General features: G+C 39.9%; 13 protein-coding genes, 3 long non-coding RNA genes and 2 pseudogenes across 16 annotated transcripts; 12 read left to right on the top strand and 6 right to left on the bottom strand.

Moving 5' to 3' along the window:
• The first annotated feature begins 37,179 nt into the window (after positions 1–37,179).
• On the top strand, positions 37,180–37,846 carry LOC134224480 (uncharacterized). The gene is made up of 3 exons (XR_009982951.1): positions 37,180–37,484; positions 37,542–37,657; positions 37,718–37,846. It is a non-coding gene; the product is annotated as an uncharacterized LOC134224480 (long non-coding RNA).
• Positions 37,847–44,179: 6,333 nt separating this feature from the next.
• Positions 44,180–71,652, top strand: LOC134226092 (uncharacterized). The gene is made up of 3 exons (XM_062706638.1): positions 44,180–45,068; positions 70,167–70,571; positions 70,980–71,652. Exons 1-3 carry the CDS (start codon positions 44,841–44,843, stop codon positions 71,496–71,498), a joined length of 1,152 nt encoding a protein of 383 aa, XP_062562622.1. The 5' UTR covers positions 44,180–44,840; the 3' UTR covers positions 71,499–71,652.
• A 42,741-nt stretch (positions 71,653–114,393) lies between these two features.
• LOC134225618 (uncharacterized) lies at positions 114,394–131,191 on the top strand. The gene is made up of 3 exons (XM_062705825.1): positions 114,394–114,785; positions 114,894–114,986; positions 129,571–131,191. Exons 1-3 carry the CDS (start codon positions 114,549–114,551, stop codon positions 130,924–130,926), a joined length of 1,686 nt encoding a protein of 561 aa, XP_062561809.1. The 5' UTR covers positions 114,394–114,548; the 3' UTR covers positions 130,927–131,191.
• A 15,697-nt stretch (positions 131,192–146,888) lies between these two features.
• On the bottom strand, positions 146,889–185,996 carry LOC134226893 (E3 SUMO-protein ligase ZBED1). The gene is made up of 7 exons (XM_062707974.1): positions 185,841–185,996; positions 185,501–185,782; positions 149,201–149,288; positions 148,712–149,133; positions 147,774–148,283; positions 147,417–147,707; positions 146,889–147,352 (listed from the first exon to the last, which is right to left on the bottom strand). Exons 2-7 carry the CDS (start codon positions 185,774–185,776, stop codon positions 147,035–147,037), a joined length of 1,905 nt encoding a protein of 634 aa, XP_062563958.1. The 5' UTR covers positions 185,777–185,782; positions 185,841–185,996; the 3' UTR covers positions 146,889–147,034.
• A 2,989-nt stretch (positions 185,997–188,985) lies between these two features.
• On the top strand, positions 188,986–218,430 carry LOC134225989 (uncharacterized). The gene is made up of 4 exons (XM_062706472.1): positions 188,986–189,907; positions 215,702–215,962; positions 216,668–217,610; positions 217,681–218,430. Exons 1-4 carry the CDS (start codon positions 189,066–189,068, stop codon positions 217,999–218,001), a joined length of 2,367 nt encoding a protein of 788 aa, XP_062562456.1. The 5' UTR covers positions 188,986–189,065; the 3' UTR covers positions 218,002–218,430.
• A 2,541-nt stretch (positions 218,431–220,971) lies between these two features.
• Positions 220,972–232,415, top strand: LOC134221583 (zinc finger protein 39-like; annotated as a pseudogene).
• A 15,450-nt stretch (positions 232,416–247,865) lies between these two features.
• On the top strand, positions 247,866–249,507 carry LOC134224435 (uncharacterized). Its single transcript, XM_062703779.1, has 3 exons — positions 247,866–248,098; positions 248,158–248,319; positions 248,381–249,507. Exons 1-3 carry the CDS (start codon positions 248,087–248,089, stop codon positions 248,771–248,773), a joined length of 567 nt encoding a protein of 188 aa, XP_062559763.1. The 5' UTR covers positions 247,866–248,086; the 3' UTR covers positions 248,774–249,507.
• A 6,744-nt stretch (positions 249,508–256,251) lies between these two features.
• LOC134228080 (uncharacterized) lies at positions 256,252–260,138 on the top strand. Its single transcript, XR_009983828.1, has 4 exons — positions 256,252–257,233; positions 257,302–257,451; positions 257,571–257,888; positions 257,975–260,138. It is a non-coding gene; the product is annotated as an uncharacterized LOC134228080 (long non-coding RNA).
• A 2,267-nt stretch (positions 260,139–262,405) lies between these two features.
• LOC134228079 (RNA-binding protein spenito-like) lies at positions 262,406–263,732 on the bottom strand (annotated as a pseudogene).
• An 8,399-nt stretch (positions 263,733–272,131) lies between these two features.
• LOC134226164 (ATP-binding cassette sub-family A member 2) lies at positions 272,132–394,986 on the top strand. The gene is made up of 7 exons (XM_062706759.1): positions 272,132–272,523; positions 338,262–338,382; positions 338,450–340,496; positions 344,769–345,466; positions 358,044–358,982; positions 392,719–393,398; positions 393,470–394,986. Exons 1-7 carry the CDS (start codon positions 272,335–272,337, stop codon positions 393,650–393,652), a joined length of 4,857 nt encoding a protein of 1,618 aa, XP_062562743.1. The 5' UTR covers positions 272,132–272,334; the 3' UTR covers positions 393,653–394,986.
• On the bottom strand, positions 326,815–328,768 carry LOC134226165 (uncharacterized protein K02A2.6-like). The gene is made up of 2 exons (XM_062706761.1): positions 328,651–328,768; positions 326,815–328,562 (listed from the first exon to the last, which is right to left on the bottom strand). The coding sequence occupies exon 2, from the start codon at positions 328,266–328,268 to the stop codon at positions 326,922–326,924; it is 1,347 nt and encodes a 448-aa protein (XP_062562745.1). The 5' UTR covers positions 328,269–328,562; positions 328,651–328,768; the 3' UTR covers positions 326,815–326,921.
• Positions 345,477–353,199, top strand: LOC134226166 (uncharacterized). Its single transcript, XM_062706762.1, has 2 exons — positions 345,477–347,116; positions 352,480–353,199. Exons 1-2 carry the CDS (start codon positions 346,182–346,184, stop codon positions 352,589–352,591), a joined length of 1,047 nt encoding a protein of 348 aa, XP_062562746.1. The 5' UTR covers positions 345,477–346,181; the 3' UTR covers positions 352,592–353,199.
• Positions 394,987–397,454: 2,468 nt separating the features above from the next.
• Positions 397,455–399,376, top strand: LOC134226170 (uncharacterized). Its single transcript, XR_009983410.1, has 2 exons — positions 397,455–398,648; positions 398,707–399,376. It is a non-coding gene; the product is annotated as an uncharacterized LOC134226170 (long non-coding RNA).
• Positions 399,344–400,231, bottom strand: LOC134226169 (uncharacterized). The gene is made up of 2 exons (XM_062706765.1): positions 399,843–400,231; positions 399,344–399,771 (listed from the first exon to the last, which is right to left on the bottom strand). Exons 1-2 carry the CDS (start codon positions 400,008–400,010, stop codon positions 399,361–399,363), a joined length of 579 nt encoding a protein of 192 aa, XP_062562749.1. The 5' UTR covers positions 400,011–400,231; the 3' UTR covers positions 399,344–399,360.
• Positions 400,232–400,369: 138 nt separating this feature from the next.
• On the bottom strand, positions 400,370–413,243 carry LOC134226167 (uncharacterized). The gene is made up of 4 exons (XM_062706763.1): positions 412,917–413,243; positions 412,775–412,861; positions 412,042–412,710; positions 400,370–401,091 (listed from the first exon to the last, which is right to left on the bottom strand). Exons 1-4 carry the CDS (start codon positions 412,945–412,947, stop codon positions 400,889–400,891), a joined length of 990 nt encoding a protein of 329 aa, XP_062562747.1. The 5' UTR covers positions 412,948–413,243; the 3' UTR covers positions 400,370–400,888.
• On the top strand, positions 406,578–541,318 carry LOC134226168 (uncharacterized). The gene is made up of 2 exons (XM_062706764.1): positions 406,578–407,712; positions 541,020–541,318. The coding sequence occupies exon 1, from the start codon at positions 406,604–406,606 to the stop codon at positions 407,384–407,386; it is 783 nt and encodes a 260-aa protein (XP_062562748.1). The 5' UTR covers positions 406,578–406,603; the 3' UTR covers positions 407,387–407,712; positions 541,020–541,318.
• Positions 417,650–421,587, bottom strand: LOC134226835 (uncharacterized). The gene is made up of 4 exons (XM_062707858.1): positions 421,359–421,587; positions 418,086–418,528; positions 417,873–418,026; positions 417,650–417,814 (listed from the first exon to the last, which is right to left on the bottom strand). The coding sequence occupies exons 1-4, from the start codon at positions 421,495–421,497 to the stop codon at positions 417,705–417,707; spliced, it is 846 nt and encodes a 281-aa protein (XP_062563842.1). The 5' UTR covers positions 421,498–421,587; the 3' UTR covers positions 417,650–417,704.
• Positions 421,714–458,160, top strand: LOC134223387 (U5 small nuclear ribonucleoprotein 200 kDa helicase). Its single transcript, XM_062702528.1, has 6 exons — positions 421,714–421,872; positions 421,993–422,156; positions 422,273–422,801; positions 422,917–427,835; positions 456,422–456,947; positions 457,680–458,160. The coding sequence occupies exons 1-6, from the start codon at positions 421,828–421,830 to the stop codon at positions 457,920–457,922; spliced, it is 6,426 nt and encodes a 2,141-aa protein (XP_062558512.1). The 5' UTR covers positions 421,714–421,827; the 3' UTR covers positions 457,923–458,160.
• Positions 541,319–543,602: the final 2,284 nt, after the last annotated feature.

Genomic DNA, 543,602 nt, shown 5'->3' with positions numbered 1-543,602 from the left:
GATCCGTTCAAGAGGTTCAAGAGTGATTCCAATCCAGTGATTCATTTCAGTATATGTATGTAGTAATTTTCATAACGAAGAAATGGTGAAAAATGGACTCCGAGCTTTCCACGTAAAAATGCAATAATACCCTGCTAAACAGTTGCTGGTCAGTTGATCCCATCTCGCGTATTCGATTTCGACTCTCATCTCACTCAAATGACGAATAATGTTTAATCATCAAGACTTTCCTTTTGAAAGCCTGGAAGAAAAAAAGCGGCATCCGTTTCGAAATGTGCTAAATCCTGTTTCCGGTGGTTGTTATTGGATTGTACGTGTAAGTCGCCTCGGTTACCAGCGGAGCGCTGCATCTGCCAAAGAAAGTTTTGATTACAGTCAGGGTAGGTATTTATATTTATTACGGACGATACTGCCATGATCATATTTGTAACATTTGCATTTTGGTTGATTTTGTAAATCGTTTTCAATAGCTCCCAAACTCAATTTCCGCCTTACCACAGATAACTAAGATAGTAAATCTATTTTACTTTTGTGGGATTGATGCAATCAATTGACCCTTCTGAACGAATCACAGGCTTTTTACAAAATGAACAAAAATGCGAGTGTTACAAATATGCGATCATGGGCAGTACAGATTAAGCATATAGTGTATATATAAAATAAATATAATATAAGCTATTTTACGAAACGGCTGAAATGAAGTGGAATAATAGAGCTTTGACGTTTAATCATCTTTCTCTTTCAAGTGCATAGAGCAGAATGATTTGTTTTCATCGGAAACGTTTCCGATGAAAACAAATCTACCTTCCATGCGCTTGAAAGCGAAAATGATTAAACGTCAACAACTTATACTCATTGGGTGAAATGACATGAGATCAAACACTAGTGCTGTCCAATGAGCAGCTTGAAGTTGTTCCTCCTGCTCGTTCTTTAGGTCAACAAATGGGCATAAGCAGGACGGGAGAAACTTCGTGCTACTTCAAGCTCTCATTCGCGAATCGAAGCAAAATTCTTCACACAAACAATGCAGTTCTTTGGTTTTACGTAGAGCAACAGAGAGGAGGAGATGGCGGCCATGTTTCACTCAAACTCTGACAGATAGCAATGGGATTTCCCATAGGAGGGAAGAGCAGAATTTGCTTCGACTTCGCGAATTGGACAGCACTACTAATATTTACTAAATTATAAGGAACACTTGCGAAAATGAAACGAAATGATGATGATGACGGAATGATAATAAGGGTTGCTGACGTTCAAACATATTTCTCTTTCAAGCGCGTAGGCAGGATCGGGAAACGTTTCCCGATGAAAACGAAAGAAAGATGATTAAGGTGACTCGGGGAAGCACTATATACACGCCGTGTTATTTTTCCTATCTTAGACGATCCCCACCGATGTGTATCCAAATGAGTGTCTAGTATAGGAACGAAAAGCGTTCATATTTTATTTATGCACTTGTTCTCGCACCGGTTGTTTCTATCAAGGTTGTTGAAGTGCAATCATACTTCGCACCGGTGGTGAATATCCGGTTGCTAGTGAGGCAAACACGGAAATAAATAAAATCAGGAAAAAATATATTTATTTTCAAATCTTTCAGAACGCGCTCCAACTTTTGTAATATGTCGTAATGCATTTTTGATTATCAGATTAGCTAGACACACATCTGCTAGGTGGCGCTAGATTATATGCAATAATTTAGTGAGGTGGATATCTCGAGATCTATAAGACTTAGAAAGATTTTGTCCTCTACAAAGTTGTTCGGGTAGCCATAACATTTGGATGGAGACTAGTTTAGTTTGAAATTCATCGCATAGCGGCGCTAGTGTATGAGAAATAACCTGTTAGGTTAAATATTTCTAAATCCATTAGAGTTGGAAAGTGGCCATCTTTACAAAGTTATCTGAATTATCTGTTAGGTTGGTTAGTATGTAATTTAAAAAAGTTTAACCAGAAGTTTTGTTTGAAACCGCAATACTCGTTGGCGCTAGAGTTGAGTCTAATCAGTCAAGTACGAGACACTGAAGATGGCCTTACTATAGAAGTAGAAATAAGTATCTGTCAAAGGTACAATCAAGGGGTGGAATTAAATGAATTGTCGAACTCGTCTTATGGCAAGTAACTTTGTAGGCAATATTCTGAAAATTCCAGATTTTGAGATATTTAACCTATCAGTTTATTTCTTATGCACTAGCGCCGCTAAGCGATTGTGTTTAAAACTAAACTTGCTTGCATCATGACGTTTTCACCACCCGAACAACTTTGTGAAGTACGCAATGTTCTAAAAATTTCAGTTTTCGAAATATTAAACCTAGCTTACTTATACACTAGCGCCCAAGCGGTTATATCTCAATCCAAACCTGCGTTCGTCAATGGTTTTGACCACCGAACAACTTTGTAGAAGGCGCAATATTCTAAAATTACATATTTTGAGATGACCTATCAGTTTATTTCAATACACTAGCGCCGCCAAGCGTTGTATTATTAACTAAACTTGCTTTCGTCATGATGGTTTTAATCATCCGAACAATTTTGTAGAAGACGGTAATATTCTTGATTTCAACTATCGAAATATCTGACCTTTTGGTTATTTTCAATTCATTAGCGCCAAGCGTTGTATTTCAAATTAAACTTGTTTTCGTCATGGTGGTTTGACCACCCGAACAACTTTAGAAGACGCCAATATTCTAAAAATTCCAGATTTCGAGATTCTAACCTATCAGGTTATTTCATGCACTAGCGCCGCCATCGTTGAAATCCATAAACGACCTCCATCACAATGGTTTTTGATGAGTACCGAACAATTTTCAGCAGACGGCAGATTTTTTATTTATGGGTTACTTTATATTTCCGTGTGATGATTTGGCAGGTTGGATCGGTCAAATTTGCCAACTCGCTATTCCGAAGGTTGCGTTTACATTTCCACCCGTTTACCAACGACCGGTGCGAGTTCGCGTCATGATGAGGTTGCTATTTTGGCTTTATTTACGCACTGGTGGATCGTCTTGAAATGGAAAACTGTCAAAACGCACGCAAACGCCAATTGTGTTTACGCATTGGGCCGATGCCCACGTAGCGTTTTTCAACGCTGAGTGCACGTGGCGTTGAAAACCGCAGGTGTGCATCGGTGCAGCGACGCTGCTTTATCGCTTTCCCGATGCACATGCGTCCTTTTAACGCCGTGTGCACGCAGCGTTGATAAGACGCAACGTGGGCATCGGGCCTTATGTCTCGCTTATCACCTCGTAACTTTGGAGCGCGTATTTCGGTTTTAGTTGTTTGATGTAACTGTAAATGTTCAGCATGTAGATGGAAGTAAGCACGCGCCACATTACTTTCTCATATTTGTTGTAGAAAAACAACTAAGCATTCAATGATGAAAATGATGACGATTTGATGATTGTTTGTGCTTCCCGTATCCCCTTAAACGTCAGCAAGCTCTATTCGCGAAGTCGAAGCAAAATTCTTCACACAAACAATGACAGTTCTTTATGGGTTTTTACAGTAGAGCAACAGAGAGGAGGGGATGGCCATGTTTCATTCAAACTCTGACGATGCAATGGGATTTCCATAGGAGGGAAGAGCAGAATTTGCTTCGACTCGAATAAGGCTTGCTGACGTTATCGTCTCTCTTGCGCACGGAAGGATGGGTTGTTTTCTTCGGAAACGCTTCCGAAGCGTTTCCGTATACAAATCTCTATCCGTCCGTGCGCGAGAAAGATGATAAACGTCGAATAGCCTTAAGGGCTCACACGGACTGCTTTGTCCTTTCTCGCTGCAAAGAAATTAGAAAAAAGGCCGTAAACGTCGAAACTTAGAGGAACGAAAGAAAAAGAATGTCCCGAGGTGCGTAGCCACGGGGGTGATTTTAGTATCCCCAAAGACAATATTTGGAAGAAATTTTTTTTCGAAAAAAAATGTTCAGAAAACCTCCTCGACTAATTTCTGCCTACTGTCCGACCAACCATTTCTTCAATTTTCTTTAAAATTCTTCATATAAGGCTATCTGACGTTTATCATCTTTCTCTTGCACGCGCACAGACGGGATAGCGTTTGTTTTTCGGAAACGCTTCGAAGAGTTTCCGTATGCATCCTGTCCTTTCGCGCGCGTGCAAGAGAAAGATGATTAAACTCGATGTTATAAAATTATGACTTTATCATCTTTCTCTTTAAGCGCATGGCAAGATGAATTTGTTTTCATCGGAAACGTTTCCGCTGAAAACAAATCTATCTTCCTTTGCGCTGAAGAAAAGATGATAAACAAACCTCTATAGATCTTTAAAGGTTTTCATATCAACTAGGGATCCTATATTAAGAGATGTGCGAATACTTTTCCCGACGATTTAGCAACGCTGTTACTTTCGTAAACAAACGCTGCCAGCACTTGCCAGATGAAAATGTTTAGGCTTGCACATGACTTTACATTCGAAGACACTTTTGATTATTTTGTCTTTCCTCTAGCGATGCATTTTCGCTAGAATTAAAGAGCAATACGAATGAACACGATATAAGGCTCAACTAGACTCTTTTACAAGCAAAACAAATTGTTTATTCGATAAAACTTTCCAAAATCTATTTCACAAATCGCAATACCTTTCGATCTCAACAATAACAATGTTCATTTGCTCAGATTTTGACAGTTCTCAGTCTATTGGCTCAAGATGGCTGCTTTCGATCTCTGAATGTGGATCCCTAATATCAACTTCGATAGCGATCGATGCCATTTAATGAAGAATTTCAAATGTGTGTGTGTGTGTGTGCAGGGATGCCAGAAGATATTTTCATATGTCTTCAATATTCAACAATCGTTTAAAAATGTCTTCAATATTAAAATAACGATTATTAGCAAGAAATTTCAAAATCCAATAGGTTTGTAAATTCAATAATCTCTATTTTACTGATGTGGAATAATATTTTTTTAACATACAAATTTTTACAATTCAAGAATATTCTTTAAAATTTTAATTTTGTTATGACGAGTTTCCCTGGATTTTGTACTGAGGCGGATTTTTAACTGAATTTTCGTGGAATTCTTTCAAATTTATTTTAAAGAATACCCTGTTGGATTCAAAATTTACTGTGAAATTTGAAGAAACATCCAGAGAATTTTCTGAAGGAAGGTAAAATTTCTTTCCGGATAAATTCCATGGAGCTTCTTATAACTTTTGGATGGAGCTTCTAATTACTTCTGAAGTCTCCTGAAGAAATTTCGAGGAATTCTGTTGAACATCCAAAGGATTTACTGAAGAAACTTCCGGAAAAAGTTCAGAAGGAAGCTCGGAGGAATTCTTGGAGGAACTTAAGAAGGAATTCCTGGAAACTTCAGGATGAATTCCGGATGTTTTTTTCTGAAGGAATACCTGAAGGATTTTCCTGATGGATTTTGAAGGATGTTCCTGAGGAATTACTGAATCAATTTCGGTGGAATTCCGAAGAAACTTCTGGAGAAATTCTTGGGAAGTTCTGGATGAATTCTTGGAGGAGCTTGATGTATTGCAGAAATTTCCGAAAGCAATCCTGGAGGAAATACCAGATAAATTCTATAGTTCCGAGGCATTATTGTAGAGTCATTCGACAACTTTCTTAAAAGATCTTCCAGAGCAAGAACTCGGAGGATCCCTTGTGGAGCTTCCGCCGCAATCCGTGGAAACTTTCGAAAAAAACCTGAAAGAACTACTGGAGAATTCGTGGAACTACTGAAGAGTTCTGCAGAAACTTCTGGAACTTCTTCCAAATGAAGTCCTGGAGGACTTTTCGGAAAAATCCCTGAAACTTCCGGACAATTTCCTGGAGGGATTACAGAAAGAATAGGGTAACGATGGTATTTTGGACATCTGAATATAATTTGGACTTTTGGATATATTTTGTTTATTTTGTTACATAAATATGGTTAAAAGTGTGATTATGAAAGAAGCCAAAGAGACACATGATTCCTATTTATTTTAAGAAAGCTAAGTCCAAAAACACGCAAAATATAACCAAAAGACCAAAATATATTCAGATGTCCAAAATACATCATTTACCCTAGCAGGACGATTTTTTTGAAGAAATTCATAGAGGAATTCGCAGAGTAAATACTGGAAGAATGTCCAAAAATATTTCTGAAGTAATCAAAGGAATTCAAGGAAAATTTAACAAAAGTGTAGAAGTTTCCTCTGAATTTCTTTTAGGTAGATTTTCCTGTAGAAATTTACCTTGAAAATTATGAAAATTGACTTCTCCAAATGAATAGAAGTGTGTGTGATTCGTGTTCCTCTCAAAGTGTTAGTGATAGTTTTCTGCAACTAGATTACCACCTTTTTGTTTTATATCCTACTTAGTAGCATTAAAGTTGGTGATTCTTGCTTTGGAGAAGTCAATACGCATTTAACACCAGCATAATTTCCATTTCTTATTGACATTCGTAAGAATTTTTAATGAAAATTAATTGAGACAATTTTCTTGTGGTAAAAAGGAATTTATTGTGGGAAGTGGAAATCAAGATGAATTTTCCGTTTAAATTTTGGAAGTTTTTTTTAATGTTTTTACGAATTATTAAATATAAATTTTGTACTGAATTTATAATTTCAATTCTCTTGAATATAGACAAGAAATTCCTCATAATTTTCATCGGAAATTCTTTCAAAATTCGAAAATTCAAAGAGTTTCCCGTCGAATATTTAGACGAGTCACATGGGCATACCGAAAAGATCAAATAGATTCGTGAATTTTGAAAAGATCAGGTTCTAGCTCAACGATTGAATAGATTAAATCAAGTCATAGAAGAGTTCAATATATTTTTGCCGAAATAAAACGGCAATTGCGTTCAATTTAATAATCGAAATACCTTTTTACATACACGCCATCGAGTTTTTTTAACCACGCCCAACTCCAAGTTAAGTGCGTATGTATGAAGTCTAAATGCGTTGCATTTATCACCAGCTATGTGAATGTATTTTTATGTTTGAGATTCTAAGCCCCAGACAAAGACTATTATAAGTTTTGTATTTTTTTATAATTTACTATAGTTTGGGATTCAGCCAAACCGCACCAAGCACTGACTAACTTGTATTTGTTCGCAAAGACAAACGAAGTATTTCATGTTAAGTCATGCGTACATTTTTGTAAGGATCCTCAGCTATGGCGTTGAACGATTTCAATGCGATTTTGACCAAGTGAATCTATTACATGAAAACTTTGGTAAAAATAGGAAATATTTCATTGGCGCTTGGTGTGATTTGGCTGAACCCCGACCATATATCACTATTAATCCCGCACCAATAGACATTCCATCTAGCTAGTTGCTTCATTTTCACCACTCCTGCATGATTGGCATGCAATAAGTTCAAAATTTTATTCTGCATTACGCACGGGATCGGGGATAACCACCCTGCCCTGATACAACAAACAGTCATCAATAATTTCAAATCTTGGTGTTGGCAAAAATGTTTATAAATTGTTTTCCCAACTTTTCAAACCATTTTGTAGATATGACACAACTTGCTGAAGAAATTCGTCTTCTTTGGATACTTTAGCAATTATTTTAAAATCAATAGGTAATTCTTCACCAAAATTCAAACTTTTCACGTTTTCCGCATCTAATTCATTAGGATGATGATCTAAAGGAAATCTAGCAGAAGTCCGCATTTCCCATTTCGTGAAGGTCTGTAGCAATACGTAACCCCGCTTCTCCTCAAGGCTAAAAAACATAGCTACTGGCGACGTTTTGTCGAAGACTATCACGAAAGAAACCTCAATGACAACGCTTTGGAAAACGGCGTGCAACATAAGACCCGCATTTCTGGCGGAGAGTGAAGAATACTCTAATCGATGGATATTCAACTTCGCAAAAAAGGTCTGTCGAGATTCCGTACTTAGCAGAACCGCTACTTCTTTGAGAATCGAGTTACTGATCCCGGTTCTTTGGGTGGACCATTCTCAATGCTGGAACTATCTATGTCTCTTCTGTGTCGAATAACTCTGCTCCAGGATGCGATAACATCAAATTCAAAATCTTCTTAAAATCTCCCGAATGCTCGCAAAAGACGGTTACTTGACCTGTACAACTGCTTTATGGAGTACAATATCGTACCTTCAGAATGGCGACGGAGTCAAAGCGTATATTCGAAAGCCTGGGAAACCAGCGTCTGATCACAATGGTCATACCGACCGATTGCCATGCACTATCCTGCATGAGAAAATTAATGGAAAAAAATGATCCTTTCAAGAATCGTATTTGGGTCGAGGCGAGTACATTACTGTGAAATGTCTCAGTTTGGATTTCGTAAAGGTAAAGGAACAAACGATTGCCCTAGCGTTGCTCTCTTCAGATATACAGCTGGCCTATGCTGACAAGGAACAACTGGCTTCAGTTTTCTTAGATATTCAGGGCGCTTTTGATTCTGTTTCCCATAGAAGTACTGTCAGGCAATCTACACAATAGTGGATTACCCGTTATTTGTTAACAGACAGGCTGTACAATTTGTTGTCAGTAAAACATATGAACTTTACCTCGGCACTCTGACAACTTCCAGAAATAGCTACATAGGCCCCTTCCCCAAGGTTCATGTTTAAGTCCTTGCTTTACAATTTCTATCTTAAAGTTATTGACAATTGTTTGGAAGGATAATGCACGCGAGACAACTTTACGATGATGCAGCGATCTCCCTAAGAGGTCCATATGCAGCTGTCTTGCGAGGACCATTCTGAAGTATGCTAGATGATCTGATTTCATTTGGTAGACATTTGGGGATCGAGTTTTCACCGCAAAAAAAATCAGTTGGTTGCATTTTCTAGGAAGCATTACCCTTCTCAACTTTAAACTATAGCTGTTGAATGATGACATCAATCAATCTTTATCTTCTAAATACCTTGGAGTCTGGTTTGATTCCGATATGTGCCTGGAAACCCCATATTGATTATTTGATGAGAAAAATGCCGGAAAAGGATCACATTTTCTACGCTCTATCTCCGGAACATGGTGGGGTGCTCACCGGAAGATCTCATCAAACTTTACATAGAACGACTATTCTCTCTGTTTTGGAGTACAGCTCTTTCAGCCTCCTCTCAGCAGCTGAGTGCCATCTAATCAAATTGGAACGAATTCAGTATCGTTGTTTGCGCATTGTACATGGCTGTATGCCATTCAACGCATAACTTATGAGCCTGGAAGGTACTTCTGCTAAGTCACTCCTTTAAAGCAACCGATACTAGGAACTCTCACTTAGAATACTGATCAAATGTGGAACAAGTAACACAACTTGTCTTAGAAAATTTCGATAATATGCTTGAACTGATTCGTCAGTGAGATTACAGAGAGTCTACCTCTCCTACATATCGTCAGATCTTTGTCTTCCATGTTATAATCCACCTCGAGTACTTTATTCAGCGATAGTTTCCCTCAATTGAATACGATCTGTCCATGAAACATGCTATTCAAGCTGAATGCTAGATCACCTTCGACACATATCTATTCCCCCTATTTTTCCGAAAAATATGAACATGTCAATTGCAACAACAGATATTTCACTGATGGTTTTCTCATTAACAACGGATCCACTACAGCTTCGGTCATTTCAATGAAAGAAGATTCAACCACCTTCCGGAAGAACTTCCAGGAACCGTGTTCGGTTTTTATGTTGCTGAGCTGGCAGCTAAGTGCTTCGCTTTGAGGATAATTTCCGATCAGCCCGTAGACCATTATTTCATCTTCTCCGGATAAGTCTTGGATTCTATCGAGGCACTCCAGTCGATCGGAAAACCTGTTAAGCGCATCTTACTTTCTTACAAGCATAGAGAGCAGATGCGTGAATTTGAGATCGAAAAGATCATTCAAGATTACCTTTGTATGGGTCCGTCCATTGCCTAATCTATAGCATAGAGAAGGCGGACTCGCTAGCACCGAGTGGGCGCACAGGAAGGTGAAGTTTATGATAGAACCGAATCTCGAACAACGAGTTTTTCCCATTAGTCCGTCAGGTATCTTCAAGGTGGCGATAATTGGTCACTGACAATGAACTTGGACGGTGGCTATTTTCCGCAGTTCCACACTGAAGTTTCTTTGCGCGAGCGTGTGGTTCAGAGGTGAGGAGCCGGGGCTTCATTCGCACTTTTGATGTCGAGGCTTATGTCCAATCACTATTCACTTAAAACGCACATCTCTATAGAATTAACATGGTCGATTAGCAATACTTTGTAGGTGTGGAGCCGGTTACGATGACCATCGATCACATTGGTTTGGTATTGCACGGAAAACAGCGCCTCAAGATAGGAACTATTGGATACTGCTGGCCCGAGGTAAACAACCCTTCCCGGGAACTAAGAGGTGTTTTGCAGGAGATCACATGATGTGGTTTATATACCGGTATCTATGCTGCCACTTTCTTTGTTGCGTCTGACATCAAAATTCTAATACTTCAATTTTTCTTTCTCAGTTTTTTCTTGTCTCTGTCTCTTATTGTTCTACGTGTACCATGGGCTCTGTGCCATCCGGAAGATGCTCCCTGAAGAACCAAAATGAGCGACACCTTTACATAAACCAGACATGACGTCAAATACCCGGATGAGAGCAGCTGAAATACCTCCAACTAAATCTGGCCAACCCGTCCACATCACCAAATTACGCAATCCCTAACCTTCCAGCAGGTCGCCACGAGTATCTTGGTCTTAGTCCTTTCCTTACTAACTGTTGATAATAAGATGATATCGATTGTAAATATCATTAAGAGTCTCGGCTCCCAGTTAAGTGTTATACACGCCTGAGCCTGTCAGAAATAAATACAATAGATAAAAAAAAAAGACCTAGCAAAGGTATCCTGGCGGTACATGTATGCCCCAAGGTTGAGAACTCGCTGATTTACATTATAAATAAAGTAAATGCATTGGGAGTAAGGTGCCGATATGTATTTTCGCTTGAAGCTGATGAATTGGAACTAAGCCGTCGAATTAAGAAACTTTAAACTTTGTGGCTAAGCCAAGCACATGTCGCCGTTCCGCATCGTTGCCTGTTGCTACTGTCGACGACGGCCAGGATCAGAAAGATAACCGCTGCCGGTCGTCATGTCTGTCGGTATCTAATCCGCACCTATGCAGCGTTGTTCGATGATTATCTTTTTTGGCAAATACAGGCTTTCCCATCGTGTTCCGTTCTTTGTGGCTCTTGCTCCTGTTCAGTCGCTGTATTTTTTTTTCCAATCGCTTAAGTAGTTCACCGAAGCATGGTGTAGGGAAGGGATCCAGCTACAACCATTCGAATGTTTTCAAACAAGGATTATAACGTGTGCGGTAGCTTACCATTAGTTAGAAGATTACTTCGGCATGGCACACTTGGTTCTCTCATCCGAGGAATCACCACCGCATGGCTACCTTTGTTTGGGTACAAAATTTGAAAAGTTCTGACCCTCTTCGCATCGCATGCTAGAAGAGGGGGAAGCCTCCATGTAAGTGCCACTACAGGAGATAGAATGGAATTTTGCGTCCCAATAGCCGTAAAAGCTCCTACTGTGACTTTATTAGGATTAAATACCGAGAATGAGGACTTTTTCCGAGAGAACAGATACCACCCGACCTTTATTTGTGGAATAGGGATCTCCCACTTCAAAACCGAAAAGGAATGTCTAATGAATTGACAAACAAAACCACCGGCGTTGTATTCGTTTTTTATGGACTATAGGGGTGGAGAGAACGATGTCGGTATTGTGCAGAAAAGGCTCAAGCCAGCGTCATGCAGCAAGGATTTGAACGGCGACATTATTCTGGTAAGGCACGGCTAAACAGACCATGAGCAGCTCTGCTCCATAGCGTAGCTTATTACTCCCCAACGCAGACTTGTATGTGAACCTATATATGAATGATAGGTACCGACGAGCGTCCGATTGCATGCATTGAAAGTAATATTGGATTCATATCTGCAGAGTAAAGCTGGTTATTGGTTGACATTGGTACATGAATGTTGCTGGTGATGGATTAGGTTATTAAGTTCTCTTTGTGATGATTCACTACATACGTTAGGAACTAACATCATAGCTTGGGAAAAGAATAACACAAGGTAATGGAAATTCAATGCATCTAATATAGGGGTTCGATATGTCATAATTAAATGCGAAATTAAAATTCTGTCTCTAGAATTTATTCAATTACATAATTGAGCCGGATGATTACAAATCAATAAAACAAGAAACATGCACGTTAGGCGCTTTCTTGCACACTATTGTACGTATATTAATTAATTAATATTTATAAGCTGATAATTTAATTTCGATGGCATAGTTCTAAAATAAATATAAATAATAAAAATGAGTTGAGGTTTCCTTTGTCACGATTTAACTCACGGTCGTAAAAATCGATTTGAGTTACTAAATATTTTTATGTTTAAGTCATTTTGATTTTCGCAATGTAAAATTGGAACATCGTGAGAATGCTATATTTTGACAAGTTCTAAAGGTTTTCAACATTGCTTTGATATCTATCTACTAGAGTGTGGGGCTACGAACAACTCAACAGTTTACAGTTGGATTGAGAAAAAAATCATCTAAGTTGACAATAATGTTAATTTCTACGAGACCAATTATGCATCTACGTTGGGAAAGTTGAACTACAAAATATGTTTTGGGTACGCGATTTTCGAGCCTGTATAGTGCTATCTGATTGTTTTCGATTATTATTCAAACCAAATTGGCGTTAAAACTATCGACTTACCCTTATGTTTGAACGCCTATGTTGGACATACCTAACATAATTTAGCGATGTGAAACTATTTTTTCAGCAAATTTGATCCATCCTGACGAGCTCTATGATTGATCAATATCAATTATATAAATGTAGCAGAAAAATATTCTGCTTTGTGTCATACGATGGCATTAAATCTATATGTAAAATAACAAAACGTATTTAATGAACCCTAATGCCATTACATGCCGTGTGCTTTCCTTTTAATCCGAACAAGCACGTGGTCGCTGGAGCAGCGCTGAGGGGTGCCTAAGGCTTGCATGCTTATTACGGTTGATTCGTTTTCGTTGTTTTTGTTTTTTTTTTCGGGGGTGTTTTATGTTTCAAAGATAAATTTTATTGCACCTTATGCTCGGCTGACTCGGTTGCGCGTAATCGGCCTTCGTGACGCCTCATGTTTGTTGATGCTTGCGGGGTACATCCCAAGAGGCTACAAGAGATGCTTTTACCTTCCAACAAAAAAAAAAAATGCAGCAAGCAAGCAGCAAAGCGGAGGGTGTACTTTTATTCGATTTCCATTGTAATAACCCATCAACAAATGAGTTACACGAAAAGAGTCTTGTCGTGTTTTCTGATATCTAGGATAGATGGGTAGGTGGGTTTAGGTATTTTGTTGCACCATTTGAATCAGACAGGCTTAGCTGGTGGTGGTGACGCTTCAGTGAGATTGATCGCGTGCGATGCCTGAAACATGGACACTCGATAGAGCTTGAGGTTATCGTTCTAATGGACCTTCCAATGGTTTATGAGGGTTTAATGCTTAGGCTTATAATTACACATGTTTGCTTTCATTCGCTCGATCCATTTCGGCCAATGAGCATGGAGCTATGGATGTAAATCTCATCTTGAGTGTAAGGTTTTTAGATTACATGTAAGACCAACATGTTTTGTAATGATATTTTTTATCTATGTGATGTTAGATAAGAGAAATTATGTCTATAATTGGTATTAGGTTTAGAACACGATCAATAACCTTACTTGTGTTGTGTGTATTATTGTGTTTGCCTTTTTCTCCGGCCTACAACAAAGTTGTACGCAGAAGGCCTATACTGTTTCACTCAAAGCCAAATTTTGATAGGAGGCTCCAGGAGACCCATAGTAGAAAGGTTACTTGGAGTTTACCACTTATAACTTCTAATGCCCTGTGAGATTCCCCCAGAACTACCTTCCAAGTATAACTTCTGAAGGATAACTTACTTGGGTGTATGTCCAATGTAAGCGCTTACACCATTGAGTTATGACCCTTAAGCCCTTTTATCTTTTCCTTGTGTCAATCAGCACCACATCCTTTTTCTTTCTTTTTAGCCCATTTAGTTCTCTACATGCTCGCATAGCTATCTCAGATAGTTCTCGGCGGCGGATCTATCCTACTCCGACGGAAAGTTCCCCGACGTCAGAAACTCCCCCGTAACTAGGGTGACCATATGATTTTTTCACAAAGGAGGACATTTTACCAAAATCATGACAAAAAGGAGGACATTTTGTTGTAAAAGGAGGAAAAGTAAAAAACCAAATCAAAAAATGTTTTACATACCTTATTTGAACAATTTAAATTAAATTGGAAAAATAAGACCAAATTCCTTTTTCAAAAATGGAACAATATTTTTTAGTTCAAGACAAGTTGAACTTAATTGGACAAAAAAAAATTTTTTTTGGTAGCATAATATTAAAAATAGGAGTAGGTACTGTCCTTTTTTAAGATAATGGATAAATTTTCTAAAGTAGAGGTTTCAATCAAACACTGTTTCCAAAATATCGAAAAAGGAGGACATTTTAGAAAAAAAAGGAGGACAATCGATTTTTGTTGAAAAAGGAGGACATGTCCTCCTTTAGGATACCATATGGTCACCCTACTCGTAACCGGCGACCCGTCTCAACGGGTGACCGGGTGAGTGCTGAGGTCGATCCAAAGATTCCGGAACCGGGTGGAGCGAACTTCCAGTTCAATGTTGCCCCGACAACCCGAAGCCGGTGCATTTGCACGCCACGGTCTTCTCAGCTGGTCCCCGGCGGTGGGCCTAGCCTACTCCGATAATCGACTTTCTCCAATGTCGCCTTGAGCCATTCAGCTCCACCTTATTCGTTGAGCCATTTAGCACCACGCCTCCGGTCGCGATCGCCGAACGAGAAACTCGGATTATCCCCGAGGGCGGATCTATCCTATTCCGTCGAGAAGTTCCCCGACAGCGGGAGCTTTTCCTGAAAACCGTCCACGTTTAGCGCCCGTTCTGCAGCCCGGCTACGTGGTGCGCCGGTAAGAGCTGACGTCGTTAGCGATCGCCTTGGACTCCACGTAGGTGAGGAGCGCACCACACAATGGCCTTTTCACTACCGGAACACAATCCGCGATGAGACACAGCACACGGAATGTACGTCAGGTATTGCAGAGAATGCCGCAGAATACAACGTGCTTGCACACCACCATCGTAAAACTCCCCCAGACCTGGCGATTTCAATCGCCGCGGCAACGACAACTGGTCATGCACGCGATTCTCTATCGTTGGGTCGCTGCAGGCAATGTTCACCTGTTACGCTTCGCATATTAAAGGCGACAGAATCGCTGTCATGCCAGCTTTGATAGAATCGCGTCGCGACTGTGCGCATCATCGCGTGTGTTTAGAGACCTTACTAATTGACTTGATGGTCTTTCGTGTCTGCTTATTCAACATCGCTTTGGAGGGAGTAATACGAGGGTAGGGATTGGCTGACAGGTGTTACAGATTTTTCACAGAGTCCGTCCAGTTTATTTGGTTTCGCCGACGACTTGCATTGATATCATGGCACGTAACTTTTACAGAGAGGGATGGAGGAAGCCTGCAGCATCAGACTGAAAAGCGAAGCTACACGGATTGGACTAGTCATCAACACGTCCGAAGACGAAGTACGCCATGATAGAAAAAGAGAGGCTCAAGAGAGGTCAATGTAAGCCACCACCACCGAGTTTCTATCGGTGAGTGACGAAATCGAAGGTGGTAAGAAAAATTCGTGTACTTGGGCTCACTGGTGACCGCCGATAACGATACCAACAGAGAATTCGGAGACGCATCATGGCGGGAAATCGTACGTACTTTGGACTCCGCAGAAACGCTCTGATCAGACTACGAGTTCGCCGCTTCCTTACCAAACTGGCTATCTATAAAACGCGCAGTTCTTCACGGACCACGAGACCTGGACGATGCTCGTGGAGGACCAACGCGCACTGAGAGTTTTCCAAAGGAAAGTGCACAGGCCACTCCGGCCTTAGTCTGGTAATAAATAAATAAACCCGATAGGCGTCTCCCCATGGGTTCGAGTTGGCGCTTTGGCACAGTCTGTCAAAACAGTCTTTTCTTGCTTTCTTTGATGCGCCGTGCTTGTCTAGGGCGAATACCTCGCCGCTTTGAAAATCCTCGACGCGTTCTTCCCTCACTTCCGCCGAACGCATGACCTTCGTAGTCTTCTTCTAGCTCTAAGGCCAGGATTGCTCGAATGGCTTGCAATTTGGTTATCCCACCATCATGCACCTGACGCCCGCAGTTCCGTGGTCGTGCCTTCCTCAGCATAATGCGCGTCACACGCTCGAGACAAGACCACAACCAGTTCGTCGCCGCTCAAACTTTCCAGCGTTTCTTCCCAGACCCACAGCCTCTCCTGGAAGGTACCACCGTCGAAGTAGGCGACCTTCCACGCCCAAGCTGTAGGAGTAGCTGCCCGACTTATCTCGTTGCTAACGCTGCTTGTCCTGTACCGGCCAAATGATCACTGTGCTGCCGTAATCTGGAGAAGTGACGTATACGCCAATTTACAACATGCATGTTTTCCATTTTTCTCGTTAAAGGCTCGACGAGTACTTCTCGCTAACACCATTTTCGGAAAATGGCGTATACGTCACTTTTTCAGATTACGGCAGTGTCAATGGGTGTAACCATCGTCGACCCTTCACTGCAAATCACCGACTAAACTTGGACTGCAGAATGTTACGTCTATTATCGATTCCACTCCGTTTCGCTGGAAGGTACTTCCTGAGCCTTCGTTGCACAGCATGACATCCAGCTTGGCTTAAGCTTCTAGCAGCGTTTGCCCTTTCCGATTAGTACAGCGACTTCCCCACTCTATCGTCCATGCATTGAAGTCTCCTGAAATGACTACTGGCTTGCAACCCACTAGGTCTGATGTCAGCCGATCGACCATCTGGGTGAATTGTTCTATCGGCCACCTTGGTGGGACATAGCAGTACACTACATTTATTTTCGCTATAACTGTACGCCACTACCCAGTTCCCGTTATCCGCGGGGATGAGGTACGGGTCTGCCAGAATAGCCAGGATAGCTACGATAACAACCACGCAGGTCTACCCATGGCGTGGTTGTGTTCCTGATTCCTGCTCGCACATAGCATACACGATGTGATTTATCTACATAGGTTACTCCACTAAGCCCTTTGCTAGCCCATGACTTGTGTCCCGCTTCGTGGCAGCGACTTATCGACTACCAGTGGTTGGTAGACCCGATCAGGAATACATAACAAAATTATAACTCAATTCTATCATTGTTATTTAAAACAACGTGTTATAATTAGATAATTCGATAAAAATGTGTCTTCGGCCAGTTTTATTTCATATCAAAATTATAACAACATTAATTATGTATATTTACACAAAATAATTGCCTACATTTTGATATTGGAAAAAAAGCGGGGGTAATCACCAGTATAACTTGGATCAATGTTGATGTTAATAGCTAGTACAAAGTAAATTGCCTACATTATGGATGGAAATCACTGCGTTGTGGCGTACCCACATTTTATGCGTAATGTAGGCAATTACCATGAAACTAGATTTTTGTACCTCATAATCATATCAACGGCTGTTATAATGTTGAAATGAAGGTAACAACCTCTGATATAATTATGTTACGGCTAGAGGAATTTTGATATAATTTTGTTATTTTAATAACTAACCAGCCAATTTTATAACACATTTTGTTACATTATTTTTCTGAAATAAATAACTCCCCTTGTTATAATTTTGTTATGCGTTCTTGATCGGGGAGGCTGACTTGACAAACTAACCAGCCAGCTTTCAGCTTACCAACTTTGACCACCTTGTTGGCGTCGATGGCCGGTAACCTCACCGTGGCAATCTGCGTCCCTTGCGCTCCTCTTCGCAGGCGGATGGACGCCTTTGCCACCACCACTCAGCCTTGGCCCTTGATGGCCGAGGCGATCTCCTCCGATGTCGTGACCTCATCCAGCTGCAATGTAAGCAGCTCACTTCATCACTTCGTCATGTAGAGCCCTCACTTCTACACTCTCGCCTAGGACCTCCTGGGATACTGTTCCATTTGAGGTACCGCTCGCCCGTGAGCCCTTCCTTAGACAAGGATCATCTCGCCCGCTCTCGTCCTTCTCTTTACCGCGGTCCACCAGCTTATCGTCACTGCGCATCGCCTTGAGCACATCGGCATAGCGCTCTTTCTCTGTTTTAATAATCAGTGCTTCACCCTTCTCCCTGGCACTCGCCGGACGCGTGTTTACGCCTTTTTCTTCGATTTCCTGGCTACCGTTTGCCAGGAACCGTCCGACCGCTGGTTTTCTTGGTCGGGTTGGCTTCCCTCCTCCGGTGGCCGACTGGCTTGTTTCGCCCTTGCTTCCTTCTTACGCCGTTCTCCCTTGCTTGCAACTTTCGTGAGCCCGCTCTCCTGGTTTAAGCTCTCCCGACGTCTTTTTGTGTTCTGTGCATGGCGCTTAATGCCCGGCGAGCCGCTGGCTCGCTTGGTTGACCTCTTTTCTGCCGTTCTGTCGCTGAAAATCTAACGCCTCATGTGCCATGGTTGTGATACTATGGAAGGAGGTGGAAGCAGTCTGTGTGCTCTTCTCCACTTTGCCACAGGCTTCCAGTTTAACCACAAAGTATTTCCTATTACTTCTTGACAAGAACCAAATTGCAAAGCTTAAGCAGGTTCAACTTCGACCTCTTGACTTATTACCCCGTTCATTGGTGAAGTCGATAATGTTATCGAGTTGCACCATAACGACGGTCACGCTCTGCAGGACGCCACTCGACCCTATCTCCACCATTGGCGCACCGTTATCGCTCTCCACGATGCCTCTTTCACTACTCGTCTCCTTCAGCTCCATATCTCTCGCACCCGACGCATTGGGTGGAGATCTCTCCAAACCTCTTATTGCGAAGGAATTCACTTCCGTTTTTTTGTTTGTTGGTTTAGCTGTATTCATGACTGTTGCGTCCCCATTAGGGCTGCCCTCGAGCCCAGCTGGAATAGAGTGGGGTTGACGGAAGGCCGGACCCACTAAACCCACCCAAGTAACAGAAGGTTACTTGAGTTACCCTCACTCACCACTCACTAGATGTCAATACTTCGGAGAGGGGCTGTGCTCATGCACTTCACTTGTCCAGCCTCTAGCAAGCACTGCTAGTTCGCTGTACTCGCTGTGTTCTCCTAATCATTGCTGATGACAGTAGATATGTATGGCTGCGTATCTGCACTACGACACGTTTTGCATTTGGCGGTCGTACAATTGCTCATACTTCTTAGTTACGGCACGGCTCTTTTGATACGGTTACCTCGATCATTAGGCGTATCGATTGAGTGTCGTGGTCGGTCCAGTGATTTCGGTTGAAGGATGGCTTCCGGTTCACTGGCGCCCTGACGGCTCCGAACCGGTTGTTTTCCCACGATCGGCTACTAAACTCATCTTCTTCGCTCACTGTCCAGTGCCCTCTGGTCTTCACGCCATTTTTGCTGCAACGACAGCATGATCTGCGTTACTGCTCTGATCACCACAATTCATCTTCACAATTTTTCTGACCAATGTTGTCGGGGTTTATGCTACGAGACCTGACCGTTAAGATCCAACTCCGTTCTGCCCTGAATCGTAGGCAGTCGAATATCATGTGCTCCGGTGTTTCTTCTCAGTTTGGATAAAGTGGAGACACTGCATACGCAAAGTATCTCGAGGCAGCGTTGCCGGAAGAGGGTGAGCTCGATGGGGCCCCTCTCGAGGACTTCTGGAATACAGTCAAAGCAGCCATTAACGACGCAGCGGAGAACAACGTCAGGTATATAAGACGAAGTCGACGGAATGATTGGTTCGACGAAATTGCAGACGGATTCTAGAGGAGAAGGACGCAGCGCGAGGCGGTCGCGCTGCAGCAAGGTACCCAGCAAACGTGGAACGTTATAGACGGAAGCGGAGACAGCAGACCCGCCTTTTCCAGGAGAAGAAACGCCCCTAGAAGAAGCGGAGTGCGAGGAGACGGAACAGCTGTGCCTTGCGTTCTCGCAACACGCAAAGTTCTATCAGAAGCTCAACGCATCCCGCAAAGGCTTCGTGCTGCGAGCCGAAATTTGCCGGGATAAGGATGGGAGCAGCTTGACGGACGAACGTGTGGTGATCGAAGGTGGAAGCAGCACTACGAGGAACATTTGAATGGCGTTGAGTACAGGCGGTGAAAGTCAAAAGCAGCGGAGGAGATGACTTCGTCAATTCAGCGGACGATGGAAGCCAACCAGTCCCCACCTTAAGGGAAGTTAAGGATGCCATCCAACAGCTAAAGACCAATAAAGCAGCTGGTAAGGATGGTATCGGAACTGAGCTTATCAAGATGGGCCCGGAAAAGCTAGACACTTGCCTGCACAAACTGATAGTAAAAATCTGGGAAACTGAACAGCTACCGGAGGAGTGGAAGGGGTTATTTGCCCCATCTACAAGAAAGGCGACAAGCTGGAGTGTGAGAACTTCCGAGCGATCACAATCCTTAATGCCGTCTACAAAGTGATATCCCAGATCATCTTCCGTCGTCTGTCATCATTAGTGAATGAGTTCGTGGGAAGTTATCAACCCGGCTTCGTTGACGGCCGCTCGACAACGGACTAGATCTTTACTGTACGGCAAATCCTTCAAAAATGCCGCGAATACCAGGTCCCAACGCCCCATCTATTCGTTGATTTCAAGGCGGCATACGACAGTATAGATCGCGTAGAGCTATGGAAATTTATGGACGAGAACAGCTTCCCTGGGAACCTTACCAGACTGATCAAAGCAACGGTGGATGGTGTGCAAAACTGTGTAAAGATTTCGGGCGAACACTCCAGTTCGTTCGAATCATGCCGCGGACTAAGACAAGGTGATGGACTTTCGTGCCTGTTGTTCAACATTGCGCTAGAAGGTGTCATGCGGAGAGCCGGGTGTAACATCCGGGGTACGATTTTCAACAAATCCAGTCAATTTATTTGTTTCGCGGATGACATGGACATTATCGGCTGAACTTTTGCAAAGGTGGCAGAACTGTACACCCGCCTGAAACGTGAAGCATCAAAAGTTGGACTGATGGTGAATGCGTCAAAGACAAAGTACATGCTTGTGGGCGGAACCGAGCACGACAAGGCCCGCCTGGGAAGCAGTGTTACGATAAACGGGGATACCTTCGAGGTGGTCAAGGAATTTGTCTACCTCGGATCCTTGCTAACGACTCATAACAATGTTAGTCGTGAAATACGAAGACGCATAATCGGTGGAAGTCGGGTCTACAAGACGCTAATACGACCGGTTGTCCTCTACGGACATGAATCATGGACAATGCTCGAGGAGGACTTGCAAGCACTCGGAATATTCGAGAGACGGGTGCTTGGGACCATCTTTGGCGGTGTGCAAGAAGACGGTGTGTTGCAAGAATGCCGGATAGCAACCCTGCAAAGATGATGTTCGCATACGATCCGGCAGGTACGAGACGGCGTGGAGCGCAGCGAGCGAGATGGGCAGACCAGATACAAAACGACTTGGCGAGCGTAAGGCGTATTCGAGGATGGAAAGATGCGGCCTCGAACCGTGTATTGTGGCGTCAAATTGTTGATTGTGTTATCTGTTTAGATGTAGACTAAATAAATGAAAATGAATGAATCAACCTTTCTGCTACCTTAGATAAAAGGGCATTTGCTCATTTCCACTTAATTTATAATTATTGTTGACTAAGTAGTTGAAAGTATCCGATCTTTCTCGGGATTGTTTCATTTTGCATTCTAACTTTTAACAATTATTGTTGAGTTCTCGCTTAACTTTTCAAAGGACCTAAGTAACATTTTTTTCATGAATTAATTTTGAGTACTGCAATCAAAAGCTTTCATGTTTTCTATTGATTGCGCTATTCAAATTATTTCATGAAAAAATATTATAAATCACTGAAGATAACAAAGTTCATTGCAGCACCGCACTCTATAGATCACAGACAGAAAACTGATTACATTGAATTAAAAAATCGGATTGTTGTTTTTAGATGTTGACATTTTATTGAAAATACGGCAAATTTTATTGTTTTTACAAGATTTGGTAACATAATATCAATAACGAAGTATTATTGTTTTCAACAATACTGTTAGAAATGAGCTTTTAGGAAAGCTCAAGTAATGTCAATGCACACATTTGAAAATATCCTCAGTGAGTATTTGTGGAATTTTTTAATAGGTTTTTTTTTATTTAAAAATGCACTAATGTTAAATGCATTTAAGACGTTAAGGACAAGCTTCCCGGAATCCAAAACAAAAATAACTCGCGTTTATAAGGGAACCCCACTCAAATTAGAAGTAATGCACAAATGTCATTTTCATTATTCCAGTTTTACTGCGTCGCAGCATGCGTGGAATAATAAACATGACAGATGGACGTTGCTTCCGTTTTGAATTGGGTGCCCTTGAAAACGCGAGTACTTTTTGTTTTAGATTTCGAGAGGCCTGTCCTTAATCACATACCTTAATGCTAAGTTAAGGCAAGGCAAGTGAATTAAACAAGTCGCTTGAATTGAACGTCCAAGCGCCTTCTTGTAGCTCAGATGAACAAAAAGAAAGATGAAAATGTGTGTGTGTGTGTTTTTTTTCTTCCTAAGCAATTGAGGGGGAATCTGCTCGACAGACATCCTGGGTTGTCCATGAAGTGCGGGGTTAGGGGTCACCTACAACAGCAAACGAGGGAGGCAGGACTGCATCCCCGACCCGCTAAACCGTTTCCATTGCCGCCAAACCCATACCCGAGCAGCACAAGTCAGACAAAAATGGTTGCAACAACTTCATTGTGACTAAATCTGGTCACATATGAGTTGCAGTAACCCATGTGGAATATGTGTGCTGCTAGGGTAGTCCCTTAGGTACAACCAGAAAGTAATGCTTCAAAGGGGGGCCAGTGCACAACGCACCCTCGAGGTTAGCTGCGTGTCCTTGCAGCATCGAACATCGTGACTCGCTTTTTTAGAAGAACACCATGGTATCGTGCCAGCGCATTGGATTTCCAGGTGGCCTTACCACGCCCTATGTCCTCGGAAGGTGGGAAGGGTCAACTTCGCGCTTGCTTCCCTCTGCACGGCTGGTATCAAGAATGATGATGCCCCGTGCACCCCAAATTGACCTCTCTGCGATAGGGCCTATTCGGCAACACATAGAGGGACTTGCCGACGCGGTGCCTACGCCTGCCCCAGCTTTGACGAGGACCCCTTTCATGAGGTGAACTGGTCAAGGGCCGAAAACCTCATTAATAAAGTCAATAAAAAAAAAAGGACCCCTTTCCGTCCTCGGGCTCGAAACCCGCCCGGTTGACCGACGCCGCGAAAGCAACGGTACCATGTTGTTCTTCGCGCGACCACTAAAAACCTCGTCATTTTTTTTTGCTCTTATCCTTTACCGATTTGTTCGCAACAAGTTGCATTCGACGGGGAATCCGGTCCCATTGTTTCATATTGCAAATTTTTCAGATAACACTATGAGGTCAAAAGTTATGTCCGAAATACTATTGTTTAGAATGTATGAGAAAGGCACTATCACCGCAAGGTGGATTAATTAGGGTTTTTGTGTATGTGTGTACTATTGATTTTGATCATCATAGGACTCGGATATGTTCGAAAGTTATGAAGAGAATGGGGTATTTAACAAAAAAGTTTGGTCTCAGTTTGTTTTGGCGTTAGGTATCACTAAACGGTCCGTTTTGAATGCATATTATTCCATAACCCAACAACCATGAAGGTTTTCTTGCAATAACGACAATGAATTTACAAAGATGCCAAGATTGAACAAATATTACAAACCATATAGAAATATTGACCAAATTTCGCTCTGCAGCCGTTATCTAATCAATTACAGAAGACCCTTATTAAACATAAGATGATAAAATATATATGAATCGAAAATCATATAGGGTAACGGTACCAATAGTGGAGGTATTAGTAGATCGACAAAAGAAAATATTAAAATTGATAATTATGGGAAATTTACAGCTTTAATATCTTAATCAATAGATAAACTAATAAATTTGCTAACAAAAATGAGATAGATGTCATTTAATATCAACATTTACCAAATATTGCTTGCACCACTATGGGTACACTGTTCCTTTAGTGGCGGTAAAAAATAATTTTGGTTCCCATAGTGGTGCTATCCATTGGTTTCTTATGAGACTCGCCACTATTGGTACAGTTGCACCACTATAGGTGCAAGGGAGTCAATTTTGTTAAGGAAAACCATTGTTTTCAATAGTTTTTTCAAGCAAAATCATACGAGAAGTTGCATTTAACAGGATATTTAAAGCAAGACGCATCAACTGAAGGCATCGTAAAGTGTATAAATATGATAAATCTCATTAAAACCCTACTACCTCCACTATTGGTGCTACCTCCACTAAGGGTACGGTTACCCTAGACGTTCTGAAATGTTCGACTTGATTTTGGTGTAATTGTAAACAATCATAGGATGTCATTTGTAACAAAATCGAGTGTGTAATTGAGTTCTCCAAGCGCAGTTTTTCGCACACCAACGTCACTGTATAGGATATATAAAATAAAAGTGGGTGGTAATCTTGTTGCGGCAAAAATATCACAAATACTTTTGGAGGAAGACAGCACACATTGACAGGAATACAGCGAAGTCACGCACACTTTCATTTATTTGGAGAAGTCAATAGTGATTTCGAGTGATATTTGTTATTTATATATCAAGGCACGTTTTGCATATTTTTATAAGTGCAGGAAAATCTGTTTTAATATGCTTATTGCTTATTATTATTTCAGCAATCCGAAGAACTCTCTGATACTTATTCAAAAGGACGTATGTGATTTTGAAAACAAAAATTCAAACGCCGATTTGTCGAATCTGATAGCACTCCCACGCAAACCATCACCACAGACAGGTAGGGGAAGCCTTCGGCTACCTGTTGGTGGTGTTGGTTTGCGGGGGAGTGCCATCAGATTGGACAAACCGACGTTTGAATCTTTGTTTACAAAATCACATACCTCCTTTTGAATAACTACCCTACAACTTAAAAAGCTATTTTCAAACAAATACACTGGGGATTAAGAAAACAAATTTCATTCAATGTGCAAGTGTGCAAGGTAAGCGAAATATCTACACAATCAGACAAATGCATTATTTGTATTATTATTATATTTTATGGATATATTTTTTTTCAGCCCGGAAAATAATGGATTCTCTCCTACCTCCATGGCACTGCGGCGGTAATTAAAAGTTATAATTACATGTGAAATAATTTTGTAAGAATTATAGAAACGAAAATATTTCAATTATAAAAATGTCAAATATTATTGTTTTTAAAATAGTTTTTTCTGCGTTATAGTTATTATAGTTATAGCTACTATAGTTATTTTTTTAGTGCGATCGCATTGAGTTTTCTCCCAACTCGCCCCAATATTGCATTTTGACAAGTATTCAAATTTACAAACTTTTTATATTTATAAACACAGCTGATCCCAAGACGAATCGATTAGGAAGGTAATTTTGCAAATCGGTCCATCCGTTCGTGAGTTATATTGCCTCAAAGGTAATGTAAACTCAATTTTATATTTAGAGGAAATTTTTAGTGTTTAAGCATATAGGACGAGTTATAAGATAAAGAAATATTTATAACAAAACAAACGTAATAAGCGAGGTAACGTGATGTCGAACCTTAATTAAGCGCTTGGAACATTCAACACCCTCATGAAGCCAGAGATAAAAGCTGCAAAGCACGTGTTCTCACTATTCCCACTAGCACAGTTCCATAATTATGTCTGATCTGATAGACACGTAAACACTCAATAAATCTACATCTCCCCTCTGGCAGTTCGAACAGTCAGTGCTATATGTAACCTTCAAACGCAAACTGCACAAGTCGTGAACTAATCTACTGAATAGGATGCTCCCAATCCCATAAAGCACTATTCGGATCAACGAAAAGTGTAGACAGTCACGAACAACGGGAAGGGCCCATTCACTCCCTCGCCCTCCGATATACCAACAGTACCAACCAAACTAATTCCAAATTAGGAAACCAATGAATACCTTATGGAATACCGACACGAATTGAATTCATTTTTCTTGTATTTGCTCCCCTCCTGAAAGCAACCAGCTGGGCCATACTGCAGTCTATGACAGAGAAAGTCAGATTCGAATTTTCCTCCCGGGGAATTTTCACTTTCATTGTCCTTGTTCGAGTATGTCATATAGTCTAAAGGATATCAAACCTCACTGTATGTGTTTCAGAAGGCAGAATGATAAAGTTTTTCTATTCCAATTCGCGATTACCAATTCGCTCCCTAGGTATAATCATTGCATTTGAAAAATAACTTGGAGATAGGAAACTCAGCTTTGAGTTCATACTCGTAATAAGGAATTGTATTTCCATGGATGTTGAAGTCGAATAGCGAAAAATTAAAACTATTTAGGAACTTTTGTTGAGAGGTTGCGTATCCGCTTTTTATATCCGCTTGTATACTCTTCAAAGCAATATTGCGGTTATAGTAGGATCATTGTCGAGCCATTTCCATCATGATGCATTTCGACACTCCGGCTAGAATTTTAAACTAGTTGATAGACTTTTGGTTACGACTCTAAGGCATTACATACATCCTTCAAGGATTTATTGAATAACGGGCCTTTCACAAATTACGTAACGCTGAAGGGGGAGGGAGGGGGTCAAGCCGAGCGTAACCTTGTATACAAAAAATGATACGAGGGGGAGAGTGGGGTGGTGTGGTCCAAAATCACCAAATTTAGGGTTACGTAATTTTAGTAAGGCTGTAAATCTTGGCAGCAGACAAAAAGTATATAAGTTCCCTTTTCCAAAATGGCCAAAATTATTCAAATAGGCTGAAAGTTCTAAAAATATAAAAATGTCAATATCTGGGTACACGGGTCACATCTGTTTTTTGTTGTCCGCATAAGGGTTAAATTTGTTTTGTAATGTGTTTAAATGCTTTTGCCTATCTGTCTACACGACATAAAATTGATGTCATGGATAAAAATTCATGGTTTATTTTAAAGTTTTGATAATTATTAAAATGTGTTAAAAAATTTAAATGAAGTGAGATGAGCGTGCGGCCGGTTAATATGAATGAATTTTTCTACTGGATCAGGGCTTGCATAAATCGCTCTCAATAGATAACGAACAACGATAAAAGAGAGGCAACAACTGTTCCGAATCATAACAAGCCATGATAACAAATTTATCAAACATGTAGGGGGAAAGACGGCTTTGGCAGATTTTGTTCTATTATTGGCAGGGGGGTTTTTGTCGACCAAATTTTATGAAATTTGGCCACAATATTCTTTGATATGCAAAGAATATTTAGGCCAAATTTGAGCCTAGTCAGTCATAAAAACCCTGCCAATAATAGAACAAAACCTGCCAAAGCCGTCATTCCCCTATATAAGTGCAAAAAAACAGAATCTAGCTATGTGTTTTCTCCTTTCGTGTTGGTTATTGCACAACTGTGTAGAACAAGTTGAAATGCATCATCAGAGCTAGTGCTCCCCACATTTGGAGCTTTCTAAAAGAAATTTATCATGGGGTATAGCCTCCCGAATCAGTTCTCTATCATGACAGCTTGCGAAAAAAGTCTCTCGCAGTATGCTACATATCATATATGTATACAGAGATGATAAATGAGAGACTTGTTCTTTCTCTTTAGGATTCAATCCCTGTACTGGAGGATATAAACAATTAGGATATAAACAATTAGCACCAATACATTACCAGTTTTCTACTTCCATGTCTAGTTGCTGAATGGAGCAATCTCATTGCTGATAATAGAAATTGCTATGCCGGTAGAAGAAACCCCAAGTAACCATTAGCACTATATTACGCCAAACCGCCATATAGAGCCACTATACAGCTATTTAAAAACTTATTACCATTAAAGTAGCACTATATGCCTGATTTGGCGGAATATAGTGCTTAGTGGTTACTTGGGACGTTTACCTGTTACTTTAATATTAAATTCACTGAGTTTGTGGTAAAAGCTGTTATATTTAGTGAACATCAATTATCAAAGAAAGAGCACGCAAATCTAAACCAGTTGAGCTGTACCTGTGTATTAGAGTAATTATTCATTATTTAATAACTTTATAACATTTCAGCCGAATCTGTCAACGTTTGGGCGGTGTTAAACTCGTTGGAAGTTTATATGAAAAAATGTATGCAGAAACATCCAAATACAATGATTTGCAGTTGGACGGCACAACTTACGATGAAGAACTATGATACTCATTCAGATCTTGAAGAATTTAATACAGAATGTTATGCAGAAAATCGCGAGATTAGTGCTAAATGAACCGATTTTTCCCATACCTGGGTACATTATCACTGCCCATTAGGGTGGCTCAAAAAACACTTTTTCAAATTTTTTGATGGGCCGCCCTCGGCCGTCGAAACGAAAAGTCGGAGGAAGGAAGTAGAACAAATAGGGTAAATCACTACTTGGGCCTATGGACCCGATTCCCGGCTCACTGCACAGAAAACTAAGGAAGGATTATGGAAGCCGTAGGTTTATGATTGCTAATTTTTAAAAAGTCTCCCATTTATTTCGCACAATACTCAATATTTTCCAACTATTTATTTCACTCCTAATTGGTCCAATATAGAAAATAAAAATGTAAATTCCGAACATTCGCTCTCCGTTGCTACACCACTTAGGGTCTGTCTCATTTGGAGAATTAAACTTAAAAGTGACAGTTTGAAAATTAAAAAATCACCCCGTTATAAGAATGGCTGGTGCTACCTACTGGTGGATTTTACAAAACGATATTTTCATATAAACACCTACCTGAAAATCGTCACTGTTCTCGATACAATCATCGCTTCAATCTGTTAATCCCCACACAATAATTCTAAACTCACGCACTTTAATCTTTTCTATTTGTTCGTTTCACTAGAACTAATATAAACATATTAGAATACATTTAAAAATGTATCCTCAAACCGAACAAAAATTCACCTCGGCCTAAGAAGTTCTAGCCGCACCGTGCTGCCAGAACGCCAGGAGTATTTTTTAGTATGAAAAAATCCTTCATCGTTGATAGGAAAACTATCTAATTAGTTGACGCTATCATTAGAGTGGCCCAAGCTTATATGGAAAAAGTGAAAAGTCTGGAATTTCAAACCTTGCACCCTTAAATGACAGTTTGGGGGTCCCAGAAGCTCCCCTGAAAATTTCAGCTCATTCGGTCCAGTGGCTGGCGTGCGCAAATGGCTCAAAGTTTGTATGGGAAAAGTGATCCAAATGTATGGGGAAACGCAACCGTTTCAGTTTTTTGCTTCTAGGTGGCGCTGTAGTCGACGGATTCCTGTTGTGGACAAAATGTAGAACCTTTTTTATATAAAGAAACGGTCGTCCGATAACAAAAGACCGCAAGCTAAGGGTTGTGTACTTAGCTGGTAGTGCAGCCTAGGCACTGTTGTCCTTCTGACATCAGCTAGAATGAGAAGGTACGCCTCGAGCGTCTGTTCACCAGGAGGTGCGGCTCAAATAGCGTCTGCCTGGTACCCAGCGGCTGAGTAATGAAATGCTGTATCGCCTCAGCTATACCTAAGGTGGCAGCCCCACCAGCGCGATGTAGGTAGCGCGACCCCGGTAAGGTAGCTTACTGAAGCCAAATACCACGAAAAATGGAGATAGAAGAAAAAGAAAACGTTTTTTTTTGGCAAACGACCCGGCAACGAAATAAGGACTGATTGGAAACTCGGTACCTGGCATGTCAGGACCCTAAATAAACCTGGACGAGTGAATCTTTTGGCTCGCGAACTTCAGAAGGGTGGCCCAGATCCGGAGAACGTGAATTCCGGATTTGCGAACGATATCGATGTTATCGGGATTGATCGCCGTGCCGTGGAAGAGGCTTTTTTGTCGCTGTCGTCACTGGCGAAACATCTTTTGCTGGCGAGGATAGGGCACTAAATGTCAACGAAGGAAAAATCAGAACGTTTTGACAGATAGGTACCCAACATGTTTGGGAACGATAACAAAGGGAACCGCAGCGACAATCGTCCTCTATAGTTTATTACCTCTATTCTCACGATCAATACCAGCAAAACGAAGTACATGGTCACTGGCAATCAACGTGGGTTCATTAGTGGCGGTGGTAGCGAAATGGTGCTGGATGGTGAAAAGTTTGAAGTGGTAGAAGAATTTGTGTATCTTGAAACATCAGTGACGTGCGATAATGATTTTACCGCGAGGTGAAAAGGCGTATTGCAGCTGCAAATAGGGCTTATTACGGACTTCGTAACCAGCTTAAGTCCCGTAGTCGTTGCGTTGCGTTGCATTGTAACGGAGTATTTCGTAGATTGCATACTGATAGCTGTCATGTATATTTTTTACCTTTCTTACCCCAAGTGCTTATAGATTACTATTTGGGATTTAATAGCAACCCAATTGGGGGTCCAAAATGATAAATAAATGAATGCTACCATTGCTGGCCACGCCCATCTTCTCCGATACTAGGGAAAGGAAGGAAATGATTATATGACATCTACTTAACGAGAGGCCAGCGACTCACCGACGCCTTCATAGATGTCAAGGAGTTGTATGGTTGGAAGGGTGTAAAGTTTAGAGATATCATTATAAGCAAATGATATTGTGATTATTAACAAGACGTTGGGAGTGAGCATTCTTACTTTACTTATGGATCCTGTACACCTCCGGTGGTGCAAAGGGCCGACTTGAAAGATCTCCATCCTGAGCGTTGCCCGGCTATCGCTTTAACCTGTTGCCAGGTTAGATTTCGGTCGACTTCTTTTATTTCTTTATTGAGGCTTCGCCGCCATGAGCCTCTGGGTCTGCCTCTGCTGCGATGTCCCGCTGGGTTCCAGTCTAATGCTTGTTTACAGATTTCGTTTCCACCCAACGTAGAGTGTGGCCGGTACAGCCCCAATTCCGATCCCGAATTTCTGTTTCTATTGGCCTCTGGTGATAACGACGATGGAGCTCGTTGTTTGAGATCTAGTTGTGATGACCCCTGGCCCGAATTATATACCGCAGGCATCTGTTAATGAACACCTGCAGCCGTTGAGTGTTCTCCACTGATACACACCATGTTTCACTAGCGTATAACAGCACAGATTTCACGTTAGAGTTGAAAATTCGTATTTTGGTGCGTTCACTTATCTGCCTGTTTTTCCAGATATTTCTTAAACTCGCAAAGGCACCCCTTGCTTTCTTGATCCGTGCGCCTATGTCGATCTTGGTACCGCCGTCTGACGCCATTTGGCTACCAAGATATTGGAAGTTTTCAACATTCTCCACTGGTTGCCCGGCTACTGTGAAACTGGAAGGAGTCACCGTGTTTACATCCAACGATTTGGTTTTGTTGACGTTGATGACTAAACCTGCCGAAGAGGAGCGCTCGGCAAGGTCGTTGAGCTTACTCTGCATATCAGAGCGCCGTTGCGCAACATCATCCGCCAATTCGAAGTCATTTAGGTGCTCCATGGTTATAGGCTGCCATAACAGCCCGCGGTTTGGTTCACGGTCAATCGCATCTACCAGAATCTCGTCGATTACGATGAGGAACAGTAACGGCGATAGAATACATCCTTGCCTCACACCAGCTACGACCCGGATAGGTCGGACAAGACCCCATTGTGCAGCACTCTACACGAGAAGGCCTCGTACTGTGCCTCGATGAAGCCGATGATTTTCTCAGGAACTCCCTTGCGTCTCAGGGCGCCCCACATATTCTCGTGATTGAGACGGTCGAAAGCTTTTTCGTAGTCAATGAATACCAAGTAAAGGGACTCTTGGAATTTGTTGACCTGCTCCAGAATGATACGGAGCGTGACAATATGGTCCACACAGGATCTTCCGGCACGGAATCCGGCCTGCTGCCGCCGGAGAGTCGCATCGATCTTCTCCTGAATCCGGGCTAGGATAATTTTGCACAGAACTTTGAGAACGAAACACAGCAACATAATGCCTCGCCAGTTATTGCATACAGTCAGGTCACCCTTTTTGGGCACCTTCACTAAGATACCTTGCATCCAGTCGACCGGGAAAGTTGCGGTGTCCCAGATATTACGAAATAAACGATGCAGTAGTTGAGCGGATGTCATGGGGTCAGCTTTGAGCATCTCGGCTGATATGTGATCGACCCTGGGGCTTTATTCGATTTCATGCTTTGGATGGCTGTTTGAACGGGAGTGAGCATGCTAAGAAATTTATGCCACTCCGTTTTCCTGGATGTTGAATCTTCTGGGTAGGGACAAGTTATTAGACTTGCCCTGTCTAGGTTTAGGCGCCGTTGCTCGCTCTCTGGAACGAGATAAGAAGAATAATAGTTAAATGGGAAACCCCACCCCACATGTGTTAATATTCAAATTCAAACTATAAAAAGTGTGTCAAGGATTAATTATAATTATTTCCACTCATTAAGTAAATTATTCGTTTTGTCTAGATATATACACTTGGAAAATCTTCACGTCCGATTTACGTGATATAGATGAGTTCTAATGAATAATCCTCAAAATCTACCTGACCTTGGTAGCCTTGAGCTGCCTCGTATTCACGGAGCGATTAACAGCAGGGAATCAATATTCGAGCAATGCCTAACAATATACCCTTTGTCGTCAACAGAGTTTGTTACTGACAAACGCACCTCACAACAAGCCTTTGTCAGAACCCAAACACAATATGACAAGAATCATATTTTCCGAGAATACGATGCTAATTTTGTAATCATAGTTAGATTCTCGAATATTTCCATAAAAGCAGAAACTATGATAGCATAGAACCGAGATTTGCTGTAGAGATAATGCAAAATAACGGGATAAAAAGTTAGCAACAAAATTGTCTTCTTTTTTATTGCTGACAAAAAAATCCGGATCTTTGTCATTATTATCTCCGACAAAAACAAAGCTTTGTCGTTAGTTCTCTTTTGTCGCTTGTTTCGCAAGCGCATCCAAGAACAATTGATTCCCTGATTAACAGCGTAAACTTAAATAAATTCTGTTGGACTCCATGACAGCCATTTTGACCGTTTTCTTCAACTCACTTGCTAAGAACATCTGTCATAATATTCAAGCGTTTTCAATTTTGAAAATGTTCTAAATTGCAAATACAGCAGCATTAAGGATTCGTTGTCTGTATCTTACCAATTTAAGATGCCAAGAAGTGAAAAAAAAGCTTGACTGGAATAACAGAACAAAAAAAACTACTCTTTATTACTTATTCCTTATTCTATGGTTCTATGAGTTTGGAGGATTGATTTCGAGAATTCCGCTTGTAAGAATATAGTTTTGAGTAAGACAAGTTAGATGGAGCCACAGGAATGGTAAAACTTGAATTTTATCCGGCAAGCATCCATGGAATCCCGTTTACGATACAAGGCAATTTTATGAAAACGTTTTTTTAACTCATCCCGGAAAAACACATTTTTTCACTTGTCATAAGACGAGTCTGCACCATCCCATTCAATTCCACCACTTGATTGTACCTTGACAGATACGTATTTCGACCTCAACAGTAAGATGGAATTAAATAGAATGGTGCAGACTCGTCTTATGACAAGTGAAGACATTCCACTAAAAAGCTCAAAATAATTTTATTAAGATTTTTTCAGTTGATGTTGAGTGACGAATTGTCGATTGGACTATGTTAAGTAAGTATTTTCGATGAACACAAATAGGTTCAAACATTCCAATCCATTGACCTATAGTGTAAATAACAATTGTAATAATAAATGAAAATATAAGTTTGTTAAGAAAAATTATAGCTGGTATATATTAACATATCTACGACATGAAATGTTTTTCGGGTGAATAGAATTAGTAACGCAAATTACCGGAAAAAGAACTAAGCCTTTTTAGATGATTGGATTTAGGAGCATATAATTGCCCTGGTTTGTATTCACTAATGGAACGTAAGTTTATGAATGCATTCCAACATATTTTATTCTCAATTGTACATAAAAAAAATGGCACCATATAGTGGAATTGCAGCTTCAAAATACTAAACGATAATTTTTTTTTAGGTTTTAGGCATTGAAAAACATAAAAAAAATCAAGAATAAAGTATAAAAAGAAAAGTGGGTAATGTCTGTGACATAACCGCTAAGTGGACGTAGGACTTGACTTGACCATGCCTTTAAGATACATAATATGTCCAAATTTCGCACATCAACTATTTTGGATAAATAATCGGCGTTGCATACCATTCCTTGGCAAATTCTTCTCATCAAACCGACACAGAAATCAAATCTACCTCGAACAAGAATCATCAAAAAAAAAATTCAGGAAGTATCTGTCCGGTCACGAAATATCAGCCTCGACAGTGGCAACCTTCCCACTGAAGGACTGCCTGAAATAAACCACAAGTTGGCTCAGCAGGGGATGAAGACTTAGAGTGGCCCAAGCTTATATGGAAAAAGTGAAAAGTCTGGAATTTCATACCTTGCACTCTTAAATGACAATTTGGGGGTCCCAGAAGCTCCCCTGAAAATTTCAGCTCATTCGGTCCAGTGGTTGGCGTGCGCAAATGGCTCAAAGTTTGTATGGGAAAAGTGACCCAAATGTATGGGGAAACGCAACCGTTTCAGTTTTTTGCTTCTAGGTGGCGCTGTAGTCGACGGATTCCTGTTGTGGACAAAATGTAGAACCTTTTTAATATAAGGAAGCGACTGGTGAAGACCGGATGTAAATCCCTTTGAAATTGGCCAAGTTATAAGCACCCAAAGTCGAGGGTGTCGAGCGTGTCCCCCAGGGGTGTTATATAAGTTATATATTTTTCAAACAACATTTATAATGTTTATAGCATAATTTATTAACTGTATAAAACTACAAAGTTATCAACAAACAACACTTATACCTATATTAATTATTTATTTCAACTGCTATGCCTTCCTTTATAACAGAGCGAGTGCAACCTGGAAAATTTTGCCTATGCTGTTGAACAACTTTGAGAAGATATTGAAGCTGTTCTTCATTTTTTGACAGTTTTCCACAAAAATCTTGAACTAGTTTAACTCCTCTTTCAGCACAGGCATTCACTACCAAAGATGAATTAATTGTATTTCTACTTTCAACAAATTCTTCCAATTCATCCCATATACTAGGATTTTCTTTGAGAAAATTTGCAGATATTCCAGAAATTAAAAAAAAAAAATTCATCGTATTTTGAGAAAGAAAATCCGAAAGCGTACAAGAAGTCAACTTATCTATCGTAGATACTTTCAATTAAATTTTTCTTACTTTATCACCCTTACAAGATTTTAAATTGTGTGCCATTTCTTTTCTCTCATCAGTAGATATTTCTGGGTCGAAAAAAGCCAGAGCGAGTAGTTCTTCACTAAAGTACACATTTTTCGATTGATCAGGGAAAGCATCTCGTAAAGTTATCAATTTTTTTGCCAGGTTTAGATCATTTCGTGCTGCTGATGAGGGTAAAGGAGCTTTAAACCAAGACCAAATGTAAACTCGTAAAATAAAAGCACACATTACTGGAATTTTTCGCCTTTTATCATCGGTCATGTCAAATTGGCCTCTAAACAGCCATATTTTAAAACAATATATTGCTTTCGCCATCCATCTGGCATTGCTATGTGCTCATGGTGGCGAAAATTTAATTCTTTTCACACCAAGAAATGCTAAAGATAAATTTAGCAACTCTTTATAGTCTTGTCGTTGCTGTTGAATATTGAGTTGGTTTTTCAAAAATTCAATCAAATGTTGTGTTTCATCACCAAGGATCTCAGTAATGTTTTCGTCTACCATATTTTCATCAAAGGATTGATCCATAGTAGGCCATGCCGATTTAAATTTTATAAAAATACTTGAAGAAGGGCCTTTAGAAGGAAATAGCTTTTCCAAAGCTGCTGTCATCAAAACTTCGGCAATATGATGCCTACAGCCAGCCATAAAAGATCTCTGCCAATCCGCTTCTCGATTAGGGTACAAGCGCCTTTTTTGATTCCTGTATTTGCTGCTGTTGTATCAAATCCCACTGCACAGATGCGATCGCTTAGTTCCCATGCATTCATCAATTTGCAAACTTCGTTTGCCTGTCTTTCACCAGTTCCAGAAGACAATTTTGGGACTCCGCCTGCATCGCCGCCGCAATGGTCGGTGGTACGTTGCTCTCATTTTAAACACCCCTGGGGGACACGCTCGAAACCCTCGACTTTGGATGCTTATAACTTGGCCAATTTCAAAGGGATTTACATCCGGTCTTCACCAGTCGCTTCCTTATATAAAAAAGGTTCTACATTTTGTCCACAACAGGAATCCGTCGACTACAGCGCCAAGAAGAAAAACTGAAACGGTGTTTCCCCATACATTTGGATCACTTTTCTCATACAAACTTTGAGCCATTTGCGCACGCCAACCACTGGACCGAATGAGCTGAAATTTTCAGGGGAGCTTCTGGGACCCCCAAACTGTCATTTAAGGGTGCAAGGTTTGAAATTCAGGATTTCATGCATTTTGGGCCAGTCTAATGTAGACTGTATCTCAGCCCTTCCACTGAAAAGTTTTCTAACCCAAAAGGATAGCGACTGAAGGAGAACATTATTTTTAACTCTTAGGGCCTTGAAAAAGGCTGTTTGCTTTGGCTAAGTGCAAAAAGTAAGAAAACGATCTTTTCAAATAACCGCGAATTTCTAGTGATGATATAAAAAAGACTGAATGCTCTGCGAGTAGTACACGGACAGAAAACTGTTAATATTGAACCAAAAAATATGATTGTTGTTTTCATGTCGTCACATTTTATTGAATATACTATGTAATTTATTGTTTCAACAAGATTTACTAACATAACATCAATAGCAAAGTATTATTGTTTCAACAATACTTATTAGAAATGAGCTTTTAAAAAAAGCTCACATGACTTCAATGTATACATTTTAAAATAACCTCAGTGGGTTTTCGTGAACAATATCCGACATTTATTATGCTTCCTTGAAAACTACAAAAACCTTTAACAAACATTCAACATGCTTAAATTTCTTTTACTGAATGTTACAGTAATGCTTCTTATTTTTCAATTGCTCTATATTCCTACTGGAACTTGGCTTGTTTTCAACTTTTGTTCTATTAGCATTTCCATTGTTATTATTATATATATCAATTGTAAGCTTTCCAATGCCTAGCAATTGCATGAAAATGTATCTTGTGTGGCAAGTATATAATTTTGACGTTTAGCGCCAGTAAACGGACCATTTAGCTTTAGTTAGTGAGATAATAAACACGCTCAATAATAACATGCTTGTTAGATTTGTTATTATTAACCAGTCCAGTTTTATTGATTCTACGTTAAATTTATCATTTTTACAGTACTTATACAATACAATAAAATATTTGTATTTATTTGAATGTGTCTATTAAAATTAATTACCAAAATCATATAGGGTATTAATGGTTGTTTGGCTTAATTTTAGTAAACAAACCGAGTTTGCATCAAATCAACAAAAAAAAAGTTTATTTTTCAAGGGGACAAAAATGAACCGGACATAATATACAGAGGACTGTTGTTGCTAATTATCAAGGTTTGTTAATCTATATTTTAATTTATGACCACTAATCGTTCAAAATATTATTTTCAGAACTCATTTGGTTTAAAAATGTGGCACGGCAACCATTCACTGAGACATCATATCAAGCATACGATAAGTAGGGAAAATGGAATTTCCCTCAAATAAATCCACGGAGATGTAACCAGGTAAATGCAATAAATTTCCATTAGAAATAAGTAGTATAATCATTTATGATACTGTTTCAGAAAAATATCGACATAAATCCAGCCAGTTAAAAAAAAACGTTGTACAGTAGGAAGAATAAAAAAAAATAATGAAATGTAGCAAATATAATAAAGAAAAAAATAAAAAAAAACATTTTGATTTGAAAACAATAATGCATTTCACTATTTATATACATACAACCAATTTGTTGATTGGAACAAACATACTTCTCTTTTTGAATCAACAATAAATCTCTTTTAAATTCAATAATATTATTTTTGTTATCATATAGAATGTTGAAAACTTATGAAAGCTTTCTGAAACCATAGCTTTCAAAGCTTATGTTAAAACAATAATACTGGATTGTTGAAACAACAATAATTCTTATTACCATAAAACAATGTGAGATTCTTTTTGAATTTATGTTAGATATTATTGTTTTTAAAATAGTTTTTTCTGCGTGTAGTAGTAAAATTCTTCTTTATTTACACATTTTTTGTTCTACAATTATTTTTAACATGTACAGTGATCGGCCGGCTTGGCCCTTCAACTTCAATTTTAATTATTATTATTATTATTTTTATGTTTCTACTTAATTTTTAAAATATAATGTATCATGACGGCCTTCAGGAGGCGCTAGTGTGTTTTTAAAAATTTGATAACCTAACTACTATGTACACTAATATTTACAATAAAAATTTGATAACCTAGATTGGAACTAGCGCCCTAAGCGCTTGTTGGTCCGAGTGCAAGCAACGGACCCTAAACTTTTCTTTACACTCACCAAAGCGTTCATGTAAGGTTTTTATTCCGGCCAGATGGTGAACCTCGGATGTTCTTGTCCTGGGAGGGGTGTTGAGGATCATCCTCATTTGGACTCGTTGAAGTTTGAGGTGGTGGGTTTTAGCGCAGCTCTCCCAGACCGGCATGCCATATTCGATCACAGGGAGGATGATTTGCTTGTAGACAGCAAGCTTATTTTTCAGGGACAATGACGACCGGCGGTTGATCAAAGGGTACAGTGAATGCTCTGCGAGCGAATGCACTTTTCTTTTATACCTTATTTTGAATCTTCTCTGCTTCCCAATTGGTGGGCCAATCAGCTAGTGTCTTGTATCCCGCTTCTTTGTCAGCCAAAGCGTCATCATCATCAACGTATTCGAGAAGGGCGTCTTCTTTTTTACGCTTGTTGTTCGCTGCTGACGTCTATTTCCTAACGGGACTTTTCGCTAGATACAGGCCAATAAGCCGGGCAAGCGAGCTTAGAATTGCAGTTCAGGTGGGAAGTACGTGTTCTTTTCTGAGACAACATTGTTAGTAGTAGAAGGAAGGAAACACCCGGACATGGAATTTCGGGTGATAAGATTTAGAATTGGTAACATGGGACGATCATTCAGTCACGTTCGCTTTGTGTGCGGTCAGTATCAAACAATGTTTATCTACATATTTTTTTATCAATGCTAAAAATCCAACATTTGGTGAAAAATCGATTGATAGTTTATTAATGTTTGAGCTGTTATCGGTGATTTTTATCCAAATAAGATTATGTGAGAGATTTGGACATCTTATGAATCTTTAAAGGCATGGTCAAGCGAAGTCCTTCGTCCACTTCGCGGTTAAATCAGAAAAATTATCCACTGTTAGTTTTGACGCTATTTATGAAAATCACGCATAAAATCTCTAGAATATTGGATTTGGCACCCAAGTACAATTTCTATCCCGAAGGGTATTGAAAGCATTGATATTGATCTCTATGATTGGCTCTCTGAAGAACCGTTTGTTTTTTGGACATACATGTTGCATCATGTGGCTTTTCTTCAGCCTGTCTCGGCCGGGGTACAGTGACTATAATAACAGTGTCGTCAAGTGTCAGAATTGGAACAGAATCGTCTGTCAGTTCCATACAAATGCGCGTTCCAAACGAGCAGGAGACCTGTCAAACGTGGCACATGACGTTACTCTTCTTGTAGGACTCTAGGCCGGGGGTCTGATGTTTTGGTTGTGTTTTCGTAGTACAGATGCAGTCTCTTTTCATCTGCTTTTCGTTTATGGAACTGTCAGTGTGGATCGCACCTATCTCTTTTCTTCCCGTGATTATCCTTATGGCTGTCAGTGCGGAATTTTCAATGTTGACTACGAAACAAACTGTGGTGGAGGTATACAAGTGTCAGTCCCGTGGTCTCGGCCCAGCACCGATGCCGGCCGGTCTCGGCTCGACTGTGCTGCTACTGCCGGTGTCTGCTCAGCATTGTGGCCTTGTCGGGTCTGTAGGGAGGGACTGCTGATGTACTGGCTAGGTTTCGGCTGATGATGGTCGCTTCGATGGTGTCGAGCCGAAAAAGCGGTCGGTGCAGACTTCATTCCCTGCTAAAAGGTGTGAGTGCTGTTCAATCGATGATGCGGTTGCTTCGCTTGTCCCGGTCAGAATGAAAGGAAAAATCGCGTTGCGCTATTTTATGGCTTCTCGGCAGACCCAGCGGCTGCTCATTCGCTGGTGTCTGCACCAATCAGAACGTGGTAATGGAATGATGCAAGAATTATGCGGTACCCATATTTATAGGTTCCCTTGATCTCAATGTTTTCATTGAAAACAGTTTCATGCCTATTGAAACAAGTTTTTCGGGTCTTATCAAGCATGGACATGGAAGGCATACTTGAAATCTGGCTTACCGCAGAAATTCGTCCACTGAGACGAACGCTATTAACGTTTAAAATCTTTCAACACAGCGTAACGCGGTCGATTTGAATACAGGGTTGTTACGGAGATCCTGAAATATTTTCCGCGCCAAATCCGCGCCGACTAAAATCAAATCCGCGCCATTTCCGCGCGACATGAAATCCTTTTTATAATATTCTTATTCTTTAATGGCAATACATTCCAACTGGAACTTAGCCTATTTTTCAACTTAATATTATATTAGCATTTTCTCTACATACTAAGTAACCCGCAGTTAGTATTTCAACCATTCTAGATGGCCTTATCATTACTAGAAGTACTGAAGCTAAGTGAACAAGAACTAAACAGCCAAAACTATTTAAATAGGCACCGCTTTTTAAATGATGATGGTTTTTGCATGTTTTGCTCCGTTATTGTCAGTTGTTTTTTTGTTGATCAAACTTTATTGGCAATTAAAAGTGAGGTTAGGTTTCGAAAAATTTTAAAACTGAAATCAAATTTTACGCTCTCTCATCACTTCAATCGTAAAAATAAAAATCATTATCAAAAATTTTCTTCCATTTTGAACACAAGAGACAGTGCACAGAACGTGTCAATCATCAATTTATCGAATGATGATCCTTTGTTTTTAACCTCACTTTTATCTGCCAATAAAGTTTGGCACAAGATACATTGATATACAAATAATGTTCAGATCAGATTTGATCAAAATTGATCATAGATAAACTTGTTATTATGCAACTTTGTTGTAATTAATGATCACAAGACAAACTTGCGTAGATATTAAGGAATTAGACATTACAGCTCCGGTTTTAAACAAAACTTCTGTAAAAACAATTATTTGAATTCATGGTTGCTTATGCTCCGTTGATTTGCCAGTCAGAATCCTGATTTGTAGCGTAAGTTCCTTCGGAAATTGCAGAGGAATATTTTCAGAAATTTCAGCATAAATTTGTTAGGAATTTGGCAGAATAATTTGCGTAAACTTTAGCAAAAATTAGTCCGTTATTAGTATGTTACTTCTCCTTCAATTCTTGTAGCAAGTTTCTCTAAGAGTTCATGCATAAATTCCGACAACATTTTTAGTGGTAATTGATTTACCGTTTTTTCGACCGTTCTTTTTTTTATTTTGACCGTACTGGAATTTTAGCCATAATCTCTGAGAATATCTGCGGAAACTTCTCTGAGAATTGGTGCACAACCTGCGGAAAATCTTCAGAGCCTTGCGGAAGTCTCCTAATAAATTACTGCGGGAATCGTTTGAGAAATGTTTACAGAAATTGAAGAAATTCCGCGAATATTTATTTTTATAACTTTTCGGATTTTAAATGCTACAAAAATCTTTTTATGCTGTGGAAATATGATGATATAAGTATCATGCTAAATGGTTCATCGTAAAGGAAATAATCAATCAGAAACTGACAGATATCTCGGAATTACAAAGGAAATTGACAAGGTGAAAATGGATGTTCATGTCCTTCAATAGACATGATTGATTTCCTGTATGTTTCAGAATGGATTAAAAATAGCAACAAGTGGTACAATCAGGGAATCAATATCCGCGCAACGCCTAACAATATACCCTTTGTCGTCAGCAGAGTTTGTGACTGACAAACGCACCTCGCAACAAACCTTTATCAGAACCCAATATGACAATATGACAAGAATCATTTGCCTGACATGCTCTGATATTTCCGAGAATACGATGCTAATTTTGTAATCATAGTTAGATTCTCGAATATTTCCATAGAAGCAGAAACTATGATAGCAAAAAAAACAAATTTGCTGTAGAGATAATGCAAAATAACGGGATAAAAAGTTAGTAGCAAAATTGTCTTCTTTTTTGTTCCTGACAAAAATTTTCGAATCTTTGTCATTATTATCTCCGACAAAACCAAAGGTTTGTCGTTGGTTCTTTTGTCGCTTGTTTTGCGTGCGCATCCAATAAAAATTGATTCCCTGAGTATAATACATGTCATTCAATAAGGGCTTGGACATATCCGAAAAATAATGTTAATAGCCTTCAAACGTAAGTTTTTTTTCTCAACAACATGTGCTAATGAAAGATCCAGAAAGACATAAAACTAATAAACGTCCTTAGATCTAGCATTTTATTTATCAAATTTTCACCTAAAACTAAATCCGCGCCAAATCCGCGCGAAACCCTAAAATCGTTATGTTAATCCGCGCCAAATCCGCGAAAACCGCGAAATCCGCGAAAATCGCGAAATCCGCGTAGTCGTAACAACCCTGTATTTTGAAATGACACCCGGTATAGTAAAGAGAGACGTAAGTCCTACGTCAAAAAATGTACAATTTGTTTTAGACAACGCATTGCCTTAAGCGAACAGAACAAGAACACAATACGGTGTGTGATCCCGCAAACGGAGAAGACTAAAAAATACGAACACTTGGCCACTCTAAAGTTAACCTATCGGTCTGTGGTGCTGGTGGGTTCCGGAAAATTATCATTGAATTGTGTCACAAAATAAGTTGAAAAAGAATTGTAAATAACAAAAACTTACCATTATAATCCTCCTTTAGTAATATATCTAGAAAGCAAAATTTTGTTACTTTAATGTTATTGTGGTACCTAACTGCGGCCAATTCTTCCTTTCTTCCTGAGCACTTTGAATAATTGATATTCCTGGGTTCCAGATGATGCAGCCTGGACATTTGCCGCAGCACATTCCTGAAAGATCATCAATAACGTCGTCATCTACCGTTGAGGAATGCAATTTCCGCATCAAATTCCTGTTCCACTAACTTGCCAAAACTTCGAAAAAATATATCATGTATGCACGAAAAAGCCTCACGTCGCTCACTGGGTCAGTCTCCTCAGCTTTCACCAGCTTAAGTCCCGTAGTCTGCAAATGAAAACAAAACTCGCGCTGTATACTACTCTGATTGTTCCGGTGGCTTTATACGGCCATGAAACATGGACGTTAAAGGAGGCTGATCGGAGAGCTTTCGGAGTGTTTGAGCTTAAGGTGCTGCGGATAATAAGCTTATACAACACGGCAGACTACGGTGGGCTGGACACGTAGTTGGTATGCCGGAAAAACGTCAAGCGAAGACAATGTTTAGAAGAGAACCCGGAAGAGGCCGCAGGCTTCGTGGAACACGATGGCTTTGTGCAGTTGAAGAGGACCGGAGGGCGCTCAATGTTCAGGGCGACTGACTGGAAGCGATTGGCCCAGGATCGAGTCCAGTGGAGAAGGATACTCCATTCGGCGTAGGTTCATCGAAGAGCTGTAGCCCATCAAGTATCAAGTAAGACGTGAAAATAAGAAACATTTATTTTTACGTCACGGCGTGGAATTGTTTTTGGGTCCTTGCCGTCGTGTAATTTCAAGAACAGACTTAAATGTACGTCAGTCGGGTCGCTCCCTTTATGTGCATCCAATTGTATGTAAACTTACATGAGTTTTTCGTAGTGTGCGGCTACGAACATCACACGACTTCCTAGGCTTTTCGTGGACTTCACGTCAACTCTTATATGGCCAAACAGCCTTCCAAGAAAAACACTTTCAAAAAGGTAACGCAACTAAAAACATATTCACCATACTGCTTCAACCCTGGCATGCAATGCTTAGCATTAATACCAATACCATCGTAAGTTATGAGAGCGTGAGAGATGTTGAGAGCATAAGTAGCATTATTTTCCTTTCCATTGCACATAGTTCGCATCATCCTGTTGCACAGCATGTGCCGTCTTCTCCTCATTTTCCCGTCCGATGGTAGGAGAGTAGAGGTAGAGGGATAAAGCATCAATAACAAACAACGTACACTCGCCTGGCTTGGAGCATTGTGAAAATCGTGGAAATTAGTCTTCTTCAGTCCTTCATCGAGAACGGTCGCAGCAGGCTAGGAAGCGCCTGTATCGCCTCATCAGACTAGTTCGTCAGTCACGTGCGTGCCCGGCTACGTAGAAACTTGTCCGTGTCGCAAAGAAAATCGCGCGCAGAAAACAAGTGAAAGTGAATCTGCTGTGAATTATAATTGCGAAACTTATTCCCCAACCGTCGTTGTTTGCGTGTAATTCAGTGTTAATTTATGATGTTAATTAAGATCGCGCCAGTTTCGTAGGGTGGTCAAAGTCGGTGATAACGTTCGTCGGTGTCGTTTATTGGAGAGCAAGTCAAGTGCGAATAAAGGAAGGTGGAATATCTCGTTAAACTTATCCCAATACGAACATAAAGTGCTCGGAAAATCGACCCACCGGAAGAGAAGGGTATCTGAATCAGTCGGGGTACCGGGTATCAAACTGAGATTTTTACCGCACGGCCCGTGGTGTTTTTTTGTGCCTCCGATTTTTAACAGCTCGGGGAATTCGCGCGCAAATTTATAGAAGCCGTGCTTTCCACCCGTGGAGCAAGTAAAAGGAAACCATCAATTATTAACCTCAATCCATCCCGGTTAAAAAGGTTGAGCAAAGCGTGTGTCGTGTTTCTGCACCACCGCAGTCACCAGTCAGTAGTGTCAAGATGCTTCGCTTCGGATTATTGAAGTACAAGAAATTGAGCAGTGGCGGTAGCCACTGCGGGGGCGACGGTAGTGTAGTGTCCTGCGAGGGGACCACTTTGGGTCCTTGGGACGATAATGGCAATCAGCAGCAGCACCAACAACAGCAGCAGACGTCGACACCTGTGCACCGGTACCATCAGCATCCCCAACAGATTCACAATCAGCTGAATGGCAACGCGATGAAAAATGTAAGAATGTTTCTACCTTTTATGCTTTCGGTACGATGAATATTAGCGTTTATGGCTGAGGGAAAGTTATTGTTCGCGGGGAAAATTCGTGAGTTTCTTTAACTTTTGTTGAACTGTTGCGGGCGAGGGCAAGTCTGCTCTGGTATGAATGCAAAATGGGGAAAGCAGTGACGAGGAACTTTGAGATAGAAGGCCAATGTCGTTTGAAAGCATGGCAAACCGGAAGGAAGAAAATGTTCGCAAAGCAGCCTGCTGGGATAATTAAGAAAATTTATGTCTCGCCTGTACATTCGAGGATGCTTCCGAAAACTTTGAATGTGTCCTTTAGGAACATGAAAAGACCGATAACGGGGTTGTGCTGAAATATGTTAGGTTTTGGTGCATGTTTTAGTGTCTAGTTTTTCGAGATTGGAGGTATGATAAAGAAGGATATTTATTTAGAACTATGTTACGTAGCTGTCCCGGTAAACTTTGTCTCTTCCAATTGCGATGGAGAATGTGCGTTATGAGAACTGATCATGCAAATGCCCAAAACGATTAAAAATAATGGAAAATAATAGCAACAATGTTTAAATTGATTTTAAATTTCTGATTGATCGCTGGATTGTAAAAAGCCAGTTGGTATATTGAAGAGCAATTTTCCAGAACATGCACTCACAATAATAGGGTTTGAACGAATTCGAACGATTTTCTTATATATGTAGCATCCAGAAATATTTGCGTCTCTAACTAATTCAAATCGTTACAGGACCATAAAGTCTGAAATTTTTGCTGATGATTCCTTTTCCGCCAACGGAGTATACATTAATCATGTCACGCAAAAAAATATTATCTAATCCATCTCATTCGTTTTGTATGGATTCTATAAATATTTTTCGTCATGTCATGTCGTTCTCAAACCTATCCAATGTTTGATGCGGATCTAGACTGGGAGTAGCATGGAGAACCGTTGATACTAAATAATCAATTTATTCTCGGTACCATGTGGCACCATAAGCATATGACAATTCGTTCCAATATTTCATGAGTTATGATTGGACCCGCCGTGAAACAAATGCACTTCGTACGGGACCCCGCTGGAAATAACGACGATAGCGGCAAGAGGCTAAGGGAACCGGCCTCGTAGTCGTGTCGTGTCCATCGAAAAGCAGCATAGCAGCTTGGATTGTGATTACATGTAGAGCTTTTATGGCTTTGAAAGAAGATGAAACGGAATGGTTTCTCGTATCATCAAAAATTCATAATTCTCAAGGTGAAGTTGGATTTTTATCTGACCGAAGAAATTGGCTCATATTATACTTTGGAGACATTGTGGAGGGCACTTTTGGTATAGCGGTTAGAAAAAAGCGCTGTAAAAATCTAGTGGAGCGGTTTGACTGGGAGATATGTAGGCGAAGTAAGGTAAAGCGCTAAAATGCAACATACCTGTTTTACTTTTATGTTTCCGCTTCAATCTAGACACTCGATGTTGAGTCTAGTACGAAACATGACATTACTTTCGAGGTAGAAATACGTGAGATTTAAGTGGTGGAATTGAAGAGTTTAAAAACTAGCTGCTATATTCTAAATGTCAATTTAACCCGTTTTGAATTAACTTTTTGTGATAACTAAATCTCCAGTAGACTTGCGAGCAAAGGCGTAGGATTGCCAATCCAGAGATGGCAATTTCGATTCTCGGTCCGGTCTAGGATGTTTTCGGGTTGGAAACATTCTCGACTCCCTGGGCATAGTGTATCCATTGTGCTTGCCATACCAGATTCATACTCATGAAATAGCGGGCACAAGAAAGCTTTTAATTAATAACTGAGGAGAAGTGGAAATGGAATACTAAGTTGAAAAGCAGCCCAAGTTTCCAGTTGGAATGTAGAGTCATTGAAGAAGAAGAAAAAATCACTTTTTTTGCAGGATTTGAGTTTTCAAATTTACTGAGTTACAGTGGGGTCCGATTTTGCTGAGCTCGAAAAAGAAAAACTTAGTGTGTGGATTGGGCTATAATTGTTTCTGGCTTGTCAGGGGGAGACGATTGAACCAATTGTGCACAAGTTAGGCCCAACGATTCTCTGTATATAAAAAAGTGGAACAAAACCGTTCTATTCCCCTAAGTATAATTCAAAATTTTAATTATGGATCACTCTGCAGATGTCTGACTGATGCCTCACAAATGGTGTTCTCATCATTAATTTTAAACGTGACTGCTGCGGACCACAACCAATCTGTTCGACACTAATAAATGCTCCATTTAACGTCCCCATCCGGAATCATCGTCATAATGACGAGGCGTGTGAATTATTTCCAGCTCATTTAACCGATTGCAATTTCCAGTTCATTGACCAGCAGAGGGCAAGTGGTCCGACGGTCACCGTCCGTCAAGAACCCATCGCTACTGGCTAGTCAGAGCACTACATCGCAAAAGCATCAATCATTATTATCGACAACCGTTTTGTTTGGGGAGCATTTGCCAACAAAACGTCCGTCCGAGTTCAATTACACCTTGTTTCCGGCTTCCCAAGCGACCCGAAAAATAGGTGTCGGCGGCATGTTTCATGTGTCCCATCAGCGCATAATTAGTAGCGGCCCGCCGAGACGAGACACCCAATGGAGCGCGTTGCGGTCCCATATGTACTTAGTTGATGGTTGTTGTCACTAGGTTCAATTACGAAACGATACGCCCCGCAGTCACGGGCCACGACACAACGACGGAAAAGATTGACAAAAGCCGCTTGCCGGTGTCGTACACCGTCGTCATGGAATACTTATGGCTATATGAACACACGGCTTTAACGAGCTTCCGTACAGGTATCCCATTACTCGACCGCACTGTGAATCGGTCGGCCTGACGGCACAAACGCGCTTCCACGTGGGATCGCATTTCAATTAGGGCTCGATTCTTGCCGCATCGACCGGGTGTGCAGTGGCGAGTTGGAAAATATAAGAAAATATCTAAATAATTGGATGCTTAAATACCGGAATACTTGACTTCATGACAACTCAACTTTTCACACTCATGTTGTGTTGAATACTTGAATAATTGAATATTTAAAAATCAAATTTATAATTTTTAAATACTTGAATAGGTACTTGAATGCTAAAATACTTGAAAACTAATATACTTGAATTCGAGAAATGAAAAAAGCTTGAATAAATGACTTTGCTATATGACTTTGTGAATAAAAACAACATCCACAAAGATCCAAAATACTAAGTCAAAAAGTCAAAAATAGTCTACGGACATGAGTAAATTCAAAAAAGCTCTCTTTCGATTCAAAATATATAAAAATATATCCTTAAATACAAGAACAATCAAAAATACTTGAATACCTAATCACTGCAAAAACTGAAAAAAAATAGATTTTACCTAATTTCCGACTACTGTGCTATGTGCAACAGCAACATACCTAAGCGTGTTTGTTTTGCACTCATTTCGAGCAGTATCAAATCAATCCACCACACTCGAGATTTATTTCCTTTCAGATACAAGATAGCGAGGATTCCAATTTCCATTCTAACGAACGGGTTTTTGTTTCTCCATTATTTGTTTTTCTATGCAAATTACGTCAAGGATAACAATCGTATAATTCAAGTTATTTCTACGCTATCACCGCCGACGGTTTCTACACATCCAATACAGAATCGTAAATCATATTGTTCAAACCGAGAACCACCCATATCTAACGACAACATCCCCATTTCGTTGCTTCCAGCCATCGTTACGGTTCATTTGAAGATTTACGTTCCGATTCCAAGCGATTTTTTTTTATCTATTGTATTTATTTGACAGGCTCAGGCGTGTATAACACTTAACGGAGCCGAGACTATTAATGATATTTACAATCGATATCATCTTATTATCAACAGTTAGTAAGGGAAAGGGACAAAGACCAAGATACTCGTGGCGACTCAAGGTTAGATTGCGTAATTTGGTGATGGACGGGGTTGGGATTTAGGTTTGAGGTATTTCAGCTGCTCATCCGGCTATTTGACGTCATGTCTGGTTTGGCGTAGCGACGTGCTCGGGTTTTGATCCTCCAGGGCGCATCTCCCGGATGGCCAGAGCTTCATGGTACACGGGACAATAAGCCCGGGACAAGAAAAAAACTGAGAAAGAAAAATTGAAGTATTAGACTTTGATGTCAGACGAGCAAAGAAAGGCATAGATGGCCTGCAAATAAACCACATCGCGATCTCCCAAAACACCTCGAATTTCCCTGAAGGGTTGTTTACCTCAGGCCACAAGGGTATCCAATAATTGCTCTCTTGAGGCACCATTTTCCGTGCAATACCAAACTACGTGATCGATGTCATCGTAACCGGCTCCACACCTACATAGATTGCTATCGACCAGGTTAATTCTATAGAGATGTGCGTTTAGTGAATAGTGATTGGACATAAGCCTCGACATCGTGCGAATGAAGCCTCGGCTTAAGTCCTCACCTCTGAACCACGCTCGCGCAGATACTTTAGGAACTATGGAAAATAGCCACCGTCCAAGTTCATTGTGTGACCAATTCATTTGCCAATTTTGAAGAGTACTCTGACGGACTAATGGGAAAAACTCGTTGTTCGAGATTTGTCTATCATAAACTTCACCTTCCTGTGCGCCCACCTTTGCTAGCGAGTCCGCCTTCTCATTGCCATAGATTAGGCAATGGGATGGGACCCATACAAAGGTAATCTTGAATGATCTTTCGACCAAATCACGCATCTGCTCTCTTACAGTTGTAAGAAAGTAAGATGCGTGCTTAACAGGTGATTCCAAGCGATATCTGTCTATGCTGGCTGCGCCTCGTCACGCCATCCTGCAATCGGGGAAAATCCTATCACTCTCAAGGAATCTCCACTTGAAAATGATGTGCCTAGGTAACGAACAACATTTCAATGACGATGCTGGTTGGACTGGTTGTTTGCCGCTATAGGAGGAAATGGGGAAAGAATGTAAAATCATCGCGAGGATCTAACAATAGAAACGGTCGGTCACGGCTCCGATGGTGGTTAATTTGAAAATCATTATACACGAATCCTACAAGGAAGAGGATATAACGATGCTGTGCGACTTATTACGTATAAACTTTATGGTCGAGGACCTCCTCCTGAGAACGCGCACAGAACAGCTGCACTTCGTAATCATGAAGGACAAAGACTCGGCTATTCCATCCAACCAGCGGTGGTCGGTCCAGTAGAAAGGTGGTTTTCTAGTTCATTATAATGGTCGGAATAGATGATTGGAATTTTGATTAAGTTTTTTAGTCTTTTATTAGTGCAATAAAAGCCAAACTCGATACTTTTGCAATGCATGCGAGCGTCCCACCGCGTAGAATTGTGATCATTCTGATCTACGAGACAATTATTTTTCTCGCGAGCGTCCCAGAATTTGGATTATTCTGATTCAGTACATTCAAAGTTAATTGTCTATGTTCAGGGTATTAAGCCACTCGGAGTGGAAATTAATTACTATGTCTGAAACTCGATTATGCATTTGCACAACATGTGATAGATTTATTTCGGAAAAGGTATTGGATGGTATCCGCTCTCTTTAGTGGTGTTTGATCCCACGAAACCAGTACGCTAGACAGGTGCTTTCCCTACTAAACTACGAAGGACCTCCATCGTCCTCCGCAGTTTAGCAGGTACTGATGAAACCATATTCCCAGCACAGGACACGTAGCCGAACTTTCGCAATACATTTTTAGAACTAAAGAAAGAAACTCTTACATTCGATTCCTTAGCTCTGCATGCGGGTGTCCTTCCACGCAGAATTGTGATAGTTCTAATTCACAATGACACTATTCTTCTTGAGAGGTTCCCACTTATTTGCTGTATTTATTGTATGTATTGTATTATAATAATTTCCACTGACATTTAGTCGGGGGTCTGCCAAAACACACAAAGCGCCAACAGAATATAACCTATTTTTCTGCCCAAGCTTTCGTTTAGTGGATTTTATTGATCGCAAATCGTATCGTATATCCCCCAACCGCATAACTGAGGAAAACATACCTCAAATATACGTATGAACGAACATGGAATGATTCGCGTATTCCTTGTGAGAACAAAATATTAAAAGTGGTGTGTTTTGGCTGAACCCCGACCATTTGAAAGTCTTATTGAAAAAAAAATATAAATAAATAACACTTGACAAAAACACTAATAATCAACTCAAAAACAACTTAAACTAAAACTCGATTCATCAGCAATGCACGCGGACATTCTACCGTGCAGAATTTCTTCGTGTAGGCGTCCCACCCACGTAGAATAAAAAAACTCTCACATTCGTCTCCTTAGTAATGCATTCGGGCGTCCCACGTCCCAGAATTGTCATTATTCTGATCTACAATAACACTATTCTTCTTGCGGGCATCCCACATACGCAGATGAAGAAACGCTTACATTCGATTCATCAGCAATGAATGTGGGCGTTCCACCACGCAAAGTTGTGATTATTCTGATTCACAACCGTATGATCTTCTTGCGGGCGTGTCACATACGCCAAGGAAGAAACACTTGCATGCGATTCATTAACAATGCAACGGGCATGCCGTAACGTAGAATTGTGATCATTCTTATCTACAATAAAACAATTTTTCTTGCGAGCGTCTCACCTATGCCGAATAAAAAACTCTTGTACTCGCAGAATTGTGATAACTCCGATGCACAATAACGCTTTTCTTCGGGCGGGTTGCCCACCTACGCAGAGGAAAAAACACAAACACATTTCAAAATCGTTATCGTTCTGATCTACAATGGCAACTATTCGTCTTACATGCGTCCCACCATGAACAGGAAAAAAATCGGTTCAAATGTCGCTTTGGTTGAAAAATGAATTCCAACGACAGATATAAAGCATTTCCACGCGAACATACAATGTCGACATTTGAAACGAGCCGCTCCGATTTAGACGAAACTTTGCATAAAAATTCAGTATAATAGTATAAAGTGTTTTGACATGAGGAAAGATTGTTTAACTCGATAGTTACTTTTGAATAGGGTGTATGTGCTTTTGATATCAATGTTTTCGAAATACTGAAACTCAGAATACGCCTTTGTGAAAAAAGAAATCAAGCCGAAAAAAAATATTATTTAAACCGAGATTTAAACTAATATACAAAAAAAACTCATTTTATGATTGTTCATTTTTTTTAAATAATGGAATTTCTAAAGAGAAAAGATGCTTTGGAGGTAGTGAGAACTTGAAAAATTATTGAAAATGGAGAACAACTTTTGATGGATTCTTGGAAAAATTAATTTATGTTATTCAAAAACTCTTTTCTGTGCTATGTGCAACAGCAACATACCTAAGCGTGTTTGTTTCGCACTCATTTCGAGCAGTATCAAATCAATCCACCACACTCGAGATTTATTTCCTTTCAGATACAAGATAGCGAGGATTCCAATTTCCATTCTAACGAACGGGTTTTTGTTTCTCCATTATTTGTTTTTCAGATACTTTTGATGTATTCTTGGAAAAATTAATTTATGTTATTCAAAAACTCTTTTCAATGTCAGAATATGAATCAGCATGAAACTTTGAATCGAAATGCTCGTCCTAAAAATCTCCCTAAGAGTAGCCGTGTTCGAGATATTTCGAATATAGGGGAAGAGGTTCGGTTATGGGCCCCTCTACGTATCTTTTGACAGATAACAGATGCTGTCTTTCTGACACCCGTTATTTCAATACCAAATTTTCAAAACAACTTATCTGCTTTTGTAAACAAAGAGTCAATCGTCGGTTCGACGAATCTGATGGGCTTTCCACACAAACCAACACCACCAACTGGCAGCCGAAGCATTCACTTACATGTTGATAGTACAGCAACCGTTCGCTAACTGGGCTAAAACACCAGCCCAGTTACCGAACGCCGCTTTTTAACTGGGCTGACGAGGGAATTCGCGATGCATTGTTGTGATCGTGTTTTACATGAAGCTTAAAGAATATACCATTCAGAATCCCCTCGTCACCGAGTCTTTGTTGTTGTTTTTTGACGGATAACTGCTTTTTAACTGGGCTTTGGCCCAGTTAGCGAACGCCCAGTTTAAAAACAGTCCAGTTAAAAGGCACCCAGTTAGCGAACTGTTGCTGTATTGGTTTTCATGGGAGTGCTATCAGATTCATAAAATCGGCGTTTAAATCATTGTTTACAAAACCAGATAAGTCGTTTTGAAAATTTGGTATTGATTTGTTTGCTATAGTAACGTGATGTTTTGTACTCAATATCAAACCAAATACAGTCGTGATTCGCTGGTTGGGATCTTAATACTTGGGTAACTCTTGGTAACTTGTTAGTTGGGCCTCCGCTGGTTGGGTCATGGCCCAACTGAAAAGCAACCTTACGTCAAAATTCAATGTAAACACAAAAAACGAGTTTGGGCGTCACTGGACATCATTTGTGATGTTCAAGTCGAAATACGCGTATTCAAATGGCTGTCAGTTAACCCAAGTAAAAAACCGAATTCGTTAGTTGGGTCGAGGTCGTGGCCCAACCAGCGAATCGTGACTGTAGACATCTCTATTTTGAACTAAGAATAAATCATTTTTTTACAACAAAAGCACCACGAATGTTTTTCGTTTTACCTTTTTCAACGTGTCATAAATTTAAGTGAATTCCAATGCGTATTTTACGGTTGTGAGCACCCTCATTTAATTGACGAATCAATCAATGTCGCTGTAGTTGTCTCCTAACTTATTATTAATAGTGTTTCTGTGCAGTTTTTATAATTATTAGAAATAATGAGTTTAATTCATATTTTTATTTTTTGGGCATGTCTAGTAATTGTACAGATACTTTTTGGAACTAAGCGTTGACCGAAGTTGCATTCGACGGGGAATCCTGTGCTGTTGTTTTTTTTTATTGAAAACTGGTCATATCTTACTATGTGTGTGTGAGTACAAACTATCCCCCACTGTCTGGCAGTGATGTGATGGAAGAAATCAGTCTGTTTTACATATTTTTACAGTCAGATTTAATCCGGGAGTTGGAAAGTGCTAGCTCTATTGCAGCTCCAGTGACCCATTTCAGACTGCATGGTATTTCATGATCAGTACTTGGATAACACATCCACACTGCTCGCAAGCTGCACACTTTAGCAACACTTTCGAACCGGAACCGGTGTTCAGAACCGTACAAAACTCGCTCCCTAGCTTAGCTGAGCTTAGCTTGATTGACTGTACACATCGTAGTTGCTAGTCGTGATTGGCCGAGAAACAACAAATAATGCACAGCTCACCAATTGAATAGTTTTCTCGGGACTAGAAAGCTATTCTCGCTGTACATGCTTCGGAGTTTCTTTAATTCAAGACCAATAACGATGCCGGCCACGTCCTCACAGTCAATTAGGATAAGGGGAGGAAAATTAGTTCGACACTCATTGCTACAAGAGACCGAGGAATCCTCTGCATCTCCATGAGCGCACTGGAAAGGAATAGTATGTTAGTTGGGAAGGAAATATATTGGAAATCGCCTTGGTAAGCGACTAATTATTTCTTTTGAACGACGCCGTATTCATGATGATGCAAAAACGGAAAAGCAACGCGTGTCTTACGTATTTTCCCGAAGACTGATTTGATATCTTAACTACATCGCGACGACTAAAACACGCACTGCACAACGCTTGCTCGATGGCTAATCCGAAAAAAACACGCACTGAACTGATTAACTTTATTACCGGCCCGGCAATGCAGAACACAATATTTCGGCAAATCGCGCGATCGTTCTGCTGTCCGAAACAAGAGAAAACACGCACTCCAAAACTCGAACGTATCACTCCCGGCCAATAAGGCTTGTGAGGGGCCACCAATCAAAATTAGTTAAAAACCGTTGATTGGTTCGAACAGCGGAAAAAAATCACTGGCTTACAAATAGATTCTCCAAAAGTGCATTTCGCATAGATTTTGGCCCAAAAAAAAAATGAAAAAATATTTGTAAGGCTGTATGAATTGTAATAAATTTGTAAAACGAAGTTGAAGTCTGGTCACATTAATTTAGGTGGTTTTCATTTTTTTTATAAATTTTTTGCCGAGTTTTCTATGGTGCCCACAACAGAACCACAAAATTGAAATGTCGAAAAATGTCAAATTTGCGAAATTGTCAATAAAATTTCCTAAATTGACAAAATCAATATAATTTACTCGCTAGTAGTAGGGTTACTAGTTTATAGCTTTCCATTTGTACACAAATGTTAGACTAAGATCAATTAGGGCTAAAATTATAGACCAAAGACAAAAGGGTGCCCACAACCGAACCTCTTCCCCTAAATTGTCAAATAACTAAGAAAACACGCCATTTTTATGAGTTATTCGAGATGCTCCATCAACAAAATTATCAGTCATAGAACGAGTTCAGTACAATTCCATTTAATTCCACCAAATCGTATTACTTTTACATATACGTATTTCGGCCTCAACTGTAAGGTCGTCTTCAGTGTCTCATACTTGACTCAACTTCGACAGTAATACGATTTGGTGGAATTAAACTCGTCTTATGACAGTGAAAACATTCCACTAAAAAAGAGCTAATTAATTTTCTTGAACAAAACTATGTTTGGCATGTTTGTCTCATCATAGGGTAAATGTCCTATTTCGGACCCCTAGAGGAAGTGTTTCCCAATATCTGCTTATATCTATTGAAATACAGGTCACGAGACGAGCCAGCATTGGGCTGAAAGTCTCGCTAATAAAGATATAAAAAACAAATACAGGTTCGATACTGATTTCCGCCATTTCAAAGATGAAGTCTTATTTATGAAGTAGAGATTCAAAATGGGCTTCATTTACTGATAAACCGGTGAAAATTGCAATTTTGTGAAATGAAAATATTCTTCGTTTTGGACAGTGCAACCTCAAATGTAAACATTTTGGACACCCCCAATTAAGTCTCTTAAAAGTCGAATTGTCAATTCGCTCTGGTCAATTGAGCCGAAGCAAAGCCTTATCTTTCGATTGGCATACATAAATAAGATGATTCCTGCATTCTAAATTCTGTATATCGATATGAACTTATTGGGTCGTATGAATAAAAAGTAGCAAAACTCAGCGCTTGTAGTATCTACTCAAAAATAAAGTCCACAGAGAAAACTACATGTTTGATATGAATAAAAACATTTTCGAACTTATGGCAAATGCTACATTCGAACTTAGCCTTTACTACAGTTTACTACACGAATAAAAATAAAAAAGCTAAATAGATTATCTTTTAATCTAAAACCATATTCGGTCTATCCACTCATTGAAAAGCTTAGATAGACAATAATGTTAACTTGCTTAACCAAAGTTTAATCATTGGAATGATTTTTTCAAAAATATCCAACAGAGATTAATAATCATTTATTCATTAGAAAGTATTGGTTTGACGTTTCAGAAATAAGATAAACAACATGTTTTCAAAATTTTATTTATTTATTGAATATATGAGCAATAAATATACAAACAGTATTAAATTCGACATTGTGGGGTAACAGCGAGAGGTAACAATGAAAGAAAAACAGTTCGAATCTAAAAAAAAAATATCCGTCGTGACCCGACTATTCCGGATTTTACATCTCAAACGACGGAACGGCGACGGTGAAATCCTGCCGTTTCCGTTCTGTGCAACAAATGATGAGCGCAGTGGTGTGTTCTGACATCTATTAGATGTATTTTCTGTCGAAGCACTCCGCTGCGCTCACTTTCACTTAGGGGGCTTTACAGTCTGAAACGTAATACCAAATTTATTCCGTATCACTATCGGACGACCTGATTTGACCCATTCAAAGGTGCTGTTTCCGTCATTTATCAACATCTTCCGCCATGCGATTCCTGGTGCGATCAAATAATTCCCGTGAACCAAATCCATCTGTTCCGGCTCCACTCCCATCATCACCATGTACAACACACGTTGGAGCATATTTGGACTTATTGCTGTGGAAATCAAAATATGTTTTCATATAATACTCCTCGTCGTATTTGGTTTAGGATAACACTCACCGTATAGGTCATCATTGCTCATTTTATTTTTAATCCTGCAGTCTCCTAGGGAATATTCCTGAACAGTTTGAACTAAATGAAGGGAAAAAATGACAAGTCCCAGCAGTAACGAAAAATCAGAGATAATATTAAACTCGATATTAAATACTCGAAAAGCATTACAATGATTAAAATAAATAAATAAACGTTTATTTTGTATGCTCTCAGAAGAATAAAATTTAGAAAAGCTCGAAAAATATTAAAAATTAAGCTAAAAACATTTTTAATTTTTATCCGTGTACCATTTACTACACGGAGAAACGTCAAAACAAAATAGACCCCATGATGACGATGATGATTTCATCATTTTTTTGCGGCTAATCAACAAAAGACATGTCTGTTTTGTTTGTTTTTCCTAAATTGGACTTCTATTTTCAAGAACAAAGCCGATTCGCTTCGATTCTGATGAGTAATCTGCATTTGAAACATGAGTAGCAACGTCTTGAGCAGACTACAAGAAATCAGTAGTAAACTCTTGTTTTATTCATACCGAATCAGTTGTTTGTAGTATGTTCGAAATGTGTAGTGTAGTAAAGTCTCTTTTATTCATACGAACATGTTCCACAAGTGACGTTTACTACTGAAAATGTAGTAAAGTTGAACTTACTACTTTTTATTCATACGACCCATTGTGTGCATTTTGATATTATCAGCGATATATGCTTTAAAGCGTAATGCTTGCCTTCTAGTCCACACTGATTTAGGGTAGAATACGGCTTTGGCAGGGTGCGACAGTTGTTGGCACCCTCAACAATATTTGCGTTTTCCAGCAAACATACACTATTTATGAACATAATTTTGATTCAATCACACAATTTCAAGTCTAAGCTTTCATTTAAATAAGTTGTTTGTGTAGAAGTAACAAGATTTGATGTGTTAATCACCGAAACAAATTTGCACCTACGAAATCTTTGCCATTATTGCATTGCCAAAGAAAGCAGCGCATGAAAAGCAAACTGTTACTTACTTTTTTGGATTGCCTGTTTCTTCTCTTTATTGCGTATGACACGACAAATTAGGTACGTAAACTACTTTTTACACTTTATCGCCACTTGATTAGCACCACAAAGAGCAAATTTATGCAATATATGTTTCACTAAATAAAATCGAGACTGTTCGTTTTCTTTGGCAGCAGCACACTTCGGAATAAAACGGGAGAATGTGTTTGTGAGCATATCGAACACACGCTCAAAAGATACCACGCACAATTCTTTGTGATTTGATTTTAGGAAAATACGAACAAAAAATGCGGCAATGGCATTTATTTAAAAAAAAAGTGTTAACATACAAATGCTTCTATTCAGATTTTTACGCAGACCATGAATTATATCAAAAGTGATAGCAACACCGTAGTATTTTGACCCTTATGTGGCTGACAGGACCGTTTTCCTTTTGCAAATTCAATACTTTCCAAGCTCATCAAAAAAATCATAACCATCCCCGTTCCTAAATAGCGCATTCCAACCATAAATAATTGCCTACTTTTAGGGTATTATCTATTATTCAACTGTGAAACGTAGTGTAAGAATGGGGTGACTCCAGCGGCTGGATAGGACAGTGCTGCCCATTATTCAACATACGAAGACTCACGAGGTGGAATATATTGTTAATATACTATACTATTAGAACCGACGAGCTTCGTTACACCTAAAACTGATTAATTATATATTTGTTACATTATTTAAAAGACGGTTAAGTATTCGAAATTCGGATTCCATTTTGGATTCCATTTTTTAGAATAATTTTCGATTAAAGCAGAAATTTGTACTTCATTTGTATGGTTGTCCCCCTTCCAGAAGAGTAGGGGTCTAATACCATCATAAGAATCTTCATCGTTTCCAAAAACCTTTACATACAAATGTTCATGCCGTTTCCTAGTCTATAAGGGCAGACAGACAAAAATTCAAGGATGTTAACGATCATTCAGTAATTTGCGTTCGATCATTTAGTAGTTTGTCAATAACATATTCCAGAAGCTGAACTCCAAAATTCGTTGTATGGTGGACTTCTAGTTCGAAGGTTTTTCTACAACTCTGCCTAATGGTTCGTTGTTTGAATCCCACTAGTAACGGAGTTATAGCTATAGTTTCAGTAACTTAGACTAAATGATAACAAAATTCCAATCATTTAGTTTAAGTTACTGCAACTAGCGCTCTAACTCCGTTCTTAGATGAATTCTAATAACGAACCATTAGGCAAAGTTGTAGAAAAACCTTCGCACTAGAAGTCCACCATACAACATATTTTGAAATTCAACTTCTGGAATGTGTTATTGATAAACTACTAAATGATCGAACGCAAATTACTGAATGATCGTTAACATCCTTGCAAAAATTTATTCTTATGTGTATAGATTTGGTTTTACGTAGTTATGTCGAGCGGTCGTGTCTTGTACACAACCACCATGATTTGTTTTGATGAAACAGACATATCATGTAAGGACCGCAAAGAGCAAGTTGTTTATTTGAAATTGGTTGATAGACTTTTGGCATTTCAAAACTCTAAGGGCCGATTTCTTCACCTCCGCTTAACTCTTAAGCGGTGCTTACCCATACGCTTAAACCTGGTTTAAGCCCTAAGCGGAGGTGAAGAAATCGACCCTAAGACTCTAAGGGCCAATTTCTTCACCTTCGCTTAACTCTTAAGCGGTGCTTACCCATACGTTTAAACCTGGTTTAAGGCCTAAGCGGAGGTGAAGAAATCGGCCCTAAGTCTCTAAGGCATTACAAAAGGCAGCGAACAAAAAGCATATAAGTTCCCTTCTCTAAAATGGCCAACAATATTCAAATAGTTTGAAAATGGTAAAAGTTATGAAACGGTTAATATCTGGGTACACGGGTGCCCTATCTGCCATTCACGTCTGTTTTTTGTTGGCCGCATAAGGGTTGAATTTGTTTTACAATGTGTTTAAATGCTTTTGCCTATCTGTCTAAATACATGACATAAAATTGATGCCAAGGCTAAAAATTCATGTTTTGCTTTAAACCAGTTTTGATAAACAATAAAGTTTGTTCCAAAATTGAGTGAAGCGAGATGAGCGTGCGGCCGATTAATATATGAATGAATTTTACTACTGGAGAATATAAACAACCAGCATTTGGCACCAATACATTACCAGTTTTCTACTTCCATGTCTAGTTGCTAAAGGGAGCAAACTCATTGCTGATAATAGAAATTGCTATGCCAACAGAAGAAACGTTAACCTGTTACTTTATATTAAATTTACTGAGTTTGTGGTAAAAGCTGTTATATTTAGTGAACACCAACCATCAAAGAAAGAGCATACAAATGTATACCAGTTAAACTGGACCTGTGTTTTAGTGTAATTATTCATTAATTTTATCATTCGATTTGGTGAATGTCTTAGACTGCCAAGAATAGGTATTTTCCCCTAATTACAATTTCATCTGAATATTTACAGGAAACTAGTTAAACAAATGCAGAACAACATTATCCTTTTGAAACCAGTGATGGAATTAGCAGCGGCATTGTTTTTGGGTCAGAATTCAAGAAAATGTTACCAGGAGGGTCCAAAATTTTTAGGGGTCCAAATTAAGTTGGATACCCTACGTGGATATAACATTGTTTTTATGACATTCACATGATCGGACGCACGGTTGCAAGTTATAGAAAGCATACTGTAAAAACAGCTCATATTAAAGGTTTCCATTAAAACTTTGTTTTAATCGGGAGAAGGCGACTGCGGCGGTTTGAAGGACGGTGACAGCGACAGCAACAATGAAGTACACCCGATTCTATTTTTACACGGCCGTGTAAAAAAAAATCCATACAAAATTTTCGCAAAGTTGTTCTATTTTTCAGGATTCGTCGAGAAATCATAAAACTTTTTTTACACGGATTTTCGAATTTTTAACTGAAAACTTTTTTTACACGGAACGCATCCTCCGTGTAAAAAAAGAATCGGGTGTAAATATATTAAAGGCTGTGCCTCAAAACTTTTATATAAATAAACATTGCGAATGCCTTTACATAGACCTTAACACAACTGCAAATTACACGTGACCGAAAACGATTCTCTCTTCATCGATCATGCGATCAAAACCCAGATTTTTTTTTTTAATTGGAACTTGAGTTCATTAAATTGCCTATAGATCTTGTCTTGCATTATGTTGCACATGCAAAACCAGAACAATTATCACACATTTTTGATTAAATTGCCTACCTTTCACAGTTTACTTTGGAATTTATATTTTTCCAATGGGATAGGTACTCAAATGTTTCATAGAAAAGATGGCTTGAAATAAATTCACAAAGTGCTTTCCACGGAAATTCAAAACCGAACAGGATTTGAACGACCGCTTTCGTAATTTAAAAAGTTCCATCGATTTTGACAGATCAGTTACTCACTGATGACTGATGAGCTAAAATGTTGATTCGTATATTCGAAAAACTTTGCGTCTTAGTGAAGATCCCTAGAAAGGGGGATTGTTTTCAAAGTTCAACTAAACTAAACTAAACCGGATACATGAGAAAATACACACGGTTCTCCGGCGGCAGATAGGAAGATTTCACGCCGAAAGATCATTTGTGGACCACGCTCCGCATCATCCGAAACGTAAACCAAAGACTTCCACCGAACGATAGTCGAAATTGGAAAATATGATCAATCGATTTTTTAGCTGTTTTTTGAAAACAGAAACCTTAGATACCCTCATTGGTAAAGGCACGGCATGGCCAAGCCTGAGATGGCGGATACAATTCCCGTTCTGGAGAAGGAACTTGCCATACAAATGCATGCAGTGTTGGCATCAAAAGCTCTACGACACTAAGTTTAATAGTCAACTATAATGTAATTGCCCTAAGGAATAAGCTTGCGAAAAGTCTAGATGAAAAAGAAGAAGAATACCGACATTTCAACATGAACCGGTATCATGAAGAATGTAAGGTTTGGCTGAAAACGACTTCATGAGCCGCTGCCAATGCCGCTGAGTCAGCGCTCTTATAATTTATGAGATATAAAGTACAATCGGTAGGACCATGCCCATAATCTGATGGGCTTATTACGCACGTTCGACTCACACGTGCGGGAATCATGGAAATGCCAAGCATCGAAAACAATTCTTTTAATCAAAATAAAATATGCGATACATTTTGAACATATTCAGACACATCACTCCTTTCAGCGTAAGAAATCTTCAAAGCTGCAATAATGAACAACTAATCTTCCAATCGTATTGCCTTATCTTCACGTCTGCGAGCGCAAATAAATACCACCCGAGCAGGCATCGAACCGTAAGCAAAAGGCAAACACGATTATCATCAACCGGAGCTACTTCAAGATTCCTGCCTATTCCCAGGCAACATACATCAAACTCGGCTTGTATTTTCTCTAATCATTACCCCAACACGACAAGAACAAGAAACAAGACGAATCATCTTCCTCCGCGCTCGGGGTTTGCGTGTCGGCCTATGCGTCTCTTCTTTCGGCGCAAACTGTCAAAATAAACTCAACCCAATCAAATCAAGCTGAGAAGTTTTCCCCTTCATTTTTCCTGATTGAACTTTTCACGAACGCGTCTCGGTTCTCGTCTTGTGTATAGTGTTGTCGCTCCTTGTAAAAATACCAGCCAAACCAGCCAGCGCCGCGGTTCTTCTGGTGCACGAATTTACCCCGGTGAAGTTCTATAACTGACTGACTGACACACAGTGGTAGACCAACAACAAGAGGGGAGACGTGAACCTTTTTTTTTGCTTGATCAACGTCTTGCTTGGAACTGTACCGAAGACATTTTAGCAGCCCGCGATAGGGAGCCAATAGGTAAGGAAAAGTTGATTGACTTTCCCAGAACAATACGAACGGCGGCGACGAAAGAACAGAAGGGAAAGGGAATGAAGGAATTTCCTCCGAAGGGAATCAACATCGACACACCACGTGCATGCATATTCCTTTCGAGATCTCTGTTAATCCCAAGTTAGGAGCAACAAAAAAAATACATTGGAAATGCACACTATGGTCTATAGCTGTCCCATCAGGCCAGCGGGCGCACAAAGGTATAAAGAATACATTACGACAGCGGATGGATGGCGACGTAGTTGAATTCAAATGAATGCTTACGATGTTAGTAGGAGAGAAGCGGGACGTGCCGTGGGGTGTACTGTAGGCAAACATCGTATAGGGCCATATTTACATCGGCCTACTAGACCAATAAAGATGATGACGTCGGCCGCAGTGTTCAACGCGTAGTAATAGTTCAATTCCTGAAAATATTTATCGATATTGGGCTTGTAGCCTGTACAGATCTCACATCTCGGAAGGAAATTGATAGAAACGAACTCAGAAACGCCGCCGACGAAAAGCGATGGAAACGTGCGCTGCATGCATTTTTCTGACAAGCAGGCGCTTCCTTGAATAAAGGTACATTTGGGCGGAAGGGGATGCCAACACATAGACCAGCTAGTTTCGACAAGCGGGGATGTTTGCGGTGAGCAAACAGAATCGTCCCAAATCGGCCTACCACCATCAGGTTATTTTGATGATGCCCGCTAGTGTTGTGACACGATCGAGGTGGCTTTTGCGGCTTTATTCGGATGTCATGTGGAAGCGAAGTGCAGCAGCTGAGTTTGTTCCCATTCCCATCCCGGGCAAGTGTTTCCACAGGAGACGGTGGAGGCGGGCAAAATAAAATGTGGAAATTTGAATCGAATCGAATCGAATCTATTTATCTACAACAATTGGGCGATACAATAGAGAACCGCCGAGAGCGTCTCGGAGCAGCTGCGGTGGTCTGCTTTGGCACTACCGCTCGTCGTGGCCATATCCCACGTTGAACCGAAGGGAAAAACCACAGACAAACAGACATAACGCATTGAACATTTACTCATCAAATTCATCGTCGTTCAAACACTAACGACATCTGTTGCTTTCAGTTAGTTGGGCAAATCACAAACCAGATGGCGGTAGTGAGCAAACGTCAAACTCAAGAAAAAACGATGCGCGCGCCACGAGTGTTCGATTGGCCAACTAATGATTATTTGAATTGACCAGTAAATCAGTGAACGAAGGACATTTGACGAGTGTTATGTCTGTTTGTCTGTGGAAAAACGATGCTCGAAATTGCAGCAAAAGAAAACAAAACATGCCATCATAGGGTAAAAATGTTCTCAAGTGGGTCAGGGTAGGCCCGGTCCCGAAAGTGAAGAGGGTTCGCTGATGGAACGAAAGGGAATCGATTGTTATTGGACAATTTTTCTGCACTAAAATTTGCTTTTATAGTAAATGAATGCTGAGCACTGCTTCGTCGAGAGGGCGAGAGGGTCCTTGCGAAAAAAGCGGTCCATTTAGGTTCAAGTGGCTGCTGGAGAAGCAAATAAATAAATAATGATAGGATCAGATGTTATTTTTAAATTAAATGGTTTTTACGTCTCGGGCCCTGGGTCGAAGCGACGCACAGCCACCATGCTGAAAGGGAGAGCAAAAAGTGCGAGAACGCGACTTATGGTTGCGGTTGCCACGAAATAAAGGGTCCCGTTGTTGTTTGCTGAAGAAAATATTTGCATTCAACAGGCCAAAAGTGTACGCAGCAACTCTGCGGAATATGATTAATTAATTGATAACTTGATTATGCTTGAGTGGGTTCATCGGCATGAGGACTGGCTGTTTGCAATCAACGCGAACATCCGCCTGATGGGCAGAGGCGCATATTTGACACGTGTTCGCTGTTGGCTCTCTTCCAGGGCGAGCAGGCGGCCGACGACGGTAGAGCTGTTTCTGACAGTGAAGTTTTCATCGTCAGTCAGTGCGCCTACTGTGATTCTCGTACGTCACGCCCAGGAAGCTGACTTGAATGTAAATCTAAATTACTTCATCTCCCTGAACAGGCGGGAATGCTACAGTTCAGTTAACTTTTCTTGTTTAATGAAACTCGATGGTTTCACTGATGCCATATCACAGGGATTAGAAAGGCACGATGTAGCAGTGACGCTGTCTATTGGTTCTGTCATTTTCAGGTAGGCGTTCCCTGGGGAGAATATAGACTAAATTAGTTTCCACTGTACACATACGACAACATCAATATGTTTCATGAGAGTGTTATCAATAAAAAAAGGACATTATTCAAGCAGAGTGCAACGACAACATTTTATTATTATTCTAATTTGTTTGTTTCTTACGAAGTGACAACCAAGATGATTTTTAAAAAGATCCGTGAAATGAATTTTCGGAAAAAAAAATCAGGACCTTTCGTAGCTCAGTTATAAGCAGACCGTGCTGAAGGTAACTCAGTTTGAATTCCGATCCAGTTTAAAAAATTGACTTCTCTTAGCATAGTGATATTTGTGCGAGCCATATGATATATATACGTATAGAGGAAGAGAAAACCTTAGCAAACTCTTGACAAAAGAAAAGAATTACATATTGCGTTTAAGAATGGTTCTTATAGATTCCGAAGAGTATTTTGAAAGACCGAAATTCAGGATTCCAGAGATGTAAGGAAGAAGTTATAAAGGTTCCCAGGACTTCATAAAGTCAATGAGAATTCCTGTGCCAAGGATTTTTTTTAAATTAGAACAGGCCTTCTAAGTAAATGTTAAAGCTTCATCTAAATGTCGGGGGCTAGTAAATTTTCGATGATGCGAAACTAAATATTGCTGAGCTTATGTTGTTTTATATTCCACATCATCATAACAGATTTTCTAACAAACCTTCTCATACGATTCACCGCCGCCTTTGCGGTGATAGCTCGGATACGATTAGGAAATTTCATCTAATCGAAGCAACCCAAAAGCACCTATTTACATCTTTCGGGGTTTAACCCTCATTCAAGTACCTAAATTTTCTAACCGAACCCACCCTGAAGCTCGTTCCCATTCCAGGTGAAGCGTGGAAAAGCGTTGAAATTAAATCTAGATAAAATCTCACTTCATTGAACAAATTTCGGGAACGGAAATGGAAAGATATAAGTGCGCGTAAGCTGTACTGAATCGATAACATCAAATCTGATCAGTAGGAAACCTTGTGGCAAATGAGGTTTGTAACGAATCGAATTGTCGCAGTTTCGAACATTTTGATGGTAATAACATATATGATTTTTTTATCAATATTACACAAGACTTATTTAGTGGGATGTATTTGCAAAACTTAAAGATTTCACACTGTAAAAAAGAAAAGTTCAGTGCTTTGGGTATGAGAGTACTACAAACGCGTTTTCCAGCATCGTAATTATAATTTATATCAACATCAGCGAACTCTACATTATTGAATACAAAATATTATTTCCATCGAAGTTAACAATGCAATAAAAGTTAACTTTGTTTATTGCCTAGAAATCATGCGAAGACCGTTTGTTAAATTAGTCAAATAACAAGGCCTACCCAATTCCTAGACTCGATCCTAACTTACAAATCGAGAAGCACTTGTCATTCGTGGAAGCACACTTTCAATCGAAAAAGGCCACACGAAGCATCAAATGACGATTAGCGTAACGAATTGAAGCATAATTTATTGGATACCATTAAAGTTGGTACCATAATTGCCTGGATACGTTCTCCCACCGATAAAAAGGAAAGGAACCTTCAAGGAAAAAGGATGGGTGCTGGTGCGGCGAGTACCATTTTTCCTACGGACAAGCCACTTTAAGATACGGATGACCGTAGTCTCGTATAGCAATCATAAAAAATAACGTTTTTTCCTTCGGTCGTTTTGTTGTCGTTCTCGAGACTTTTCTTACCACTATACTTCTACTGAAAGGGAATTATTTTACTAAAAGTCGGGTATCTTGAAAAAAGGTCCGTAGCTTGAAAACTTATTTAATATTCAAGGCAGCTCGATAAATTACACATGAAAATATTTCCCAGACACTTCACTCTCTCGTTAGAGCTTCGCCAATTGCGATACTTTTTAATTGACGGAAGTCTATTGAAATATGGAATTGCACTTCAAATACGTTGAGGTCAAGCGATGCTTCCAAATTTCACTTATTCCAATTAGCAAGTGATCACTGATTTTAACAGATCTTACCGCAACAAGCTTCAAAGAATATTTTTCTTTGTTCAATAATTTTGATACTAATTGGATGTTCTGGAGAAAGCATGTTCAACATTTAGGTGTATTGATCAGATATTTTGATTCGAATCGCCTTTTATCCCGGCAGGATAAGTGCGTGTGTATGTAAGGAGATTTCAATCTTTTTATTTCAACACGCCCTGTTGGGTGCGTTGATGGTCCCGTACCCACAACCATACATGCTCCGTAAAACCTCAAGCAGACCTTTGTTATCACCAAACCCAATCATGAAATTTATTTTCGTGTCGAGTTTGAAGACAGTTCCCCGCGGTCCTCAACGCTCACTGCGCTGGTGTGACGTTCGTTGGGATGAATCATTCGAAAAATGTGGAACCCATGCCTGTTAGTTGCTGGTAATAAAGATGCGTCTCGGTCTAGTAGGCGTTGCCTCGGGCAGAAGACACCAATGTTCGGCCTTGGGTCGCAAGATGCCAGATAACAAATTCCTCGGTATCTTTGATTTTTATGGCTTTTGACACTTTACCAACGGCCTCGTAGATTGTCATGGCACACTGCACTTGGTCGTCAAGGCAGGTTTTTTTTGGGTATTGTTTTCCTTTACGAGGTGATAATATGTGTATCAATTCTTCCACGCGCAGCAATTAATTTATTATCCCGTACGGCGATGGTGGTTAAATTAGTCAGGAATTTTATTTCCATTTCTAGAGAAAAACGCATCTTATCTTAACAAATTCAGTCATAAATTTTCCAACTTGAATCGGGCAGCATGTAGGCAAAACAAAACGTGCAGACTGCTCAAACTGAAGTGGAGTCCATTTCCGAGAGAGCTCAACATCGTCGAGCGGGCATAATGGGGCCACATTTATCACACGCCACATGAGAGAAATTGGTGTAAGCCACATGTTTCCGGAAAAAATCAACAACTCTTGCTGGCACGAAGTCGAACTACTGGATTTATTGGAGACTACTGAACTAATCTGAACTAATAGTCAGCAAACTTTTTTTTTCAACTGAAATTTTGAAATTCTTTAACCTTTCATAAGAACAAAAGAGTGTCAAAATCGAAGAATTTTGCTTCAACCCTTGTGCCATTGCCACATCTTCCCCTATTGACTCACGTGCTTCGACGGATTGACCCTAATTGGTGGATCCCCATCAGGGCAATCACGATACGGCGAGCGATGTTTTAACACCACACAAGTGCGGTTTCCGTTCGATTAGATTGAAATGGAGACGAGCGACGACGACTAGAATCGCGGTCCATTTCCCGCCGCGTTGGGTTGCGGTATTCGAGAAGATGCAGCGCCACCAGACCAGAGCTGGAAAAGTAAATATCATAAATTTCAGTCCGGCATGGTTGTTAGATCTTTTTGTTTTGTTTTTTCGACTTGATGCTCTCAAGAGTGCACTTTTCATTTCTCTTGGGTGTGAAGAAATTCCATTAGCGAGCAAAAAGCATTAGAGTCTGGCTAATTCCACATACCTAAATGGAGGCAGGGTTGGATCCAGTGATAAACATATAGAATGTGATTTATTTTTTAACCCATTTCGTTTTTAAATCGATTGGATTGAATTTGAATTGCATTCGAATTAGATTAGAGAATTAATGAGTTATCAGAATACTGATAAATGTTTGTTGGAATCTTTCAAATTGTAATTATTTATATGTTTTGAATTTCAGTCATGTCAAGTAATGATTTTTTAATGCCAAAATAGGGGGAATGACGGCTTTGGCAGGTTTTGTTCTATTATTGACAGGGGGGTTTTTGTTGTCCAAATTTTATGAAATTTGGCCACAATATTCTCTGATATGCAAAGAATGTTTAGACCAAATTTGAGCATAATTGGTTATTAAAAAAAAACTGCCAATAATAGAACAAAACCTGCCAAAGCTGTCATTTCCCCTTCTAAAAATAAAATGGATTATTATCGAAAGCTTTAGATATTCCGCAAGGTGTCGTAAAAGTAAAAGTCGCATAATGTTTGGAAATCCAAATTTTATGTATTAACTCATACTCAACTTTTAATCTTAGTGAGAAAACAATAACAGGTTTACTGTAGGTGCAAACATTGAACTTCAGTTTTGAAACTTAAATCAACAAACAGAAGATTAGATCGTAAAGAATGGTTTAATCGAGAAAAGCCATAAAATGCACTCCGTTCCTCTAATAGACGGGGTTCTGTGATTCATGGATGCTCAGTTTTATTTTTGTCCGATGCATCACGCTTTGCCATGAGGGTTCGACTCGTGCTCGTCTGTAATCTCGACTGTAAATAAAATTCCTATTAAATTCATACAAGAGCGTTCTATAGAACGCCACATAACGATTGTGGACCAGGCAGTTTTGACAGTTGGCAAAGCGTTTTGTTTACACCCCGAAGGGATTATTGGCCACCGTCTTGCAACAGCAATAGGCTTTTTAGGGCGGGCCGTGCAGCATTCTCGTCAGATCCCATCGATAATGTTTGCTTATTACGATGTCGGCGAGCATTGAAGAGAGGCACTTTTTTCGTCATGTGAGTCGATGATGGAAAATAAACATCTTTTAAGCAGTTCTGTTCATGATTGTGGTATGGGATGATGAGACTATATGATTCCGCATTCTGACTTTGTAAATATTGGGTAACAAGCGCAAGCCAATTAGTCACATACGGTTGGGGATATTAGAGAATGATTTTATTCTAAACAATCAATAATGTTAGAGGGGGAAATTAAAGTCTCTATTCGTTCGAGTCATGATTATAAAAAATGATTCAGGGTTACTCATAACTGCTAGAGTAATCTGAGTAAATCAGTGAACGATGGAAATTTTACGAGTTTTATGTATGTTTGTCTGTGATCGAAAGATCGTTGTTTTCACATGCTAATACCTAGAGAAATTATTAATTGAGTTTTCATTAACCTAACTCTCTTTATATAACAAATAATAATCTGAAGTATTGAAAACATAATTTAAGCTTTAAGAAAGTATATGTTCCAATTTAAATTAAATTAGATAAAAGCGTGATCATAATAATAAATTATAATACTTTTAAGATTGGAAGCAAAATTTAATATACTTCTACTTTAACTGATTTTATCCATAACTAATCCCACACACCTTTTTGTTAATCTGTCTTACAGAACAACAGGTTCAGCACGGACTCGCCAACCAACAAATCATCCTCCCAACAGCATCAAACCAGCAACCCTCGTTCTATTTTGGTGCTGGCCACATCATCGCCCAGCCATAATTACAAACCGCTGAACCCGAGCAAAAGCTCCACCCCTGCCAAGAAGCGCACATCGACGGCCACCACTGCCCTCAACTGCAAGGCTCGCATCTACAAGTGTATAAAACGGATCCTCAAAAGGAACAACTTTCCCAAGGAGCAGCAGAAAGTTCACCCACTGCACCAGCAGCAACAGCAGGTGCCAGATAAATCAAAAGTAGTCGACTATCGGGAGATTAAAAGTTTGCTGGAGAAGGAAAAGCCTTCGCTGGACTACGATGTGAACTTGGCCAAATGTGTGGACAAACCCGCGCTGGTGAGTTTAATTTAGATTATGATGGCGACCACAGTTGTGGTCGAAATATGTATCTGCAAAGATATCGAAAATAATTGGTGGAATTAAATGGAGAGTACTTAACTCGTCTTAGACGGTTGAATACATTCCACTAAAAGAGCTTGCTATATTTTTTCTGCTGCGTACTATGCTTGCGGCTCATAAAATTGCATTCAATTAACTTTAAAGGACTTTGCGTCGATGCGTTTGTTTGTCTGTGGTTGAACTAATCATAAATTAGTAATGGCAAGCATTTTCTGATTCCTTTCAAATTGTACTACAGCCAACTGTCAATTTTAGCATAAACCCTAAAACAGAATCTTCTGCCTTTGAAAATGAATAATAAACCCATCAACTCCAAAGCTAATACCATGCCTTCTTTCTTCCCAGATCAAGAAAATCGCCCTGAATTTATTGAAATCAGCGGAAGACGATGATCGTTGCCTGGTGATTGCCCCCGAACGCCAATCGGAGACCACTTCCATCCAGAGCGATCTCACCCAGGAAGCCGAATACCAGCGACTGTGCGCCGAATCCTGGTTCCACGAAAACCTGCCCCGCGCATTGTCCCTTGAACTGCTCGTCAACCAAGCTCCCGGAAGTTTCATCGTTCGCCGGAGCACAACCAAACAAGACTGCTACGCCCTGTCGCTGCGGGTGCCGCCACCGGGACCAAAGATCGCCCACTACCTCATCGTACGGACGGCTAGCGACGCCTACCAAATCAAGGGATTCCACAAGGAATTCAGCTCACTGCAGGCGCTCATCGTGCACCACTCGGTAATGCCGGAAGCGCTCCCCGTCCCGCTGGCCGTCCCACGTCCCACCAATCTGGCTGTGAAAACCAAATGCGAGGACGATTACGACACGGTTTATGATCTCTCCTGTCCGGAAACGACGCTAGCATGAATACACGCCCGCGTGTGCTCAAAACAGCGTCATCCATTCTCACAAGCCTAGTAATTGACGTTGAAGAACTTTTACCAAAAAACCTTACTGTTACCTTTATTGTGTAAGCTATTATTAACTATACATAGAGCAATATAAATTATTTTATCAGAAATTTTCCCGGATGCCCCTGCGTTGCGTTCTTTATTCCTGATCACCTCCCGACAAATTACTTCCATCGGGAACAAATTATACGCCCACTGAGCACCGGGGTGCGTGTGTTTTGAGTTCAAATTACACCGATAATGACGACCACTAGAATAGCAAAGAATCAACTTTGGCCCTTCATTAGCAGAAGAGACAACCAAATAATAATAGGGTAGGTATACCGATGGCGCCACTGTCACTATTTCTCTCGATGACCACAAAGCGGTGCGTATACCTTCAGTCAGTGTATAATTACGGATGTTCGGTGTAGAATAGAACAAAGATAACCAGAGTGAATGAGCCCGAAGAATTTGAAATCTAGGTATGCAGGTCTTATTGCAGTTTGCTTCTACTATACTTTCGCGCTGTCCGCTGCATTTTATTAGCATTTTCATATCAATTTAGATGATGAACAAGTGCAAGCAAAACGCTGTTTTTTTTTGGATCCGGACGCTGATTTCATAAGCTTGAATTCAAATGGTTATTGTGCGAAGAATAAAATATTTGGTGGTTTGAAAATGGTTTGTGATTTGGAAAATCGAAAGACGCGTCTGGAAGATTGCCGGAAAATGATTTATGATTTGGAAAACCACAAGATGCGTCAGGAAGACCGCTGTAAAATGGGTTAGGAAATCACAATGTGCGTCTGAAAGACCACCGGATTATGGCTTGTGGTTAGGAAAATCGCGGCTTGACGATCGTTGGAAAATGTTTTGTGATTTGAACATCAAAAACGCGCCTGGAAGATTGCCGAGAAAAAGGTTGTCGATCTGGAAAATCCCAAGGTGACTCCTGGGAGCATTGATTTTGGTTACAATAAATTTAGTTTGAAATTTAAACACTTGATGGCGTTAGTGTGTAGAAGAACACCAATTGAACTAGGTATGAGGATATATAAGAGATATGGAGTTGTTCGGAAGGCCATGTATATTATCTTGAAGTTTTTTTTTGGAATTCACTGACTTATTAGTCATAGCCGATAATAATTGGATATGATATCTCGGAATTTACCAGTATAAGGTCACTCCTGATAGAATCCAAGTTTCAAAGTGCTCGCGTTTCAGGGGCACATCACTCGATACGGAAGCGGCGGACAACTGTCATTTTTGTTGATTCAGCTCTGCTGCGTCGCAACATGCGTTAAAAAAAATGACAGTTGTGCGTTGAAACTTGGATTCTGTCAGGAGTGACCTTAATGTGGAGTTATTGGCTAGCAGTTATTATTTAATTATTTTATTATTATTATTATTTATTATTTTAAAAATGCGCCATGCTTTCGAAGATTTAAGTACACTACGAAACTATAGAGGATAGAACACCTAAATTGTGGAAAGATTGAACGGGTACTGAAATGAATTCCCTCAAACATGTGCACTTTACGATCCAATCATATACAGAAATAGGTGGATGAAATTCAAAAGATTCCCAAAACTTATTAGCGCATCCAGAATCCATAATATATGAAAGTTCAAAACAACTCGAAACATTTCGGGCTCAAAAATTCTCCTTGAAATCCTTCTAGAAGCTCCCCTGGGAACTTCTGAATTCCTTCGGAAAGTTATCCACAAATTCCTCTGAAAAACGTTCGAAAATCCTTCTCGTGTAATTGTAATTCCTCCTTATCTAGAAACCCCCCACTATTTTTTTTTTAGGAAATTCACAAGGAAATTCCTTGAAGATTTCTTTTCTTCTCTCCAAGATTTACTTCTAGATATTTCTTCGGCTATTCTCTCTTCAGGAAGAATCCGGCATTTCCTTCAGGAATGCATTCGAGAGTTCCGTCAAGAATACATACGGAATTTCTTCTCAAAATTCTACCAGAAGTTTCTTCAAAAATTTATGACTTCAAAAATTTATTCCTTCAGAAATTCTTCTAGGAATTTCTCCGGTCATTCCTCTCGGAACTCTTCCTTTAATTCCTCCAGGATTACTTCCAGGAAATTTTCCGGGAATACCTCCTAACATTCAATAGCGAAATCATCTAGCATTCCAATTTGGATTTTTTTTTTTCGCAATTATTTCAGAATATCCTTCAAGAAATCCTCTAGAAATAGCTTCATGAATTTCTCCTGGAATTCGTCCAAGTATTTCCCCAGAAATTCTTTCAGGTATTTTTTCGGGAGTTTCTTCAGGTACTTCTCCAGAAATTCCTTCAGGAATTTCTCCGGGAGATTTTCCGCGAAAGTGTACTAGAATTCCTTCCGGACTTCACTCGGAATTTACTCGGATATCTGCCAAGAGTTCTTTCAGAAATTTATTCCGAACAATCCGCAGGGATTTTCTTCAGCAATTCATCTGGGAATACTTTCAGGATTTCATCTGGGAATTTCTGCATTAATTCCTCCTGGTATTTTTCTGGGAATTCCTTCAGATATTTTTTCGGAAATTCCTTTAGGAACTTCTCTAAGAATTATTTTAGGACTTCCATGTGGGAATTCCTCCGGAAGTGCTTGTGGGAGTTCCTCCGGGAGTTCTTCCAGGAGTTTTTCCAAGAAATTCTCCGGTAATACCTCCAGGAACTTCACAGGGAATTCCTGGACAATATTTGGCAGGAATTTCACGGGAAATGGGATTTCGGAAGTTCCTTCAGAAATATTTTTTTTACTTCCTCTAGGGTATTCCACCGGATGTTCCCCTGAAGTTCCACCAGTAGTTCCTTCGGGAATTCAATCAGGCTTTCTTCCAGGAATTCATTTAGCATATTTAGCATATTAGGCATTTATCTACAAATTCCTCCATAAGTTCCTCGGAGAATTTCTCTGGGAGTTTTTACGGGAATTCCTCCGGGAGGTTTTTAAGAATTCTTCCAGGAGTTCCTCCTGGAATTCTTATGGAAATTCCTTTAGGAGTTCATCCTAGAATTCTTACGAGAGTTCCTCCAGGATTTCATCCGGAAATTCTTCCTGTAGTTCTTCAATAAATTCCTCCAGAAGTTCCACCGGCAGTTCCTCCGAGAATTCCTCTGATAATTTCTCCGGAAATTCCTATAGAAAATCCCCCAGTAGTTCCTCCGGAAATTACTCTGGGTGTTCCTCCGGGAATTCCTTTTCAGAGAAACACCCAGAGAAACTGCCGGTGATTGCCCGGAGGGATTCTCGTAGAAACTGCTGGTGGATCTCCCTTAGGAATTCCCGAAGGAACTGCCGGAGGAGCTACCGTAAGAACTCCCGGAGGAATTTCAGGAGGAACTCCTAGAAGAATTCCTAGAGGACCTCCCGGATGAGCTCCCAAAGAAACTATCGGAAGAGCTACGGGAGGAATTTCCAGCTTAATTTCTGAAGAAAGCCTAAATGATTTCCTGAAAAAAAGCCTGAATAATTTCCTGGAATAGAAACATTCTCGGAAACAAGAGAATTCATCTTATAGACAAATCTCGTCTAGTTGAAACCTTTGTTGGGGTTTGTAGCTGGACCATCATCATCATCAGAAAACCTCCAGGAGAATCGCAGCTGAGGAGCTCGCAGAGAAATTCTCGGAGGAGCTTCTGGTGGAAAATCTATATAAATTCCTGAAGAAGCATAAATAAATTCCAATTCTGCCGAAATTCCCGGAAGAATTTTCAGAGGAACTACCGATAGAACTACCGGAATAATTCTCGATGGAAATCCTAGAGAAATTCTTGGTGGAAATGCCAGTGGAAGAATTCCAGGCGAAATTTTCGGAGAAACTCCTGGAGGATCTCCCAGTGGAAATCTTGAAGTTTCCACCGGAATTCTTTCAGGATTTCATTACGAATTAAACTAGGAATTCCTGCGAAAATTCCATTGTTGATTTCATTTTCGGTATAATTTCTGTATAAATTTCCGGTGGAATTCCTAGAGAAATTCTTTGAAATTTTCACAAGAAATTATTCGATACAATTTACGGAAAATTTTATGGAATTTACACAAGAAATTCTAATATTTTTCGTGAAATTCTCAGGAATGTTTACTGGAAATTCTGCGGAATTTCCACGGAATATTCTTATTCTTAAAAAATATGGGAAACAGCGCGAAAGTATTTGAATTATTGCAGGGAATTCTGCAGAACTTATAAAGAAGTTCGTGAAGATTTTCTTGGAGTCAATAATGGTAGAATTTTTGGATCAATTCCCGGCAAAATTTATGGTGGAATTCCTGAAGACACTGCCGAAGAAGTTGCTGGAGGCGTTCCTAAAGAATCCCTGATAGAATTTCGGATAGAATGCCAGGAGCAATTGTCGAAGGAATTCCTGGAAAAAGCTTGCATATTGATTTTTCTGCCTATTTTATAATAAACATTATTTCAGAGAGGATTTGTTTAGAAATTCAGATGTATGGTTCTAGTTTTCTTAAACTTATGGAAGAATGCAGGATTTTTATAATAATTGTTATAGCCCATTTTATATTCTTTCTGAATACTAAGTTCGTTAATACTTTTCTCACTTTATTTAAAAATATCTTATGAGCAATAAATCACGCATTTTTAAATCCATTATTGTTTTGAGGCTCCCCCAGACCTAAGTGATTTCATCGCCGCGACGGCGACAACTAGTCGCCGCGATTCTATCGTTGGGTCGCTGCCGGCAATGTTCCATTTACGCTTCCATACCAACGGCGGCAGAATCGCAGTCGCCAAGCGATAGAATCGCGTCGCAATTGTCGCATCGCGTGTGTTTGGGGGAACCTTTAATCATTATTGTTTAGATTTGGTTTGGATTTGGTTTCATGTGTTAATATTCATGTGTTTTAATAAAACTACTATAAAACTACGATTTAGAAGACCAAAAAAGTTGCCCCCCCCCCCCTCTTCTCGAAATCCTGGCTACGCCCATGAAGTGTACTATCGTTCAGGTAATTAAACCCATTCCGTCTTGGATTGATTGATGGATTGAGACTGATCCTTGGCTGTCCTCTCGATAGGAACTTTTTTGCGTTTTTATTAACGATAGCCTTCTGATTGGCGTGTCAGGAGACCGCCATTGCACGCACCGACTTGGGTAAATCCCGAGTCTAATCGTCAAGGACCGCCATTGCTCCTCTGGCTCTAGACCATAAATATCAAGGAGGACAATGATTTCGGGTCGTGGCCCTAATTACCAAGGAGAGGATCCCTTCTCGGTTCGACAAAGTGCGGCCGTGCCGTCGTCGGCCGACTACGTCTGAACGAAGTGCCTGTAGTCGAGAACCACCTCCACAACCCGTTAATCCAGCCCGTTATCCACCGTCAGGACGCCGGCCAGCCGTGCCACCATCTTCCAGCAAGTTCCATTGAATACCGCCGGCCAGCTGTACCGCCATCTTCCAGCAAGCTTCATTGTTTTCGTCAGCCATTGCTGGACCAGCAACCCAGCGAAAGCTCGCAGAGGTACTGCAGTACTGCAGTAAACAGTGAACTTGAACACCAACCACCGAAATACACCGTGAAATCGATCTCATAGTGTTAGTTTATTTAAATCTTTGAGCGTCTTTAGTGTCCGCGAAGCCACTCCGGCTGCCCCGTAGAGGGCCGACCCTGTGATTAGCTCCGAGTCTCGCGCTACTGAGTTGTTGTCGGATAATTAATCAGTTTCATTTTCTAGGTGTTTTTTCAGAAGTTTAACATCGATATGTCTGACGTTAGCTTGATGATGCTATACTATACACAAGGCTAATAGTTGGATATATAATATACATAGAAAAAAATCCATGGTAACAATTACTATTTTGTAGACAAGACCATATTTTGGAAACAACCACAAATTTTCAGTTAAATTAACCATGCATTCCACAATAGGACAGCCCCATATAAAGGAGTGGCCAAAACTACCAAAAGGCCAATTTTCGATTTGAGCGAGTAAAATGTGATGAATACACAGCTTATAACCTATATTTTTATAATCAGGACGGTTTTTATTTTTTAGATTTTTTTGGGAGGGGTTCCCCTCCTAGAAATGATATTTTTACGTTTTTTGGGAAAACGGCCAGCTTTGCCATATTTTCGTCTCAAAAGTAACATATTTATATATCGTTACAAAGCTCTTAAACAGATCTATGCAATAGGTTTGATAATGTAATAATAGCTCCGTCCAGAATTTAGTTTTAAGTAGTTTTGTAAAAGCATATTTTACGCAGTTTTTAACGAACAAAACAGTTTGGTACCCCGCAATACCCCGCAGTAAAACATCATGCACTATACTATTGAACGCTTAAGCTTTGAGGACCATGAATAAAATTCTGCCTATTGAAAATATATATTCCTATTGCGCAATAGTCCAAATATCTACACGCAAAAAAATGTTGCGGTCAAAACTACCATTCCGAGGGTTAATTTAAGAATACGCACCGACGATTTTCAGCAGACAACAAATCCGTTTGATTTTACCATGCGCGCAGTAAAAATCAACTGTGGTCGTGGTGGAATGTTGTTACATGAACTGAATCATTGGTGAATTTGTCCGAATGCACAATAGGAAAAAAGGAGGTATTTTTGGCCAAAATTATAAATCCTGCAATAAATGGTGGTATTAATCATGAAAACATAGATAGAAACGAAAAATATTTTTTTCGAGCCTTTAATGGGATATGGGACCAATTTTTGGCATAGTATCGATTTTAGTCATATTCTACAAAACCAACGGAATTTTGTCACTTTTTTTGGCTTGCAATAAGCCCGCTTGATGCTGGATAAAATACTATTGGTCATATAAAGGGTTTTACTTTATATTCGTGTCACAGACAAATGGACGCAACACAGTTTTCCTAAAATGATCAAAAAAGCACTATTAGCTTCTGGTGTTGAAAATTCACTGAATAAAACTTATTGAACCAGCAAAGGAGAGTAGAACAGATTCAATTAGCGTCATAATGTGACATCAACGAAATGGAATTTCATTTATTTGATATTTCCATAAGATTTCTTTCATAAATATAAAAACGTATTGTGACAAGGAGTTATTTAACACACTACTCATCCACCACTTTATGACACGTTATGGTTAAATCTATAATTCGCTTCTATTATGTAGTAATACCAAAATTGTAAATTTTGAACCCCTTCCCTTCTACTGCGTGACGCTTTTTATGTGTTAGTTGATTTTTTCTTGAATTAGGCGCAACGTTAAGACATAACCCTCCCCCTTCAAATGTTATGTAAATTGTGTTCGTCACTATTTTCAATTGAAGTGGCATTATTGAGTAACTCAGATGAAAATTGAAAAAGAAGAAGTTTACCAAAACACCTGATTAATCCCCCTAGCGGTAATGTTATCTTTCTCGTACATTATAAGAAAATGTATTTTGGCCATAACTTTTGAGCCCATAGTCCGATCCAGCCTATTTCTAATAGGGAGCAATGGAACAACGTTCTCTGACGAATGAAACTCGTTGCGAGTAAATCGGTTGAGTGTAAGTGCCTAAAAAATAGTACACACATACAGACATTAACATACACGTACACACAGACATCACCTCAATTCGTCGAACTGAGTCGATCGATATACAACACTATGAGTGTTTGGGCGTTCTGTTTAATGCTTTTGGAGCAATCATATAGCTTCTACGTATACTTAGTACACGAGAAAGGCAAAAATAGGCATTTTTAAAAAATCATGTGTCTTACAAAGTTGTGAATTTGGGCAGAATTTTATTCATGGTCCTCAAAGCTTAAGCGTTCAATGGTATAGTGCATGATGTTTTACTGCGGGGTATTGCGGGGTACCAAACTGTTTTGTTCGTTAAAAACTGCGTAAAATATGCTTTTACAAAACTACTTAAAACTAAATTCTGGACGGGACTATTATTACATTATCAAACCTATTGCATAGATCTGTTTAAGAGCTTTGTAACGATATATAAATATGTTACTTTTGAGACGAAAATATGGCAAAGCTGGCCGTTTTCCCAAAAAACGTAAAAATATCATTTCTAGGAGGGGCTAGTTTGAACGCCCCCCACCCCTCCCAAAAAAATCTAAAAAATAAAAACCGTCCTGATTATAAAAATACTAGTCGACCCGGCAGGCGTTGTCCTGCATAGTAGGCGAAAATGCTGGTTGTGAACTGCCCATTCGATTTTTCCATACGAATCTTTATTTTAGTTTTTCACGATTTTCTCAACCCTACTCGTAATTCTTACATGAGGAAATATCATATAAACCCGTCGGAAACTATAACGAATGTTTCTGCTGAAGAAATGAAAAAAATCCATCCAGCCGTTTTCGAGTTATGCGGATACGAACACAGACCATTTCATTTTTATATATAAGAAGAAGAAGATAGGTTATAAGCTGTGTATTCATCACATTTTACTCGCTCAAATCGAAAATTGGCCTTTTGGTAGTTTTGGCCACTCCTTTATATGGGGCTGTCCTATTGTGTATTGCTACAATCTGTAATATTACTCGAGATTTGCTTGTTTACATGAAGCAATCAGTTGCGTCCGATATATCTATGTGAGAGCTGCGAATTTTACTTGACTTCCATATAGTTGTTCTGGGATTACAAACTGTGAGGTGCATACGAGACTTATACTCTTGTAGCGTCCTACTCCTCGCGCATGATGGATAATGACGATGATGGCAGATTGATTGTATCAGCGTCATGGAACTACTTCGTCAAAACGTCAGTACGGCCAAGCTTCAAAGGAGTATCAGTATCCTCCAGTCAGTTCACATCCTGTCAGCAGTGAAGACACTTGGTAGTCCAAAGCTGTTCCGTATTGAGTGATTCCTCACACTAGTTAAGCATTTACACAAACCGCGATGCTTAGAACAATTTAATTGGGGAAAAGTTTTCAAATGAATTAATCGCTTTCTCAAATGTTATCTATGCTTGAGGTTATTTTTTGCTTTTTTAATTAGATGAGAAGGGGAATGTAGAGTTTGAGTAAGTTACCTTCAACGTGTGATTATAGTTTCACACCTCAGTGTGGCATTCGGCGAGAAGCTAGCCAAGACTTAACCCCCTTGTCAGATCTCCGTGGCACGCACACGCTTTCCCATTTCGCTTCGGCCATTTTTGGTTACATAGACTTCATCCCCTTCTATCATTTCAAATATATCGCAGTTGAACATTAAGAATTTTATATAAATATGTTGAGCTAGTATTGTCGGCGAACCGAAACTTTCTTTCGAAGCTTATCTGTCAAACTAAAGGATGCGTTGTTTAGCGCATCTTTATGTGAATTCAGCGCACTACTTCTGAAGTGGAAATTTTGCCTGTATCTCGAAAAAGATTCATCTTCGGTTAAAAATGTCGTCTAACATTGTGCCGGATAGACAACACTATCCCATTCAATCACCTCGTAACACGGTAGATCACTTTGACGTAGTGTGTCACGGTGTAAGATCTACCAAACAGAGCCCTAGCTTAATCCAATTTTCTAGCTAGCAATAAGATGTGGTAATAAAGGATTCATCGTATTTAGTTCTCGCTATCAAAAGCAGTCTTAGTAATGAAACATAATTAATGTAACCCTGCAGATAGTTGAAAGACTCAAACTTCGAACTCCGTTTGAGGCTGAACTGTATGCAGGGGAAATAACTTTTCAAGCAATTCGCTAAAAATAACCTCAGAGCCCATTATTCTCAGAGCTCGACTTTGAATGAAGTTGATGCGGTTTTCACATACGTGAAAGTATGTAAATTATTGTAATATTGTTACGCAATTGTTTGTTTTTTAAGTGAATCAGAAATCAAATTTAAAAACCCAGATTAATCCACCTAGCAGTGATGGAGCCTTTCTCGTGAGTTATAAAAATAGTATTTTGGCCATAACTTTTGAGCCCATAGTCCGATATAACCAATTTTCAATAGGAAACAATGAAACAGGATTCCGCGTCGAATGCAACTTGTTGCGAGCAAATTAAGGATAAGTGCCTAAAAAATGAGTGAGAAATTTTCACGCGCTTGTTTTTGGTATAAAAAATTGTATTTTGGCCATAACTTCTGAGCACATAATCCGATCTGGCCAATTTTCAATAGGAAACAATGGGACAGCACTATGCGTCGAATACAACTTGTTGCGAGCAAATCGGTAAAGGATAAGTGCCTGAAAAATGAGTGACATTTTTGCATAGTTTTGCGCACACACACATACACACACACACACACACACACACACACACACACACACACACACACACACACACACACACACACACACACACACACACACACACACACACACACACACACACACACACACACACACACACACACACACACACACACACACACACACACACACACACACACACACACACACACACACACACACACACACACACAGAGACATCACCTCAATTCGTCGAGCTGAGTCGATCGATATATAACACTATGGGTCTCCGGGCCTCCTATAAAAAGTTCATTTTCGGAGCGAACATATAGCCTTTACGTATACTTAGTATACGAGAAAGGCAAAAACATTGACATTTGGTGGAACTTGTTATAACATGAGTTAGCACAATCCAATTCAATTTCACCACTTGATAAAATATTTTCCTAAGGAATTCCTGGCGAATGTGCTGAAGTACCGAAGTGCAAATTTCGAACGAATCCAAAGAATCTCTTCATAGAGTTCGAAGGAATTCCTTGAGGAATTACTGAACGCATTTATGAATTAATTATTTGGAGGAATGAAGGAGGATGAATCTCTTATTTCCATTTCTAAAGATATTCCTAAAAATTTCCAAAGCAGTTTCTAAAAAAAAGAAAAAAATAGGAGAATATTTCCTTGGTTATTACCGAATGAATGAATGAACAAGTCTTGAAATAAATCGTAAATGAATTTTCAAAATATATTTTTAAGAAATATCGGAAGGAATTTCCGAAATAAATTCCCATAGACGGAAAAAATTCTCAAGGAATTTTCTAAAGTTTTCAAAACAAATAACCTAATGAAATCCTAGCGGAAGTTCTAAAGGAATTTCTGAAGATAAAACGGAAAGATTTTTATTTTGATAGATTTTGAAAACTCTTTGATAGATTTCAGATATATTCCTGGTGAAATTTCCGGAGGAAAACCTGGTGAAATTTCTGCTGAAACTCCTGCAAGAATTTTCGGAAGAACTCCTAGGTATTTCTGGACCAATTTCTGGAGGAACTCTTTGAGAACCTTCCCAACGAACTTCTGGAGGAATTTGTGGACAAGTTTCTGACAAGAACATTTGAGGTATTCCAGAGGAAACTTCTTCAAACTATTGAGGGAATTTCCGTAGAAGCTACTGAAGGAATTTTCGGAGTAATTTTTAAAGGTATTTTTGAAGGAATTTCTGAAGGAACTCCTGGAGGAATTGTGAAAGAACTCCTTAAGGAAATTCCGAAAGAGTTTTCAAGAAAATTCCCGTAGGAACTTTTTGCCGTAGGAACTTTTTGGAAGATCGCCGAGAAGAATTTCTGGAAGAACTCCTGGAGGAATTACTGGAATTAAATTTCTGGAGTAAATTCCGGAGGAACACCTTAAGAAATTTCCGAAGAAACTTCGGGAAGATTTTCAGTAGGAGCTCCTGGAATAATTCTTGATAGACCTTCTGGAAGAACTCCTGGAGAAATTTCTGAACCAATCTCTTGAAGAGTTTCCGAATGAACTTCTTCAGGTATTTCTGTAGTAATATCTGAAAGAGCTCATAAAAGATTTTCTAAAGGAATTTTCGGGGAAGTCTCTGCCAAATTTTCCGGAGAAATTCATATACAATTCTCGGGAGAATTTCCTCTAAAAGGATTTTTCGTAGAAGCTACTGAATGAATTTATTTATTTATTGATTTATTTATATTTCATCTGACTGTATGGTCTACATGAAAACTTAATTACTATTTGGAACATTGTCCGTCATTCAAATATCTTGTCAAACTATACCGAAATCTAGATGCGTTGATGTTGAAGTCGAAATAAATGGCTCCTTCGTTGAAGCGACGAATCATAGCGACGAGGCAGCTGTTGGCGGCATAGTTCGTGCTTTGAACTGCTTCATACAATAAATCTCTAGGCCGAAGTGTACAATGTCCGCAGTAACCCTAAGAGGTCCTTTCGGAGGAATTTCTGAAGGAGCTCCTGGACGAATTGTGGAAGAGCTTATTAACGAAACCCTGAAGGAGTTTTGAGAGAAATTTTCGTAGGAACTCTTGAAGAATTTTTCGGAGGATATCCTGAATGAATTTCAGGGGAAAGCACAGGAGGAATTGTGAAATGAACTTTTGGAGAAATTTTCGAAGGAACTCCTGGATGAATTTCGGAAGAACTCTTGGTGGTTTTACTGAAAAAAAATCATAAAAAAACTTCTGGTTGAATTTCTGAAGAAACTTCTGGAGGAATTCGTGGAGGTACTTGCCAAGGTATATCGGAAGAAGTTTCTGAAGTAACTTCCAGAATAACTCTTTGAGGAATTTCTGAAATCCTGGTGGACTATTATTTTGAGCTTTTTGACAAATTTTCGAATCTCACCCCTGAACAAGAAGTTAGCAAGAATATCGGAAAAAAGAAACTTCTGGAGAAATCTCCGTAAAACTCTTGGAGAAATGTCTGGATGAACTCCTGGAGGAGTTTCTGGAGAAATTTCTGAAGAAACTCGTTTAGGAATACTGTTGAGGTATCAGGGATTTTTTCCCAACCTGAAAAAATCCTGGAAACCTGGCCCGATTTTAATCGGATGAATTTTTCAGACCGTTCACTCGTGCAGCACTTTTTCGGTTTTTGTTTTCGATTTTAAAAATAGTTGTGGGCTTAAAAATGGGTTCTTTGGGAAAGTTGACCTTATATAAGCCAAAGAATCGACTAAAACTGTAAAACGAGATACAATTTTCAACGGGAAATGTCAATACCCATCAGGGAATTCCTGGCACAATTAGGGGAAAAAATTAAAACATATTCTCGAAAAAACGTAGCTGCATTTGAGACACAGCAACGTCTAGAGCAGATAAAAAATCTGTAGTTAGTAAACACTATACATTTATCTCAGTTATTTAAAGAATGATCGAAATGTGTCGTGTAATAAAGTCTATTTTATGCTTTCGAACATTTTCCACAAGTGACGTTTACTACTAAAAATGTATAAAACTAGAACTTGCTACTTTTTATTCATACGACCCATTGTCGCCCATCATGTTGAAGTGAATGTTTGGTTTCATCACCAACATCGGCTTGACACTTATAGTACCGGTACATTAACTGCTAGGTCCATGCAAACTGAATGTTGGTCAGGCCAAAAAGGAGCGATATTTGCAATTTTATACTTTTGCATCAATTGCCTTGACAACCGAACGACTTCTGACTGAAGGAATTTTCGTAAGAAGTTCCCGAAGAAACTCCAAAAATGAATTTCCGAAACAATTCCTTCAGAAGTTTTGTCAAATTTCTCTAAAGAAATTACCGAATTTAAGTCTAAAGGAAATCCCTAACGAAATTTACGAAAAAAAAATTCCAACAGAATTTCCGAAGAAATTTCTAAATTATTTTATGAAGGTATTTCCGAGGGATTTACTCAAGCAATTTTCGAAGGAGCCAGCAAAAGAATTTTTAAAGAAATCTAAACAACTTTTTCTAAAGCATCCTTTAAAGTCCATGTTTCATGGCCGTACAAAGCCACCGGAAGAATCAGAGTACACAGGATTTTGTTTTTACACAATTTATTTTCGCTCGTTTTTTTTTTTTGCTCGTGTGACTTCAATTTGCTTCCAAAATCTTCCAAACTAATACACCCACGTTGATCGCCAGCGATCAGGGTTTGCAGAAATCGCTCTCAATAGATAACGAACAACGATAACAGAAAATGACCGCATCGTGCTTTCGTGCTGTGCGGTTCTTTCTCTCTTTGCGGAAGGAAGTTTTTAATACTACCCGAAGCTATTTTAATTTCAACGGTGCTTCTTAGCGCTATTTGTACCCACTGATCCCGTTACGATCTTTGCAAGGACCCGTGCCTTCGTTTTACGTTGGACCCGTTTGCGGAAGTAAAATTCCGACAAGCGGTGGTAATCCTGCAGGGACACCGTTCTGGGAAAAAACCTCTTAGAAGGTCACGTCTCCACGCTCAGCAATGAGTATTAACAAAAACAAGAGGAAGGGGGAGTCTCTGAATTCTCCACTTCCTTTAAAGAAACAAGGTTTCAAGACCGTCCTGCCCAAGCGCGGAAAAAATAGAAGGAAGCTGGAGAATTCAGATACTCCTTCTAACTCTAATATCGGAAATAATTCTTCTCCAATCGAACTGAGCAATCAGTTCGATTTGATTAATGAAAATTATGAAATTGAGCAAATCGAATCTACCTCTAGCCCAGGTGATTCGATTCATGCGAAAAAGCAAAGGATTCCGCCAATTGTGGTATCTGTTGCCGAGTTTTCTGGCTTCCGGAATGAGATTTTGAGTAACCTTCAGGGGATCAAGGTTTCATTTCAGATTGCTAGGAAGGGTGACTGCCGCGTTTTGCCGGGATCCTTTGACGATCGCAAACGTCTTCTTCACTATTTAACTGAGAAGCGCCATAAATTCTTCACATACGACGACAAAACTGAGCGATTGTTCAAAGTCGTCTTGAAAGGTCTCCCCAGTGATGACAAATCACTGGATGAGATTAAAATTGAAATTTCTCAATTACTTGGATTTCCACCAGTCCAAGTAATTAAGATGAAAAAGAAATCCCATTCTGGTACTTCCCAGAGGGGCATTTCTCAAGAATTTTATTTAGTTCATTTTAACAAAAAAAAAAAAAGGCCTGTATTATGTCTCATGTCCGTGTTACATGGGAACATTTCCGCAGGCCTGGGGGAAATTTCCAAAACCCTACCCAGTGCCGTAAGTGCCAAAAGTGGGGTCATGGAACCAAACATTGTCACATGGATGCTAAATGCATGATTTGTGGTGGAACCTCTCACGCCAAGGACGCATGTCCTGTGAGAGAAGATTCCAATAAATTTAAGTGCGCAAACTGTGGGGGCAATCATAAATCCAATTTCTGGGAATGCCCTTCACGCAAAAAGTTTTGAATTCCGTGCAAAATTGATGACGGAAATTCCAATCGGATCCCAGATTCGACGGGTAGAAATTTTCAAACGCTCAAATTTCTAAACCGGTTACCGGTCGAGCAATTCATACCCACCACAATTCACCAACAAATTTTGCCGCTCGTCAACGGGTAGCAAGCACTTCAGTAAATTCAAATTTTTCCAATGTACCTACGTATGCAAACATCGCTGCTGGTAGACCAAATTTCTCTTCTCAAAATGAGGTTTATACCCATGTCCCAACGGAAAATAACGGTCATGTTGCCGATTCAGGTAGCATGACTGCTTCCGATTTTGATTTTTAACTGAACAATTGCATCACATGATTGATGCAATGTTCAAAGCAAATACCATTCCTGAAGCTGTTCAGGTTGGTATAAAGTACACACAAAAATTGTTATCGGACTCCGTTTCAATGGATCCAAATAATTGTGTGAAAGTTCTAAATTGGAATGCCCGCTCTCTAAAGGGTAAGGAAGATGAATTATTCAACTTCCTTTCAGTTCATAATGTGCATATTGCCATTATAACTGAAACGTATTTAAAACCAGGACTCTCCATTAAAAGAGATCCAAACTATTCTATCTACAGAAATGATCGTCTTGACAGCGCCTGTGGTGGGGTCGCCATTGTCATTAATAGACGTATCAAACATAAATTATTTTCTTCGTTTGAAACCAAAGTTTTTGAAACCTTGGGAGTTTCTGTTGAAACAAATTTTGGACAATTTTCCTTCATTGCAGCCTACTTGCCTTTTCAATGCAATGGGCAGCAAAAGAATTTGTTGAAAGCTGATCTTCAAATTCTGACTCGCAACAAATCAAAATTCTTCGTAATTGGTGACTTCAATGCCAAACACCGTTCATGGAATAATGCTCAAAGCAATTCCAATGGTAAAATTTTATTTGAAGATTGTTCTGCGGGATATTATACTATTCAATATCCCAATGGACCAACTTGTTTTTCTTCCAGTCGAAATCCTTCTACAATTGATTTAGTTTTAACGGATTCAAGTCAGCTGTGTGGCCAATTGGTAACTCATGCTGACTTTGACTCTGATCACCTTCCTGTGACATTTGAAATCTCACAAGAAGCCATTTATAATCCAATCAGCTCTACTTTTAATTATCATAGAGCTGATTGGGATTTATATAAAACGTATATCGATAGGAATTTTGATGTTGATATTCCTCTCGATACCAAAAGTGATATTGATAATGCTCTCGTATCTTTGACAAATTTAATTGTCGAAGCCAGAGGCATTGCAATTCCGAAATGTGAAGTTAAATTCAACTCCATTATTATTGACGACGATCTTCAGCTACTGATCCGTCTTAAAAATGTGAGAAGAAGGCAATACCAAAGAACTCGCGATCCCGCGTTGAAAGTTATTTGGCGAGATTTGCAAAATGAAATTAAAAAACGTTTCGCTATTCTGAGAAATACCAACTTTGAGAATAATGTCTCGAAGTTGGATCCCAGTTCGAAACCCTTTTGAAAATTAACAAAAATTCTTAAAAAACCTCAAAAGCCAATTCCAGCGCTTAAAGAGGGAAATAAAATTTTATTAACAAATGGCGAAAAGGCTCAAAAACTTGCTCAGCAGTTCGAGAGTGCCCATAATTTTAGTCTAGGTCTCACTAGTCCAATTGAGGATCAGGTTACACGGAGCTTCGAAGACATTCTCAATCAAGATAATGTTTTTGATCCTTCGTTGGGAACTAATTTGGATGAAGTGAGATCTATTACTAGAAAATTTAAAAATATGAAAGCCCCGGGTGATGATGGTATTTTCTACATACTTATCAAAAAACTTCCTGAGAGCTCTTTATACTTTTTGGTTAATTTATTTAACAAATGTTTTCAATTGGTATGCTTTCCAGATAAATGGAAAAACGCCAAAGTTGTTCCACTTTTGAAGCCGGACAAAAATCCAGCTGAGGCTTCTAGTTATCGCACAATCAGTTTGCTTTCTTCAATAAGCAAACTGTTTGAAAAGATTATTTTAAATAGAATGATGGTTCATATTAATGACAATTCTATTTTTGCTGATGAGCAATTTGGTTTTCGCCATGGGCATTCAACTACTCATCAGTTATTAAGAGTTACGAACTTAATTCGGCTCAACAAATCTGAAGGATATTCGACTGGAGTTGCTCTTCTTGATATAGAGAAAGCATTTGACAGTGTTTGGCATGAAGGTTTGATTGTAAAATTGATGAATTTTAATTTTCCTCTGTACATTATTAAACTGATCCAAAATTATTTATCAGATCGCTCACTGCAGGTAAACTATCAGAATTCTAAATCTGATAGATTACCTGTAAGAGCTGGTGTTCCCCAAGGCAGCATACTGGGGCCCATTTTGTATAACATTTTTACTTCTGACTTACCTGATTTACCACCAGGGTGTCAAAAATCTTTGTTTGCAGATGACACGGGCCTTTCAGCCAAAGGGCGAAGCCTTCGTGTCATTTGTAGTAGATTGCAAAAAAGTTTGGATGTTTTCTCCACTTACTTGCAAAAATGGAAAATTTCCCTGAATGCTTCCAAAACTCAGCTTATAATTTTCCCACATAAGCCGAGAGCTTCTTATTTGAAACCTTCTAGCAGACATATTGTCACTATGAATGGTGTTCCAATTAATTGGTCTAGCGAAGCTAAATATTTAGGACTTCTGCTAGATCAAAAATTAACTTTTAAAAATCACATTGAAGGCCTTCAAGCCAAATGTAACAAATATATTAAGTGCCTATATCCACTTATAAACAGAAAATCAAAACTTTGTCTTAAGAACAAACTTTTGATTTACAAACAAATTTTAGACCTGCCATGTTGTATGCTGTGCCAATATGGACTAGTTGCTGCAATACCAGAAAGAAGGCACTCCAGAGGATTCAAAATAAAATTTTGAAAATGATTCTGAAGTTGCCTCCGTGGTATAGTACCAATGAACTTCATAGAATTTCTAATATTGAGACATTGCAACAAATGTCCAACAAAATAATTTCCAATTTTAGACAAAAATCGTTGCAATCTTCTATTGCAACGATTAACTCCTTGTACCCTTAGTATAAAATAGGTTAAGTTTAGTTTAAGTAGAAAACATTGTAATTCCTACATGGTTCAATTCAACCAGAGGAAAAAATTCTAACTGCTAGAGGCAATTGAAATGTATTAATAATAACTAAAAGCGTAACATAGCAAATAAGGATGATAGTGTTAAGAAAACACGGAACACCTAGTCTAAGAGATGAATGCATGTATTAGATAATTAGCAAATAAAATTAGTTAAAAAAAAAAAAAAAAAAAAAAAAAACGATAACAGAAAGGTAAAAACTGCTCCGAATCAACAAGCCATGATAACAAATTTATCAAACTTGTTATACAAGTGTGAAAAACGCATAATACGAATTCATATAGGGTAGTGAGCTAATTCCCGTCGTAGTAGCTAGTGCTTGGTTTTCAAATCTAATTTATACGCCAGCCCAACTACTTACTCTAACTAAGTTGTATGTAACACGTATTTTAGAGTTTCTAGTTTTCATTGTGTACTATTAGCGCATTGAACAAATCATAGTTTATTGAGAATCGGCAATCAAAAATACCCATCAAATTTTTCAAATTTGTCTTATGAAAATCTGTTTACGTCCATGAGAATTTTCATTCGTCCAGCCTGAAACTCGATGGATTGCTGTCAAATAAATCTGTTGGTATTGGTGTGCGATTTCTGCAAGTACACCAAATTAGTTTTTTATGCGGTATCATACCGTGTTAAATAAAAATAATATAAATTCCATTAATATTGGCCTGTTCTGAATATGATATGTGTACATTGTGAAACATTGAATAGAATATGTGTACGGAGGATGTTCGTGGCTATCCAAGAAATACCTGAAGTAGAGTTCTTCAGATCTACACGCGTAACCAACGATTTACAGGCCTATTTTGTAAATGTTATGTACCCATTGTAGTACATATAACAGAATCTGCGTATGGAAGACGTTCGCGGTTATCCAAGAAATACCGGAAGTGGAGGCCTTCAGATTTACACGCATAACCAATGATCTACAGGCCTGTTTTGTAAATCAACTATACCCATTGTGGTACACATGATAGAATCTGCATATGGAAGACGTTCGCGGTTATCCAAGAAATCCCTGAAGTGAAGGCCTTCAGGTCTACACGCGTAACCAATGATCTACAGGCCTGTTTTGTTGATGTAATGTACCCATTGTAGTACATATAACAGAATCTGCGTATCGAAGACGTTCGCGGTTATCCAAGAAATACCTGAAGTGCATGCCTTCAGATCTACACGCGTAACCAATGATCTACAGGCCTGTTTTGTAAATGTAATATACCCATTGTGGTACATATGATAGAATCCGCGTATGGAAGATCTTCACGGTTATCCAAGAAATCTCGCTTAACTTTTCAAAAGGACCTAAGTAACATTTTTTTCATGAATTAATTTGAGTACTGCAATCAAAAGCTTTCATGTTTTTCTGTTGATTGCGCTATTCAAATTAAATCATGAAAAAAATGTTACTTAGGTCCTTTTGAAAAGTTAAGCGAGAAATCCCAGAAGTGAAGGCCTTCAGGTCTACACGCGTATCCAATGATCTACAGGCCTGTTTTGTTAATGTAATGTACCCATTGTAGTACATATAACAGAATTTGCGTATGGAAGACGTTCGCGGTTATCCAAAAAATACCTGAAGTGGAGGCCTTCAGATCTACACGCGTAACTGAAGATCAATTTTCCGGTTTCAAATATGGTACATGCTTTCTGTAGTGCAAAGAACAGAATGCGTTCACTGCATATGTTCTTGGTCATCCAAAAAATCCCTGGAGTAAGGCCTTCCGATCTACACGCGTAACTGAAGATCAATTTTCCGGTTTCAAATATGGTACATGCTCTCTGTAGTACGAATAACAGAATGCCCTCACATCATATGTTCTTGGTCATTCAAAAAATCCCTGGAGTAAGGCAATTTGGTCTACACACGTAGCTGAAGATCAATGTTCCGATTTCAAATATGGTTCATGCTCTCTTCATATTGAATACATGTGTGTTGAACTTGATGTTAAACTTAAAAAACACACAAATAAAGGGATGATTCAAATATGACGTCCACTACTTTTTGAAATTAATCATCAGTTACGCGTGTAGATCAAAAGGCCTTACTCCAGGGATTTCTTGGATGACCATGAACATATACAGTGAATGCATTCTGTTCTTTGTACTACAGAGAGCATGTACCGTATTTGAAACCGGAAAAGTGATCTTCAGTTACGCGTGTACATCGGAAGGCCTTACTCCAGGGATTTCTTGGATGACCAAGAACAAATGCAGTGAACGCATTCTGTTCTTTGTACTACAGAGAGCATGTACCATATTTGAAACCGGAAAATTGATCTTCATTTACACGTGTAGATCGAAAGGCCTCACTCCAGGGATTTCTTGGATGACCAAGAACATATGCAGTGAACGCATTCTGTTTTTTGTACTACAGAGAGCATGTACCATATTTGAAACCGGAAAATTGATCATCTACGTTTTCTTTCTCTGTACCACGAGGAGCATGTACCATACTTAAAACAGGACTGCAAGTCTTTGTTCCTGAGCTCAAGCCATTTCTTGGATAACTGGACGACTTATCTGTGACTTTATGCAGAATAACTATCATTTTGGTCAATATTGAAAGTCAAACTTAAAAGTTTATTTTCGGTTCCAGTTAACAAAAATTTCCTATTGCAATCCCATTTCGACCGCATAAAAATGGTTTCGATTGCGCTGCCATTTAGTTAAATGCCTCAGTCTGTCAAACAACTAACACACATGCTTAACATGTACGTGGGTAGTGCTGCCAACAGATTTCAGTTATGAAATTATTTCTCCTGTTTCAAACTTTTGGAATAGTAGAAAATTTTAGTGTGAATGACGAGTGTGTATGAAAATTTTTATTTGGAAGACTTTTCTTTTATTACACTAGCGGAAAATAATTGAAAAACCCACTTTTATTGACTGCATGATGTATTATCAGATGTGTAACATAATATTATTTCAGTTCAAACCGCCAGTTTGGCAACGCGTTTTTCGACTATAAACAGGGTGACGAAGAAAATAAATTTCAAACGCTCTAAAGTTTGAAAAAAACAGATCATTTGAACGCCTTCCGGCAGTTATTTTGCAATTATTATTCACTTGAGCAATAAACATTGCTTTTATTTAGTGCGCAGTGAGAAATTTATGTGAAAAAGTGCGGTGAAAATCAGTGAATTTCGTTGATTTTGGTGACGGTGTTGCGCGTCTTCTACAGCAGTGAACGAACTGGATTTTCCTTCGTCGCACGGATAACGTAGGAAATAATGCAAAAGTCACAGCCGCAAGGTTAAATTTAACTGTATTTCAAGTAAGTAACACCGTAATGTAATCTAAATGAATGCAGATCGTAGTGTATACTTTTTTCTATCTTGCCAGATGATTAGTTCATTATTTTAGTTTACGATTCGCGAGTATTTAGTGATTTAGAATTTGATATGACGAATGCTAGCGCCATGGACGAATTAGCGCATAACCCTATAGGTGACAAACGCAGAGTACATTGTAAAAAAACGCATAATGCGAATCCATCTTCTTCTTCTTATTGGCATTACATCTCCACACTGGGACAGAGCCGCCTCGCAGCTTAGTGTTCATTAAGGCTCAAGACTCCATCACAATGTTTTGAAAATTAATGACTGTATCGCTTGCTTAATAGTGATGCAGTTGGTAAGAAAAAGTGCAGCAGTGATAAATAAATTTTGTTTACAACTGGGGTGGGTGGAAATGGGGTGTTAAAAATATGCCAGTTGATACATAATGTTGCCAGACTTGACAAAATGTTTATTTTATATCATAACACATGTTCACGGTGTATCAAATATATGGGTATTTATCGGTTTACAAATTTTTATACACCTCTTAGAATGTAACAGAAGCTTACATAACATGTTTAAATATTTATTTCTGGTTGATTTATGCAATCCGACAAACAGCAATGATTTTTTCCAATAAATAAATCTGGCAACGGTGAAGAGATGATTATTTTCTTGTGTATGCAGTCCTGATGCACACCTTTGTTTGCGTGTTAGGGCCTGTTCAAATATTACGTAACGCGGAAAATGTTGTTTTGAAGAACCCCCCACCCCTCGTAACAATCCGTAACAATTTTCAGAATCACCCCCACCCCTATGTGTAACACTTAACAGAAGCGATTTTTTTTTAAATATATCTTAATTTTAGTAGAATTTGAAGGACGGTGCAATAAATTATTATCTTTTGTATATTTCATGCTTTTTCAAAGATAGTGAATATTTTTTGATTTTTTAAAAATATTTTCCCTTTGGAATTAACTTGTTACGCGTAACAATATTTCGAAGGACCCCCACCCCCTATATTTTGCATAACAAAGCGTAACAAAAATCAAACAAACCCCCACCCCCTATTGCATTACGTAATATTTGAACAGACCCTTATCTGGCATATACGTTGTATTGTTCGAATTGAATGAAGTTGCTTCGCGTAGATTTTGTGCTCACCATTTCAATTATTGCGCTGGTGAATTTGAGTCCTCCGCATTTTATTACATTCACAATACGGTCGTCAAATTTGTCTCTCACCTAGATTTTTGGAAAGCAGTTTTCGACAGTTTTTGGACGTGGAGTGAATTAATTAGTGTCCAGGATTAAAGAAAAATGTGAAGCTAAGTTGGTGAATAGTTTTTAGCAGTGATAAAATCACGAAAACAGTGGGAAAAAATCAAGTGAAAAATCAAGTGGGTGTGTATGTGTTTGATCCGAACGTTCGAGCGTTAGTATGCGTTCGATGAACATACGAAAGTCGGCCGAAGAAAAAAGCAGTTTTCATCGTTTTTCCAGCAATTTCTCAGTAATTGCTAGTTTTGATAAGTGAAAAATTAATATGGAAATGCCATGAATATATTATGATGGAGGGTAAGTCGGTAAATAGCCCCGAAATATTAAATTTATTTCAAAAGTGCATTAGTATTGGTGCGGATTCGAATAAATCATTGTCATTATCGGATTGATTACGGTTTATAGAGCCTTAAGCACTTCACGCTTATTAACTGCGAGGTTTCTAAGCCAAGTTACCATTTTTGCATTCGTATATCATGAGGCTAACACGATGATACTTTTATGCCCAGGGAAGTCGAAATAATTTCCAATCCAAAAATTGCCTAGACCGGCACCGGGAATCGAACCCAGCCACCCTCAGCATGGTCTTGCTTTGTAGCCGCGCGTCTTACCGCACGACTAAGGAGGGCCCCGAATGCGAATCCATATAGATGACAATTTGTTGAAAAACACTAAGTCAAAAACGTATTCATTATTTATTTATTTATTATCAGACTAAGGCCGGAGTGGCCTGTGCTGCACATAAAAGTCTTCTCCATTCAGCTCGGTCCATGGCTGCACTTCGCCAACCACGCAGTCTGCGTAGGGTCCGCAAATCGTCCTCCACCTGATCGATCCACCTTGCCCGCTGTGCACCTCGCCTTCTTGTTCCCGTCGTATCGTTGTCGAGATCCATTTTCACCGGATTACTGTCCGACATTCTGGCTACGTGCCCGGCCCACCACAGTCTTCCGATTTTCGCGGTGTGAACGATGGATGGTTCTCCCAACAGCTGATGCAACTCATGGTTCATTCGCCTCCTGCACGTACCGTCCGCCATCTGCACCCCACCATAGATGGTACGCAACACTTTCCTTTCGAAAACTCCCAGTGCGCGTTGGTCCTCCAAGAGCATCGTCCAGGTCTCGTGTCCGTAGAGAACTATCGGTCTTATAAGCGTTTTGTAGATAGTCAGTTTGGTACGGCGGCGAACTCTATTCGATCGGAGCGTATTACGGAGTCCAAAGTACGTACGATTTCCAGCCACTATGCGTCTCCGAATTTCTCTGCTGGTATCGTTATCGGCGGTCACCAGTGAGCCCAAGTACACGAATTCTTCAACCACCTCGATTTCGTCACCACCGATAGAAACTCGTGGTGGGTGGCTTACATTGACCTCTCTTGAGCCTCTTCCTATCATGTACTTCGTCTTCGACGTGTTGATGACTAGTCCAATCCGTTTAGCTTCGCTTTTCAGTCTGATGTAGGCTTCATCCATCCTCTCAAAGTTACGTGCCATGATATCAATGTCGTCGGCGAAACCAAATAACTGGACGGACTTCGTGAAAATCGTACCACTCGTGTCAATCCATGCCCTTCGTATTACTCCCTCCAAAGCGATGTTGAATAGCAGACACGAGAGACCATCACCTTGCCGTAACCCTCTACGCGTTTCGAAGGGACTCGAGAATGCCCCTGAAACTTGAACTGCGCACATCACCCGATCCATCGTCGCCTTGATCAACTGTATCAGTTTATCCGAAAATCCGTTTTCGTGCATTAGCTGCCATAGCTGGTCCCGATCGATTGTAGCATATGCGGCTTTGAAGTCGATAAATAGATGATGTGTGGGCACGTTGTATTCGCGGCATTTCTGCAATACCTGACGTATGGCGAACACCTGGTCTGTTTCACCCATAAATCCCGCCTGGCACTGCTCCACGAACTCTCTTGCAATTGGTGTTAGTCGGCGGCATAAAATTTGGGAGAGTACCTACGTATTCATAACCTCACCCTTATTTAACCTCATGTTGAGATTGAACAAGGGTAGCCGAAGCCGAACGTCAAAGACGAAACACATAGTACACTGGGAAAAACGCATAATGCGAATCCATATAGGTGACAAACGAAGAGTACATTGTAAAAAAAACGCATAATGCGAATCCATATAGGTGACAATTTGTTGAAACACTAAGTCAAAAACATATTCATAACCCCACCCTTATTTAACCTCAAGTTGAGATTGAATAAGAGTAGCCGATTATTTCGGAGAAGCAAAAGGTCAACTACGCCATAGCTCCGGCAGAGATGCATCCTGAACAGAACATGAGCCAAGAGCGTGCCTTGGTGTTCTAAGTTTTGAACTCTGAACACAGTTCAGTGTGCACTGGGTTGGTACGCAAGCAAAACAGTCATGGTAACTAAGATTCCTTAGATTTGGAACTATGCAAAAACATACGAGCATGCTTGATTTCTATCCGTTAGACGCCCACGTGTTCCATTACTAGCCGAAAAATGAGTAGCATGCCGTCGCTTGAGTTTGTTTTCCTAGGAAACAAGTTGCTAAGTTAGGTCAATGCTCTTGAACAGTGTGCAGTGTTCAGAACTTTTTGAACATGAACACGAGTTCTCGTGTTCAGATGCATCTCTGAGCTCCGGTTAGCGCAGCGAGGGCTCAATACTGTGAAGGGGGCCTTGGTACTTCACAGGCTCCGTTTGCGGTTAGGTTCTTATTAGACCCCCCTAACCATTCATTCGTAGGCACGGTAAGCATAAATCCGCATCACACCGAGAATTAGGGGTCACCTGTATGATGGCCTTTTACCACTGGAACAGGCAATCCGTAATGTTATTCTTAGCCAGATAACCAGCTGCCGACACCACACGGCTATCTAGGCTGTTCGTGGAGAGAAGTTGATATTGACTTTACATCAACTCTCAATGTGGCAGAACAGCCGTGGTGATACATCCGATTCGTTCGTGTCATTAGATGGATTGAAGCAGGGCGATGCGCTCTCTCATCTGCTATTCAACATAGCTCTGGAAGGTGCAATTCAAAGATCCGGTGTGCAAGGAAATGGAATCATCGTCAGCATGTTTTACATGCTCCTTGGTTTTGCGGATGATATCGACATCATTGGTGTATCACGAGTTGTACCAAGTGGGCAGGTTGATAAAATATGACAGTTTACAGACATGTAGACATGTAGTGCGTATGCCTGAAGAGAGACTTGCAAAAGTCATGTTCAGCAGAGAACCTGGAAGACAACGTCGGCCTCGGAGTAGACCCCGCACTCGCTGGCTCTGTGCAATCGAGGAAGGGAGCATGGAGACTGGCGACTGGCGGCCCAAGAACGAGCGACCTGCAATATGATATTACATTCGGTTTTGCTCCGGACAACATGGTGAGAAAGACGTCTTTGGAATTTGCCTACAGGAAAAACCCAACGAAATCTTTGAAGAATTTCTAAAGGAATTCCTAATGAACTTCCTAAGGTTTTCCTAGAGAAATTCCCGAAGGAAATCGTGGAGGAAATTACGAAGAAATATCTTGGAGACATTTCTGAAATATCACCTGAATGAAAGTTCTGAAGGAATTTCCGAAGAAACTCCAAAAGTAAATTCCAGAGGTATTCCTGATTGAGTATGATGATGGATCGATTGTACTCTCGATACTTACGAGTTTTTATCTTAGCATTATTCAAAATACTCCAAACACTTCTAATTCCTGTTAATCCTACTGTTCAAGACAGTAGTTAAACAAAACTATTTATTGTTTTACTACTGTCTTAGACAAAGTCTGAGCAATTTCAAGACGTAATATGTAAGTAATTGAAATGTCGTTATATTGAAAACTGCCTGACAACATTTAAACTGATTCACCCCTCCAATAATAATTCTTACTGCTGAGTGCTGATGCTACATATTATCAATGATTCGATTACGCTAAAATAACGGATGCCCCACTATTACCGAAACTCTGGCGCCAACAGTGGGATACTGATTCTGAAATACATATTTTTCCTTAGAGTTACCGTGGAAATAAATCGAATAGTAATAGGGGAACTGTTCCGATCTCCATCTCACTGTACATATATTCATCTCATCGCGAAACAAATAAATACAGCACCGTTTTCGTCGTTTCTTTTTGTCAACATGCGTGCTCACTGCTGAAGAAAATCACAAAAATAAGAAACAAATCAAATTGCTTTCCATTGCTTTGATTTTGATGGGATGAATATCGGAGCCATGAGATGAATTCCAGGAGCAGTTCCCCTACCCTGAGTCCCAGGTACTAACTCGTCTTATAAAAAATGAAGACATTAAATGTTTTAAAAAATCTTTTCACTGGGGAAAATTGATTCGTTCACTAACAACTTGCCTGTAGCATGAATTTGAAATACTTTTGCCTAATGCATGCGAAATTTAGATACATACACTACACAAATTTCAAAACTATTCTTTGTGTACCAAAAAATACGAGGTCGCGAGGTCTGTCTTAAAACTTGCAATATTTGATATTAAAATTATGTACACATCTTTTCAACGACCATTGTTGAATATTGTTGAGTTCCTCGGTCATGAATACAATCCGCAATCTCATTCGAAAATAGTTTATAAAGCCTGAAGAAATTCAAAGCTTCGATATTGTTTAAAAAGATCCCTTTGCCAACAACATAAAAGAATTTAATTTCACTCGCTTCAGCAAGCAAAATCTAATCTGTGTTTTCAAAGAATCAACAAAGAATGACGAACACTCAAAAACATACTCTCTTGGGTGCAGCACATAAAAGATTTGAAGAATAAAAGCCGCTCTGTCGTCGGTGATGGGTGAAATTTTGTTCCATCCAAAAGTAATTTATTATGTGCCTAAGCAAGACCATACCGTGCGTGCAGATGGTTGGCCATAGAACAACAAAGGTTCTTTTGCATCGCTAGGGCTACTTGGATTTTCGATCACATGCGATCAACAAGGGATCGATCTTATGTCGAGTTAATTCAATTTGGTGCTTTATGATGAACTCCGTAATGAGTTAATTTAAATGTCGATTCGTTACTTTGAGATTGTTATGTGAAGAATCATCGTATCGTTAATTAACTCTACATGTAAATCGTGTCGAACCCACAGACGGTTAGAGAATCAATGTCGCTCCAATAGGTTCACACATTTTTCGACGTTCTACGGACGACAACGACGGCGATCATATTTCACGTCCCTGCCTTCGCACACATTTCATGGACCTGCTGCCACAGCACGTTGGCGTTGGTTTCCTAGTAAATGGTGGGAAATTGAGATCCAAATGTATATCCAGAAGGAAAACATCTGCAGGTTGTTCGAAGAAGTCTGAAGAAATGTGTAATTCCCAAAAAACCGCACCACGCGGAACAGTATGTAAATTGCTCCGACACCCTGTCACCATAAGCTTCGCTTCATTATTGGTTGTATCTAAGCCCCTAGGGACCGGGTGAAGAAAACGAAAAAATAAAACAATCTATGGAAAGAAACCGACAAGGAAAAGAGGGGTCTTTTTAAAGGACCGTGTTCTGCTTGTTTCGGAGTTAATCCCCGCACTTGAAAACACATTTGTAACTACTTATGATTTTTGTGCCGACTGTTTCGATCTCGAAAAAGTTCCCAAATCGTTGCAGCGATTTGCTTCTTGAAAAACTCTGTTGGCACATGTGACAAATTCAATTTGTGTGCCACTTGAGATTATTGGATATCCTGAATAGCATGCATAGACCACATAGAGACAATTCATAACGAATAAGTACTAAAGTAAAGATGTAATTGTATGGCCACTGGCGCGCCGTTTCTGTCATTTTCCTCAGGTGTCCTGGATATGTAGTTCAACTAAATGATGATAGGCTAGTCTTTGCTCTCTTCCTCACCTTTGAATTTCTTTGTAGGACGATAGACTAAGCATTCGATCAAAACTTTTAAGTGTCCAATCCAACAATTCTTTGGCTTATTGTGTGTAATGTTCATTTTCGGGACACATGTTAATCAAAAAAATATTTCCGATTTTATAACACCCGTATATTTGTGGATGGTAGGTGAGGATTAAAAAATCCCTTTGGAGTATAAATAAAAAGATATATATACATATGAGCTTTGATCGCATATTAGCGGTTGATGGGACAAACTTGGGTCGTTTTAGTAGATTTAGGATCTTGTTCTAAATTAATTGATAAGCTGTTACTTACGTTTAATATTTTTCTACCTATTCTTGTCTGTCCTATTAGCAATTCCGTCTTGGTTGTACTGTATTTTAGATTAACTTTAGGATAAGTTGTACATAGAACAAAGCTTATATTTAATTTTTTTGTTTTTGTTAATAAATTTAAGGATTATAATAAAAAAAAATAAAAAATGCCTCAATATTCTAACTGTATAGATTTACGGAAAAATCGAGTCGATAACACTGAAGAATTTTTCACTGAACTGTTGAAGTTTTCAAGTAGAAAACGGAATACGTATCTTTTTAATAAGTGATTATAGTGGAAGTAAATAGTCCCAACCTCGCTCGCTGCGCTCCACGTCGTCTCGTACCTGCCGGATCGGAAACGAACACCATCTTTGCAGGGTTGCTGTTCGGCATTCTTGCAACATGCCTTGCCCATCGTACCCTTCCGGCTTTAGCTACCTTCTGAATACTGGGTACGCCGTTTAGCTGAGCAAGCTCGTGGTTCATTCTTCGCCGCCACACACCGTCTTCTTGCACACCGCCAAAGATGGTCCTAAGCATCCGTCTCTTGAACACTCCGAGTGCTTGCAAGTCCTCCTCGAGCAGGCCCGACTTCCACAGATGATGCGCCTTCGTATTTCACGACTAACATTGTTATCAGCTGTTAGCAAGGATCCAAGGTAGACGAATTCCTCGACCACCTCCAAGGTATCCCCGTCTATCGTAACACTTCTTCGACGCATTCGCCACCAGTCCAACTTTTGTTACTTCATGTTTCAAGCGGGTGTACAGTTCTGCCACCTTTGCGAATGTTCGGCCGACAATGTCCATGTCATCCGCGTAACAAAAAAAAATGACTTTATCTGTTGAAAATCGTACCCCGATTGTTACACCCTGGCTCTCCTCATGACACCTTCTAGCACAATACTAAACAACAGGCGCGAAAATCCATCACCTTGCCTTAGTCCGAGGCGCGATTCGAACGAACTGAAGTGTTCGCCCGAAATCTTTACACAGTTTTGCACACCATCCACCGTTGCTTTGATCAGTCTGGTAAACTTCCAAGGGAAACTGTTCTCGTCCATAATTTTACATAGCTCTACGTGGTCTGTCGTATGCCGCCTTAAAATCAATGAACAGATGGTGCGTTGGGTCCTGTTATTCACGGTATTTTTGTAGGATTTGCCGCACAGTAAAGATCTGGTCCGTTGTCGAGCTTCCTACGAACTCATTCACTAATGGTGATAGATGTCGGAATGATCTGGGATATCACTTGTAGGCGGCATTAAGGATGGTGATCGCTCGAAAGTTGTCACACTCCAGCTTGTCGCATTTCTTGTAGATGGGGCATATAACCCCTTCCTTCCACTCCTCCGGTAGGTGTTCAGATTCCCAGATTCTAAATACCAGTTTGTGCAGGCAAGTGGCCAGCTTTTCCGATCCCAGCTTGATGAGCTCAGCTCCGATACCATCCTTACCAGCTGCTTTATTGGTCTTTACCTGTTGTATGGCATCCTTGACTCCCTCAAGGTGGGGGCTGGTTGGCTTCCATCGTCCGCTGATATGAGGTAGTCATCTCCTCCGCTACCTTGACTCAGCGCCATTCAAATGTTCATCGTAGTGCTGCTTCCACCTTTCGATCACCACACGTTCGTCCGTCAAGATGCTCCCATCCTTATCCCTGCACATTTCGGCTCGCGGCACGAAGCCTTTGAGGGATTCGTTGAGCTTCTGATAGAAATTGCGTGTTTCTTGAGAACGGCACAGCTGTTCCATCTCCTCGCACTCCCAATCTTCCAGGCGGGGTTTCTTCTTCTGAAAATAGCGGGTCTGCTGTCTCCACTTCCGTCTATAACGTTCCACGTTCTGCCGGGTACCTTGCTGCAGCGCGACCGCCCGCGCTGCGTCCTTCTCCTTCAGAATCTGTCTGCACTCTTCGTCGAACCAATCGTTCCGTCGACTTCGTCCCACATACCCGACGTTGTTCTCCGCTGCATCGTTAATGGCTGCTTTAACTGTATTCCAGCAGTCCTCAAGAGGGGCCCCATCGAGATGCTGCGCGTATGCAGTGGCGACATCAGGTTGCATCAGTCGCTCTAGGTCGTACCGCGGCGGTCGTCGATACCGAACATTGTTGATGACGGATAGTTTTGGGCGAAGTTTAACCATCACCAGATAGTGGTCAGAGTCGATGTTAGCGCCACGATACGTACTGACGTCGATAATGTCAGAGAAGTGCCATCCATCAATCAGAACGTGGTCGATTTGCGACGGCCCCCCCCTGCCCCCCCTTGGCTACGCCCATGGCTGTGCGTATGCAGTGGCGACATCAGGTTGCATCAGTCGCTCTAGGTCGTACCGCGGCGGTCGTCGATACCGAACATTGTTGATGACGGATAGTTTTGGGCGAAGTTTAACCATCACCAGATAGTGGTCAGAGTCGATGTTAGCGCCACGATACGTACTGACGTCGATAATGTCAGAGAAGTGCCATCCATCAATCAGAACGTGGTCGATTTGTGATTCTGTCTGCAGTGGTGATCTTCAGGTGTACCGATACAGAAGGCTGTGTTGGAAGTAGGTGCTGCGAATGGCCATATTCTTGCAGGCGGCGAAATCAATTAGTCGTAGGCCGTTCTCGTTCGTCAGCCGGTGGGCGCTGAACTTCCCAATAGTCTGTTTAAACTCCTCCTCTTGGCCAACCTGAGCGTTCAAATCTCCTATGATGATTTTGACGTCGTGGCTTGGGCAGCTGTCGTACTCACGTTCCAGCTGCGCGTAGAATGCGTCATTATCATCATCAGTGCTTCCGGAGTGTGGGCTATGGACGGTGATTATGCTGAAGTTGAAGAACCGGCCTTTGATCCTCAAACTACACACTCTCTCATTGATACCCGATCACACGCCTTTGCATATCGCCCATCACTATGAAAGCTGTTCCCAGCTCGTGTGTGTTGCCGCAGCTCTGGTAGATGGTATGATTAACTCTAAACGTTCGCACCATTAATACCTTCCAACAAATCTCATGCAGCACTACGATGCCGAATCCACGGCCCTTGAGCACATCGGTGAGTATGCGTGTGCTCCCGATGAAGTTCCATGAACCGAGTTTCCAATCGCTAGTCCCTTTCCGTCGCAGTAGTCTTCGCCGAATGATTCGTTCCGTAATACCTTGTTGATTATTCGTTGCGTGAGTTTCATTACAGGGCCTGACACTAAACCCCCTAAATTTCCGGAAAACCATTCCTACCTATTTCCGGTGGACCATGGTGTTTCACAGTTTCACTTAGAGTTCCTCGCTGGCTCTCGGACGATGATGAGCCGCCCCTAACATGGATAACAGACGCTCAGTAAGATTTGCACCTCCGGGGAGGAGCAAACACCCCCCTTCCCAGTCGGCATACGACCATATTTCCCACCGGGGTCGGTTATCCGATCTTTCCTAAGGTTGCTCGTATCCCGGCCAGCGGCACGAGGAGATAGGGATAGGAGTTGCTGGGTACGATGCTAAGGACCACGAGATGCGGTCTATTTTATTCCTTCAGGTACGCGAAGTACCAATGGAACGCTTCCCAGCATTTGTTACTTAGAGTACGATAATAAAGTTTTCTGTCCTTTTCAGCTAAGTGTAGTATATAAGATCAGGTCTATGAAATATCGGAAAAAAATAATGACTGCACAGCAGTGTGTTATGAGCAATAATTAAATTTCCAATTTGAATATACTCTTTTGTTGTGATTTCTTCCAAACGTGTAGCGAGATACCTTAGGTTCAAGGATACTTCATTCCATCTCCAATGTAAACAGTTTGGGATGATCGTGTAAACGCGGGAGTGAGTTCAGTTTGCTGAGTATTGTTGAGACGGTCGAGACTGGAAATCTCGATCGGGTCACGACAATGGCGCAGTCGGTAGGATTTGGATTGCATTTGGATTGAATGTTCATTAGATTTAAATTGGGTTTTTTATTGAATTGAGATTAAATTTCGGCTGATCTTCGATTGGATATTAGTTGGATTGGATTGGATTTTGATTGAATTTAAATCGGTTTCACAATGGATTTAAATTGAACCAGATTTGGATCGGAATTTAGATTGGATTTTAATTAAATTTGGAATGGATTTGTAATGGATTTTAATTGGCTTTGGATTATATTTAAATTGGTTTTGGATTTTATTTGAAATTGTTTTGGATTGGATTTAGTTTGGATTTGGATTAAATCGCATTTGTATCGGAATTTTGATTGAATTTCAATTGAATTTGGATTGGATTTGCAGTAGATTCTAATTGGCTTTGGATTGGATTTGGATTGGATTTGGATTGGATTTGGATTGGATTTGGATTGGATTTGGATTGGATTTGGATTGGATTTGGATTGGATTTGGATTGGATTTGGATTGGATTTGGATTGGATTTGGATTGGGTTTGGATTGGATTTGGGTTGGGTTTGGGTTGGGTTTGGGTTGGATTTGGATTGGATTTGGATTGGATTTGGATTGGATTTGGATTGGATTTGGATTGGATTTGGATTTGGATTTGAATTGGATTTGGACTGAATTGGATTTGGATTGAGTTGGATTTGGATTGAATTTGGATTGGATTTGGATTGGATTTGGATAGGATTTGGATTGGATTTGGATTGGATTTGGATTGGATTTGGATTAGATTTGGATTGGATTTGGATTTGGATTTGAATTGGATTTGGACTGAATTGGATTTGGATTGAGTTGGATTTGGATTGAATTTGGATTGGATTTGGATAAGATTTGGATTGGATTTGGATTGGATTTGGATTGGATTGGGATTGGATTGGGATTGGATTTGGATTGGATTTGGATTGGATTTGGATTGGATTTGAATTGGATTTGGATTGGATTTGGATTGGATTTGGATTGGATTTGGATTGGATTTGGATTGGATTTGGATTGGATTTGGATTGGTTGGATTGGATTGGGATTGGTTGGGATTGGTTTGGTTTGGATTGGATTGGTTTGGATTGGATTTGGATTGGATATGGATTGGATTTGGATTGGATTTGGATTGGATTTGGATTGGATTTGGATTGGATTTGAATTGGATTTGGATTGGATTTGGATTGGATTTGGATTGGATTTGGATTGGATTTGGATTGGATTTGGATTGGATTTGGATTTGGATTTGAATTGGATTTGGACTGAATTGGATTTGGATTGAGTTGGATTTGGATTGAATTTGGTTTGAATTTGGATTGGATATTGATTGAATTTGGATTGTATTTGGATTGTATGAGAGTGAGAGTGAGAGTGCTTAATGAACACTAAGCTGCGTTCCTGCGTTTAATTTAGTTTCAAAAGATTAAAAATTTATTCAAAAATGAACTATTAGGAGCGAAAAAAGTTGAGATATTTTTGACTCGCTAATGCACAATGTGTCATTTTTTTTAATGCATTAGGAAGGTTAAACTAATCGCTAGAAATCGAGGTATTGATCCTCAAACAGTGTCATTTTGTATGTAAAACAAGCGGTGGTGTTGTTATTATTTCCGGGGATGTATTTTCTTCCTACCTGCGCGTTCGTGTTAACGATGACGATTTTGCTCCACCTGTGCCTAGAACGGTTCTTGCACGTTAATGATGCTGTTGTTGAAGAAACGGCCTTTGATCTTTAGCTTGCACATCTTTGCTTTGATTGACTGCTACCAAATCTCGTGTTGGCGCATTTTGCCCAAGAGTATGAAATGATTCCCAGCTCGTTGGTGATGCTTTGGCAGAAAATGGTCGTACTATGCCCGGTTTTCCACGCTTCCTGTCCTTTTCAGCAAAATTCCTTCGAAGTTGCGGGGATGCAATTCATCTAAGATTATCCTGTCGTCACGTGCTCCATGGCAATAGCAGACTGCTAGAATAGCCCACAGTTTGGTGGACGGAACAGTAGCGAATTTATAATGCATCCTTGTCTCACTCCGACAACTACTTGCATGGTGTCAGACAAAGCTCCGTTGTGCAGGCAGGATTCTGCACGTAAAAGCTTCGTACTGCGCTTTGGTAAAGCCAACGATTTTATCCGGAACTCCTTGCGTCTCTAGGTATCCATAGATTTTCAGACCGAAAGCTTTTTCGTAGTCAATAGACACCAAATAGAAGGACTAGGAATAGGAATTCGTTGACCTGATCCAGGATGATCCACACATGATCTTCCGGCCGGAATTCCGCCTGGTGCCATCAGAGAAACGTGTCTATCTGATCTGAGGCTCATCTAACCGATTTAGGATAGCTTCGCACAGACATTTGATAAAAATGCACAGTGGCACGATGCTCCGCTAGTTGTCGCACCCAGTCAGTTCCCCCCAGTTGTGTCGGCTTGAAAAGTCTCTCAGATATTGCGGAACAGTTGATTTAACATTTGCGCGGATAGCATGGAGATGGGGTCAGCTTTGAGCATCTCTGCTGATATGCGATCGACCCGGGAGCCTTGCTGGGTTCATGATTCGGATGGCAACTTTAATCTCCAGCAGTGATGAGGCTTCGGGGTTGACGCGGGTAATGCGTCGCACCCTTGGTGGCTGTATATTGTTTACGGACAATACAACGATGCTTTCGCAGTTTCGATTTTTACTTTACATACAACGTTTCTTTGAAATGATAGAGAGGTTTTGTTAATTGAAAATTTCACGTTAAGTATATAACACTGAAAGGCAATCCTAGTGATTTGTTTTCCTTAATCCACGAGAAAAAAAATATCTATGTCACCTACTGTGTGAGAGCAGAGTTAGTAATATCCACATTTTCAAGTCAGATGTTAACAGCATCCCTTATAATTTCAAGATCTCAATTGAAGATACATCTGGAATCGACTGCAGTAGCAGCGACGCCGGTTAGAAATCGTTATCGTATAGGTTGAAATCTACCAAAAATATCATTCGATCGAGTAGGTAGTTCGCCACTGCTTTTGCAAAACAATTTGTTACCACACCAAAGCAGTACAATTTCTTCTACCTCCTACTCAGAAGGACCACTCGAAAGATCGGTCGCATACTGAGACAGTCAATAGATAAAATATGACCCACTTCAAACCTCATCTACTTTTCCTCCCTTCAAATGCCTTTCAAGCAAAATAGCTAAAATAGAAATGAATAATGCGTTTCGCACAACAAAAGAAACGAATATTGAGTGACACCGTGTGACTGTGTGTAAAAGCAAGGAATTGGGAAAAATCTTTGCAATGGCAAATGAATTGGAATTGAAGTACAGCATCTATCAGCAGGATATCATTGGGTCCAAGTGTGGCATACTTCATAGTACGCAGGTAAACAAGCAAAAAAGGACTAAAACCGAGTACATGATGTGTCGATCTAAATTACTAGAACATGAATGGTACCAAGAAAACATATTATTTTTTAATATGTTTATATTTTTTATAGACATTACTGCTGGAATTCGATATGGTGATAATAAGCATTCGAAGTTGTGATACACTGGGGTCACTTTTAAAACGCTCTGCTTTTGGTTGATTATGGCTTTCAAATTTAATAAAACACTTTTCTAACGCCCCATACTGTTCAGGGCAAAACTGATCGAGGTCAGTTTTACGACGTTTGTTCATAATCCTTCGATGTTCGGTACGGACTTTGACATTGTTATGGTCGCCTTTGTATTCACATCATGAGGTCTACAGCCAACAGGCTCACATTCTACCGAAAGTGAGGGAAAACGCAGATGTAACACTTTAACCGACAGATAAATGGAATCACCAGAACAAGCAGTTTCTCGCAGTGCCCTTGTCAACCGAACCAAACCAAAGCGTAAAATGGAAGAAAGGGGCCTTAAAGTCTGGGATGACGATCGTCTAAGACCATTATTTATGATGACTGTTTCAAAGGAAAGAATGATCGACCCTTCAAGAAAAAAAAAATCCATACGCTTTTTTATTCGAATTTAAAGTTAAGGAATCACATTGATGTGACGACCCTCCGGTTGCACGGTCAGTTTTAATCGGACAGAATCGAATCAGGTTGATCATTTCCCGCCAAATACCGTGAAGTACCCTAATTTCGTGCACTTAAGATCTGACAAAGTTAAAACGTTCATTGAAAACCATGTAGTGGCCATTTGGGAACATTTGCTACTGCATCACGTAGTAGAAGGATTCTAGGTTCTCAAAAAAATGTTACTTGCAAACTTTGCTGCTATTTAAAAAAAAATGCGGTATGAATCTGAAACCGTTGTATGCTCCTTATTTCGCGCATGAAAATAGGATAGTTCCTAATTTCGCGCAAAAATGTTCCTAACTTCGCTCATGTTTGGAATTGAATAACGTTAGTGGTTTGATGAAATATAATCAGTTGACCAATAGAGGCATGTATCCATTGTTCAAAATATGCAGATAACGGTATCAAACAGCCGTCAGTGGCCCATTCTTTAGTCGAAATGGTATGCCCCTATATTTCGACCCTCTGGAGCTTTGCTTAGATTTTACTTAATGAATTTTAGTTGACACAAGTCATAATTCCTAATATATCGTTTTCTTCTGAAATATAAAGTACGGCTTTTAGGAAAAAAAAAAGGCATTGTATGAGCAATGTTTAGCTGGTGTATTAAAAAAAGTTTTAATTTTAGAGACATCATGTATGAAAGTCTTGAATTCCGCTATCTCTAACATAGGACATAACATAGGACATCTTCAAATATGTGTTTCATATAAGACATCTTCAATATTATATACATTATCGAAAAAGCTGCTGTAGTTTTATCCTCGACTCGAGTTTAGCATCATTTGATGTGTAAAATGATTCGATAGCTATTGCAGGTATTGCAGGTACTAATCTATAAGATTTTTCAAGTCAACATTAGTCGATGTCGGTGGTTATCCGTCTGAAAATTAGATAAAAAGCGTATGGGAATCTAGAACTCTTCGGGTTCTATTCAGTGTAAAACTGTCTTGTGCATTATATTGCTTTTGTTCCATTAGAATATTCCAAATGAAACTACGCAACAACAATAAACGAAATTAGGCACCCTAATTACTCTCATATGCCTAATTTCGCTCACAAAGCGAAAGTCTAAATAAACACAAAATACATAAAATTTCACACTTCTCAATAGTAATGACGAATAAACATATCCAACAGTATAATGGATACAAATATTTCCAAAAAGTAGCCACTTTTGTACAGTAAAATCATTTGTTTACTTGGGTCATGTTCTTCGTCTCTGTGCTAAGCACAAGCAAATATGGCGGTCAATAGCAGGACCAAATTGAAATAATTTTATTTGGTGTACTAAACCAAGTTTGTTTTTCAAATTCTTTCGTGAAAAACATTTAACAACAATGATATTATGTAATTCTTTAGATTTTTCAATTTTGACTGGTACCTAAAAATTGAAAAAAATAAATGATTTTGTGATGCGCGAAGTTAGGGCACGCGCGAAATTAGGGCACATCACGGTAGGACCCAATATTTTCTTAATCGGTGTGTGAACCTAGCCAGACTACTGATGAGTATCGTAATTATATCTTCCACAGCGATGAGTTTCCGTCTGATTTATGACATAGTTACATCCTCACGTACACTACCACGTAATTAAGGGGGCAACATAAATTATAATTATATATATTTACAAGATGGGTAAGCTATATGGACCGCTTGTGCTTCAATTTCAAACGATTTGAAGGGCTAAGAACGAATGTAGTATTACCGGTTATCTCAAGGAAAGGATATAGGGAAAGAAATAAAAGAAACGCAAGCTGTTCGTAGCGGTACAATCAGTAGTGGCAAGCAATAAAGTTATAAAAAGAAGCTAAGCGCGCGTTTGTTAAATACCTTTTGAAATCGTGCTTTATTTACATCTTGTATGCCATAAAAATATAACAAAATCCTTGTCAAAGAGTTTCCTATTGGCAGGTGCTTTGCTTATTCTTTAAATTCTGATTCTTTAAAATAATGCAACATATGTATGTAGTGGAATTTGAAGCAAGTGTGCCACTTCAAGCGATTTGTTCTGTAACTTTTCAACAACTCATTGTTAAAACTCGGATATGCTTGCAATACCAATTTACACTTTAATTTTCACTAATGATTGAATTCCAGAAACAAAATTAATGCAAAAAAGCAATTTCTGAGACGTTTTAAAAGTGGTTATTGTGTGGTACTAGCTCAGATACCAGCAAGCATTGTGAACATGGAATGAATAACTTGATTGTTTACACTCCCACGAGAATCTCCATTATCATCCAAGCAATCTATGTGTTACCTTAATCAGTTCATAAACGTCAAGCAGGAAAGAAGTACATAGATAGTGTCGGCCTAGAGTGCTACTTTTCGTCAGTATTTAAGAACACACAATGGCGATCCTGCTAACAACTGCAACTCAAACTTAGAACCTTAGTTTCGCCTTAGTGTGAAACACATATGGTCGGGGTTCAGCCAAAGCACACCAAGCGCCAACGAAAAATTACCGATTTTTCTGCTCATACTTCCGTTTATCAGATTTAATTGATCGCAAATCGTATTGGATCTCAACCTCTCAATGATATGAAACAATTTCTGTTTTTCTTGAACGAACAAAATATCACAAGTCAGTCGAAAAACTGCTTGGTTCGGTTTGGCTGAACCCTTCGCGTTGACATTCGCAATAACGCCTGTCTTACTCTCCCATCCCGACCAGGGATCACTTCCTCAATTCTCCCACGAAGCCACTGGTCTCTAGCCTTTCCTAGCCTCTCCAACTGTCAAATCGGCGACATCCTGAAACCATTTGCATCTGCGCGTAATTATCGGAAGATACTCCTTCAGCCACCGTTTCCAAATTTCATGGGTGATGAAACTGGCCATCTTCCAGCTACTCCGAAGTGTTGATCGGATGTCCATGACCTCGTTGGGCATAAATTTTGTACCGGATGAGTGTCCCAACAAAAAATGGTTCAGCGTCAGAGCTTCTGCCGATTCTATTGGGACATAGGTGAGAGGTCTTGAATTAATCATTCGCTCTGCCTCGAGCAGAATTGTTTCCAACGTTTCGTCATTCGGGCGGCGTGGTCCTCACGATTCGCGTGGCGGAAGTGACGATGATACCAGTCTACGATAAGAGAAGTTATTGCGTGATGTTCGGGAAGAATAACAGGAAATTTTGCCTCCATTGCTGTGTATGGAGCTGCTTCGATGTGGCCACGGGACCGTAAGATTCCTCTGTTGTCGAGGAAAGGTCACTTGATGTAGATATTGCTGGACTTCTCCAATGTGTTGTGTCGGCGTTCAGGTGGTCCTTGCGACTTGGCTAGAACGGCAATTTCGTCGGGGTAGACATCCATTTGGGCTGACTTCCACAGGACTTCTTCAGCTCTGCATAGTTAATCACTGTTGAGTGCCCTGAGCTCTATTTCCTGACCTTGCTTCTTCCGGTGGATGTTATCGATAAAACGCAATACGTATGCTGTAGACCGATGCAGTCGATTCCAACGGCTGAATCTAGCATAATCCATTAGCGGTTCAAAAGTAGCCCAGTGAAAATTGACTGGACGTATTTCTACCTCCGTTGAGATGTTTGGCTGTTGTTGTGGCCAACTTTCTTCTGGACAACGGATGAAGTTTGGCCCCTGGAACCAGGTGCTGTTGTTGGTAAACTGTAGATTCGCGTCCCATTTAGTGGCTAAATCTGCTACATTGAGTTTAGTCGGCACCCACTTCCACTCGTTCACCTCCGTGGAAGTCAAAATTTCACCGACGCGCACTGCTACAAACTTGTGGAACCGCCTGTGATCATGCTACCGTATCCATGCAAGTTTTTAGCTCCAACCAAAGCTCGGTCTGCAATCGGAAATACACCGCACAGGCGGGTATATGGGTCGAAGTCGACGGAACGATTGGTTCGACGAAGAGTGCACACAGATTCTGGAGGAGAAGGACGCAGCGCGGGCGGTCGCGCTGCAGCAAGGTACCCGGCAGAACGTGGAACGTTATAGACGGAAGCGGAGACAGCAGACCCGCCTTTTTCAGGAGAAGAAACGCCGCCTGGATGATGGAAGATGGAACAGCTGTGCCGTTCTCAAGATACACGCAAGTTCTATCAGAAGCCTAACGCATCCCGCAAAGGCTTCGTGCCGCGAGCCGAAATGTGCCGGGATAAGGATGGGAGCATCTTGACGGACGAACGTGTGGTGATCGAAAGGTGGAAGCAGCACTACGAGGAACATCTGAATGGCGCTGAGAGTACAGGCAGTGAAAGTCAAGGCAGCGGAGGAAATGACTACGTCAGTTCAGCGGACGATGGAAGCCAACCAGCCTCCACCTTGAGGGAAGTTAAGGATGCCATTCAACAGCTAAAGACCAATAAAGCAGCTGGTAAGGATGGTATCGGAGCTGAGCTCATCAAGATGGGCCCGGAAAAGCTGGCCACTTGCCTGCACAAACTGATAGTCAGAATCTGGGAAACCGAACAGCTACCGGAGGAGTGGAAGGATGGGGTTATATGCCCCATCTACAAGAAAGGCGACAAAATGGAGTGTGAGAACTTTCGAGCGACCACCATCCTTAATGCCGCCTACAAAGTGATATCCCAGATCATCTTCCGTCGTCTGTCACCATTAGTGAACGAGTTCGTGGGAAGTTATCAAGCCGGCTTCGTTGACGGCCGCTCGACAACGGACCAGATCTTTACTGTACGGCAAATCCTTCAAAAATGCCGTGAATACCAGGTCCCAACGCACCATCTGTTCGTTGATTTCAAGGCGGCATACAACAGTATAGACCGCGTAGAGCTATGGAAAATTATGGACGAGGTAAGCTTCCCTGGGAAGCTTACCAGACTGATCAAAGCAACGGTGGATGGTGTGCAAAACTGTGTGAAGATTTCGGGCGAACACTCCAGTTTGTTCGAATCGCGCCGGGGACTAAGACAAGGTGATGGACTTTCGTGCTTGTTGTTCAACATGTTCAACAACAAGACGCTAATAAGACCGGTTGTCCTCTACGGACATAAAACATGGACAATGCTCGAGGAGGACTTGAAAGCACTCGGAGTATTTGAGAGACGGGTACTTAGGACCATCTTTGGCGGTGTGCAAGAAGACGATGTGTGGCGGCGAAGAATGAACCATGAGCTCGCCCAGCTCTACGGCGAACCCAGTATCCAGAAGGTAGCTAAAGCTGGAAGGGTACGATGGGCAGGGCATTTTGCAAGAATGCCGGACAGCAACCCTGCAAAGATGGTGTTCGCTTCCGATCCGGCAGGTACGAGAAGACGTGGAGCGCAGCGAGCAAGATGGTCAGACCATGTGCAAAACGACTTGGCGAGCGTGGGGCGTATTCGACGATGGAGAGATGCGACCTCGAACCGTGTATTGTGACGTCAAATTGTTGATTCAGTGTTATCTGTTTAGATGTAGACTAAATAAATGAATGAATTTTCCAAAAATGTATTTTTTTTTAATTTACATGGTAGCAAATTTCAGAATTTGCGCACATACATGCATATAAGTGGTTTATTAGTATCTCAAAACATGCTCACATTTGTTATCTAGCTTCCACTGAAGAAATTTTTGAAATCCCTTTCAATTTTTACGTTTTTGGTTTTCTGAGAAATTTTTTTTTGTACATACTTCTATATGTCCCTCAATTAAAATCATTTGTTTCTTTGAAAATAAAATCAGAAAAATAGGCATATTTCCATATCATATCGATTGTTATAGTTATGTTTTCAATATTAAAGTGAATTTGTTGCAAATACCATACATTTTATTTCATAATTCACGAGATTTTTTGATAGATTAATACGTAACACATCTGCGTAAGACGTACGAACGCGAAACATTCTGAAAAACGATATTATTCATATTTTGTTTTATAAACAACACCAAGCGAAAACAAAAGAGGCTCAAGACTCTAGCTCCTGCTGTGAGCTTTCCGTTAAACTCGTTAAATTGGTCGACGCCTTTTGGTTTAGCGACAATCATCAACCAGACGCTGGCGTCACTTGAGTTCAGTTCGCTTTCTGGAGAAGTCCATTGATTCCTGTTCGTTATTTTGACTTTGTTGGTGTTGTAGATTTGTATCTGTTATCAGCTTGTTATCAAGGATTTCGATCGAAATAATGACACATTTCCACCTACAACTGTTTGCAAATCGAATCAAAGAAGTGTCTAGAATTTATCTTCAACAAGTGAAATGGATTAACGCCGGAGTTCTGCCGGAGATCGGGAAGTTGTTGCAGGTGATCGATTCAACCTGTTCGAAGCAACGCATTATGAGTCAACGAACGTACGTGTTCGACAACGTAGAAAGCGGAAGAGATATTTTTCAATTCTACCGCTCTGTGCAGTGCTGTGGGGTAAGAAATTATAATCTTCTTACTGATTAAAATGTGAAACCAAATTATCCATGCCTATGTTTACGTTATTCTTTGAATGTTTTTGTTCTTCCCATGCTGTGTAAGCAGAAAACTCTCTGGAACAGCGACACTTTGATTATGCACATTCAGCAGCACGACGGCCTGCGGGATGAGCTCGACAACAACGATACGAAACGCTTGGTGAGTAATAATGTGAAGAACAACACGATTCGATTGAAATTTCAAGACTAGAAGGTTCGATGCTCACAAAGCGTTTTTGAACTTGTGTTGGCGCGCGCAAGTTCAAAAACGCTGCAAAATTGAAGGAGTGGTGAAACGCTGCTTGCGTTCACCGATTTAACAATTTACGCGGATTCAAGAGTAAAATCAGCAGTGATTCAAATCGTTCGAGGCTGTCAGTTTGAATATGGATCTGGAACATTAATTTTCCAGCAGCAGTTCTAGATTAATTTTTTATACCATAATAAAAATAAAATTGGTATGACGCTCAGTTCTATTTTATGCAGATTTCAAACACGAATGAATCACGAGATTCAAATATTTCTCAATTGTTTTGCTGTATGAATGCGTCATTTTGTCTACGGACCAATCCACTTTGCAATTACGGCGCATTTCTTGGCAGCAGCATAATGATTTCATTTAATTGAAAATTTAAAAAAACAATACCAAATTTTCAAAACGACTTATTTGCTTTTGTAAACAACAATTCAAACGTCGATTTGGCGAATCTGATAGCAATCCCGCGCAAATCAACACAACCAACGGATAGTGTCTACTAACCACGTAGTACAAATTTTCAACCACCCTGTAGTATTCAGAGTAAGCGGCTAATGATTTTAGTTTGTATAAGTGATTCTAGACTATGATTTGATTCTGCTATTGTGGATAGTACATTAAACATAAGCAATCAAATATACCAATCGTGAAATTCCATATTTCGCGTGCCCCAATTTACCGTACAATGTGGCAAGTTTTACATTAGACTTGATTCGAACTCTCACTCGAATACTGATCACTATCGTGAAAGAATCTGTGCATGATTGAGTATTTGAGAGTATGGAGAGCAACATATTGAATTGTCTGACGTACTTTGTTTCATTTAAGCGTGTGCCAATGAATCGGTAGCTTGTGAGGGGCTGAGAGAGGTTGCGCGGTGGGGTATGGCAATGTTAGCGCATTGCTGCCACCGCAGTGTGAGATGGTGTTGGTAGCGCCATCGGGTTGAGTAGGAACGACGAAGATCGCACCGGCAGTTTGTTGTCGAATTTAAAAACGAACAGTCGCACCGGCAGTTTGTTGTCGAATTTAAAAACGAACAGTCGCACCGCTCTTCAACGGCGGATTCCATACAGCCGTTTTCGGCTGGCGCCACAGCTCGCAGATGGCCTGGGGAGGGATCGTCATGCCCTTGGACATAGTCCTTGCTGCCCCTGTCACCCGTCCTAATAAAGTATAAAATATTGGAGTTTAGTGTCGTATTCCAGCCGAAAACGGCTGTATGAATCCGCCGTTGAAGAGCGGTGCGACTGTTCGTTTTTAAATTCGACAACAAACTGCCGGTGCGACTGTTCGTTTTTAAATTCGACAACAAACAATTGTGAATGCAAGCAGACCTTCGAGGCATTTTTGTGTTTATTCTGAAGCGAGTAGAATGCCGAAGCATATTGACGTAGGACTACGTCTGTGTATTCTATACAAGAGTACACTTTGTGAAAGTGAAGTACTCCGAGGCATTTTTGTTTATTCCGGAGCGAGCAGAACTCAGAGGCATGTTGACGTAGGACTACGTCTGGGTATTCTATAGAAGACTACACTGTGCGAATACAGCGCACGACTCCGAGAATTTTTTTGTTTATTCCATTTTGTGTTCATTCCGGAGCGAGTCAAATCCGAGGCATTTTGACGTAGAAATACGTCTGTGTATTCTATGGAAGATTACACTTTGCGAATGTGAAGGACTCCAAAGCATTTTTGGTTATTCCGGAGCGAGTAGAACTCCAAGGCATTTTGAGGTAGGACATCGTTTGTGTATTTTATAGAAGAGTATACTCTGCGAATGCAGAGCAGGACTCCGATGCAAGTCCAAGACATGTTCGTCTGGGTATTCTATAGAAGACCACATGAATGAAGAGCAGGACTCCGAGACAATTTTGTTCGTTCCGGAGCGATTAGAACTCTGATACAAGTTGACGTAGTATTACGTCTGTGGCTTCTATTAAGGAATACATTTTGCAAATGGACTCCTAGGAGTTTATTTATTTATTCCAGAGTGAGAAAGAATCATATTCTTATAAAGTTGAAAGAGTAGGGAAGGAGAAAGATGTAGTATTCAGAGTAAGCGGCTAATGATTTTAGTTTGTATAAGTGATTCTAGACTATGATTTGATTCTGCTATTGTGGATAGTACATTAAACATAAGCAATCAAATATACCAATCGTGAAATTACATATTTCGCGTGCCCCAATTTACCGTACAATGTGGCAAGTTTTACATTAGACTTGATTCGAACTCTCACTCGAATACTGATCACTATCGTGAAAGAATCTGTGCATGATTGAGTATTTGAGAGTATGGAGAGCAACATATTGAATTGTCTGACGTACTTTGTTTCATTTAAGCGTGTGCCAATGAATCGGTAGCTTGTGAGGGGCTGAGAGAGGTTGCGCGGTGGGGTATGGCAATGTTAGCGCATTGCTGCCACCGCAGTGTGAGATGGTGTTGGTAGCGCCATCGGGTTGAGTAGGAACGACGAAGATCGCACCGGCAGTTTGTTGTCGAATTTAAAAACGAACAGTCGCACCGCTCTTCAACGGCGGATTCCATACAGCCGTTTTCGGCTGGAATACGACACACCCCTCTCCCCTAGTGAACTTTAGGACGTAGGTACTTATCCTTCATCGATTTGCTCGCAACAAGTCGCAAGACGCAGACGGCATTCGACGCGGAATCTTGTCCCATTGTTTCGTATTGAAAATTTGTTCTTCGGAGTTATGGCCAAAATATATTTTTTACGAGAAAAAATCTCACTCACTTTTTAGGCACTCACTCTTAGCTGATTTGCTCTCAATATGTTTCAATGTTTCATTCGACGACGAATCTTATCCCATTGTTTCGTATTGAAAATTGGAAAGATCGGACTATGGGTTTCGAAGTTATGGCCAAAATTCATTTTTTACATGAGAAAAACGTACAAAATTCTAACTCATTTTTCACTTATCCTTAACCGATTTGCTTACAACATTCGACCCAGAATCGTGTCCCATTGTCCCAAAGATCGGACTATGGCCTCAAAAGTTATGGCCAAAATACTTTTTTTTCATACCAAAAGTGCGTAGAAATTACTCACTCGAAACAAAAAAACAAGAAAGGCGCATCACCGCTAGGTGGATTAATCTGGGTTTTTTTTTAATATTTTTCCTTCAAAATACACGGAATTTTCGAATTGCTGTGCGTATACATGCACGATTTTTGTTATTGAATTCGACATTACATGTAATTTTAAAATTTGGGGAGACTTGCTCGCCTATGGGCAACAGGGACTATGTCCAAGGGCTAGACTATCCCTCCCCATGCCATCTGCGAGTTGTGGGGCTTGCCTAGGATGTGGTATGGTTTGACAGTGGGCTCTGTTAAATTCCTGTAAAAAGCTGTATATATCCGCAAGTAGGCCCCACCAAAGCGACAGTGTGCCGCTCAAAGCGCACAAGCCCAAGTCCTGGTGTTAGGTGGGACGCTAAACAGCCCTGACACGACGCCCCTCCGACGAGACAGGAGGTTTGCGCAGGCCCAATAAGCCGCCTGGAAAACCAATAATTACGAACAATATAAGAGATAATGCGACTCGATATAATCGGCAAAGAACTAGGCGACGAATAAAGGATCACGATTGGAAGCTTGGAACATGGAACTGCAAGTCGCTAGGTTTCGCAGGTTGCGACAGGATAATCTACGATGAATTACATCCTCGCAACTTCGACGTCGTGGCGCTGCAGGAGATTTGCTGGACAGGACAGAAAGTGTGGAAAAGCGGGCATCGGGCGGCTACCTTCTACCAAAGCTGTAGCTGGGTAGTATGCGCCAACGCGTGATTGGGTGGCCGTGGCAGCCAATCAACGCAAGGATGTGCAAGCTGAGGATAAAAGGCCGTTTCTTCAACTATAGCATCATCAACGTGCACTGCCCACACGAAGGGAGACCCGACGACGAGAAAGAAGCGTTCTACGCACAGCTGGAGCAGACATACGATGGATGCCCACTGCGGGACGTCAAAATCGTCATCGGGGACATGAACGCACCGAACGCACAGGTAGGAAGGGAGGAAAATTTCATCACATTTAATGTATAGACCGGTCATCGGACCGGATAGTCTGCACACCGTATCGAATGACAACGGCCAACGATGCATAAACTTCGCATCCTCCCGCGGAATGGTAGTCCGAAGCACCTTCTTTCCCCGCAAAAATATCCACAAGGCCACATGGAGATCACCTAACCAAGAAACGGAAAACCAAATCGACCACGTTCTAATCGACGGTAAATTCTTCTCCGACATCACGAACGTCCGCATATACGCCGGAGAATTTTTAGAATTTCGAGTTGAAATTCCGATAAAGTCAAGTCTACATTCCAGTTTTTCACGAAGATTTCGTAGAATTTCCCAATCGATAACGTAAAATTTCCCGTTACGCCAAAGAACTATCCGTGAATATTCCGATGCTTTCCTTGAAAATTCCATGCAATATCCAATTCAATAATGAAATCCTAAGAATTCTCGCGTAACATATGATTACGGCTTATAAACCAAAACCATGATTTTTGATTTTCTGGCATGAACGATTGCTTTGTAAATTATTCTTCATGCTAGTTAAAACTCCGTACTTGATATCTCTTAAGAAACACATTAATTGCTATTTTGAGTGAACGTCTCATGAACCATTTGCACCGTTGTGGTTTTTAAGTCCTTTGTTGGCGCCCTTAACTACCATGCGGAATGTTTGCTTTGGTTTTTAGGCCGTTCACTTTATATTGTTTATTTAGAAAAACTAGCTTCAAGTTATTTTAAAATGTATATTCTTAATAGGTTTTCGATATATCGCATAGCAGAACTGCTCTGGCTAACAAATCTAAACAAATCCGATGGTGTTAGTAGCTTTGAGCAAACGGCTTAAAAACCAGACGTGTTGCCGGTGATGCGAGTAAACGGCGCGATTTTTGTTTTAGCTGATATTTTGTAGATTTCGAAGGGTTTTTCAATTAATCTTGATCTGCTGTTATAATATAACCATTTACGTATAGTATTGACATGGTTTTGGAAATGAAATGAGTTTCTACTTCAATAAATGAATTAAATTGGTCATAGAAAATTTGAACCTCATTTTTTTCGGTTCAGCTTTGTTGGTTTTTCGGCCCTAATCATATGTTGCTCGAGAATTGTCTCCTAAATTCCGAATAAAAATTCCGTTTAAATCCCGAGTATTTTTCCATGAAAATTTAGAATTTTTTCCCGTGGTACGTAATCCGGGGGAACATTCATCACCGGAGTAACATTGATCAGCCGATAGTCCGGCCATACATTTGTCGGATCAGCGGGGATATACTGTAGTTTTTAATCCGGAAAATTCCGAATTAGCGAGATCCGGACTAACGAGTCGTCGGACTAGCGAGGTCCGGATAAGCGGGGGGATACTGTACTTATAGTGAGTTAGGTATCTTATTCGTGACTAAATTTGCTGCCGAATGATTTAACCTTTGGATAAAACTGCATTTATTTTTCGCCAAAATTTGAACAATAAAATCAACATTAATTATTGAACTTTCGGCAAGCTGCCAAAAAAAGCACTCAAAACAAGTATAATAACAAACAAATTAAGCTCGTACCTATAGTTGTGTGATAAGCAATCTTATTTTCTTGGTTAATCCATAGTTTTTGTTCCGAAATTTTGATATATATTGTTGAAAAACCAGATAATTCCACTGGCGGTGATGATGTCTTTCTCGAAACAATCGATGCACATCGCCTCAGCGTAAGAGATTCCAACTATAATTGCCTACCTTAAAGCGTTTGCATACGTTTTCTCTATAAATAGATGATTGATCAAAGTTAACCCAAATTAAAAAAAAATAAAAAAAACTCGGCAAAAACATTTTTAAAACAAGTTTAAAATTACCAAATAATCAAGAACAACCACCTTATATGTTCTACATGTAGCACTACTCGTTTTAAAAATATGAAGAAAGCTATGATTACTTACACTTACGGGGGAAAAAATGATCAATGTTCCCCCGGATTACGATACTGTATTTCATGAAAAAGAAGTCAGAGGTAGCTGAAAAGATTTAGCAGCATGTTAAAATGGTTCAAACGCAATTCAACCGAACACCAAAGGGGCTGTCCATAAACCACATAGACTCTTAGTCTACGACTACTACTAGTACGTAGACTTTTAATTTTTTTTAACGATTTAGAGCACCTCCACGGCAGGCCTCATCGCTATTCTTATAATAGCGCTCCTTCTCGAGTGCTATTTTAGGATAGCGCCCCATCTTCCCACCGGTGGTTTCTGTTTTAGGTATAGCGACTTCGTAAACATATCAAGTTCTCACCGGGCGTTGCTAAAAGTAGTCATCATCTTCTTCAATGGCTCTATATTCCAACTGGAACTTGGCTAGCTGCTCAACTTAGTATTCTATTAGCATTTCCTCAGTTATTAATTGAAAGCTTTCCTGTGCCCGCCATTGTTTGAGTATGTGTTTTGTGTAACAACTATGCCCAAGGAGCCCACTCGAAAACATCCTTGGCCAAATCAAGAATAGCGCTCGCCATCTCCGGAGGGCAATTCTACGCTTTTGCTCGCAAGGCTAACTGGAGACCCGTCATAGTAAATTTTATCACCATTATTCCTTCTGGATTTCTGGATCCTGGAAATTTCCTTCGGAAATTTATACTTCCAGTCGAAGAAAGTTCTTCTGAAATTTCCACCAGTTTTCCTACAGGAATCTCTTGACAAAATCCTGCAGAAATTCTTCCAGAGTTTTTGAAGGAAAACATATGTAGCAGCATCCGGAATAATCCGGAGAATTCTCTTGAAAAAAAAACTATGTTTTCAAACGAACCACAAAAAAAATATAGGGCAATTCCAATACAAAAAAAAACGAAAGAATCTAGAAGAAAGCCTAAAACTATTCTGGGAGAACTGCTAAAGATTCTTGAAAGAACACAAAGATTGCTGGAGAACTCCCGGAAAAATCTTCTAGGGATCCTAGCTGAATTTCCAATACAATAATTTTTAAACGAACTACAGCAAAAAAAAACTTTCTGGAGATTTCTGGAGGAGCTACTTTTACTTGCAGGACATACAGAACAATTACAAAAGGAATTTTCGGAGGGAATCCTGGAAGACCTCCTCGAATTAACTTGCAAAATAAAAACAGGAGAATTTTCATTCGCGAAAAATCTATGAATATTTCGGGCTCTAGCTGGGGCGAAACGCTTCTCATTATAGTTGATTAATTACTGTAATTACGTCGTGAAGTTGTATTGGGGCACTAGATCCAAAAAAGATAATATTTCCCTTGCTATTTAATTTACGGCGAAATTATTCTGAAAAAGAAAAACAAATTTTCTGCAATTTTTATCAATACCAAAGTGACGTTTCACAAAATAGCAACCCTGTATGGAAATTTAGCAACCCAGTATGGGGCGCTAAATTTGGAAACTCACGGCTAATTTTGAGTTGCGTTCTTATTTTACATTCCTGTTTAGATACCTCCGGTGTACAAGTGAGTCCCTATAAAGGGCTCGGAAATAGCGATAGGGACCCAGATGGGGACTCCCGTGGAGGTGCTCTTATACAGCAGCTTTGCGTGAAGTTCACTCGTTTGATTTTTTTTAGGATTTTCCGGTTTTCTTTTCTCCATAAAAATGTAATGAATTTCACTGAAGTAAAAGTCATGGATTTCACCAGGAAATTCTTCTGTGTTGAGCAGGAAAATTCTCCAAAGTATTCTATAAAAATTTTCAAAAAAAATTCAAAATCTTCACTTGGATTTTATTGCAGATTCTACTAGATTTTTTTTATTGTCGGCAGCTGGGAGCTGCGGATAGAGTCAAAACGAGTGTCAAAGGATCTCCAAAGTAAGCTGTCAAAAAGTATCCATCGCATCGAGAGAGGTTTTGTGCATTTTGAGCGCAGCCGAGAGAGTACACGTAAAAATCAACTCATACTAAATATACTAAATAATGTAGCTCATTTTTTAACAAATTTCAATTTTCTGGCGTCATTTTAAATATTTCGATGGATTCAACATAAGGTACCCCGGGAAAATACGGGGTAAGTGGGTACTATGACTGCAGATGAATCGATGAACGTTTTTGATGGTAACAATGTTCAAGGAAGATGAAGCAGAACTATCAACGAATTCACCCGACACAAAAATATTTGGAATCAAAACCGTTTGAGGCACCATACTAATGCTATTTCTTGATCATGACTTTAAACTACCGGTAAAATCTATTATTTTTATTTTTATTCAATGGATTTCCAACTAAATAGTCGTTTCTAAATTTATCATTGATGTGGAAAGTGAATATTGTGAGCAATTAAATAATTGTGTGTCATCGAAAACGATTTAAATTTTTTAATTAAAGCCAAAATCTGCTACTTTCATTTGTCCTTGAGTTTTAACATATATGGGGCAAGTGGGACATATTTGAACAACATTTTCGATAAAGCTATTTTGATTGTCTTTAGGTGGTTGACTAGTGAAAAATAACTTCGTCATTCATATATCATATGGGTCTGAATCAGATGCAGTTTGATTTCCTTGTTAAAAAGTATTGTACAGTTTTTAACCAAATGTGTATTTTACATTCTGAAAATCATGAACGCATGAAGAAGAGCAATGGCTATAACTACGCGATATTCTTCCGTTTACAGCGCAAATAATCTATTTATTCTACAATAGGTCAACAGGATTTGTCTTGTGTTTTGTTATTTTCAACTTCAAACTTCAGATTTTCAGATAAACAAAGTGCTTAACACATAAATTGGCTATTTTGTTCTGTTACAAATAAAAAAAAACTGAGCATCACCTGAATAAAAACGTTTCTGCTGAAATACTGATTTATGTAATAATTTGTGTTCTAAAAAGAGAAATATTTATTCATACGATAAGTGAATAAATATTTGCTTATCCTTGCCACCTTAAACATTTAGGGGAACAGACGGCTTTGGCAGGTTTTGTTCTATTATTGGCAGGGGGGTTTTTGTCGACCGAATTTTATCAAATTTGGCCATAATATTCTTTGATATACAAAGAATGTTTGGGCCAAATTTGAGCATAATCAGTCATAAAAAACCCCCCTGCCAATAATAGAACAAAACCTGCCAAAGCCGTCATTACCCCTAGTACAAAAATAAGCTAATGGAAAACAAGACAACAGCAAAATAAACAGTAAATCGGCTGTTGTCTTGTTTTCATATCTACTAACATTATAATCCCTTTCTTGTTGCAAAAATAAAGTCCTACATGCACCCAATCTCCATCCATGATCTGAAAATACCAATACTCAGAAATAATATGAACAGTTTATCTACATTCCTCAAATTAGTTTCGTTCGACAGTTGAAAACAGAATAGGTCCCACTTGCCCCGTTTGAAGGGGTAAGTGGGTCCTGAAGGAAAATTGATTTCTTGCACTTTCAATATTTTTGTAATTGAATAAATGGCTTCCAACACCTCTACACTTCAACAATGGAAGCATATAATGATGTATCAGTGGTTAATGTTCTGAAATAACCTGTTTTTTAAGTATGCTTTAACGATTTTGCTGAACTAGCGTTTTTTTAGGTCCCACTTGCCCCGGGGTACCTTAAGTGGAGGATATGAGATAATTTAACATTCGACACGTTAATTTATACGATGCAGTAAATTGACGAAATCTTTGTAAATTATTTTATAAAGATAAACACAATGATAATTCGATGAGAGAAAATCATAACGTGTACATTGAACACCGAGAGGAAATTTGCGAGTTTCAAGCAAAATATCTTGAAAAGAAGTACAGCTCCCAGGTCGGCAGGCACTTCTTTGGAAACTGTGGAAATTGAATTATGTCGTACTTCAACGGATTTTTTTAATTTACAAAGGAAGCATTTTGGAATATCCAAGAAAAAGTCTTTGGAATGCCCAAAAGATATTCTTTGGAAATTGTAAAGGCGATTCTCCGAAATTTCCATGAGAAAATCTTCAGAATATCCACTGGAGATTTTCTGGGAAGTCCCCGGAAATTTTTTCATTATTTCGGAAATTCTTCGGTATTTTTGCGAGGAATTCTTTGGACATATAAGCAAAATTCTTCGAAATTCCCGTGGATAATACTTCGTAAATATCTTCGGCAGTTCTAATGCAAATTCTTTGGAATTATCGATGGAAACTCTCGGGAATTTCTAAATAAATTGTTGAAAACTTCCACGAAAAATTATTTGAATTCCCCACCAAAAACTGTTTGAGTTTCCACAACAAAAAAAAATGTTTGCAGTTTTTGTAAAAACGCCTTTGTAATGAAAATTTATTCGAATTTTTTACGAGTAATTCGTAATGAATCCGGTCCGATTCCACCGCGTGTAGCCAGCGTGTTCGTGGCCTTCCACGAAGTCGCCGGCCCCTATCTGGTTCTCTGTTAAATATTGTTTTCGCTAGTCTTTCTTCCGACATTCGCACTAAGCGATCAGCCCACTGAAGTCTGCCGTATTTTATACGATTCACAATATTTTCTTAATTGTATACTTGATACAGCTCATGATTCATGCGTCTGCGCCACACACCATTTTCTAGTTTCCCTCCGAGTATTGCACGCAGCACTTTTCGCTCGAAAACCCCGAAAGCTTTCCCGGCCTCTTTTAACGTCCATGCTTCATGTCCATAAAGGGCCACTGGTAGAATCAGAGTTTTGTATAGAGCAAATTTCTGCCAGATCTCATAATAGCGCCTTCGAGTGCAATATTGAACAATTCTCGCGTGATTTTTGAAAACGTCGTAAGTCCAAAAGAGAGACTCTCTTTGTTTACTTTCTCTTTCGATTATTACAAAGCCATACTAACATTTATATTGGATTTTCCAGTACCGATCTAAAGAAAATAGCTTTGTCTAGTGTGCTGAGGTGAAAATATTGCAACAAATTTTAAACTAGCCTAGATATTAGCAAAAGAGAGCGTAATAAAAGAGAGTCTCTCATTTGGACTTACGACGTTTTCAAAAATCACGCGAGAATTAATTTCGAAAATCCGTCTAAGGTCACAAACGAGGTTGACACTTCGTCTACAATCCGAATACTTAATTTAGAGCCATCTACCGTTGCACGTATCAGTCTAATCAGTTTCGCCGGAAAACCATATTCGGACATTATCTGCCACATATCATTTTTCTTCACTGAATCGTACGTTGCTTTAAAATCAATGAACAGATGGTGCGTCCGCAAGTTGTACTCCCGGAATTTATCAAGGATCATCCGCAGGATAAACATCTAATCCGTCGTTGATGGGCCCTCACGAAAACCTACCTGGCATTCGCCGACGAAGGATTCCTCACGCGGTCTCAGTCTGTTAAACAGGATACGCCACACGATTTTGTACGCCGAATTCCCTCTGTAATAGGAACACTCTAGTCTGTGCCCTTTCTCATAGATTGGGCTTATGAGGCCATCCAACCAGCCGGCAGGTAGTTCTTCATCCTCCCATATTTTCTGGATAATGTGGTGGATTGATCGAAGCAGCTGCTCACTTTCGTGTTTGAAAAGCTCGACCGGGATCTCGTCCTCCCCAGCAGCTTTACTGTTTTCCAGCTCGTTTAGAGCCGTCTTAACCTCGTACAGCGTTTGTGGTTCCACAGCTTGACCGTCGCCGACTATGTCCAACCTGCTCCTTAATACACCTTCGTTTTCACCGTTCAACAAATCTTCGAAGTGGTCCTTCCACCTGGCTGCCACCATAGTCTTGTCTGTCAGCAAATTCCCCTGTCGGTCATTGCACATGGCGGGCACTGGCGCAGTCTTATGCCGCACGCCATTGATAGTTGTGTAAAACCTCCGCATATCGTTTCTATCCATGTTCTCCTGCACTTATGCTACAACACTCTCTTCGTGTTGCCTTTTTTTCTGCGGTGGATTCGTTGCTCGTCTACCCTTGCTACACAGTACCACTCTCTGCTGGAACGGGTACGAGCCACTAGCATTCGACTCCTAGCAACATTTTTCTCGTCCGTCACTCGCTGGCACTCCTCATCAAACCAACCATTTCGGTGGCGTCGCTGTGCAGTGCCTAACACTTCCTGCGCTGCTGTAGTCACAGCTTCGTGGATATTTTCCCACAATCTGTTGACGTCGCCAGATCCGGTGGCATCTCCTATCCGCTCGTCCAACTTCTGGTGGTACAAAAGATATTTTAGTTACCAGATAAAGATTGTCGCTGTCGTCGCTGTCCGGAACATCTTTTGCTGGCCAGGATAGCGGATCTAAATGTCAATGAACGAAAAATATATGCGATTTGACAGTTAGGTACCACACATGTTTCGGACAGAAGAACAAAGGGAGTTTCGGTTTATGTTTATTCAATGTTTATCTGGTAACTAAAATATCTTTTGGTGGTACTGTTCAGCAACTCCTTCAACTGACAAGCGTTGGATATTGAAACGCATCGTTCTGTTGTTTCGTGCATTCGTGACGCTGGAGAGTCGCGCGTGAATTTTTGCAACTACAAGGTAGTGATCCGAATCGATGTTCGAACCTCTGAAGGACCTTACATCTATAACATCCGAGGAATGTGGTCCGTCGACCAGCACGTGATCTATCTATGAGCAAGTGTCTCCACTCAGATGTTGCCAGGTGTGTTTGCGGATATTCTTACGTGCGCAGTAGGTACTACTTATTGCCATCCCTCTAGCAGCAACAAAGGTTACAAGTCGCAGACCATTATCGTTGGTAGCGGAATGAAGGCTTTCCGTACCAATGACAGGACGAAAGAAACTTTCTCTTCTGATCTGCGCATTTGCATCCCCGATGACAATCTTTACATCGTGTGTTGGCGCAAGGATGTTATCGATCATTTAGTAATCTGCGTTCGATCATTTAGTAGTTTGTCAATAACTCATTCCAGAGGCCTAATTTCAAAATGTATTGTATGGTGGACTTTTAGTGCGAAGGTTTTTCTACAACTCTTCTTAACAGGTCGATGTTCAAATTCCACTATTAAAGGAGTTACGGTGCTCGTTGCTATACTCAAACTAAATGATAATAAAATATGCAATCATTTAGTCTGAGTTACTGCTACTAGCGATATAGCTCCATTCTTAGTGATATTCAAACAACGAACTGTTAGGCAGAGTTGAAGATAAACCTTTGCACTAGAAGTCCACCATACAACACATTTTGAAATTTAGCCTCTGGAAAGAGTTATTGACAAACTACTAAATAATCGAAGGCAGATTACTAAATGATCGATAACATCCTTGGTGTTGGGCACTCTCCGTAGGCCTTATCAAGGCTCTCATAGAACTCATTCTTCACACCATCAGGCTTATTGTTCGTTGGAGCATAGATGCTTATCAGGCTATAGTTGAAGAATTTGCCCTTCATTCTCAACACGTAAATGCAGTCGTTTATCGGCTTCCACCGGATAACACGCTTCAGCTGCTTCCCGATCACCATGAAGCCAACTCCTCGTTCACCGCCGCTATAGTAGATGTGGTACTTGAATGAAGTGTTCGCTATGGGATCCACCGCCCGGAATTCAAGTTCTCCAGTTCTGGTCCATCGTATTTCCTGGATGGCTGCCACACTCACGCCGACCTTCTGCAGCTCACGAGCCAGGAGCCCAACACGTGCGGGTTCATTCAAAGTTCTCACGTTTCAAGATCCGACTTTCATATCGGGTTAAAATTATCGATACGATAACCGATATTTTAAAATGCGATATCGTCGATAATTTACTCGAAAATATCGCCGATATGACTTTATTTGGTGATGAATGTAAACATGTCTGTCACAAGAAATGTTAAAACATGTTAATCGACTAATTTGATCTAAACTTTTCTCACAGACTTCTGAACTAAACTAAACCAAACTGCTTCATAGTCCAAATACAAGGGTTTTAAAGTTTGTCATTTGATAAAAAGTATCTTCTCAAAGTTCAAAAATTTAATTTTTACTGGGAATGAAATATATGACGTTTTCATTTTATCTACTCTTGATCATAATACATTTTATCAAGTGGTAAAGCTCGCAGATTAAAAAAGCTAATAGGAGCCAATTTCCTTTAAACAACTTTGCCAAACAACGCTTTACAATCCAACAGTACACTGCTTTGACCGATTCAATCCGTATTTTTTCTACATATTATTTCAATTTAATTTTTGGTTATGCCGGTACTAAAAGTGAAACAAACTATGAAAAAGTAGAGCATAAATATTATTTTTGTTGCACAATGTTGATAGTGTGGCTTTAAAAACCGTTGAGTAGCTAAAATGACATCATGGACTCGTTGATTATTTATTGCATAGCACATTTTTGCTATATAAGATAAAAATGTTAGAATAAATATTATTGTTTCGCTTTGTATTCATTATCGGGTATCGGACCCGACATCGATATCCAAAACTCGATATCAAAACGTTATCGATATTTTATTAATCCAATCTATATTATCGATAAATGCTACATCGTCACAGCCCTAATTTTAACTCTTTCATTTTTTTCTGTTCAAATCCACAGGCCATCCTATTCAACCTTTATGTACAAGTTGGAATGAAGATTTTGGAGATATACAACAATAATTATGAAAATATTGAACAGTTCACAGCGAATCTTTTGCTGAAAGCAGCAGAGTATTTGGACAGCATTCAATCAAAAAGCGTGAGGAGCGATCATTTCGCAGCGGACACTTTCACAGAAGACGTTACCTTCGCCAAATGGAAGTACGTTTTTGATTACACATGTGCCACCTGTACTGACAGTGGAATCCATAATTGCCGATATGAGGGTGCAATTGCGTGGTTTCTTATTCATCTCAACACTATGTCAATAAACGCAATAAGACATCTGGGAAGTAAAATGCATGCATCACGCATCGGCTTTTGTCTACCAGACAGAGATATTCCTCCAAGTCAAACTTTGGTGCCGCGACAAAAAGAACCTGCCATTTATCAGCTGTCGAAAGCGGCCAAGTATCTTCAAGAAGTCCGCGAAACGGAACTTGAAATACTTTGCACCCTCGGTATGGAAGTCCTAAACAACACCCCATATGAAGCCGTAACTACCTATCTCAAGGCAAATCTAGGACCTCTTATACCTAAGATGACGATCGAACATTTTGGCTCACGTGTCATTGGGATCGGTAACCACGAATCTGATCTAGATCTGTTCATAAAATCGGAAATCAACATGAAACCAAAAAACGCGTACAACAAAGTTCTTGCATGGGCGAAGGCAAATCAGAACAGCGTCGACGTTGAAAAACAGATCCCAGAAGGTCCTAAAGTTCTCCGCTTATTTGTTCACACCCTGAAACTTAGGCTGGATGTTACATTCGACAGTCCTTATGTTGTTGGCAACGGCAAAATCATCAACTACTTTTTTAGACTGCAACCGATGGGCCGTAAACTGTTTTACTTACTCAAGCAATGGAAAATGTATGTGGGCATCAGCGACAAATTCCACAATAATGTCCTCACCAGCCTCATTATATTCTACATGCAATCGGAGCAATACCTTCCTCCCATCGCCCCTCTGGTCATCGGGCCTAAAAAGATCAACAATCTGTACAACACCAACTTTGAAGAACGTATCACTCTGTACAGCCTCCCCATCAATTTTCTGACGCTGGTGCAAGAATTCTTCAACTACTGGGCCCTATTCGATTGGACCCGGAACGGTGCATCTTTGAGTGAAGCTAGGGTTCGACCGAAACATGTCATCAATGCTCGAAAAACGAATCCACCGATGCTGATCACCGATTGTTTCGACGTTACCCGCAACGTTGCCGGCAATGTTAACTCCGAAGACTACCAGAAGTTTGTCCAGGCATGCAAGGAAGCATCGGACGTTCTGAAAACGAAGCTGACTATTTAATTATGTATTAGTGATAAAGTTCATGATTATCAAAACGCTATTTAATTCATGACTTCGATTTAAAATGATTCATATTTGACCTTACATTTATTTGTAAAAGTTGCTTGCTTTGAATTAGCTTCAACAAGACTATAACACGCCTTGCTTGCTTTTATATAAAACATATACTTAACAAAGCTATTCTATATGGACTTCTAAATGTTTTTAAGCTAAATAACTTTGTAATAAATTGCACAGGTTGTGCAAAATTTTAATGCCTTCGAAATTCAATTTTAATTACGGATGGATGAATCATATCTGCCCAGCCTGCGTTTTAGATTGGCTGTGTAACTTCACAGAAAAGAGCTACACTTTAAAAAATCATCACGTCATATGCACATGAAAAATCACGTAACTGATCTGTCTTGAACAAACGACGATTGTTACATGACGTACTAACTGCTCACTAAAAAGCTTGGTTGACATGACTGTATATCACCGTAAACAATTTAAGTTAGGGTTCTTTCACGAATTACGTAACGCTAAATTTGTTGATTTTGGACCCCACCCTTCCCCACGTAACACTTTTTGTATGGAAGGTTTATTTTTTTTGTATGGATCGTAACGCTCGGTTCGACCCCCTCCCTCCCCTTACAGTGTTACGTAATTTGTGAAAGGCCCATTAGATTGTATTAGTGTGATTTAAGCTCCTCAAGTACTGGAAGATCCACTCCACATTTGTTTTCAGGTAAATATGACGTGAAGATTTTTCAGAGGTTCCCTTTTTCTTCAGCAAAATTGTGCATCAGTATGTTGGCTTTACAGGAAAAATATCGGATGTCCAGTTTGACTAATAGCCTGAAGACCCACATATCCGGAACCTTGGGAAGATTTCGCTTCTGAGAGCATGCAAATGAATCTAAAATGTTTAATCATATACCACATAGTTTGATAGTTCTGAACACTTGATCAAGTTCAGCCATCCTGAAGGCCAAGCTAGTGATTAATTTTCAGAAATACGAGACCTACTCGAGATTCGCGAGCTCAGCCCACGGTATCTCCAAGAACAGGCAAGACTTCGTCCCACATACCCGACGTTGTTCTCCACTGCGTCGTTAATGGCTGCTTTAACTGTATTCCAGCAATCCTCAAGAGGGGGCCCATCGAGCTCAACAACGAGCTCGGCAACGCTGCCTCGAGATACTGTGCGTATGCAGTGGCGACATCAGGTTGCTTCCGTCGCTTTACCTAGGTCGTACCGCGGCGGTCGTCGATGCCGAACATTGTCGATGACGGTTAGTTTTGGCCGCAGTTTAACCACAGACAAACAGACGTAACACTGAGGAAATTCCCATCGGCCATGAGCTCAACGGTCGTTTTAAATTCAACTGCTTGCGAGTTTCACGTCCAGGGGCGCGCGCGTCGTATACCTGTGTATTTGACATCTCACACTAGCGCCTTCTTTTGACAGTGTTGTACTAAACTTTGTTTCGCACAACATGCACGTTAGGTGGTGCTAAAATAACTGGGCGATGGATTTTGAAACATATTGTTCTAGCTGTTACGTCTGTTTGTCTGTGGTTTAACCATCATCAGATAGTGGTCAGAGTCGATGTTAGCTCCACGATATGTCCTGACGTCGATAATGTCGGAGAACTACCGTAATCTGAAGAAGTGACGTATGCGCCTGATTATAACATACTAGTTTCCCATTTTTCTGTTAAAGAGCACGATGAGTACTACTCGTTAACACCATTTTCGGAAAATGGTTAAAACGTCACTTTTTCAGATTACGGCAGAGAAGTGCCGTCCATCAATCATAACGTGATTCTGTCTTCAGTGGTGATCTCCAGGTGTACCGATACGGAAGGCCTTGTTGGCAGTAGGTGCTGCGAATGGCCATATTCTTTCCAATAGTCGGTCTGAACTCCTCCTCTTGGCTAACCTGAGCGTTCAAATCTCCTATGATGATTTTGACGTCGTGGCTAGGGCAGCTGTCGTACTCACGTTTAAGCTGCCTGTAGAGTGCGTCCTTATCTTCATCAGCATTACCGGAGTGTGGGCTTCTTCTTCTTAATCTTATTGGCATTACATCCCCACACTGGGACAGAGCCGCCTCGCAGCTTAGTGTTCATTAAGCACTTCCACAGTTATCAACTGCGAGGTTTCTAAGCCAAGTTACCATTTTTGCATTCGTATATCATTAGGCTAACACGATGATACTTTTATGCCCAGGGAAGTCGAGACAATTTCCAATCCGAAAATTGTCTAGACCGGCGCCGGGAATCGAACCCAGCCACCATCAGCATGGTCTTGCTTTGTAGCCACGCGTCTTACCGCACGGCTAAGGAGGGCCCCATGGAGTGTGGACTATGGACGTTAATTATGATGAAGTTGAAGAATCGGCCTTTGATCCTTAACCTGCACATTCTCTCATTGATCGGCCGCCACCCAATCACGCGCCTTTGCATATCGCCCATCCTTATCAAAGCTGTTCCCAGCTCGTGTGTGTTGCCGCATCTCTGGTAGATGGTATGATGACCTCTAAACGTTCGCATTATAGATCGCTTCCAACAGACCTCCTGCAGTGCTACGATGCCGAATCCATGGTCCTTGAGCACATCGGCGAGTATGCGTATGCTCTCGATGAAGTAGAGAGATTTGCAGCGCCACGAACCTAGTTTCCAATCGCTAGTCCCTTTTCGTCGCAGTGGTCTTCGCCGATGGTGCCGGTCCATACTCTTTTGTTAATTATTCATTGTGTAAGTTTTTTTAAGGCAGGCTTGCAGGGCCTGACACCAAACCCCTTTCCGGAGGACCTTGTGGTGACCTTATTAAGTTTTGAAAGAGAGTTTGTAGAGGACTAACGTAAGACAAAAAAGTGTTCTTCAATCACTAAGAAAGTCCAACAAGTCCGTATGGCCTGTCCATCAAAGTCGTTAGTCCGTCAAGGTCGTCTAGTCCGTCAAGGTCGTCTAGTCCGTCAAGATCTAATGTTCTGGTGTTCGAAGTCCGGATCCGTCACACCAAGTTCTTCCAGTCCATCCGGTCTGACCATGTGGTGATAGCTGTCTTCCATGCCGTGGCAATTGTGCGGACTTGGAGGGACAAACTGGACGACTCAGACTGACGATCCGGATTTTCACGCAGAATGAATTCTTGAATAACGAGTTTGACGAACAAACGGACTGGGCGGAACGGACTGGAAGAACTTGGTGTGACGGATCCGGACTTCGAACATCAGAGCTTGACGGAATAGACGACCATGACGGACTAACGACTTCGACGAGCTAACGACTTTGATGAACAGGCCAGACGGACTTGTTGGACTTTCTTAGTGATTGAAGATCGCTTTTTTGTCTTATGTTCGTCCTCTTCAAACTCTCTTTAAAAACTCTTATTCCCGGTGAACCACGGTGCACAGTTTCACCACAGAGAACAAACATGGAGGCTCGAACAAAATTTCTTGCAAAACAAACAAACAAACCGAACCTCAACGCCATCGACGTCGACATTGCAACTCACAATCTAATTTTGACAACACGATGGCGCTGGTATGCTCCAGAGACTAAGTTATTATATAGAGACACGCGGAGAGAATAAAAGCAATTCTGGCTTCACGGCCAGCAGACAAAAATATCCTGTGCGATTGGCAACATAAAAATTTGGTAGAACTTGAAGTGACTCTCAGTATGAGCAGTTATTTCGTTTGCTCCAACCATATATCCTGCCACGTTCAGCACCATTGCCATATACTGCAACGACAAATATGATGAAAATGCAGTAATAATCTTGGTATAAAAACTCCAAAAACAGCTTAATTTAATTAACTTTTCAAACTTTTTCATATTTTCTATCATGTTGATTACAATACTTATCTCGCATTTAGCACCGATCGATAATGTTTGTTTACTTTGCTCGTTTGGTACCACGTTTGACGGTTCGTTTGGTACTTTCGGCTTCACTCTGCGTGGGTCTCTATCTATAAACAATGTCTCTGGTATGCTGGTATGCAATCAGTTTTTGTTCAAATCGGCTTTTGGAAGACCTCGGAGCATCGGACGGAATCGAGTGAGCGTGGTGGAGCTGGGTCGTTTTTTGAACCACCCTGCTACTGGGGTGGTTATTTTAGTTACCAGATAAAGATTGTCACTGTCGTCGCTACATACGATTTGACAGTTAGGTACCACACATGTTTCGGACAGCAGAACAAAGGGAACCGAAGCGACAATCTTTATCTGGTAACTAAAATAGCTTTTGTACTGTCACAAGACACCTCCCTCCCCCCCATAAAATGTCACATTTTGTTGTAGACATTCCAGCTACGTACCTTCTTCGGCAAAGTCTTTCGGTATCTTCCAAGCTATATGCTAATGTATTTAGTCACGTAATTGATGATAAATTGAAGCCGCTAATAGCAAAAATGTTAAAAAGTACGTTTTCCCATACTAATCTCCATGCAAATTTAAAACACGATGCGGCATGCGAGGTCGCAACCAATCGAGCCCATATTTTGCACAGTTGATTGGGGTTCCAAAACGATTCTTAAAAACCTTGATCTCACTTGATCGGACGAAGTTTGCGTTTTTTCCATACAACTGCGCCCCATATATATACAGCAACAGTTCGCTAACTGGGCGCGTTTTAACTGGACTGTTTTTTAACTGGGCGTTCACTAACTGGGCCAAAGCCCAGTTAAAAAGCAGTTATCCGTAAAAAAACAACAACAAAGACTCGGTGACGAGGGGACTCTGAATGGCATATTCTTTAAGCTTCATGTAAAACGCGATCACAACAATGCATCGCGAGTTCCCTCGTCAGCCCAGTTTAAAAGCTAGTGTTTCAGCCCAGTTAGCGAACGGATGCTGTATATCAGGAAAACAATTAATTGGAATTTTATCAATTAGAATTCAGGTGCTGCGAGATAGGGGGAAAGACGGCTTTGGCAGGTTTTGTTCTATTACTGTCAGGGGGGTTTTTGTCGACCAAATTTCATGAAATTTGGCCACAATATCCTTTGATATGCAAAGAATGTTTAGGCCAAATTTGAGCATAGTCAGTCATAAAAAAGCCCCCTGCCAATAATAGAACAAAACCGGCCAAAGCCGTCATTCCCCCTACTAAGTTTAAAATTCAAAAAATACAAATTGTGGAATTTGACATTTGAATTGGCCAATATATCAAAAATAAAAACTGCTTTTTTTTTAACAATTTGACCTAGTGCGTAATTTTTCAACGCGTCATTCGAAAAAAAAAATGATAGTTTGTATGTATAAATTTCAACATATTTGTAGTTCACTGTCAAAATTTCAGCTCAATCGGTCATCGGGGTACAAAGTTACAGCTTGTCAAAGTTGACCATTTTGTATGAAAAACGGCTTCCGCTGCTATTATTCTGAACACAGGTGTATATAGAATTTCAAATCCACAGGTAGGTAGATTGAGGTTAGGAAAACACAGGTAGATTGAGGTTAAGGAAACGCCACTGTACAAAATTTTAATTATACTAACAAAACAAATTCGTTATTTATTTTCCAATTCAACGATTTTTAAGAACAAAACCAAGGTAAAACAACAACTTACCTTTTTTCAATACGTCCATGTACTTAAATGTTGCACATATTGTTCATTTGAGGTAAATATTCGGTTATGTTAGAAATTCCTCTTCTTACCAGAAGTTTCAATTGATTGAACCATCTTTTTAAAACGCTCTTTAGCCGTCCTGCTCTTGCTGAAGCAACGTGGATTGCGTCCCTCTTGCAAAGCCTTAACGATTTGCTTCTTGTTCTTCTTTATTTTCTGCTGCAAATGCTTATGCATTACGTGTCTCGGGGGTCCTACTCGAAGCGGGACTACTTCTTCATTCGGATTCGGATCAACAACTGGACGTTTATTTTGCAGCAGCAGCTTTACATACCGGTCTTCGAGATTAGCTTTTAGCGCATCAGGGTTGTATTTCAAATATGCATCGATCTCGTATAACAGATCCTGCTCCAGGAAACGTTGCTTTTGCAGTCCCGTTGGAACATGCTCAAACTTGAACAGCCTTTCCTTAGTTTTAGCGACCGACATATCGATGGGAGTGGCAAATTCCATTGCACCTCTTTTAGTGTGAAATTTGACAGCGCATGTCACAATTACATTATGCATGAACTTGACACGTTTCTCGAAAAACAATTCGCTGTAAATCCTTCCGCTTTTCATTTTGGATACCCACAGACTTCGTCTTGGATCGAAATAAACTGGTTCACGACCGGGGAACACGTTTATTGGATATCCTTTGTAGATATCTCGATGACAGTGACGAATTGCGTAGTTGGCATCTTGTTCGGAAGCGAAATATACCAACATGTCGTAAATCCCCGCCTTTGACTGGAATTCGTCGTAGTATGAATCGATCTTGCGAAACCACCAGCACACGTAAAGCCCCTTCCAGGCAAAATATTCCTTGACGCTATCAAACTCGTCGTTTCGATTCACACATCTAAAGTTACCCACATAAACTGGCCAGAAACAGGGCAGCTGCGTCGCGGACTGACAGCGTGGATCTCGGATAGTAGGAGTCAGGTCATTAACAGTGTAAATCGGAACGTAACTTGGTGTAGCATCCTGTTAAAGTAGAGAAAAATTCTGATTAATCTTTAGGATCGACCGGAAATAAACAGACTGAATAATTACAACCTAGCTTAAGACAACGGACAGGGAATTTATTCAACATCCAGTGAACAAGTGGAGAATATTCTCCGCTTCACGAAAAAGTTTTCTCCTTTCTAGGGATGAGATAAAACCTACAATCCACAGCTTGCTAGCATAGACGACTATCGCCGCTATCCGCATGGCCAGGAAGCCCACATTAGCAATAATGTTGTGGTGTAATTCGAACACTATTGAATTGATACTCATGTTTTTCTTCCGCATCATAATCTAGAATGCTAGGGATCCTTAATTGCAGTCTTAGACAAAAATTACAAAAGCAAGAGAATTACTACCTCTGGCCAGGCCTCCGACCATGGTAGATTTTGCTCCGTAAGTCCGTAACACACCAACCGCATTGTGTACTCGTAGTCGTGCTGTGCGGTTGCACTTTCACTTTTCTGTAAAAATTTCTCAGTACTATCCATTCATAAATGAATCATTTCAGATCGATATCTTCTGGAGTATGGGATGGGAATAGTTTTTCTGTTAATACATGTTAAAAAAAAACTGCAGTTGAACTTTTTTTAGATATTTTCCACAAAATTATTGTTTATTCGCTAACCATGGGGACTTCCCATGGATTACCGTCATTGGGGGTGACAATGGGTCATCGCTCTCACCGACCGACAGTCTGGAATTCGGATAACAAAATCGTTCAAAAAGATCTCTAATAACTCAATTTTCTTGCCCTCAGATATACGCATTCTATTCCATAAGTTTAAACAGAAACCAATCTTTATCACCATTTGACCTATTGTCCTATGGCACTCACGGAGATGCACAGGATTCCTCAAAGTAGCAATAAATGTCGATCTAATTTTTCAACATTAAAATTGACTGTGAGGTCGTCGTCGTCGATGGTCTAGTGGCTACCGCTTCTGCCTAATAAGCAGGAGGTCGTGGGTTCAATTCCAGGCTCGTTCCTTTCCTACTTTGTATTTCTATCTTAGTTCTTTCTGTGTTTCTCGTTCTACCAAAACGATTCCTACTGTTATAACCTTCCACACAATCCCTAAACCTCCCGTGGCACCTATGAGAGGTCGTAGAGTTCTCTGCATCTTTCTTAAGTAGGTGCCCAACTAACCATCCTCAGCATTCGCAAGAACGTGGCCAGGACAGATCTCTACTGTTGGAGGGTGCATTGCTTCCATCTAAGAGTTAGTGATTAGTCCCAAATCAATATCTGTGGTAACGGATGAAAGTGATGCAACTCTCATAAAGTCTTGGCTTGTACCACCTACGAATTTGTGCGAATTGCTCAATGCTAATGCTAATGCTAATTAAAATTGACTGTGAGGACTTTGCCGGGATTCTATTGGTCTTGAAATAATGAAACTCTATCGCATGTACAATGAGAACAGTTTCTAATGCCAAGAAAACTATTCAATTGGTGAGCTGTGCATGTTTATTGTGTTTCAGCCAATCCTAGTCGTGATTAAAGTGAACTCTATTACGATTTGTTCAATCTATAATGTGTGTACAATCAACCATGGGCACTTATGGGCACATATTTTGAATTGGTAGTGACTTGTTGTATCATTCAATAATCCGTTTAGAGACCGATCAACTATACCGCGATAACACGGCAGTTCTATGAGAAGTTGAATCGTTCACGTAAGGGCCACGTGCTGCACAACAATCTTCTTACGGTTGAGCTTGAGCTTGATTGACTGATCGTAGTTGCTACTCCATTATGACCAGATCAGCTGTTCTTGCACAGGAAACCAACAGATGTTTTGCTTGGGACTAGCAGACATCTTCAATGTACAAGTACTGGTGATCTCATTTGTTAGGTCATACTGGCGCCTGCCACGTCAGAATGCAAGTCAATGTAGGGAAGAGAGAGGAAATGATGATGCAATCACTCGCCCACTGCAAGCCGAATATACCTCTGCACTTGCCACGAGTTCATGCGGAATTTGTTGGAATTTTTGGATTAGGTTCGAGAGGCAGAGGTCCGTCTTGGTTAACGAGCTGCCAATGTGATAGATAGGAGAAGGCAACTGATGGAATTTCTTAATTGGATGTAGGAAACGAGCTCTATAGTTCATTTCCAATTCTAGCAGATTACTGTTAGAATACTCAAGTTGAAGGTATCCAGTTTTCCGCGAGCGGTAATGGCCGCCAGCTTGTTTGCGGTTCAGTCTCTGATTTGACGTGTCTGGAGGTCAACTGCACCCACCGCTCCGAGCATTCTGACCAATGTTGCATATAAGAAGGTGCTGATTCAGTGAATTCAAGCCTTCTTATATGCCACATTGATCAAAATGCTCGAATGGTGGGTGCAGTTGACCTCCAGAAACGTCAAATCAGAGACTAACCCGCAGGCAAGCTGGCGGCCATTACCGCTCGCGGAAAACTGGATAGGAATAGTAATGGAAACGGTATGGAAGTCCATTTCCAGTTCTAGCGATTGCTAGAACATGAGAAATATAGAAAAAGATACAAAGTAGAAGAATGGAACAGACCTGGGATTAAACCCACAACCTCCTGCGTATGTACCCACGACCTCCTGCGGCGGTGATGCACTGGCTAGAGCGCTGCACTGGATAATTACAAAGATTTGGGAGGTTGAGGTTCTGCCACAGGAGTGGATGGAATGTATCGTGTGTCCCATCTACAAAAATGGCCATAAGCTGGATTGTAGCAACTAACGCACAATCACATTACTGAACATTGCCTACAAGGTTCCCTCCCAAATTGTATCCCATCGACTAACATCAATTGCAAAAGAGTTCGTGGGGCAGTACAAGGCAGGATTCACGGGCGAACGCACTACCACGGACCAGATCTTCACCGTACGCCAGATACTGCAGAAATGCCGCGAATAAAACTCTGTGAGACAAGACCTTGTAAGCCACCCACCACGAGTTGTGACGGTGGTGACGAAATCGAGGTGGTTGAAGAAATCGTGTACTTGGACTCATCTCCGATAACGATACCTACAGAGAAATTTGGAGACGCATCATGGTAGGAAATCGTACGTACTTTGATCGAATAGAGTTCGCCGCCGTACCAAACTGACTATGAATCTACAAAACGCTCATTATATATACCAGTAATCCTCTACTGACCAGGACGATGCTCGTGGAGGACCAACGAGCACTTTTTGAGAGAAAAGTGTTGTTGGTGATGCAGATCTAGTTGGCGACAACGAATTAAAGTAACCATAGATTAGTATTTTAAATTTGAATAAAATTCATTCCTAGTTTGTCTTCCTTCAGACCACTTCAGACGTTTTCCTTTTCACGGAAGAAGTAGTGTTCCGGTCTACGGCCATTTTTCAAGAGGTTTTGGGCCCAGGAGAAGTCAAGATGGAAAGATCTGGAATCGCGAAGCTGACCAACGAAAACTACGAAACCTGGAAGCTAGAGGTGGAGTTCCTATTGGTGCGAGAAGGCCTTTGGAAGTACATCGTGCCCGGCGTGAAGCCAGCAGCTATGGACTACGGTGCGAACGCGGCGGCGCTGGAAGCCTGGGACGAAGGTGGTCAAAAAGTATGGGATAACCTACGGAAGCAACACGAGAAAAAGTCGCTGACGTCGAAGGTTCATATTCTAAAGCGGATTTGCGATCTCAAGTTCCAGGGCGGAGACGACATCGAGGACCACCTGGCCGAGTTCGAAAGCTTGTTCGAGAAATTGGCCAACGCAGGCACGAAGCTCGACGATGATTTGCAGGTTATTCTTGTCTTTCGCAGTTTGCCAAGCACATTCGACGCACTAACCACCACGCTCGAAAACCGGTCGGAAGACGAGCTGACGCTGGCACTCGTGAAAGATAAAATCATCAACGAGGTGCAGAAGCGCAGCGAGGCGGTTCCGGCGGATTCAGCGGTGCTGAAGGTGGACGGAAAAGTGAAGTCGATCGTGTGCCACCACTGTCAAAAGGTTGGCCACAAGAAGCGAGATTGTGCATTGTGGCAGAAGCAAAACCGTGGAGAAAATTTTCGAGGGCGACAAACGGTTGCCACGGAAACCAAACACGTTGCTAGGCAACAAGCGAAGGCAAGAAAGCAGCGTCGACTGAAGAAAATTTCGTGTTTAGCGCACGAGAAGGACGAAGTGGATTGTGGATTCCGGTGCGAGCTCGCACATGTGCGCCAATCGGGAGTTTTTCGTGTCCGTGGAAAGCCCCCATGGAGGTACCCCAAAGTTTGTCACGGTTGCTGATGGGAAAAGAGCTGCAGTGAAAGGTGTAGGTAACTGCCAGATCCACTGTTACGGGCGTGACGGTGAAGAGAAGCAGATTGTGCTGACCGGCGTGCTCTACGTTCCGGAGCTGGACATGAACCTTGTCTCTGTTGGAAAGCTCGTCCAAAAAGGTGCAGCCGTGAATTTCAACGAGGTTGGATGTACGATTTCCAGTGGGAATGGATTGCCGCTGTGGCGACACGTAGCAACGGTCTCTATCATCTACGAATGGTGAAGCGCGTGGGTGCTGTGAAGGAGCATTGGGGTGCGAAAAGCTGTTTGCACGACTGGCACCGCAACTTCGTCATCGAGACGTGACAGTCATACAGGAGTTGGAACAGCGACAACAGGCCACGGGTATCAACTATAGACACTATAGGTTCCATAGACGAGCGCAGGCACGGTTGGGTTATTTCGATTAAGTGTGTTTTTCCACTTTTTCACAGTGTACCACGCGAATTTGACGTCACACGCTGCGTTGCTAGGGTTGCAATAGTGACGTCATGCTCGTTTGGCTATACTAACTGACAGCTCGTTTGGCTACACTCGCCTTCGCCTCAGCTCGTCTATGGAACCTATAGTGTCTATAGTATCAACATCAAGCGATACGATTTGGTTTTGCCATGCGAAACTTGCCTGCAGGGTAAGATGGCAAGACTGCCATTTCCAAAAAAGACAAAGAAGAGCAGTAAGGATGTGATGGATCTGATTCACAGTGACCTGTGTGGACCAATGCGGACAATGACACCGGGTGGTCGACGTTATTTCATGACGCTTATCGACGACCTCAGACGGTATACCACGGTGTAGGGTTAAGGCAGGTATTTTCGTCTTTTCGTCATAGTCTCGAAAACCAATAAAAGAGAAACTTTTTTTAACAAACTCATCCGTATCAAATCGTAAGATCAGGAGATACGTTCTGCTATATTGGAGTTCTAGCTAAAGGACGTTCCTTTCGATGTTTTTAGCCCCTGTGACGATGGACGGAAATACCTGCCGTGTCCCTATATGCTGCAGTAGAAATCCGACACGTTTGATGCCATTCAGGGCTACGCGCAGAGGATTTAGACGCAGTTCGGCAAGCCGCCGAAAGTCTTGAGTTCCGACCAAGGAGGTGAATACCGAGGTTCGAAATTGGTGGTGTATCCGAGGCGTGAACGCATCCAACAGCAGTTCTCGGCGGCCTATACGCCACAACAAAACGGTGTCGCAGAGCGAAAGAACCATTTGCTAGTGGAGATGGCTAGGTGCATGCTTCTGGAACCAGGTATGCCCAACCGGGCGAAGCAATCAGCACGGCGAACTATCTCCAAAATATGCTGCCAACGAAAGCGGATGTTTCGAAATTGCAAGTTTTCGGAACGGCAGCGTACGTTTTTGTTCCTGATGTCAAACGAACGAAGCTCGAAGCCAAAGCCGAAAAGTTAACCTTTGTCGGCTATTCGCTGCAACACAAAGCGTGGCGTTTCATCAACACGAAGACAAACAAGGTGACGATTAGTCGGGATGCTCGTTTCCTACCAGCCAATATCGATGCGGAGACTACCATGGAGGATGAATGTACGTTATTTTTTCCCTTATCGCTAATTGACATGAACCGTAGCGAGATGGAGAAACAGTAGGAGCCTGCGCAACCCGGCCTGGCAGCCGAGCCCGGCGATAGCGAGAGCGAAGAAGATTTCCACGGATATGAAGACCATTCGGATGAAAGCCTGTACGAGGATGCCGATTCCGACGAAGAGCCACACGTAGAGCCGATGCCGGTGGACGAAGAGCGAGCGGTTGGTACACCGCGACGGTCGACTAGGGTGACCAAAGGTATCCCAGCTAATCATTACGGTGCTGATGGAAAACTTGCATGCTGTCATAATGATGAGCCACGCAGCTATCAAGAAGCTGCGGCTAGTCCAGAAGCTGATTTGTGGAGGTAGGCCATGCAGGAAGAGTTGAAGTCGCTATATGAGAACAACTTGTGGGAGCCAGCCAAGCTGCCAACCGGCATGAAAACCATCGGGTGCCGCTGGATCTTCAAAAAGAAGGTGGACGAACGATCCTGCCATTCTTGTTCGTAGACGCGGACTGCTGGCTGCGGCTGGCGACACCAAAGATCGCATTCGGCATGCAGGTGGAATGATTGGATGGTGATCCAGGAAACAGGAGTGCGTCACGCTGAGCAGTTCGAAAGCCGAGTACGTTGCATTAACGGATAGGTGCAAGGAATTATCCTGGTTGTTACGGTTGTTCGACCATCTGGGGATCAACACGCAGCTTCCAGTGACTCTTCACGAGTACAACCAGAGCGCCATCAAACAACTGGAATGCAACTCCAGCGAGCGGCGTTCGAAGCACGTAGATACCAGATTCCATTATGCTCGTCAGTTGAAGCAGCAGGGAATCATCAATCCACAATTTCTACCATCAAACGAAATTCTACGGTCATTTATCATCCAGGAAGTGGTGCGTACTATCTATGGCAGGGTGCAGATGGAAGACGGTACATGGAGAAGGCGAATGAACCACGAGTTGCAACAGCTGTTGGGAGAACCATCCATCATTCATACCGCAAACTATAACCCGTTGAAAATGGTTCTGTACAACGATCCGACGAACACAAGATGGCGAGGTTCGCAGCGAGCATAGTGGATCGATCAGGTGGAAGACGATTTGCGGACCCTCCGCAGACTGCGTGGCTTGTTGCGAGACCGCTTGGCCATAGACCGAGTTGAATGGAGAAGCAGCGCTGATAAATTTTGTCTCAATCATTTGAAAACGGAATAGTGAATCTAGACAGCCTTTTTTTTGCTCCTTTCGTTTCCCATGCCGTCTCAATGATCAGTGGCTCTTTTTAATTGAAAGATTCTATTCTGTCAATTGAGATACTCATCATTCGAATGACTGTCAATCGGTAAAATGGGAAAATCCTAGAAAAACAGATTTCTTATTTTTAATTTCAAATGTTTTATTATATAGAGTTTTGGCACTTCCACAGTAAACGTGCTGGGAATTTTCCCCTGACCCGGGCAATCTAAATGCCAAAGGGGATTAGGCACTGTTGATCACATTCATCTGTTGATTTAAATGTACACCCGAACACACGCGACAAGACAATCGCGACGCGATTTTATCGCTTGGCGATTGTGATTCTGTCGTAGTTGGTATGGAAGCGTAAATGGAACATTGCCTGCAGCGACCCAACAATAGAATCGCAGTGACTAGTTGTAGCCGTCACGGCGCTGAAATCGCTTAAAATCTGTAGAAACTGATCGACATAAATCATTCTATCTACATGAAGTAAGCACGGTGCAAAGGTAAAGTGGATGCCTCTTACTCCCCAAAATAAATAATATTGTTGATTTGAAGCTATTTGTTGATTTTGATTCAATCGTATTTTTTTCTCCGTGTAGGACGAGGGGAGTCTTTAATCCTGTGATAAGCGTTTGCATGGTTGTGGTGGTTCAGGAATCTTCTAATGTTGCTGCAAGTTCCAAGAACCACTGTCTTTTGGAAACTATGGAAGTTATAAGATAGTTCCAGGTCCAGCTCTTCCAAGGATTTCAGAAGAAATTGCGGGACGATTCCCGGTGCTGAGATGACTGCCGGAATTATACGTACGTCCTCCAGGGGCCACATCTGCTTGTTGGAGAATGTTGTTTGGACATTATGATCTACCGGTACAGCAATGTCAATGAGAGTTACCCGCTTCATCCTTTTGTCGTAGACCACAATATCGGGCCTATTTGCACGAATGAAAAAATGAAAGTATTTTCCAGAACCGGGACAGGCCACTAGCTCTATAAGCTAACAACCTACATCCCCCAACCCCCCCCCCCCCCCACCGGTTTTCTTGCTTAACTGGACCACCACGAAACTGTATGTCAATGTGTTCACTCTGTTGCCGGCCGACAAGAAGCTCGTCAAAATACCGTTGATACGATGTAAGAAATGTTCTTACAACTCCTTCTCCACGTGGCGATTTCCCTTCAGTTGCAGAAAACCTAGGAACTTGTACGTTTCGCCACCACTGGCGGAGACACACAATCACACTATTGTTTTCATAGGCTATTGTTCTTGCGCCAAGTGGTGCCCCACCAAATAACAATAGCTGGCTCCGCCAGTGTTCGCCATCAACCATATATAGAGTCACCTCCTGTTCGTTGACGCGCAAACTGTCGGCATCCACCAGGTGACCCCGGTGTAAAAGTTTGAATTGATATTTATCGCTTTCAAACTCCATCTGGATGTCGTTGCTGAATACCGTCACAAGCTGCAGAAATTAGTGCAGCTTCTCCACAGATTCTTCCAATCTTTGACCGCAGTGGGGCGATGCGGGTCTCAAGATGTCGTATCCACACGGGTTTTTGGTTTTGCTGATCAGATATTGGCAGACAACACGGAGTGTATGACCATTATAGGCATAGGTAACGCCCATGTGAATGGATGAACGAGAGAACGGCCACCACATGTCAAAGACGAAAAGATCGATGAGCTTTATAAAATGATAACTTGGTTTCAAACTCTTAAATTAGGAACATCGTAGTTAATAACAGTGGAGGACGAGATATGAACCAGTCTCAGACTGAATATAATGCGAACGAAGAAGAATAAAGTGTTATTACTGTTATATCCATATCATAACAGTCTACGGATGTTGGGAAAACTTATATGTGAATATGTACATTATGTGGAAGATATTGATTTGGAAAATGTATTGAACCCTACTGTAGGGTCATGAGTTCGAGTCCTATCGAAGGGAAAGTGGTTACCTTCAATACATTTTCCAAATCAATATCTTCCACATAATGTACATATTCACATATGAGTTTTCACAACATTGTAAATTAATTAAAGTCGGGTGGTTTAATCCCCGGAAATAGGCAATTAACTTTGATTGAACTGAGTCTACGGATATTCAGACTACGAACCGCTTTATCGCAGTTGAATTTTCGTAACAATCGGTACGTTAAAAATAACTTCTAATTAGCGAAGTGCTAACTGCACCACTAGCGAAGTTAAGTTTGCTGATTTCGAGAACCAGTGCATAAAGGTAAAACAAAATTTTACATTCCTTCTAATCTATATAATGGATATTGGAAGTACAGTTTAAAACTTATTTATTTAACGGTTATTAGAAATACTTCAAATTAGACAACAAACAAGTTCAAAAACATAACATATCGTTTGAAAGATAACAAAATACGCTGATGGTATCAAACAGTGATTGAAAGCACAATCTTCGCAAATCATTTGTCCCAATAGTCTTCCGAAAGGGATCCTAGGAATGCCAATTTTGCCATAAGATGGGGATCAAATGTGTGCCTGTTCGCAGTAGTTTCACTCGTTTCGGATGAGAACAATCTTTCGGACGGCACACTTGTGACCATTCTGGATAAATAGTTCACAGCGACTGGATACAGTTGGGGATATTCGTTTCGAATACTTTCCCATGCCTGAATAGGATCGGCAGTTCGCTGAACTATAGGCTGCTGCAGAAAATCCCGTAGCTCAGCGGATATGCCAACAGAACGTTGAGAATCCGACCTAGTGGATGATTGTTGTACCTGAAAAATGTACTAGATTTGTAAAAATTCTTAAACGTAGAGGCAGAAATTTATCAGATTTTACCAGTTGGTCATGAAAATCCCAAATATCGTCAGATTCGATTATCGGGGTAACTTTCGGTTTAACATCAACCGGATCGCATTCTTTACCCAGGATCAAATCGGATACCATTTTAGTCGTTCGTTCCTGGACCATTTTCTCCAAGTACATCGTCTTGAAGCGGGGGTCAAGCATCGTTGCTATTGTCAATGTGTCTAACTTATCAACATCACTGAACTTGTTAGCAAATTGTAACAGAATTTTCTGCCTTAGATCACTTACAGCAGGACAATCCGGACGATATGATTCTAGTTTCTGTGAACGATAAAATTTGGGTTAATTAAGAGTTGTTCATATGTTATTAGCATATAAGCATTATACCCGTTTCATGATGTTTAGCATCGGTATCACTTTCCCTGAAATAGAGCACTTCTCGCCTTTTATTTCGGAGATAACCAAAGAAATGCAGCCGAAAATATCGCGAGCTTCTTTTGCTTCCGCCATTTCCTGTCCAGTCAACATTGGTACTTTGGTGTAGCGCAAAAGAACAACACTGATATGATCAGCGAGCAAGATGAATCGATGAAGCATTGTTAAGGTAGTTCCCCACCGTGTTGGCTCATCGATTTCCACTGTCATGATTTCTCCTTCAGTTTTTCCAGCACGAATTTGAATCGAACGCAACTCATCTGTTGCATTGTTGGACAACTTGAAAAATGATACAATCGAACGAATCTTGGATAGAATTTCTCCAAAGGAGTGGCATTGATCAATAGCAGCAGTAGTCATCCGATTTAATGATTGTTCTAGACAAATTAAATGCTTTTTCACTCCAAACAACGATTCGGCCGCTGCAACTATGTTCGATCCACCCGTCACGATGACGTTTACCTTCAAAAGTGTGATCGTTAAGGGATCGTTCAAAAATTACGTCCATCGTTTTTCGGCATTTTCAACCCCCCTCCCCCCCTCCTGTCACAAACTGTCACAAATCATTGACTCCCCCCCCCCCTGTACGTACATGTGTCATTTTTATTTTGGAGATTATTTTGGTTTCTCTTTTTCGTACAATATTTTTACAATAACATAATGAGTTATGTCCCTTACTAACAGTTTGAATATGTTTTTAAAATGCAAGTTGTTCTTAAAATGCTTTCAGTATTTTTTTCTTGTGGATGGACGTCACATAAGACGAACCCCCCTCCCTCCCCCTGTCACAAACTGTCACAAAACTCTGACCCCCTCCCCCCCTGAAACCTTGGACGTAATTTTTGAACGGTCCCTAAGATCGACGAATGAAAATAAAATATTTGACTAACCTTTGTAAGATCAACACCCCAGCTGCTACAAATATTCGTCATTTCCGAGATCAGGTAATCTTTAGTGTAACAGTCATCCAGTGGTTGAGCGGCCAAGGCAACGCCAATCATATTGATTCCGTCCAAAAGATGAATCGTCATTCCCAGATAACTTTTTGCGTTTCCTGTATCAGTCCACACATCCGCTGTCAGCGAGTAGAAGCTCGCATTGCCAATTTTGACACGGATAATTGCACTTAGACGTCCGAATTTGTCGTCCAACATCTTTGTGAGCTTACGTAGGCAAGGAACTGTGTAAGATGGCGCCACAATCTTCATAAAACGAAGAAATGCCCTCGATTCTACCACTTGTAGTGACATTGAATCAACGACAATCATGTACATTAGTGCTTCATCAATTCGATGGGTGGATGCTGCACTCTCTGTAACACGATGAAAAAGGTATTAATTATTAGAACACTAAAATAGTACACTAGTTCCTGAACTCACCACTGAACAAACCACCTACACGGGGTGTTTGTTTAATAAACTTGACTCTTCTTTTCGGTTCGTCTTTAACGTGCTGCTGGATTGATGGCTAAAAAAAGGAAGTTTGAACAATAAAATAGTAACTAAAACAAGAAATATACGCAAATTTGCATACAAAAAAATATATTTACGTGGAAGAGCGGAATTCTCAGAACTGTAAAAGCACTCAAATTCACTGCAGTGTTGGATTTCGCCAACTTATTAAACTGAGTAGCTTCGTTAAACAGTTTTCAATTGAAGAATCTTCACTAACTAAGGAACACATTTTTCATGTCCTGTCAAATCTTTATTATTTTTACAAAACGGAGAAAAAACAAACAATAGAAGTTGGAATTCAGCTTGAGCTTGATTGACTGCTCGTAGTTGCTACTCCATTATGATCAGATCAGCTGTTCTTGCACAGGGAACCAACAGATGTTTGCTTGGGACTAGCACCCATCTTCAATGTATAAGTACTGGTGATCTCATTTGTTAAGTCATACTGGCGCCTGCCACGACAGAATGCAACTCAATGTAGGGAAGGGGGAGGAAATGATGATGCAATCACTCGTCCACTGCAAGCCGAATATACCTCTGCACTTGCCACGAGTTCATGCGGAATTTGTTGGAATTTTTGGGGTAGGTTCGAGAGGCAGAGGTCCGTCTTGGTTAACGAGCTGCCAATGAGATAGCAACTGATGGAATTTCTAATTGGATGTAGGAAACGAGCTCTATAGTTCGTTTCCAATTCTAGCAGATTACTGTTAGAATACTCAAGTTGAAGGTATAGGAATAGTAATGGAAACGGTATTGAGGTCTATTTCCAGTTCTAGCGATTGCTGTAACATGAGAAATATAGAGAATGATACAAAGTAGGAGAATGGAACGGACCTGGGATTGAACTCACGACCTCCTGCGTATGAGGCAGAAGCAGTAGCCATATGACAACCAAGCCCGTTAAACAATAGAAGTTGGAATTCAAGTACATTAACATATCGAAGTGCGGATTAGTCCTACCACTTGGTATCAAAAACCAGCTGGACAGAGAATCGTGCATACCAAGTTTTCAAGTGAGAAACGAGTATGCGGACTGGTGTTTCAGTTGGTGGCTCTATCAATCGAACAACGTCACAAACATCAACATTTTATGGAACAGGAGCACATTGGAATAGGCCAAGATTAAATCCCTCATGACGCGTTTTTTCGTCGCCTTGTTGCCGTTCCCTGTAGAAATCTACATTTGAATCGGTGCATCGGTAAGGTTACTCTAGACTTATTAGTAAGTTGTAGGACTTTCAACTTCTCAATATACGATATGGATCGCAAGATAGGGGAGGGCTGAGCAAGGCGGTCACCCTAACCGATTAATGACGTTACAGTATTTTATAAACTGGTGTTAAAAAATGTGTTTTAATGATGCATATATTTATCATATATGACGATATGTCCACACCCTCGGGATTAGTGTGATTTATTTATTTAGCACGGTAACACCAGTACTGGAAAAGGTCGTCATGGTCATAAAACAGCAAAACCAAATAAACCAAATGAAAAAATCGTTGGTTCTTTGATCAATTTCGCATGAAAGACAATCATGGAAGGATGTTGTGCTTTATTTTAAAAATAGTATTTCTAAGTTATTTTAATAGATATATGCGAAGAATAGTGACTAGTCGATAAATCATCATACTCCTTTAATTCACCGAGTTGAAAGGAGTAATAAACACAAAAATAAAGCAGATACAGTGAACTCTTCCTTACTCGATATTGAAGGGACCATCGGATTAGGGAGGTATCGAGATAGGCAACACATTCATATTTGGCCGAGTAGTTAAAATTTGTTTCCTTATTATGTGAATTGAGAAATGAAATGTACGAGGTGTATAGTCAACAGCGAGAACTAAGGAGTGAAAAATGAGATGTTCGAAATAAGTACAGAGAGTAAGAAGCGAGTGAAACGTTTTAACTTTGGTTGTCAAAAGCCTAAAGAGGCTCGTCTTTTATCTCCTAATAGAGATTTACAATATAGTTTCTTCAATGTTGGTAATAGACACATTGGTTCGAAAGGGCTAACTTTGCAGACCCGAATGATATAACAGAATATAACATCTTTTCCCTCTAGATAATAATTCCATATTAATTGACTATAATATTGATTATTCCTTCTTAATACAGTGTTGACCCGATTTTGTCACTCCCCGATTTTGTCTACCCCTGATTTTATCACGTTTTCGACCCGATTTTATCACGTCCCGATTTTGTCACGTTTTCGACCCGATTTTGTCACCCCAAAAATTTTTGTCATTCTTTTTATTTTCGTAAATAATACCAAAAACAGCATTGATTTTCATGAAATAACTTTCACCGCCTGTAGTTTTTAACGAAAGACTGAGTACCTGGGAAATATTCTGTAAGCAATTTCGACAAGAAATAACGGGTACCGTTCACGCATTTGGCCTTTCCAAGGCATAAAATGATTCATATTTGTGGAATAAATTAAAAAAATGAAAAATTTTTTTTTCCAATTTTGTCACATACAGGGTGAACAGGGTTATCACCCCAAAATTCACCAGGGGGTGATAAAATCGGGATATTACTGTATATCATACATATCTTTAATTCGACTTAACATCAGATTTGCCTATTAATTTAAAACATATTCATGCATTTCGACAGCACTTCAGTAATAAAATAAATTATTAGAAACAAATTTTTTTTTTTCTTAAATTCATTGAGGGTAAATATAATCATTATTGGATATTTTCTTTTTCACTTTCTTTAGATTTTCTCAATTCACAATTCGAATGCGGTTTGTCTTCAGACCGCAACTTTTTTGGATGCAATTCACTTATCGTGGGTGGTGGAACATCGCTGGTTGAAGGAAATCCTATAAACTCTTCTTCGCCTTCGATACTCCCCATCCTCCTTTTCAAGCCTCTAGGTCGATCTTCTTTTGTTGAACCGGGTGTATGCCCAAGCACCGGGATTCGTTCATGTTCGGAGTTGCTTGTAGGATTAGTCTCTTGTGGTCGGATATCGTGCACATCAGACCGGAGCGTCATATTACGCCTGAGTCCGGTTTTCACTGGTAGATTCACATGCCCCTTGTGAGCCGAGATGATATGTGACCCGATGGCAATCTTCATCTTCCTCGCTGTCGCTATCGTATTCAAACTTCAGTTTTTTTAAGTAATCGTGTAGGTTTTCAGGGCTAGTTTCTTCTTCTACAAAGTTTACACTACTTTTTTGGTTCTGTTGTTTGAAACGGAAACAATGCTTCTGGATATGTCATTTCATTCTACAAAAATTGCAGACAAAATTTGCATACCGACCACGACCTGAATAGCTCTGGTTAGATTTAGATACTTCTCTCTCATTATTGTTGTCTCTATTATCGTAATATGCACGCGTATTTCTTTTATTATAATAATTCCGACCTCTTGGCCAACTTCTGCTGCGTTCCCGTTGGTCATCGTAGAGTTTCCTACCAAGCCGATATTTAACAGAATTCACGGACGATTTCTCATTCATGTTTATTGATTTAACATTCGCCATATCAAAACTTTTTATAATCTATACCACTAAATCATCTTCGTTAAGTAAGCGGCGCTGTAGTTCTTTGTTATATATTCTAAAAACTAATTGATCAGTAATAGCAGTGTCACGAAAACTGTCCAAAATCACACGCATCTGCTAATAATTTTACAGCAAGTATGAAGTTTTCACCATTTTCTCCATGGCCCTTCTACAACGAAATTTATATCTCAACAGTATCTTTGATTCAACCTTGTCGAATCTTTCTTTTAATTTTTTTCTTATCTCCGCATATGAGAGAGTCTTCAAGTCGGTCGCGGGAAAAGGCAATTTGAGTTCATCGAAAACCATCATACCGCACAAACTCATGAAAATGTCTTCTTTACGGTTATCTTGGATTTCATTGGACGAGAAGAAATATTCTAAACGTTCAACATAGTTCGCAAAACTAGTACCAGGTACGTAAGGGTCCATACAACGCCATCTTGGCTTATTCTACCTGCGTCCAGACTGGTCTTTAAAAAAGCCTTCTGCGAATTCTACCTTCCAATCCAAGTTTTCACAATGCAACCCGTGATGTCCTGAGCGCAACTTCCTTTGTGATAAGACGAATGCACGTTGTCCGATGTCCAGGTTACTGATATCGCTTGCGTAGCTCCGCCGTACACTTCGGTTACTTCTGCTCCGCTCGTAGCTTGATGAATTGCCAAACCACTCAACAATTTGAAACGATAAACTTCCGCGCGTCACCAATACTATATTAGTGCACCGTACTTCCTAATGACGCAGCTTAGCTACCAAGGTCATTGAACGCGGCCGAAGGGACTCAATTCCAACTTCCACTGTATCTATCTTCCACAAACGTTAACTTCCACAGTCTCTATGTTAACAATCAGTTATACAATCAATTACAGAATCAACTATCTAAATCGTTCTCTACACTTTCCACTTGTATTTAATTTTTCGCAATATCCTCGTTCTCGTTCTCGTTCTCGTTCTTTTATCTTCTAACAGAGATTTACAATATAGTTTCTTCAATGTTGGTAACAGACACATTGGTTCGAAAGGGCTAACTTTGCAGACCCGAATGATATAACAGAATATAACAGCGAGAAGAGTGAGAGGGAGAGTGAGAAGCGAGTACTGAAAAACGGAAGTAAGTATTGAGGTCTGTCTCATTTGGAAAATAAAACTTAAGTTAAAGTTAAAAGTGGCATTTCAATAATTATCGAAAAACCCTGCTCGCAGAGCAAGATTACTTTTGACAGATATCGAATCATTTTACATCGATGTCTTATTGGAATTGCTGGGTAGCACCAGCCATTCTTATGACCGGCTGATTTTCTAATTTTCTAACTGTCACTTTTAAGATCAATTCTCCAAATGAGACAGACCCTGAATAGTGAGATGTGTGCAGTAACATGTGAGTAGTGGAAAGTGAGAAATGAGAACTGAGAAGAGTGGTGAAAAATGAAAAATGATAGTTGCGAAGTGTGACGAAGGATGTGAGTAGTGACATTAACAGAAGCAAGGAGTGATAAATGAGAGATGATAATTGGTAGGTGATAAGCGAGATGTTGAGTTTGAGTAGTGAAAAGTGAATGGAGAGATAAAGGAAGAAGAAAAAAGGAAGAATCTCGCTTCTTATTTCTCGTTCCCCGGACCTTACTTTTCGCTTCTTTTTACTCATTTTTCACAATCCACTTCTAACTCCTTATTTCTCACTTCTAACTTCTCTCCAGGGTTACTGGAAATCGCATCAAGTCTCTCACATTCACTCATATTTAGCGAAAGGAATCGGAGAATAACGATAAACGGTGCATCCCGAATGAACCGCACAAAATGCCTATATCTTCCCAAAGCTGACGAGTGAATCCTGTATGAATATGTTTCGTATTTATTCGTACTGCATTAGCACAGAGAAACAGACGTCTCACTCAACACTTGTTCAATCGTTCACCTTTTAAACGGTGAATTCAAATTTTTGTAGGTGGTCAATCGGGCACCGATGGCGCTTCCATCGGATTTGCTTGTGTTAGACGTTTGCACACTACCGCCATCTGGTTGCCGTTTGGCCACACACACTGCATTTAGCACTGGGCGATAATGCCTCCGTGACGATGATTTTGATTGCATATTGTTCTAAGTGAGACGTCTGTTTCTCTGTGGCAGTAGCTTCGGGTTTGATTCATCACCATGCATGTGGTGAGTGACTCCGGTGTGTGCAAAAGTGTTGTACTGCTCGTACTGCTTTTGCATCGGACTCGATTTATCTCCAGTAGAATTTGGAGATTTGCGATCGGATTTTCAAAAAAAAATTTCAAAACGATTTATCTGCTTTTGTAAACAAAGATTCAAACGACGATTTAACGAATCTGATTGCTCTCCCACGCAAACGAACACCACCAATAGGTAGGTGAAGGTTTCCGCTACCTGCTCATGGTGTTGGTTTGCGTGGGAGAGCTATCAGATTCGTCAAATCGTCGTTTGAATCTTTGTTTACAAAGGCAGATATGTCGTTTTGAAAATTTTGTCTTGAAGTGTCCAAATGAATTAAACGATCAGTGCCGTTTCCACTGAAATCACCCCAAACCATAGAATAGAGTGATTAATGTCCGCAGAAATAATTGTCCTGCGGAATATTTGCAAGAACTCGCATATTTCTGCCGAAATTCCTATACAAAGAATTGGAAAAATATGACGTTTTCATATCGATGAATGAACTGCTGACGCGAATTCACAATTTATTTAAAAAATACGGTAAATATTGTGTAATACAGTAGACGTTCGATAACTGCAAGTCATTTAACTGCAATGCTTTTTAACTGCAATTCGATAGTTGCAACAGTTTTGCAGTTATCAGACCGCTAAACTTCAAACTGATTTCAAACTCAATGGCAGCTGCATTGCGCTGCACCTGCACATTTAGATGCACTTATATTGCATCTGACGTCGATTGACAACCGTTTTCTTGGACATTAGAGTTGTCGTAGATCGCATTAAAAGACATGTTATCTGTTTAACGTCTGAACAAAGAATGAAAGAATTTATTTGCTCCTCCTGTATTGACAGCTACTGTGATAATTCATCGCTTGCTTGATTATTTTCTAATAGGTCGCCTACTTGATCTTCAACACTCCTCCTCGATGGATGTATTCCAGCAGCTTGTCTAAAACGTGATAGCTTGATATACTGCAAAGGTTTCGTCAGCATATCTGCAATCATTTCATCGGTTGAAAGATACACTGGATCGATTATTCCTTCTTGCTTTAATTGTCGTACTAAGTGGTGTTTAGTTTCGACATGTTTAGATTTACGATTAATACTTGCTGCGCCAATTTGTTTGATGCAACTTTGATTGTCTTCATATATTCTTATTGGTAGTTTGGTAGTGATTCCAAGATCATCAAAAAGACGTAATATCCAATTTAACTCCTTACAACTTTCTGCCAAAGTCACATATTCTGCTTCCGTGCTGCTTAGTGTAACGTTGTCCTGCTTTCTGGAGCACCAGGCGATCATTCCTCCAGCGTATCTGAATAAGTATCCGGACGTTGATTTCCTGTCTCTGGCATCTCCAGCCCAGTCGGCATCCACAAAAACTTCCAATGGAGATGTATTGCCGCCAAGATGCAATTCGTAATCAATTGTACCTTTCAAATATCTTAGAATCTATTTTACCTCCACCCAATCGGATTGCGTTGGTCGACTGGTTTTTCTTCCTAAGATTGAAACTGCTACTGCTATATCAGGACGAGTATTGATAGCCACATACAACAATCCTCTCCAATTAGGCTTGCATATTGATTATTATTCGGCAGTTCCTCTTCCTCCTCCTTTGGTTGTAGGTGGCTTGGATCCAAAGGAATCTTTGATTGTTTAGCATCGTCCATGCCGAAACGTGACAGCAACTCCATATATATATGATTTTTGATGCAAGGTAATATGTTCGTTTTCACGTGTAACTTGTAGTCCCAGAAAATATTTCATGTCTCCAAGTGATGTCACTTCAAAACTTTGATTCAGGGTTTCTATTATTTCTTTGTATTCGTCTTCAGTTTCACATACTACAATGAAATCATCTACGTATACGGATAAATATGCAGTTTTTCCTTTTCGATGTCTAACGTACAAACAAGAATCATTCACAGAAGGCTTAAAATTCATTTTTGAGAGTACTTTGTCTAGCGTTTTGTTCCAAATTCTTGCAGACTGTTTCAATCCGTAAAGACCCTTCTGTAGACGGCATACATAGTTCTTATCACCAATTACACAGCCGGGTGGCTGACGCATGTAGACTGACTCCTCAAGTTGACCATTGAGATAAGCAGTTTTTACATCTGCATGTTTGATTAGCAAATTTCGTTGCACAGCTATTGATAGGAGCGTTCGAAATGTTATCATCTTCACGACAGGAGCAAAAACTTCGTCATAATCGGTTCCGAACTTCTGCGTAAACCCTTGTGCCACTAATCGTGCTTTGTAGCGGGCTACATTTCCGTTTTCATCTAACTTGCGTTTGAAAATCCACTTACAACCTATAGTTTTGCGATCAGGTGGAATTAATACTAGTTCCCATGTTTTATTCTTTTGCAGTGACTGTAACTCTTCATTTATAGCGCATTTCCATAATTCAGCTTCTGGACCTTCAACAGCTTCCTTGTAGGAACGAGGCTCTGGGAATTGACATTTCGCCATACCAATCATTTAACGGTTAGGAATTTTTCTTTGTGTACTTCGTTCAGATCTTCTTAAAATAATTAAATAATTAAAATATTGATTGCAGGAGCATCCTCTTCGCTTTCACTGCTAGAGCTTGACTCTCCCTCACTAGCATCTAGGAAACAATCATCCTCATCGATATTTTGTTCAGAATTCAACGATACGTTTTCAGGATTTTGCTCTTCATGCACTTCAGAGCAGCTCAAATTCTATCTTTTCTGAATTTTCTGAAATCTTCTCTGTTTGTTTTTGTAGTAATTTTCCATCATCAATAAAACGTACATCTCTGCTGAATGTGAGTTTGTTTGTTGATAAATCCACAAAACGATATGCTTTCTGTGAATCCGCATAACCCATGAAAGTAAGTTTCAAAGCTTTGGAGTCCAGCTTTGTCCTTTTCTGGTCAGGTATATGCACATAAGCTTGACTTCCGAAAACACGAACATGCTTCAGATCCGGTTTTCTCCCAAACCATGCTTCGTATGGAGTTAACTTGATTGCTCTTGTTGGTAGTAGATTTTGTAGATAAGCAGCCGTATTGACAGCTTCAGCCCAGAAACGTACATTCACTCTAGCTTGAATTAACATGCAACGTGCCATTTCGACGAGAGTTCTATTTTTCCTTTCTGCAGTTCCATTCTGCTGAGGACTGTATGCTGTTGTATACTGTGGGGTTATCCCTTTGCTACGATAGTACCGACCAAGATGTTTCGATTTGTACTCTCCTCCTGAATCTGAACGAATAATGGTCGGAATTCTCCCAAAACGTGTTTCCGTCATCTGCACGTACTCCTGGATCTTCTCTGGTACTTCATCTTTTCGTTTCAGAAAATATACTTTCGTAAATCTCGTGTGGTCATCTATCATCGTCATAAAATATCGAACTCCGCCAGGCGAAATAGTCTTCATGGGACCACAAACATCCGTGTGTACTACATCAAGCATTTTCTTTGATTGTTCACCAACGGTTTTTGGAAATGGTAACCTAGACAGCTTCCCCTCTAAGCAACATTCACATTTCTCGTCAATACTACATTTTCTTATTTGAATTCCAGTTGCAAGGTTGTCTCGTACTAACTTCTTTATAGCTTCCGAGTCCAGATGTCCTAATTTCTTGTGCCATTCATGAATGCAGTTATCAGGGTGTCCCATATTAGCCCTTAGTGCCTTTCTCTCCAGGATATGTAAACGATATAATACATCTTTCTTACTTGCAACAGCAGCGATTCTTCCATTTTTCATAATTTTGCAAGTATTTTCAGTGAACAGAACATCTGCACCTTTTTCGGTAAGTCTTCCAACAGAAACCAGATGTGCATCCAGCTTTGGTACATGTAATACTTCTGTAAGCTTTACCTCATTTCGATTTTGTGCATCATCCATACAAACCAGAGTACCACTGCCTCTTCCAGCTACTGCAGCTTCATTACCATCTGCCAATGTAACGGTCATTCCAGTAATTTTTTGATAGTCTTTGAAAAAATCCAATTCACTACACATATGGCAACTAGCTCCGGAATCAACGACCCAAAAATTCTTAGCAGTTTCTTGATTAACAATTGCAAAACAGAACGGTTGACCATCGTATTCTTCATGGACTACACGAGCTTTTGGCTTTGGTTTCTTGATATGATTGGTTTGACGAATATCAGGATTTCGATTATGAACTTGACGCTGTAGCAATGGACATTCTTTCTTGATATGACCAGGTTTGTTGCAAAAATGGCACAGAATTCTTTTCTTGCCGGTTTCAATCTTCAAAATGGACTCCCCAATGCTAATACATCTGGAGCGCTTTAAAGATTCGTCGATAAGTTTTACTTTCACAAGTTCCATCGTGAGCTCATTGTCCGAGCGACTTTCTAACGCCGTCGTCAAAGTATCATACGTGTCAGGCAAACTCCTCAAAACCATGGCTACCATAAGTGGCGCATCTAGTTTTTGACCAGCGTTTGATGAACGAGAGAACAGTAATTCCATAGCTTGAATATGTTGTTCCATACTGTCTCCATTTCGGTATTCTATTTGACAAATTCGTTTGAGTATAGTGACCTTCGATGTTAACGACGCGTTTTGATGGTGCTTTCTCAAAGCTTCCCATGTTTCTTTTGCGCTCTTGCAATTGAAAATGATTGAATGTTGACTATCTTCAACAAATAACGCGATAGTGGCCCTTGCCCGATCGTCCCCAGACTTCCAGTCGGTGGTTATTGGTTCAGGCGCTTGTTCCGAAATAAACTTCCATAACGATTCTCTAATCAGCAACATTTCAGTTCTGAATCTCCAGCTCTCATAGTTGGCGTTGTTCAGGCGCTCCAAAATGACCTTGTTGGCGTCTATCTTGAGCTCACCCAAAGTTTCGACCGGTTAGCTTTAGTGATTCTTGAAAAAAAAAATGTTCAACTGTTCATAGGCCCATAACCTCTTGGACATTAGAGTTGTCGTAGATCGCATTAAAAGACATGTTATCTGTTTAACGTCTGAACAAAGAATGAAAGAATTTATTTGCTCCTCCTGTATTGACAGCTACTGTGATAATTCATCGCTTGCTTGATTATTTTCTAATAGGTCGCCTACTTGATCTTCAACACGTTTGACGTCTAGAATGCGTTGCAGTTATCGAACGGCATTCGTTAACTGAAAAGTAAACATTTTGCAGTTATCGAACGGCTACTCATAAAAACTATAGTAACAGTTTATGATTTCTATACATTTTGATGAAAATATAGTTTTGGAAAGCGGTAGAATCAGTTTCAAAACAAGCTGTCAAATAGATACAACGGTGGAAAGAAAAGATGTGTGTCATCTTGTTGTTACGTTCGTATTTTGAAGTTTATTGATTGATTTTTTTTATGTGTGCAAACTAAAACTAAAACAAAAACAAACCCTAAAGTAAAAGTGAACACTTACCACATAATATTGTGCTGCAAGGGTCACTGGGTTTGAAAACAAAACAGGAGAACAGAATTATCTTGGCGGTCACAACCAACACAGCGAAAAAACGTCGTTTCCGTTTGCCACCCACTTGGACCGCCAGCTGCAACAAAATAGCAAAGAAGACAGAGTGAGTTCGTCTGCCACGCTCGCCGCACCGAAGGAGCACCCCGTGAAGGCCTGGATTATCTTGCCGTTGCTAGTGGCCAGTGCGAAAACATAGTGAAGGCCAACGTGTTCGCAAAGACGAAGCGGTGCGTTATATAAACGTTAAAATCGATTGTCCTCGAAATAAGACCCCCTACGATCGGTAGAAAAGGCGTTAGCTCTTTGCTGCCGCAAGAAAGCGCATGAAGGAACAACATAAATTGAGGCAAAGGGTTAACCGTCCGGATCGGTGCAATCGGATAAGCTAAGCAGGCAAAAGTAGCGCCAAAAAAGGCAAAAGCAGCGAACTCGGGTGGGGCAACAGCACCGAACGTAAGAAGCAAGGCTTCGCATAGCCAAGTGAGCGAATCAAGGCAGAAAACGCAGGCAGCGAAGCGGATAATCCGGAAAGAAAAGGCTTGAGTCTGAGGGCGCTGTTCACGCTCCAAGGTGTCCAAATTTCACCGGAAGAATCGAACGGAGTCGAAATTCCGACCAAGAGAGCCTCCACTAGGAGGCTCTTGTTTCTGGTTTTGGCTTCGTTTGAGTCAACGTGCGGTCGAAAGTGCTCCAAGGCACGGTCGTAGGAGCGATCTAAGGTGTGGACTAGTCGGCAGGCCGCCTCCCCCTCCCCAACCAGTACTTCCGGAAGCAAGAACCGGTGGTAGTGATCCGCGGGTTCGCGAAGCAGCGCTTGGCCGTGTAAAAGGGAAGATTTGGTTTGAAGAGAGCAGTGCTCGTGAGTAGCCCCGTGATGGGAAAAAAGGGGGGAATGGTGTGAAAGAAAAAAAGAAGGAAGGAAGCGTAGACGGTTAGCAGGCATGAAGGGTAGAAGTTAAGAGATGGGGAAAAAGTAAACAACCCTGTTAAAGGAGTAGATCAAACGAGGAAAATAAAATGTTTGCACACAGCTTTTCATGAATTGAGGCGTTTTTATGTTTGTTAGCCGGTCCGATCCTTGCTCTTTGCCCTCTGACAAGGACGAATCTAACATTGGCGCCCAACCAAAACGAACTCGTAGCATTAATTAGTATTTAAAATTTGTGGGAATTCAGTTCTTTTGTCCATTTTGGCTAAATTTTCGTGTTGAAGACACTTAGACAGTATGGATCCATTATACCTCAGTGATGAGGAACTCAATTATGAGTTGGCTCTGCGAAGAAGCGACCAACCAACATCTGCGACGCGCAGAATTAAAGCAACGAAGCTGAGAGAACTCATGCAGCAAGAGTTTGCTATCAACATAAAACACACATCGTCTGAGCATGCTTTAGCGCCAGACTTAAACATTAAACGTTGTGAACAGCAAGTTAAACTGCTGATTCCAATGGTTGAGACAGCACTTAAGAAACGCAACACAGATTTTCTCATTCAGTCAAGATCTCGAATGATTCACTATCGAGATCGTCTGTCAATCGTGAAACCTCCGGAGAACATGATCGATATTCACGCGTCGGTGTCAATGCAAGTGAAGTTCGTGATAGAAGACATCAGTGAACGACTTGGAAATTCAGTTGTAGATAGCAGCAGTGAGCAACAGTTTCAACGTGTGGATGGCGCAGGATCACTAGAGTACCAACAACATCAGAACACTCTCATTTCCCCAGAGACGGAACAGAACCAACAGAAAGCAGCTCGGCAGACTATTACAAATACAGGCGCAAGGAGCAAACACAACAACGACGAACTGATGAATATCAACTTCATACCGGCAACAAGTTCGCCAATTCGAGCTGGAAGAGGAAGAGGAAGAGCAGTAGCAGTTAATCTCTCAAACCTAGGAAGGAATACGTCGCTTCCAATGGGAACACCTCCGCCAGCATACCACCCCGGTCGTGCTATGACGAGTAGTAACCAGACAACAGAACAATTGAGAGATGAACTGCTAATACAACTATTGCAGCGAGAACGGAACACATTTGGCCAGGAGCGACACGAAGCGGGTAGGAGTCTCAAGGCGGTACATAATTGGCCATTCAAATTCAAGGGCGAAAAAGACACCACATCGTTGAACACTTTCCTCGATAGAGTAGAGACCTTTGCACGATCGGAAGGGCTTTCGGATGACACACTGCTAAAATCAATAAAACATCTTTTACTCGACGATGCCTTGGACTGGTATGGCCGTGCAGTCTCGCAGAACGTGCTGATTACTTGGGAGGCATTCAAAAGCGAAATACGGAAGGAATACCTACCCACCAGCTACGAGCAGATCCTAAAATTAGAAGCAATCTTCCGATTCCAGGCACCGGAAGAGTCATTTGCCAAATACTATCGGGACATATCCGCGCTGTTTCGATTCGTGCAACCCCCGATGAGTGAGGAAGAAAAGTTCTTCATTGTTAAAAGAAACATGAATGGCGATTACGCAACCATTGTCACCGCAGCAAGACCACACTCGTTGCAGGACATGGTACAAGTATGTAGCAGCTATGACGAGACACGGGCTCTTCTAAGCCGACAAAGACGAGTGCCCTTTCCGCAAAGCAGCTTGCTAGAACCAAACCTGGCAACGCCACTCGTCAATCGATCAACGCAACTGAATCGAGGCAATCCACGTTTCGGGAGAGTACATGCACTGAACTCGGATGATGACTTCAGCCAATTGGAAGGCGGCTGCAGCTGTCAGCATCCACTCACATCCAACAAGCACTCGACGCCCATCGACAATCAACGTAAACCATCTGAAGAACAGTCCGTAGCAGACAGAGAAAACTGGCATCAACGCATAATCGAGTTAACAGAAGAGGTGAACGCATTAAAGCTGCAGCAGGACAGCAGAGTAGAAAGGTCGCAGCGAGTACATCAGCAGCAACGGCGAGAAGGTTCGGACCCTAGTCAGCAGCAAACAAGTGATCAAAGAAGAGCAGGACTAGTCTGCTGGAACTGTGATGAGGACGGACACCGGTTTATGGACTGTCCTAAACCGCAAGCAGTGATGTTCTGCTATCGCTGCGGGCACAAAGGGTATTCACTGCGTAATTGCCCCAACTGTCGCTCATGTTTGGGAAACGCAGTCGCGAGGAACCACTAACTGAGGGAAGGACATCCTCGCAAAGCTTTACGACCCCTCGGAAATCCCAAATCCTGCAATGATCAACACAATCATCATCAACCCCGAAGACGACGAACGCCCACATGCAGAAATATCTGTGCTGGGTAAAACATTAAGAGGACTACTAGACAGTGGTGCTAGCTGCTCTTTGCTTGGCGGAAACGCGGTGAAAATTATAGAAGATCTCCACTTGCGAAAAGGAGAAGCGAAGGGTCAAATCAAAACCGTCGATGGCACAGCGCATAGCATTCGAAACTTTGTGTATCTACCCATTTCCTTCAATAATAGGATTCAGACAATCGCAGTGTTGTTGGCTCCATCTCTTCCGGAATGCGTAGTGCTTGGCATGAATTTCTGGAATACCTTCGGAGTCAAACCTGTATGCTACGCGCTGGAAGAAGTAGGCATTGAAATCCCTGCCGATCCCGACCCAAAAGAAACCGTGACAGAGGAACCAATGAAAGAATTAACACCGGAGCAGAAGAAACAATTAGATCAAGTCGTATCCATGTTCCCAACAGCAGTAAACGGCAAGTTAGGACGTACTAGTCTATATGAACACCGAATAGAGGTAGGAGAGGCGAAACCGAAGAAACAACGGCATTATCCAGTGTCCAAATACGTTTTGGATGAAGTTAACAAAGAAATCGACCGCATGTTAGCTCTAGACGTGATTGAGGAAGCGATGTTTTCACCCTGGAACAACCCCCTCGTGGCGGTAAAAAAGAAAACTGGGAAATACAGAGTGTGCCTAGACGCAAGACATCTGAATTCCATCATGACAAATGAAGGCTATCCGATCCCACAAATCAGCGCAATTATTAACAACCTGGGGAGCTGCGCGTACATCTCGTCAATCGATTTAAAGGATGCCTTCTGGCAACTGCCACTGGAGAAGGCATCAAGACCATTGACAGCATTCACTATACCTTCAAGAGGCCACTTCCAATTTAAGGTAGTACCGTTTGGGCTATGCACGGCCAGTCAGGCACTTTCCCGATTGATGACGCACCTGTTTGCTGATCTAGAGCCCCGAGTCTTCCATTATCTTGACGACATAATAATCTGTTCACGTACCTTTGAGGAACATCTGGAAATGCTAACAGAGGTCGCCGCTCGTCTGCGACGAGCGAATCTAACGATTTCACCAGAAAAATCTAAATTTTGCAGAGCGGAAATAAGATACCTGGGCTACGTACTGAACCAAGATGGATGGAAAGTGGACGATGAAAAGATAGCTTGCATAGTGAAGTTTCCGACACCCACAAGCAGGAAGGAAATGCAACGATTCCTCGGCTTAAGCAACTGGTACAGGAGATTCATCGATGGGTTCTCAAAGATTGCTGCACCACTTACGGAGCTCACAAAAACTAAAACGAAGTTTCGCTGGTCAGCGAAGGCAGAAGAAGCATTTATGTACCTGAAAGCAGCACTCGTTTCGGCTCCAGTCCTAGTCATGCCAGACTATAATAAACCTTTCTCGGTTGCATGCGATGCCAGCGATGTCGCCATTGGTGCAGTTCTTACGCAGGACGTGAATGGAGAAGAACACCCAGTGAGCTATTTCTCACAAAAACTGTCATCGTCGGAACGAAAATATTCCGTGACCGAGCGGGAATGTCTAGCAGTGATCCGTGCAGTTGAGAAGTTCAGGGGATATATAGAAGGAGTAAAATTCACCGTTTTCTGCGACCATGCAGCGCTCTCATACCTGTTATCCATGAAAAATCCGACAGCACTGATGAGTAGGTGGATTCTGAGGCTAAATGCGTTTGATTTCAACATCAAATATCGCAAGGGAAGCATCAATGTAGTTCCTGATGCGCTCTCACGGATAGTGGCAACCACCACTGTAATTGGAGACGCTATGACGATGGAGGATTCTTGGTATGAAGGGCTGCTGCACAAGATAAGAACCCATGGGGAGGATTTCCCGGACTTTAGACTGGTTGACGACGAAATATTTAAAAACTGTCAACACAGAGAGGGAGGATCAATAGCGCACAAATGGAAGCGGGTTGTTCCGGTAAAAAATCGAGCGGAAATCATCAAACGGTGCCATGACGCACCCACAGCGGGTCACTTAGGTTTCCATAAAACATTAGACAAAGTTCAATTACACTTCTACTGGCCTAAAATGAGAGAGAACATAGGTCAGTACGTCAGAAGTTGCGCCATATGCAAAGCAAGCAAAGCGCCGAATACCACTATGATGCCAGACATGGGAGGCCTGAAGCCTGCCAGGATTCCGTGGGAACTTGTGTCGGTGGACTTTGTGGGTCCGCTAACTCGATCGAAACGTGGCAACACTGTACTGTTTGTAGTAGTGGATTGGATAACCAAGTACATCATCGTTCATCCGATGCGCAGCGCAGATTCGTCAAAGATGGTGGAGTATTTTAGAGCAGCAGGTCTTCTTGAAGTTTTCTCGTCCTAGGATCATCCTATCAGACAACGGGAGACAGTTCGACTCGATCGCCTTCAAATCGCTGCTATCCCGTCACAGAATAACACATATGAAAACAGCTTTCTATTCACCGATGGTGAACAACGCCGAACGCGTAAACCGCGTGCTGATTACCTGCGTTCGAGCACTTCTGGACGAAAAGCATGCCGAATGGGATGAAAACCTGGCATCAATTACGGCGGCGATCAACAGCGCTAAGCATGAAGTGACGGGAGTAAGCCCGCATTTCGCAAATTTCGGGCGAGATCTATTACTTCACACAGATCTTTACGTGCAGGAAGATTTGAACAGTCCAGAAGATCCGAAGATAGCTCAAGACATGCGGCTCTCAACGGTAAAAAGAATCCAAGACTTCGTATTGCAGCGTATAAGGAGGAACCACGAAAAGACGAAACATAGGTATAATCTGCGCACGAGACAAGTGGATTTCAAGATCGGTGACATCGTGTGGAGACGCACCTTCACGCAATCCTCCAAGATAGACCACATCAACAAAAAACTTGACCCCAAATTTGTTCCAGCCATGGTGAAACAGATCCTGGGGACGAACACATACTTGCTAGAAGATGTTTCAGACGGGAAGCAAGGCCGTTATCACGCAAAGGACATGAAAGGAGATTAGGCGTCGATTATAAAGCTATGTCCACAGGCAAAGCCTGTCAACAATGAGCACCATGCTCCCAAAAACTGTGCCAACAGGAATCAGGGCAAGAACGTCAGGTGTGATGAGCAATAACTTCGACACGACTACCTCTCCACCTTGACAGTTGATAGCTAAGTGAGCAAGATAACTGCAGACCATAAACCTCGCGAAAAGGAGATAACACACGCTTTGCGGTTGTCATATTTACAGTCAACCAACAGTCCAAACGACAAGTCCAATAAGCAACAGGACATAAACAACTAACTATGCGGTAGCGAAACACTTCCATCGCGCCAGGAGGTGTACCGCGTGCCGTTCGCGATACGGGAGAAATCGCACCCGGCGTTTCTGGAAACGGGGCGCAGGGAACTCGCTAGGACACCAGTAAGTTTCTTGGATAGGAGGAGCGGAGACCCGGAGATCGACGACCAAACATCGGTTCGACGCGGAGTCAAAGCTTACGGCCACTATCAGGCGCAGCGGGATAGCTTCTGCGTGGTTCTAGGAGTGAGTAAGGCAAACAGGCCGCCAACGCTGCCTACCACAGGCAAGGGAGATCGGACCCCGAAGTCAGTAGGGACACACCGAATGCCACTGAAAGTGAAACGAAGCTACCAATTGACGGAGCCTACCACAGGCAAGGGAGATCGGACCCCGAAGTCAGTAGGGACACACCGAATGCCACTGAAAGTGAAACGAAGCTACCAATTGACGGAGCCTACCACAGGCAAGGGAGATCGGACCCCGAAGTCAGTAGGGACACACCGAATGCCACTGAAAGTGAAACAAAGCTACCAATTGACGGAGCCTACCACAGGCAAGGGAGATCGGACCCCGAAGTCAGTAGGGACACACCGAATGCCACTGAAAGTGAAACAAAGCTACCAGTCGACGGAGCCTACCGCAGGCGTGGGAGATTGGATCCCGAAGACAATAAGGACACACCAAACACCATTACAGATAAAAAGAAGCAATGAACGACACCATTCACAAGGAGTTAAACTCAAGAAACACACATCATGCGTGGGAAGCATAATCTCAAGATCCCTGGACGGTGTACTGATGATGGATGCAGCAGAGAGTATCAGTCAGATCCAGCGTGTTACATAATCCAGTAAATCTGTCAAACTAAGGTCTTCAAGGCACCACGTAGTGTTCGGGCGTTTGCATGACTTATCATCCCGGGTATTACCCAAAAGTAACGCGACCATGGGCGCGGATATTCCAAGGCACTTGGAATTGTGAACCCTATTTCTGGACTCATGCAAATTGTGAGCGAGGAAATGCGCTCTTTCTCGAACTAACTACAAAGCTATGCACTCGACAGCAGTCAGCGACTAAGCCACAAGGCACGAAAATAGGCAGTTTGCGGAATCATTACTCTTGATGATGTCCTAGCCCTAAATCATTTAGCCAATTACTTATATGAATCCCTCTATGTTATTCGTTATTTGTAAGATTGTTCTGGTTTGGTCAATAACTAGAAACAATTGAGTTGAATGTCTCACTGTGGGACTGCTAGCATAGAGATGATGGACAAGAACTGCTCTAGAGACCATTTGCCAAGACTTCGTTGGCGTCTGATCAATTTGTCTGACAGGACTCGCTGTCGTTGGTGATATCATTATGAGTTTTGGATTTTGATTACTCGCTCTGGCAAGTGGTAAGACTTGCGGAATTTAGTTTGGAATTTTGTATCGATTAGATTGTCTTGAAGTCTGTTCAAGCTAAACTACCACGATCAGTCCAGTCTCTAGAGAACTTCTTAAAGGAAGTGAAAGTTTAGAATTTTTCATGAATCGCCATACCGATTCATGAAAAATTCAATCCCCACAGTGAAGTTGTGTTACGTTCGTATTTTGAAGTTTATTGATTGATTTTTTTTATGTGTGCAAACTAAAACTAAAACAAAAACAAACCCTAAAGTAAAAGTGAACACTTACCACATAATATTGTGCTGCAAGGGTCACTGGGTTTGAAAACAAAACAGGAGAACAGAATTATCTTGGCGGTCACAACCAACACAGCGAAAAAACGTCGTTTCCGTTTGCCACCCACTTGGACCGCCAGCTGCAACAAAATAGCAAAGAAGACAGAGTGAGTTCGTCTGCCACGCTCGCCGCACCGAAGGAGCACCCCGTGAAGGCCTGGATTATCTTGCCGTTGCTAGTGGCCAGTGCGAAAACATAGTGAAGGCCAACGTGTTCGCAAAGACGAAGCGGTGCGTTATATAAACGTTAAAATCGATTGTCCTCGAAATAAGACCCCCTACGATCGGTAGAAAAGGCGTTAGCTCTTTGCTGCTGCAAGAAAGCGCATGAAGGAACAACATAAATTGAGGCAAAGGGTTAACCGTCCGGATCGGTGCAATCGGATAAGCTAAGCAGGCAAAAGTAGCGCCAAAAAAGGCAAAAGCAGCGAACTCGGGTGGGGCAACAGCACCGAACGTAAGAAGCAAGGCTTCGCATAGCCAAGTGAGCGAATCAAGGCAGGAAACGCAGGCAGCGAAGCGGATAATCCGGAAAGAAAAGGCTTGAGTCTGAGGGCGCTGTTCACGCTCCAAGGTGTCCAAATTTCACCGGAAGAATCGAACGGAGTCGAAATTCCGACCAAGAGAGCCTCCACTAGGAGGCTCTTGTTTCTGGTTTTGGCTTCGTTTGAGTCAACGTGCGGTCGAAAGTGCTCCAAGGCACGGTCGTAGGAGCGATCTAAGGTGTGGACTAGTCGGCAGGCCGCCTCCCCCTCCCCAACCAGTACTTCCGGAAGCAAGAACCGGTGGTAGTGATCCGCGGGTTCGCGAAGCAGCGCTTGGCCGTGTAAAAGGGAAGATTTGGTTTGAAGAGAGCAGTGCTCGTGAGTAGCCCCGTGATGGGAAAAAAGGGGGGAATGGTGTGAAAGAAAAAAAGAAGGAAGGAAGCGTAGACGGTTAGCAGGCATGAAGGGTAGAAGTTAAGAGATGGGGAAAAAGTAAACAACCCTGTTAAAGGAGTAGATCAAACGAGGAAAATAAAATGTTTGCACACAGCTTTTCATGAATTGAGGCGTTTTTATGTTTGTTAGCCGGTCCGATCCTTGCTCTTTGCCCTCTGACAAGGACGAATCTAACATTGTCACTGTACGCGTACAGCGTGATACAAAAATCATTGTGCGGAAATCACATGTCTGTCGATAGTATTAGTAATTTCAAAATCAACATAACAAATTATTCAGCATTTCAACGAATTTACCGATAATGCATTTGATTGTTTGATTGGGTTGTTTAATAATGCACGAGAAAGGCACAATTACTGCTAGGTGGTTTTTACGATTAAAATCATATCCTTTGTTTCAATCATATCTGATTCAGGCATCTCTATTTTGCTGTTTTTTAAATGCATTCAAGAGTTAGGCAACTCCTAATCCTGAAGGCGACCTTATTCCTAATACAGTTGGCAAAACTGCCCCAAGTCGACATATATCCAAAGATTTATATCCTATCGATATCGATCATAATTACAGTCAAACCTTCATGAGTCGATGTTCTATGACGCGATATCAACTCATGGAAGCAAATTATACAGTCAAACCTCCATGAGTCGATATTGAAGGGACCATCGACTCATGGAAAAATCGAGATGTGGAGTAGCAAAACCTTGGAAAGATCTTTGGAGGGACCATCACAATAACCCAGAAAATAGTTTTTAGTATGGAATAATTTGCTTCCATGAGTCGATATCGAGTCATAGAACATCGACTCATGGAGGTTTGACTGTATTACAAAATATTTTCAAGGATTTTGTATTCCATATCTCGATATTTTTATGAGTCGATGGTCACGTCAATATCGACTCATGGAGGTTTGACTGTACTGTAAATTTCCTCAAATTATCAATGTAAATAGGCTGTAGTTATATAAAAGCCTTGTATAAAGTATTACAAAATTAGTGTAACCAGCCCCACGTTACAATTTTCTTATACGAATATAATGAAACAAAATCAACATGTATTTAACAAATAACAAATTAAAATAATGCACGTTCTCTCGTGGTGCCCTGAGAGAGACGGCTAGGTGGTGCCTACTACGGGAAATGACGAGGTTTCATATGAGATTTTGATCCATAAGCCAAATCCCGCAAATATATTTTTATTGCGTATTGCGCTTTTTGTCTACAGCAATTAGTTTGCTGTATTTATACAGTCGGGATTCGCTGGTTGGGATTTTAAGGACATAGTTGGAAGAGTACCAAGATGGCAGTCAATATGGCACCGGACCTTCCACGGGTCACCCCACACCTCCCGCACTCCTCTCCCACCAACATTCGAATGCATCGAACAGCATCGAACAAAAGTTTAATATTCAGATTACTAACCTGTTCACAGTATATTTATGTACTTCCCGTGATAATTAACATGTTTCTTCAAAAAGTCCTATGCATTTCGGCTCGAAATATAGCCTAAACCAGCAGTTTCGTGCTAATTTAACTGCCGTCCGCGATTTTTTTGTTTCATCACTGCACTTCACTTCTTCTCAAAGGGCATTGAAAAAATCATTTTTTCACACACTTCTCCGCACATGAGCACCCCGAAATGTTGATGGAATGCAAATGAAACATCACTTTATGAAATCAGTCACTTGTTTGACGCGAAAACTTAATATAAACTGCTATTTTTGTTCGAAAAAACGACTAAAAACTGATCGCGGAGCGAATGTAAACACCGCACATTGGGCCACGTCGTAAAATTAGGAGGAAAAAACTATTTTCACCATAATGATAATATTTTAGGATCAAAGTGTCTTCAGCAAAGTCAAAGCTTATTATTTAAGCTTTATTTTGAAGTTTGTTGCAATAGGGTGGCCCCACTACATTTTGAGATAAAATTTTTAACTTCTATATTTCTAATTTTAGCATTGTACGATGTTCTAAAAAGTTGTTCCTTATTTAATTTTGAGGCACTTTGCTGAAGAAACCATTTTTGTACGTCGTTTGTATCATTTGTTATGATAATTTTAAATAATTATGTTAGGGTGACCCTAAAAAATCAATATTTTGATTGTAACTTTTTAGTTTTAATTTTTATCGAATTGACGTCTTCTACAAAGTTTTAGAGCATAAAAAAATGCACGTTTTGGTTACATAAGCAAGTAAATTCATTGGTGGATAGCAGAGATATCAGTGTTTTTCTTGAAAAAATCCGTTGTTTTCAAATGCTTGTATTTTTGAATGGGGGAAAAAGGGGGATCCATTTTTCCCTGGGTTAGACAGAGGAAGGGCTAAGGATTGCTCTGCATATTTTGGTATTGGGGAATTTGAGGGAATTTGAGGTTTTTCCATCATTTGAAAAAATGGCTTTATGTACGAGGAAATCAAAACCATCAGTTCTAGAAGTGTTATAAAACCGAAAATTCCGCCCAATTCGTCAAAAACAAAATGTTTATAGTAATCATAGCTTCCTTATATATTTCCAGCGCATCTTCACTCAATATACCGATTGGTAGAATAACATGTTCAATAATATCAACGCTTATAAACGTGACAACTTCACTGTACAGACCGTAATCGTAAGTTGTTTACATCACTTGTTCAATCGATTTTACTTTAAAATCGTTAGGGTGGTATGGAAAATTAGGTTTTTCGAGCGTAGTTTTTTTATTTTACTTTTATCTATTATTAGGGTGGTTCAAAAATTCGATTTTTCTCCACACCGATCACTCAATTCTGTCCCATGTTCTTAGTGTCCTCCGCGAATTTGAGCGAAATTTCGTTCCAATAATTAGTTATCGGTTTTAATCCAGCTTGCGAATCTTCTTCTTCTTTTGTCAGTGCTATCTTTCGCGCCAAGAGCAGCAATGTTGCCTGTGAAGTAGTTTCGCGATAAGCTCCAAAGAACCAGTGTTGTTGAAGAGCGAAAAAATCGCAAAAGTAAAACGAATTCCACTCGGTCGAGTAGCAGCGAGTAGCGAAGAATTCATTTTGCCTTTCTTGTGTTCTATTCCTCAGCAGGCGAATGAATGCAGAAAACGAACGTTGGTGTGGTTCATTCTTCATTTTTTCGATTTCCTTTGCGACTGTCTACAGACTTTGGTTCGCCCGAAGATGCGTATGCTGTTTGACGTGCGGCTTGCTCTTCGCGAAGAATCATAATTCTACTCGCATCGAATGCAAGCATCGCATAGGTGGCAAAGACTATCTGAGACTGAGACATGATGAACACATTTTCTAGCATAACAATTCATATTTACATTTTGCTTATTTCACGCTAGTGTTAGGTTCTGCAGCATGACGTCACGAATGAATTCGGTCCTCGTCGAATGAATTTTTTTGACAGTTCAGTAGTACTTTGCACTGACTCCGACAAAGATCGAGTTCGTGATTGGTTGGCTGCCCTCGAGTCCAACGCGAAGTACTACTAATCAGTCATCAGTTTGAGGTTAGATACAGACGCTGCAGAACCTAATTGTCGGATAGAGTTACAATATGTATGTAAAAGGTAGGTTTCAGAATGTAATCGATATATTAAGACTTAGCGTTTTCATTAAACATTTATATGACGTAACATGGTCGGGATTTTGTCAGGAAAAAAGAACATCATTTCATATTAATCCAAATCCATGCGTATATTTGTTGCAGAATATCCTCAGTTACGGAGTTGAGGGATATTCGATACAATTTGCAATTAATTAAACCTTGGGCAGAAAAATGGGCAATTTTTCGTTGGCGCTTGGTGCGATTTTTCAGAAACTCGTCCACTGTTCATGGCATAACAAACGACATTATTCGGGGTCGCGTTTAATGCGAATTTTGTGATCAAGAATGTTTACATGGATTTTAGGATTTGCGCGGCACGTTACGTTACACCGTCTTAATTGCAATTAATCAAATGTGTTTGAATATAAGCGCCACATGTGAAATGATGTGGCAATGTAGACATGTGGAATTACCTTAATAAAATGCTAAATAGTAAAGCGCAAATTTTTCGATAAATACACGTTCATAAAACTAGGACTGTTCTCGATAAAATTATGGTTCAGTACAACCAACGACAAGCTGCATATAAGCTTCAACGTTGATAGATTGTCTAGCTGTGAAATTCATAGCTAGAGAGATATTTTTAATACTTAATTTCGGTAATTTTTCTATAATAAAACAAGTTGGGACCGATTTGCGATTCGGGCGTAACTTATTTTGTTTGGCGAATTCCTGTTATAGCAATCATTTCCTGCGAAAACTACGGTATGTGTCTAACTGAATAAGCTTTACTCTGTAAGGTAAGGGAATTAGTTTTGGATAAAAACACTTGCATTCTACGAAACCCGTAAAACAATGGTTGATTACAAAACAAGTTACGCCCAAATCGCAAATCAATCCCGTTTACTAAATATACAAATTGTAGACAGACAAATAAGCTCAGTTCAGATAGGTAAAATTGTGTCGAAATTCTAACAAGCCTTCTTCTTTTTCTTCAATGGCTCTACAATCTAACTGTAACTTAGCCTGCTTATAAACTTAGTATTGATTCAGCATTTCCACAGCTATTAGCACTCGAACACGCACTGTGTTGAAATTTGTACAATACATGTGGATTTAAAGCTGCCATTCTACATCAAAGTCCAACATGTATTCTCAAATCACTTACCTTGCGGCCAACAAAATGATGTTCGGTCTTTTTTGGCCATAATTAGGTGACCACGGAACAATTTACTAAGGCAGCTTCCGGGAATCCGATGATACGGAGTGATAGTTGACATTTTTTACCACCATGAATCTATGGTCTCTAAATTTATAAGATTTGGAAAATTGGCATGTCCAACGAAGTTTTTCGGAAGGTAAGAACCTTCATGATAGAATTAAGTTTAGTTTGGTATTCATCCACTTGGAGGCGCTAGTATATGCTCGATTATTTTTTAGGTGAGATATCTCGAAATCTGTTAGATTTAGAAAGTTAGCGTCTTAATTCATAGTTGTTCGAGTGGTAATACTCAATATTAAAGCAGTTGTGGAATTTATCAGCTGTGCTGCGCTAAAGTATGAGGAATCACTTGTAGGGTTAGCAATTGCGCAATTTGTGGTCATAAGAGAGTTGCCATCTTCAACAAAGTAGTTCCGTTGGTAAAGTCAACATGAAACAAGTTTATTTAGGAATTCACCCGTTGGGTGGCACTAGTGTATGATGAATTACTTTTTAGGTGAGATATCTCGCACACTGTGAGATTTAGAATGCTGCCGTCTTCTACAAAATTGTTTTGGTGGTAAAAGCAAATATACGATGGATTTAATTCAATTAGGAATTCAACCGCATACGGCACTATAGTGTATGAGAAAATATTTGAAATTTGGAATTCAATTGTTGGCAGCATTAGTACAGGGGATGTCCAAATAACTGGGATAGGCAAATTTTAGGCATAATTAGATGTGTTGTAACTATGTCAATTATTATCCGATTTTTGATAATTCAGGGATGTTTGAACTAGAAATTTAATGTAGTTTCACCATATGTTCATGGAATTGATCATCGCCATCACCGGAGACGAGCCAGCCTCGGGCTGAAAGTCTCCTTAATAGACACAAAAAAAAAAAAAAAAAAAAAAATCATCGCCATCGGATTCCGGAGATTCTCCGGGTTTTTCTAAAGTAGGTTCAGAACCGTGAATTTGTGGTGGATATTAGGATAAGTTATGGTTAAAAACAAAATAATAGTAACCACAAATAAAGTAGGACTGTTTCTGATTGGAATCATATGTTGAAATTCGAAATCGGACTAGAATCAAGTGAGATATGGTCATTTGTTTAGAATCAGTGTCGATGGGGAGTTTCAAAAGGGACAAGGCCACAAATTTCATTTGAATCAAGCTTTTTCACCGATCTTCCATCATGATTACATTCCAGAAGTCTTCTGATACGTCAAGAATGAAAAACCAACCAGACGGATCCTGAAGTTGCTGGGGTGCCCCGGGGAACCTGTAGAGGGGACATTTCAGTTTTAACCCCAAAACTGGCCATTCGTTGGTTCGTTTTTCATGGTTTTCTATCAGGAAGCGAGGTATGAACATAAAATCGACCACTGACCATTTTGACCGCTTCCGGGACCTACGGATTGTCCCCGGGAAACTTGTAGAAGGGGACATTTCAGGCTTAGCACTAAAGCTAGTCATTTGACGACTCGTTCCTCATGGTTTTCGATCCGGAAGCGAGGTACGAATATAAAATTGACCATCTACGACTCTGACCGCTTCCGGGACCTATGGATTACCTGTAGAAGGGTTTTTTTTTTCGGATTTAGCGCCAAAACTAGTCATACGATGGATCTATTTTCATGGTTTACTATCAGGAAGCGAGGTATGATTATAAAATGTATTATTGACGACTTTGTCCACTTTCTGGACCTACGGATTGTTTCCGGGGAACTTGTAGAAGGGAAAATTTCACATTCTGCGCCAGAATAAGTCATTAGAGGGTTCTTTTCTCAAGGTTTTCGGTCATGAAGCGAGGAATTGCAATTCATGAGATTTACAAAGATACCGTCTACACAATTTTTGATCTTGGAGGAAAAATTAGTTTTTAAATTTAGAATTATTTATATAGGTGAACGGTTCGGCACTTCATCTCATAGCTCCCGTTTCTATCCTATCAAAAACAAAGCAGTGAAAAGGATTTTGATTTTTTTTATTTTTGTGATTTTCAGCAGTGTTCGCAAAAAAAAAGCGACAAGATTAGTGCTGTATTTCTCTGTTTTGCGATGAGATGAATATATGTTCAGTGAGACGGAAAACGGAACAGTTCCCCTGTATAGAGATGTGCGCCGGTCCGAAAATTGTTGGCGGCGGCGGCGTTTTCAGCGTCACGCCGAAAGCTATTTTGGCCGGCGGCCACGCCTATTTTTTATTACATCCATTCCATTTTTTTCAAGTTTTTTTTGCATGTTTTTAATATTTTCAAGACATTAACGAGAGAATCTTTAGAATTTTACGGGAAAAGTTCGAGGAACTTCCTCACAAAATTCACCAAGTTTTTTCCAAAATATCATTTGGATTTTTTTTTAGTGGAATGTCTTCACTTATCATAAGACGAGTTTGTACCATCCCATTTAATTCCACCACTTGATCAAGTGGAAAAACTAGAAAAAATGTGATTGATGAAATCTGAGAAAAACAATAACAGTTGGATAATCTAAAAAGTTTATGTTAACTGTTACTTATCTAACATTATGTTAACATAACATCATCTAAGCATATCTAAAAAAGATTTAACAACTTCTGCTGTTTATTAACAGGATACTGCCCAAACAAATATTAATTCAAACAACATGTAAAGTTTTAGATGATACCTGTCGTTTTTGTGAAACGGACATGGAAGATTCGGAACAATTATTTTGTACCTGTAAAGCACTTTTCAAATAAAAAAGGAATTTATCGATAAAGGATTGATGCAACCATCAGATGTATGGATGATTTCTCTAAACTATTCAATACATTTCATAAAATATGTTATACGTTACTGGGATAATGTCTACAATCAATCAGCTATGGAAATCACAAGTTCATAGTGACATGGCACATTGCAAGGCATACACATTAAAACGGGGACTGCCACATTAGGTTATCAATTGGTCGCAGTGGAAAATGTACCAAACAGGGAAAAAATCAGCGGACCATAGGTCATTGCGCCAAAAATTGTTCGTACTACTTATACATGGCCGGGATTCTGCTAATACGCATTAAAAGTAGCAAATTTTTCGCTCAAGTTTTCATGCACGAGATTCAATTCATCACAAATCACATCGGATATTCGTTAACCCCTAAATGAGGAGTCCTACAACAAATATACGCATGTACGTATTGATATTAATAAAATTCGGTTTCCGTTTTATAAACTAAATATCTCAAGTCATTAAAATAACCGCTTGATGCGGTTTGACAGAATTCCAACCATATGTTAGGGTAAGGGAGGTATTTTGGACCACTTTAGGAGATGGCTAAACAATTTTTCGAATAAAAGCTAGATTTTCTGAAAATGCTTGATCAATTCCCTATGCAACTAAAAAGTGGTGAATGCTAGGTAGGATTTGTAGGTAAAAATGTTTGTAAATCCCACCGAAAGAACCAAAGTATCGGAAATTCTGAAGATATGTTAGATTTAATTTTGGACCACCTGTTTTTATTTTGGACCACCCATTGCACATATTTTGGACCACTCGAATAATCGTGTATTGCTTGCAAAGTTATGTTACTATTAGATTAAACTAGCGACCTCCATCATTTTCGGCGTTTCATCCTTAAAGTCCTTGCTAAACAATACATTTTTATAAGCACTCAAAAGCTTGGAACAATATATCTACTAGCTAAGGGTATTAAAACTAATATCAATTGCAGTACCACTCAGAACAGCTTCATCAAAGCAAAACAAACGTGCGGCCCATGGCCGTGATGTATGAACCTGGTCACTCCTACCCTGCCATATTTTTTATGTAGTTTACCAGATCTGATCTGTTCCATATGCGTCATTGATAGTTGTGGATTGCCCGGTTCTTACTTGCTCCTTGCACATTCTTTTTCCAATCGAAACATAATCGTAGAACACGGAACTCTGTTGCATTGGCAAGCAACACGGACGGAGAGCTCTAGCAAAGTTTGGTTCTTGTCATGGAGCTTTCTTAACTGTTTTCACATGAAAATAATGAAAACAGTTACATGTTGGTTTAATAGACATTTTTCTAGTGCTTACATCAATGAACGGTAATTTATAAATGCTGTATAAACAGTAATTTATGAATTGTTTGATACTAGAGAAATAAATGGTTGGTAAAAACAAAAGTTATTATTATTATTGTCATCATGGCTGGCTCACCTCTGGTAGCAAAAAAGCAAAAGTTTAAGAGATCTAGAAACTAAAAAGAAGATATGTCGAAAATATGTTCGGATCAATGAAATATGTACCTATTTTGGACATGCCTGAGAATACTGTTTTTAAACTTGTTAAATGTTTTGCTCCAGGTCTGAAACTGCTTCAATTGGTTTCTAATAAGTCAACAGCATCATTCACATGTTTTAAATCTATGTACAAATAAACTTACAGCTTTTGAAAGTTGAATTCAATTTTACCATGTCGCCTTGGATTTTGTCTAATCCAGCCATAATGGGTAAATACATGAAAATATTCTTAATAATGGCTATATTTTATAAGAAACAAATGTAGGAGATACTTTATGGATAGATTCTTTTTGCAATAATATTTAAATGTTGCATGTTTTATTTAGTTTTGTGTGATATAAAAGCAATTTTCAGCTAGGTGGTCCAAAATATGAGCCCGGTCCAAAATACAGCCGTTACCCTACGTCCACCAAATTCACGCGACATTTAACCCAATTTGTCCGATTCGGCTTCGAATTTGTTGACACAAGGTACTAGCGAAATCAAAGTACAACGACGAGAGTCAAGATTTGGAAAATTGCTTGACTTGTAAACAAATTAATCGTTTTAACACCTTCATTCAATCTGTAAAATGTAAAATGGGGAAACAATTACAGTACAATTAAAGTCAACTGAATTAATCAATAATTATTCAATGCTTATCATTATAATTATTCATATGCTTATTGAAACTTAACATAAGCATTCAAACATCATTTAAATCACAACGAACGTTAAATAGCTTAGGCGCATATAGCCATCGTATGTGTATATGCGTAAGCATGCTGTTGTCCATTATTCCTTCGACTATGCGAATATCAATCGCCGTCGCTATGAGGCACACGAATGAACAGCAGAAAGAAGATCCGAACAACCATCGAGTGGCAAGTATTTGAGTTCATTCCTTTTGATGTTTTTGTTCACTCGATGGTCTAATCATTCGCCGATTCGAATACCATTCGCAGCGAGTCGTTGGAAAAACGAATGTGGCCGAATGATGACTCGCGAAGAGGCAAATATAACCACTCGCGAAGAAGAGCCACAGCAACCCTGCAAAGAACTACAACATAAATTAAAATCGATTACTAAATATTCGAACGATTATCCAAGTGATAATTCTTTAGGGCTCCTTTTGGCTATGTTGGTTCTGTTTTCGCCAGCGCCTAATTGGAAAGTGCCATAATCAGTATGATGAAAAGTTCACTTTGCCCATACTAATTCCCAAGCAAATTTAAACGGCTCGTGCATATTTTTTTCGCGGAGGACACTTAGAACATGGGACAGAATTGAGTGATCGGTGTGGAGAAAAATAGAATTTTTGAACTACCCTAATATATATATATATCTAGATAAAAATTAAATAAAAAATACACTAAAAAACCTAATTTTCCGTACCACCCTAGCGATTTAAAAGTAAAATCGATTGAACGAGTGATGTGTATACGATTACGGTCTGTTCAGTGAAGTTGTCACGTTGATAAGCGTTGATATTATTGAACATGTTATCCTACCAATCGGTATATTGAGTGAAGATGCGCTGGAAATATATAAGGAAGTTATGGTTACTATAAACATTTTGTTTTTGACGAATTGGGCGGAATTTTCGGTTTTATAACACTTCTAGAACTGATGATTTTGATTTCCTCGTACATAAAGCCATTTTTTCAAATGATGGAAAAACCTCAAATTCCCTCAAATTCCCCAATATCAAAATATGCAGAGCAATCCTTAGCCCTTCCTCTGTCTAACCCAGGGAAAAATGGATCCCCCTTTTTCCCCCATTCAAAAATACAAGCATTTGAAAACAACGGATTTCTTAAAAAAACAGTGATATCTCTGTAATTCACCAATGAGTTCACTCGGTAACCAAAACGTGCATTTTTTTATGCTCTAAAACTTTGTAGAAGACGTCACTTCGATAAAAATTAAAACTAAAAAGTTACAATCAAAATATTGATTTTTTAGGGTCACCCTAACATAATTATTTAAAATTATCATAACAAATGATACAAATGACGTACAAAAATGGTTTCTTCAGCAAAGTGCCTCAAAATTAAATAAGGAACAACTTTCTAGAACATCGTATAATGCTAAAATTAGAAATATAGAAGTTAAAAATTTTATCTCAAAATGTAGTGGGGCCACCCTATTGCAACAAACTTCAAAATAAAGCTTAAATAATAAGCTTTGACTTTGCTGAAGACACTTTGATCCTAAAAATTATCATTATGGTGAAAATATTTTTTTCCTCCTAATTCCACGACGTGGCCCACTGTGCACCGGTACCGATAGCAGCAAACTAATAAACAGGGTGGCTCAAAACTGATTTTGCTCCGCCGCGCTCAGTCGATTATGTTTCATATTTTGGGTGTCGTTCGCTGGTTTCGGTTGGTTTGAATAGGGGCTTACCGTGCTCGAGTCGTTTCAGGTTTGTATGGCAGTTAATATGGCGAGGTTGAAGTTTACATTATTCTGATTGGAGCACGCCGTGAATGGGCGCTGGTGAGGAGAAGACCATATGACTGGATCAGAGGGTAACATATTTATTTTCATGAAGCTACTTCACTCCAAATTTGACAAACACCGCATGATTATTCAAAGCATAGAATGAAATAGCCAGACGACTACTCCACGAACTCATTCATTCGACTGTCACTGAGTATGTTCACTATGTGCAGAAAAAAACATAATTAGCATTGTTAATATTGATGTTTACCGTTGAAAGCTCCTCACGGATGCAAATCGGATTCAGTTCTATGTGATAAATGACTTCACTCATTTAAAACGTGTTTAGATTTCAGAAAATTTATCAATTTGTAGAATGTGCATAAATATTAAATGACTAATATTCAATCGAATATTGACAGTCCAGTGCCGACTATGAATGCGTCTGAAAGTGAGCTGACAAGTGAAGAAAGGTGGACTTCACCAAAAAATTTCGATTATTTTACACTCTGAACTGGATGAAATTCAAGAGCTTTAACTCCTTAGACAATCCATATTAAATGGACGTTCCAATAGTTGGGAGTCGATTTTAATCGAGGTTGCAAATCTTTAGCATGATAATAAAGCCCCAAATACAATGTCGGCGGAACAGAAACGGAAATGCAAATTTGACAGTTAGCCCACATATTTTCCGTCAAATTTGCCGTTTACGTTCCGCTGACATTGTGTTTGTGTAATTCAACAAAATAGCAAGATTTTTTCTGTGATACATATCTATCTCACCAGGAGCAGATACTTCATACAAAAAGTGTGACATGGGGGTGAGCGGAGTATAAAATGCTATTTCAACGGATCTTTCCTAAGGTGCGTTCAGTGAAGTTTCTGGGATGTTGCTTTCAGCTATGTGGGTTCTCTTTTCGCCAGCGTTTGGAGGGGAGAAGCTGTAGCCAGTGTAATGAATGGTTTAGTTTCCCATAATAGTTTTCATACAAACTTAAATCGTTCAAACTTGTTCTCAATCAGTTTTTGTTCAAATCGGCTTTTGGAGGACACTCGGAGCATGGGGCAGAATCAAGTGAGCGTGGTGGAGCTGGGTCGTTTTTTGAACCACCCTACTAATATTCATTGTTTTTTCATAAATACGACACCAATACTACTACAGTATATGACAGTTTGTATTGTACCAATACTTTCAAAGCTTTGTTTTGGTACTCAACCCACCTTCACCTTAAAACTTGGGTCACATTTTAGTTGGGCCTCCGCTGGTTGGGCCATGGCCCAACTAAAAAGCAACCGTACGTCAAAATTCAATGTAAACAGGGAAAACGGGATTGGGCGTCACTGGACATCATTTGTGATGTTCAAGTCGAAATACACGTGCTCAAATGGCTGTCAGTTGGCCCAACTAAAAAACCGAATTCGTTAGTTGGGCCGAGGTCGTGGCCCAACCAGCGAATCGCGACGTAGCTGAGCCTTTGTATAGGATTCTTATCCTATTTGGGCACCTCGAATCACTTAATGCCATTTGGCATCAACGATTCGATGTCTATGACTGGAACAAACTTGGAACTAATCACAGCTAAACATTTTATTGCCTACTTTCAAGCATTCCTCTTGAGTCCGGACACAGAATCAACAAATAAAACAGACACAATATAGCACAAACAGACTCGATCGAATATTTACATCTCCACGATCAAAATAAAACCAGCCAATTTAACCGCTATTATCGTTTTTTGTTTTCTCGTACAACAAAGTTGTACCGAAAGGCTATCATTTCACTCCAAGAACGAACTTTTTATAGAAGGCCGGGAGACCCATAGTGTTATATACCAATCGACTCAGCTCGACGAACTGAACACATGTCTGTCTGTCCGTGTGTATGTGTGTGCACAAAAACTAAGGAAAACATTAGACAACATTTCATATAGTTACCCTTAACCGATTTTCTCGCAACAAGTTTTATTCGACAGAGGGCATAGCCTAGTTGATCACTATTGAATTTGATAACGATAGACCGTTTACTTGAGTACAGCAGTACTGCTGTATTCAAGACAAAGTTATCATAACAACTTATCTGCTTTTGTATACAAAGATTCAAACGACGACTTGACGAATCTGATAGCTCTCCCACGCAAACCAACACCATCAACAGGTGGCGGAAACCTTCACCTGCCTATTGGTGGTGTTGGTTTGCGTGGGAGAGCTATCAGATTCGTCAAATCGTCGTTTGAATCTTTGTTTACGAAAGCAGATAAATCGTTTTGAAAATTTTGTCTTGTATTGTAATATAGAAAAGCATGCTTGCTGAGAAAGAATAAAGTATCATTCTTAGGGTGTTCATCTTGCCCCGTCATACCCTACTCGAACATGCACGAGTAATTATTTAGTAATATGAAGCAGAAGTAAAAATGATATATTTTATAGAAGCATTTAAGTTAGGAAAATTATTTTGAGCTTTTTAGTGGAATGTCTTCACCTGCCATAAGACAAGTTTGTACAATCCCATTTAATTCCACCACTTAATTGTACCTCGACAGATTATTCATTCCTTCAGCAAATATATTCTTTTATGTTGTTTCCTCATGGAAAAATGACTAGTAAGGTTGACTAAATCGTGAAAAACTTAAATTAAGAATCGTATGGAAATCTCGCATGAGCAGTTCACAGCGCGCATTTTCGCCTACTATGCAAGACAACGTCTGCCGGGTCGACTAGTGTGTCGGGGCCGAGCGAATATCCTTAGGACATCCGTCGAATATCTGAATTATCATGGGCTGTGTACTCACAACTATGCTCTGACAGAACGAGTAGCTCTAGTGATACATAGAAGATGTACCCAATATTCGAATTAGTATCGTCTCGTTCTTTGTTTTGTTCTGTCAATCGAGTTCATATTCGTGTAGTAATGGGCGCCTACTATTCGAACGCCGATTGCTTCGATTTAGAAATTCAAATCTCATTCAAATAATTCATGCTTTCATTTCGTATCTCCGATTATTATTTTAACACAATCCGCTACTACTACAATCCCGCTCACCTATCACCTATCACCTTTTCTATAATTCTATTTGGTTTAAAAAATCGCAAATCAACACTTTTTTGAGTTTTCAATTCTCTGTCATGTTAGTTTTCTAGTCCCAAGAACATCGATCAAACAACAAAATCAGAAAATCTTCAACCATCGTTCTTTTTCATTGCTTTTCATATTATTTTTGTGGCTCTAGGTCTATCTCAGGAAAAGGCCAACTGTTTCCTTTCTTTCTTTCTTTCTCTCTTTCTTTTTTTTTGTCCTTGTACTCTGTCCATCACTACCAAAGTTCAAAACTCTGTTTTCTTTTTTTCAGATCATCTTGTACTCTTGCTTCTCCGTCTATTTCCACCGGAGAGCATTTCTCAAATCCTTTCATCGCATTTTTCTGTTTTCCTATTTTCTTCTTTTTTTATCATCTTGTAGCTTTGCTCCTCCGTCTATTTCCACCGGAGAGCATTTCTTATCTCTTTTTCTTACTCCTCCTACTTTCTCTCTTTTACACAAAAAAATACCCCGAATCATGGCCAGCTACCAACCGCGCCATGTCGGGGCCGAGCGAATATCCTTAGGACATCCGTCGAATATCTGAATTATCATGGGCTGTGTACTGACAACTATGCTCTGACAGAACGAGTAGCTCTAGTGATACATAGAAGATGTATCCAATATTCGAATTAGTATCGTCTCGTTCTTTGTTTTGTTCTGTCAATCGAGTTCATATTCGTGTACTAATGGGCGCCTACTATTCGAACGCCGATTGCTTCGATTTAGAAATTCATATCTCATTCAAATAATTCATGCTTTCATTTCGTATCTCCGTTTATTATTTTAACACAATCCGCTACTACTACATAGTGTTATATATTAATCGACTCAGCTCGACGAGCTGTGCAAATGTCTGTCAGTCCGTGTGCATGTGTGTGCACAAAAGCTAAGAAAAACATTAGACAATTGTTCATATAGCAATCCTTGACCGATTTTCCCGCAACAATTTTCATTCGACAAGGGACAAAGCCTAGTTAATCACTATTTAATTTGATAACGATCGACCGTTGCGTTTAAAAGTTATAAAGAAAATGATACATCGAACCATTTCAGGTTGGTGTTTTAGCTAAATGCTGCGGAAATTACTGGGCGATCCGTAGTCCAAAAACTCAGTAAAATATAGCAGTAGTGTACGAAAAAGGCAAAAAGTATATCGAAAGGAGGGAGCGGTTCAAATTTGCTAGATTATGCGTTACGTAATTTATGACAGACCCTTACAAGCGTGGGAACAAATTCCCGAGGTGTGAGGCTTTCTTCAGGTCTAAAATCCAATCCAATATTGGGATTGTTAGATTTGGGCTTATGTTAAAAATTCGAAATTTTATGCCAACTGCATTATAGGAAAATAACCCCGCTACCGTTCCCATTTTACCTGTTTCACTTCCACGACTTCCTTCTTAATCACCACCGGCGAGAAGTTTCCGCAATCAGGGTCATCCGCGGCGAAATCAATATGCTTCGAAGTGAGCCTCCCTTGGGCAGAGATGCCACTGCTGCCGGGGCGCACAATGTCCTGCACTGGTTCCCCTTTTTTCACAAACGAAGGTTCGGATTCGACGGAATAATCGAATTCGCGTACCTTTCGGCCCATTTCGTCGTAATATTCGTCCGACTCGTACGCTGGGTCGTTGAAGTCGCATTGGCTCATTTTAACCTACGGAACCATATTTTTTTTAATGAAAAATAGAAGCCTAATATTTAAATTTACTTACCTTTAACAATAATGCAAACTGTAACTTAAAAATAAAGGTAAGCAAATTTTGAACAATGTGGTGTTGCTCTCGCCCTCGTTGTTCGCGTGCGTTTGCAACAGGTTTGCAAGCTTTTGCACTTCTGGCACTTCTGCATGCTTTTGCTTCCCGTTTCCCGTTTCTCTCGTTTCCCCTGGCAGGGCTATACACGCTAACCTGAAACAACTCAGGCGCTGCACTGTGCCACCAAAGTAAATACTCTTTAATGGGTAAAAAAATGCCCATTATGAAGTTAAATAGTTAAATAGAGTAAAAGGCCTTTACTCATTAAAGAGTAGTTTGACTTTACTTCAAAACAAGGTGTAATTTTTACCCATTATGGATAACGAAATATCTCGCGTAACATATGATTACGGCTTATAAACCAAAACCATGATTTTTCATTTTCTAGCATAAACGATTGCTTTGTAAATTATTCTTTATCGTAGGTAAAACTCCGTACTTAATATCTCTTAAGAAACACATTTATTGCTATTTTGAGTGAACGTCTCATGAACCATTTGCACCTTAGTGGTTTTTAAGTCCTTTGTTGGCGCCCTTAACTACCATGCGGAATGTTTGCTTTGGTTTTTAGCCCGTTCACTTTATATTGTTTATTTAGAAAAACTAGCTTCAAGTTATTTCAAAATGTATATTCTTACTAGGTTTTTGATATATCGCATAGCAGAACTACTCTGGCTAACAAATCTAAACAAACCCGATGATGTTACTAGCTTTGAGCAAACGGCTTAAAAACCAGACGTGTTGCCGGTAATGCGAGTAAACGGCGCAATTTTTGTTTTAGCTGAAATTTTGTAGATTTCGAATGGTTTTTCAATTAATTTTAATCTGCTGTTATAATATAACCATTTACGTATTGTATTGAGATGGTTTTGGCCATGAAATGAGTTTCGAATTCAATAAATGAATTAAATTAGTCATAGAAAACTTGAACCTCATTTTTCTCGGTTCAGCATTGTTGGTTTTTCGGCCGTAATCATATGTTGCTCGAGATATAATGAAAAAATGAGTAAAATAAACCCTTTTTATTTATTCCCGCGGAAAAAAAGGAAACTGGATTTGCTGTTTTGAGGAAGTCGAAGAGAAAAGATCAAGTTTACCACATCATGATAAGGTTTTTTATTTAAACAAAGTTTTTAAATACATGGAAACCTGCATTAATGATCATGAACTTAATTTATAAACATCATCAAGGCATCAAGGCTTCTCGCCTTTTGTGTCACGCAGCACCGTCGATAGTTTTTATCCTATGATTTGATCCTATGAATTTCATCCTAATAGGTACCAGCATCTCGACTTTATTTGTAATCCGGTGACCTCGGTTTTTGGGAACTGCCGCCATGGTTCTTTATCATTGGCGAAAGTTTGGCCGCAGTTACAAGCAAGGGGACTAGTTTGGCGCGGACTGAAAATATGGATTTATTTATGTTGTAGAGCACTAATAAAATATTTACTGTCGAACACAGCAGCATCAGTTTTTATTTCCGCTGAAATTTAATCCTTGGTTGTAGATTTCGCAACCGTATTCGAAACAAACTTAAATTTTCCCGAGAGGACCGTTTTGCAAGCAAATATAAACATAACCAACTGGATTTTCACTCATTAATGAGTAAACAATTGGAAGTACAAAAAGGGGGAAAAGTACCACTTTTACAAAATTTTAAAATACCCATTATTTTGACAGCTCCGTATATCGCCAAAAAATGTGTATTTTTTTCTCATTAATGAGTATTGCCGAGTTTACAGTGCAGTGAAGGCAAACTATATACTTCGACCATACTTACTCAATTTTGGCTTCCCGTACCGATGTTCGAGGTTGGGTGAATTAAACTCACTATTGGGTAGTTTAGTTCTTCCGTCACGGAAGCTTGGAAGTACCCATTAATGGGTATTCTCGTACCCATTTTGAAGAAAAGCGGCATAACTCATTTAATGAGTAAATCGTGTGTACTCATTAATGAGTAAGTGCCCCAAACTTCATTTAATGGGTATTTTTAACTCACGGCTTTTTTGTTAAAAATGGGTAAAAATTCCACATTTAATAAAAACAAAATATTGAGGTTAGGGCACAGAAATCAGAAATGCACAAATTAATACAATATTGAATCAAGTAACACTTATCATAATTTATTTTCATCATATTTTAATAAACACTTCACAAACAGGTACAGCTGCTTTCAAATCACGCAGAAATGTTTGATTTCGAGAGGTTTCGAGGAACTGCAAGTTGGTGGTTGGTCGCTCCGAAATGGAAACCCTCGTGGAAAACTTTTCTGCTTCCAAACACCACACGCTGATGAAATCGTCCAGAATGTTGGATTGGGTGGTTTGCAGAAATTTCTCCCGTCCTTCGTTTGCCTCGTTGGCTGCATTCCAGCTTGTGGAACAGTCCCGAAAGCACTGTCAGGGTTATTAGTTCCTGGTTGTGGTATCATTATTTAAATATATGCCTCTATTGGAAGCTGCAGTTTTAGCGGCTAGTTCTGATGCATCATTTATAGTTGGTCAACGGATTCACTGTAATAATAAAATCAGAAATAACGTTAATTATTACTGCACGAATGATGGATGATTTGGATTAACCAACATCCGGAACTACAAAAAAAGTTTTCCTTACCTCCTATGCTCCTATTCTATGTGACCCGCTACCAGGAACAAATTAGTTATTAGTTCCTACCGCTACACCACACCGCTTTCATTCATACATTCTCCAATGAAATTTTAATTAAATTTCTTATATTCTTCCGCAAACGTTTCGTTTTCTAATCGATAAACTAATAGCAAAAAATGGCGATTTGATTAACCAAATATTTTCGTGGGTTCCATTTACCCATTATAAAGTCTGACGTATACAATCTTATGAATGGGAATAAAACACCCATTTTCTGTATTCAAAAAACTACCCATTTTTTGACACATCAGAACAATTTTAAAAAATGGGTGAATAAACCTCATTTAATGGGTATTCTCAAACTTCCGTGTGTATATGTGCGCGAAAGCATGAAAAGGCCTATTCTGATGTTTGGTTCAAAATTCATTTTCCTTTTGTTCCTATTTAAAAAAAAATGGCCGTGATTTTACCGAACAGTATAACTGGTATAACTTCTATACAACTTTTGCCGTCAGCGAGTGTTGGGAAGTTGCTGAGTTATTTTGATTAATTTCAGTGGAAAATTTGGGGAAAAAATGGACGGTGATTCGGACTCCGATTATAGTGATGAAGAACAGTGCCTAAGTGAGGCGAGTGATGGAGTGCACAAAGGAGAAAATAGCTCCTTTAGTTTGCCCCGTAATTACTCTGCGGATGATTTATACCCTTCTGAAAAAGATCCAAGATGCGACCCGGATTGGCAACTGTCGACATTTTGGCCGGTTTTTGTGGGGAATTTCAGAGTGGAAGTATGGAAGCAAGAAGCATGGCTGACACAAGTGTCCAACTATTTTGCTTATAGAGGTCTTCTCACAAGGATGATCTTTTTTCCTCGGAATGAACCCGGTTTGTTCGCAAACTACCAGAAAAATTGTTTGCTGACGGATATGCTCGTGTATTTTACGTCGAAAGAAGATTCCGAACGGGCGATAGCAACATGTCATCAAGATTCCTATTATGGATTTAAGCTGAATGTTCTACCGGGAAGAACACCTCTATATTACGACAATTCTAGATCTATTCTATTCACGAAGGTAGGATCAGAATTGCCCCAAGAATACAACATTGTAAGAGTCCTATCCAAGTTTGGATCTATTGATTTTGCGGCAAGATTTCCCGAAGAGGACGTTCTCGTTGAATTTGGAACAACTGACGGTATGCTTTGTGCCCTGCAAGGCCAGATGAAGTGGACACCGAGGAGAATGAATAAAGAGACCATGAAGCAGCGGTTCGTTGAGGCGACCGTAATGAATGAAATCGAATTGGCAATGCGGTCGAATGCAACTTTTATGGATATGCGCCCGGATGAAAGTGTTCTGCAGCGGTTGTTCGAGGGAAAGTGCCCGATTGTGGATACACCGTGGATGAACCACAAAAGGTAATTGATACTGAAGTACATAGAACTTTTCTCGATGACATAGTTGGTCTATTTGATTTGGGAACCCTTAGTTTGAAAATTTTGATCAATCAAACATAGAGGAATTTCCATTTCCCAGACTAGTGCATTTTCCAACTAAGCTCCGAAGGGCCAGTCTAGCGTATGTAGTATCGAAGGTCGGGGGCTCAAATAAACGTTTAGCCGTTTAGCCTACCGAAATTCTCTGGTAATTTTCATTTCAATTGTTTTGAATATCAGTATTCTTTTTCAATCCGTTTTCAGAATTATAAATTATTGGTGAACAAAAACCCCCTGACAATAAAAGAACAAAACCTTCCGCAGCCGTCATTTCCCCTACCTAGTTATTATTCCAATGCTCGCGCTTAGTTTCATAGGGGCGTAACTGTATAGATCGATTTTTATCTTCGTCGATGTGTTCTTTTTATTATTGTACCGAATTGCGCTAGTTTGATGATTTTATGATTTGGTGTAATAAAGGATGATTGTATCTTGCACCATAATCAATAATCACGATTGTAGCTTTTGAAACAATTGAGTTAGGTATTAACAAAATATAAAATCGATCAATACAGTTACGCCCCTATGAAACTAAGCACGAGAATGGTTCACAAGTGTTAGCAGGCCAAACTTAAGCCCTATTTGATGAGAGTCAGTAAAAGACGTCTGCTTCGATTGAGCGTTAGACAAAGAATGATTTTATTATACTCCATTAATAACTACTAATTAATATCATGGCATGCTACTTCCGTTGCTACTTCATCACTCCTCCTCAATGTGAAGTCCGAGCGAGCGGAGCAGAATGGATACGTTTGCGTGCGTTTTGACAGTTTTGCCATGGGAAAACTGTCAAAACGCACGCAAACGTATCCATTCTGCTCAGCTCTTTACTCCGGAAATAATCACATTATACACGCCCAAGTGGTTTGGTAAGGATGTCAGTAACCATTTTGTTCATTGGAATATATACACTCTGAAAAATCTTCACGTCATATTTACCTGAAAACAAATGTGGTTCTCATCCACCCTACTTTTCACGTAAGTGTGACCTGAATGACAAGTAACCTGAACAAAATTTAGTTTCCTTGAGTTACGTGATTTATCCGGTGACTCTGACTGGATCTTCCAGTACTACACTCAAAATAATCCAAACGTCAATGTTACGTGAAAACATAAGTAGCTTTTTTCCATCATACTTTTCACGTAGCAGCTACGTGAATCGAAGGTGACAAATGAACTCGTGAACTCTTATTATGTTACTGGAGTATCACATAATAGCTACGTGACTTTTCCGGTGGCATCAAAGTTATGTTCTGATAAAAAGTAAATGGTGTTTTGGTGATCATTATGGATATTTAATTTGTATTTCAAGGTATTTTTCTTTAGCTATTATTTTTCAATTAAAATAAGTCAAGAACTTTGTAGCATAAAATATATTTAATACACATCAAAAACGAAACAAATGTGTAGCTTCTCCGTCACTGCCATTTCATCGGTGTTGCTTTTATACATTTTATGGTGTGCTATTTGCCTCAAACGGTAGTAATTTTGGATTTCTACAAAAAGATGATAAAAAAAATTTCATTTATGTACATCTGCATTAGTTATGTTGTACATACCTTTGTTCAATTTCTGCAGATTTAAGAAGTTAAGTAGACATGGCTTTTTCTACTAACAATCGGCATCGTTAGCTTGCTGTACGAAAACCACTTGTTTTCTATGAATTGTAACAAATTTAGTTAGTTAATTTTCGACATTTTCATTAGAAGTCAATCAGAAATGGCAGCGAACAACAGCACCTAGTGAACTAAAATAGTGAATGAATACTGAGAACATCTACGTGATTTCCACGTAACATACATAGAGCCCCACAATAACAATTACTGGTCTTCAATTTGTTTTCTATCTAAGGTCCAATGATTGTTACCTTCAACAGATGAAGTCAGGAGAAAGTTCATTCTGTCTGATCTACGTGATTTTCCAGGTGGCATTGAAGTGTGGATTATTTTGAGTGTAATGACGTGAAGCTTGAAAGTAGTTACGTGTTTTATCAGGTGAACCTGACGTGATTTGTACGTACTGGTTACGTGAAATTTTAGTGAAATCTACAAGACAGCAGGTAACCACTACATGTTTTGAAATGTATTGCAATATAGTGATTTTGGAATGAATGCAAAAATGAACAGGGACTGCCCATAAAACGGAAGCTTTTTCGCGTTATTGACAGGGAATGCCGTCATTTTGTCATTGCGCTTTGGAGTTATCGCAGAAACACTGTTGAAGAAAAAACAATGTAATCGGCGGATGTTGAATTAAATTTATCAGATTTGTTGAGAAATTATGTCAATGAGAATCGCTGAAAATTTGAAACTAGTTGCATGCTCGAAAATTGGTAATATTGCCGCTGTTAATTAACCAAAAAGTAGTGGAACCTGGGCTATAAACTTTATATTAACGCGACCGGAAAACTGTAGATCTAGACTTCCATGCAGCTTCCTTTTCTTTTTCACATAATTTTTCAACGAATCTAATAAATTTTATCCAACCTCCGTTGGTTTTTTTTCTCAAAGAGGAGAAATGCAGGCACGGAAAATATCCGCCTAGATACACCTGAAATATCACTTACCTCCGCCCGCGAAGTCTCATTATGTTTAGGTTATGTATTATTAATTCTTGTTTACAATGGAGCTCTTCCGCAAATGTCGAAGCTGCAATCACACTAACACAATCTCACTTAAATTGTTTACGTAGATATACAGTCATATTCACCAAGATTTTTAGTAAAAGTTACGTGAATTTCTGGGGAGCATTACTAACGTCACGTAACAATCGTCATTTGTTCAAGACAGATCAGTTACGTGATTTTTCACGTGAATATGACGTGGTGATTTTTTAGAGTGTACAACATCGATAGTTCCATTTTGGTGTAGATCCTTGATTAAGTGATATTTAAAGGGTGGCCACCGAACTGGGAAAAACTCATAGGTGCAGCCCAATCGGGTTGTACGCAAAGGTGACGTTGAACTACGTAGCTGTATGTAAAGTACAGGTCTTCGACTATTCTGTGCGATGAGATCAAAGCAAGCGTTTTTCAAGCCCAGGTTGAATCTGCTTTCGTTGTTTATCCTATGCTCCTGAGATTGAGTGAACATTACGAAAACTGGTGATGTATTGCTGTTACAGAGAAAACTTTCCTCTTTACGGTGCAATTTTTAAACCACCGCAGCTGTTACTTCATACTTTTTCTCTGCTGTTTGGCATGGCAGTCTACGATGATAACGCCAAATATCAGATTTTTGTTTCAGTGTATTGAAGCTTTTCAGGCTTGCGGTAAAACTTTGACAGCTGCGGAAGAACTTTGCGGAATCCGCAAAATGGAAAATTTTAAAAAGATCCGCAATATATAATTTTTGGACCAACATTTATAAAGGAAGATAAAAATAAAAATAATAATCAAGAATGAACAACACTCTCAAGCGGTCACATATTGGCGCGCTTATCTTTTTTTTAGAATGCTGCGGTGGTCTTACACTCGCAGGCTCGACTGCGAAGGTAATCGTCAAGTTAGCCGCCGTGTTAAAAAATAGGTAGAATTTTGCCGCTCAAAACAAAACCACGTGCTTTTCGCGAAATGACAGCAGTGTTCGATTGTATTAGTGAGATGCAAGCGGAGTCACTGAGTACTTGGAGAGTGTTTATCATGACAAGTGCATACGGTGGGTGAGATTTTCATTACTCTGTCGTGTTTAGTGATCGTTGCGATTACCTGAGAAGCAACCAGCACGAGGCCGCAGTATTCTATTTTATCTCGAGATGCATAATATTCAAATTACCAATTGATAAAAACTCGCTAGAGAATAAGAATCAATAATTGTATCTCGATTCGAAGCATTGATAAATGCTACTTTTGAAGTTATTTTCCTACATAACACCAACACACAATGCCAAACATCCCATTGAACTTCATTGTTGACATTAAATTGGTATTAGTTAGGTTTACATTTAAATGATGATCAATTCCAATATTTGAAAAGCACAACTCTGGCTGATAGTGTACACACGTGTACAGCTGCAACCATCACCGACGCAAACTGGTACAGAGACTAAGCACCCGTCGCTAAGTCAGCTTAAACCCCTGGTGGCTCATTACACAAGACAGCGTTTACTCCGGCAGACACCTACACGGTTAGAAAAAAGTACCTAATTTTAGGTACTTTTTTTCTCTTGCATCTCCCTCCCTCTTCCCTTTGTTGTCATAAAATGAAGAGCAAAACCACTCAACAAGGGCATTAAAGTGTGGGAACCCAACGTTGAGTAATCTCATGTTTACAAAAGTTGAGTGAAATTTACATAACTTCTGGTTAGTTTCTATTTAAAATTAAGTATATTTTACTTAATATTAGGTGAATTTTACTTAATTTCAAGGAAAAATTACTTAATTTTGGGTTCCCACACTGAACCCCCGATTTGAGTGAAAAGTACCTAATATTAGGTACTTTTTTCTAACCGTGTACGAATCAGCAAAAACGAGCCAAAGAATGTTTACCAGAACGCATTCACTGCAGCAGCGAAGAAGATTCCGAGCCCCTCTACTGGCATCAACAGACGTAAGCATGAAGCTACCGTCAAACGCCCCCAAGCTTTCCAAGGAAAACGCACGTTTAGGTTAGCATAAACGAACTGCGCCAGCTAAAAGCCCTGCAATGGCGGACATAAATAGCTTTCAATTAATAACTAAAAAAATGTTTATAAATTATTACGTTGAAAAGCAGGCCAAGTTCCAGTTGGAACGTAGTGCTATGGAACAAGAAGCTGGCGACGCACTTACGAGATTGACTGATTTACCGAAACCGACTGCTAAACTGTTAGCAAGTATTAAGTAGTAAATATTATCATATATAAGTATTGTAACACACTGGTCAGTCACAGTCAGTTTTTACGCGGGCCGCGTAAATCCAAACAACGTAAAAATCACGTAAATCCCAAAATATGTCTGAATAAACCGCGGAAATCCCGAAATACGAGTGAAAAACATCGCATAAAACACAATTCGTGTGAAAATATTCGCGTAACAAATGACTTCAGTGTACATCGGATATGAAGCGTTGACTCTTCCTTGGTCGAATGGTTCAAGAAAATTGAAAATCCATCGAGAAAAGGCTGAGATATTAACGATCAAAGTCTATCATATTTTCGTGACGTTTTTCAATTTTTTGCAATCGTAAAGTGTACCCCAATATAGAAAAGACAGACGTAGTTCTACGTCAAAACGGGAAAAGCGGGAAAAAGACGGGAAATTGAAGTCACCGGGAAAAAAAAGCGGGAAAAACCGGGAATTCAGGACATGTACCGGGAAAAAATATTTTCGTTAAGCTACATTCAAAATTATTCAAAGTTTTTAATGAAGTTGTTATAAGGAAAAGATTTAATCTTTGATGTTTATTATTCAGTCAATTTAATAAGAACTGAATTATTTGATTTTAGTCCCTGTCCATGGATAAGGGGCTTGACGTTGATATTTCAAGTGTCTTAAAAAGATTTTTATTTTATTTTTATTTTTGTTGTTTAATAGAGTGCTTTTTTCAACCAAAGGTTAAGTTCAACACTAAATTAAAAAATTAAGATATTTTTCCATTTTTTTATATCTCCTTCACAAGAATATCGTTATTTTAATGGTAATAGTTTGAAAATAAGCTCCGTAGAGAAACTTTTATCACATCTTACTTAAATAAGGTCAACAGTTATACCAAACACTTGAGGTACCATGCCTCCAAGTTAACTAATGGTTAGTGTCGCACGATCTAACAACAACTGCCTATTGGTAAATTTGGAGGTGCCGGCAGGGCTCAGTAGGGGTCTAACTAACATAACTCTAATACTAACAAGACCCTGAAACAAACGCTTATCCAAATAGCATACATCTATTTATACTTGTAGTAGTAGCTAACAATAATTCATTTTGTACCCGTATAGCTGAAGTAGAATTTTAGTAGTGAAAAGTAGAATTTGTAGATTTACTAATTTGGCATTGGAGATAGTGAATGTATCTATTATATCTTCTCGATAATCTTTTTATTTTAGTCTCTCTAGCTGCATGGATCAACGCAAAAAAACTGTTTCTCTCTTCCTTCTATTAGGCTAGTTAGAAAAATTAGCGGATATATACTGCCGTTATACGCATAACTGTCCCATGTACATAGGGAATCCCAGCAAACATGGGACAAATATGCGTATGACGGCAGTATAGGGGACATGACTTAGTGTTTCTCGTATTAAGACAAATTCGCTGACCTTTACCTTATAATAAAATAAATGACCGATAGTAAAATAAATGACTGAGATTTAAAGATATCAAATAAATAATGAAAAACGAAAATAAATCCATGACCATCGGTGGACAGAAAGACAAGAGACAGAGTTCTGTTTAGAATAGTTAATTGAGACCATTGCACTCACAAGATAAAGAATAACTAGTACCACTATTATTGCTACAAGACTAATAACTTGACCACTTACGGAAATGAGGATAGACCATATGATGCGTTCATCCACTATTATATTGAATATTGTATACCCTGAATCTGAATAACTGAATTTTAGACATCATTATTTTAATAAATAATAAAGGTTTGAATATTAGAAAAGGGAATAGAACTTGACCAAAAAAAAGCAATTACGGAACAACTGCCAGAAATTTTGTATAATGATCACTATTAGACTACTGAAACTTTAACATATGACATTACTGTGACTGATAGGATACAATTAACTCGACGACGTATTGACAAACATCCGATTCTCAACCGTGTTAAAATAAGGGAAGCTCTTTAATGTGTCCATTTATTACAATAGTACTTAAATTAATCTATTTTGAAACTACCCTACCAGAATGATATCATTACATCTTTATTCGAAATTGTTACTTGGAAATAGCAACAGTACCACCCGTTGTCAACATAGACTACTATTAGGTATTGAATGTCGGCTCCAAGTAACTAAGAATTAAATTTACATGTTAACTACTTATTTAGAAAACATCTATGTACATGTTGAGCTTCCATTATTTGTTCGGTTTATAATTGACAGACTGTAGATAGAAAGAATAATGTATCGGTATGATCACAATACAAACCCAGGCCGCAGTGACCTAGTGAGCAACATAGCTTGAGTCGTCTGCTAGTATTGTGTATCACATGGAGAGCCCAGCCGAGATACCAGTCTATTAAGAGGGGGAAGCCCATATGGCATAATGCCATTTGGCATAATGCCGTTTGGCATAAGGCCGTTTGGCATAATGCCATTTGGCATAACGATTTGAATTTCTAAAGGCCATTTGGCATAAAGACCATTTGGCATAACGACCATTTGGCATAATTTGTTGGGTACCTCGAGGCCATTTGGCATAACGACCGTTTGGCATAATCCTTGATAAATGAATTAAATACAACGGGCCGTTTAGCAAAATTACCACTTGGCACAAAAAAGGTTAATCGTAGGAATATATCGACAATCGACATTGTTGTTTCATAAGGGCGAAAGTCGCGTAAACATTGACTTCTTCTGCTGATTTCAGGAAGATTAAAGACTTTTGGCGATATTTTCCACTTCTGTTTGATAGAAGGCGCGGAGCGCCACCAGTTCCAAGTGATTTTTAGCTGGGAGCGGTCCTTGTTGTTGAGAAACTTGCAGGAAAAGGCATTGTTTACGATTGCGAGTATGCATTTACCCGGGATGAAGCAAAAAAGGTAAATCCTTCTTTAAAAGTACGCATTTGCCCGGAAAAATGCAAAAGAGTAGACGACTCCTTCTTTAAAAGTATGCATTTGCCCGGGATGAAGCAAAAAAGATAACTCCTTCTTTAAAAGTACGCATTTGCCCGGAATAATGCAACAGAGTAGATGACTCCTTCTTTAAAAGTATGCATTTCCCCGGGATGAAGCAAAAAAGAAGATGACTCCTTCTTTCAAAGTACGCATTTGCCCGGAATGAAGCAAAAGAGTAGATGACTCCTTCTTTTAAAGTACGCATTTGCCCGGAATGAAGCAAAAGAGTACTTAAATGACTCCTTCTTTAAAAGTACGCATTTACCCGAAATAAGGCAAAATAAATATGACTTTAAGAATTGTCACACACACACTTTCAATCCAACACTGCTCACAATATGTCGTAGAAACAAAAAATACTGCGGCGCGCTTTGTAAATTTTTCAAGCGAACAAAGATTATGGGAAAAGTACACGGTCGAACATTTTAAACGTGAAAATGTTGTGAAAACTGCCAAAGCATTATTTGATATACTCAGCTCTATTGTATACAAAGGTGATTGTAATGCCAAAGCCAAGAAGCAACTCATAAGCAGGATCTTAAGCAGCACGGCGAACCACGGAACATATGCCAATTAATTAGTCTAAGTTTGAAGACTAAGGACAACTCTTTGTATAACATATATCAGATTAAACTGTACTTCTTTGTATTTTTATCCCGAGCCATTTTTTAATCCCATTTTTTGTACGGCACCCGTTAGGAGAAAAAGTAAATCACTCCTTAAAATACGCATATGTCCAGAAAAAGGCAATAATACAGATGAAAATTGAGCTTCTTCCAAGAGTTTTGATAATTCTTTTAATTTTTATGCCAAATGGTCGTTATGCCAAATGGCCCTAAAATCATTATGACTATTTTTCTTTATTATGCCAAACGGTCGTTATGCCAAATGGTCTTTATGCCAAATGGCCCCTGGCTATTCAAATCGTTATGCCAAATGGCATTATGCCAAACGGCATTATGCCAAATGGAATTATGCCATTTGGGGTAGCCCCCTATTAAGACTACAACTGGTCAACTCTCGAAAAAAAAAAAAAAAAAAAAAAATCTCGACTCGGACCAAAGCCTAAGAAATTAAAACGTGTTCTATGGTAAATATACTGTCATTATTCTTTTTAATCATCAACCATGAGAAGTTATAAACACTAAAGCAGAATCCACCTACGACCAATTCAATCCGCTGAAAAAATAAACTATCCATTATTAAGGCTTTGGTCCGATTCGTGAATTAAAATCGAATTAAACTTAAAAGTGACAGTATGAATTTTTTTAAATAACCCTGCTCGCAGAGCAAGATTACTTTTGACAGATATTGAATCATTTTTGATAGATGTTTTGTTGGTCTTGCTGGGTAGCACCAGCCATTCGGGGGGGGGAGGAGCGGGGGATTTCATAATTTCCGAACTGTCACTTTTGAGTTCAATTTTATTTTAATTCACGAATCGGACCAAAGCCTAAGCCAACCTAAGGCCGATACAAATATTTAAAAACAATTGTGTCTCCCCCCTCGGTTTTTTTGCCCAAAAAAATATTATTTTTTTATTTATTTATTTATTTATATTTCATCTGACTGTATGGTCTACATGAAAACTTAATTACTATTTGGAACATTGTCAGTCATTAAAATATCTTGTCAAACAATACCGAAATCTAGATGCGTTGATGTTGAAGTCGAAATAAATGGCTCCTTCGTTGAAGCGACGAATCATAGCGACGAAGCAGCTGTTGGCGGCATAGTTCGTGCTTTGAACTGCTTCATACAATAAATCTCTAGGCCGGAGTGTACGAGAGGGTGCGTAAAGTTGTATCTTTGTCAACAAATCTGGCACATCGTATTCAGAGAGCAATAATTTAGCGATAAAAACTGCTTGAGCCACATTCCTCCGCTTGCCAAGAGTTTCCAGTCCTAGTAAGCGACAACGATCAGCGTATGGTGGAAGATTGAGCGAGTCCCTCCAAGGGAGATGGCGTAGTGCGTAGCGGACGAACTTATGCTGGACAGCTTCCAAACGAGCCGTCCATACGGCTTGATAAAGATTCCAAACAACTGAAGCAAATTCCAAATGAGACCGCACTAATGAGCATTAGAGTGCTTTGAAACACAAGGGATCTCGAAATTCACTGGAAATTTTGAACATGATCCGAGCTGGCGATTCGCTTTGTCAATAGTAGTAGATAAGTGACGATTATAGGTTAACCTATCATCCAATATGACAAAGGTCTTTGATATGGTCGACACGTTGTAGAGTAGTCCCTGCAATATTATAATCAAAGATCATGGTATCTACAGTGCGACGAAAGCTTATCACTTTGCATTTATAGATGGCAAGAGCCATCATTTTCGATCACCAATCTTTGAAGATATCTAAACGTTTTTGCGAGGCAGTCCGCCAGATTTCGAACAACGAGGTAAATTTTAAGATCGTCCGCAAACAATAGCAGTCCTCCACGCTGCAGGATGAAGGTAACATCATTCACGAAGAGCGAAAACAGCAATGGACCAAGCGTGCTTCCTTGGGGGACTCCGGAGCCATTCGAAAAACAACGAGATGAGTGGTTTCCTATGTTTACGGTTACTTGGCGTTGCACTAGGTAGGAACGTAGCCAGTTGTAGAATGTTGCAGAGCATCCAAGTTTTTCTAATTTTGTCGTGATTGACTTTATCAAACGCTGATTTGAGATCTGTATACACGGCATCAACTTGAAACTTTTTGCACATGTTGTCCATGCAAAACGAAGTGAAGCTTACAAGATTCGTTTCCACAGATCGACCAGGAAAGAAGCCGTGTTGGCATGGGCTGATATAATTCTTGCATGCAGCGAACAATCTCCCATAGATCAGTAACTCAAACACTTTCGATTCAACTCCAAGTGTTGTAATTCCCCGATAGTTTCTTACGTCACTTTTGTCTCCATTTTGTAATACAGGAAACATGGTAAAGCATTTACATTGAGTAGGATTTTTTTGCTAACGAAGTGACAGGCACAGAGGGGTGGCCAAAACATCGGAGCATTTTTTTAACACTGCCGAAGGAATTACGCTAGGACCAGCAGTGAATGATGAATGATGATTTGATTCTATTAATAGCCGAAACAACCATATGAGTCTCAACGTAAAAAAGGTCGATGCCGAAAGCGCCGTCAGGTACATCACTTAATGCACCCAAAATGTCAGCTTGAGACGGCGAAGCTACTGAGAAGACGGACGAGAAGTGCTTAGCAAAAAGGTTGCATTTGTCCTCAGCATTCAACGCAACGTTGCCGTCAAGGAATAATCTCGACGGTAGATCTATTTCATTCCTCTTAGTATTAACAAACGACCAAAACCCCTTGGGATTGCGCCGAAGATTCTGTTGCATACGACACACATACTGCTTGTAAAGTTGCATGTTATAGCGGCGATAACAATTGCTGGCAATTGAGAAGTTCCTTTTAGTTATAGTACAACGACGATTAGCAAGAGCGCGAAGAGCTCTAGCGCGTGCCCGTTTTAGATTGCGTAGAGTAGCGTTCGTCCATGGTGGTTTTCTTGGAGGTTGGCGCTTCGGTACGGATGCAGATACATAGTCCCGTAGAAAACAGTTGAAACGGTTAACTGCTGAGTCGATGTCCAAGTCTTTCAATGCGCTCCAGTCGAATCGGGACAAACTGCGTCTGAGTGATTGGAAATCAGTCTTGCGGAAATTCAAGCCATCGATATCTGAGCTATCGTCAAAGCTAACATGACAGCTATTTGCAATAGTAATGTCTAGAGCAGGATGATGATTATCAAGAGGAACGATGGGATCCGATGCCTCGATGACCGTACAGTCAGGAATTAAATTTTCGCTCACAAACACCAAATCAAGGAAGTGTGATTGGAAATTTGGTATCAAATTAATCTGGCTTAATCCAAGAAAAGCAGTTCCATCGATGAGAAGGCGGCTGGCAGGAGTAGTCGTCGAGTTTTCTGAATCAAGAAACGCAAACCGGTGGCCAGAGGGTGACCAAATAAGACCAGGTTGATTGAAATCTCCAAGTAGAAGAAGTACATCCATCAGGTCAGTCAAAGAAGATGCGTATTCAATTGCTCCTAAGTGCTGTTGCATTATGTTACAATCATGACGTCTGTCAGGAGGGATATACAGTGCACCAATGAAAACGTTTTGTGTAGTAAGACTCACTTTCACCCAAACAGCTTGAGAGGGCAACAAAAAAATTCGGGCAATTTTGAAGATTTTCAAAACATTCTTTAACAAATCCAGCATGAGCATGAGCAAAGGCATGAGCATGAGATGACCGTAGTTGCTACTCCATTATTGACCAGAACTAGCGGAGTTGCACAGGGAACCAACAGACGGCGCCGGCCACGTCCTTACGATCATCTAGGGAAGGGAAGGAATGTTAGTGTAACAACCGTTGTTTTAGAGACCGACGAATCGTCTGCATCTCTACGGTTGTTACGGGAAGGAGTATTGTAAGTAGGGAGAGGAAGTGTCATTACTTAGATCAGGATTCACCTTGGTAAGTGATGCAAGTAATCCAAGTAACTAGCAGGTTAATGTTAACGCGAGAACAAGGTATAGATCAGTTACGACATATTTTGTTGTGTTCTTTTTCGCCCAACGTGAGGGCAGACAATCAATCGCTCCAGTAGAGCTATTGTTAATCTACCCTTAAAGTGTCCGCGATAATCTACCATCGTGATTGTTTTATATTCATCTAACGCGAGGAAAAATAGTGTTTCTTACCCCATTCCCGGCCTAACATGCGTACGACTGCGTTATTTAATTGATATTTATGTCAGGAAGCAACTTTTCCTGAATTTTGTGGGATGTATAATACTGCATTGGGGTTCACTTTTGCTTAAAAAATAGCTATTCGTGCTAAATATAGTTCAAAAAAGCTTTTATTTTATTTAAATTAACGAGGTGCAGCACTCATTTCAGTCATAGCGATTCCCATTCCGGCATACATAAAACCCAATTCCCGGCCTAAGCTAAATTTCACTCAATCTCTCAACATTTTACTCTCATTCTTTCTCGGGACGGTAGAAAATGCGACGTAAACAAAAATATGCACGTTCCACGACAACAAGATGCCAGATGGTAATATTCATAATCATTTTTATTCGGTTGGGAAGAGATATTTACTCATCAAAATTTCTTCCAAATACCTACTTAAAAACAATATTTTTTTCACCTTTTGAAATCGAGAGAATTATAAATAACATGATAGCGTCAACGTATTAGACAATTTTCCTTTTAACGATCATTTTCATAATCCTTGCCTTTTGGCAGCACGGTGCGGCTAGAAGTTCTTGGGCCGAGGTGAATTTTTGTTCGGTTTGAGAATACATTTTAAAATGTATTCTAATATGTTTAAATAAGTTCTAGTGAAACGAACAATTAGGAACAATTGAAGTGCGTGTGTTTAGAATTATGATGTGGTGATTAACAGCTTCAAGCAATGGTTGTATCGAGCACTGTGACGATTTTCAGGTAGGTGTTTATGATACCGTCTTGGAAAAGTGGAATGAATCACTCCGGCTCAGTGGTGTAGCATCGGAGAGCGAAATTTTGAAATCTACATTTTTGTTTTCTACAATTGGATCAATTAGGAGTAAAATAAGTGATTGAAAAATATTGAGTGTTGTGAAAAATAAATGGGAGACTTTTTAAAAATTATCAATCATAAACCTACGGCATCCAAACAGTATAAATCATCAGTTTTCTGTGCAGTGAGCCGGGAACCGGGTCCATAGGCCCAAGTCGTGATTTACCCTAATCATTATCTTAGCGATAGACTTGATTATTTGTACTTTGGGTTGACTATTACTATTATGAATTACATCTATGTGTTTCCAACGTGATTTCAAACAATCATTCGTTCGCGGTGAGTGATTATTTATTAGTGTTTTCGTTGAACTGCGGCGATGTTTTTTAGGTACTCGGTAGTTACTTTCTCAACTCGAACACAAACAATCAATCGTTCACGGAAAGCTATTTTGTATTCTGAACTAGTCGATTTCTATTCAATAATATAAAGTTAATAATTACGACGATATTACGCAATATTCCAAAACTATTTAGTTCATTTTTATGACCTAGACAGTTATGGTATTGAGACTTTTCAATATTTTAATTACATACAACCAGCGGACGGCAAATTTTAATACAGTTCTGCATTAAAATCCGTACAAAGCCCCGGCATACTCAAATCTGGAAGACTCCAATACAAACGCCGCACCAAAATCTTACACGGAAGAAAAAAAGTACCCAAAATTGAGTACCGTCAACTGGGGGGAAGATGATCATTTTTAAGACAAAACATGCAATAACAATGTTTGTTTACATTTTAAATCGAAACAAATATTTTCAAAACATGTACTGTTATACGTTGCAATAATCAACAACTTTAGTTTTCTGAAATGCGTTCGCATTTATTAAAAAAAAATCAAATTATCACACATTTTTTGAATAATCTGGTTTGGGGTGAAGTTGATCAAGACAGCTCTACTAAAATCCTAGTAATCAAAATACACTAGGTGATTTGTATGAATGTTGAATTTACTACGTAAAGAAGTCTAAGAAGTCAATACTTGAAACGAAAATAGCGTCATTTATGACTATCTCTCTCTTTCTTCCACAAAATACATTTTCATGATTATAATCGAAAAACTCGGATTTCTACCTAGCGATAACATTACTTGAACGCAGAATATTGTTGACAACCGTTTCATAAAAATAATTGGCACTTTTGACTGACACATCAAATGATCATCTTCACCTCAATGATCATCTTCCCCCCAGTTGACGGTACTTTTAAACTTACTTTTGAGTTATTTTTTCTCTTCGCTTCGTGGATTTCTTTCTTTTGTTGTCAAAAACAAAAGAGCCAAACAATCCAACGACGCCAGTTCAATACGGGAAGCCAATTTTGAGTTTAATTACTTGAGGTCGAAATTGAGTGAATTAAACTTAAATTTGGGTCAATAAATTTTCCGTTGGGTACTTTTTTAACATGGGAGTAAAGGCAAACTACTTCGACCCTACTTACTCAATTTTGGCTTCCCGTACGGATGTTCGAGGTTGGGTGAATTAAACTCACTATTGGGTAGTTTATTTCTTCCGTGTACATATCAATACAATACAATTGTAAGATTTGTTTTTTTGTGTATTTTTGGTTGTTAAATACTGTAGATAATAGTAGATTGTTGTTTTGTGATCGTGATCGTGTTTGGTTAAAATTAAGCGTGTTTCATGTAGTCTAGTCTAGAAAAGTCGGAGTGACATTAGGGTGAAATCAGGAGTGATTCAGTTTGATTTTAAATTTTCTACCACTATTCTAGTTTGCATCTGGAGCAAAATAGAACAAACTCGCTGGTTTCCCCAGCAGTGTTCTATTCATATTTTTCAAATTTTCAATTAATTGAAATCATTATGTTACTGCCAAGAAAGGCGCCGGAATTGCAAAGTGGATTGATCCGTAGATAAAATGATGCATCCATACACCAAAACAATTGAAAAATATTTGAATCTCGTGATTCAATCGTGGTTCAAATCTGCAGAAAATAGAACGGAGCGTTATACCAGTTTTATTTTTTTGACAGTTGACTGGTATAAAAACTGAATCTAGAACAGCTGCTGGGAAATTCAATGTTTCAGATTCATATTCAAACTGACAGCCCCGAACGATTTGAATCACTGCTGATTTTACTCTTATTATCTCTAAAATGAAACATATATGCTGAGTATAAAATAATAGTAATAAATATTTAGAATATAACAACTCAAATATTTCTAGTGATTTTTGTCTTTCAAATGGGTGCAATTGAATTTTACCTTGGTTTTTGGAATAGCGATCTTGTGTTTCATTCAAACTATTTTTGCCAACTAAAGTTCCCAACGGAAAGAATAGATTCCAATATGTCTGTTAGTAACGTCAGTTGAACAAAACATGGTAAATATAGAAAGTATTATCCGTTTCAAATTTCAAGGCCAGGTACAATTACACCCATTTGAAAAAAATTCTAGATTTTATTAAGACAAATAATAAGCAAAGTATAATGAATATTATAATTTTATGAAAATATTTTTCAAATAATTTCTTCTTCTTCTTCTTGACATTACATCCCCACACTAGGACAAAGCCGCCTCGCAGCTTAGTGTTCATTAAGCACTTCCACAGTTATTAACTGCGAGGTTTTTTCAATTTCAATTTTTCAAATAATACAAGTGTAATAAATGAAACGAGGATGAATTTCAAAAATATTATTTCAAACATAATTTGAACATTAATATTTATTTAATAATATTTGTACAGATAATATTAATATTTCTGTATGTATGTAAACAACTATCCTGGCTCAAGTCTTATTCTTCATGTGGTGTCATGCAACAGCACAATCGATTTTACATGCCTCCAATGCTATTAAAGGTTCCAAGGATAGGTTGAGGTGGTCTCGTAAAGGAATAGGAAGATTCTCCTTCAATAGTGTAACCCAAAAACTAACATAAAAAAAACGCTATACATGTGGGGTTCCCCATTTGATGGTTTGTTTAAAGTGTGAGAAATTCATTGCAGTTATGAGAATTCGCTTTGACGAAGCTGCGCTGTTGCCATCTAGCGGAGACGGACGTGTGCGTGAAATCACTGTATTTCAACATGGTGAAATATAGGAAGTATATTTTAAAATGCTTTTAAAATGTTATTAACAGTGATATATTGAAAACTTTTTAATAAGTAGGATTAGAAATTTGAAAAACTACATGTTAGACTATTTATCTACACATGTTTTTTTAATCAAAATATTTCTATTCTCGTGTTGCCTATTTAAACGAAAATTATATTTCTAACCTGAAAAATCCAACTATTTTCAGCTAAAATGTGTTTTAACGTTTTAATAAGCATTTTAAAATTGACGTCCTATACCCATAGGCGTAACTAGAGTCTCACACCAGCTGGTGGGATGTAATTTTCAAAGGCGATTTAAAGCACTGTGCGCATGGATTGCAATAGAAATTGTTTGACTAACTTAATCGCTCATTCGTCCTAGAACTAACATAAAAAAAATCGCGAATAATACAATTGATTTCCAATGATGCTGTGATTGCTTCAAAACGCTGTGTCTGTGTCAACTTGTCTTCTCCATGTTACTAAATGTGGATAAGTGTGTAATCTAAGATTCAAGAATCTTCTTCGAATTATCTATAAATGAAATTCGATATGAGTATATTTCTGAAAGTTTTCAAGCATTTCCATGATTACTTAATGCATAAAGATCTCGATTTTTTTGAAACTTGAAATTTTTGAAACTCTTTAGATGTGGAATAAATTCCACGAAATTTTGTCATAATCAATATAAGTATTCATGCAATTCCAAAATGTATGCTATGTGCTGAAATAGTTAAGTACCGATGAACACAAATTTGGAATCATAATTTGTTTTTTATGAGTCATAAATTCCATGAGTCATAAAATTATGAGTCATAAATCAAATTCCAGAATAACATAGGGTTTTTGTAGTTACTGACGTTAGGAAGAGGCTTTATTATGGTTTTCTGAATAGGTGAGAGATTTCTCTGCAAAAATCAAAGAGACTCGAGAAGCAACCAAATCGATCTGAATTGTGCTGCAAAAGAAATGTTTTTTAAAAATATTTCTTTAATGCAATCTTTGTTGTGAGTGCGAAGGTTGCCTAAGTTTTGTCCTAATACTTTCAATGGAATGCGTTGTTGATTTTTCTGTCACTGTAACAAAGATTCTTAAGTTTTATAATTTTATATTTTCTGTGCCAGAATTATATAGCGAGAGCAAAAAGCTCCATAGGAATTTGATCAATTGTTTTGCGGCATACCTTGCGATTAACTCGAAGATTTTCGAAAGAATGGTCGTTCGAAATTTCATTGACCGGGTTTGTATACATGTGCTCATTTTGATGTAGTTGCTTCAGTCTTTTTTGAAGCAGATGGTAGTTTAATAGAACAGAAATATTTATATCTTAATACAATTATGTTTTTATGTTTCTGCGACCAGGATACTAGTCAAACAAATGCAGAACAAATTTATTATTTTAAACTAGCAACTGAATTAGAAGCGGCATTGATTTTAGCTTAAAAATCGAGAAAATGTTCCCGGGGGTCCAACTTAAATATTTCGATGCTTTGCTGAACAAATGGTCATAGATGTGATAACGCAACAAAAAATATGTTTATAGAATTCATAATCAAAATTAAGAAATATGTAGAAAATATGTAAATGAAATAAAAACTGACTAAGTTGGAATCACTTTTCAAAATTTTCTGGGGGGGGGCCACAAGTAGGTCTGGAGGGGGCCAGGCCCCCCCCGGCCCCCCCTTATTTACGCCAATGCTATACCCCTTGCCGGGTGAAATAGAAACGCATCATCCGGCCCCCATTTTGTTTTCTCGCTTTCGTCAGGGCCAATAAGTACTTAGTCGAAACTTAAAGCCCCCTTCCAATCAAATAACATAATATAATTTGCATTTATTATTAGAATGGTTCGAAACGGTTCCAGCGGAAGTGGTACATGTCACATTGAGTAAATATTAAATGAGACGCATAATCCTAAAAACTTCGAATAATAAATTCAAATTAACAATTTTCTGCATCTCAGCTGTATTAACATGTTATTAGTGCTGTGCTAAAAGATAGTAGTGAGATATATATGAAGCTTGTTCATAAATTTCAAGTTTATTGCAACAAAATGCACATGTATCACTGTCCACTATTAATGGGAACAAAACGCAAAAGAAACCTAAAATCTTTGACAATAAAAGTAGTACATGTGTACATTTATAAAATGATTCTAAAAGGTAGTGTTTTTGTTAATTTTTATACCAACCAGTGTTGGTAAAATCATTCATAAAACTCAATCATTGAGCGCTCATTTGCGATTTTAAAATAATGCATCACGCCTGAGTTTTTCATGCTAAAACGGATCATTTCACTCATTTCCCAAAAAATCATTTCGTTCTTATAAGTGTTTATAATCAATTTGGGGGAAATTTTTTGTTTACACACGCAAGATTATCCATTGTTCTATGTGTTGAAGGTTAATTTACTGTTATTTTACGAAGTAGAACAAAACAAAACCTACGATGATTCAAATGGATGATTCAACTCATCCATGATTTTTATGTGCTGAGCTGGGTGCGTTTCAACTCACGCGTGATTTGAATCGTTCTTGAGTTTTGAGATTTTGATTTTTCCCAACACTGATACCAACACACAAAATAAGAAAAAAAATATAATGGTAAAATACTCCCTTAGACATAATCCGGCAGTCAGAATTCCATAGAACGCACGCAGGACATAATTCTACCGGCTCCGGATCTCCAGGAAATCCAGGAGGATATTGGCCGGCTGAAAGCTATTTAAACACGGTGGTGAGGCACTGGCTAGAGCGCTGCACTGGGTCATTACCAAGATTTGGGAGGAGGAAGTTTTGCCGCCGGAGTGGATGGAAGGTGTCGTGTGTCCCATCTACAAAAAGGGCGATAAGCAGGATTGTAGCAACTACCGCGCAATCACATTGCTGAATGCCGCCTACAAGGTACTCTCCCAAATTTTATGCCGTCGACTAGCACCAATTGCAAGGGAGTTCGTGGGGCAGCACCAGGCGGGTTTTATGGGCGAACGCTCCACCACAGACCAGGTGTTCGCCATTCGCCAGGTACTGCAGAAATGCCGCGAATACAACGTGCCCACACATCATCTATTCATCGACTTCAAAGCCGCATATGATACAATCGATCGAGACCAGCTATGGCAGCTAATGCACGAACACGGATTTCCGGATAAACTGATACGGTTGATCAAGGCGACGATGGATCGGGTGATGTGCGTAGTTCGAGTTTCAGGGGCATTCTCGAGTCCCTTCGAAACGCGCAGAGGGTTACGGCAAGGTGATGGTCTTTCGTGTCTGCTATTCAACTTCGCTTTGGAAGGGGTAATACGAAGAGCAGGGACTAACACGAGTGGTACAATTTTCAATAAGTCCGTCCAGCTATTTGGCTTCGCCGACGACATAGATATTATGGCACGTAACTTTGAGAAGATGGAGGAAGCCTACATCAGACTGAAGAGGGAAGCCAAGCGGATCGGACTAGTCATTAACACGTCGAAGACAAAGTACATGATAGAAAAGGTTCAAGAGAAGACAATGTGAGGCACCCACCGCGAGTTTGCATCGGTGGTGACGAAGTAGAAGAAGTGGTAGAAGAATTTGTGTACTTGGGCTCACTGATGACTGCCGAAAATAATACCAGGACGCATAGTGGCTGAAAATCTTACGTACTTTGGACTCCGCAAGACGCTCCGATCGAATAGAGTTCGCCGCCGTACCAAACTGACAATCTACAAAACGCTCATTAGACCGGTAGTCCTCTACGGACACGAGACCTGGACGATGCTCGTGGAGGACCAACGCGCACTGGGAGTTTTCGAAAGGAAAGTGCTGCGTACCATCTATGGTGGGGTGCAGATGGCGGACGGTACTTGGAGGAGGCGAATGAACCACGAGTTGCATCAGCTGCTGGGAGAACCATATATCGTACACACCGCGAAAATTATTGGGCCGTGTGGGCGTGGGCCGGGCACGTAGCCAGAATGTCGGACAGTAACCCGGTGAAAATGGTTCCCGACAACGATCCGACGGGCACGAGAAGGCGAGGTGCGCAGCGGACAAGGTGGATCGATCAGGTGGAAGATGACTTGCGGACCCTCCGTAGACTGCGTGGCTGGCGACATGTAGCCATGGACCGAGCCGAATGGAGAAGACTCTTATATACCGCACAGACCACTTCGGCCTTAGTCTGAATAAATAAATAAATAATAGAATTCCATAGAATGTTCACTTCCATTTTTAGCACTAGATAACACTTCTTCAGTTAAGTTTCAAACAACACGGGATAACAAAACCAGAAAACCAGAAAATACCTAACAATAGATTTCAATTTTCAATAATTTAACTATAATAACGCAAACGTCAACAGCAAAGAAACTATCAACCATTCCAGAAGCGAATTGCTGCCGGAGTTGCGAAAATACTGGGGTTTTCGAGATGAAATGGCTGTATATGATGATGATGATGATGATGGTACTACCAGCAAGGCACCAGCCGATAGCACTGGCCATATCTGATAAACGATTTGATCACAATTATATTATTGTTTGTATTTCATGAAACTCCAGTATGAAGGGCCAAAAATGGGTGGGGTGGTTCCATAAGCAGAGACACTAATGCGAATCCACGGGATGAATAGATAATCTCCTTCCAGAAGAAAGTTAGTACATACAATAATATAACCTAGCCTTCGTTTCCCAGATTGACCTAGTAGATGGGGAGAAGAGCCCGCCCTTTATTCACGAGATCAAATCCAAATCGCTTCAATCGGGTGCCCTGATGGTTATTTAATATTTTTTACGTTATTTTCATATAGTTTTTAATATAAATGAATGATATATATATATATATATATATATATATATATATATATATTAAAGTGATTCAAATTTTGACTTTTTTGCCCCCCGATGCTTAAACGATTGCATTTGCCATTTTAATAATCCTCCTTAATTTTTAACTAATTTGGATGTATTTTGATTGTGCACACGTCATTTAAAGTTTGTATGGGAATTACTGTGAAAACCGACCCTTATGTGAAGTAATGTTCCGTGAGGTGGCCCATGAACTAGTTATATATAACACTATCCAACAAAATTGAACTTTTTTTTCGCTCCCTTCAACCATTTTTAATGTACTCAATAGATTTTTTTACGCTGAATTCAGGTACGTATTCAGATTTTCTGTAACACGTCCAGTTTTTGAGAAAAACGCATTTTAATTCACGAAAGTACGTATTTTCATAGAAATATGGTTTCTCTCCTCTGCAAAGCTGAATTTCGACTCCTCACTTTTAGAATAAAGTTTGAATTTTGCAGAATGGGCCTTGTAGAGTGCAAGTGGATTTCATTTGGCACGTACATTTGTTGTGAAAAACGGAATTTCATTCACGAAAGTACGTCTTTTCATAGAAATTTGGTTTCTCTCCTCTGCAAAGCTGAATTTCGACTCCTCACTTTTAGAATAAAGTTTGAATTTTGTAGAATGGGCCTTGTAGAGTTCATGTGGGTTGTTGGATTTCATTTGGCACGTACATTTGTTGAGAAAAACGGAATTTCATTCACAAAAGTACGTCTTTTCATAGAAATTTGGTTTCTCTCCTCTGCAAAGCTGAATTTCGGCTCCTCACTTCTAGAATAAAGTTTGAATTTTGTAGAATGGCCCTTGTAGAATTCATGTGGGTTGTTAGATTTTATTTGGCACGTACATTTGTTGTGAAAAACGGAATTTCATTCACAAAAGTACGTCTTTTCATAGAAATTTGGTTTCTCTCCTCTGCAAAGCTGAATTTCCACTCCTCACTTTTAGAATAAAGTTTGAATTTTGCAGAATGGGCCTTGTAGAGTGCATGTGGGTTGTTGGATTTCATTTGGCACGTACATTTGTTGTGAAAAACGGAATTTCATTCACAAAAGTACGTCTTTTCATAGAAATTTGGTTTCTCTCCTCTGCAAAGCTGAATTTCGGCTCCTCACTTCTAGAATAAAGTTTGAATTTTGTAGAATGGGCCTTGTAGAATGCATGTGGGTTGTTAGATTTTATTTGGCACGTACATTTGTTGTGAAAAACGGAATTTCATTCACAAAAGTACGTCTTTTCATAGAAATTTGGTTTCTCTCCTCTGCAAAGCTGAATTTCGGCTCCTCACTTTTAGAATAAAGTTTGAATTTTGTAGAATGGGCCTTGTAGAATGCATGTGGGTTGTTGGATTTTATTTGGCACGTACATTTGTTGAAAAACGGAGTTTCATTCACAAAAGTACGTCTTTTCATAGAAATTTGGTTTCTCTCCTCTGCAAAGCTGAATTTCCACTCCTCACTTTTAGAATAAAGTTTGAATTTTGCAGAATGGGCCTTGTAGAGTGCATGTGGGTTGTTGGATTTCATTTGGCACGTACATTTGTTGTGAAAAACGGAATTCATTCACAAAAGTACGTCTTTTCATAGAAATTTGGTTTCTCTCCTCTGCAAAGCTGAATTTCGGCTCCTCACTTCTAGAATAAAGTTTGAATTTTGTAGAATGGCCCTTGTAGAATTCATGTGGGTTGTTAGATTTTATTTGGCACGTACATTTGTTGTCAAAAGGGGAATTTATCTCACAAAACTACGTATTTACATAGAAATTTGGTTTCTCTCCTCTGCAAAGCTGAATTTCCACTCCTCACTTTTTAGAATAAAGTTTGAATTTTGCAGAATGGGCCTTGTAGAGTGCATGTGGGTTGTTGGATTTCATTTGGCACGTACATTTGTTGTGAAAAACGGAATTTCATTCACAAAAGTACGTCTTTTCATAGAAATTTGGTTTCTCTCCTCTGCAAAGCTGAATTTCGGCTCCTCACTTCTAGAATAAAGTTTGAATTTTGTAGAATGGGCCTTGTAGAATGCATGTGGGTTGTTAGATTTTATTTGGCACGTACATTTGTTGTGAAAAACGGAATTTCATTCACAAAAGTACGTCTTTTCATAGAAATTTGGTTTCTCTCCTCTGCAAAGCTGAATTTCGGCTCCTCACTTTTAGAATAAAGTTTGAATTTTGTAGAATGGGCCTTGTAGAATGCATGTGGGTTGTTGGATTTTATTTGGCACGTACATTTGTTGAAAAACGGAGTTTCATTCACAAAAGTACGTCTTTTCATAGAAATTTGGTTTCTCTCCTCTGCAAAGCTGAATTTCCACTCCTCACTTTTAGAATAAAGTTTGAATTTTGCAGAATGGGCCTTGTAGAGTGCATGTGGGTTGTTGGATTTCATTTGGCACGTACATTTGTTGTGAAAAACGGAATTTCATTCACAAAAGTACGTCTTTTCATAGAAATTTGGTTTCTCTCCTCTGCAAAGCTGAATTTCGGCTCCTCACTTCTAGAATAAAGTTTGAATTTTGTAGAATGGGCCTTGTAGAATGCATGTGGGTTGTTGGATTTTATTTGGCACGTACATTTGTTGTGAAAAACGGAATTTCATTCACAAAAGTACGTCTTTTCATAGAAATTTGGTTTCTCTCCTCTGCAAAGCTGAATTTCCACTCCTCACTTTTAGAATAAAGTTTGAATTTTGCAGAATGGGCCTTGTAGAGTGCATGTGGGTTGTTGGATTTCATTTGGCACGTACATTTGTTGTGAAAAACGGAATTTCATTCACAAAAGTACGTCTTTTCATAGAAATTTGGTTTCTCTCCTCTGCAAAGCTGAATTTCGACTCCTCACTTTTAGAATAAAGTTTGAATTTTGCAGAATGGGCCTTGTAGAGTGCATGTGGGTTGTTGGATTTTATTTGGCACGTACATTTGTTGTGAAAAACGGAATTTCATTCACAAAAGTACGTCTTTTCATAGAAATTTGGTTTCTCTCCTCTGCAAAGCTGAATTTCGGCTCCTCACTTTTAGAATAAAGTTTGAATTTGGAGAAATGGGTCTTGTAGAATGCATGTGGGTTGTTGGATTTTATTTGGCACGTACATTTGTTGTGAAAAACGGAATTTCATTCACAAAAGTACGTCTTCTTTCAGCTTTGCAGAGGAGAGAAACCAAATGTCTATGAAAATACGTACTTTTGTGAAATGAATTCCGTTTTTCACAACAAATAAACGTGTCAAATAAGATTCAACAACTTACTTAGATCTTGTACGATTTATTCTATATAATTCAAACCTCTTTCCCAAAGTTATAAACCGAAAACCAGCTTTACAGAACAGAGAAACCAAATTCCCATAAGAATACGTAGTTTTGTGAATTTAAACCCGTTTTTCTCAAAAACTGGACGTGTTACAAAAAATCTGAATACATGACTGAATTCAGCGAAGAAAAATCTTTCAAGTACACTGAGAATGGTTGAAGGGAGTAAAACACTGTTGACTAGTGTAATCAACACATTGACTGTATAGAATACTTCTTAAGCTGGAAGGCAGTTGTTGTTGCGAAGCGATTTGTCGTTTGGAAGCAAAGTTATGAAGAAAACAAAAATGCTCATTATTGATATTGATGTTATTCTTTTACGTGTTAAATTGAATTTCCCACGATTCAGTATTCCCTTAATAACATTTCTTGCAAGCATCAAATCGTTTCGCAACAAAGACGACCTGTTTCCTGTTTAAATTTTGTATGTTGCCGATGTACTTATATGCTTTTAGAGCTTGATGGGAAGCGTTGGAGAACGGTTTTACATAAAAGTTACTGTTTCCATAGTAATTTTCATACAAACTTCAAACTGCGCGTGCTCACTCAAATTAGATCTAAATTAGCTAAAAATTTAGGAGGATTATTAAAATGGCAAATGCAATCAAAATTTGAATCATATGTATGTTGGAATTGGCTCACCAAATTTCCGTGCTGGAGCAGTTGAAAGGCAGAACTAGTGTATCATAAAGGCATTATCAGCTTCAAGGACTTCAGGAAATCGTTGACAATCGCCACAACACACATGCAAGTTGATTGTTAGTTTGAATCACACCGTTTCTATCCTGTGTCTGTAGTGCGCACCAAAACGAATAGAAATGTTGATCATGACGAGGTACGGGATACTGTTACTGAACATTCCAGTAAACGTGTGTGGACTTAGTGCGGGGTGCAAAGGAGTCCGATGTCTAATTCTGCAAGATGGTATTGATTCCTCGCCCCCCCCTCTTGACCTTTCGGAGACCAGTAGGACATAATTTAAATTAAATATTTGTAACGGCCTAATCTAAAGCCATATAAACCAAAGTTATACTAAGCTGGTATAGTTGCCACTTAATCAAATGTGGGGTCAACCAGGCGAATATAGGTTTAGCGTAACATTCATTCTATTTGGTATTTTTTTTTTAAATTGTCCCTTAATCTTTTCTCTTTCACAGATACTTAAAATCATCCTTCACGAAAGGTTGCCGCAAATGGCATCCAAAACAAAGACGTCGTCGTCGGCAAGCCGGCGGCAGTGGTTTACCCAAAAATCAACTGCAAAAGATGAATATTCAAATAACGAACCAGATACTTAAACGGTATGGAATATCGCCGATCTCCAAAGACAGTGTTCGGGAAATTCAAAAGAAAGCTCAAAAGGAACATCTAGCAAAATTTCGTTTGCAGAATAAGATTAGAGCACAGGACAGGAAAAGGTAAAGTTACTAATTAGATTCTGCTAGATATAATTTTACTTGGGACATCCTCTGTTTATCGTTTTTTAACTATGGCTTTTTTGATTCACAGTGAAGTTAAGTAAGCCATAGTTATACTTACAAAGTCAAAATTTTGTAGTTTAATTTTTGGTATAAAACACCATTCGGTATTCCTTGTTTGAGAAAAAAAATTTAAGCTCTTTTAGGGATCGTTCAAAAATTACGTCCTTCGTTTTTCGGCATTTTCAACCCCCCCTCCCCCTGTACGTCTTCTTCTTCTTATTGGCATTACATCCCCACACTGGGACAGAGCCCCCTGTACGTACATGTGTCATTTTTATTTTAGCGATTATTTTGGTTTTTCTTTTTCATACACTATTTCTACAATAACATAATGAGTTATGCCCCTAATTAACAGTTTGAATATGTTTTTAAAATGCAAGTTGTTCCTAAAATGCTTTCAGTGTTTTTTCTTGTGGATGGACGTCACATAAGACGAACCCCCCTTCCTCCCCCTGTCACAAGCTGTCACAAAACCCTGACCCCTCTCCCCCCCTCAAACCTTGGACGTAATTTTTGAACGGCCCCTTAGTGGAATATCTTCAACTGTCTAAGACAAGTTTAGTACTTTTCATTTTATTCCACTACGTTTCTTAGTCTTAGACAGTTGATTCCTTGCTTACCCTCATTATTTTTGTTTTCAAGGTTAAAAGTCGAAGCCAAGATGAATGCTAATAACAAACAAGCTAAAGGTAGCAAAAAGCCAAAAGGCAACAAACGTTGGCAACAAACTGGAGGGCAGAAACAAAATAATAACCAAAAACCCGGTTCTCAGAAAAACAAATCCAAAATGCAACTGCAACAGTCTAAGAAAATAGATATCAAAGTGGAGCAGCCATGTGACGATTTTGATCGTAGTGGTGATGCTATGGGCCAACCAAACTATAGTCATGATGATCGAAAGGATGGCTATAAAAATCAATTGGCATTAAATTTCCAGCAAACTAACTTCAGAACGGACCAGCGGTCAGACCACCAAGAGGATCGAAAGTTAGATTTTCCGAGAGAGTATATCAAAATGGAACGTCCTACATTGAATCTTGCTAGAGGGAATACATTCGGATTACAAAATCAACAGCTTACATCGGAACGTAATAAAAATCGAAGAAGCATGGAACATAACGACGATCAGGTATTCGGTTCTCAGAGAAAATATGTCAAGATGGAACATCCAACTGCTGATAGATTTACTGGATTAGATCGAAGCTCACAAGGAAATCAAACAACTAGTTTTCGGAACCTTGATACCAGATTCGAGCAACCCAAATCGGATAACTTTGATGTTAGGGGATCAAATTTCCGGAATGACAACAGTATGCAACGCGCTAGTGGTGGAAATCGTACATTTGGATTTTCAAATAACAACATTACAATGGATAGAACGAAATCGGATCCGTTTGAAAACCAAAGAGCAAATGCTCATCAAAATGCCGAACGATCAAGATCATATCAACATGAAGATCAGTCATTAAATTTTTTAAGAGATTCCGCTGGAATGGAAAGATCCAGATTTGATAATTTCAGCCGATCTATGCCCAGTGGAAATCAAACATCAGGTTTCGGTGGATATGGTTCCGGGGCCGATGTGGTACGTACAGTTCTCAACACGAAAATATCTTGATTAAATCTTCTCTAACGGCCATGTATTTTGTTTGCAGGGATTTGGCGATAGAAATGATCGATTTAGAACGGATCACCGTGGAAATAACACGCAGATGGAAAGAATGAGGTCGAACCATGGAGACAATGCCAGAATGGAAAATCCAAGATTTGGTCAATATGATAATCGTTCATCCCAGTCCCGTCGTGATGATCATACATTTAATTCACGCATGGAATTTTCAAGACCGGATAACAATACAAATCGGTTTTCCGGATCTTGGAGAAATAATGACGGAATAGACCAGTTTAAAGCCGCTCGTGATGGAGATCGAAAATTTGTCTCCCGGAAGGATTATTACAGAACAAACCCATTTTAGAGAAAAGCTTTCTCAAAATGAACCAAATGCAAATTTCCGTACATTTGCTTATAAAATGGTTTATGTAAGCTTAAAAATAAAATAAAATTCAATCAGGTACCAGCCAAAACGTTGGATGCAAGATATGGCCGTTGAGTGCAAACAAAGTGTAGTAGAAAACCATTTCACTTCATACTTTTGTCCTTATTACTTTTCTCTAAAACACCCCCCCCCTTTTTCATTAATTTGCGTAATATCTTGTTTTCTCATACATTCAGATGATTTCCAAGTATCACGAGCTCATGATTGTTGGCGTTTTGCACTATTTCGTAGCCTTAATAATCTTCCCCTTTCATATTTTGTATAAACTGGTAACAAAAAAAACTTAATCTGTACCAACAGCAACAGCCATGTGAATAAAACTAAAATGTGTTTAATTGCTTCCTCGTAGTAGATCGGTTTTTAATACGTTATTTCACGGAATTTCCCCACCAAATTTCCAATTAACCAAAAATGATGACAGGATGAAAGTTTCATTTTGAGTACACGCTCGCAGAAAGCCTGATTGATGCTAATATCCCACAGCAAGCATCATATCACAGTGAAGCAGTGAAGACTGGCGTGCAATTTATGATCTACACGCAGATAAATCTCGCAAATACAATGATATTTGATATAAATTCAACAAGAATTTCACATTGTTTTGGCGGTAATAAGAAATATTATTATTATTATTTCAATTATATTGTCTCTCCGGAATAAATTTAGAACGCTTATTATAAATACCGAAGTTGGATTTTTCTCCAGATACGAGGTACAGGCAACTTTTCCAACTTCGGAAGTAGTGCACTGGACTCGCCTAAAGATGCGCTAAACAACGCATCAATTAGTTTGACATATAAAACTTCGGAAGAAAGTTCGGTTCGGAAGTCCCAACAAAAGATATTTTAGTTACTAGATTAAGATTGTCGCTTCGGTTCCCTTTGTTCTGCTGTCCGGAACATGTTGGGTACCAAGCTGTCAAATCGTATGGATTTTCCTTCTTTGACATTAAGCTCCCCTATACTCGCCAGCAAAAGATGTTTCGGACAGCGACGACAGCGACAATCTTTATCTAGTAACTAAAATATCTTTTGTCCCAACTTCCGAATTCTAAGTTGGTCCTACGCCGACAATTGGAGCTTTGATGTTGCACGAAGAAGAAGAAGAAGCAGAAAGATGATAATTGAAAAAATCTCCACTGGAAAGAGTAGTTGTAGTATGTAGTACAGTCGGGACTCACTGGTTGGGATTTTAATAGGTACTTGGGTCACTTTTTAGTTGGGCCTTCACTGGTTGGGCTATGGCCCAACTAAAAAGCAACCGTACGTCAAAATTCAATGTAAACACGGAAAACGGGATTGGGCGTCACTGGACATCATTTGTGATGTTCAAGTCAAAATACACGTGCTCAAATGGCTGTCAGTTGACCCAACTAAAAAACCGAATTCGTTAGATGGGCCGAGGTCGTGGCCCAATCAGCGAATCGCGACTGTAGTTGTTTTACAGTAGCTTGGAAGGCAAGCATTTCCGTATTTCATGGTTTGGATATTCGCTGAAAAATTACGCAATAACGTTCGAAATTTTAATAGGGTGGGTGTAACAATCATCGTCATAGTTAAGAACTACCTATTAAAAATAAAATAAAATAAAAGGCCTGTGGGTGTGTTTGATATACAGTCGCGATTCGCTGGTTGGGCCACGACCTCGGCCCAAGGACTAAAACACTAAAGCACTAAAACAGGAAAGTGCATCACATTCTATTAAACCATGTTTGTTCTTTGTGTGTAGTATTTGGTTTTGGATTCCATACACTCTAAGCTCTCTTAAGACCATCATCAATTTAATCACTTTGTTCAGAATGAGCCCTCCATCCCGGCAGTCCTGCACGATGTGGTCAAACTATTGTTCAGAAAGTATATGCGCAATAGAATCGTGTATGAAATACGCTATCTGCCATCGTCGACACGCCCATCTTTCACAGCAGGCCCATGACCATGGCTAGTATCAAGAATATGAAGTAAAAGAGGCGTGGCACAGAGACGTATATATCCTAAATATCAACTGGTACACTGAAATGTCACGAGCGACTCCCAAAGCAGAAGGGTGAACTGTTTGCTATCAAGCATCTGGTTCCTATTAGTCATCCGAGTCGAATCGAACGAGAGCTAATCGGTGGGGCTAGCAATGTAGTTGGAGTTGATTTATGCCTCCGTCGACAGCAGTCGGTGGCAATTGTGCTGCCATTCATCGCCTATGATCAGTTTCATGTGTACTGTGATAAAATGACACCAACTGAAACTCAGCTGTACATAAAGAATTGCGTTGAAGCGGGTACATAAATTCAATGTGATCAATCGGGATTTAATACCAAGCAACTTCTTGTACAATCGAAAGAAGCAGACTTTGCTAATTGATTTTGGGTTGGCTCAGGATATTAGTAACCGAGTCCTCAGATAAGCATTAGTTGAACCGATGATAAGTCTCGATAAACTCTCGAATATCACAAAAGATCTGTGAGACAAGCCAAGCCCACCGTTATAAGTATCAGTAGCAATCTAAAGGCGGCCCAACACCCACAGCAAGGTAGAAGTAGCAACTCAACTACGGTAGCATTAATCCCCCAGAGAATGGCCCATGGTGGATCAATAACCCACCAATATAACATTTCTTCATTGATTGGTACTGCAGCGAAGCTTGACGGTGTGTGCAGTTGCTTCGGTAAAAATTAGGTTTGCAACATTTGTTTGGTGGAATACCGGAACCAAAAGCAGGGACTAATACCGGGATCTGGCACTCGGAATTTTCTTGTGTTGCGCTTAAATCTCATTCGGTGTGTAGAAGTCCTAGGTATACAACTGAAAAGACGCTAAGCAGACGCTGTCAGCTATCAGTTTCCCGCATGATTCTTTTCCGTGCACACATAACTCACAGCATGGATGTTTTTTTTTAATGTTTTTTTTTTCCAATCTGTCATTACATTACCTTTGTTATGTTTGTTATAATTTCGAGTTTTTGAGTGAAGAGTTCGCTGTCCGGATTCCGGAACCAAATTGCGCCAAGGAGTACACCAATCGGAGCCATTTGAATCACCACATCTGGAACACCGAAGAATCCACATCCAACCAGATTCGATGCAAACGTCTTTCTTGAACCAAAACCTTCGCCACCGAGCGAGCGCTATGCGACGGCACCAAGACCTGAAGGACGTTCTCGGCAAATCATGGATCTGCGACGAATGCGGCGAGCAGCAACATCTGTTCCACCGGTTCCACCATACTGGGCAGTATCCGCACGATGTGAACACTGTGAACCTGTTTCATGAAATCATTGCGACATTATCAGACAAACCAAGCCATTCAGAAGTGTACGTCGGAGTTCACGCGTTGGATGCATTGCTCACCGGAAGCTGCAGCGCATGACTTTGTATCAGTGCGACATTTGTGATCGAAAAGAACCCTAAAGCTCACATCCAGGTGCATCAGAAGCGTCACGAAGGTGGCAAAGAGCAGGAAGTGTTCTAGTGCCGTATGAGGGATGTGCCAAATTTACGACTACGACCGTAATCTGATGGCCCATGTCAAATCTAAACACGGAGTCCGAAAATACGTCTTCAACGTGGGGTTCTGTGACCGGGTGTTGTCCACCCAGCAGAAATTGGACCAGCGCCAGCGGATACATGAGTCGGCAGCGAAGACTGTTCCGCGGATGAAGCTGCCAACAGAGCTTCATTTTCATTTATTTAGTCTACATCTATACAGATAACACTGAATCAACAATTTGACGCCACAATACACGGTTCGAGGCCGCATCTCTCCATCCTCGAATACGCCCCACGCTCGCCAAGTCGTTCTGCACCTGGTCTGCCCATCTCGCTCGCTGCGCTCCACGTCGTCTCGTACCTGCCGGATCGGAAGCGAACACCATCTTTGCAGGGTTGCTGTCCGGCATTCTTGCAACATGCCCTGCCCATCGTACCCTTCCGGCTTTAGCTACCTTCTGGATACTGGGTTCGCCGTAGAGCTGGGCGAGCTCATGGTTCATTCTTCGCCGCCACACACCGTTTTCTTGTACACCGCCAAAGATGGTCCTAAGCACCCGTCTCTCGAATACTCCGAGTGCTTGCAAGTCCTCCTCGAGCATTGTCCATGTTTCATGTCCGTAGAGGACTACCGGTCTTATTAACGTCTTGTACATGACACATTTGGTGCGGTGGCGAATCTTTTTCGACCGCAGTTTCTTCTGAAGCCCGTAGTAGGCCCGACTTCCACAGATGATGCGCCTTCGTATTTCACGACTAACGTTGTTGTCAGCCGTTAGCAAGGATCCGAGGTAGACGAATTCCTCGACCACCTCGAAGGTATCCCCGTCTATCGTAACACTGCTTCCCAGGCGGACCCTGTCGCGCTCGGTTCCACCCACAAGCATGTACTTTGTCTTTGACGCATTCACCACCAGTCCAACTTTTGTTGCTTCACGTTTCAGGCGGGTGTACAGTTCTGCCACCTTTGCAAATGTTCGGCCGACAATGTCCATGTCATCCGCGAAGCAAATAAATTGACTGGATCTGTTGAAAATCGTACCCCGGCTGTTACACCGGCTCTCCGCATGACACCTTCTAGCGCAATGTTGAACAACAGGCACGAAAGTCCATCACCTTGTCTTAGTCCCCGGCGCGATTCGAACGAACTGGAGTGTTCGCCCGAAATCTTCACACAGTTTTGCACACCATCCACCGTTGCTTTGATCAGTCTGGTAAGCTTCCCAGGGAAGCTGTTCTCGTCCATAATTTTCCATAGCTCCACGCGGTCTATACTGTCGTATGCCGCCTTGAAATCAATGAACAGATGGTGCGTTGGGACCTGGTATTCACGGCATTTTTGAAGGATTTGCCGTACAGTAAAGATCTGGTCCGTTGTCGAGCGGCCGTCAACGAAGCCGGCTTGATAACTTCCCACGAACTCGTTCACTAATGGTGACAGACGACGGAAGATGATCTGGGATATCACTTTGTAGGCGGCATTAAGGATGGTGATCGCTCGAAAGTTCTCACACTCCAGTTTGTCGCCTTTCTTGTAGATGGGGCATATAACCCCTTCCTTCCACTCCTCCGGTAGCTGTTCGTTTTCCCAGATTCTGACTATCAGTTTGTGCAGGCAAGTGGCCAGCTTTTCCGGGCCCATCTTGATGAGCTCAGCTCCGATACCATCCTTACCAGCTGCTTTATTGGTCTTTAGCTGTTGAATGGCATCCTTAACTTCCCTCAAGGTGGGGGCTGGTTGGCTTCCATCGTCCGCTGAACTGACGTAGTCATCTCCTCCGCTGCCTTGACTTTCATTGCCTGTACTCTCAGCGCCATTCAGATGTTCCTCGTAGTGCTGCTTCCACCTTTCGATCACCACACGTTCGTCCGTCAAGATGCTCCCATCCTTATCCCGGCACATTTCGGCTCGCGGCACGAAGCCTTTGCGGGATGCGTTGAGCTTCTGATAGAACTTGCGTGTATCTTGAGAACGGCACAGCTGTTCCATCTCCTCGCACTCCGCTTCTTCCAGGCGGCGTTTCTTCTCCTGAAAAGGCGGGTCTGCTGTCTCCGCTTCCGTCTATAACGTTCCACGTTCTGCCGGGTACCTTGCTGCAGCGCGACCGCCCGCGCTGCGTCCTTCTCCTCCAGAATCTGTCTGCACTCTTCGTCGAACCAATCGTTCCGTCGACTTCGACCCATATACCCGACGTTGTTCTCCGCTGCGTCGTTAATGGCTGCTTTAACTGTACTCCAGCAGTCCTCAAGAGGGGCCCCATCGAGCTCACCCTCTTCCGGCAACGCTGCCTCGAGATGCTGCGCGTATGCAGTGGCGACATCAGGTTGCTTCAGTCGCTCTAGGTCGTACCGCGGCGGTCGTCGGTACCGAACATTGTTGATGACGGATAGTTTTGGGCGCAGTTTAACCATCACCAGATAGTGGTCAGAGTCGATGTTAGCGCCACGATATGTCCTGACGTCGATAATGTCGGAGAAGTGCCGTCCATCAATCAGAACGTGGTCGATTTGTGATTCTGTCTGCAGTGGCGATCTCCAGGTGTACCGATACGGGAGGCTGTGTTGGAAGTAGGTGCTGCGAATGGCCAACAGAGCTTGTACACGTCCGATTCGAACCACAAGTGGAACGGGTTTTGATCGATCAGAGTCCGGACCGGCGGCCACTGCTTCGATTTCGACCGACTCGGCTTCCGAGCCGGAAGTGGAATTTAGTGCCGTTATGGCGACGGTTCTGTAAGGTCAGTTAGCCCGGATACAGGATCAGGTTAGACGGGTGCCGGAACAGTCCGGTCAGAGTTTAATCTGTTTCGGATCATTGATTAAGTAGTTATTTATTCTAGCCCTTTTATGAACTAAAGTTCTATATTTTATTGAATTTCCCGTGGAATATGAATCACTGTAAGAGTGTAAGGAAGTATTTATTTCATTATTAGAGGAAAATGCTTTTCTAATCTCTGGTCAATTTCATTATAGAGTACATGCAGTGAATCGCATATCTGTCTTATCTTTGCAGGGTTTCCTATTCATATGGGACAAATATGCGATTCACGGCAGTATACCCCTGTATCTATATACACAATCCTATGCTAAAATGTGCTCGTTATTCATTCATACTAAGGCCGATGTGTCAAGTGGTCTATGCAGTACTCAAGAGTTTTCTCCATTCGGCTCGGTCCATGGCTACACGTCGCCAACCACGCAGTCTACGGAGGGTCCGCAAGTCATCTTCTACCTTGCCCGCTGCACACCTCGCATTCTTGTGCACGTCGGATGGTTGTCTAGAACCATTTTCACCGCGTTTCCGCCGACATTGTGGCTACGAGCCTGGCCCACCGCAGTCGTCCGATTTTTGCGGTGTGAACGATGGATTGTTCTCCCAGCAGATCATGCAAGCAACTCGTAGTTTATTCGCCTCCTCCCAAGGCACCACTCGGCAAAATGTGCCCGCGGCACAGCACACTTGTGGCACATATGGGCACACTTTCAAGTTTTTACTGCAGAGCCTTCAGTGTCAAGCAAGGATGTCATGTGTTTGAAAAGAAACAAAACTGACATAAACAAACAAAACTATTCTGCTGAGGGTGTCCATACGTGGTTCCGTGAAGTTAGCTAGTACCCACCTTGTACCTATAGGTCTTTCGTGACATCGTAGAAACCGGCATTTCACTGTCTTCCAAGTCGACAGAACGAAGCAGAAGGACGTCCATATCATCAATGTGCGCGACGAACCTGGCAAACTTTTTGGAGCTGTTCCTCCTGCTGCCGGGCATCGACGTGAACAAACCAGAAATCGAAGACAACACACTGCTCCACAAGATGGCTCGCGAACGTTGTAAACATGTTGATCATATACAGTGCAATATTTCGCAATAATTCGCTTATCAAATAGTATGAAGTGGCTGATTACTCCGGAGACAAAACCAACATCGACGACCAACAGGATACGATGATGAGTGTATCGGTAGGTGATTCTCAACAGAACACCAATGATGTAAAGAAAATTATTTTGAGCTTTTTAGTGGAATGTCTTCACTTGTCATAAGACGAGTTTGTACAATCCCATTGAATTCCACCACCTTATTGTATCTTGACAGATACGTATTTCGACCTCAACAGTAAGGCCGTCTTCAGTGTCACTTGAGTCGAGTCAAGTACGAGACACTGAAGACGGCCTTACTGTTGAGGTCGAAATACGTATCTGTCAAGATACAATTAAGTGGTGGAATTCAATGGGACTGTACAAACTCGACAAGTGACCAATGATGTAGTTGAATTTGAAACAAAGAGGATCAGTTTTCGTAATAAAAAACAATTATAATTACTCATTCGAAGAAATGAACTTTTTTACATACATATACGGTACTGAAAAAATGTGCTAAGCGTTCATTTATAAATTACATAACGCTAAAATTAACCATTTTCAATCCCTATACCCTCCCACTTGTATAAAAGGTTTCTAAAATATATATTAGCCATAACGTTCTGGCAGACCCCCACCTACCCCATAAAACGTTATTTCTTCGTCTTCTGTGGCTTTTGATTCCCACTGGAACTTGGACAGCTCTCCAACTTAGTATTCTATTAGCATTCCCTCAGTTATTAATTGAAAGCTTTTCAATGACCGCCATTGCATAAGTATGTATCTTGTGTGGCAAGTACAATGGATACACTATGCGCAGGGAGCTGAGAATGTTTCCCACCCGAAAGGCAATCCTATGCCTTTGTTCGCAAGACTAATTGGAGACCCCCGTTATGCAAGAACAAATGTCTATAGTGCTTATTAAAACCTTTGTCCTTCGGAAAATATTCCAAAGTTGCATTGGGATTCGCACCGCTTCGTACTTGCCCTTCTTCTCGACCTCAATTAATCCTTCATCCCTCAAAGGTTACGTTATAGCGGCGAACAAGTTTTGAATACTAGGGTATAATGCCCAATAGTGGACCCCCTAGTAGCTGAATTTTGTTCTTCCTGTCATAAGGAGTAGAAATTTTCACGATACATACAAAAAACACTCAAATACACGACGTTATTCATTGAAATTAACATTTTAAAGTCTGGCTGAATTCGCCCTATAGTAGACCTCCTGTGGGTCCATAATAGGAAATTGCTTCCCTATAGTCGACACTTATCAAGCAAGCAACTAACAAATCAAGATACCAATTATCCAATCAAGCAACTAATCAACCAGCCATCAAGCAAACAACAAACGAATCAAGTAACTAACTAAACAATAATTTTAACCCACTTCCAATCAATCAAGCAACAAATAACCAATCAAGCAACTAACCAATCAGCCAACCAACCATTCAAGTAAGCTACCAATCAACTAGCGAACCAATCAAGCAATTAACCATTTAACCATTTAACCAACTAACAAATTAACTAATCTATCAATCAACCAACCAACTAATAAACCATTCAAGCAACCAAAAAACCATCCAATTAACTAGCCAGCCGACCAACCAATCAAACAATCAATAAAGCAATCAATCAACCATTTATGCAAACTATCAATCAACTAACCAAGCAATAAAACAATGCCTTTACCAATCCACTATTCATTATATTTTTATATTATACTAGTCGACCCGGCAGACGTTGTCCTGCATAGTAGGCGAAAATGCGCGTTGTGAACTACCCATGTGAAATTTCCATACAGTTCTTAATTTTAGTTTTTAACAATTTGGTCAACCTTATTTGTGATTTTTGCATGAGAAAACATCATATAAACCCGTCGGAGCTCTCGCGACGATTGAGTTTTTCCTTATTTCCTGATGTCGCAACTGCATCGCGAGTAGTACGTATCTATGCCACCGCCGTGCGCCATGATGCGCACTAGTGCGACAAAAGGAAACGGGAGAAAACTCGATTGTCGCGAGAGCTCACTTCGGTTTTCAGCTGGAAGTACAATGAGAGTCTTCTCCATTCGGCTCGGTCCATGGCTACACGTCGCAAACTACGCAGTCTACGAAGGGTCCGCAAGTCATCTTCCACCTGATCGGTCCACCTTGCCCGCTGCGCACCTCGCCTTCTTGTGCCCGTCGGATCATTGTCGAGAACCAGTTTCATCGGGTTACTGTCCGACATTCTGGCTACGTGCCCGGCCCACCGCAGTCGTCCGATTTTCGCGGTGTGAACGATGGATGGTTCTCCCAGCAGCTGATGTAACTCGTGGTTCATTCGCCTCCTCCTCGTACCGTCCGCCCTCTGCACCCCACCATAGATGGCACGCAGCACTTTTCTTTCGAAAACTCCAACTGCGCATTGGTCCTCCACGAGCATCGTCCAGGTCTCGTGTCAGTAGAGGACTACCGGTCTAATGAGCGTTTTGTAGAGTGTCAGTTTGGTACGGCGGCGAACTCTATTCGATCGGAGTGTCTTGCGGAGTCCAAAGTAGGGTAGAGAACCATTTGGGCAGTTCCCAGCCAGCCCTCATAGAGTTGTTTACAGTTTATTTTTTCCATCGATGTTTATTTTTATTCCATTTCAATACTTAAATTAAAGATTTTTATAAATAATGGCGAAGTTATCCGAGTGGTGGTAGTGCTTGTCGGTGCACGTTGTATGGATCTACCGGAAACAGCAAGCGGAAAACTTGATACTTCCCAAAATAGCAGGAATAGAACGTTTTTTCCAAGAATCCGCGATGAAGGCACTGTAAAGAGAGTAAACTATATTGAAAATTGCGAAGGTCGAAGGTTATAAAGCATACTAACTAGCTTAGCAATCGGCTGCTATGTACCCGGAGGCATTTGCCGCAGTAAAGATTGGCACAGGTGCTCGACGTATGGATCTTCTGGGGAACAGCAAACGGAAAACTTAAAAGTGCCCAAAACATTCCATGACGAAGGTGCTGTAAAAAGAAACAAAATTGAAATTTGCAAAGGACAAAGCTTGTATGAATGATACAAACCAGTTCAGCAGTCGGCTGCTATGTACTGGAAACAATTTCCGCAGTTTGGCACAGGTTTACTGCTGATTCAGGAGGAAATCCAAGGTTTTCGATCAAGACCGAGACGAGAAGAAGATGACGCAGCACATCCATGGACCAGTAGAGAATTATTTTTCCACGGTTGCTGGGAAAATTAAAATTTGATATGAAGTATAAATATTGAGCATTCTGGAGATTTTCACTTGTTATGGGGAAATCTACATATACCTGCTGTGGATCTGCGGAATCCTTCAGAAAATCTAAGGATATACAGGGTGTTCAATAAGTTCGAATACACTTTTAAAAAATGTTTAAAAATTTAGTTTAAATTATTTCTTTTCCCAGTTGAATTTCATAGAAAGTATTGCTTATAAGGAACGTTTGTAACATTTCTTTTGGAATGACCTCTATTTTGTACTTCTTCACGAGCTTTAAACAAGCGGAATTCGTCTAGGGATTTCTCCAGAAACTCGTATAGGAATTCATCCTGGAATTCCTCCAGGAGTTCACCCGGGAATTCTTTTAGAAATTGCTCCCGGAGTTCTTCCAGGAATTCTTCCGGGAATTCCTCCTGGAATTCCGCCAGGAGCTCCTCTGGGAACTCCCTCAAAATTCCATTGGAAAATTCGGATCGGAATTCGGAAAAAAATCGGAATTCCTCTGAAAATGTCTCCAGGAAATCCTCTGTTAATTCCTCCTGAAATTCCATAGATTTCTCCAGTAATTTAAGCAGGAATCCCTTAAGAAATTCCCCCGGGAATTCCTCTAGCAATTCCTGTGGGAGTTCTTCCAGGAATTCCTATGAGAACTCCTCCAGGAACTCCTACAGAAATTTCTCCAGTAATTCTTCCTGAAATTCCTCCTGGAATCCCTCCAGAAATTCCTCCAGGAGTTCTTCTGGAGATTCCACCAGGAACTCCATGGATTTCTCCAGTAATTTCAGCAGGAATCCCTTCAGAAATTCCTCCAGTAATTCCTCTGGGAACTCCTCCAGTAATTCCTCTGGTAACTCCTCTAGGAATTCCTCAAGAAATTCCACCAAGAATTTCTCTAGGAAATATTCCAGGAATTCCTCTGGGAATTACTCCAGGCGTTTCTTTTGGAATTTCTCTGGGAATTCATCCAGAAATTCCTCTGGGGATCCCTCCAGGATTTCCTCTGGGGATTCCTCCAGGAATTCCTCGGTAAATTTCTGAAAAATTCCTTCGGAAATTTCTAAAGCAATTCCTCCGGGAATTCCAACTAAGAACTCCTCCAGGAGTTCCATTGGGATTTCCTCCTGGCGTACCTTCAGAAATTACTACAAATTACTCTGTGAATTACTCCAGGAATTCCTCTGTGGATTCTTTCAGGAATTCCTTCAAAAATTCCACCTGGAAATGCTATGGGAATTACTATGGGAATTCTTCCAGGAATTCCTCCGGGAACTACTACAGGAACTCCTCCAGAAATTCCTACAGGAACTTCTCCAGAAATACCTTCCGGAATTCCTTCGGCAATTACTCCAGGAATTCCTTCGGTAATTCCTCCAGGAATTCCTTCGGTAATTCATCCAGGAACTCCTTCGGTAATTCCTCCAGGAATTCCTTCGGTAATTCCTCCAGGAATTCCTTCGGTAATTCCTCCAGGAATTCCTTCGGTGATTCCTCCAGGCATTTCTTCGGTAATTCCTCCAGGAATTCCTTCGGTAATTCCTTCAGGAATTCCTTCGGTAATTCATCCAGGAACTCCTTCGGTAATTCCTCCAGGAATTCCTTCGGTAATTCCTCCAGGAATTCCTTCGGTAATTGCTCCAGGAATTCCTCCGGTAATTCCTCCGGTAATTCCTCCAGGAATTCCTCCGATAATTCCTCCAGGAATTCCTTCGGTAATTCCTCCAGGAATTCCTCCGCTAATTCCTACAGGAATCCCTCCGGTGATTTCTCCAGGAATTCCTCCGGTGATTCCTGCAGGAACCCCTTCGGTGATTCCTCCAAGAATTCCTCCGGTGATTCCTCCGGTAATTCCTCTGTGGATTCCTTCAGGAATTCCTCCAAAAATTTCTTTGGCAATTTCTATGGGAATTCTTCCAGAAATTCATCCGGGAACTCCTACAGGAACTCCTCCAGAAATTCTTACAGGAACTACTCCAGAAATTCCTCCAGGAATTCCTTCGATATTTCCTCCGGGAATTTCTCTGGTAATTCCTCCAGGAATTCCTTCGATATTTCCTCCGGGAATTTCTCTGGTAATTCCTCCAGAAATTCCTCCGGTAATTCCTCCAGAAATTTCTTCGGTAATTCCTCTAGGCATTTCTCCGGGAATGTCTCTGGGGATTCCTCCCCAAGAAACAATTCAGAGCCATAAATCAACAAGCTTGTTGAACAATTGTTATATAGAAGCGATGGTAGTTGAACAATAAAGCATGTTTAAGAAGTTGTTTAATAAATGTTATACTGATTGAAATCACCACATTAGTTCCCTGTTTTGTTGTTATTTGAATAAAGCATCGAATAAAAGTTTAACAAATGTTGCTCTAAAATTTCCCTGGCAGGGTGAAGTACAGTTGTATTATTCACTGTAAATATACTTTATTCCACCAAAGTAAATCCTATTTTGTGTAATCAAGTTGATATTGAATAACATGTTTAAGTGATGCTTAATAACATTTGTTAGAATTTGTTATTCAACAGCGCTGCCGAAGTTGTACAATTCAATGAAGTAATGTGTCTTATATTAGATTGAAAGCCTTTGAACCAAACATCTTGATTAATTGTGAAATAAGTTTACTGTATGATAACTGTTAATTGTAGTGATGTTCTTTCAAATGTTGTTCAACACAACATAATTGCTGTTGATTCATCATTGTTTACAAAATCAATTATGTCGTATCTGGCTGTGCTGATGTCACTGTGCTTTGATTTTTTTGTGAAAATGGATAAATCTTTTTAAAAGTTCGAAAAGAGTGGTACATATCATATCAGTGGTTAGTGAAAAACACCGGTTGTTGTGTAGGATGCTACAAGTACAACACAAAACAGTGGAAAATGCAGCGACATTCGCAAAACTCAAAGCTGTACCAAATCCTACGAATGGTATAAAGCTTGTTTTTGCTTAATATCATAAAATTATACTAAAAAGCATAATTTCAGACCGAAGCTGTTTGTTGTTGCTGTTTTCATAGTGATGGGCAACGGATGCGCGCACGGATTGACTATTGAAGGCAGATTGTTTCAGAATTCATTATTCAACGATTCTTAAACTACAATCGGGGCAACTACATTCGATGCTCATCTGAATTTGTATAAACGTTGCTGTGCAAACGTTTTTAACAATATTGTTCTCATATACATTCTATTTAATAAACATGTTCAAATGTTGTTTATGCAATGTTTGTGCAATGAATTGTTCAATTTGGTGTTAAATAATTTATAACTACATTTAACATGGTCGATTTATATGACCTTGCATGGAGCAGCGGAAGAGCAAGCGGATGTCAATCGAAGGGTCCTGGGTTCAAGCCTCACATTGTTCGAGATTGTGATAACTGTAGTAATGACTAGTTGATGTAAAAAAAACAAGTCAATGTTCTATAAACTAATTAGTTAAAAGATAAAAATTATCCGTAAGAATTAGTGCTCTTTTAACATTTTTATAAAAAAGTGCTTGTTGTGGAAACTTCTAATAAGCTTTATTTGAGATATTCCTTACAACAATTTAGATGCAACCAAAACCAACGTTATTCAACTTGTATACAGGACTTTTTCTCAAACTAATGTTGAATAACAGTTTCCTCCAATCTTCTATTTACACAAACAACAGTATATCAAACAGCCTTATTAGTAAAACGTTGAACAAAAGCTTTATTAGTTCGGGTAATAAGCTTTGTAGTAACAAGCGTTGAATTAATGTTGTTGTAGCTCTTTCATTGTTTTTGCAGTTGAACAATCGAAGCAAGGTGATAGCTTAAACATTTATTTCAACATGCTTATATAACTGCTGTTGTTGAATAGATTCTCCATTTTTGGGCGAACAAGGTTGGTATAGTAGTATCAATTGCAATAAATCAATCATAATTAAACATACAGCTGAATAACGCAGCTGTAAGAGACATTTCTTCAAACAACAATTGTTTCTTGGGTCCTAGAATTTCTTCGGGAATACCTCCGATGTTTCTCCGGTAAATCCTCCTAATTTCTCCAGGAATTATTCCGAGAATTCCTCTGGGAATTACTCCAGGCGTTCTTATATGGGAATTCATCCAGGAATTCCTCTGGGGATTTCTTCAGGAATTCTTCTCTGGATTCCTCTAGGAATTCCTCCAAAAAATCCTGCTGGAGTTTTCCGGAAATTTCTACAGGAATTTCTTCGGGAATTCCAACTAAGAACACCTCTAGGAGTTTCTTCGGGATTTCCTCGAGGAGTTCCTCTGAAATTCGTCTAGGAGTTCCTCCGGAAATTAAAGTTCCTGAAGAAATTTCATTCCCGATTCCCGATGGTTCGATTCCCGGTGCCGGTCTAGGCAATTTTCGGATTGGAAATTTTCTTGACTTCCCTGGGCATAAAAGTATCATCGTGCTAGCCTCATGATATACGAATGCAAAAATGGTAACCTGGCTTAGAAACCTCGTAGTTAATAACTGTGGAAGTGCTTAATGAACACTAAGCTGCGAGGCGGCTCTGTCCCAATGTGGGGATGTAATGCCAATAAGAAGAAGAAGAAATTTCAGGAGGAATTCCACGAGGAGTTTCCAGGAGAATTCCCGGAGGAATTTTCGAATTTATGTTAGAATAATTCTCACAGGAATTCCCGACTTCTCGGAGAAGTTCCCAGAGGGTTTCTGAAAAAAATTCCGGAGGAATTCCCAAAAAAACTTCAAGAGCAATTCCAGGCGGGCTTCCCAGAGTATTTCTTGGAAGGCTCCCCGAAGGAATTTCCGGAGGACTTAATGAGCACTCCAGTAATTCGCACTCGAAGATTATTTTAGGTGTATTAAGCATTCCCGAAGGAATCTCTTTGAGTAATTCCAGAACCAATTTCTGGAGGCATGCCCAAAGCAATTCTCGGAAGAATTTTAGAAGAATTCCCGGAGGAATTCCCAAAGCAAATCCCGAAGGAGTATATTATTTTCTTCTGCTTTATTTTAACGATACTTCTCAAACCGCCTCGTGATTTATTCTGAAATTCTTTTGGTATTTCTTGTGGATTCCAGGTAATTCCTCTGTGGATTCCTCCGGTAATTCCTCCAGGAATTCCTTCGGTAATTCCTCCAGGAATCCCTCCGGTAATTCCTTCAGGAATCCCTCCGGTGATTCCTCCAGGAATTCCTCCGGTGATTCCTCCAGGAGTTCCTCCGGTAATTCCTCCAGGAATTCCTCTGTGGATTCCTTCAGGAATTCCTCCAATAATTGCTTTGGGAACTTCTATGGGAATTCTTCCAGAAATTCTTCCGGGAACTCCTACAGGAACTCCTCCAGAAATTCTTACAGGAACTACTCCAGAAATTCCTTCGGTAATTCCTCCAGGAATTCCTTCGGTAATTCCTCCAGGAATTCCTTCGGTATTTCCTCCAGGAATTTCTTTGGTAATTCCTCTAGATATTTCTCCGGTAATTCGATTCGACTCTGAGGATTCCTTCAGGAATTCCTCTGGGGATTCCTTCAGGAATTCCTCTGGAGATTCCTTCAGGAATTCCTCTGTGGATTCCTCTAGGAATTCCTCCAAAAATCCTGCTGGAGTTTCCGGGAATTTCTACAGGAATTCCTCCGGGAATTCCAACTAAGAACACCTCTAGGAGTTTCTCCGGGATTTCCTCGAGGAGTTCCTCTGAAATTCGTCTAGGAGCTCCTCCAAAAATTAGAGTTCCTGAAGAAATTTCATTCCAGATTCCCGATGGTTCGATTCCCGGTGCCGGTCTAGGCAATTTTCGAATCGAGAAATTCCCGAAGGAATTGACTGACAATCCTCAAAGGAATTGCCGTCCTGAAAAAACTCCCGAAGAAATTGCCTGAGGAATTCCGGAAGTAATTGCCTGAGGACCTCCCGAAGGAATTGCCGGAGAAATTCTCGAATGAATTGCCAGACGAATTATCGGAGGAAATCTCAGAGAAATTCCTGTAAAAGCTCCCGAAGTAGTTGTAATTGTAAGTAAAGTAATTCCTGAAAGAATTGCCGGAGGAATTCTCAAAGGAATTTCAGGATGAATTTCCGAAGGAACTGCCGGAGGAATTCCCGAAGGTATAGCCAATGAAATTCCCGATGGAATGGCCGAATAAATTTCCAGAAATATTGCCGGAGGAATTTACAGAGGAAACATTAGAAGAACTCCTGTGAAAACCCCTGAAGGAATTGCCGGAAGAAATCCCGAAATAATTGCCTGTCGATTTCCCGAAGTAATTTCCGGAGGAATTCCCAATGGAATTGCCAGAGGAATTTACGGAGGGCTTTCCGAAGAAATTTCCGGAGGAATTTTCTAAGAAATTGGCGTAGGAGTGATCGAAGGAATTGCCGGAGGAATTCTCGAAGAAATTGACAGATGAATTTTCTAAGAAAATGCTGAAGGAATTTACAATGGAATTCTCAAAGGAATTGCTGAAAGAACTGTCGAAAGAATTACCAGAGTAATTTCCGAAGAAATATTCGGAACAATTCACGAAGGAATTGCCAGAGGAAATCCTGAAGTAATTACCTGAGGAATTCCGGAAGGAATTGCCGGAGGAATTTTCAAGAGTTCCCAAAGGAATTTCCGGACGAGCTCCCAAAGGAATATCCGGAGGAATTCCCGAAAGAATATCCGGAGGATTGCTCAAAAGAAATCCCAGAGGAATTCGTGGGAAATCTCCCGAAGGAATTGCCGGAGGAATACCCGAAATAATTGCCTGAGGAATTCCCGAAGTATTGTCTATCCGGAATTATATTAGAACGCGTTTTATACCGAAGTTGGATTTTTCTCCAGATACAGGCAACTTTCCCAACTTCGGAAATAGTGCGCTGGATTCGCCTAAAGATGTGCTAAACAACGCATCAATTATTTTGACAGATAAAACTTCGGAAGAAAGTTCGGTTCGGAAGTCCCGACTTCCGAATTCTAAGTTGGTGCTACGCCGACAATAATTGCCTGAGAAATTCACGAAGTAATTGCCAGAGGAATTTACGAAGGAATTTCCAAAGGAATTGCGGGAGGAACTCCAAAAGAAGGAATTCTCGAAGGAATTGCTGGAGGGATTCTTGAATGGCCGGAGGACTTCCGGAATAAATTCTGAAAGAATACTCGAATACCAAAAGAAACTGCCATAGGAATCACGCGATGTTTTCTTGAAGAGATTCCGGAGGAATTCACAAAAATTTAAAATGTATTTCTAAAGGAGCCCTTAAAAATATTTCTGCAGAAATCTCATGAAATGATTTTGAAAGTATATCCGGAGAAATTCGTGGAAAACAGCTTTGATGGTATTGGCTGTAATTAGTCAAAAGAGTCAGTTTGGTCAACAATTTATTCAGTAAATTATTCAAGTCTATTACATCTATGTAAATTAAAATTGTGCTGAATATAAATCAAATATTCAAATAATCTTTGGATGAATTACTGATGAAATTCCTATGAATACTCGAAGGAAATCCCAAAGAAACTCTCCTCTTAATTCTAGAGAACAGCTTCAAGAAGTTCGCGAGGAATTTTTTAAGGAATCTTGTAGAAATTTGAAAAAAAAACTCAAAGGTGCAGCCCAATCGGGTTGTACGCAAAGATGACGTAGAACTAAGTAGCTGTATATAATATACATGTTTTTGTTTCATACTTTTTTTTCGATGCGACCAAAGCAAGCATTTTTCAAGCCCAAAGTGAATCGGTTTTCGTTGTTTATCCTGTGCTCCTGAGATTGAGTTAGCATTACGAACCTTAGTGATGTATATTATTTAAAAATGATGATGAAAATAAATTTTTCAAATAATCGAGGGTAAAAAACACTCTCAAGCGATAACACATCCAAATTATCAATTGATAAAGACTCGCTAGAGAGTAAGAATAGTTCGATAACTTTATCTCGATTCGAAGCATTGGTTAATGCTACTTTTGAACTTATTTTCCTACATAACACCAAAACACAATACCAAACATCCGATTGAACTTCTTTGTTGATATTAAATTGTAAATTAACGTCCGAGTCGGGTGGTTTAATCCCCGGAAATAGGCAAATAACTTTGATTGAACTGAACCTGAGTTGCGTGCTCTTGCCTACGCAATGCGGTCGGGTCTGAGTTTGACGACCGACTGGCAAATAGCTTACACAACCTCACTTGATCAGTACAGTTGCTGATGAAGAATGTGTATAGCCGCCAGACATTCTAAGGGTCTGTCTCATTTGGAGAATTAAACTTAAAAGTGACAGTTCGAAAATTAAGAAATCACCCCGTTATAAGAATGGCTGGTGCTACCCAGCAATTCCAACAGGACATCGATGTAAAATGATTCGATATCTGTCAAAAGTAATCTTGCTCTGCGAGCAGGGTTATTTGATAATTATTGAAATGTCACTTTTAAGTTTAATTTCAGTTTAATTATCCAATTGAGACAGACCCTAAATACTCATGCTCACTCTGATGTGACAGTGTACTATACACATGTGGAAGTGTTGGCTTGAGAAATGGATTGCGAGTGATTTGACTATGCGTCCAATTTGGGGAATCTCGAGCTCGTTCAGTAGCCGCTGGGTTGCGAAGGCCGACGGAGGTCCTTCGTAGCTTAGTTGGTTGAAGCACCAGTCTAGCGTACTGTAGGGTCATGGGTTCGAGTCCCATCGAAGGGAAAGTGGTTACCTCCAATACATTTTCCAAATCAATATCTTCCACATAACGTACATAATCACATATGAGTTTTCATAACATTGTAAATTAAATTGGTATTAGTTAGGTTTACATTAAAATTATTATTTTGTGTTATTATCAATAGACTGCAAGATTTGAAAAGTTATCGCCGATGAAAACTTGCGTACTGATAATTGCGTAAATGATAATTCCAATAATTATCGTATGAGAATGATTCAGCACAACCCTGGCTGATAGTGTACCGCTGCAACCATCACCGACGCAAACTGGAACAGAGACTAACCACCCTCACTAGGTCATTCCAAACCCCTGGTGGTACATTACTGAAGAATCCATCCAGAAAGCTGGGCTGTCAACGGTGTTTGATGGTCATACTATGGAGGAAGCCAGAGTAGACGCGACAAAGAAGTTTGAAGGTTTATTGATAAAAATCATTATTCCTTAGCGTAAAGTTGCGTCGGACTTTGCGTTTACTCCGGCAGACATCTAGGAATCAGCAAAACCGAGCCGAATGAAGTTTACCAGAACGCATCCACTGCAGCAGCGAAGAAGATTCCGACTCCCTCTTCTTCTTCTACTACTTTTTCTTCTTCTCTATTGGCATTACATCCCCACACTGGGACAGAGCCGCCTCGCCGCTTAGTGAGTTCCTTTACTGGCATCGACGCAATAAACGTAAGCGAAAAGCTGCCGTCAAACGCCCCCAAGCTTTCGTTAGTTGGCAGAAACGAACTGCACCTTAGCTAAAAGCCCTGTAAGTTGCATTAATTTGACTTCTATGCTGGCTTGAGGTCTCGAGTTAGCCTTGTGAACAAAGGCTCAGAAACCGGAAATGACGAGATCGATTCTTGATCCGGTCTAGGATGTTTTTGGGTGGGTGGGTTTTTATAGTGTATCCATTGCATTTGCCACACAAGATACTTACTAATGCAATGGTGGGCATAGAAAGCTTTCAATTAATAATTAAAGAATTGCTAATAGATTGCTAAGTTGAAAAGCAGGCAAAGTTCCAGTTGGAATGTAGTGCTATGGAAGAAGAAGCTTGCGATGCACTTATGAGATTGACTGATTCACCGAAAACCGATTGCTAAACTGTTAGCAAGTTTTCAATAGTAAATAATAATCATACATAAATACTGTAACACACTGGAGTCGGTTTTCACGCGGAGGATATGGGCCGCGTAAATTAAAACAACGTAAAAACCGCGTAAATCCCGAAATATGTCTGAATGAACCGCGGAAATTTCGAAATTCGAGTAAAAAAAAATCGCATAAAAAGCGAATCGTGTAAAAAGAATCGCGTAAAAACGACTTCAGTGTACATCGGGAATAAAGCGTTGACTCATCCTTGATCGAATGGTCCAAGAAAATTGAAAATCCATCGAAAAACAGCTGAGATATTAACGATCAAAGTCTATCATATTTTCGTGACGTTTTTTGATTTTTTGCAATCGTAAAGTGTACCCCAATATAGAAAAGACAGACGTAGTTCTACGTCAAAATGTACAAATTTCTCGATAAAATTAGAAAAGTATATACCTACTTACTCGACTACTGTTACCTATTGGTTGTATTTAGTCGAATAAGTCATTTTTATCAAACACTTTTTGAATTAAGTAAATTAGGGTCAATCAGATCTATTAAGTTACATTAACTAAATTGAAATTGAATGAAAGTTTAACTAAAATAAGTATTAGAAAAATAAACTGAAAATTATAATGAATCAAAAATTAACTTGCCCGGTCTAGTTGTCGCATGTTTTTCTGCTCCGGCAGTTCTTTTGTGGCCAGCATGGAGAATTACATATGAGCGTAACGTTCCAGTAACAAATTCCTCCGAATACTCATGGATGGTGTGCAAGTGAATAATTTCCGGCAGGCTATGGAAAAGTTCAGCCTGGGGTTCAGTATAAGCGGGCTATTTTGCTGAGACGTAATTGGTGCTTGTTTCGGCTATTAAATAAACATATCAAACAGTTAGAAAATAAAACATTGGTATTTTATACATGCTTACATTAGCCGATCGTTCCAGGAAGGTCACGTAGAAGTTTTCAGCGGAAAGTGCCTTGTTTTGCTCCCGCTCCGGTTCCTTAGGTTTTTGCCAACTAGGGGCACAAGGTTCATTCTCAACATTTTGTGATAGGCTATTTCGCGGTCACCGTTTTCCTCGGCTGCCGATCCTGTGCTGCTCCAATTTCCCTTTCCGCCCCTTGACGGTATATAAATAGTTCTCTATCGGTGTCAATAACTTGTGATTTAATCAAATCAACATTGTGAGGAATTTACGGATGCTGCAAATAGAAACAAAAAAATATAGTTGTAATTCAAATATTATAATATTAAACTTACCTTTAGACGGGATATAAATTAATTGTAGAACCAGATAACAGTTTTAATTTCAATAATCCCGAAAACGAAAAGGAAACTGTAGAAGCGAAAAAACCAAAAACACTTTTGGCGCGCGTACATTCGATTTTGTCAGAGACGTCAATCAGCCAAAACTGTCAAAACTCACAGCAAACACTTTCAAATAAATTTACCATAATATGAGTAAAATACACTAGCGCCTCTGGCGGTGCTGGTCTCGTCAGCTCATCTGGGTTGCATGAATTTTAAATCGGTTCTTCGGGACTCCGATGTCCCGGTTATTAGTTCCTGCCAAAAGGCCGTTGTCGACATTTGGGTTGCCAGCATCATATTTCTTGTCGGTGTTTTCGGCGATCATCGCATTAAAAAGTCTGCTAACATATTAGGGCGTCACGTCAAAATTTCCCAACGGAAGCAGCCACTGGATCTCCGGAAGCTGTCACTGAAATTTCGTTTCCGCTTTCGACGTCTGCGCTCGGCAGCAAGATGAGAAATCTGGCGCCGAGTCTAGCCACGTTTACTAATGTCAGCAAATTTTGGACGATGTTTTATGTGAGCATTTTGAATCAAACAGAGATTTTTCGGAAGATTAATACTCTGACAGTGCATACGGTTTGCTGTACAAACTGTTGGAGATCAATCCACACAATCGCATCTTCACTGAGGAAGCTCTAAAGCATCCCTATTTCACGGACGCTCTATTGGACATCGATGGAAAATGATTCGATATCTGTCCAAAGTAATCTTGCTTTGCGAGCAGAGTTATTCGGTAATTATTTATTGAAATGTCACTTTTAAGTTTAATTTCAGTTTAATTACCCAATTGAGACAGACCCTAAGGCTGTGAACCATTTGAGCGATTCGTTTAACATTTAGTTAAAATTTGACAGTTCGATGGTTATTTTCCCATCGTGGTTAAAATTCTACCCCGAAGCCGACCCATTTGAGTTTAGATTTGGCGCCAATTTTCTCGTGAAGAAAGTTTAACTATCGAACTGTCTAATACTAATGACACACTGGTGGTATTCGTACCATGGTACAAGTTGTACCACAGGTGTGTCACCTTGTACCATGCTGGTACAACGTGGAAAACCGTGGTACAATATGTACTAGGGTACATAACCGTGGTATACCACGGTCCTTGTACCACCAGTGTGTCTTTAGTATAATCTAACCATGCTCCGGAGCAGGGTTATTTTGAACCACAGAGAAATAACCATCGAACTGTCAAACTTTAACTAAAAGTTAAACGAATCGCTGGAATGGTTCACAGCCTAAGTGCACTTAGTGAACCTAAGCACCCTAATACTAAAGACACACTGATGGTACAAGTACCACGGTTATATACCCTAGTACATATTGTACCATGGTTTTCCACGTTGTACCAGCATGGTATAAGGTGACACACTAGTGGTACAACTTGTACCATGGTACGAATACCACCAGTGTGTCATTAGTATAAGTGAAAACAGACACATATAGGATCCCTAATATCATGCTTTTAACGATTTCAAAATAAAAACCCGACTTAATCCACCTACAGTGAACGCAACCCTTCTTACACTTTTGAATGGTTGTGTGTGCCCAGTTCATATTACAATTTCTATGCATATGACCTTCAATTGAATATAAAATAACTGATATTATCATGCTTTTATCGATTTCATTATAAAAACCCGACTTAATCCACCTACAGTGAACGCAACCCTTCTTACACTTTTGAATGGTTGTGTGCCCAGTTCATATTACAATTTCTATGCATATGACCTTCAATTGAATATAAAATAACTGATATTATCATGCTTTTATCGATTTCAAAATAAAAAAAAAATGATATTTCTGGAAATTGGCCAATTTTTAAAAAATACAAAAAGACTGCAGATTTGATTTGCCGCCTTAAATGGCAATATTACAGCTTCTGTTTAAGCCCAAAAGAGTTCAAATTGGGTCATAGACGGCTGAGATATTGGTGTGACAATTCTTCATTAGTAGTCTGAAAATATGTCTCATATTCGTATTTCACAGATATCTCTGAAACCGAATTTCCAATTGCAGAAAAAAATGAATGGGTCCAATGACAAAAACATAGCTTTCGTTTAAAGATAAAATCGCACAAATCGGTCCAAGGACGACTGAGATCTTGATGGGACATATTTTACCAATGTGTGAAGTTGATACGTCTAATGCTTTATGTTCGTATTTCAGAGATATCTCCGGAACCCAATGTCTAATTGCAAAAACAAAATACAATGGGTTCAATGGCAAAGTCATAGCTTTCGTTTAAAGATAAAATCATGCAAATTGGTTTACAGACGGCTGAGATATTCATGTGACATTATTTTGTTAGTTTTCTGAAAATGCACTTCATGTTCGTATTTCTCACATATCTCTGGAACCAAATGTCCGAGTGCAAAAAAAATTGAACTCGTTCAATGACAAAGTCATAGCTTTCGTTTAGTGTTAAAATCGTGTAAATCGGTACACGGACGGCTGAGATCTTGATGTGAGATTTTTGTAACGCACACACATACGCACACACGCACACACGCACACACACACACACACATACATACATGTGCTCAGTTCGTCGAGCTGAGTTGATTGGTATATACGACTTGGGTCTCCGAGCCTCGGATAAAAAGTCGGTTTTTCAAGCGATCTTTATACCCTTCTTAGGGTGTAAGAAGGGTAAAAAGGATGTTTCTGGAAATTTAACAATTTTTAAAAAATAAAAAATAAACTGCAGATTTGATTTGCCGCCTTAAATGGCAATATTACAGCTTCTGTTTAAGCCCAAAAGAGTTCAAATCGGGTCATAGACGGCTGAGATATTGGTGTGACAATTCTTCATTAGTAGTCTGAAAATATGTCTCATATTCGTATTTCACAGATATCTCTGAAACCGAATTTCCGATTGCAGAAAAAAATGAATGGGTCCAATGACAAAAACATAGCTTTCGTTTAAAGATAAAATCGCACAAATCGGTCTAAGGACGACTGAGATCTTGATGGGACATATTTTACCAATGTGTGAAGTTGATACGTCTAATGCTTTATGTTCGTATTTCAGAGATATCTCCGGAACCCAATGTCTAATTGCAAAAACAAAATACAATGGGTTCAATGGCAAAGTCATAGCTTTCGTTCAAAGATAAAATCATGCAAATTGGTTTACAGACGGCTGAGATATTTATGTGACATTATTTTGTTAGTTTTCTGAAAATACACTTCATGTTCGTATTTCTCACATATCTCTGGAACCAAATGTCCGATTGCAAAAAAAAATTGAACTCGTACAATGACAAAGTCATAGCTTTCGTTTAGTGTTAAAATCGTGCAAATTGGTTTACAGACGGCTGAGATATTTATGTGACATTTTTGTAACGCACACACATACGCACACACACACACACACACATACATACATATGCTCAGTTCGTCGAGCTGAGTTGATTGGTATATACGACTTCGGTCTCCGAGCCTCGGATAAAAAGTCGGTTTTTCAAGCGATCTTTATACCCTTCTTAGGATGTAAGAAGGGTAAAAAAAGGATATTTCTGGAAATTTAACAATTTTGAAAAAATACAAAAAGACTGCAGATTTGATTTGCCGCCTTAAATGGCACTATTACAGCTTCTGTTTAAGCCCAAAAGAGTTCAAATCGGGTCATAGACGGCTGAGTTATTGGTGTGACAATTCTTCATTAGTAGTCTGAAAATATGTCTCATATTCGTATTTCACAGATATCTCTGAAACCGAATTTCCAATTGCAGAAAAAAATGAATGGGTCCAATGACAAAAACATAGCTTTCGTTTAAAGATAAAATCGCACAAATCGGTCCAAGGACGACTGAGATCTTGATGGGACATATTTTACCAATGTGTGAATTTGATACGTCTAATGCTTTATGTTCGTATTTCAGAGATATCTCCGGAACCCAATGTCTAATTGCAAAAACAAAATACAGTGGGTTCAATGGCAAAGTCATAGCTTTCGTTTAAAGATAAAATCATGCAAATTGGTTTACAGACGGCTGAGATATTCATGTGACATTATTTTGTTAGTTTTCTGAAAATGCACTTCATGTTCGTATTTCTCACATATCTCTGGAACCAAATGTCCGATTGCAAAAAAAATTGAACTCGTTCAATGACAAAGTCATAGCTTTCGTTAAGTGTTAAAATCGTGCAAATCGGTACACGGACGGCTGAGATCTTGATGTGAGAATTTTGTAACGCACACACATACGCACACACGCACACACACACACACACATACATACATGTGCTTAGTTCGTCGAGCTGAGTTGATTGGTATATACGACTTGGGTCTCCGAGCCTCGGATAAAAAGTCGGTTTTTCAAGCGATCTTTATACCCTTCTTAGGGTGTAAGAAGGGTAAAAAGGGATATTTCTGGAAATTTAACAATTTTTAAAAAATACAAAAAGACTGCAGATTTGATTTGCCGCCTTAAATGGCAATATTACAGCTTCTATTTAACAAATCGGTCCAAGGACGACTGAGATCTTGATGGGACATATTTTTCCAATGTGTGAAGTTGATACGTCTAATGCTTTATGTTCGTATTTCAGAGATATCTCCGGAACCCAATGTCTAATTGCAAAAACAAAATACAATGGGTTCAATGGCAAAGTCATAGCTTTCGTTCAAAGATAAAATCATGCAAATTGGTTTACAGACGGCTGAGATATTTATGTGACATTATTTTGTTAGTTTTCTGAAAATACACTTCATGTTCGTATTTCTCACATATCTCTGGAACCAAATGTCCGATTGCAAAAAAAAATTGAACTCGTACAATGACAAAGTCATAGCTTTCGTTTAGTGTTAAAATCGTGCAAATCGGTACACGGACGGCTGAGATCTTGATGTGAGATTTTTGTAACGCACACACATACGCACACACGCACACACATACATACATGTGCTCAGTTCGTCGAGCTGAGTTGATTGGTATATACGACTTGGGTCTCCGAGCCTCGGATAAAAAGTCGGTTTTCAAGCGATCTTTATACCCTTCTTAGGGTGTAAGAAGGGTAAAAAGGGATATTTCTGGAAATTTAACAATTTTTAAAAAATACAAAAAGACTGCAGATTTGATTTGCCGCCTTAAATGGCAATATTACAACTTCTGTTTAAGTCCAAACGAGTTCAAATCGGGTCATAGACGGCTGAGATATTGGTGTGACAATTCTTCATTAGTAGTCTGAAAATATGTCTCATATTCGTATTTCACAGATATCTCTGAAACCGAATTTCCAATTGCAGGAAAAAATGAATGGGTCCAATGACAAAAACATAGCTTTCGTTTAAAGATAAAATCGCACAAATCGGTCCAAGGACGACTGAGATCTTGATGGGACATATTTTACCAATGTGTGAAGTTGATACGTCTAATGCTTTATGTTCGTATTTCAGAGATATCTCCGGAACCCAATGTCTAATTGCAAAAACAAAATACAATGGGTTCAATGGCAAAGTCATAGCTTTCGTTTAAAGATAAAATCATGCAAATTGGTTTACAGACGGCTGAGATATTCATGTGACATTATTTTGTTAGTTTTCTGAAAAAGCACTTCATGTTCGTATTTCTCACATATCTCTGAAACCAAATGTCCGATTGCAAAAAAAAATGAACTCGTTCAATGACAAAGTCATAGCTTTCGTTAAGTGTTAAAATCGTGCAAATCGGTACACGGACGGCTGAGATCTTGATGTGAGAATTTTGTAACGCACACACATACGCACACACGCACACACACACACACACATACATACATGTGCTTAGTTCGTCGAGCTGAGTTGATTGGTATATACGACTTGGGTCTCCGAGCCTCGGATAAAAAGTCGGTTTTTCAAGCGATCTTTATACCCTTCTTAGGGTGTAAGAAGGGTAAAAAGGGATATTTCTGGAAATTTAACAATTTTTAAAAAATACAAAAAGACTGCAGATTTGATTTGCCGCCTTAAATGGCAATATTACAGCTTCTATTTAACAAATCGGTCCAAGGACGACTGAGATCTTGATGGGACATATTTTTCCAATGTGTGAAGTTGATACGTCTAATGCTTTATGTTCGTATTTCAGAGAAATCTCCGGAACCCAATGTCTAATTGCAAAAACAAAATACAATGGGTTAAATGGCAAAGTCATAGCTTTCGTTTAAAGATAAAATCATGCAAATTGGTTTACAGACGGCTGAGATATTCATGTGACAGTATTTTGTTAGTTTTCTGAAAATACACTTCATATTCGTATTTCTCACATATCTCTGGAACCAAATGTCCGATTGCAAAAAAAATTGAACTCGTACAATGACAAAGTCATAGCTTTCGTTTAGTGTTAAAATCGTGCAAATCGGTCCACGGACGGCTGAGATCTTGATGTGAGATTTTTGTAACGCACACATACGCACACACGCACACACACATACATACATGTGCTCAGTTCGTCGAGCTGAGTTGATTGGTATATACGACTTGGGTCTCCGAGCCTCGGATAAAAGTCGGTTTTTCAAGCGATCTTTATACCCTTCTTAGGGTGTAAGAAGGGTAAAAAGGGATATTTCTGGAAATTTAACAATTTTTAAAAAATACAAAAAGACTGCTGATTTGATTTGCCGCCTTAAATGGCAATATTACAGCTTCTGTTTAAGCCCAAAAGAGTTCAAATCGAGTCATAGACGGCTGAGATATTGGTGTGACAATTCTTCATTAGTAGTCTGAAAATATGTCTCATATTCGTATTTCACAGATATCTCTGGAACCAAATGTCCGATTGCAAAAAAAATTGAACTCGTACAATGACAAAGTCATAGCTTTCGTTTAGTGTTAAAATCGTGCAAATCGGTCCACGGACGGCTGAGATCTTGATGTGAGATTTTTGTAACGCACACACATACGCACACACACACACATACATGTGCTCAGTTCGTCGAGCTGAGTTGATTGGTATATACGACTTGGGTCTCCGAGCCTCGGATAAAAAGTCGGTTTTTCAAGCGATCTTTATACCCTTCTTAGGGTGTAAGAAGGGTAAAAAGGGATATTTCTGGAAATTTAACAATTTTTAAAAAATACAAAAAGACTGCTGATTTGATTTGCCGCCTTAAATGGCAATATTACAGCTTCTGTTTAAGCCCAAAAGAGTTCAAATCGAGTCATAGACGGCTGAGATATTGGTGTGACAATTCTTCATTAGTAGTCTGAAAATATGTCTCATATTCGTATTTCACAGATATCTCTGAAACCGAATTTCCGATTGCAGAAAAAAATGAATGGGTCCAATGACAAAAACATAGCTTTCGTTTAAAGATAAAATCGCACAAATCGGTCCAAGGACGACTGAGATCTTGATGGGACATATTTTACCAATGTGTGAAGTTGATGCGTCTAATGCTTTATGTTCGTATTTCAGAGATATCTCCGGAACCCAATGTCTAATTGCAAAAACAAAATACAATGGGTTCAATTGCAAAAACAAAATACAATGGGTTCAATGGCAAAGTCATAGCTTTCGTTTAAAGATAAAATCATGCAAATTGGTTTACAGACGGCTGAGATATTCATGTGACAGTATTTTGTTAGTTTTCTGAAAATACACTTCATGTTCGTATTTCTCACATATCTCTGGAACCAAATGTCCGATTGCAAAAAAAATTGAACTCGTACAATGACAAAGTCATAGCTTTCGTTTAGTGTTAAAATCGTGCAAATCGGTCCACGGACGGCTGAGATCTTGATGTGAGATTTTTGTAACGCACACACATACGCACACACGCACACACGCACACACACATACATACATGTGCTCAGTTCGTCGAGCTGAGTTGATTGGTATATACGACTTGGGTCTCCGAGCCTCGGATAAAAAGTCGGTTTTTCAAGCGATCTTTATACCCTTCTTAGGGTGTAAGAAGGGTAAAACATAATTAACATCCCCTAACTAGTGTCTAACGTCGAACTGATTGTTTGCTGGGTGAATTGAACTTAATTTTGAGTTGTTTGAACTTCATTTTGGGTAGATGAGTTTAACCGTGGAAGGGAAGGAAAAAAGCCTTTCATCAATCATCAATTCATTCAATTCAAAGGCCTTTCATTGCATCGATGATGTCATCGTGATTCGTAATCGTGACTCATCCCAGCAAACAATCAGTTCGACGTTAGACACTAGTTAGGGGATGTTAGTTATGTTGCAGTGCAAATACATAACCATTTTTATGATTTTATGCTGTTGCAATAGTATTCGTACGTGTATATTTCAATTGTGACTGTTTTGCTTTTGTATGCAGCCGCACCAAGCCGCACTGCTGAGGTGCTGAACAAAACAATGATGGAAAAAAATGTCCAAGTTTCCGAGCAATCAAATCGTTTGGTCCGCGCGGTTGGGATCCACTTCTTCCAATGCCGTGCCAGGTAAGTTTTGTGTTGTTTGTTTATAAAAAAATGAATTGCAAATACTTTTATATTTACAGAGATCGTGTAAATGCCGGCATCAATCTGGTGGCAGAACGGAAGTAAAATCCATCGATGGCGGATGCGGTAAATTTATCAACTTTAAAAATAGGATTCGAATAAACCGGCTGCTGATCGAGTTGCCGACGATGGTCATTAATGCTGTGCTACTGTTTGTGATGGTAGGTAGATACTTTACGAGTGGTTTTCCCAAAGTTTTTCATTCGGACATACCTCTTGTAGCACTACATGGACCTACTGGCTCCCACCGGCTCTCCCACCTTCACGAGTACCTATATTTATGATGGGAATTTCAAGTCATCAAGGCCGTGTGGATGCCTACATCCGGAATGCTCCAGGAAAAACTCCAGGAGAATTACACAAGAAAATTCTGGCGTAACTCCCAGAGGAACTCCAGGAGGAATTTGCAGAGGAACTCCTGGAGGTATTCCCAGAAGAACTTCTGGCGTTATTCCTCGTAGAAATCCTGGAGTAATTTCCAGAGAAACTAGAGTTCTGGAGGAGTTTTCAGAGGAACGCTTGGAAGAATTCTCAAAAGAACCCCTGGAAATATTCTCAGAAGAACTCCAGAGGAACTCTTGGAGGAAATACCGGAATTCGCAGAGATACTACTAGAGGATTTCGCAGAGCAACTCTTGGAGGATCTTCTGACAGAATTACATTAGTTAGGAACTCCCAGATGAACTCCCGAAGTAACTTCTGGAATAATTACAAAGAGAACTCCTGAAGGCATTCCCAAATAAACTAGAATATCTATTGGAGGAATTTCACAAAAATAAACGAACTATTCTTCATTTAATTCAGTTTGCTAGCTGTCATTCGGTGCAAAAGTGTGCTTGTGTTGGTTAATAATATATTTCGCGCCAATACATGCACTTTTTGCTCGCATGACAGCTGGATGTAAATAAACCAGCATGAAATCCCACCCGAAAATACCCTAACCACTGCCTAACCGCCTAAAGTGAAACATAGCTAACGTTCATCTAATGTGAGGGTAACGGGTTAGATTAAAATATGCATAAATCATAAACATACCTAACAAAAGTGTTGCAGATCTGTCTAATTTTAGTCTCATTTTACCCTAAAGTTAGTGAGAATGTTAGTGTAACTTTCTAACAGGTTACACTCATGTTAGGCTCAAGTTAGAGTCACCTTGTTTGCTGGGATGAGTCTGCAGTTCAAGAGACAAGCCAAAAACGCAACAACAACAACAGTGGACCAATCAATAAGCAAAAACTGCCGCTATGAAATGAACAGATTGCGCCACCGTAGACATGTTCTGTCAAACACACATGAATAGAAATATGTGTATACACTGCTGCCGTTGTTTTGATGCGGTGAGTGCAAAATGAGTTACCTTCACGCTTTTTTTTTTTAACTAATTTTATTTGCTAATTATCTAATACATACATTCATCTCTTAAGCCCCAAACGCAATATAACGGAACGGCGACGGAAACGGCAAATTTGACAGAAAATATATGGGCTAACTGTCAAATTTTCCGTTTCCGTCGCCGTTCCGTTGTATTGCGTTTGGGGCTTTAGACTAGGTGTTCCGTGTTTTCTTAACACTATCATCCTTATTTGCTATGTTATATTTTTAGTTATTATTAATACATTTCAATTGCCTCTGGCAGTTAGAATTTTTCCTCTGGTTGAATTGAACCATGTAGGAATTACAATGTTTTCAACTTAAACTAATCTTAACCTATTTTATACTAAGGGTACAAGGAATTAATCGTTGCAATAGAAGATTGCAACGATTTTTGTCTAAAATTGGAAATTATTTTGTTGGACATTTGTTGCAATGTCTCAATATTAGAAATTCTATGAAGTTCATTGGTACTATACCACGGAGGCAACTTCAGAATCATTTTCAGAATTTTATTTTGAATCCTCTGAAGTGCCTTCTTTCTGGTATTGCAGCAACTAGTCCATATTGGCACAGCATACAACATGGCAGGTCTAAAAATTTGTTTGTAAATCAAAAGTTTGTTCTTAAGACAAAGTTTTGATTTTCTGTTTATAAGTGGATATAGACACTTAATATATTTGTTACATTTGGCTTGAAGGCCTTCAATGTGATTTTTAATTTTTGATCTAGCAGAAGTCCTAAATATTTAGCTTCGCTAGACCAATTAATTGGAACCCCATTCATAGTGACAATATGTCTGCTAGAAGGTTTCAAATAAGAAGCTCTCGGCTTATGTGGGAAAATTATAAGCTGAGTTTTGGAAGCATTCGGGGAAATTTTCCATTTTTGCAAGTAAGTGGAGAAAATATCCAAACTTTTTGCAATCTACTACAAATGACACGAAGGCTACGCCCTTTGGCTGAGAGACCTGTGTCATCTGCAAACAAAGATTTTTGACACCCTGGTGGTAAATCAGGTAAGTCAGAAGTAAAAATGTTATACAAAATGGGCCCCAGTATGCTGCCTTGGGGGACACCAGCCCTTACAGGTAATCTATCAGATTTAGAATTCTGATAGTTTACCTGCAGTGAGCGATCTGATAAATAATTTTGGATCAGTTTAATAATGTACAGAGGAAAATTAAAACTCATCAATTTTACAATCAAACCTTCATGCCAAACACTGTCAAATGCTTTTTCTATATCAAGAAGAGCAACTCCAGTCGAATATCCTTCAGATTTGTTGAGCCGAATTAAGTTCGTAACTCTTAATAACTGATGAGTGGTTGAATGCCCATGGCGAAAACCAAATTGCTCATCAGCAAAAATAGAATTGTCATTAATATGAACCATCATTCTATTTAAAATAATCTTTTCAAACAGTTTGCTTATTGAAGAAAGCAAACTGATTGGGCGATAACTAGAAGCCTCAGCTGGATTTTTGTCCGGCTTCAAAATTGGAACAACTTTGGCATTTTTCCATTTATCTGGGAAGTATGCCAATGGATCAATCAAGGTAACTCATTTTGCACTCACCGCATCAAAACAACGGCAGCACTGTATACGCATATTTCTATTCGTGTTGTTTTGACAGAACATGTCTACGGTGACTCGATCTGTTCGTTTCATAGCGGCAGTTTTTGCTTATTGATTGATCCATTGAAAACATTTGTTAAATAAATTAACCAAAAAGGATAAAGAGCTCTCAGGAAGTTTTTTGATAAGTATGTAGAAAATACCATCATCACCCGGAGCTTTCATATTTTAAAATTTTCTAGTAATAGATCTCACTTCATCCAAATTAGTTCCCAACGAAGGGTCAAAAACATTATCTTGGTTGAGAATGTCTTCGAAGCTTCGTGTAACCTGATCCTCAATTGGACTAGTGAGACCTAGACTAAAATTATGGGCACTCTCGAACTGCTGAGCAAGTTTTTGAGCCTTTTCGCCATTTGTTAATAAAATTTTATTTCCCTCTTTAAGCGCTGGAATTGGCTTTTGAGGTTTTTTAAGAATTTTCGTTAATTTCCAAAAGGGTTTCGAACTGGGGTCCAACTTCGAGACATTATTCTCAAAATTGGTATTTCTCAGAATAGCGAAAGTTTTTTTAAGAGCCAGTTCGCGAGAAGCGCGACCCCCTTTCCAAGGGAGGTTGCAACGATGTTCTCCGATTTGGATGAAATTTTCAGGGTTTGTTCATATATGTAAGAGAAGGCATTTTGCAAATTTTCAGATTTTTTCATTGAGGGGAAGTGGGGTAAAACGGCCCTTCAAAAATTATTGTTCAAAAATCGCCAATACCAAAAAAATGCAATAATTTTGGCAATGAGTGACCGATTTTGTTTAAATTTTGCACGTTTTTTCTACTCAATTAGTACTTTTTACCAAGTGGTTAATAGGGTTATAAAGTTGTTTATTTTAGGAGAAAATTGACTTTTTCGATAAAAAATGGTCGTTTTTCCAAAGGGAATATTTTTCACCAACAGATCTAGGATAAAAAACTAAACCCGTAAGGCAATTAAGGAACTAAAGAACTTTCATCTCATATATAATTCAGAAGCGCCAACTCAAGAATTTCTTAGAAAATCGCAATTTTCTGCAAGACTGTTTATTCTTAAGAAAGTACGCACAAATTTCGACCCTACTTATGTTGATGTTTTCCGATCTGGTGAAAACTGTCCAAACTTTTTTGTCTAAGTTGAAATTAAAAATCAGAATTTTCTTTTAGGGGAGTGTAGGGTAAAATAGTCCTTTAAAAATAAATGTCAAAAAATACATCATTTTTTTATGTGAGTTCTAGCAGAAAATACATAAGTTTAAAAAAAAACTGTTTCTTCTTCCTTTCAATTCATCTATATTTTTCGTCTCAATAGATACGTATATCCTTCGCTGATCTATATTAGATAGCAAACTATTTGCAGAACATTTTCAACAGAAGTAAAATAGGACCAAAATAAGTGCCTTAAACATTAGCACGTCTTTCGCAAACTGAAACAAAAATGAACGATTTCGGCGAACGTGCTTGTTGATATTTTTTTTGAATAAGCTACAATTAATGTGGGTACCAGTAGTGATAATGCTTTTACATATGTGCGAACAAAAAACAATTATTCTTAACGACAAATGAGCAATTTCGGTAAATTGGGTAAAATAGCCTTGTAAAAATAAAATGTGAAAAGCTCAAGCAGAATATACATCAAACTTATTGAAACTTATTTCAGTGCGCCGACTTAAGAATAATCAATCAAATTATGAATTTCTGCACATTGCACTGTTTGTTTGCAAGCCAGTTTGTGAGAATCGCAAACCACACTTCTTAGATTTGATTATTCCGACCCAACTGGCAACTAATCTAGTGATTTTGCTAGTTTGCTTCGAAATTCTTCCAAGCTTAGTATTTTTATGGTTTTCTATCTGTCAACAATTAAATCCTTCACAATCTCTCAATCTCAAAAGATAACGTGAACTAGTCAACTAGTCATGTCATTTCTATAATATTCCGGCGGAGGTATTGTAAACTTTGCGCCGTCTTAAACTCCCGTTCAAAAATATTGTTCCACCAAAATATATTCCCACCAGTTCCTCCATGGTGACGTCTTAATTGCAAGAACGATGCATGGTTCAAGAACGACGAAAAGCAAAATCCAATGCTTTAGCTAGTTTCCATCCATTCGGAAGTGAGAACATTTCTTTTGGTACTTTGTTTGGTACATTGGTACTTCAACACGGTAGTCTATTCCTCGGTGAAAAAAGCAATAGATAGATTTCTCAAAAGTTATTGCAAGCTGTTACTACCCAATAGGGTGGCTCAAAAAACACTTTTTCAAGAAATTTCAGCCAAATCGGTCAACGTTTGGGCAGTGCTTAACTAGTTGGAAGTTTATATGGAAAAATGTATGCAGAAACATCCAAAAACAGTGATTTGCAGTTGGAAGGCACAATTTACGATCAAGAGCCATGATACTCATTCAGTTATTGTAAAATAAAATACATAATGTTATGCTGAAAACCGCGAGAAGATTAGAGTTTATTACGCAAAGATATTAGCATTTTATTGGAGTGTTGTAGGGGTGAATTTATTTCTTTTCAAAGGTAAAAGAAACGAAATTGGCTCCAACCCCACTGCAGAGAAATGCTAATAACTTAGCCGGGCAAACTCGAATCTTCTCGCGGTTTTCTGCATAACATTCTGTATTAAATTCTACAAGATCTGAATGAGTATCATAGTTCTTCATCGTAAGTTGTGTAGTTTAGCTGCAATTTACTGTTTTTGGATGTTTCTGCATACATTTTTCCATATAAACTTCCAACGAATTTAGCACCGTCTAAACGTTGACCGATTTGGCTGAAATTTTGTCCAGAGCATCAGGGCATCAAATAGAACCGAATAAGACGGCGGCCCTTCAAAAAAATTGAACAAAGTTTTTCCCATACTAATTTGAGCCACCCTACTACCCAAGTACTACTTCTTAGCAAACCACACCTTATGGTTGGTTGGAAATATGTTCATATAAGAGAAAAAGGCTGATATTTAAGGCATCCTTTTTACAATCAACTACACAGTTTTGTTGAGGTACTCAAGCACTTTCAGGTGGTGTAAATTAAGCCGAGAATAAAACAGTTTTGCTTGGTAATCTTTAAATTAATTGATTATGCGATCTACAATTTACATACTTTATCTACGAGTGTAGAAACGTGTATCCTAAAATTTGAAGTATTTTCATGAGGGGTGTGTTTTCAAATCGTCAGACAATTGATACACTATCCTATTCAATAGTATACACATTACATTGTTACACTCTCCTTGTAAAAAATCAGCTCGTTGTAGAAAAAAAAAGTTTCTCCCGTATTGTGCAAAATGAATGCAACTTTGTTAAACTTTGGAGTGTTTTTACACAGTTGTGTAAACATAGAATCGAGGGTATTCCATTACCTATGAGATAAAATTGTCCAACTCTTGAAAATATATACACCCGATTAGAACTGGTATAGTCCATTCAGTCAAACATTTGGTTTAGATTGTATCTCTGTAATATTAGCTAGCAGTTTGAAGGTTAGTAATTCAAAATGTATGAATGGTACACGGTTTGACGTTTTTGCACAATAAACATGCAGAATTTGGTTTAAATTGATAATGATGGAGGATGAATACCACACAATCGTTACAAGCTACAAAAACAAGCCTATGGTAACCTGATGCAAGTAGGTACAAAAGAAAAATATAATCTGAGAAGCAGCTCCACCAACAAGCTATGTTTAAACGTTACGAAATTGCTCATTAGCCGTTAAGAATATTTTTTTTTTTCGAATAGCTGTAAAAGCAACATCAGTATCGGTACCCACAGTAATTGTAGCCAAGGAATGTAAATTAACAACATTGCCAATGACAACGACATTATCCTCTCTTGTGAATGTTGGGACAAACTCAACTCGCAATAAGCGTTTGTCCCAAACTGCAACAGAATAGGACAATTATTGCCTGCCACGCATTTTGAGAAGTAGTCGGTTTCCGATGATGTTTTTGGTTAAATTAGTATCAGTTATCATAGATTAGACATAAACTTAACCATCTGTTGACATGATTTGCGTTTTACTTCTAAAATAAACAAGTTATCGCAGTTTGAAAAGTTCACAACAATTACCTCTCCATGTTTGTTGCAAATAAAATGGAACGCAACAATGTCTTTATCCTCTGCAGATGGGGACAAAGAGTTATCGCTATTCTCTTTTGTCGCTTGTTTTTTGCATTTTTCAGCGACAATTACATTCCTTGATTGTAGCTGATTAAAAAAAATATCAACAAGCACTTTCGTTGAATCTGTTCATTTTTGTTTCAGTTTGCGAAGAACGTGCTATTGTTTAAGGCAATTATTTTGGTCCTATTTTACTTCTGTTGAAAATTGTTCTGCAAATAGTTTGCTATCTAATATAGATCAACGAAGGATATACGTATCTATTGAGACGAAAAATATAGATGAATTGAAAGGAAGAAGAAGCAGTTTTTTAAAACTTATGTATTTTCCACTAGAACTCACACAAAAAAATGATGTATGTTTTGACATTTATTTTTAAAGGACTATTTTACCCTACACTCCCCTAATGAAAAATTCTGATTTTTAATTTCAACTTAGACAAAAAAGTTTGGACAGTTTCCCCAGATCGGAAAACATCAACTTGAGTAGGGTCAAAATTTGTGCGAACTTTCTTTTGAATAAACAGTGTTGCAGAAAATTGCGATTTTCTTAGAAATTTTCGAGTTGGCGCTTCTACATTATATATGAAATGAAAGCTCTTTAGTTCCTCAATTGCCTCACGGGTTTAGTTTTTATCCTAGATCTGTTGGTGAAAAATATTCCCTTTGGAAAAACGACCATTTTTTATCGAAAAAGTCAATTTTCTCCTAAAGTAAACAACTTTATTACCCTATTAACCACTTGGTATAAAGTACTAATTGAGTAGAAAAAACGTGCAAAATTTAAACAAAATCGGTCACTCATTGCCAAAGTTATTGCATTTTTTTGTTTTTGGCGATTTTTGAACAATAATTTTTGAAGGGCCGTTTTACCCACTTCCCTCAATGAAAAAATCTAAAATTTGCTAAATGTCTTCTCTTACATATATGAACAAACCCTGAAAATTTCATCCAAATCGGAGAATATCGATACAAGAGGGGGTCGCGCTTCTCGCGAACTGGCTCTTAATTTCATTTTGCAAATCTCGCCAAATAACTTTCAAAGCGGGATCGCGAGTTCTTTGGTATTGCCTTCGCCTCACATTTTTAAGACGGATCAGTAGCTGAAGATCGTCGTCAATAATAATGGAGTTGAATTTAATTTCACATTTAGGAATTGCAATGCCTCTGGCTTCGACAATTAAATTTGTCAAAGATACGAGCGCATTGTCAATATCACTTTTTGTATCCAAAGGAATATTAACATCAAAATTCCTATCGATATACGTTTTATATAAATCCCAATCAGCTCTATGATAATTAAAAGTAGAGCTGATCGGATTATAAATGGCTTCTTGTGAGATTTCAAATGTCACAGGAAGGTAATCAGAGTCAAAGCATTGACGAATACATAGACGGAGTGGTGGCCATTTTTTCGGGCACCACTATATACCCCTGGGGAGTGACGGATTACAATTATTACAATCACTCGACCATTGAGAAGCCCCTCAATTCAAATCACGTCAGTTTGACAACAGTTGTCATTTCCATTTTTGTTTACCTCCTGTTTCTGATTCAATGAATCGAGACGAGTATCATCATATGTATCTGAATCCATCGTATGTAGCAGAAGGAAATGGAACTAAACCGCCGATAATAATCCACATCGATGATATCATCAGAAAGAACGATATCCCTTGGACAGACTTGGATCTTTTCCTTGCACGGAAAGCCCTCAACGTCCTCCTTGATATAGTGGTCGCTGACTCAGGAATTCGGAACACAATTATCCAGACTGACAATGCCTAAGCAAGTTTTTATATCTGTGGAGATATCAGAGGAAATGGAGGAAATCGTTGTTCCTAGTGGGCTCACTTGTCACTTCCACTCCGAATGCCGTTGCGTTTGTAAAAGTTTCATCTGTTGTATGTCCCGATAGCGCCTGCACTCGATAATCCTGTGAGTGCGTGAAGAAAAGGAAGACGCTAAGAGGTGAGATTCTAACGAATGTTTAATGTATATGTACTTATAACAAGCTACAACTTTCTCTTTCCTTCTAGAAAAGATATCAATCAGCTGAAGAAATCGCTGCTCACCATACCGTTCGAAACTGCAGAAAAGCTAAAGCTAATCGTCGTCGAACATTGCGCATATTAAGAAATATCAACAGCAACTCGGTCGTTAACATAATTGAACGGGAAATCAATTAGGTAAGCACTGAGTGATGTATTGATGATATATGATGTACATGATACACATAATACTGCATCAATAAACATCAATAACTGTATTATTGAAACGTACTAAAAATGTTTCTTTTCTATTTCAGTCAAATTACATATATACTACTTGGGGATTCTAAACTGAGAACTTTTCTGGAAGATGGAATATTCAGCTGCTAAAATTCTTGACAGCTTGTGAAGGACGGCCTGTGGTGCAAATGTATTGTTCTGTGAGCCATAATCGGGTAACTAGCGTCTCGACAAATATTTATGACGGCAGCTCATCGCTATTGCATCTCGATGGCAACTGTCTGTTCCAAAAGAAGATTATTGTGAACCGGATGTCGTTTTGTATGCCCCATCAACGATCGTAAAAGTTAGGAATGACACTGGCTACCAACCAGTAACCGTGAGGACGTTGCTAGGTAACATACTTTCACTCGGAAGACTTTCTAAATGCCAAACGTCTTCTAAATGACATGATTAACACACGATGTCTTTGCTCTTTCAGATGCTACAGTATTTCTTCTTTTGAGCTTGAATTTCGACATTACTCCTTGGGAGTATAGCTTGCGATAACTTGCGGCAACTCGACACGGACGACAAACTCGGATTTAGTGAATAAGCTCTTCAGAACTGCGGATATGAGATGAGATCTGCTGGGCCAATATTTATCGCAGATATTAGGTTGTGACTACAGAGGCAGCTTATACGATCGTAGCTTGGCAGCAAGCCATTGCACATGACTCAACTCAGCTGATAGAGATATAGTTTCATCCAGGTGTAGTAGTGTACTGCCGCTAACCGAAAACCAGGCTAACCTGGATACGGTATCCATATACAGATAAGTCTGACTTGCGGTTAGCGGCAGTGTAGGTTTAAATACAACACTTCTATTTCAGAACTTTTCCTGAAACGATATTTAACGTAACACAAAATTACTCAGTTATCAGCAAGTGATTCTTCTTCGTGCTATAAATTGTTCAAATAAAGATATTATTATTGAAAACAAACTATATCATTCTTTCGTTTTTGAATTTAATTGTTAAATAACAAATTTCTAAAATATTTTCATACTTATTAAATAAGTATTTCATAAATCAGTAATCAAAAAATCAGTAAAATCAGTTGGTAATTTGTTTGATTGGTTGCTTGACTGGTTGATTGATTGGTTGGTCGGCTCGTTAGTTCATATGTTGTTTTGTTGGTTGCTTGACTGGTTGATTAGTTGGTTGGTTGAATGATTGCTTGGTTGATTGGTAGCTTGCTTTAAAGGTTGGTTATTTGATTGATTGATGCTTGATTTGTTAGTTGGTAGAATGGTTGATTGGTTGGTTGATTGCTTGATTGGTTGGTAATTTGGTTGATTGGTTGCTTTACTGGTTGATTGGCTGGTCGGCTGGTTAGTTGATATGTTGTTTTGTTGGTTGCTTCAATGGTTGCTTGGTTGGTTAATTAGTTGATTTGTTGCCTGATTGATTGGTAGCTTGCTTGAATGGCTGATAGCTGGATTAGTTGGTTGGTTATTTGGTTGATGGGTTGCTTTCAGAGCATAAAATATTCACTTTCATGAAGCACATTCACTCCGACTTTTGACATTCGTGTTTTGATTATTCAAAACATAGAATGACTCACTCAGTTTACTTCTTCATAAATTCATTCAATTGATTACCACTGAGTATGGTAATTGCGCGCGAAAAAAACAAAATTAGCCTTAATTATATTGACATTTGACGCTAAAAATGCCCCTCAATTGAACGTCGGGATTAGATCTATGCGTGTAGTTAAATATTTAAATCATCAAAAATGTGTTCAGTTTTACGATTATTTAATAATTTGTGATATTCAAATAAATACTCACTGACCCATATTCATCATGAAAATTGACGGTGCAGAGCCGAATATGAATATGTTTAGAAGTGAAGTGACAAAAAAGGCCGATGGGCTTCATAAAAAATAATCGAATATTTACAGCTCTGGTTGCTTTACCGTTTGATTGAATTGTTGGTCGGCTGATTGGTTGATTAGTTGTTTTTTTGGTTTCTTGATTGGTTGATTAGTTGATTGATTGATTGATTGGTTGGTTGCTGCTTGATTTGTTAGTTGGAATAATGGTTGATTGGTTGGTTTCTTTTTTGTTTATTGATTACTTGATTGGTTCATAATTTGGTTGATTGGTTGCTTCAATGGTTGATTAGTTGGTTGGTTGAATGATTGCTTGGTTGATTGGTAGCTTGCTTGAATGGTGGGTTGCTTGATTGATTGGTAGTTTGCTTGAATGGTTGGTTATTTGATTGATTGCTGCTTGATTTGTTAGATAGTAGAATAATTGATTGGTTGGTTGATTGCTTGCTTGATTGGTTGGTCGGCTGGTTAGTTGACATGTTGTTTTGTTGGTTGCTTGGTTGGTTGATTAGTTGATTCGTTGCTTGATTGATTGGTGGCTTACTTGAATGGCTGATTGCTGGATTAGTTGGTTGGTTATTTGGTTGATGGGTTGCTTTACCGTTTGATTGAATGGTTGGTCGGCTGGTTGGTTGATTAGTTGTTTTGTTGGTTTCTTGATTGGTTGATTAGTTGATTGATTGGTTTGTTATGCTTGATTAGTTAGTTGGTAGAACTGTTGATTAGTTGATTCCTTGATAGTTGGCTGGTTGCATAATTGGTTGGTTGGTTGCTTCATTGTTTATTGGTTTGCTTGGTTGGTTATTTAATTGATTGGTTGCTTGATTGGCTAATCCAGCAATCAGCCATTCAAGCAAGCTACCAATCATCCAAGCATCGAATCAACTAATCAACCAACCAAGCAACCATTGAAGCAACGAACAAATCAACTAATCAACTAACCAGCCGACCAGCCAATCAAGCAACCAAACAATCAACCAGTCAAGCAACCAATCAACCAAATTACCAACCAATAAATCAATCAACGAACAATGAAGCAACCATCCAATCAACCATTCTACCAACTAACAAATCAAGCAGCAATCAACCAACCCATCAACCAAACAACTAACCAATCAAGAAACCTAGCAAACAACATATTAACCAATCAACCAAGAAACCAACAAAACAACTAATCAACTAACCAGCCGACCAACAATCAATCAACCAGTTAAGCAACCAACCAACAATGAAGCAACCAACCAACTATAAACCATTCAACAGTTCTACCAACTAACAAATCAAGCAGCAACCAACCAATCAATCATTCTACCAACTAACAAATCAAGCAACCAACCAATAATCAGGCAACCAACCAACTAATCTACCAATAAAGTAATCAACAAAACAACTAATCAACCCATCAAGCAACCGACCAACAATCAACCAACCAACTAATCAACCAATCAACTAATCAATCAACCAATCAGGCAACCAATCAACTGAATAATTAACTAGTCAACGATTCCAGCAACCAACCAATCAAGCAATCAACTAATCAGCCATTCAAGCAACCAACAAAACAACTAATCAACTAACCAGCCGACCAACCAATCAATCAACCAGTCATACAACCAATCAACCAAATAACCTCTCCCTCTCCCCCACGGACAACTTAGGCATTGCCTTGCGCCATTCGTGCACATGAGGAAACTTGCCTCTGTCTATCGAACACTCTTCGAGCACATTCAACACATCCACGTCCTGCTTGCTTGGTTCCTGCCCCTCAATAAATAATTTGTAACGTTTCTTTGTGCCATCACTGCTATCGCTCCCACTACCACTACTTCTAAAATCATCCCCACGTTATTCCACATCAAGGAACTGGTCTTCGTCCGCACTCAGCATCGCTTTGTCCTCACCTGAACGTAACAATGTGGTTAAATCGAATTCGTTTGATTTGTTCGAGAAAAACAAAGGACTCGATGGAGGTGTCTAATAAGCCACGTTTGGGTCATCCCAATTGGAATCGCTCTCTAGTTCGGAATCACTGCAACTAAAATACACGTCTTCTTCCTCGCCGGACAGCTCCCCGAACGCCGTGACGGTTGGATTCCGATACATATCGAAATTCCCCAACTGCGTCCCTATCGCAGCTCGACCCAGACTGGAAACCGTTTACTCAGAGCCGTGGCTGAACTGCTGCTGTTACTGATACCGCTCGATGCTGTACCGCCAACTTCCGTTGCTCGCGCCGTTTGGTTGAGCACTTGGCGTGAACCCCGTTGAACCGGTAGTTGCAACAGTGCACCAGCGGATCTTCACGCCACGGCCGACTGCTACATGCTTCTGTTTCTGTGAGAAACGGGAGACGATTCCTGTCTGGATCGGATGTGCCCGCTGTAGGGATCGTAAAGAATTATAAAATGAATAAGAAGTATAAATATATATATAGAAGAAAAATATAAAAATATTATAGAAGTATAAATAATAACCTGGCTGTTGGCGACCATAAGTTCGTCCTTCTTGTGGATGTAGAAATCAAGGAAGTTTTGCAAACAAATCAGACTGTCGTGCAGACCAGCCGAATTCAACTCTCGACTTTTGTCCAGCAGAACTTTTAGACGATGTTTGTCACCGCTACCTGGGCATAGCGCAAGTGCACCTTGCTGGAATCTATCGACCCGAACGCGGCATCCTTTCGGTAGTTGTCGGCCATGGTGACTTCCGAACGCATTCCACTACCGCCTGCTGGAAAAACCCACTTAAATCCAGCATAATGGTGCTGTTGCTGCTTTCGTCCAGGTTCTTGACGTTTTGGCAAACACCTGCAGCGAATTATGCGTAATTAACAGGTACGGATTGCTGATTTTTTAGCGGATGAGTTCCGGTGTTGACGACGTCTGATTGCCTAAACGTTTCCGTTTCCTAAACGTTTTATCTGAAACAAACTTAACCAACCGATCGGACTCCACTGCTGGTCGATCGTTGATGTCCTTTCCGTTGGGAGCTGAGGAATTTCACCGTTTCGGTGGCACCGGTGGCACAGTCTGATTTCTTTTGACAGATGATGCACGAGTACACTGGAAACAAATTAGAGCGGGATTGAACAGGCGAGATTTGAAATGATTCAAAAGATTCAGAAAAATTTACAAAAAATACAAAAATGATAAAAAAATTAATCAAAAGATTCAAGTGTCTAACCCCCTGCTACAGTTCGTTATTCATCATCTTACCTTATGTGTTATCTGCGCCCTCATCCGCAACTCAGGCGATTCCTCCTCGGACCACCACGATTATCAGATGGTCTTCCTTCAGTCCCTCCTCGGTGAGGTTTTGACATGTTCGTTTCAACAATTCTGTCGAAAAATCGCTTGGCGGGAATGAGTAGAGCACACCGGTTGCTTCCGTTTCCTTATTGAGTAAGGATATAACGCCGGCCGCTTCTTTCTGCTTCAAGTAGGACACGAGATTACGCAGTGGACGCGTCTGAACGCTGGCATCATCCGACGATGCTACCGATGACGTCGATCCCGGCAGGCCGAGGAAGATTGCGTGCGACGATGACGTCGATATGCGCTACTGCACATCTTCCAACTTGGGTTGATCGAGGCGTAGTCGCTGAGTAATACGAAGGTGGTGTTTACCTTCCTCGTCCTTCATCAGGCTGTCCACTATTTCGTTGTTTCCGTCCGTTAGGTGCAACTTGGTGGGGAATAGTGAACTCTTCAAAATCAGCGCCCTTGCCAGAATGTGGTAGATTTCCGTGCGACTTCTGGTAACGTTCTTGCATTCGATAACATGCCATTCCTATGAGAAGACGAATCAGAATCCGAATCAGCCGGACTGCGTCGCCTCGGTGAACGGGAGCGAGATCTATCGATTCCTGGTTCACGTAATCCAGAACGACGGCGTGAATCATATTCGCCATCGGCTCCTGATCGACGCCATTCATCATTGTCCCCGTGGTGCGGTGGGCCATCACTATGAAAACTGCCACGGAAACCACCACGCCCGCGGAATCCTCCTCTGCCGCGGAATCCTCCTCTGTCGCGGAACGGTCTTCCACCATAGCCGTACAATGAATTTTCCTCGTATGATGCACCACCTTCCGGATATTCGTAGTCGGGGGCGCGACGATACTCACCGCCTTCCTCAAAACATCCACTGCGCTTTGAGAACGATGGTGTTGTTCCGTTGTCAGCAAAATCGATACGAATACGACGATCCGGTGCCCCTAACGGGAATCCACGCATTTCCTTCACAGCAGCCGTAGCAGCATCAATAGAATCGTACAGAATGTAGGCCTGGGTGTCCCCTTTGTTATATTCGATCTTTTTGGTGGCACCAAAACGGTCGAACTCACGCTTCAACTGAGTAACGAAACGAACAAACAACAAACGAACCGAAACGACGTCACAAGCAGTGTTGCCACATTTTTTTCTGTACCATGGGCTCAAAAATCTTTTTCATCTGTACCGAAATCTTCAAAAATCTGTACCAGACTAGACAGTATTAAAAAATTGTGAGTAAATTTCCAAAAATTATAAGACAAATATGCAATGCAACCCAATTTATTATTGAAAAAAGTTTTTTTTAATTGGATGATTTTCTTTGAGAGCGTAAATAAAAAATCTTGGTTAACTTTTGAAAAGGATCTCCAAGTTTTTTTTCACAACATATAAAAGTTGATACTTAATTTATTTATTTTTTTATTTGGAATATTGTTTCAGAGATGAAACAGCCGAGGGCGAAAAAATATAATATGTATGACTGTAGTATGAAATACGTTGTCACGATACTGTTGAAACGGTAAAACAAAACAGAATACGAACTCGAACTTCGTTTAGATTTCCTTGAATTAAATATTTTTTTAAAGCAGAAGCAACTATTTGAAGAAAAATGCAATGCAATATTCTTTTCTAAGGCTTGGTTTGTAAAAAAATCTGTACCAATCTGTACTTATTGGAGGAAATCTGTAATCTGTTCCGTACAGAATCTGTACCAAAATTAACCAAAAAATCTGTACCTTTCCAGATAAATCTGTACATGTGGCAACACTGGTCACAAGGTGAGGGAGAAAAACAAACAAACTGTCAAAACGTCAAGAGGGGTAAGTCAGCGCTCGTAAAATATTTAGGGTCTGTTCACAAATTACGTAACACTTTTGGGGGGAGGGGGGAGGTCCAACCTACGTTATACTTTGTTACACTGAAAGGTGGGGGAGGGGGTGGGTACTAGCAAATGTTACGCATAACGCGAATAAAAGTTAATCTCAAAGGTTTTTTAATCACTGATTGAAGTAATTGCTAATATGTCTTAATCACGACGATGAATACGTACCAACCATTCCTCTTCACTACCATACTACGCATAATTGTCCCATGCTAATCTTTGTAGTTTTTTACTTTTTATCAGTGAAGGCTATTTTGATGTTTTATGGGAATCCTAAAAGACAGCGAGTTTTGTTCGAATAATTGTTGCTAAATTTCGAGGCATTTTCATTCTAAGCAATTGCATTTTAGCTCAACCACATAAACAGTCCAATTTAAAAATGATTTGTCTATCGTTATCGTTTTAGTCATTACAGAAATCAAGCTCATAGCCCTTGAAAGCCTCTTTAATAAAGAAGAAAAAAAAAAAAAAAAAAAAACAAGCTCATAGCGGGACAATTATGCGTAAAAGAACAAAGCGAATATCGTGTTTCTCGAAAGAACAGGCCCGCTAAACTAAAATTTGAATGGCCATGGTCGCAAATTCTATTTTAGTTTTTACTAGCTGCATTTGATATCCTTGGTTTTAATCATGTTCCGTTCCTGTTCTAACAGTTTTCAATAAATACCAAAACCCACCTGCTTCAGAGAAAGAAAAAAAATTGATTTAAAATTTTCTTAGTTACGTGTTATATGGGGGAGGGAGGGGGTGCGAAAAATGTTACTTTTTGTTACGAGGGGGAGGGAGGGGGTCAAAAACTCGGATTTTTGCGTTACGTAATTTGTGAACAGGCCCTTATGTAATTCGTCACCCACGAGGGGTATTTTCTTCAAAATGAAGAAGAAGACATGGTGCCCGATTTTCTGATGGCTTTGTACCGGACATTTAGGTCTATGTATTCGTCAATGGTCAAAGTCAGCATGAGTTACCAATTGGCCACACAGCTGACTTGAATCCGTTAAAACCAAATCAATTGTCGAAGGATTTCGAGTGGATGAAAAACAAGTTGGGCCATTGGGATATTGAATAGTATAATATCCCGCAGAACAATCTTCAAATAAAATGTTGCCGTTGGAATTGCTTTGAGCATTATTCCATGAACGGTGTTTGGCATTGAAGTCACCAATTACGAAGAATTTTGATTTGTTACGAGTCAGAATTTGAAGATCAGCTTTCAACAAATTCTTTTGCTGACCATTGCATTGAAAAGGCAAATAGGCTGCAATGAAGGAAAATTGACCAAAATTTGTTTCAACAGAAACTCCCAAGGTTTCAAAAACTTTGGTTTCAAACGAAGAAAATAATTTATGTTTGATACGTCTATTAATGACAATGGCGACCCCACCACAGGCGCTGTCAAGACGATCATTTCTGTAGATAAAATAATTTGGATCTCTTTTAATTGAGAGTCCGGGCTTTAAATAAGTTTCTGTTATAATGGCAATATGCACATTATGAACTGTTAGGAAGTTGAATAATTCATCTTCCTTACCCTTTAGAGAGCGGGCATTCCAATTTAGAACTTTCACACAATTATTTAGATTCATTAAAACGGAGTCCGATAACAATTTTTTGTGTGTACTTTATACCAACCTGAACAGCTTCTGGTATGGTATTTGCTTTGAACATTGCATCAATCATGTTAAAAAATCAAAATGTTAAAAAATCAAAATCGGAAGCAGTCATGCCACCTGAATCGGCAACATGACCATTATTTTCCGTTGGGACATGGGTATAAACCTCATTTTGAGAAGAGAAATTTTGTCTACCAGCAGCGATGTTTGCATACGTAGGTACATTCGAAAAATTGGAATTTACTGAAGTGCTTATTGCTACCCGTTGACGAGCGGCAAAATTTGTTTGTGAATTGTGGTGGGTATGAATTGCTCGACCGGTAACCGGTTTCGAAATTTGAGCGTTTGAAAAATTTCTACCCGTCGAATCTGGGATCCGATTGGAATTTCCCGTCATCAATTTTGCACGGGAATTCAAAACTTTTTTGCGTGAAGGGCATTCCCAGAAATTGGATTTATGATTGCCCCCACAATTTGCACATTTAAATTTATTGGAATCTTCTCTCACAGGACAGGCGTCCTTGGCGTGAGAGGTTCCACCACAAATCATGCATTTAGCATCCATGTGACAATGTTTGGTTCCATGACCCCACTTTTGGCACTTACGGTACTGAGTGGGGTTTTGGAAATTTCCCCAGGCCTCCGGAAATGTTCGCATGTAACCCGGACATGGGACATAATACAGGACTTTTTCAAACATTTCATATTATTTAGTTCACTTTTGTTAAAATGAACTAAATAAAATTCTTGAGAAATGCCCCTCTGGGAAGTACCAGAGTGGGATTTCCTTTTCATCTTAATTACTTGGACTGGTGAAAATCCAAGTAATTGAGAAATTTCAATTTTAATCTCATCCAGTGATTTATCATCACTGGGGAGACCTTTCAAGACGACTTTGAACAATCGCTCAGTTTTGTCGTCGTATGTGAAGAATTTATGGCGCTTCTCAGTTAAATACTGAAGAAGACGTTTGCGATCGTCAAAGGATCCCGGCAAAACGCGGCAGTCACCCTTCCTAGCAATCTGAAATGAAACCTTGATCCCCTGAAGGTTACTCAAAATCTCATTCCGGAAGCCAGAAAACTCGGCAACAGATACCACAATTGGCGGAATCCTTTGCTTTTTCGCATGAATCGAATCACCTGGGCTAGAGGTATATTCGATTTGCTCAATTTCATCATTAATCAAATCGAACTGATTGCTCAGTTCGATTGGAGGAGAATTATTTCCGATATTAGAGTTAGAATGATTATCTGAATTCTCCAGCTTCCTTCTATTTTTTCCGCGCTTTGGCAGGACGGTCTTGAAACCTTGTTTCTTTGAAGGAAGTGGAGAATTCAGAGACTCCCTCTTCCTCTTGTTTTTATTAATGCTCATTGCTGAGCGTGGAGACGTGACCTTCTAAGAGGTTTTTTCCCAGAACGGTGTCACTGCAGGATTACCACCGCTTGTCGGAATTTTACTTCCGCAAACGGGTCCAACTTAAAACGAAGGCACGGGTCCTTGCAAAAATCGTAACGGGATCAGTGGGTACAAATAGCGCTAAGAAGCACCGTTGAAATTAAAATAGCTTCGGGTGGTATTAAAAACTTCCTTCCGCAAAGAGAGAAAGAACCGCACAGCACGAAAGCACGATGCGGTCTGGTTTTTCAAGCGATCTTTATACCCTTCTTAGGGTGTAAGAAGGGTAAAAAGGGATATTTCTGAAAATTTAACAATTTTTAAAAAATACAAAAAGGCTGCAGATTTGATTTGCCGCCTTAAATGGCAATATTACAGCTTCTGTTTAAGCCCAAAAGAGTTCAAATCGGGTCATAGACGGCTGAGATATTGGTGTGACAATTTTTCATTAGATATCTCTGAAACCGAATTTCCGATTGCAGAAAAAAAATTAATGAGTCCAATGACAAAAACATAGCTTTCGTTTAAAGATAAAATCGCACAAATCGGCCCAAGGACGACTGAGATCTTGCTGGGACATATTTTACCAATGTGTGAAGTTGATGCGTCTAATGCTTTATGTTCGTATTTCAGAGATATCTCCGAAACCCAATGTCTAATTGCAAAAACAAAATACAATGGGTTCAATGGCAAAGTCATAGCTTTCGTTTAAAGATAAAATCATGCAAATTGGTTTACAGACGGCTGAGATATTCATGTGACATTATTTTGTTAGTTTTCTGAAAATGCACTTCATGTTCGTATTTCTCACATATCTCTGGAACCAAATGTCCGATTGCAAAAAAAAATTGAATTCGTACAATGACAAAGTCATAGCTTTCGTTTAGTGTTAACATCGTGCAAATCGGTACACGGACGGCTGAGATCTTGATGTGAGATTTTTGTAACGCACACACATACGCACACACGCACACACACACACATACATACATGTGCTCAGTTCATCGAGCTGAGTTGATTGGTATATACGACTTGGGTCTCCGAGTCTCAGATAAAAAGTCGGTTTTTCAAGCGATCTTTATACCCTTCTTAGGATGTAAGAAGGGTAAAAAGGAATATTTCTGGAAATTTAAATTTTTTAAAAAATACGAAAAGACTGCAGATTTGATTTGCCGCCTTAAATGGCAATATAACAGCTTCTGTTTAAGCCCAAAAGGGTTCAAATCGGGTCATAGACGGCTGAGATATTGGTGTGACAATTCTTCATTAGTAGTCTGAAAATATGTCTCATATTCGTATTTCACAGATATCTCTGAAACCGAATTTCTGATTACAGAAAAAAAATAATGGGTCCAATGACAAAAACATAGCTTTCGTTTAAAGATAAAATCGCACAAATCGGTCCAAGGACGACTGAGATCTTGATGGGACATATTTTACCAATGTGCGAAGTTGATACGTCTAATGCTTTATGTTCGTATTTCAGAGATATCTCCGGAACCCAATGTCTAATTGCAAAAACAAAATACAATGGGTTCAATGGCAAAGTCATATCTTTCGTTTAAAGATAAAATCATGCAAATTGGTTTACAGACGACTGAGATATTCATGTGACATTATTTTGTTACTTTTCTGAAAATACACTTCATGTTCGTATTTCTCACATATCTCTGGAACCAAATGTCCGATTGCAAAAAAATTAAACTCGTACAATGACAAAGTCATAGCTTTCGTTTAGTGTTAAAATCGTGCAAATCGGTCCACGGACGGCTGAGATCTTGATGTGAGATTTTTGTAACGCACACACATACGCACACACGCACACACACGCATACACACACACACACACACACACACACACACACACACACACACACACACACACACACACACACACACACACACACACACACACACATACATACATACATGTGCTCAGTTCGTCGAGCTGAGTTGATTGGTATATACGACTTGGGTCTCCGAGCCTCAGATAAAAAGTCGGTTTTTCAAGCGATCTTTATACCCTTCTTAGGATGTAAGAAGGGTAAAACATAATTAACATCCCCTAACTAGTGTCTAACGTCGAACTGATTGTTTGCTGGGTGAATTGAACTTAATTTTGAGTTGTTTGAACTTCATTTTGGGTAGATGAGTTTAACCGTGGAAGGGAAGGAAAAAAGCCTTTCATCAATCATCAATTCATTCAATTCAAAGGCCTTTCATTGCATCGATGATGTCATCGTGATTCGTAATCGTGACTCATGAGTCTGCAGTTCAAGAGACTAAAGAGGCTGCACTCATAACAAAGAGATGAAGTGTCAAAATTGGAACAGCGCATTTGCTGTCAAATCGGTTGTTCCACTCGCGCACAAGGTTGTTAAAGGTAGGAGTATTGCGTCTCTTTGTTTTTAATCCAGGCTCGTTACAAGAGACAAGCCAAAAACGCATCAACAACAACAGTGGACCAATCAATAAGCAAAAACTGCCGCTATGAAATGAACAGATTGCGCCACCGTAGACATGTTCTGTCAAACACACATGAATAGAAATATGCGTATACACTGCTGCCGTTGTTTTGATGCGGTGAGTGCAAAATGAGTTACCTTCACGCTTAGATTGGTTTACCTATTTATGGGTACTTCATTCACTCATATATGGGTAAATGCAATTTTACTAATATTATTTGTAAAACTTACTCATAAAATCGGTGAAGTTTACTGAGATTCTAAGAAAACCTACTTTACCTATTTTTGAGTTATCGCATTTACCCATATTTGGGTGAAAAATTGAGCATAAACAAATCCAAACTGATTGTCGTCGCGTCAATGTCGTCGTCGCAAGTATATTTATTTTTTCCTATATTTTTATCATTTGTTGGACAGTCAAAAGTGATAATCTTTGTTCCGTACATTATTAAAGGTAACTATTTTTGATAATATTGGTTTTCGATACACATCATATAGGTTGCAACTTCTTAAACATTTTTTCCAGCACCGGTCGGCAGCACCATATCGGCTTCCTCGAAGGTTCACCTGGCGATGGCGATCAACGATAATAGGAAAACAATTGCTGACCACAAACGACACAATACCTTGCTTCGTGCACCTGGTGCCATGGCGATCAACGGTTATAGGAAACAGAATATGTAGTTCCGAACCATCGACGGAGAGAACCATCTCTGCTCATTTAACTGACGATTTCTGACCGCAAACGGCACAATTCGCTGCTTTGGTCTCGGCTTCGGTATCAATAAATCCTACAGCACAACAGTTTTGCCATTGGGCACCCAGCACATCGATGGATCGCAAGGCCGGCTGTTACTAAAATCTCCAATGGATTATATTTCCGGACAACTGTAATGAGGAGAGCTAAGCAATGTTCGTTGCAACTTGCATGTTGTCTCGTCTTGTTTCCGATCGCCAGCTCACAGACAAACAGACATAACATATTGAACATTCACCCATCAAATTCATCGTCGTCCAAATACTAACGACATCTGTTGATTTCAGTTTGTTGGGCAAATCACAAACCAGATGGCGATAGTGAGCAAACGTCAAGCTCGAGCAAACCCGATGAGCGCGCCACGAGTGATCGATTGGCCAACTAATGATTATTTGAATCAACCAGTAAATCAGTGAACTATGGAAATTTGACGAGTGTTATGTCTGTTTGTCTGTGGCCAGCTCATGGTGGTGGCCGCGATGACGTCAAGGAAAACAGACGACCAAATTAACTGGTAAATGCTCGGGTAAATGAGAGAGGAAAATCCAGACTACGAATCCGTAGAAAATACAGGAAACGCAAGGGGGAAATGGCATGTAGGCGTTATGGGAATGCTGATTTCTTTTTAAACCAAGTAGGTATAAGTTTGTTTTCAATACGATGTTGTAAGAACAAATTTCTTCATTGCAGTTTTTTGATTTCAATTGTAGGTTGGATATTTAGTTCAAATTTTATAGTTTAATGGCATTATATAGCATTTAACTTTTACTTTCTACTTTTTCAGATTCTCTTCCGATAAGTGGCAATAGTTTAATTAATCGGTCCAACGACATATCCAGTTTCTGAATGCCGTCAAATATCTACACCAGTGCTTTACTTATTTTCCCGTGCTTGGGGCGCTTGACGATTGAACATATATACTGCCACGAAGCTACTGTTCAGGGATATTCCGTCCCTTCCGAGATGCTTGGCCTGGCATTTAGCAACATGGAAGATGAATATTTATCGAGATATTTTATTAAAATGTAGAGTATGTATTTAACCCAACGGAATAAATATTTTATTTTATAGGTATTTATTACATACCTAATCAATAAATGTTTTGCTTTATATTAAAAAAAAAATGAATTTTATCCATTTCGATTTCCGAAACGAAAACCTCGACGAAAACATAAAAATTTCACCCATATTTACGTGAATTTTACCCATAATAGAATACCCATAAATAGGTGAACATTACCAATATTTCCATGAACGACTTGTACTCAAATATGGGTAAATGGCATTTCACCCATAAATACGTATGTGCACTTTTTGGAGATTATGGGTACTGTTCACCCATATTTGGGTGAACTGAACTAAGCGTGTTGATTGATCCGTTCAAGAGGTTCAAGAGTGATTCCAGTGATTCATTTCAGTATATGTATGTAGTAATTTTCATAACGAAGAAATGGTGAAAAATTGTGACTCCCGAGCTTTCCACGTAAAAAAATGCAATAATACCCTGCTAAACAGTTGCTGGTCAAGTTAGATCCCATCTCGCGTATTCGAATTCGACTCATTCAGTCTCACTCAAATGACGAATAATAGTTTAATCATCAAGACTTTCCTTTTGAAAGCCTGGAAAGAAAAAAAGCGGCATCCGTTTCGAAATGTGCTAAATACACTGTTTCCGGTGGTTGTTATTGGATTGTACGTGTTAAGTCGCCTCGGTTACCAGCGGAGCGCTGCATCTGCCAAAGAAAGTTTCGTGATTACAGTCAGGGTAGGTATTTATATTTATATACGGACGATACACTGCCCATGATCGCATATTTGTAACATTCGCATTTTGGTTGATTTTGTAAATCGTTTTTCAATAGCTCCCACAAACTCAATAATTTCCGCCTTACCACAGATAACTAAGATAGTAAAGTCTATTTTACTTTTGTGGGATTAGATGCAATCAATTACCACTTCTGAACGAATCACAGGCTTTTTACAAAATGAACAAAAATGCGATCATGGGCAGTACAGATTAAGCATATAGTGTATATATAAAATAAATATAATATAAGCTATTTTACGAAACGGCTGAAATGAAGTGAAAATATATAGAGCTTGCTGACGTTTAATCATCTTTCTCTTTCAAGTGCATAGGCAGAATAGGATTTGTTTTCATCGGGAAACGTTTCCCGATGAAAACAAATCCTATCCTTCCCATGCGCTTGAAAGCGAAAGATGATTAAACGTCAGCAACCCTTAATACTCATTGGGTGAAATGACATGAGATCAAACACTAGTGCTGTCCAATGAGCAGCTTGAAGTTGTTCCCGTCCTGCTCGTTCTTTTAGGTCAACAAATGGGCATGAGCAGGACAGGGAGAAACTTCGAGCTACTTCAAGCTCTCATTCGCGAAGTCGAAGCAAAATTCTTCACACAAACAATGACAGTTCTTTATGGGTTTTACAGTAGAGCAACAGAGAGGAGGAGATGGCGGCCTTGTTTCACTCAAACTCTGACAGATAGCAATGGGATTTCCCATAGGAGGGAAGAGCAGAATTTGCTTCGACTTCGCGAATTGGACAGCACTACTAATATTTACTAAATTATAAGGAACACTTGCGAAAATGAAACGAAATGATGATGATGACGGAATGATAATAAGGGTTGCTGACGTCAGGGATGCCAGGGGATATTTTCAAATGTCTTCACAGTTGAGTAAAAATGTCTTCAAATGTCTTCAATATCAAAATTATGATTATCAGTGAAAAAATTTCAAAATCCAATAGATTTGTAATTTCAATCATCTCCTTGTTTTATGTATCGTTTATTTTTACACACTCAAATTGTTAGAATTCAAGAGAATATTATTTTAAATCTTCATGAGTAAGGGAAATGGCTTTCCCTTGGATTTCCTAATGAGTCTTTAAATATAATTCCAACGGATTTTTCTAACTGAGTTTCCTTGTGGAATTCTTCTGAATTTATTTTTAAAGAATTGCCTGTAGGGATTCGGAAAAATTCACCGTGAAATGGCCAATACCGACTTCCATAATGACCTGAACAAAACTTCCATAAGATTTACTGCAGAAATTTCCGGAAGAATTTCTGGAGCAACTTCAGGATAAATTTCTGATGGATTTTTCGGAGACTTCCTAAAGGAATCCCTGAAGGAATTTCCGGAGGAATTGCTGTTGGAACATCCAAAGGATTTTTTGAAGGAACTTTCAGATAAATTTCTGAAAGAACTTCCGGATGAAACGCTAATGAGCGATTCCATGCAACAGCATCAAAATTTAAGAAAATTTTTAATTCATGATTTTCTATTGAGTTGAAACTTTGCACAGTTTTTCAATTTCATCTAAATCGTCATTTTTCGATATCAAATCTTCATATTGAGTCACGACTAACTTTTCAAAAGGGTGTATGTGAAAATGGTTCAAAAATATTTAAAAAGCTGCACAGCAAAAACGGAATGTTCGATTGTTATGATTTTTTCAGCAAAGTTTGACAACTACACGGTTGTTTGCAAAAACCCATTAATGGGTGAAAAAACACCCATTTTCGCTAGAAGTGCCTCTCCCCATTTAATGGGTAAATCCTGTTTACTCATTAATTAGGCTTTCAGCGATCGTGTACGTACACGCACGTTTCACTCACACTTTTACTCGGTTTGTTTGCAACCACGAGCAGCTGTCACGGCAAAATCAAATGGGATTGTTTGCAACCACGAACCTGCGTTCGTGTTGGTGAGAAATGTCGGCGAGACCCTAATGGGTAAAAGAGGTTTCTGTCAATAGATGGGTATTATTTTACCCATTAGGAAGAAACAAGATTGCTGGAAAATGGGTAAATAAATACCCATTTTTGAAAACGATTTTGTCTCGCCGCAAGCGAATTTTTCCGGATTTATAATATATTTTTCAAGTAAATTAAAAATCAGTAAAATTTAAATTTTATTTATCAAATGTATCGACAAGTACATGTATATCAAATCCTTCTTAGGGCCGATTTCTTCACCTCCGCTTAGTGCTTAAACCAGGTTTAAAGGCCCAAACGCAATATAACGGAACGGCGACGGAACAGCAAATTTGACAGAAAATATATGGACTAACTGTCAAATTTTCTGTTTCCGTCGCCGTTCCGTTGTATTGCGTTTGGGGCTTAAACGTATGGGTAAGCACCGCTTAAGAGTTAAGCGGAGGTGAAGAAATTGGTTCTTAGTGATCTTTTTTCGGATGCTCTGCAACAGGAGCTGATCATCCTGCCATACGTCCTAAATGCTGTTTCCGGATGATGGTCCGTTCCGTTCCGAACAGGGTTCATTTTCTCGGGGGTAGACCAGATTCAGAATCATTAGCCTGTACGGTATAAGGATTGATTCTATAGTACTCACTCACAAAAAACTCCGCATTATATTCATGAGTTCACACATGGATTTTTGCAATGGGGGTAACGGAATGGATTCCATATTTTCGACACATATATTCCATGCGCCCACATGCATTGCATGAGTGTTCACACATACTATCCATAGGGGTCATAGTATTCATGTGTGAATTTGTATGCAAATAAGTATGTGCCGACGCATGATATGCATATTTCAAAATACATGGATTTTTGCCATAAAGTATGTGTCGATTTTTCTGAGTGTACACTCAAGTAAAAAAGGTCATTCCATTCATGTGCCAACCCACATGGATTTTTGCAATGGGGTTATACTCATGGAAGGTATGTGTGAAATCAATGAATCATCGCCAATATTTGATTCTATCAAAAACATTGTTTATTAAAATGAAATCCATAATGTTGCCACATACTTTTCAAGAGATCAGTTTATGGAGTACATTTGCAGGAAAAATGATTTTTAGTTGCTGGATTTTCATATTTATTCTGGAATAGTTTCGGTTTTCTAATGTTTATTTTTTCTCTTAATCAAACTACGAATGTGATATGTAATGAAATTTTATTGATAAAATGTTTGCATATGAGAACTCATCAAACGCAGGACGACTTTCGCCGAGACTAATTATTGCATATAGATAGCAGCGGCCGTAAACTGTTCTGAGCAGAGTTGTTTTGAGAAGCGCTGGATGCCATGTTCGCCTCCTTAAAAATAGCTGGCTTTCAAGCTGGTGGTTGCTTTTTGGGTTGTTCTTCTCCCTTACGCTAGCTGCAATGTCCCGTATTTGACTAACCTTTGGTCGAGCTTCCATCTTCCTTTTGATGATGTTAAGCGGAATGTTCAGATAACGAATGCGGCGGATTTATTTTGGTGTAATTGCTGGCAGTACCTGGAATGGTAATTTTTCAGTCTTTTAATAATTATATAAATGGAATAACTTGTGAATTACTTACAAATTCGAACGCCGAAATGGGACGCGAAAGACACGAAAACGTTAGCGTACCGATGCACTTAAATTTTTCTGCTTTAGGCTCAGCAACGAAAGTTTTCACGAGACGCCATTTTTTCTCAACTCGTTTTCAACAGCTTTTAGTCGTCGAGTTGGTCGGTGAATGCCTGATGAACATTCAGTGAGGCTTGAATTCAATGTATATTTGTCAAATGCAAGGTATGTGCCGCACGTATGATGACCATTTGAATCATATTAATTTAATGAGAAGACGTATTTCAGCACAGTATGAGCAAATACACATACTTTTAAGGAGTCAATTTTCTTGCGTGTAAGATATAATTAGAAGATTTCATACAAGGACTTACTTTTTCTGTATTTTTCCTTTACGTTCCTGAATTACGATCATTTCGGGTTGTCCAGACTGGAATGTAGAATGGAGATACTTTTTCCTTGAATTTCGCTAGCTGATGACCTGTATAATGAGGAATTTTAATAATATTTGTAAATATTGTATAAGATAATATAATAATAACCTACGATTACAAGCGTTTCCTTATTTTTTTCTTTCGGAAGAAACTAAAGACACAAACAAGTATTTTTTCACCCATTAATGGGTGAAAAAATATACATTTTATAACGACAAATATATTTTCAAAATGGGTATTTTTTTACCCATAGCATGATTGATAAATTCCCCCATTTTGTGACAGATCGTAATGCTATTTGAAAATGGGTGTTTTTTTACCCATCAATGGGTTTTCGCAAACAACCGTGTAAATGGTGATTCTTAAGAAAATGTGCACAGTAAAAAAAAATTTTTTTTGCCTTTAAAAATATCATTTTTGTCACAAAAACTCAAATATCTCAAAACCCTATCTTTTTTCGAACGTAATTTTTATTTGGTGATGGTAAACTACAGAGACGATGTTATTATATAGAGACACGCGGAGAGAATAAAAGCAATTCTGGCTTCACGGCCAGCAGACAAAAATATCCTGTGCGATTGGCAACATAAAAATTTGTGAGAACTTGAAGTGACTCTCAGCATGAGCAGTTATTTCGTTTGCTCCAACCATATATCCTGCCCCGTTCAGCACCATTGCCATATAATGCAACGAGAAATATGATAAAATGCGATAATAAACTGGGTATAAGAACTCCATAAACAGCTTAATTTACTTAACTTTCAAAACTTTTTCATATTTTCCATAATGTTGATTACAATACTTATCTCGCATTTAGCACCGATTGGTAATGTTTGTTTACTTTGCTCGTTTGGTACCGCGTTTGACGGTTCGTTTGGTACTTTCGGCTTCACTCTGCGCGGGTCTCTATCTATAAACAACGTCTCTGGTAAACTAATAAACAAAAAAGTTATGACATTTCAAACATTTCACAATTTTCACATATAGTAAACAAAAAAAAAATTTCCGTGTATTTTTTTTTTCAAGAATCGCAGTTTGATGCTGATTTTATTGTTAAGGGCCTTGCGTGAGTTAAACAAGTTGTTTGTATGATATTCCATATTTATGTATTCATCGATATTATGTATATTATATGTATAAATAAATAAAAATGAATTAATATTATCCTAAGTATTAAATTAAATGTGGCAGTTACACAATGTTGTTATAGAAACTCTAAGAGTTTTGGGTTTGAATTTTGGTATGGGTTATGATATCATGAAAACAGTTTATTAATACTTATTTTTATTTATTTTTATTCAAATTTTTAAAATATCGAACACTTTTGAATTATTATCAGCACAGTTTGAGTATAGTTTTGCTTTAATTTTATTTTCCGACAATGGAATGAAACAGTGAAATTTTTGGGTTCCTTGGATCGTTTTCGCGTTATTAAATTGCTCGCTGAGCTCTGAAGCCTTTATTTCGTACTCTTCAGTAGTAGTAAAACAAAATGATAATTTGGTTAAATCTTTTTCTTTTCTACGATTTGCCCAATCAAAAAGTTCTTTCGCAGTTTTAATTGGATGCTCACGTTCTTTGGCTAAACTTGCTCTTGTGGCCATGCGCTTTATTGTTCCTCCAATAGCATCACAAGGACCTTTGCCATGTGATGTAGCAAAAAAATGCCATTCTGCATCAATTCCGTACATTGATTTAAATTGACATAGGCTCGAAAAATTCTTACGATTTTTGTACTGCGACGCTGCTCCATCAGACATGAAATATATCTTTTTGACTTCTTTATGCTTATCAACGCGTAAAAAGTTAATCATTTTTTCAATGAACAAGTTTACGGATACTGAATCGTGTCTTAAATCTTCGGAAATTATTATGCATCCCAAGATAAACACTCAGATCATGATCATCTCAATCAGCCTCCGTCGAATCGCGCTGGAGCGCGCCCATTTACTTTACACACGGCGGCTATTCAGCTTTGGCAACCCCATTCGGCGGCGTATTAAATTTAACAGCACAGACACGCACCTTGTGTTAAAGCTTATGGGCGCGCTGCTGCGCAATCTTTGCTTGCGCGTTACCACCGCGAAGTGCTGAGGGTTTTGGAAGAGCGCGACAATATAATAAAACTTAAGTGTTCAATTTGCGTACTTCCATTAAAATAAATAACGAATGGATGAATTGTAGCTTGTTGTACGTTCCAGTGATGGGACTGCACTTCATCTTGCAATACAAAGCTGTAATTTTCAGAAAAATCACAAATGACTAAAAATTCACCATTTTGTAATGTATTTTTCGTATTTTGTAAAAAGCTCAATTGTTCTGTTTTAATGAAATCGTGAGGGATTAAACTTTCTAATTTCAAGCAAAAATATGACACAAACTCATCTACAGGTTTTACAATAGTTTCTATGTCACACCTATCCGTGGTCACCCATTGCTCAAATGATAACTGATCAATATATTTTTCTTCAAACTCAGCGAATAAAGTATTTTCCAATGATGAAGAATCTGGACAATCCGAACAAGATCGTAGATAGCAATTTGATGTTGTATTTTCACACAAAAGACTACCAGTTAACATTTTAATATCCTTTGTTAAATTGATTCTTTTCAAACTAGGGTAAAACGTCCTATTATGGAGGGGTTAAGCACCGTGTCAAAGCAAAATTGATTACAAAAATTCTTCAAAAAATACCTGTTGGTCGATTTCCACATTGTAGTAGTTGAATAGGATGCTCGTTAACTATAGTTTCGTAAATATTACGTGAATTGTGCTGAACTTATGTTGTTTTGTTTTTATCACAATAAAAACAAACTACCGCAATAATAGGACGCAGTTGCCTATCGTTGCGATATTTTTTGAAGGTCAGTCCTATCGTTGCGGTATTGCATGTAATTCTTATGGAGAGCGATACCGCAACAATAGGACCTTAGCACTACCGCAATAATAGGCTCAAGGGATTCAAATTTTTAACGAAAAATGGTGATTTTTCATCATTTTGAACGGAATTTTGTCAAACAAAAGCTGTTCTAGTCGTTAATTCGAAGAGTTTTAGCGTACCCACAATTGTTTTCAATGGTATTATATCCAGAATGGACTACTTGACCACTACCGCAACATTAGGGCATACCACAACGATAGGACGTTTTACCCTATGTAAAATAAGATTAATATTCTCATGGGTTGTGCACACACACACATTATGTGTTCCTGAATTGGAAAGAAGCTTACATTGCCTTGGCCGAAGGCTTGCAAATGAGGAAAAACCTATTTTAATATTATCGTGAATTTCCTTGAAGCGTGTGTACGCTTCTTTCAAAGTCGTCATCATTAATCGTTTTTGGATTGCTTGACGCTTTCCATCTTTTTTTACTGATACATAATCTTTTTGACCAGGCATAGCTCGACTTACTTCATCATCTTCAAAATATTGAACTACTATTTCTTTTGTCTCATCTGTTAATGCAGTACTAGACCTAGTATTTTTGGTTGAAAGACAGTTATTCTTCAATTGTTGGTAATAAACGTAGTCCATCTTACTCCATTTAATCGGAGTCACTTTTATCCCAGCTATGCCCTCGTTAAAGCGTTCGATGTTGACCTTTTGGATACACTCATCTTCCGATTGATTTGTTGAAACAGATTTCGCTGATGGTACGGTGGCAAGGCTCTCAGCACTTAATACTTCTGGTAATTCCTCAGTTGTTGTCGATACATCTGGCAATTCCTCAGTTGCTGTCGTTTTCGAACTTCCTGCGCTCTGCTCAACCGATGATATACAGATTGCTCTTTTGTCAACGTTTAGACGGCAGGACGTGCAAATGCGTAAATTTGTATTCAATGTGGACATTGGAGCATAACCAGTCGCTTTCAGTTTATCTATGGTGCTTTCGGTGAGATTTCGTAACTCTTTTGAACACTTTTTTCCATCAAACGGCCTACAACAGTTGAGAAAGCGGCTACTCATGTTGTTCGTAATATTTCAATAAACAAAATCACTTTTAAGTTTTTACTGACTAGTTTGGTGTCATTTGCTTGACTGAAGAAAAAAATTACTATAAGATCTTTAACAACCTTAGTAGTAGTAATTTTTTTGCTATTTCGTGAGCATTGTCATGGTATGTACCTATCATGCATTTGTTGTTGTTGAAGATACCCGTTTCCTCCCGATCATAAAGTTTATTCTCTAAGAGGTATATTTTTTGCAGGTAAACTATAGACGTACACGTGTATATAAATCTTTGATTTTGCAGCTTTTGTCTTAAAAATAACATTTCTGATATGTTTCTATCAACGTTATTATCAACAGGTTTCAACACTATTAAAAGAATTTTTCGCCAGTCACGTGCAATGAAAATTATGACACTATCAATACTTTTGATCACAACACTGGATCGTGTCTAAGTTTCTTATAGATGCTATGAATAATTAAATCAAAATATCATGAAAACAACTTGTTTAAATCACGTCCCTTAACAATAAAATCTGCATCAAACTGCAATTCTCGAAATAACTTACACAGAAAAAAATTTTTTACTAAATGTGAAAATTGTGAAATGTTTGAAATGTCATCATTTTTTGTTTATTAGTTTACCATCACCAAATTTTTATGGTAGATAGCTAATATAATGGACCGTTTTCCCTAAAAAAATTACGTTCGAAAAAAGATAGGGTTTTGAGATATTTGAGTTTTTGTGACAAAAATGATATTTTTAAAGACAAAAAAAATTTTTTTTTTACTGTGCACATTTTCTTAAGAATCACCATTTTGTTGTCTAACTTTGCTGAAAAAATCATAACAATCGAACATTCCGTTTTTGCTGTGCAGCTTTTTAAATATTTTTGAACCATTTTCACATACACCCTTTTGAAAAGTTAGCCGTGACTCAATATGAAGATTTCTCGCTTAACTTTTCAAAAGGACCTAAGTAACATTTTTTTCATGAATTAATTTGAATAGCGCAATCATCATAACAACATGAAAGCTTTTGATTGCAGTACTCAAATTAATTCATGAAAAAAAGTTACTTAGGTCCTTTTGAAAAGTTAAGCGAGATTTGATATCGAAAAATGACGATTTAGATGAAATTGAAAAACTGTGCAGAGTTTCAAATATTTTCGAAATGGTCGCTCAGGATCGACAGACATGCCCCCGTGGAATGCCTCTAATGGAACTTCCGGAGGAATTACAGGAGAAATTCCGGAGGTATTTTCTGGAAGAATTACTAAAGGATTTTTCTGAAGAATTCCTGGAGGATTTTCCTGAGGACTTCCTGAAGGATTTTCCTGACTAATTACTGAAAGGGTTTCTGAAGAAATGTCTGAAGAAACTTCCGGAAGAACTTCTGGATAACTTTTTGGAGGAACTTCCTGAGGTATTGCTCAGGAATATTGCGCAGGAATTTCCAGAGAAAATATCGAAGAAATTCCAGAGTATAGTTCAAGAGGTATTATTGGAGAATCTTTCGGCAACATTCTCGGAGCATCATCAAGAGGAATTCCTGGAGAAACTTCCGAAAGGATTCTTAGAGGAATTTCCGAACGAATGCCTGCAAGAACTTCGAGAGCAATTCCTGAAAGATCTGCTGGAGGAAGTCGTGAAAGAAACAAACTGAGGAATTTCTGAAGGAGCGACTGAAGGAATTTCCGACGGAATTCTTGGAGGATCTAACGGAGAAATTTCTGGACGAACTTATGGAGGAGTTGCTAAAGGTACTTCCAAAGGAAACTCTGGAAAATTTTTCTGAAAAATCTCTAAAATCTCTAAAGAAATTGCTGGACGAATTCCTGGAGGAATTTCATGGGAAATTTCAAAAAGAATTCCAGAGATGTATTACTGGAAAAATTCTTAGAGGGATTCCCAGTTAAAATACTGGAAGAGTGCCCAAAAATATTTATTGAAAAAAATATCAAAGGAATTCAAGGAAGAATTCAACAAGGAACTGTAACGAGTTTACATTGAACTTTCTACTGAGTCTTTAATAAAAACTCTGGCGGTTTTTTTTAGGAAATTCCTCTGATTTTTTTTTCAGAATTTTCTCCTGAACAAATAATAGTAGTTTGTGCAACTAGTTGCAAAAAGATTATTTTTTCAGCACGAGTTGGACGTGCTTTGGACGATAAATCTGTACCAAAATAGTAAAGACCGATTTACTCCACATGATAATTCTTGCCAATAAGCCATTTTATAGAAAGCTCAAATGACAGGAGACCAAATACTAATATTTACATTTTACAAGGAACATTTGCGAAAATGAAATGAAATGATGATGATGATGACGAAATGACATGCAAATTTACCAAAACAAAGACCGAGCCATCCACTCAAAATTTCGATCAGCTGTTCGAATCTGTCTCATAAAATGGCTTATAAATAATGTTGCTACAGAGAACAATCAGATTATATGTTATCATACTGCATCGCATAGCTCTACAAGCCTTGATGCGATAGATGAACTCGTTTTTGGAAAATTCTGATGTTATGTCCATCAAACTTTGATCGGAGACGAGCCAGCCTCGGGCTGAAAGTCTCCTTAATAAAGACAAAAAAAAAAAAAAAATCCATCAAACTATTTCATTTATTACGCGACGCAGATAATACACTATCTGACTATTGTTCGGATGTTGGATTTTCATTATGGCACCCAAATGAGTTTTTACTTACTTATGGATCCTGTACACCTCCGGTGGTGCAAAGGGCCGACTTGAAAGATCTCCATCCTGAGCGATGCCCGGCTATCGCTTTAACCTGTTGCCAGGTTAGATTTCGGTCGACTTCTTTTATTTCTTTATTGAGGCTTCACCGCCATGAGCCTCTGGGTCTGCCTCTGCTGCGATGTCCCGCTGGGTTCCAGTCTAATGCTTGCATACAGATTTCGTTTCCGCCCCTACGTGGAGTGTGGCCGACCCAGCCCCACTTCCGATCCCGAATTTCTGTTGCTATCGGCCTCTGGTGACAACGACGATGGAGATTTGGTTTTGTTGACGTTGATGACTAAACCTGCCGAGGATGAGTGCTATAATGGATATTATGCAACCCATTTGAGTTGCATAATGTTCATTAAAGCACCCATTTTGTTGGTATGGAAAAGTAGGCCGTTTTATCACTCAAAGACGAACTGTAAACCAGATATTATGATCAGGAATTGCAAAAAAATAATTAACGGTGGCTATTCTGAGAAATATCCATTTAACTCCAGAACAATTTCAATTTCTTGTCGACATTCGTAAGAATTTTCTATGGAAACTAAAGAAAATTTGAAAGACAGACAGACAAATTTAGACAAATTTCTTCTGGAAATAAACATGAATTCTTTGTAGGAGTTCAGATGATTTTCCTGCAAGAACTTGATAATAATTTTGTGGAAATAAAGATGAATTTCTCTTTTAAATTTTGGGGGAATTCCTTTACTGCCCATACTGAAATTATGTAACCATTGCTTGGTTCCAATTATTGTTTGCTGGCCCTGCCACAAGTCCGACATCCCTTTTCCTTCGAATATTAACCACTACGCCCTTTGAAAAAATACACACCCACTAATACTACTATGGGACAGTGTCGGCACTCAGTGGCTTGATGAGTGTGAGAGCTCTGCTCCACTCCCAATATGCTTATGGCTTGAGGGGTGACTTTTGAGCGGTGTATACGACGCTCTTAAGGCGTAAGATACTTCGTCGGGAGTTAATGCCGTTCACTCATAGGTGGAGTCACAGGTCGAAGGGTTGAACACATTAAGGGTACGAGCATAACTGTCAAAAAACGTTTATGATTAACAATCATAAACGGTTTTTGGTAACCTCCCGCTCCAACGGGGATCCGAATTCCTTTAAAAGGCTTGTTCCGAGAAGATCAAGCCCTCTTTGTGCTTGGAATTTGGAAAGTGAAAGTAGTGCGCGATAGATTTTCTTTTAGAGGTGGCTTTGTTAGAATTGTTAGTAGCTATTAAAAGTTAGTGATTCAAAGTGTGTTAGTTGATTAGTACGTATCTAATTATAGCTAACACGGAGAACAAAAAAAGTGAGAAACACAAAAACGAACATTGTTAGTTTAAGAAAAAGGTCCTCGAAGCGGGCCTTTTCTTTCTCCACAATCTCGACAGGCAGAAGGACAGTGGTGAAAAGTGTACGCGGTGAGAAGTGATCATCTCGAGAGGCATCCAGGCCGGGTTGGGATAAGTCGCCATTTTGGACGTCCCGTAAGACCCTTAACAAAACGGACACGCTCTTCAATTGTCCGGGACGACAGCCACCGTATACGTCGCCATCTTCCAAGCCAAGCGGAGGTCATCATCCTCGATTGCAGTGCCATCGCATCATCACTGGCCTCATCGAATAACGCCTTTATCGAGATTTAGTGGTTCGACTTTCTGGCAATCCGCCGGGAGCCACGTGCCCATCGTTACCTTCTTCGGGCACCCCGCCGAGAACCTCGCGGCCATCACAACCCTTTCGAGGCCAACACCGATCGGAAACATTCGGTCATCAACCCGCCGAGCAGTGTTAGCAGCCATCGCATGGACTATTACTCGTAGAGAGTCACGCAAGTACCCCTGACGTCACACTTAACTCAATAAATTTGTAATGTAGTCGAAATTGAGCTCGATTGATTAATTTAAAAGTGCATTGCCCTGAGGTATAGCGTTTCCACCTCTTTTCGGTATTTTCGCCTAGTTTTGGTTCAGAAAGGAACCTATTAATTTCACTTGCACATTCCCCTTGCCAATAATATTTCGGATTCGGTTTTATCTCGGTGTAAATCATTGATGTTGTTTCAGCTTATTCGACACGTGTGAAACCAATGGGTAAGTGAGTTCATTTCCAGTCGTTCCTGCGAATTGAGTTCCTTCAAGCGTATAGGAGGTATTGTGAGCGCAAGCCAATAAGCGACCCTTTGATTAATTAACCCTTTACCAGCGCCCAGCAAAAATTTAAATTTTCATTACCACCCACCTCCGATAGGAGAGGTAAAAACAGCTTGCCGTTTTAAGTTAACTTCGTCCTCCAAACGAAGAAGAAATTGGGGGGTTGAGAACTGTCGAACTGAAAATGGATGTGGAATTCGAACTTTTGTACAAGGACGTGTTGGTTCATCACCTCGAACGTGAGGAGATTGAGTATGAATTGAAGATTCGGGGTCTTCCATTCACAGAAACAGAAACGCGCGCGACATTGATGAGACGATTGAGAGATAAGCTGAAGGATGATAGGAATAAACAGGTGCAGGATATTGATTTTGATCGATTGGATACGTCCGTTGATAGGGAAATACATATAATTGATACGAGAATCAAAGAAGTGAAAGACTTTCTAACGAATGCTAGAAAGTTCGATGGTATTCGCGACAGTTTAAAGACACGACTTGTTCATTATTTCATGCGTACTAAACGGCTTCCGGAGAATACCGATTCCGATGAAGACCTCGCGGATATAGATTCTTTAATCGCGAGTATGCGCGGAGCTTTCAATACACATTTTTCGTTATTCTCGGGTAACCAGTCAGCAATTGAGCAACTCAATCAGACGTTCTCAAAGCTGGCGACAGCGACTAAAGCTGCAAAAGAAAAGCAAGCAGAAGAAGAAAAACTCGAAAGCGCGAGTGGATCTAGTCGAGGATCGAATAAGCGAATTTTGAAGTCAGTCGATAATGAAGTAGATAACTCAGATTTTTTAAGGAACTTCTTTCCATGGATGATGCCACCTTGGATGTTTGGGAACCCACAAATGCAAATGTGGGCTGCTCAACAGATGTGGGGATCGGGGTCTTTAGAGAATGTTCCAAATCCTATGAAAGCTTCATACGGTCAAGGACTTGGCCCGGGCCACGCAGTAGTATCGAAGGTTATACCGCGTAAATCGTCGTCCCGTCGTAGTAATCAGAGAGTGGATAGCACTAGTTCTGAACCGGAAGAACTATCGAGTACAGAAGCGGAATGGCCATCGGATGAGCCACGTAAACCGGTACGAGATAAGAAACGCACTTACAAAGCGGGAAAGCGCCCAGTATCGGACTGGAAACTAAAATACGACGGTTCGGATAACGGTCAGAACTTAATGAAGTTTCTGAAAGAAGTCGAGTTCTATGCGAAATCGGAGGATAGGTCTCCAAAAGATTTATTTAGGTCGGCCATCCACCTTTTCAGTGGAGCCGCTAAAACTTGGTTTATGACCGGGTTTGAGAATGAAGATTTTACGTCATGGGAGGAGCTGAAAGAAGAGCTTAAACGCGAATTCCTAAGCCCAGACCATGACCATACGTCGAAATACGCGCGATCGCGAGAAAGCAAGGACCGCGGGAAACGATCCAAGATTATTTTTTGGAACTGCAAAAGATAGTTAATTCATTGACGAAACCGATTACATAGCGACGAAAATTTGAGATTGTTTTCAGAAACATGAGGGCTGACTACAAATGTCACGCGGTGTCCTCAGGAATTGATAATCTAGCGGGTTTGAAAAAATTCGGTGGACGATTAGACGCGACGTACTGGTATAAATATCATACCACCGCGAATGAAACGAATGTTCGCGCTAAATCCTCGCAGGTTAACGAATTGAATACAGGAACTAGACCGAAATCGAAACAAAAGTCTGAAGACAAACAAAAACGCGTACTTTCCACAATTCTTCTTTCGAACGACGCGGTTCGGAAGATGAAATAGACAACCGTCGCGGAAATATCAAAAGTCCTTCTCGATCAAACCAGCATAAAGATGGATTGGAAGTTCTCTTGGAAAAATACCAACCGCCAAAAGATGGTATTTGCCTTAACTGTCGTATAGGAGGCCACCACGCCAGAGAGTGTAGGGCACCTAAACACAAATACTGTCTAAAGTGTGGATTCTATAATGCGGATACACCAACTTGTCCATGGTGCGCAAAAACGGATCGAAGACTGTCCCCGAGGGCAAACAGTTCGATCGTCGTTAAAGTCCCTCTCTAGTAATGATATTGGTCACACTTTGCAGAACTTAGGGTTCGACAAAGTGTCCTCTACTGACTACGTCCATTCTCATAATTTTCAAGTTAATGAATCAATCATTAGCATAGCACATGATGAACGACCGTTTGTTAAAGTTGCTGTGTTTGAAATCCCTCTTATCGGCCTTCTTGATAGTGGAGCTCATCTGAGTATTCTCGGTATCGGCGCACTAAAATTGATTAGAAAATGTGGCTTGAAGCTTTTCACATCCGATGTGAACTTGCGGACCGCCAATGGAGAGACGTTGGAAGTCACTGGATTAGTATACCTACCAGTCACTTTCAACGGGTCCACTAAAATCATAGACACGCTAGTGGTTCCCTCCCTAAAACGTAGGATTTTGTTGGGAATGAATTTCTGGCGCGCGTTTGACATTCGTCCCACTATTAATCAGTTTCAGGTAGATGAAGTGGTTGCTGACGAGGAGACTCAGTCGGAAAGTAATTCCACGGTAGAAGATTCAGATTTAGAGCTTTCCGAAGAACAGCAGGTTAGATTAGAACGCGTTAAAAATCTTTTTAAAGTTGCCGAAGAGGGTGTCTTAGAAACGACAGACTGGATTAGCCATCGCATTGAGCTGGCAGAGGAAGCGAAAAAGCTTCCACCAGCTCGCATAAATCCTTTCCCAACATCACCAAAGAAACAGGAGCAAATCAATGCCGAATTAGATAAGATGCTCAAATGTCGCATCATTGAGAAATCATATAGCGACTGGGCGTTGCGACTAGTTCCGGTTGACAAATCCGATGGTTCGGTGCGACTGTGTTTGGACGCGCGAAAGCTGAACGAACGAACAGTCAGGGATTCCTATCCCCTCCCACACGCAGACCGGATTTTGAGCCGACTAGGAAAAGCAAACTTCATATCCACATTAGACCTTTCTAAGGCCTTTCTTCAAGTGCCGTTGCACCCTCGGTCGCGTAAATACACGGCCTTCTCCGTCTTGGGACGAGGACTGTTCCAGTTCACCCGGATGCCTTTTGGCCTGGTGAACAGCCCGGCCACACTGTCTCGCTTGATGGATCGAGTGCTAGGCAACGGAGAACTGGAACCTAACGTTTTCGTTTATTTAGACGACGTAATAGTAATCAGCGAAACGTTTGAGGAACATTTGGCTGTCCTTCGAGAAGTTGCCTCAAGACTCAGTGCCGCAAACCTATCCATCAATATAGAAAAATCACACTTCTGTGTACCGGAGGTAACTTACCTTGGGTACATTCTAGGCCGCAATGGTCTAAGACCTAATCCGGATAGAGTAGCTGCCATAGTTAACTATGAGAGACCAACATCCCTAAGGGCCCTGAGAAGGTTCTTGGGTATGTGCAACTACTATAGAAGGTTCTTGGCCAACTATAGTTCGTATACACAACCACTCACTGACCTTCTCAGAAATAAACCCAAAGCTGTTTGTTGGAATGATGTTGCTGAAGCTGCATTCAACAAAATTAAAGAGCTTTTAATCAGTGCCCCGATTCTCACGAATCCCGATTTTGCTTTCCCTTTCACAATCCATTGCGACGCGAGCGACACGGCAATAGCTGGTGTACTTACGCAAACGCACGACGGTATTGAAAACCAGTTGCATACTACTCCCAAAACTGACCACCACGCAGCAAAGATATTTCGCTACAGAGAAGGAGGGTCTCGCGGTTCTCAACTCAATAGAGAAATTTCGTTGTTACGTGGAGGGCAGCAGGTTCACGGTGTACACCGATGCTTCAGCATTGACTTACATCATGCGCAGCAGCTGGCGCACATCGTCTCGCTTATGCCGCTGGAGCATCGAGCTCCAGAAGCACGATATGTTAATACTTCATAGGCGTGGCGCGGACAATGTCGTTGCAGACGCATTATCCCGTTCAGTTGAAGAACTTCTCGTGTCCAAGGGTTGGTATGCGGACCTCAAGCGGAAGGTCGAAGCAGATCCTGAAAAGTACAAAGACTTTCGACTAGAAAACGGACTCCTCAAGAAGCTAATCTCGTCAAGAGATGATCTTCTGGACTATCGGTTTTCATGGAAAACCTGCGTCCCTGAGTCCATGCGAGAAAAAATACTCGTCGAAGAACACGACGATAAACTACACCTCGGGTGCGACAAAACTTTAGCCTTAGTGAAAAAAAAATATTTCTGGCCCAAGATGCTGAAGGATGTGAAAGACTATATTAGGAAATGCTCAATCTGTCGACAAAACAAACCGGCAAATCGTTCTCAAATGCCAGAGCCGGGTCGGCAAAGGCTAGCAAATAAACCCTTTCAAATAATAGCGCTAGATTTCATCCAATCTCTCCCACGCAGTAAGCATGGAAATGCCCACCTGCTGGTGATAATGGATATTTTTTCAAAGTGGTGTCTTCTCACCCCGGTAAAGAAAATATCAGCGCCATTGGTTACGAAGATTCTAGAGGAATCTTGGTTCCACCGCTACTCTGTTCCGGAATTTATAATAACGGACAATGCCTCCACGTTTCTGTCCTCAGAGTTCAAAACACTTCTGACGAAACACAAAATCCAACACTGGAGAAACGCACGGCATCACAGCCAAGCGAATCCCGTAGAGCGTCTTAATCGGACCATAAATAGTTGTATTAGGTCCTACGTCAAAGAGAACCAAAAGCTCTGGGACACGCGAGTGTCCGAGATCGAATACTGCTTAAATAGCACCCCCCACACTGTCACCGGTTTCTCCCCCTATAGGATACTTTTCGGACATGAGATAGTTGGTTCAGGAGAGGAACATAGGATCGATAGGGACACGGACGAAATGTCCGACGAGGAGAGGATGGAGAGGAAAGGGGAAATCAACGATCGTATTTATTCCATAGTACAAAAAAATCTAAAAAAAGGGCACGAGAAGGGCATTCGCACCTACAATCTCCGTTCAAAATCCTTCGCACCGGTGTATAACATTGGACAGGTAGTTTTCCGACGGAATTTCCGTCAATCATCAGCAGCGGACTCGTACAATTCCAAGTTGGACTCCCTGTACGTACCCTGCACCATCATCGCACGAGTTGGCACCAGTTCATACGAATTGGCCGACGAGACAGGAAAACCAATTGGTGTTTTTTCTGTGTGTGACTTGAAACCAGAAGCCTGAAAGAACTGATTCAATTAGTTCTTCAAATCACTCGTTTTATTCCATTGAATTCATACCATTCAATCCATACGTCCGGACGGTAATTAATAAATTCCATCGCATCCATTCCATCGAGCACTGGAAACCAAACAGAAAAACAAAGTCTATATCAAGGTCGACAATAGCGTTTATGAATGAAATCAAACTTACTAGGTAGAACATAATTGCTTCCCCCAAAAGAACCATCCCCACATCAGTTGATTCACACAACAATTAGGGCCATCACAACCGGAAAATGATTCCTTAATCGCTGAGATTTGTGCACACCGGGATTTTTCTTTCGTCGGACGGAATTTTGACGAACTAGCTACCACTAAAACGCGATTATTTCGTAGAAAACCCGCGGATAATATCAACGACTCGCATGCACCGTGATACGATTCGCGCCGGAACGTAAACAAACCAGTTGACAGTCTGACAGTTTTCAACACCCAGTGGTGTTCGTTGAGTTACTTTGAGTAACCTTTTCTTTCTCGTCGTGAGTACGAGGAAGATGAAAGAGTTTCGAAAAGGGCCTATTTTGGTCGATTTGCATTAATCAAAAATAAATCGTTTGATTATGAGTCAAGTTTAAAGTCCATTATCAAAAATCTGAATGAAATCAATTTCATCCAGAACGGACGGTGGGGTAATGTAACCATTGCTTGGTTCCAATTATTGTTTGCTGGCCCTGCCACAAGTCCGACATCCCTTTTCCTTCGAATATTAACCACTACGCCCTTTGCAAAAATACACACCCACTAATACTACTATGGGACAGTGTCGGCACTCAGTGGCTTGATGAGTGTGAGAGCTCTGCTCCACTCCCAATATGCTTATGGCTTGAGGGGTGACTTTTGAGCGGTGTATACGACGCTCTTAAGGCGTAAGATACTTCGTCGGGAGTTAATGCCGTTCACTCATAGGTGGAGTCACAGGTCGAAGGGTTGAACACATTAAGGGTACGAGCATAACTGTCAAAAAACGTTTATGATTAACAATCATAAACGGTTTTTAATAACCTCCGCTCCATCGGGGATCCGAATTCCTTTAAAAGGCTTGTTCCGAGAAGATCAAGCCCTCTTTGTGCTTGGAATTTGGAAAGTGAAAGTAGTGCGCGATAGATTTTCTTTTAGAGGTAGAATTGTTAGTAGCTATTAAAAGTTAGTGATTCAAAGTGTGTTAGTTGATTAGTACGTATCTAATTATAGCTAACACGGAGAACAAAAAAAGTGAGAAACACAAAAACGAACATTGTTAGTTTAAGAAAAAGGTCCTCGAAGCGGGCCTTTTTCTTTCTCTCCACAATCTCGACAGGCAGAAGGACAGTGGTGAAAAGTGTACGCGGTGAGAAGTGATCATCTCGAGAGGCATCCAGGCCGGGTTGGGATAAGTCGCCATTTTGGACGTCCCGTAAGACCCTTAACAAAACGGACACGCTCTTCAATTGTCCGGGACGACAGCCACCGTATACGTCGCCATCTTCCAAGCCAAGCGGAGGTCATCATCCTCGATTGCAGTGCCATCGCATCATCACTGGCCTCATCGAATAACGCCTTTATCGAGATTTAGTGGTTCGACTTTCTGGCAATCCGCCGGGAGCCACGTGCCCATCGTTACCTTCTTCGGGCACCCCGCCGAGAACCTCGCGGCCATCACAACCCTTTCGAGGCCAACACCGATCGGAAACATTCGGTCATCAACCCGCCGAGCAGTGTTAGCAGACATCGCATGGACTATTACTCGTAGAGAGTCACGCAAGTACCCCTGACGTCACACTTAACTCAATAAATTTGTAATGTAGTCGAAATTGAGCTCGATTGATTAATTTAAAAGTGCATTGCCCTGAGGTATAGCGTTTCCACCTCTTTTCGGTATTTTCGCCTAGTTTTGGTTCAGAAAGGAACCTATTAATTTCACTTGCACATTCCCCTTGCCAATAATATTTCGGATTCGGTTTTATCTCGGTGTAAATCATTGATGTTGTTTCAGCTTATTCGACACGTGTGAAACCAATGGGTAAGTGAGTTCATTTCCAGTCGTTCCTGCGAATTGAGTTCCTTCAAGCGTATAGGAGGTATTGTGAGCGCAAGCCAATAAGCGACCCTTTGATTAATTAACCCTTTGCCAGCCGGCGAGTAATAATTATTATAAATTTCCAAGATAATTTGAAAAGAATTTCCAATTTCAATTCTCTTGAAATTCTATGAGAAATTCCTCGGACTATTAATGGGAAATTCTCTTCATTTTACACGATTTTTTAGGCCCAAAAATAAAGAATCGATATTCAATTTCTTTCAGAGAACGATGAAGTTAATCATCCTGAACAGTTTTCCATTTGACTCAAAAATCGAAAGGAACATTGTTTAATTTGAAATTTAAAAATAGATGAAAAATGCTTCCTCGACATTTTCGGTCTTGTTTGACGAACGGAATAATACAGGGTGTTTGTTTCCTGAGTGTGCATATTTTGGGGGCAGCTTGGGGACCCCAAAACATGAAAAAGTGCCCATGGAACATAGGGTCGGAAATCACTGCTAAGTGAGTTATTCAAAATTCTATGTTCTAATTTTATGTCAACTTTACCAACCTCTATCTCATTAACCATTGATCGTATAATTTCAGTCAGCACACAGAACGAAAGCTTAAAGTCTAAGTTTTTTTAACTTCGTTGACCTTATGTTGATAAAAGTGGTTTTAAGTACAGTAATTATGCAAACTTTCGAAAAAGTGTCAAAAATAACGTGCTTTTTTCTTATAATTTAGTGATTTTTTCATCAATACATTCGATATTATGAAAAAATTTCTTCTACAAAACATTCTTATGCTTCTTTGCTTCCAAAATGTCCTTTGGTGGAACATTGTATGGTTTGTAGTTTACCCGTAGTTTTCAATTTAAAATAATTAAGAAAAATCATCGAACAGCAATTTTCATCGCGATGTTTGCTTCAAAATGTTGGTTGGCAACCCTACCTGTTCGGGCGTTCGTTGCTTGCACGTGGTGCGATCGTTTGTAAACACCATGCATGCCACTAATGCCGTGCAGAAGTGAGGTTCAAAAAACAATGGATCAGCTGATAGAAAAATTGGTTATTTTTTAACCAGGGCGTAAATTGTTTAAATAAATCGCACGTTTGTGTGATTAACTTTGAAGAGCATAAGTGTTAAATTTGCAAACTATCCACGCTGTCTGATGTAAGGCTTATCTGTTAGAAGCGGCCATAATTTATTTACAGATAATGCTTTTTCATCAGTAATTAACTATCATTTTTATTTTGTTTTCGCCCAAATCGGATGATACCTTGATAATAAAATCCGACGCATGTAGGCAAACGATTGACGAATGACTTCGTATTTGACTTGGTTGCTTCTGGTAGGGGGGTGGAAAATTTTCATTCAGTTGTAGTCGTCCTGCGGTGACGATATGGCATGCGCATGATTTGTTTATGCGGGTGCTTTACTTTTTTGGAATTATTTTAATTTCAGTGATTCCAGGTCATGAACATTTTAGTGTATTCTTAAACTAAACAAAATGGTATTTATGGGAATCCGATTAAGAGTCGTCCGTGGGTACTTTCGGGAGGAGTGATGCATGAGAATTCGACTAATCAATTTATTTTTAAAATTTCTATGAATTTGTGGGGTTTTTTGGGCTCTGGTAAATTTCTGTGAATTCGGTTGTTCTAATGAAACTACAATCCGCTTTTTAGAAATACGATTGAATCTCCTGAGAGTCTTTGTGGGTTTTGGGAATCCGGGTGCATGTGGATAGATTTATAAGGCTCTGGATGGATTCTGGAGAAACCTGCGTGGATTCGTAAAAATCCGGAAACAATGAGTTTTTGGTGACATTTTCATTTTAAAATTTTCGCGTTCAAAAATCCCGGAGGATTCTAAGGAATCCCGGAGGATTCTAAGGAATCCCGGAGGATTCTAAGGAATCCCGGAGGATTCTAAGGAATCTCGGAGGATTCTAAAGAAACCCGGAGGATTCTAAGGAATCCCGGAGGATTCTAAGGAATCCCGGAGGATTCTAAGGAATCCCGGAGGATTCTAAGGAATCCCGGAGGATTCTAAGGAATCCCGGAGGATTCTAAGGAATCCCGGAGGATTCTAAGGAATCCCAGAGGATTCTAAGGAATCCCGGAGGATTCTAAGGAATCCCGGAGGATTCTAAGGAATCCCGGAGGATTCTAAGGAATCCCGGAGGATTCTAAGGAATCCCGGAGGATTCTAAGGAATCCCGGAGGATTCTAAGGAATCCCGGAGGATTCTAAGGAATCCCGGAGGATTCTAAGGAATCCCGGAGGATTCTAAGGAATCCCGGAGGATTCTAAGGAATCCCGGAGGATTCTAAGGAATCCCGGAGGATTCTAAGGAATCCCGGAGGATTCTAAGGAATCCCGGAGGATTCTAAGGAATCCCGGAGGATTCTAAGGAATCCCGGAGGATTCTAAGGAATCCCGGAGGATTCTAAGGAATCCCGGAGGATTCTAAGGAATCCCGGAGGATTCTAAGGAATCCCGGAGGATTCTAAGGAATCCCGGAGGATTCTAAGGAATCCCGGAGGATTCTAAGGAATCCCGGAGGATTCTAAGGAATCCCGGAGGATTCTAAGGAATCCCGGAGGATTCTAAGGAATCCCGGAGGATTCTGAATCCCGGAGGATTCTAAGGAATCCCGGAGGATTCTAAGGAATCCCGGAGGATTCTAAGGAATCCCGGAGGATTCTAAGGAATCCCGGAGGATTCTAAGGAATCCCGGAGGATTCTAAGGAATCCCGGAGGATTCTAAGGAATCCCGGAGGATTCTAAGGAATCCCGGAGGATTCTAAGGAATCCCGGAGGATTCTAAGGAATCCCGGAGGATTCTAAGGAATCCCGGAGGATTCTAAGGAATCCCGGAGGATTCTAAGGAATCCCAGAGGATTCTAAGGAATCCCAGAGGATTCTAAGGAAGCCCGGAGAAGTCTAAGGAGATCTGGAGGATTCTAAGGAATCCCGGAGGATTCTAAGGAATCCCGGAGGATTCTAAGGAATCCCGGAGGATTCTAAGGAATCCCGGAGGATTCTAAGGAATCCCGGAGGATTCTAAGGAATCCCGGAGGATTCTAAGGAATCCCGGAGGATTCTAAGGAATCCCGGAGGATTCTAAGGAATCCCGGAGGATTCTAAGGAATCCCGGAGGATTCTAAGGAATCCCGGAGGATTCTAAGGAATCCCGGAGGATTCTAAGGAATCCCGGAGGATTCTAAGGAATCCCGGAGGATTCTAAGGAATCCCGGAGGATTCTAAGGAATCCCGGAGGATTCCTTAGAATCCTCCGGGATTCCTTAGAATCCTCCGGGATTCCTTAGAATCCTCCGGGATTCCTTAGAATCCTCCGGGATTCCTTAGAATCCTCCGGGATTCCTTAGAATCCTCCGGGATTCCTTAGAATCCTCCGGGATTCCTCAGAATCCTCCGGGATTCCTTAGAATCCTCCGGGATTCCTTAGAATCCTCCGGGATTCCTTAGAATCCTCCGGGATTCCTTAGAATCCTCCGGGATTCCTTAGAATCCTCCGGGATTCCTTAGAATCCTCCGGGATTCCTTAGAATCCTCCGGGATTCCTTAGAATCCGGGATTTCGTTGAATCCCCCGGGATTCCTTGGAATCCGCCGGGATTACGTAGACACCTCCGGGATTCCTTAGAATCCTCCGGGATTCCTTAGAATCCTCCGGGATTCCTTAGAATCCTCCGGGATTCCTTAGAATCCTCCGGGATTCCTTAGAATCCGGGATTAGAATCCGGGATTCAGGAATCCTCCGGGATTCCTTAGAATCCGGGATTCCTTAGAATCCTCCGGGATTCCTTAGAATCCTCCGGGATCCTTAGAACTCCGGGATTCCTTAGAATCCTCCGGGATTCCTTAGAATCCTCCGATTAGAATCCTCCGGGATTCCTTAGAATCCTCCGGGATTCCTTAGAATCCTCCGGGATTCCTTAGAATCCTCCGGGATTCCTTAGAATCCTCCGGGATTCCTTAGAATCCTCCGGGATTAGAATCCTCCGGGATTTTGAACGCGAAAATTTTAAATGAAAATGTCACCAGAAACTCATTGTTTCCGGATTTTTACGAATCCACGCAGGTTTCTCCAGAATCCATCCAGAGCCTTATAAATCTATCCACATGCACCCGGATTCCCAAAACCCACAAAGACTCTCAGGAGATTCAATCGTATTTCTAAAAAGCGGATTGTAGTTTCATTAGAACAACCGAATTCACAGAAATTTACCAGAGCCCAAAAAACCCCACAAATTCATAGAAATTTTAAAAATAAATTGATTAGTCGAATTCTCATGCATCACTCCTTCCGAAAGTACCCACGGACGACTCTTAATCGGATTCCCATAAATACCATTTTGTTTAGTTTAAGAATACACTAAAATGTTCATGACCTGGAATCACTGAAATTAAAATAATTCCAAAAAAGTAAAGCACCCGCATAAACAAATCATGCGCATGCCATATCGTCACCGCAGGACGACTACAACTGAATGAAAATTTTCCACCCCCCTACCAGAAGCAACCAAGTCAAATACGAAGTCATTCGTCAATCGTTTGCCTACATGCGTCGGATTTTATTATCAAGGTATCATCCGATTTGGGCGAAAACAAAATAAAATGATAGTTAATTACTGATGAAAAGCATTATCTGTAAATAAATTATGGCCGCTTCTAACAGATAAGCCTTACATCAGACAGCGTGGATAGTTTGCAAATTTAACACTTATGCTCTTCAAAGTTAACCACACAAACGTGCGATTTATTTAAACAATTTACGCCCTGGTTAAAAATAACCAATTTTTCTATCAGCTGATCCATTGTTTTTTGAACCTCACTTCTGCACGGCATTAGTGGCATGCATGGTGTTTACCTGTGTTTACAAACGATCGCACCACGTGCAAGCAACGAACGCCCGAACAGTTAGGGTTGCCAACCAACATTTTGAAGCAAACATCGCGATGAAAATTGCTGTTCGATGATTTTTGTTAATTATTTCAAAATGAAAATTACGGGTAAACTACAAATCCTACAATGTTCCACCAAAGGACATTTTGGTAGCAAAGAAGCATAAGAATGTTTTGTAGAAGAAAGTTTTTCATAATACAGAATGTATTGATGAAAAAATCACTAAATTATAAGAAAAAAGCACGTTATTTTTGACACTTTTTTGAAAGTTTGCATAATTACTGTGCTTAAAACCACTTTTATCAACATGAGGTCAACGAAGCTCAAAAGCTTAGACCTTAAGCTTTCGTTCTGTGTGCTGACTGAGATTATACGATCAATGGTTAATGAGATAGAGGTTGGTAAAGTTGACCAAAAATTAAAACATAGAATTTTGAATAACTCACTTAGCAGTGATTTCCGACCCTATGTTCCATGGGCACTTTTTCATGTTTTGGGGTCCCCAAGCTACCCCCAAAATATGCACACTCAGGAAACAAACACCCTGTATGATTCAAACGCACTATCAAAACACCGCAAGGCACTTGACTCAACCTTTGATAGTTAAAAAATATGGGCCTGACGTTTTGGGCTGATGGTTCATTCGTTCTGAAATGTTGCACAGCTCAAAATTTGGCTTAATATGTCTTAAATAAAAAATATTATTTTTACTGTCTAAATCAGCCTAAATTCACCATAATTTTTATAACTTCGGTTCAAGTATTCCTGACTATCGTTTGCAATCATAAACGAGGTAGGGCGAGGTCTTAGACGATCCCCACCGATGTGTATCCAAATGAGTGTCTAGTATAGGAACGAAAAGCGTTCATATTTTATTTATGCACTTGTTCTCGCACCGGTTGTTTCTATCAAGGTTGTTGAAGTGCAATCATACTTCGCACCGGTGGTGAATATCCGGTTGCTAGTGAGGCAAACACGGAAATAAATAAAATCAGGAAAAAATATTATTTATTTTCAAATCTTTCAGAACGCGCTCCAACTTTTGTAATATGTGCGTAATGCATTTTGTGATTATCAGATTAGCTAGACACACATCTGCTAGGTGGCGCTAGATTATATGCAATAATTTAGTGAGGTGGATATCTCGAGATCTATAAGACTTAGATAGATTTTGTCCTCTACAAAGTTGTTCGGGTAGCCACGAGGGTAGCCATAACATTTATGATGGAGACTAGTTTAGTTTGAAATTCATACGCATAGCGGCGCTAGTGCATGAGAAATAACCTGTTAGGTTAAATATTTCTAAATCCATTAGAGTTGGAAAGTGGCCATCTTTTACAAAGTTATCTGAATTATCTGTTAGGTTGGTTAGTATGTAAGATTTAAAAAAGTAGTCAAACCAGAAGTTTTGTTTGAAACCGCAATACTCGTTGGCGCTCGAGTTGAGTCTAATCGAGTCAAGTACGAGACACTGAAGATGGCCTTACTGTAGAAGTAGAAATAAGTATCTGTCAAAGGTACAACCAAGGGGTGGAATTAAATGGAATTGTACGAACTCGTCTTATGGCAAGTAACTTTGTAGAATACGGCAATATTCTGAAAATTCCAGATTTTGAGATATTTAACCTATCAGTTTATTTCTTATGCACTAGCGCCGCTAAGCGATTGTGTTTAAAACTAAACTTGCTTGCATCATGACGGTTTTCACTACCCGAACAACTTTGTGGAATACGGCAATGTTCTAAAAATTTCAGTTTTCGAAATATTAAACCTAGCAGGTTATTTCTTATACACTAGCGCCACCAAGCGGTTATATCTCAATCCAAACCTGCGTTCGTCATAATGGTTTTGACCACCCGAACAACTTTGTAGAAGGCGGCAATATTCTAAAAATTACATATTTTGAGATACCTGACCTATCAGTTTATTTCCAATACACTAGCGCCGCCAAGCGGTTGTATTATTAACTAAACTTGCTTTCGTCATGATGGTTTTAATCATCCGAACAATTTTGTAGAAGACGGCAATATTCTTAAGATTTCAACTATCGAAATATCTGACCATTTAGGTTATTTTCAATTCATTAGCGCCGCCAAGCGGTTGTATTTCAAATTAAACTTGTTTTCGTCATGGTGGTTTTGACCACCCGAACAACTTTGTAGAAGACGCCAAAATTCTAAAAATTCCAGATTTCGAGATTCTAACCTATCAGGTTATTTCATATGCACTAGCGCCGCCAATCAGTTGAAATCCAAACTAAACTGACCTCCATCACAATGGTTTTGATGATGAGTACCTGAACAATTTTTCAGCAGGCGGCAGATTTTTTATTTATGGGTTACTTTATATTTCCGTGGGATGATTTGGCAACGGTTGGATCGGGTCGCCAAATTTGCCAACTCGCTATTCACCGAAGGTTGCGTTTACATTTCCCACACCCGTTTACCAACGACCGGTGCGAGTTCGCGTCATGATAGAGGTTGCTATTTTGGCTTTATTTACGCACTGGTGGGGATCGTCTTAATGGGCCAAACACAATTGATATATCATTTGATACGTTTGCGTGCGTTTTGACAGTTTTCCCATGGAAAAACTGTCAAAACGCACGCAAACGTACCAATTGTGTTTGACCCATTAGGGCCGATGCCCACGTAGCGTTTTTTCAACGCTGAGTGCACGTGGCGTTGAAAAACCGCAGGTGTGCATCGGTGCAGCGACGCTGCGTTATCGCTTTTTCCCGATGCACACATGCGTCCTTTTAACGCCGTGTGCACGCAGCGTTGATAAGACGCAACGTGGGCATCGGGCCTTATGTCTCTAGCATTATCACCTCGTAACTTTGGAGCGGCGTATTTCGGTTTTTAGTTGTTTGATGTAACTGTAAATGTATCAGCATGTAGATGGAGAGTAAGCACGCGCCACTGATACTTTTTCAAAATCATATTTGTTGTAGAAAAACAACTAAGCATTCAATGATGAAAATGATGACGATTTGATGATTGTTTGTGCTTCCCGTATCCCCTTAAACGTCAGCAAGCTCTATAAGGCTTGCTGACGTTAATCGTCTTTCTCTTGCACGCGCACGGAAGGGATGGGATTTGTTTTCTTCGGGAAACGCTTCCGAAGCGTTTCCGTATGAAAACAAACCCTATCCCGTCCGTGCGCGTGCAAGAGAAAGATGATAAACGTCAGATAGCCTTATAGGGCACTGCACGGACTGCTTTGTCTCTTTTTCGCTGCAAAGAAATTAGAAAACAACAAGGCCAGTAAACGTCGAAACTTATGAGGAACGAAAGAGAAAGAGATGTCCCGACCCAGTGGCGTAGCCACGAGGGTGGTTTTGGGTATAAATCCCCCCCCCCCCCAAAACAAAATTTTTGGAAGAAAATTTTTTTTGCGAAAAATTTTTTTTTCAGAAAACCCTCCCCAGACCAATTTTCTGGCTACGCCACTGTCACGACCAACCATTTCTTCAATTTTCTTTAAAATTCTTCATATACACGGAAGAAAAAAGGTACCCAAAATTGAGTATTTTTAAACTTACTTCTAGATTGCTTTGAGAATAGGTCGTATGTGCAAAAGAGAGGCTCTCTTTGTTCACGCTCTCTTTCGCTTGTACATAAGCTAGTTTTGCATATTTTGCCACATTTTCACTTCAGAACGCTAGACAAAGCTATAATCTTTAGATATCTGCCAAGAAATCTGAAGTAAACTTTATTATAGATCTGTAATAATCGAAAGAGAATGGAGGCAAAGAGAGACTCTCTTTTGCACATACGACCTATTCTCAAAGCACTCTAGACTTTTGAGTTATTTTTCTCTTCTCTTTCATCCACTCTTTCTTTTGTTGTCAAAAACAAAAGAGCCAAACAATCCAACGACGCCAGTTCAATACGGGAAGCCAATTTTGAGTTTTATTACCTGAGGTCGAAATTGAGTGAATAAATTTTCCGTTGGGTACTTTTTTAACATGGGAGTAAAGGCAAACTACTTCGACCCTACTTACTCAATTTTGGCTTCCCGTACGGATGTTCGAGGTTGGGTGAATTAAACTCACTATTGGGTAGTTTACTTCTTCCGGGTAAGGTTATCTGACGTTTATCATCTTTCTCTTGCACGCGCACAGACGGGATAGCGTTTGTTTTCATACGGAAACGCTCCCGAAGAGTTTCCGTATGAAAACAAATCCTATCCTTTCCGCGCGCGTGCAAGAGAAAGATGATTAAACGTCAGATTGTCTTATAAGCAGACCCCACACGACGGAAAAAGTTTGACAAACTCTTGATTATTGAAGAAAAAGATTGATGGTGTGAGGGCGAACCCAAAATATTGAAGTAAATATTGAGGGAAATCAGAAAAGTTTGATATTCTTTTCAATATTTCCCCTCATCTCCCCCCGCAGTTTGCCCACAGGAGTCGATGACGGTTGAGTGTGTGCGTGTTTTGTGCGTTATACCGCTATTTGATTCGTATTAGTTCAAGAAAAAAATGAGTTTTTCTTCAGCTACGGCCATGCCGGCTAATCAGTGAAAATATTGAAGAAAAGTTTGACGAAAAAAGTATTGTCAATATATGCCTCGTGTGGGGTCTGCTATAGATCTTTAAAGGTTTTCATATCAACCGTCGATAGCGATCGATGCCATTTAATGAAGAATTTCAAATGTGTGTGTGTGTGTGCAGGGATGCCAGAAGATATTTTCATATGTCTTCACAGTCGTTTAAAATGTCTTCAATATTAAAATAACGATTATTAGCGAGAAATTTCAAAATCCAATAGGTTTGTAAATTCAATAATCACCTTATTTTACTGATGTGGAATAGAGTAGAGTGGGGCAAGAGTACGCACTTAGTTTTCAATCGATCATGTGGCCCTTATGAAGCAAGCTTCTGCATATCAAATCAGTGTCGATGATTTATGTACTCTTCCTTTATGTTACCCAGTGGAAAAAATATTGAAATTATTGAGATACGTTTTAGTAGAACCCTTATTGCAAGACAAGTGAAAAACGCACTCTTACCCCACCGGTGGGGTAAAAGTGCGCATCGGGTGGGGTAAGAGTACGCATTTATCCAATCATGTGCTTTAAGTATAAATTAACACAAATAAGATTTAATAACATTTAATTGATGTTTAATGAGCATATATTAGGGAATGTTTAAGGATAACGTAACTCTTAAAGGGTGAGGGGTCCTAAAAATGTGCACTTTTATACGAAAAACTATTGTTTTTATATATAAAAAAAACTACAGAGGTAAAAATATGTATCAGGTTTTGCGTGGCGTATACAAAGGCATTTTCCTTAAAGAAAGTCTACCAATCACGTAACGTAAAATTTGGCTATTTCATCACCCCTTCCTCCTATCTTACACTATTTGTATGAATCCTCTAAAATTATATGGATCGTCACACATCTCACAACCCTCCTAGCTAAACGTTGCGTAATTTATGAATGTTTTTTTTGATTAAATGAAATTATCATTTAGATGAAATTGTGTTTTCGTACTATGTTTAGGTGTACAACAAGTCCTAAAACAATTTCATTATTTCGCTTCAGTGCTTTGTTCGCTAAGTCCTTTCTAACACCGAATTACTTCAACTTATTCTAAAAACTTGTGATAATTTCAAATTCTGTCCCTTTTTTCTTAGTTGTGGATCTTTACGCTTTGGTAAGAAGTCGTATTTCGGCCGGAGATACGGGTTTGACATCATAACTTGAAGATTCATACGCGTACTCTTGCCCCACCGGTTCCTGCGTACTTTTACCCCACAGTCCCAAAAATTATTCAAGTAATGGTTTTGACTTCTTGGAAAACCAACCGGATTGGTGTTTTGTACCATAAAGTACTCTATACAATAGGTTATCGAAATGGTATAATGTTCACCTGATTGAACGTACATATGGTAATGAAATACTAGTTGCGGAAATCCAATTATTTTTAGCAAAATGACCAAAAAGTTATCTAACTCCATATCTCCCTTGTTGTTTATTCAAATCGTTTACAATTATACATGATAATAGTTGGCCAGAATACCTGTCAAACTGATGCAGTGCTGCTAGTTTATCTTTTTTTATTACTTCAAAAAATCGAAAACGTACTCTTACCCCACGCGCACTCTTGCCCCACTCTACTCTAATATTTTTTTAACATACAAATTGTTACAATTCAAGCGAATATTCTTTAAAATTATTTAATTTTGTTATGACGAGTTTCCCCTGGATTTTGTACTGAGGCGGATTTTTAACTGAATTTTCACGTGGAATTCTTTCAAATTTATTTTTAAAGAATACCCTGTTGGGATTCAAAATTTACTGTGAAATACTTGAAGAAACATCCAGAGAATTTTCTGAAGGAAGGTAAAATTTCTTTCCGGATAAATTCCTGATGGAGAAATTTCCCGAGGAATTCCTGTTGGAACATCCAAAGGATTTACTGAAGAAACTTCCGGAAAAAGTTCAGAAGGAAGCTCCGGAGGAATTCTTGGAGGAACTTAAGAAGGAATTCCTGTAGAAACTTCAGGATGAATTCCGGATGTTTTTTTTCTGAAGGAATACCTGAAGGATTTTCCTGATGGATTTTTGAAGGATGTTCCTGAGGAATTACTGAATCAATTTCCGGTGGAATTCCTGAAGAAACTTCTGGAGAAATTCTTGGAGGAAGTTCTGGATGAATTCTTGGAGGAGCTTACTGATGTATTGCTGCAGAAATTTCCGAAAGCAATCCTGGAGGAAATACCAGATAAATTTCATAGTATACTTCCGGAGGCATTATTGGAGAGTTATTCGTCAACTTTCTTAAAAGATCTTCCAGAGCAAGAACTCCCGGAGGGATCCCTTGTGGAGCTTCCGCCGCAATCCCGTGGAAACTTTCGGAAAAAAACCTGAAAGAACTACTGGAGGAATTCGTGAAGGAACTACTGAAGGAGTTCTGGAGAAACTTCTGGAACTTCTTCCAAATGAAGTCCTGGAGGATTTTTCGGAAAAATCCCTGAAACTTCCGGACAATTTCCTGGAGGGATTACAGAAAGAATAGCAGGACGATTTTTTTGAAGAAATTCATAGAGAAATTCGCAGAGTAAATACTGAAAGAATGTCCAAAAATATTTCTAGAAGAATAATCAAAGGAATTCAAGGAAAAATTTAACAAAAGTGTGTAGCAAGTTTCCTCTGAATTTCTTTTAGGTAGATTTTCCTGTAGAAATTTACCTTGAAAATTATGAGAAATTGACTTCTCCAAATGAATAGAAGTGTGTGTGATTCCGCAGTATTCCTCTCAAAGTGTTTGTGATAGTTTTGCTGCAACTGGATTACCACCCCTTTTTGTTTTACACATCCTACATAGTGACATTAAAGTTGGTGATTCTAGCTTTGGAGAAGTCAATACGCATTTAACACCAGCATAATTTCAATTTCTTATTGACATTCGTAAGAATTTTTAATGAAAATTAATTGAGACAATTTTCTTGTGGAAATTAAAAGGGATTTATTGTGGGAATTGTGGAAATCAAGATGAATTTTCCGTTTAAATTTTGGAGTTTTTTTTATGTTTTTTTACGGAAATTATTAAATATAAATTTTGTACTGAATTTATAATTTCAATTCTCTTGAATATAGACAAGACTTTCATCGGAAATTCTTTTAAAAATTCACAGAAAATTCAAATAGTTTCCCGTCGAATATTTAGACGAAAGTCACATGGGCATACCGAAAAGATCAAATGAATTCGTAAGGAATTTTTAGAAAAAGATCAGGTTTTAGCTCAACGATTGAATAGATTAAATCAAGTCATAGAAGAGTTCAATATATTTTTGCCGTAAAATAAAACGGCAATTGCGTTCCAATTTAATGATCGAAATACCTTTTTACATATACGCCATCGGGATTTTTTTAACCAGCGCCCAACTCCAAGTTAAGTGCGTACGTATGAAGTCTAAAATGCGTTGCATTTATCAGCCAGCTAGTGTGAATGTATTTTTATGTTTGAGATTCTAAGCCCCAGACAAAGACTATTATAAGTTTTGTATTTTTTTTTTGCATAATTTACATATGGTTGGGATTCAGCCAAACCGCATCAAGCGGCTTTGTGACTAACTTGTGATATTTTGTTCGCAAAAGACAAACGGAAAGTATTTCATGTTAAGTCATGCGTACATTTGTTGTATGGGATCCTCAGCTATGGCGTTGAACGATTTCCGATGCGATTTTTGACCAAGTGAATCTATTACATGAAAACTTTGGTAAAAATAGGAAATATTTCATTGGCGCTTGGTGTGATTTGGCTGAACCCCGACCATATATAGAAGTCGCAGAATTTATAACTAAGAAATAAAATTATATTTTCTCTCGCTGGCTTATTGATTGTCTTCAAGTATCTTCAAATAAGTAGATAAGTCTTCAAATATTTTGAAAAGTCTTCAAAATGTCTTCACGAAATAAATGTCTTCACAGAGATTCAAATGTCTTCAAATTGAAGACATGTCTTCAAATCTGGAATCTCTGTGTGTGTGTGCGTCATCCTCTATCCCTCACCCATCTGGGGGTGTTGATCACGGCACTGACACGACTGACACTTGTATACCTCCACCACAGCTCATTTCGTAGCCAACATAGAAAATTCCGCACTGACAGCCATAAGAAGAATCATGGGAATGAAAGAGATATGTGCGTTCCACACTGACAGTTTCATAAACGACAAGCAGAAGAAACGAGACTGCATCTACACTACGAAAACACAACCAAAACATCAGACCCCCGGTGTTGATCAAGTAGTACTACGAATAATTTGATCATATCTCATGCTCCATACTGGTGCCCTTTTTGTTATGAAGACTAGTACTACAAAAAGGATTCACTTCTGAAGCAAGCAAGGTTTCTTCAGATAGTGCAGGGAATGGGATGTACTAGTCGTTCATAACAGGTACAGCAAAACTTCACAAGGACGCCCTTATTTGTACTAACTACTCAGGGAATAGAAGGTCAAGAAGAGTCACCGTTGCTAACTAAAGCGTGAACCGGATACCTGGGACTCCCACAATATCCGCGGCAATAGCAGCAGATGGTGCCCTGTACGTGTTTAGTGTTCCATTTTCAAGTTTTTAAATTTATAAAGCAATTCAAAAAAGGAATGAAAGAATTGGAACGTGCTCACCAGTTGAGTTTATCCACTATCAAAATAGATCCAGTCTGGAAAGTGGATATCCAAGACGACAACATCAGTAGTGGCCGCAATTCCCAACTTGGCTGATTTGGAGATTCTCGTGGTGTTCGTAGTTGAGGAAGTTTCGGTAGCTGTCAATTTCGAGGCTGTCGCTATCGCTGAAACACTTATGTTTGATCCATCCTAGCAAAAAATCCAGTACGTTCGTGTTCATCTTGAGTCTAGCATTTTTAGTTTACCCCTTGGTGAAATTCCGTCATACGAAATAACGTTCTCATGGTCATTCACCAGTTCATCGATACCATAGTAGAATTTTGATAGGTCAAACGTGTCCCCATCATGTAAGTTTGGCGAATTCTACCTGCTTGTTCCTACTCATACTGTTTTGATGGTTTGGTGAGTTTGATTAATGGATTTATTTTTGAAACATCAAACCACCGACAAATCTCTCATCCAAAACTGCTAAGCTTGAAATGCTCCAATCCATAGTAATCACAATTTCCTCGACGTAGGCATGCCGCGGAAACGGCACTAAATAAGCTGTATTTGATGATCACACAGGATCGCACGAAATCCTCTTCCTGGATTTCGATCAACTGCAACGACTTCTGGATGCTTCAGGTGCTTCTTCTTCAGCAAAAACGAATGAAGATTTAATCAATGGCTTGAGAGCTTTAATAGGTGCGGGAGAAACTTTTTTTTGACGGGAGAAAATTTTTCTGGGGACGAAAACACATCCGTTGACTGCCAAGACCAGGGGACTGAAGAGAAGGCTAATACGCCTACCCACCATTCATTCAGTATAGCGTACGATGTTTTTGTTTTAATTTCGTTTTATTCATGATAACAAAACTTCGGAAGTATCGACGAGCTATTTTTCGACATAAAGAAGCCATACAAACACAAAAGGCTCGATGTACATCAACTAATTGCAAGTTTTTGCCAGGAGAAGTTAATTGCGGACAATTAGCACTAAGTGCGTATGAACCAACCACCCAAAAAGAACGCGGAATTCGGGTACACTACCCATAAACTGGGTACCAAAAACAGAAGTACCAAAAACGATGTTGGGTAGAGTGCCATTGTACTGCGGATGACAGGCGTTTCACCCTCCTGGCCAAGACATACTTCGGTCTCCCATTTAATGAAGAATTTCAAATGAATCAAAAGTTAAAACACGGAAAATTGTTATCGATCTTTTCCAAAATATCGATATCAATTGATGCCATTAGGCCCAGTTACACATGCGATATTATTGTCAATCCATGGAAATATTGACAGTATTCCTGATCGTGTGATGTCGACCGCAATATTACTGACATCAATATATCCATACTTTCCCCTTTCCAATATTGAAGAAACATTTTCATCAGTATTTCCCCTCCAAAGCCAAGACCAGATCAATCCCACAAGAATATCATCAATGTTGAAATATTGATCAGTAATTTGATGTCATATTGGATTGAAGCAAAGACTGATGAAATCAAACTGACAAGTAACGTACACGAAAAAAGAAAAAGTTCATATTTTCATACTTGAAAAAATAAGCCCTTTTGATACACGGAACAAAGCATACAATTAGGCTATCCATGAGGACATTCAGCGATGGGACTGACAATCGAAATCAAAACAAAGTGTGTATGCAGTTGAACGGAACTCTTTTCTGGTGTAAACCGCGCTTAACAATTTCTTTTGAATTGTTCTGTCAGTCCGGTCAGAATCTGTCAAAAAATCAAGGTAAACAAAAATCGTCAGCTGTTCGCAGCTGTCTTATGGATTGCCTTATGATCAATGAACAAACATAATGAAAAATTGAAATCTTTTTGATTCAAAAGGAAAAGTTTAAAATTGTAATTGGTATGCTAAAATGTCTTCCGATTGAAGTATGCTAATTTGACGCATAATTGGTCGGAGTTCAGCCAAACCACACCAAGCGGCTTTTTGACTGATTTGTAATATTTTGTTCGCACAAGGAAAACAGGAATCATTTCATATCAATTCATACGTATATTTGATGTATGATATCCTCAGTTATGGGGTTGGTGGATATTGGTTACGATTTGCGACCAATTAGCTTGGGCAGGAAAATAGGTGCTTTTAGTTGGCGCTTGGTGTGTTTTGGCAAGAACCCCGACCAATTTATGTACAAGTATGTAAATAAACTAGAGAAGAATAATCGAATTTAAAACAAAATTATGTTGTGTAAGTTTTGTTTATAAGTTTGTATGTAAGTGTTTTGTAAGTTGTTTATTGAATCGCCCCTCTATCACACGGCCAAGAAGTCCACAATTAGTCCGATGATGCAAGATAGTATTGTTCAACAGTAGTCCAATAACCTGTTCAAATCACGAGGTTTTTTACGTGATATCATAATAAATTTATATATTTTATATTCTTACAATAAGCGAAAGTGAATACTGAAGAAGGTGGACTCTGTAATCCTGAGTTGACCGTGATATGTGGAGTTAAGAAACTATAGTGTTAAAGTCGTATATTCGACGGATCGCTAACGCCCTCCGGCTTTCTTTTTGTTCGTCAATTTGACGGATACCAAATGACATACAGATAGGAGTGTACATCTACAATATAACAAAAACAGACACACATTTACCACACCACCGCCACCCGTACAACAACCTAACAATTTTATAACTATATTTAGAATGCTGTTTGATCGTCGAAGTCAGAAACGACAACGAGTTACTAAAACCATAGACTTATGCTTAAACCGTTGAATTTTCTTGCCAATGGGCCCGATGCCCACATAGCGTCTTTTCAACGCTGCGTGCACACGGCGTTAAAAGGACGCATGTGTGCATCGGGAAAAAGCGGTAACGCAGCGTCGCCGCACCGATGCACACCTGCGTTTTTTCAACGCCACGTGCACGCAGCGTTGAAAAAACGCTACGTGGGCATCGGCCCTAAGAGCTGACTAGTACGTCGGTTTTTCGGTAGTATTAACTAACATTCTGACGGACGGTACGTGGAGGAGGCGAATGAACCACGAGTTGCATCAGCTGTTGGGAGAACCATCCATCGTTCATACCGCGAAAATCGGAAGACTGCGGTGGGCCGGGCACGTAGCCAGAATGTCGGACCGTAAACCGGTGAACAAGAAGGCGTGGTGCACAGCGGGCAAGGTGGATCGATCAGGTGGAGGACGATTTGCGGACCCTCCGCAGACTGCGTGGTTGGCGAAGTGCAGCCATGGACCGAGCTGAATGGAGAAGACTTTTATGTGCAGCACAGGCCACTCCGGCCTTAGTCTGATAATAAATAAATAAATCATTTTTGGGGATAATTTAGTATAAATAAATACCGATAAAATCATTTAATTTTATGTAAATAACTTTGAAGAAGTTTGACGAATGGTTAACCGGGAATCGTCAACGGCAATATTAAGGGCATCTTTAGAGTAAAATCAGCAGTGATTCAAATCGTTCGGGGCTGTCAGTTTGAATATGAATCTGAATCATCCCGGTCAACCATTCGTCAAACTTCTTCAAAGTTATTTACATAAAATTAAATGATTTTATCGGTATTTCTTTACACTAAATTATCCTCAAAAATGATACAAATCTTAATTAATCGTTATCACAATTCATGTAAAGTATGATATCAACGCAATGATATACTTTGGCAAAGTATTTCAAAGATGAACATCGCTACGTCTTTACCACTAAATTAATTGCAATGACGATATGAATATTCATGAAACGTTATCAGATTTTTGATAAAGTACGATCTCAACGTTATGATATACCGTGGAAAATCAAATTTCGGACACACTCAAACTTCGGACGCTTCAATTAGTATGGGAAATTTTCTGAAATATTTCATCGAAATGTTTCGTCAAGCTGGCTCGGAAGGACTAATAGTTTTAGCTTGTTTTAGTATAGTTACATTCTAATAAGACATGCTAAAACAATGCGACGAAATGATTAAAAGACAGTCTGAGCTGTTCAGTGCGAATTATTTTCATTTATTCTTCCCGGTACTGTGTAATCAGGTGTCCGAAGTTTGAATCTTTGTGTCCGAAATATGAATCCAACTCCGCTGGTGTCCGAGGTTTGAATCACAGATAAACAGACGTCTCACTCAACACATGTTCCATCGTTCACCATTTTAACGGTTGATTTAATTTTTTGTAGGTGGTCAATCGGCCACCGATGGCGCTTCCATCGATTTTGCTTGTGTTTGACGTTTACGCACTACCGCCATCTGCTTGCCGCTTGGCCACTCATCGTGATTTTAGCATTGGGCGACAGTGTTTTCGTGACGATGATTTTGATTACATTTTGTTCTAAGTGAGACGTCTGTTTCTCTGTGTTTGAATCAAACAGAAGCCGTACATTTTCATGAATTGCAAACATTCTTCGTAATATCTTGCACATATTAAATGCGCAGTTCAAAGATGAATACTATACTTAGTGATAGCAATGGTGATTTAAACGGTGTGACTTAAAATGACAGTAAACAGGATGACTTTATATCAGGAAGTGCTTAAGCGTCCGAAGTTTGAGTTTGCACGGTATTTTGACAACGAATTTTACTGTTGAACATCGCTACGCCTTTATCACTTTTTAGATCATCGATTGGATAACAAAACATCGATGGATACTTTGGCGTTTGTTTACATCCCGGAAACGACATCGGGTTTGTTTTATATCCTTTCTTTCGGATGGATTTAAAAGATAGTACTCTTGAGATAAGTTATACCAAACTGAGCACGAGTAGTATATTGTTCAGACCTTTTAAACGAATACAATATTACAATATCATGTGTGTGTGTGTGTGAATGCAATATGAATTATGCTTAAGTGTATTGGACTGTAGGCAGCTGTCATTTGACGTGCACTCTAAACAAAATAAAGTCCAAGTTGGATATATTCTACAACTCCTTACCCCTTTGGGTTTTTTCGAGTTCCAGCATTCACTGACGACTAATACTAAGTAGAGTTCAAAATTCAGAAGTTTGAATTTAACAATTCGAATGAACGTTATATTCAATTTAAGGAAAATCATTAAACTCAGACAAATCAAAGCCAATAGACCTGATTAATTATAAACATATATATCCTCTTTCTTAGATTTCTTAATTCGCTTCGATCGCCTCGGTGTAAAACCTGCCAATTTGTCACTCTTTCGTTTAACGCCTGCTCGAGGAACGATGTTCGCCGGCGTTTCATTGCCTGTTGCCCTTCTCTCTGATCTATCCTCTTATCCTATCCTATCCTATCTTCATCATTTCGTGAGAAATTATTCTCTGATCCTCATCGCATCGTCTCAAAACGACTACCACGTCCCGTCTACAGTTGTCTTCTGACTTACATCTTCGTACTTGGTTGCGGTGCGCCATGGTTGGAACGTTTCCAATTTGCACCTGTAAAATATTTCGAGAATGCCATTTAATGAAATTGCATTTTATCCATCTAACTTTTCTGTGAGAGTTGTGATTTTTGTACCACAATTCATCACCCGCTGTCAGATTGCTCAATGGATCATTTGATCCCTGGTGGACCTCTCCATCCTTTTCAAGGATGTTAGTATCATCATGCGGTAGTGATTTGATCAAATTATGTTGAAATTGCTTTTTTGGATGTACAAGATCAATTAATGTTTTTAGAGCAAACGAGTATATTCGTTCTGATGGACATTTCCCGTCTTTTGCCAAACAATTATTACGGTAAGTTATTAAAAATAAACTGATTTGGTTATCTAAGCTCAATTCCATAACTTCTCTATCAAACAGAAATTTATTCATGACTTCTTTAACGGTTCTTACAAATCTTTCGGCCTGACCATTGCTCGATGGATGATAAGGAGGACTTTTGCACAATGATGCCTGTTGCTAGTTGCTTCATTTTCACCACTCCTGCATGATTGGCATGCAATAAGTTCAAAATTTTATTCGGCATTACGCACGGGATAACCACCCTGTCCTGATACAACAAACAGTCATCAATAATTTCCAAATCTTGGTGGTTGGCAAAAATATTTATAAATTGTTTTCCCTACTTTTTCGGCCAACCATTTTGTAGATATGACGCAACTTGCTGAAGAAATTCGTCTTCTTTGGATACTTTAGCAATTAATTATTTTAAAATCAATAGGTAATTCTTCACCAAAATTCAAACTTTTCACGTTTTCCGCATCTAATTCATTAGGGACCATTTCTAGACCAACATTTGAAAAGGGCGTAACAGCCAAAATTTATTCCTTCTGATTCTTCGTCTACGTATATAGCTATATATGTGGAAGAAGAATCAGAAGGAATAAATTTTGGCTGTTACGCCCTTTTCAAATGTTGGTCTAGATTTGATCTAAAGGAAATCTGGAGCAGAAGTCCGCATTTCCCATTTTCGTTGAAGGTCTGTATTGAATCACAAAGTCATAAATAGAAAGTTCAAGAACATATCGCTGTAGTCGTGTCACGTAAATAGAGTTTTTACCCTCTTTGACGAATATTCCAACTAACGGCTTATGATCTGTAAAAACTTGAAACTGTTGTCCATATAGATATTTATGATTTTTTTTTATAGTGCTCACTAATGCTAGTGCCTCAAGGTGCAAAATAGGATATTTATATGGGGGACACACTTGTGGTATTCGAACCATGGTACAAAAATCTTGAAATGAGTGACAAACCAATAATTGTCTTCATTAAAGATAGCCTTGAAATTATTTTCTTGTCGCCTTGTACCATGGTACGAATACCACAAGTGTGTGCCCCATATTACGCTGTGCTGAATTAAGTGAAAATGATGTAAAACATATCGGTTTTTCAACTCCGTCAATAACATGAGAAATAACTCCTCCAAGACCATAACTGGATGCGTCCGATACAACAATAATAGGTTTATTAGGATCATAAAATTCCAAAAACTGTGCTTTCACTAATGATTGTTTACTTTCCTCGAAAGCTTTGTCGCAATTTTCATCCCACACAAATTTTACTCTATTCTTCAACAAATTATTCAAATGGTACAATTTCACCGACAAACGAGGAATAAATTTATTATAATAATTTATCAAACCGAGAAATGATTTCAGCTCAGTTTCATTTGTTGGGGCTTTAGCTTTCTGTATAGTTGAAGTTTTTTGCGGACATGGTAATAATCCTTTTTCACCAATAATATGTCCAAGGTAGTCCAGTTCAGTAACAAAAAAACGACATTTATCTAAATTTACTTTTATGTTGGCTTTTGAAAGTCGTGCTAAAACCATTATTAATCTCTCCTTACACTCTTCAATATTAGCACCCGCAATTAATACATCATCCAAATAGCAATAAACATAATCAATTCCTTGTAGCACTTGATCCATAACTTGCTGAAAAATAGAAGCGCTGGCTGAAGCTCCTTGGGGCAAACGATTGTAAGTATAGAGTCCTTTAATGGTGTTGATAACCATATATTTTTTTGATCTATCAGATAATAATAATTGAGTATAAGCACCCTCCAAATCTAATGCGCAGAACACTTTACTACCAGCCAGGCCAGCAAATAAGTCTTGTGCCGTAGGTAAAGGGTATGTCACAGAGAAACAGACGTCTCACTTAGAACAAAATGTAATCAAAATCATCGTCACGAAAACATTGTCGCCCAATGCTAAAATCACGATGAGTGGCCAAGCGGCAAGCAGATGGCGGTAGTGCGTAAACGTCAAACACAAGCAAAATCGATGGAAGCGCCATCGGTGGCCGATTGACCACCTACAAAAAATTAAATCAACCGTTAAAATTGTGAACGATGGAACATGTGTTGAGTGAGACGTTCTGTTTATCTGTGGGTATGTGTTTGGTATAATTACTTTGTTAATTGATACCTTACAATCAATCACTAGTCGGATATCATTATTTTTTTTTATAACTATCACCACAGGAGATGCCCATTCACTTGTTTTAATTGGGGTAATGATCCTTTGTTCTTCAAGTTTATCTAAATGATTTATAACCTTATCTTTCAATCGATATGGAACATTATAGGCCTTTTTAAAAATCGGCACTTCACTTTTCAGTACTAGATCAGCCTCGTAGCCTTCAAAGGGCATGGATAATTTTTACCTAAACACGTTAGAATACTTCTCTTTTATCTAACTTACAATAGAATAAGTTCCATCCATCAATAATATATTAATATTTTTGGATCTGTAAAAAAATTTCTCCAATTTGGAAAAAATATGTCTAGCCAAGTCCGGCCCATCAATGGAATAAAATTATAGCTGCTATTTAGCACCAAAATCTTCAATTTTTCACATTTACCTTTAAATTCGACCATAACATTTGCTTTTCCTTCAATTTTAAGCTTGTGTCCATTAACTACAACGAGCTTCTTATTGCATTGTGTTAAAGGTTTATTAAAGTTCTTAAAGTATTGATCTTTACCAATTACCGACACCGAAGCCCCGCAATCAATATCCATTTGCAACTTTTTGCCATCCACACACTCAGTTTTTATTTCTGCAGCTCGGCAAAAATCCGCACAGGGAAGATCCATAAAGTACGTCACGCAAAAATTGGTGATTTTCAACCCCCCCCCCCCCCTTCGTCAAAATTTTTGTATGAGTTGTCACGCTGCTCGGAACCCCCCCTCCCCCCTAGGAGCGTGACGTACTTTGTGGATGGCGGCAAAAAAACATGTTTGTTGGGGCACGGCTGTGCGATTCTCGGTAAAAGTTCAACATTTTGCTGAGATCCCGGTAAAAAAAATTAAGTGTGCATAATCAACTCTATAGTACACGGGTTATTTCTAATAGACGTCACATTCATGCACTTGAAATCACCTGCATCCCAATCATCTTCACTCCCAGAATCGTCTGCTCTCAATCTGTTGAATAAGTCCTCAAAACTTACTTTCCTCTTCTTTTCCCTGGTATTCAAAATTAACTGCATCTCTCTTCATATTTTTCAGCTTAAAACATTTACGTTTAATGTGGCCTTTTATGCCACAAAAATCACAGATGAAATCCGCATATTGTCCTCTTTGGCTTCCTCGGTTGCTCCTCCAATCTCCTCGCATCCTAGAACTGTATGGTCCCATTCGTTCACTATTGTGTGCTTGTCTTCTCTGGTGATTTGGTCTAAAACCCAACCTCGTTTTGACTGGTCCCCGGTTGTATCCTTCACCTGGATCTACGTTAGAAGCTCTAGCCAAATCTATTGTTGCAAGCAACTTTTCTAGCGTGGTGCGTGGCCTGCTGTTATTTGTACCAGCCACATCTATTGTAGCTATCCTCTCCACAATGCTACTATCTGCTAACCCTCTTGTATTTGCACCTGCTACCTCCCATGTGGCAATTATTTTTTCGGCATTACCTAATGTCAAGTTTTCCTCATTGAGGAGCCGCTGCTGGAGGGCTTTATCCCTTATTCCAGCAATAATGCGATCTATAATGGCGATAGATTTATAGTCACCGAATGTACAAAATTCGGCCTGTAATTTGACCGCTAAAACAAAATCCTCCACCGATTCGTTTTTTTGCTGGACCCGATTATTAAAATTGAGATGCTGAATAATATCAGGTGCAACTTTATCGAATCTGGCCTTCATTTTTGATATCATGGTATTATATGCAATAGTATTTAAATCGGTATTAGGGAATAATAATTTCAATTCGTAATAAATCACTGGGCCACCTAAGGTAGCTAAATATGCTTTTTTGTGCTCTTCTTGAACGGAATTAATTGAAAAAAGATATTCTAAACGCTCTGCCCATTCTGTAAAACCCGCTCCTTTTCTATAGGGCTCGATGTTAGTGGCTAGGGCAGATTGCGCCATGTTTAAGCCGTTCAATACAAAAGCTATTGAACAATGAAGAATTTGAATAGGATGGACAATTTAATTAAAAAAACGCGATATAAATAGCACAAATAATCAAAAGGAGAATAGATTGTTTCAAAAAATAAAAAATAATGCAATGTAATTCTATGTATGAAAAAGAGAAATCACAAATTTTGACTCACCCGAGAAATCCTCGACAGTTGCCGACAATGTCTAAAGTTCTTTCCACTTCGGAAACGATCTTACTGGGAGGCGGGAGAGTGGTCCGGTATCGTCAAAACCGCCAGCTATGCGAAACCGTCCCAGTTAATTTCCTCGTGTTTGTCCTCACGAAAACAACTTCGCATAATGCCTTTCCTCTTATGGTGACAAAGCAGTTTGCCGTAGCTTCTAATTTTACCCCAATGGCCGATCAAAATTGCTTTTTTTTCTACCACTGTACCACACCGTACTCTTGTTAAAAATCCAATACAAGATCCAATCGGTTCACTACCCGGTAAAAATCGTTTACTCATTAATGGGTACTTTTTGTCTGCTATTTCTTTCTCTCTGCTGAAAAATTTACCCATTTTGGGAGAATAAGTGGATTTACTCATTTAAATGAGTAGATCCACTTATTCTCTCAAAATGGGTAAATTTTTCAACAGAGGGAAAGAGATAGCAAAGAAAAAGTACCCATTAATGAGTAAACGTGTTTCTCCGTGTATGGCGTCGTCTTTGCAATAAAATCTAATACACCGGGTATCAACCTCGTCGTTTCTTTCGGATGGGTTTAAAAGATAGTACTCTTGAGGTAAGTTATACCAAACTGAGCACGAGTAGTATATTGTTCAGACCTTTTAAACGAATACAATATTACAATATCATGTGTGTGTGTGAATGCAATATGAATTAGGCTTAAGTGTATTGGACTGTAGGCAGCTGTCATTTGACGTGCACTCTAAACAAAATAAAGTCCAAGTTGGATATATACTACAGGGTTTCAATTCTAAATGCCGTAATATAATTTATGAACAAATTGACCGCCATTGATCTTGCCATTGATGTTTTAGGTTTGCATTTGGGTAAATGAGATGAATATGAAAATAGTGTGAGGTGGGAAATAATTCCCGTGTATACAAGTAATATTTGAACAAGGATTTGAACGGAAATTACAAGGCATAGAATGTTAAATAATACAATTTAGCTACTCACAATCAACACTGCATTGTGGGCTAATGGTTAAGTTCTCTGCGAGTTTCTCTGGGCACATTTCTCATCACTGAGGGAAATGGACGTATGATTTTCAATTAAACGCCTTATGAAAATTTGCCACAAGGAATCGGTATGCATTTCAATATGTTGTCTTATGAATGATGATTTTCATTAAAAAAAAAGTAAAGTGCGGCAGACTGGCAGGCTTTGGATTTCTCACTCACTCACGCGACAACAGATCGCTCCACCATCCATTTTATCCGGATAAATTACAGCGCGATAAACTCCGGCACAAGCGATGGTGCGAAAAATTGTTATTCCTCTTCGCATGTTTCGCGAAAAATAAATGCTGCTTACTTTGCCGCTCCAAACTGATTGAATGTGACTTGAATGTGACGATGCGCCACGATAAGTAGAAGGTTCAATACAGTAGTTTTTCTTTCTTCTTTCATTCAGTTCATGTGGTAGCGTGGTTATAGTGGGCGCTCTAAACATTTCAAAATTGTTTTGGGTTCGAATCCCATGGCGGTCTTTAATTTTTGTGAATATGCTTGTGAAATTTATCTGGACAAGCGACGAGAAGGAAAAACTGGTTGATCACAATTAAATTATCCGGTGATCCGGCGCTCACGAACTTATCACCCGTTATTCTATCCGGATAAAAATGTTGTGTGAGAAGACTTCCTCACAGGGGAACAAGAAAAATCACACTCCGCCAAAGGAATTAATCCTAGGTTTTTATTCGTATGAGTGAGAATTCCGAAGCCTGCAGACTGGGTTCGAACCATGGACGTCGGGGTCGGGAGGCCGGTATGTGGACCACACGCCCATCGACGCTTGAATACTGGGGAAGGTAACTGCGTACAAGAAGCACTGTTGGGGGAATAATCAGTCGAAGATTCATACGGCGCTAGTTATGAATTTCGATAGTCCAGTTCGCTGAGTGTTGAAAACATTGACAGGTCGGTAAAGCACTGTAAAGAACTGTAAAAATTTTACCTTTTTGGCGGCATCAATTGATATCGATATTCCATTCGAGTTTCAACGGTCGTACGCGTTAGCTTCGAAAAAAAGGAATCGCTGTGGAAAAACGGGATAAGTGGATATTTTTCAAGTTAAAGTGTGCTAAATCGGAAAACTGCAAAGGGTACAGGAGATGTGATAAATGCACGGAAAGGCATGAGGATGAACAAGAATTCGAAGTATGCGACAAAGGAGTGCGATGCCTGTATTGTAAGTCCAACACTCACGCTACTGGGAGTAACACTTGCAACGAACACAAACGCGAAATGTTCTCGATCGTTTCGCCCAACACATACGATGCGCTGAGCAATTTACACGAGTATCCGAGTGGACGTTATGCAACGTACACACCAGTCAAGCAGTTTGACGAACATTGACTCCGCCCCCAAGAAAACGCTTCGGTTGCTGCTTTGTTTGAACGTGTGTGAAGTTGTTCGAACAACCATTTGACAGTTGGCGGCTCGGTTGGAAAAAATTAAAACGGTTTGATTTTGGTTTGAGTAGTCGGGGCGGAGTCAAGGTTCGCCGAACATGTTTGAGCATTTAGAGTGAAGTTGCACAAACCCTCATATATTTTTTGATGGTTGGTGCTCTAGTTGGCGCTTCGGTCGTTCGTGTGTGATATTGTTGGTCGAATAAATTGATTGTTCGTGCTGCTGTTGGAAAAACATGATGGATGTTTGAATAAACGAAAGGTGGAGTCAATGTTGGTCAAACTGCTTGACGGTGTGTACGTTCCATTAGGCAGAATAACAGCGATTTCAACAATGTTTGTTCTCTCATATGGCCCTCTGCTAATCTTCAGTTTCTATTCATTTCACACTTGCCGCTCGCTTGCGGTGTCAATCGAATCTGTATCTTCATTACTTTCATCTACTCCCTTTCGCTTTGAGTAGTATAATTATCACCGAAAAAAGCCAATAAATTAATTTCGATAAAGTCACGCGGTGATCAAAGCTTTCCTAATTATAGAATCCAATTGGCGAAAAATTGATGAAATACAGTTCGAATAAGATTCAATTTGGGCGAAGTATGAGCTTGCGAGAGTTATGCGTGAAGAGATTTAGCGCGCTCTTGTATGAATCTCTGAAAATATGCCACGAATCAATAGAACTGTTTACGCTTGCCGAACAGCACTTTAGCAGGTTGAAATCGCTGTTATTTTGCCTGTCTTGGTACAGTGATCACCACGTCACTATCCAAGCCGTTCCTGGGTGGACGTTAGGCAGAATAACAGCGATTTCAACAATGTTTGTTCTCTCATATGGCCCTCTGCTAATCTTCAGTTTCTATTCATTTCACACTTGCCGCTCGCTTGCGGTGTCAATCGAATCTGTATCTTCATTACTTTCATCTACTCCCTTTCGCTTTGAGTAGTATAATTATCACCGAAAAAAGCCAATAAATTAATTTCGATAATGCATTCCCGCTCAGATGGCTACGGTGGAGCAGCTATCTATCTCAGAAACAGTCTGAACTACCTGAAAGTTCCTATTCCAAACTTAACAGAGCACACCCAGGCTGTCGCGATACAAGTACCAAGCCATGGATTAGCAATTTCAGCCATTTACGTCAGTCCTGCAATAAAAAGTGATGATTTTAAAGATGATGTTACTCGAATTTTTCAAGCACTAAGATCCTTCAAAAAGATCATAATAGGAGGGGACTGGAATGCACACCATGAAGCATGGGGGAATGATTCCAGAGACAGGAAAGGCTGCCTGCTGTTAGAGCTTATTAATCAGCACAGCTTTATAGTATTGAACGATGGTTCAAAAACGTATATCCCCGTGGAAATGAACAAAAAAAGCACGGCAATCGACATAACAATATGCTCTCCGGAACTATACGGCGATATGAAGTGGTCAGTGCTTGAGTACGGTGTAGGAAGCAATCACATGGCCATTGAGTTGAAGACCAACAGCACCGAACAACCTGGATGGATTTATAACCAGAAGCGGATCGGAGATCAACTAATAACATTAGACCCGGAGAAAATTTGTTCATGGAGTGACTTAGCAAGGGAAGTGAAGCAGATTCGTAAGACGAATCGCAAGCGAAATAGAAGAACGCCAAAATATTGGTGGTCTAAAGAGCTCTGGACTATGATAGGAAGACTCACTGGTAAAAAGTACCACCGGAAGGAGAACAATGTGCTCATGGAAGACCAACAACTCGCGGAAAGCTTTTTGGATCTGCATTTCGGTGCGAACCGATTCGCCGAATTAGACTCACCGGTCGATGCGACAGCAAGTTACGACATATTATATCGAAGTAAGTGGAACAGAATTTTGCTCTCGAAAAAGCCAAAATCAGCACCTGGGAGTGATCAGATTAGCTATGGCATGATTCAACAACTACAACTAAGCGTTGTAGAGAGTCTTATAGAGAGTCTTATAGAGTATGCTCAATGGCGGCGAGGTGCCCCAGCCGATGAGTTAAAGGTAATAAAAGTGGTGGCCATCCCGAAGCAAGGAAAGGACCCATCAACGCTGGAAGGTAAGAGACCAATCTCGCTGGTACCAACAGGTACGAAAGTGATCAACACCGCAGTTCTAGAGGAGTTGAAGAAAGTACTGGAGAAATCGATTGTATGTCATACCCCAGAAACCCATTGCCCAGAAAGTGATTCCCCAGAAATGAATTCCCCTGAATGCACTACTCCCCAGAAAACCATTCCCCAGAATACCACAATCCCCAGAAAGACATTCCCCAGAATGCCCCTATCCCCCGAATCACATTTCCCAGAATGCCTCCATCCCCCGAAAGACTTTCCCCAGAATGTCCTAATCCCCAGAATACCATACCCCAGAATGCACCATTTCCTAGCTTAGACTAAATACTTCGTAATTGCTTCATCCCGGGCAAATGCATGCTTTTAAAAAATAAGTTATCTACTCTTTTGCCTTATTCCGGGCAAATGCGTACTTTTAAAGAATGAGTCATTTTTTGCTTCATCCCGGGCAAATGCGTACTTTCAAAGAAGGAGTCATTTACTCTTCTGCCTTTTTCCTGGCAAATGCATACTTTTAAAGAAGAAGTCATCTGCTCTTTTGCATTATCCCGGGCAAATGCGTACTTCTAAACTGCCTGTAATCGCATATTTGTAACAATCGACAAAAGTAGGCATGGGAGAAATGGAACGATGAAGTTTGTAATATGCATAAGTATACAAATCTCAAAATTTTTCTAAAAAAACCCAAAAATTGCACAAAAACTTTATCTAGTTGGAATCTTCGGTAGATACATTTCCATTACTTGGTATTTGAATGCCATCTATTTTAGAAATTTTTTGTACACAGCGCATGGCGTACCGGCAATAAAGTTTTCCAGTGTTACGGTTATGCGGTCACTTTGCTTAATGTTACAAAACAACTTGGTAGTTTTTTCGAGTTTTTCGGAACAAACTTTCTTATTTCACCTGGTCAGCTGGAAGAACTAGCAATTTGGAGATGATTCATGAGCTTATCTCAAAATCGACAAAAATGCAAATGTTACAAAAATGCGATCATGGGCAGTAAAGAAGGAGTCATCTACTCTTTTGCATTATCCCGGGCAAATGCGTACTTTAAAAAAATGAGTGATTTACTCTTTTACCTTTTCCGGGCAAATGCATACTTTTGAAGAAGTACCCGAGCAAAGATGGAGAGCAAATCGATAACTAATTTTGTTGTTGTGAAATCGCCTAATTTTGATAACTCAGCATGATTTCCTTTTGGTCGTTTTAACGGTTAAAATAACAAAATGTATAGCAGAAAAATCTTACTGTGACATCAAATTGAAAACTATTTCTGCTGTCGATGAGAGCAAATCGAAAACTGATTTTGATATTGGTTTTGGATAACGAAATAAGTAATCAGTTTAATATCAGTTCATATTATTCAGAAATCAACATCAAATTGATACCTAAATAAGTTATCAATCATGAATATCAAAGTTTATGTTTATGATGTGTTGTTTATGTTTATGATATGATGTTTATGTTTATGATTAAGTTTATGATTTCAATTTGATGTCGATATCAAAATATATTTTCTTTTTGCTCTCATTATGATGTCAGGCTTTGCTCGGGTAGTTATCTACTCGTTTGCCTTTTTCCGGGCAAACGCATACTTTTAAAGAAGGAGTCATCTACTCTTTTGTCTTATTCCAGGTAAATACATACTTCTAAAAATGGAAAAAATATATTTTTACGACCCATTGCATTTCATACTCTTTTCAACGATTATGCCAAATGGTCATTATGCCAAACGACATTATGCCAAATGGTCATTATGCCAAACGGCATTATGCCAAATGGCATTATGCCATATGGGCTTCCCCCAATATGAATAACGAGTATAATGGATTATATGCTCCTTCGTATTATATGTGAGCCCTAACGAACATATCAAATGGGCTCTATTCCGGGCAAATGCGTGCTTTAAAATAAGGCAGCATATGTCGTTTTGCCTAATTCCGGGCAAATGCGTACTTCAATATAAGTATTTTTGCAAAGAAATATAGTACCTACACGGAAGAAAAAAAGTACCCAAAATTTAGTATTTTTAAACTTACTTTTGAGTTATTTTTTCTCTTCTCTTTCATCCACACTTTCTTTTGTTGTCAAAAACAAAAGAGCCAAACAATCCAACGACGCCAGTTCAATACGGGAAGCCAGTGTTGAGTTTTATTACCTGAGGTCGAAATTGAGTGAATTAAATTTACATTTGGGTAAATAAATTTCCGTTCGGTACTTTTTTAACATGGGAGTAAAGGCAAACTACTTCGACCCTACTTACTCAATTTTGGCTTCCCGTACGGATGTTCGAGGTTGGGTGAATTAAACTCACTATTGGGTAGTTTATTTCTTCCGTGTAGTATTTTTAATTTATAGAAATGACAGCGAAAAACATAGTTTCTTAGACTGATACCTTTTTCTGGGGAACGGGTCATTCGGGTTTTTTTTTTCTGGGGAATGGGTCATTCTGGGGATTTCTTTTCCGGGAAATGGTGCATTCTGGGGAATATCATTCTGGAGAATTGGTCGTTCTGGGAAATGGAATTCTGGGAAATACCATTCTGGGGAACTGATTCTGGGGATTGGTATTCTGGGCATTGACATACAACCGGAGAAATCAAATATGTTACCTGAAAAAACATTCGGATTCCGAAGAGGACTGTCGACGAACACCTGTGTGTCTTATGTGATTAACAAGGTCAAGCAAAACAAACAAGACGGAAACATGACAGGAATAATTTTTGTGGACCTCACCAACGCTTTCAGCAAAGTTATGGTTGAAAAGCTGGTACAAACTATGCATAACAAAGGAGTGCCGTTAGAATACGTTTCGTGGGTTAGTGGATTCTTGAAAAACCGCAAAATAATCTTCCAAATGAATGGCAAATGTCTAACGCGAACGATTAGTGAAGGGCTGCCCCAGGGAGATGTTTTGTCTCCCACCTTATTCAATTTGTACACCGCTTGTTTACATGACATACAAATTGACGGAGTAGAACTGGTGCAGTATGCCGATGATTTTGGCATTTTGATCACGGCAAAATCGATATAAAAACTAGAAGAAATCGGGCAAAAGTTTTTGGATGTGTTCATAAGTAAGGCAAGTTCGTTAAACCTTAGGGTAAACCCTAACAAAACCAAATGCCTTTTGTTCCAAGCAAGTAACAAGGAGCTAAACTTTCTTATAGAGAGAACACGAGTAGAAACAGTTCGTTGTTATAAATACTTAGGAGTTCTAATCGACAGATCTCTATCATTCGGAGGACATATAAAGGAATTGCGCAAAAAGGTGAACGACAGACTCAATATGATCAAAATCATAAGCGGAGCCAAAGCAGGGGGCCATCCACAAACCATGCTGAAAATACACAATGCGCTGATACGCGGTACCCTGGAGTATGGCGCTACAGTGTACTGTAACGCATCGATTACAAACCGGAATATACTTAAGGTCATTACCAACCAAAGTTTACGAAAGGCTACGGGATGCACCAAAACGACTCCTTTGAACACGTTACTTGCAATTTCGGCGCAAGAACCGTTAGAGATACGATTAGAGTACATCGCTGGAAAGGAGATTGCTCGAAACATCGCCTGGCAAACAGCAGATGGCAGACAGCTAATCAACATGCATTGCATATACCCAACGGCACAGATGAAAGTAAACTCTCCTACATGGAAAAATGTTTCTACAAAAACTTCAGACTATTCGACATAACAATGCCTATGGTAAGGAATTGTGTACAGCTACCCGCCATCGAAATACATTCAACCCTAGAAGGTCTAACGTCGTCGAAAGCCAACTCGAACCAACTCCGTCTCAAACAACTTACCCTGTTTGCACTGAACGGGAAATACAGAGGAAGAGGAAAGATCTATACGGACGCATCGAAGCTGGGCAACATATGCGGTGTGGGAATCTTCATCGAAAATCCACAGAGAAGAATATCGTTTAGGCTAGAAAATGAAACTAGTATAACAGGAGCTGAAATCGTGGCTATCAGGATAGCTCTAGAAATGGTAATTGAAAAAGGATTGGCTGGTTACGTTTTACTGACTGATTCACAGGCAGCCTGCGAAATATTGGAAAGCGCTAAAATGGAGGGAGACAGAGAGCTGATAATAAACGAAATATTACATGCAGCGGCAGACTGGAACATATCGATACAGTGGATCCCTAGCCATGTGAATGTGGCTGGCAATGAACTAGCGGACAATTTAGCAAAGCTGGCTACAACGGAAGCGAACGTCAAATCAATAGACAACCTTCTAACGTTCAAGGATATATACTGGATATTAAAAAGGAGAAAGTCGGAGAATGCAAATCAATGGTACACCAATTACGCAGAAGACAAGGGTAAGAAGTTTTTTGAGCTACAACAAACAATCACGACGAAACCATGGTTTCAAGACCTAAATCTGAATAGCCAACAGACTCGGCTTCTCAATAGACTTCTGGCTGGACATGACTGGAGTACATTTTGGTTGGCCAAAATGAAGCTAAAAGATTCCCCTGAATGCGAAATGTGCGACGAAATGGAAACAGCAGAGCATTCCATATTGCACTGTATGAAGTGGCAACATATTCGTTGCAAGTACTCGTTTGACTGTAAATTTCCAAATCTAATCCAACTTTTCCGAACGAAAGATATTGCAATCTATAAAGAAGTGGTGGAGTTTGTTCGAGAAACAGGTTTAGATCTCAAAACACAACTGAGGTATACCATGCGACCCAGCTGGATATCCATCGTCATATCGACGATAGACAAAGAAACAGGGCATATAGTCACAGAAACTAGCCCTACCCTTTCAGACTGACTGACAGAAGGTCGGTCTGTATCAGAGAAGAAGAAGAAGATATCGATATTTTGGAAAAGATCGATAACAATTTTCCGTGTTTTAACTTTTCAAGACAAAATTTTCAAAACGACTTATCTGCTTTTGTAAACAAAGATTCAAACGACGATTTGACGAATCTGATAGCTCTCCCATGCAAACCAACACCATCAACATGTAGCGGAATTCTTCACCTACCTATTGATGGTGTTGGTTTGCGTGGGAGAGCTATCAGATTCGTCAAATCGCCGTTTGAATCTTTGTTTACAAAAGCAGATAAGTCGTTTTGAAAATTTTGTCTTGTTTTGATTCATTTCAAGACAAAATTTTCAAAACGACTTATCTGCTTTTGTAAATTATAATATATTATAGTCACTGTATGAAAACCTTTAAAGATCTATATGCACTCAGAATAAAATGCATATTGTATATATGTGCCCCGCACTTATATTTTGACCAGTGTACTTTGCATTTGCTTAATATGTGCGGCGCTAATAGAAATGTTTCGATTCAATTATCATAAATTTTATGTGCAAACTTATTGATTTCTGTATTAGATTTGCACTTATAATTCATTATGAAACTAATTCGCTCCTAACCATTAGGCTTGCATATATTTTTATAATCAGTAATAAAGATAAAGTAAATAGATGGAATAACTGTTTATTCAACAAAATTAGGAAATTATTTATTATCCGTTTTTTTGAGACATACATATTAAACGTATAATGAGTATTCCCATTGATGTGATATCGAGTCGGGGTCGATGGTGCAAGTGCTGCCAGTTTTTTATTGAACCTTTAAACATACATTTTTAATCAATGTCATATCATCTTCTTCTTTTTATAGATTAAATATTCACTCCGAAGTATCAAGAACATAATCCTTGAATTTCAATGGTCTTCTAACTGCTCGTTGAGGACGGTCCACGACTGGTGTTGATAACGAACTGGTTCCAACGGCGGTTGTGGTGCTACCAGGGTTGCAATTTCGATTATCACTGTGTCTTGATCTGCTTTCCGGTTCCGCCTTCCTCGATTGATCGGCATTCGGTGTGCTGGTAGGTACTGTCAAGTCTTGGCCATCTAAACTGAGGTAGTGATCTTCAGTATCTTCTTCTTTCCACGATTCTTCTATTCCTCTGGATTCCCTGATATGTACACGATTGCGACGATAGCTGTTTCCATTGACTTCAATATTGTAATCTCGATCGCTCAAGATTTCCGCAACCCGTCCTTTGGTCCAAATGGAATTAGTTTCCGGTTTCAACTGAACGTAAACGTCCTGTCCTCGTTCTAGTGTCGGCAGCGATTGTGATTTTCGATCGTGATAGAATTTAGATTTGATTTTTCTCGTTTCCATCTGATCATTTACTATGGCTGCGTTTACACCACGTATCTTTAGTTTATCCGATGGAACTGGACAGAGTCCTCGAAGATACCTTCCCATAATTTTCTGTGCCGGTGAATAGCCATCATCTTGCGGTGTATTACGCCATTCTAGAAGCGCCAACCAAAAATCTTTACCATCATGTAGGGCTTTCTTGATTATGTTTTTGGCTATTTTGATTGCCGATTCCGCTTTACCGTTCGATTCGTGATGATACGGTGCACTTGTTGTATGCACGACCCCGTAGTTCCGCATGAACGTTTGCCATTCAACGCTGAGGAATTGTTTGGCAGAATCCGTAATCGCTCTTCGTGGAATTCCTAGCCTGGTGAATGTCTGCTTTGTGCAATCAATCAAATTTTTTGTTGCTTGACTGGTCAGAATGTTGACCTCAAAATAATTTGAAAAGTGGTCCACTGTCACGAGAATCAACAACTTTTTATCGTCATAGGACACTTCTCCAATATCCATGGATACGATCTCGAATGGATATGTAGCTGTTTGACTAGATTGCATCGGTTCGCACTGTTGATATCCTTTAAACCGGTTACAAATGTCACAGGCTTTCACAAAGTTTCGCAGATGGTCGTTCATATTAGGCCAATAGACGACACTCCGAGCTTTCCGTAGAGTAGCCTGTTCACCCTGGTGGCTGTAATGTAACAGGTTGGACACGGTCTTTCGACTAGCAGTGGGGATGACTATGCGATCTCGACGAAGGATGATCCCGTCTTGAATCACAAGCTCATGTCGAAATGCGAAATATGGTTTCGTGCAATCTGTTATCATTGACTTGTCGCTGGGCCAGCCACTCATGATGTAGGATTTCAAGATCTGCAAAATTTCGTCACTTTGTGTCTCTCTCCGAATTTGACTTAGCACGGCATCTTGTATGTCTACTTCCTCCAAAGCGTTCACAGTCTCTATATTCTGCCAAAGTTCGTTCCATTCGTTGTCATCGTCAGTTGAATGCACCCCCCTGGCGTCCTATACTATCACAAGGGGTTTGACAATAGCCACCATGTCCACGGACGGTAGCTCATTACCGTCCGTTGTTATTGTACGAAAATAAACATCATGTGTTTTGTTTACTATTTGTTTTGGTAAAATCTGAAAATTGTTTTCGAAATAATTTGCAAGATTTACATCTTTGAGCATGGGAATTATGTTTTTTGATGATAAAATATAATAAACTTACGAATTGGAGTGAATCGATAGGTGAAATCAAACGCTACAAGAAATCATATTTCGTAACTTGTTCTCCCGCTCCGAATCAAACAAAAGATATTATTATTGTTTATACTGTGGTGAGCTTCACAGTTGAAATGGTCCGGGGATGCAAATTGACCAACATTCATTAGTGAAATTGAAATGAAATAAATGGTGTGCAGAAAGATGTCTTAGGATTATATTTACATGCCCATAATAGCTGGTATTATTTTTGAACAAATTGAAAATGTGTAATCAACAATATTTTAAATAAAATCTAGTTTGTAAACGCACGATTCGGAAGAAGAACTTTTCAAAAGGTATGCTGAACATATTCATAAAGATGTTCGCTACGCTGAGAAGCATCTCTTGCCACGGGGTTGGTTGAATGCATATCTATATTTCTGGATAGAGTGTCTGCTAACACCAACTTGCAACCCTTAACGTATTTGATTTCCAAATGATATCGTTGAAGACTGAGCATCATTTGTTTGATTCGATTTGGCGCAGATGCCAATGGTTTCCTGAATATGGTCTGCAAAGGTTGGTGATCTGATTCCACGATGATCCTTCTTCCTCCGAACAGGTACTGGTCAAATCGTTTACACGCAAAGAGAATTGCCAGAGTCTCCTTTTCAATTTGCGCGTATCGCCGTTCTGTAGCTGACAACATTCGAGATGCGAAAAGTATCGGCTGTCCCTGTTGTAGTAAAACTGCGCCCAGTGCATATCCGCTCGCGTCGCATTGAATTACGGTTTGACGCTCTGGGTCAAAATACTTCAATGACGATATGCTGGTTATCTTTTGCTTCAGCTTATTAAAGGATGCTTCTTCCTCTTTTCCCCAAGCCCACCGGTCACTTTTGAGCAGGTTCCGCAAAGGTACGCTCACATCCGACAGATGAGGAATAAACTTTGCCATGTACGTAGCAAGTCCCATGAACCGATGCAGTTCAGCCGCATTCTTCGGCTCCGGCATCGCTTGTATTGCAGATGTTTTCATTGGATCAGGTTTTAAGCCTTCTTTGGACAGTATATGTCCGAAAAATCGCACTTTCGACTGGTACAGATTCATTTTACTTCGATTTAGCTTTATCCCGGTTTCCCGACAGCGCTGTAGAAGGGCTGCCAAATTTCTGTTGGGATCTGCCAGAGCTTCTTCTTGTGTTTTGCCTCGTCCGAAGCAAAGAATGTCATCAACGAGTACTTCTATACCGTCCAGTCCATGCAGCGCTTCCTGGAATTTGTGCTGAAAGATTTCAGGTGCACACGACAGACCAAAAGGTAGTCTCTTCCAGATGTATCTACCTTTCGGCGTCCAAAACGCGGTTAATCTGCTGCTACTTTCTGTCAGTTCCACGTGCCAGAATCCGTTTCTGACATCCAGCGTAGAAAATACCTTGGCATCCTTTAGGCCTGGTAGTATCTCCTCCAACGTCGTCATTTGAAACCTCGGTCGCTTGATAGCTTGATTTAGCACTGTGGGATCCAAACAAATCCTTATTTTCTCGTTGCGCTTCACTATGATGATGTTGCTTGTCCAGTCTGTTGGCTCGTTCACTTTCTGTATTATACCCCTGCTCTCCAGGTTGTCCAATTCACTTATCAGTTTGTCTCGTATTTGTACAGGTACTCTTCTTGGTTCTTGAACTTTTGGGCACTCGTCATTCAATTCAATGTTCACTTTTCCTCGTATTTTTCCATCTCCCACAAACACATCATCGAACTGTTTCACCACACTGTTTATTTCTCGACTGTCACTTTTCCTCAGTATATCGTCTTCACACACTCTCACGTTGTTTATGCTGACGATCCCAAGTGCAATGCAGGTATTGTATCCAAGTAGCGGCAAGGGCAATAATTTCGTTGGCAAATCTACTACCTGAAATGCCACTCTATAGCACTTCAATACACCACTATGACGCAACACAGCTCTTCCAATCGATGGCACGATTTGCCCACCGAAACCCTTCAACTTTGTTACACTTGGTTTCAACTCAACCTGGCCATCAGTAATACTCTCCAATGCCTGTAACGTGATAACATTACAAGATGCACCTGTGTCTATCTGGCACCGAATCTGTTTTGCTTGATCACTTTTGTGCACTGAGAAACTAACTTCCGTCGTAATCTTCTTCTCTATGACATTGACTTCTTCCACATTCGTAATGTAATCCGACGATTCACTATCACTTTCCTCGATGTAATCCAATTTTCTTGTGTGCTTTCTCTTTTGCCTATTCGATTCTGCATATTTGGACGTTTCCTTGTCCGGCGGCTTCATCCGGCAGACTCGGGCATAGTGGTTCTGCTTTCCACAATTATGGCATGTCACACCATTCGCGGGACACTCTTCACGACTGCCCATTCGATGGTCATCTCGCCCACAATACTTGCACTTTTGCTTCGATCGATATCTCGATTTGTCCATATTGCACTTTGCTATTAATTCCGAATCTGCATCCGATTCATGTGGTTCTTCTTTCACTTTCATGGCCACCATACGATCATCGACCAACTTCTGTGCCCGGCATGCATCAATCGCGCCGGCCAATGTTAAGTTTACCGTCTTCAATAATGCTTTACGCGTATCATCCGATCGTATTCCCACCACAATGCGATCACGGATCATTGAGTCCTTCAGATCTCCAAAGTTACATGTTACTGCTAACTTCCTCAACCTACTTGCAAACTGGTTCACATCTTCGTTCTCGCGCTGCACTGCCGTATTGAAAACGAAACGTTCGTAGGTTTCATTAGTCTGAGGTAAGCAGTATGCCTCTAGCGCATCCAAAATATCTTCGGGAGTTTCTTGTTCTGCAGCGGGAAGCAGAGTATCGAGCAACTTTACTGCCTCTAAGCCCATGAAATTCTTTAGTAGGGCCACCTTCACGTTGTCTGGCTTCTCTTCAATTTCGGAAGCCAACACGAAGATCTCCCATGACTGCTTAAAATCTCGGAACGACTCTGCGAGATTTTCACTCAAATTTAGAAATTTCGGTGGATGAACACCAACAACACTCATGTTGACGTTTTTTTTTTCTTCACTTTCCGTCTATCGCGCACTACTTTACCGACACACGAAGATCAGTTTTCTCGTGATCTTCTTTTTCCAATTGCAAGACGACGCTAGGTTTCTAATCGCGAATGCTTTCTTAATCCGCGGTTCCTCTGTTATCCTCCACCTATTATCACTCGAAACTACGTCTATCGCGGTTTTTTTCGAGCTTTCGGCTATTTTTTCCACGGCTTTACTACGCGAAAAATTGAAAATCCACCACTTCTGACACCATGATGTGATATCGAGTCGGGGTCGATGGTGCAAGTGCTGCCAGTTTTTTATTGAACCTTTAAACATACACTACTATACTATACATACTAAGGGGCTCTCCTTAGCCGTGCGGTAAGATGCGCGGCTACAAAGCACGACCATGCTGAGGGTGGCTGGGTTCGATTCTCGGTGCCCGGTCTAGGCAATTTTCGGATTGGAAATTGTCTCGACTACCCTGGGCATACAAGTATCATCGTGTTAGCCTCACGATATACGAATGCAGAAATGGTATCCTGGCTTAGAAACCTCGCAGTTAATAACTGTGGAAGTGCTTAATGAACACTAAGCTGCGAGGCGGCAATGTCCCAGTGTGGGGATGTAATGCCAATGAAGAAGAAGAAGAACATACATTTTTAATCAATGTTGTGATACTTCCAGTTTTAGATTTATTAATCGAGATTAATTAAACTGCTTTCAACAAGATTCTTTATTTCAAACTTCTATTTCACATAGTTCTTTTCACCCTCATGACATCCTATGATCTCCCCGATTTGAATCATCCTTCTCATATACTCAGGCCCGCACCCAGGTACCACATCTCCCCTCTTCAATGAAATTGTTATAGTTGCTAATCTGCATATCTAGATGGCTTCTTGATTACACGTCGCTGACGTTTTGATGGATCCGATTTAGACCCCGCGCTGTAATCCGTTCCAAGGTCAAATCCGTAGAATTCGTCATCGGTGTCATTGGTAGGCACCGGCGGCTGGTTATCTTCATTAAAGCTGAATCCTTCACTTGGAACAGTCTGTGCTGCAGGCTCAGACACCTTTTTGAGATGAGCAACGTTCCGGTCATACGATTTGCCTGTAGCTTGATCCTCGATGGTTACACGTGGTCCTGAGCGGTGAACAACAGTATACTCTTTTGGGTTGAATGTCGTTGATAATTTGTTTCCTGGCAAAAGGTTCTGCATAAGAACAGTATCTCCCTCGGACAATGACGATTTTCTAGCACGACGTCTGAGGTCTTCTGCCAGCTTTCCTTTCTCCTTCAGTAACTTGTCTCTGTCACGTACATCCTCATCAACTGGTGTGTTTTCGATGTCTTCCAGTGCAGGTATTTTAGATCGAATCGTTCTACCGTATAATAATTCAGTGGGGGTTTTACCGGTGATTGAATGAGGTGTAGTATAGTACATCAGCAAGTAGTCGCGAAGATCCTGCCGCCAGTTTCTGCCGAGTGCGTTGCTGATCTGAAGGCGTTTCAGCAGGGACCGGTTTTGGCGCTCTACTAATCCGTTTTCTTGCGGCCAATAGGGGGTTGAATGCCTGAGAATAATTCCTTTTATTTTGCTGTATTCATCCAATTCTATGCCAACGAACTGCTTCGCGTTGTCCAATGTAATTGATTGTGGATATCCAAGGCGGCTGAATATTCTGTCTAGTCTTTCTACAGTTTCTTTTGCTGTTATTCTTGTCATTGTTTCCACTTCCTTGTATCGACTATAATAGTCGATAACAACAAGCAAGTAGGTTCCACATGGCATGGGTCCGAGAAAATCTATGGCCACCTCCACCCATGGCTTGGAGGGCATCTCACGACGAATCATTGGCTCTGGCCTAGCTGGTAGACTCACCAATCTACAACCTTCGCACGATTTAACCTGCTTCTCTGCATCTCGATCCATTCCAGGCCACCAAACCCGGTCACGCAGTCGTCGTTTCATCACCGATTCTCCCGGGTGACCTTCATGTGCAAGTTCCAGCATACGTGTTTTCAGACAATCAGGTATAACTAGTTTATTCCCGCGAACAACTAAGTCTCCTATAAGTCCTAGTTCGTTCTTGAAAGGGGAGAAAGATTTAACTAGTTGAGTTTCCCAGTTTCCGGTTTGAAGACTGCGTTTCACCGCCTCTAGCGTAACGTCCGTGCCAGATAGTTTTTGGAGTTGGTGAATATCAACTGCTGCTGATTCCATAACTGCTAATACCATAAATTTACTCTCAGCGTCAAACTCTTCAGGTGAATGTTCTTCAACCAATCGTGATAGTGGATCCGCTATATTGCTTGTACCTTTACGATACTTGACCTCAAATGTAAACGCCTGCAGCCTTAGTACCCATCGTTCAATTCTCGAACATGGCCTAGCTGTTGGCTTGAAAATCGCTTCCAGTGGTTTATGATCCGTTTCAAGCTCAAACCTGCGTCCAATAAGATAGACGGAAAACCTCTCCACTGCCCAGACCAGCGCAAGAGCTTCCTTTTCCGTCTGACAATAACGCTTTTCTGTGGTCGTTAAACTTTTACTGGCGTAAGCAATCGGACGGGGGTCAATGTCGGTAGAACCTTCGAACTGTATAAGAACGGCTCCGAGAGCCACCGGAGAAGCATCGGCGATAACCCTAGTTCTCAACTTATTGTCAAAAAAATTTAAGTTCTCTACGTTTCCAATCATCTTTTTGAGTTTAGCGAACGATTCCTGCTGCTCTTTGCCCCATGTAAATGAAACCCCCAAGTGTGTCAATTCACGCAGTGGAGCGGTGACTGTTGCTAGATCTGGCAAAAACCGGCCAACGTACGTTACCAAACCAAGAAAGCTGCGAACTTCTTCTGAGGTAGTTGGTGCCCGAAAATTTTGAATGGATTCAATTTTACTATTTGACGGTTGAATACCATCTGCAGATAGGACGTGTCCTAAGAATTCCAGCTCTGGAACCTTGAATACACACTTGGTTTGATTCAGCAGTATGCCATATTCATTCAGTGTCGACAGCACTGCTTTGAGTACTTCATCATGCTCCACCTCAGTGTTGGCGAAAATAAGAACGTCATCTATAAAATTGACCACGTTCTTGCTAAACGGACTCAAAATTTGTTCAAGGATTCTCTGGAATAATTCCGGGGCACAAGCGATACCATACATTAAACGCTTGTAGCGAAATAGGCCCATGTGTGTTATGAATGTGGTTATGTAACGACTTTCAGCCTCAAGTTCCACTTGATGGAACGCCTCCTTTACATCAAGCCGGCTAAACCACTTTGAAGACGTAAATCTTGGAAGAAAATCTTCTATCGTTGGCATAATATGTCGTTCACGAATGATTGCTGCATTCGCTCTGCGCATATCCACGCATAAGCGTAGATCCCCATTGTCCTTCACTACGGTTACCAACGGAGAGACCCACTGACAGCCGCCTTCAACTGTCTCAATAATATCATTAGCAAGCAGAGAGTTTATCTTATCTTCAATTTTTACCATGAGCGCGATAGGAGGCCGCCTTGGTTGTTGGCAAACAGGCGGAACAGATTCATCGATTGGTATTTTACCCTGAACGGAGGTTAAGCCCCCCACGTTTGAACATTTTATTGAATAGAAAAAAAAATCTTAACTCATGTCATTACCTGAATACCTTTAATTTTAGGGAACGGATGAGCTCCGGTATTAGTGATTGCGTTGATTCCGTGAGTGCTCGGCAACCCGATAAACAACACGCCCAAATCTGTGGCTGTGATGCGGCCTAATAAACATTGCTGGCCACCCTTGACCACATAGAATGTAGAGACCACTTCTAAAATTTTCGCTCCGTCGGCTATGGAAACCGTCGCATCGAACCTTCCCAAAAGAGTCAACGGTTTCGCATTTTCCCCGTATGGTAGAAATATTTCATCACAATTCTTTCTTTGGTTCCATATTTTCGCTCCGTTCGCTTTGATGTAGTTCCAAGAGCGCTCATCGACAATGTTTTTCTTACACCCAGAATCTATCAGTACCTGCAATACAACTCCTCCAAGCTTGATCTGAATTGTTTCGCCTCCGTCGCTGATACTGAACAAGAAGGTAGTTTCTTCCTTGGCACCATCGGTGTCAATCTTGTTTACTTGCTCCGATTTAAACCTTTTATTCGTCCATCTCGATTCAGCCTTAGAGAACTGTTTGCGCTTAGTTGCCGGGATCGATCGACATTGTGCGGCAAAATGCCCAATACGTTTGCATTTGATACATTCCTGGATCGTGCTGGGCATTTAAAATCGTTCGCCATGTGACCAATCCGACCACATCGAGTGCATTCGGTTCGTGATAGCTGTTGAATCTTGTTGACATTCGACGAAGATCCGTAGTCCGGTTCGGTAGAGAAGCTTGTACCTGGCAGACTTATTGATTGCGCTTGCTGCTTTACGGATTCGTACGAGTTTACCATTTTCGTTACGTCGTCGAGACTCAAAACTTCTTTCTGGAGTAGTTGCTCTTTGAGCTCATTTGGTGCGTATAGGACTATCTTGTCTACTACACTAATTGCACGGCTCTCTTCTCCAGTGTCACCAAATTTGCACTTAGTCGCTTGATCTTGACACCTAAGCATGAATTTCCCCAATGATTCTCCCGTCTCTGGCTTTAATGTCCAAAATATGTTGCGTTCAAAGGTCTCGTGTTGTTTCGGCGAAAAATATTCGTCAAGCTTAGATATCGCAACACCGAATGGATCGACTGTTTCCTCCAGATCCTCCACTACATCTGCTCCGGGAATGGATGCAAAGACTTCTTGCAGGTCCAGCCCGGCTTTCGCTAAAAATATGTGTTTTATTCTCGTGCGATCCGTTTCTCCCGTTGCTGCGATTATGTAATCAAAATTCCTTTTGTACTTGATCCATTCACTCCGCACGGCATTGGGGGAACAATTTGAATTTGAACTGGGCGATTTCCACTTCTCCATCGCGAAGCGTTTTCTAAAATCCCATTACATTCAATAAGTTTTGTGCATTTTCATTAATCATTTTTTCCATACCTGTCTTTGATCGCCCTCTGGCAATGATTTCTCAGCAAATGACCTCTGTCCGATATATGACCTCTGTCTTTTCTGATTCACTGCTAAGCAGTCGCTTCCAGGAGCCTACCGCCTCTGCGGCTATTCCACGTACTGCGACGTGTCCGCCTCTGCGGTCTTTAGGTGCAGCAGTTCGCCTCTGCTGAATACTGTGCTATTTTGCGGTTCACCTCTGTGATCTTTTCTCGCAAACATATATATATGCATACAATTTTTTTTTTTGGATGACAAAAAAAAACACCATCGTCACATAACTACATAGAAAAAAATCCTACCTTTCGAGGTTTTACAATCAATGTTATAAAAATATTCCAATACCTTCCGTTATTCCTCGTCGCCAATGTGATACTTCCAGTTTTAGATTTATTAATCGAGATTAATTAAACTGCTTTCAACAAGATTCTTTATTTCAAACTTCTATTTCACATAGTTCTTTTCACCCTCATGACATCCTATGATCTCCCCGATTTGAATCATCCTTCTCATATACTCAGGCCCGCACCCAGGTACCACAAATGTCATATCACCCATGACGATAAAACCAATAAAACTTCTTCATTCAACGTTTGGAAACGGTTCCTTTTTCCGAGGGGAATCTCACCAAGTTCATCACTAGGGTTTTTTCAAGCTAGGAAATTTCGGAAAGGACTTCATACCCGGAACATATCTTGGAAAAAATACGGCATATCACATGTGGTTTTTGTTTGTGTTTCGGAATGTGTCGTGCCGGGGATGACTCCATTCAAATTGTCTTCCACTTCCAGATTTGAACCAACTACCAGACTTCATTTCCTGATCCTGCTACATCACCTGCCACCAGACAGTTCTCTTATGATCTTATTGTTGGTTATGTTGAGATGATCGACATTACTTTTCGAGTAAGAACGGGCATCCTGAAGGTTCCATCCGATTTCTAAAACCAAAGAATTATCGATTTAGTACGTTGTAGGATAGATATTCTGAGCATTCTACTTACCTCACCATTATTTTTGATGATGGATACAGTCGTTTTCATAATGTTATCCGCGTAAAACAAATGATTATCAGCTTGCACTCTGCGCAGTTGCTTAAGTTTTGTTGTTTACAGTGGTGAGATTCGTTGACTGCCTGCATAATGAATTTTATGTGCGGTGAACTATAGTTCAATTTTAATACCCAATGCACTTAAAATTATTTCACATTTGTAATACAGTTCAATATGATTGCACATATTTCGCATAAGTCGCACTTAATATTGGAAAATGGTACCATAAGTAAGTTCTATGCGAGTTGGGCACATAGAATATATCATTCGATTTATTTGAGTGTGGAGAATTTAAAAGAAAATTGAAGAAATGGGTGGTCGGGTTTGATGTTACATATGAAGAAGATGGAAGGTATTCGAACAAAAGCCAAATGTTTTTGAAACTTTTCATAAAAGTTATATTTAAAATTTAATTAAAACAATTAGCAGTACGAGGTTGAACTTTTCTGATACTGTGTATTGCGCTTTTTCGTTTTCAGGATGGCATTGTCGATTCGTTTCCATCTGGTAGCTACAGTAAGCTCTTCTATGCACCAGAAAATGAGTTCACTAAGGAGCTTATCGAATTTGTACGGATCAAGCTATTTATCACCATCGACAGTAAGTGAAACAAAACAGAGATGAACTTCTTATTATTTTTTATCTAATATGTCTTTTTATCCATCAGGAGTGCATTCGTTTCCGACAGTGGCTGAGATGGAACAAATACTGCTTTTTAACCAGAACTATTTTGCGATTGCATTCGACAGGAACTCGTCCAGGAATTATCTATCCTACACAATTCGCAGTAAAAACAACAACTTCCGGACGGATGAAATATACTCCCGGGATTTGTACAGGAGTTACCTAAAGGATGGGAACGAGTATCAAGAGAGTGGTTTCTTAGCCTTGCAGTACGGTGTAGAAAAATCGTTCGTGCAGATGAGCACGGGACTAGCCGAGGCAGCTTTGCCCGAGTACTCCTATCAGCACATTCCACTGACCGGGCCACGACCTCAGGAATCGTCGGAAATTTTTGTAGTCAGCATGATGCTGGCAATTTGCGTATCTGTTGCATGTACTTATTTGTTGCTAGTACCGTTGGTCGATGAAAAGGCTTCAGGGATGAAGGAATATCTGAAGATAGCAACACCATACAGCTACTGGAACGAGGTGGCAATATATTTGATAAACTTTGTACAGCTGATCGTGATCGTGATTTTTTGCTTGACGATCACAATACTAGCCGACGTCTGGGAAGGCACCGCAGCTCAGATGGTGTTTGTCTGTGTGCTTCTTGTTCTGTTTGTAATATGTTCTATAAGCTTCACGTTCTTTATAAGTACACTGCTGGAATCGGTTACGATCTCGACGATTGTGGCTCCGATCTGCTACTTTGTTCCGGTCGTATTCGCGTCCGTACACAAACCTTTGGAAACACTGCTAATGATTTTTCCTATGACTGGGTTTAAGATAGGTGTATCGATTTTGCATGATTATCAAAACAGCTGGCATAGTTTCAAAACATTGGATGCATTCAAGACCGGCTATCCGGGAAATCAAAACAGCAGTCTTGGTTTTGTATTATTCATGCAAGTAGTAGGAATTGCTTTATGGACTTTCCTATGGTTCTACATTTCGAACGTGCGGCCTGGTCAGTACGGAACACCAAAACCATGGACATTTATATTCTCCAAGAAATATTATCAAAAAAGCAACAATAGGATCACACAAGTGCAACATTCTGAAAGAAACCATGCTGATGGCAGGGAATCAGCAAGAGTTGTCGAAGAGATTGATAACAGTCTTGAAAAAGTAGTACGAATCTCTAATTTGCACAAAATATTTAAGACGTCATCTGGAACACGTGTAGCAGTTCAAAAGCTATCGTTGAACATCTACAAGAACAAGATCACTGCGCTGCTGGGTCATAATGGCGCCGGAAAGACCACCACTATGAACATAATCACAGGGATGATTCCACGAACGTCGGGTCACATCGAGGTCGACGGGGAGGACAATGCCAGCAACTATCGCCAGCAAATCGGATTTTGTCCTCAGCATAATGTGGCTTTGAGTTTCATGAGCTGTCGCGAGCATTTGGTTTTCTTCGGATCGCTGCGCGGAATGAACGTCAAGGATGCTGAACGGGAAGCCGATGATATCCTCGAGAAGGTGAATCTAGCGGACAAAAGAGATGAAATACTGAAAAATTTGTCTGGTGGGATGAAACGAAGATTGTGCTTGGCTAACGCCATCATTGGTCGGACTAAGCTACTGATTCTCGATGAACCTACGTCTGGTTTGGATCCCGAATCAAGAAGGGATATTTGGGACATTCTTCTCCGTTTGAAGAAAGATCATACTATTCTTATTACTACGCATTTCATGGAGGAAGCGGATATTTTGGGTGATCGGATCGCTATAATGGAGAACGGTGAACTGATCGCGTTTGGCACATCCATTTTTTTGAAACACTATTTTGGAAAGGGATACACTTTGAAGCTGTTGAAAGGAGCGTTCTTTAATCGGGATAAAGTAATGGCTAAAATTATTGATCACATCGACAAAGCGACTGAGAGACCGGCCGTTCAATCGATCTTCGCCGTTACATTGCCGTACGAAAACATGCAGCAGTACTCCGAGTTGTTGAAGGAACTTGAGGACTCCAAGAGTGATTACGGAATAGAGACAATCAGTATGACAAATACAACATTGGAGGAGGTATTTTTGAAGTAAGTATTCAACTTTCTAACGCCTTAAAATAGGTTTCTGATAATCATTTACAATAAGCCGGTCGCATTGCTGTTCAGTTTTGTATTCCGTGTTTAGAAATCAGACTCAAACTATCAGTTCACAACGTAGAGTTACAGTACAATTTTAATTTGAAGTGAACTACGTTTTAAAACTTCAAGACTTCTCAATACTATACAATACTATAATACTACTCAATACAAACTATGAAATATTATAAAACTAATTATAATATTTCATAGTTTCACCCAATGGCGTAAATAAGGGGGCTAGGATTTGAGATGTTAGTTAGTAGATATCAATTTTTAATTATAGCATAAGGAATTACTGAAAAAGTTTGAAGATAAAAGAGTTATCTTCCATTATCATAATGAAATGAGTGGAAGACAAATGAGCTTGTTTATGATGACTAAGGTCTGTCTCATTTGGAGAATAAAACTGAAATTAAACTTAAAAGTGACATTTCAATAATTATCAAATAACCCTGCTCGCAGAGCAAGATTATTTTTGACAGATATCGAATCATTTTCCATCGATGTCCTGTTGGAATTGCTGAGTAGCACCAGCCATTCTTATAACGGGGTGATTTCTTAATTTTCGAACTGTCACTTTTAAGTTTAATTATCCAAATGAGACAGACCCTACACTGTTAGATGACTTTACCCATTAATGGGTACTGTGTTATTGTTGATATTATTCCCACCGTGAAAAATTCACCCATTTTCTTGAAAAAGTGCCACTACCCATTTTAATGAGTAGTGGCGCTTTTTGAAGAAAATGGGTGAATTTTTCACGGTGGGAATAATATCAACAATAACACAGTACCCATTAATGGGTAAAGTCATCTAACCGTGTAAGGTCTGTCTCATTTGGAGAATTAAACTTAAAAGTGACAGTTCGAAAATTAATAGGGATGAATGACCGCCTGAGTTAATATCCCTCAAAAACAAACCATCATCATCGAAAAAAAATCACCCCGTTATAAGAATGGCTGGTGCTACCCAGCAATTCCAATAGGACATCGATGGAAAATGGTTCGATATCTGTCAAAAGTAATCTTGCTCTGCGAGCAGGGTTATTCAATAGGGTTTCTCACCCCATTCCCGGCCTAACATGCGCACGACTGCATTATTTAATTGATATTTCAAGACAAAATTTTCAAAACGACTTATCTGCTTTTGTAAACAAAAATTCAAACGACGATTTGACGAATCTGATAGCTCTCCCACGCAAACCAACACCATCAACAGGTAGCGGAAACCTTCACCTACCTATTGATGGTGTTGGTTTGCGTGGGAGAGCTATCATATTCGTCAAATCGTCGTGTGAATCTTTGTTTACAAAAGCAGATAAGTCGTTTTGAAAATTTTGTCTTGATTTATGACTAGGGGCAACTTTTCTGAATTTTGTGGGCCGTGTAATATTGCGATGGGGTTCACCTCTGCTTCAAAAATAGTTATTCTTACTAAACACCGCTTGAAAAAGCTTTTATTTGATTTAAATCAACATGGTGCAGCACTCATTTCAGTCATAGGCGATTGCTTATCCGGCATACCCCAAATCTCCTCGGCATACGCAATATTTTACTCAATCTCTCAACATCTTACTCTCATTCTCTCTCTCGGGACGGTAGAAAATGCGACGTAAACAAAAATATGCACGTTCCACGACAACAAGATGCCAGATGGTATTATTCATAATCATTTTTATTTGGTTGAGAAGATATATTTACTCATCCAAATTTCTTCCAAACACTTCAAAACAATATCTTTTCCACCTTTTGAAATCGAGAGAATTATAAATAACATGATAGCGTCAACGTATTAGACAGTTTTCCTATTAACGATGAAGGATTATCTTCATACTAAAATAAGACTTATGGCCTTTTGGCAGCACTGTACAGCTAGAAGTTCTTAGGCCGAGGTGATTTTTTGTTCGGTTTGAGGATACATTTTTAAATGTATTCCAATATGTTTATATAAAATCTAGTGATACGAACAATTACAAAAGATTGAAGTGCGTGAGTTTAGCATTATTGTGTGGTGATAAACAGCCTGAAGCAATGGTTGTATCGAGCACTGTGACGATTTTCAGGTAGGTGTTTATTTGATGATACCGTTTTGTAAAAGTGGAAAGAATCACTCCGGCTCAGTGGTGTTGCAACGAAGAGCAAAAGTTTGAAGTCTACATTTTTATTTTCTATAATTGGATCGATTAGGAGTGAAATAAATGGTTGAAAAATATTGAGTATTGTGCGAGATAAGTAGGAGACTTTTTTAAAATGATCAATCTTAAACCTACGGCTACTAAACAGTATAAATCATTAGCTTTCTGTGCAGTGAGCCGGGAATGGGGTCCATAGGCCCAAGTAGTGATTTACCCTAATTATTGAAATGTTACTTTTAAGTTTAATTTCAGTTTTATTATCCAATTGAGACAGACCCTAAGAAAGATTCCTGTGTGGCAGTAAAATTGTACTTGGTGTTATTTTATTATGAAAAGGCAATATCTGATTGACAGGGTTCGTAATGCTCACTCAATCTCAGGAGCACAGGATGCTCCCTCACCAAAATTTTCGGGGAGAAATCGCTTTTCGGGAAAGAAAAGCAGCCTGGAGAGTCATAACCATTTTTCGCTCACTTCGATTGCCGCCAATCGTTGGTTTGCTCTTTTTCTTTCATATCCGAGTCTTTTCGTGACATCATCAATGCAAATTGTAGTAGCTTATGTGGAACAAATAACTTAATGCTTTCATACAGATAGCGTGGTGGTGTGGCTAGAGTAAGCGTATCCCTACGGCTATTATTGTTACTATTCTCGGTTCGAATCCCGGCGTGGCCATACAATTTTGTAATTGTTCTGCGATATTTCTCGCGGAAAGTGAGTGAGAGATAAAAGTGATGAAACGAAAAGAGGGATTTTCATCTAATAGGCAAGATTTTCGTTTATCTTCCAAGGCATATTCTAGGAAAAAGATTGATGGGTGAAAGATGATCCTCAACATAAACAACGAAAAAATATTCTCCCTTGGCCCGAAAAATGCTTACTTTGGTCTCATTGAAAAGAAAAGTCAAAACCCTGCTTATTGATTTTTGAAAGCATCAAAGTAAGCTTGATATGAACATTAACGGAGATCCACCAAGATGTTAATCAAAGCAATCGTGGTTCCAAAGACGTACATCCAGGTATTAGAACGTCGGCTCCAGGAGCACGTACACCTCAATTTGGGATATTTGTGCCATCGCCTTCACAGCCTTTTTATCACACACCTGACGGAAAAGGCAGAATACACAAAAATGACAGGAATGTGCATGGGAGAACAAAGGTCAAGTTGGGAAAAGGCCCTTGAAGAGGGAATACAACGCATAAGCGTACAAGAGCTTATATAGCTCCTTACCACAACGGATTATGAACAACAAAATACTTTGAAGGTACGGGTTTCTGAAGGTTCAGGTTTCTGAAGTCAATTTCACTAAGTAAGTGTTTACCAAATATTTGGAAACGCAAATGTGCATAGACTGGGCAGTTACATATCAGATGATAAGAAGTTCCATAATCAGATTCACAACTATCACAACAGGTGATTCAACGCGTTGAATATTTGCCAGGTGATAGTTCAAACACTTCTAGATGGCAACTCAGCAAAGATTGGGTCAAAATGAGTATATTTCCATATATTTTTTGACTCTTTTGAAATCATTGTGATGACCCGATCATTTTTGAGGTTATGAGCAGAAGGAAAACAAACATGTATTTACATATGACGAATTCTCGGGAACTTATTCAAAAGGACGTATGTGATTTTGTAAACAAAGATTGAGACGTCGATTTATCCAATCTGATGGGACTCCCACGCAAACCAACACCACCAACAGGTAGCCGAAGGCTTCCCCTACCTGTCTGTGGCGATGGTATGCGTGGGAGGGCTATCAGATCGGACAAATCGACGTTTGAATCTTTGTTTACAAAATCACATACGTCCTTTTGAATAAGTACCCGAGAATTGCACATTAGTGTGCGAGCGCTGAACGTCACTCATCTCTATTGCATCATTAATCATTTTAGCCATGGCGCAACCCATTACTCTCATAATTGAGTAATTTCAAAGCAGCGTGCTAGAATTGCATTTTAACCGCCAAAATGTAGGCAATTTGCACTGCATTTACAAGATTAATTCGAATTCAACATATTGAATCGAAAAAGGCATAATAACCATTTAGTTTTGTTTAACAATATATTTTTTTTCTCCACAGGTCATCGTCGGAAAATAAAGCTATACAAAATGAGAGAAGTCTCGATCTCGTGGATTCTCCTGAGAGATCTCAACACTCAGTGTCGATTAGTCAACAACCTACAAAGCCGATCAGTCCACAGCCGATTTCACAATTCAAAGCGATTGCTTACAAAAAATATTTGCACATTCATCGAAATTGGCACATCTATCTCACCATGTCTACTCTCCCGATCGTAGCAACGATTCTGTCCTTTATACTTAGCGGCGGTTACTCCTTGAAACACTATAGTGCTGTCAATCTACACCATTCCTCGGTTCAACAAGCATTTGCAGTTATTATCCTGAATGGAAACGACCGTCCGGTCGTTCTTGAGACCATCAAAAATGAAACCTACTTCCGCGATTTGGACCTGGTGCTGTTAGAAGAGCAAAATATTGATGATTATCTACTGCAAGAGTCGCAACGAAATATAATGCGCTATCGTCACAACTTGGTTGCAGCCGTTGAGTTCAACGTGTCCCAGGGAAGCCTGAAGATACTTCATAACAACAACCTATTGCACAGTTCAGGAATTGCCAACAATATTGGGAGCAATTTGCTCCTGCATTATTACGGCTATCCAAGAGTTGAGGTTCTGGTGAAAAACAGTCCATCCACCAGAAGAATGCAGTTGGATTCAATCACGCCGTACGTGTTTACAGAAGCGATCTCATTAGGTAAGCTTTTTCTCAGGTTCTTGTATCTATATTTCATGGGATCGCATCCAGATACAATCGTAGTAATCCAGTAAAGCACGGATAATTAAAGGGAATAATGGTTGACCCAATATTTTTTTTACACGATTGGTATTCTTCAACTTCCCGGTTAACCTGATTTTTCACAGCTTTTGAAATATGTACCACCTGAATTTTCTTTGATTTTTTGTGCATTTTTTCATGGGGTTAACTCATAGTTTCGTCAACGCTAAAGATCGTAATCAACTAAAACCTACCCGTTTAAAAAAAGAACCGGGTGTATCAGGCGCTGCATACCAGCTTAAAAAAACAGCAGCGAATAATCAGCGAGAGAATACGGACTGAAACAATCGACAAGGCCACAGCGACGAAAAGGGACTAGCGATTGGAAACTTGGTTTGTGGAACTGAAAATCTCCCAACTTCATCGGGAATACACGCATACTCGCCAATGTGTTCGAGGACCGTGGATTCGGCATCGTAGCGCTGCAGGAGGTTCGTTGGAAGGGATCAATGGTGCGGCAACACACACGAGCATGGGAACAGCTTTACCATATACCAAAACTCCTGCGATCGTCATTGAGAACGGACGTAATTAATTATTCGCTTTCAATCTAAGTAGTGCACCGCGAAGGCAGTTGACCGTAACGTTGACCGTAATTCTGAATGAGAAAAATGCAAGGAAATTAGTTGAAAACATGAAGGAATTAGCAGATGGAACACCGATCAGCTGGGATACCAAACGGAATACGTCCCGCGCTGTCGTTGTCTGTCGGGAGCTCGCAATCGATACTGAAGACGATATAAAAACAAAACAAAAACAAACAAACACACAAGGTGTGACTGAAGTTAAACAAATCAGCAGAATGAACGACGACAAAAAAACGAAATTCAACACCGGAGTCGTGATCCTCACGTTCTCCCAGCCTTCACCACCAGAAAAACTGAAAATTGGATACCGCGTTTGCAGAACCGAAAAGTACTACCCCCGACCAACGCAATGCTACCGGTGTTACGAGTATCAGCACAGTAAATTTTGCAAAAAAAAAGAACGCTGCCGAACCTGTGGCGAAAAGGCACATCTGGAAAGTGATGAATGCTCGAAAGAAATAAAGTGCATAAACTGCGACGAAAATCATATCTCGACCAGCAAGGCATGTCCAATTTTCAGGCAAGAGCAGCAAATAATAATAAAAACGGACAAAAACATTTCATACACCGCAGCCCGGAAACAACTTATCAACAACAACGAAAAATCAAGTTACGCAAAAGTTACAGGCGATGTCCAAACCATTGTCGAAAATGCAAGAAAACAGTGGGAAAAGGAGCTGGAGGAGAAAATGAGCTTTATCTCGGAAAAAATGAAAGTTATCTCGGAACGAATGGAAGCGCTCAACGAAAAAGAAGCAAATATTAAAAACTGGTATAAATACCTCAAAGATAAAGAAAAGAATATAAAGATCACTGAAGAGAAAATGCAAAAAGATATCGAAGAAATGAAAACGCACTGTGGCAAGCTAACAAACGAGCTGCAGAAAAAGGATGAATTAATAGAAAAACTAACAAAAAACATTGAGCCGCAGACCCAGAAAACGATCACAACTAAAGACAAACATGGAAAAAAAATTAACACGTACGTCCCCAACCCCCATTTTACGACAAAACTCAAAATTCAAAACCACGCTGCTCAGCCAATTTCTAACGGATTTTCAAGCAATCTTCTGGAATCGATCACAAAATTCCTATAGTTTTAGGAACCGAGGTCAATTTTTGTGCAATGGCCATGGTTCCGGAGATATTCCGGAGAGTACTGGGGTTACCTCCTCCCGGAAAAATGGTCACTGGCAGATCGACTTCGAAATCCATCGAGCGACATGTCAAACTTCATGATTTTGCAAAACAAGTACACTGGAGTACATTTCAACGACTTTCGATCGAATTGTCCACCCACCGGGTGCTTCCAGGGCCTGGTTCCCTTGGGGAAGTGGCCAATATCCGTCCAATCTTGGAACCCATCTTGCGACATATCAAACTTCATGATTTTGCAAAACAAGTACACTGGAGTACATTTCGGCGACTTTCGATCGAATTGGCCACCCTCCGGGTGCTTCCAGGGCCTGGTTCCCTTGGGGAAGTGGCCAATATCCGTTCAATCTTGGAACCCATCTTGCGACATGTCAAACTTCATGGTTTTGCAAAACAAGTATACTGAAGTACATTTCGGCGATTTTCGATCGAATTGACCACCCTCCGGGTACTGCCAGGGCCTTGTTCCCTTGGGAAAGTGGTCAATATTCGTCCAATCTTGGAACCCATCTTGCGACATGTCAAACTTCATGATTTTGCAAAACAAGTACACTGGAGTATATTTCGGCGACTTTCGATCGAATTGGCCACCCTCCGGATGCTTTCAGGGCCTGGTTCCCTTGCGGAAGTGGCCAATATCCGTTTAATCTTGGAACCCATTTTGCGACATATCAAACTTCATGATTTTGCAAAACAAGTACACTGGAGTACATTTCAACGACTTTCGATCGAATTGTCCACCCACCGGGTGCTTCCAGGGCCTGGTTCCCTTGGGGAAGTGGCCAATATCCGTCCAATCTTGGAACCCATCTTGCGACATATCAAACTTCATGATTTTGCAAAACAAGTACACTGGAGTACATTTCGGCGACTTTCGATCGAATTGGCCACCCTCCGGGTGCTTCCAGGGCCTGGTTCCCTTGGGGAAGTGGCCAATATCCGTTCAATCTTGGAACCCATCTTGCGACATGTCAAACTTCATGGTTTTGCAAAACAAGTATACTGAAGTACATTTCGGCGATTTTCGATCGAATTGGCCACCCTCCGGGTACTGCCAGGGCCTTGTTCCCTTGGGAAAGTGGTCAATATTCGTCCAATCTTGGAACCCATCTTGCGACATGTCAAACTTCATGATTTTGCAAAACAAGTACACTGGAGTATATTTCGGCGACTTTCGATCGAATTGGCCACCCTCCGGATGCTTTCAGGGCCTGGTTCCCTTGCGGAAGTGGCCAATATCCGTTTAATCTTGGAACCCATTTTGCGACATATCAAACTTCATGATTTTGCAAAACAAGTACACTGGAGTACATTTCGGCGACATTCGATCGAATTGGCCACCCTCCGGGTGCTTCCAGGGCCTGGTTCCCTTGGGGAAGTGGCCAATATCCGTTCAATCTTGGAACCCATCCTGCGACATGTCAAACTTCATGATTTTGCAAAACAAGTATACTGAAGTCCATTTCGGTGATTTTCGATCGAATTGGCCACCTTCCGGGTACTTCCAGGGCCTGGTTCCCTTGGGGAAGTGGTCAATATTCGTCCAATCTTGGAACCCATCTTGCGACATGTCAAACTTCATGATTTTGCAAAACAAGTACACTGGAGTATATTTCGGCGACTTTCGATCGAATTGGCCACCCTCCGGATGCTTTCAGGGCCTGGTTCCCTTGCGGAAGTGGCACATATCCGTTTAATCTTGGAACCCATTTTGCGACATATCAAACTTCATGATTTTGCAAAACAAGTACACTGGAGTACATTTCGGCGACATTCGATCGAATTGGCCACCCTCCGGGTGCTTCCAGGGCCTGGTTCCCTTGGGGAAGTGGCCAATATCCGTTCAATCTTGGAACCCATCCTGCGACATGTCAAACTTCATGATTTTGCAAAACAAGTATACTGAAGTCCATTTCGGTGATTTTCGATCGAATTGGCCACCTTCCGGGTACTTCCAGGTAGACCTGTGCGCTGATTGATATTTTACCGGCGGTGTCGTGATAGATCATTTTCAGGCAGCAGCGGCGGCGTCACGCCGTTAGTGATCAGCGGTGGAGTGGATCGGCGTAAACCAGTTCAAGCGCCAAAATTTCTTCAGAAATTCATCAAGGAATTCTTCCAGAAGTTCCTCCACTAGTTTTTTTTAAAAAGATCGTCAAGAAATTCCTTTGGACATTCCTCCGTAAGTGCCTCTGGGAAGTTACTCCAGAAACTCCTCTTTGATTTCGTCTGGAAGTTCCTTCAGGAATTCCTCCGGAAGCTATTTTAGAATTCATCTGGAAGTTCCTCCAGGAGTTCCTCCGGAGGTTCCTCCGAGAATTCCTCCGGTAGTTTCTCCAGGAATTCCTCCGAAGGTTTCTCCATGAATTCTTCCAGAAGTTCCTCCAGGAATTGCTCCGGAAGTTCCTCCAGGAATTCCTCTGGAAACTGGAATTGACCACCAAATTTCTGGAGGATTTTCCGGATTCCTGGAGGAATTTCCTGGTGGAGCATATTGGATAAATCCTGAAGGAACGTCCGGACGAATTCCCGGAGGAACTTCGGCAGGAATTCCTGAAGGAACTTCCGGAAGAATTCCGGTACGAATTTCCGGAGGAATTACTGAAGGAACTTCCAGAGGAATTACTAGAAAAATTTCCGGAGAAAGTATTGGGGAAACTTCCGGAAGAATGAATGTAGGAACTTCTAAAGGAATTACTGGAAGAACTTCCGGAGGAATTCCTGGAGAAAATCCCGGAGGAATAACTGGAACTTCCGGATGAATTCCTGGAGGAACTTCGGGAGGAATTCCTGGAGGAAATTCCGGAGGAATTCCTGGAGGAAATTCCGGAGGAATTCCTGGAGGAAATTCCGGAGGAATTCCTGGAGGAAATTCTGGAGGAAATTCAGGAGGAATTCCAGGAGGAAATTCCGGAGGAATTCCAGGAGGAAATTCCGAAGGAATTCCAGGAGGAAATTCCGAAGGAATTCCAGGAGGAAATTCCGGAGGAATTCTTGGAGGAAATTCCGGAGGAATTCCTGGAGGAAATTCCGGAGGAATTCCTGGAGGAAATTCCGGAGGAATTCCTGGAGGAAATTCCGGAGGAATTCCTGGAAGAAATTCCGGAGTAATTCCTGGAGGAACTTCCGGAGGAACTCATGGACGAACTTCCGGATGAATTCCTGGAGGAACTTCCGGAAGAATTCCTGGAGGAACTTCCGGAGGAATTCCTGGAGGAACTTCCGTAGGAATTTTGTGGAGGAACCTCCGTAGGAATTCCTGGAGGAACTTCCGTAGGAATTCCTGGAGGAACTTCCGTAGGTATTCCTGGAGGAACTTCCGTAGGAATTCTTGGAGAAACTTCCGTAGGAATTCCTGGAGGAACTTCCGTAGGAATTCCTGGAGGAACTTCCGAAGAAATTCCTGGAGGATCTTCCGTAGGAATTCCTGGAGGAACTTCCGTAGGAATTCCTGGAGGAATTCTTGGAAAAGCTTCCTAAATGAACTTCCAGACGAAATCCGGGAGGAGTATCTGGAAGAATTTCCCAGAGGCACTTATGGAGAAATATCTGGAGAAATGTCCAAAGGATTTCTTGACTTTTGAAAAAACTCGTAGAGGAACTTCTGGAAGAATTCCTGGAGATACTTCTGAAGAAATTTTGGCGCTTGAAACTGGTTCACGCCGAACCACGCCGCCGCCAATCACCAAAGGCGTGATGGCGCCACACCGCCGCCACTGGCTGCAAATGATCTATCAGGCCACCGCCGGCAAAATATCAATCAGCGCATGGAAGTACCCGGAAGGTGGCCAATCCGATCGAAAACTACCGAAATGGATTCCAGTTTACTTGTTTTGCAAAATCATGAAGTTTGACATGTCGCAAGATGGGTTCCAAGTTTGGACAAATATTGGCCACATCCCCAAGAGAACCAGGCCCTGGAAGTACCCAAAGAGTGGCCAATTCAATCGAAAATCGCCGAAATGTACTCCAGTGTACTTGCTTTTCAAAATCACGAAGTTTGACATGCCGCAAGATGGGTTCCAAGATTGAACGGATATTGGCCACTTCCCCAAGGGAACCAGGCCCTGAAAGCATCCGGAGGGTGGCCAATTCGATCGAAAGTCGCCGAAATATACTCCAGTGTACTTGTTTTGCAAAATCATGAAGTTTGACATGTCGCAAGATGGGTTCCAAGATTGGACGAATATTGACCACTTTCCCAAGGGAACAAGGCCCTGGCAGTACCCGGAGGGTGGCCAATTCGATCGAAAATCGCCGAAATGTACTTCAGTATACTTGTTTTGCAAAACCATGAAGTTTGACATGTCGCAAGATGGGTTCCAAGATTGAACGGATATTGGCCACTTCCCCAAGGGAACCAGGCCCTGGAAGCACCCGGAGGGTGGCCAATTCGATCGAAAGTCGCCGAAATGTACTCCAGTGTACTTGTTTTGCAAAATCATAAAGTTTGATATATCGCAAGATGGGTTCCAAGATTGGACGGATATTGGCCATTTCCCCAAGGGAACCAGGCCCTGGAAGCACCCGGAGGGTGGCCAAATCGATCGAAAGTCGCCGAAATGTACTCCAGTGTGCTTGTTTTGCAAAATCATGAAGTTTGACATGTCGCAAGATGGGTTCCAAGATTGAACGGATATTGGCCACTTCCCCAAGGGAACCAGGCCCTGGAAGCACCCGGAGGGTGGCCAATTCGATCGAAAGTCGCCGAAATGTACTCCAGTGTACTTGTTTTGCAAAATCATGAAGTTTGATATGTCGCAAGATGGGTTCCAAGATTGGACGGATATTGGCCACTTCCCCAAGGGAACCAGGCCCTGGAAGCACCCGGTGGGTGGACAATTCGATCGAAAGTCGTTGAAATGTACTCCAGTGTACTTGTTTTGCAAAATCATGAAGTTTGACATGTCGCACGATGGATTTCGAAGCCGATCTGCCAGTGACCATTTTTTCCGGGAGGGAGGTAACCCCAGTACTCCCCGGAATATCTCCGGAACCATGGCCATTGCACAAAAATTGACCTCGGTTCCTAAAACTATAGGAATTTTGTGATCGATTCCAGAAGATTGCTTGAAAATCCGTTAGAAATTGGCTGAGCTGCATGGTTTTGAATTTTGAGTTTTGTCGTAAAATGGGGGTTGGGGACGTACGTGTTAAATGTGACAAACCGATCGAATCATCTCCCGACAGAGAAACCAGAGAAGGCACACCAAGAAGGAAAAGCAACCGAATAAACAACAACAAACAAAGAAAAACGGATTCCTCAGACATGGAAACAGAGGAATTAAACGACGATAACTGATAATAGCAACAATAAAATCAAATCTGAATATGACCACGCTTATACAATGGAACTGTAACGGTATATGGAGCGAACACGCAGAACTTTAACTACTAATAAGTGAACATCAGCCTCTTTTTCTGGCCATACAAGAAACCAAGACAAATCCCAAGACAGCTTTTAATATAAAAGGATACAACTCGATATTTCAGCATCGACCATCTGGTCAAGGAGGGGTAGCTATGCTTATAAAGAAGGGAATCCCTTTCACCCCAGTACAAATACAAACAGACCTGGAAATCATCGCTATAGAGGTAAATACACCCTTCAAAATGACAATCGCTTCAATATACATTCCGCCAAATATAACATTGGATACTAAAGAATTTGACAAAGTGCTATACACTTTACCGAAGCCACTAATAATGGCCGGTGACCTTAACGCTCACCACGCGCAATGGGATTTGAAACACCAAGATTCCAGAGGTAAAGAAATTATCAAAATAATAGAAGACCATGGATTATTAATGATGGCCAAACAAGCCAAAAGAAACGATATGAACAGCACATCAGCAATCTATGTAACAATATGCAGCCCTGAACTAGAAGCAAAATTAGATGGGATCATAATAAACGACCAGCATAGCAGCGATCATTTTCCTATTTAAATAGAAACTCGTCAGGTTAACTGCTCTAGAAAACAACACCCCAAATGGAAAATCGACTCCGCGGACTGGAAAAAATTCGAATAGATTCTCGAATAAACCCAACTGGGGAATACTCAATAGAAGATCTGACTACTTACATCAGACATGCCGCACTAGCATCAATCCCAAGAACATCAGAAGTGGTATCAAAAAAATCCGTACCCTGGTGGAATAACAATACCCGGGAAGCAGTGAAACAAAGGCGAAAATCTCTCAGAAAATTAAAAGACACACCTATTGACCACCCTGATTACCAAATGATCCACGACAACTTTCGTAAACACAGATACGAAGCAAGGAAAATCATCGAAGAAGAGAAACAGAAATCGTGGGAAAAATTCACTTCTGAGATAAATGAACTCAACCCCAAAAGAAGTTTGGTAGATCAGAAGCATATCAGGAAAAAAATCATCAGAAAACATCTGGACGATAACATCAGATAATAACAACATAACTGACCCTCAACAGATTGCGGAACACCTTGCCAAACACTTCACCAAAGAATCATCAGACAGCCACTCACCTTCATTACTAAAAAGAATGCTGAAGAACAGCAGCCAATCAATTTCCCCACAGCAAGATATTTACTGTACAACAAGGAATTTACTTTGGAAGAGCTTATATACCATATGGACACACTGAAAGGATCCTCACCTGGTCCTGATGACATCCACAATCAAATGCTGAAAAGACTTCCACTATTTATCAAGAAGAAATTACTTGCATCATACAATAACATTTGGATCAATGGAATATTCCCCAACACCTGGAGAGAATCTCACCTAATCCCAATCCCTAAACCAGGAAAACACACAAACGATCCAAAAAATCTTCGACCCATATACCTTACAAGGTGTGTGATGAAACTTTTCGAAAGAATGGTCAATCGCAGACTAATGAACAAACTCGAAAATAAATCAGTCCTGGGACCTAATCAATTCGCTTTCCGGAAAGGAAAGCAAACAACTGATCCCCTTACAGAGATAGAAGACATATGCACCCAAGCCATAAATGAGAAAAAACACGCAGAACTTCTTTTCCTGGACTTAGAAAAGGCATACGATAGAACCTGGCGCTATCTGATACTAAAAAATCTGTCAAAAGCTGGCATAGGGGGACACATGGCTACCTTTTGCCAAAAGTTTCTCGAAGAAAGACGTTTCAAAGTGCTTTATCAAGGGCATTTCTCCTCTGAACAAATTAAAAAAAAACGGAGTACCACAAGGATCAGTACTTGCTGTCACATTCTTCCTAGTTGCTATCAATAGCATAAACGATTGGATACCCAAAAACACCATTATCAAACTATATGCAGACGACATCACCATCGCCGTAATCACAAGATGCGCCAGATGGACCCGCTTTAAGATACAAAAAATCCTAGACCGAATTAAAGACTGGTGCACTGAAACTGGATTCACCATCTCTACTCAAAAGTCGTCAATTATGCACATTGGAAACCGGAAAAAACTTCTAAAACAGCCTCCTGCCATACTTGATAAAGAACCAAATAAACTAACAAAAAATACAAAACTGCTAGGAATATGGCTAGAACACAAACTCAACTTCAATTTCGGAGCAGATCGAAGATCATTACTTCGGATATTAAACACCACGAATCATACACATTTTTGAAATTTTACATGAACAATTTTCCACGCTGGGGGAGGGACGTATCTAAAAATGATCAAACCTGTCCCCGTGGTATTTGGACAGCCCCTTTCTTAATGATGGGCGATATGTAAAGACGCGTGATCGGGTGGTGGACGATCAATGTGAGAATGATGATGATAAGGACGCGTCTACGCGCAGCTGGAATGTGAGTACAACAGCTGCCCAAGCCACGACGACAAAATTATCGTAAAAGATTTGAACGCTCATGGAAACGACCTATTGACTAATTGATTTTGCCGCCTCCAAGAATATGGCCATTCGCAGAATCTACTTTCCTTCCGTATCGGTACACCTGGAGATCACCACTGCAGGTAAGATCACAAATCGACTGCGTCCTTATTGATGGACGGCACTTCTCCGACATTATCGACGTCAGGACATATCGTGGCGCGAACATCGAATCTGACCACTATCTGGTGATGGTCCCGTTACGCTGGGATATGGATACTCTGAAGTAGTGCGTAACGGTATAAATCCGGTCATATCGCCAGGCTCGGTACAACACTGAAGCTGACAATATGACGTCCCTAACCCCGAATCCCAAGGTGTCAGGCGACCCGTGCTGAGGGGATGAATGGCCTGGGGGGTGAAACAATTAGCCAGGCAGTTAACGGAGCTTGTAATGCTGGGTAGACACTCTTCGTGTTGCATTACGGAGTAAGATCTACCACACTGTGCTCTAGTTCTTACTATTCTTGTTAAAACTTATGAGTGATGGTCGGAAGAGTATGGAACGACTATAATTTGCTTTTAGATGACCCATTTTTTGCTCCTTTTGGATGGAGTCAATGGAGTAAATTGTAAAAACGTAACTCAACCTTAGGGTGGTTTTCGAAGCCGACGACATGAATCTCCAAGCTCCAGGGCGCTGATTAATTAGGAATGAAGCGGATACGAATTTGGTGGATCTGCTGAACCCTCTGACTGATTAGAGCTCTGTGTAAAGGTGAGATTCGGAAATGCCAAACGCGATGAAATCAGATCTCTATACAAAAACGAATTCGGAACTCATAAGAAGAAGCAAAAATATGTTTGAACTCCAGTACCGATGCATGGTCAAAATCAGTATTATCCCACTTATTGTTGAGCCGAAACTGATTGAGGGGCGCGCCTTTGAGAGTTGGTATAAGCCATTTTTCAAAGGGTATAAATAGCGGTACTGATCAAAACAACGACGAAAACTGTGTGAAGATTCCGGGTGAACACTCCAGTTTGTTCGAATTATGACGGGCGCAAAGACAAGTTGGTGGACTTTCAGATGAACTGCGTGGTTTCTAAGTCAAATTACCATTAGTTCCTTTGGATATCATGAGTAGGGTCAACCACACATATGAAAAAAATTAAAATCATTTTTTGCTCCCAGAAGCTACTGCTACTGCTACAGCCAGATCCGTCAAGTCTAAGTGGATGCTCAACGAGCGTAAAGTTAATATGGAAAAAATCGACAAAATATATGGGAAAATGCACACTTTCCACTTTTTATCTCTAGGTGGCGCTGTAGCCATTCAATTCCGCTCATTAGTGGTATTTACAATCTTTACATTATTGCGAAGAGGGTCCCGAAAACCGCGAGTGATTTTGTCTCTTAGACTTGACGGATTTGGCTGAAATTTTTACAGTAGGGAGCAACAAACTTTATTTTCAGGGGGTATTAATACGTCTCGAAAAAATGATTTTGAATTTTTTCATACAAGAGTGGTCCACCTTAATCATGAGACCAGGAATTGAATCCCAAAGAGAAAGAACAAGTCTCTCACTTATGTAGCATACCGCGAGAGACTTTTTTCGCAAGCTGTCATGATAGAGAACTGATTCGGGAGGCTATACCCCATGATAAATTTCTTTTAGAAAGCTTCCAATGCGGGGAGTACTTGCTCTGATGATGCATTTAAACTTGTTCTACACAGATGTGCAGTAACCTACACGAAAGGAGCAAAAACAAAGCGAGAATCACCATTTTTCTGTGGAGGCTGCCTATCCGATTCTGTTTTTCGCACTTGTATACAAGTTTGATAAATTTGTTATCATGGCTTGTTATGATTCGGAACAGTTTTTGCCTCTCTTTGTTCGTTATCTATTGAGAGCGATTTCTGCAAATCTTGCATGAGCCTAACACGATGATACGTTTATGCCCAGGGAAGTCGAGACAATTGCTTAGCCGCAAATTTCCTAGACCGGACCGGGAATCGAACACAATTTATCGCACGGCTAACGAAAGAAGGTGTAAGCTAAATAAATGAAATGAAATGACGGCAAACCTCCTCCGGATCTCCAAGTAATCCAGGAGGAATTTGGCTGGCCGAAAAATAATAAAGCCCCTGAGTATGACCAACTACCAGGGCACATTGTATTCGCAGCATTTCTGCAATATCTCTGGCGTACGGCGAACACCTGGTTCGTGGTATAGCGTTCACCCATGAATCCCGCCTGGTACTACCCCACGAACTCTTTTGCAATTGGTCGACGGCATAATATTTGGGAGAGTACCTTGAAGGCGGCATTCAGAAATGTGATTGCTGCAATCCAGTTTATCGCCCTTTATGTAGCTGGGGCACAGATCAGACTGAAAAGGAAAGCTATTAATACACTAATACGTCGAATAATAGAAAGAAGCTCTAGAGAATATTAAATAAGCCACCCACCACGAGTTTGTATCGGTGATGCCGTTGTTGAGGTGGTTGACGAATTCGTATACATGGCCACACTGGTGACCGTCGGAAAGAAATTCAGAGATGCATCGTGCCTGGGAATACTTTGGACTCCTCAAGACGCAACTATCGAATTCAGTTCGCCGCCATACCAATCTGACTATCTACAAAACGTTCATTAGACCTATAGTCCGAACACAAGGTTTGGACGATGCTCGTGGAAGACCAACGCGAAAAGAAATTGCTGCGTACTATCTATGATGGGGTGCAGATGACGAACGGGTGTACGTGGAGGAGGTGAAGCATACCGCGAATAAGCAAGCATAGAGTAGCATTTTTAAACGCACGACCATCTTTGACATTCTACCAACATTTTCGTTCAATATTTTTCATCATCTGTGACTTATTTTCATACTGAATAACAACAAACTTTTCCAATTACAGTTTTCATGCTCTACATCCTGCAATATCTGCAACTGCCCTATCTGGAGGCCGCAACAGGTTTCAAGAAACTCCAAAACATCAATCGATACGTCTACTGGGGTGGAACATTCCTGGTAGACTATGCGCTACACATAGTGATCTGTTTGGTGGTATTTGGGGCTGCCCAAAGTTTGGATCGCGAGCGACTCTTCAGCACCAGCGAGCACGGGCAAATCCTGACGGTTCTGCTTCTGTACGGTATTGCAGCTCTACCGATGATATACATCGTCAGCCAATGCGTGGACAAAATGGACACCGCCGTCACTTTCATGAGCTACCTTATGATTGTTGGGGTTTGTGGAGTGTTTTTGCTCTCCGACGGCTATGATCGGATTCGTGAAAATAGCGGAGTGATATTCTTACTCCATCTCGTGCCGGAATTTGGATTGAAACATTCCCTTCGTGTGGTTTATGAAAATCAGAAGCTCACAAAAATGCACGCTTTGCTAATGGAAAACACAATCGATAACCCCACTGCGACTGCCGCCACTCCTCGATTGGGTTTGTACAATGTGTACTGCATGATGCCACTGTTGATGATATCTTTTATGTGCGTTCTTAATGAAGTGGTAGAAAATATGTATCGCAGAAGCAGGATAATCGATTCAAAGATACGTGTATCTAAGGAGCTGCGAAATCGTATACTATGTATGCAAAGAAAGCGTCGAAAAGCGCTCGCGGTCGACCAACCGGATTCGAATTACGAAATAATGGACGCAGATATAGATGATGATGTCGATGCTGAATCCAAGCTGGTCAGTGAAATGGTTTCCAAGGATCCACCGGAATTCGCCTCTCACACGATTGCTGTCCATGGGTTGAAGAAGTGGTATTTGAACTTACCGGCAGTCAAGGGGGTGAGCTTTGCGGTGAAACGTGGCGAATGCTTCGGATTATTAGGTAAATATCTTTTCATAATACGTTTTGTCAACGCTGAATTGTATAGCAGTAAAATTACAAACGTTTGTACGTAGTTCCACGACGACTATTATAGCCCCCACTGGCAAAGCAGTCCCATTAAACTTTTCATCACATTTGAGTTAACGCAATGAGTAGTGTTCATTTCTAATGTCCTCCATAAATGATAAATCATTAAAATTTTGTATGTCCATGAGGGAAAAAAATACCAAGTCATGGGCGTCCCATAACAGTCCCATTAAGAATTTACATTACGCTGATCGGTTATGTACTTAAAGCATTTCTTAACTACATGACTGTTATGACCTGCGAAAGCAAAGTGGACATAAAGTGACTGTCTGGCAGAGGAATCCATCGCATGGATTAAAACTCAAGCTTATGCGTTTACAGTCAGTCAATAACTGCTTTATTGTATTTTTGGTTTCGTTATAATACATTCTGTTATAAAAGGTGTAGTACTGTTTTACCGCATGCTTGTGCACAACAACTCCTCCATCCTTCAGTTAAGTGATAATATCTGAATATCCTATTTTCCATCTGTAAATCTAAGGACCGATGCCCACGTAAAGGTTTTTCAACGCCACGTGCACGCAGCGTTAAAATAACGCTGGTGTGCATCGGCGTGGTGACGCTGCGTTACCGCTTTTTCCCGGTACACACCTGCGTCTTTTTGACGCCACGTGCACTCTGCGTTGAAATGACGCTACGTGGGCATCGAGCCTAAGACTTCTCAAGATTTTATCCGCTTCGTAAGTTTATTCGTTTTTTGAAGTTAAGATAAAGTTGATCAATTTAACTTTAATCGAACGAAATTCAAAATATTTCAATATCAACTTAAGGTCACTCCGGACGGAATCCAAGTTTCAAAGTGCTCGCGTTTTCGTGAGCACACCACTCGATCCGGAGGCGTCGCACATCTGTCATTTTTGTTGATTTAGCTTTTGTTTGATTTAGCGTCGCAGCATGCGTGAAATATTAAAAATGACAGTTGTGCGTTGCTTCCGTATCGAGTGGTGTGCCCCCGAAAACGCGAGCACTTTGAAACTTGGATTCCGTCAGGAGTGACCTTAATGGTTCTAAATTTCCATTCACATATTTAAAGTCGCACATTATTAAAATTGATCGAATCTTACACGGAAAATATGAAAATAACTATCTGCACGAATCATACTTGACAGTACAATGTTCTTTCGTATTCTTCGTTTTTGTAAGGTATGATGTATGCTATCCAGCCACTCGTTCCTATTCTACGAAATACTCGCTAAGTAAAATAAACTTGTAGTCGGCGCTGGGCGATGCTCTTGAAATCGTGCGGCTTAAGCGCCACTCCATTCGGAGACCGCACGACGCGTCTAAATTTGCCCGGTTGAGACTGCCTCAGGGCGAGTCCATTTGAAATACTCCGAAGAGGAGATCGATCCAGCCCGCCTACTGACTACGCAAAAACTCAGGAAATTACCCTACTGCACCTCAACATAAACCTCAAAACTTCCAAACTATTCCTCCAAAGTGCAGTATAAGATCACGCATACCCTCCAATGTTGCAACCAGCAATGCTACGTTGCACGCAGGGATGCCAGAGAATATTTTCAAATGTCTTCACAGTCATTCAAATATGTCTTCAGATGTCTTCAATATAAAAATTATGATTATTAGCGAGAAATTTCAAAATCCAATAGGTTTGTAAATTCAATCATGTCCTTGTTGTATAGATGTGGAATAATGTTTATTTTTTTAAACATTTAAATTGATAGAATTCAAGAGAATATTCTATAGAATTTTCACGAGATAGTGTATAACGAGTTTCCCCTGGATTTTATACTGAGTCTGGTTTTTTTATTCTTTATTTAGGTTTTTTTTTTTTTTAAATTCTAGATTAAGTTCAACACCGGGGTCTGGTTAAAATTCCACCGGATTTTTTAACTGAATTTCTATGTGGAATTCTTCCAAATTTATTTTTAAAGAATACCCTGTGAGGTTTCAAAATTTACCGTGGAATACTTGAAAAACATCCAGACGAAATTTCCCGAAGAATTCCTGTTGGAATACCCAGAGGATTTACTGAAGAAACTTCTGGAGAAATTTCTGAAGGAACTTCCGGAGGAATTGCTGGAGGATTTTCAGAAGAAATTCTTGGAGAAACTTAAAAAGGAATTCCTATACGGGATGAATTCCGGAGGAATTTTTTGGAGAAATTTCTGAACGATATTCCTGAGGAATTACTGAAGGAATATCCGATGGAATTCCTGAAGAAATTTCTAGAGAAACTTCCGGAGGAATTCTTGGAAGTAGTTCTGGATGAATTCTTGGAGGAGCTTCTTGAGATATAGCTGCAGAAACTTGCGAAAGAAACCCTGGAGGAAATACCAGAGAAATTCCGTAGTATACTTCTGGAGGCATTCTTGGAGAATCTTTCGGCAACACTCTTGGAGAATCTTCCAGATGAATTCCTGGAGAAACTTCCAAAGGAATTTCTGGGGAAACTTCCGGAGGGATCAGTTGAGGAGCTTAAGCGTGAATTTTTGAAAATTCTGGTGGAACTTTCGGAAGAATTTCTGGAAGAACTTCCGGAGGAATTCCTGAAAGAACTGCTGGAGGAATTCGTGGAGGAACTACCGGAGTAGTTAAGGAGGATCTTCCGAAGGAATTCTTGGATGTTCTTTCACTGGAATTCTAGAACGACCTTAAGGCTGCCTTACACCTCGGGAAAATTTTCCACCGGAATTTGGTCCCCGTGTATTTTAAAGGGGGCCGGGATTTTGATTTTCCGTGTCCAAATCCCGAAAACATCGCATATGCAAAAATGCATGGGGAAAAAATCCGCGGATCAAATTCCCGAGGTGTGAGGCTACCTTTACGGAGGAGCTCCTAGAAGAAATTCCAAAAGTATTCTTGAAGGATTTTTCGGAGAAATTCCTGAAACTTCTGGACAAATTCGTGTAGGAAATTTGGGAGGAATTTCAAGAACAACACTAGAACGATTTTTTGGAGAAACTCATAAAGGAATTCTCAGATAAAATACTGGAAGAATGTCCAAAGATATTTCTTGAAGAATTACCAAAGGAATTCAATGAAGAATTTAGCGAAGGTGTGTAATGGGAAGATCCATTAATTACGTAACGCTAAAATTGGACTTTTTCAACCCCCCCTCCCCCCTATGTCACACTTTTTGTATGGAGTTTCTGAAAATTTTGTATGGATCGTCACACTTCGCTCAACCCCCCCTCCCCCCTCTAAGCGTTACGTAATTTGTGGACGTTCCCTAATAAGTTTTCTCCGGATTTCTTTTAAGAACATTTTCCTGTAGTAATTAACCATGGAAGATCTGAGAAATATCTATTTAACACCAAAACAATTTTAATTTCTTGTCGACATTCGTATTTTCTATGAGAATTAATTGAGGCAAATTTCTTGTGGAAATCAAAAGGGATTTTTTTGCGGGAGCTCAGTAAAACTTGTGGAAATTAAGAAGAATTTCCCGTTTAATATTTGGAGTATTTCCTTTATTTCTTTTTAACGGAAATTATTATAAATTTCCACGATAATTTTAACTGAATTTTCAATTTCAATTCTTTTAAATTTAGAAAAGAAATTCTACACCGGAAATTCTCCTTATAAAAATCACTAAATATTCTTTTAAATTATCACTGAGAAGTCTTTCAAAAATCCACGGGAAATTCAAAGAGTTTCCCGGCGGATATATAGAGGAATGTGGAATGATGGTATGCATATGCCATTCAGAATGAATTTAGAAAAAAAAACTGGTTCTAGCTCAAAGGTTGAATAGATTAAATCTAGTCATAGAAGAATTTAGTCTATGTTTGCCGCAAATTAATCGTGATTTCGATCCGAAATGATCGAAATACCTTTTTAAAGACGCCGCCAAGAAAAATACAAAGGAATGCTACCATCGGATTTTTTTTCACCAGCGCACAGCTTAAAGTTAAGTGTGTATGAGGTCTTAAATGCGTTGCAGTTATCAACCGGCTTGTGTGAATGTATTTTATGTTTGAGATTCTAAGCTCGAGACAAAGACTATTATATCTTTTGTAATATTTATATACCTAGTTAACATAGAGGTCGCAAAATTTATAAGCTTAGAAGTAAGTAATGAAATTGTATTTTCTATTCGCTGGCTTATTGATTGTCTTCAAGTGTCTTCAAATAAGTAGATAAGTCTTCAAATATTTTGAAAAGTCTTCAAAATGTCTTCACGAAATAAATGTCTTCACAGAGATTCAAATGTCTTCAAATTGAAGACATGTCTTCAAATCTGGCATCTCTGGTTGCACGTTCTCTTTTCATCACTGGTAACTTCAACTAAAGTCCACCAGAGGCGCAACCAACGCGGAAGAGCATGCGCAAACAGTCAAATTCCGCCACGCGGAAGACATTCAAATCTAACATCTAAACTGAACAAACTACGTAGGTACTCCATGTATTGCTGGTAATAAATAACATTTATTTAGGGAAAATCATGGCCAAAAACAAGGAGATTTATTATAATAGCATGCTTCTATTTCGTGGTGTACGTACAACCTTTCTACCTCGCGACACTTCTACACTAATCTGCAGCTCGAACGAGAGTGAAGTGCAGATTAGGGAAGGTGACTTCGGCCGAACTAAACGGAAGTTCGATTTTCCCGCGATCATCTTCGAAATAGTTCGGTAGTGCAAAAGTTTAAAGTTGGATGCTCGCTCAGTTTCGGTTTTGATCGTGAATCTTTTCTCATCTTTCTCAAAGATAACAAATGACCCTGACCTTCGCGAATGCTCTCCTGTATTATGGCCGTACTCGCGAGCTTTCTCTAATGAGTTTTTCGTCTAATTTATGGCACAGAATCTACTACCTCATTGGCTTTCGTGTCGTACCAGTTGATAAGGTTCTATTCAACGGCGAACATTGACCAATGCTTATGAATTACATTCACTAACTACCCATTCAATAACATATTATTCAAATCTTTAATTATTTATTTAGGACGATGGAGCGTAAGCTACAAACTATTAAATGCACTTTTATTACAATACTAGCTTTATGTACCCGGCCTTGCTCGGAATTGCCAGTTTGGTTTGCAGTTTTCTTTTACAATCGGAAAATGATAAAAACCAATTGGTCAACAGGGTAATTGTGTTTACTTATTCATACTTTATCATTTGATTAAAAGAAAGCTTTTGGAAGCATTGACTGATTTTGAAGAAGGGATCGTGGGTTTGAAAGGTCTTATTCCGGGCAAACGTCTATTTCTAAAGAAGGAAAAAACATCCATCGATGCCATATTCCGGGCAACGCATATTTTAAAGAAGGGATCACACACACCATTGCCTTATTCCGGGCAAATGCCTACTTTTAAAGAAGCAATCACATCCACCGATATTAATCATTGCTTTTCACTGGGCATACCATTATTCCGATGAACAACAATTACCAAGCAAATGCTTGCTTTCTATGCAAGATTTTTTGATGCTGTTCATAATTATCACAAATGTCCTATGTCGAATGGCCTTAGGCCAAATAGTGTTATGTTAATGGCCTGCTTCATTCAGGGATTGCTATTCTTAAGGAATTCGGGCTATTTGTTTTCGGAGCATTGTACAATGTCAAAGAACCTCGGATGTACTAAATAAAGGGATTTTAAATTAAGTCGTTTTCTAAACAACCCAATCCCAATACCTCCCCTCCCTTCCATTCCAAAAGTCCCTTCCAGCCTCTCTATAATAGTTTCCTTTGGGTGGAGATTACGTGTTTACGTGATTGGTTTTAAATGACCTATGCGATAAAAAGGTATACTGTTCGTTTAATGAATATACCCTCTCTCTAATTTAGCTATGGCACTTCTACCCAGTCTGATATAGTCTTCCTCAGAGAGATAATATAGGTTCCAAATTTGGTGGACATCGATAAATGGGTTCAGAAGGCATGCTGAATTGATCGATAACTAAACAATACCCCTCTCCCACCCCCTCCCCCTTTTAAAATGACTTAACCACATCCACTAAAATCGCTTCCTTATTATTAGACAATATTTGATACAAATTTGGTTTAAATCGGTCATGAGGCTCAGGATTTACATTGAGTTGATCGATTGCTAAACAATACCCCTCCCCCATACCCTCCCTCTTTTGTAAAGAGCATCCCTAACCTCCTATCGTCGTCTCTTTATGATAAAGAATTCGTGTTCCGAATTTGTTTGAAATCGGTCAAGGGGTTCAGAATTTACTCTGAGTTAGTCGATAACGAAGCAATCCCCCCCCCCCACGCCCTCCCTCTTTTCCAAAGAGCATGCTTAACCTCCTATCGTCGTCTCCTTAAGTTAAAGAATTTGTGCTCCAAATTTGGTCGAAATCGGCCAAGGGGTTCCGAATTTACACTGCGTTGATCGATAATTTAGCAATACACCTCCCCCCACACCCTCCCCCTTTTCCAAAGAGCATGCTTAACCCCCCTATCGTTCCCTCTGTAAGTTAAAAAATGTGTGCTTCAAATTTGGTTGAAATCGGCCACGGGGTTCAGAATTTGCACTGAGTTTTTTCACTTTTTTTTCATTTATTTCATTTGTTGAGGGGAATATAGATGTTATTGCGAACTCTGCCTACTGAACTTGTGTTCTTTAAAAGGTGTTGTTCTTACTTCACTAAAATCCTAAAACTATATAAGCTTAATAGATAGTATTATTAACATCAAAAATTATTAGACCTCTATCAAATTCACAGAGTTATTAACTATGTAACTTTTAAGATTACGCTTGAACACGAAAACGGATGGAGCACTTTTCACGAGCTCGGGAATTTTATTATACACATGTGGCCCAGTATTGGAAAATCTACGCCTTCCTATTTCTGTTCGGAATCCAACCCGTTGAAGCTGATCCGCATATCTTGTACGATGTCGATGTTGGGCACTTCTAAACGACCAGTTGTGGAGGGTACCAGAATCGTTGATAATTTTGTACATGCAGATGCCGACTTGAAGCATGTATATCCCTGATATAGGTGGTACCGTATGATATGGCAGACGGAACAAGTCGCGTGTCGGGAAACGATATGGTAAGTTGAATATAGCTTTGAGGCAGCGGTTCTGTTGAATCTGAAGCGGTTTCAAGTGACCCTTGGTACATGAACCCCAAGCAGCAATGCCGTATTGGTAGCGGGTGTGTATAAATGAGTTGTATATTTTCATTAGCACATGAGTTGGAGCAAACTAGGATAATTTTCGTAGTACTCCACACAGGGAAGCGCACTTAGAGATAATCACCTGCGTGTGCACGTTCCAGTTAAGTCGATCGTCGATATGTATTCCCAGATATTCGTATTCGGGTACTTATTGTATCGTTGACAACCAGATTTGGACAAGTTTCTCTATCTTTCTTAAGCAAACTGAAGATCATCATCTTAGTTTTCCTTAGATTAAGTGCTAGAAGGTTATTCTCTAAATAGGCTGAGATCAGAATCATATCTTGCCTCATATCTTGAACTACTTTCACAGCTTGTGGGCCTTTATACGAAATTGCCGTATCGTCGGCAAATAGTCTCGGCTTCCCTTTAAGTCGTAGTTTAGAGATGTCATTGACATATGTGAGGAAAAATAGAGGCCCTATGTTGCTGCCTTGGGGTACTCCACAGGTTACCGGACATTCCTTACTTTTAACTCCGTCTATCATAACTCGTTGACTTCGGTTAGTCAAATAGCTCTTTAGAAGCATAAGAGGAGCACCACGTATGCCATACGCGTACAGTTTTTTCAACAGCATACTATGATTAATTGTATCAAAAGCTTTTGATAAATCTAGAAAGATACTCCCACTACAATTTTTCTGGCCCATAGAACACGCGATTTCATCCACCAACTCCAAAACTGCAATCTCGGTGGAAGCTCCTTGCCGAAATCCAAACTGGTGTTTGTACATCATTCCAGTGTACTCGAAGAAGTTGTTGAGTCGATTACAAAGTACCTTCTCGAAGACCTTGTTTATTGCATGTAAGACTGAGATGGGTCTGTAATTTGTAGCATCCATGGGATCACCTCCTTTGAATACGGGATATACTAAAGATCGCTTAAGGCATGCTGGATAATCCGTCACACAAATGCTATCGTTGATGCAAGCTGCTAATATAGAGGACAGAAGTGCAGAATGTTGTTTCAGAGCTGCTACTGGAAATCCATCAACCCCGGTTGCCTTAGATACGTCTAGACTGTTGATTATCGACAAGACCTCGATTTCTGATGTAGGTTCCAGGAAAAAGGAAGAATTACAATTCTCCATAGTGCTGAACTTATTAACGTCGCCATCGGTTTTCAGAGTGCTAGATAGATTTTCACCAACCGATGAAAAGAAGTCATTGAAAGCATCGCCAACTCTTGCCGGATCTATTAGTTCATCACCGTTAGCTATAAGTGAAATCGATTTACACTTATTAGCTTTATTCCCAATCAACTCGTTGATTCTTGACCACAGAGCTTTAGGGTTATCAGCGGATAAGATTCTCCTATAGTAGGCTGCTTTGGCACGTTTCTTACAATTCGCTAGATTTTTATTTGCACGGTCCAACATATTTTTTAAAGGTTGATCTTGCCGATTGCGTTTCCATCGCTGATACAATTTGTTGGAAACACGACTCAGTTCCCATATTTCCAGGTTGAACCAGGGACAGCAGTTATTTTTAACTTTAATTTCAACGGACCTACTGTTTGATTGCAATTGACGAAGATGCAAGTATTGCTTAGTGATTGCTAATATACGATCATTGGGTGACAGTGATCTAAAGTCGAATGTGTTTAGGAACGTGTGAAACAGTTCATCCAGTCGTTTGAAGTTAAGGTTGACTTTTGTAAAAGATTGAGAAGATCTGCGGATTTTAGTTTGGTACAATGTAAGAATGTACTGATGATCACTCAAGTTGCTATCCAAAGTATAATTAGAAACCAGATGGGACTGCTCAGCATTAACAATGACATGGTCCAAGATATTGTTACTGCTGGGACGAGTAACTTCAGTATTGGTAATCATCATATTGTACGACGCCAGCAGTTGCAGATACGTTTGGACTCCTCGAGAAGAAGTATTGTTGATTGGCAAGTTCATATCCCCCAATATGAAATGCGTATATTTTTTATCAGTTAGAGATAAAATATTATCCATCCGATCAATAAAACGACTGAACTCGTAATCTGGAGGTCGGTAGAATCCATGTACAAAGACTTCGCTAGGCTTGATTATTAGTTTCAAACCAATATAGTGGCACCCAAAATCCATTGAGTTGGCAATTTCAATAAACTCCAGTTTCTTGTTGACAAAAATAGAAAGCCCTCCAGACGAAGATGCACGACATGAGTGTACGCAGTTATATCCTTGGATGTTATAAAATTTAGATCGGTCCTCCTTAATCCAAGTTTCACCAACTAGCAGCACATCTGATAACTAAGTTGAGTTGACTGATAACTAAGCAATACCCCTCCCCCCACACCCTCCCCCTTTTCCAAAGAGCATGCTCAACTCCCCTATGGTCGTCTCCTTAAGATAAAGAATTTGTGTTCCAAATTTGGTTGAAATCGGCCAAGGGGTTCAGAATTTACACTGAGTTGATCGATAATTAAGCAATACCCCTCCCCCCATACCCTCCCATCTTTTCCAAAGAGCAAGCTCAACTCCCCTATTATCGTCTCCTTAAGATAAAGAGTTTGTGTTCCAAATTTGGTTGAAATCGGCCAAGGGGTTCAGAATTTACACTGAGTTGACCGATAACTAAGCAATACCCCTCCCTCCACACCCTCCCCCCTTTCCAAAGGGCATGCCTAAGCCCCCCTATCGTCGTCTCCTTAAGATAAAGAATGTGTGTTCCAAATTTGGTTAAAATCGGTAAATGGGTTCAGAAGTTATGCTGGAACATACATACAAACACACAAACATTGAGTTTTTATATATATATAGATATAGATATAGAAGAAGATTCCTTTTCACTAAGTTCAAAAGCCATCCATTTCCACGGTGTGGAAAAACACATTACATTAACGACGTCTTCGTCCAGGGGGGTACGCCGTTTGGCATAAAGTCGTTTGGCATAAAGTCGTTCGGCATAAAATATTTTGGCATAATGGTCGTTTGGCATAATAGCCGTTTGGCATAATTGAATAAAAATAACATAGAAAACAGACAAATGAAATTTTCAATTATTTCCAAACAATACTTTCGCGTATTCATCTTGAAAATGAAGGCATAAATAACGCCTTTTTCTTCTTCTTTTCTTTTGGTTCTATAACTACCGTTGATAAAGTTGTTCTAATTCCATTTTCAAATTTGATGACCTTGCAATAACCTTGATTATATGAGCGTTACAGCGACTGTCGCTCATATCATCAAATGTATAGCATTGCAAACCTCCAATGCACAATAGCTATTGTAATGTGTGATTGAAGCTGTGTGTGACATCTGTTCTGTTCACACTTTTATTTGGTCGATTCAAGGTCACATTCACAATAGCTATTCCTTTGCTTTTTTTCATTCTAATACAATGGAGCATTGTGTCTTTTATCAACTGAAATGATATAAGCTCGGGCATTTTATCGAATATCGGTATTACTGTGGCTACCTCTGAACCAAACAGAATTTTGAGTGATTCTATCCAGAAGGATGTCTGACGACGAAGATTTTTTAGATTTTGAAGAAGAAGAATTGACAGTGGTTCATCCGGTAATTTTAAAAAGTAGCCGTAACAATGATCTGCTGTTACACAAAGGATTTGTGTTTTATCGCAATCGGAAACCCGTAAGTTATCACAAAATAAACCTGATTTTTTTTTTTCAAAAATGTATTTCTCAAATTATAACTATAGGTTGATGATATTCACTATTGGGAGTGTAAGGTAATAAGTCATTCACGTCACCACACCGGGAAACGATGTCCCTCACGTGCCGTTACCAAAAAACGCGACAACGTGCATCAAATTATTTCGTTATCCGATCACAATCATGAATATGATCCCATACACGTTGTGGAGATCAGGTATCGAAATGCAATCAAGCGTCGTGCAGCAGAGGATTCAAGCAAGCCAATAAAATTAATCCGAACATCAGCGTCCAGTTTCCCAAAAGAAGTTCAGCAGAGAGTGACCCTTAACGCACAACGAAAAATGTTGGAACGCGTCCGTTCTAAAAACACAAATGCAAACATAGTAGAACCAGCTTCGCTGGAGGATTTCACGGTTCCGGACCGTTTAAGGACCACTATTGATGGCGACAAGTTTTTACTTGCCGACATCCATGAAGGTGACGATAGAATCATGATGTTTGGCACAAATGAAAATATACAACGCTTAGCAAATTCGAAGTACTGGGTGATGGACGGAACATTCAGCAGCGTATCACCTTTATTCAGGCAGTTGTTTACGATCCATGGGAGCTGCCCTCCAAGTCATCAACACACGTTCCCTTTAGTATACGTCCTAATGACATCCAAACGGGAGGAGATCTATTGTAAAGTGTTTCAGTCGTTAATAGATATCGCTGATGACTTGGAAGTACAGCTGAAGCCTGATGTTATTTTGTCAGACTACGAGAAGGCCATGATCAATGCCAGCAAAAATGAATTTAAAGATTCCAAACACAACACATGTTTTTTTCATTTGAGCCAGAACATGTGGAAACACGTGCAACAGTTGGGGTTGACACAAGTCATGAACAGCGACGTCAAGTCATTCGAATATTTCAAAAAAACACAAGCTCTGGCATTTTTGCCCCCATCAAAAATTCCAGAAGCTTTCGATATACTAAAAACATCAGCACCATATCGTCTGACAGAATTTTTTTCATATTTTGAGGAAAATTATGTTCACGGAAGAGTACGACGGACAACCAAACAGGGTCGTGTTACACGAAACGATCCACTGTATCCACCGAGCCTATGGTCAGTGTACGATAATATTATACAAAAAATACCACGAACCACAAATCAAATCGAGAGCTGGCATAGTCAATGGAACTCGGTTATCGGATCTCATGCAGGAGTGCTTAAAATGATTGAAGAATTCAAATTGGAAGAAAAACACGTTTCAGGACAACTACTCGGATATCTTTCTGGAAACACCAGCAAGACAAGGAAGACGCACAGCGAAATGAATGACGGGAAAAATCACTAAAATTGTGAACAGTTTAGGTTCAATGCCACTTAGATTGTTGATTATTTGGAAGCAGTGTCTGCGAACTTGGGTTCCAGATAGAAAAAAATGATACATAACTTCAATCCATTTATTCTTTCATAAATAAAGCAGCATACACCACCACGTCGTGGAATTAAATGGAATTGTTTTAAACTCGTCTTGACAGTGAAATCATTTCACTAAAAAAAGCGATAGGGTAAAACGACCTATTATGGAGGGGTTAAGCGCCATGTCAAAACAAAATTAATTTCGAAAATTCTTTAAAAATGAACTGTTTATCTTTTTTCACATTGCAGTAGTCGAATATGGTGCTCGTTAACTCTAGTTTTGTAAATATTACGTCAATTGTGCTAAACTTATGTTGCTTTGTTTTTATCACAATAAAAATAAATTACCGCAATAATAGGACGCAGTTGCCTATCGTTACGATATTTTTTGAAGGTCAGTCCTATTGTTGCGGTATTGCCTGTATTTCTTATGGAGAGCGATACCACAACAATAGGACCTTAGCACTACCGCAATAATAGGCTCAAAGGACGCAATTTTTTAATGAAAAATGTTGATTTTTCATCATTTTAAACGGAATTTTATCAAACAAAAGGTGTTCTAGTGGTTGATTCGGAGAGTTTTAGCGGATCCACAATTGTTTTTGATGCTATTGTATCCAGGATGGACTATTTAAACACTACCGCAACATTAGGACATACCGCAACGATAGGACGTTTTACCCTATATTTTTTTTGAATTTCAATATGGATTTTCTTGATTGTACGACATTTAGCGATAAATGCTTGGTACACGGTAAAAAGCGATGTTTTTCTTTCTCTAAATGGTCGCATTTGCCCGGTATAATGCAAAATGTGAGGTTTGGCCTTCTTTAATTGCTCGCATTTGCCCGGCATAATGCAAAATGTGATCTTTTTCATTCTTTGAATAATTGGTGTGAAGCAACATAAGTTCATTGTGTTGCGGAGTAATGAATTTATACAACAAAAATCAAGAGTCTGATATAAACTCAATGAATGTTTTTTAAACTTTTGCTTTGACGCTTTGCAAAGTTAAAGAACACATTAAAATTATTGATCTGGTGCATTAGAAAAATTAAACTCGCAAAATAATTCACCGCGAATAATTGCAGAACGGTTTAACGTCATATGATGCAAATCGTCGTACAATCGATTTTTCCTTTTATTTTGGGCATAGGAAGTTCTTTCTAATTTTATTAGGTATTTATATAATTTATAGTTTTATATAGAAACTTCTATCATTTCCTTTGATTTTTTTTTGCGAATTTTCCCTTCTTTGCGATAGATACCAAGAAGCTCATACTAAGATTCAATCTTAATTTACCCAAAGAATATGGATAATCAAAAATATGAGATTTTCTTTGCTTTATGCCAAATGACCATTATGCCAAACGGCTATTATGCCAAACGACTTTATGCCAAACGGCTTTATGCCAAACGACTTTATGCCAAACGGGGTAGCCCCTTCGTCCAGAGCTGGCACCAAAAGGTTCTACTAGCATCGTAGAAGGGATTCCATTATTATCACCGTGAATTGCCTTGCCAATGATCTGCTAGGGCAGGAACCTCAGCAGGCACAACTGCAACGTGTCAAGCTTGTGGCTGTACACTTCTATCATCACTCCTGCGTCAGCGTTCACTATACCGTGACCTGCCCTAATTCCGCGCATTGCCTAATACCGTGGATTATTTCCAAATTGATGAATATAGAGGTACTGTCTGTCATACACATCACATTATTTGGTGAAATACACAAATATATATCAGAAAATGTTAGAAAATAAATGTGAAAATGTATGGCTCGACCAGCCAAAATTTGCATCCGCTTAGCAAGTCTTATTTCCAAGTCTTGTAACTTGATTTTTAAATGATATTTACTTCCAATATCTCATTGAGCCCAGTTTTACAGCTATAAAAAATGAGCTGGGTACTGAAATGGTATTTAAATTTCTTGTTTTTGCATTTTTACTGATAAAAACAATTGTCGCGGTATTAGGCCATCTTCTTCGTCAGTAGTGCCTAATACCGTGACTAGGCTATACCGTGCAGTTGATACTCAAAAAAATAAAACGTAACCATCACATTGAATACATAGACCACTAGACAATATCGTATAGGTATTGAAACATTCATATTAAATATCTACGACATTTTATGCGTAGGAATACTAGGGAAGCATCATTCAGATATATAACATATTGCAATATGTATTATTCCAATAACTTCCTCAAAGAAAAACTTCTGTTGGAAGACTTGAAGATGGTATACATCTAATGAACATATAAATCGTCTTTATTGTGTCGTTCAGCACATACGAATACAATATCATTTATGCGATATTTACCACAGACTATAGACGTAAATATTTTTCCCGTGCAGTTTCCTTTAGAAATGAAGGTAGAGTATTTTTCATCTGAATACAAATCCTCCCATTGCATTGTATTCAAATCTACTTAGACACTCGATTGGATATCATCTATCTAAAACCTAAAGAAATGTGAAGTAAATTATTTGAAAAATTAATAAACGCTTTTAAATCGTCAATATTGAGAAATTGCTAACTTCCCAAGGAAATGATTCTTTTCCCAGTAGGTATCTGTGTAAAATGGTACATTTTTATGACGTTTTTTAGTATGTATGACCTAATAATTTAATTGAATTTGTATAAGATTCAATTATTTACACATTTTATTGTAAATGTGCTCTTAAGCTCATCATTTGAGCTTGTTTGATAGGGCACGGTATTAGGCAATATTCTGCGCGGTATTTGGAATCTTCTTCGGAATGTACGCGGTATTAGGCATATTCATAAGTCAAATGTCAAATACTATTTTCTTCATTTTTTTATGAGTTGAAGTACAAAAAATATTTTTCCCTTCAAATGTATTTAATATTGATTAAAGTGACATAGTTTTCAAGGGTGATTGTTACAAATTGAATTTTATATAGCGAATTTATTGTGGACACGTCCTTAACCCCACGGTAATAGGGCATGTCACGGTATATCCAATAGCTCGTGGCAAAAAACGTCGTAAACCAAACGGCGGTAACAGGATCCATGGTAGAAAGGAAAAAACACCAATTTCAAAACCGATGGCCATTTCGGCGTCGTGATAACCGTATAAAAAAACGCATCCAGCAAATGATTAAAAATCTCAGTAGCCATTAAACTAGGGACAAAGCTGCTGAAATAAAATAAAACTTATGGAATAACAAAACACAGGCGTTCCGATAACAAAACACATGAAACAAAAGAGCACAAACTAGTTAGTTCAAAGTTGTTGAACAACGGTCGGTTGCCTTCAAAAAATGAGATGTAGGTATGTACACTCATCTACACCCAGAAGCAAAAGCAATAAATTTCATCGTACCAAAAAATGCATAAGGTACCCCGGGGCAAGTGGGACCTAAAAAAACGCTAGTTCAGAAAAAATGTTAACGCATTCTTAGAAAACAGGGTATTTCAGGACATTAACCACGGATACGTCATCATATGCTTCCGTTGTTGAAGTGTGGACTTGTTGTAAGCCATTTATTCAGTTACAAAAAATATTGGTAGTGACAGAAATAAATTTACCTGTGGGACCCACTTACCCCTTCAAACGGGGCAAGTGGGACCTATTCTGCTTTATACTGTCGAACGAAACTAATTTGAAGAATGTAGATATAATGTTCATGTAATTTCTGAGTTATAGTATTTCATATCATGGATGGAGATTTATTGCTTGGCAAACTTTTGTTTTTGCAAAAAGAAAGGGATAACAATGTAAGCAGATATAAAAACAAGACAACACCCGGTTCACTGTTTAACTGACTGTTGCCTGGCTTCTATTAGCTTACTTTCTTAACAAATGTGTCAGATGGAAAGTATAAACAAATCTTTGTTCACTTTTCGAATGAATGTTTCTCTGTTTGGAAGTGACCTGTGCGCCGAAGTATTTGTGAGCGGCGGCGGCGTAAGGCCATTTTTACACCGGCGGCGGCGGCGTCGGCGGCGTCACGCCGTAAACAATGCTCGGCGGCGGCGTGAATCGGCGTGAAGAATTTTGAGCTGAGAAAAAAAAATGTCATGCGGCAAGGGATATCATGCTTTTCATGAATTTTTGGGTTTTTTGTACAATTGCTAGCTACAGTCAGACTGATGGGGGAAACATTCTAATAGCTATAGCTTGTATCTCCACATCAAATGTTTATATTACATCCATCCACCACCTAATTCGGATGTAAATCCAGAAACTCGTTTGGAAATTACTCAAGATATTCCTAAGAAAATTCGAAGAGTGAATCCTAAGAACTAATTTACAATTTCCCTATTGAATTCCTTCAGAACCTCCCTAAGAATTTCCTTGAAAATTTATTTGGATATTTGTTCGGAAATTCTTTCCGATATTTCTCCAAAAGTTCCTTCAGGAATTTCCTTGGGAGTTTTTTTAGGGATTGCTTCGGAAATTCCTTTGCGGAGTTTTTTAGGAATTTCTTTAGATATTCATTCGAAAACTTTTTTAAGAATTCCTTAGAAAATACCCATGGAAAATTCTTCAAGAATTTCTTTAAGAATGCCTACGGACACTGTTTAAGGAATACATTCGGAAATGCCTCTAGGAGAACAATATCTGAATTTGATTAAGGATTCAGAATTTCTAATAGAAATTCTTCCAGTAATTCCTCAAAGAACTTCTTCGGAAACCCTAGGAAGATATTTTTGGTATTCTTTCGAAATTTCCCTTTGAAATTTATTACAAACTTTCTCCAGGAATTCTTTTAGAATCTCTGCAGAAATTCTTTTGGGAAATCTTCGAAAATTTCGTTTGTAAATTCCTTTAATTTTTTTCAACCGTTGTTTTAGTTTTTTTTTAATTGAAAATAAGTTTATCACTCAAATATCTTTGGAAATTTATTCAAAAAATTTCTTTTGAAATTCCTCCAAATAAGAAATCTTTCTGGAATTATTCCTGCAAGAATTTTGTATGGTTTACTGAAGGAATTTCCTAAGGACTTCCTGGAGCAAGTTCCAAAGGAATTTCTGAAAAAAAAAAATATAAAGGCCTTTCCGGAGGGTTTACTAAAGGAATGTCCAAAATAATTCCTGGTGGCTTTTCTAAAGAGATTTTCGGAGAAATTCCTGGGGGAATTTTCGACTCAATTCTTGAGGGAATAACCCAATGACAACCTAAAAAGATTTTCGAACAAATTTTTAAATGAATTTCTGAAGAAATATCAGTAGGAATTCTGAAAGGAACTTATGAAGGAATTTTTAATAAGCGTTCAGAAAAAAAGCTATTGGAATTTATATAGAAACTCCTATATTTTCCAGGAATTTCTTCGATAATCCTGACAGTAGTAAAATAAACTCAGTTTTAATTCTTGAGTCAAGACAAGAAAAACTCCCAAAATATCGAGATTGCGGATATAAAAAATTCCTTCGGAATTTACTGCAGAAGTTCCTTCGAAAATGTCTGCAGATTTCTTTTCGTAAATACCGAATCAATTTCTGAAGTACATTCAGGAATTGATTCGGTAAGTCATCAAGAAACTTATTCTAGTATACCTTCAAAAATTTCGTCAAGAATTCGGAAGATCGGGAATTGCTTCAGGAATTCATTAAAAAACCTCCACAAATGAAACCAAATTGAATTGAAATTTCCCTCAGGAATTACTTCGGAACTTTTTAGGATCTTGGAATTTTTTTGAAGGAATTCTTCTGGAAATTCCTTCAAAAATACTTCTAAAACTAATTCAGACATTTCCACCAGGAATTCATTAATTCATTCTGAAATACTTTTTGGAATACTTTTAAAAAATTCTACCCATGTAGATTAGACCTCTTCATGATTTCGAAAAGTATCAAAAATTCAACCGGTCAGCCAAGAATCACAGTTCTTATGCTAAAATAAGTCTCCTGTCAAATTTTCAGCAAATTCGGATAAAATTTCGAGGTGGCTCAAGTCAATATAGTGTTTTTGGGCTATTTTCAATTTTGGAAAAAATCTAACAAGAGATATAAACGTCGAAAGCTATCGCAACAACCTCCCTAGCAGCACACATGCTTCACATAGGTTGCAGCAACTCATATGTAACCATATTTAGACACAATCAAGTTGCTGCAACCATTTTCGTCTGACTTGTGCTGCTCGGGCTCTATACGGAAGCTTTTGGTGTGCTCTACAAGTCTTGTGAACATTGCGATTCGTTCCGTTCACGTTTTGTCCATGTTAAAGTGATTTTCAAGCTTTTAAGTGCATAAAAAAACTGTTTCCCCCAAAAGTCGTTGTTGTACAAAATTCTTGAGTTTATGACAAACGATTGTTAATTTTTTTTTTTTTTTTTTTTTTTTTCGAGAGTTGACCAGTTGTAGTCTTAATAGACTGGTATCTCGGCTGGGCTCTCCATGTGATACACAATACTAGCAGACGACTCAAGCTATGTTGCTCACTAGGTCACTGCGGCCTGGGTTTGTATTGTGATCATACCGATACATTATTCTTTCTATCTACAGTCTGTCAATTATAAACCGAACAAATAATGGAAGCTCAACATGTACATAGATGTTTTCTGAATAAGTAGTTAACATGTAAATTTAATTATTAGTTACTTGGAGCCGACATTCAATACCTAATAGTAGTCTGTGTTGACAACGGGTGGTACTGTTGCCATTTCCAAGTAACAATTTCGAATAAAGATGTAATGATATCATTCTGGTAGGGTAGTTTCAAAATAGATTAATTTAAGTACTATTGTAATAAATGGACACATTGAAGAGCTTCCCTTATTTTAACACGGTTGAGTATCAGATGTTTGTCAATACGTCGTCGAGTTAATTGTATCCTATCAGTCACAGTAATGTCATATGTTAAAGTTTCAGTAGTCTAATAGTGATTATAATACAAAATTTCTGTCCAGTTGTTCCGTAATTGCTTTTTTTTGGTCAAGTTCTATTCCCTTTTCTAATATTCAAACCTTTATTATTTATTAAAATAATGAGGTCTAAAATTCAGTTATTCAGATTCAGGGTATACAATATTCAATAAAATAGTGGATGAACGCATCATATGGTCTATCCTCATTTCCGTAAGTGGTCAAGTTATTAGTCTTGTATCAATAATAGTGGTACTAGTTATTCTCTATCTTGTGAGTGCAATGGTCTCAATTGACTATTCTAAACAGAACTCTGTCTCTTGTCTTTCTGTCCACCGATGGTCATGTATTTATTTTCGTTTTTTATTATTTATTTGATATCATTAAATTTCAGTCATTTATTTAACTATCGGTCATTTATTTTATTATAAGGTAAAGGTCAACGAATTTGTCTTAATACGAGAAACAGTAAGTCATGTCCCCTATATATCCGCTAATTTCTCTAACTAACCTAATAGAAGGAAGAGAGAAACAGTTTTTTTGCGTTGATCCATGCAGCTAGAGAGACTAAAATAAAAAGATTATCGAGAAGATATAATAGATACATTCACTATCTCCAATGCCAAATTAGTAAATCTACAAATTCTACTTTTCACTACTAAAATTCTACTTCAGCTATACGGGTACAAAATGAATTATTGTTAGCTACTACTACAAGTATAAATAGATGTATGCTATTTGGATAAGCGTTTGTTTCAGGGTCTTGTTAGTATTAGAGTTATGTTAGTTAGACCCCTACTGAGCCCTGCCGGCACCTCCAAATTTACCAATAGGCAGTTGTTGTTAGATCGTGCGACACTAACCATTAGTTAACTTGGAGGCATGGTACCTCAAGTGTTTGGTATAACTGTAAGATGTGATAAAAGTTTCTCTACGGAGCTTATTTTCAAACCATTACCATTAAAATAACGATATTCTTGTGAAGGAGATATAAAAAATGGAAAAATATCTTAATTTTTTAATTTAGTGTTGAACTTAACCTTTGTTTGAAAAAAGCACTCTATTAAACAACAAAAATAAAAATAAAATAAAAATCTTTTTAAGACACTTGAAATATCAACGTCAAGCCCCTTATCCATGGACAGGGGACAAACGATTGTTAATTTATTATATTATTATTCCTCTTTTTTCCCTGGAAATTTGAGTAATATAATTGCCTATGTGCGATTTACCGTTAAATTCTTAAAAATCAGAAGCTGAACATTTGTAATAAATTTGCACGTTAGGATTTCTTCAACCAAGTTGTTCGAACAAAACATAAATTAAATCATATGATATTTGATGCTTACAACAAACGACTTCCAAATTTGGTTAAATTCATCATATGTCTGCATGCTTTTAACATTGAGTGCATTGTAGTAACAAGTGAAATCGAAGCTTCTTTGTTTGAACAACTTGTTTGAAGAAATCTCTGCGTGCAAATTTATGACAAATGTTCAGCTTATGATTTTTAAGAATTTAACGGTAAATCGCACATGGTCAATTATATTACTCAAATTTCCAGGGAAAAAAGAGGAACTATAATATAATAAATCAATCGTTTGTCATAAACTCAAGAATTTTGTAGAACAACGACTTTTGGGGGAAACAGTATTTTTATGCACTTAAAAGCTTGAAAATCACTTTAACATGGACAAAATGTGAACGGAACGAATCGCAATGTTCACAAGACTTGTAGAGCACACCAAAAGCTTCCGTATAAAGGTTGTTGCGATAGTTTTGGACGTTTATATCTCTTGTTAGATTTTTTCCAAAATTGAAAATAGCCCAAAAACACTAAATCAGTTTGAGCCGCCTCGAAATTTTATCCGAATTAGCTGAAAATTTGACAGGAGACTTATTTTAGCAAAAGAATTGTGATGCTGGGCTGACCGATTGAATTTTTGATACTTTTTGAAAACATGAAGAAGTCTAATGTAGATGGGTACAATTCCCCACAGTTGTAATGGATTTGACGTGCCCTTCCCCAAACAAACCATTCCTCGGAATGCTAAAAAAAAGATCGCGAATCTATTAGTCTGTCGGATTACACTGTTGAAAGGACATTCTATTCTAGGATGTCGAAAATCCCGATTAATCGATTAGTAATTAATCGATTACTCTCGATTCTTGTCGATTATTGAATCGAATAATCGTTGAATAGTAATCGATTCAAAATTAATCGATTATCACAACGATTAATCGAAATAATCAATTAATTTACAACATCCTTATGATGTCGTAAAATCCTGAATTAACGATTAGTGACTATCTATTTCTCTCGATTATTGAATCGATTGATCGTTGGGTAATAATCGATTCAAAATTAATCGATTATCACAACCAGTGTTGGTAGAATCATGCTCAAATCTCACTCACCGAAGCCTCATGCGCGAGCTGACTCGCTTGCGATTCTGCATGGAGAGCATCGCGCATGAGTTTTCCACGCATCGTTTCGCTCATTCGCCGAAAAATGATTTTGCTCTGAAAAGTGTCAAAACCCAATCGAAGCGTATTTTATGTTAACGTATGAATTTATTATCCATTATGGGTATGGTTTGCCTCGTGTTTGATTTGAATCGTGGATGAGATTTGAGAGTTTGAGATTTTATCAACACACAACGATGAATCAACTAATCGGAGTAATCGATTAATTTGCAACATCTCTAGATATTCTCTCTATCCCGCGGGCTTTGCGTCTCTGCTTACGGGTCCACCACTTCCATGTTTTGGCCTTCATACAGCAGTGCATTGAAATCAGAATGGTAATTAAATTTGACTGTACTATTGGGTAGCTAAAGCCGGAAGGGTACGATAGGCAGGACATGTTGCAAGAATGCCGGACAGCAAACCTGCAAGGATGGTGTTCGCTCCGATCCAGCTGGTACGAGACGGCGTGGAGCACAGCGAGCGAGATGGGCAGACCAGGTGCAAAACGACTTGGCGAGCGTGGGGCGCATTCGAGGATGGAGAGCCGGGGATTGTGGCGTCAAATTGTTGATTCAGTGTTATCTGTTTAGATTTAGACTAAATAAATGAATGAAAACTATTGGGTGGAGCCGTATGCAGAGCAAGACTCAAGCCAGTTATGCACCAACTACATACATACAAACATACATACTTTTATAAATATCTACAAAATTCCTTCGGAAGTTCTTTTGACAATTCCACTGCAAAATTTACATTTACCGTAAGACATTCTATTCCCTCGGAAATTCTGTAGTTCCTTCGGAATTTTCTCCGCCATTTCCTTTTAAAATTCGAGGACGTATTTTTAGATATCTCCGTAAGAATTCCTAGAGCAATTTCCAAAGGAACCAAAGGACATTCTTAAATTTCTTAAAGAATTTCTTTTGGCATTCCTCCAAGAATTCCTTTGGAATTTTCGCCAGGCGTTCCTTCAGAAAGTCCTCCAGAAATTACTACAGAGATAAATCCAAAAATTCCTCACGACTCTAAGAATTTTATACATGCATTTCTTTCAGAACTACCTCCTGGGCTTCCTTCGGAAATTATTTCAGGGCAACCAAGAAATTTCTTTGGAAATTGTTTATCAAATAAATCGAAATCATTTTTTTTTTCAGAACAATTCTGGCAATTGAAGTACAAGGAGGAGTGAAGGAAAGGTTCAATTCAATGGGTCACGTGCTCCATCGTGCTTCAACTCCAAGAAGCAAGTTACCATTTTTGCATTCGCATATTATGAGTTAGCCTCAATGATATGACAATGATACTACATGTCCAGGGAAGTTAAAAAAATCGTTCCAGAGTGGGAATTCAAATCAAACATTTATTATATTGTTGACTTGTTGACAATGCGACCAGAATTTCATTGAAGTTTCATATGATATTAGAAGTATATCGCTACGCTCGTTAAATTGTAGGTCTGTAACCAAGAAGTTCTTGGATGACCTAGCATTTAACCGATGCAGTGACAAATATAAAAGCAAACAAATCTGCTAAAGTTATAATAGCAATTTATTTAATGTCTAATAGGTTGCCTTGGTTCGGAAGGTTGCCTTTGTGTTGCTTAATCATCGGCGTGCAATACGAAATTCGGCGGCGTGGAGCCAACTGGCGTATGGCGCGCCGCCGACACCTTGACCGGCGTCGGCGTACGTCAATAAGTGTCAGCGGCGGCGGCGTGGCGCGGCGGCGCACAGGTCTAATTGGAACACAAATTAGTACATAAATTAGAACTTCAAAAGTAATAGAACGAAATGGCCAATTTATGTCTTAAGCACTTTATTTAAGTAAAAATCTGTAAATCTGATGCGATCAGCCGAGCAGTTGTGAAGCAGAAAGCAAAAAAAAAAATCTGATGCGAAGTTCAAAAATAACAAAACACAAGACAAAACCTGTTGATCTGTTGTAGAATAAATAGATTATTTGCACTGTAAACGGAAAATTTCGTTTACAGTGCAAATAATCTATCTATCTATCTATCTATCTATTTGGTAAATCAACTGTACACTAGAGGCCTGAATAAGAGAAACGCGGATAGAAAATATGAATCTGCCAACACTGCATTCAATCTTCTTCATCAAACAGCAACACATGAAAAGGAAGAAATGGTTTATTCTCGATTCTGAATTTGGTTATGAGATGTTGTTTATCTATTGTGACGAAGAACAACAGCAGAAATTTCATTCAAGACGAAGTTTCTCCATATTACCAAACATTATCTCTTGGCATCTGTCTGTCCGAGCGACGTTCATCGATGGGTGGTTGCTGTAGAAAGTTGCCACTGAGGTGGCGTCTTCATTGATTTTATACAAATGAAAGTTGATCCGACTATCCGAAATAAACTTTCTTCAAAGTTCAAAACTCAATCGTAAATAGCGAGTTTAATAGCGCGTCGGAGAGAGATGATGTAGTGAATTTTAATGAATGAGATCACTAACAGCAACCAAGCTACCACGCCAAACCCGATGCCACCGAAACAGTCCATTTTCGCAATTAACATTTTCTTTTCATAAAATGATAGTCCTGAGAAGAATCAATTTTATTTTCCCAATGTTCCTTTCCAACTAACTGACACCACAATTTGTAATAAATTTTCAGCATCGGCACTGGCGGTGCGGGATCGCCACAGTGCTATTTTTATGGTCAACCTTTTCTTCATATGAAATTCTGGTTCGTTGAGGTTGAATAATCTGCAACAACACATCGAGCACCACCACCAATGCGATGGATTCCCTTTGAAAATATTATTAGCGCCTCCGTCATGCTGTGTCCGCTCCGCTACGATCGCTTTGATGCATCTGCTATGCGTAAAATCTTGTTCAAACTGAGGATTAGCTCCAAACCCGCAAGTGATTGATTTTTGATGTCTGTGCTAGTGATGCATGTACGTGATTGGCTAGTTTACCTATTTCTAAACTTTTTATCAATTATCGATAATAAATAGTTAAAAATCAGTATTTTCAGATAAATACAAAGAAGCGTTGACTCATCCTTGATCGATAGGTCCAAAAAAATTGAAAATCCATCGAGAAACGGCTTAGATATTAAAGTTTAAAGTCTATCATATTTTCGTGACGGTCCCCGATTTTCGCAATCGTAAAGTGTACCCCAATATAGAAAACACAGACGTAGTCCTACGTCAAAACAAATTTAGCCGTTTTCATTATTTGAGCCAACATTTTGGCTGCTTGACAGGTCTCCCGCTCGATTGGCTGCTGTTTTTTTGACGGTTCGATTGGCGGCACATACCTATCCGCGTTTCTCTTATTGAGGCCTCTACTGTACACTATACTTCTTAACAACGGAATCAACGATATCAACTGCATTTGATTCAAATCCATATGATATATGAGTGTCGTAATTATGTTTCACTAGACAACAATCTAAAAATAGGTTAAATGGCTCTATCGAAAATGTTGTTCAAATATGTCCCACTTGCCCCATGTATGTTTAAACTCAAGGGCAAATGAAAATTGCCGATTTTGGGTTCAAAACTTTTAAATCGTTTTCGATGTCACACAATTATTTAATTGCTCAAAATATTTACTTTCCACATCAATGATGAATTTATGAATGGCTATTTTGTTGTAAATCCATTGGATTAAAATAAAAGTAATAGATTTTGCCGGTAGTTCAAAGTCATGATTGAACAATACCATTAGTATGGTGCCGTAAATGTTTTTGATTCCAAATATTTTTGTGTCAGGTGAACTCGTTGATAGTTCTGCTTCATCTTTCTAGAACATTGTTATCATTAAAAACGTTCACCGATTAATCGGCAGCCATAGTACCCACTTACCCCGTATTTTCACTTGCCCCGGGGTACCTTACATATCCGTCAAAAAAATATACAAAGAATCCCAAGCAAAAAGTGATTGAGTTGCACTGCGCCAAAAAAAAAAAAATACAAAACGTCTCTACTATTTGAAACGACGCAGTTGCACACTCAAACAACAACTTCATATAGGGGAAAAGATGGCTTTGGCAGGTTTTATTCTATTATTGGCAGGGGGGTTTTTGTCGACCAAATTTTATGAAATTTGGCCACAATATTCTTCGATATGCAAAGAATGTTTAGGCCAAATTTGAGCATAATTAGTCATAAAAAAAAAATCAGACCGCATCGTGCTTTCGTGCTGTGCGGTTCTTTCTCTCTTTGCGGAAGGAAGTTTTTAATACTACCCGAAGCTATTTTAATTTCAACGGTGCTTCTTAGCGCTATTTGTACCCACTGATCCCGTTACGATCTTTGCAAGGACCCGTGCCTTCGTTTTACGTTGGATCCGTTTGCGGAAGTAAAATTCCGGCAAGCGGTGGTAATCCTGCAGGACACCGTTCTGGGAAAAACCTCTTAGAAGGTCACGTCTCCACGCTCAGCCATGAGCATTAATAAAAACAAGAGGAAGGGGAGTCTCTGAATTCTCCACTTCCTTCAAAGAAACAAGGTTTCAAGACCGTCCTGCCAAAGCGCGGAAAAATAGAAGGAAGCTGGAGAATTCAGATATTCCTTCTAACTCTAATATCGGAAATAATTCTTCTCCAATCGAACTGAGCAATCAGTTCGATTTGATTAATGATGAAATTGAGCAAATCGAATATACCTCTAGCCCAGGTGATTCGATTCATGCGAAAAAGCAAAGGATTCCGCCAATTGTGGTATCTGTTGCCGAGTTTTCTGGCTTCCGGAATGAGATTTTGAGTAACCTTCAGGGGATCAAGGTTTCATTTCAGATTGCTAGGAAGGGTGACTGCCGCGTTTTGCCGGGATCCTTTGACGATCGCAAACGTCTTCTTCAGTATTTAACTGAGAAGCGCCATAAATTCTTCACATACGACGACAAAACTGAGCGATTGTTCAAAGTCGTCTTGAAAGGTCTCCCCACCCCCAGTGATGATAAATCACTGGATGAGATTAAAATTCAAATTTCTCAATTACTTGGATTTTCACCAGTCCAAGTAATTAAGATGAAAAAGAAATCCCACTCCGGTACTTCCCAGAGGGGCATTTCTCAAGAATTTTATTTAGTTCATTTTAACAAAAGTGAACTAAATAATATGAAAAGTTTGGAAAAGGCCTGTATTATGTCTCATGTCCGTGTTACATGGGAACATTTCCGCAGGCCTGGGGAAATTCAAAACCCCACCCAGTGCCGTAAGTGCCAAAAGTGGGGTCATGGAACCAAACATTGTCACATGGATGCTAAATGCATGATTTGTGGTGGAACCTCTCACGCCAAGGACGCATGTCCTGTGAGAGAAGATTCCAATAAATTTAAATGTGCAAATTGTGGGGCAATCATAAATCCAATTTCTGGGAATGCCCTTCACGCAAAAAAGTTTTGAATTCCCGTGCAAAATTGATGACGGGAAATTCCAATCGGATCACAGATTCGACGGGTAGAAATTTTTCAAACGCTCAAATTCCGAAACCGGTTACCGGTCGAGCAATTCATACCCACCACAATTCACAAACAAATTTTGCCGCTCGTCAACGGGTAGCAAGCACTTCAGTAAATTCCAATTTTTCCAATGTACCTGTACGTATGCAAACATCGCTGCTGGTAGACAAAATTTCTCTTCTCAAAATGAGGTTTATACCCATGTCCCAACGGAAAATAACGGTCATGTTGCCGATACAGGTAGCATGACTGCTTCCGATTTTGATTTTTTAACTGAACAATTGCATCACATGATTGATGCAATGTTCAAAGCAAATACCATTCCTGAAGCTGTTCAGGTTGGTATAAAGTACACACAAAAAATTGTTATCGGACGGATGGATCCAAATAATTGTGTGAAAGTTCTAAATTGGAATGCCCGCTCTCTAAAGGGTAAGGAAGATGAATTATTCAACTTCCTAAAAGTTCATAATGTGCATATTGCCATTATTACAGAAACTTATTTAAAACCAGGACTCTCCATTAAAAGAGATCCAAATTATTTTATCTACAGAAATGATCGTCTTGACAGCGCCTGTGGTGGGGTCGCCATTGTCATTAATAGACGTATCAAACATAAATTATTTTCTTCGTTTGAAACCAAAGTTTTTGAAACCTTGGGAGTTTCTGTTGAAACAAATTTTGGACAATTTTCTTCATTGCAGCCTACTTGCCTTTTCAATGCAATGGGCAGCAAAAGAATTTGTTGAAAGCTGATCTTCAAATTCTGACTCGCAACAAATCAAAATTCTTCGTAATTGGTGACTTCAATGCCAAACACCGTTCATGGAATAATGCTCAAAGCAATACCAATGGTAAAATTTTATTTGAAGATTGTTCTGCGGGATATTATACTATTCAATATCCCAATGGACCAACTTGTTTTTCTTCCAGTCGAAATCCTTCTACAATAATTGATTTAGTTTTAACGGATTCAAGTCAGCTGTGTGGCCAATTGGTAACTCATGCTGACTTTGACTCTGATCACCTTCCTGTGACATTTGAAATCTCACAAGAAGCCATTTATAATCCAATCAGCTCTACTTTTAATTATCATAGAGCTGATTGGGATTTATATAAAACGTATATCGATAGGAATTTTGATGTTGATATTCCTCTCGATACCAAAAGTGATATTGATAATGCTCTCGTATCTTTGACAAATTTAATTGTCGAAGCCAGAGGCATTGCAATTCCGAAATGTGAAGTTAAATTCAACTCCATTATTATTGACGACGATCTTCAGCTACTGATCCGTCTTAAAAATGTGAGAAGAAGGCAATACCAAAGAACTCGCGATCCCGCGTTGAAAGTTATTTGGCGAGATTTGCAAAATGAAATTAAAAAACGTTTCGCTATTCTGAGAAATACCAACTTTGAGAATAATGTCTCGAAGTTGGATCCCAGTTCGAAACCCTTTTGGAAATTAACAAAAATTCTTAAGAAACCTCAAAAGCCAATTCCAGCGCTTAAAGAGGGAAATAAAATTTTATTAACAAATGGCGAAAAGGCTCAAAAACTTGCTCAGCAGTTCGAGAGAACTAATTTGGGTGAAGTGAGATCTATTACTAGAAAATTTAAAAATATGAAAGCCCCGGGTGATGATGGTATTTTCTACATACTTATCAAAAAACTTCCTGAGAGCTCTTTATCCTTTTTAGTTAATTTATTTAACAAATGTTTTCAATTGGCATACTTCCCAGATAAATGGAAAAACGCCAAAGTTGTTCCTATTTTGAAGCCGGACAAAAATCCAGCTGAGGCTTCTAGTTATCGCTTAATCAGTTTGCTTTCTTCAATAAGCAAACTGTTTGAAAATATTATTTTAAATAGAATGATGGTTCATATTAATGACAATTCTATTTTTGCTGATGAGCAATTTGGTTTTCGCCATGGGCATTCAACCACTCATCAGTTATTAAGAGTAACGAACTTAATTCGGCTCAACAAATCTGAAGGATATTCGACTGGAGTTGCTCTTCTTGATATAGAGAAAGCATTTGACAGTGTTTGGCATGAAGGTTTGATTGTAAAATTGATGAATTTTAATTTTCCTCTGTACATCATTAAACTGATCCAAAATTATTTATCAGATCGCTCACTGCAGGTAAACTATCAGAATACTAAATCTGATAGATTACCTGTAAGAACTGGTGTCCCCCAAGGCAGCATACTGGGGCCCATATTGTATAACATTTTTACTTCTGACTTACCTGATTTACCACCAGGGTGTCAAAAATCTTTGTTTGCAGATGACACGGGCCTTTCAGCCAAAGGGCGAAGCATTCGTGTCATTTGTAGTAGATTGCAAAAAAGTTTGGATATTTTCTCCACTTACTTGCAAAAATGGAAAATTTCCCCTAATGCTTCCAAAACTCAGCTTATAATTTTCCCACATAAGCCGAGAGCTTCTTATTTGAAACCTTCTAGCAGACATATTGTCACTATGAATGGGGTTCCAATTAATTGGTCTAGCGAAGCTAAATATTTAGGACTTCTGCTAGATCAAAATTAACTTTTAAAAATCACATTGAAGGCCTTCAAGCCGAATGTAACAAATATATTAGGTGTCTATATCCACTTATAAACAGAAAATCAAAACTTTGTCTTAAGAACAAACTTTTGATTTACAAACAAATTTTAGACCTGCCATGTTGTATGCTGTGCCAATATGGACTAGTTGCTGCAATACCAGAAAGAAGGCACTCCAGAGGATTCAAAATAAAATTTTGAAAATGATTCTGAAGTTGCCTCCGTGGTATAGTACCAATGAACTTCATAGAATTTCTAATATTGAGACATTGCAACAAATGTCCAACAAAATAATTTCAATTTTAGACAAAAATCGTTGCAATCTTCTATTGCAACGATTAACTCCTTGTACCCTTAGTATAAAATAGGTTAAGTTTAGTTTAAGTTGAAAACATTGTAATTCCTACATGGTTCAATTCAACCAGAGGAAAAATTCTAACTGCCAGAGGCAATTGAAATGTATTAATAATAACTAAAAAGTAACATAGCAAATAAGGATGATAGTGTTAAGAAAACACGGAACACCTAGTCTAAGAGATGAATGCATGTATTAGATAATTAGCAAATAAAATTAGTTAAAAAAAAAAAAAAAGTCATAAAAAAAACCCCTGACAATAATAGAACAAAACCTGCCAAAGCCGTCATTCCCCCTATATAGCGATGATTTCTCGCTTAACTTTTCAAAAGGTCCTAAGTAACATTTTTTTCATGAATTAATTTGAGTACTGCAATCAAAAGCTTTCATGTTTTTCTGTTGATTGCGCTATTCAAATTAAATCATGAAAAAAATGTTACTTAGGTCCTTTTGAAAAGTTAAGCGAGATTTCTCCCTATTGCTTTCGTCAGAACTTCGGCCAAAACTATTCACAGCTCTAATGAAATGAAACGCTGATAATAGCTGATCACTACACGTGTAATAGTCTGCCATTGTGGTCGTATTTGGCATTGTATATTGCATAGTTTTCCAGTAAAACGGTGCATTGTTACACAAAGTATGGATTAAAAATATGGTTTTTACTAAAAGTTCCATTCTGGCTCTGGGAGGTACCTAGGGTAAAGTGCCCAATAGTGGACCCTCAACCAATAGTGGACCCTTCAGCCATTTTTTCATTATTACAGCACAATGGAAACATTTTGCTATGAAATTCCATCGGGAGAACCTTAGAGTCAGACACTAATTACTCAACATGTAAAACACCTTGTAGTGCAATCACCACGAATTTTCAATGTTATGTTTCCTTTCTATTGCATTTGATGTAGATTTGGATAGTTCGCTATGATTCTATCATGCCTAGGAAACAGTTATTGTCTTTGGTCTCAATTGGAATATATGATTTTTAATACAATATTATGAACATTCTTACCTGGGCGACTGTATAAAGATTATGAACAGTCAACTTACTCCACCTCAATAGACACGATCTGATCTTAATAGTAATTTTCATAGCTTCCCGTATAGTCATTTTTTGATGCATTCTGATTTCTACATTGTTTTCAAAATACATGTGGAATGGACTGCGAAAGCGAGGGAACGAGTTTACTTCTATACAAGCTTCCTGGTGTGGAAGTCGCGCTGTTGGTTGCAGTTGTCGCGTGATTTTTGATCTCGTTGTCATCGTCGTAGACTGAGAAAACGCCGCGCTAGATAATTTTTACAAGATTCCAGTCTCCAGAACAGGAACATTCCAGCCGTATTTTACATGGATCTTCAATATAGTTGTATAACGTGTGCTTTGTATTTCATGAATGGAAGCTTGAAATTCTATGGAATTCGTCTTGGACTTGATGGTATTTCAGACAAATTTCAACAAATTTGAAAAAAAATGCTTTGTGGGAAAAAAATGACACGTTAACAAAGCTGTATCAAATGGGGCATATACAGGGGTTAGACAAAAAGGCTGAGATAGGCAAAAATTTGTCAAAGTTCAAATCAGCATAACTTTGCGTAGAATGATCCGATTTTGATCAAACTGGGACCATCGGACGCGGAAACTCTTCTAGTATACTGGCCCTATGCGAAACCTCTGATTGGTCCTTGGCCACCGGTGGTGTTCCGGGTTTTCCGAGGGTATGTTAAAAATGCATTTTTTCTGCTGCTTGTCACTTCATATGACGTTTACTGCCATCATGTTTGAAACTTTCCTTAGAAACTAGAACTAATATGCTAACAAATGCTGGCTGCAGATCGAAAATCCGTTAGGTATACGCAGAGATATGGCCATTTTCGTGAAAACGATACGGGATTGGCCATACACCCTGAACAAATGTCACTTTCGCAGAACTTCCGGAACCTGTTACAAATTGGCCAAAGAGTCTTACAGTCCTCAAAATATATCTCTAATAAAGATCCTATGTTCATCGTCTCGGGAAAACATGAATTTTGACACCCATATATGCATGGTTCCATATGGTGCCAAAACCGGCCCCTCCTGGAAGGCCCATGGAACCTGCTATAAGGATGGCAGTGGAAACTATCATTCTGGAAATGTTTCTGTAATCATCGTCTCGCAAAGCCAGATACTCATATATGCATTATTCCGATCTGTTATCATTTCTTCATGTTCCTGGTACCGTTTTTACGGAAATGGCCGTATCTCTGTGTAGTTTTGATGGATTCTCGATCTACAGCCACCATTGGCCAGCATATTAGTTCTAGTTTTCGGAGAAAGCATAAAACATGATGAAAGTTAACGTCACATAAAATGACAAGCAGTGGAAAAAATGCATCTTAAACATACCCTCGGAAAACCCGGAACATTTCCGATGGCCAAGGACCGATCTCAGGGTTTGCAGGGGGACAGTATACTAGATGAGTGTCCGCTTCTGATGGTCCTGGTTTTATAAAAATCGGATTATTATACGCAAAGTTATGCTGATTTGAATTTCGACTTATTTCTACCTATCTCAACCTTTTTGTCTAACCCCTGTATTACAATAGATCTAACAAATGGTCGCAGTGATTAAAATACCCAATAAAAAAATATATATATATGTAATATATTTTGTTTCTTTAAGAGATGCATGGATTGGTCGGATGTGATTTTTCTAACATCTTTTTCCGAAAAAAGTGCTTAGCATTTCGTTGAAACAAATAGGGTAAAATGCCCAATAGTGGACCCCCTAGTAGCGAAATTTTGCTCTTCCGGGCATAATGAGTGGAAATTTTCAAAATATTAGTATTGCGTGATATCTAATATCCAGCTCTGTATATCCTCTTCACGATACATACATAAAACACTCAAATACTCGACGTTATTCTTCGAAATTAACATTTTAAAGTCGGACTGAATTCACCCTGTAGTAGACCCCCTGGGGGTCCATAATAGGAAATTGCTTCCCTATAGTCGACACTTCATTTGATTTTCATGTTTCGTTTCGGGACGTTCTTCTTCCCTATTATGGACCAAACCCCCCCCCCCCCCAAAATATTCCTATAATGGACACTTTCGTGTTTAGTTTTTTATAAAATTCATCTAATTCTACTAATTCTACTATAAAATCTAGACCAACATTTGGAAAGGGCGTAACAGCCAAAATTAATTGCTTCTGATTCTTCGTCCACATATAAAGCTTTATATGTAGACGAAGAATCAGAAGGAATAAATTTTGGCTGTTACGCCCTTTTCAAATGTTGGTCTAGAAATCATCTAATTCTACTTTCCATAGCATTTTCAATGCATGTAATCAAATCATATGGCTGTAAGGTATAGTGGATCACTATTGAATATAATCATGATCGGCCATTGCGTTCAAAAGGTATGAAGAAAATGGTGTGTTGAACCATAGTGCTGTCCAATGAGCAGCTCGAAGTAGCTCGAAGTTGTTCCCGTCCTGCTCGTTCTTTTTTGTCGACAAATGGACATGAGCAGGACAGGGAGAAACTTCGAGCTACTTCAAGCTCTCATTGGACAGCACTCATATAAGCATGGTTGACTGCATACAGCATTTGAAAGGGCCGTAATGTATGCAATTATTTATGATGTGTATCACACTAAAGCGTAACAAAATTATTGAATCGAGAAAGGGGATTTTTGGGTTTTTTTTATCACATTAGGAGCTTTAAGACTCCCTTCCCGTAGTAGTTAAGTCATGCTTTTTTGTATTTACTTCGATAACTATTTGTCTTTTCAATGTTTTGTGGTTTAATTATGTAGGTAATTATTCAATGCATTCATTTCTCAATTTTATTCCAAATGTTTCGTTATTCAGGAATGAATGGTGCGGGCAAAACCAGTACATTTCAAATGATCACCCATAATACCCCCATCACGGAAGGGTCCATCTATCTGAACAAACATGATATAAAAGAATCTAGCGAGAGTGAGTACCGTTCGCAGTACGGTTACTGTCCGCAGGGTGATGCCCTACTTGATTTCATGACACCACATGAGCTGATCCGGTACTGCGCTATTGTCAAAAATCTAGAGAACATTGACGAACTTACTAACTACTGGTTAACGGATCTGGATATTCTGTCTTATGCCCATAGTCGAATCAACGAGTGCTCCGGCGGTACCAAGCGGAAAGTGAACACCATTCTGGCTATGTTGGGTAACCCGTCGATTGTATTCTTGGACGAACCCACGACCGGAGTCGATCCGAAGTCACGCCACTTTGTGTGGAGTCGGATAAAGGCACTGCAGCGGGCGGACCAGACGATTATACTGACCTCACACAGCATGGATGAGTGCGAAGAATTGTGCAATCGGCTATCAATTATGGTAGATGGCCGATTGCGATGCATCGGATTCATTCAACGATTGAAGGAAAAATACGGCAAGGGGTTCAACCTACTACTCAAACTTAAAAACCATGAAATACAGCAAAGTTGCGAATTGATTGATGAAGTGAAACGTCGGTTTGAATGTGAATTGAAGGAAGAACATGATGTAAGTGTGTTGATTGGGTTTTTTGAATTTGAAGGAACAATAACAACTAACTAAAATTAATCTCATTCTAGGGAATGCTTAAATTCCTCGTGCCGGAAAAGGTGGCCCTTTCGCAGCTGTTCGGAGAGATGCATACCCTGAAGCAAAAATCTAATGGCCTTATCGTCAATTTTTTGATCAACGAAACCTCGTTGGAGGACATTTTTCTGAATTTTAGGCCCGCTAAAATCGTATCGAACGAAATGGCAGTGTAGAATAGGGTGGTTAAAACAGTGCTTTAACGCTTATTCCAGTTTGGCTTATTTTATGTGTTCTTTGAAAATGTGCTTACCTCTCTGATTAACTACGGCTACAGTGTCTTTACACCTATGCCGCGTGTATTGTAGATCTCCATAATCGTCGGCCTCGAGCGATGTTCCTCCTGTTCCCCTGAACGTTTAGGGTCTTCAGATCTGAGGCGGCATTGTGCATTTCGATTCGAACGAAATTCTATCGAGTCGAACATGTTTGGCATAGACCAGTGCATGATGATGTAGGTTGACAGTTCACAGAGCTTTTTCTCCGGGACTTAGCCTCCGGTGCAGCTTCCGATAAAATTGTTTCATCATTTTATTCGCATGTAGATGTCCATTGCGATTGATTTCATGCTGAATGCAAAGAATAACACTAAAATATTCGGATCACAGCAATTTTAAACTAAAAATATGAATTTTATTTTCTCTTCATCGATTTTTCTTCTAACACCTTGTAAACAAGCTCTGTGGACTGTCAAAATAAGTGAGGTTAAGTTAGAGTTTGCATTGGTCTATTACGGCCTTCGATTCGATCTCGAAAACGACTCATCACGCTAACTTTCACTTACTCAGTGACCACATCGGCGTGACATAGGTTCCCTATTTTGAAGATCAGCAGATCATCTCCCGGCTCCGAATCGGACACAGGCGGCCTTTGCATAATTTCGACAGGAGCCCTTTCTGTACTATCTGCAATGTCTGTGACATTGGTAACTCTGTAGAGCATTTTGTCAGCGGATGCTTGTAAAATCAAGTGCTTCCATACAAGTGTCCAAATTCACCTTCGAATTACTTATAAAATCTTTATGAAGATTGTACAATTATTTCAAAGAATATACATTTAAGCATATTCCAGGCTTACTTCAAGAATTCCGACCGAAAATTCCAGGGTCCTCGGAAAAATTGGTTCGATTTTCTTTGGTGTTGTTCTCTCAGGATTCCCTACGTAATGTTTTCAGAAGCAACATTAGGTTTTAATTTATACTGGAATCATCATCGGGGATTCTCAGGTTTTCATGATTTTTCCTGCTTCGGTTTTCCTCCAAAGATAAGAAATGTCTGTAAAAGTCTGTAACATCAATCAAAAGTCTGTATAATGTCTGTAATCTGCATGATGTCTGTATGCAAGACCAAAAGTCTGTATAAATACAGACATGTCTGTATATCTGGCATCCCTGACAGGGATGCCAGATACAATTTATAAATGTCTGTGTTAATCTCAGTAAAATGTCTGTATTTGTCTGTATGGGGCTTCAGAGCTATATACTGGAAATATAAAATTACTCAAAACCATACATTTTTGTTTCATATCATCGAATATCAAGGGTTCAATCATCTGAAATTCGAAATAAGTTTTCGTTCCATGAAATACCTAATAAATAATGTGAAATAATTAAGAATGTATAACAAAAATAATTGTAATTCATTTAGTTTACGTTAGCGATTATCCAGCTGAGATTCAGCGGCCACTCTCCATCTTTCGAGACCCCCGGATTCACAAAACGCCAATTTCAATTCTGCGTTTTCCGCCTTCGCCCTCTCAATGAGTAATGGAAAATCATCAGGTCTCGATATGGTTGGTTATTTCATCATCAAAAACTTTCCCAACTTCGCCAAAATCTGGTTCTGGGGTTGATCAACCAAGCATGGTCTGATCGAATCTTTTTGGACGAATGGCGGAAAAGCCTCGTTGTACCCATCCACAAAAACAACATTTCCTCTCGAGATGTCACAATGTACCGGTCTATTTCTCTGACATGAGGTGTTTTCAAAACCGTGGAAAGGTTTGTAAACAGCGGCTGTAAATTAGAAGTCGATATTAGGTTCGGCTTTCGCTAACAAGCGTTCCGCCCGGAACACGGCATGGGCACATACTTCGCATATCTGAAGAAGATGTATTGCACAACGCCTACAACGCGGATCTAGAACGTTCCCAAGACCTCCATCAGGACTTCTAACAGTGGCAAGAATGGGGATTTTCCGGCAACCTCCTTGCTTTTGTCCGGAACTTGGTAGACTCTGACAACCAGCAAATGCGTTCGAGGACACGTCCTCATTTCGCTGGTTGGGTGACTACCTCATCACCAACAAAAAGATTGTGGAAGTTCTCGGAGTCTCCATTGATCGGAGACTCTCGTTCCTTTCGCACTTCCGCAAACTCTAAGTAAATTGTCGGACCAGAAACAACGTGGTTCGGACTATGTCTCATCCTCATCGAACCAACAACAGGAGGTCCTACAATTCCTACATTCGAGCCACCTCAGAATTGTTACTCGCAACACCACCCAGTCTGCCTGTGCCGAGGCTGGCGTTCTGCCTTTTTGCCACCGTGCGCTGGTGGCCATCTGCCGCTAGCCGGCTCGTTCGCTGCAGCCACTGCTGGAAAATACAAAATCCCTCTCCTAGCTGAAGGGGGCCGGAATAGACACACTACGACCTGCGGCGAATATAAATAGTTTGCAATTTCCGCAAGGGTGACAATTTCGTGGCTCTTAGAAGGTCGGTGGTTAAGCCACAGATATTTCCACAACTACGAACACAGGTTTACAGATGGGTGGAGTCGGCATAGGGTCACTGGGACCGGTTTCACTATCTCGAACTGCCTCCCAGGTATGTGCTGTATTTTTTCGGCTGAAGGAGCCACGGCGCCGCCATCTACCCGTCCAGGGAACCCATCCTCGTACTTTTAGACTCTGCCAGCGCCATCTCCACATTCCAGAGTGATAAGCCTAAGCACAACATGATCCAAAGCATCTTAGCGAACATGCTCTCGAACACGACCTTCCCTTGGATCCTGGGGCACTGCGGAGTGCCTGGCGGATCTCCTTGCCGAAGTCGGACATCAGGGCCAACATTTTACGACATTGTCCCGTTTGGTGATGTCAAAACCTGCATGGAGGAAATCATTTGAGAAAACTGGAAAAAACTGGACAACTATACATTCGTTTACCTCCGGAAAATTAAAGGGACCACATCGGCGTGACATAGGTTCCCTATTTTGAAGATCAGCAGATCATCTCCCGGCTCCGAATCGGACACAGGCGGCCTTTGCATAATTTCGACAGGAGCCCTTTCTGTACTATCTGCAATGTCTGTGACATTGGTAACTCTGTAGAGCATTTTGTCAGCGGATGCTTGTAAAATCAAGTGCTTCCATACAAGTGTCCAAATTCACCTTCGAATTACTTATAAAATCTTTATGAAGATTGTACAATTATTTCAAAGAATATACATTTAAGCATATTCCAGGCTTACTTCAAGAATTCCGACAGAAAAATTCCGGGGTCCTCGGAAAAATTGGTTCGATTTTCTTTGGTGTTGTTCTCTCAGGATTCCCTACGTAATGTTTTCAGAAGCAACATTAGGTTTTAATTTATACTGGAATCATCATCGGGGATTCTCAGGTTTTCATGATTTTTCCTGCTTCGGTTTTCCTCCAAAGATAAGAAATGTCTGTAAAAGTCTGTAACATCAATCAAAAGTCTGTATAATGTCTGTAATCTGCATGATGTCTGTATGCAAGACCAAAAGTCTGTATAAATACACACATGTCTGTATATCTGGCATCCCTGACTAGGAGTTAACTTTCTGAAATCAGTATGGCGAAAGGCATCTAAGGTTCGATTTCTCAAAATTAAGCACCTACATCGAAAACATATTTGGTAGGCGTAGTAGCGGACACCTTCCTACATAACCGGTAACAAATATTTTCCATGAAAATTTCCTAATTTTGAGAAAACCCGCGTTAGAAGTCTTTCGCCATACAAATTTCTGGCGGTTAACTCATGCTGGTTATTTTGCGCATATATTATAGCGCCTGGATGTGGCAGCGGCGGGTCGAAAACCAGCCACAGCCAATAATTCATTGACAGTTAATTTATAAACAAGCAAATTGTGCTCAGTGACAATAAAAATCAACATATTTATTGAGTATAGTTGCGATTCGATATGCACAATGCCACCCCTGATTTTACCGCGTGCAATGAGCACGTTTGTGGCCTTCCACGAAGTCGAATTTCGTTTTTGCTATTCTTTCTTTTAAAGTCTGTCGTAGTTTATGTGATTCACAACATTTTCTTCTCTGCACACTTGACACAGTATTGGGCCACGCCGGGAGATTAGGAGTGTTGCTGCTGGAAGCACTGCCTCATATACGGAGGAGCCGCATCAGCCCTGATAGAAGGAAACGTCATCTATACTGTTTGAAAACCTATCGGTGAGGGAGCGAAGTATAGGTATCCGATTGTCAAAACAACATTGTAACGTGGCGAGTGAATGATTGGCAGAAATCTTTAAAGTAATTATTATACTTGCATTCTAAAATTATTATTGTCCTAAAAGTTCCTAAAAATACGTGAATTTGTTATACATTAGTACGATTTACTCGTAACAGTTACAAGTTACAAGAAATATTCCTTGAATTATTGAAACTTAGAGCTAGGGTTGACACCAAGGTATCTTGAGCTCTAGGTACGGTAATCTAAGGCTGTGAACCATTCCACCGATTCGTTTAACTTTTAGTTAAAATTTGACAGTTCGATGGTTATTTTCCCATCGTGGTTAAAATTTTGCTCCGAAGCCGACCCATTTGAGTTTTGACAGATTGATGGTTATTTGAAGCGAAATGGATTTGGCGCCAATTTTGCTCGCGAACAAGATTTAACTATCGAACTGTCAAAACTAACCATGCTCCGGAGCAGGGTTATTTTTAACCACGGCGAAATAACAATCGAACTGTCAAATTTTAACTTAAAGTTAAACGAATCGATGGAATGGTTCACAGCCTAAGCAGTCACTGGGTGCGGGCAGAGGTATTTGAGAGGGGGTTGGAAAATGACAGCCAGCCACATACCAAACTGGGTGGCTGGCTAGGCGTCTTGTTTATATTACTGCACACCTCGGTTTCCATCGTTCTCATCGAGGTGTTTGCGTTGAAAAGTATGGTTGTTGTCGAACGGTAAGTATTAACGATGAAATAGTTTCGAATGGATTCGAGCATATTTATCTTATTTTAGATGCCGACATTTTGTGCAGTTCAAGGATGCGGAAACAAGATTTCAAAACATCTAGGAGATCCGCACATTCAAAGTTAATTGCCTATATGCCGGGTATTAAGCCACCCGGTGTGGAAATTAATTACTATGTCTGAAACTTGATTATGCATATGTACCACATGTGATAGATTTAGTTCGGAAAAGGTATTGGAGGGTAACCACCCCTTCGGTGGGGTTTGATCCCACGACCCCAGTTCGCATGACAGGTGCTTTCCCTACTAAGCTACGAAGGACCTCCGTCGTCCTCCGCAGGAGTGTAGGAGCCGGACAATACTAAATACTCATCCTACTTGGTTGACATGTGTACAAAAATACATTTGAGAGAGTAAGTTCTGAAAATGTATTGCGAGAGATCGGCTGGTACCTGCTGCTGGGAATTTGGTTTCATCAGTACCCGCTAAGCTGCACACATGGCACACAAGAAATTATGAATCAGACACACACTTATTGGAAAAGTTTTTGTTTACTGACTATATAGTTGTAGGCATGATAACCAAATTTGGTCATTTAGATCTTTCAGCTTTAACTCGTTTTTCATCCGAAACCAGGGTTATTTTTGTGACACTTCTTGATTAATTAACTTCTCAAAACACCAAAATCATCTGAATAAATGCGCTATTTGTCAAAAATACATCCTGCGTATTGATTGTACAGCAAACAACATAAATTACTCCAGAATATAACCGTCGTTCCTAGTTTAAAAGCTTCCTTCCAAATAAATGTTCTCAAAGTATCCTGTCCGCGGCGCCGATTCCATTCAATTACAAAGCTGTACACGTCAACGGCAAAAAATAGTGGCACAAACAATATCAAACCTAGCAGGGCATCATAGTTTTCAACCAGCAAATTGTACAGGCTTCTAGCCAAGGCTTGAACATGAAACAGAGCTCGCCCTAGGAGCAGATATTGATGAGATATTTTGAAACTCAAGTTCAATTTCCAGACACGAAGGGAAAAGCTTAGTTTGTCGTCGGTTTCTTCATTCGGTAGGACAATTCGCTGGATCAATTCTTGTGATGCTACAACCTAAACCAATGCAAAGGAAAAGAATACAATAGAATAGTTCGAATTCAGGTTAACAGTGATGAACATTTTACCAAGTGCACAACCAAATAAATTGCTGCGAACGTACTTGAGTGACGGTAAAACGGACAGTTGGTGCAAATTTTAGTAAGACAAAAACGATTCCAGAGTAGGATATTCAGTACGAATGCAAAGTACGTCTTTGGATACTGACACAATTTGGAGTCGAAGTGTAACTTCATGTTTTTTTATTGATATTTGAAACTAAATACTAACTGGAATTTTTTTCTACTTCACGTGACATTTGTTCGACCACATCTGAGTACCTTCGACCACGGCATCCTTCGACATGAACGAGCAAATGATAACAGCGGATAGCCTACTAAGTCCAAATAGGGTCAAATAATTGCGATTTCTTGAATCAGCTAATAGAGCTACAGATTTATAATACTTTTTTTTGTCTTTATTTAAGAGACTTGCAGCCCGAGGCTGACTCGTCTCCGATTTATAATACCTATTATTATAGTAGATATCAACAAACTTGAGTCACTAATTTAGAGTTAAATAGGAAATGCAAAGCTTTCACAACTCAATATACATGTATTTTTCAATGATTTATTTAAAACTTTCCTTTTTATTTGTGTATTAGTTTTCTTAATTGTGTGTTGCAAAACCATTTTTTTTGTAATCGATCACACTCTTTCTAGGACTAAAACATGCTCTTTTTGCGGTTGGATCTTTGCCACGAAAAACAATTATTATCTTATATGTAATCTCTTTTTGATCAGTTTCTGATGGGTCATATCGAAACATAGTCGAAACTTATGTTGGGACTTTTAAAAGGAAATAATGTGTAATTGTGTAGCAGTGTTTAAAACAACAAAATGACTGGATATAATACTAAGGACACATTTTTGGTATGAGCACCATGATGCAAGATGACAAGGAAATAATGCCAAAGCTTTTAACAAAGACAATAATCATTGTGACACTCTTTTTAAGATAATTGTACCACGGTACCGATACCACAAGTCTGTCCTCATTATACTCAAATGAATAATAATAAAATTTTGGCATACCTGGCCATTAGCGATGAAGCGTGGGATGAGAGATCAATAAACTACGTTAGGAAGAGCTGACCGTCGCTGACGACAGTGGCCGTGGTAGTCCCTGTGGCCGTCGTCAATGTCAATGTTTGGTGTTGCTGCTGTTGAGATATCTTTTTCGTCTTCATCTTGGCAAATCGTTTGTGGGACTTGTCGATGGCGTCCTTCATCTCGGCTACGTACTCATCGTACTTGAGCCGATCCTTGAACCAGGCAACTGCAAAACATGTTATGTTTAATTCAGATTTCAGCTTTGAAACTATTGGTTGAGCATTTTTTCTGGCATTTGTTAAAACATTGTATGATAGACGTTTGCTTCGTGTTAGAAATTTCCCAAGTTATTTGCGCGAAGTTAGGCATATAATAAGGGGTCTGCTTTGAAGTTCAATTTACTATTTATTCAATTTTTTGTTCTAAATTTAGTTCTCAAACAATAATATGATAGTAATACTACAGCATGGAGACTATTTCAGGCGGATAGCAACTTTTTGTAAGTTGTACGAGTTGATAAAATTTTGCATTTCCTTAACTGCGCAAAGTATGGTGCGTGCACGGTATAGAGTAATACAGAAAAGTACATCTGGGTACTTACGTTGGTTGACTAAAAAATTGCTACATAATGCAACGTACACACCAGTCAAGCAGTCTGACGAACATTGACTCCGCCCCCCAGAAAACGCTTCGGTTGCTGCTTTGTTTGAACGTGTGTGAAGTTGTTCGAACAACCATTTGACAGTTGGCGGCTCGGTTAGAAAAAATTAAAACGGTTTGATTTTGGTTTGAGTTGTCGGGGTGGAGTCAAGGTTCGCCGAACATGTTTGAGCATTTGTAGTGAAGTTGCACAAACCCTCATATATTTTTTGAAGGTTGGTGCTCAAGTTGGCGCTTCGGTCGTTCGTGTGTGATATTGTTGGTCGAATAAATTGATTGTTCGTGCCGCTGTTGGTAAAACTGGATAGATGTTTGAATAAACGAGAGGTGGAGTCTATGTTGGTCAAACTGCTTGACCGTGTGTACGTTCCATAAGTCGTTTCGAAATTAAATGTTCGTCAAACTGCTTGACCGTGTGTACGCTCCATAGTGGAGCATACACACGGTCAAGCAGTTGAACCAACATTGACTCCACCCCTCGTTTAGTCAAGCATCGAGCATGTTCCACAAACCGCGACACGAACACTTAATTTATTCGACCAACAATACCACACACGAACGACCGACGCGCCAACTTGAACACCAACCATCTAAAAATATATGGTAGTTTGTGCGACTTCACTACAAACGCTCGAGGATGCTCGGCAAACTTTGACTCCGCCCTCGACAGCTCAAACCAAAATCAAACCGCTTTGATTTTTTCCAACCGAGCCGCCAACCGTCAAATGGTTGTTCAAACAACTTCACACACGATCAAACAAAGCAGCAACCGAAGCATTTTCTTGAGGGCGGAGTCAATCTTGGTTCAACGTGTTTGAGCGTGTGTACGCTACATTAGAGCCGTTAGTGCTGTCCAATGAGCAGCTCGAGGTAGCTTGAAGTTGTTCCCGTTCTACTAATTTTTTTTCGTCAATAAACCGACATGAGAGGGATGGGAATAACTTCGAGCTGCTCATTATTGTTGTCGAATGGTCCATGACCAGGGAGGGGAATGGTTATCATTTCTTTTTACCATTCGAAATGGTGAGTTGACATCCGGGAAGGAGTGCCTAACATAGCTCTGGTCCTCACAAGTTACAATACTCACAGTCTTCCGATGACAATTGACCGCCAGCTAAGGGTTGCGTACTTAGCTGGTAGTGTGGCCTGGCCTGGGCACTGTTCCCAAGTAACATTTAAAGTTTTATAACGCTCTTGAAGACCATAATTTACTCTTCAAAAGTGTCATGAAACCAGCATAAAACCAAAATGTTACTAGGGTTGTCCTTCTGACATCAGCTAGAGTGAGAGGGTGCGTTCTGTGGGGTCTGACTAGGATGTTGTGGGGTTCGACAGCTCTGTTGAACTGCATGTGTCCCCAAGCAGGCCCTATCAAAGCGACACGCGATCAAAGCGCACTAGCCTAGTTCTGGTATTGGGTGGGACTTTAAACAAATTTGACCCGACTGATCGAGCGTCTGTTCACCAAGGAGGTGCGGCTCCAACAGCGTCTGTTCGGGCATCCAGCGGCTGAGTATGAAATGCTATTCCCTGGCAGCTGGCAGCTCCATCCCGGTGGATAGGGAACCTTGGGTTAACAATCTACTGTTCCCGAAACATCAATTTGTTCGAGAATACGATAATGAAAGAATACGGACTGATTTTACGGCGACGACTCTTAGCGCGAAACAACGGACACGAATAGGAACATAGAAGGTTTTAACTCTAGCCCAGCAAGGTAAATTGGCACCACAACTTGCCAATGAATCATGCCGCATGAAGCTTGACATCCTGGGACTGAGTGAAGTCCGTTGGCCAAACTTTGGAGAACACAGAACGCCGTCGGGACAAGTTCTGCTATACTCTGGTTTACAAGGTGAACACGCTCCCCGGAATCGCGGAGTTGGTTTCCTACTAAGCGCTCAGGCGCACTCTGCGCTTATGAAGTGGGAACCTATAAGTGAAAGGATAATCGTTGTCAGATTTAGAACACGGGTCCGAAACCTTACTATAGTCCAATGTTATGCGCCAACCGATGCTGCCGATCTGCAAGACAAAGAGAACTTCTACAGTCAACTCAATACCGTCGTAGAAAGAATTCCGAAGGGTGATATCAAGATCTGTTTGGGCGACTTCAATGCAAAGATCGGATACGACAACTCGAACCATGAGCGCATTATGGGACGCCATGGTCTCGGAGAAATGAGCGAAAATGGAGAGCTGTTCGCAGAATTTTGTGGTAATAACGACATGGTGATCTGGGAATCGCTCTTCCCTCATCGTTCCAGTCACGTGGGTCTTCCATGACGGCTTTACAGAAAATCAAATCGACCACATCTGCATCAGCCGAAAATGGAAACGGAGCCTTCTTGATGTACGGAATAAACGTAGTGCCGATATCGCGCCTGATCATCACCTCCTCATCGGCGAAATACGCCTGCGCATTTCGCAAATTCGTCGGCAGGAGGAAGGAGTTGGACGATGATTCAACACACGCCGACTGGAAGGTGGCAGCGTGGAAGACCAATGGACCGTCATCAAGAATGCCTTCATCGCCACCGGCGAGAACAATCTGGGCGAACAGCGCACCCAGAGAAAACAATGGATCACCGATGAGACCTGGGGAAAGATAGAGGAGCGAAGAGAAGCCAAAGCCGCGATAGAGCGATTAAATACCAGAGGAGCCAAAGTCTTAGCCCGTCAACGATACTCGGCTCTTGAGAAGGAAGTAAAACGCTCAAGTCGACGGGACAAGCAAGCGTGGGCAGACTCTCTGGCCGACGAAGGAGAGAGAGCCGCCGCAACCGGGGACATTCGCCTCCTCTACGATATCTCACGACGCGTAAGCGGGGCCAAGATGAATGCAACGATGCCTGTTAAAGACGCGAATGATCAGTTATTGACCGACCCAACTGACCAGCTGAAACGCTGGTTCGAGCACTTCGAACAACTTTTTCAAGTTGTTCCAGCCAGGCCATCACCACCTCGGCATGATCTGCCTAGAATCCGACGTATAATACGCGTCAATACCGAAGCTCCATCACTGCTAGAGATTCAAACAGCCATCCAAGGCATGACATCGAATAAAGCCCCAGGGGTCGATCGCATATCAGCCGAGATGCTCAAAGCTGACCCCATGACATCCGCATATAACCATGGAGCACCTAAACGACTTCGAATTGGCTAATGACGTTGCACTCCTCGCGCAACGGCGCTCTGACATGCAGAGTAAGCTCAACGACCTTCCCGAGCGCTTCTCTTCGGCAGGTTTAGTCATCAACGTCAACAAAATCAAATCGTTGCGTTGGATGTAAACACGGTGACCTTCCAGGTTCACAGTAACCGGGCAACCAGTGGAGAATGTTGAAAGCTTCCAATATCTTGGTAGCCAAATGGCGTCAGACGACGGTACCAAGATCGACATAGGCGCACTTATCAAGAAAGCAAGGCGAGGGAAAGCGAGTTTAAGGTGAAGCGTTGTGACACTCAAATTTCTATGTAATTGTGTCATAAAAATCATCAACCATGGATTTGTAGTGGTGGAAACTTCCAATACCAAGCCTCCAGGAAATGTGGTTCGATTTGAGTAAAGCCGAACCGTCTGTGGGCAAGTTGTACGACTATTGAACAGCACCACTTGCCCACAGACGGTACGACTTTACTACGACCAAATCAAATTTCCTGACGGCGGAATCAAAGGAGCGTCTATGTGGCTGTATTATCGACGTCAGGACATATCGTGGCGCTAACATCGACTCTGACCACTATCTGGTGATGGTTAAACTGCGCCCAAAACTATCCGTCATCAACAATGTTCGGTACCGACGACCGCCGCGGTACGACCTAGAGCGACTGAAGCAACCTGATGTCGCCACTGCATACGCGCAGCATCTCGAGGCAGCGTTGCCGGAAGAGGGTGAGCTCGATGGGGCCCCTCTTGAGGACTGCTGGAATACAGCCAAAGCAGCCATTAACGACGCAGCGGAGAACAACGTCGGGTATATGGGTCGAAGTCGACGGAACGATTTGTTCGACGAAGAGTGCAGACAGATTCTGGAGGAGAAGGACGCAGTGCGGGCGGTCGCGCTGCAGCAAGGTACCTGGCAGAACGTGGAACGTTATAGACGGAAGCGGAGACAGCAGACCCGCCTTTTTCAGGAGAAGAAACGCCGCCTGAAAGAAGCGGAGTGCGAGGAGATGGAACAGCTGGGAGCATCTTGACGGACGAACGTGTGGTGATCGAAAGGTGGAAGCAGCACTACGAGGAACATCTGAATGGCGCTGAGAGTACAGGCAGTGAAAGTCAAGGCAGCGGAGGAGATGACTACGTCAGTTCAGCGGACGATGGAAGCAAACCAGCCCCCACCTTGAGAGAAGCTAAGGATGCCATTCAACAGCTAAAGACCAATAAAGCAGCTGGTAAGGATGGTATCGGAGCTGAGCTCATCAAAATGGCCCCGGAAAAGCTGGCCACTTGCCTGCACAAACTGATAGTCAGAATCTGGGAAACCGAACAGCTACCGGAGGAGTGGAAGGAAGGGGTTATATGCCCCATCTACAAGAAAGGCGACAAATTGGAGTGTGAGAACTTTCGAGCGATCACCATCCTTGATGCCGCCTACAAAGTGATATCCCAGATCATCTTCCGTCGTCTGTCACCATTAGTGAACGAGTTCGTGGGAAGTTATCAAGCCGGCTTCGTTGACGGCCGCTCGACAACGGACCAGATCTTTACTGTACGGCAAATCCTTCAAAAATGCCGTGAATACCAGGTCCCAACGCACCATCTGTTCGTTGATTTCAAGACGGCATACGACAGTATAGACCGCGTAGAGCTATGGAAAATTATGGACGAGAACAGCTTCCCTGGGAAGCTTACCAGACTGATCAAAGCAACGGTGGATGGTGTGCAAAACTGTGTGAAGATCTCGGGCGAACACTCCAGTTCGTTCGAATCGCGCCGGGGACTAAGACAAGGTGATGGACTTTCGTGCCTGTTGTTCAACATTGCGCTAGAAGATGTCATGCGGAGAGCCGGGTGTAACAGCCGGGGTACGATTTTCAACAGATCCAGTCAATTTATTTGCTTCGCGGATGACATGGACATTGTTGGCCGAACATTTGCAACGGTGGCAGAACTGTACACCCGCCTGAAACGTGAGGCAACAAAAGTTGGACTGGTGGTGAATGCGTCGAAGACAAAGTACATGCTTGTGGGCGGAACCGAGCGCGACAAGGCCCGCCTGGGAAGCAGTGTTACGATAGACGGGGATACCTTCGAGATGGTCGAGGAATTCGTCTACCTCGGATCCTTGCTAACGGCTGACAACAACGATAGTCGTGAAATACGAAGGCGCATCATCTGTGGAAGTCGGGCCTACTACGGGCTCCAGAAGAAACTGCGGTCGAAAAAGATTCGCCACCGCACCAAATGTGTCATGTACAAGACGCTTATAAGACCGGTTGTCCTCTACGGACATGAAACATGGACAATGCTCGAGGAGGACTTGCAAGCACTAGGAGTATTCGAGAGACGGGTGCTTAGGACCATCTTTGGCGGTGTGCAAGAAGACGGTGTGTGGCGGCGAAGAATGAACCATGAGCTCACGCAACTCTACTGCGAACCCAGTATCCAGAAGGTAGCTAAAGCCGGAAGGGTACGATGGGCAGGACATGTTGCAAGAATGCCGGACAGCAACCCTGCAAAGATGGTGTTCGCTTCCGATTCGGCAGGTACGAGACAGCGTGGAGCGCAGCGAGCGAGATGGGCAGACCAGGTGCAGAACGACTTGGCGAGCGTGGGGCGTATCCGAGGATGGAGAGATGCGGCCTCGAACCGTGTATTGTGGCGTCAAATTGTTGATTCAGTGTTATCTGTTTAGATGTTAACTAAATAAATGAAAATGAATGTGGCTGTATCGGATGCGGATCCGGGTAATTAGTTCTGTTTTGTTCGATCGGAAAGGTGGTGGTGATGGATTATTTGTTGTGTGCGGTTGGAAGGTTAATCAATTAATTTGCGATTGAACGTGTTTTGAGTTCTGTTTTATGCTGATGAGTAAATTGATTGAACAGTGCAAAATTCAGTACGCGTTTTCTCGTGTTTTCTATCGGATGCAGAACGATAGCGCGATCATCAAAATTCTTAGGTCTGCTTTGTGCGGGACAGTGAATTACTTTGATATAAGACGTATAAAATAATAATTTAGTCGCTTACCAAGGCAACTTACTATAGATTACCTTCTCATCTAGACAACTATCCCTTTCCCGTGACGCTTACGGAGATGCAGAAGATTCCTCGATCTCATGTAGCAATGATACCAGCAGAGAAATTCGGAGACGCATAGTGGCTGGAACTCGTACGTACTTTGGACTCCGCAAGACGCTCCGATCGAATAGAGTTCCCCGCCGTACCAAACTGACAATCTACAAAATGCTCATTAGACCGGTAGTCTTCTACGGACACGAGATCTTGACGATACTCGTGGAGGACCAACGTGCACGTGGAGTTTTCGAAAGGAAAGTGCTGTGTACCATCTATGGTGGGGTGCAGATCGCGGACGGTACGTGGAAGAGGCGAATGAACCACGAGTTGCATGAGCTGCTCTTATATACCGCACAGGCCGGCTTTAGTCTGATTTGTTGGAATATCAGGTAGTGTGCGACGCTTCGCTGTAGACCGAAGATGGTTAGGAAGCAGGCTTTCTGAACATTCTTTTTTTCGAAAAAAAAAATTCTTCTAAAAATTTTGTCTCTGGGGGGGGGGGTTATGCCCAAAACCACCCCCGTGGCTACGCCACTGATTAGGAATATAGCATTCATCCTCGGAGACTAGAAACTTCTACTGAAACCCGTTTCATTTCTTCATTTTGTTGCACCGTTGATAACATTTACAAAAACTTGTCATAAAACGAGTTTGTACAATTCCATTTAATTCCACTACTTTATTGTACCTTTGACAGATACGTATTTCGACTTCAACAGTAAGGTAGTCTTCAGTGTCTCGTACTTGACTCGACTCGAGTTAAGAACGAGACACTGAAGACGACCTTACTGTTGAGGTCGAAATACGTATCTGTCAAAGGTATAACAAAGTAGGGAAATTAAATGGAATTGTACAAACTCGTCTTATGACAAATAAATACATTCCACTAAAATCTTAAAATAATTTTCGTATCATTTACAAAAATAAAGGGAAATAAAATCGAAAATCGTTCCGAAAGTTCCAAACACATTTCAAAGGTATCGGATATCCAAAAGGGCATATTCAGAATGGGTGTCAGATATCTAGACAAAATTTTCAAAACGACTTATCTGCTTTTGTAAACAAAGATTCAAACGACGAATTGACGAATCTGATAGCTCTCCCACGCAAACCAACACCACCAATAGGAAGGTGAAGGTTTCCGCTACCCGTTGATGGTGTTAGTTTGCGTGGGAGAGCTATCAGATTCGTCAAATCGTCGTTTGAATCTTTGTTTACAAAAGCAGATAAGTCGTTTTGAAAATTTTGTCTTGATATGTTCGATCACACATCGTGCCGATGTCATCGTCGCTGTGCTGTGATGCTGGCTATTGAGAAGAAAGCGTCAAACAGAGGAGCGTGCATCGTTTTGTTCATATTAGTGCTGTCCAATGAGCAGCTCGAAGTAGCTCAAAGTTGTTCCCGTCCTGCTCGTTCGTTTTTGTCAACAAATGGGCATGAGCAGGACAGGAAGAAACTTCGATCTACTTCAAGCTCTCATTGGACAGCACTATTCTGTTCTGTGTATTGTTACAACCAGCGCGCCAACACTGATCGCAAAGCGATCGTTTGGCGCGCAGATAGTCCTATTAGATTTAAATTTAAATGAATTATTGGCAGTGGCTGATTTTCTACTCGCCGCAGCCACATCCAGGCGCTATAGTATATGCACAAAATAGCCAGCAAGAGTTAACCGCCAGAAATTTGTATGGCGAAAGACATCTAACGCTGGTTTCCTCAAAATTAGGAACTTTTCATGAAAAACTATTTGGTATCGGTTATGAAGGATGGTGTCCGCTACTACGCCTACCAAATATTTTTTCAATTAAAGTGCTTAATTTTGAGAAATCGAACCTTAGATGCCTTTCGCTATACTGATTTCAGGAAGTTAACTCCTAGTGTGCCGCTGTAAGCACGCTCAAAGCAGTCGTTTTGCATTGTTTTGCATACGTCCCCAAATTATTGTATCTTTTTTGCCGTACTAAGAGTCGCCTATAAAAGGCGACTCTAGACTCAATGTTTGTACAGTGTCTCGAAAGTAACCTCCGAGCTGCCTCTCGGAGGCAATAAATCAGAAGTTCAGTCGAAGAAGTAGTTTTCTTACTCGTCGCCCGGAGAGTAGGGTCGTAGGGTCGTAGGGTAGGGTCGTCCCACCCTGGACGAATCATTGGTGCCGTGACCAGGATGGTGCCTGGAATCAAATTTCCGACGGAGAGAAAAGGAGCTGCTGACATCAGTTGGACACTAGATCAAGCTTTTTCTTCTACACACCGTTTTGGATAACGTCGCAGCGAACCTGTGCTACCAAGTCGGGTCCCGAGCATACCAAGCGATCAGCCTGCCGTTCAGCCAGACCGCCAGATCCAAAACGCTGAAGAAGAAGAAGAAGCAAACAAGCACACTTGACATCCTCATCTTCGGGGCTTCCGTTGGATAACATCCCAGTCGAACCCGTGCATCCCAGCCGGACACCGAGAATCCCAGTCGTTCCAGCTGGACAGCCAAATCCAAAGAAGCCAAAGAAGAGGAAATCGACAAGCCGCTGTGCCGAGCTACAGAGTGTTAGTGGAGCGGAGCGTACCATCCGTCCCAGTCCGTTGCTTCATCCTACCCGGCCGTTGCGCCATTCGGACCCCAATGGTCACATTCGACCCCAGCGGTCACATCCGGACACATCATCCAACCCAATCAATCCATCCGGTCACATCATCCAACCCAATCAATCCATTCGCATCATCATCCAACGACAGCCATGTCAAGCGATCACTTTCGACCTGCCGCACCAACAGCAGCAGTAGCAGACATCAAAACGTAATTGCAAAACGTTCGTTTTGGAGCGGCGGTATGTCCGATCACACATCGTGCCGATGTCATCGTCGCTGTGCTGTGCTGCTGGCTATACGCGAGGAGAAGTGGATGAACGCTGTCATCAGAGGAAAAGCAGAATCACTGAAATTTAACACGGCAAGGTATAGCCAATGGAATTGAAAATAATTTTAAAAATTACAAACAGAGATTTTTGCCTTTCTCGTACACTAAGTGTACGTAAGGCAATAATATTGCTTCAAAAACAAAATTTTGATAGGAGGCCCGGAGGGCCGATTTTTATATACCGATCTACTCAGCTCGACGAATTGAGGTGATGTCTGTATGTGTGTATGTATGTATGTGTGTGTGTGTATGTGTACAAATTTTGTAGACACACTTTTTGGAACTTAGCATTATCCGATTTACTCGCAACAAGTTGCATTCGACGGGGAATGCGGTCCCATTGTTTGTAATTGAAAATTGGCTCGATCGGACATTGCATTTCGGAATTATTGAAAAATCATTATTTTTCCCCCCTTGGAAAAAAAAAATTCAAAACCGAAAAAATTTTTTTTTCCGAAAATGATGGCAATACATTTTAACTAATGCAAAAACATGCAAAATGATCGAAAAAAAGTGATCTATTCTCCTAAAGAGTTTTTTTGACCTTTCTAATGTGATTCTTTCAATATATTTTATAATGCACGAGAAAGGCATCATCACTGCTAGGTGGATTAATCTGGGTTTTTTTGAAAATAATTTAGGCGGGATTAGAAATTCAATAAACATTAAAAGTACTACCATCTCCGGAATCATTTCAAGAAAAAACTTCATTGTCATTAACAATCAAATTAATATATGTATAATGTAGATAATCAAATTTCTAACCTCATGCTATAAATTATTTGTAAATAAATATCATTTTGAAATTCTGAAAATTATTTTGAGAGCTGCATCCCATACCTCGCTGTGAATTTTTTTTTCATGGTTCTACTTTTTCTTTTGATGACAGAATTCATTCTTCTCTTAGCGTATGGAGAAGAACGCGCCCAACAGAGGAGCGTGCATTGTTTTGTTCATTTTCTGTTCTGTGTATTGTTTCAACCTGCGCGCCAACACTGATCGCAAAGCGATCGTTTGCCGCGCAGATAAACCTATTAGATTTAAATTTAAATTGTTTTGCACACGTCCCAAAATTATTGTATCTTTTTTGCCGTACTAAGAGTCGCCTATAAAAGGCGACTCTAGACTCAATGTTTGTATAGTGTCTCGAAAGTAACCTCCGAGCTGCCTCTCGGAGGCAATAAATCAGAAGTTCAGTCGAAGAACTAGTTTTCTTACTCGTCGCCCGGAGAGTTCACCACATCAAAATTAAACACAACGTAGGGTCGTCTCACCCTGGATCAAACAAGATGATCAAGATGGCAAAAAAAAAATCTGAAAAAAGATCAACTCTCCTAAGGATCCATATACTAATTAACTTACCATACAAAGAGTCACTGAAGATCACCAACGAGGACAGTTTAAACTTCTTCCCTCCGTCCCACGTGACAGCGTCCAATACCTCGTCGCTGACAATCAACGCCAGGGCGTTCATCACGATGTTTTCATCACATTCTAGCTTAATCTTGGTCAGATACTCGAACAGCTTATTGTACAGACTTTCGTCGCTGCATATACCCTTGTTCAGTTCGATCAGTTCCTTCAGTGTCCTCAGAGGAAACTTGAAACTGGCCTCCATACTGATGCAGTTAGGTTCGGTCATCAGTCCCAGATTGGTGGCCGTTGTAGGAACCACCGTCGTCGCCCCACCGGCTTCCTGCTTCAAAGCAGCTAACCGGTTAAAGCTCTGCTCTGCCACCACCTTCAGCAGTTCCTCGATATTGGTCAGCTTCTTCAGTATCAGCTTGATATCGTCGGACTGCGAGGAAACTGGTTGCTGCTGCTGCATAGCAATTCCACCCGTGCCGATGGTAATTCCAGTTCCACTAGCCATTATTGTTCCCATAACATTATTCATGGCTCCGCTATTGCTGTTGCTCGACGAGGCACTTGGAGCCACGCAAGATGACGATGGCTCTTGCTGTCGGATTCGCCTCAGCTCCTCAGAATCCATACTGTGCTCGTCGTCATAATCATGGTCTCCGGATGTCGCTAAAAACATGTAACTTTTCGATTCTTCAACTTCCCTCCAGAAATAAATCAGCCCGAAACTTACAGGGTTTCTCATCGTGCTTGTCCTTATCCCGGAACTTCTTGATGATTATGTGAATGTCGTCTGATATGGGGATTCGCCTCTTTTTCGCTGTAATATAAAGCCGATTAGGTTCAATCGTATGTAAAAACTAAAACTGGCTTACAGGTCGTGGCATAATTATGGCAATTGTCCATCTATTCCAGGTTCCAGGAAATTTTATCCACGATCCGTCGTCGCCTCGGAGCAATGAGAAAATGTAAACAATAGCTCCCGCGCAATGAACTGATTCGGTTTTCCGCAAAACCTTTGGGTAAATTCTAGGTAAATCACTCGAACCGAATGCGTAAGCCTTCAGTGCCCATCGGAAAGCATTATTTTTAAGCAACAATTTAATATTTACCACAAAATTTAATTTAAAACGCTGAATATTGTTTTCAATATAATTTTTTAGTATTTTTCTAATTTTCTGACAGCTGACGGAGCGAAGATGTTTTCGTTTTTGCGGTGTAAATATTAGCTACACCGTTTTACTTTTTTTTTGCAAGCATGCACTGAAAGAAATATTAACGTAGATTCATTAATGTTATACTAATGACACACTGGTGGTATAAGTATCATGTTACAATAATCTTGAAATGAGTACCATACCAATTATTGTCTTTAACAAAGATAGTCTTGGAATAATTTTCATGTCCTCTTGTACCATGGTACAAGTACCACAGGTGTGTCCTTAGTATTATATGCTAATGACACACTAGTGGTATACTTATTATTATTATTATTATCGTCTTTATTTAAGAGGTTTTCAGCCCTTGGCTGGCTCACCTCTGGTATCAGATATTTAGATATTTAATGGCTTTCGGACCGGAGGGATTCCGATGCAATTTTGTAATATTTAGGCTGTGAACCATTCCACTGATTCGTTTAACTTTTAGTTAAAATTTGACACTTTGATGGTTATTTTCCCATCGTGGTTAAAAGTTTACTCGGAAGCCGACCCATTTGAGTTTTGACAGATAGTTATTCGGAACGAAATGGATTTGGCGCCAATTTTCTCGCGAACAAAGTTTAACTATCAAACTGTCAAATCTAACCATGCTCCGGAGCAGGGTTATTTTTAACCACGACGAAATAACCATCGAACTGTCAAATTCTAACTAAAAGTTAAACGAATCGGTGGAATGGTTCACAGCCTTAATAAAGAAGGAGATCTTCAGTGTTCCATCATGGATGGTGCGTATTCCGGAGGGTGTCCATTGTCGTTGCGGAGTCTATTGGGGTTCCAGGGTTAATTCGATTTGTGTTCCATATGTGGAAACACACATAACCCTTATTAACTAATAAGCTTTATGTGGATTCTTCTATAGTGGGTGGTTATTAACGCACACATAAAATTTATTTGTAAATTTCTTTAGATTTTTGCCATTAAAAATGTGTGGATTTTTATAAGTGTATCATTGTCTTCATCAAAGATAGTCTTGGAGTTATATTCTTGTCGCCTTGTATCATGGTACAAATACCACAAGTCAATACCAGATTTTCAAAACGACTTATCTGCTTTCGTAAACAAAGATTCAAATGTCGATTTGACGAATCTGACTGCACTCCCACGCAAACCAACACCATCAATGGGTAGATGAAGGCTTGTACTACCTGTTGGTGGTGTCGGTTTGCGTGGGAGTGCTACCAGATTCGTCAAATCGTCATTTGAATCTTTGTTTACAAAAGCAGATAAGTCGTTTTGAAAATTTTGTCTTGAAGTGTGGTGGTCAGAGCCGCCTCGCTGCTTAGTGTTCATTAAGCACTTCCATAGTTATAAGCGCATGGAAATCAAAATTTTTCAATAATTTGACTACAGTAGCCGTTCGATAACTGCAAAATGTTTACTTTTCAGTTAACGAATGCCGTTCGATAACTGCGACGCATTCTAGACGTCAAACGGTTGTCAATCGACGTGAGATGCAATAAAAGTGCATCTAAATGTGCAGCGCAATGCAGCTGTCATTGAGTTTGACATCAGTTTGAAGCTCAGCGGTCCGATAACTGCAAAACTGTTGCAACTATCGAATTGCAGTTAAAAAGCAATGCAGTTAAATGACTTGCAGTTATCGAACGTCTACTGTATGTTTTTGCAAAGAACTGGCATTACATCCCCACACTGGGACAGAGCCGCCTCGCAGCTTAGTGTTCATTAAGCACTTCCACAGTTATTAACTGCGAGGTTTCTAAGCCAAGTTACCATTTTTGCATCCGTATCTCATGAGGCTAACAGGATGATACTTTTATGCCCAGGGAAGTCGAGACAATTTCCAATCCGAAAATTGTCTACACACCCCAAACTCAAATTTTGAGTAGTTCCACTTTTTACGAAGATTGAGTAAGGTTTCCGTGGGAAAAAAAGAGATGGCAATACTATTTCACTCAGTCTCTGAGTGATTTGAAACGGGCTTGTAGACCGGCACCGGGAATTGTACCCAGCCACCTTCAGCATGGTCTTGCTTTGTAGTCGCGCGTCTTACCGCACGGCTAAGGAGGGCCCACAAAAAATATTTGACATTACATATCGACGTTTACCTGCATGCTTTTCAGTTGGGTTATGTGCCCCAAACAGAAAATGCCTTGAATATATTTAACCCATAACCACAGCCATGTCTATGCCATTAAGGGCATCATAAATGAGCGCGAGTATTTTGATCACCTTTGCAGCGCTGTCTTTTTAGTTTGCCACTCTTTTTCGTATCGTTTACTGTTTTCGGCTATCAATGTGGTTGCTGTTTGACAGTTTAGTATAAATAACAGTTAATAGAAATCGCAGCGCTGTTACGGTGCTACCAAAATTGGTTACCTGTCAGTCTCGCTACTGTTAAAGCAGTGCGTTTTGTAAAGTATCAAAACGGGGGCCTTGTGAACGGTTCGGTCTAGGATGTTTTCGGGTTGGAAACTTTCTCGACACCCTGGGTATATAGTACATCCATTATTCTTGCCACACAAAAAAGCTTTCAATTATTAACTGAGGAAATTCTAATAGAATACTAAGTTGAAAAGCAGGCCAAGTTCCAGTTGAAATGTGAAGTAATTGAAGAAGAAGAAAGTGTCAAATAATGATACTGCGCTGCCAAACGGTGTATACTCGTGCCCGTTAATAATGCTCTTCTGTATTTATTTATCTATAGAGTATAGTGGGGCAAGAGTGCGCGTGGGATAAGAGTACGTTTTCAATTTTTTGAAGTAATAAAAAAAGATAAACTAGCAGCACTGCATCAGTTTGACAGGTATTCTGGCCAACTATTATCATGTGTAATTGTCAACGATTTGAATAAACAACAAGGGAGATATGGAGTTAGATAACTTTTTGGTCATTTTGCTAAAAATAATTGGGTTTCCGCAACTAGTATTTCATCACCATATATATGTTCAATCAGGTGAACATTATACCATTTCGATAACCTATTGTATAGAGTACTTTATGGTACACAACACCAATCCGGTTGGTTTTCTAAGAAGTCAAAACTATTATTTGAATAATTTTTGGGACTGTGGGGTAAAAGTACGCAGGAACCGGTGGGGCAAGAGTACGCATATGAATCTTCAAGTTATGATGTCAAACCCGTATCTCCGGCCGAAATGAGACTTCTTCCAAAGCGTAAAGATCCACAACTAAGAAAAAAGGGACAGAATTCGAAACTATCACAAGTTTTTAGGATAAGTTGAAGTAATTCGGTGTTAGAAAGGACTTTAGCGAACAAAGCACTGAAGCGAAATAATGAAATTGTATTAGGACTTGTTGTACATCTAAACATAGTACGAAAACACAATTTCATCTAAATGATAATTTCATTTAATCAAAAGAAACATTCATAAATTACGCAACGTTAAGCTGGGAGGGGTTGCGAGATGTGTGGATATCCATTTAATTTTTAGAGGATTCATACAAACAGTGTAAGATAGGAGGGGAGGGCTGATGAAATAGCCAAATTTTACGTTATGTGATTGGTGGACTTTCTTTAAGGAAAATGCCTTTGTATACGCCACGCGAAACTTGATATATATTTTTACCTCTGTAGTTTTTTGTATATATAAAAAACAACGGTTTTTCGTATGAAAGTGCACATTTTTAGGACCCCTCCCCCTTTAAGAGTTACGTAATCTTTAAACATTCCCTAATATATGCTCATTAAACATCAATAAAATGTTATTGTACGTGGATTTCCCTATTGGACCCGACCGTTTAAAATAGTCGCTTCTTGAACGGTCGTTAGAATCGCCGTTTTCACCTTCACACCCGTTTTCATAGTAAGATCTGTCAAAACTGACAAGTCTGCCATGTGCTTTTTGTTGTTTCCCTCGGACTTCTCTTTCTTTTTCCGATGTTTTGACATCTGTTTTGGCAAAAAACAAGGCAATCTACCAAATATTTATTGAGTTTGGCAAACCTTGCTGCAAAAGAGAACGTTTGAAACAGGCAAGTGAACCGTCCTTAGAATCCATTGGTCAAGTAAATCCACAATATTAACTCTTATTTTTGTTAATATATACTTAAAGCACATGATTGGATAAATGCGTACTCTTACCCCACCCGATGCGCACTTTTACCCCACCGGTGGGGTAAGAGTGCGTTTTTCACTTGTCTTGCAATAAGGGTTCTACTAAAACAAATCTCAATAATTTCAATATTTTTTCCACTGGGTAACATAAAGGAAGAGTATATGAATCACCGACACTGATTTGATATGCAGAAGCTTGCTTCATAAGGGCCATATGATCGATTGAAAACTAAGTGCGTACTCTTGCCCCACTCTACTCTATGGGAGTCCATATGTACAAAAAAATGTGCACCAGAACAAGAAAAGAAAAAATGATATGCTGGCTCGTCATCAAAAGTAACACCACATTCAGTTGTATATTATACACAAAAATAATTTTATTTATATATCGTTTTACCGCTGGAACCTTATCTCTGTCTTCCTCTGGTAGCCCGATTGCGATTCTGTATTTTACATGCAATTTTCCTCAGTTGATTTCGGTAGTCATTTACGGTGGAGTATTCAGTTTTCCACACATCTAATGTTTTATAAATGGAAGTTATCCATGATATACGACTCATCTATTGATTACTTACCATAAAGTAGTTGATTAAATATGTAAAACGACATCATGTTGATTTCAGCCTCGTTAAATCCTAGTTCGTTAATTAGACTTTCCGTAACAAAATCTCTCAAGATTGGCTCCAAATTACGGCTGTGCTTCTGAATAGTGGCTCCCAAGAAGTTAACCTAGAAATAAAATACCATTCAGTGCGCCAATTTACAGAAGCTATCCATCTACCACTCACAAAGGACACGAATGATTCTTGATCTGTCGTAATCGATTCTTCTAGCTCGCGAAGATCATCAACCCGGTTGATTGGAAATTCTACCAATTTAAGCTCATCTTGCTCGATGAATTCACCGATCAGATCGTTATCGTCGGAATCAATTTCAATACGGTTCGGCTCAAACTCGACGATTTCATCCTGCACCTGCATCGGTTCCACCGGTGACGGTTGTCTTGCCATTGTCGTCAGCGCATCCACCGGGGCAGCTGCAATAAATTGTCTGTTCATCAGACCATTCATTTGAACTGCGCTTATACTGTCCGATTGCGCATTCATATAGATGATGTTTTCCAGGTTCCTTTCGATGCCGTCGAGTCTAGTTATGATCAATTTTAGCGTTTCCGGGTCGAATTCGGTTTCGTTAGGATCTGAAAAGGTCTTCGCTATTTTCTGCATAACAGCTGTGAAGAAAAATGACAAATATGTTTGTTTTAAATATGCTGCCAAGACACCATCTTTTCCGGGTCAAGTGATCCCTTTACCATGAAAGATAATAAGGAAGACAAATATCTTTTCATATACTTATCAAGGAGGTGTACCTTTTTGAGTACTGCGTTGCTCAAATAGGCCTTATCTGATTCCAGACTGTGATATATGGAATGAGGCAAAGAGATATGCAATCACCATTAAAAACTATTCTTCAAAGATTATTGTAGGTTCAATTGAACCGTGGGCTGCAGCCAAGCATAGAGCACCTACACGACTTCGACGATGTTGCATTCTTAGCCCAACGGCACTCTGATAGACCGAGTACGCGCAACGACGTTGCTGTGCGCTCTTTCTTCAGGTTCAATCATTAACCTAACATAATCGTTGCAGATTCGAATCATGAGCGATTCTCTGGGCCATGATTCTGATGGTATTTGACTCACGCATGATTTGAATCGCCGATGAGATTTGAGAATATGTATGAGATTTTACCAACGGGACATACGGCAACTTCAACTTCTGCGGCAAAACCTCCTCCTTGCAAATATTGGCAATTACCAAGTGCAGCGCTCTAACCAGTGCTTCACCAACCAACCGTGTTTAAGTAGCTCTCCTGGTAGTAGGAGCTTTTTTGTTTTTCTACTCTAGCCTAGGTTTACATTATTACCAATGGTGCACGTACCTTATGTTAATGCATACATAATATCATTGGCCACACGACCAAACTTCTCTTTGATTTTCTGGAAACTCCAGATTCGTCACCATAGCGCCAGATTGGGTGAAAACTGACGATGAAGACATTGCAAAAGCCTTGATTGATCTGATAGATACCGTGGGAGTAACTCCAGAACTTATTGGAGTACCTTGAGCATCCCTATCGAGCAAAGTAAAGAAATGCTTGTTGGTAAGGCGGAAGTATTGTTATCGCCTAATGATTATTATGGCGAATTAAAACGCATGAATTGAAATGTATTAGATTTGTTCTAGAAACAGCTTAAAAAAAACTTCTATACACCCCCCCAATAAAGTAGCAACAAAAAACTGCACTCTGTGGGTGACTTGGTTATCGAATTAAAAAGCTTTAGAAGTGAACACTCCCGTGAAAACACTTGAATGGTTGAACAAAAATGAAAGTTGCAAACACAATAGACCAGTGCATGATGACGTAGGTTGACAGTTCACAGAGCTTGTTAACAGGGACTTAGTCTCTGGAGCAGCTTCCGGAAAAACTGTTTTGCGATTAATAAGGAATATTGAAGTCTGCTGTGGTGGATTTATGGTAGGAATCAAAGCATATCACTAGAATATTCGGATCAAAATGATTTTGAACGAAAATTACGGAATTTTATTTCCAGCTGATCGATTTTAATTCTAACACCCTGTAAACAAGCTCTGTGAACTGTCAAATAATTGAGGTTGAGTCAAGATCTTGCATTGGTCAATAACAAGAGGATCATTCAGAATAAGTGTAAGAAGATCCTCTTTGCGCAACTCTATATAATAGACTCTGGGAAGAATGTTTTGTACCGTTGTTTTGGAAACATTCAAAATTGGATCTATGACTCAATTGAACGGTGCTGGCTTTATCCTTAAAAATGTCCAAATGAATTACACGATCAGTGCCTGAAATGAAATCAACCCCAAACCATAGAATAGAGTGATTAACGTCCGCAGAAAAAATTGCCCTGCGGAATATTTGCAAGAACTCGCATATTTCTGCTAAAATACCTATACGAAGAATTGGAAAACTATGACGTTTTCATATCGATGAATGAACTGCTGACGCGAATTCACAATTTATTAAAAAAATATGGGTAAATATTGTGTAATACTCATAAAAACTATAGTAACAGTTTATGATTTCTATACATTTTGATGAAAAATATAGTTTTGGAAAGCGGTAGAATCAGTTTCAAAACAAGCTGTCAAATAGATACAACGGTAGAAAGAAAAGATGTGTGTCATCTTGTCACTGTACGCGTACAGCGTGATACGAAAATCATTGTGCGGAAATCATATCAGGCATAATTTTTCATAACGACGTATGTAACAATTATGAGGATTCGAGAAATCCTTCTTTGCAAAAAGTTGGCAAAACTTTTTCTAAAACTGTTTTAAAACTAAATCTTTTTTACTTTATACTTTTTTCCACTGGCATGCATCATTACATGACACGTAATAAGCGTGCTTCACATCAAAGCTCAGTTCATTCAAATTCACTGTGAAAAACGATAAAATTATACATACACCGGTATGCTGCACGCACGTCGGTGTACATTGGTCGGTTTTCCATAGTGCACGATTGACGCAACTGCAGTTTTGTTTTGTTTTCCTTTTTTTGTTACATAGGTCGCTCTTAGTTCCCATATATTAAAGCGACGTATGTAACAGTGAGACTTCAAAAATAAATTTTTGACATACTAACGAATCGACGAAAATTGAATTAAAGAATTTTAAGATCTGAAATTAGTAAAATCGATGCGTATTATTTAAAGCCGCGTGTGATTGTCACGTTGTATTAAAAACCTCGTTTTGTTTACTTTTGTTACATACGTCGTTATGAAAAATTATGCTTGATATGTCTGTCGATAGTATTAGCATTCTATCCTCGTCAGCAAAAGATGTTCCGCACAGCGACAATCTTTATCTTCTAATTAAAATATCTTTGAGTGAAAAAGCTTGTGGTCTCAATAGGCTAGATGCTCCAATACAAGAGTGTCTACCCTAGCACTCATTAAACAAAATGAATATTTATAAAATTCATCCAATCAGCACTCAAATGGTTCACGGAATTTTTCTTACAGATATCGTCCTCGTCCTCCTCGATGTCAATCTCGTCAATTCCGGCATCGGTGCGAAACTTTTTCACCTCAATTCGTATGTCGTCCGATATGTTGAAACTGCGGATCGTCGTTGAGATGTTTGACTGCACAACATTCATCGCGAGCTATGAAAATCGTTAATCACAAACTGCTGCTCTTTTTACGCTGCATCCACAGCAAAAACAAAACAACTTAACTGAGTGCCGTGTGTGACTGTCATCGTGTTCATTTTCCACGATGCGGTGTAACTGGTGTAACTCAAAATACGTTAGGGTGACCAGCAATCAACGAACCACTCAGCACTCAGCACTCACCGACCGCTTTGACAAGAAGACATCAAAAAGTCAAAACAGAGCCGCACGTAGTAGCAAAATCTATTCCAAAGCAGAGAAAATTTCAATTTTTGATAACATTTTCGTATTCAAAAGTGCTAAAAACAGTGGAAAACCATGGCTGATGCAGCAGCACGTCAGCTGCAGTACGAGTACAAGGCGGTAAGTGATTTTGTGCCGGCAAAGATTGATTTAAAAATTGACCACGCACTGCACTTCCAAAATGGAAGTCACATCGACGTACAGCAAACGTTTAGTTTACATTTTTGTTATGGTTCGCAGAATTCGAATTTGGTCTTGCAAGCGGATGTCCGTCTGATCGAGCGCCCACGAAGGGATGAAGCAACCGGCGAAGTGTTGTCTCTGGTTGGGAAGTTGGAGGGAACTCGTATGGGAGACCGTGCTCAGCGCACCAAACCGGAGAAAACCGAGGAACGAAAGGCGAAGTATGTTTTGAAATGATTTTTGTATGATTAAGTTCAATCAAGATCCTATTTCCTGATGCCGCAACTGCATCGCGAGTAGTGCCATAGTCATGTTTTTAATTTTCCATGTTTTTCAGACGTCAGAAGCGTGACGAAGCGCAGTACGACTTTAACAGCATGAAGGGTGCCACTCTGCTGACGGAGGGAATCGACGAGATGGTGGGAATCGTGTACCGTCCGAAAACGCAGGAAACTCGTCAAACGTACGAAGTGCTGCTTAGTTTCATCCAGGAAGCTATCGGAGATCAGCCGAGGGATATCCTGTGCGGAGCGGCCGATGAGATTCTGGCCGTGTTGAAAAACGATAAAATGAAGGATCGTGAGCGGAAGCGGGAAATTGATGGTCTGCTGGGAACGGTCACTGACGAGCGTTTCGCACTGCTGGTTAATTTGGGGAAGAAGATTACCGATTTTGGATCGGATTCGAGTGGTGGTGCGACGGGAGTGGCTGAGGGGGAGCAGATCGATGATACGTACGGGATAAATGTACAGTTTTATGAATCGGAGGAGGAGAGCGATGAGGATAAGTACGGAGAGATTCGCGACGATGATGTCCAGGATGAGGGTGAAGAAGCTCGAGACGATGGCATTCTGCACGCAGAAAATGTAAGCTTATTAAGTATTTTATTATAGATTAAAAAATAATGCTGAAAATTGTATTTTTGGCAAGAATCAAGCTTAGTAGGTTCCACGATGTAATTCAGTTCGTTTTATTTTCCAGCTTGGCGGTAACGAGGAAAGCAAGAAGGAAAAGGCTCTCGATCCTCGGGACATTGATGCCCATTGGCTGCAGCGGTGTCTAAGGAAGTACTATAACGATTCAATAATGTCACAAGCCAAAGCCGGCGAAGTATTGGGCGTACTCAAGGATGCCGGAGATGATCGAGAATGCGAGAATCAACTGGTGCTGCTGCTGGGCTACGATTGTTTTGATTTTATCAAACTGTTGAAGAAGAACCGTCAAACGATCCTGTACTGTACGATGTTGGCTTCGTCGCAAAGTGAGAGCGAGAGGGTTAAGATTCGGGAGAAGATGAAAAGCGACGCATTCTTGGCAAAGATTTTAAGGCAACTGGATACAGGCAAACAAGAGGTGGACGATTATGAGAGCGAGAAGTCTAAGATGCAGCGCAGAAGAAAGGAGCAGGATGACGATAACATGGAAGGTATCGGGGGTCAAATTCCCGGTAACAGGAATGTGCTGGAACTGGACGAATTAGCTTTCACGCAGGGGTCCCATCTGATGGCAAATAAGCGCTGTCAACTGCCAGATGGAAGTTTCAGGAAGCAACGGAAAGGCTATGAGGAAGTGCACGTACCTGCTTTGAAGCCCAAAGCGTTCGACGAAGAAGAAGAACTAATGGTGATTGATAAGTTGCCAAAGTACGTTCAACCGGTATTCGCTGGGTTCAAGACGTTGAACCGCATCCAGAGTCGTCTGTACAAAAGTGCTCTGGATAGCGATGAGAATTTGCTGCTGTGTGCTCCAACCGGAGCTGGTAAAACCAACGTGGCATTACTGACGATGATGCGCGAAATCGGGAAGCATATCAACGATGACGGAACGATTAACGTGGACGAGTTCAAGATCATTTACATTGCTCCGATGCGCTCGTTGGTACAGGAAATGGTGGGCAATTTCGGAAAGCGCTTGGCTACGTACAATTTGACGGTTTCGGAGTTGACTGGCGATCATCAACTAAGCCGGGAGCAGATTGCTGCCACTCAGGTAATTGTCTGCACTCCAGAAAAGTGGGATATCATCACCAGGAAGGGAGGCGAAAAAACTTACACACAACTGGTGCGTCTGGTCATCATCGATGAAATTCATCTGCTTCACGACGAGCGTGGTCCGGTTCTGGAATCTTTGGTCGCTCGAACAATTCGGAACATTGAAACTACTCAAGAGGATGTCAGATTGGTAGGCCTTTCTGCCACCTTGCCAAATTATCACGACGTAGCCACTTTCTTGCGTGTACGTCCGGAGACTGGTCTGTTTTATTTCGATAACAGCTTCCGTCCGGTCGCCCTCGAGCAGCAGTATATCGGAGTAACCGAAAAGAAAGCGCTGAAGCGGTTCCAAGTGATGAACGACATCGTCTACGAGAAAGTAATGGAGCATGCAGGAAAGAATCAAGTATTGGTGTTTGTGCACTCCCGAAAGGAAACTGGAAAGACAGCTCGCGCCATTCGCGACATGTGTCTGGAGAAGGACACTTTGGGAAGTTTCCTTCGCGAGGGATCAGCCAGTATGGAAGTGTTGAGATCAGAAGCCGACCAGGTCAAAAATGCCGAACTCAAGGATCTACTTCCATATGGCTTCGCCATCCATCATGCCGGTATGACCCGCGTGGACAGAACCTTGGTCGAGGATCTATTCGCCGATCGTCACATCCAGGTGCTTGTCTCCACTGCCACCCTTGCATGGGGTGTTAACCTGCCCGCTCACACCGTCATTATCAAGGGAACTCAAATCTATAATCCTGAAAAAGGTCGTTGGGTCGAACTGAGTGCGTTGGACGTGCTTCAGATGCTGGGTCGTGCGGGTCGTCCGCAATATGATACCAAAGGTGAAGGAATTCTTATTACGAACCACAGTGAGCTTCAGTACTATCTTTCCCTACTGAACCAACAGCTCCCGATCGAGTCTCAACTCGTGTCCAAAATGCCTGACATGCTCAACGCCGAAATAGTCCTCGGAACAATTCAAAACGTTAAAGACGCCGTAACTTGGCTCGGGTACACTTATCTGTACATTCGAATGCTTCGTCAACCCACTCTCTACGGGGTTTCGTACGACGCCATAAAGGAGGATCCCCTACTGGAGCACTTCCGTGCCGATTTGGTCCACACCGCGGCCCTGCACTTGGAAAAGAGTGGTCTAATCAAGTACGACCGCAAAAGTGGTCACTTCCAGGTCACCGAAATCGGCCGCATCGCTTCCCACTATTACTGCACCCACGAAACCATGCTGACCTACAACCAGCTGCTTAAGCCTACCCTCAGCGAAATTGAACTGTTCCGCGTGTTCTCACTTTCGGGTGAGTTTCGCAACATCACCGTTCGAGAGGAGGAAAAACTCGAACTGCAAAAACTCATGGAACGAGTCCCCATCCCAATCAAGGAGAGCATGGAAGAACCCAGCGCGAAGGTGAACGTCCTCCTCCAGGCATACATCTCTCAGCTTAAACTGGAAGGTTTCGCTCTTATGGCCGATATGGTCTACGTCACCCAATCCGCTGCACGACTGCTTCGCGCAATCTTCGAGATTGTCCTACACCGAGAATGGGCACAGCTTGCCGATAAATGCCTGACCCTGTGCAAAATGATTGACCGTCGCATGTGGCAAAGTATGTCCCCGCTGCGTCAGTTCCGCAAAATGCCCGAAGAGATCGTCAAGAAGATCGAAAAGAAGAACTTCCCTTGGGAACGTCTCTACGACCTGGAGGCGAACGAAATCGGTGAACTGATTCGTGTTCCCAAACTCGGCAAAACCATCTACAAATATGTTCATCAGTTCCCGAAGCTCGAACTGTCAACTCACATTCAACCGATCACGCGATCCACCCTTAGGGTTGAGTTAACCATTACTCCCGATTTCCAGTGGGACGAAAAAATCCATGGTCAATCGGAGGCGTTCTGGATTTTGGTCGAAGACGTCGACTCCGAGGTAATCCTTCATCACGAGTACTTCCTCCTTAAGTTCAAGTACTGCCAGGACGATCATCTGGTCAAGTTTTTCGTTCCGGTTTTTGAACCTCTGCCACCGCAGTACTTCCTGCGAATCGTTTCTGATCGCTGGATCGGTGCTGAGACACAACTACCCGTCTCGTTCCGTCATCTGATCCTGCCGGAAAAGAATCTCCCACCAACGGAGCTGCTGGATCTGCAACCGTTGCCGATCAGTGCCCTTCGGGAAGCAAACTTCGAAGCCCTGTATGTGGATAAGTTTCCGCAGTTCAATCCAATCCAAACCCAGGTTTTCAATGCCGTCTACAACAGTGAGGACAATGTATTCGTTGGCGCTCCGACTGGTTCCGGAAAGACCACAATCGCGGAATTCGCTGTGCTAAGAATGCTACAACAGAATCCTCACGGTCGAGTTGTCTACCTGGTGTCTAGAGATAGCTTGGCCGAATTGGTATTCATGGATTGGCATCAGAAGTTCGGGCAGCATTTGGGCTGCAAAGTCGTCAAGCTAACCGGTGAAACCGGCACGGATTTGAAGTTGATCGCCAAAGGCCAGATCATTGTTACAACAGCAGATAAGTGGGATATTCTGTCGCGTCGTTGGAAGCAAAGGAAGAACGTTCAGAACATCCAGCTGTTCATCGTGGATGAACTACAGCTGATCGGAGGAGAAGAAGGCCCGGTCCTGGAAGTCGTTTGCTCGCGTATGCGCTACATTTCTTCGCAGATTGAGAAGCAGATCCGGATCATTGCGTTATCGTCATCACTCTCGGACGCGAGGGACGTTGCCCAATGGTTAGGATGCAATGCGAATGCCACATTCAATTTTCATCCCAGTGTTCGCCCGGTTCCGTTGGAGTTGCACGTTCAGGGATTCAACATAACTCACAACGCCTCAAGGGTGGCAGCCATGTCGAAACCTGTCTACAACGCGATCACTAAGTTCAGTCCACACAAACCTGTGATCGTGTTTGTCTCGTCGCGCAAACTCGCCCGTCTGACTGCAATCGATATTTTAACATACTGCGCTGCGGAAGCCCAACCGAATCGGTTCTTCCACGCGGAAGAGGAAGACATCAAACCGTTCTTGGACCGCATGACCGATAAGACACTGAAGGAAACTCTGTCACAGGGAGTGGCATACATCCACGAGGGCTTGACCCCCTCCGATCATCGAATCGTCGAACAGCTGTTCGACTCAGGTGCAGTCCAGATCGCCGTAGTCACACGTGATCTCTGCTGGGGTCTCAACATCTCGGCATATTTGGTGGTGATCATGGACACCCAGTTCTACAACGGAAAAAGCCATTCCTATGACGATTACCCAGTGACGGATGTGATGCAGATGGTTGGCCGCGCAAATCGACCCTTGGAAGACGACGACGCCAAATGTGTTCTGATGTGTCAAAGCTCCAAGAAGGACTTCTTCAAGAAGTTCCTCAACGAAAGCCTCCCGGTCGAAAGTCATCTGGATCATCGCTTGCATGATCACTTCAACGCGGAAATTGTCACCAAAACAATTGAAAACAAGCAAGACGCGGTGGATTATCTCACCTGGACATTCCTTTACCGACGCTTGACGCAGAATCCCAACTACTACAACCTGCAGGGGGTGACCCATCGTCACCTTTCGGATCATCTCTCGGAATTGGTGGAAAGCACCCTGTCCGATCTGGAGCAATCCAAGTGCATCAGTGTCGAGGACGAAATGGACACACTGCCGTTGAACCTGGGAATGATTGCTGCGTACTACTACATCAACTACACCACCATCGAACTGTTCAGCTTGTCGTTGAACAACAAGACTAAAATTCGCGGACTGTTGGAGATCATTTCTTCGGCGGCAGAGTACGAGGACGTGGTGGTGCGACATCACGAGGACAACATCCTGAAGAGTTTGGCCCAGAGGCTGCCGAACAAGCTGACCGGTCCCAATGGAACCGCTCCCAAGTAAGTGAAGTTTTGTTTTATTTATCTTTTTTTGATGAGTTGTCTGGAAATCTCGAAATCAAAATTTTTCAAAATGTTTCAAAATGTTTTATGCGCGAAACGTCGAGTTCTAGTGTTATCTAAAAAAAAAATATGAAAATAATTGATATTTTGGGACTTTTTTTTCCTGGAGGGCATAGTTTTTTTTTAGCCGAAATCGATTTTTTTTATGTCCAATGTCTTAGAAATGCATGAAGGGTCGAGATCTGGCGTCACCTAAACAAAAAATTGAAAAAATGGCTTTGGGTTGGGACTTTTTTTTTTGAGATCGATTTTTTTTATGACATATCTTAGAAATGCATGTAACGTCAAGATCTGGTGTTACTTAGAAAAAAATTTACCTGCTCGGAAGCAATGAGCATGAAGGATGACGATTTGATATCGAATTTGAAGGATCAGGGGGTGATCTGAAGTGATCAACACCGCTACTATTATTCTAACGATTGAAGGCACAGTTATTCCTCAGCATATGTTGGTTAAGATGCAGAACGTGAGCATACTATCCAGCTCCTATGCTGTGCTACAAATACTGGAGTTTTGGCAACGCAGCTACTCGATGCGTGGCAATAAAAGCCGTATGTGGTAATGTGCTCGGAAAGTCACACGATACAAGAAAATATGGGTCTACTACGAAAGGCCGAATCACAAAAGGCCGAATTACGAATGGCCGAATTACAAAAGGCCGAAAGCAAAAAAGGCCGAATGCACAAAAGGCCGAAACCACAAAAGGCCGAAATCACATAAGGCCGAATCACAAAAGGCCGAAACCACAAAAGGCCGAATAAAATCGGCAGACCAACAAAGTGGACCGGAGCGCGCGCGCTCGCTCCGGTCCACTTTGTTGGTCTGCCGATTTTATTCAGACTTTTTTTTTATTCAAATACCTACTTAATATAATTTAAAATATTATTTTGTGATTTCTCAGTGAAGTCTTGTGAAGTCAGTGTCTTTTAAATTGGGAGAAAATGATATGCATTGAGGAACACCATGCATCATGAAGCGCACAACTCCTACATTGATGCAAATCGGCAATTCGATTCTGTGAGCCATGAATCCGGTGGAATTTAACTCGGGCTCTTGCATTAGATTTGGGAATTTAACTTTTCCCAATACTACTGATAATGATTACTACGTCAGCAAAGGAAGAAAAAAGAGAGCTCTTGGATTACTCCGTTACTTTAAAGTGATAATATTTATCCGTATGTTCATGCTTTCATTACTGCAATGAAGATTGATCTATTATGCAATATATAAGGAATCAAATTGACTCTGTAAACACCGTCATACAACTTCTTTCAATTGAAAGATTGAGCTTCGACGTTGAACTGACGTTAAATACCTCAACTGAATAAGATTGATTAAGATCGCTGCTAGTAGTTGCAAAACACGTGGACAAGTTTTTCTTAATAGGGCAGCATAATATAAGTAAACGTAAATTTGTCAATATTCCAAGTTCTCTTAATTGAAAGATTGAAACTTTTTGTAATGATTCGGCCTTTTGTGGTATTCGGCCTTTTGAGATTCGGCCTTTTGTATCATTCGGCCTTTCGTGGTTCGGCCTTCTGGGTTTTCGGCCTTTTGTGGTATGCTAGAACATTTTCGGCCTTTTGTGATTCGGCCTTCTGTGGTTCGGCCTTTTGTGATTCGGCCTTTTGTACTGATCCCGAAAATATGTCCTGTACTGCCGAAAACTTTTATTTATTTGTTTATTTGTTTACAACATCAACAGGCTATGCGTGGCCCTAATGATGGTCTTAAAATATGAAGTACATTTAGAAATCACAATCAATTAAAAAAAGTCACAGTAGTAAAATTGCTATCTACCTACGTGTGCTAAAAAATTCAAAAACCTTCGACGTAACATATTACGCGATAAATGGAAGTCAAACAATGTTGCAACTCTGTTGAATACGCGCTGCAAGCCACCGATTGCCCCATGTAGTCCGTAATTCGTCCTTTGCATTGGTGGTCTAAGCATTCCTCTATTGCGGAGTGTCCTTGGTCGAACATTCAAATCTATCTGCTCCAGAATACCTTCGCAGTCGATTCGTCCCTGTAGTACAGCGGTTCTCAACCTGGGGTACATGTACCCCTGGGGGTACCTTTGCTGGTCTCTGGGGGTACCTGAGACAAAAATGCGTAATGGCGGATGTTGTATTATATTATTGCAAAACATAGTCACTTTAGGATTGATCTTGGAATTTCAAACGACTTTTATTCTTTTTATTCGGTTTATTTCGTTCATGTGACGTTACTCTGGTATAAAAGATTTTTTGTTCTGTTGAGCACATTTGTTGTCCTGAATAAAGAGCACAGTTATTATGAGGTTAGGGATTTTACAATCGCTCTTCAAAGCCCAAGGTTAAACTCTATTACGCCCATTTAGCTAAAGTTCATCAGTTGATAAAGTAAAAATTGATTTTTAAACACAACATAACATGTTGACGAAATCATAATTTCTATTTCGTAATTAGCCAGAGCTAGTTCTATGAAGCTTGGGGCTTCTGTAACATGCATCTCGTTCTTGTGGGCAGAAGAAAACGGAACTGCCGACTAGGTTTCTTTGGACAAACTCGGCGATACATTTTGATATACTATTAGAGAGGAGTGAAGCGTGAGTTTTCTTCAAAACTAAAACATCGACATGTTTGGCAGTTTTCAAAACTAGTGTTGAACTCAATCTAGAATTAAAAACCCACATTAATCCAACTAGCGGTGATGGTGTCTTTCTCGTGCATTATAAAAATAGTATTTTGGCCCATAGTCCGATCTGGCCAATTTTCAATAGGAAACAATGGGAGAGTATTCTGCGTCGAATGCAACTTGTTGCGAGTTAATCTGTTAAGGATAAGTACCTGAAAAATGAGTGACATTTTTTTTGGGTGGGTGCGCACATACACACACAGACATCACCTCAATTCGACGAGCTGAGTCAATCGGTATATAACACTATGGGTCTCCGGGCCTTCTATAAAAAGTTTGTTTTTGGAGCGATCATATAGCCTTTACGTATACTTAGTATATGCGAAAGGCAAAAAAAACCTTTAATACAGTTTTCAAAAAGTTCATACATAGTTGCCCCACAGTTCATAGAGGCCGTAAACTAATTACGTACAGGTCTTGGCCTTCAGATTTAAGCTCATTTTAACATTGGAGGTTAATAATCTCCATTTGAAATATTTCAGGTACATTGTTAATAACAGTAAACGGTGTTTAGAAAATTGAAGTTTTGTTACTGTGTTCTAGGCGAATGGCTTGCTTGCGAATAGGCTTGAAAACTCTCTAGTAACTCTCTGCCAAAATATTTTTTTTTTAAAAGCCTAAATATTGGAAAATAAAAAATCTACGTGCAGATCCTTGGCCTGCAGCTTTTTGTCGATCGTCTAAACTTCAAGAATATTGATCGTTTTCGCACATATAGTTTCTTGGTGAATAATTCAATGTGCAGGGAAATGCCATCATTCAGCTAGTCATGCTTCTTCTTTCTTAGAAATATCATAATGAGTGTTCTTTCCTATCATTGCCGGTGCCAACGACATCAGATGTAAGGCCAGTTTTTAAAGGAGAGTCCTAGCTCCTTCATACAGGTCATAACAACTTTCCTCAAGTCTTTTTCGGTAGTCGTTGCGAATTCCTCATTGAGCCCCTTGAGAAAATAGCTACCTGTGCTATGTTTTTCATATCAATATTTCCATCGCATAAGCGAATATAGAATGTAGGGCAGATGTCAAAACAGCCGATATGCATTCCTTAACAAGTTCTTCGTTCTTAGAACTGTTTTGACAAAATTTCACCAACAGCAAAACTGACACGTGCTGCATTTTCAGACTTGGTGATTGCACGAGTGAAGAGAGCTTCAATTATTCACTCTTCCACAAATAATTTTAATCAATATTGTAAATTTATACTAAATGACCACCTTTGCAGCTTTTCCAACTGTTTTTAACAGGGTTCGGATTTCTCACTCACTCACGCGACAACAGATCGATCCACCATCCATTTTATCCGGATAAATTACAGTGCGATAAACTCCGGCACAAACGATGGTGCGAAAAATTGTTATCCCTCTTCCCATGTTTCGTAAAAATCAAATGCTGCTTAATTTGCTTCTCCGAACTGATGGCATACGACGATGCGCCACGATAAGTAGTAGGTTCAAGACAGCAGTTTTTCTATTTGCTTTCAATCGGCTCGTGTGGTGGCGTGGTTATAGTGGGCGCTCTATACATTTTAAAATTGTTTTGGGTTCGAATCCCGTCGCGGACCTACATTTTTGTGAATATGCTTTTAAAACTTATCTGGAGAAGTGGCGAGATGGAGAATTTGGAGGCCCAAAATTAAATTATCCGGCAAGCCGCCGCTCGCGAGTTTATCGCCCGTCTTTCTATCCGGATAAAATATTGTGTGAGAACACTTGCTCAAAGGAGAAGTTGGAAAAATTGCACTCCGCTGTTGGGATCAATCCTGGGTTTTTATTCATATGAGTGAGAATTCCGAAGCCTGGTTTTTAATGATCCAATATAAATATCACATTTTAATGCTTGGTCTAGCAATGTTGTTAAAATTCTTTCAAAATCAAATTAAACGTAATACAGTCGCCTCTCCATATCTCGATATTGAAGGTACCATCGAGATAAGAAGAGATCGAGGAATGGAAGGAAAATTGAAATGGGTACTAGATCCAAGGGCTGCAAAATGGTGGGTTGACATCAAGGAAGGAGCGCCCAACAGAGCTCTGGTCCCCAGGCCACAAGTCCCTATCTCACGCTTCCACGGGTCGTCCGATGACAAAAGACCGCCAGCTAAGGGTTGTGTACTTAGCTGGTAGTGCAGCTTGGGCACTGTTGTCCTTCTGACATCAGCCAGAGTGAGAAGGTACGCCTCGAGCGTCTGTTCACCAGGAGGTGCGGCTCAAACAGCGTCTGCCTGGTACCCAGCGGCTGATTAACGAAATGCTGTATCGCGTCAGCTATACCTAAGGTGGCAGCCCCATCATCGCGATGTAGGTAACGCGACCCCGGTAAGGTAGCTTACTGAAGCCTCTCAAATACCACGAAAAATGGAGATAGAAGAAAAAGAGAACGTTATTTTTAGCAACCGACCCGGCAACGAAATAAGGACTATGATTGGAAACTCGGTACCTGGAATGTCAGGACCTTAAATGAACTAGATTCAAAAAAGCTCGTTGCTATGAAAAACGACAACAAAACAAATGTCGTTGACCGTTGTTGATGTGTTTGTTATTGTCCAAAGATGGTCTAGTAGCCTAAAAAATCGAACATATCGACATAAGGAGAGTGAATCCTGAACAAAAAATGATCAGAACACATCGAGATAGAGAGATATCGAGATAGGGAGGATATCGAGATGTAGAATGCATAAATGTATGTAGATGGAAGGGACCTAGGAAACCATCGACATAGGGAGAGATATCGAGATACAGAACATCGAGATGTAGAGAGTCGACTGTATTCTCTTTGCACAGAAACAGATTTCGAACAAATCAAGCAAACCGGTTTTCTGTTGACAATCTTCAATGAAAACGTGATGTTTACATCAACCCTTCGTTTCTTGGGGTCACTCAATGCACACTGTATGCTTTTAATTCTAAAATTCTCAATGCTCAAAAGTTTTTTTTAAATTTTTTTGGGAACATAAAATCAAATTTCTCAATCATTGATACCTAACAATGTCCCTTCTATTTCTAGGATTTTCTAAACCCAATAAAAAGTTCAAAATCCTTGCTAAAGTTCTATTACTTTTCGTTGGCATTATATTATTAACTGCGATGCTTCGGAACTTTGTTGTTATTTATGCATTGTTGGCACGATGAAACTGCCCAGTCGAGGAAACTTTCTGAACCGAACCGGGAATCGAACCCAGTCTCGCTCATCATGGTCTTTTATCAGAAGACTAAAAGTTTCAGGAACTGTTTTATTTTTCGAAAACACCGAACATCTTTATTTTTTACCCTTTCTGTGGAAGTATCCTAAATTTCACTTTGTTTTCGTAACGCATCCGTGTTATAATTAAAGTTGAAGACGCACTTTAACATGAAAATTATTATTGTTAGCAAGCAAGGATGTTAACGATCATTCAGTAATTTGCGTTCGATCATTTAGTAGTTTGTCAATAACACATTCCAGAGGCTGAATTTCAAAATATGTTGTATGGTGGACTTCTAGTGCGAAGGTTTTTCTACAACTTTGCCTAATGGTTCGTTATTAGAATTCAAGTAATAACGGAGTTAGAGCGCTAGTTGCAGTAACTTAAACTAAATGATTGGAATTTTGTTATCATTTAGTCTAAGTTACTGAAATTATAGCTATAACTCCGTTACTAGTGGAATTCAAACAACGAACCATTAGACAGAGTTGTAGCAAAACCTTCGCACTAGAAGTCCACCATACAACATATTTTGAAATTCAGCTTCTAGAATGTATTATTGACAAACAACTAAATGATCGAACGCAAATTACTGAATGATCGTTAACATCATTGTTAGCAAGGAAGCTCAAAATTATGTTTTTGAAAATAAATCAAATTGAATGGTTAGGTTTGATAGAAGCCCAGTGAAAATCAATTACCCACTTTTACATTTGAGCTTACCGGTAAATTAAAAGAAACTAGGGGGTACCTCAAGCTGTGCCAAGGTCTGAAGGGGTACCACTCAAGAAAAAGGTTGAGAACCGTTGCTGTAGTATATCGGCGATCGTCATCACCCGGGTGGTATCTCTCCTAGCACGAAGAAGTTCCAGATCGATCAACTGGCATCGGCTCTCATAGCTCGGTAGACAAAACGGATCCCTCCATGGCAACTTCCGAAGTGCAAATCGCAGGAACCGACGTTGGACCGATTCGATACGTTCGGCGCCATTGTTGTACGCTGGGCTCCAAACGACAGAGCAGTACTCTAGGGTAGAACGCACGAGAGAACAGTAGATGGCTTTCAAGCAATAAATGTCGGAAAAATTCTTGGCAATCCTAAATATTAGTCCCAATGTCCTAGAAGCTTTATCGACAGCGTACGAGATTCATTCATTTATTTAGTCTACATCTATACAGATAACACTGAATCAACAATTTGACGCCACAATACACGGTTCGAGGCCGTATCTCTCCATCCTCGAATACGCCCCACGCTCGCCAAGTCGTTCTGCACCTGGTCTGCCCATCTCGCTCGCTGCGCTCCACGTCGTCTCGTACCCGCCGGATCGGAAGCGAACACCATCTTTGCAGGGTTGCTGTCCGGCATTCTTGCAACATGCCCTGCCCATCGTACCCTTCCGGCTTTAGCTACCTTCTGGATACTGGGTTCGCCGTAGAGCTGGGCGAGCTCATGGTTCATTCTTCGCCGCCACACACCGTCTTCTTGTACACCGTCAAAGATGGTCCTAAGCACCCGTCTCTCGAATACTCCGAGTGCTTGCAAGTCCTCCTCGAGCATTGTCCATGTTTCATGTCCGTAGAGGACTACCGGTCTTATTAACGTCTTGTACATGACACATTTGGTGCGGTGGCGAATCTTTTTCGACCGCAGTTTCTTCTGGAGCCCGTAGTAGGCCCGACTTCCACAGATGATGCGCCTTCGTATTTCACGACTAACGTTGTTGTCAGCCGTTAGCAAGGATCCGAGGTAGACGAATTCCTCGACCACCTCGAAGGTATCCCCGTCTATCGTAACACTGCTTCCCAGGCGGACCCTGTCGCGCTCGGTTCCACCCACAAGCATGTACTTTGTCTTTGACGCATTCACCACCAGTCCAACTTTTGTTGCTTCACGTTTCAGGCGGGTGTACAGTTCTGCCACCTTTGCAAATGTTCGGCCGACAATGTCCATGTCATCCGCGAAGCAAATAAATTGACTGGATCTGTTGAAAATCGTACCCCGGCTGTTACACCCGGCTCTCCGCATGACACCTTCTAGCGCAATGTTGAACAGCAGGCACGAAAGTCCATCACCTTGTCTTAGTCCCCGGTGCGATTCGAACGAACTGGAGTGTTCGCCCGAGATCTTCACACAGTTTTGCACACCATCCACCGTTGCTTTGATCAGTCTGGTAAGATTTCCAGGGAAGCTGTTCTCGTCCATAATTTTCCATAGCTCTACGCGGTCTATACTGTCGTATGCCGCCTTTAAATCAACGAACAGATGGTGCGTAGGGACCTGGTATTCACGGCATTTTTGAAGGATTTGCCGTACAGTAAAGATCTGGTCCGTTGTCGAGCGGCCGTCAACGAAGCCGGCTTGATAACTTCCCACGAACTCGTTCACTAATGGTGACAGACGACGGAAGATGATCTGGGATATCACTTTGTAGGCGGCATTAAGGATGGTGATCGCTCGAAAGTTCTCACACTCCAGTTTGTCGCCTTTCTTGTAGATGGGGCATATACCCCTTCCTTCCACTCCTCCGGTAGCTGTTCGTTTTCCCAGATTCTGACTATCAGTTTGTGCAGGCAAGTGGCCAGCTTTTCCGGGCCCATCTTGATGAGCTCAGCTCCGATACCATCCTTACCAGCTGCTTTATTGGTCTTTAGCTGTTGAATGGCATCCTTAACTTCGCTCAAGGTGGGGGCTGGTTGGCTTCCATCGTCCGCTGAACTGACGTAGTCATCTCCTCCGCTGCCTTGACTTTCATTGCCTGTACTCTCAGCGCCATTCAGATGTTCCTCGTAGTGCTGCTTCCACCTTTCGATCACCACACGTTCGTCCGTCAAGATGCTCCCATCCTTATTTCGGCACATTTCGGCTTGCGGCACGAAGCCTTTGCGGGATGCGTTGAGCTTCTGATAGAACTTGCGTGTATCTTGAGAACGGCACAGCTGTTCCATCTCCTCGCACTCCGCTTCTTCCAGGCGGCGTTTCTTTTCCTGAAAGAGGCGGGTCTGCTGTCTCCGCTTCCGTCTATAACGTTCCACGTTCTGCCGGGTACCTTGCTGCAGCGCGACCGCCCGCGCTGCGTCCTTCTCCTCCAGAATCTGTCTGCACTCTTCGTCAAACCAATCGTTCCGTCGACTTCGACCCATATACCCGACGTTGTTCTCCGCTGCGTCGCTAATGGCTGCTTTGACTGTATTCCAGCAGTCCTCAAGAGGGCCCCATCGAGCTCACCCTCTTCCGGCAACGCTGCCTCGAGATGCTGCGCGTATGCAGTGGCGACATCAGGTTGCTTCAGTCGCTCTAGGTCGTACCGCGGCGGTCGTCGGTACCGAACATTGTTGATGACGGATAGTTTTGGGCGCAGTTTAACCATCACCAGATAGTGGTCAGAGTCGATGTTAGCGCCACGATATGTCCTGACGTCGATAAAGTCGGAGAAGTGCCGTCCATCAATCAGAACGTGGTCGATTTGTGATTCTGTCTGCAGTGGCGATCTCCAGGTGTACCGATACGGGAGGCTGTGTTGGAAGTAGGTGCTGCGAATGGCCATATTCTTGGAGGCGGCGAAATCAATTAGTCGTAGGCCGTTTTCGTTCGTCAGCCGGTGAGCGCTGAACTTTCCAATAGTCGGTCTAAACTCCTCCTCTTGGCCAACCTGAGCGTTCAAATCTCCTATGATGATTTTGACGTCGTGGCTTGGGCAGCTGTCGTACTCACGTTCCAGCTGCGCGTAGAATGCGTCCTTATCATCATCAGTGCTTCCGGAGTGTGGGCTATGGACGTTGATTATGCTGAAGTTGAAGAACCGGCCTTTGATCCTCAACCTGCACATTCTCTCGTTGATCGGCCACCACCCGATCACGCGCCTTTGCATGTCGCCCATCACTATGAAAGCTGTTCCCAGCTCGTGTGTGCTGCCGCAGCTCTGGTAGATGGTATGATTACCTCTAAACGTTCGCACCATTGATCCCTTCCAACAAACCTCCTGCAGCGCTACGATGCCGAATCCACGGTCCTTGAGCACATCGGCGAGTATGCGTGTGCTCCCGATGAAGTTGAGAGATTTGCAGTTCCACGAACCGAGTTTCCAATCGCTAGTCCCTTTTCGTCGCAGTGGTCTTCGCCGATGGTTCCGGTCCGTACTCTCTTGTTGATTGTTCGTTGCTTATGATTTTTAAAGGCTGGCTTGCAGGGCCTGACACCAAACCCCTAAATTTCCGGAGGACCATTCCTCCTTATTTCCGGTGGACCATGGTGCACAGTTTCACTTAGAGTCCCTCGCTGGCACTCGGACGATGATCAGCCGCCCCTAACATGGAGAACAGACGCTGTTGTGAGCCGATCCTGACATGGAGAACAGACGCTCAATAAGATTTGCACCTCCGGAGAGGAGCAAACCCCTTCCCTGTCAGCATACGACCATAGTTCCCACCGGGGTTGGTTACCCGATCTTCCCTAAGGTTGCTCGTATCCCGGCCAGCACCGCGGGGAGGTAGGGATAGGAGTTGCTGGGTAAGAGGCTAAGGACCGCGAGATGGGGTCTATTTTATTCCTTCAGGTACGCGAAGTACCAATGGTACGCTTTACCCAGCATTTGCCGTGCCGATGTGCTGCTTAAACGTACGAGATGTGCTGCTTAAATGTTAGCTCTGAGTCCAGGACTACACCAAGGTCCTTGATGTGATTCGTGCGTTCGAGTGTCGTGTCAAGTAGGTTGTAGTCGAAAATTATCGGATGTTTCTTTCGAGTGAACGTTATGACGGAGCACTTGACTGGGTTTACGACCATACGGTTTAGAGAACACCAGCTGGCAAAATGAGTGACCTGCCGCTGTAAATTAATAAGACAGTCAGTAGTTGAACTAATTTGGAGAAACATTTTCAAATCGTCAGCGTACGACAGTCGAGGGCTTTCGATGACTAGATGGACGTCATTGAAATAGAGCAGAAATGTTAGTGGTCCAAGATGGCTTCCTTGCGGAATTCCAGATGTTGCTTGGAAACTATTCGATTCGCAGTCATCTAAAGTCACCATCAGTTGTCGGCCAGTCTGAGCGGAACCAGCACAATAAATCACTACCGATACCGTACCTGTCGAGTTTGGCAACAGCGATAGCATGGTTCAACTTGTCAAATGCGGCAGACAGATCGGTGTAGATAACATCGGTTTGCATCCTTCTGAGCATGCTGTTGGTGATGTACGAAGTAAGGCATAGCAAATTGCTAGTGGTAGAACGACCGGCGGTAAAGCCGTGCTGGTCGGGGCTGAGATGTTGCTTGCAGTGCGAATGTAATGGTTCAATGACAACAAGTTCGAACAGCTTAGAAACGGCGATAATGGCGTGATTCCTCGGTAATTGTCTACGTTGCGTTTGCTACCTTTCTTGTGCACCGGGAACATTTTCCAGCAAGATGGGAATATTCCACTAGACAGTGACAAATGAAAAATACGATGAAGAGGGCCAAGCAAACAAGAAATTTGTTTTTTGAGGAAAGCAGACGGAATACCGTCTGGTCCTGAATTATAGAACGACTTGAGTTTTGTTGCGGCCCTAGATATAGCGTCAACGTCGACATCTAACACGCCTAATATTTGGTTGCTTGATGGAACGTTGCTAGCTGCGAGTCTAACTTGGTCAGCCCTAATACGCTCATCGCAGAAGACACTGGCAAATTTTTCAGCGAATAGCTCACAGAGCTCCGATGGGGTAGACGCTGTTTCACCGTTGTACTGCATTGAAGATGGCAGACCAGATTCTTTGCGCTGTTTGTTGATGTAACTCCAAAAAGCTTTCGGCCGCTGCTTGAACTTACGCTCAATACTGTGCTGGTAACGCAAAAAGTTCTGACGACTGACACGCTGGTATTCATGGCATGGTTGAGCCTCACGTACTGATCTCGCAGTGTTAGTGTCCGATACTTGGTAAATTGCCTCAGAGCAGCTCTCTTAACTGTCTTCAGTTTTCGTAGTCCGCTTGTCTGCCAGGGAGGTCGTGAAATGTTATTCAGAACTCTCTTTGGAACGTGCCTATCGATGACGTACATCATGACATGTGAGAAGGCTAGAGCAGCTTCATCCACATCATGCGTATTGAGAACGTTTCCCCAATCGATACTCGATAATACATCTGTAATACACTAGATTCTGTTTTTACACGATTTACATTTTCTCAATTTTCCACTCATCCTAAATGTTTATCGCATATTTATTATCATGTGATTTTTCTTTGATTTATTCTGGATTTTTTGAAATATGTTGCAAAGAGTTTGGTGACAAATTGAAGTCAAACGATCAAAAATACGAGCGAAAAAAAATCGTGTAAAAACAAAATCCTGTGTACTTAAGTAAACGTAAGACACGGGCGCAGTTCGTTCGATGAAGTCGTGTACATGACTGTATTCGATGCTGATAAGTAGTGGAGGGTGATGAGCAGCATTTTTGACCAGTGCGCAAGGTGCTGGCAAGATGAGCGGTGCATTGTCCTGTCTGCTTACAAAGCATAGGTCTAAAGTGCGACCGTTTTCATTCACAATGCCGTTAATTCGGCTAAGAGTGGCTGAGCTGTAGTTATCCAAAAGGGTGACAACGCCAGCATGCAGGATCGAATGTTCTGGATCAGAATAAAGGAAACCGCTGTGGGACTGCTTCCAAGAGACACCAGTCAGGTTGAAATCGCCCAGGACAAGCACTTCGTCAGTCGGAGTGGCTGTTTCTAAAACGGCGAAGACTGACTGGCAGTGAGTATCGATGAGTTGTATGTCACGGACCAGATCAGGAGGGATATACAACGAGCACAGAAACAGTCTTCGGTCACCCATCTCGATTGATACCCAGACTTGTTCGAGACTCCTCCAAGAATCGCTTTCAACTGGTTTAGCTTTGATTCCGGAACGCACGGCAATCAAGACACCGCCACCAGTAGACTTCCTGCTGTTTCGTTGATTCCGAACGCAACGAAATACTTCGTAATCGTGACCAAACATTTGGCTGGAAAGTGTTCTGGAGTCGAGCCATGTCTCTGTTATTACTATAACGTCAATGCCGGAACTGGAAATAGCAGTGCGGTGGTCGTCGATGCTGGTGTTCAGACCACCTACGTTTTGATAGTAGATGGTAATGTCTGTTGCTTTCTCATCGCGATGCTGTTGTACACTGGAATTTGAGACACTCTTAGGCAAAGCAATAGTTGGTCGCTGATCATACTTGCCAAACATTGGAGGTCGGAAGACCCCGTCTCCCGACTTAAACGCAAGACCGGGACGACTGCTGGTCGCTGGCAGGAGTGGCTCGACTGCGATGAGTGGGATAGGGGCTTCCTCACTGCTTGTGTCGAATGTGCGTCCCGGTGCAGAACAGGACGAATAAACAGCCGAGGCTTGACGTTGATGTCGAGGAATGGTAAGTGGTGCTTGCAGGTGCTGCGTGCGCAAAGATTTACTGCAAATCGGAGGGATTTCAGACGAAGGCGAAGCTGATGGTTGATAATACTTGTCAACAATTGGTTTCCAGCTCATACGCAGGGCCGGGACGGCTGCGGGTCGCTGGTAGGGATGGCTCGACTGCGATGAGTGGAATAGGGGCTTCCTCACGGCCGGTGTTAAGTGTGCGTCCCGGAGAACTGAATGAATAATCAGCCGGAGTTGGACGTTGCGTTTCGCTTGATGCGAGTCGATAGCTTGGGTTAGATTTCGGTGACAAATTAGCAGAGCTTGAGAATGGATCGTTGATGCTAAGGACGAAAAACGGATCAGAGAGCGGATTGATCCGTGGTGTTGTGTACTTGGCTGTGGATGGAGTTCGGAAGACCTTATCTCCCAACTCAGACGCAGGACCGGGACGGCTGTTGGTCGCTGGCAGGAGGGGCTCTACTGCGTTGAGAGGGATTGAGGCTTCCTCAGAGCTAGTGGCAAGATTGCGTCACGATGTTCGACTTGTAATTTTCAAGTGCTGCTGACTAGACAAACTGCTGAAAGGGGAAGACGGATTAGAGAACGGATCGCTCTGTGATGCCGTAAACTTGCCTGTGAAAGCAAGGTGGAAGCCCCCTTTCCCACCACCAATCTCAGGACCCAGACGGCTATGATGATCGGAGGCAGCAGAGAGCGAGACTGGATTGGGGCAATCAGGGGCTTCCAACAAGCTTTCTACGGCGCGTCTGGGTGTTGCGGAGTCTTTAGGATGAGTGATTTGCCATCGTATAAAAGGATGTTGTGCGGTTTCACAGTGGCTTGCGATCAACACGCCGGGTCCTGTCCGGAAGTGGGAGTCAAGAACTGGGAGGCGTCCGGGACTGGAGAGATGATGACAGAAGGCGTGTTCACGCGGGGCATCCATAGGTTTTTTGAGAGGTCCTAAAACTCTCGGAAAAGTACTCCTGTCGGCCAAGTGTCTGGACTAAGTGCAACTTCCTTCAATCCTACTGCCATTCCGACCTTGAATGACATGAAGCTCATTCTGCTGACATCGGTACCTTTCTTGACTAGCGGAATAACCTTAACAGGATCTTCACATTGGACACACTCTTCAACCAGTTTTTCGATGGACCCAGCGCGGGCGGTCGCGCTGCAGCAAGGTACCCAGCAGAACGTGGAACCAGAAACCCCTTTTTTTCTAGGAGAAGAAACGCCGCCTGGAAGAAGCGGAGTGCGAGTAGATGGAACAGCTGTGCCGTTCTCAAGAAACACGCAAGTTCTATCAGAAGCACAACGCACCTAGCCTTTTTTTATAGAGGGATGAAGGCAAATCTGCAAACAGACACCTGAAATTATCATTCAGGGAGTGGGGTTGACGGAACGCCGGACCCACTAAACCCATCCATGCAACGGATGGTTACTTGAGTTACCCTCTCTACTAATACCCTGGTTCCCCCTCCCAGCATTACAGCCATCTGGCAACCAAAGTCATCCTGATGCGTTCACGGGCTCCTCCTAGCTCGAATCAATCCTCATCTTCCCGGATGACCAGCCCGATTGGAATCATGCTTGCAATCACGCAGGCTGTATCGTGTGATATCGTGCGGTAGGCAGATATCACTCTGAGGCACATTAAGCGGTACGTGCCCTCCAGCTTCCGCAGGTAACTGGTTACTCCCAGAGCTCTCGCCTTGGACGGGCCGCCGTACCTAAGAATAGATACGGCAACGCCTGCCAGTAGCCTACGTCTACTGGCACACACCTTGGAACTGTTGGACATCATCCTCGATGATGTCGCAACAGGAGTCGAAGCCCTCCTGCACGAATAGTCGACATGGCTGGCGAAGGTCAACTTGTCATCTATTACGACCCCAAGAAGCTTCACACTCCGCTTTGATGCGATCGCGACTTCACCCACGCGAATCACTGCATGTTGCACCGACTTGCGGTTGTTGACGGTAACCACCTCAGTCTTATGTTGAGCGAGCTGCAGGCCTCTAGCGCTCATCCAATCATCCATCGTGCTGATCGCGTGTGCTGCGGTCAGTTCTACCTCGGGAACTTGACTCCCCGTAGACCTCCAAGGTTACATCCCCTGCGAAACCGACGATCTTAACATCAGGAAGGAACTTTAGCTTCAGAACCCCGTCATACATAAGGTTCCATAGTACTGGGCCCAGTATTGAACCTTGCGGAACTCCTGCGGTAATAGGTACGCTTCTCGTATAATATGTAGGCATCGGTCTCGTATAATAATGTACGGTTCTGGAAATAGCTTTCCAAAATCCGGTACAGCCCCACCGGCAGGCTAAGCCGGTGTAACGAGAGCGCGATGGCATCCCAGCTTGCGCTGTTGAATGCGTTCTTCACATCAAGTGTCACCAACGCACAATATCGAATAACTCGCCTTCTCTGTTGGATCGCTATCTCGGCGATCTTTACCACCGAGTTTATAGCGTCCAACGTGGACTTACCCTTGCGAAAACCGAACTGGTTAGAGATCACCATCCTCAATGCCGTGATACAAAGTAATATCCCAGATCATCTTCCGACGTCTGTCACCATTAGTGAATGAGTTCGTGGGAAGTTATCAAGCCGGCTTCGTTGACGATTCTCAACAGATCCAGTCAATTTATTTGTTTCGCGGATGATATGAACATTGTCGGCCGAACATTTGCAAAGGTGGCAGAGCTGTACACACGCCTTAAACGTGAAGCAACAAAAGTTGGACTGGTGTTAAATGCGTCAAAGACAAAGTACATGCTTGTGGGCGGAACCGAGCGCGACAGCTCAACTAACAATTTTGGTGCTAAAAGCTTCAACTTCTAGCCATAGGCTGTATAATATTTGAATAAAAGCAGCCAATGCTGAATAAAAGAAAAGCCTCCGCAAATAATCCCTTAAACTACAACTCGACTATTACCCAACTATCTATCAGCTAGTCAGTTTGTGCCGAATGGATTTCATCTTTTATTGTTTATGCAGTTTATGTTCATATAGTCATAAAACAGCTCTGTTTGAATTAGCAACCCAGCTTATCGGTTAAGAGCTCATGTATGCAATTGTGTTGCTTGTTAGCAACTTCCCATATTACGGTGAGTAGCATTCACATTGAAAACGTTTTCGCTCTTGTTATAGCACTAACAATGCGAAATGACGCTATAAATGAATTAACGAAGCTTATAGGCAACTTCTGTATTTATGAAGATTTCACAACGTTTAAATAAACCTTATACTGCTTCTTTTAATAGCTTATCAGTATGGAACGTCAAAACCGCAACCGCAACATTTGATTTTTGTTGTCAGAGCTGTGTATGAGCTCTGGATTTCTGTGATGCAGCTACAAAGGTAATCACCTGCTGTTATAGCTACTGACAAAGCGCTGTCATTAATGCTGGCAGATAGTGTAATTAATATTTGTGACAGATATATGATGCGGAAATCACTGTACAGCATAAAATCATATATCTGTCACTCAGAATCACGGTGGTATTACCCAAGCAATGATGATTCTACGCTGATACGTACCCTGCTCTGCGCCCGTTGTATACAACGTTACAGGTACAGCGCAAAGCAAATTTGAATGCAAGCAATGCTAGTAACGCATACAATGGCGCCATCTGGTTGCGGTCACTACCAATTATTGACGTTAAAACATAATAAGAAAATGTTTTTTTTTCTTGTTGGAATATGAAAGCGACCAATGAACGTTTACGTCGGCGATATGTTTGTATATTCCATTTTTAATAAAACTACTTATTTTATAAATTTATATCACTAAATTTACTAAATGATTTCTCGCTTAACTTTTCAAAAGGTCCTAAGTAACATTTTTTTCATGAATTAATTTGAGCACTGCAATCGAAAGCTTTCATGATTTTCTTTTGATTGCGCTATTCAAATTAATTTATGAAAAAATGTTACTTAGGTCCTTTTGAAAAGTTAAGCGAGATTTGTTCGGTAGGCATATATTTATAAAAATATTGTAACTGTTTGTCCTGGTTATACTTGATGGCCTAAATCATTTTCTTTTGCCATTATCAGCTTTTTAAATTCTGAGTTTAAAACAAGTTTGGAACGCTGATCTTTTTTCTTAGTTTGTTGTAATTATTTATTATAAAAAGGAAACGTCAACATATTTTCTATTTATATCTTAACTAATTATTTCCGAACAATTAAATGATTATGTCATCACGTACAAGAACACTTCTTCTTCTTCTTCTTCTTCTTCGTTGGCATTACATCCCCCATTGGGACATTGCCGCCTCGCAGCTTAGTGTTCATTAAGCACTTCCACAGTTATTAACTGCGAGGTTTCTAAGCCAAGTTACCATTTCTGCATTCGTATATCATGAGGCTAACACGATGATACTTTTATGCCCAGGGAAGTCGAGACAATTTCCAATCCGAAAATTGTCTAGACCGGCACCGGGAATCGAACCCAGCCACCCTCAGCATGGTCTTGCTTTGTAGCCGCGCATCTTACCGCACGGCTAAGGAGGGCCCCGCAAGAACACTTCTAAAGTGTTTTATATTTAATTATCGATCAAAAAGAAAGATTTTTTTTGTGTAAGTAATACTCAACAGCACAGATAAATCCAACAATCCTTTTACTAATTTTAACATGAAGTGTCCAGACGTCTCGGATTATGCAGGACAGTCGCGGACTCAGCCTGCTTGACCCGAATTGCCCAGAAAACGTCATGCATTCCCACATGATGAATCTGTAAATTCTGGATAAGTTATGGAATTCGTAAGAAATTGGATTCAAAAAAATGTTCCAGATCCGAAAAACCAGAAGAAAAAAATCTTGGGCACTCTAGAGGGTCTACTGAACTTGGAGAATGGAGGTTTAAATAATTTTGAGAATCATTTCCGTACATGTACTGAAAAATCAACAAAAGTTGAAATAATGTGTCAAACTCTGAATAACGAAATCTAAGGAATCTGAAGTAGTTGAGATGGTTTAAAGAATGTGGGAATATTAAGAATTTGTATGATTTACGGAGTTAAACGTATCTGAAGATATTCTGTAAAGTTTAGATCATGACAATAATCCAATCGAAGCTCTAGTATCTAAAAACATGGGATATCAGAAAATGTGAAAAATCATTTTGGAGTATCCTTAAATCTGCAAAGATCTACAAATCTACAAGCAGGAAAACGTCTTCAAAATCCGAAGAATGCGAAAATGCACAGTGATTGTTCAGACTGAACATATTTTGTAAGACAACGGACAATGCCTGGTAGACTGGTGAAGAATATTTTGCATATCGAAGAGTTTCCTAGGCTATAAAAAAATCACATTTAAAAAATATTCGAAAAATCCCAAGATTATAGGTTATTTTTTATATCGAGTTTATATGTAAATTAGCAGTTAGTATTCACTGGTTGTTGTAAATTGAGGGAAGAAAAGACTCTTTTCTTTTTAGGAAATTTAGGCGTTTTCTTAAGTGATTTTTTGGGGCGTAAATAGGGTTTTGCGTTTTTTGTCAATCCAAATAATCATAAAAAAGCGGTACAAATTGGTAAAATAATTTTGATAATGACAAATTTACTTTGTTAACAATTTTACAGATAGTAGTGTTTCTTTACATAAATCGAAAATTCACCAAGTGTGTTTCGAACAACAATAAAAATGTTTAAAATAATCACCAAAAGGCCGAATTTTAACGAAATATTTATTTAATATGTACTTAGAGGCTATGCAAAAATGGTAAATGTATTTTTATTATTTTGTTAAAAAATCTATATATGTAACGCAGATAATACGATAGTAACACAGCGAATGGTGAAAAAATATGTGTGTCATCCTGCTGCTGTACGCGTACAACATGATACGTGTATCAGTGTACAGAAATCATATGTCTGTCGATAGTATAAACAAGCCATTTAGAAGCAATATGTCTGTTGACGGTTACTGTTATACTTGTGACACATATATGATACCAATATCACTGTACAGCATAAAATCATATGTCTGTCACCCAGAATCACGCTGGTATCACGGTAGCACGATGATTTCCGTACCCTGCCCTGCGACCGTTGTATTGTACGAAACAGAACATAATTTGTTGTTTTGAAATGTCAAATACGCCGTTTGACATATGAAATAAAAACAAACATTTGCAAGCTGACTGAGTAAAATTCGTTTTTCTGAAATTCCGGATGATATTGTTCACAACATTGGCAAAATAATTATTCGTAAGCCCATCATTTGATACAACTACGCTCTGAACAAGTCTTCCCATTGATTTAGCCAGTTCTTGGGTTGTTTCCGGGAAAGATCTACCGTCACTTTTGCATGATATTCAATGGTTTGAGTTCTGTATTGTGTGATTATGAACATTTTGTGCAAGGATCCCATGGGTTTTAATTGGAATGAGGTCTAAGGATTGGGAAGGTTGCGGGCTCTTTGATTTGCCATTAGTCAGCATCTACTTTTTTAGATGGGAAGAATGTTTTATACCGTTGTTTTGGACAAATTCAAAATTGGATCTGTAGTATTTGGAGAGGAAGGGAGGAGAGGAGAGGAGGATCTCGTGGAGGTAAAAGTGGAGTGCAGAAATAAACGATAGTCAGCGCGAAATAAATAAGTGTTTGAAAAACCCGGAGTTCCGTGTCCGAATGAACCTTTACAGGATCTATGACCCAATTGAACGGTACTGGCTTTATCCTTCAAAATGTTCAAAAGAATTAACAGTGGTCCCCAGCATGCTCACTATTGAGGGCCGCATTGCAATTTCGAACTGTTGAAGCGGGCCGAAGTATATTCGCAATATTTTTTTATTTTAAATTAAATTTTAGTACAACATGATTTTTATGAATAAAATAAAACTTTATCAAAACGTTTTATTCCCGTAAATCTTTTTTGAATAACATACTTGGAAGGACATTCAATTCTGCAGGTTCTATCGCCGTAACTGACTGACCGTTTCTGCTCTTTCAGACTTGATGTACGAGAAAATTCTTTTGCAACACCATCTTTCGGTTCAGTTAGCAGAAAATATTCTGAGCTGTTTGTCTCCAAATTATTATATGACCTTATGTATTTATTTTTTCAAATATATTGTTCACTATTAGTTGTCGGGCAAATGACAACGACTATAATTACAATTACAAAATTTTACAAATAATAAATGTTTTGGCAACTTCCTTTGTTTTTAAAGGAAAATTCTTTATGGAAATTTTATTTTGCTACCAATAACGACAGCATGTTTTAAAAGTGTTTCTAAAGTCAGGTAATCTTGCCCGCAGTGTTGAATAGAAATCGAATAAATCTGCGTCCAAGCCTTGCTTGTTTCTATCAATTGAGTTTTTTGAAACCTTTTCTTCAACAGTATCGGACATTGAAATTTTTTTTTTAAATTTCTATATTTTCTGTAGCTTAAAGTACGTTGGTGTGATAGTCAGCGTGTTTTCTGGAGCAATTAATCCAGCAATTTTCCAGTTGAATTTTGCTGACCCATAACTTATTATTAATAGTAAAAGCATTCTTCTTACGAAGCAGTTTAAGGTAACATTAATCTTACATGAAATTCAACACTAAGCTCGTTTTAATGCGCGACAAAAAAACACACATTTGCTATTTTTATAGCCCGGGGCAATAACAATAAAGCATATTTGCTGTCGGGCTTAGCCTACATAATATTGATGTAGTGATCAATTTCATTAAGCATGATGATAATACGATTCATGCTTCATATATCAACAATGGTGCATTCTTGACAGAATACCTGAACGAAAGAAAATCCACAATGGAAAGCTTCTTTTGTCATATAACGCCTAACAAAGGGCCACATGTAGTGTATTCTCTGAAATCCTTCGCGAGCCGCAGGAAAAGGCTTGGAGGGCCGCACTTTGGGGATCACTGAATTAAACGATCAGTGCCGTTTGCACTGAAATCATCCCAAACCATAAAATAGAGTGATTAACGTCCGCAGAAATAATTGTCTTGCGCATATTTCTGCTAAAATATCTATACGAAGAATTAGAAAACTATGACGTTTTCATATCGATCAATGAACTGCTAACGCGAATTCACAATTTATTCAAAAAATATGGATAAATATTGTGTAATACTCATAAAAACTATAGTAACAGTTTATGATTTCTATATATTTTGATGAAAAATATAGTTTTGGAAAACTGTAGAATCAGTTTCAAAACAAGCTGTCAAATAGATACAACGGTGAAAAGAAAAGATGTGTGTCATGTTGGCACTGTTCGCGTACAGCGTGATACGAAAATCATTGTGCAGAAATCAAATGTCTGTCGATAGTATTAAACGATTAGCAGAAGATGCTACATGCACGTCGAGAAAATGCTGCCTAAAAACAATTTCAGCGATTAATGATGCATAAGAGTTTGTCAACAGAACATGCTGATAGATGTTTGAATAATAGTTAAAATAATGTTTAAAGTATAATTTTTAGGCTTATGTGCTAAAAGCAGCATATAGGCCTCTTTCTAACGTTTAAACAGCATGAAACTGAAAATAATTTTCATTGTTATTTACATATGTCCAAGTGACGGTGATGACAGAGCAGCAGCCATTGAATCAGGAGATCAGGAGTTCGAATCTAGGTAGCAACTAAATTGATATTTCAGTTTTCACAAAATAAACACATTAAATAAACTCCGAAATTTACTCTCCTCTTAAATAATATTTAATCAAATTGAATTCAGTGGCTGTATAAAACTTATTTAACAGATTCAAAAAATCTGAATAAGCACCATTGAAGCGAATTATATTACTAAATGGTTTAGTAAAGATTGAGAAAAAATTGTGTAACATGCTGTAAAGTAATTGTGCAGGCACGTCAAAAACAGCTGAATAGGTTTGCCAGATTTGCTGGTAAAAGAATTGAATAGAAGTTCTTGATCATATGTATAGCACACATATTCAGCTTGAAAGCCGTATAGACGAGTTGAAATAACATTTACATTGACATTAAACGTTGGGAGGGCCCGCCTTGGAAGCAGTGTTACGATAGATGGGGATACCTTCGAGGTGGTCGAAGAATTCGTCTACGTTGGATGCTTGCTAACGGTTGATAACAATGTTAGTCGTGAAATACGAAGGCACATCATCTGTGGAAGTCGGGCCTACTACGGGCTCCAGAAGAAACTGCGGTCAAAAAAGATTCGCCACCGCACCAAATGTGCCATGTACAAGACGCTTATAAAACCGGTAGTCCTCTACGGACATGAAACATGGACAATGCTCGAGGAGGACTTGCAAGCACTCGGAGTATTCGAGAGACGGGTGCTTAGGACTATCTTTGGCGGTGTGCAAGAAGACGGTGTGTGGGGAAGAAGAATTTTTTTTTTTTTTTTTTTTTTTTTTTTTTTTTAACTAATTTTATTTGCTAATTATCTAGTACATGCATTTATCTGATAGACTAGGTGTTCCGTGTTTTCTTAACACTATCATCCTTCTTTGCTATGTTACGCTTTTAGATATTATTAATACCTTTCAATTGCCTCTGGCAGTTACGATATTTCCTCTGGTTGAATTAAAACATGTAGGAATTACAATGTTTTCTACTTAAACTAAACTTAAACTAAATGACAAGGAGCTAATCGTTGCAATAGCAGATTGCAACGATTTTTGTCTAAAATTGGAAATTATTTTGTTGGACATTTGTTGCAATGTCTCAATATTAGAAATTCTATGAAGTTCATTGGTACTATACCACGGAGGTAACTTCAGAATCATTTTCAAAATTTTATTTTGAATCCTCTGAAGTGCCTTCTTTCTGGTATTGCAGCAACTAGTCCATATTGGCACAGCATACAACATGGCTGGTCTAAAAATTTGTTTGTAAATCAAAAGTTTGTTCTTAAGACAAAGTTTTGATTTTCTGTTTATAAGTGGATATAGACACTTAATATATTTGTTACATTTGGCTTGAAGGCCTTCAATGTGATTTTTAATTTTTATTAGTTAATTTTTGGTCTAGCAGAAGTCCTAAATATTTAGCTTCGCCAGGCCAATTAATTGGAACCCCATTCATAGTAACAATATGTCTGCTAGAAGGTTTCAAATAAGAAGCTCTCGGCTTATGTGGGAAAACTTTAAGCTTAGTTTTGGAAGCATTCGGAGAAATTTTCCATTTTTCAAGTAAGTGGAAAAAATATCCAAACTTTTTGCAATCTACTACAAATGACACGAAGGCTTCGCCCTTTGGCTGAGAGACCTGTGTCATCTGCAAACAAAGATTTTTGACACCCTGGTGGTAAATCAGGTAAGTCAGAAGTAAAAATGTTATACAATATGGGCCCCAGTATGCTGCCTTGGGGAACACCAGCTCTAACAGGTAATCTATCAGATTTAGAATTCTGATAGTTTACCTGCAGTGAGCGATCTGATAAATAATTTTGGATCAGTTTAATAATGTACAGAGGAAAATTAAAATTCATCAATTTTACAATCAAACCTTCATGCCAAACACTATCAAATGCTTTCTCTATATCAAGAAGAGCAACTCCAGTCGAATATCCTTCAGATTTGTTGAGCCGAATTAAGTTCGTAACTCTTAATAACTGATGAGTGGTTGAATGCCCATGGCGAAAACCAAATTGCTCATCAGCAAAATAGAATTGTCATTAATATGAACCATCATTCTATTTAAAATAATCTTTTCAAACAGTTTGCTTATTGAAGAAAGCAAACTGATTGAGCGATAACTAGAAGCCTCAGCTGGATTTTGGTCCGGCTTCAAAATTGGAACAACTTTGGCGTTTTTCCATTTATCTGGGAAGTATGCCAATTGAAAACATTTGTTAAATAAATTAACCAAAAAGGATAAAGAGCTCTCAGGAAGTTTTTGATAAGTATGTAGAAAATACCATCATCACCCGGGGCTTTCATATTTTTAAATTTTCTAGTAATAGATCTCACTTCATCCAAATTAGTTCCCAACGAAGGGTCAAAAACATTATCTTGGTTGAGAATGTCTTCGAAGCTTCGTGTAACCTGATCCTCAATTGGACTAGTGAGACCTAGACTAAAATTATGGGCACTCTCGAACTGCTGAGCAAGTTTTTGAGCCTTTTCGCCATTTGTTAATAAAATTTTATTTCCCTCTTTAAGCGCTGGAATTGGCTTTTGAGGTTTTTAAGAATTTTCGTTAATTTCAAAGGGTTTCGAACTGGGATCCAACTTCGAGACATTATTCTCAAAGTTGGTATTTCTCAGAATAGCGAAACGTTTTTTAATTTCATTTTGCAAATCTCGCCAAATAACTTTTAAAGTAGGATCGCGAGTTCTTTGGTATTGCCTTCGCCTCACATTTTTAAGACGGATCAGTAGCTGAAGATCGTCGTCAATAATAATGGAGTTGAATTTAATTTCACATTTAGGAATTGCAATGCCTCTGGCTTCGACAATTAAATTTGTCAAAGATACGAGAGCATTATCAATATCACTTTTGGTATCGAGAGGAATATCAACATCAAAATTCCTATCGATATACGTTTTATAAATCCCAATCAGCTCTATGATAATTAAAAGTAGAGCTGATTGGATTATAAATGGCTTCTTGTGAGATTTCAAATGTCACAGGAAGGTGATCAGAGTCAAAGTCAGCATGAGTTACCAATTGGCCACACAGCTGACTTGAATCCGTTAAAACTAAATCAATTGTAGAAGGATTTCGACTGGAAGAAAAACAAGTTGGTCCATTGGGATATTGAATAGTATAATATCCCGCAGAACAATCTTCAAATAAAATTTTACCATTGGAATTGCTTTGAGCATTATTCCATGAACGGTGTTTGGCATTGAAGTCACCAATTACGAAGAATTTTGATTTGTTGCGAGTCAGAATTTGAAGATCAGCTTTCAACAAATTCTTTTGCTGCCCATTGCATTGAAAAGGCAAGTAAGCTGCAATGAAGGAAAATTTTCCAAAATTTGTTTCAACAGAAACTCCCAAGGTTTCAAAAACTTTGGTTTTGAATGAAGAAAATAATTTATGTTTGATACGTCTATTGATGACAATGGCGACCCCACCACAGGCGCTGTCAAGACGATCATTTCTGTAGATAAAATAATTTGGATCTCTTTTAATGGAGAGTCCTGGTTTTAAATAGGTTTCTGTTATAATGGCAATATGCACATTATGAACTGTTAGGAAGTTGAATAATTCATCTTCCTTACCCTTTAGAGAGCGGGCATTCCAATTTAGAACTTTCACACAATTATTTGGATCCATTGAAACGGAGTCCGATAACAATTTTTTGTGTGTACTTTATACCAACCTGAACAGCTTCTGGAATGGTATTTGCTTTGAACATTGCATCAATCATGTGATGCAATTGTTCAGTTAAAAAGTCAAAAGCGGAAGCAGTCATGCTACCTGAATCGGCAGCGTGGCCATGATTTCCCGTGGGGACATGGGTATAAACCTCATTTTGAGAAGAGAAATTTTGTCTACCAGGAGCGATGTTTGCGTACGTAGGTACATTCGAAAATTGGAATTTACTGAAGTGCTTGCTACCCGTTGACGAGCGGCAAAATTTGTTTGTGAATTGTGGTGGGTATGAATTGCTCGACCGGTAACTGGTTTCGAAATTTGAGCGTTTGAAAATTTCTACCCGTCGAATCTGGGATCCGATTGGAATTTCCCGTCATCAATTTTGCACGGGAATTCAAAACTTTTGCGTGAAGGGCATTCCCAGAAATTGGATTTATGATTACCCCACAATTTGCACACTTAAATTTATTGGAATCTTCTCTCGCAGGACAAGCGTCCTTGGCGTGAGAGGTTCCACCACAAATCATGCATTTAGCATCCATGTGGCAATGTTTGGTTCCGTGACCCCACTTTTGGCACTTACGGCACTGAGTGGGATTTTGGAAATTTCCCCAGGCCTGCGGAAATGTTCCCATGTAACACGGACATGGGACATAATACAGGCCTTTTCCAACTTTTCATATTATTTAGTTCACTTTTGTTAAAATGAACTAAATAAAATTCTTGAGAAATGCCCTTTGGGAAGTACCAGAGTGGGATTTCTTTTTCATCTTAATTACTTGGACTGGTGAAAATCCAAGTAATTCAGAAATTTCAATTTAATCTCATCCAGTGATTTGTCATCACTGGGCAGACCTTTCAAGACGACTTTGAACAATCGCTCAGTTTTGTCGTCGTATGTGAAGAATTTATGGCGCTTCTCAGTTAAATACTGGAGAAGACGTTTGCGATCGTCAAAGGATCCCGGCAAAACGCGGCAGTCACCCTTCTTAGCTATCTGAAATGAAACCTTGATCCCCCGAAGGTTACTCAAGATTTCATTCCGAAAGCCAGAAAACTCGGCAACAGATACCACAATTGGCGGAATCCGTTGTTTCTTCGCATGAATCGAATCACCTGGGCTAGAGGTAGATTCGATTTCCTCAAATTCGTTATTAATCAAATCGAACTGATTGCTCAGTTCGATGGGAGAAGAAATAATGTCAACGTTAGATTTAGAAGGAATATCTGAAGTCTCCAGCTTCCTGCTATTTTTTCCGCGCTTGGGCAGGACGGTCTTGAAACCTTGTTTCTTTGAAGGAAGTGGAGAATTCAGAGACTCCCCCTTCCTCTTGTTTTTATTAATACTCATTGCTGAGCGTGGAGACGTGACCTTCTTAGAGGTTTTTTCCCAGAACGGTGTCCCTGCAGGATTACCACCGCTTGTCGGAATTTTACTTCCGCAAACGGGTCCAACGTAAAACGAAGGCACGGGTCCTTGCAAAGATCGTAACGGGATCAGTGGGTAGAAATAGCGCTAAGAAGCACCGTTGAAATTAAAATAGCTTCGGGTAGTATTAAAAACTTCCTTCCGCAAAGAGAAAGAACCGCACAGCACGAAAGCACGATGCGGTCTGAGGGGAAGAAGAATGAACCACGAGATCGCTCAGCTCCACGGCGAACCCAGTATCCAGAAGGTAGGTAAAGCCGGAAGGGTATGATGGGCAGGGCATGTTGCAAGAATGCCGGACAGCAACCCTGCAAAGATGGTGTTCGCTTCAGATTCGGCCGGTATGAGAAGGCGCGGAGCGCAGCGAGCGAGGTGCGCAGACCAAGTGCAAAACGACTTGGCGAACGTGGGGCGTATTCGAGGATGGAGAGATGCGGCCTCGAATCGTGTATTGTGGCGTCAAATTGTTGATTCAGTGTTATCTGTTTAGATGTAGACTAAATGAATGAAATGAATTGAACAAGCCAACCGATGATCAGGTAGCTGATGCGATGACCAAAGGCCTTCCAGCTCCCAGATTTCGGAAGTTGCGTGAATTGTTAGGAATAATTAATTAAGGCGAATGAATTCAATGAAGTGCTCGCTTCCCGAGGAGGAATAGGAGGAGCAAAATTTGTTCATGGATTATGGTGGATATGGTTTGCATGACCGTTAACTGGTTTCGCCGTTTCGGATTTTGAGCGTTGTAAAATTGCTTCCCATCGAATCAGGAATTCGATTACCGTCTCCCATCAACTTTGCACGGGAATTGAAAACTTTTTTGCGTGGAAGAAAAAACTGGAAATGTATTTATGATTAGCCCCAGAGCACTTAAATTTATTGGAATCTTCTCTCACAAACTATATGATGTTCCACCCCAAATCATGCGATTGGCATCCATGTGGAAATGTTTGGTTCCATGACCCCACTTTTGGCACCTACGGCACTGAGTGGGGTCCTGGAAATTTACCACAGGCCTACGGAAATGTTCCCGTGTAACACGCACATGGGACACAATACAGGCCTTATTTAGTTATTCAGTTCATTTTTATGAACGTGAATCGAATAAACTTGTTGCCCCATTTTAATCAATTGGACTGGGGCAAATCCAAGCAATTGCGAAATTTTCATTCTAATCTCCTGTGACTTATCACTGGGGAGACCTTCTAGCACCTTCTAGGACGACTTTGAACAATCGTTCAGCTTAGTCGTCGTACATGAAAAATGTATGCCGCATCTCATCCCGTAACGGGATCAGTAAGTACAAACAGCACTAAGAAGTACTGTTGAAATTAAAATAGCTTTGGGTAATATAAAAATCTTTCTTTAGCAAAGAGAAAAAAACGCACAGCACGAGAGTCTCGGTTCTGAAATTCTAATTATTGATTTTGTACCTTAATCATCCAACCAACCATCAGAGCCTCAGCTTTATTAAAAAACAATGTTTAGATTCACACTACAAAAGGTTTTTTTTTTGCACCAGAGATTACCATATTCACCCCATTTTTTCTCCTTTTCAGATACAACGATCCTCACATCAAAACGAACCTGCTGCTACAGGCCCACCTGTCGCGTCTACAGTTGGGTGCCGAATTGCAAGGTGACACTGAACAAAGTCTCGGCAAAGCAATTCGCCTCATCCAGGCTTGCGTCGATGTGCTCTCCTCAAACGGATGGCTCTCGCCGGCCGTAGCGGCGATGGAGCTGGCCCAAATGGTCACCCAGGCGATGTGGAGCAAGGATTCCTATCTGAAACAGTTGCCCCACTTCAACGCCGACATCATAAAACGTTGCCAGGAGAAGAATATCGAGACGGTGTTCGACATCATGGAGCTGGACGACGACGATCGGATCCGGTTGCTGCAGCTCAACGATCAGCAGATGTCCGACGTGGCGCGGTTTTGCAATCGGTATCCGAACATCGAAATGACCTTCGAGGTGGTCGATAAGGACCGAATTCACTCCGGCTCGTCGGTTAATGTTGTGGTTAATCTGGAGCGTGAAGATGATGTTACTGGTCCTGTTATTGCGCCATTTTTCCCGCAGGTAAATTTCCATCTCCCATCGGCGCCAAATGCATAGGCATAACATTCGATAGGGTGGCGCGTGATAACGATCCTCCTACTATATCACTAATCACACCACCAGCTTGTTGTTTACTCAGCGGACAAATCACACTCATCGAAGTCCTGCTGATTTGTTTGTAAACGGTTTGTCCAAGCAAACAAAGATCGCTGTTCACCGAGTTTTGATTTTCTGATTAGCGATGGAAGGAAAGATGCAAGTTGAACGGTTCAATAGGAACTGCATCTACTAGCTAATGTTTGTACATCCTGATGATGATCATTTGCGTATTAGATTTTGGTTTTGTTTCGCAAATAACTTACAATCGTGTCCATTTAAATACACGCGCCATGCTTTCCAATAATGAATATTATTCATTCATACTGGGTTGGTCGGAGAACAGTTGTAAACGTATGATCGTTAGATCACGAGGCGGAATTAAGATCGCCTAATCAATAGTTTTATAATTAGTAAAGATTTCGTAAGATATTTTGAAAGGATCAATCTCTCATATAGTAGTTTTCAAAGCTTATGATTTGTTTTAGTAGGTATTATGATTTTTAAATATTATTTGCTGGTTCTTTTGAATAAACAACTATTTATGCTCAAATTATAAAATGGACACGATTGTTATTTTTATGGTGTTTTTATATTTTATTTCAAATTATCTTACAACTAATGTATATTGACGGTTCATTTTTTCATCATCCACAGAAACGCGAGGAAGGCTGGTGGATCGTCATCGGTGATCCGAAAACCAATTCGTTGCTATCGATCAAACGGCTCACGTTGCAGCAGAAAGCCAAATTTAAACTGGATTTCGTGGCGCCCAGTCCGGGTCACCACGATTACCAGCTGTACTTCATGAGCGACTCCTACCTGGGATGCGATCAGGAGTATATGTTCAGCATCAACGTGGGCGATTTCCAGTCCGAGTCGGAAAGTGAGTCTGATTAAATGACAGACGAGGACGGATGTAGAAGGTAAACAAAGACGCATTTCTTGAGAATCATGAGCATAATGCTATTATGTTTCACTTCTTGAAATTATGGTATAAATGTCAACAAGTGTTAAAAGATACGTTCATTCTTAAGTATCGACAAGTCTAGATTTTGTAGTTATAGATTAAAGCGGAATACAAAATTCGAATCCCATGGGCAGGAAACCACACGATCCCTGATCCGATTTAGGCCAATTGGATTTGTTGTCCATTTCTGCTATCCGGTGGTGTCATATCACAGCCACAAGCTTCTCTCTACCCAGAGCTAAAGGGCAATCAATTAGTTGAGAGCGAAACCAAGCTGTTGCAATCAAAACCGCAACCGATTAACGATTTGGCACCTTTTTACCTTTCCTTTATCTTGTTTATACTTTGTGTTGCGGGTTGCGGCTTGTGCAATGATGACGAGAAATACGAAACGTGAAAGCGACACTGTCTATAGAGAAGAGATATAGAAGGGGAGCTTATTATCAAACTGTCATGGAAAAGCTTAAAACGGCTATCATAATACCTAAACTATTACCCAAACAATACCCCCTTTTAACTAAACTATTGTAAAGGCATAGAAAATAATAATGTCCAAAGTTTACATTGTCTGCAGCGTAAACATTTCGACAAGCAATGTGCGTATTTCGACCTCAACTGTGAGGTCGTCTTCAGTGTCTCGTACTTGAATCGACTTCGTAGTACGAGGTCGTAATACGTAATTTATGTAAAAGTAATACGAGGTGGTGGAATTAAATGGAATTGTACTAAACTCGTCTTAGGACAGTGAAAACATTTCACTAAAAAGAGCTAAATAATTTTCTTGAAGCAATATGTTTGTTTTGCCTTTTTCGTATAGGTTTTAAGTACTGTGAACAAGACTGTGAACGTCCCTTATTCTGAACGGCTTCTAATTCTGTGCACTTTGACACTAAAATATTTTTTCAAATTGTATTTTGGTGCTGTTATTAATATATTTAATTACATGTCATCAAAAAGTTGGGAATTAGTTGTTATCATGGGTATTTCGTATCCCTACCTCCTCGTTCCCCGGTGGGAACAATGGTCGTATGCTGACAGGGAAGGGGGGATTTGCTCCTTTCCGGAGGTGCAAATCTGATCAAGCGTCTGTTCTCCATGTTAGGAGTGGCTCACAACAGCGTCTGTTTCCCATGTTAGGGGCGGCTGATCATCGTCCGAGTGCCAGGGAGTGACTCTAAACTAAACTGTGTAAGTGTTGGTTAAGTTATGTCGAGAGTGTTACCGAGAAATCCGTGTTTAGTGTAGTGTATTTCGTGGAACAAATGTTGTAAATGCAGGTAATACTCGTGTCTCAGTGTTGGTTTTTCCCAGTCAGCTCCCTGTAGTAGGCTAGACCTTAAATTGAGCTCTACTACCATCCTACGCAGCCAACCACCCACTGAAGTACAGTGTCCCACCACCAGAGGACCAAGGAAAAGCCCTTTGGACGGCCATGAAGGGGTGGCGTAATGTGGCCATTTGGTTGGAAATGAGGTCACTGCCCGAGGGACGAGGTCATAGACCTCAATGCATGGTATTACCGTCTCCCTGTCCACAGAACTCTTCACTAACGAAAAAGTCGTCGACCAAGATAGTTTGAGTTGGAAAACTAGGAGCTAGCATTTCGAAAGTGTTACATAGTGAAAGAGAAAGTGGACAGTGGAATAGAAGTCGGTGCAGTGGACATCAGAACCCCGCCGTTTTTTGGACAAAAACCAGAAGGCCGCCGTTTTTTGGACAAAACCCAGAAGGCCGCCGTTTTGGATTTAGAGTCCCGAAGAAAGCCGTGGTGTACCGTCCTCGTCCAATACCGGCATCGTATCCGCCGTAGGCCAATCCGTCACCATATTGGCAGGTCGAGAGTGCGCGTCTCCGTCCCGGAAACTACAACGGACGCCCAAGCCACCCCGAAAGACAATGGGACGCCGGCGTTCCTGGATTAGCCGCCATTGAAGAACAGGAAGCAGGAAAGGAAGGGAAGGTGTGGTGGAACTGTGGAAGGAAGTAGGGGCCCCGAAGTAAAGGTTAGATTAGCGAATAAGGAAGTGGGAAGGAGAGATTAGAAGGGAAAGAGGATAGGAAAGAGAAGCCGAATAAAGTGTGTCCTGTTAAAATACTGTGGTTTTCCTATTTGGAGTGCGAGAATTACCTGTCCGCGAGTTTCTTGAGGTGAGCGTGCCGACCCTGAGGCCGCACAATGGGGAAAATGTTGCATGTTTCGGGCAAAATTCAATAACTCAAAAGGCCGCTGAACGAAAATTGTGACCAAGAGCTTTTCTGAAACAAAATTTTCCCAGGAATCGAATGGGGGTAATTTCGGGTCCGGCATGCCATTCCTAATAGGACTTTTTGGACGTTTTCCCCCAACTTCCCCCAGAACTTTGGTATTATGAACGGAATGCAGCCGTTATAAGCAGTTTACGGCATATTTCTGATTGAATCTGAATGATTAGAATATTGTTGGGTAAGCGCAGTGTTATTTTATCTGGAGAGTATGTTAGTTTTAGGGGAATATGGGGTAAAATAGTCTCATATATTATATACATACAAATGGATTTCTGTCTGTCTGTCTGATCATTATAGACTCGGAAACTACTGAACCATTCGGCGTGAAACCTAGTATGCAGATGTTTTTGGAGTCGAGAAGGTTCTTATGATGCTTGGAGACCCCTCCCTCTTTTGAATGGGGGGCTTCCACATAAATAAAAAAAATTACAGCATAACTCGAGGACTAATCAACCAAATACAACCAAAGTTGGCATGTTAAGGTTTTTGAAGTCTGGAAATATTTCTGTGGTGGTTTGTGACCCCTCCCCATGCTGGAAAGGGAGGCTCTCATACAAATGTTATTCATTACAGCTAAAGACTTAGAAGATGCGATTGAACACTTGAATGCAGAATTGCATTCTTTAAGTAGATGGTGGAAGTACAACCAGTTAAAATTGAAAGTATATGATTATTTCGCAAAATCGTTCAATTGATAATGTCTCGGTGAAAAGTGAGGACGAGACACCGCATACGTGAAATTAAATATCTTAAATAAATATCTGTGCACCACCACAGAAACATTTCTTGCCTTCAAAAACCCTTACATGCCAAATTTGGTTCCATTTGCTTGATCAGTTTTCGAATTATGTAGAAATTTGTGTTTCATTTGTATGAGAGCCCCCTCTTCCAGAAGAAGAAAGGGTCACGAAACCCACAGAACCATTTCCTGACTTCAAAAACCTTCACATACCAAATATGGTTCCATTTTCTTGGTTAGATTTTAAGTTATGTGGAAATTTCGATTCCATTAGTATTGGAGGCCCCTTCCCTTTTTGCAGAGAGGGGACGGCTCACGAACTACCACAGAAACATTCTTGCCTATTATATAAACCACATGCCAAATTTGGTTCCATTTGCTTGATCAATTTCTGAATTATGGAGACATTCATGTTTCATTTATATAAGATCCTCCCCTTCTAGAAGGGGGAGGGGTCACGAATCATCACAGAAACATTTCTTGACTTCAAAAACCTTAACATGCTAACTTTGGTTGCATTTGCTTGATTAGTCCTCAAGTTATGCTGATTTTTTTTTTCTATTTATGTGGAGGCCACCCATTCAGAAGGGGGAGGGGTCTCCAAAAATCATAAGAACCTTCTCGACTCCAAAACCATCTGCATACTAGATTTTATGCCGAATGGTTCAGTAGTTTCCGAGTCTATAAGGATTAGACAGACAGACAGAAATCCATTTGTATGTATATAATATATATGAGACTATTTTACCACATAGTCCCCTAAAACTAACATACTATCCAGATAAAATAACACTGCGCTTACCCAACAATATTCTAATCATTCAGATTCAATCAGAAATATGCCGTAAACTGCTTATAACGGCTGCATTCCGTTCATAATACCAAAGTTCTGGGGGAAGTTGGGGGAAAACGTCCAAAAAGTCCTATTAGGAATGGCGTGCCGGACCCGAAATCACCCCCATTCGATTCCTGGGAAAATTTTGTTTAAGAAAAGTTCTTGGTCACAATTTTCGTTCAGCGGCCTTTTGAGTTATCGAATTTTGCCCGAAACATGCAACATTTTCCCCATTGTGGGCCGTTTGATTCAGGGAGTCTCTTTGTTGCTCGAGGTATACTTACCAGTAATTACAACTGTGCACACCATGTTGCATCGTGTCGGCATCGAGTAGGCAGCCCCTTCAACGCGATGTAGGTAGCGCAACCCTGGTAAGGTAGTCTACCGAAATATCTACAGTTACCAAGAAAAGCAAAAGTAGAGCAAACGGATTGATTCAATGACAACGGACCCGGCAACGAATAAAGGACAACGATTGGAAAGTCGGATCTTGGAACGTGAGAACTTTAAATGAACCCGCACGTGTTGGGCTTCCTGCTCGTGAGCTGCACAAGGTCGGTGTGAGTGTGGCAGCAATCCAGGAAACACGGTGGCCCAGAACTGGAGAACGTGAATTCCGGGCGATGGATCCCATAGCGAACACTTCATTCAAGTACCACATCTACTACAGCGGCGGTGACAGAGCAGAACAAGGAGTTGGCTTCATGGTGATCGGGAAGCAGATGAAGCGTGTTATCCGGTGGAAGCCGATAAGCGACCGCATTTGCGTGTTAAGAATGAAGGGCAAATTCATCAACTATAGCCTGATCAGCATCTATGCCCCAACAAACGATAAGCCTGATGTGATGACGTGAAGGATGAGTTCTATGAGAGCCTTGATAAGGCCTACGGAAAGTGCCCAACACACGATGTAAAGATTGCAAATGCGCAGATCGGAAAAGAAAGTTTCTTTCGCCCTGTCATTGGTACGGAAAGCCTTCATTCCGCTACCAACGATAATGATCTGCGACTTGTAACCTTTGCTGCTGCTAGAGGGATGGCAATAAGCAGTACCTATTTCGCACGTAAGAATATCCGCAAACACACCTGGCAACATCCGAGTGGAGACACTTGCTCACAGATAAACCACGTGCTGGTCGACGGACGGTATTTCTCGGATGTTATAGATATAAGGTCCTTCAGAGGTCCGAACATCGACTCGAATCACTATCTTGTGGTTGCCAAAAATTCGGGCGCGACTTTCCAGCGTCACGAATTCACGAAACAACAGAACGATGCGTTTTTATATCCAACGCTTGTCAGTTGAAGGAGTTGCTGGACAGTACCACCAGAAGCTGGACGAGCTGATAGGAGATGCCACCGGATCTGGCGGTGTCAACAGATTGTGGGAAAATATCCACGAAGCTGTGACTACAACAGCGCAGGAAGTGTTAGGCACTGCACAGCGACGCCAACGAGATGGTTGGTTTGATGAGGAGTGCCAGCGATTGACGGACGAGAAAAAATGTTGCTAGTAGTCGAATGCTAGTGACTCGTACCCGTTCCAACAGAGAGCGGTACAGTGTAGCAAGGGCATAAGAGAAACGAATCCACCGCAGAAAAAAAGGCAACACGAAGAGAGTGTGATAGCTGAAGCGTAGGAGAACACGGATAGAAACGATATGCGGAGGTTTTACGCAACTGTCAATGACAGACAAGACTATGGTGGCAGCCAGGTGGAAGGAGCACTTCGAAGATTTGTTGAACGGTGAAAATGAAGGTGTATTAACGAGCAGGATGGACATAGCCGGCGACGGTCAAGCTGTGGAACCACCAACACTGGACGAGGTTAAGAAGGCTCGAGCTCGAGAAAAATAAACGAGCTGAAAAACAGTAAAGCTGCTGGGAAGGACGAGATCCCGGTCGAGCTTCTCAAACACGGAAGTGAGCAACTGCATCAATCAATCCACCACATTATTCAGGAAATATGGGAGGATGAAGAACTGCCAGCCGGTTGGATGGCCTCATATGCCAAATCTATAAGAAAGGGCACAGACTATAGTGTGCCAATTACAGAGGGATCACCCTTCTGAACTCGGCGTACAAAATCCTGTCGCGTATAGTGTTTAACAGACTGAGATCGCTTGAAGAGTCCTACGTCGGCGAATACCAGGCAGGTTTTCGTGAGAGCCGATCAACGACGGATCAGATGTTTAGCCTGTGGATAATCCTTGATAAATTCCGGGAGTGTAACTTGCAGACTCACCATCTGCTCATTGATTTCAAAGCAGCGTACGATTCAGTGAAGAGAAATGAGCTGTGGCAGATAATGTCCAAACATGGTTTTCCGGCGAAACTTATTAGACTGATACGTGCAACGCTGGATGGCTCGAAATTAAGTATTTGAAATCAAGTACTTTCGAATTTATTGTTCAACATTGCACTCGAAGGCGCTATTAGGAGATCTGGCGTGCAGAGGAACGGCACTATCATCACACGGTCGCATATGCTCCTGGGCTTTGCGGACGACATCGACCTCATTGGAATCGATCGCAGAGCAGTAGTGGAGGCTTTTATCCCACTGAAGAGGGAGACGGCGAGGATAGGCTTAACCATTAACTCTACCAAGACAAAGTACATGGTGGCAGGTAGAGATAGGGGAAGACGCAGAGGTGTGTGGGGTTTGAGTAAGTTACTTTCAGCGTGTGATTATACATCAACACCTCAGCGTGTAAATTGGTGATCAGCAAGCCATGACTCGTCCTCTTCTCGTCAGACCTCCGCGGCGTGCACACGCACCGACGGAGAGCTGCTGTCATCGCATTTCGTTCCGGCCATTTGGGGCCACACATTTTGGCGATCCTGCCAGGTTATTTTTTGGATCCTGACGCTGATTTCAATAGGTGAGTTGCATTCAAGCGGTTAATGTGCTAATTAGTAAAATATTGGATGGTTGAAAAAAAAACCACAAGGCAAGGTGCTTTGTATTACCACAAAGGTGATTTGGAAAATCACAAAGCGCGTCGGGACGACCGCTGAAAAATGGATTGTGCTTTGGTAAATCACAAAGCGCGTCGGGACGACAGCTGGAAAACAGATTGTGGTTTGGAAAACTACAAAGCGCGTCGGGACAACCGCTGGAAAACGTATTGTGGTTTGGAAAATCACAAAGCGCGTTGGGACGACCGCTGGAAAACGGATTGTGGTTTGGAAAATCACAAAGCGCGTCGGGACGACGGCTGGAAAACGGTTTTTTGTTTGGAAAAACACGAAGCGCGTCGAGACGACCGCTGAAAAATGGATTGTGGTTTGGTAAATCACAAAGCGCGTCTGGAAGACCGCTGGAAAACAGATTGTGGTTTGGTAAATCACAAGACGCGTCTGGAAGACCACTGGGAACGGGATTGTGTTTGGAAAATCACAAAGCGCGTCGAGAAGACCGCTGGAAAACGGATTGTGGTTTGGAAAATCACAAAGCGCTTCGGGACGACAGTTGGAAAACGGATTGTGGTTTGGAAAAACACAAAGCGCGTCTGGAAGAACGCTGGAAGACGTATTGTGTTTGTAAATTAACAAAGCGTGTCTGGAAGACCGCTGGAGATCGTTTCAAAATCACTAAGCGTGTCGAAAAGACCGCTAGAAAACGAATTGTGGTTTGGAAAATCACAATGCGCGTCGAGGCGACCGCTGAAAAATGGATTGTGGTTTGGAAAATCACAGAGCGCGTCTGGAAGTCCACTGGAAAATTGATTGTGGTTTGGAAAATCAAAAAGCGTGTTTGGAAGACCGCTGGAAAACAGATTTTTCCAAACAAAGCGTGTTTGGAAGACCGCTGGAAAATTTGATTGTGAATTGGAAAATCACAAAGCGCGTTTGGAAGACTGCTGGAAAATGATTGTAGTTTGGAATACAAGAGGCGTCTGGGAGACTCCCAAGGTGAGTGCTGATTTTGGTTAAAATAAATTTAGTTTGATATTTATACACTTGGCGGCTTTAGTGTTCATGAGACTACCTAATAAGCAAGTTCTAACGAAATCTGAGAGATATGGAAAACTAACCCCAAAGTTGTTTGGGAGGCAAAATATATTATCTTGATGTTTATTTTGGAATTCACTGACTTAGTAATCATAGCGGAATTACCCGTTGGGTCTGATTTAAGTATGATATCTCATTAAAATATAATATCTCTGAAAAAATTTAGATAAATATCATTTTCTTGGCCGTTGTTCGGAAGTTCAACATCGATAGGTTGAAGGTCAGCATGATGGTGTTACTATACACGAGACTGATAGTTTGATTGACAGAATAAGATATTTAGATTATTGCTGCAATCTACATGTGGTCATTAAATTGCTGTACAGCGAGATGCTAAACAGAAAGACATAAAAAACAACGTCGAAGGCATGTGAGATCGCATTAAGTTGATTTGGAAAAGTTATTCACAATTATTAGTAGATTTGGAGGAGTTTAATTAATAGAAGTTCGTACAGGAAGATAAATTTGAAGTCACTAGGTTTTGGTGAGCTGTATATGAACATAACCCAGCCGGCTCTAGGAGGAATAAGCTGAGTTGCTATACTCATCACTGTCACTAGTTTCTACTGTAAGTAGAAAATTACTCAAATTTTACTGGTCAATGAAATTAATCGAAATAAAATTTCAGCTTAAAGCTGCACTTAGACTAAGCTGATTTGAAGGTGTTTGCATTTCCTAGTATCGACTTCCCAACATTATATGTTCCTAGAGAGATCAATATTATAACACTAGGTACTAAACATTTAAACGATACAATCTATTTACTCCCATATCGTGGTTCTGCGATTAAAAAAAACACGATGTTAAGGCAAGTTTATTTCGGTTTGTTACGATGTTAAGACAAGCTTAATCGGTTTCTCAAATGCAACATAGTCAATCTTCATCTTCGTCTCGCGCAAACAACTTAGAAGAAAATTATTGCGTCCTATGCTAGAAGATTTTTTTTACCTTTTTTATGAGAGAAGAAGGGGAATGTGGGATTTGAGTAAGTTTCTTTCAGCGTGTAATTATACATCAACACCTCAGCGTGTAAATTGGTGATATAAATTGGCAAGCCATGACTCGTCCTCTTCTTGTCAGACCTCCGCGGCGTGCACACGCACCGACGGAGAGCTGCTGTCATCGCATTTCGCTCCGGCAATTTGGGGCCACACAAGGTGGTGCTTGATGGGGTGTGTTTGAAGTTGCTGATTTACCTTGGAACGCTTGTGACATGTAACAATTACGTTTCCCGTGAAGTGAAAAGACGTATTGCTGCTGCGAATAGGTCCTTTTACGGATTACGTAACCAGCTTAGGTCCCGCAACATGCAGACGGAAACGAAATTTGCTTTATACAAAACTCTGATTCTACCAGTGGCCCTTTATGGACATGAAGCATGGACATTAAAAGAGGCGGACCGGAGAGCTTTCGGAATTTTCGAGTGAAAAGTGCTGCGTACAATACTCGGAGGGAAACTAGAAAATTGTGTGTGGCGCAGACGCATGAATCATGAGCTGTATCAAGTATACAAAGAAGAAAATATTGTGAATCGTATAAAATACGGCAGACTTCAGTGGGCTGGTCACTTAGTGCGAATGTCTGAAGAAAGAATAGCGAAAACAATATTCAACAGAGAACCAGATAGGTGCCGGCGACTTCGTGGAAGGCCACGAACACGCTGGCTGCATGCGGTGCACAGTGTTTTCTAACCCAGGAATTCGTGATCGAAAATGTTTTGGCCATGAAAAGTTGATTTTAGAGTCTCAGTGACTTCGGAGAAAAGTTTCAGTATGTTAAGCTCCATATTCTGGAACAAAATTTTTTTTGACTAATCCCCCTAAAAGTGAGATGGAAATTCTCTTTCCTTCAATTATGAAGATACATCATTGGTGTCTTCGAAAAAGTTGTAGAAAAAGTTTCTACGAAAAATTTTGCTATATAAATTTTATTTCTATCTGCTATAGAAGTCAAGATGTGGGTCGTTATTTATGAACCACCAAAAAACAGGTTTTTCACGATACTTTCGTCAATATATTTTTTGGATTTTTCAAATGTTCTACAAAGATGTCCGTCGCGATAAAAAACATGAACCTTTCGAAGACAGTTTCTTCTTATTTTCAATATTGACGATTTTCGGTTAAAAAATGGGCATTTTGACATTAACTGCATACATGTAGGGGCAAAATGGGGCAGAATTTTATTTAAGTAATTGAAAGTATAACTCATGCTCTAATGGTTGCATTGCAACATATATGTGACATAGCTTGACATAAGTGCCGTATGAACATCTTTTTCTTCTTCTTGTTGTTATATATAAAAAGTTAATTGGTCTGTATTGTCCATAACTAAGAAACGGCTGGATAGATTTTCTTCATTTCTTCAGCAAATTTGTTTATCAACATGTCCGACGGATTTACATAATATTTTCTCATGTAAGAATCTAGACCAAAATTGGAAAAAATATGAAAAATTGAAAATAAAATTTGTATGGAAATTTTATAAAGGTAGATCGCATTCTCGCCTACTGTGCAGGACAACGTCTGCAGGGTCATCTTTAGTCTTTACCTGGGAGGGAGAAACAGATACGAAAAATGTGTGTGTCAAGCCGAGCCGAAATCTAGCTGTCAGTGTGAGCCGAAAACGAAACTCTCGGCAAGCAAATTTTAGAAGGCAATATATCAACAATAACACGCAAACATGAATTTAGTCTTTTCAGGTGGCGCCTACGTTGATTGTTCTTTCTTGTTTTAAAATTTACTTGTTGCATGACGACAGTATATAATTAATTTGATGTGTAGTATCGAGAGCTCCCTCCCAGGTCTTTACACTTACGCCAGACCTATGATTTAGCCAAATACAAAATTTTCTAAATGATTATGGATGGATGTTTTACAGAACTGACATGAATTTCAAATTCCGCGGGATGAAACAACGCGTATTTAAAAAAAAATCATCAAAAAGTCACGTAAAAAGCGACCCCAGTGTATTTGGGCAAATTGTATTATTTTAGAAATCACCATACAGCCAGGAATGTTGATAAGAGGAAATGCAGTATCGGGTAAATCAGTAATCTTTATTGAATGGAAACTATGGTTAGCGACGCCTCAAACATCATAAGTTTAAATATAATTTTATGAAAGCAATTCGAAGGTACTTGTTTTACCTATTTACTTTTCGAAATATCCCGGAATAATAAAAAGCCGGTTTGCTACGTCTAAAACATCACCATATTGCAAAACAGGTTAACAGAAAAGTGTTCCAAAAATTTTAGTTTATTTCTTTTCATTTAGAATTCTCTAGAAATACCAATATCCCGATATTTTGGTATTTCTGTGTAAAATATCCGTCGATTCGATAATCTTTTTCAAAATTTGGACATTAAAACAAGACATAGGTCTGGCGTAAGTTTTATTATCATGAACTGGATGACCCGGCAGACGTTGTCTTGCACAGTAGGTGAGAATGCGTGTTGTGATCTGCCTATACAAAATACCCATACAAATTCTAATGTGAATTTTTCATATTTTTTCAGTTCAAGTCGTGACTTTTACATAAGAAAATATTATGTAAGCCCATAGGAAATTGTGATGAAGAAATTTGAACCCAGCCGTTTGTTAGTTATGCGGAATACAGACCAATTCATTTTTTATATATAACAGGAAGAAGAAAACATATCCATGCGGTACTTACGGAAAGCTAAGTCACATATATGTTGCAATGCAACCGTTAGTGCATGAGTTATACTTTCAATCTGCTAATTAAAATTCTGCCCCATTTTGCCCCTACATGTATGCAGTTAATGTCAAAATGCTTATTTTTGAACAAAAAATCGTCAATAACTTCATCAATATTGAAAATAAGAAGAAACTGTCTTCGAAAGGTTCATGTTTTTTATCACGACGGAGATCTTTGTAGAACATTTCTTCTTCTTCTTCTTATTGGCATTACATCCCCACACTGGGACAGAGCCGCCTCGCAGCTTACTGTTCATTAAGCACTTCCACAGTTATTAACTGCGAGGTTTCTTAGCCAAGTTACCATTTTTGCATTCGTATATCATGAGGCTAGCACGATGATACTTTTATGCCCAGGGAAGTCGAGACAATTTCCAATCCGAAAATTGTCTAGACCGGCACCGGGAATCGAACCCAGCCACCCTCAGCATGGTCTTGCTTTGTAGCCGCGCGTCTTACCGCACGGCTAAGGAGGGCCCCATGTAGAACATTTGAAAAATCTAAAAAATATATTGACGAAAGTATCGTGAAAAACCTGTTTTTCGGTGGTCGTTCGTAAATAATGACCCATATCTCGACTTCTATAGCAGATAGAAATAAAGTTTATATAGCAAAATTTTTCCTAGAAACTTTTTCAACAACTTTTTCAAAGACACCAATGATGTATCTTCATAATTGGAGGAAAGAGAATTTCCATCTCACTTTTAGGGGGATTAGTCAAAAAAAAAATTTTTCCAAAATATGGAGCTTAACATACTGAAACTTTTCTCCGAAGTCACTGAGCCTCTAAAATCAACTTTTCATAGCCAAAACATTTTCGATCACGAATTCCTGGGTTAGAAAACACTGTGCGGTGGAATCGGACCTGGGGACCCTGAACGTTCGGGGAAACTGGAGGTACATCGCCCAAGACCGACGGTTATGGAGCTCTACAATACGCCAGGCATAGGTTTATCGACGCTGTAGCCAACCAATGGCCAATGCGCATCGAAAGCAATTATTTTTTGTTATTATTGGCGCCACTAGGGGTTCCATTTTTCCCGGTAATCAACTTCCCGGGAAACGGGAAATAAAATGTAAACTTCCCGGGAAATAAAACAATTATGCGAAACTCAAAATCGTAACGTGAAATAATAACTTTGAAATTGATACTTGCTCCGTTGTGCAAAAATTAATAAAGAGTTGTTGAAAAGTCTGAAATTTTTTCTCTGTTTAGTTTGATAAGTGTTACCTTTGTCTGCAAAACGTTCGCTATATCATGAGCATCAGATGGCGAAGTTTCAGCATCTGCTCTCGTTAGAGAGTAAGATCTGCTGTGTCCATATGATTCCTTGATTCTTCCATGATATGGAGGAGAAGACAACTTTGACAGGATTTGTTCTGGTACTGCCGGAAGTTTTCTAGCATCAACCATTCTGGTACTCGTCCCGGACGAGTCGTCCGTATAATTTCTTAATGCAAACAATATTCTGGTCAAATTTGATTTATAATACGAACCTTGATACGAACACTTGAGCACATATCGCCTTTGAATTTGAAGTATGTAAGCAAATCATTAAATGTTTTTTTATTTTAAAGCGATAAAATTATTTCAGCGTTTTATAGTCATACTTTACAAATCGTAACTATCAATATTAAATGATTATTTCTGTCAAACTTTGTTTGAATTTCCGAGCAGTACCAGAAACGCATAAAATTGCATAAGTTTGGTGAGTTTTGTTAGTATACTGTTGTAATGACCTTATAGTAAAAACCTCAAATATGTTAACTTTTGTACTCTGACATATCCAGACAGTAAATTCTCAATAGTTCATTATAAGGGAGTTACAAATATTTAATTGACATTTTGTCCTACTATTCTCCGAAAGGTCAAGGAGGGGGATAATAAAAAATAAATATCAAAATGAAAATAATCAAAAAACTCCTCGGATTTGTTCAAGAATATTTTGAAACTCCTCAAAATTATCCGAATTTTATTTTGTTGCCCCCTCAAAATATCATTTTTTGGCAGAAAAAAAATCCGGGGGGGTGAGACAAAATGGATTTTAAATATTTGTATCGGCCTGAGTTGTTAGAAAAATGAAAACCTATCTCAAAACAAAAACGAGTGTTCGGAACGTGAGTCTGTTTGGAACACATATCGGGGTTTGAATCAAAAAGTATTGAAAGTTTTAAAAATAAACCTCTGACAATACCTACCCAAGCCGTCACTGCCTTGCTTAAATATCTGCGATCGTCTCCAAAAATTGGTTAATATTTCAACATAGTAGTTTCCCGGGAAATTCGGGAAACTAAAGTGAGGGTTCAATCAAAGTTAATTGCCTATTTCCGGGGATTAAACCACCCGACTTGGACGTTAATTTACAATGTTATGAAAACTCAATTGTGAATATGTACGTTATGTGGAAGATATTGATTTGGAAAATGTATTGGAGGTAACCACTTTCCCTTCGATGGGACTCGAACCCATGACCCTACAGTACGCTAGACTGGTGCTTTAACCAACTAAGCTACGAAGAACCTCCGTCGGCCTTCGCAACCTAGCGGCTGCTGAACGAGCTCGAGATTCCCAAATTGGACGCATAGTCAAATCCAGGGTAGAAATATTTCACAGTCAATGCAGTGAAAAACATGGATCTCAGTAAAATCTGCTGTCGCCTTCATCGCCGCCGTGGTGAGTGCGACTAGGTGCAGCCGAAAAATCATTTCCAACACCGACTATTCAATTTCGCATTCAGCCACTCACAAGTCGCTCTGACATGCTGCTCAGTTCGCGCCTTACCGTATGACTGTGAGTGGCCCATTTAAAGACGTGGTGATTTTTTTCAATTTGCTGGGTGAATGTGTACATTTTGCTGTGGTGAATTTCATCTTCGTGGCGCTGTGGGTGATGTGAGTTCTGTTGTTTACTTTTCTGCCTCTCCGGGAATATGAGGATGATTTCAAAGCAGGAAGAAAATAAAAAAATGATATAAAAAAACATCACCTTCATCCAGTGCTGCCGAATATTTACAACCCTGCTCACAATCCATTTCTCAAGCCAATACTCCACATGTGTATAGTACACGTCCACATTAGAGGAGTGTGAGTATTTAGAATGTCTGGCGGCTATACACATTCTTCATCAGCAACTGTACTGATCAAGTGAGGTTGTGTAAGCTATTTGCCAGTCGGTCGTCAAGCTCAGACCCAACCGCATTGTCGGGTACACATGTGGAAGTATTGGCTTGAGAAATGGATTGTGAGTGATTTGACTATGCGTTCAATTTGGGAATCTCGAGCTCGTTCAGTAGTAGTAGTTTTTGACGTAGGACTTACGTCTCTCTTTAATATACCGGGTGTCATTTCAAAATATTCAAATCGACCGCGTTACGCTGTGTTGAAAGATTTTAAACGTTAATAGCGTTCATCTCAGTGGACGAATTTCTGCGGTAAGCCCCTCAATCGACAGATTTCAAGTATGCCTTTCATGTCCATGCTTGATAAGACCCGAAAAACTTGTTTCAATAGGCATGAAACTGTTTTCAATGAAAAACATTGAGATCAAGGGAACCTATAAATAGGGGTACCGCATAATTCTTGCATCATTCCATTACCACGTTCTGATTGGTGCAGACACAAGCGAATGAGCAGCCGCTGGGTCTGCCGAGAAGCCATAAAATAGCGCAACGCGATTTTTTCCTTTCATTCTGACCGGGACAAGCGAAGCAACCGCATCATCGATTGAACAGCACTCACACCTTTTAGCAGGGAATGAAGTCATCGAAGCCACCATCATCAGCCGAAACCTAGCCAGTACAGCAGCAGTCCACCCTACAGACCCGACAAAGCAGCAATGCTGAGCAGATACCGGCAGCAGCAGCAGAGTCAAGCCGAGACCGGCGGCCGGCATCGGTGATGAGCCGAGACAGGCTGAAGAAAAGCCACATGATGCAGCGTATGTCCAAAAAACAAACGGTTCTTCAGAGAGCCAATGATAGAGATCAATATCAAAGCTTTCAATTCCCTTCGGGATAGAAATTGCAGGGTTGCTACGGAGATCCAAAAAATATTTTCCGCGCCAAATCGTCGCCGACTAAAATCAAATCCACGCCATTTCCGCACGACATGAAAATCCATTCTGCGCCAAATCCGCGCGACCTAAAACTAAATTCTAAGCAAACACACTTAATTTTATTCACCGGGCTCGGTTACCAGATTACCGATTTCTCAACAGCTGAGCTCTCGGTAAAAAGTTCAATTCATTACCGAGGTCTCGGTTCTGAGCGCTTGGTGGCGAAATGCCAATTATTACTGAGCACTCGGTAAAACACTACCGATTGATTTGCAAAAAAAGTACGGACTTCGGTTATGAAAAATACCGAATAAATTGTAAAAATTGATTTCTTTTTTCCTCGCTTTTTTCAATATCAGAAATGATAAAACAAAACATTTTAGTTTTTTTATTCATTCATATTTATTATTATTATAAATTATATTCATTCATACTCGGTCAACCAGAATGGGCGATTAATGAAGTTGGAATTTTCTCGCGATCCGCACGTTAAATTTAGCTTCGCTTATAGTACTAGAATTGATTAGAGCACTTCTATATCGAAATTAGGTATAACAACCCCGGCTTCATTAGTTGCCGATTCCGCTGAAACAATAAAAATATTTCCGGCCTATGGTATAATCCCGTTTATAAAAATGGTGAGGAAATGCAGGCATTCATCTGAAATTGGAGAATATAAATTATCAAAGTAAATCAACACAAGAAAGATTTTTACTTACCAGAACTATGATTAAATTTGCCTAACGAATTGAACAAATATAACAAGTAGTATATACTTCTTCCAAAAAATCAGAAATCTCCAAATCCAGGCTATTTTCACTTCACAAATATGGCGTCAGAGCGGCACAACATCTAAACTGAGGGCTCGGTATTCATTTTACCGAGTACTCAGTGAAGTGCTTTGGATTTACTGAACGATCGGTATTTTTTTGACAAGTATGGGAAGAACAGAGTTGATCGGTAATGTATATTCCCGAAGCTCAGTATTAAACTTTAAACTACTGAGGCATCGGTAGAAATTATTGCAGAAATCAGTAAATTAACCACAATTAACTGAGCTCTCGGTTGAAATTTTATTTTACCGTATAAAACCAGTAAAAATATTTACCGAGCTGCAATTCTCGATCTAAGTGTGAATACACGTTAAATATCAATGTTAAATATTACGCTGAGCATTACAACAATTTATGTCGTTTTCGGTTTTAAACCTGGGTCAGGTCTGACCCCGACTCTGAATAACCGAACGAAAAACGAATCGGGATCGAGTCAGTATGATGGTGTTAGTGAGATCTCAAGCCCTATCATCTGTTTTGTTTTCAGTTCGCACTGCCAGCTGATAGGCAGAAATATTAATATTTTATCAGATTTCATACAGATTTTATCTTTTGAATTTTGTTATTAGTGTTATTTTGTTTCTTATTATATAAATTGAATGGGAAGTCAGATTTTTCTACTGTTAATTGTTTATTTTAAAAATGACAGTTAATCCATCAATAAATTTATGTGATTAGAAGCTTGTGATGAATGGCGACGGCAATGTGGATTGCCGTGAAGGAATTTTATGCTCTGGAACATTTCCGGGAATTATGCCAATCCGTGTTTCCAGATAAACTGTTATACTGGTTCTAAGTGGCGTTCTGGATAACAGTGATTGTGTTACATTTGAATTATCAATTATGCCATTCAAATGTAATAGAACAAGAAAATATGGAAACACTTTGTAAAAAATCCAATAGAAAATTTATTGAGAATTGGGGCCTTTTATTTTAAACTAAAGAATCAAATCGCACAAGAGTTGACTAACATTTTTGTATTTTCCTCCCAAGAGGGGATCCTTTGGGATAAACCGCGATTTCGCCAAAACTGCAAAAACCAAATATACAAGAAAGGCAAATATTTTTTCTCTACATAATTTTCCACTACATCACAGGAGATTCAACATAATAAATATCAACGGGGTAAAATATGTCTTTGTCGGTTTTTCAACGAATTACAACTAAAAATCCTTCTTCGACTCTAAAATTATGCTCAATTCGTATAAAACTGTTCCTAAATTTACATTTGAATTTATTTTCTGGCCAAGTATCATCTGGAGTGTTACTAGGTAGCAAATATACCCTCTGCAAGGTGAATAATTAATAAAACTATTGTAAATAATCAGAAAAATGTATCATTTGTTGATGGCAATATAGTTATCACTGCCTTATAAAGGGTTAATACATTATGTTTATATTCTTCAAATCCGTAACCTTAAACAAATTATTCACAGACCTGCAATAAAGAATAAAATAATGGTATGAAGATTTTGGTATAAATAATAATCCGATACTCCGGTACGCTATTTTCCCATTGAGAGAGCAATTATACCTAAAGCATATAATCGAATACACAACGTAATAGTGAATAATTAGCAGCTACAGCTACCTTTTCGTCATTGCATTTATCAATCACATTTTCATCAAAATTTTTAACCATCATTTTGTTTATAACGGAGCTACCGTCTGAAGTAATCAGCAAAAAAAATATGTCGGTATCTGAATCCATTTCACCATCAGAGAAACTTGAAGACAACACACGATTAAAATAATCAATTTTTACGTGCAAGACAGCAACAACATTGATAAATTCAACAAATGAAACAAAAACGATTAAAAGTCAAATACCCATCCGCACCCTTCCGTGTCATTCATGTTTTCATTTTCTTTTAGCGTAAACATAAACACCTGTTTGACAGTTTGTGTTCGAATGTATTGGTGAACCTAGGTTCGATCTCGATAAATCGGCAGAGCGAACCTCGTTCGTTTTGGGTCGGATCTGGTGCGGATCGCGATCCAACCTGAACGAATAACCGAACGTTTTGACAGCTGTTAGAGCGGATCCGGGGCAGAACTAGGTTCGACCCAGCAATAACCGAAAACGACATTAGTGAACGTCTTTTTTCGAGTTCGTTTTTATAATATTACTGATTTTAAGTATATGTTTTAACTTCAACGTTACACATGTTTGTACAAAATTGAAAATAGGATTAAGGAAAAAGCAGTTGATATAACAACTCATCTAGATGGTCCTTCTTGGAATTTCTGAAGAAGTCGCTCCAAAATTGTCTGCGGGTGTTTCTCCGAGAACATCTGTGGAAATTTCTCCATTCTTGCAAAAGGTTCCCCGGAAATTTATGCGGAATTTCATTTTTTCATAAATTTTTGTGAATTCCTCAAAAACAACATGCAGGAAATTTTCGGAAACTGTATGTGGACACCCCTAATTAATTCCTACAGAAATCGCTTGGGAAATTCTAACAGAAATTGGCTTCCGAAAAATCTGTTGTTAAATTTTCAGGATTTTTCACAGAAATTCTTGTGATCATAGCTAAATAAACTTGAATTCTTCCGGGAATTTCTCGGGAATCTCTGCAAAAACTCTTCCGGGAAAACTTTTTCAAAAATTTTCAACAATTTTTTTTTCAAAATCAACATCAAAAACAATTTCTGCGGAAGCACTTGAAAGACGGGTGTTCATGTCCTTCAACAGACATGTTTTGAATGCGCCATTGTTCAGAATGGTTTAAAAATGACAACAAGTGGCGCCCCTCTCCTCATAACATTTGTTTAATCAATGCTCAAGAGTGTAACCATGGAATTCAAACAGGGTTTGTTAATATCCGAAAATTGATGTTAGTAAATAACTACAAACGTAAATGTTGTTCTCGAAAACATTTGCAAACGAGAATAAAGCCCATCTAGATAGACATAAAACTAATTTTCAAATAAACGTCCTTAGATATATAGAACTTCATTTGTTTAAATACTCCTAAAACTAAATCCGCACAAAGTCCTAAAATCGTTATGTAAATCCGCGCATTGGCATTGGCATTGATAAAAAAATATGTAGAAAAACATTGTTTGATACTGACCGCACACAAAGCGAACGTGATTGAATGATCGTCCCATGTTATGAATTCTAAATCTTATCACCCGAGATCCCATGTCCGGGTGTTTCCTTCCTTCCACTACTAACAATAACAATGTTGTCTCAGAAAAGAACACCCTACTTCCCACCTGAACTGCAATCTAAGCTCGCTTGCCCGGCTTATTGGCCTGTATCAAGCGAAAAGTCCCGTTAGGAAATAGACGCCAGCAGCGAGCAACAATCGTAAAAAAGAAGAAGCCCTTCTCGAACGCGTTGATGATGATGACGCTTTGGCTGACAAAGAAGCGGGATACAAGACACTAGCTGATTGGCCCACCAATTGGGAAGCAGAGAAGATTCAAAATCAAGTAGTATAAAAGAAAAGTGCATTCGCTCGCAGAGCATTCAGTCTTTTTTATCAGAAGTTCGCGGTTATTTGAAAAGATCGTTTTCTTACTTTTTGCACTTAGCCGAAGCAAACAGCCTTTTTCAAGGCTCTAAGAGTTAAAAATAATGTTCTTCTTCAGTCGCTATCGCACGGATTAGAAAGCCCTTCAGTGGAAGGGCTGAGATACAGTCTACATCCCCTGCTGAGCCAACTTGTGGTTTATTTCAGGCAGTCCTTCAGTGGGAAGGTTGCCACTGTCGAGGCTAATATTTCGTGACCGGACAGATACTTCCTGAATTTTTTTGATGATTTTTGTTCGAGGTAGATTTGATTTATGTGTCGGTTTGATGAGAAGATTTTGCCGAGGAATGGTATGCAACGCCGATTATTTATCCAAAATAGTTGATGTGAGAAATTTGGACATATTATGTATCTTAAAGTCATGGTCATGTCAAGTCCTACGTCCACTTAGCGGTCATGTCACAGACATTACCCACTGTTCGTTTTTTTGTAATTATCTAAAACATGCATTTATCTCTTAGACTAGGTGTTCCGTGTTTTCTTAACTATTCTTAATTAACACTATCATCCTTATTTGCTATGTTACGCTTTTAGTTATTATTAATACATTTCAATTGCCTCTGGCAGTTAGGATATTTCCTCTAGTAGAATTAAACCATGTAGGATATTACAATGTTTTCTACTTAAACTAAACTTAACCTAATTTATACTAAGGGTACAAGGAGCTTATCGTTGCAATAGAAGATTGCAACGATTTTTGTCTAAAATTGGAAATTATTTTGTTGGACACTTGTCGCAATGTCTCAATATTAGAAATTCTATGAAGTTCATTGGTACTATACCATGAAGGCTACTTCAGAATCATTTTCAAAATTTAATTTTGAATCCTCTGAAGTGCCTTCTTTCTGGTATTGCAGCAACTAGTCCATATTGGCACAGCATACAACATGGCAGGTCTAAAAATTTGTTTGTAAATCAAAAGTTTGTTCTTAAGACAAAGTTTTGATTTTCTGCTTATAAGTGGATATAGACACTTAATATATTTGTTACATTTGGCTTGAAGGCCTTCAATATGATTTTTAAATGTTAATTTTTGGTCCAGCAGAAGTCCTAAATATTTGGCTTCGCTTGACCAATTAATTGTAACCCCATACATAGTGACAATATGTCTGCTAGAAGGTTTCAAATAAGAAGCTCTCGGCTTATGTGGGAAAATTATAAGCTGAGTTTTGTAAGCATTCAGGGAAATTTTCCATTTTTGCAAGAAAATATCCAAACTTTTTTGCAATCTACTAGAAATGACACGAAGGCTTCGCCTTTCGGCTGAAAGGCACGTGTCATCTGCAAAGATTTTTGACACCCTGGTGGTAAATCAGGTAAGTCAGAAGTAAAAATGTTATACAATATGGGCCCAAGTATGCTGCCTTAGGGAACACCAGCTCTTACAGGTAATCTATCAGATTTAGAATTCTGATATTTTACCTGCAGTGAGCGATCTGATAAATAATTTTCGATCAGTTTAATAATGTACAGATGAAAATCAAAATTCATCAATTTTACAATCAAACCTTCATGTCAAACACTGTCAAATGCTTTCTCTATATCAAGAAGAGCAACTCCAGTCGAATATCCTTCAGATTTGTTGAGCCGAACCAAATTCGTAACTCTTAATAATTGATGAGTGGTTGAATGCCCATGGCGAAAACCAAATTGCTCATCAGCAAAAATAGAATTGTCATTAATATGAACCATCATTCTATTTAAAATAATCTTTTCAAACAACTTTGGCGTTTTTCCATTTATCTGGAAAGTATGCCAATTGAAAACATTTGTTAAATAAATTAACCAAAAAGGATAAAGAGCTCTCAAGAAGATTTTTGATAAGTATGTAGAAAATATTATCTTCACCCGGTGCTTTCATATTTTTAAATTTTCTATTAATAGATCTCACTTCATCCAAATTAGTTCCCAACGAAGGGTCAAAAACATTCTCTTGATTGAGAATGTCTTCGAAGCTCCGTATAACCTGATCCTCAATTGGACTAGTGAGACCTAGAATAAAATTATGGGCACTCTCGAACTGCTGAGCAAGTTTTTGAGCCTTTTCGCCATTTGTTAATAAAATTTTATTTCCCTCTTTAACCGCTGGAATTGGCTTTTGAGGTTTTTTTCAAGAGTTTTCGTTAATTTCCAAAAGGGTTTCGAACTGGGATCCAATTTCGAGACATTATTCTTAAAGTTGGTATTTCCCAGAATAGCGAAACGTTTTTTAATTTCATTTTGCAAATTCCGATGACAATCTTTACTTCGTGTTTTAGGCACTCCGTAGGCCTTATCAAAGTTCTTTTAGAACGCTGAACCGTTATTATTCATTCAAAAAACTCTGACAGTGCACATTGAAATTGGCAAGCAAATCCCATGCCCCCCCACCCTTTGGTTCCCTGTGTAATTGCGATTGTTCTGGTCAATGGCAGAGTACCAACTACGAAGTGTACGGTCATCATGCTCATAACAATAACAATATTTCAGAAAATCTTCCATACGAATTGAAGCGTTCGCAGTTTAAATATGCCCGAAATTTGAGTGCAAGCTAGAGTGCAAGGTAGGTAATTGACATTGACGCCTAGCAGTTTATAATACGTTTTTGCAAAATTTCACCAGTCACTTCTCAGCAGCGATTTGCCACATGTACATCGTAATTATCACCCAAGTAGGCGAACCAATAACTGTATCAATTAGAATAATCGCCACCTCAACCAGGGAGCGCATCCCTCACTGACTGCATGCGGCATTGATTCCGTTCCCATAATGATGATCCATCGGTGCACATAAAGAAGCAATAGCCCTCGTCCTATAATAATAAGTCAGAGCCCAGCCCGTGCAGCGCGATGCATCCATCCGTGTCGATGATGGGGAGGGCCGTGTGCTTACATGATAGGTATGTTGTTGTAATTGATAACGTCGTCCGAAGCGAGTTGATAAATCATCACACCGAAACCGTATTGACGATTGAGCTGCTGCATCCGTCAAATGGAGCCGTTTATTTTTGCATCCTGATCCCGATTAACATGGCGTTGTGTGCCAGCAGATCAGTGACGGCTTTCGGTGATGAAAATGTAATCTGCAAATGCATATTACTGCAGCACTGCCAATCTCAGGTTTGCGGAAGGGCAGAAAATAGGAAGAATTCCCTATCGCTATCGACCTTTTTTTGTTTTATGTTTCTCGGTTAAGTTGGTTCGATTCCAATGAAATCGGGATGTAAAAAGTGTAAAGGCATATGAAATTCAATCACTTTGTTCGCTTATCAAGTTTCACTGCACGGACGGAAAATAGCTCTAGAACTGATAGTTTGATTTTTGATTGTATTTATTCATGGTTTCTATTGTTCAGGGAATTGCAGTGCGTTGTATGTTTGGATGGCGGGGATTTAAAAATCTTGTGATTGTTTGGAGGTATCGTTTTCACCAAGCATTAATAGCATTAGATCTAGCTCGTTTTTTCCTGCAACCATGTAGGTAGTTTCATGATCTAAGTACGAAAAATTTGAAGAAAGTTGCGTTTTTGAATTTTCTTTCCATATGTTTTAATATGTGACACGTGTTGAATTTGTGAACTGTGAATATGTGCGCAGTTCTACAGCTTAATTAGACAACTTTACATAAACTAATATTTTATTATCCTTCTTGTTGGCATTGCAGTCGTAGAATCTGTTAACTAAAAATCCCGAGTAATCCACCCAGCGGTGTTGATGCCATTTTTCGTGTTTCGTCAAATGCAACTTGTTGCGAGGAACTTGGATAAGAAAGGCAAAAATGTAATTTTTCCTATACATTTTTTGTTCTTCTTCTTCTTCATTGGCATTACATCCCCCACTGGGACATTGCCGCCTCGCAGCTTAGTGTTCATTAAGCACTTCCACAGTTATTAACTGCGAGGTTTCTAGTCCAAGTTACCATTTCTGCTTTGGCATATCATGAGGCTAACACGATGATACTTGTATGCCCAGGGAAGTCGAGACAATTTCCAATCCGAAAATTGTCTAGACCGGCACCGAGAATCGAACCCAGCCACATTCAGCATGGTCTTGCTTAGCATGGTAGTCGCGCATCTTACCGCACGGCTGAGGAGGGCCCCTAAAAAACATTTTTTGTTTTCTCCTATTATACTAAGTATACGTGAAGGCTATAGATCACTTAAGCACCGAAGGCTCAGGAACCCATAGTGTTATAGATACCAATCGACACAGTTCGATTATTTGGGATGATGTCTGTATGTGTGTGTAGAGTATATGTGTATGTATGTATGTGAGACACATTTTTTGGTACTTAACATTATCCGATTTCCTCGAAATAGGTTGTTATAGTGGCGGTATGTGCGGTCTAGTTGTTTCCTATTGAAAATTGGCTCTATCGGTTATTGCGTTCCAGAGTTATTGACAAAACAAAGGCCACTTAGAACATTGCAATTCATTGATTCCATAATAAAAACAGACGTTAATGAATTATTTTGAGTTACGGTTCACTTGAATCTATAATTTCCTACAATCTGAAAACTTTCCGGAACAAGTAAAATGGACTACATTATTCGATCCTGTAAGTGCAGTAAAGACACCATCAATCATCATCTATTTCTAATGCATTATCTTCGCCAATCGCCGCGATAATCACTTGCTCATTAATCGTTCTTACGTGTCATCTGTTGATTATGATCATGTTGCGCAATTCAGGAGATCACAAAGTTTGACGTCTTTCTCATTTCTAAATCAAAATATCGCTGGTTGAGTAACGTTCGCTCATAGTCTCATCTCCTCGGAAAGTTTTTGTTTAAGTAAGGTTTGTCTATCTGCAGATTGTCGCGCCGAAGGAAGCGATTATAATTATTGTTTCAAAGCTATGGTCTCACTGAAGGGATTGACTAACGATGCAAACCTGAACCATGCATAGTGCAACGTGACAGATTACCGATAGAAATGAGTCAAATCATCGTCTGGTAATTCCAGAATAATAATGGTATTTTTACACAATATTAACGAATTTCGCGCCAACTCTTCTATGGGGCTGGCAGCACCATCTCAGAATCGAATGAAACTTGGTAGGCATAAAGATATGGTATTTTTAAGCCACTCTGCATACTTAGTTTTTCAAAAATTGTCAAGAGTAACATTTGATAAGGGCCTAATTTTTTTTCATTGATTTTGAAAAAACCGATGTAACTCTAAAATGACAAGACCTACAAAAAAGTGTTGTATGGCGGACTGTCGTGAAATTCCCTGAAGTTTTTTGGAAAAATATCCAAAAAATAAAAAACCGATTTCTACACTGAAAAAAAAATAGTTTTAAAAATTAAAATCGATATTACAAAAAAACCTCATCTCAGAAATCGATGAAATTTTTTCTGCAGATAGGTATTTCAATTATCTAACTTTTCTGGGAATAATGTTCCTGTGACATATTTAAGGAAAAAAAGTTTTTCTAACAAAAACTTTTTTCATGTCCATATTGAGTGAAAATTTATCAGCGTGTTTTATGCATACAGCGCCAAATATAGGTTCAGCAGGCTATCCGTATAAAACGTATAAAAACTTGTTTAGGGAGCAATTTAGCATAATCTAATATATTTGTGGACCAACATTTGAAAAGGGTTTATATTTTCTTTGGCTTTTTGTATCGAAGTAACTTAAAAACAATAGAGTTTTACAAAAAAACAAATAATTGCTGTGAAAACGGGCAAATGTTGCCGAAACGAAATTGAAGTGATATTTAATTGTAATACAGGTCAGACTCGATTATCTGGAGTATCGATTTTATTTTCACTCCGGATAATCGAATCACCACAAAAAAAATGAAATAACAAAAAACTTATGTTTTATTTTATTTGCAGTGGAGTAGTCAGAATTTATTGGAGAAAAACATTAACTAATCCACCTAGCGGTATCGGCGACTTTCTGGTGCAATATAGAAAAATAGTATTTTTGCCAAAACTTTTGAGTCTATAGTCCGATTCAGTCTTGATGCATTGCAACTTGATGGTTGAGAATAGGTGCCAAAAAAAAGCTAGACTATTTAAATTTTTTGTACGTAAAATAGTATGTTTGCCTTTATTTCTTTTGAGTCCATTGTCCAATAAATGAAATTATCAATCCAAAACAGTGGCGTAGCCAGAAAATTGGTCTGGGGGGGGGGGGGGGGGTTCTGAACATTTTTTTTTTCGAAAAAAAAAATGTCTCACAAAAATGTTGTCTCTGGGGGGGGTTTTAACCCCAAAACCACCCCCGTGGCTACGCCACTGATCCAAAACAATATGCTTCAATAGGAAACAGGATTTCCCACTAAATGCAACCAGTTGGCAGCAAATAAGGATAAGGATAAGTACCGCAAAATGGGTTAGATTTTGTGCACTCAAAAACACAGACATCACCTCAATTCGCCGTTCATAGACGGTTGGTATGTAATACTATGAATCTCCGAGCCATCTAAAATAATGTTAAAAATGTTAAAAACTTAAAATTATCTGAATGTTAAAAATTTAAAGATAATTTGGGAAATTTTCTCTGAAAGCTAGAAGGGGACATCGTGGTCACTACTAACAATTTGGTTTTGCTGAAGTTGTTAATTAAATCTAAACTCTGCTTACCTAAATGAACATCCATGAATTACATAAGTGTGACAATCAATACACAATTTTAAAATGATTGATATAAAAAGTTTGAAGGAGGGTTGGAGGATAGGGTTGAAAATGGTTGATTTTCGCGTTACGAAATTAATGTGTAATTTCAATTCAAAACATGGCTTAGAAGCAGAATGGCACTTTTTTGCAACATGGCACGGAAAAGGCCCTTGCGAAGCTATTGGTGGCTCTCTCAAACGAATGGCAAAACGAGCAAGTCTTGCCAAAGATTATGGAAATACTATTAAGATTCCTCGGGAGTTGTACGAATGGGCAGTAACACAATCAGACAAAAATATCTCTATAAATTACATTTCTTTTATATCTCGAATGAGCAATACTCAACAATGGCAGAAGAGTTTGATGAACTATTCAAAAAAGTAAAAACTATAACTGGCACACAAAAGTTTCATTATTTTATACCAATCGCTCATAATAAAATCCTGGCTAAAAATGTTCCAACTCAGATTAAGACCCAAATGTCTTCAAATTGTTCGAGTAAATTTACAAATTAATGAGTTTTTTTCGCTAAACCAATTTTAATCTTTATCAAGGTCAGATCAAATTTTCAGGATCCGTATTATGCAAAAGGTGATAGATAATACGGTGCCTGATGAAACCACCATATACTACAAACGCACAGCTGAAAGTATGCTCTTTTGGGCTGAAATACGCTCTTTTGCGGGAGAATGAGACTGTCCGCGGAAGGAGTAGAATTTGATGCATAAAAAGGATAAGTTTTACACACTTTTCCCGTTTTTATGCATAATGTTAATCATTTGTGAGTAAAAATAGTCATAATTGTGCATAATATTTGTTCCTTTTTGTATGTACTTCAAAGTCTTTTGTGTGTAAATTTTTTTAGCAGTACAAGGTGTATGAAGCTACAGAAAGTATTTACAAACATATTGCCTTCAGTGAACTTGTTAACCCTTAAATGCGAAATGTTGTTTAAGAACAACAAACCGAAAATACGTTGAATGTGAATTAATTAATGTTTATATTTACGTTAAAAATATTTCCGACGATTTCTAAAAAATCGCCTTGCTCCTTAAAGGGTTTCAATAAATGTAAACTATACAGGAAACAAGTGTGATAATGAACTATGATCACCGACGATGAACTGATGTGTCCCCTCATAGAAAATAATTCAAATTTGCTGCCGACGGCACCATGGTGAAAAATCATCGAACACTATCGCGACCTTCATAATGGCTCGCGAAGTTCTCGTAGCTCAACCGCCAACCTACATGTATTAACATTGTAGTGGAGTTGTGTCTTGGCTAATTTAACAGGAGTGATCGATCGCCCGAAAAAGCGAATGACCGTTAAAAAGTAGTGGACAGTCTCAGAGCGTTAGTGATACGTCGGTTCGTCAGTGCTATGATGTTCTAGGATCTGTAGCATTTATTATATTCTACCTTCTTCATATATAATTTTCTTCATGCGAAATTGATAAAATCAACTATTTTCATTTTATTAATTGTATTCATTACATGTAGATTCATTAAACACACAATATTTTGTTTACGAATTCTATTCCTTTGACTGCATTGCGGAACGAATGACACAAGCCAATGTCTACCATTTCCAACCCTAAATCCTGGTTATAATTGGTATAGTGCTTGAAAGATCGTGTTAAAGTGCGCGTCGGTTCGGTTCAAGTTACGCATTTCTCGGTATGCAAAAGTTACCAAGCTTACATTGTGCGAGATTTTCTTTTAATTGCGGGACAATCCAGGTAATAAATGAAAGTTGATACAGTTCTTCACTGTGTGTCGATTCGGTCGTAGAAGCGCGATCCTCAGTATGCAGAAGCCACCGGGCCTACGTTGTATTAGTTTTTCTTTGTCGCGATACCATGAAGGTAAAAGAGTTTTTAAAATAGTGTTCACTTGAAAAAGTAGAACAGTCTCGAGACCACAGATTTTTGTTCTGCTTTTGCGATAAGTTATTCAAATAATTGAGTGCGCGATCGGACGTGTTTGTTTAAAACAGAACGGTCTCGAGATCACGGAACTTTTGTTCTACTTAGTGCGGTTAGTAATTGAACTAATTAGTGCGCGATAGTCAAACTACACGTTATACACAGCATACCGTTTACCAAGACGAACCCCGATACATGCCCTACCCCATATTTTCCAACATCCCAGTGATTTCTCGTGGAAGTGCAGATGACTCGTCGGCTTCCATCAAAGCGAGTATCACGTCAACATTTTCCTACCCATTCCTTAATTGACCTGCATTCGGACACGGCCGGCGCTGGTATTGCTATATATTGGGTCACCAGTTTTTACACATTGAGGATGATGTTAGTCCCAAACATCATCTGTTGGTTCTCTGTGTAATTACAGCTGGCCTGGCAATAACGGAGTAGCAACCGTGGGCGGTCAATCATGCTCATGCTCATGCATGCTCATGCTCATGCTAAACCAATTTTAATCTTTACATTCATTGATTTATTTTCTAGGTGAACGAAACGCTCTTTTATGTTTCAGATTTTACAGTTCAGACAAATTTGCAATAGTCCATCAAACATCACAATTTTGTAAATCTGGTAATTTGTGTGTAACATTGATATAAGAAATCTAGGAAAATATACGCCCTTTTCAAATGTTGGTCCACATTAAAGTTATAGAAATTGCTTCCTAAACAAATTTTTAAACGTCCGAAATGTGTCGTTGGTTGATGATAGGCTGCTGAACCTATATTTGGCGCTGTATGCATAAAACACGCTGATAAATTTGCACTCAATATGGACATGAAAAAAGTTTTTGTTAGAAAAACTTTTTTTCCTTAAATATGTCACAGGAACATTATTCCCAGAAAAGTTAGATAATTGAAATAGCTATCCGCAGAAAAAATTTCATCGATTTCTGAGATGAGGTTTTTTTGTAATATCGATTTTAATTTTTAAAACTAATTTTTTTCTGTGTAGAAATTGGTTTATTATTTTTTGGATATTTTTCCAAAAAACTACAGGGAATTTCACGACAGTCCGCCATACAACACTTTTTTGTAGGTCTCGTCATTTTTGAGTTACATCGATTTATAAAAAATCCATGAAAAAAAATTAGGCCCTCATCAAATGTTACTCTTGACAATTTTTGAAAAACTAAGTATGAAGAGTGGCTTAGAAATACCATATCTTTATGCCCACCAAGTTTCATTCGATTCTGAGAGGGTGCTGCCAACCGCTGGTCGAGTTGGCGCGAAATTCGTCTATTGCTAAAACCCAGCTTCATTGGTTGTAAAATACTGATTGAATGCCAACAAATTGCAGGCTTTTTTCTTCACTGGCTAGCGATGCCCCCAAAAATTTCCACAAAGTGAAATATTTGTTTAGGTCTTCCTGTTCCATGGTCGGATGAGGATCGATATTTAGAACTACCAATGGACCAGAAGTTAAATTTCATTACCCACATGGCATGGTGGCAAAGGTGACGTAGGACTACGTAGCTGTATGTAATGGATATTATTTGTAATTTAAGTTTGTGTGTCTTTAGTACATTGATATTTCACTCTTCTCAAAATCTCAATATCAACCCTCTCTTAAATCAAGAAAGGAGAAGTGAAAGAGATGCCAGTGAATAAGAACTGGAAGAACATATACCTGGTGGTCGTTTTAAATTACACCGACGTTTACTGGGAGAAATATTGCCCAGTGCACCGCGACGCCATGCAGTGTACCAATTGCGCGTCTTACCGCACGGTTAAGTAGGGTCTCAATGACTATAAGGCTAAAAATGACCCTTAAATGTAACGTAATAATAAATTATACACACATGGAGCTGGAATTTCCTAGAGTCCTAGATACATCGTTCAGAATTAAAGATAAATGACAGTCTGCAGAGGATCAAAGTTTACTGCAATCTTTGGAGGAAGAATTCCTCATAATTTCTGAAGGGATGAATGATCCCTGTTTTCTTGATATATGAATTTCTCAGAACTCCTAAAGTATGAATTTTGCAGAATTTCTGGGACGAGGTTTTCTCAGAGTTAAAGAATCCAATTTTTTTAGTGTGGAAATTCTCCGGAATTCTTGGAAAAGTCTTAAATGTCCAGAACTTCTGCAGAAAGAATCGTTGGTGGTAAAGTTCCCAGAATTTCAGATTCCCAGATATGGGTTTTCTAGAATTCCGGAAGAAGAAGTTTCCCAGGAAAGGTTAGCTAAAAATGTACCTGGAGGACTTGCTGGTTTGATACCAGTTACATAAAAAGGGGCTCTTATGTGTTGAATGACTCAATGATTGATTTGTCATTGTCAGAAATGCCATGCTGATCACCGTATCGAACCATTTGTTGGCACATTACATCATGTCTATCATCAGTTACAAAATCAGATTTATTTAAAAACGATAGCACATCTGGCAAATTAGTTGTTGGAGAGGGGAGGACTTCTGTATTGAATTAGATTAACACTAGGAATTATTCGTTCAGAAAATCGTATCTAAATTTTCAAATGGATATACCTCAGTCGTTTTTCAACCGATTTTCTCAGGTTTTCCACCAACCTCTTAGCCATCTCTTCAAGTTTCTGGGAATTACGGAATATTGTGTCTAGGGATGTTCAATTTTTAGCTAGATATATTGGAGTAAAACAACGGATTTAAAAAAATGCAAATTTTATTACCAAAATTATATAAATCTATCCATCTAGTGATGATGGAAATATTGATACAGTTGCTGTAAAAATTTTCACTAAGGTGGCGTCTTTTTCGATTTGGCAGTCGTCGGCGGAAAGTTAACTTTCTGGCAAGATCCTTTGGTATTGTTTCTATCAGTCATTGTAAATGAAATCGATTTATTCCGGTCCACCATTTTATACAAAAGAAAGTTGATCCGAAATTAGTGCTCAAAGTTGATCAAAGTGCAAAACTTCATTTGGCGACTAAAATTTGCCTTTGGTAGCAGATTCGCAAGCGCGCGTCGGAGAGTGATGATGCAATACATTACGTTACGTTGCACGAGAAAGGCATCATCGTCACTAGGTGGATTAATCGGGGTTTTATATACCGATTACCTGCACTGTCACAAAATTTCAGACCCATTTCCATTCAAACTGTGGATATCATTTTCGAACGGCCCCTTATATTAAATCTCTGTTATAATAACATTCATTTGAAATTTTGATAAGCTATCTCTATCTATCGTAAATCTTTTCTATTGGGTATATGATTATGAGAGGTTAAAAAAGACAACATTGATGTTCGACAACCTAAGGCGTACCTGTGGGCGTACTAAGGGGCAGAACAGCCAGTCAATGCCGTTTTGCAACCCAACGTGTAATCACGCGAACTGACATATTTTACTACAGCTCGATTATTTGTAATGTTGATCACGTGATCCTCCGTATCAATATTTCCGTTTTTAATGTTCTTAGGATTACTGAGAAGGGCACGTTGAAAATAGAATAAAATGATTGAAAAACAAGGAAATTAGAAATAAATGGACCACCTAATCTAGCTTCTGAAGCGTACGTTGTACGTGTAAATGAAGCCGATAATCGCCATCAAAGCATAGGCGGTTATGACCGATTCGGTTTCCTACTGCCTACACTGTGGGAAACAATAATCCTATCAATCCAATCTAGCGGTGTTGGTACCTTTCTCGTGCATTCAACCAGTTTTTTTACGCGGTTGGAAGTCATTTTTTTTTGGTAAACCTGAACTGTCACCACAGGTTTTTAAATAAATAGGGTATCTGTTCCTATATCAATAACAAGGCAATGCGCATATGAAATGCATAGCTTTCTCACCCAATAATCAAGAAACATCAGAAGAATTATGCTCGGATCACGTAATTTTTAATTGAAAACAATTTGATAACTTCAAAAACGAAATTATTATCACATTATAGAAGTACTTACTTGATACTTGATGGGCTACAGCTCTTCGATGAACCTACGCCGAATGGAGTATCCTTCTCCACTGGACTCGATCCTGGGCCAATCGCTTCCAGTCGCCCTGAGCATTGAGCGCCCTCAGGTCCTCTTCAACTGCAAAAAGCCATCGTGTACGCGGCCTCTTCCGGGTTCTCTACTAAATATTATCTTCCCTTGACGTTCTTTCGGCATACGAACAATGTGACCAGCCCACCGTAGGCTGCCGTGTTGTATAAGCTTAATAATATCCAGCCCTTTATACACCTGGTACAATTCGTGATACATGTGACGCCGCCAGATACCGTTCTCCTGTTTACCGCCAAGTCCGTTTTTGTCCGCAGCACCTTACGCTCAAACACTCCGAGAGCTCTCCGATCAGCCTCCTTTAACGCCCAAGCCACCCGAAGAATCAGAGTAGTATACTGCGCGAGTTTTGTTTTCGTTCGCAGACTACGAGATTTAAGCTGGTTACGAAGTCCGTAATAAGCCCTATATGCAGCTGCAATACGCCTTTTCACCTCGCGGGTAACATCATTATCGCACGTCACTAATGTTCCAAGATACACAAATTCTTCTACCACTTCAACCAGCACCACTAATGAACCCACGTTGATTGCCAGCGACCATGTACTTCGTTTTGCTGGTATTGATCGTGAGTCCAATCCTCGCTATCTCCCTCTTAAAAGGCACAAAAGCCTCTTCCACGGCACGGCGGTCAATTCCGATAATATCGATATCGTCCGCAAATCCCAGGAGCATATGCGATTTTGTGATAATGGTACCGCTTCTTTGCACACCAGCTCTCCTAATCGCTCTTTCGAGCGCTATATTGAACAGTAGATTCGAGAGTGCATCACTCTGCTTTAATCCATCTAACGTAACAAATGACGTCGATATTTCATCCGCAATCCATACACTTGATTTCGATCCGTCCAACGTTATACGAATCAGCCGTATCAGTTTCGCCGGAAAACCATGTTCAAGCATAATTTGCCATAACTCATTCCGTTTCACTGAATCGTACGCCGCCTTGAAATCAATAAACAGATGACGTGTCTGCAAGTTGTACTCCCGGAGTTTATCAAGGATTTGTCTTAGGGTAAACATTTGATCCATCGTTGAGCGGCCCTCACGAAAACCTGCTTGGTATTCGCCGACGAAGGACTCTTCAAGCGGTCTCAATCTGCAGAGTGCTTTCGGATGTTCTTTCGTGCAAAGTAGGTTCTACTGATGGCCATCCCTCTGGCAGCAGCAAAATTTATTAGCCGTAGGCCGTTGTCATTGGTAGCGGAGTGAAGGCTCTCCCTACCGATTATGGGACGGAAAAAGTCCTCTCTACCGACCGTCTCCGATAACAATTTTCACGTCATGCTTTGGTCACTCGTCATAGGCTTTATCAAGACATTCATAAAACGTGTCCTTCACGTCGTCGGATTTATCGTTTGTCGGTGCGTAAAAGTTGATTAGGCTGTAATTGAAGAATTTGCCCCGTATCCTCAACACAGATTCGTTCGCTAATGGGTTTCCACCGCATCACTCGCTTCATCTGCTTGCCCATCACTACGAAACCAACTCCATGCTCTGCTTTTCACCGCCGCTGTGATAGATGTTATACTTGAATGCAGTGTTGGTCGTGGGCTCAGAATTCACGTTCTCCGGATCTAGGCCATCGGACTTCTTGAATAGCGGCCACGTTCACTCCAACCTTCTGCAGTTCGCGAGCCAGAAGGCTCACTCGTCCAGGTTCATTTAGGGTCCTGACATTCCAGGTACCGAGTTTCCAATCATAGTCCTTATTTCGTTGCCGGGTCGGTTGCCAAAAATAACGTTCTCTTTTTCTTCTATCTCTATTTTTCGTGGTATTTGAGAGGCTTCAGTAAGCTACCTTACCGGGGTCGCGTTATCTACATCGCGCTGGTGGGGCTGCCACATTAGGTATAGCTGACGCGATACAGCATTTCGTTGATCAGCCGCTGGGTACCAGGCAGACGCTGTTTGAGCCGCACCTCCTGGTGAACAGACGCTCGAGACGCACCTTCTCACTCTAGCTGATGTCAGAAGGACAACAGTGCCCAGGCTGCACTACCAGCTAAGTACACAACCCTTAGCTGGCGGTCTTTTGTCAACGGACGACCTGTGGAAGCGTGAGATAGGGACTCGTGGGTACCAGAGCTCTGTTGGGCGCTCCTTCCTTGATGTCAACCCACCATTTTGCAGCCCAAAGAAGTATTTAGCTGAAAACCATCATCACCGCCATGCACCTATTTCAATAACATATAAAAGCAGTTAATCATATGCCTGTACCTATATCAATAATACTGTTTCCAACATGAAATATGCACACTATTACTTGTGTGTATACGTAACTATATGATTGCAGTGATGCCGAATTCTTCAATGTTTTGTATTTGAGTTGAAATATAATTACAAAATTACAGTTTTTGTTGTAGTTTTCCAACTTATCAGTTTAATTTTATGTTTGTCATAGCTTATCTTTTCGATATACCTTATTTTACAAACATAAGAGTTGAATTTCACAATGAAAATACATTCAAGCATTATTGAAATAAAAATATAGATCGGCGACCCTTGAGGATACTGCGAGCCATGTAAACAGTTTGGAATACGGAGAAGGATATTTGAGACGTTGTTATAATTAAACCTACACCCAGGTTTTTTTTACGCGGTTGGGATTAATTAATTTCTCGGTTAACCTGAACTTTCACAGCCTTCAAATGCCCCCTGAATTTTCTTTGATTTTTTGTGAATTTTTTCGTGGGGTTAACTCATTGTTTCATTGACGCTGAAGGTCTTAAACGACTAAAACCAAACCGTGTAAAAAAACCTGGGTGTATATCAAACTGTAGGAAATCGTGTTGATTTTTTAAATATAATTATATTAATAGTGAAAACGTGATGTGCTTTATGTGTTGTGAAGTGAATTTCAACCGGAAACAACTGTAGAAAATGACTGGTAAACAATGCCGTGAAAAGAGATGTTTCTGCTAGTAATAATCGAGCAGTACATTAAACCAACAGTTCAGAGGTAGGAAAATGAAAATAAAAGTGCTTTATAATTTTATTTTTTAATAATTTGATTCTTGTGAATTAAAACATTACTTTAAAAAAAATCTTGAATAACATTCCAAACATTCAGGAATGTGTTCCACTAGAGTGATTCAAATTTTGACTTTTTCGCTCCCCTGTGCTTAAACGATTGTTTTTGCTATTTTAATAGTGCTCCCAAATTTATAGCTGATTTGGATGTAATTTGATTGTGCACGTGCCATTTGAAGGTTAAATGAAAATTACTATGAGAATTGCCACTTATCTAAAGGATAGTTTCGTGAAGCAGTCCGGAATCTATTTGAATATATTTAACGCATCGCTATCATAGAATAGATCCTAATCTGAAGAACAGTTGTTCTTGCTTAGCAATCTGACTTTTGTGAGCAAAATTATAAAGAAACAAAAATGCTCATTATTGATATTGATGTTATTCTTTTACGTGTTAAATTAAATTTCCCACAATTCAGTATTTCCCTAATAACTTTTGTTGCCAGTATCAAATCGTTTAGCAACAACGACGATATTTTCCCTTGTTAAATTTCCTATATTGCTAACGTATTCATACATTTTTAGAGCTTAATGGGCAATGATGGAGAACGGTTTTTCACAAAAGTTGCTGTTTTCATAGTAATTTTCATCCAAGTTTCAAATTGCTTGTGCTTAGTCAAATTACATCCAAATTAGCTAAAAATTTAGGACGATTATTAAAATAGCAAATGCCATCGTTTAAGCATAGGGGAGCAAAAAAGTCAAAATTTGAATCACTCTAGTGTTCCATCCATTATTGTGTACATACGATGTGAGAAATTGTATTTAAATTGATTTTTATTTGGTTTATTGACGGTTGAGATAAATATACGGGCTGTTAATAATATGGGAACAGATACCCTACCACCTGAATTATTTTTTTGGTAGGGTTAACTCATTGCACGCTGACAACTAAAACCAAATATTGTCGAAAATAATGCAATGTGTGTGTTTGTTTGTTAAAAAATTATAAAGAAAATGGCGAACCGAAGCAAAAACTTTTTTCATCTAAACATTAAATAATTACTCTTTTATGCCATAGCGCAAACCACTACAGCAATTGTCTTTATGCTCTTCAACCTATAGTTGTGCCTTTATTCATAAAAAACCCTCAAGTTTCATCATTTTCCAATTTTATCAGATCAGTTTAATCATTTTAAAGAAATGATTAAATTTTTATTTTCTGTTATTACAAGTACTTATTATGAGTTAGGTATCTTATTCATGACTAAATTTGCTGTTGAATGTCAACATTAATTTTTGAACTCACATAAAGCTGCCAAAAAACACTCAAAACAAATATAATAACAAAAACAAATAAGCTCGTACTTATAATTGTGTGAAAGGTAATCTCCTTGGTGATCATATATTTTTTGTTTGAAAATTTTGATTTTTATTGTTGAAAACCCAGGTAATTCCACTAGTAAATAGAAAAATAAAAAAAAAGCGGCAAACATATTTTTGAAATATGTTTAAAATTATCAAATAATCAAGAACAACTACCTTATACGTTTAACATGTCGCAGTACTCGTTTTAAAAATATGAAAAAAGCCACGATTTTACTCACGAAGGAAATATTTACAAAACAATTTAAGAAATGATCAATATTCCCTCGGATTATGGTAACTACACAATAAACCTTCTCTTTCAGAAGAAGAACAGCCACTCCTAGATAGGATGAGTAAGTTGTATTCTGAAAAATCTGATGCCTTCGATGCTTTTCGAAAAAACGGAAGGTCTGACCTTTTCGCAGATGATTTTAAGATCGAAAGAAAGCTAAAAAATCTTCTGTAGACTAAAAAACGCAGCTAATGGCGACGTTTTGTCGAGGGACTATCACGAGAAACCTCAATGACAACATGGCCCGCAACTTGCGCAACTGCATTTCCACCAACGAGAGTGAAGAATATGTACTCCAATCGATGGATATTCAACTTTGGAAATAGGTCGGTCCAGATTCCGTCAGCTGTAATTACACACGGAACCAACAGATGATATTTGGGACTAACATTATCCTCAATGTGTAAAAACTGGTGACCCAATATAAAGCAATACTAGCGCCGCACAGTGTTTTATTTCGTCATTTTCACGATCGAAATTCAAAAACTTGAAAAGTGTTGATTTTGGATATAGGGTTTGTTCACAGAAGTTTCAAGATATTTAGGAGCGCATCTTTCGATAAAAACAGTTTGATGATTAATCCTCCTAAAAGTGAGTTGCGAAAATTATTTTTCCACCAGAATGAGATAGACACGTAGTGTCTTCCGCAAAGTTGTAGTAAATGTTAATACGAGCAACTTTGCTGAACATCCCGAGTTTCTATCTCTTATATATAACAAACTTAAGTCGTTTTATGTAAAAACCCCATTAAAATCTTATTTTTCATTCTATCTCTTTCCAATGATTTTTCCCATTTTTCGTCTCTTTTACAAAATTGTTAAACAAGCAAAATTACATGTTTTTGCTGAACATTGTAACATTCCATCTCACATATAACAAAAGTTATCTTTAAATTATACATATTTTTAGAGGTATTTCCACCTGTGATTACTCCCTTAATTGCAAAAAGTCGCAAATTTCTTCACGATATGCTGAAAATCGCTTATTTCATTTTTATACTGACATTGAAAACTTTTGTCGACAAGAGTCTTCTCGAATGCTGTGTTAAAAACTTGTAAACCTATTAAAAATCATAATATTTGAATAACTTTTGTTTTATAAGAGATAGAAAGTTACAATGTTCAGCAAAAACATATAATTTTGCTGGTTTGACAACTTTGTAGAAGAGACAGAAAATGTGAAAAATCATTAGAGTTAGTTTCAGTTAAGAGAATGATTTTAAGAGGATTTCCACATAAACCATGTTAAGTTTGTTATATCAATAATATAGAAACTAAGCTTCATCGCCGCATTTGTTTTAAAGTGAAATGCAAAGTTCGTAATACCAAAGGAAAAGTTGTTTCCAAATTCAACAGGATTTGTATTCGTTGTTCTCTTTGACATCGCTTACACACATTCAATAAAATAGTTTAGTATCTTCTGGAAGCACCTTCCTTCGACTTCTTGGCTTTTGATACTACGGGACCCAATGATATCAGTGATCAATGCGTCAGTTCCTCGTTTGTCCCAAAAATTACCTGCAGGAGATGTTTCTGCTGTTTTCATCAAATAGAAACACTTCGGCATGTGTGCTGTGTTTGATACAACAAACTTAACACGGTTTATGTGGAAATCCTCTTAAAATCATTCTATTAACTTAAACTAACCCTAATGATTTTTCACATTTTCCGTCTCTGCTACAAAGTAGTCAAACCAGCAAAATTACATGTTTTTGCTGAACATTGTAACTTTCTATCTCTTATAAAACAAAAGTTATTCAAATATTATGATTTTTCATAGGTTTACAAGTTTTTAACACAGCATTCGAGAAGACTCTTGTCGACAAAAGTTTTCAATGTCAGTATGAAAATGAAATAAGCGATTTTCAGCATATCGTGAAGAAATTTGCGACTTTTTGCAATTAAGGGAGTAATCACAGGTGGAAATACCTCTAAAAATATATATAATTTAAAGATAACTTTTGTTGTATGTGAGATGGAATGTTATAATGTTCAGCAAAAACATGTAATTTTTCTTGTTTAACAACTTTGTAGAAGAGACGGAAAATGGGAAAAATCATTGGAAAGAATTAGAATGAAAAATAAGATTTTAATAGGGTTTTTACATAAAACGACTTAAGTTTGTTATATATAAGAGATAGAAACTCGGGATGTTCAGCAAAGTTGCTCGTATTAACATTTACTACAACTTTGCGGAAGACACTACGTGTCTATCTCATTCTGATGGAAAAATAATTTTCTCAACTCACTTTTAGGGGGATTAATCATCAAACTGTTTTTATCGAAAGATGCGCTCCTAAATATCTTGAAACTTCTGTGAACAAACCCTATATCCAAAATCAACACTTTTCGAGTTTTTGAATTTCGATCGTGAAAATGACGAAATAAAACACTGTGCGCCGGCCGTGTCCGAATGCAGGTCAATTAAGGAATGGGTAGGAAAATGTTGACGTGATACTCGCTTTGATGGAAGCCGACGAGTCATCTGCACTTCCACGAGAAATCACTGGGATGTTGGATATTTGGGGTAGGGCATGTAGCGGGGTTCGTCTTGGTAAACGGCATGCTGTGTACAACGTGTGGTTTGGTTATCGCGGATTAACTAGTTCAATTACTGACCGCACAAAGTAGAACAAAAATTCCGTGATCTCGAGACCGTTCTGTTTTGAATAAACATATCCGATCGCGCACCTAATTATTTGCAAAACTTACCACACAAAGCAGAACAAAAATCCGTGGTCTCGAGACCGTTCTACTTTCAAAGGAACACTTTCTATCGCACACTAATTAATTTAAAAACTTTTTTACTTTCATGGTCCCGCGACCAAGAGAGAACTAACACAATGCAGATTCTGTGGATTCTACATACTGAAGATCGCTTCTACAACCGAACCGACGCGTACTAATGAAGCACGCGCTAACAACTTTTATTTATTACGTGGATTGTTCCGCACTTAAGAGAAAATTTTGCACAATGTAAGCTTGGTAACTTTTGCATATCGAGAAACGCGTAACATCGAACGAACCGACGCGCACTCAAATACGATCTTTTAAGCACTATTCCAATTATTACCAGAATTTAGGGATGGAAATGGTAGATTCCGCAATGCAGTCAAAGAAATCAAATTCATATATGAAATAATGAGTATATTGAATGTACATGTAATGGATACAAGTCATAAGGTGAAAATGGTAAGTTTTATAAATTTAGTGATAGAGTGATTCAGTTTCATTCCAAATTTTCGACCACTATTCTAGTTTGAATCTGGAGTCAAATAGAACAAACTCGCTGGTTTCCCCAGCAGTGTTCTATTCATGTTTTTCAAATTTTCAATTTAATGAAATCATCATGTTGGCGCCAAGAAAGGCGCCGTAATTGCAAAGTGGATTGATCCGTAGATAAAATGACGCATTCATACACCAAAACAATCGGAAAATATTTGAATCTCGTGATTCAATCGTGATTCAAATCTGCAGAAAATAGAACGGAGCGATTTACCAGTTTTATTTTTTGCCTTTCTCGTACAACTAAGTTGTACCGAAAGGCTATCATTTCACTCCGAAAACGAACTTTTTATAAAAGCCTCTGAGACCCATAGTATTATATACCAATCGACTCAGCTCGACGAGCTGAGCACATGTCTGTCTGTCCGTGTGTATGTATGTGTGTATGTGTGTGTGTATGTGTGTGTGTATGTGTGTGTGTATGTGTGTGTGTGTATGTGTGTGCACAAAAGCTATAAAAAACATTAGACAACTTTTCGTACAGTAATCCTTAACCGATTTTCTCGCAACAAGTTTCATTCGACAGGGGACAAAGCCTTGTTGATTACTATTGAATTTTATAACGATCGGTAATTGCGTTTAAAAGTTATGAAGAATATGGTACATCGGACCATATAAACCCCATATAAGGTTGGTGTCTTAACTTAATGCGAGAAAGGCACCACCAACGCTAGGTGGATTATTCTTTTGATATTTGACTGGTTCATTTCATTCATTTATTTAGTTAACATCTAAACAGATAACACTGAATCAACAATTTGACGCCACAATGCACGGTTCGAGGCCGCATCTCTCCATCCTCGGATACGCCCCACGCTCGCCAAGTCGTTTTGCACCTGGTCTGCCCATCTCGCTCGCTACGCTCCACGCCGTCTCGTACCTGCCGGATCGGAAGCGAACACCATCTTTGCAGGGTTGCTGTCCGGCATTCTTGCAACATGTCCTGCCCATCGTACCCTTCCGGCTTTAGCTACCTTCTGGATACTGGGTTCGCCGTAGAGTTGGGCGAGCTCATGGTTCATTCTTCGCCGCCACACACCGTCTTCTTGCACACCGCCAAAGATGGTCCTAAGCACCCGTCTCTCGAATACTCCGAGTGCTTGCAAGTCCTCCTCGAGCATTGTCCATGTTTCATGTCCGTAGAGGACAACCGGTCTTATAAGCGTCTTGTACATGACACATTTGGTGCGGTGGCGAATCTTTTTCGACCGCAGTTTCTTCTGGAGCCCGTAGTAGGCCCGACTTCCACAGATGATGCGCCTTCGTATTTCACGACTAACGTTGTTGTCAGCCGTTAGCAAGGATCCGAGGTAGACGAATTCCTCGACCACCTCGAAGGTATCCGCGTCTATCGTAACACTGCTTCCCAGGCGGGCCCTGTCGCGCTCGGTTCCGCCCACAAGCATGTACTTTGTCTTTGACGCATTCACCACCAGTCCAACTTTTGTTGCTTCACGTTTCAGGCGGGTGGACAGTTCTGCCACCTTTGCAAATGTTCGGCCGACAATGTCCATGTCATCCGCGAAGCAAATAAATTGACTGGATCTGTTGAAAATCGGACCCCGGCTGTTACACCCGGCTCTCCGCATGACACCTTCTAGCGCAATGTTGAACAACAGGCACGAAAGTCCATCACCTTGTCTTAGTCCCCGGCGCGATTCGAACGAACTGGAGTGTTCGCCCGAAATCTTCACACAGTTTTGCACACCATCCACCATTGCTTTGATCAGTCTGGTAAACTTCCCAGGGAAGCTGTTCTCGTCCATAATTTTCCATAGCTCTACGCGGTCTATACTGTCGTATGCCGCTTTGAAATCAACGAATAGATGGTGCGTTGGGACATGGTATTCACGGCATTTTTGAAGGATTTGCCGTACAGTAAAGATCTGGTCCGTTGTCGAGCGGCCGTCAACGAAGCCGGCTTGATAACTTCCCACGAACTCGTTCACTAATGGTGACAGACGACGGAAGATGATCTGGGATATCACTTTGTAGGCGGCATTAAGGATGGTGATCGCTCGAAGTTTCTCACACTCCAGTTTGTCGCCTTTCTTGTAGATGGGGCATATAACCCCTTCCTTCCACTCCTCCGGTAGCTGTTCGGTTTCCCAGATTCTGACTATCAGTTTGTGCAGGCAAGTGGCCAGCTTTTCCGGGCTCATTTTGATGAGCTCAGCTCCGATACCATCCTTACCAGCTGCTTTGTTGGTCTTAAGCTGTTGAATGGCATCCTTAACTTCCCTCAAGGTGGGGGCTGGTTGGCTTCCATCGTCCGCTGAACTGACGTAGTCATCTCCTCCGCTGCCTTGACTTTCACTGCCTGTACTCTCCGCGCCATTCAGATGTTCCTCGTAGTGCTGCTTCCATCTTTCGATCACTACACGTTCGTCCGTCAGGATGCTCCCATCCTTATCCCGGCACATTTCGGCTCGCGGCACGAAGCCTTTGCGGGATGCGTTGAGCTTCTGATAGAACTTGCGTGTATCTTGCGAATGGCACAGCTGTTCCATCTCCTCGCACTCCGCTTCTTCCAGGCGGCGTTTCTTCTCCTGAAAAAGGCGGGTCTGCTGTCTCCGCTTCCGTCTATAACGTTCCACGTTCTGCCGGGTACCTTGCTGCAGCGCGACCGCGCGCGCTGCGTCCTTCTCCTCCATATTTGACTGGTATAAAAAATGAATCTAGAACAGCTACTGGGAAAATGAATGTTTCAGATTCATATTCAAACTGACAGCCCCGAACGATTTGAATCACTGCTGATTTTACCCTAATAAATATATACTATTTAATTGATGTATTGAAAATAACAATGTTACTAGGAACATTGATTATTATGAATGTGATATTAGCACTGTCACACAAATTTAACATATATTGCTACAAAAGATAACAAACCCAGACAAACAACCCCATTTGTCTGTAAACCACAATGATGTTCATCTCATCTACATTTTCTCTATGAAATCCACTATTTCTTTAAAGATCATTCAAAATATAAATTCATAAAGTGCAAACTATTTTTAAATTGATGAACTATTTGAAGCATAAAAAATGCTAATATATATATAATAAAATGCTAATATATATTCAAAATAATTTGAATAGAACCGCCATCCTCACATGTTATGAAATTTTCATGAGGCATTTGACACTTTCTAACAAGATGCGACAAAATATGGGTGATATATAAAATGGTTTTCGTACGGCCGAGTTGCCGAATAATATGCAATTAATTGATATATTTTTACTAATTCAGTGACATAAGTTACGAATTTTTCTTACGCTAAAATCCTTCCCAACCTACATGGTATATTGCAAATGAAAACTATTCACCAAATAAGATGTTTTCACCCATTGTTCACTGCATTGTTCACTCAACGAGAGATTTGAGAACAATTGACGATAAAAAGGCTGTAAATATTGAGAATTTCAAGAAAAATATCTTTATGACTGTGATAAAAAACTGCCATGGGAAATAATGACACGTCCATCATTTATGTCTCGGTTGAAGTGTAAGGGGTTTTCGGAGATTGTCTGTAGTTTCCCTGTTCCAAAAAAAAATGTAGAGGAAGAGTGAGGCTATTAACGTACGGGAGAAGCACGAACAATCATCGAGTGACCATCATTTTCATCATTGATGCAAATCTTTTTTTCTTCGAAAAGGGGGTAGTGCTTCTCCGAGTAACCTTAAAAAGACCGATTCACGCGTGAAATAATCAATGCAAGTGCAAGAAATGCAAATAAGAAAATGTGTTACTTATCTTGAATGCAGTCTATGACCAGAATAGTTTCTGGAGTGCACCATCCATCCCATCACATTTTCGTGCTTTCGGCGTTTCATTGACGTTGGATAAAGAGATCATCCCTCAAACACACGCTGTTGTCGGAACTTTCCAAGATCGTTACTTATTTTTTCCTCGTCCTTTACATCACTTAACTTGAAATTTAATTAACAATTGACAATCCAGATGAAATTTTTCGCGTCCGTTTTCAACCGCAACCTACTTCGATCTCTTGGATCCCAGTTCCTCCGTGATCCCCGTTTTTTGGGTGGACCATTATCAATGCTGGAACGCTATCTCTGTCCCTTCTTTCATTAAACAATTCTTCTCCGCGTTGCGTTAACATTAAATTCAATCTTCTTAAAACCCTCCCAGATATCGCGATAAGACGATTAAGTACTTGATCTGTACAACCGTTTCATCGAGTTCCTACAGAATGTCGACAGGTCAAAGTGTTATTCGACCATGTTGTATGCTGTTCCACAATAGACTAGTTGCTGCAATATCAGAAAGGAGTCACCTTGCTTAGAGGATTCGAAATAAAGCTTTGAAAATAATTCTGAAGTTGCCTCCCAATGAACTTCACATTGTAATTGAACAAAACATTGTAATTCCTACATGGTTCATTTCAACTAGAGGATAAATATTGCCAAAGGCAATTGAAATGTATTGATAAATAATAACCAACAATGAGAGTTAATCAAACACGGAACACTAAAGTCTAAGAAATGAACTCTAGGTTTTCGAACAGTAGGTCGACTTGCCAAAATAAGAACTGTAAAATAGGCATTATCATTAGGGAATATGTTCCATGCACCTTCTCGAATCCAATCGAGAATACATTTTCATAAATGATTATTTTCCGTTGAACTCAAATATTTTTGATTGACAGCATGAGGTTCCTACTTAGTTAGTTATTCTTAATGAATCGGGCTCAGTACAGAGTATATCAGGTACGGCTAATCGCTTACGTTACAAGCAAGGGAAAATCACACCAAATAAATACGAATTGTGATTAAACACTAAAAATAAATTGTAAATAGGTAGCTCCATGCGGTTACACATGGGAAGCACTCGCTCGGCGAGTGATATTGCGCTGAAGTTACGACGTCGATGGCTCTCCGCGCCATACCATGGGTGTTGCCGGAGGGAAAGTCCTTATCGCGCCGCGACTGGCGACAGCGCGCTTGACTTGAGATGCTCTGTGTTGAGCTTGCCTGATGTTTGCGAAGGGATTTCATCTGGACGGTACTTTGTTTTACTCTCTAGCAGCCCTATAGGATTCTGCCGGGACAAGGTGGGTGTAGGTGACCTGCGGTACCAGTTAGCATTGCCCGCGAGCGAAATGGGTTGATGTTTAGAATTCAATAAAATAATGAGACGATCGGACCGGTGCGGTGGAGGCTACGATCACGTAGGCGCTAAATCGGAACAGTCAAGCACAGCGAACCGAGAAACACTTATCATTTTCCTTCGTATTTGTCCTACGCATCCCATGTGAAGTACCTACCTTCTTCTGTGTCTAGTGTTAATGCATACGTCGTTGAACATTTCACTGAAAAGGTCATCTTTCGCGCTTTTGTAGATATTAGGGTGTTCATTTTTTTTTGTTAGAACACGAACCACAATCTAACTTATTTGAAGTAGTTGAGAAAAAATCAAAATCTTTAATCTGATTGTTACCGTCAATGTGTGGGGGTGACAATGGGTCAAAAAGGGTGAGAACTGGTTACTGTTTCAATGACCTAAAATACCTGTAGAATATATTGAATTCGTCTGAGGGCAACAAAACTAACTTAAAAGGTGAACTTTTTGAACGAGCAGACAGTCAGTGAGAGGGATGACCCAATCTTACCCTTTAGGCCCATTTCACCCACGATGACGCAGAGCACAAAGATCTTTTCATTGTCGAGTATATTCCAGAACACCCTAGTAAACATCCGTTCGCCTCTCATCAATAACTCGTATAAGGGTCCTATCAACACAAAATGCGTTCTGTGTGTTTTCTAATATTTTCTTTTCCTGTCATCTTTCCTCTATCTCTAGTCTTTTGCACCGTTATCCGGTACCTAGCCGGACGAAAAGGGCCCTTACAATGATTGAACGATTTCACAACAGCATCGTTGTCCCATTCTGTTTCTTCCGCTAAAAACTCTAGGGATCTATATCTTCGGTACCAAAAATTTTCAATGATGCTGCATGAGGAGATTTTCAAATGGTTTGACTCGCCTACTATAGGCTGCTGGGTACAGCTGACGATCGCTTATGGTCACGTGATCAATGCGTGAAATACTCATCCGTAAGATGCGCCTTCATGCATTTTGGGTCTGCCGATTTGCTTTGGATTGACAGTCGAAGCAAGCGCGACGCGATAACGCAATGACGTGGGAGATGACCGTCGCACTAGATTAATAATGCGGGTTGGAAACTGGTTGTCGTTTGAGGCGTTCATACTAGATGGGCAAGAGGTATCTATACAGTAATTTATGCATGATTAATTAAAAAAGGCTTCGATGGGTAAAATAATAAATGCGTGCTGGTTTATGATTACAAAACGGTTTATACTCGTTTCATACTCTTTAGAAAGTTTTTCCTAGACACGGTATCTCTATGTACTTAATTAAAAAATGTTTCAAATGATCATATGATCAATCTTATAAATCGATGCAGGTTAATCTTTACATTGCACAATGGTCGGAATTCGACAAATTTTACGACATAAATCGATAACTCAAACACCATCACTGCTAGAGTTTTGATGAAGACGAAAAATCTACAAAAAAAGATCTATTTTTGATGTAAGTTCCCATTAGGGTAACCCCTTTGTGATTTTTTTCGGAAATGTATTTTTTTGATCTTTTGAGTTAGGAGATCATATTATTCTACAAAGTTGTAGAGCATTTTTGCTTAATGATCATTTATTTTATCTCATATACTGCCAACAATCGCATATTTGTCCCATATGAATAGGAAATCCAGCAAAGATAGGACTGATATCCGATAATAGGCAGTATGAATGATGTTTTATGACAAAATTACGAAATTTAGATAGTTTTTAGCTTCCATTTTAATCAATTCAAAATATATTCAAAAACTGTCTTAGCATCGCTTCACGGTCTTTTGATTACTTAAGCTTCATTTTCAAGCATATTATAGGCGATTTTTCATGAAAAAGTGATAGTTTTCTAAGCATTCTACTGCAGCTAGTAGCAAATATAAACAAAAATGTCAATCGTATTCTGAAAGTATAAATTCAGGGCCATCAAATTCATGATATTTCATTTGTCCATCTTTGTCCACTTTTGTTTATAATCATATTAATTTTTGTATGAAAAATCAGCTACTCCATGCGAAACACATATACCATAGGGGCCATCCAGAAACCACGTGGTCATATTTTTGAAGATTTTCAACCCTCATCCCCCCATGTGGCTTATCGTGGTCATTTGGTAGAACCCCCCTCCCCCCCACTTATGACCACGTGGTTTTTTTCAAGTACAAAAATTTAAGAAAAACCTTATGTAACTAAAACATATGGTTAATCCGATCAATTTTGAAGATGGACAATTTCAATTGATTCAAAATCAAACTAAATCCAGCATGGAAATTATAAATTTTCATGTATTCGAAAATTTGGATGATTGTATCATATTGTCATATCGCAGGAATCTCCTAAGTTCTAAAGCTTGATCCACTTAGTATTTAGCCGCACGAAATTAGACATTTCTTTGCCAAAACAGTACATAAAAAGGTGGTTCAAGTTTTATTATACAGGGAATTTAGTAAACTTTGAAGGAAAAAATATCGAAAAATTATTCATTGGCATTTCGGATGAATTCTCGGACTTTTCTCTCAATACCACTCGTTATTTTTTGCACAGTATAACGGTCATCCTAATCTGCTATTTTTTCACACCACTTTTCCATATAAAATGGTGTTCTAATTGTTTTGCACCATTTCTCAAGTTTCCCTATGATAATTGCCTAATATTTTTCGTTCGAACGAAAATTTGGGCATTTTGGTGGGTTGATAGTTTTTTCAATAACGTCATTATCATTCGGTTCATATAATTCCATTACATTATTTATTATTTATTTATTCAGACTAAGGCCGAAGTGGCCTGTGCGGTATATAAGAGTCTTCTCCATTCGGCTCGGTCCATGGCTACACGTCGCCAACCACGCAGTCTACGGAGGGTCCGCAAGTCATCTTCCACCTGATCGATCCACCTTGCCCGCTGCGCACCTCGCCTTCTTGTGCCCGTCGGATCGTTGTCGAGAACCATTTTCACTGGGTTACTGTCCGACATTCTGGCTACGTGTCCGGCCCACCGCAGTCGTCCGATTTTTGCGGTGTGAACGATGGATGGTTCTCCCAACAGGTGATGCAACTCGTGATTCATTCGCCTCCTCCACGTACCGTCCGCCATCTGCACCCCACCATAGATGGTACGCAGCACTTTCCTTTCGAAAACTCCAAGTGCGCGTTGGTCCTCCACGAGCATCGTCCAGGTCTCGTGTCCATAGAGGACTACCGGTCTAATGAGCGTTTTGTAGATTGTCAGGTTTGGTACGGCAGTGAACTCTATTTGATCGGAGCGTCTTGCGGAGTCCAAAGTATGAACGATTTCCAGCCACTATGCGTCTCCGAATTTCTCTGCTGGTATCATTTTCGGCAGTCACCAGTGAGCCCAAGTTCACAAATTCTTCTACCACCTCGATTTCGTCACCACCGATGCAAACTCGCGGTGGGTGGCTCACATTGTCTTCTCTTGAACTTCTTCCTATCATGTACTTCGTCTTCGACGTGTTGATGACTAGTCCGATCCGCTTGGCTTCCCTCTTCAGTCTGGTATAGGCTTCCTCCATCTTCTCAAAGTTACGTGCCATAATATCTGTGTCGTCGGCGAAGCCAAATAGCTGGACGGACTTATTGAAAATTGTACCACTCGTGCTAATCCCTGCTCTTCGTATTACCCCTTCCAAAGCGATGTTGAATAGCAGACACGAAAGACCATCACCTTGCCGTAACCCTCTGCGGGTTTCGAAGGGACTCGAACCTGAAACTTGAACTACGTACATCACCCGATCCATCGTCGCTTTGATCAACCGTGTCAGTTTATCCGGAAATCCGTGTTCGTGCATTAGCTGCCATAGCTGGTCCCGATCGATTGTATCATATGCGGCTTTGAAGTCGATGAATAGATGATGTGTGGGCACGTTGTATTCGCGGCATTTCTGCAGTACTTGGCGAATGGCGAACACCTGGTCCGTGGTGGAGCGTTCGCCCATAAAACCCGCCTGGTACTGCCCCACGAACTCCCTTGCAATTGGTGCTAGTCGACGGCATAAAATTTGGGAGAGTACCTTGTAGGCGGCGTTCAGCAATGTGATTGCTTATCGCCCTTTTTGTAGATGGGACACACGACAACTTCCATCCACTCCTGCGGCAAAACTTCCTCCTCCCAAATCTTGGTAATGACCCAGTGCAGCGCTCTAGCCAGTGCCTCACCACCGTGTTTAAATAGCTCTCCTGGTAGTTGGTCAACTCCATGGGCTTTGTTGTTCTTCAGCCGGCCAATCTCCTCCTGGATTTCACAATTCCATTACATCCCTTCCGTAATGGCGGCTTTTTAAGTCAGGCCAAAGCAACACCGGGTAGTCGTGTGATTAAATGGATGACAAAATCGCTTCTGAAGACACACTTTGTCCATTTATGGCCGCAGTGTTGAAAACTTTAGCTTTCTTTCCACAACTGCAGATGCTTTGACATACCACCAATTTGTGGGCAATCTTGCCTGCATAGACATATTTGAATTTCCTGGGGCATTACTCTCCCGTTTGGCAAGGTAAAACTTGAGTACCTGGAATTGAAAGTCAATTTTAATATTAATTTTATCGCCTATCAAAATACATCAATTGTATTTCGTCAGAACTTGCTCGACCAGCATTTTTGCGTGATGTTTACAACCAGGTTCTGTTTCAGTGTCCTGTTGGGACGCTTACTGACATCATGCGACTGGAAACCTTCGCGCCGACAGACTATTCGAGCTGTGCTGTACGGCGCAGTGAACCTTTTCCCAAAATCTTTTCCCAATCCCAAAATCCCAAAATGGTTCCGAACTGCTCTGCAGACTTTCACTTGTAGTTTCTGGTCATATGTTCCACTTCTACAATTGTTTTGTTCTACGCGATCCAGCAATAGTGTTGCCCGATAACGTTTGACAGTTTATACAGTCAATTTCGGTAATTTTAGATTCTTTGAAATCATTTCTCCTGACCATGTTGGATTTCCAACGTGAGTGTGCAAAATTTGTTCCCATCTTCGATTCCATTTCGATAACTTTTGAACGTGAGCATCAATACTGATGAAACTTTCACCATAAATTAAACAAACCTTCCGCAATGATGTGATGTATTTTACTTCTCGGTACGGCTACCAAAGGTGCCGCAGTAATTGGAAAGAAATGGCCAAATACTAAGTGGATCGAACTTTAAGACCCTTTTATGAATTTAAAAAGCATTTTATTTAGAATTTCATGTTGATTTTTTAAATGCAAGCTTCTCTATGTCATAACCTTTTTCATGCGCACTACTAGAATTTTGTGCATTTAGAACATTTAGGTGCATTATTAATTTTTTCGATCAATTATCCTAATTATTCAATATCATAAAAACTAGGCTTCTTAAGCCTAAATTATTGCCTACATTTATTGCTTGGATTAATTTTAAATTCCAAGATCTTCTTAATTTTCAAGAATAATTATTCTGGAGTTGCAAGGGAAGCCCTTCGGAATATTGATAAGAAATTCTTCGCAGTCTCCCCGGAAAATCTTTAGAATTTCAACGACATTTTTTTCCGAAATTCTGTGGAAGAGTTCCAAAAAATGTTCGGTAGATATTTTGAAGAACTAGAAGAATCCGTAGAAGGATCCGAAATGCATATCTACGATGAAAATTCCAATAAACATCAAATTCCGAAGAATTTCTAATATAAATTAGAAAAAAAAATCCACCTTACTTTTTCTACAGAATCTCTAAAGATTTTTTCCAAAATCCTGGGCAACTTTAATGAATCTTCAAAGGAAATTCTTCTAAATTACCAATGGATTTTTTTTCCGTTTTCCAAAAATAATTCTTAAAAATTTTCAGTAGTTTTTTTTGTTTCCAAAAGAAATTATTCGGAATATGCCAAAATATTTCCGATGGAAATTCCTAAGAATTTCCTGTAGAAAATCTTGAAAAGTTCATCTGAAACACCAATAATGAAACTTTTGAAGCATTTCCAGTAGGAATTCCTTAAAAAATTAAATCAACACTTTAAAGATTTTCTGGTGTGAAAATTCCTTAAACTTTCTAAATCATTTCATGCATGGTCAAGATTTAAAGCAATGTTTAGCTGAACCTACAAAGAAATAAAAATGACATTCCGAAGAAGAATGAATTCCCGATGAAATTTTGAAATAATTTCTGGTTCAAATTTAAAAAAACATAAACCTTGAGAATTCTAAAGATTTATACTTTGGAAATCCAAAGATTTTTTTAAAGATAATCCATAGACTCTTCCGTGGAAATTCTAAATAATGCTTTGAATAAAAAAATTCTTGAAAAATTTAAAAAAATTTGATAGAATTCACAAAGAGCGTAAAAAAGTATTCATTTCAAAATTCCAAAATTGAAAAAAAACAACGAAGTGTTTCATGTGGCTTTTTCTCCATATTCCAACTGGAAGTTGGTCAGTTTTTCAACTTAGTACATTCTAATAGCATTTCCTCAGTTATAAATTGAATATGCCAGCCATTGCACGATTATATATCTTGTGTAGCAAGTACGATGGATACGTGGATACATTATACCTAGGGTGTCGAGTATGTTTGCCACCCGAAAACATCCTAAACAGGAACGAGAATCGAACTCGTCATCTCCGGATTGGCAATCCTATGCCTTCGCTTGAGAGGCTAACTGGAGACTGCCAAAGCCTTGCACCAAAAGTTTTTCGACTGAACATGTTGAAGTGCACTCCTTAAAATGTTCGAAAAACTTCTTTTGGAAATGAAGAAGAATTTCTGGCGAAGATTCGGAAGAACTTGTCGAAGAAATTCATTAGAATGTTTTTCCACCGAAAATTACGGGACTGTTTTGAATTTTCAGACAGAATTCACATGGATTTTTTTTTGAAGTTTTAAGGAAAATTTTTCGGATTTTACACTGGAGATGTTTTGTTTTTTTTTTCATTATCAATTTGTAGCAAAATTTTTCAGAGAGAATTGTTCAAAAAAAATTCTGAATGCCAGCACTTTATCAGGATTGTATGAAGTAATGTCAAATTTTTTACAGTAAATTTCTTTACTTGATTTTTCCTGAATATCCACAAGAAATTCTTTTGAATTTTTCTTCTTAAGATTTTTTCTTGGATTATTGTAAAAAACATGAACATTTTTCAAAATAAGGCACTTTATGAGACAGATCGGAACAGCTGTTTTTCTCGTGTTTATCTGCTTTGACAATTAGTGGGAGCCCGTTTGTTTGGTAATTTCACGCTGAACATTCCCATGGGTCCCATCATCAGTTCTGCCTGTTTTACTTTTCGTCTACTAGGGCTCTAGAACTAAGTTTTTCATATGATTCTTAAAACGTGTCGTTAGATTATTCATACCATTGCATTCTAAGTATGAAATGCTGAAGAAAACACGAATGAAAAGTAAAACGTTACAAACATTATTTTGTGTTCGGACCTAACAGAATGTTCACGCAGAATCATACCAAAACAAAACATTAGAAGTAAATAATCGGGCCACCGCAAAACGTCTTATAAAATGCCTTATTGTAGCTGCAGTCCGCTGATGCAAAAGTGTCGGCGGCGTGAAGCCAAAACCATCTGCAACGGAATTTTTTTATATTTTTCCATTTTCCTTTCCAAATTTTTGTGTGGAAATTGAGACTGAATCGCAACCTGTTTTTTCGTTTATTTTTGTATGGATATAGGATCTTAGGCTAAGATGGTCAAACAACGCAGATATGCATCGGCGTTGCGACCGACGCTGTATTATCGATTTTTCTCGATGCACACCTACGTCTTTTTAACGCTGAGTTGAAAAGACGCTACGGGGGCATCGGCCCTTAGATGCGCTTTGCGTTTAATGATTAAATCATTAAATTTTAATGATTTGAATTACACCGTTATTGTTATTCACCAAAAGTTTTTCGTGTAAAAAAACCACGTGGTTCGAGAATAACACCCCCCCTCCCCCCATGTGGCTTATCGTGATTCGTGGTCATTTTACAACCCCCCCCCTTCCCCCCATATATGACCACGTGGTTTTTGGACGGCCCCATATAACTCATTTTCGTAATATTTGGTAGAATCATTCTTTTTCGAAAAACCTTGATTGATCCACCTAGCGGTGTTTATGCCTTTCTCGTACATTATGCTAGAAAAATGAGTGAGATTTTCTTAGCGTATGTTTTCTATAGAAATCGTATTTTGGCCATAACTTTAGATTTTTTCAATAGGAAACAATGGGACAGGATTCCAAGTTTGGCGTTCCTGTTCGCGTGACTAACATCTAGGTTACTTCGACCTGGCAGCCAAAGTACCGGTACTACAAGTGTCAAATCTTTGTTGATGATGAAACCAAACATGCACTACAACATGATGCATAAATTATGGTTAATTGAAGCTTGTTGGAGAATAAATTGGCAAAATAATTTAAATTACTATAGCGCCACTAGCATTCTAGTACCGTCAACTGGGGGGAAGATGATCATTTTTAAGACAAAACATGTAATAACAATGTGTGTTTACATTTTAAATCGAAACAAATATGTTCAAAACATGTACTGCTATAGGTTGCAATAATCATCAACTTAAGTTTTCTGAAATGCATTCGCATTTATTAAAATAAATTAAATTATCACACATTTTTTGAGTAATCTGGTTTGGGGTGAAGTTGATCAAGACAGCTCTACTAAAATCATTATGACCTAGTAGTCAAAATACACTAGGTTATTTGTATGAATGTTGAATTTACTATGTAAAGAAGTCTACGAAGTCAATATTTGAAACGAAAATAGCGTCATTTATGACTATCTCTCTCTTTTGTCCACAAAATACATTTTCATGATTATAATCGAAAAACTCGGATTTCTACCTAGCGGTAACATTACTCGAACGGAGAATATTGTTGACTACCGTTTCATAAAAAAAAATTGGCACTTTTGACTGACACATCAAATGATCATCTTCACCTCAAAGATCATCTTCCCCCCAGTTGACGGTACTTATGCTTCTGTCGAATGCAACTTGTTGCAAATAAATCGGATCAAGATAAGTGCTTAAAATTGTCAAATTGTTGGTGGATCACCAAGCTTCTCCACACGATCACTTTTACTACAATCTTTTCCTGTTTGGACGTCACCTAATAAAGATTGTAGTTAAAGTGATCGTGTGGAGAAGCATGGTGATCCACCACCAGTTTGACATGAAAATGTAAAAATGTAAAAATGTAAAAACGAGCAGATATATACGATAGCTCTCTTTCCAGGTAATCATCAAAGTCGGCACTGGGAACGAAATTTTCCAATGTACCGAAGAGTTTCGCATTTCATTTCCTGTTGCAGGCGTACCAGCATTCGGCGTGCCAGCACCAGACGTTCCAGCTTTTTATTCCTTCGTTGTCATTTCTTTTCCTAACCTCACTTTTCGATCACGTGTTTGGTTAAATCACTATCGGCACTCACTTATGACGGTAACACACGCGTTCAACACAACTGTTTCATTTTCGTCGCCAATGTCAGATTGGTGGTGGATCACCAAGCTTCTTCACACGATCACTTTAACTACAATCTTTATTAGGTGACATCCAAACAGGGAAAGAGAGCTATCGTACATCCTGGAACGAGCTGAGAATTTTTTCGAGCTAAATGACATCAAAGACAACGTTTCCAAGCCGAACCTCATCGTGCACTTTAATGGATTGCCTGCGCTCGAAAAATTGCAACAGTTGTTGTATTCGCAGACTCAAAAGGACGTGACGTACCACGTGGTCATCGAAAAGCTGAAATCGTACTTCAGCCCAAAGAAGAACCGCATAGCGCAATCCGTCTAGTTCTTCAAGCGAAACCAGAGGGAACAGGAAAAGAATCAGACCAGATGAAGATGAAGGAAAAACAGGAGTTTGCCAACCGCATCAGCACGAGAAGTTACATCCGAGGAAGCAGATCAAAATCACGTGGCCGAGAACAAGTGAGCGAGTATTCACTGAGTTTAAGAAGCTTTTGTTGAGTTACAATTTGTTGGAACTATACAATCCGGACTTACCGATTGTCATAGTGTGTGACTCAAGTTCAAAAGGGGTTGGAGCAGTGTTGTGCCACGTGGTCAATGAGGCCGAACAAAAAACAATGAGTGAGTTTTATTTTGCGCACATACATACCCACACGCACACACATACACACAGACAGACACCTTTGAAAAAAAAATTGAACATATTTTTAACTGCTGAACTACTACTGGAACTACTGATTATCAATGTTCATGGAATCACATGGTTATTCATTATTGGGTTGTATGTTGTTTCGAAGACTTTAACTTACATTTAAAAAATGTATCTTTGGAGCAGGTAGTAGAACATTTCTTTTTTTAAATATAAGTAAAAATTAAAGATCAAATAAAAAAATTGAGCATGTAGTCATTGGAGATCCTCAGTTAGAAACTGCGAAAATAAAATTGTTCTGCGAGTAAGCCATGAAAAATCAACTTAAACTTTATGGTTTCGTATTCCGTCACAAAAGTAGCGCTCTTAAGAATTTATTTCATGAGAACACCTTGAAAATCGGTCCAGTAGTTCAAATATCACGGTTGAAAAAAAAAAAGATTTTATCGACTACTTTTCCACACAAGATGATTTAAATAATTTAGATAAACAACGATTTTTTGTGGGCTCTGTGGCCGTGCGGTTAGCGACGTCAATCGTCTAGACGCATGGGCTATGGAGCGTGGGTTCGATTCCCGTCCCGGTAAGGAGGAAACATTTCGTGATCGAAAAATTCTCCACTAGTCCACTGGGTGTTATGTGTCCTGTCCGTTGTCTAGGTGTTAAGTGTTCAGTTTGTACGACCTCTGGTCGAAGACGGTGTTCCTGTTTTCTATCTACCAAATATTGCGAAAATCCAAAAGATGGCATATGTATACAGAATTAATACTATCATCAAACAAAAGTGGACAAAGATGGACAAATGAAATATCATGGATGCGGTATCCAAAGACCGTGAAGCGATGCGAAGACAAATTTTGAAAATATTTTGAATTAATAAAAGTAGAAACCAAAAACATTTTTTTCGGGACCACCCTATCTGAATTTAATAATTTTGTCATAAAACATTACCTATATAAGATAAAATAAATCCCCTGTCATAAGACGAGTTTATACAATCCCATTGAATTCCACCACTTAATTGTATCTTGACAGATACGTATTTCGACCTCAACAGTAAGGCCGTCTTCAGTGTCTCGTACTTGACTCGACTTGAAGAAAATGATCGCAGCTTACACTATTTATACTATGCGTAGGTATAATAATTTATCTAGGTACTTATCTTACTACGGTGCTTATTTCTACTCGCTTAATACGCTTAATGCTTAGGTATAAACTTGAAGAGCCAGGAGCTACCATTTCCTTGATCTTTATTCAACAACCGCGTTTGTACCTGTCGGTAGATTTCCAAGCTCTCAGCAACATCAAGTTTCCACGGAGAAGAGACATTTCTTAAAATTTTAATGTTTGATGTCGTAATTGAATGATTTTCCTGATATACATGTTCAGCTACCTTAGACCTAAACTCATAATTTAATCCCTTATCAGTTTCCCTCTTAGCCTTACTTACTTCTGCAATATGTTCTTTGAACCTTACATCTAACGATCTTTTTGTTTGACCTACATATACTTTATCACACTGTGAACAATTAATTTGATAAACCCCGGCCTTATTTAACATTTCTACTCTATCCTTTGTGGAGCCCAACAGTGTCTTCAGTTGATTGCTTCTGCTGGAGAATACTAAATCGATACCGAATTTCCTCAGTCGATGGCGTAGCTGGTGGGTGATGTGTCGATCATAGGGGACCGATACCCTCTTCAGCGGTTCATCGATCGGTGTCAGTGTTGTCAGTTCGTTTTCCGTAGGTTCCTCTGCTTCTTGTTGATGATTGCTTGTATTGTTCTTTCCTTGTATCCGTTTATCCTCGCTGTTTCCAAGATGTGTTGTAGCTCCTTCGTTTTTCCTTCTTCGCTCAGGGGAATCGTCTGCATCCTGTGGATCATGTGATGAAAAGCTGCCATTTTGTGCTGATACGAATGATTTGATGTGTATGGGATGACTCTCATGGTGTTGGTGGGCTTCCTGTAGATTTCGAAGTCTAATGTTGCATTTGTTCCCTTGATAACCAGTAGATCCAAGAAAGGTAATTTACCTTCCTTTTCCTCCTCGTGGGTGAATTTGATGTCTTTATGCACGTTGTTTATCGCTTCCAAAATCCTGGGTAGATCTTTCCGGTTGATAATGCTGAAAATGTCGTCCACATATCTCCACCATTTCTCGGGTAGTACTCCTTGTTCCTCTAGGTTGTCCTCCAAATTCGCCATGAATAATTCGCACAAAAACGGTGATAGCGGATTTCCCATAGGTGCACTCATGAAAATAGTTGAGTCATCGAAGATTTTCATGTTGATCGTTTTGAATATTAAGATCTGTACTCAAGGACAGTTTGGAGTGTCGCAGATATTGAACAAATTCTGTTGTGTGTCTGTAATGGTGTAATGAAGTCCCGTGGAGCTATTCCAACTCATAAATCTAGTAGGGACATCGAGGATCTTCAAGTTGATCGATTTGAATATTGAGATCTGCACTCAAGGATAGTTTGGAGAAACGTAGATGTCGACTGAAGTATGTAGTGTGTCTGTAGTGGTGTTGCGAGGTACCTTGGAGCTATTCCAACTCATAAAAATAGTGAGGACATCGTAGATCTTCATGTTGATCGATTTGAACATTAAAATCTGTACTCAAGGAAAGTTTGCAGTGTCGTAGATGTGAATCGAATTCTGTGGTGTGTCTGTCATAGTGTTACGAGGTACATTGGAGCTATTCCAGCCTATGATACTAGTAAGGACATCGAAGATCTTCGTATTGATCGATTTGAATATTAAGATCTGAATTCAAGGATAGTTTGGAGTGTCGTAGATGTCGAACGAGTTGTATAGTTTGTCTGTAATGATGTAATGAAGTCCCGGGGAGCTATTCCAAGTCATAAAAATAGTTGAGACATCGAAGATCTTCATGTTGATCGATTTGAATATTAAGATCTGTACTCAAGGATAGTTTGGAGTGTCGTAGATGTCGAACGAATTCTGTAGTTTGTCTGTAATGATGTTATGAAGTCCCGTGCAGCTATTCCAACTCATAAAAATAGTTGAGACATCGAAAATCTTCATGTTGATCGATTCGAACATTAAAATCTGTACTCAAGGATAGTTTAGAGAGTCGTAAATGTCGAGTGAAGTCTGTAATGTGTCTGTAATGATGTTACGAGGTACTGTGGAGCCATTCCAACTCATAAAATAAAAATAGTGAGGACATCGTAGATCTTCTTTTTGATCGATTTGAACGTTAAGATCTGAATTCAAGGACAGTTTGGAGTATCGTAGATATTGAAAAAACTCTGTTATATCGCTGGGCAGACACTGGATTTTATAATTAAGCATTTCATTTATAAATATTTAACAATAATATGGTAAAGTATGGTGCTGATTCCTAAGAACATCAACAACTCAAGGACAGTTTGGATGCTCTAGATCATCGTAGTGCCCGTAACCTGACCTGTACAATATTATTCCTAAATGGAGCAGTTAATTTTGAACATTTTTGCTGAAGAAAGCAAAGCTCAATCTCTTAAAACTGATTTTTAACAGCTGATTTTCGTCTTGAGTAATATGACCCATCCGTATTGAATCGGTTAATTGCGGGCCGGGGGAATGAGTGGAGAGGAAGGAGTTGGTTTTATTGAGTCGGGAGTGGTGATCCCATCCCCACACTACCTGGGTTCGCCTCCCCAGGTGTCTGGTTGCAGATTTCCATTACCTCAGTTTAAAAAAAAGCTTTATATCTAGTGACTTTAGTCGGGACTGGCTCAATTTTATATGGCCAAGATGGAGAGGAACTTTCAAACTCAACTCTTTGAGTGAGTGAAGAAGAGAACTGTGGATTGAACACAGTAAACGAACTGAAGAAAGAGTTTGCTGTAACATTCGATGATGATTTAACAGAACCCATAGTGTGATAGTGGACATAAAGATGAACCCAAACGCGATCCCTTTTGTACATAGACCTTACACAGTAGCATTCAAACACAGAGAAACGGTAGCTAAACATTTAGAAGATCTTGAACACAAGGGTATACTAGAAAAAGTTGAATACGCCGAATGGGCCTCACCAATCGTAGTGGTGGTGAAACCGAATAGAAAATATATTAAACGGTCGAAATACGTATCTGCAAAAATAACACAACGTAGTAGAATTAAATGGAAAGTACTAAACTCGTCTTAGACGGTTGAACAAATTCCAATAAAAAGAGCTTAAAATATTTTCACGGTGTGTCTGTGACCATTATTAACGAAAAAATGTCCATCCATTCCGAACTCGCCTTTCGAAAGATATAATATCCAGGCGTCTGCTATGAAAATTTCAAAATATTTCATCTAGGGAATCGAAAGTTATAGCAGTTACAAATTTAATGATTTTTGCGTTCGATATTTCTCTAATATGCAACCATATATACCGTGATTTTCCTCCTGATTACACCCAAATAAATTATCATCAAATATGCAATTTGCAACCTCAATTAACTATAACCTAAAACCTATTCTTTGAATAATAGAGAAAAAAAGCAAAGGATGTATCGAAATAACATTGTACTAATATCAATGACAAAACAGACAATACAATCACAATACGGTATTCAAAATACAGAATTATTGCACTTCAATCACCTAATCATACCAAAGTGTGAATATTGTCTATGACAGACAAGTAACTACACTCTGTATGATGATTCTGCTTTTATTAAATATGATAATAGTTGGTAACATAGAATACCGCGCTGAAACTATGTTGTCTTTCATGGGTACTGGGTAGTTAGTAAGACTAGTAACCAACATTTAAACAACAATGTGCATCATTTGTTGTCAGTTATACAACCATCATCCAGTTCGATTCAAGCAGTGGTACAAAATCGAGTTTCATTTGGAAAACATGGGAAAGGCTAGATCACACGAGGAAAACCGCCTTTTCCGAGAACGGTAGCATATATGACCCACTTCGGAACGTCTCAACAATTGAACTGGCTTGTTGGGCTACGATGCATTTACTTCATAAATTAATGCATTTACTACATACATTAACTGACACAGGAATACTAGTATTCGACATCGCATTTCCATAAAGCCAGAAACGAAAATGAAAGATTTTAAAAGACTGAAACTATTTAAGAAATATTTCACTGTCATGAGACGAGCTTAGTACAATTCCATTTAATTCCACCAAATCGTATTACTTTAACATATACGTATTTGGACCTTAACTGTAAAGTCGTCTTCAGTATCTCGTACATGACTCGACTCAAGTCGAGAATACCGTATTGTGATTGTATTGTCTGTTTTGTCATTGATATTAGTACAATGTTATTTCGATACATCTTTTGCTATTTTTTCTATTATTCAAAGATTAGGTTTTAGGTTATAGTTAATTGAGGTTGCAAATTGCATATTTGATGATAATTTATTTGGATGTAATCAGGAGGAAATTCACGGTATATATGGTTGCATATTAGTGAAATATCGAACGCAAAAATAATTAAATTTGTAACTGCTATAACTTTCGATTCCCTAGATGAAATATTTTGAAATTTTCACAGCAGATGCCTGGATATTATATCCTCCGAAAGGCGAGTTCAGAATGGATGGACATTTTTGTTCGTTAATAACGGTTACAGGCACACCGTGTTTTTTTTCTGAGTAAATCCATTTATAATTACCCGTTACCGGGAATTGAAAAGCTGATAACAAATAAGAGCGGATCAAAAAAAATTAGCACTTATCCATTTAAAACAAGCGATCAGCAGTTGGTGGTCTCAGAGGCTTCCAAGAAACGTTTAGTTATAAATACACATAAAGGTTTGTTTACTCATAAAAGATTACCATTTGGAGTGACGCCGACCGCTACTATCTTTCAATCCGTAATGGATAAAATTTTACTAGGAATTCCAAATGTTCGTCTGAGACGTACACAGACGTTCATTTAAGCAGAATCGGGTGCAGAGCTTTTAGTGAAAATTAAAACTGTATTATCAATTCAGTAGAAAACCGAAATGGAGATTAACGAAGTCGGATTTTCTCACAATCCGTACGCTAAAACTAACTTCGGAAGTGGTGCGCTTTTTTCGTTTAGTGATGCACTATACAGCGCGCCACTTCCGAAATTAGATTTAACGTATGGATTGTGAAAAAAAATCCAACTTCGCTGGCGGCTAATTCGGTTTTCTACTGAATTGATAATATCCAAGAGATTAGCGCAGCACAATGCACAATGGTCGGATTTGTCAAATTTCACGACATCAATCGATAACTCGAAAACTATCAGTGCTAGAGTTTTGACGTCTTCAGAAGAAATTATCTACAAGAAAAGATCGATTTTTGGTGTAAATTGCCATTAGGGTGGCCCTTTTGTGATTTTTTTTAATTGTATTTTTTTGATCTTTTGAGGTAGGTCATTATATTATTCTAAAAAGTTGTAAGGAATTTAATTCTAAGCATTTTGCATAATAAACATTTATTTTATTAAGAAAATTATTTTGAGCTATGATTTTCCTGATATACATGTTCAGCTACCTTAGACCTAAACTCATAATTTAATCCCTTATCAGTTTCCCTCTGAGCCTTACTTACTTCTGCAATATGTTCTTTGAACCTTACATCTAACGATCTTTTTGTTTGACCTACATATACTTTATCACACTGTGAACAATTAATTTGATAAACCCCGGCCTTATTTAACATTTCTACTCTATCCTTTGTGGAGCCCAACAGTGTCTTCAGTTGATTGCTTCTGCTGGAGAATACTAAATCGATGCCGAATTTCCTCAGTCGATGGCGTAGCTGGTGGGTGATGTGTCGATCATAGGGGACCGATACCCTCTTCAGCGGTTCATCGATCGGTGTCAGTGTTGTCAGTTCGTTTTTCCGTAGGTTCCTCTGCTTCTTGTTGATGATTGCTTGTATTGTTCTTTCCTTGTATCCGTTTATCCTCGCTGTTTCCAAGATGTGTTGTAGCTCCTTCGTTTTTCCTTCTTCGCTCAGGGGAATCGTCTGCATCCTGTGGATCATGTGATGAAAAGCTGCCATTTTGTGCTGATACGAATGATTTGATGTGTATGGGATGACTCTCATGGTGTTGGTGGGCTTCCTGTAGATTTCGAAGTCTAATGTTGCATTTGTTCTCTTGATAACCAGTAGATCCAAGAAAGGTAATTTACCTTCCTTTTCCTCCTCGTGGGTGAATTTGATGTCTTTATGCACGTTGTTTATCGCTTCCAAAATCCTGGGTAGATCTTTCCGGTTGATAATGCTGAAAATGTCGTCCACATATCTCCACCATTTCTCAGGTAGTACTCCTTGTTCCTCTAGGTTGTCCTCCAAATTCGCCATGAATAATTCGCACAAAACGGTGATAGCGGATTTCCATAGGTGCACCCTTCGTTTGTTTGTAGAAGCTTCCACGGAATGTAAAGTAGTTCTCGTTCATACATAATCTTGCAAGCTTGAGATACATCTTTACTTTTCCTCGCCATGCTGTATCCGTCCGTTGTTCTAGTAGCCAATCCTCCAAAAGGTTCAAAGCATCCTTCACTGGAACGCTTGGGAACAATGCCGCTACGTCGAATGATACCATGATGTCCTCTTCTCCGATGTTTCCTGATTCCAATATCCTCTTGGTGAACTCCTGGGTGTTTACAACTGATCTGCTGGGGAACGGCTTCGGCATACTCTGGAACTCCTTGACTAACCACTTTGCCAATGGTTGTGTAGGGGATCCCACTGATGAAACTATTTCTCGCATCTCTGTACCTGGCTTATGTATCTTTGGTAGTCCTTTGATCCTTGGTAACACAGGGTTCGTCATTTTAACCGAGAGGAGGATTTTAAAGGAGTTAAAGGAGAAACCAGTTTACTACATGAAGGCGGATAAAGGAAACGCAGTGGTGATAATGGACAAAGAGGACTACGATGAACAGATGACGACAAAAATCAATGGAGGACCATACAGGCATTTGAGAGTGGACCCACTACCCGGACTAATCCGACTTACGGATAAAACGATAAAGGAATGCAAGACGATCATCGGAGAAGCCCGCTATGTTTAAAGGCGACTATTATGCAAAGTTAATGCACCTCGAATGTTAAGCCGTTAGGTCATAGTTTTTGACCTCTAGTTTAAGGATCCGTGTCGATTGAAATATTTCATCGGTGAAAATTTGACTTTTTTACCATTTAAGGAGATATTTTCAACCTAAAAATCTATTCCGAATTTTTAAAAATTTTTGAAGCATGTTATATAAAATCCAGGCACCACATTTTTTTCCTGACACTTCAAGGAAAATTTTCATATAAAAACAATTTTCATATGATCAAAGTAGCAGAAGTTATACTAAAAATACTGTTGACACCGAACATATATTTCATTTTCGATAGCGAATTCTTGTGTAACTGCATATCTCATACGTGTTTATTAAAAAAACAGCAACCCTGCACCACTTGTTACCATAGCAACAGAATTTAACGCTGGATAGGCCAAGGAATTATATTTTAATTGTGTTCAATGTTCTAGGAGGAGACTATGACACAATTTTAGACAAAAACCCATTAGCTGGTGCGATTGGTCTACCAAATCTTCGGCCCTGCAGCAAAAAAAAACATCCAGACAAATTTGAAGTCTTGACATCAAAGGTCAACGCAACTCATCACGCTCAACTTGATTTCACTGGGCGTTACTGCCAAAGTCTTTTTTTTTTAAACGGGGAGTGTTGAAAGGAAAATAATGCAATGGTTATTACAAGGTATTAGAGAGTCTACCACAGGTAGTTGATTGTAGTAGTAACATTGTTGGACTTCTATTCAGACGCCAAAAGAGCTTTTTGTTACAGTTGGATAGCAGCCGGGCTACCAATCACCGGAAAATTTCTTATTTTGAAATTCCATGTTCTTGAATAGAGCGCATCACAGGGAGGCCTTACAAAGTATACGGAGCAAACAACGGAAGCCATCCACAGAAATTTCTATACTATCTACCAAAACTACAAAATGCCAGATAACCACGAACAGTATGCAAGTAAACTGTTATCCACGGTGGGAGCATATAACAGTGGTCACATAATGCAGACGTCCATTGAGGTTCAATCAAGTTTGAAATACAGAACATACATAAATACTACCTTGAACTAGTTCGTAGTTTTAATTTTTTGTTGATTTGAAATGTTAAAGAGTGATATTATGTTCTTAAATTTAATAATATTTCTTCTTATTGGAATTACATCAACCACTCTGACATATGCCGCCTCGGAGCTTAGTGTTCATTTAGCACTTCCATAGTTATTAACTGCGAGGTTTCTAGTCCAAGCTACCATTTTCGCATTCGTATATCATGAAGCTACGATGATACTTTATGCCCAGGGAAGGTGAGAATATTTCCTAGACAAAACCGGGAATCGAACCCAGCCACTTTTAGCATGGTCTTGCAGTGTAGCAGTACATCTTACCGCACGGCTAAGGAAGGCTACAGATCTATTCATAATAAACCGTAAGAACATTTGAGACTGGCAGTAATTTTAATATAACTTCTACTATTTTCATCATATGAAAATGTTTCTTAAAGCATCAGGAAAAAAAGTAGTGGTTGGGTTTTATATAACTTGTTTCAAATAAATTTTAAAAATCAGAAAAAGTTTTTTAGGTTAAAAATATTATCTTAAATAGTAAAAAAGTCAAAATTTCACCGATGAAATATTTTAATCGATGCAGATCCTTAAACTAGAGGTCAAAACTATGATCTTACGGCTTAACATCCGAGGTGCATTCACTTTGCATAATAGTTACCTTTAAACATAGCGTGGCCCGGGTTAAAATGACGAACCCTGTGTTACCAAGGATCAAAGGACTACCAAAGATACATAAGCCAGGTACAGAGATGCGAGAAATAGTTTCATCAGTGGGATCCCCTACAAAACTTGGCCAAGTGGTTAGTCAAGGAGTTCCAGAGTATGCCGAAGCCGTTCCCCAGCAGATCAGTTGTAAACACCCAGGAGTTCACCAAGAGGATATTGGAATCAGGAAACATCGGAGAAGAGGACATCATGGTATCATTCGACGTAGCGGCATTGTTCCCAAGCGTTCCAGTGAAGGATGCTTTGAACCTTTTGGAGGATTGGCTACTAGAACAACGGACGGATACAGCATGGCGAGGAAAAGTAAAGATGTATCTCAAGCTTGCAAGATTATGTATGAACGAGAACTACTTTACATTCCGTGGAAGCTTCTACAAACAAACGAAGGGTGCACCTATGGGAAATCCGCTATCACCGTTTTTGTGCGAATTATTCATGGCGAATTTGGAGGACAACCTAGAGGAACAAGGAGTACTACCCGAGAAATGGTGGAGATATGTGGACGACATTTTCAGCATTATCAACCGGAAAGATCTACCCAGGATTTTGGAAGCGATAAACAACGTGCATAAAGACATCAAATTCACCCACGAGGAGGAAAAGGAAGGTAAATTACCTTTCTTGGATCTACTGGTTATCAAGAGAACAAATGCAACATTAGACTTCGAAATCTACAGGAAGCCCACCAACACCATGAGAGTCATCCCATACACATCAAATCATTCGTATCAGCATAAAATGGCAGCTTTTCATCACATGATCCACAGGATGCAGACGATCCCCTTGAGCGAAGAAGGAAAAACGAAGGAGCTACAACACATCTTGGAAACAGCGAGGATAAACGGATACAAGGAAAGAACAATACAAGCAATCATCAACAAGAAGCAGAGGAACCTACGGAAAAACGAACTGACAACACTGACATCGATCGATGAACCGCTGAAGAGGGTATCGGTCCCCTATGATCGACACATCACCCACCAGCTACGCCATCGACTGAGGAAATTCGGCATCGATTTAGTATTCTCCAGCAGAAGCAATCAACTGAAGACACTGTTGGGCTCCACAAAGGATAGAGTAGAAATGTTAAATAAGGCCGGGGTTTATCAAATTAATTGTTCACAGTGTGATAAAGTATATGTAGGTCTAAGGTAGCTGAACATGTATATCAGGAAAATCATTCAATTACGACATCAAACATTAAAATTTTAAGAAATGTCTCTTCTCCGTGGAAACTTGATGTTGCTGAGAGCTTGGAAATCTACCGACAGGTACAAACGCGGTTGTTGAATAAAGATCAAGGAAATGGTAGCACCTGGCTCTTCAAGTTTATACCTAAGCATTAAGCGTATCAAGCGAGTAGAAATAAGCACCGTAGTAAGATAAGTACCTAGATAAATTATTATACCTACGCATAGTATAAATAGTGTAAGCTGCGATCATTTTCTTCAAGTCGATTCAAGTACGAGACACTGAAGACGGCCTTACTGTTGAGGTCGAAATACGTATCTGTCAAGATACAATTAAGTGGTGGAATTCAATGGGATTGTATAAACTCGTCTTATGACAGGTGAAAACATTCCACTAAAAAGCTCAAAATAATTTTCTTAATAAAATAAATGTTTGTTATCCAAAATGCTTAGAATTAAATTCCTTACAACTTTTTAGAATAATATAATGACCTAACTCAAAAGATCAAAAAAATACAATTAAAAAAAAATCACAAAGGGGCCACCCTAATGGCAATTTACACCAAAAATCGATCTTTTCTTGTAGATAATTTCTTCTGAAGACGTCAAAACTCTAGCACTGATAGTTTTCGAGTTATCGATTGATGTCGTGAAATTTGACAAATCCGACCATTGTGCATTGTGCTGCGCTAATCTCTTGGATATTATCAATTCAGTAGAAAACCGAATTAGCCGCCAGCGAAGTTGGATTTTTTTTCACAATCCATACGTTAAATCTAATTTCGGAAGTGGTGCGCTGTATAGTGCATCACCAAATGAAAACAGCGCTCCACTTCCGAAGTTAGATTTAGCGTACGGATTGTGAGAAAAATCCGACTTCGTTAATCTCCCATTTCGGTTTTCTACTGAATTGATAATACAGTTTTAATTTTCACTAAAAGCTCTGCACCCGATTCTGCTTAAATGAGAATGTCATCTATGTACGTCTGAACATTTGGAATACCTAGTAAAATTTTATCCATTATGGATTGAAAGATAGTAGCCACCGGCATCACTCCAAATGGTAATCTTTTATGAGTAAACAAACCTTTATGTGTATTTATAACTAAACGTTTCTTGGAAGCCTCTGAGACCACCAACTGCTGATCGCTTCTTTTAAATGGATAAGTGCTAATTTTTTTTGATCCGCTCTTATTTGTTATCAGCTTTTCAATTCCCGGGAACGGGTAATTATAAATGGATTTACTCAGAAAAAAACACGGTGTGCCTGTGACCGTTATTAACGAACAAAAATGTCCATCCATTCTGAACTCGCTCTTCGGAGGATATAATATCCAGGCATCTGCTGTGAAAATTTCAAAATATTTCATCTAGGGAATCGAAAGTTATAGCAGTTACAAATTTAATTATTTTTTGCGTTCGATATTTCACTAATATGCATCCATATATACCGTGAATTTCCTCCTGATTACATCCAAATAAATTATCATCAAATATGCAATTTGCAACCTCAATTAACTATAACCTAAAACCTAATCTTTGAATAATAGAAAAAATAGCAAAAGATGAATCGAAATAACATTGTACTAATATCAATGACAAAACAGACAATACAATCACAATACGGTATTCTCGACTTGAGTCGAGTCATGTACGAGATACTGAAGACGACTTTACAGTTAAGGTCCAAATACGTATATGTTAAAGTAATACGATTTGGTGGAATTAAATGGAATTGTACTAAGCTCGTCTCATGACAGTGAAATATTTCTTAAATAGTTTCAGTCTTTTAAAATCTTTCATTTTCTTTTCTGGCTTTATGGAAATGCGATGTCGAATACTAGTATTCCCTGTGTCAGTTAATTCATGTAGTAAATGCATTAATTTATGAAGTAAACGCATCGTAGCTCAGCAAGTCAGTTAAATTGTTGAGACGTTCCGAAGTGGTGCATATATGCTACCGTTCTCGGAAAAGGCGGTTTTCCTCGTGTGATCTAGCCTTTCCCATTTTTTCCAAATGAAACTCGTTTTCGTACCACTGCTTGAATCGAACTGGATGATGGTTGTATAACTGACAACAAATGATGCACATTGTTGTTTAAATGTTGGTTACTAGTCTTACTAACTACCCAGTACCCATGAAAGACAACATAGTTTCAGCGCGGTATTCTATGTTACCAACTATTATCATATTTAATAAAAGCAGAATCATCATATAGAGTGTAGTTACTTGTCTGTCATAGACAATATTCACACTTTGGTATGATTAGGTGATTGAAGTGCAATAATTCTGTATTTTGAATACCGTATTGTGATTGTATTGTCTGTTTTGTCATTGATATTAGTACAATGTTATTTCGATACATCCTTTGCTTTTTTTCTCTATTATTCAAAGAATAGGTTTTAGGTTATAGTTAATTGAGGTTGCAAATTGCATATTTGATGATAATTTATTTGGATGTAATCAGGAGGAAAATCACGGTATATATGGTTGCATATTAGAGAAATATCGAACGCAAAAATCATTAAATTTGTAACTGCTATAACTTTCGATTCCCTAGATGAAATATTTTGAAATTTTCATAGCAGACGCCTGGATATTATATCTTTCGAAAGGCGAGTTCAGAATGGATGGACATTTTTTTCGTTAATAATGGTCACAGACACACCGTGAAAATATTGTAAGCTCTTTTAGTTGAATGTGTTCAACCGTCTAAGACGAGTTTAGTACTTTCCATTTAATTCTACTACGTTGTGTTATCTTTGCAGATACGTATTTCGACCGTCTAATATATTTTCTATTCGGTTTCACCACCACTACGATTGATGAGGCCCATTCGGCGTATTCAACTTTTTCTAGTATACCCTTGTGTTCAAGATCTTCTAAATGTTTAGCTACCGTTTCTCTGTGTTTGAATGCTACTGTGTAAGGTCTATGTACAAAAGGGATCGCGTTTGGGTTCATCTTTTTGTCCACTATCACACTATGGGTTCTGTTAAATCATCATCCAATGTTACAGCAAACTCTTTCTTCAGTTCGTTTACTGTGTTCAATCCACAGTTCTCTTCTTCACTCACTCAAAGAGTTGAGTTTGAAAGTTCCTCTCCATCTCGGCCATATAAAATTGAGCCAGTCCCGACTAAAGTCACTAGATATAAAGCTTTTTTTTTAAACTGAGGTAATGGAAATCTGCAACCAGACACCTGGGGAGGCGAACCCAGGTAGTGTGGGGATGGGATCACCACTCCCGACTCAATAAAACCAACTCCTTCCTCTCCACTCATTCCCCCGGCCCGCAATTAACCGATTCAATACGGATGGGTCATATTACTCAAGACGAAAATCAGCTGTTAAAAATCAGTTTTAAGAGATTGAGCTTTGCTTTCTTCAGCAAAAATGTTCAAAATTAACTGCTCCATTTAGGAATAATATTGTACAGGTCAGATTACGGGCACTTCGATGATCTAGAGCATCCAAACTGTCATTGAGTTGTAATTTTGATGTTCTTAGGAATCAGCACCATACTTTACCATATTCTTGTTAAATAATTAAAAATGAAATGCTTAATTATAAAATCCAGTGCCTGCCCAGCGGTATAACAGGTCTTTTTTCAATATCTACGATACTCCAAACTGTCCTTGAATTCAGATCTTAACGTTCAAATCGTTCAACAAGAAGATCTACGATTTCCTCACTATTTTTATGAGTTGGAATAGCTCCACAGTACCTCGTAACACCATTACAGATATATTACAGACTTCACTCGACATCTACGACTCTCCAAACTATCCTTGAGTATAGATCTTAATATTTAAATCGATCAACATGAAGATTTTCGATGTCTCAACTATTTTTATGAGTTGGAATAGCACCACGGGACTTCATTACATCATTACAGACAAACTACAGAATTCGTTCGATATCTACGACTCTCCAAACTATGAGTATAGATCTTAATATTCAAATCGATCAACATGAAGATCTTCGATGTCTCAACTATTTTTATAAGTTCAATCAAAGGTAATTGCCTATTTCCGGGGATTAAACCACCCGACTTGGACGTTAATTTACAATGTTATGAAAACTCATATGTGAATATGTACGTTATGTGGAAGATATTGATTTGGAAAATGTATTGGAGGTAACCACTTTCCCTTCGATGGGACTCGAACCCATGACCCAACAGTACGCTAGACTGGTGCTTTAACCAACTAAGCTACGAAGGACCTCCGTCGGCCTTCGCAACCTAGCGGCTACTGAACGAGCTCGAGATTCCCAAATTGGACGCATAGTCAAATCACTCGCAATCCATTTCTCAAGCCAATACTTCCACATGTGTATTGTACACGTCCACATTAGAGGAGCGTGAGTATTTAGAATGTCTGGCGGCTATACACATTCTTCATCAGCAACGGTACTGACCAAGTGAGGTTGTGTAAGCTATTTGCCAGTCGGTCGTCAAGCTCAGACCCGACCGCATTGCGTAGGCAAGAGCACGCAACTCAAGTTCAGTTCAATCAAAGGTAATTGCCTATTTCCGGGGATTAAACCACCCGACTTGGACGTTAATTTATTAATGAGAAATTAATTTCGAGCTGATAACGCAAATGATGTTAATGTTATGAAAACTCATATGTGAATATGTACATTTTCCAAATCAATATCTTCCACATAACGTACATATTCACATATGAGTTTTCATAACATTGTAAATTAACGTCCAAGTCGGGTGGTTTAATCCCCGGAAATAGGCAATTACCTTTGATTGAACTGAACTTGAGTTGCGTGCTCTTGCCTACGCAATGCGGTCGGGTCTGAGCTTGACGACCGACTGGCAAATAGCTTACACAACCTCACTTGGTCAGTACCGTTGCTGATGAAGAATGTGTATAGCCGCCAGACATTCTAAATACTCACGCTCCTCTAATGTGGACGTGTACAATACACATGTGGAAGTATTGGCTTGAGAAATGGATTGCGAGTGATTTGACTATGCGTCCAATTTGGGAATCTCGAGCTCGTTCAGTAGCCGCTAGGTTGCGAAGGCCGACGGAGGTCCTTCGTAGCTTAGTTGGTTAAAGCACCAGTCTAGCGTACTGTTGGGTCATGGGTTCGAGTCCCATCGAAGGGAAAGTGGTTACCTCCAATACATTTTCCAAATCAATATCTTCCACATAACGTACATATTCACATATGAGTTTTCATAATATTTTTATAAATTGGAATAGCTCCCCGGGACTTCATTACATCATTACAGACAAACTACATAACTTGTTTGACATCTACGACACTCCAAACTATCCTTGAATTCAGATCTTAATATTCAAATTGATCAACACGAAGATCTTCGATGTCCTTACTAGTTTCATAGGCTGGAATAGCTCCAAGGTACCTCGTAACACTATGACAGACACACCACAGAATTCAATTCACATCTACGACAATGCAAACTATCCTTGAGTACAGATTTTAATGTTCAAATCGATCAACATGAAGATCTACGATGTCCTCACTATTTTTATGATTTGGAATAGCTCCATAATACCTCGTAACATCATTACAGACACATTACAGACTTCACTCGACGTCTACGACTCTCCAAACTATCCTTGAGTATAGATCTTAGTATTCAAATCGATCAACATGAAGATCTTCAATGTCTCAACTATTTTTATGAATTGAAATAGCTTCCCGGGACTTCATTACATCATTACAGACAAACTACATAACTCGTTCGACATCTACGACACTCCAAAGTATCCTTGAATTCAGATCTTAATATTCAAATCGATCAACACGAAGATCTTCGATGTCCTTACTAGTTTCATAGGCTGGAACATGGCATAGGCTGGCAACACCATTACAGACAAACTACAGAATTCGTTCGAAATCTACGACACTCCGAACTATCCTTGAGTACAGATCTTGATATTAAAATCCATCAACATGAAGATCTTCGATGTCCTCACTAGTTTTATGAGTTGGGATAGCTCCAAGGTGCCTCGTAAGACCATTACAGACGCACCACAGAATTCGTTCAATATCTACGACACTTCAAACTGCCCTTGAGTACAAATCTTAATATTCAAAACGATATACAGTAGCCGTTCGATAACTGCAAAATGTTTACTTTTCAGTTAACGAATGCCGTTCGATAACTGCAACGCATTCTAGACGTCAAATGGTTGTCAATCGACATCAGATGCAATAAAAGTGCATCAAAATGTGCAGCGAAATGCAGCTGTCATTGAGTTTGACATCAGTTTGAAGCATAGCGGTCCGATAACTGCAAAACTGTTGCAACTATCGAATTGCAGTTAAATGACTTGCAGTTATCGAACGTCTACTGTACAGACATCTTCGATGTCTCAACTATTTTTATATATTGGAATAGCTCCACGAAACTTCGTTACACTATTATAGACACATTACAGAATTCGTTGAACTTCAACGACACAACAAACTGTCTTTGAGCTCAGATCCTAATATTCAAATGGATCAAAAGAAGTTCTTTGATGTCCCCACTATTTTTATGAATTGGAATAGCTCCACGGTACCTCGTGGCACCACCACTACAGACATACTAAATACTTCAGTCGACATCTACGTTTCTCCAAACTATCCTTGCGTGCCGATCTCAATATTCAAATCGATCAACTTGAAGATCCTCGATGTCCCTACTAGTTTTATGAGTTGGAATAGCTCCACGGGACTTCATTACACCATTACAGATACGCTACAGAATTTGTTCAATATCTGCGACACTCCAAACTGTCCTTGAGTACAGATCTTAATATTCAAAACGATCAACATGAAAATCTTCGATGACTCAACTATTTTTATGAGTTGGAATAGCTCATGTATGGTATCGTAGATATTATTTGTATATGCTGGTGTAATGATGTCCCATGGGGCTTCTAAAACTAACATACAAGTTCGAAAACCTATGGATCACTTTGTTGATCTTGTAAACCTTGAATATATGAGCTCAAGAATGCTGGGGAGTACCGAAGATATTCTGGGAATGTTATAATTTTTATTTACTGATGTAATGATGTCTCATGAGGTTTTTGCAACTGATACATAAGCTAAATAGCCATTGAATCAATCTGTTGGTCTTTTATACCTCCAACATCTAGATTCAAGAATGGTTTGAAGTATCGTAAACTTTCTGGAAAAAATGTATACAAAATACTGGTGCAATGATGTCCCATGGGGCTTCACCAACTAAGACACAAGCTCGGAAACCTATGAATCACTCCTTTGGTCTTGTACACCTCCAATATCTGACTTAAGAATGCTTTAGAGTATCATAGCTATTCTGGGAATGTTGAATTTCTCATATTCTAATGTAATGATTATATACTGGTGTAATGATGTCAAATAGGATTTCACCAACTAACACACAAGCTCGGAAACCTAGGAATCACTCTGTTGGTGTTGCACACCTCCAAGATCTGAACTCAAGTATGGTTTGGAGTACCTTCGATTATCTGAGAATGTTTATTTTTTATATACTGACGTATATAAGTTTGTAGGCTTCGTGGCCGTGCAGTTAGCGACGTCAATCGTCTAGACGCAAGGGCTATGGAGCGTGGATTCGATTCCCGCCCCGGTAAGGAGAAAACTTTTCTTGATCGAAAAATTCTCCACCGGTCCACTGGGTAATATGTGTTCTGTCCATTGTCTAGGTGTTAAGTGTTCAGTCTGTACGACCTCTGGTCGAAGACGGTGTTCCTGTCTTTTTGTAATAATGTACCATGGGGCTTCACCAACTAACACACAAGCTTGGAAGCCTATGAATCACTCTGTTGGTCTTGTAGACCTCCAATATCTGAACTCACGAATGATTTGGAGTACCGCAGGAACTCTGGGAATGTTGTGAATTGTATATACTGGTGTAATGATGTCCCATGGGATTGATTCAACTAACACACAAGCTCAGGACTGTATGAATCACTCTATTGGTGTGGTAGACCTTCAATATCTGATCTCAAGAATGGTTTGGAGTACCATAGCTATTCTGGGAATGTTGAATTTTTTAAATACTGATGTAATGATGTCTAATGGGATTTCTACAACTAACACACAAGCTCAGGAACCTATGAATTACTCTGTTGATCTTGTAGACCTCCAAGATCTGAACTCAAGAATATTTTGGAGTACCGTTGATGTTCTGGTAACACTGCGATTTGCTAAAAATAGTTTATTTATGTCTCAAGTATCATTGCTAACTTCATATTAGGATTGAGGCCCCGTAAAACGCTTTGTTGTTTATGTAGACCATCAAGATCTGAACTCAAGGAAGGTTTGGAAGCCCCAAAAAATATTTAAAAAAATATTTTCCCCCATATTTCTACTTTTTTATGGTTTGCATCCGTTTTTGAAGCAGTTTGTCCTAAATTTATGTTGAAATACGGCGAAAAAAAAATCCGTATTGAATCGGTGCAATTCTTCGGGGGATGACTATTGGGCATTGCGCCCCCTACATGACGTACACAAGTGCACGTATGCGCCTCGACTCTCCGACACTACCCATGCAACACGTTTGCACAAGACACACTGCACAATGGTCCCAGAGTCGAATCTAGCAAGACAAAAATGTTTACGCCAAAACTATTAGTTTTAGATATATAGTGTCTTTGGGAAAGAAATTTCATATTTTTTGACGATTTTCTTCCATGTAGTGAAATTAGGGTGGTACCTCTATTTCAGAAGTTCATAATATCAACTTTTTAATTTTTCGGTAAAGACTTGTGCAATGTTCCACAAAGTTCGTCGGCAGTTCGGCCACATTGAGAGTTGACGTAAAGTCAATGTCAACTTCTCTCCCCGAACAGCCAAGATTGCTGTGTGGTGTCGGCAGCCTGTTATCTGGCTAAGAATAACGCTACGGATTGCCTGTTCCGGTGGTAGAAGTCCACCATACAGGTGACCCTAAATTCTTGGTGTGATGCGGCTTTATGCTTACCGTGCCTACGAATGAATGGTTAGGGGGGTCTAAAAGAACCTAACCGCTAACGGAGCCTGTGAAGCACCAGGGCACCCTTCACAGTATCTAGCCCTTACTGCGCTAATCGGAGCTATGGCGTAGTTGACTTTTTGCTTCTCCGAAATAATCGGCTACTCTTATTCAATCTCAACTTGAGGTTAAATAAGGGTGGGATTATGAGTATGTTTTTATTTAGTTTTTCAACAAATTGTCACCTATATGGATTCGCTTTATGCGTTATACACATTGTACTCTGTGTTTCGTCTTTGACTTTCTTGATAAGATACCAATTTGGTTTCATCGTTGCTGTTCTTATTAATGCTGAAGTTGTGGAGTGCATTATCTTAATTTGCAATGGCTTCAGTTAAGATAGCTCAAATCAATCTTCAGCATAAAAGAACAGCAACGATTAATCTTTGTAGACTTATGCAAAATGGCAAATCCCAAGTGGCTTTGGTGCAGGAACCCTATTTTCGCAAGGGTAGCTTCTACCTAGGTAACCTAGTGAACCCGGTTTTTGCTGCTTTCAGTAAAGAAATGGCAAACTCTCGATCAATGCCGCGTGCATGTGTGCTTGTTAACAATGCTATTGTTGCTACACTTATCTCTGAACTAACAACCAGAGATGTATGTGCTGTCACAATTGATGCAACTGGCGGAACCCCCGTCAGGAAATACGTCTATTGTTCGGTTTATTTACCACATGATGAACCATCCCCTACGGATGCTTTCAAACGAGTTGTCATATATTGCACTTCAAAAGGCCTTCCGCTAATTGTCGGCAGTGATGCTAATGCTCATCACATCATCTGGGGTAGCTCGGATATCAATCTGAGAGGCTCCAGCTTGATGGAATACTTAAGTAGTACCGAACTTAGTTTACTTAACATAGGCAATCGCCCAACCTTTATGGTATCTAATAGAGCAGAGGTGTTAGACATAACCCTTTGCTCCAATAGAATCAGTCACGAGTTGACGAATTGGCATGTGTCAGATGAGGAATCGATATCTGACCATCGCTACATCTACTTTGATCATTTGAATGTTACTTCGCAGACCTTGCGTTTTAGAAATCCTCGTTCAACAAACTGGGATCTTTACACAGAGTTGCTCTCTACCAAATTTCATGGATATCTACCTTCTATAGAAACTCCTACCGACTTGGATGATGCAGTTGATACTGCACATCGTGGAAGCTTTCGAAGAAGCTTGCCCTTTACGTTCTGTAAAAACCTCAAGAGGAACCCCATGGTGGAATTCCGATTTGGCTAAGCTAAAGAAACAGTGCAGAAGGAGTTGGAACAGACGCCATTCAGCAGGGACGGATTCTTTCAAGTTGGCTCGCAAAGCTTACAAGAAGGCTCTACGATCTGCTGAACGATCCGGCTGGAAAACCTTTGTGCAAATGTTTCCAATTTGAGTGAAGCCAGTCGATTGAATAAAATTCTTGCGAGATCCAAGGATTTCCAAGTTGGCGAAATTCGCAAGCGAAATGGCGACTACACTTCTTCTGATGAAGAATCGTTAGAGCACTTATTTGCTACGCACTTCCCTGGATGTGTCGATATAACATCTTCGGATGATCCTGATGTCTTTTCATGTAGCTATGGGTCTTGGGCTCAAGCACGTAGAATCATAACTACTGAATCGATTCAATGGGCACTTAACAGTTTTGCTCCCTACAAATCTCCAGGGGAGGATGGCGATTTATCCCGTTCTACTTCAGAGAGGTTTTGAGCATATCAAACATGTTTTGAAAAAGCTTTTAGTATGCAGTTTTGCTACTGGGTATATTCCCATATCCTGGCGGGATGTCACTGTAAAGTTTATCCCAGGACGTGCTTCGTATGAAGAAGCAAAGAGTTTTAGACCCATCAGTCTGACCTCATTTCTTCTGAAATGCTTAGAACGTATTATCGATCATCACATTCGTGATGACTGTTTGGCAAACATGCCTCTTCATGTTTATCAACATGCTTACCAATCTGGAAAGTCCACCGTGACTCTTCTACACAAGGTTGTGTACGATATCGAGAAAGCATTCGCTCAAAAGCAATCGTGCTTGGGTGCTTTCTTAGATATTGAAGGTGCTTTCGACAACGTGTCTTTCGATGCAATATTGGAAGCCGCACGTTGTCATGGGCTACCTCATATTATTACCAAATGGATTCACCAGATGCTTAAAAACCGACATCTCTACTCGACATTACGTCAAGCAGCGATTAGGAAATTAAGTGTCTGCGGATGCCCTCAAGGGGGAGTATTATCTCCACTTTTGTGGAATCTCGTTGCAGATACGCTATTGAGGTTACTCAATAATGGCGGTTTTCCTACCTATGGATTTGCCGACGACTATCTTACATTGATAGTGGGTTTGTGCATTACTACCTTATTCGACCTGATGCAAAATGCTCTTCAGGTAGTTGAGAGTTGGTGTCGCCAATATGGCCTTTCGGTCAATCCGAGTAAAACATCTATTGTTCTTTTCACGGAAAAACGTAATCGTAATGGTATTCGTCCATTACATCTTTTTGGTTATGAAATCAATGTAACAGATCAAGTAAAGTACGTGGGTCTAATTTTGGATTCAAAGCTTTCCTGGACTCCTAACATTGAGTTCAGAATCAAAAAGGCGTGTATGGCTTTCGGCCAATGCCGACGAACCTTTGGTAAAACTTGGGGTATTAAACCCAAATATATCAAATGGATTTACAAAACAGTTGTACGACCAATTTTGGCTTATGGATGTCTTGTGTGGTGGCAAAAGGGGGAAGGAGGACAATTCAGTCTAAATTAGGCCATCTTCAAAGGATGTGCCTAATGGCAATGACTGGTGCGTTCTCTTCAACTCCCACGGCTGCTCTCGAAGTTCTCTTCGACGTGGCCCCACTACACATACATCTCAAACAAGAAGCATTTTCTTGTACTTACCGACTATGGGTACTCGGTTTTATGGAGGAGAATCCTATAAACCGCAGTTCTACACACACTTCGTTGTTACCGCTTATGGTTAATTGGGACAAAATTTTCCTTGCTCCAAGTGATCTCACACACGTTAGTAGTTTTCCTTATAGGACATTTTCAACACAATTCCCCTCGCGGGATGAGTGGACATCTGGCTATTTGGAGAGAAGTATGTCGGACAGCATTGTTTGTTACACTGACGGCTCCCTCCTCGAAGGTAGAGCAGGTGCAGGCGTCTATTCGCGTGAGCTGAGATTGGAACAGTCACACTCACTGGGTACACACTGCACTGTCTTTCAAGCGGAAATATTTGCCATCATGTGTGGAGTGCAATCTGCACTGCAGCAACGCATTATGGGCAAAGTAATATACTTCTGTTCAGATAGCCAAGCAGCTATTAAAGCTCTCGCCTCGGCCAACTCAAGGTCGAAGTTAGTAATCGCATGTCGAACTCAAATTGAGGAACTGAATTCAGTTAATACTTTACACCTTATATGGGTACCTGGCCATTCTTCCATAGCTGGAAACGAATTGGCTGATGAGTTAGCTCGTAATGGAGCATCGCATGACTTTATTGGTCCTGAGCCAGCTATTCCAATATCCAAATGTTGGGTGAAGCTTTTGATCAACTCTTGGGCTGTCACTCAGCACAAATGGCATTGGAGTAGTCTGGACTCATGTCATCAAACAAAATTGTACATCCGGGAGCCATCTCCGGTAGTAGCAAGCTATCTAGCTAATCTGTCTAAACAGAACTGCAGTGTCTTAGTCAAGGCCTTGACAGGTCACTGCCGACTGAACTATCACATGGCAAATATTCAACGCGTTGAATCATCTGTTTGTGATAGTTGTGAATCCGATTATGGAACTTCTTATCATCTAATATGTAACTGCCCAGTCTATGCACAATTGCGCTTCCAAATATTTGGTAAACACTTACTTAGTGAAATTGACTTCAGAAACCTGAACCTTCAGAGTATTTTGTTGTTCATAATCCGTTGTGGTAAGGAGTTATAAGCTCTTGTACGCTTATGCGTTATATGCCCTCTTCAAGGGCCCTTTTCCAAACATTCCCTTTGTTCTCCCATCCACTTTCCTTTCCTTTTTGTTCACTTCCTTTTCCGTCAGGTGTGTGATGAAAAAGGCTGTGAAGGCGATGGCACAAATCTCCCAAATTGAGGTGAACGTGCCCCTGGAGCCGACGTTCTGATACCTGATACCTGATTAGTTTTAGATATATAGTGTCTTTGGGAAAGAAATTTCATATTTTTTGACGATTTTTTTCCATGTAGTGAAATTAGGGTGGTACCTATATTTCAGAAGTTCATAATATCAACTTTTTAATTTTTCGGTAAAGACTTGTGCAATGTTCCACAAAGTTGTAGAGCAATTAATTTTGAGCAACTTTGCCGAAGAAACCATTTTTATATCACTTATGGTTCACAAGTTATGAGCTTTTTCATAAATACGTTAGGGCGGTCCCTAAAAATCGGTATTCTTCACATAACTTTTTATACATTCATTTCTCGCATAAACTTTGTTCCGAGCACTTTTAGGACTTTTGAAGACGCACATTTTTGTTAAAGAACCATGGATCTATCTCTTATAAGAAAAAAGTTATTCGAGTTTTTGTATGAAAAACATGTTTTTTTTCATATGCGTATATTTCAAAATGGAGCAAACCGATTTCCAATCTATTGGTTCTATTCGAAAGCTCGCACTTTTCTGCGTTTATGGTGGGAAAACTGAGAGAGCGTTTTTTGTTTAAAGCGTTTTATTTCATTTTGAAAAAATATGTTTTTAATCGAAAAACGGCTATAACTTGATAAATAAACGGAATAGGTCCATGGGTCTTCAACAAAACATGTGTCTTTAGAAGTTCTAAATGTGGTCCATACAAAGTATCCTCAAAATCAATACATAAAAATATATTTAAAAAACGGTTTACGTAAGGAAATAAACGTTAGATCGATCAAAGTAGGCTGAACCAGAGAGCGCATTTTCTCGGTTCACCGGTTCATTCTTACTGAATGTTTACATACGAGTTGAGACTGCCATGTCTTTTGTGTGCCATGTTAAACATCAAACAAAAAATCAGGCTACTATGCATATTAATGGTAGTAGCTTGGTTTTCTGTTGGATATGTAGCGTTAAAAATACGTCACTTTTGAAGTATAGCCTTTGATACAAGCCTATCTTGATATGATTAGATTTTTTTTCGGTATCGCCAGTGGGAGAAAACGAAGATGACCAGTGGTTAGCTACTGATTTGTTTTTATTACTATTACGTTAAAATCAAATCTTCACATTTGGCCGCCTCGTGGTGCATCCTAGCGGTGAATGCTTGGATAGCACGTGCTATTTGTACTGCGGAGAAATTTTTCACATCTATGAGAGCTTTGGAAAATTATCACGAAAGTTGTAATTTTTGTTGCAAGGCACAATAACGTCAAAAAAAATCATACGCTCTGTCGACCAGCCTACTTTGATCTAACTAACGTTTATTTCCTTACGAAAACCGTTTTTTATAAATATATTTTATGTATTGATTTTGAGGGATACTTTGCATGGACCATATCTAGAACTTCTAAAGGCACATCTTTTTGTTGAAGAACCATGGACCTATCTCGTTTATTAATCAAGTTATAGCCGTTTTCGATTAAAAACATATTTTTTTTTCAAAATGAAATAAAACGCTTTAAACAAAAAACGCTCTCTCAGTTTTCCCACCATAAACGCAGAAAAGTGCGAGCTTTCGAATAGAACCAATAGATTGAAAATCGGTTTGCTCCATTTTGAAATATACGCATATGAAAAAAACATGTTTTTCATACAAAAACTCGAATAACTTTTTTCTTATAAGAGATAGATCCATGGTTTTTTAACAAAAATGTGCGTCTTCAAAAGTCCTAAAAGTGCTCGGAACAAAGTTTATGCGAGAAATGAATGTATGAAAAGTTATGTGAAGAATACCGATTTTTAGGGACCGCCCTAACGTATTTATTAAAAAGCTCATAACTTGTGAACCATAAGTGATAGAAAAATGGTTTCTTCGGCAAAGTTGCTCAAAATTAATTGCTCTACAACTTTGTGGAACATTGCACAAGTCTTTACCGAAAAATTAAAAAGTTGATATTATGAACTTCTGAAATATAGGTATCACCCTAATTTCACTGCATGGAAAAAAATCGTCAAAATATATGAAATTTTTTTCCCAAAGACACTATATATCTAAAACTAATAGTTTTGGCGCAAACATTTTTGTCTTGCTAGATTCGACTCTGGGACCATTGTGCACTGGCACCACATGTACCCCAACACTCTCCTGCCTAATTATTTCGATCTGGCTAATTGTTTCACTCTCCCCCCAGGTCATTCATCCCCTCGGCACGGATCGCCTGACTCCTTGGGATTGATTAATGGCCCAAAATGTGAACTTTCTGAATAGCCATCTTTCAACACATTTTTGACACCCACATGTACACATTTTGGACACCTCTAAGGAGTCGTACACTAATTACGTAAGCACTTATGGGGGAGGGAACGCCGCCTACAAGGTACTCTCCCAAATTTTATGCCGTCGACTAGCACCAACTGCAAGTTCGTGGGGCAGTACCAGGCGGGTTTTATGGGCGAACGCTCCACCACGGACCAGGTGTTCGCCATTTGCCAAGTACTGCAGAAATGCCGCGAATACAACGTGCCCACACATCATCTATTCATCGACTTCAAAGCCGCATATGATACAATCGATCGGGACCAGCTATGGCAGCTAATGCACGAACACGGTTTTCCGGATAAACTGACACGGTTGATCAAAGCCACGATGGATCGGGTGATGTGCGTAGTTCGAGTTTCAGGGGCATGCTCGAGTCCCTTCGAAACGCGCGGAGGGTTACGGCAAGGTGATGGTCTTTCGTGTTTGCTATTCAACATCGCTCTGGAAGGGGTAATACGAAGAGCAGGGATTAACACGAGTGGTACAATTTTCAATAAGTCCGTCCAGCTATTTGGTTTCGCCGACGACATAGATATTATGGCACGTAACTTTGAGAAGATGGAGGAAGCCTACATCAGACTGAAGAGGGAAGCTAAGCGGATTGGACTAGTCATCAACACGTCGAAGACGAAGTACATGATAGGAAGAGGTTCAAGAGAAGACAATGTGAGCCACCCACCGCGAGTTTGCATCGGTGGTGACGAAATCGAGGTGGTAGAAGAATTTGTGTACTTGGGCTCACTGGTGACTGCCGAAAATGACACCAGCAGAGAAATTCGGAGACGCATAGTGGCTGGAAATCGTACGTACTTTGACTCCGCAAGACGCTCCGATCGAATAGAGTTCGCCGCCGTACCAAACTGACAATCTACAAAACGCTCATTAGACCGGTAGTCCTCTACGGACACGAGACCTGGACGATGCTCGTGGAGGACCAACGCGCACTTGGAGTTTTCGAAAGGAAAGTGCTGCGTACCATCTATGGTGGGGTGCAGATGGCGGACGGTACGTGGAGGAGGCGAATGAACCACGAATTGCATCAGCTGTTGGGAGAACCATCCATCGTTCACACCGCGAAAATCGGACGACTGCGATGGGCCGGGCTCGTAGCCAGAATGTCGGTCAGTAACCCGGTGAAAATGGTTCTCGACAACGATCCGACGGGCACAAGAAGGCGATGTGCGCAGCGGGCAAGGTGGTTCGATCAGGTGGAAGATGACTTGCGGACCCTCCGTAGACTGCGTGGTTGGCGACGTGTAGCCATGGACCGAGCCGAATGGAGAAGACTCTTATATACCGCACAGGCCACTTCGGCCTTAGTCTGAATAAATAATAAATAAAATATGGGGGAGGGGGGGTTTGCCATTTCTTTACGCTCCATATAAATAAAAAATGATTGGTATGGAAAAAATCTTACATGGGGGGAGGGAGGGTTGAAAAACACAGAGAAATTGCTTACATAATTAGTGTATGGCCCCTAATTCATTCTGTTCAAATTCTAATTTTCATGTTCCGTTGGTCAAATGATTCAACACCCTGAACAAAATCTGTAGGGGAAACTGGACACACGTGATCCCCGGGGACACATGATCCCCCCTGTTTTCTCGAAACCTAATAAAATTTTTATACCACTGATATGTGTAAACAGATCCGACAGATAGACAGATAATTGAATCTGAATAACATTCGATGTTAGTTCCTTTATGAATATGGGTTTTAAAAAGGTTTTATTATTTTAGCGTTCTCAAATCTTTTTTCCTGCAAAGTTAAAAAAAGCCAATAACTTTGAATATATCACACCAAAACGTGTCAAATTTTTACTAAACGTAGTTTTATTATTAACTAGTCGACCCGGCAGACGTTGTCCTGCATAGTAGGCGAAAATGCCCATGCAAGATTTCCATACGATTCTGAATTTTAGGTTTTCCCGAGTTACTCCACTTTATTCGTGATTTTCACATAAGGAAATATCATATAAACCCGTCGGAAACGATAACGAACATATCTACTGAAGGAATGAAAAAAATCCATCCAGCCGTTTTTGAGTTATGCGGATACGAACACAGACCATTTCATTTTTATTATATAGATTTATTATGAATAAGCTCATTAAATTGATTGTTGCTCATTTCACACTGAATGGAGAAATAAACCAAGACAAATACTCACCATGGACACACTTGATCCCCCACAGTTTGGACACACTTGATCCCGATATTGCATATAATTAGGCGTTTGTTGTATTTTATTGCATTTGCGTATTATTGTATTACATGCAACTTATTGATCTGTTATAATTCTTTTCTGGTTTAAAAGTTTAAATAGATTTATTTACTTCCTTCAATTTTATCATTCAAGCACACGCGTTTTTTGAATTTGTCAATAGCCTAATCTTATTACCTAGAACAAAGTGTACTTAAACATACTTAACTTTGATTAGTTTTATTAAATACGAGTAAATCAATCAACATAATGTTCAATCTAAGATTAAATAAAGGTTTGAATATTCAAGGGGGTGTTCACCGGGTATAAAATCAGTACTGTTAGATCTACTATTAAATTTTACTTTCTCTTTCCAATGGGGTAAGTTTATTAAGAATCACTGCTTTAATCGTATTTTATCGCAAGTCTTCCTGGCTGTCTTCCCAAAGAACGTTTAACAATAGGCTAATCCTACTACTATTCAGTATTTTAAAAGAAATGCAGTCCAGCATTTGTGTACTAAAAATATACACGTAAACAGTGGCGTAGCCAGGGGGGTGGTTTTGGGCATAAACCCCCCCCCCCCAAAGACAAAATTTTTAGAAGAAATTTTTTTTTTCGAAAAAAAATATGTTCCGAAAACCCCCCCCAGACCAATTTTCTGGCTACGCCACTGCACGTAAATATAATGTTTCTAGCATGCGGGACAGTACCACATTGATGTATGGAGTCACCAGCCTGGTATGATCACGGTCGTGGTATTGATAGTAGTCTGGTGACCGCGATACATCACAGACCTCTTTTGTTGGTTCCAAAATCAAAATAGTCACCCTTTTTTTTTTTGAGCAAAGGTAAACGGAAATCTGCATCCAGACACCTGAGGAGGTTAACTCAGGAAGTGTGGGGATGGGTATGTTACCCGACCCACTAAAACCAAAACCCTTTCGCCAGTCCGTACCCCCGGCCCGCAATTAAGCAATACATCAGGGGGGGGGGGGGACTATTGAGAACGCTCACGCCTATGCTAACGCACTTGACGTTAATACACATCGATTTCAAGGGTGGTAACCTCACCACCCGTCGATCGCAAGCTATGATAGTAACCTAGCGGTCCGTATCATAATCTCACGTTGGAGACGAGCACCCCGACAACAACCACCGCGCATGAACCGCAATGACCTCTATATCTACATACGGAGGTCCCCGCAGCCCACCCGCGACATG

Source organism: Armigeres subalbatus, chromosome 3 (genome assembly GCF_024139115.2).
Source record: "Armigeres subalbatus isolate Guangzhou_Male chromosome 3, GZ_Asu_2, whole genome shotgun sequence".
Classification (NCBI taxonomy): domain Eukaryota; kingdom Metazoa; phylum Arthropoda; class Insecta; order Diptera; family Culicidae; genus Armigeres; species Armigeres subalbatus.
This window is presented reverse-complemented; position numbering and strand designations above follow the sequence as displayed.

What these genes read in the sequence shown, in the direction of transcription:
- LOC134226893 (XM_062707974.1), bottom strand. Translation starts at nt 185,776, where the DNA reads ATGAGCCAATGCGACTTCAACGACCCAGCGTACGAGTCGGACGAATAT. An exon ending in GGGGTGTTGATCTTACAAAG is followed by an intron (nt 148,284 to 148,711) that starts GTTAGTCAAATA and finishes ACACTTTTGAAG; the next exon opens with GTAAACGTCATCGTGACGGG. An exon ending in GGGATTTTCATGACCAACTG is followed by an intron (nt 147,353 to 147,416) that starts GTAAAATCTGAT and finishes TACATTTTTCAG; the next exon opens with GTACAACAATCATCCACTAG.
- LOC134226169 (XM_062706765.1), bottom strand. Translation starts at nt 400,010, where the DNA reads ATGAAGTTACACTTCGACTCCAAATTGTGTCAGTATCCAAAGACGTAC. An exon ending in TTTATTTGGTTGTGCACTTG is followed by an intron (nt 399,772 to 399,842) that starts GTAAAATGTTCA and finishes GCATTGGTTTAG; the next exon opens with GTTGTAGCATCACAAGAATT.
- LOC134223387 (XM_062702528.1), top strand. Translation starts at nt 421,828, where the DNA reads ATGGCTGATGCAGCAGCACGTCAGCTGCAGTACGAGTACAAGGCG. An exon ending in TGCAGTACGAGTACAAGGCG is followed by an intron (nt 421,873 to 421,992) that starts GTAAGTGATTTT and finishes TATGGTTCGCAG; the next exon opens with AATTCGAATTTGGTCTTGCA. An exon ending in GCATTCTGCACGCAGAAAAT is followed by an intron (nt 422,802 to 422,916) that starts GTAAGCTTATTA and finishes TTTATTTTCCAG; the next exon opens with CTTGGCGGTAACGAGGAAAG.
- LOC134225618 (XM_062705825.1), top strand. Translation starts at nt 114,549, where the DNA reads ATGACACATTTCCACCTACAACTGTTTGCAAATCGAATCAAAGAAGTG. An exon ending in GCTCTGTGCAGTGCTGTGGG is followed by an intron (nt 114,786 to 114,893) that starts GTAAGAAATTAT and finishes CTGTGTAAGCAG; the next exon opens with AAAACTCTCTGGAACAGCGA. An exon ending in ACAACGATACGAAACGCTTG is followed by an intron (nt 114,987 to 129,570) that starts GTGAGTAATAAT and finishes TCAAATCCACAG; the next exon opens with GCCATCCTATTCAACCTTTA.
- LOC134226164 (XM_062706759.1), top strand. Translation starts at nt 272,335, where the DNA reads ATGACGAATAATAGTTTAATCATCAAGACTTTCCTTTTGAAAGCCTGG. An exon ending in TTGGAGGAGGTATTTTTGAA is followed by an intron (nt 340,497 to 344,768) that starts GTAAGTATTCAA and finishes TTTTCTCCACAG; the next exon opens with GTCATCGTCGGAAAATAAAG. An exon ending in CGAATGCTTCGGATTATTAG is followed by an intron (nt 358,983 to 392,718) that starts GTAAATATCTTT and finishes TTCGTTATTCAG; the next exon opens with GAATGAATGGTGCGGGCAAA.
- LOC134226168 (XM_062706764.1), top strand. Translation starts at nt 406,604, where the DNA reads ATGGACATTGTTGGCCGAACATTTGCAACGGTGGCAGAACTGTACACC.
- LOC134226165 (XM_062706761.1), bottom strand. Translation starts at nt 328,268, where the DNA reads ATGAGTGGCTGGCCCAGCGACAAGTCAATGATAACAGATTGCACGAAA.
- LOC134226835 (XM_062707858.1), bottom strand. Translation starts at nt 421,497, where the DNA reads ATGAATGTTGTGCAGTCAAACATCTCAACGACGATCCGCAGTTTCAAC. An exon ending in GGAGGACGAGGACGATATCT is followed by an intron (nt 418,529 to 421,358) that starts GTAAGAAAAATT and finishes TTTTCTTCACAG; the next exon opens with CTGTTATGCAGAAAATAGCG. An exon ending in AAGAATCATTCGTGTCCTTT is followed by an intron (nt 418,027 to 418,085) that starts GTGAGTGGTAGA and finishes TTTTATTTCTAG; the next exon opens with GTTAACTTCTTGGGAGCCAC.
- LOC134226166 (XM_062706762.1), top strand. Translation starts at nt 346,182, where the DNA reads ATGAAGGAATTAGCAGATGGAACACCGATCAGCTGGGATACCAAACGG. An exon ending in CATGGAAAAAAAATTAACAC is followed by an intron (nt 347,117 to 352,479) that starts GTACGTCCCCAA and finishes ATCTCCCGACAG; the next exon opens with AGAAACCAGAGAAGGCACAC.
- LOC134226092 (XM_062706638.1), top strand. Translation starts at nt 44,841, where the DNA reads ATGCTTCGCTTCGGATTATTGAAGTACAAGAAATTGAGCAGTGGCGGT. An exon ending in ATGGCAACGCGATGAAAAAT is followed by an intron (nt 45,069 to 70,166) that starts GTAAGAATGTTT and finishes TCTGTCTTACAG; the next exon opens with AACAACAGGTTCAGCACGGA. An exon ending in GTGTGGACAAACCCGCGCTG is followed by an intron (nt 70,572 to 70,979) that starts GTGAGTTTAATT and finishes CTTTCTTCCCAG; the next exon opens with ATCAAGAAAATCGCCCTGAA.
- LOC134225989 (XM_062706472.1), top strand. Translation starts at nt 189,066, where the DNA reads ATGGACGGTGATTCGGACTCCGATTATAGTGATGAAGAACAGTGCCTA. An exon ending in CCGTGGATGAACCACAAAAG is followed by an intron (nt 189,908 to 215,701) that starts GTAATTGATACT and finishes TCTCTTTCACAG; the next exon opens with ATACTTAAAATCATCCTTCA. An exon ending in AGAGCACAGGACAGGAAAAG is followed by an intron (nt 215,963 to 216,667) that starts GTAAAGTTACTA and finishes TTTGTTTTCAAG; the next exon opens with GTTAAAAGTCGAAGCCAAGA.
- LOC134224435 (XM_062703779.1), top strand. An exon ending in CTGTGCTACTGTTTGTGATG is followed by an intron (nt 248,320 to 248,380) that starts GTAGGTAGATAC and finishes TACCTCTTGTAG; the next exon opens with CACTACATGGACCTACTGGC.
- LOC134226167 (XM_062706763.1), bottom strand. Translation starts at nt 412,947, where the DNA reads ATGGACAATTGCCATAATTATGCCACGACCT. An exon ending in CCATAATTATGCCACGACCT is followed by an intron (nt 412,862 to 412,916) that starts GTAAGCCAGTTT and finishes TTTATATTACAG; the next exon opens with CGAAAAAGAGGCGAATCCCC. An exon ending in CTTCAGTGACTCTTTGTATG is followed by an intron (nt 401,092 to 412,041) that starts GTAAGTTAATTA and finishes CATGTTTTGCAG; the next exon opens with TTGCCTGGTTCAAGGATCGG.